The sequence below is a fragment of the Ambystoma mexicanum genome, chromosome 1p, assembly GCF_040938575.1.
Source record: "Ambystoma mexicanum isolate Mex_15411 chromosome 1p, UKY_AmexF1_1, whole genome shotgun sequence".
Lineage (NCBI taxonomy): Eukaryota > Metazoa > Chordata > Amphibia > Caudata > Ambystomatidae > Ambystoma > Ambystoma mexicanum.
This window is the reverse complement of record NC_090921.1, coordinates 172,386,830-172,963,545: the sequence shown is the minus strand read 5'-3', so window position 1 is coordinate 172,963,545 and position 576,716 is coordinate 172,386,830. Positions and strand designations below refer to the sequence as shown.

Here is a 576,716-nt window from a genome sequence, read left to right as displayed (position 1 = left end):
AGCGGGGGGAGGGGCGTGTCGGCAGTGGGAGGCTGCCTAGCGCCCCTCAACCCCGCACAGTTACTGAAGAATAGCAGTAATCATAAGCAGGGTAGCAGAGGCAAGCTGCCAAGCCCTATCCTACGTGATTGCTATTCAGATCTTTAATTAGTAGCTGGTTGGAACTCAGTTATGTTCTGTACTCTGATTAATGAGCCTAACATGGACACTGTCCTTCACTCGTGTCATATTGAGAATTAAAGTTAAAATCTCCCGGCTGAGTCGCCGTGCACAGTCTCATTTTTTGTCCAATAGAATTGAATCAGGTAACAAGATTCACAATCACCATGCTCAACTAGTTCCATCTCAGAAAGATTACAGTCTCGTATACATAGTACTGCTGTCTCAACAGCAAGGTCAATACAGATTATATCATGTGACAGCTGTGTTATGGAAATCAAACATATGACACATTTCTCATTCGCCAAAATGTGACGTCGAGATTGGACGTGAAAGTTGTAATCATATTTTTAGTTAGCATAATGCTATTAAAACACTGTTAAAATCACTTGTACAAACACATGCAATGGATCACATGAGGATCAGAGAAAACACATTAAGTCAAATTCACAGTTCATGTCTCTTGGGCTGAGGCAATCCAATAGGTCTATCCAAAAGATTTCACGCTGGAATAGTCTCTTTTGTACATCTCCCCCTCAGGGAACTACTTTCACTTGTTCTAAAATCATGCATTTAAGTTGTGCAATCGAATGTCTAGCCTCCTGAAAATGCATTGCCACAGGTGACCTGAGACTTTTCGTTTGGATATTGGACTTGTGTTCTGTCCACCGTAGCTTTGCCTTCCTTATAGTGATCCCCACATAGTAGTAACCACAGGGACACTTAAGAGCATATACTACATTAGTTGAGTCACAAGTACAGGAATGCTTGAGTGAGATGGGTTTGCCTCCCTACCCAACCTCTTTCCTCTGGTTTAGGGAAGTCACACACCCACTTTGCCCCTGCCCAGGGCCAGAAAGCAGGGGCTACACTAACTCTGTCACAGTGCGCAGAGAGATATTAAGATACATGTTGACAGTAGAAAACGCTTTCATTGTTAAAAAGGGTTGAACCAGATTTGAATATGCATAGCTCCAAAAACTAGGGAGTGCACCGGGAACAGAAATATTGAAAATCACTCAGAATACTATGGCTGATGCTCGATCCAAAAAAGCTTGAGTAATTGATTTGGCAGATAGCAAAATTACAAAGAACGAACACACACTTGAAGAATATTGTGAACACAGAAAAGCTGTGTTTTGATATGTATTTGATCCTAACTATGATGTCCCACTCCTGGGTCACTGGAGCGGGACAGTTACCAGGTTCACCCAGCGGATGACTCAGGCTGTGATCACGCAGCAGAGCGGACCACAGGGGCCTCACTGCAGGATCTGGATCACCAGACTGCACAAGAGCACTGGGGACAGCCAGCAGTCCTCAGCTGGAACACAGGCCGTAGACACACGGCAGACAGTCACACAATAACGATGCAGAGACAATAGAAGCTGCTTTCTGGGTCTCTGCTCAGTGTCCGCACGTGCATGCAGAGGCCCCTTTTATTAGCACGAGTCACATGACTCGTATTCTTAAAGGGGCAACACGCCCCCAGGTAAAGGGGAGACACACAACACTCCTCCTTTATTATAACAAAACCAAAACAAACACAGTAACAGTGGCCCTGCAACCGAGCCCACAACTTTAGTGCATTCCAGTCCACGCACCCATACTATCAGTACTAAACCGCAGTAAACTTTGGCACAGCAAATATTGGTGCTTCCCATTCCAAGCTCCCACTTGAGGCCCAGCGGCCCTATATTTCTGGATCAAACTGTCGTGCTTGGGGAGCTGTACTCCGGTCGTCCAGCCTTCGCCAGGGCCACCCCTGGCCACTTGTACTGCAGCAGGATGGGAAAATACATCCTCGCCTTCATCATCCTCCACGTAGTCAATCTGCCACCTCTGGTCCTCTGCCACCTGGTGGACTGGAGCTGTTTTGGGCGACTTCCGCCCTGTAGCTTGTCTCACTTCCTCCCTTGAGGCACTCCCTGCTGCTGGCCCCACTTTGCTGGCCAGTGCTGGGGCTGGGCGTCCTCTTTTCCACACCTCCTGCATGTATGTCCTTTGGCTGGGCCCTCATGAGCGTGCAGCAGCGCACATCCAAACTGAGGGCATGTGGCGCCCATCTCTTTTTGTGGCCATTCCCCTCTTCTTGCTGGCTTACCTCCTTGCCATTTGCTCATGGCACATAGATCCTCCAAATTCACCCACTGCATGGGGTCTTCCAACTTGAGCTTCTGCCTGGACAAGTCCATGGCCATGGCACGCACCTCTGCCAGCTACTGGGCACGATCCAGTTCTAGGATTCTGTTCATACTCAGCCCTGGCTCCCTGAGGACCTGCTTCCACAGCTTGGTAGATCTACATCCGTAGATTATCTGAACCCTAATCTCGTCTTCCTCAAAGTTGCCCAGAGGGCAGGATAGCGCAACCTGTCGAAGCTTGTCATGAAACGCATCCAAGCTCTCCCCTTCCTCTTGTCTCGCGCACTGCATCCTGAACCGTTCATAGTCACGATTGATCATGGGCAAAAGGTATTCATTCAGTGCGGCAATGGCTGTGGCATATGTTTGGTCTCTCGGCCGCAGAGTCTTCAACAGTCTCTGCACAGCTGGACCGGCTGAATACAGGAGAGTTGGTCATTTTGCCCTTTCTTTTATCTCCAATGCCTAGAAGTATAGCTCAAGGTTCTCCACCCACGCCATCCAACGAGGTCCCAGACTGGCAGGTTTTCCTACCAAATTGAAGACGTGCAGTGGGGCCAATTGTCCATTCTGCCGATATGCCCTTTGGGCATCACTCTACTCATCCCCCATGGTGGGCACTTGATGTTGCACAGTTTCTTGTCACCAGGGCGCACAAGCACTCCTTGGGGAGCTGCTACCCTTCTGGGTTCCTGGGTTTCCCCACCTGTGACCACTGTCTTCAGATGTCCCTGTGATACCCAACTGCCCAGAACCAGTGCCACGGTATATGTGTTTTCCCACCTCAGGTTTTCTCCTGTTGGGGCAATTGAGGGGCTGTCAGGGCTGTCCTTGTACCCCTGCGCTGTGTCCACCAACTGATGGATGCAGGCCTTCATGTGGCTTTTGCACCATATGCAGCACACGAGGGATTGCAGGCTCTCCTGTGGTTTCTTTTTCACAAATGAGGGCTGCAGGCCCACCTGTGTCTTTGCCCCTCACTCCGGGGACTGCAATCAGCGCATGCACCCACGCAGCCTCGCCTTGCTGATGGGACGGGCGCGCAAGGACACGCGGCTCATCCTTACCCCTCATCTCCTGTGGACAACAGCAGCTGCCAGCCGGCTGCAGCGCTCCGTGGTTTCATGCCCACTTGTGTCGCGGCCGACGCCACCGCTGTCGCTCTCCTAACTCACTTCCGACGCCGCTTCTCCTTGTGGCCACCAAGCGGCCACCGGCAGCCCGCTCCTAAACAGGCATGGGTGCCCAGACCACCTCACCGCCAATATGGTGTCCGGCTTCCGGGTCACCGGAGCGGAACACAGTTACCAGGATCACCCGGCTGATGACTCAGACTGTGATCACGCAGCGGAGCGGACCACAGGGGGAACCCTGCAAGATCTGGATCACCAGACTGCACACAAGCGCTGGGGATACCCAGCAGACCTCATCCTCGGTTCTGTGGGCACACATGCCGGGGCTGGAACACAGGCCGTGGGCACACGGCAGACAGTCACACAATAATGACGCAGAGAGAGTTGCTGCTTACTGGCTCTCCGCTGCAGTGTCCGCCTGTGAATGCAGAGGCCCCTTTTATTAGCACGAGTCATGATGAAGTCATGACTCGTATTCTTAAAGGGGCAACACGCCCCCAGTTAAAGGGGCGACACACAACACTAACGTGTATTGCGTATTTCCATAATGACAGGTGATTGCGTAAATGCGTCGAGAATACATTATACATGATGGCCGTGGCGAATAAGTGCAGCTCGCATGGACAAGTGCATCGTAATGTTAACTTAACACAAAACATGGTTTAATGCATTGTGGTTTGGTGCAAGGCCGGTGTTCTGACGATTGGTGAGTAAAAGAGTTGAACGTTCCGTATTTGCTTCATTTTTTACAATTAAATACAGTTGCGGCTTGTGTGCTTTGTTCAGAATTTCTAGAAATGCGAATAAGTATTTCTCGTCGATCTGCATCCCGGTCATCCACTTCCATCTTAATAAAGTGTTCAACACCTGAAGCATTTATTTTACTTGTTTTGTCTCGGAGATTGTAGTAACCATTACTTTCTTCACATCTGTCACTCTCGTGGATTCCTTTTCTTGAGAGTGCCCGTTTTCTTCATTTACTCCTGTGGTGCCAGCACAACTCCAATTTCAAAGGTTGGCTCCTTTTGTCAGTGCTATAACTTATCAATTGCTCTTGCTTTCTGATAAAAGTCGTGTTTGCTGATAATGGGGGACACAACTTAGTTGCTCGGCGTTGAGGACAAGATACTCTTGGACGGCGTCAGGGCCTTTCAACATTTTTAGTTAAATGGGCACTGTTGTGTACGTAGTACACGAAGTGCGCATGCGCGGCCCGCCAGGCTTGCGCATGCGCGCTGGTTTAATAAAGGCGGTGCCCGGGCAGTTCGCGCCGGAGCACCGGAACACCCAGACGTCTCCGGCGTGCGTTCTTGCGCGCCCGCGCACGCTGGTGCTCAGACCCTAGGAGGCCCGCACGCCATCACTGGGCTTACCCAGGTCTCAACACTGGCGACGAGGGTGGTACGGATCACTTCCCTGCTCCGACAGCCTCGGAGAGACGGAAAGCTCTTCCGTATCACGGACCCGCGGAGTGCCGGCGGCCATTTTGTTTTCGCTCGCTCCCCTCTTCACACACAGCTGCAGTGGTTGCGGCCCGAGAGGGTGCTGGTGCGCCACCTGCCAGCTGTGTTTTGGGGAATACTACTTAATTTTTGGAACTCCCACAGTCCTGCAGGCGCAGGGCTGTGGCACCAAAGAAGAAAGAAGTGGGTTTCTACACCCCAGCACTACTACAAGCCTGGGACAAGCTGCCCATCGTTCTAGGAAAAGATAACTGTGAGTACGTGACGCAGAAATGGGCGAAGAGACTGATGATGAGGGTGCCATAGCCCCAATCCCGGGCAGATCTCGCAGCTCCCTGGCCCCCATGCCTGAATTCGATACTACTGGCCCCCCTTCCAAACTAGGCCCGAAGTGGCTGCTGTGGGTCAAGAGGCTAGATATGTTCTTCAGGGCATCGGGGGTGAACGATGATGACACCAAAATAGCGACCATGATCTACTCGGCAGGCGCGGAAGTCCACAAAATCTACGATTCCCTCGTCATCCCCGTGGTCATGTATGACGCAGTCAAGCAGGCACTTAAAGACCATTTTCTCCCCATGGCAAATGTGGACTTTGATAGATTTGTCATGTGCGCCGAAAGACAACTAGACGACGAACCTCTGGACAAATTCTGTGCCCGTCTGAGGCACCTGGCGACCTCCTGCAGATGGGTCGATGAGGAAGAAATGGTCCGCAACCAGCTATTGCAGGGGTGCAGCTCCGGCGAACTTAGAAGGCAAGTACTGAGAGAACCTGGTCTGACCCTCCAGCAAATTTTGGACCTGGGAAGAGCACATGAGCTGGCAGAAGCCAGAGGTGCGAAAATGGAAGCTGCCACGCGACCGAAGAATGATGAAGACGCATTTGCTGTGGGACGTTCAGCAACGGGAAGGTCGAAATGGGCGCCGAGAAGGCCTGATGCCCCGCCCACTCCAGGTAACGCCTCATCTTGCTCCTACTGTGGATATGATCTCCCCCACGGAGGAGAATGTCCAGCTAAGTCGAGAACTTGCGGCCGGTGTGGCACACCGGGGCACTATGCAAGGATGTGCCGGGCTGCCGCCCCTGTAGCGGCAGGAAGAGGACCGGAGAGAGTGGGGCGTGGAGGCGCTCGCAGAGTGAGAGGCATCTCATCTATCGATCAGGGTCTGCAGGACCTGGACATCGCAGAAGAGGAGGAGGAGGAGGAAGAGATTTTCTTTATTTCCAGCATTGTGAAAGGTCCTGGCACGAGACGCCAACCCACATGCACTGTTAACATCGATGACGTCCCCACCCCCATTCTCATAAACACTGGGGCTTCGGTCTGTGTGCTGGCCACCAAACATTATGAGGCCCTGCCGGGCCCACCGGAGCTGTCAGCGTCCATGGCGCGAATATATGCTTTCGGAGGGGAAACGCCTCTACCCATCCAAGGCGTGTTTGTAGCCCCGGTTTCTCATGGACAGAACACTATCAAAGCAAGGTTCTTTGTCACCAGCGTCAGCCCACATTCCCTGTTGAGCTGTGCGGCATCAGAAGCACTCGACATTGTCCACTTCTCGTTTGGAGTATACCATGCCGATCTGAAAAGCATGCTACACAGATTCGAAACTCTCTTCAAGGGCATTGGAAAGCTGAAAGCAGAGCCCATACGCTTACATATCGACAAGTCCGTGAGGCCGACGGCCCTCAAACATCGCCGGATTCCTTTCCACTTAAGGGCCCAAGTGGAGGAGGAATTGCAGCAGCTGGTCGACCGGGACATCATTGAAAGAGTGGAAGGCCCCACCCCTTGGGTTTCACCTATCGTAGTGGCCCCAAAGCCGAAGCAACCGGGGGCAGTACGCATTTGCGTGGACATGAGACTCCCAAATGCCGCCATTAAAAGGGAGCGTCACCTCACACCCACTCTAGATGACATCGTCGGAGAACTCCAAGGTGCCAAAGTCTTCTCTAAACTGGACCTCAGGTCTGGGTATCACCAGCTAGAGTTAAACCCCGAGTCGAGGTACATTACGACATTCACTACTCACGAGGGGCTGTACCAGTACAAAAGACTAAACTTCGGAATATCGTCCGCAGCGGAGGTTTTCCAAAACGCCATCAGAGGAGCCCTGTCCGGACTGAAAGGAGTCATAAACATGTCCGACGACATCTTAGTCTTTGCCAGGCCGGAAATTGAACATCTTAAACGGTTAGAGAACACTTTTGAGAGGCTACAGGCGGTGGGTTTAACCCTGCACCAAGAAAAGTGCGAATTCCTAAAAGACCGACTGGAATTCTTTGGGTTCACCTTCCATGCTGGGGGCATATCCCTGGATCCTGGAAAAGTGAAGGACATTAGAGATGCACCTCCACCCACATCACCGGCCGAAGTTCGGAGCTTCTTAGGGATGGTCAACTACTGCGGCCGTTTTATTAAGGACTTAGCCTCTCTGTCGGATCCTCTGAGGGCACTCACCAGGAACGACGTAGCCTGGCAGTGGACTGAGAATGAACAACGATCCTTCAAGGCAATCAAAGAAGCCCTGTCAGAGCAGGAAACAATGGCCTATTTCAATCCCAGCTGGGAATCGGAGATTGTGGTCAATGCCAGCCCGGTGGGACTGGGGGCAGTCCTCATGCAGGCAGACGAACTAGGGGTCATGAGGCCCATAGCATATGCCAGCAAAGCCCTCACCGACACAGAGAGGAGATATTCCCAGATAGAAAGGGAGGCCCTCGCCATCCTGTGGGGGTGCAAACACTTCAGAATCTACATCCTCGGCAAACCTGTCGTCGTGATAACGGACCATAAACCCCTGATTCCTATCTTGTCAGGAACATCATCCAAGCCGTCACCCCGCATCGAGAGATGGATGCTATCCCTCATGGAATACGGCGTCAAGCTAGTATACCGCCCAGGTACACACAACCCAGCCGACTATCTTTCTCGTCATCCAGGCACGAGGGATACCCAGAGTCCCGTGGAGATGACTGACACTGGGGACGCCGTACACCTCGTCATTGAATCGGCCCTGCCCGTGGCCTTATCGAGACAGGACATTGAGGACGACTCTAACTCCGACGAGGCGTTCCTGAGGGTGAAAAGGGTGGTGGCCACAGGAGAGTGGCGGGACATCCTTTTGAACAACGCCAGGAGGAACCCGGAGGTGCAAAGGGACCTGCAACTGCTGTGGAAAGCTCGACACGAGCTCTCAGTGTCCACGGACGGTCTGTTACTGCGAGGGCACCACATCGTGATCCCCAGGTCATTGGTCATGAGAGTCCTCCAGTTGGCCCACACAGGGCACCAAGGCATAGCCAAGATGAAGGCACGCCTCAGGCTGAAGGTCTGGTTCCCCGATCTGGAGCACAGGGTGGCCGAGTTTGTGAGGACCTGCATTCCTTGCCAAGCCACGAGGCCATGGAGCGGAGTGACGTACCATGGGGAACGGTGCACGCAGACTTCGGTTCGACCGGAAGGGGCCTATACTTCCTGGTGGTCACGGACCAGTGGTCGAGGTATCCGGAGGTGGAGCTCGTGGAATCCACCGCCAGTGATCACACCATCCTGGCAATGGACAAAATTTTCGCCACCCATGGGTTCCCCTTTGAGATCTGCTCAGACAACGGAGCCCCGTTCCAAGGGCAGCGGTTTGCTAGGTACTGCGAAGAACGAGGCATAAAGCACCGGAAGGTAACCCCGCTGTGGCCAAGGGCCAATGGAGAGGTTGAGCGATTCATGCGGACACTGAACAAGATTTTTCGAATTTCTGTCAATGGAGGGGAGGACCTACGACACAATCTAATTGACTTTCTTCGTGAATACCGGTCCACCCCACATCGATCCACCGGAATCGCACCCGCCGAGGCGCTGTTCAGGCGAATACCCAGAGGGCTGATACCCGAAGCGGGAGACAGGCACCCGGGTGTGATCGATAGCGCACGAAAGAGCAGCGAGAAACGAGAACGAAACAACAAGGCGGAGGCTGCCAGAAAGAGAGATAGCGGTAGGAGACACCGTCCTAGTCCGGAACAGGAAACCGGAAGGAAACCGGAAGGAAAACTCTCGATGACTTACGAAACCCAACCAATGGGAGTCACTCATGTCAAACGGTCAATGGTCACAGCTGCGAATGCGCGGGGGACAGTAACCAGAAACGTATCCTTCTTCAAGCGCATAGGACCGGTGGCAGCGGAAGAGGAAACCAATCCTGACCAAGGACAAGCAGCGGAGGTGCCGCGTGGAGGCGGTGAAACGCCAGAGGACCCCGGGGGACCAGAGAACCCCGAGGGAGGTTCACCCAGATACCCGCGCAGGGAAGGACGTCGTCCACCGCAAAGATTCCAGGATTTCATCATGGACTCAGCGGCATGAGTAACAAGCCCTGTTAAGTACAGTTTGATTTGAGCCACGTTGGCTCCCCTGTTTAATGTGTTTGTTGTTTGGGGGGGAAAAGGAGGGATGTTGTGTACGTAGTACACGAAGTGCGCATGCGCGGCCCGGCAGGCCGGCGCATGCGCGCTGGTTTAATAAAGGCGGTGCCCGGGGAGTTTGCGCCGGAGCACCGGAACACCCAGACGTCTCTGGCGTGCGTTCTTGCGCGCCCGCCCGCGCGCGCTGCTGCTCAGACCCTAGGAGGCCCGCACACCATCACTGGGCTTACCCAGGTCTCAACAGGCACCAGAACCCCTAACAGCTTCCCAGTTCTGGAAATCTTATTACGCAGAATCATACTGCTTTAATCGGAACATAAAACGTGGGCAGCACACACCTTACAGGCTGCCTTTGTTTGCTGGTGCCCTCAACCCACCTTCCTCTTGCATTGTCCAGCAACGCTCTTGCCTTTTAAGTCAGGTTTTCTCAACATTCTCACAGTGCTGCTAACAGTGTACGTTTAGTGCCTAATTTACGCTGAAACACTCTTTGTACATCAGGCTTTAGTGTTTCAGCCCCTGCTGACAGCCTGAAATGTGATAATCTGCAGCAGTTCACCACCTCTAAACATTCTTTTGATGTTATTATAATTTAAACACCCCACGGGTGCCCCTATTTTCCCCAACTGTGAGGCAAGTTGAGGGTTAGAGGGGCATCATAGGGCCACAACACCCTCCTCTAGATTGTTCACCAAATTGAACTATGTAGCCTTTCGAGGGCGTTATGTGGACGGGGCTTGTTTTGTATCCTTTTCTGTCGTGTAGGTGTGCTTGTTGTATTCGCGGAAAGTGTCCCAGCCCCACGCGCATGAGCATTGTGTTTCCGCCAGCAGTAAACAGGGCAGCATGGGAGACAGGAAGAGCTCAGGTGAGAAATGAGGGGGTGGGCAGTAGGGAACCGAGCTGAGGAGCGAAAATATGACACGGATGTGGGAAAGGAACGTGAAAGGGATCGTTGCGGGGCATAGAGCTGTGCTTAGGGAACTGGCGTTTGATGGGCGGCGCGGAGGTGGCTTACTAGTGAAAGGGAGCATTTTTTGGGGAACGGTGCAAGTGTAATAGGAGAGGTACCGTATTTGGAGGGGTGGAGGGAGGCTGCGGCGCATTATGATGCTGTCTGGGTAGAGAGTGGGAATGGCCTGCGCATGACATGTTTGTGCTGAGGGTGGAGGAAGTGGGCTGTAGATGCGGAGGTGGCTCTATGAAAGTGGTTGGATAGGGGTGGTTGTGAGCGCAGAAGAGAGACGCAGTGCAGAACAGGGATCTTAATGTGGATGGAGAGATGCTTTGTATCTGTGATCGAGGTTTGGTGGTGGTGTGATGCATTAGCTTCAGGAATCAGAGCTGGAACCGCTGGAGGGCCCAGGGTGGGTTCTGGTTTATATGTGCTGGGACTATGGGTGCCAACTTTCGATATTTTTTGGCTACGGAGGCAGAATTCCCAGTTCCAGCGAAGCGAGGGAGCCGTACCCAACCTCTGGTGGAAACAACCTAATTTAGAGCCCCTTTTGCCGCACCAATTGGAAAGAAGCCATAGGATTTACAGCTAGCTCTAAACGTATCACATTTCAGCAACTGTTGCCTAACCTGCTGAGCTATCTTTCCTCAGCATTCTCCTTTTACACCTCCACCTACTTCTTTTGCGCCTGCCAAACTGCTTTGGCTTGACCACCCCTCTCGTTCCCCCCTTGACCATGCAATTAAGGCTCAAATGGTCAATTGATTAGGGGCCTGTTTACTGGTTTAGGTCTACTTGATCGAAAATATGTAACCTTTTCCAATTTGACCTACTTTTATGTATTCATTTTTGTTTTGGTTTTTTTTTTTTGGTTGTTTATTTGGTCGAAAATGTGTAAAGACCCCGCTTCCCCCCCACATCAACCTATTCCCTTAACCTCTCGCCATATATTTAATTTCACCAAAAAAAAGAATAATACATTGAAAAGGTCAAATGTTTTTTGATCAAGTATGCCAATAATTTTGTTTGTTTTTATTTCTTTTCATTTTTTTTTAATGTATTTATTTTTTTACTTTGAAGCGAACAGCACTTGCTAATTGCAGGCCAACACTTCACTGAGGGCCCAATTCTCATGTAGGTGTTAAATACAGAAAAGGAAGTTAAAAGGCTTAACCTTTTCGGTACCTAAGACCTATTCTGAAGGTGGCACATTCGTCCGAAGTCGGAAGGAATGCGCCACTTTAGGAATACATGTGGCGGTTGCTAGGATGGGTTGGAAACCAACCTAGCAACCACCGCATTTGTAAACTGGCTTTTTGGAAGCCTGTTCTTGTGGCACTCCTCCAGTTTAACATGTGCGCTAAACTAGCGAACATTTACGGTACCCTTTTGGTGCCGTTAAACTGGAGGAGTGCCACTAGTGTAAATGGAAGTGTCCATACACCCGTGTTGTATATGGACACTTTCATGTACACCAAAGCAAGCAGCTTCAACGTTGCTGCAACGTTGAAGCTGCTTTCTTTGGTGTACATGAGTGTTCATATACACCACAGGGGTGTATATGAACACTTTCCTATACACCACAGTAAGCAGCTTCAACATCCTGCAATGTTGAAGCTGCTCACTTTGGTGTATAGGATCGGCAGCATTTTCGTTAAATAACGATTCCCTCGTTATTTAACGAAAATGCTGAAGAGATTATGCAATCCGCCTGTTTCAATTAGAAACGGGCGGATTACAGCGAAAGCACTGTTGTGCTTGGCGATGACGCCCAGGCCCACTTCAGAATAGCAGTGGTGCCTTGGCGTCACAAAATGGCGCAGTGAATCGTGCTATTTAGCACGTTCACTGCACCATGATGAGAATCGGGCCCTGAGCCTCAGCCCAACCGGAGAGGAGATTGATGCCTCGTTGCGCTGCGTGAGATTTAAAAATACACTGCGTTCTGTCCTTCTTTTTTCTGTTTTCCTTTTTGCTTGCCCCCACACAAACAAATGCAGGATATCCACATGGGCAAAATGACACTCCTTCCCCTGGTGTACGGGACCAACTGCCTCCTCTGCCCCATGTACTCTGCACCTATGGCTGGGACTATAGTTTGCAGGAAACAAGGGCTGCACAGGTGAAATCATTACTTCTTAACAGGGTGAGAAGTGTCGAATAAAAGCTTGGGTGCCAGATGTTGGAGGGTTGCATGACTCTCAGCTGATCCTGATTTAGATGGTGTCATCCTCCTTGGATCTTTACGCTCCCAACATGCCTTTTGCCTTACATAGATTTTTGTGTATTCACTCGCCGGGGAGGAAACATTTTAAAGCACCCAAAAAGGCCTTAATTCTCATCATTGACTTTAATGAGATCACTGTAGCGCACTAGTCTCGTGCGAGCGGTTCCAGCCATGCTCTCGTGAGTCTTCGCACGCACGAGTGCTGAGGCTCCACGGAGCACGAGGAGAGTGAGCGGACCTGTCAGGAGAGTGGTTGCCCATGCCATATGAACACATCCTTCTAGGTTTGGCGGGTTTTATACTTGTAACAACAGTTACAAGTGCATTCAACTGTACATCCTGTAATAGTTTATCCTGTAAGAATAAAACCTTCTCACTGAAATCCTGTGAGAGGCTTGTTCTTGCCAGGCCACAACATAACTGGTATGATATATTTTATTTGTATCGCGCTCATACACATGTTTCAGAGCGCGACAAGGCAAGGGAGGGGAACAGTGGAGAACACAACAACGATCTTACTAGGCCCAGTGACATTGAGAACTTGCAAGTGCAAGGGAAAGGGGAAAAGTGCATGGAAGGGGGGAGAGTGCAGGGCAGACTAGAAACAGATAAATAAAAAGATAATTGAGGCAATAACAGTGGTAGTGCAGCCAGCAAGTGGCAAGTGCTGTGTTTACGGCAGCAGACTGGGTAAGTCTGATAAGTGCAGAAAAAGAAGAAATGGGGGCTGGGGGACTGTATGGGTACAGATACAGACCCCAATGCTAGGGGTGGCCAGGAGGCAGTGCAGGAGGGTGGAAGGGTGGGCAGGAACCTGGGCCCAGGGGACAGAGGGTGGTATGGTGCACAGTGCCAAGAGAACAGATCAGAAGGGGAGCAAAGGCAGAAGCAAAGAGGAGAGTCTTGAGGTGCTTCCGGAACCAGAGATGGTTCTCCTCAAATTTTAGAGTGGCAGGGAGGCTATTCCAGAGGGAGGCCCCAGCTGAGGACAGAGATCTACCCCCTACTCGTTTTTTTTTGGAAAACGACTGACCTTGAGGGAGTTAGAGGAGGGAAGAGCTCGCAAGGGGAGTTTTCTGTGGAGGGATAGCTGAAGATATTTTGGACCCAGGCCCCAGTAAGTCTTGTGGACAATGCAGAGGGTTTTGAATGTAATCCTTACATCCACTGGGAGCCAATGGAGAGATTTCAGAGCTGGAGAGATACGATCCCAGGGCTTGAGGCCAAGGACAAGTCTTGCAGTCCTGTTCTGGATTAGTTGCAGAGGGCGGAGAGTAGAGGCAGGCCGATTTAGAAAGAGGCCGTTACAATAGTCCAACCTAGAGCTATTATTTTATCACGGCTCGACTATGGCAATGCACTGCTGTTAGGGGCTGTCGTGATCTGGGCAAAATCTTCCTCGGGGCCAGCCCTTTGAGAGCAAAAAATACCCAATTCAGCCCAAAATACAGGTTCTATTGTGCTGAGCAGTGATCTCATGCTAGTGACAAATGACATCTTCAAATAAGTTTTAGCATATTTATTCTAAGCAGTGAATTTCATATACATTTGGGATTCAAGTTAGAGAATATTACAAAGCATAAAACTTAGAGAAATGCAAAACATAGAGAAATATAGAGAAGCATAGAGAAACACAGTCTTACGTCCCTTTAATCAGCACTGGGAGACCCTGGGCTCTCATAGGCTAGCTGTAAACAAGCCCCGCTCAGAGAAACAGTGCTGCAGGACGCCGTCAGAGCCAATTCCGGGCACTTGTTTCTGCACGAATCAAGTCCACAGGACGATCTCCCCCCGAGTCATGGGAGCATGGATATTTTATAATCTCGTGCTGTCAGTCACCATGACGCACAGTTCCAGAACTTTCCCTGTGCAAAATATAGGCTGGCTCATGGAAAAAACCCAACTCTCTCTGAGATGCTCCCTGCTCGCTCCTACCCCTCCCTTGGAGCCCTCTCCGCAAAAGCACTGGAATGTCCTTATCAGCGTGTGGGCAAGGCCGTACCAGGCCTTCTCAGGGGAACAGGATTTGTTTACGAAGCCATGCAGGGCTACAGTTAGAAAGGCAGAATATTCAGATGGAAGCAGGGATATATTAACCCCATCTGCAAGCTCTAAAAGGCATGCACTCATAGCTTAGTGTTTATAGCGCTTAAGACTGGTTATCTAAGCGCTATATAGGTGCTATAATGTTCCAAACACTCCAACAATACCTATTAGCTATAGAGCTAGGGCCCTCTCCCTGCCTGTCTATCAACAATGCATAATGTGACCTATTACTCATACTAGGCCTGCATATTCCTTGTAGCTCACTACTGCATAATGGAAGTGCTACAACAGACTACTGTCAGCATTTTTAGCACATACTTTGAATACACTATTGGCTTTCAGCGGCTTTCAGCGGCTAATGCTGTCATCTAAAGCCCTGATTGGCAAGGTTGCAATTTCGTGTATCACTACAGGGGCCTCGTCTAAGGACTTAGTGAGATGTCAGGTGATCCAGAACAGTGTGGTTAGGCTAGTAAAAAATCTGAAGAAGAAAGATCATGTCACCCCTGATAGGATTTCCCTTCATTGGCTAAGAGTAGAGGAACGTATAAAGTTTAAGGCTCTTTCTTTGGTCCACAAGAGCCTCTATGGTAAAGCACCAGAGTATTTGAAAAACAGCCTAGTCCTCTACACACCCAGGAGAAGACTACGATCGGAAGGAAAGTGCCTCCTGGTCGTACCCAATTTCAAGTTGAAATCTGGGTTGGGTAGATATTTTCTGGTACTGGCACCTAAATTGTGGAACACCCTTTCCGATTCACTGAGGTCAGAAGCAAACCACCTTGTATTTAGGAAACGGATGAAGACACTCCTCTTCAGATAAGATCTCTAGCGCTAGTGGCTGTCAGGTCTTCCATGCCAACTGTTTCGCGTCTCTTTATGCCTGCTTTCTTCTCTTCTATGTTGTAATGTTCAAGCGCCCTGATGCCCTCGGGCTACCGGTGCTCTATAAAAATATATACATACATACATACATACATACATACAGAGAACCAGAGCTTTGGAGACAGTGGGCCTCATTACACGGATGGCGGTATTAGCACATGGACCAAGGTGCTGTTAGCACCTTGGTCCATGCCGGTAAAATACCGGCACCGCCTTGGTGGAAAGGGGAATTACCGCCCCATTCCAAGGTTGCAGGGCGGTAATTCCCCCTTCCACCACTGCCCTTCCCCATTCCCAATTTTGCCCCATAGGGCATAATGGGAATGGGGAAGGTGCTAATTACGCCACCGCAATTTTGCGGTGGCGTAATTAACACCAAGGTCCCTTAGCGGGTTGGTTTTTAACGCCTGCAAAAAGCAGGCGTTAAAGCACCAACCCGCTAAGGGACCTCGTAGTAAGGCGGTAATGGTTAACGGTGACCGTTAACCATTACCGCCATCCGTGTAATGAAGCCCAGTGAGCTTCTGGGGGAAGGAGAGGAAAGGCAGAGTACCTCTGAGGAGGTGCAGTAGGATGTTTGACTTTTTAGAGACCTCAGAGATGTGGGCAGAGAAGGAAAGTGTGGAGTCAAAGAGGACCCTGAGGTTCTTAGCCTTGCAGGTGGGGGTAGGAGGAGGGCCAAGGGAGGCTGGCCAGAGAGTGAGGGGAAATGATGGTGAAGGTGTGCCGATGAGAAGGATCTCTGTCTTGCTGGCATTCAGACAAAGATCATTGGCGGCACACCAATCTTGAATGGCAGGAAGGCAATCGGAGATGGGAGAGGAGGTGGCACAGGGCAGCCTGAAAATGAGTTGTCGTCAGCATAGCACTGGAAATTTGAGCAGAAAATGGCAATGCAGTAGGCGAAAATTGCCAGGTATTGGTTAAAAAGCCAGGGTGAGAGGTTAGACCCCTAGGGAACACTATAGGTAGAGAGTAAGATGGATGATAGGAAGGACCCAAGTTGGACCTGGGAGGGTCGATCAGAGAGGAAAGAGGATAGCCCCAGGTTATCATGGAGACTGTTGAGGAGGGTGGTATGGTTCACTGTGTCGAAGAATCACTTATAAGGACAGGATACAACCAATGGCCACACAGAAAGCACTTGAAGAAGCATGCAAGGAGCAAAACCACCCCCAGCATTTCTACAGATGCCAGGTAGGCAGTGATTCCATGACCTCAGTGGGAAGCACTATTTACTACGTATGTGGACGCCTTGGGAGGGGCAGGTTACGCCTCAGGAAGGAAGAACGCCATGCTGCTGAATGGGGTGGGGGTGGAAGTGCAGAGAATATTTTCCACGTTGAAGGCTGAACAAGTTGTGGATGAGAAAGATGTGTGTGTATATATGGAAGCTATCAGGAGGATAGTTAAGTGATTCCCCAACAAGGAAAACACTACTACATGGAATAAGATTTTTACACCAGGAAACAGGAGAATGCATAGCCTGTAGGTGACTACCACACAAGACTGCAAGAAATGGCTGCATTGTATGAGTTTGGGAACAATACAGAAAATATGAAATGCAACATGCTAGTTGTGCACACAAATAGGAAAGTGCAAGACAAGTACTACAGTTAGACAGTCATTCAGAGCAGCACTGGAGACTAAACTCAGACACACAGAAATGTTAGGGAGCTTGCAGAGTGTGGAGGTGCATGCTCTTCAATATCGAGAGAACAGAAAAAGTCCAGTGAATGACGCCAGATAAGAGACAGAGAACCTCTGAGATGCCACGGATGTGAGAGTGCCCGATATCTCGTGAATGTTCAAGCATGCCCGGCCAGAGGCAACAAATGCACCAACTGCAAGAAAATGAGACATTTTGCTTCGTTGTGTCGCTGGCGACAAAGGAAAGTGATGTCCGTAGAAGTAAAGGAAGAAATGGTGGAAAGACGATTGATGGAGCCATAATCATCATAGTGAACAGTATTAAAGCCAGAAGAGAGAAAACTGCGGTTGATGGAAATAAAACCATAGCAATGGCGGATTCTGGGTCATTCGCACCTGCAAAGAAATTGTGGGAAAGCATGAAGTGGAGGTTTGGAAGATGGAACACTGACCCAAGGTATTTGGAGGTGCCACTGTACGTCTGTTGGGATATATTAAGGGAAACCTAGAGTTTTTAAAGGCAGAAATACAGTAACAAGACTATATTTCTCAGAGCGCTGACCAGCAGTGCTTGGTTTGGATGACCAGGTGAAAATGAATATCAAGTTGGATCCCAGTACGGAAGATAAAGTCCTATCCGTAAAGGCAGGAGGAGCATCGCTGTCCAGAGAGGAGTTCCTGAGTTTGTTCTGAGAAGAACTGGGAAGAGTGAAGAACGATGCACTTAACATTCAGTTGAGAGAATGGGCAGTGCCAGTAACACACAGTCGTCCAAGCCACTGCGAGAACTGAATTACAAAACCAGCACCTGAAGATGGCAAGGAAGGGCACGATTAAGATGGGTGAATTGAATTGTCTGAATGATTTAGTCTGGTCTTTCTGATTAGTTTTTTTTTTTTTTAATCAATCTAATGACACTAGGATTTGCACAGACCTGCATACCCTCAATTTGGAGATAGCGGACAGCTACCCGTTAACAAACATTAATGAATTGATTTTGATGATGGAGGCAAGTTCTCCTCCAAATTAAACATGTGTGACACATGGCATAAAATATGTCTACATAAAGAGTCAAGGTTTCTGATCACACCATTTGGCACTTAACGCTAAACTAGTATGCCATTCATCCTATCCACGGCAACTCTGGTGTTTCAGAGGATGATGACCTCTTTGCTGCACAATATAGGACATGTATCCTATTTCCAGGATGATAATTTATGCTGAAGACGAAGAGACCCATGATGTTGTACTAAGAAGCAAAACTGTAGGATGCCGAGTGAAATTGCGATATGAGAAGTGTATGATCAAGGAAAAGTGGGTGGAATACCTGGTGAACAAGATATTGCGAGAAGGCATTAACCCCAAGAAAAATGTACTTCAAGCAACTGTCAAGCACCAGCACTGCCCACCAAAGAAGTACTGAGGTCATTGTTAGGCCTGGCGGAGTAATTCGCAACATTTTTACCAAGATTCTCAGAAATGACAGTGCCCATGAGAGAACTACTGAAGACTGGGGTGGAGAATTCTTGGAACACAGATCAGAAGGCTGCATTTGAAGAAGTTAAAAAAGGATGGTGAAAGCCACGTGCTTACCACCATTCAACTCGATGTGGAAGACCTATCACCACAGATGCTCGAGCCCATAGACGTTCACGACTCTTACACAGAATAGAGGTGCAATTGAGTATGCTGTAGCGTTTGTGTCTAAAGCACTGTCCAAGAGCGAGTAAAGCTACTCAGCAGTAGAGGAGATGTGCGCATGGGCGGTGGAATACTTCTGCATGGGCAGCAGAGTACTTCAGGTCTTGTTTGGGGAACCACGTTTCATCTGGTTACAGATCACAACCACTTGGTGCACATGCTGGGGGTGAGGGGGGCACAAATGCATCCACGCCACTGCAAGCATGCATAGCAGCCAAACTACAGGAATACACATATGAAATAATGCACATTCACAGATGGAAAAAATCTCTGGCTGATTGCATGGCACGCCTGCCTGAACAAAACGATAAAGATAACATGTTGTTACAAGACGAGTGGATAGTGACATCAGTTAGTGATTTAAGGAGCAAGGAGTTCATGGAAATGAGTGTGCAAAAGCATTAGAGGAAACGGCCAACGATGTATCGGTGCCGAAGATGTTAAGATGGGTCCAGAATGGATCGCTGGTCGAAAAGGCAATTCAGAAGGCCTGTGACCAAATTGGAACGTAGCAGATGAGGTGCATGAAGAGAACGACATGCTATTCAGTGTTGACTGAGTGATACCCTCAATGGCGCTAAGAAAAATCATACTACACAGGGAAGCAACATGACGAGATGCAGGATAAGGGAATCCTGCTAGTGGCGCTGCATGGCCCAAGGTATAAATAACATGACAGAAAGATGTAATTAGTGTTTAAACAGTGACGAAAGACTGCAAGTGAGGCGGCATCTCTTTCCACCAGAGATACTGCGGGGAATGGCAGAAGTTGAGGTTGGATTTCATAGGCCCCTTGGAAGCCATGATGTCTGAACATAAGTACAGAATGACAGTGGTAGACGCCCTCAAGTCACTATTCCAAAGACAAAGAGAAGGGCTACCTAAAGAGTTAGTCACTGATAAGAGTCCAATTGACGTCAACTGAGATTACCAAATGTATGCATGAAAATAACCTAAAACAGATTGAGGCAGCCTTGTATCATTGTCAAGCCAATTGGCTAGTGGAAATAACATCTATTTATAAAAACAAGCCATTCAGCTAGCATTACATTGGGTATGGACCTGCACAAGACGGTGATAGAGGCAGTGGAGGCTCACAGACTCCCTCCAAATGGAACGACCATGGTGTTGCCCTTCCACGTCTGAGAGACGGCAGAAATGCATCTACATCAGTGCCCCACTAGCTGTCCAGTCAGGAAGGATGACATGATGGATATGGAAGAGGTGGTGTGGAGGATCAAGAAAAAAAGTACTTCATGAAGTGTCATGACAAACGCAGGGTGGTTCATAGGACTGAGGCAGAAGAGGAAGGTCTAGTGAAGATCAGGCTACCTCACAAGTAAAAGGTAACTACAGCAAACCCATCAAGGTTATGAGGAGAGGCACAATTCATGTGTGCACCCAAAATGGCAAAATGTGGAATTTATACAGAGTAGTAGTGCTTGCAAAAAGTGCCATGGATAAAAGTAGTTCACTGCCTCGCAGTCAAGCCAGCAAAGGAAGAAGGTCACCAGTGGAGAGAGAAGAGCGCAACGAAAGGCTGGTCTGCGAACCAAAGACCAGCAACGTCGAGTGGAGGGTCTCTGGGAAGAAAGGGTGGAGCCACGTGACCTGAATAGCACAGGAAGCAGTGAAAGGTGTCATGAATAACACGCATCCAATCAAGTGAGTGATGGTGGCTGTCCGCAGTGGGTGAGAAGAAAACCCATGAAGTATGATGATTTTGTAATGGAGTGAGGACCTCCCATTTCTCAAGAAAAGGAGGTATGTGTTGCACTTGTCCCGTGAGAGCCGCTATGGCCGTGTTCTTGTGACACTTCGTCCGCACAAGTACTGAAGCTCCGCAGAGAAAGAGAAGAGCGAGCCGACCTGTAAGCAGAGCGGTTGTACCCGCAGCACTCCTTCTGCAGGATGAATCCTCATTGACTTGGCAAACTTTATAATTGTAACTGCAGACTTTATATAATAGGACTGTGCATTCAACTGTCCAGTCTATACATAGTTATATACTGTAAGAATAAAAGCTTCTTACTGAAATCCTGTGAGAGGCTCCTTTGTGTCGGGCCACAACAATCACCGTCACCAACTTTGGAGTGATTACGATTAATGGAGGTTGCATGTGGTGTAGTAGGGACTGAATCCCAGGGGAGTCCAAGAAGGTGGACCTAAAGTCGGGAATTACCCCATCAGCTTTTTCGAATGTCCCAGGACTCATTATTGATCTGTTTGACCGTGCCAGCTGTAAGGGTTCAGAAGAAGGACACTTGACACACAGGTGGCATGGTAATATAGTAAAGTTTTATTTAGTCAGGAAAATAAAGAGAGAACCTAACTTTCTCTATTTCTAAGAAGGGGTTCCCTGCCTCAACTAAAATAATAAGGGTTTCGTCGGAATGTCAGTGTAGATCAGTAGTCCACCGTCCTTTGTCAAAAACCCTACTTCTGTCCCTTACACTTAATACTAAAAGTATATAAGGTAGGCCTTCTTGGTCCAGACTGACTCCCTTCTTCTGGACTGGGGATAAAGGTTTTGTTTCGAGTTGCTGATTTTCTCCCAGGGAAATGGCTCCCATTCTTGGTTCAGATTTGGCTTCCAATTAAAAAGGCAAAGGTTCAAGCACTCCTCTTTGGCAGTCTGTATCAGAAAGTCTTTACAGTTTTGATAACTAGGAGAATGGCTCCCTTCTCCTAGTATCTTGATTCAGCAGTTCAACACAAGCAGGGAAATGATTTGCTTCCCCGGCCTTGGCTACCAGGAGAATGATTAGCAGCCTAGGTCCCTTCTTCTGGTCTCTTGACTTCCCAGTTGAACACAACTAGGGGGGATGACTCTTTTTCTTTGGTCTTTCTTGGTTACCAGGAGCAGACCTTCCTTCTCTTGGTATCTCAGTTTCAGGGTTTAACAACGCTGGAATGGTGTCTTGCTTCTCCTGTCCTTTCTTTCACTTGTTTTACCACAGTTTCTCTTATACCTGGATTCGCAGTTCAACAACATCAGGGGGTTTGACTCCCTTCCCCTGACTTTTCTTATGCTTTTAGGCTTCTCAGCAGTGCAGTTCATGCTTTGGTGGGGTACTCGACCCAGCAACCCCTCCCACCCACCGTGGCCCACTTGGTTTACTCTCCTTCCAAGTACTACCACGAGGAAAATGACTTGTGTTGTCTTCTTGATAGGTGCCCTTATGGTTTGGGGGCCTGATCTGTGCCCCTATAGTGTAACCAGTTCTTTTTAATTACAAGAGGCACACACATTAAAAGTACATTTTCAAATATTTACATTCGAAACTGTTATGCACACTCAGTTTTGTGCTTATTTCAGACACCCTTTTTTTCAAATATAATTTTAGGTTTAGTTAACCGGCCTTTTTTTAAAAACTTTGTTTATTTTTTTTTTTAATTATTTTTTTTTACTCTTACCTAGGTACAATTATTGGAAACTCTCTAGATTAAGCATCATGATGAACCACTGAGAATCAAGTGGGGGAAAAATGTGTCGAGGTTCTTCCAAATTACAATTGTTTTTTTTTTCAAAAACTAGAATAAATTAAGGAACTACAACAAAGACATTTTTTCAAATTCATGTTTTCCTAAAAAAGTGATGAAACATTGAATTGAACAATTTAATAAAATGCAACACTTTGAACAAACCTATGATCTTGTAAGCAATTTTGTTGGCGCAAACTGGACAATCCGTTTTTTTTTAAATATTTTTTTTAAAAATATTAGGCAGTTAGTAGAATATTTGGATATCCTATTTGCAGACAATACAACTTACTAACCAAATAACATTATAAGGACTCGCCATCGGTTGACTTAAGACTGCAGTTTTCCCTATGAACTAGTGAACTACACTCAACTGAGGCTGAATTCCGCCACCAAAGAACTAACTATTCAATCAAACTAAATACTAGCTCAACGCTAATCAAAACAGGAATCTAATTATGGATGAGAATTTTCAATCCAGAGTTGCAGGTGCAGGACATTTTATTTTTGGGCCTTGGTAAATCCACCTCAACAGCACGTACATCCACTAATGTCTAAATCAAAAAACTCTTTGAGCAATTGGAAACACTGTCCAAAAAAGAGCTATCCAAATGGTGGAAGATCAAAACTTTAAAAAATGTATTTTGATGTAGGAAGAATCCCAAGAGGCCTCAGAATTTGTATTTTCCCATCCTTTGAAGAGGATGACTTAGAAACTTTGAATGAAATGGAACGACTCTTCGTCAACACTTCAAAAGAGATGATAACCAAAGTAATAAACCAATCAGAGAAGATCTATGATAAAACCTTTTAATGAAATCAAAATGATTAAAGATAAAATGGAACAACTAAATCTGCCGTAATTAATATGTAAAAATTACTAAATTTTGGATGATTATCTTGCTTACTTTACCAAAGAATTCAAATTAAAAAACAGGACTACTTGCAGAGGATGAACATCACTATATGAAAAATAAATTCCAATAATGACAACGATCTACTTTATTCCAAAAATTCATAAGAAATGTCAATCCTTCCGACCACATAGACCTATAATCAACGGTATAGGCTCACTCACAGAAAAAATCTCTGTGTACATAGATCTGCATTTACGACCATTAGCGTCAGGCCTAGTCTCATACATTAAAGACATGAAACACGTAATAAAACAGTTGGAACTCATCTCCTGGGAATCCAACTACAGACTACTCACTCTGGATGTTACATCTTTATATACAGGCATTCTACATGACAAAGGTATTGAAACAAATAACATTTTTTGAAATCCAGTTCTATTTCTTACTCCTAAAACCAAATGTTACTTGAGATGCTTGATTTCACTCTCAATAATAATATTTTCTGCTTCAACAACCAAATCTATCACCAGCAACCAGGCACAGCTATGGTAGTCAAATTTTCCCCAGCCTATGCAAATCCTTTCATGGGACATTTTAAGACAGAATACGCATGGCAACACCCAGCATTTACAACTAACAATCAAATAGCCTATTGGGGGTGTGACAATATTCTTAGCATCTGGGATGTAGATAAACCATCACTTTTACAATATGTCAACTATCTCAAATATAATTTTCAGCTGACAGTGAATGAGAGTACCTCAAGGCTAAGTTTCCTCGACCTAGAACTCTATGTAGACAAGAAGACCATACAGACAGCCCTATACACCAAACCCACAGCGGCTAATGGTGTACTTCTTGCCAACAGCAACCACCCAAACTACACATATAAACATTTCCTTTGTCGAATTTTCAAGAATTAAAAGGAATTGTAAACGGAATGAAGAATTCCTCAAACACGCAGAAGCAATGATCGATACATTCTCAGAAAGAGGCTATGATAAGAAAAAAACCTGAAAAAAGCAGTTGACAAAACCAAACAAAGGTCAAGAATGGACCTACTTTCTACCAAATCTCAAGAACACCCAGATGAAACAGTTGCAAAAGTGAGATTTATCATAGCCTAAAGCTCAAATGCATGCCAAGTGAAAAAACCTCTTAAAAAACATTGGGACAGTTTAAAATTGGTCCATGATCTAAGACAACATATTGACTGTGAACCGTCAATAACCTATCGAAGAGCTAAAACCATCAAGAACGTTATATTCCCTTCACACTTTAATGCTAAGCAAAGTTCAACAAGCCTACAGGATATGTGGAAGCTACCCACCTTTCAAGGCAACTATAAATGTGGAAAATGCAGTATATGTGTACAATCTGAAGATGGCAATAAATAAATATTAAAGTATTATACACTTTATCAACTGCAACACAAAATACGTGATCTATGGCATCATCAAATGTTTGTGCTAAAACCTTTATAAGGAGCCCAATACGCCCCCATAAGAGCAGAATTATGGAACATCTAAGAGCCATTAAGAAAAATGACCTCTAGTACCAGTTGGCTTACCATTTTTCAATGGAACACAACCAAGAACACACCGACAATATCGCATTTTATGGACTAGAAAACATTTGTATGCCACAGAGCAGAGGAAATCGGGAACTGTTACTTAGACAAAGGGAAGCTTTTTGGATAAACATTTTGGACACCTGCAATTCAGGCCTGAATTGCGATATGGAAATGAGCCACTTTTTATGATCATCAGAGCTGCACAGACCTTTATAATAATGTACCTATGAAACCATTCAGAGTGGTCTCAGAGGGGGCCACCTTGCCAAGTCAGAAATGTAATCTGTCAATTTTGTTTTTTTATTGGGTCTAAAAATATTTTCCCCCAGTGTAAAATGAACACGTACATTTTGTAGTATTTTTGCAGCCGCTTTAGTTAACTAATTTGGGTATCAACTGTACCGACAATTTAATGTTGTACATTGGGGATGTATAATTGCTATTTATTATATACTTCAAATGAGAGCAACATTTTACGATTGTAAGGTTGTGATTCTTGATAAGCATTGCATACAGAAATAAGCTAAACATATTAATTCACACTATTTTTAGCCCAACAAATGTTGGCCGCTGTGGAACACCAACGTGATGACTAATTGCGTGCTTGCACGCGGTGACGTCCTCACGTATTCATGTTAATAGACGGCCATTTTGTTTTCGCGCATAGCAACGCAGAAGCAAAAAGAGCCGGTGGACAATCGTATCCTTTCCCTTTCAACATAATGGGAAGTTGCCATGAACATTGTTACTTGGCATCATCCATCTATTTGATTACAGTTAGAGATAATTATGGAATGTTAATGCATAGATATCCCATTACCTACAGGATTATTATCCGCATTGAACAGAACTATACCACACCAAAGCTACAAGCCTGCAGAAAGCAACAGGGTAATTGGCATCATCACAGCAACTTCTTGAAGCGCATCGAATTGCAAATATTAATTACAAAGAGGCACACACATTTAGAGTGAGTAGTTTTAAAACAAATTCCATTCAGACCTATTGAGCACCCTCAATTGTTTTGTTGATTTCAGACACCCTTTTTTCAAATATAATTTAGATTTCGTTATCCTCTTTTTACTCTTACCTAGATACAATTATTGGAAACTCAATATGAATCCTTCTAGATTAACCCTCCTGATGAACCACTGAGAATCAAGCGGGGAAACGAGTGTCGAGGTTCTTCCAATTTACAATTGGTTTTCTTTCAAAAACTAGAATAAATTAAGGAACTACAACAAAGAAATTTGTAAAATTAATGTTTTCCTAAATAAAAGTGATGAAACATTGAATTGAATAGCAACACTTTGAACAAACCTATCTTGCTGGCGGAAACTTACCAATCTGATTTTCAATACATAGCCCTTCTAATGGGTCTCCCCACTTCTCTCTATTTCAGAAGTTACGTCCTATCTCCTGAGATCTGGATTTCTTCTCCTTATGTTATTCTGCTGGAACCCAGACTCTCCCGTACCCCCACTGGCCAAAACCGTTCACCTGTGTTACTGCTCTGGCGGGCTCCGGTCTGCTTTGGGGTTTTCTTTCGGTCTGCCTGTGGCTTCCGCTGGCTTCTCCTGCACTGCGACGGCTGCGCAGGTTCTGTCCTTCAGCAGTGTGTGTACCCTTTACAGACCGCATGGTCCGGTTACTGCTTCGCCAAGGATCCTCTGGCGGCGGACACTGGGGATGCCATCTGCTCCTTTTCAGGTGTGTATAATTACCCTTGGGCCAAAACAGGGACAGCAGAGCCCCTTTACCCTGGCTGAGCAGCTTCTTGATCCTCAGTTCCTGCTGGGATGGCTGAGCAAAACTAAGTCCTTAGTTGCTTTTTATCTTACACTGCCGTGGATGACTACAATGCTATCCTGATTACATGGAGTGTTATTCATGGCTCTACTCCACCCCCCTCATCCCAGTACTTGTCTGGTACACTTCCTTGTGGTAGTGCCTATTTTTTGTCTCCCTATTTCTCACAAAGTCACTGACCAACAAAGGTACATGGGAGTACTGGGCAAAGTGTTAAGAGTCTAGGGGTTATGGAGGTGTGTTGGGTAAGGGATGTTCTACCGCATTCTCCCAAGATATCCTTCCTGATCCCCAGAGGGGGCGTGTCGCCCCTTGATATCCTCCCGCTGAGTGCCACCCCAGGGGGACTATTGGGCAGAGGCCTCACCTCCCTGACCTCATGGGAAGGGACTCTCCCCCGGGGAGAAGTGACGGCATCTTGGGATTCATCACACTGCCTATGGTCAGCCTTGCGGCTCATTCTAAAGCACATGGATTATGTTTTCTTTACCTTTCTATGGTCTATTTGTATGGACAGTTATGCAACTTCACTGATGGAATGGCCTCTGTCTGGTGTCGCCCCATTATTCACCACAAATATCGCATCCTGCCTGGCTCCCAACAGCTGTTGCTAAGGCATTGAAATATAACTTTTTACCTGAATCAGGCCAATTCACATGCCTTGTAGTTATGTTGTGGTTACTAGAGGGAGGAAAGACTGGGTTTTAAATTCATAGCTGAGCGGACCTTCTTTACTAGAAGCTTGTACCTAATCTATGACAGAGGCAGTCTCTGAGCACTGGCGTGCAAGAGTTTAACAAACCCATGATTACCACAAACGTCCAGGCCAATGAATTCTTTGGCCTTATGTCAGTACAGACACATCATATTACCCCCTCAGGTGAACTGGAAGCGTCGGGCACATTGTGTGATTTTGACCAAAGTTAGGAATATTTTGCCCACCCCTCTGGTGAGAGTTGTGAAACCATGTAACCTAAAGGTTGAACACCATGTGAGACCGGCATGGTATCAAGAGAGTCACAGATTCAAGTGTTCTAGTTTCAAAAACTGTATTTACTATAATGCTGGGGTTGGTGTAATACCTAACTCTAATGGGATGGTTCCCTCAACTGATGTTTCTAAGGGCTGTCAATGTCTGAGCATCCAAAATCTGTCTGTCTAAACCTATGCTTTCCCTCCCTCTTCGATAAAAGGTGGTAGGAAGTCTCTTTAAAGAAAAATATTGATTTAAAAAAAAAAAAAAAAAAAAATTTACCAAGGCTGGTTACAGGTGGTCTTCTCACCAGGTGTGGCTTGGTCAGTGTGAGGAATTCGACATCCGCATGGCGGGTGTTGCCTTGCCTGGTCTTTTAAAATAATTTTTTAAAGAAATTGAATTATGGGAGGTCAACCTCGGAAAATGAGTGGGGCTAATTGCACACATTTTCCTAAGCTCACAGCAAACCTAGATCCTTCTAATCTGGATGGAAACAGCCTCCAAGCGCCCACCCCTCAACATGCCTGTCCCATTTAGTTGGATTTTGACAGCCAAGAGTACAGGAAGGCATCTCAAGAGACGGAGGGCAAAACCTTTCTCCAGTCATGGCCAGTTTAATTAACTATAAAACGCTCCATGGATCGGTCCAGCCCATTATCAGTCCAGCTGGTGGCAGTGCATACTGATGAGTTGATTGAAGCAGGCCTGCGAGAGGTCAGGTCGCAGAGCTAACAAAGGCCATGAAATCCCACCACCTTTTTGATATGCATCTGTGTCAACCTGAAGTCGGCTCCCGCCCCTCACTATCAAAGGCAGTTAGTGATGTCTGGTGCATGTGTTTACACTTTAAAGTAGGGCAACTCACACAGGGGGAGCCCTATTCAGAGGCTAGGAGTATGTGATTTGATGTAGACAGAAAGTCGGTTCTCGCCGCAACTTCAAGGGAGACCTGCCATTAATCGGGAACCACAAAGAGCTCAATTAACTAGAGAGACCCTTTGATCAACAACAGACAGGAAGATGGGTGGGACTTAGTACATATTTTCACCCCTTTACCTTTCCTGTTGCAAAACACTCTGGTTATGACCTCACGCATAATACAAGATTGTTGGTGGGGACCCAGGATTGGTCCAATAAGGTAGGCTTAGCCTGCACCTATCACTGGGGCCCATTTGGCTTTAAAAGAGGGTAGAGCCCCTCTTTTGGGTAGATCATCTGAAGACTTTGCAAGGAGTAACAAGAAGGACTCATTTGGACCCTGGTTGAAGGTACAGTCTTACAGCTTCCGCCAGTGAAGGAAGGCCAGGATTTCTTAGAGGGAAGCAAGATCTCTCCCAGGGAACCGAGGAAGATACTGAATCCAGAGGAGCCTCTAGCAGCTCCAGAACCGGTGCACAGCCAGCCCACAGCGTGCCCTGCCAGGCTCTGCAAGTAAGCTTCCTAGGAGGGAGGGGGGGGGAAGAAGTGCCAGAGAGTCTCTGAACCGAAAGAAGGACAAGGCCCTTGCCTGCAACACTCTCCTCAGCTTTGGACTGCCTGCCTTAAAGGACGTCGCAAACCCCACGAAGAATCGAAGAGGATTGCGCCGACAAGTATCAACCAGCCTGCTGTTCTGTCCACATTACCAAACCAACAAGTAGGTTTATAATTTGATTGTGTGTCCACTCTGTTTGGATCCATTCTGATGTACTAGAGGTGTGGGGCTGCATCCCTGGACAACTGGTGCCCCGGAAGATGATTTGTCACAGTCGGTATCATCAAAGTTCAGCACAATCAAAATGAGGTTGTTCATTAACTCTTGATATGATATGTCATTTATAATGTGCCTGTACACAAGTATTTCTAGGCAAAACAAGGCGGGGAAGATGGAGGGAGTGAAAGACAAACTATCTTACTAGGCCTTGTCATTCAGATCATGCAAGTGTGACAGTGCTTGGGGTAGGGAAAGGGCAGGGGAGAGGAAGGGGAGGGGAGGGAAGGTCAGTACAGCATTGCTCTGAATGAGTGCAGCCAGGGCAGTGCAGCTCTGGGTAAGTACATGGAGGCAGGGGGCTGTAGAGGTTACAGTTCCAGCCCCTAAGTGCACGGTAGGCCCAGAAGCCGTGCAAGGGAGACTGATCATGGAGGAGTCTGGTACCCAGTGAGACTTTGGGGGTAGCCAAGCAACCAGTCGGCGCAGCAGACGGGTAGATCAGAATGGGAGAGGGGGAGAGAGAGAGAGAGAGAGAGAGAAGAAAAAAAAAGGAAGGTCTTGAGCAGCTTCCAGAGCTTCAGGTGGTCTGGCTCAGGTTTGCGGGTCAGGGAGGCACCTGCAGAGGAGAGGGATCTTCCACCCTCTCTCTGACTGGAGATGAGTCTGACCCTCTGAGAATTGGAGGAAGCTGAGTGAAGGGCTCGAGGAGAAGGAAGGTATTTTGGAAGAGAGAGTTGGATGTAGTGCGGGCCCCGGCCCTAGAAAGCCTTGTGGACGGTGCAGAGGGTCTTGAACTTGATCCTTGCAGCCACCAAGAGCCAGTGGAGAGATTCCAGGGCTGGAGAGATGTTCCCAGGGCTTGAGGCCAATGATAAGTCTTGCAGTCCTGTTCTGGATTAGTTGCAGAGGGCAGAGAGTAGAGGAAGACAGATTGAGAAAGAGGCTGTTGCAGTAGTCCAGCCTAGAGAGAACAGGGCTCTGGAGACTGTGATCTTCTGGGGGAAAGTAAGAAAAGGCAGAACACCTCTGAGGAGTTGCAGCTGGTAGTGGGCCTTCTTGACAAGGTCTGTGATGTGAGGAGAGAAGGTAAGAGTGGAATCGAAGATGTCACCAAGGTTTTTTGCCTCACAAGCAGGCGATGGAAGAGGGCCCAATGAGGGTGGCCTGAATGAGTGAGTGAGGGAAAGCGGGCAAGGGGTCCCAATGAGAAGGATCTCCGTCTTAATAGCATTAGGGCAGAGATTGTTGGTGGTGCTCCAATCCTGAATCGCAGATAGATGGTCAGGAATGAGCGGGAGAGGAGGTTGAGGGGAGCCTGAAGGAGAGATGAGTGTCATCCGCATAACACTGAAAGTCAGAGGAGAAGGTAGATATCAGGTCGGCGAAAGGGGCCAAGTAGACATTGAAAAGCCAGGGTGAGAGGATGGAGCCCTGGGGAACACCACATGTTGAGAGAGAGAGGTGGTGGAGAGAAAGGACCCATGTTGGACCTGGGAGGGTCAGTCCAGGAGGAAGGAGGTCAACCACTCCAGGGCCTGATCTGTGATGGCCAGGTTCTCGCGGAGTCGACTGATCAGGATGGCACGATTGACCGTGTTGAAAGCAGAGGAAAGGTCAAGGAGGATGAGGACCGAAGGAAGGCTGGAATCAAGGTTAGAGAGCAGATCTTGACCGGTGTTCAGGGGAGCGGCTTCCGTGCCTCTGGCTGCTCTGAAGCCAGACTGATGGTCACAGAGACAACCAACAGATTCAGTCTGGACAGTAAGGTGGGAGATAGCCAGCTTTTCCAGGGGTTTGCCCAGGAAAGGAGTGATGGAGATAGGCCGTTTGCTGTACGGGTAGGGCCGGCTGAAGGATTTTCAAGGAGGGGATGCACAAGGGAGTGCATGAGGAGAGCGGGGAAGGATCCAGTGGTGAAAGAGTTATTGCAGAAATCGGCCAAGGCTGCAGCGAGGGCGTCAATGTGGTCCTTGATGGTTCTGGAGGAGCAGTGGAGCACCTGTATGGACAACACTCATCGATCAGACTTGTCTATAAACATTGTCGGGTGTTGGAGAGAAAGATGAGAAAGGAGGGGGAAGTGGCCAGTGAGAAAGGAGGGGAAAGTGGCCAGATGGGGGCCCAGAGGGGGAGAGGGAGAGGAAAAGGAGTGAGCACAAGATGTCTTGGGTTGTTATGGTGAAGTGAGAAGCCAGAGCCGTATAGTGTCTGGAAGGGAACCCGAGAGGTAGAGACTGCAGAAGGATTGTCTAGATGTTAGTTTGGCTGTATTGTTGAAGGCCGCAGAGACACTGGAATGCACGCAGCCAGTGAGTTTGCGAACGATATGAAAGACTGTGTGTGTTGAAAAAAGATTGAAGTTGCAACAGTATATTGCACAATTGAAGGCTGCACACTTGTGAATGAGATGCGAAGAAAGACAGACTGGTGGTGAACTTTGAATTACTGATAGCTGTGAAACCAGCGATACTGAGTAGCAGAGTGGTCCAGCGAAACGAAGTAGCACACTTCAAAGTCTCAGTGAAAGGTGACATTTTTGTTATAATGCGATGAAGTGAATGAACTATAAGAAGCAAAGTGATCAAAAGTAATCCTGGGGAAAAAGTGGATAAGTAAAAAGGTGAATGTTTAACTTTTGTGCTTATGACATCGAAACTACCCCGACCAAGAGACACTGGGGCAAATGGAGTGTGAGTTGGAGGGAAAAGTCGAAGTGGTCCTGCAGAGATCTATAATAAAAGCCACTCACATTCGAAAGTCTTCAACATCTGTAAAAGGTTAAACCCGACTGAGGGACACCAAAAGTGTGATAAGTTAGGGGAAGGGAACCCCCAAAGGATGTGAATTAATCTTGGTGAAGGGAACCTCTGCAAGTGCTGTATTTGAAAGGTCCAGGCCTGACTGTGGGAGGCCTACGTGAACTTGTTGCTTTGAAAGGTCTGAGCCTGATCGAAGGAGACTGAGGTGTTGAACTGTGTTTTGAAAGCTGGAAAAAGAGATTTTTAACGTGGAAGGCCAGGCGGGCCTCGATCCATGTATTGAACTGCCTGTGTTTTGAGAACCTGAGCCAGAGTATGTCATCTTGTCTACGGGGACCACCTTACTCCGTGCTGGCTAACGTGGGGAGGAGAGCTGACTCGGCTACATTTGTTCTTTATATTCAAACACTTTGCATACATATTCTCCTTTTCACACTTTTTGTATAAGAGATAGGGAAGGCATTACGTTTTGTTAATATGGGCCATTTTGATTTGAAGGTCTCAACTAGGACTGTTTTATTTATTGTTTGGTAGAGACTACTCCCATCCTAGCTGTAAGGCAAAGTAGGAGTTTCAAACCCCAAAACTTGAATAAAGGTTTTACAAATTGTTTGTTTTGTATCAGTAGCATACTTGTGATACCATGCCTCCCTTACAGGGGCAAGGATACCTAGAGCGTTGGAGATAAAAAGATGCACGTTAGAGAGGGCTGTGTCAGAGTGAGTCAGCCACAGGAGTAGTAGGAGCAGAGAAAGTAGAGGCAAAGGGAATCACTGACGCATTAGTCATGGCCCGAATGACCGAGAAGGTAGTAATAATGCTGGGACGGGCTTTGTCTGAGGGACAGATTTTCAGGTGGGAGGAAAGCAGAAAGTGGTCAGTCCAAGAGAGAGGAGTGGTGAGAGGGATAGAGATGGGGGCTGTCTGAGGAGATGAGAACATCCAAGGGGTGTTTGGCAGAATGTGTTGGACCAGAGAGTGCCGCAGAGGTTGCAGAAGAGCCCAGAGGAGGGATTAGAAGCATCCAGGTGTATGTTGAGGTATGCAAGTAGAAGTTGAGAGGTAGAGGCAAGGAAGGCGGAGGAGAGATCAGCCCACTCTGAGAAGAAAATGGCAATCTGGCCAGGAGGCCTGTAGATGGTGGACACTGTCGTCAGAGAGGCTGGAAGGAGGAGTAAGCCTGTGTAGGAACAACATAAGCAGGGATCCACTCCGGATAAATCGGAGCTACTCCACCTCCAGGGCAGTTGGATCGGGCTCCGAGAGGATCTTGTAGGAGAATGTCAAAACATGTGATAGAGCTGGCCGTGAACCATGTCTCGGTGATGGCGAGGACATCCAATCAAGTTCTTCCAGGAGGTGATGGATGTCAGAGGAGTATTTGACAGCAGAGCGAGAGTTGAGAGTAGCATATTACCACGTTTTAAAGTCTTCCGGGGTTGGGTACAGGCTTGAGATACTGTGACAAATCAACTTCCGGGGCACCAATGGTCCAGGGATCAATATCTGTTTCTAAACCATCAATCAGCCCCACACCTCTAGTACACCAGAAGGGATCCCAACAGATTCGAAATACAAGTAAATTATAAACCTCCTTGTCTGATTTTTGGTAACCTGGATGGAACAACAGGCTTATCTCCGCAAGGTTGTGGATCGTTGGTTAGTTGCAACGCAGCGAAAATACAATGATATAAGGGACTGTCCAGTCAAGGTTGTATACAAATATCGAATTTATTATTATTATTATTATTATTATTATTATTATTATTATTACAACTGACAGTTCTAGCACACTACAAAATACAACCCACCCTGTACAGGAACACAGAGGACAGATAGTTTCAAGAAGGAAAAGGATGCACTCTGGATACTGACAGGAGGGTAGTCTGTAAAGCAATCAGTCTTCACTGTTCAAGGTTATTTGGTTTATAGCATCAAGGGAGCAAGGGGCTCTAAATATCAGTAGGGGCCTTTCGGGAAGGACCAGGGGGACAGAACCACAATGTACCTGGTGCTTCAGATGATCTTAATGCTTGACAGCATTGAGTCGGTTCCAGGACGCTTTGCTGCTCCTGCAACAGAGTTCAAGATTGGAGACAGCTGCGGGAATCGGATGGTAGGCAGTTAGGCAAGCAAGGCTGGACGGACTGCTGTAGGCTGGCCCATACAGCAGCTCTGGGTCAGAATCGTTGTCTCTGTGCTGGTTGGCAGATCTGGAAAGCTGGTCGAGGCATCTCGGACGATTTTAGTGACTGCAACGTGACAAGTCAGTGGTGCAGCCGGTCGCGGTTCGACTGCCTCGACAATGTCTTTAAAAGTTGGAAGCTGGTTGATGCTTGTTGTGTCACTTCTAGGTCCTTCGCTGGGCACGTGTCGTCCTTTAAGGTGGACAGCCCAAAGCTGAGGCGAGTGTTTGCAGGCAACATCCTTGTTCTTTGGTCAGAGACTCTCTGGCACTTCCGACCTAGGAAGCTTGCTGGCCGGGTCCCAGTTCTGGAGCTGCTGAACGGGTCCTCTGAGTTTAGTATCTCTGAGTTCGGTATTTCCCTGGGAGATGTTTAGGGGAGGGATCTTGCTCCCCTCTTAGAAATCTTACCATTCCTTCGATGGCGGAAGCTGTAAGGCAGACTGTACCTTCAGCCAGTGTCCAAATGAGCCCTTCTTATTCCTTTTCGAAGTCGCTGGATGATCTGCCAAAAGAGGGGCTTGTTCCTCTTTTAAAGCCAAATGGGCCCCAATGATTGGTGCAGGCTAAGTCTACCTTAATGAACCAATCCTGGGTCCCCACCAACAATCTTCTATAATGCGTGCAGTCATAACCAGAGTGCTTTGCAACAGGAACAGTAAAAGGGTGACCACATGTACTACTAAGTCCCACCCATCTTCCTGTCTGTTGTGGATCAGAGTGACTGTTTAATTGAGCTCTCTGTGGCTACTGATCAAAGCACAGGTATCCCTTGAAATTTATGGTGAGAACAGACTTTCTGTCTCCATCAAATCACATACTTCATCCCTCTTAAAGGGTGTCCCCCTGCAGGGGTTGCCTACTGTAAACGGTTATCCCAGACCTACCATTCACTGCCCTTCACACAGAGGGGTGGGAGCTAGCTTCAAGTTGACACATTGTATATCAAAGAGGTGTTGGTTTCCTGTCCCTTTTTGTCAGTAATGCGATCCGGCCTCTTGCAAGCCTGTTTCAATTAACTCTCATCAGCATACATTGCCACCAGCAGAACCTTGACAATAGACATGGCGGATCCATGGAGCCTTTGATATTTAAGTAGGCTGGCCATATCAGGAGAAAGGTGTTGCCCCCCCTTCCTGAGATGCTTTCCCTCCTTCCTGAGATGCTTTGATGTACCCGTGGCTGTCACATTCCAGCTGAACTTGACTGTAGGCTGTGTTCACTCAGAGTACCCGTGACTGTTTGTTGTGCAGTGAGCATAGGAGAATGTGTGCGGTTTAGCCCCACACATTTTATGAGGTTGATCTCCCATCATTCAATTTCTTTAAACAATATTTAAAAACCCCAGGTGAGTGCACACCCACCCTGTGAATGGTTGAATTCCTCACAGGTACGCCCAGCGGAAGAGGTAGAGGGGTATGAGATGGGGCAGAGTTTGTAGCAGGAGGTGGAATGATGGTCAGGAGGAGGGAGGTGGTAGAGAGGCGGCAGAGGCAGCAGGTGGCAAAGGAGCCAGAGGGGTGCTAGTATTAGTAGAAGAAGAGGGAAGGAAGTTGACGACACGGGAGACACCCATCGAAAAGGAGGAGATTGGGCTGAGGGCACTGGACCAGGACAGTGCCATGCAGCTAGACATTAATGATGGTCTTGGAGAAGGCGAAGGAGGTCAAGAGGACCTCCCACTAAGTGCCTTGGCTCAGATGAGGGAACGACAAAGAGGATGCTGGTGAGAGTATGTCTGAAGGAAGCACTGATGTAAGTATCAGTGATAGGGAGGCCTGGGTTGGAGACCAGGATGTCCCTCTTGAACTTCTTCCTTCCAGGCTTAGTGAGAGGGATAGGATAGGAGATAGAGTAGCAGTTAGAGAAGATGGGAGAGACGGAAAGCACCATAGAGGGTGTGAGACAGACGTGATGGGGAGGGTGCGAAGAGAGAAGGCGAGATATTGCCCAGCGGCCGCACAACGCAGGAATCGCAGGGGGGAACCGCTCAGTATGTAACGCACAGATGATCAGGCAGGAGGTGCACAACAGTACTCCCAGCAGGGGTGGGGACCTGGGGAGTGGGAGAGAGTCTAATGGGACACAGATTAGACTTACATAAAATTCGGGAAAAAGGCCTAGTTATAAACGCAGCAGCAATGAAGAACAAGTCAGACTTCACTTTCTGAAAGAGGGGGGAAAAAGCAAGTTCTAAACACAGCAGCAATGAAAATATGACATTCATGAGGATAAGTGAGGAGTGGCTAAACAGATCCAATTAACTGAGGTGCTAAAGGGTGGTGCGGTAGCGAAATGGAATAATTTAGGTGGTGGATCATTTCAGTTGAGTGCAGCGATTGCTGCCGCCCCTCACTACACCGCTACTATCTGGTTGGTAGCAGCAGGTTGATGGCTGCAGGCTTCTTTCTTCCAAGGCTGACACTGGCAGACACCACTTGGAGCTGCTTCCACTGGAGCTGTCCCTTGCCTTGGGGTCCTTTGCCGCAAGGGGCTGCCCTGCCGAGTTCACTTAAGAGGGGTCCCTTGCCCAATCAGGGGTCGGGATGGGAGAGTGGAGGGAATGAGGAACAGGATTGCCCACAGAAGGCTGTGATGCGACGAAGTACAAAAGTTACACAGCTTCACATATAGGAATATCTTAAAGTTAAAGCGGGAGCTCAGATGTTCAACTTGCCATCAGCACTTCCTGATAGTAAAGTTCTTGCACTCTGTTCAAACAACTCTGAATATCTTTAGTTCCTGGGGATTCCCTTCTCCAAGCTTCAATCCTTCCAAGTTTCAAACACAACAAAAATATAAGAGTTTCTCTCAGGCTCCCCCCCCCCCCCCCAAGCTTATGCCTCCTTGTTTCACCAACTAAGTATTCACCTTTGTTAGGCCTCCGTGTTCCCTTCCTCAAGCGTAGGCCCATTCAGTTCAACTTGTCAGGATGTGCCTTCTACTTCTTTTCGGTTCCTTTCACACACACCCTTCTCATGGGGTAACATCAGAGACTTTCGAAAATGCTAGGTTCTTTGCTCCTCCTAAGCGTGACCACTCCGATCTTTGGCTCCTCTCTGTATTTCTGTACTTGCTTTTCTTCTTTCATTTCCATTTCACCTTCAGGTGCCTCCTGCACCCCTTTCCTGTACCCCTTTGTTATCTTCCACTTTGCTGTGCACACTTGCACCTTCTTTGAATTCTTTTCTTACAGTTTCACCTTGTCTTGCCCTTGGCACCTTCCTTTGGTTCACCTTCTCTTCAGTGTGCCTCTTGCACATTTGCTGCTACACTTTCATGCACCCTTGCACCTGTCCTCTTCTTTATTTTGCCTTTTGCACCCTGATTTCACTCTTGCTGTGCCTCTTGCACACTTATTACACTCCTTGTTGCTCACTTGCACCTTTCCTTTACTGTCTGGTCACACGCACCCTTATCTACTTTCAAGTCTTTGTCTTCCTTTCCGCGTGCAAAAATCTTTCTCCCTTGTCGCTCCAGCTAGCCACACGCTCCAGAGTTTCTATTGCTTACAGGCTTGAAACTCGCTGGGTAGTGTTGCGCTAGGCGAGCGGTCTCCCGGCATATGGGGATCAAGGTCATGGTCTCCCCACCTGCCCCTGACGCCCCCTTGGGACCGTCACATGTCCCAAGGGAACAAGCACTCTTCCGCACACTGCCAGCAAGACACTGGCTGCTTCACTCGGATGTATGTGATTGCTTCGAAAATGTTATCTAATGGAGATTTGACCAATCTATTTCACGGAAAAACTAAATTAACGTTTTACTTTTTCTACTCTTTGTTTTTGTAGAATGTGGGGGTGCGGGGGGAGACCCCGCATCCTCCTCACCCCTACCTTATACTCTTACCCCACACTCCACCTATTATGCCCTATACAAATACCACATTGCCTACAATTTCGGTGAAATCTCATTAGGTAAAAGTGTATTCGGTGAAATGTAGGTATACGTCTTCGCTCCGGCTCCTTGGAGACACAGCTCACTAGCCAAGCTGCAGTCCCTTACAGACACCAGGCCAGTGTCTTGGCATGCCCCTCTCCTCCGGAGCCTCCAGGCTTCTCTACCTGTAGCTCTCTGCTCCTTGACTACTTGGCTCCGACCTGGATACTCGGCTTGCTCACTTGATTGTGCAAAACCACACATTTTATACTGCACTGGAGTCAAGTGGAGTCGGTGTGAGTAGTCTGTGTTAAAGGCCTGACTCTATTAATGGGATAAACTAATGGTAGTAGGTGGCAGTCTTTCCTCTGTTTCTTGCAGGTAATCCTCACTACTCTCAGTTGCCTCGTCTTCTCGGTATTAGTCAGAAATGGGGCCGGGGAGATTGAATGAATTGTAAATATCCCATGAAGGCAGAGGAAGGGGAAGGGGTTTCTGAGGGTAAATAGGGACAGGGGGAGTTGAATTGGGATTGATGATTAAATTACATTTACCAGAATACTATTAGATCGACAGCAAAGATAGGAACATTCTCTAGCCTTGTTTTTATTTTACGAGCATGGGTCTTGATAGTATTCCATGTGGTCTAGATGGGCAACAGGTGAATGGATATTGATATTGCGGGCCCGTCTCCGTTTTGCTTGATCTTTCTTCTCACCCAATCCTGTGTACTTAACTCTTTTTCCCCTCTTACTTGGACCATGAATAATGGGTTTTGAATTTGGAGTAATGAGACCTGGATCGGGGATAAGAGTCTGCCTACCCCATAAAGGTTTCCTCCTCTTATTGTCCCGTGGGTATACCGCCTCTTGCCTGGGGCACCCCCATGGATACAACCCCGGACTCCCCTACCCAGGTGATCCATTTTTGCTTGTCCACCCCCAGGGATGCGATCCAAAATCGATGGCCTTTCCCTGGCCATCGCAATAGAGGGTTCTCCGAGTTTACATTAGAGAATACCCCAAGGTTTCTAACAACTGTTTCTCACATGGGGTAGCTGTGGAAGAGGAATCCGACACTTGAGGCAAGGAAGGCTGGTAGTAAAGTACTGTTACTCCAACGAGTTAACCATAAAAACACACTGATATGATAGGTTGTTTATAACATGCTTAATATCCAGAGCCTTCTAAGCACGGACCTGGGAATCGAACCTGTGTTGCTCCGTGTCATCTTGTTGCCAAGGCGAGCATGTTGCCCCTGAGCTATCCTCCCGAGACAACGTAATAATGGTATACTGAACAAAAAGCACTTTCAATAAATCACACTTGGATCTATAAGGTTGAAACATAACACATAATATAAGTGCACTGCATTTATAAAAAGAGAAGGATCAGTTGAGACCCAAGTCCACCCCCCCCCCTCCTAAACTAGTGTTCACCTGTACCTATCAAACGGCTGAGGGTAGGGATGAAAAGGGGAAAAACAAAAAACATGCATTAAGGTAGTTGTGATCAGGACCCCATATGCCATCAGCGAACATAGTCGCATGCATTCCTAAAACTGTAGGATATAGTATAATTAATGCTACAAATGCACACCATGTTCCAAATGTAGGGCCTAGAAGGAGGAAAGGGGTTAAATCTTTACAACCACCCCGGGGGAGGACGGTTTCTCATCACAAACATTTAACTGCGCGCTCTTGCCGTTTCTAGCTAAGCTCTTCGATAGCTTTGGGGATCTCCCTCCATCCTTTCTTAAAGCCCTGATAGTGGTGATGGGGAAGGACCCACTCCTTTGATCCTCCTACAGACCCATCTCGCTCTTGAACATAGGCGCTTGGATGTTCACTAAGATCCCGATGTCTCGCCTGGAGAGGTTTGTGCCACGCTTGATACACCCAGTCCAGGTGGATTGTGTTAGGCAGAGGCAGGTGGTGGGCAACCTGAGGAAAACTTTCCACCTGATGGCCCTCCCCCAGGACAGGATGAGAGTCCGCTTGCTCCAGAAAATGGACACTGAAAAGGCCTTTGACCGCGTAGACTGGGCCTTTCTTAGCCAGGCCCTGGTTAAATGTGGATTTGTCCTACAGTTGCTGGGTTAGCTGAAGAAGCTCTACACCAGCCCATCAGCTAGGGTACTGGTGAATGGACCCAGTAGGAGGTCTTTTCACTTGGGAGGGTTATGAGACAGAGCTGCCCACTCTCCCCACTGCTCGATGCCCTGGGTATGGAGCTATTGGCGGTGAGGTAGAGAGGGATTCCGAGAGTGGAGCGGATCCAAGTCCGGGGGGGTCTCCAACTGCTTGATGCCCTGGGTATGGAGCTATTGGCGGCGAGGTAGAGAGGGATTCCGAGAGTGGAGCGGATCCAAGTCCGGGGGCGGGGCATTACAAAGTAGCCCTTTTCGCAGAGGACCTTCTTCTGTGTATTAGGAATCCGAAGGCAACCCCAGAGGAATATCTCAATTAGGATATGTTCTCATCCTGTCTGAAAGGTTCTCTGCGATCTGTGGAGGGAGAAGGCGGATACGCACTGGCTAGCCACATGGCCCTCACCCCTGCGTGCAATATGGGCACCCCCTATCGGGGACCACCTTCCGGAACAATAGCAATACCAAGACTGGTAATAAGCAGTTTTGAGTAGGTCAGGCCAGTTATGGGAAGGAGGTAGGTACCACACTATTAACAGGCTGGGAGAATTGCTGGGTATGGGGCCGCTGTCACCTTTCGTGGCCCAAGGGAGACCGGACTGATGTGAGATGGGGCATGAACTTGACAAAGTACGTAACCCGTTTGAAATTATTTTGATGTTAGGGGGGGGGTCCTGAAAGGGGAAGGAGTTCCAAGCTATATCGCGCTCTGACAGAGGCAGTACAGTTGGCGGAATCAAGGACTAGGGTCCAGTGAGAGAATGACTTGGGGATGCAGGTGACCGATGAATTGTGGGGAAGCCACTACCTTTTCCAAACATAGGCTGAATGCTGTCAAGACACTTAATAGGTGGCAGCTTCCCCAGGTGCGACTGGCCCATATGTATCCTGGGGTGGGACCCGCATCGCTGGAAGGGTTGCAGAGCGGTGGGCACATACTGGCATGCGTGGTGGTCGTGCCTGAAAGACACAGATGTATTGGAGCAAGGTCCTATGCTGGGTTAGGGATCTAGAGGGGATGGAGAGGCCCTTGATGCCGGTTTTGGTCCTATTCGGCCTGGAAGAGGAGGATGGTGGCTACAGAGGGGTTGGCCACATGATTCAGGGTCTCCTGTTGGCGGCTTGAGTGCCTTTTGGGGAGGGTGTGGAAGAGCTCTGGGATACCGAGTTAGAGGGAATAGGGGCCAGGCACCTATACGAGATGGAGCAACTCGCCGAATAGTTAATGAAAGAGACACTGATGTGCAACAGGTGTGGCTTCCGTTTACCTCGAAGTATGGCTCTTGGTGGTAGCAGGGCTCGGTAGAAGGGAGGATGGAGGGAAGTGCAGCACCACACATTGAAGAAGAGTTGGGGGATTCTGGTAGCCCGTTATCTCAACCCTAGCACCATTCCCTGATGGTGGTGCATTGAGGGTACTTTGCAACCTGTGTGTCGGATGGTGTGTGGATGGGGATGGGGGGGAGGGGTGTGTGTGTTTTCAACAAAAAAAGTACATTGCAAATGACTTGCTCTGAGACGCTATACTTGTTTGTACTGTTTCATCTTTCATGGTTAAAACATAATGTTTGTTGATGGTTCTTCTAAAGGAAAACTAATAAACTTCAATGTGGGAGATAAAACTTAACCGCACAAAGCCAGAGGCCACCAAAAGTCAATTAGGCTTATAGCACCAGATATATTGCACTCCTAGAAAAATAGATAATTTAATACTTGGCAGCTAACAAGGCATTTTTCATAGTCTGGATCGGAATGTACGACTTTAAAAATACAGATAAAATCGGTGGTACTTGCTAAAATTCTAGGTACTCTAGCCAAAAGCTCAGTGGACCCATGAGAAATGTCAAGATGCAGGCAAGTACCTTTCTAGTCACTTTAGGAGAGTTTCAGGGCAGTTCAAAAGTTCCCCATAGGAAGGCACAACCACAGTTATGGGGGAAAGGAAGGTAAGTTCCAGTTCTACCCCATAGGTGCAGAGACGACCGCAGCCAAACGTGGGGACGCCACTAGAGACCCTCTTGATCTCCAGTGCCAGGTTTGAGAACCAGCCTCCACAGGAAGCAAAGAAAGATTCTGACCAATAGAAGGATGTGGCCAGACCCAGTAGAAAGGGACCTGCAGAAACATTTCACGAGGGGGACTCCTTAGGGTAAGCATCTCAATCTAGCAACCCAGGCCCAGAGGTAGTACTTGAGGTGGTGGTTTCTGAAAATATTGCTCAGTAAGGGTTAAAACCTTTGCAGGGTGTTTTACAGGCTCTTCTCACCCAGGGACTGTAAACTCGGACCAACAACAAACCCAGATGTCCAAAAAGTAGATAAGACAGACTTCCTTGGAGCGGGACCTATCGACCAAGAGTAAAGTGATGGTGAAGAGGGCTAAAGGAGGACAGAACAACCCAACCAGGCAGGTTCCAGCGGGGCAAAGGGGAGGGGGGGGGTCACCAAACCAGTTGAAAATGGTCCCACAACAAAGATAATGGTGGAGGCAAACCAGGACAGCCCAAACTAACTGAAGAGGTGGGGTATTGGGGTCCCAGTACCCCGCTAGTCGATGGGAGCTACCTACACCAAGGTGGTAAAACGGCTCGGAGATCCCAGCATCGAAAGCTCCATCCTGCCAATGAGGAGGAGCAGGGTGAGAAAGGAGGCAGCTCTGGAAGGACACCCAGCAGCCAAAAAGTCCAAACTGGAACCAAGGTTATGGGACACAAGTCCAAACAGTATGGCCAAACCTGGTTGCAAAATTGTTGCAGCAGCTTTGTGGTGAAAAATCCTCCAAAAGTTAGGTAAACGTGCAGTGTTCAAGAGAATGCAAACAATAATCCAGCAGAAAAGGTTTACTCTAGATCAGGGTTCTGCAACTTTCTGCTCCTCATTTCATTTGGACTATGATCCCAATGAACCCTCACCATTGACTATGTTGGCTAGAGACAATGGCAGTTGCCTAAACCAGTGCTCCACTCACATACAGGTTTTGATGGCTGGCTAATTAGGGTGGCTCCAAAAAACGCCACATATTTAAGTCCACTCACACAGGATGTATAATGGCCTGGCTCGGGCCTAAACCAGTCCAAACCACAATAGAGTGTAGGGCTGGACTCGGCGTGAGCCCATGTGTGCACAACAACCGTTTTAGGCCTGCCTTCTGGTTTCAGAAGTAAAAGGGATTCCCAAAAAACAAAAGGGGCAAGAGCCGAACTTTAAAAAAAAAAAATTGTGGCTACTAATGAGGTAATTTGGCTTGCACCCCTGGTGTAGCAAAAACTATATTACAGCTGTCACCAACCTACTTCCCAAAACAACTGTAGTTGATCTAATCACACTTTGGCCAAAATAGGCCACTTTAAAACACCCACTGTCCAAGGAGCCATATGGGCTTCCATAGGACCATATAATAAATGGGCATTGGCAATGCCAACTGTTTGGGCTTTTGTGCAGGGATGGGAAAAGCACTTGCTAGGCACAGCGGTAATGGTATTAACTGGCTAGTGATGGTAGTAGGTGCAAAATGGTGCGAGTACCTGGGCATCTAATAGCAGTGCCTGGCAAATGCCTAATACTTATACACAAACAAAAACTGTTGGCTTTACCAATGCGTGTTTTTAACAGGACTTCAGTGAAGGATATGCACAGTGCTTATAAATAGAGTGGCTGAAGGCCGACCTTGTTAAGACATTTTTATTACACCAGTAGTGTGTTTATAGCTTCAATGAAGTCGTTCACTCGCAGAAGACTGGTTTGAAAAAACACTGGCAGGCACTTCCTTCGAGTGCAAAGTTTGATGGTAAGGCTTGATTAAACCAAGCTCAGAGTTCAGATGAGAGGGGTTTTGGGTGGGGAGGGGCAGGGACTTGGTGGGAATAGCCATAGGGATTAGCATGGCCATGGGCAGTCAGTCTGTGGGCAAATAACCAAACACCTACAAGTTGTGTGTACTTCCTCATATGCCATTTCTTCCTATCTGTAATGCAATATATCATTTTTATAGTGCCATTGGTATGGCCTCAAAGTGCTGTAGATGAAAGCCCTTTGAGGCCCGGAGTCTGAGGTATGAGAAATTGTTTAGAGGAGTTTAGAATCTGTGTGTGCATTTTAGCCATTACAAAGGCAAGTAGCAGTGGCTTGGTATCTGCTGGCGACCCATGTAGAACTGGCTAATGGACGGGTGCTGTGAAGGCTGTTGGGAGAGTATGCAAGGGCAGGAGACTGATTATGTGTCCAGCTAAACCTAATGTTTGTTGTGGGACTTTCTAGTGCCATAGGTGATGTGTGGTATGAGATCAGGTAGCAGATGGTTACAGATGAGGGTGGGAGGGGTGATTGACCGTTCCTTGGTTGCAGACGGCTATCTTACATTTAGCTGGAGTGTGATACGTACCCATGAGTCCTATTACCTTTTTGGCAGAGTGCTGGTACTGTCATGCGGGTCGACTAGAATCCTTTCTGTGAATGAAGGGGGCTGATGAGTGACTGACAGCTGGCCATGCTGTAAAAAGATGAAATGGGAGAAAGGGCACTTCTGATATGTTTGGCAGACACAGGTTAGGTGGTGGTACCTATGGGTAACAAAAGTACAGGAAGATGCATGGTATCTTTCCCATTCAAAGATGGCTGCTAGTTTTGGCTTGTTTCCAGAGATCTTCCTTGGAGACAGTCATCCAAGATGGCTGCCTCCACGGAAGAGCTCAGATCTCAAGAGTTCCGAGATGGACAGGAATGGGTGGGATTAGCCATAGGGATCAGCCTGGCAGGGAATGGGAGGGGATGCATAACAAAATTACACTAAATACAGTGTGTATCCTTCCTCAAATGTCATCTCTATTGAAAAGCGTTACCCTCATTCAAAGTTCATATTTGAAGCTCTTAGTTAAAGCTCTTAATTTAATGACTATAGTTACGGCTTAAATGTACCGCTTTCAGCACCACCTAATAGCCCTAACTAAAAAGGGTTGCAGTGGCACTAAAACGAGGTTGGAGATCTGAAGAACTAAAGGGGTGGAGTTTAGGGGTCTCAAAAAAAGTACAGAAGAACCCCACTACCCTCGCCCTCTCCAGCAAAAAATGGAAACCTGTCCTAACCACTATGAAGCTCCATCTGAAGTGGGCTTACTTGCCCAGCCTTGTCCATAAGCCATCGGTATCAAGATATTCAGTTTCGCAGAATAGATGGGGCAAAAAGAGAGTGAGGAAAAAGATATATACTTGAGCACATTGTGTGGGATGTTACAATTTTAGTTTAGTTTATTCATTTGTAATGCGCACCAAACCCGAGGGTATGAGGGCGCAGGAGCAACAAGGTGCATTACAGTAATTACAGTAGTTACAATCAGATCAAGGATAGTTTGTATCTGCTTTGTATCTCACTGTGCCAACTATACTTGCCATAGCCTAGAAACTGGCTTACCCTTATAATTTAGATGCTGTACCAAAATGGAACATTTTCATGTTTAAAATGTTATGCTATTCTATAAATGTATCAGGTCTTGGGAGAGGAAGACGAGGTTGAGATACAATGTCAAAGCCTCCATTGTTTACCTTTTTGTTCCTGGACCTATAGGGTTATTTCAAGTTAAATAAATGGTATAGAAGAAATTAACCTCTTGCGCTAGACTGGTTTCCTAAGTGAGTGTTGCAACCCTCCCCAAGATCAAGGCGCTTCTGTATCGCCCCATAATTATACTTGTAGAGAGATATACATGATATAGGATGTTGGTTGTGCCTGCTTCATTGATCAACGTAATCCAAAATGTATTACATTTATTCTTGTTTAATATCACTTCATACGATCATCCTTATAACTAATCTTATTCTATGTTTATATTCATGCCAACAAATGTTTCAAGCTATACCCTCTTCCTCAGGGCATTAGTTGCGTTTTCTTAAGAACATTTATTTGTTTCTTTTATTATCCTATGATGCATCTTAAGTATCTCCTCAAGTATTGAGCTGGTCCATCCTATCTTCTCCTTCCAACCAACATTCTTTTTCATATGATCTTTAGTATCTTTTAATAAGCTGATAAGAGCTTTCATTCTTCCGAACTCTATGGGTCGTTAAGATGGGAGAGGACAGCTCAATCCTTGAAGAGATATAAAGAAATAAGGAAATATGTTCTAAGTGTGAGACTATGATGTGGTATTAAAGAAGACCTTATTTTAAGTGGTTTAAGGTTCTTCTGTTTTGTTTTCCCTCAGCGCGGTCTCAGGACCCGGCCCAGAGACGTGTTCTCGACTCTGCCACCCGTCAGCGGCGTGTGAACCGCCAGCTCGAAGCACTAGAGAAAGACAATTTCCAGGATGACCCGCATGCGAACCTACCACAGATGAAGCGCCTGCCCCAGTTTGACGATGACCCTGAAACAGGTGAGGTTTGGGACTTATACCGAGAGAGGACTAGATTGGGGCCTGATCCTACATGCTTGCATTTTTAGGGCAATCAACAACTGAAGAATCCATGTGTCTCTCAACACACCCTTTCCCTATGTTTGGACAACTCAGTCCGGGGACCAAATAGGTACTGAGTCAGAATTATTTTATAAACAACATACAAATGTATGAAGAAAAATCAGATTAATCAATACATTTTTAAAAACACATGAAAAAACTAACATTTTAAAACGTATATAGTACATTACACATCTCTAAAAACCTCACGAGCCCTAGTGCACAAAATGGTATACTTAAACACCATTCCTATACAAATCTAAAATCAATAGTGCAAAATCCAAACAATCCCTTAGATGTTTTGTCTACTTTGAAGACACCTGAACCTAATCGTGTAAAGGACACTTGGTATACCTTGACTACAAGGTAAGCCTGATGTGGGTGGATTCAAGTACCCCGTAGGTGCAGCAGCCGGCAGTTAGATTTCATGTTCTTACAGCTGCTTTCTCTCCATTCTCTCTTCTAGGTTTGGACTCTTTATCTCCATACTTCTAGGTTGTATCATTTGTTGCCTACACCCTTTAGGTGTAGGTATGGCTCCTTGTTTTGTAGTGTGTTAAGTGCAGTTGGTTCCCCCTGCAGAAGTTAACGGTATAACTCGTTCTTAACTATCAGATGAACGAAAAATGTTGGGTCTCGTTGCACTGCAAAATAGAACAGTGCTAGTAACAACATATTGAGTTGTTTTTTGTCCCTTGTTGTAGAAAAGGGGCAGTTGTGTCCATAAAGACCAGTCCTATAGGTCCAGTGATGTAATCCTGAGTAGAGGAGCCCCCGGTTCTGTTCACCACCGCTTTTTTTGCATTCAACTGCTGTACTGTATTGTTTGGATTTTGTACTATTGATTTCAGATTTGTTATAGAAGGGTGTTTTTTAATATACCATTCTGTGCACTAGGGCTCGTGAGGTTTTTAGAGATGTGTAGTATACTAGATATGTTTTATAATGTTAGTTTTTGTCATGTTTTTAAAATGTATTGATTTAATCTGATTTTTCTTAATAAATGTGTATGTTTATAAAATAATTCTGACTCGGTACTTATTTGGTCCACGGACTGAGTTGTCCAAACATAGGGTGAGGGTGTGTTGAGGGACACCTGGATTCTTTAGTGGACGATTTTCCGTTACCTTCTGTGGGGCCGAATCCCGGTGTCTTTAAATTGCTCCCCCAGTCTCTGTTTGTATTAGTTTGCCTTTTTAGGGCATCATCCAGACACATGAGGTTGTCTAATAGTCTTCTGCTGATTGTTCAGCCTCCTACTCTTGGCGCATGCAGAACTCCACATGACGACTCCTCGTCCCGTGCTCAAGGGCCAATTCCACTCCATGTTTTCCAAATATCACACAATTTCTTTTAAAATGCAGTCTAAATATGTTATTTATACAGTCAATGCCTATCCTGAAAACCTGGTGTGTTCGTTGCTCTTCCAGAATTGGAGACACATGTTCTCCTTCCAGCTTTCTCTCACTCTGTCTCCTATTTCTCTGATAGGCATTGAAGACACACTCTCACTCTGTCCCTCTAGTGTATAGCTGGTTAGATTCTTCAGCCTCTACATATACGACCATGCACAATTTCAACGGTCTTTGGACGATTTCCACTCTCTCCATATTACTTGACAATTAAGTCTTGGTATCGGGTAAAAAACGGAGGTAATTTAATGGAGTATCTGTTAGAAACTTGTCTCCCCTCAATCAGTTCAAGAAGTAAACGTATGACTTCTTGTTCCAAATTCTTGTTTTTGATCCGAGAGGCATGTGTTATTTATTGTACTAAGCTATTACTGCAATAAGCAACCCAAGGCTATATCTTGCCTGCTTTTTCAAATGTAAAAGTTGGTTATCTTGCGAAATAATTAGCCCCCTACTGCCAACCGTCAACCCCACCAAATACTAAGCCTACTCTGTGGAATCACACGGGAGCAGACAGTTTCCAACTCACAGCCCTGGACCGACACAGGGGTCCATATTCAGGGGACAATCTTTATGTTGAATATAATTTATTTTATTTTTCTTCAAAATTCAGGAAAAAAGAAGAAAAAAACCAGGGGCGACCATTTCAAGCTAAGGTTTAGGAAGAATTTTCAGGCCCTGCTTGAAGAGCAGGTAAGGCTTATGTTTTAAAGTGGAATGGCATGCCTGCAGGTGCTTATACCGTTTTCTAATTGATTGTACAGACAGTAAAATAAAATAGTAACTTGTAGAGTAGGCTGGTATATCAAGACGTTCCTGCATTCAGTGTCTGTTCATTGGCAATCGTTCATCTAGATCAGGGTAGTCAACATGCAGTTCTCCAGATGTTTTGGCTGACAACCCCCATAACACCTCACAATTGATTATATTGACTAGGGCCAATGAGGAGTTGTAGGCCAAAGCATTGGAGAGCCGCAGGTTGCCTGCCCGTGATCTAGATCAAGGGATTTAGCAAATGTATCTTTTCACAGCCTAAGTTGTAAAGGGTCCATCTTTTACCTCTGTCCCGGATACTATGCCCACAATCAGACGGCTGCCTGTACTAAGATATGGTTCTCCCAAGACTATTCCAATAATGTGTGCCTGGTTTAGGAGGAAATGTTTTAAGTCCACATGACCCAGCAAGCCATTTGATTGATTGGCTAGCGAACTGGTAACAGCTTTTTAATGCATGAAAGTCCCACAAAGTCTAATGTATGTTCTGTCTACATCCGTCACCCAGCGTGACGTGGTGCCTCTTTGGAGTTGTGTATTGGGACGATCCTTGAGATAGCGTCACTTCACCCCGGGGGTTGGGGGGGGGGGGAAGCCCCTAGTCTCCTTAGGGGTGGTAACATGCGGGAGGATCTCGTGGAAAGGGACTCCTCTCCTGGGGATAAGGACACAATTGGGAGACATAGCCCCTTTAACCCCAAGCCCGCCGGCTGATGTTAATGCAAAAATCTTCTACCCATAAGCTCACATATGAAACTGTTATTGTAAAATATCAAAACAAAAAGATAAAGGTGGGCACCACGTGGTTTCGCAGTTCTTTCGCTGGTATGTGTTATATCCTGCTAATTAGTGAACATTTTAGCCTGGTGCTACCAGTTACAAAAAGGTCCTATGGCATAGGGACCAATCCATAGAAAAAGAAAAAATAGGGAGAAACCACCCCATTTAAAACTGGTGCTCTCAGTTGGCCCAAAGAAATAGGGCCAACGTGTGCACATGAATATGAATGTACGGCCCTGATGAAGGTTTACATAACGAAATGCATTGGCAATTGTACAAGAAATTCAAGCCATTATGATTTTTTGCCTGGCCTCATTGAATAAGAAGTGGGAATATTCGATATATATTTGAATTAAGAGATGTGATTAAACATTTCTTTCATGAAAACTATCCAGATGAGTATTTTTTGAGAACATTGATTTTGAATTTATATGTACGCTCAGAATTAATTGAACTCTAATAGTGCAGCCCTATTTCTTTGGGCCAACTGAGAGCACCAGTTTGAAATGGGGTGGTTTCTCCCTATTATCTTTTTCTATGGATTGTAAAATATCAAACCATCCTGATGTCATGGGTTCTGGTATGCTGAGAGCTGTTGTATGTCCAGAAGGAGAACCTAGAGACTGGGGGGGGGGGTGCATCAAAGCCTCCAAGTTGAAAAAAGAAGAATTGGGACGCCAGAGAAGCATCTGGGGAACCTATGCAGTGAACCTGGAGTGATGGTGGGGCCAAGAACCCCGGATCCATAACATCCCCTTGCAGCAACACTGTCACGTGACTTTGTGTGCATAAGTCGTTCGATCTTTCAGGTCTTCTAATGCCTAGGCATCATTTTGCAACAGCGCTCCTCCCTAAGGGCATGTCAACTCCCTGTTTGCACTGGTACACATCTGTTTTTCATAACTCTTTCATGAAGCAGCCGGCACTATTCGGCTGCAATAACACTCGCACAGGCTGGATTGCCGGTGTAACAATTGCTGAGCGGAAAACTGCTCGGCTCCTTTTTAACACGGTCACTCACACGTGACCATACACACGTGACTCAGAATGCACCTCATGGTATCGTGTTGCGATCACAACATCCCATGCCAAGGGTAAAGACAAACAAATGATTAACATTTAAGATGGCATGTTTTATAACGATTACAGACCTGGCTCCGCCCTTGTGTCATTGGGAAGCCTTGTTCTACACATATTTGCATTGGTGGGTGACACACCTTTGGAGCATAGGTCTTAAAGCTTTATTAGTTCAATATTGGTTAGAAATGGGGATCGCCCCACTGGCCAGAAAAGCTGCACTGGGGATACCAGGGCTACATTGGCAGATGGTCACAGGCCAGTCCCTCTGGGTCAGCTTGCCCATGATGGAAATCGCTCCACTAACTAGCCTGGGGGTTCTGGGGGCCACATCGGCTGTTGTCTTGCCAGCACGTCTCTGGCCCATCTGCTGTAGGATGGTCCTTCAGCCGGTCTGGGTGGTCTTTGTCCCTTGCGGCAGACCCTAGAATGGGTCTCTCAGGCCCCTCTCTTCCCCATGGAGATAGAGGCAAGGGAGGACTCGCCTGGCGTCGCTCACCAGGCTAGGAAACGCTGAACGGCAGTGGGCAGAGCCATGCCCCGGTTCCCTTTTCCGGCGTGAGTTCTTCCTTCGTCCTGCCGTGGTGGCAGTACCTTCCTGTTGAGGTTCCCTCTACTTGAGTCGGCGCATAAAGCTACAGAGGCTGCGCAGTGCTCAGCTGTTCCCTCTTTTAGTTACCTTGCAATTCTGTTGGTACGGCGGTGGAAATGGCCAAGCAGTGGCCAGACTTCCACAGTCAGGAGTACTCCTACGTCCCATCCCCTTTCCTCCATACTTGTGGGACATCTATCCGTCCTGTGGACGGGACCGGAGCACTTTTTAAAAAGCATACACATTTTTTTCAAAAAATGTGTCCCTCCTCTCTTTCCTGCGCGGGGCCCGGCACGTGGCCGTAATCCTGCCCACCTTGGCTCCGCCCCGCACATCGCCCATCAGTCCTTTTCTCCGCTCGATCGGGGCCGGACGCACATGCATCCTCTGAAGATTTTCTTCCCTTTTTCCCTCTCTGGCTCTCGCTAGCGTTAGTTTACTAGTCTGCCTGTCTTTCAAATTAGACTTTCCAGGTTGTTCATCGTGTCACTTTCGCTTCGCGAGGGCGGATCCCCATCCTCTTTGTTTAGAGTGTTTGGGTCCGGAACACCGTTGGGACTCCTGTTTTTACTGTGACTCCCTTTCAGTCCGGGCACTTCAACGTCGGTTGGAGCGGTGGGAGGAGGTGTTCCGACGAACTCCTCCTTCGCATTTTCAGGCGTTCATCGACAAGAAGAAGAAACGCCCAGTAAGTTCTTTACTTTTCAGAGCACCCCGTCCGGGGGATACCTTTCCGGGTTCCTCTCGGTCTGGGAGGAGCGTTGATCGGTCTGTCACCGGGGTTCGCCCGGAGGTGCCCGTTGGGCCTAATAATTCTACCCGAATTTTCTCCGAGGGTCTCCGTAAGGGGCCTGTGAACACCGGAGTACGCTCCGAGGCCCCTCCTGTGAGGGCTGTTTGTAGACCCAGTTCTATTGAATCGTGGGGTACTGGAGCTCGTTCTGAGGCCTCTGTCGGCTTCTCTCAAAAACAAGACCGGGGTGCGCCCCGAGGCCTTGGCTGTGCTGGTTGTTACCGAACAGATGTTCGAGGCCCGTGCAGATAAGGCTGTTACCGGGCCTGGGTCCGAGGTCACTCGTTCAGAGGCTAAAGCTACCAACAGTTCTGAGAGGCCGGACAAGGCTTTGTCGGTGAAAGCGGTTGCTCACCGTTCCCGGTCTTGTGGGGATACCAGATCTGTTGAGGGGGCAAAGAAGCAAAAGAAAATGTCTCAAACATTCCAGGCCTCATAGTACCGGCTCTGCCGAGGTTCCTTATGTTAAGGCTAAGATTGAGACCCCCGATCCATCGACGGGGACCCCTGCCTCACTTCCTCACGTGCCGCAGTTCCCCTCAGATGAGGACAAAATGGCACCCGTTCCCGCCACGACTACGGCGGCCATTTTAGGTGCTACCCCTACAACTACGCCATCGGCCTCTGGTGTAGGGCGCAGTCCCTTGGGTGAACCTAAGGTCCCTTGTGTGCATCCTTACCGGCCGGTCTATGATTGGAATGCCCGGATGCCTCTTCCGCACAATGTTTAGTTGCCCGCGGGGGCAACGAAACATTGTGTGGATACGTCGGTGGAGGGGCCGGTGTGGCACCCTTCCCTGTTACGTCCCTAGATTTGTCCACCTCATGAGGGGCCTCCTCAGGTTCCGAAGCAATCTCCTGAGGACGCTTTTTTTTGGTACTTTTCAAGCGCTTATGTGCACAGACCCCAAGAGGGAATATTTCAAAGGGCTTTTCAAGGAGATATGTCCACCTGCGCCTCCGGCTCCACCCGTTCCTCCGGTGGTTCCGCCGGCGCCTCCCTTGCCTGTGGTGCTTCCCCCGGCTCTTCCGCCTGTGCCTCCATTGTCCCCAGTGGACAATGTAGTGCTTGACACGGCTCAGCAGGATCCTGACCTGTCAGATGACCCTCAAGGCGATCAGGACAACGAGGACCTTCCCCGCTCTATCGGAGCCTTTCATGACCGGGTCCTGGACATGATGAGTTTCTTAGATGTTCCGGTGCCCGAGGCACCCGCTCCGCAGGAGGGCGTACTTTCTGGGGCATTCACCCTATCTCCCTTGGAGCGTACCGGCCTGTTCCTGCAGAAGGATGTTCTGGCCGAGGTCCGAAGAGTCTGGGAAAAGCCACACTCGGAACTTTTTGTCAATAAGAAGATTGACGCAAGGTACAGGCTGCATTCTTCAGAAGAGGTGGCCCTGTCGTCTTGTTCGCCTCCCTCCTCCACAGTGGTGGCTGCGGCTACGTTGCAATCCAGACCTGCAGCATCCTCTTCCACGACGGCTACTCGGGTCTTGGGAAAGGAGGACAAGCTTCTGGACTCCCTAGGGAGGAGAATCTTTGTCAACTCAGCCTTGGAGCTCAGACAGGCCAACGCTGAGCTCCTCACCGGGATGGGCTCCTCAAACTCCGACAGACCTTTCCACATCTGCATGTTAGCTCCCGCCAATATCAACTCAGCCTTGCAGCTCAGACAGGCCAACGCTGAGTTGATATTGGCGGGAGCTAACCTGCGGATGTGGAAAGGTCTGTCGGAGTTTGAGGAGCACATCCCGGTCGAGAAGTTGGAAGACTTCAAAGGAGGCCTTTCCGATGCCAGGGTCTTGGCCCAGGATCTCCTGGAGGCTGCGGCTCACCACGTAGACACCTCGGCTCGGGGCCTGATGCTTGGGGTTGATACCTCACGGCAGGCGTGGCTGCATACCACTACATTTTCTAAGGAAGTGCAAGATAAGGTGTTGGACCTTCCATTCAATGGTTAGGAGCTTTTTCATTCTACTACTGATGTAGAGCTTACCAAGACCAAGGATAGCACTCAGACGGCTAAGTCATTGTCTGTTCTGGTCAAAGCTCCTTTCAAATCCCAGAGACCGTTGTCGCAAAGTCGACCCTCCTCTGGTTTTAGGGGCTTCCTCGACCGCAAATCACGCAGAGTGGATACTTCTGCGGGTAATAACCGCCGTAGACCACAACGCACACGCTTTTTCTCCCGCTCCTCAGCCACCTCATCAGGTTCAGGTGGCACCGCCACCGATAAACCTGCCAAATGAGGGTTTTCAGCGCTGGCACGAGACCCCGGTGGGAGGACGCATTGCGTCTCATTGGGAGGCGTGGCAGACCATCACAGAAGACAGATGGGTCTTGTCAGTCGCTCGAGCGGGCTTCCGCCTACCTTTACCTCCTACCCCACCCCTCAACCCTCCTTTTCAGCTGTCGGGCTCACCCTCCCTCAAGGCCGAAGTTCAGAAACTTCTGGACCTCAGAGCTGTGGAAACCGTTCCCCTTGGGGAGCGAGGGGAGGGCTTCTACTCCCGGCTGTTTACGGTGCCCAAACCCAACCAGGCTGGCCTGCGCACCATCCTAGACCTTTCAATCTTTTCCTATCCCAAGAGAAATTCAAGATGATCACGCCCAGCCAGATACGCTCCTCCTTACAGATGGGCGATTGGCTCAGCGTTGTGGATCTTCAGGACGCGTACATGCATATCCTGATTTGGAACCCACACAGGAGATGTCTGCGCATCTCTTTGGGAGAGGAACACTTACAGTTTCGAGTGCTTCCTTTTGGCCGCCAGGGTATTCATGTGTATCCGTATTTGGACGACTGGCTCTTACGCAGCCCTTGTCCGCTTGCAGCAGCGGGCGATCTCCAGTCTCTCCTTTAGCTCCTGTTCCATCTTGGGCTGTCAGTGAACTGGCGGAAATCTTCCATGACGGTCTCGCAGGACCTGATTTTCGCTGGAACACGATCGACTGCAGAGTGTACCTGACCGGGGACAGAATGGCGGATCTGTTAGCCACGTGTCAGATGTTTGCGCAGTCAGAGAGCATGTCGGCCTGGTGGTTCCATAGGCTTCTGGGCCTCATGGCCTCGTGCGTGCTGGCTCTTCCTCTTGCTCGTCTCAAGATGAGACGGACCCAGATGGCTCTTCGGAGTTCATGGCGTCAGGCAGTGGATCCGGATTCCATGCGGATAATGATTCCGGATTCCATGAGAGTGGACCTGGCTTGGTGGTCATCTCTCGGCAATCTGTCTGGGGGCGCGGGGTTTCAGGACCCGGTCCCCAGGGTGATGATCACAACGGACTCCTCCCTTCTAGGGTGGGGTGCGACGCTAGATCTTCTTCAGGTTTCGGACCTCTGGGCGCCTCAAGACAAGCTCCTGCACATAAATCATTTGGAGCTTCTGGCGATCTTCCTAGCGCTCAGGGCGTTCAGACCGCTCATCGTCAACAAGGTGGTCCGCATAAGAACGGACAATGTGGTGTCAATGTATTACATAAACAAACAAGGGGGAACAAAGTCTCCCCACCCCCCCGTGGACCTGTCCATCCAGATTTGCGAGTGGGCTGTGCTTCATGGTGTCTGGCTGCTTGCAGTACACATCCCGGGCCAGCTGAATGTCACAGCGGATGCCCTCAGCCGGCGGACAGTGGTCAGCTACGAGTGGGAATTGAAGGCGGAGGTCCTCTCATGGATTTTCTCGCTCTGGGGCACACCAGAGGTGGACCTCTTCGCTACGGCGGCAAACAAGAAGCTTCCTCAGTATGCCTCCAGAGGGGGGGCTGGGAGCCTCCTCTCTGGGGGATGCTTTCGAGATTCCATGGCACAACATGAGAGCTTACGCCTTCCCGCCTCTGCCTCTAGTTCACCGTGCAATTTGGAAGTTGAAGAACTCTGCAAACTGTTCCCTTCTACTCATATCCCCGTGGTGGCCGGCCACGTTTTGGTTCTCAGAACTTCAACACCTGTCGGTGTATCCGCCGATCAGGTTAGCAGTAACTCCCGATCTTCACCTAGGGGAACAACAGATGTGGCACCCCTCCCCACAATCGCTCAGCTTGGTGGCATGGTGCCTGAGTTCAAGTCTTTAGAGCATCTGAGTTTGTCTGCGGATAACATGCGCATTATCCAGGCAGCCAGGAAACCCTCGACCAGCTCTCAATACAAGAGTAAATGGCTCAGGTTCTGTCATTGGTGTTTGGAGAAGTTGGATCCGAGGGTGGCCACGATTGGCACGGTGTTGTCCTTCGTGTCCTCCCTAGCAGAGTCAGGGGTTCATGTCCTGTCATGCAGCACTTATCTCTCAGCGGTTTCCGCTTACCTTTCTACAGACCTGTGTTCTTATTCTCTAACCCACTGGTGAAGAGGCATTTTGCTGGCTTGACATGCCTCTACCCTCCGGTTCGTAATCCGCACCCACCATGGGACCTAAATGTAGTCCTGACGGCGCTGTGCCATAAACCCTTTGAACCAATGGCTACGATGGACCTCAAGTACTTGTCTTGGAAAGTGTCCTTTCTGGTCGCCGTTACATCAGCAAGGAAAGTGAGTGAGCTCCAGTCATTGTTGGTGGAGCATCCTTTCTTGGTCTTTCACAAGGACAAGGTAGTCCTTCGGACAAACCCGGCATTTCTACCGAAGGTGGTGGCCGAATTCCATCTGAATCAGTCGATCTCCCTTCCGGTCTTTTTTCCGAACCCTGCCTCCGAGGCGGAAAGGGTTTTACACTGTCTTGATGTCAGAAGAGCTCTTAAGTTCTACCTGGACAGGACTTCCGAGCTTAGGAGTTCTTCTCAACTTTTTGTGACCTTCGGTAACCCTCAGGGCAAGCCGGCGTCTAAGGCAACTATTTCTAGGTGGATTGCCGCCTGCATCACCATCTTTCACCATCCAAGGGCTGAAACCTCCTAAGGGTATCCATGCACACCTGGTGCGGGGCAAGGCAGCCGCGGTTGCTTTTCAGAAATATGTCCCCTGGGAGTCCATCGCTAGGGCAGCTACTTGTGCCTCCCCATCTGCTTTCTGTGAACATTACTGTATCGACATGAGCTCAAGAGCTGACGCTCAGTTTGGTCAGGCTGTACTGAAGAACCTGTTTCAGTAAGGGGTATTTCCACCCACCCGTAGTTCCTGTAAGGAGTGCTTGGGAATCTCCCACAAGTATGGAGGAAAGGGGACGGGATGTAGGAGTATTACCAGGTTACTCACCGTAGTGACCACCTTACTCCTAGTCCATAGTCCTCTTTCCTCCATACGCCCGCCCGCCGTCCCCTCTAATAAGGTTCCTCTGTTATTGCTAATGGGTCTTTGACCTGGCGATAGAAAAGGACTGATGGGTGATGCGCGGGGCGGAGCCAAGGTGGGCGGGATTACGGCCGCGTGCCGGGCCTCGCGCAGGAAAGAGAGGAGGGATACATTTTTGAAAAAAATGTGGATGCTTTTTACAAAGTGCTCCGGTCCCGTCCACAGGACGGAGAGATGTCCCACAAGTATGGAGGAAAGGGGACTATGGACTAGGAGTAAGGTGGTCACTACGGTGAGTAACCTGGTAATTCTTTCTGGCTTGCCTTTTGCCTGGCTGCACAAGCACCTCTCTTTGGGGTGCTTGTGCGCCGACTTGGCTGAGGCACAACGCAGAATGTATTGGCAGCAGCTGATAAGGGTGGGGTCACAGGAACACAGAGTCCACCTCCAGGTTTGCATAAAGAGGTCTGGGAGTCCATCTACTGGCACGAACATGCCCCATTGACCTCTTCTTGGGTGGATTGCCCCCGTGAGAGTCTCAACCATGCTTTAGCTCACTGTGTTCACCTCCAGGTGTTGCCCTCCACATCGTCCAAAAGTGTAGTTTAAACTGGACCGATTTCAGAATAGTTCTAAAGTTGGGTTTCACATTTGCATTTCTTAGTCACTGTACAATCCTTGCCAGTATTGAGGCTCTGGGGATGTTTCCCTGCATCCCTTCTCTTGCCTCCGTCAATCCTTGTTTGTCTTTTTCAACTTCTTCTAATCCCTCTTCATACTTTTTCCTTTGACACTGCCCTTGTCTAGTTTCCATTGCTTCCTCTTTTTCTTTTCATTCTTCCCAGATTCCTCCCTTCCTCCTCTCGTCTGCCTTTCTCTTTCCTTTACCTACTCTCCAACACCCTTTCATCCACAGTTCTTCTTCACTGCTGCACCACACCATCTCTACTTCTCCTCCATGCACTCTCCTCTCCATCAGTTCCTCTCTACACTCTGTCGTCCACGTCTCGCTCCCTTCCTTTCTCCACCTCCTCTCTGTTCTCTCGCCTCCTCTGCATGCTGTCCTCCTCTCTGTACTCTCTTCTGTCCTTCACTTCCTTGACACTCAACTATGTTCTAATCTGCACCTGCACCACACTCTTTTCTACTGTGCTCCACTTCCATTTCATATCCACGTAGGTTTTGGCTCAAGTTGTACTTTTTATTTGTATTAAAGTACGGACCGAGGTCGAGAAGAGCAGAGTGCAGTACAGAGTGTGGTTAGCCGGCATTTGGGCTGCCATCTTTTAACAGCGCAGTACTGTGAGGTTTGTTTGTTCGTTGGTATGTCCATCCATTGGAATTAGTTCTTGGTCAGGTGTTGTTGAAAGAGCCATGTTTTGAGAGATTTCTGAAATTGGAGAATTGTGGGGTTATTCTGAGCCGGCCACTAGGATAGAGTTTCATAGGGTGGGTATTTGATTTACCAGTGTGTGGTTGGCTGTGTCCATTGGGCAGTGTAGGTGAAAGCTACACATCCTTCAGCTGCCACATTTTGGCTAGCAGACCACCATGGTTGCGCCAGCCTTGTTACAGAACATTTTATACCATCTTTGATTCACTTTGCTGGTGGATTGAGCTCCGACAAGCCTCTATGGGGCCCGCTGGCTCTTCTGCTCTGAATCTCTGCAAGGTATTTTCTTTGTCCTCGTGATGCCATTCTCCGGTCCCTGGGGCAAGTGTTTGAGCGCACAATCCTAATTAAGCACCAGTGCAACCTGGTGCAGTGTTTCTTTCAAGACAAGCTTGCTGATAGGATGCCTTGCCCAGTCGTTCTGTACTCCTCCATGCCAGACCTATAGGGCTGCCACTAGTGGAGACCTCTATCCACTTCTTTAGCTAGCCTTTCCTCTGTTATCTCTGCCCCTTGATAGGTGCGGCGTTGTGCAGTAGGCCCTGCCGTGGAAGATGCTTGGAGATAGTTGGACAAAGGTAAGCTGGGTCCTGATTAATGACTACAGAGGGCAGCCTGCCTGACAAAACTGTTAATGCCGCGAAACTGACTGTTGGCTCTAGCCTGGGTCAGCTTGGATTCCGACCCCTGAGGACTTCCAGTGGCAAGCGGGGGCAATCTGATGTTCAAGGTGTATGTTTGGAGGCTGAACATTGGCGCTGCGTTTGGGAACCTTCCGCCTTTGAGAGTGGTTACATGTATTCATGTGTGTAGTGCTCCTATGAATCTGTTATGTATGTTAAACACATGGACTATGTGCAGCAATTCACTCTGTGTGCACATCCTTAACGCAAGCAGTAAATGAACACTTTTTTCTTTCTTGGCAGAACCTGAGCACGACAGAGGGACCCAACTACCTGACTGCCTGTGCGCCACAGTCCAGGTTCCCCCAACGCCATTTCTGCACTGTTTGCGGCTTCCCCTCGTCTTATACCTGCGTGTCTTGTGGCTCCCGATACTGCTGTGTCAAGTGCCTCGGGACGCACCATGAAACCAGGTGAGGCTGTACCTGAATTCCTGGATGCCAGGCACTCACTTCAATATTGTGAGAGTTCTGAACTACATCTGCAAGTACCTTGAAACTTCTAAAAAAATTGTCAACTTTGTTAAATGTATCGTTTTGTTTGCTGTTTTGGGGTGGTTTGCTTTGACTTTTCTTTTTCTCATGGGTATTTTTAAAGTCAGACTATTTAACACCACTATGCTAAAATGGGCAGAAAGCTGTAGATTTACTGTCCGCTCAAAGCTGGAGTTAAATCTCCAGCTTTCCGCCCACCTCGGGATTGGGCCGAGCGGTAATGGCGTTAACAACGCATTGTTGTTGCTCCGCCCAACCCCTAATGAGGCCCACAGTCTGGCGTAGGGACCGGGTTATAGGGACCGGGTTAAGGAAGAGTGCATTGCGAGTCCTCTCCCTCGGCACAGTGGCCAGTACCCACCACTGCTAAAACCGAGATTTAGGAAGAGTGCATCAGGAGTTCTCTCCCTTGGTGCAGTGGTCAAGGTTACACCACTGCTGAAGCAGAGACTGAGGAAGAATGCATTGCGAGTTATCTCCCTCATTGCAGTGGACAAGCCAATACCACTGCTCCACTAGAGGGCATTGGTTTGTCATCTCCCTTGTCGCAATGGCTCAACAACTTGAAAAGATATTCATCATCCAGACCTCAAGAGAAGCCAAGTAACGCTTGGAGCTTTTCTACTTCCTTGAAGGAGTTGAAGGGAGTGATGCAAGCTTTCTGTGCTAAAAGATAGCTGTCGAGAACTTTAATAAAAGAAACTGGGAGGGAGTCATTTCCATGGCCTGTTTTGAAGGGGCTTTGAAAGAATGATTATCACGATAAAACTGAAACCAGACACCAGAGAAGGGAGTCATTCTTCTGGTGAAGGAACCTGACTTTGATTAAAACTCATGTTTTCTAGGGTTAGGTTAGAAGGTTATTGGATGGGGAACGGGAAGAGCATTGCTTTTGATGGACTTTCTAACAAATCCATACGTTTCATTAGGTTGAGACAGTGAATCCCCTTTAGAAATAGGCATAGTGTTCTGATCTTGGTGATCCGCCTTGATGGTCGTGCAGCTATAAACTACCTCCGTCCCCAAGTACCGCTCGAGCAGGTAAAGTATACTGCCCTAGCAATCTTTGAGGCCACAGGTGATGAGTGGCGTCGTCAGTCAGATACCGGGAACACCGGAAGGACCCCTGAGTGCTGTAAGGCAAAGGTTAGGATCAGGTATACTTTGAACAATAATGGCAGTGCAAGCAAACAAGGAAAAACGACAAAGCTTACCCTGGGGATGATAGGACAGGTGGGAAACCTGAATAGACAACGAGGGAAGACCAACAGCAGGCTGGGATGTACTGCAGTTCCTCCAACTCACACCGGTAGCCAGAGCGTGACCAGATAGCAAGTCCATCCAAGGTCCAGGTGGTGAACCCCAAATGACTCAGGAGACAAAACGTGATAGACAGGAATTGTGTGGTTAGAAGTTCGCCAAGACAAAAGGGTAATCCAGAGCAATTCCAGGGCCAGAAAGGGGGGGGGTCAAGAGTTCCAAGGGTCCAGAAGATACGTCGAATCCAAAGGGAAATCCAAGGCAAGTCCAAGTAATGTTCCGTGGTCGAGTTCCAAACTGTAGCAAGAAGAAAGAGGGTACTGCCGAACAGGTCTCTGGTAGAAACAGCTGTGAAGCACTGAGTGTTTCCTCTCAGCTCTTTTTGAAGGAAAGTTAGATCACGTGACAGGGCACATGACCGCACAGGAGCGTCACGTGAGGTCGGACGCCATCAGTGATTGGTGTTTGTCCAATATGGACGCCGGCGTCGGCTACAGATGATCTCGTGACTAGTCACGTGATCGTCTGAGCGAGACGCGATCGGGTTCCCCCGTGCGCGGGAGCTGGAGCCGAAGACACCGGAGCCGTCCGGCATGGATGAGACGCCAGGGCAAGCGCCAACACGGAAATGGGCGGAAAGAGGTGGTTCTGCCCCCTCGGACATCCCGCCTGCCGTGTCTTTCCCGTTGGTGTGGGTGGTGGGTACGGGAACGGATGGTGCCGGGTAAGTGTCGGGAGGAGGGCAAGATCGAGGACGTGACAGATAGATTTTTCATTTAATAGAATGTCTATAACCCAAAACTTGATCCCTCCTTGTCAGTTTCCTTCTTTGACGTCGTCACACTGCCAACTGGTCAATTCACCCCACCAATCATGGGGAAGAATACAAGGGGGTGTGGCAGGCAAGCGGGCTGGCTCTAAGTAACGCCAAACACTTGCCCAGACACACAGGATGAAATTTGGGATGCCTGTGGACCTTAAACCAGCCCAACCTGGCTTTAACCACTCTAGCGGGTGCAGGGCTGGGTTAAGAATGACACCATGTCAGCACAACAGCCATTTTAGGCCTATTGTATGGTCGCCATGATGAAACTGCCCAGCGTAAAGGCAGAGTTAGGACTTAGATGATATGTACTAATGCTCAAGTAATTGCCTGCAGACTTCTTTAGTTACTAATGAAGTAAAAATGGCCACAACCACAAGTGATGCCAAATCTCAACGTGGGTACCACAAACCCCACAACATAGTACGCTTTCAGGGCGAATCCACATGGGACCAGGGTTAGGTGCTTAAAAAGCTCCTCAGCTCTGGTAACCCTATTGGGCCCTATGGTAGCATGTCACAAAATGGGTTAGTCGCAGGGCGAGTTCAGTAGAAGGCTCTCTGCACAGAAAAATAAAGTCAAGAAACCAAGAAAGCCTGAAAATAAGGGGATACCAAATCGGGGTCAGCAGAACCACCCACATTGGGAATCTGCCATAACAAACAGGAATGCTTTGGAATTGGCCCCACAAGCATACCCTCAACCCAACCCATGCCCTTCTCTCCAGTCACTTCTGACTCAAAGCCAGGGGACTTCTGTATGGAAATGTGAGCCTGAATGCCCCACTCTGTCAATCTGGCGCATTGCTCTGTCTGCTTTCATTTTCCCCTCACTGGTTTACCACCTTTTTCCCCTGGTGAGTCTTAATCTAAGGACTCCTTATAGATAGAAATGCCCGAGGTGCACCAGAGGGACCCTCAGCCCTAAGGTAGAACTGCTACCCTTTTTGTGCTGGCTGTTGTGGCTCCAGATCTGTTATATCCTGGGAGTGCATGCAACGCTGACACCCTACCGTCCAGTACAATCTTGTGCAGAATACGGCAGTTAGGCTATTTGTTGTTTTTTGTGGACGTGGCCATATACTGTCATTATTCTGCCGGCCTTCAGGGCAGCATCAGTGACCATTGCCAGATGACACCAGTTTGTGGGGTCTGTATTCTGACCTGAATCTCCAGATTCAGCTTGCTCAGGAAGAAGCCTTCAATGTTTTAAACATGGTGACCCCCCCCACTGATTGGACAGCTGTCAAAGTTTGAATGAATGCAATCCTCTGATTGGGATCTGGGTTGCTTCCTCCTCCCCCTTTGCAACATCTTACCCAGCACCAATTCTCCAGACGTAGTAAAACGGCTCCAGTTACCTGTAGATGGGACCTTTGGAAGATCTGCTTCTGCCTGCAGCCTACCCAGATCCACCCTGGCATCTTGCCTAGAGGCTGTTGTACCAGAAGTCAGTCTAATCTCAGCGGGACAGTGCTTACCTCACTTGATTCTGCAGGAGTTGCTGATTGAAATCTCAACCCCTCGGATTTGAAAGCAAGGCTTTCTCAAGGACAGAGCACTGGAACTGGGATGCGCCAGCAACTGTTTGTGACCTGCAGCTGCTAATTGTATCACATGCGCAACCACCCAGAGTGCTTGCACTCTGAGAAGTGCCCCTTTGCCTGAGCATTGCTCATGAAGCACTTCGATGTCCTTTCCTCATTGGAAGAGTTCCTTCTTCGGACTGGAACAGTGTGCACCATACGCCAGCCTTCCTATGATGTTTGCAGCGGCTGCTCCTGATGGCTAAAGATCTCTGTGCATCTGTACACAGAAACGACTGATCTTTTGGAAGATTTTGAACTGCTCTACTACACCCTCTGCCCTGGCGCTGAGAAGTTGACTTCTCTGGTCACAAATGACCCAAAGATCACCGACTGCGAGGTACCAGATTGCCAGAAATGCAGGGGTGTTGCTAGGTCTGAAAAAGACCCGGGTCTATGCTAATATTGGAACTGTCAGGACTGGGGGCTAGCTAGCCTTTTGGTTGCAGCTCCCGAGATTCTATCCGGAGCTACAACCAAAAGACCAGGGGCTAGCCTTCTTAGCCCCCCTAGCAACGCCTCTGCGGAAATGTATCCTGCTCAGCTGATCTGATTTCAGTCCATCTGCCATGATTTATTCCAAGGGAGATCCTGCACTGTGGTTGAGAAGGGACTAGCATGGCTGTTTCTTCTTCCCCAGGTATCTATTGAGAATAGTGACTGCCGTGCACTTGGGACCTTTAGCTGACCCGCCCCATGGTTTATCATGTGCCGAACTGTTAGGAACACAGCAATGACTTTCTTTGTATCTTCTTTTTAGTTCACTATGTGAATATCTACCTCCAATGTAAATATTCCTTTATTCACAGTATAAATATAACATGTATTCATGCCACCCTACTCCCGTGAGTGCTTTGCCTTGTATGTCGGAACGCTGTAAGATGAGGTGACCAAAAGGAAGCCTTGTCCTAGCTCGATCACTTGTAAACTACTGTTGTCAAGGAGCACACTTCTGGGTAGATTATCAACTCGATATTTTAAAGAGTGGTAGGGTGCGGGGGAATAAAAATCTCTTAATTCTCACAGATCTGAAAATGCAATGGAGGCAGACACATTGATGTAAAGAATAGCTCCTGATGAAGGGACGATATTTCCCGAAACACGTTGAGCACAAGAGTTCATGGATTACCAATTAGTGACTTTTGTTAAAAACGAAATCTTTGTAAAAAAAGTTTTTGTTGGTTAAGTAACATTGTACAGCACACTGTATTGCTAAGTAAGCACATTGATATATACATAAAAATATACTTTGTTTATAAGAGCCAATGAATGAGAATTCTTTCCACAGACTATTCATCGAACTACGAATTATTAACTGAAAACAACGAAAGAATGAAAATATTGTTTAGATTACAATACAATTTGGTGTGCAGGGGAAAGACTCTGGTGGCTAGTAGGTCCTCCAACATTATATCGGACACCAGGATGAAGACCCAGCAAAATTGAAGCATTTGTTTACCCAGAGCACAGAAAGTACTTGTTGGGGAGGTCGGATTAGTGGGCCATCTATAGTATAGTTGGAAGTTTTTTCAAAGGTCTACAAAATCAAAATATATATGTGAAAGTCCATTTGAGCCAAAGCATACATTCCACAACGCCACCTAGTAGCCATTGCTGGAAGTTCTCCTCCAGTTCTGAGCCACCACATCAAGGCATTGTGGGTATGCAAAGGAGCTTAAATGCAAACCTTTTTCTCCAGGAAATGGCCTTTGTCTAAGAAGGCAGTGCTACTGGCCAAATGCTCCACCACAAGGCTGTCGGGACTATAGTGCACTGATGACCCCTAATAAGGGTGAAACCAGGTATGTAGTGTCCTGGCAGCCTTGCAAAATGTCTGTCTTGGGTGGACGACCTTCTCTTGCTTGTACAGTAGATGGTTGCCATCTCTCCTTCTCTTGCTGTAAAAAATGGTCGGACGTCTGCAATGGAGATGAAAGCTTGTATGTTCACTGTTCGCTCAGGGATGCAACAGGAATGCCTTTGTATGGAGGTTGAGTATTAATCGTAGTATTTAACTTCTGACTAGCAACAAAGATATTGGTGACATGAATGTCTGCTGTCATGGGAACGCTCATCTGTGAATCTCCTTCCAGTCCCGGGTGTAGGCTGCAACGCATATGCCCTGACCCATGACGTCATTCCTGTTTGATGGTTCCTTTCCACACATCTCGGGGGAAATTATCTGGGACCTTTCAGCGGACGAGGTGAAACTTCTATTCCCTAACCTTTCATGCCCGTAATCTCAAAGCAAGTAAGCCTCTTGAGTTTGGGAAAAACAAAGCGCCTTAAAATCCAGCGACCCAACAGGGAGATTCTTAAAGCATCAAATGTATAGATATGAGCGATTTATTTTTTCTTTTTTATTAGTTGCTTGTTTTAAACTTTTTTAAAACTTTTTTTGTACACATTTTTATTTGAATACAAACATGTTATTAACAATGTCATAAACATTTCTGTACAGTTAAGAGAATCCTTAGTCAGTGGCAGGATAGGATCAAAGGCTTCAAGAAGTATGCTGCAAGCATGGTTGGTAAGATTCAAATGCAGTGTTTGTAAATCACTCCCCTGGTGGCTCTTATGCTTGTAAAAGCCCCCGCCCCCAACTTCAATCTGCTCCCAAAAAGCTTCATGGGCTATTCCACCGGTCACAGAGTGGGTGGGCTCCAAACATGGGCATTGCCATTTGCACCTGTTGCGGGCTGTGCCCCCCCCCCCCCCGTCCCTGCCTGTGAGGCACGCCTGCTGGGAGCAAAGTGCTCCGATTCAGGTCTGCATTTGAGGTTTTCAAGAATCGAAGTTCTCCTTTCAATGCCCCCCACACAGACATTTGACTTCACCCAACTTCGATCGACGATGAAAAGACGGTTTGGATAGAATGCGTTTTTCTCCCTGAAAACATGGCATTGCACCACTTTTTACACAAAAAAGGAGAACGCTCTTGAGCTTTGACCTCCTGTATTAAGAGGAGGGAAACGATAGGAATGTTGCGATTTTACAGCGGAGCTCTCGTTGCCAAGCCCCCCCTCCACTGTATTTCGCAGGTTATTGCTGTGGGGGGGGGGGAGCGGAAATCACCCAACCGCCATCTACACAGCATTGAAGCCGGGCTCTGCGCATGCAGAAAAGTGTTCCACACGTTTGCACATGTGAGGCTTTAAAAGATATGATTAGTTTCCAGTGATCGAAGTGAGCGGGAACGGCCAGGAGCGGTGTTCCACTACTTTTATTTTTTTCTGTTTACCATTCCTCTACTTTTTACGGCCATATTCACCATTCTATATGGAGGATTTGTCCCTTCATGTTCTTTGGCAAGTTTAAAGTTGTAATAGGAACCTTAGTTAGTCACTTACACTATTGCAGTGCTCCACCTGCAACACCTTGCGACATGTTGCACTATGCTTCCGCCTACCATCTGCCCTGCCTTGCTCCAGCCGCAACACCTTGCGACATGTTGCACTATGCTTCCGCCTACCATCTGCCCTGCCTTGCTCCAGCCGCAACACCTTGCGACATGTTGCACTATGCTTCCGCCTACCATCTGCCCTGCCTTGCTCCAGCCGCAACACCTTGCGACATGTTGCACTATGCTTCCGCCTACCATCTTCCCTGCCTTGCTCCAGCCGCAACACCTTGCGACATGTTGCACTATGCTTCCGCCTACCATCTTCCCTGCCTTGCTCCAGCCGCAACACCTTGCGACATGTTGCACTATGCTTCCGCCTACCATCTTCCCTGCCTTGCTCCAGCCGCAACACCTTGCGACATGTTGCACTATGCTTCCGCCTACCATCTTCCCTGCCTTGCTCCAGCCGCAACACCTTGCGACATGTTGCACTATGCTTCCGCCTACCATCTTCCCTGCCTTGCTCCAGCCGCAACACCTTGCGACATGTTGCACTATGCTTCCGCCTACCATCTTCCCTGCCTTGCTCCAGCCGCAACACCTTGCGACATGTTGCACTATGCTTCCGCCTACCATCTTCCCTGCCTTGCTCCAGCCGCAACACCTTGCGACATGTTGCACTATGCTTCCGCCTACCATCTTCCCTGCCTTGCTCCAGCCGCAACACCTTGCGACATGTTGCACTATGCTTCCGCCTACCATCTTCCCTGCCCTGCTCCAGCCGCAACACCTTGCGACATGTTGCACTATGCTTCCGCCTACCATCTTCCCTGCCCTGCTCCTGCCGCAACACATTGCGACATGTTGCACTATGCTTCCGCCTACCATCTTCCCTGCCCTGCTCCAGCCGCAACACCTTGCGACATGTTGCACTATGCTTCCGCCTACCATCTTCCCTGCCTTGCTCCAGCCGCAACACCTTGCGACATGTTGCACTATGCTTCCACCTACCATCTTCCCTGCCGAGGACCACAGTTTCAGGACTTTTTTCGGGACACTTCTACCACTGATGATTACCAACTTCTTCGAATGCATCCATGCGATAGGATCAAGAGCAGAATGTTTGGTCCAAAGTCTTAAAATGTGGCTCTTGGGTGTCCCTCACAACCGTTTTGCTTTCCCTTCGCTGGTTCACCAGCCTTTTGCCCTAGTAAGTCCTAACGCTAGGCCTCACAAAGCATGGAACTGTGTGTGCTGTGCCCCCCCCCCACCGAGAGACTTTAAGCTTGTCACGATGGGGCACCCAGAGTGTACACGGTGTCTTTCTGAACGTGTGATCTTACTCTGTGAGCGCCGCCAGGTGGTGGCGGGAATACTGTGTTGCATGGCTCTACAAATTAATGGGACTCACAAAGTGTGCGAAAGGCGACAGATACGGCTACCCAGTGCATTAAGTGGGGTAAGAAATTGAGGGGGGGGGCTCTTCTAGGGGCGTGGCTTGCACAATGGGCATGGTCTAGAACTTGATGGGCGTGGCCTAAAGACGAATATGTAAAAATGGTCTGGCTTATATAACTAAGTGCATATCACAACACAGTCTGCTTGGTACAAACTAAATGGATAAATCAGTATGTGCACCAGGTCCACAATGCATAAATAAATAAATAAACCGGGGCGAGTATGCAGGTGCAGCCTTCAGACCCAAGATCTGTTCCCACTCAGCGCATTAACAGGTTTATTTATTTATGCATTGTTTGTCGGATACACCTGAGAACACCTTAAAAAATTCTCTTTGATATAGTTGTTCAGGTAACCCAGCAAGAGCAACCATGTAGAACCTTGTAAGTGGGCCTCACTGTATCAAAGGACTACAGTGGAGGTAAACTGGAGCTGGAGGCCATGTGGGTGGCCGCATGGGCTTGATGACTGAGGATGGCTATGCTGTGTAGCACAACTCTCAATGTGTTAGCAACCCCCCTGCCTGGGTGTTGCTGTGTCATGAATGCTTTGCGCATGGGAAGAGGAATGAACAGGTGGCACTTTTTGAGTTGATGGTCTGTTGACGAAATGTGTGAGACCAAACACTTCAGCCTATCAAAATACTAACAAGGTTTCGAGGACAATCAAGATTCAAGGAAAACAAAAAAGAAACAGGCATGTAGTTTGGTGAGTGCCTGTGCAATGAGTCTGTCTATGCCTCTATGAGGTCAGACTGCTGTTAGGTCATTTTACATTATTTCAAGAAGTGTCTTACAATGAGCGTTTGTCAGTTAACTCTCCTCCAGGCTCCCTGTCATCCCTTTCTTCTTGCCTTTCCTTTTCCCTTGCTCTCATTGCTTCACTCCCCAGCTCCATTCTCATGTCTTTCCTTTCCTCTTTTCAATCCTTTGCCCCTCTTCACCAGTCTCACCCCTTTATTACCTCTTCTTCCATCTCTCCTCCTCTTCCATTTCTTCACCCCTCTTCAGCATTCTCACGCTTGTCTTTCCTCTCCTTCCATGGCTTCTCTCATTCTTACCCCCGTCTTTCCTTTCCTCTCTTCTTTTCAATCCTTCGCCCCTCTTCACCAGTCTCACCCCATAGTTCCTCTCATTCCATCTCTCCTTTCCACCTTCTCTTCCCCTTCTTCTCTATCCTCTCCTCTACTCTCATTCCTTCACCCTTCTTCCCCATAATAACCTTCGACTTTCCTCTCCTCCTTTTCTCTCACCTAATTTCTCTTTCATTCTTCTGTAACATCATCGTTTTCTGTCACTGTCTTGTGTTTCTTTCCTCCTTTTGATTCTCTTTACATAGTTTTCTCCCCAATGCATGCACCCCTTGATTCTGTTGTGTCCCTTTCTTTCCTGCCCTTATTTTCTCTCACATTGCCTGTTCTCGATTTCATTTGAATATTTCACCACTTTATTTTTCATTATCTTGTCCTCTCCTAGCTTTCCCTTCAGGCTCACTTGTTACTCTACTTCTTTTCCCGCCAGCCCCCTCACCTTACTTCATCCCCTTGTTCCTTTCTCTGTTCTCACACCTTTGGTTTCACTCCTTGAACAGACCTGGTTTGTTTATTTATTTATGCTTTTTTTGTCGATACACTTATCCGACAAACCATGCATAAATAAATTAACCATGTCGCGCGCAGAGCGGGCCCCGACCACTACCCGTTTTATTTATTTATTTATGCATTGTTTGTCACATCGGACAAACGATGCATGAATAAATAAACCGGGTTTGTTCAATTGCGTGCTCGGTTCTTGAATCTGCAGTGCACAGCCCCCAGGTTCGCCGAGGGTCAAAGACGCCTTGGTGACCTAGGGAGTGGGCATGATTCTGCCCACAGGCAACAAAAGAACTGTATCTTCGACTCCTCTTGAGTGTTTTCTGCAGGCAGCTGTAATTGACAGGAGTGCCAGCCAGCCTGTCGCGGCTGTGGTGGGATAATAGCCCGCCATGGCACGGTGCGACTGGGGGGCCCGGCAGGGCCCGAGCTCAGGGTCACTTTTTGGGCCCACTTAAAGTACTGCGCCTACCCATTGGTCAGGAAGCCTGATGTAGGGGCTAACGGGACCTGATGTGGCCAGCGTGCGATGTCTGGGATTCAAGGCTGTGTCCACATTTTGTATGTTTGTCAAAGGTTTGAAGGCCTCCTCCACCGATTAGGTCGCTGTCAAAAGGTTGGTAGGGTCCATGTTTGTGATTTAGAAGCTGCATTCCCACCCAGGCTCCAATATTTCTATAAGAGAAAGGGAATCCGCACTTGGACTTTGTCAGACGCTGGGGTGAGTCCCGAACCACAAAAGGTGACTCCATACCCAAGAAGACTTCTAAGAAGCTCTTGCAGTATCTATCCAAGATCAAACTCTGTGAAGCTCTGCTGGGATCTGCAGGGTCCCCCTTTCTCAAGACCAAAGGGAACCATGCAGTTGGGTTCTTGCAGTTGACCTGGTGGGCACAGTTTAGTTGCAACCCTTCATGGCCCCTCTGATTCCACAAGAAACAAACCGTCATCAGAGAGACATGGAGTCTTATGAATCCAATGCTTACCTGGCCAGTGTTGCTTGACTGCCGGACAGGCAGCGTCCCACCTTAACATCATGTCCTCTTCTCTACCAGTAGCACAAAGGTGGATCTGCACGCGTGGACAGCTTTTCCTCACTGGATAAATGCATGCCAATCCGGAGACTACTGCACAATACATTTACAGAACCATGAGGGGAGACCTACCTACTTACTTCAAAGCTGCCCTTCCCCTCTATATTTCATTCTCTTTGACTCACTCATTATCTGGTGTGCTAGATTGCCCACGTTCTCGCTCTGGCTTGCTCGGCTGCCCACGTTCTCGCTCTGGCCCGCTCGGCTGCCCACGTTCTCGCTCTGGCCCGCTTGGCTGCCCACTTTCTCGCTCTGGCCCGCTCGGCTGCCCACGTTCTCGCTCTGGCCCGCTCACGTTCTCGCTCTGGCCCGCTCGGCTGCCCACTTTCTCGCTCTGGCCCGCTCGGCTGCCCACGTTCTCGCTCTGGCCCGCTCACGTTCTCGCTCTGGCCCGCTCGGCTGCCCACGTTCTCGCTCTGGCCCGCTCGGCTGCCCACTTTCTCGCTCTGGCTCGCTCGGCTGCCCACTTTCTCGCTCTGGCCCGCTCGGCTGCCCACTTTCTCGCTCTGGCCCGCTCGGCTGCCCACTTTCTCGCTCTGGCTCGCTCGGCTGCCCACTTTCTCGCTCTGGCTCGCTCGGCTGCCCTCATTCTCACTCTGGCACGCTCGGCAGTCCTTGTGAACTTGCTCACAGAATTAAGAGTCCCCTCCCATTACAATGCTGGCCTTGCTTCTTTTCTCCCCTATGGTTGTTGCGCCCTCATCCCTTGGGAGGTGTGCAGAGCCCTTCACATCGTAGGCAGGCCCTAGGTTAAAGAGGCCAAGAGACCCAGTTCTTGAGGTTTGCCCTCCGTTCCTTCACAGCTGCAAGGCTAGCTGTCCTAGGGACTTGGTGTTCTCTGCACCTGGCTCCTTACTCCGGGAAGACTGGGGGGAAGGTATAATGCTCAGGCTATTGCTTCTGCTGCTCAGTCCTGGAAGGTTCCTAGTGCGTGCACCTGACCATGCCTCGCTTTGCATCGCTCTTCCCTCCTGTGTGTGGCTGGCTGCCTTGGAGAGATTAGTCAATCCCCATCGGTTCTAGTAATGGCTGTATGCCTGTTGCAGAGGAACTGCTCCCATGCGCAAAACTCTGTTGGGGTGTGCGTTCTCCAGCGTGCATTCAGGCAGGACGCCCCCCTCGCCCATTATGGGATGAGCCGCTAGGCTTGGATGACCTCTAGGGCAATAGGGCGATGCCGGTGCCCAAAATGCTAATGTAGGCCAGTCAAAATTGGCCACTTTTATGGCAATGTGGGCCAGTTTGAGTTACTTCACTATGCAGCTAGTAGGCCGAATACATATTCTTTACAATTTTCTTACATTTTAATAAAAAAAACACCCCCTTGGGTACTATTCAGTCTGTGACTAAAGGAATTAATGTCCATTTGCAATTCTGCGGGCCACTTTTTAATTGGTTCCTGAGGCAGTGTTGTGGTCCAGTCCGACTATGAGCCCATTTCCTCCAATCTTAAAAAAAAAATCTACACTGGGGGTGCGCGGCCCACAGTTTGAAGACAACTAGACTGAGGAAAATGTTCCTAAGGCAATATATGAAACACGAAGGAGCTATTATAATGAACAGATGTTGCCCTCTTGTGGCCTTCCAGCAAACTGCAATATCACATTCATGGTGTAAAGGCTACACCGCGTCAGTCTGAAATGCCACTCTGCCATATTAGCAGTCATTGTAGAGGGTAGGCAGCGCATCGGCTACACACATTGAACACACGTGTACTCTTTATCTCGCTGCTCTTTGTATGCCGTTGCTGTGATAACATGTTGAATGTTTGAAATGCACTTTGGGGCTCTGTTATTTGACATCTTTGTTTTCTTGATCCGCAGGTGCTTGAAGTGGACCGTATAGCGCTGTATGTTCTGCTCACAAGCCTCTGGCCGCCCTTGGAGTGAGCTCGGCCACCGCCCTGCGGCAGAAGGATGTGCCCTCGTGTAATTGGATGGGTGCAGTGCCACAGAGGGACGGACGCAGCGGGCTTCGGAGCGCCAGTGAGGAAGTGGCCAAACTGGGTTACCCGCAAACTTCTCCGCCACAAGCCCGCCCCAACCATGAAGAATGCTGCAGCTCTTGCATACGTGCTTCGTGGAAGAAAGCGCTGGGTTATAGGACAGCCCACCCCAACCCCCACTGTACGAACGGCGGATACCCACTGGCGGAGGCCAGAGTCTTGGGTGGCTTGATTTCAACTGTTGGACCAACTCGGGACCTGATCTCGTGACCCACGTTTCATCCTAGGCTTACTTTGGGATTCCGGTGTCTTCTTTTGATCCCGCCAATGGAGTAATTTACATGGGGGACACTCGGAGGTCGGACGTTCATGCTGGGGAGCCCTGCTGTTGCTACACGTGCTGAATTCGTTTGTTTAAACATTGAAAGCCTAAGGCTGAAACTGTGCCGTATCACTGAAATGCGATTTTTCGAAAGGCTTGTATATTCCGTATTGTCGACTGGTTTAAGGAATTTCAACGACAATCTTATTAAGTTTTGTTACAACTGGGAAATGGAATAAAATGGCTTTATTTTTTTCGGATGTATTGCTGCAGTTGCTGACAAGAATGGTTGGGCCATAGATCCGCGCTGACCTGACCTGCGCTGCACTGCACTCGGTAGCAGGCATTGGGGCTGCGCTGCACTGCACTTGGTAGCAGGCACTGACTGGGCTGCGATGCGCGATACTGCACTCAGTAGCAGGCACTGGGGCTGTGCTGCACTCGGTAGCAGGCACTGCGCTGCACTCGGTAGCAGGCACTGGGCTTGCGCTGCGCTGCACTCGGTAGCAGGCACTGGGGCTGCACTGCATCGGTAGCAGGCACTGGGGCTACACTGCACTCGGTAGCAGGCACTGGGGCTTGCGCTGCACTGCACTCGGTAGCAGCCCAGTGGCTGTGATGCGCTGCACTGCACTCGGTAGCAGGCACTGGACTGCGCTGAATTTTTGTATGTGTGCTTTTTAAATAATGTAAGCCTAGCTAGGAGTAAATGCAAGCTTTACAAGAGCAACGTGCTGTGACTGTCGCGTAGGCGTCACAAGAGGCAGATGGAAATTCAGGTGCTTAAAGCTCTTGGTTTTTTTTGCAAGGAAGTCCTTTGCAGAAGGGTCTTGGATTCTTTCGGTAACATTGACGGTGCTGCTGTTCCATAGCAGTGAGCAACATACAGATGTGATGAGCACGAGCTAAAAGCAGCGCCTGAGCCGGGCATCACCCAGCAAACAGGCGCTACCTGTGGGGAAAGAGGGGCTCACAGATGGATGCCCCGCGAGACACAAACTATAGCCACTATCTCCTAGAACTACACCCAAAGCGCAGTGTTAATTTCATATACACAGGTTATCCTGGGAGATAATGGCAGCAGGTGGCATACGGATACCCAGTGTTAAATAGCTCCCAGTAATTCCACTCCCTCCCACGGTTCCAATTTCCTTCGCTGACACTTTATTTATTTTTTTAAGTCGTTTTAAACAAAAACATAGAAAAAAAACTCATCTATTTTTATTTTGGGGGTAGGATGCCCCCTCCCCCTTCCTAATACTAATATCCCTTCCCCAACCCCATCGGCACTCCTTTTAATCACTTACCCCGTATATATTTCGATGAATATTCTCGAATTAATTTTTTCATTGAAAACGACTTCGGAAAAACTGTGTGATACCCACTGCCCCACTATCTGCGCCTGGCAGAAGAGGGTCTGCTTCCTGGTCTTCGCCTTCTAGCGTTTATATTTCACCCTTGCAGCTTCCTGGATTGCACTCAGGAAATGGCCAGCTTGCTAAGGCGGCCCTTGAGTGGATGCATCGACATCTCTTATGTATGTTACATCTTAAAGGGGAGCATCGACTGGGGCGCACCTATCGCGCTAGGCCTTTCCTGCATGTATCCATGATCCTACACGTCGTCCGAGTATTATTGATTTATTTTATTTTTATTTATTTATTTTTTTCCCGCCATTTGGTTGGGCACATATTAAAAGTTCAATTCTATTGAGCAGTTTCCGCTTTTGACATTTGCCAGAAAATCAAGGCTGAAGATGTTTAAGAACTATCGATGGCGAGCAAGGCGGCGTAACCTTAGCAACTTGATGCCCCCACGCCAAAAGTCACCAGTAAGGAGAGGGGGGCATGTATACGTTCGGACATATAGACTTTTCGCACTTAGCTTTCCGTTCACCAGCTCACGTCTACTCCCATAAAGAATACTCCTGTTAAATGTTGCCCTAATTGTGACGCCCAATTCCCTTGGAAGGACACTCACCACCTGTGCAATATTTTTCTTCCAAAGAACCACCATGAGGTTAGGTGCCTACTTTGCTGGTATTTCAATCCAAAAAGAGCTAAACAAAGGACTGGTCTGCATTTGCAATGTAGGCTGAAAGATCCCAGGGTGAGTCTACCGTTCGCGCGGAAGGCTTTGATATCCAAGAGACCAGCAGATGAACTCCACATTAAGGAGTACACCTTAACCGACCCCCCCCCCCCAGCTCTGTAGGCACGAGTCAGGTCATGCTGTGGAGACTAACCCTGGTGTCTACAATGTTGCTCCCGCCAAAAAAATAAAGCCCAAAACAAAATGCCTGCTCTAACTCGAGCACTGATAATTCAGTGTCTGCCCCGAAAACGTTGGTGAATGGCGGCAGAAGACGTCAACCTCAGAGGACCCGAGTAAACTCAAAAGGCACATGCACAAAAAGGGACTCCACTCAGAGGGCTCAACTCAGAAACCTCAAACTTGGACACCGTGCAATGGTACATTGGTACATCTCGGGAAGCAGCACTCATTTCCACAATGCAGACAAAAGGTCTCGTTGTTTTTTTTTTTTTGTTTTTTTTTTGGGAGTTGGAGGAAAACTGGGATAATTTAGGGGTTACCCGTAAGGGCAACCTCCCGAGCTGAGGACACATGACCCCACAAATAGTCACGGGAAGACTTTAGATTAACTTGTTTTATTCATGCAGCACTATAAACATTTTGTTATTATTATTATAAACAGATGGCATGAAAAAGAAACATGAATATTCTCACGAATTAATAGCCTATAAAGATAAAAACACAATTTGTTCAAGAAATTCAGGACAGTGATTATATAGATGAGGAATAAAAGTTCTCTGTGGACTGAGGACAAGATTATTGAGATAATGACCCGGAGAAGTGCTCATTACCCTCTCCAGATGAGGGTGAACCATCCTTTACATCTTCTACTGATGATCAGATTTTCTCAAAAGGACAGCGTTTTGGAATAAAAGTCACGAGTCGGACGAGGACATGGATTTTGAGGGTATACTGCAACATAAGAAACCCATTTCGCAGTTATGCATCTCCTTAAATCTATCAAAAAGATGGTTGCCATGTCCTTCATGAACGTGGCACCAAACTAAACCAGTAAATATAAACCTGTACCAAGTGACCCAATCTCAATCGGGGCCCAGCTAGCTCCAGATTACTGGTTGTCACGACTGCAAAAAAGGTGCAAAACTCTTGTATCTACTAATGAAGGCCCTCCAAAGGAAAATGGACTCCACAGCAGCATATGAAGATTACCAATACAAACCATTTCTGGTGGCAATCATAAGAGACACAAAAGCAATGGCTTACCCTTCCCAGGAGAGGGTCCAAGCATTGCAAGCTCGAATCTCGTGTTACAGATCCTGTCGCCAGATACATCTAAAAGAAACTCCTAGACATGATGGTGTCGTGCATCTTTATCATTCCTTATGCACCTCTCAACATGTGCCTTATACAGAAGTGGCTTGCGAGACCATGGTCTCTAGGCAGACCCTCCAGATTTTGCAGCACAAACCTTTATTTATTGCGGCATCTCTGCAGCACCATTTTATTGACGGGAGGGTGCAAGATTGGTACATTGCAGGAAAGAAGCTGTGTGCAAGGCTTCAAGAGAGCCAAGGTGTTGTTATATGTATCCATTTAATAAGAAGAGTCCTAGATGCCTCTGGCGTGGCAGAACAGTGTTTGTTTTGGCTAAATATTTTGGTTTAATGTGCATGCCTATTTAATATTATTAACGGTATTGATAATCATCAGTTGTAATGCTGAAAATATTCCCCTTCTATGTTCTCCAATCCCCAAACACCTCTAAAACCCACCACACCGCACACGTCTCATCAATTCCCCATCACAACATATTTTTGAACCTCGCTCTTAGTCCTGCACTTACTCGCATGCTCTGTCACACTGCCAAGTCACAATTTGCGTTCTCCAGTCCCTGCCAAACTCTACTCCCAACTCACACCTGACACTCCCCAATTCCTCCCGCAGTATATACAGTCCTTCATTCTTGCGTGCTACTTCTGCATCTTTTCTCCCATTCTATCGCACTCTTCCCTCATCCTTTCTCCCAATCTTCAGCTCACTGACTCTTTCCGGCCAATCCCTCACTGCTTTTGGGCCACTGCTACCGCCCCTGAGCTTGCGTGCCTTTCAATTTCTGTACTTCTGCTCTCTCTGATTTCTGGCCCCTCACCCCGCTGCATACTCTCTGCTCCCTTGCCCATTGCTTCACCTTCAGACCCTCTGCCCTCCCTCTGATTTCCCTTTGCTTTCTTGCCTGACACTCACCCTCTCTCCTTTCCCTCTGTTATTGTGACAATGTTTACATTTATGAAAACTGTACATTTTGGCCTAAAAAAATGGGACATATAAAAATAGATCAGTGGAGGCGCTGTTTTTAGATAACCCATTTTTGGAAATGAGCAGGCCACCTTAATCTCAAAGGTGACCTGCGCATTTCCACGGGGCAGAGCTGTAGCGCAAATGATGCGCTGCCAGCCGCCTTGAATACTTTTGTGTTGGAAGTGCTTACCTAACAATGGTCTGCAGGCTCCCCATGCATTTCACTTTGACTGGCCTTTAAGGGTCCTGTCTGCAAAATGCACCCCCAAAAAAAACGAATTTCCATCCCATTTGGGGAACAGAAATGCAAGGGAGACAGCAGCTGTCACGCTTTCACTTAAAAAAAAAAAAGAAAGTATTGCATGAGTCAGTAGGGTCAGTAAATACCCTGTAATGTAGTGGCTCCCCCGTGCCCCTATTCAAAGTGGGCGCATAGGGTTGACTACAATTTCAGCACATTTAAAAACGCATCTCGTTTGACAATTTGGGATGCGCTTTTAAATGAGAGCTATTTCTCTGCTTTTCTTCCTTCACCCCTGACTTGCATCTAAATCTCTCTTCCTGTCTTACCGCCATTAAAAACTGGATGTCATCTCACTATCTCAACACAGACAAGACTAAGGTCTTATTCTTTCCTTCTAACACACTTCCTCCTCCTCCTCCTTATATTCATTTCCCCCCTTCTAATCTTCCCATCTCCACCCATGCTCGTAATTTTGGCATTCACTTTTACCCATCATATTTCCCTCACTTCTCGCACATGTCGCTAACACCGCTTCAATATTCATAAAGTCTGCTCTTATCTCACCTTCCATGCTACCAAACTCTTAATCTCCTCCCTCATCTTTTCTCGCCTCTTCTATTGTTCTTCTCTCTTCTTCGGACACCCTGCTTCCCATCTCGCCCCACTCAAATCCCTCTACTACTCGTACCCTCTGTCTTCTCTCTCCCCTCATGACTCCATCTCCAACTCACTCTCTTACCTAGGCTGGCTTCCCTTCCACTCCCAGCTTAAATTGAACTTCCTTTGACTTGTCTTTTAAATCTCTTCATGATCTTGCCCCTCCATATCTCTCCTCTCCTCTCATTTTACACCCCTCTAGCTCCCTTCGATCTGCCGATCTCTTCTTACTTTCTGTTCCCCCTCCACCTTGTGCCTCTTCTCGTTTCTGCTCCTTTCAGCTCCTCGCTCACCTACACTGGAACTCCCTACCTCTTTCTATCAGCTCCATCCCCACTTATTCCTCCTTCCGCTCCTCCTTGAAATCACTCCTTCATTCCCCATCCTGACACCTTTCCCCTTTCTCTCTTCCCTCTTGTACCCATCTTAATTCTTTTTACCTTCCCCCTTCTCACCTAAGTCCTCCCCTCTTCCAACTGACTCACTATTCTACCTTCACCTTCTCCCTTTCCTTCCCCACCTCCTCCCTTCTTCATCTTCATATGCAAACTGTTCTACATGTTGTTTTACTGGTTTGATTCATATATATTGTCATTGCTTCTACTGTTTTATGTTCTTTGTATTATTGTTGTTAAAATGTAAAGCGCTTTGGATTAAAGCGCTGTATAAAACAAATACAAATGTGCAGAAACGCCCCCTGTTTTGCGCAAAGGGTTGAAAAAGGACATCTGAATGGGCACATATAACAAGCAAAACGCATCTGTGGTGTGATTTGGTTATAGCCTAATATGTCTGATTTCCAAAAAGACAGGCGAAAAAACACTGTGGTTGAGGGCAAAATTACTTTTCAAGAGAAAGAGACGTCAAAAACGACAACAAGGCTGTGGAGGAAGACAGCAAGGATACGATATAGACACCAATCTAACCTACTGTATGTGAGCAATCTTTTACTTCACCCCATTCGATGCTTAAATACAAATATCTTGATATACGCTAAGTGGAGTGTGTATTGTCTTTATGTTGGTTTGTTATACAAACGTGGATTGTTTGTATTGTCTTTTTTTTTTTTTAAACTTCGGTGCACGTGGTTTAGAGACAATCCCTTGGTCATTAAAGTTATGAATAACACAGTGGATGTCTGTATCCAAAACCATTGATGCACTGATTCGCTGTCTGGCTATTTGTCTCTTCCAAGACATACGCAAAGTGGAAGAGAGTGGTTGAGGGGCACTATTTGAACAAGGCTGGATGTTTTACAATGAATAGAAGTAAGTAGTTTATCTTCTTATCCTGTTCCCTTTTTGTAGGCGGCACACCAGCGCACCAAAGGTTGAGACGTGGGTGGGAGGAAGGGATAGTCAGAACTTCATCATATCCTTGCTGTCTTCCTCCACAGCCTAGTTGTAGTTTTTGACATCTCTTTCTCTTGAAGAGCAATTTTGCCCTCAACCAGTGTTTTTTTCTCCAAAAAACAGGTGTTTCTTTTTCTCCTGTCTTTTTGGAAATCGGACATATTAGGCTATAACTAAATCACAATACAGATGCGTTTTGCCCTAATTTTTCGTGTTACAAAGTATATAGAGTAAGGGCATCTCCCTGTCAACTCACACTTTGCCCCCCATTTTTGGTTAATTCACATATAAGAAGCGCCAATTCAGATGTCCTTTGTTGATTGGACTGCTCGTTTTTGTTTTTGTGCAAGTGATGAGTTGTGCTTGCGATTTTTCATTTCTTGAGTCAAAAAGAGTTGAGAAAGTAGCCCCTTGAGTATTTTTCTTTAATTTGTTTTGCAAAAAGCAGCTACATTGAGTTCTGTACACACCTTTACCCTATTGTGCAGATACACAAGCAATAACCAATTCACAAGTGGGCTAGGCAGTGTTAAAACATTTAATCTCAACTGTCCCTTCAGCACCCCCCGCTCCCACCCACCACCTTCTTCAGGTACTGCTTGCTAATGAATGTAAGCTGACTCACAAGCCTCAGAAGACAAATATTACTTTGCCATTAATCGCCCTCCTGTGGAATCACATGTGCGCACCCATCTTCACCCGGAAGGAAGCGAAGGCACAGTACATTTATACACTCAGACAGTATATAAACACATTGTGTGTGAAGGATCATGGGTACATACACATGTAGGATAGTGATAGTGTGGCAGGAACACCTCTGTCGATGCCCCCTTCTTGACTTTGAAAATACAGGCAAGATGGAATACTCTGCAACAACCACTAGATGGTGGCCTGTGGAAAGCAGGTGATTCTAAGCAGATACAAGCCACAGAAAGATGATTAATGGGTAAGTAATATTTGTCATACATTTGTATAGTACAGTTACATAGTAATTTCTGCATACTTCGAAACACAGATTTTAAATGAACATATTGCAATAATTATAAAGAAAAAAGCCACAATTGACCACATCTAAAAAGAAAACGTGATCGTTCATATTACTCATCGATTGTATGAAATTCGAAAAGCAACTTACTATAAATTGTAGACCATCATTTTTTAAAAGCATGCTACAATCATCTTTAAATCTTGGACAAAATATAATCTGGTGCTTTGCCATCTCGGCAACACAGTCTGCACAACTTGGGTCTAGCAGAGGAAATGGGTTAGATCTCAGTTTCCTATAAGATTGTTTTATCTTGGGGTCAGGGAATTGCTCTGTTTATCTTGTGAATGCCTGCATTTTTGGTGTAAATTTTAGCTATTCAGCAGCATACATTTTCCTTGCCAGACAGGGATAATTTTCCCAATAATCAGTTTATTTTAATTTCAGTTTAATAGTCAACATTACGAGAGCTTTGCTATCAAGATCTCCTTTTCCTGGGTGTAAAAACAAGTTTCCACAGGCTTATTCACATTTGCTGCTAGTTGAAGGCATTTTTAGGCGTGTGTTAGAGTTTTAGGACTAGCATCCATTTTGTCATTCACAATAATGCCCTACGAGCAGCCCTAGGCATCCCAAAAAGACAGCACATCACAGGCGCTAGGAAAGTAGCACATTGGCTTCCTATCAGAGTGTCATTTTCAAAGCCCTTGCACTGACACACAAATGTATTCACCAAACCACTCCCATCTATGTCTCTGAAAATGGTTCACCCTATCCTCACAACCAGGCCTACCAGAACACCTTATGTGAACATGCTCACAGTGCCCACATTTAAGAGAGCTCTAGCTGGTGGCACCAGCTTCCCCTACCTAGCAGCTATGCAATGGAACACTCTGCCACCCGCACTCAGAGGTGAAAGTTCACAGCTAGCCTTTAGAAAAGCTGCCAAAGCACTACTCTTCACATAACCACGCCGCACCTCAGCTACCCAACCGACACCTGCCTGAATGCATAATATAATGTACTGTCTCACCTAAATGCATAATGTATTGTACTGCTCCCTGTACTGTATTGTAACTACAAGTAACAGTGCCGCGATGCCTTGGGGCTGCCTGTGCGCTATACAAGTGTAAAATAAATAAATATGTGCATAATGTGAGGCCAAAATTGGTCTCAATGCTCATCATTTCCCTATGATTCTCAGGGAACCATTGCTCACTCCCGCACACATTCATCACTGAGATTTTTAAATTGTGTGTATGTGGCATGTATGTGGCAAGTGAGCATTTGCTTATTCAAATAAAGAATCAACACCTGAAAAGAGACTTTCTGATATTGCTGGCATGGTATTGCATCCTTTTGTTGACCTGTTTTTCTGACGGGTGTTTTGCTGAAAATATCCATTGACATTTTTTGGCTACGGGGGAGACGGTGGAGGGGGTTGGGAAAGGGTTAATAAAGGGTTGGGGGGAGGGAAATAAAAAGAAATTAAGGTGTGGATTGGGGAGGGGGGTAATTTACCAAAAAAGTTCATTGAAATTTTCTTTTAAACACCCATTGGAAAAAAGGGGGGCAGCGAAATGACATGGAACCACTGTCATATAGTGTTACATTTTGAGCATCCCCAAAGTATCTTTAACAAAGTCACCAGCTTAAGCCTATTTTTAAAGCAAAAGGTTTTGTCTTGCATTTAGAGATGCTTTTTGCATGAATTACAGCATCCCAATTTCTCTCTTGACGTCGGATGCCAGTTGAACACATCTTTCGGGGACATATCATACCTGGCAGTGGCAGCTTAGCCAACGTCCCTGGAAAATACTCACCTGAAACCCCAAAGCCATCATGGGGTGGCTTATTGCAATAAGCCCTGGCAAACAAATCAAGCAATGTCCCATGTTCCATTTTAACAATTTTGGGCTCACCAGTTGCATCAAACTGCCTGGCACAATGTGTGCAAACTATACCAGATGCACCTACAGTCAGTGATGTTAGCAGCAGCAATGTGACACAGGTATGCTACACGAACCAGAGCGTAAGGTTTTAAGAAGCAGCATGGCCGCACTTTCCAAAAAATGGTTAGAAACATATAATTGGCTTACATACGATGAGACTGTTGAAAAAATGTTTGTAAAGTATGCAGTCTGCTAATGAAAAGGGCATGCCATTGCCAAAAAGTGCTTGTTATAAGGATGTCTGGGATGCTTTTGTTAAACATGGCTTTAACGATGATCATAGAGTGATGTAACATCCGTCCGTCACATATTCATTGGGCAGTAGCAATGGCACTAGCATCTGACAAGTGGTACAAATGGCAGGGCACCAGGGGGTGTGGGCAAGATGGCAGCCCAGGTAACGTGCTCTGCTTCCCTCTTGCGTTAAATGGGCCTTGGACCCCCAGTTGTGACACCCCCTCCCCCTGGGGGTACCGCAGAAAGAGAGGGTGATTGCTTGTTGAGTGGCGATGTGTGGAGTGCCTTTGGGGGAATTGCAGCCATCACTTCCCTCTGATTGCAGCTTCTGAATGTAACCCAGCACCAGAGAAACTTTCTGGGGCAAAATAAGGAAGATGGCAAAGCAGCATATTCTGCAGCTTCTCCAGGGCTTCTGACTTGTCTCACAGGGTGACATGGAGATGCTGAAGGCAGAGGCCAACAGAGCATGGATGATTGGCCCTCAAGCGCCAGTCCTAGTTGTAGCCGAGAATGCCCGCAGTTCGCCCACTCCGTCTCAGATTGGGGTGTCCTCTTCTAGCAGATCCTCGAGCAGCGACAGTGCATAGAATCCTTGCAGGGTAGCCAGCCGGCCTGTTTCCTGGTAAATTAACTTCTGACATCTGCCCGTAGTCCTAGGAGGAGGAGGTCCGACATGGGGGCGGGGGGGGGGGGGCAAGTGCCTCAGCATTTGGAGCCTGGCTGGGCTTTACGGAGTGGGGAGGCCTGGTGAGCAAGCCCCTCTGCCCGTGCTCTCGAGGGGTATTGGAGTGACGCTGGGGACTTGGAAGTGAGTGTGGAGGACAAACCCAAACGGAGAGTTGAGGTATGTGCCACTCAACCCCCCACCCCCCAAATGCTCCCCAGTGGTGAGGTTGCCGAAGGTACGTTGTTGCCCATGGTACCTAAACAGTGTATAACTGGGGTTGTTCTCCAGGATGGGATTGGAGGCTTAAAGGCACCAGTAGGGAGTCCAAACGGTGACAGGCTCTTAAACTGGTTACTCCAGGTGGGAATCAGAGGCCTGGTTGGTTGACAAAGAAACAAAATGCAGAGGTAAAGGAGGTCATAAACTGTGACCAGCAAAGTAGAGGACATGGGAGTTTGTTGACATATTGGCCTGTAGAGGTGGATGAAGGTAATTGGTCATGAGGCCTGGGATCCGAGAGGCGGAATTGAGCCAAGAGAGGATCGACAGCTTTGGTCTCTTTCAGAGGGGTCTGAATTGGTGGGAGAAGCTCTGTCCAGCTTTGGGGTACAACATACAAGTATCTGTCCAGCTTAGGGGTACAGCATATGAGGATCTGGGCAGCTGGAGGGTTATAGAACGTCTTCTCCCTCAGAGAGGAAGGGAGAATTTAGCTCGTCCCAAGTACCTAGGGGACCCGAGCTGCTCCTGCACTTCCTGTGCTTCTTGCCAGTCCTCGAATGTACCTGCTTTGAGGAAGAGTACCAGATACGATTTGTATGGCCCGGCAGGGGAGCACCAAGGTGGAAGTGCGGCAATCCGGAGGGGAACCATTCCCTATGGCGGTCTACTCGGGATGAGTTGGAGTCACTCGAGAAATTTAAAAGCCCCAACTTCACCTCAGCTGCTGTAGGTACCTGTGACTCCCTATTACCTCTGGATGTAGGGGACAAAGGAGGTACGAAAAGTGATATATCACCATCCTGGAGGAGATCAGAAGGATACAGATGGACATTGGGCTTGTTGAACTGGACACAATGATGGACTACAAGGACTGGAGGGCAACTCCACCTCCGTAGATATCTGGAGACCCCAATCAACATGAGAATCTCTGATTGGAATGGCATGAGGAAGCCATGAGACTGAAAATAGATGACTTTGAGAATCATGAGAGGTGTAATAATCCCTCTTTTTTGGATTCCCTGAAAAGGAATGGGAATCCTCAAGAGATATTGAATCAGCATTCCAGGATGTGCTATGCATCCTGTTTGGAAGAGATGATCTTAAAGAAGTACCGATTGACCGAGCCCACCAGGCAGAGGTGGTTGAGGCCCTCGTTGTATACTGGTGAGATTTCATTATTACCCTGAGAAGTTGAAGGTGTTAGACAAAGCGAGGAGAGAAAATCCCATTGAATACGGGTGCCACCAAAATGTCTGTCTTTCAGGACCTCTCTGGCTTTATCTTGGCAGATGACGTTTATGCTCAGATCTCACCCACTGGCTAAGAGAGAGAGTGGTGAGGTACTGATGGGGGTTTCCACTTTTAAATCTCCTTCGAATATGAGGCAATGAAATATAACCTGGTCATGGAGGACGACATTCAGCTGATGGGTGAGAAGGGATCTCAGCCACAGGATGAGGGATTGCATTGGAAAGGCCCGTCTGGGAGAGAGAACTTGCACAGGAGGTGAGTACCGGGGTCTTGTACATTCAAAAAGATTAACACACCCTCACCCAGGAAGAGATGAGCTGGGGAAAGGTTCCCTGATGGGGGGGGGATACTAGTTAATGGTTGAGGGGAGAGAGCAGACAGTCTAGTAGTATAGTTACCCCATGCTGTTGCAAAATTGGAAGTAACTGTAAGGGGATATGGAAATGTTTAAGAGGCATCATCATTTGATGGGAGGGTCGGCTTGGGAAGAGCGGATGGGAGAGTAAGAACACATTGGTGTGGGGGGGGATTGGGGATGGTGGTATTGGAGTTGAGCATTGTTGAGAGGTAGATCAGGGGGTCCACGGTAATTTTAATTATAAGTTGTGATGGAGCAATGAAGAGGGGAGGTTCTGGTGGTCCAGCTTGGCTATGGGAGGTGGTGTCTGCCCAAGCGGACCCCCAGGGGATGGGGGGATATGGGTATTACATTTGGGTAATGTATATACTCTATTTGCAGGGGAACAAGCGATAAATGGCGGGGAAAGTCACGGATATAGTATACGAGTGGTTATGGTATGGTACAGTCAAGGAGATATCATATTGGTTGAGTCTGCGTTGAAAGTAAGGGTGCAAGAAGTAGGCCTTGCACCGTTCCCATGGTCAGATCATGGTATGGTAGTGGCAAAGATGGGAGGGTGGGACAGGAAGGAAAAGCAAGGGCGTTGGGTTTGTAACGGCTTCCTACTCAGACTAGGAAGTGGGGCAGGGGTTGTTGGAATGTATTAAGGAGTACTTTCAATTCAATGATAATGGGGAGGTGTCGATCCCCACTCTTTGGGAAGGGTTTAAAGCCACAATTGGGGGATAGTTAATCCGGATAAGGGCACAAAAAAAAGAGGTATTGAGGGGTAAGATTACAGCTCTGCAGCCGTGAGGACCAGGTGCAAACTAAATCAATCTGGTAATCTCAAAAGGAACCAAAGGGTTATAAAGCGGAGTTGAAAGCTCTACTAACACATGAAACCGAAGAGACTTTTCTTAAACAAAAATACTATGAGAAAGGAAAAAAGGCAGATCAAATATTGGCCTGGAAACAGAGGGCAGAGGAAATCGAAAATGGTCTCCTCAGTCCATACCTCAGACTCTCGGGTAGTCCATGATATCTACAGTATTGGAGTAGAATATAGAAAGTACGATGAGAACCTATATACAGCAGAGTATGAAGGTGATGGGAGCCATAGATCCCAATTTTTGGAAAACTGGGTCTCCAGAGACTTCAGAACTCCTAGATTCCGTAATAGGGACAACTATTAAAAATATGAAGGTGGAAAACTCCAGGTGGCGATGGATTCATGGTTTGAATGTTTTAATTTTTATGTTGTGCTCAACCCTCACCCCGATCTTGGTTCGCTTGTTCAATGAAATATTAGAGGGGGTGGGTTCACTCCCAGATTCTATGCTGGGGGCCATAATTGTGGTTATCCCTAAGGAAGGGAAGGAAGCCAATCTATGCTCATCCTATAGACCCATCTCTCTAATAAACACTGATGTAAAAATCTTTGCCAATATCCTGGGGAACAGGGAGGATGGGGTTATCCCCTCCCTTATTCATGGTGATCAGGTTTGGTTCATTAGAAAGACTTTGATTCTAATTCATCTGGCACAGGAACGGTGCGGACACATGTTTAGTCTGTCTGGACTCAGAGAAAGTGTTCGCCTGAGTAGAATGGCCGTTTCTGGGGAATGTCCTGGAGGGAATAGGATATGATAGAATATGAGTGCTTGCGTACATACGATTGATTAGACCACCTAACAGACCGAGGTTGGATAACCAACTGTGAGAATGGACCTTAAAACATTTGAAAAGGTCACAGACGAATCAACCTCAATGAAAGGGACCATTTAAAATATATATGGGGTTCTTAACACTAGTGACCTAGATGGTAGACCGAATTTTAAAAGATATTGAGACGCATTGGTAGGGGATATCCTGGAACCCCTGTGGGAAGAAATGTATAAGGCCAAGTTTCATGGCAATCTCTCCATTCGTGCAATGGAACACAATTTGAAGGTGGTGCACAGATGGTATAGAGACACGCTGAAGTTATCTAAAAATGCATGTAGGTGACTCCCTATTATGCACATGGGGCTGCAGGCAGGTGGGGCCCTCGGTTCACGTGTGGTGGTCTTGTCCAGTTATTCAGATTTATTGGGCAGAGTTATTAAGCTGGATAAAAGAGGTGACTGGGGTCCTGTTTGACCTGAATCCCTTGTTTGTACTACTCGGAATTTCCCTGAAAGACAGTGACTTGCATCGGTTGCCAAAGATGTGGGAGGCCATGTTTAGGGCGAGCAAATTGGCAGTGGCTCAGAAATGGAAAAACCAGTCGGTGCTTGATAAGCAGGAATGGCTGAACCAGGTTTGGGATGTCTAAATGCCGAAATTGACTTATTTGGTACACAAAGATATGGGATCCTTTGAGGAAGAGTGGGGCCCGTTCACGGAGAAATGGGGAATGCTATGAGGTTTTCAAGGAGTGCCGCTCTGATCGTTTGCAAGGTTGGTCTGGTCCGGAGAGGGGATTATGATAGAGGGAAGGGAGATGAGGCGGGAAGTTAGGACGAGGTCGGGGGTTGTAGGGTGAGAAGAGTGGGGGGTGCAGGTGCAGAGACGGTATTGGGAGAAGATGGTTCTGGTGCCATTATGACTTTTATGTGAGTTCCAGAGGAAAACGCTGACAATCGAAAATCGATATTTGAATTGCTGAGTGTTGCCTTGTCTGTAAAATAAAATTGGAATGATATAACCCTATGAGATTAGTCTGTTGCCTCTGCATTCTTGATATCATTTTTGTTCGTGTTTAGGGGTGGGGGATTGTTTGCATGTACAAAGATTCAATACAAATATGTATTTTAAAAAAGGTGGCACGAATGTTGCAGCAGCTTTATCAGTGGGCCACCTTAAGCGGATGAGGGAGATGAGGAATGTGCTGCTGAATATCTTGACAACAATGTTGGCTTTGGAGCGGCAAACTCTTGCTATTTGGGGCCATAGTGATGAGTCTAATCTAAAGGCAATCCTGCCACTTCATATGAGAGATGTCCCAGAACTATGAATTTGACTTCAAGAGTACAAATTGATTTATCATGACGTATTAAATGAAATGCTGGCAATTATGTCAATTGCTCGGTGACCTGATGAAAGAGATGTATGATGTGAAATTATTTTCTATTATTTTAGATGCAATTGCTGATTTGTCAGTAAAAGAGCAGGTCTCTGTTGGTTCTTAAGGTGGAGGAGATTTTTGGGGGCTTTTATGAAACATCCAGCACTACAGCACAAACTCTGACATTTTAAAAAATGTTCTCCTGAGGTTTGGCTATAAAATGGAAAACTGTTGGGGGCAGTGTTATGATGGAGCTTCTAATATGAATAGACATTGACATGCTTTGCAGACATTGGTACGAGAGGTGAAACCACCAGCCATTTACATGCACTGCTTTGCACACAGTCTGAACCTGGTAGTTCAGGATGTAGCTATGAGCATTGACAAGTTCAGGGATCTATCGGTTTTTGTTAGTGACTTGATTGGGTTCATTCGAAATCCTCAAAACTTGCTTGCTTTGAGCGGTGTTAAGACGAAGGGAGTGTCAACCTGCTTCCATTTTGTCCTAACCGATGGTCAGTCTGAGCACGATCTTTGAAGACTGTGCTCATCCACTACAGAAATATACAAGAATTTCCGGGATTTGCAGCCGGTGGCTATAATTAAATTGGAGCAAAAGCCTGTGGATTCCACGTACAGCTCCATACATTTGAAACCTTTCAAGTTCTTCCTCTTCCTTGTATCAATTTTCCCGTGCTGACACAGTGAACACTGCAGTACAGTAGGTCAATTTAAGATTCTATAAGACATTGGTTATGGTTAAAAACCTTAAGAATCTAATTGCACAACTCCGCGAGAGATTTGAAGACTTCTTCTCAAAAACCTCATCAGCGGCTGATGATTTAGATGGGAAACTAGAAGAACGTTTTGTGCAAAGAAGGGTCAGGAAAATCCCATGATGCCTGGATGAAGGGTCCGCTCCCCCTATTTTCCAGCACCTCAAACACCTCTACAGGCAGGGCTATCGTGAACTCGTGGACCGTACATTGGTAGCATATCAGAATGCTTCAGTACAACTGTGGGTGACCATATGGATAACTTTGAGAAATGTGTTCCAGGGATTGCCACCAGTGAATATGTCATGAATTCTTACAAGACTGATTTCCATGAATTCAATCTAGAGCTACACAGAAATATGTTTCTTGAACTTATACAGCGGGATAAGACACAAGTTATGTGTTTTCAGGATGCCTTTGACCTGTCCAAAGTAAAAGGTCATCCTATATGGAACTTGTTCCCAGAACTGGCACAACTACTATTAATGCAATAGCCTCCGCAGCTGCATATCATGCTAAACCTATCAACGCAGTCAGACCCTTTCTCTCCAAAGAGAACTGCACCAACATAGCCAGAGCCATCACCGGCTCTAGGCTAGACTATTGCAATGTACTCTTTTTAGGAACCTCCAATAAAAACCTAGAGAGACTACAAGTCATACAAAACAATGCTCTCCGGGCAGCCCAAGGCATTGCCAAAAGAGAACACATCTCTGAGGCCAGGAAACTAGCCCACTTGCTCCCAATAAAGGAAAGGATCGTCTTTAAAGCTCTGACGGTTACCACACATTTGGTCGAAAAAAAAGGTCGACAGGACAAATGGTCGACAGCATTTGGTCGAATGTTTTATTTTTTGTATTTTCACTATTTTTTTTTTTTGGGGGCGGTCCCCCCAAACCCCTTTTTTTTCTTCTAAAAAACCCTTTTTTTCCCTAAACGAAAACCTAAAATATATATATATATATATATATATATATATATATATATATATATATAAAAAAAATACAACCATTTGGTTTTCGACCAAATGGTGTCGACCATTTGTCCTGTCGACCTTTTTTTTTCGACGAAATGTCCGGACACCAGCTCTGACACTGACCCACAAATGCATTCACCTCACTGCTCCTGCCTATCTCTCAAAAAGAATCCACCCTGTCTCCACTACCAGGCCAACTAGATCACCGTATACCAACATGCTCTCTGTGCCACTTGTAAAAAAAAAAAGGCAGAGTGGGCGGATCCAGTTTCCCCTATCTCGCACCCATTCACTGGAATGCCCAACCCCCAACGATCCGAGGTGAGGCCTCCCTCAACACCTACCGCAAATCTATGAAAACTATCCTCTTCACATAAGGCCTCGCACACTAGCATGAATACTCACCACATGATCCAATGCATAAGTTGTAACACAATGACAAAGTGCAATGGCTGTAACAACAGTATGATGTTCTGTAGTATTCACAATGTATCAACGACCGCCACTATGCCTGTACCTGTGTAACTAAGTTTTTTGCAAGTAACAGTGCCTCAATGCCCTTGGGCTGCTTGCGCGCTATATCAATATAAATAAATAATTGCAGTAACTATCCCTGTATCTCGTGTTCTTCGGAGTGTTCATTCTCTTGCCTTCGGCGCATCAAGAGTTGTATGAGAGCAACAGTGTGACAAGCTAGATTGAATGCTGTTGCTTTGCTTCATGGACACACCATGAAGCTGCACAAATGGATGTTGAAGCAACTGCAGATGAATTTATACAATTAACTGTTCTACATCAGAATACCTTTTTCCATGGGGAAAGGGCTGCAATGAAAGCTTTGGGCCAGTTGTCTTTCCAAATTCCTCTTTTGTTGCTTTCTCAAAAGTGCAATGTTTAAGCAGTCTTTATTTCCTTATTTTGTTCATGTGCTACACCGACCACCATCTTTGTTTTTTTTCAAATCTTGAAATATGCTTACCAATCTTGCTGTTTTCACAACTCGGGGGCATATTGTCAATGAGATCCGCTAGCACATCTCGTCACTTGTGCCCAAAAAAGGAGCAGGCCCATTCTCAAAACGCATATGAATGAGCGATCACTTGGAGGTCATTTTTCAGCACTTTGCACATTCTGATTCTTTCTTTGTGTGACAGCTGCGGTTTAAACCGCAGCTGACACACTTGCATTTCCATCAAAACAGGGATGGAAATGTTTTTTCTTTTGCTTTGTTTTTACTGAGCATTTCACAGAGACTGCTGCTGTCCAGCCCTCTTGCATACATTAGTGTCGAGAGTGCACTCCAAACATTGTTTGGTTGCTTGTCAAAGTAGGGCTGGACAGCGCATCTTTGTGCCACTGTCCAGCCCCTTCTGAAATGTGCAGGCCCCCTTTGGGAATAAAGTGACCTGAAAGCAGCACGCATGAAAATAGAACATTCTCTGTGTTCCATTCATTTGTAATATGTTTTGAGATTCTGGCCAGAAGGGTCCGTTGTCCGCTTCTTTCCCTTGCATTATATGCTGTAGTATGCCAGAAAGAGGAGTCCGACCAATGGACATGGGTCAACAGAACACTGTATTAACTCAAATGAAAAACGCCTCTCCTAGCCCCATTGCTACGATGAGGTTCCCTATCTCAAAACTACAATCGCAGTTGCTCATTTGGACGTCTAGTCAATAAAACAAAAAAGCCTGTCCTTGGAACAAAATCTAATCTAACTAACTGGCCCTACCACTATACAAAAATTATAATACATAAAGCAAATGCCTATTAGGCTTGGGTTGATGATTCATGGCTGACCTACTCTGGATAGGCCCCCTTTTTTTAAAGTCTTTATATTATCAATGCATCAACATTTACTGTACCAGTACACATATTTGCTCTTGTTTTGGCTAACATAACCTCTAATCTGGGCCCTTGTAGGTTTTGACAAGTGCTTTTGCTGAAATGTCTTCCTTTGGTGCATTGAATTGTCTTAAATAATATTAACGAACCGTAGGTCCAACAGTGACCTACCAAACATCATCATCATCAACATAAATAATGAACTAGTCCCTATCCCTCCTTCCACCCTCCCCCCCCCCTTGGACATGACTAACAAGCAAGCATAGTACACATTTCTTTTCATGTTTGACGGACTCTAGTTCTATTGTCCATGTTCTTTCGGGCACATCGCCATAAATTCTTAAGCATTTGCAGTTTATGGAAATGATGTTCTCTGTCTCCGACATACTCCTGGAAGGAGAGCCAAGTCTTTAGGAATTTCTGGTATGTCCCAGCCCTAAGAGCGCACACCTTCTCCATTGCCAGTACACCCCAGATCTTGACCCACCAACCAGCAACTATTGGGCCTTCCGATAACTTCCAGTTTTGGTCTAGTGTCATGCGAGCTGCCGTGAGTAGGTGGTTGATGAGTGCTGCATTTTCTCCCGTTGTTATGTATACCCCTTCCACCCATGCCCCCAATATCACTACCACTGGTGAATTGGGTAGCTGTGCCCCTGTAATCTCTTTGATGTGAGCTAGGATCTCCTTCCAGAATATTTTGGCTTTGGGGCATGCCCACCACATGTGTCCCAATGTTCCAATTTCCTCACATCACATTGCCTCCAGCACAAGGGCGAGTGGTCCTTATTCATCGCATTCAGCCTTTGGGGCGTTAGATACCACGTGTGGCAGATTTTATGGGCTGATTCCTTTATGACTGTACATTTGGACAACTTTTGAGCCCTCCTCCAGATCTGCCCCCTTTCCTCTTCTGTGATGCCGATACTCAAATCTCTACCCCATCTGACCACGTATGGCAACTCTCCTGTATATTGCGTTTAATCTAATAATCTATACATCCTCAAGATTCACTTTGTGGTCACCCCTTCCTGCATTTTCAGCTCCAATCCTATCGGTGTATGTGTGCCCGCTTTCTTCACCTCCCTTTGAGAGATCCAGTGTCTGATCTGGATGTATTTGTACCTCTCTCCCTCCCCTATGTGGAATTTGCCCTTACAGTCCTCGAAGAGGAGTGGATTGCCGTCTTGGTAAATCCTCTAATTTCAAGGCATTGCGTCCCTCCATCTTTCCCAATGGCCCACCTTTATTCCAGGGGAGAAATCTGCATTATGGCACATCTAGCTGTGCGGACCTAATCCCGGGGGAATCTTCCCCCATTTCAGTGCTAAATCCCAATGTTGCAATGAATCCCTTGTTGCCTTCAATAGTTGCCCACCTGCTGCTCTGTTTCGGGTGTGTATTGATTGCAATGCACTCAGAGGGATAGTGGTTACTTCTTGTTCTATTTTACTCCCGCCTTTATGAGTCTCGGTTCGACTATTGTAACATGGGGGCAATGTGAGCTGCTACGATGTACCACTTCAATTCCGGGATTCCCAATCCTCCTGTCCACAGTGGTCGTAGGAGAACCAACCTCTGAATCCGGGGTTTCTTTTCATGCCAGTTGAAGGCTATGATTTCATCCCAGTTGCAGGCTATGATTTCATCCTGTAGTGTTTTAATTATTTTAGCCGGTATGTTTATTGGCAGGGAGCTAGTGACATATATAATATTTTAGGTATAACTGTCATTTTGACTGTAGTTATTCTGGCAAACCATGAAAGGTCTTGTGTATCCCAACTGTGTAGATCCTCTCCAAGTGCTTTCCAAAGCTGGGGAATGTTTGCCCCGTACAGTCTATCATAACGTCTAGTTAGTCTAATCCCCACGTACTCTAATTCCTGACTTTGTTTGTTTGTTCATTCTTTTGTTATGCGCACCAAACCCGTAGGTAAGAGGGCGCAGCAGTATGAAAATGCAAAGCTTACATAGTTACAAATATACATAGCATGTACAAAAATATACACAGAAATTACATAAGTACAGAGTGTGCAGATATATACAGCGATAAAGTGGCCTTTGTAGTTGCAAGAATGAGCATGAGCAGTATGCAGAAATGCGCCATTCTTAGTCAAAGCCTCCGTATATTGCTAAGGCACGTAGGGACAACTGGCATGATCTATCAGGTCGGAGGCTAAGGGTCTGTGGCGATGATGTGTTTTAGCACCTTTTTTCTGAAGTGTAGGAAGGGTTGGTCAGCTCTCAAATCTTGAGGGAGAGCATTCCAACATTTAGCGGCCTTTACAGGGAAGCTATTGCCACCAATAGTGGTAAGCTTATGTTTAGGTATTGTCAGACAATTAGCATTACCTGCTCTGGTTAATCTGTGGACAGTTTTTCTCTGAAACCTAGCTGTAAGATAGTTAGGGGCAGAGTTATTAAGGTCTTTGTGGGTCAATGAAAGTGTCTTCAATTGTATTTTTTTACCCGTGCATAACCATTTATAATGGTGTCTGATGAGGGAAATGTGTATTCTTTTGTTTATGCCTAAGGCTGCTCTTAAAGCGTTATTTTGTAAGGTTTGGAGTTTGTGGATGGTTGTTTTATTAGCACCACTGTAAAGAGCATTACATTAGTCGATTCTGGAGTGTATTCGAGCTCTAGCCAGAATCAGGCAACTGTCGTCAGAGGAAGGGCTAGCCAGCTATGAGTAGCTTGCACGTATAGGCTGTGGTGGAAGTCAGTGATTTGATCTGTTTATCAAATGATAATGTGGAGCCAAAGTAGAATCCAAAGGTTTTTACCTCCTTGGATACTTTGATAGAGTTTCCATCAATGCTGAATGAGGCAAATTCCTGGCCTAGTTTTTTAATGTTAGCCTGAGAGCCCAAAATGATCAACTCTGTCTTAGCTTAGCATGACAATGTGTCAGACTGGACTTGAGGTTAGATTTAAGGTTGGTAATTAGAAGGGATCTTCTCAAGGGTTCGTGTATTTTGGATAATCTAGCGCGGAGTCTAACATTTCTATTAGTTGTGGAGCAGGGTAGAGAGGCATGGGTTGCTGTCTCCCAGGCACTGTTATGTAGATGTTGGCTCATAGTAACAGTATTTGTTACTGTGTTTGTTAAGGTAGGCGGCCTAGTGTGCGCTTGACTTCTAGGGTTAATGTGGCTGGTCGTCATCAGAGTGCATATCAGTGATGCTAGGATAAGCATCTTTCCAATTACAATATAGCGAAGAGTCATCTAGCACATGGAGGCACTTGGGCAAAGAGGCCCCTTTAGCTGAACACTTGCAAATTAGGTAATATAGGCTTTGCCAGATGTTAGCAGATAGGTAGATTTGATTTATCTACGTTCTCAAAGTATGCAGGTCCGTTAGGATTACTCAAGCAGTTTGGCACAATGTTCATAAGATAGGCAAATTCAACTTTAGCTAGGAATACACAAAAATGGGCAAAATCGAAATTGGCAGTGTTCACCAAAGTAGTCAGATTCACCTTAATTAAGCGTGCACAGGATAGGCAGTTTCAATTTAGCAGGAAGAATATGGCAATAGGCAGATTCGACTTTAGCTAAGGATTGCACAAAATGGGCAAAAACTAATTGGCAGAGTGTTAATCAAGGTAGGCAGATTTAACTTCTACCTCTTCTGTGTCATTTTCAGTGAAGTAATCAATTATTGTTTTTTCCATATGGGCTATAAGTGCAATATCCTTTAAGATGAACTCATTGAGCCTCCATTGCTTTGTGCCCTTTCTGCGTTCAGGTTGTGCTTCGATCTGTATTATCACTGGGGCATGGTCAGATACATATTTTGTCCCTATGTGTATAGCTATTACTTGGGTTATTAAAGTGGCTGAAACAAGGACATATCTTCTCCAGCATGGGATCTTTCATAGATTCACATGCTTGAATATTCCCCATCTTCAGACTGGGAATCCTCTGTGATTTAAATGATTATTAAAAAATTAAATATATACATTTATTTCCATAGAAATACAATGTAGATTGCCCCTTATGGCCTATGAGCCATTCACTTGTGTAGTCCCTCCACCTCACTTTGGGTGAGGTGGCAGGGTTTTAGCTCCTCCCGCGGCAGCCATCTTCAGATTTTTCACCGCAGTGTAACAAACTGGAGGGAATCCTCAGCTCTCTAAACCTTTCGATTTTCTTTGCTGTTAGCTTAATAATTTTTCTCAAAAAACAGCTTTACCCTGATCTCCTGATCAAACTCTTCCAGTATAGTATTTCTGGGCCCAGAAAACACTTGTTTTCACTCAAAATTCGTCGAGTGAATCCTCTCTTCACACCATGTCAGAGGAATCTACTACCAAGAAGCCTTCCCTTTTCAGTGTCAGAAATAGTGTTTGGGGCCAGGGAAGGCTTGCAGTGCACTGGAAACGATGTTCATAGTGGTAAAACTACAATTCCCATTATGCCTTGGGTCTGGGTGTTTTTCTTGGGCTCCGCACGCTTCGCCAGCTGAACAATTAGTGGCGGACTTAAACTGGACGCGCCCGTGCTCTGGTACAGATAATTGAGGTTATGAGCACGGGTGGCGACGGCAGGCGCGAGGAGCAGGAAGCAGCAAGCAGGATGCAGACGAACGAACATTGAGGAATCCCGGGCCGCAGCGGTGAAGACGAGCAGCCTTAACAAACCGGGCCGCGGCAGTGAAGACCAGCAGCATTTTAGAGCCGGGCTGCGGCGGTAATTTGACGAGAAAAGCATATCTTGTTATGGCGTCATTCATCTGGGTCCGGGTGTCCTCGTGATGTGCTCGGACCAGCAGATAAGTGTTCTACTGTTTTCCTGTTAAATGCATCTCATTACTATTAGGAGCATATTTGTTTTCTGGTGGCATAAACACAATTATCCATTACATTTCTCTGAAGCGCTTATGCTGTAAAGTTATGGAACTTTGGGGTTGAGGCAAAGCTTGCTCTACGGCCACCCTCATTGGTTTTTTCTATGGCGCAGTCACATAACCAGCCATGTTTTGTTTGTTGCTTTAAATGTGCCCAAAGAGCCGTGAGTCTTGTCCTTTCATCCAAGGGGTGTCCCCTTCGTTTGTGCCACACGATGTGCAATTGCAAGTCATGTTTGTCAGAGGGAAAACCTTTCATGTCTGTTTTATTGCAATGACATAAATGTACATGTGTCTTTATGTGAAGGCTGGGGGTAACTTCAGCGCATGTTATGGTTATGAGAACTCCTGTGCGCTGCAGCATTAATGGGTAGTTCTGCTTTGGTAGGAAGTCAGGTATAGGTACAGGTTTAGGTGACTAGGTAGGCATTGTAATTATGCTTATGTATATGTATGTTTTTCCCCATTTTTCCTTTGTCAATCCACCCCCTTTCCCTAACTCCGTCTTCCCCCCATTGGCTGCCACTTGGTTCCCTGTGATTATAGATTCAGGTGCCCGTGCCAACCACGGTGGGAGGGTCGATCTATTCGGCTTCTGTGGTTCGGGAGAGGGGGTCGAATCCCCTATTATCCCATTAGTAGTTTTGACAGAATGATCTGCCCCAACTTGGGGTATTGAACTACCCAGGCCAAATGGAAGCGACTCCTTCCTCTTTGGCAGAAGTGCTAAAGATGTTACAAGATATTCAACTTGAATTAGTACATGCCAGACAGGAATCCAGTAACCTTAAGGCTCAGGTACAGGGTCTAGTAGCTTAGAGTACACCTCTAGAAGGGGCTGGGCCCTCTTCGGGAGTCCCCACAGAAAGGTCCTCTCCGACAGTAATTGTGCAGCCTCCGAGTAGTGTGCCTTTAGCGGCACCAGAGCGGTTCTCGGGAGATCCGAAGAAATGCATGATGTTCTTGACCATTGCAGATTGCACTTTTTGTGCAAACCTACAGCTATTGAGATGATACAGGCTCGAACTGCATTTGTTATTTCATATTTGACTGGGGATGCGGCCGCTTGGGCTATGCCCCTGGTATACAAGGATGATCCTGGAGCTGTTTGGTTGCGTGTAAATCCACACGCGCACGTTGTCTTCAATCGCGGCTGGCCTGGGCTGCGTGAATCCTGTTCGCGTGCAAATCCATACGGGCACGCTATCTTCAAGCACGGCTGGCCTGGACTGCGTGAATCCTGCTCGCGTGTAAATCCACACGCGCATGTTGTCTTCAAACGCGGCTGGCCTGGACTGCGTGTATCCTGCTCGCGTGTCAATCCACACGCGCACGTTGTCTTCAAACGCGGCTGTCCTGGACTGCATGAATCCTGTTCGCGTGTAAATCCACACGCGCACGTTGTCTTCAAACACGGCGGTCCTGGGCTGCGTGAATCCTGTTCGCGTGTAAATCCACACGCATATGTTGTCTTCAAGCGCTGCTGGCCTGGACTGCGTGAATCCTGCTCGCGTGTAGATCCACACGCACTCTTTGTCTTCAAGCGCTGTTGGCCTGGACTGCGTGAATCCTGCTCGCGTGTAAATCCACACGCACTCTTTGTCTTCAAGCGCTGTTGGCCTGGACTGCATGAATCCTAATCGCGTGTAAGTCCACACGCACACGCTATTTTCTTCGCGGCTGTAAAAAACCGCGTGTACTTTGTTTATACCATAAAAAGGGCGCTATTTCCAACTCCTGTACCTGTGATATTAACAGGGGGATTGATACATTTCTATACTTTACTCTACGTGGGAAGGAAGCTTTTCAAGGATTATTGGAAGGTGACAGTGAACAGTACTTTGGACGCTATCCTGTGGTGCATCAACCCGGTATCTAGCGTGAGCCTCGTTCCGTTCGGGTAAGTCGCCCTTACTAATCTTCCCTTCCTTGTCGTTTGTTCTACCTTTGGATTTCCTCAAGAGACTCTGCTGGATTCTTCTGCCCTAGACTTAAGGTCAGTGTGTGCATTCATGTCATTTTCTGTTCCATCATACTCAGGTTGGGACAGTTATTTATGATACTTTATTTTGTTCTATGCTGACTTCCTATACCTTACCCACGCCCTTTCCAGTGATCCATCGCTCTGCCTGTTTTACCAGTCAGAGAGGTGTGTCATTTGGAAGGTTTTAACTTGACTTCACAACTATCAAATCGTGTGAACAGGGATCCGGAAGACCCTACCACCTGTATCCTTTTGAGTACCGTATCCTTTTCAGTTAATACGTTGGTGCTCTCTGACAGAAACGGGGAAGGAAAACCTATGCAAATTGGAGGAGTGAGAGGCCCGTTATCTACAGCAGAAAAGGAACAACGTAAAGCTAACAATTTGTGTTTATATTGTGGGCAACCAGGGCATTATATTAGGACATGTCCTAACACTCCAAAAAAAGGGGCGGGAGGTGATCGCAGCAAGGGGGAGGCGGGAAAAGAACTGGGCCGGCCTTAAAGGGAACTCGGGTGTCAGGCCCCTTGGAGAGTAAGTTCCCCAGCTGGATTGCTAATACGACAGGAAAAAGGAATTCTCATGTATACATTTTGGTAACACTATTTCTTGCTTGCAATAAGCAGATGGTGTCCGCTATGGTGGACTCTGGAGCCACAGGTAATTTCATTGATATTGGTTTGGCCAAAAGATTATGTTTACCACTGAGGGAGAAATCACAGGTGGAGGGGATGCAGTCATCAAAGGATGGATCTCCTTTGATTTCAGGGCCCTTTTGTCACCAGACTCAGCCAATTAGAATGAGATGTGGGTCTGGTCATGTGGGAGAACATTGCATTTGATCTCATAGCGGCCCCACATTTTGGCCTTATTTTGGGTATGCCATGGTTGATTCAACATAATCCCAGAATTGATTGGGTTACACAAGAGGTTGTTTTTGAAGGATCGGAATGTGAAAGTCATATGGAGGAGGAGATGGGCCCTGCTTTGTTTTTTTCAGAGAAGGGGTCAGAGTGCCAAAAGGTGGGAGCAGTTGGACTTAGTATTCCAGATCAATATCGGGAGTTTGCTGAGGTTTTAGATCAAGGGGGTTCAGAAAAATTGCCTCCTCATAGATCATATGATGGTGTGATTGATTTGGAACCAGGAGCAAAGTTACCTTGCAGTAGAATCTATGCTTTGACAGAGACAGAAAATCAGCATTTACGGGAATACTTGGATGATATGTTGAAAAGGGGTTTCATAAGACATTCTACCTCACCCGTTTCATCCCCTTTGTTTTTTGTTCCCAAGAAAGAAGGAACCCTTAGGACTTGTATAGATTATCGTGCTTTAAATAAGGTGACGGTGAAAAATAGATATCCTTTACCTTTGATTTCATTATTATTGGATCAAGATAAGACAGCAGCAGTATACACTAAACTGGATTTGAGAGGGACCTACCATTTGATTCGAGTAAAGGAGGGGGATGAGTGGAAGACGGCCTTTAGGACTAAATTCGGCCTGTTTGAATACCTTGTTATGCCTTTTGGTCTGTGTAATACACCTGCAGCCTTTCAATATTTTATGCAAGAGGTGTTGAGTAGGTTTATAGATCAATTTGGCATAGTGAATTTTGATTTACTCCCCTTCAAAAGAACAACATGTAAACCATGTCAAAAAGGTGTTGAAAAGATTACAAGATTATCAATTGTATGTCAAATTGGAAAAATGTTGTTTTCATACCACTCGGGTGGAATTTCTGTGTTTTATTTTGACTCCCTCGGGAATTGTGATGGACAAGAAAAAAGTGCAGGCAGTTACTGAATGGCCAGCGCCGCAATGCATCAAGGATATTAAGTCCTTTTTGGGTTTTGCAAATTTTTACAGGCGATTTAGTTCTAATTTTTCACAAATTGTCACCCCTATAACTAAACTATTAAGGAAAACTACTCGGTTTTGTTGGAATTCAGAGGCAGAAAGGGCTTTTCAGGAGTTGAAGGAAGCATTCACATCAGCTCCGGTTCTGATACATCCAGATCCGGAGAAGTCTTTTCAGGTGGAGACCGATGCTTCTAATGTGGCAGTAGAGGCGGTATTGTCTCAAAAAGATGATGAGGGTGTGTGGCATACGGTGGCTTTCTACTCTCGTAAACTTACGAGTTGTGAACAAAACTACTCCATTACAGACAGAGTTGTTGGCCATTCGAGCAGTTTTTTTGGAGTGGCAACATTATTTGTTGGGTGCGCAACATCAGGTAACGGTAGTCACGGATTATAAGAATCTTCAATACTTTAAAACAGCACACACTTTGAGCCCCAGACAATTAAGATGGTCACAATACTTTAATGAATTTGACTTTTTGGTAATGTTCAGACCAGGAAAAAAGAATGGTAAAGCCGATGCTCTGTCCAGACAGCAAAATTTAGAAAACATGGTGTCGGAGGTTAAAACAATCATTCCAGTGGAAAGAGTAGTAGGAGCGGTTATGACTCACTTGTTGAGACAGGTGAAACAAGAAATGAAGAAACCGGCAAAGAGGAAATGGGGAGTGGACAATCCATTAGAAACTTTTCGTGATGGTCTTCCATATTATGAGGGAAGATTGTACTTGCCCACCCATGATTTAAAAGAAAAAAGGCAATACAGTCGTGTCATCATTCTCCTTTAGCCGGTCATTCTGGAATAAGGAAGACTTAGAAAATGCTGGAAAAATACTTTTGGTGGCCAGGGTTACGACAAGATTCTATGGACTACATTCAGAAATGTGAAACCTGTGTACATAGTAAAACAGATCATACCAAGAAAGCAGGGTTGCTCCAGCCTTTACCCACGCCGGAGAAAGTCTGGACTCATATCTCCATGGACTTTATTACAGATTTGCCTCCCGACAATCAGTATGACACGATCTGAGTAGTAGTGGACTATTTGTCGAAACAAGCCCATTTTGTGCCGTGTAAAGGCATTCCTGGAGCAGGAAAATTGGCAGAGTTATTTTTGAAACATGTGGTTCGTTACATGGCTTACCTCGAAGTATAGTGTCTGATAGGGGTTCTCAATTTACTTCTAAATTTTGGCATGCTTTCTGTCAGATGTTAGGAATTGATTGTGCATTATCTACGAGTTATCACCCGCAAACAGATGGTCAAACAGAGAGTCTCAATCAGCATTTGGAACAATATCTACGCTGTTATTTGAAAGATGGTCGAGAATCTTGGGTGCAGTCTTTATGGCTAGCGGAATTCACATAGAACAATACCGAACATGCTTCTTTACGTATGGCCCCAAATGAATGCTAATATGGACAGACGCAGCATATGTTACCTGAACATTTACCTGACATGGAGCATATTCCAGTGCTTCAGGAAAGAAAACAATTACTTCTAACCCTCAGGCAGAAAGCACAAGTCAACTTAGAGCAGGCTAAAGAACAGTACAAGAAATATGCAGACTGGAAAAGAAAGGAAGGTCCCCAGTATAAGGTGGGAGATAAAGTATGGCTGTCTACTTATAATTTTCCAAAGAAAGAATAGAGTGGGCACTACATTGTAAGTTAATTCAGTAATTTAAACTTGTAAAGTATTTGGTCCTGTCGCCAGATTCCTCCCCGTTGCAAAGAGAGGTATGAAATAATATTACGCTGTCGACTGGTTAAATTGCACCAGTCTGCTGGAAGGACCTTTGTGGATATCTCACTAATTTGCTTTAAATAAATGTTCAAAATTTTCCAGGAATTCTTCAAAAATAATAATAAGTTCAATTAGTTGTAACCAAAAAATCTTTTATTTAGAAATCTGCATTTGTCTGAGGCCTTTAGCAAGCATTATATTGTCCAATGCATTTCGGTCTGTGCTAGACCTTCATCAGGGACTATTAGTGATCAAAAGATAAAGAATAAAAAATAAAGATCATGTTATCTAATATGTTAATAACAGCATACATGTTCATTTAATCCAATACAACATTTTACATTGTACTTAAAGTTTGTTCCAAAATGTACCTGTATTAAACGATGCTTCTAATCTTAGGCCTGTTTGTATTCAATTCCTTATTGGAGAATTACCCAACTCTGCTTCACTCAAACATGCTTGTTTATATTTTGTTATATGCCCTTTGTGCATCTTGCTTCTGTTCTTGATAATCTAAATGATAACCAATGTATACTTTACATTTCAGCAAATATCTAGTCACAAATGGTTCTATCAACCAGAGTTTCACTTGCTCTCAGCGCCATTGTCTGCACTATAAAAGCAGCCCGAGCAACCAGCAACGCGTTTTCACGTGAGCAAGGTGCCCGGCTGCTTCTACATCTGTTTACTACAGGTAAGACTCTTTTTGAGAGCAAGTGAAACTCTGGTTGATAGAACCATTTGTGACTAGATATTTGCTGAAATGTAAAGTATACATTGGTTATCATTTAGATTATCAAGAACAGAAGCAAGCTGCACAAAGGGCATATAACAAAATATAAACAAGCATGTTTGAGTGAAGCAGAGTTGGATAATTCTCCAATAAGGAATTGAATACAAACAGGCCTAGGATTAGAAGCATCGTTTAATACAGGTACATTTTGGAGCAAACTTTAAGTACAATGTAAAATGTTGTATTGGATTAAATGAAAATGTATGCTGTTATTAACATATTAGATAACATGATCTTTATTTTTTATTCTTTATCTTTTGATCACTAATAGTCCCTGATGAAGGTCTAGCACAGACTGAAATGCATTGGACAATATAATGCTTGCTAAAGGCCTCAGACAAATGCAGATTTCTAAATATAGATTTTTTGGTTACAACTAATTGAACTTATTATTATTTTTGAAGAATTCTTGGAAAGCAAATTAGTGAGAGATCCACAAAGGTCCTTCCAGCAGACTGGTGCAATTTAACCAGTCAACAGCGTAATGTCTACTTATAATTTGCCACTGAAAGGACCTTGTAAATTTGCCCGTGGCTGTGAAATTACGTTTGCCTCAAGTATTAAAGATACATCCAGTATTCCATGTGTTCTTGCTTAAAACCGCAGTGCCTGGGACACGGGTGCAGAGACCCCCAGCCATTACCAAGGATGGGCAGACAGAGTACGAGGTGAAGAGAATACTGGACTCCAGACGAAGACAGCAAAAGTTGTGGTACCTTATTCAATCGTCTGGTTATGGACTGGAGGATTGTTCTTGGGAACCTGCTAGTGCGGTCCATGAACCCCGGTTAGTGAGACAATTTCATGTGCAGCATCCGGAGAAGGCCAGACCTGGGAGAGGAGGTACTGTCAGAAATAGTGTTTGGGGTCAGAGAAGGCGTGCAGTGCACTGGAAACGGTGTTCATAGTGGTAAAACTACAATTCCCAGCATGCCTTGGGTCTGGGTGTAGTTCTTGGGCTCTGCGCGCCTCGCCAGCTGAACAATTAGTGGCGGACTTAAGCCGGACGCGCCCGTGCTCTGGTGCAGGCGACGGCAGGCGCGAGGAGCAGGAAGCAGCAGGCAGGATGAAGACGATCGAACATTGAGGAATCCTGGGCCGCGGCGGTGAAGTGAAGCAGCCTTAACAAACCGGGCCGCGGCGGTGAAGACAAGCAGCATTTCAGAGCCGGGCTGTGGCGGTGATTTGACGAGAAAAGCATATCTCGTTACGGCGTCATTCAACTGGGTCCGGGTGTTCTCGTGAGGCGCCCTGACCAGCAGATAAGTGTTCTACTGTTTTCCTGTTAAATGCATCTCATTACTATTACGAGCATATTTGTTTTCTGGTGGCATAAAGACAATTATCCATTACGTTTCTCTGAAGCGCTTATGCTGTAAAGTTATGGAACTTTGGGGTTGAGGCAAAGCTTGCTCTACGGCCACCCTCATTGGTTTTTTCCATGGTGCAGTCACATAACCAGCCATGTTTTGTTGGTTGCTTTAAATGTGCCCAAAGGGCCACGAGTCTTGTCCTTTCATCCAAGGGGTGTCACCTTCGTTTGTGCCATACGATGTGCAATTGCAAGTCATGTTTGTCAGAGGGAAAACCTTTCATGTCTGTTTTATTGCAATGACATACATGTACATGTGTTTTTATGTGAGGCTGGGGGTAACTTCAGCGCATGTTATGGTTATGAGAACTCCTGTGCGCTGCAGCATTAATGGGTAGTTCTGCTTTGGTTAGGAAGGCAGGTATAGGTACAGGTTTAGGTGACTAGGTAGGCATTGTAATTATGCTTATGTATATGTATGTATGCTTTTCCTCATCTTTCCCTTGTCAGAGTCCACCCCCTTTCCCTACCTCCCTCTTCCCCTGCCCCCTCATTGGCTGCCACGTGGTTCCCTGTGATTATAGATTCAGGCGCCCGTGCCAACCACGGTGGGAGGGTCGATCTATTTGGCTTCTGTGGCTCGGGAGAGGGGGTCGAATCCCATATTATCCCATTAATAGTTTTGACATTCAGGGACTGTGTAGGATGCAAGAAGAAGCTGGTCCACATGAAATACCCTCATGAGCAGTGCATTTCCTGTCTCTATCCACATGAGATTCACAAATGTGATATTTGTAAGACTTTTTCTAACAAAACTCTCCAAGACAGACATAGAATACTCCTTCTACATTTGGAATCCAGAGGACACTCTTCTGATGAAGAATCGGCTAAAACAGCCCCTGTACTGTCTATGAAGCCTTCAGAGAGGTAAACTTCAAAAACAAGGGCCGCTCTGTGTAAAGAAGCTCCTCTCCCTCACATAGGAGCGAGAAAAAGATGGAATTGTCATCTGTATCTCCATACCTTGGATCTGGAGACCAAAAGAAAAAGCACCCTGACGAGGAAACTTCCTACAAAGGTAAGGAGATATTTTAAAAAATTCCGGGGGGGCAGTCGTAATCGAAAACACCATCTACGAGCGGCACTGGTGATAGAGGCCAATCAACTAGTAAACTGTCAACAAAACCCAAGGCTTCAACGATGACTTTTAAAAACTTCGTCAAAATGAGCCACTTCCAAGCAATCGTCGTACGAAAGAATCTTGCCACTCGTCAACAAAGCGGTCGTCGATGGTCAAGGAGCACCATGCATCCACGAAGCCCTCTTCGTCCACAAAGCCTTCTTCGTCCACGAAACCCTCATCAATGGCATCCTCGTCGACCAAGTCCAAACCATCATCGACGAAGGTACCGTCGACGACTACTGTCCCCTCGTCGACAGAGAAAAACAAGTCCAAGGCACCGTCCACGGATATCCCTGACATGCCCTCCAAGGAAAGCAAGTCGTTTGGACCAATGGACCAAGGCCTACATACACTGGAAGACCTCATTCTACCAATAGGAGCTCAACTATCTCCTTTAAAAGAAATGGCAGAACTGCCTGACATCATCCTACAGGAGGATTTCTCGGATTCCGAACTCCTTCCTGAGCAACCGACCATCACTCCCAAGGAGAACAGTCCTCCCTGGCATCCCACCCCAGGGTAACCTGCAGACCCATATGATCCAGAACTCATGTTTTCGATGCAGAGGATCACTGACAAATTCAATAGGCGTCGGAGATGGAAGCATCGTTCCTCTACACTGATGGAAAAATCTTCTCGAAGGCAGTTTTCACTGCCTCATAATTCTCCAAGAAGCTCTCCTACCAGGAGCAGCCCTCAGAAGAGAGCATGCTTGCCGGAACCTCCCTGCAGGTCCAGGAGCAGGACGCTCAGTGATTTGCCGACATGGGTCTCCCCTTCTAGATCTTCTCCTACGCCAAGAGAACCCACAAGTGATCCTATGAGACCACCCACAAGAGACCCCACGATAGTCCCATCCACCGCATCTGTTTCCGACTGGCAAGAAGATCCTTTCAGGGATTTTTCAGACCCTGAGGAAGGGGAGATTACTCAGGAGCCAGACGTGCGGAGCAAGTGGGACTATTACATTGTAGAGAAGCCTAGTAAGAAGGACCCCCCGGGAGATGCTTCACCACCAGATGATCTAGTGTCTTTTCATACTATAATTGGTAAAGCGGCAGACCTCTTTAATTTACATGTTGCATCAGAAGGGAAAAAATCAGTGCTCTATGAACATGGAGACAAACGCAGAAGAACAGTCACTACAATCCCTCTTTTGGATACTATATGGGACACTGGAGCAAAAATATTGGGTACACCATTGTCCACAATGGCCCTCTTATCAAGACTGGAGAAGTAGTATAAAGCACTGGACAAGCCACCATTATGCCTAACGGGGCATACCAAACCGGATTCTGCCATAACGGTCACAGCCAGGAAAAGGTTGGCTAATCCATCCTCACCTCTTTCAGCACCACCGGAAAAAGAGGGACGTAATTTGGAGGCCATTGTCCAGAAGGTATCCTTTTTGCCCTCTCTCACCAGCAGGGCAGGAAACGCCCTGGCCATGACTACACGGCTGGACCGTGAGCTGTGGCTCCGTATGTCAAAACTGGCCAAGCATTTGCATGCAGACCTGCAAGAAGAGGCCAAAGCAATCATATCGGATGGCGAGGCTTCCTCCGACCATATGATCGACATGGCTGTTGACATAGCAGAGTCGGGTTTCAGACAAATGGCCCATGGTACAGTCTTGAGAAGGCAAGCCTGGAGGAAGGCTACAAACTTTAGACCAGAGGTTCAGGCTCAGATCTTAGATATGCCCTTCGATGGGCAAGACCTCGTTGGTAAAAATATTGATGACCATCTCAAGGGTATAAAAGCTGATACCGATACAGCAGGAGCCATCAGTTCCCTTAAGGCCAAAGACAAAGATCGTAGTTCCTTTCGAGGTGCATCCTCAAAATATAGGGGTTTCAGCCACCCCTCTTACAATCAAAAAACACAGAGTAACACCTTTCAAGACAGATACCATCAGTCATCAAACGGGTAGACCCCTAGGGGCAAGCGTGGCACCAACCAGTTTATCAAACACATCAAATTCAAGATGATGTCTCTTCAGAACGTTCTCCCGTGGCTCAAACAACACGACTTCCTGGCCAGCCTCGACTTGGAGGACGCATATTTCCACATTCCCATTCATCCTGCCCACAAGCAATTCCTAAGGTTCGCCTTAGGGGAGTCACATTTTTTGTTCTGTGTCCTCCCGTTCGGCCTAAAATCAGCACCAAGAGTGTTTACCAGGTGCCTGGCAGCGGTGTCAGAATACCTTAGAAGGTCGGGAATGGAAGTCTTCCCACATTTAGACTATTTAGATGATTGGCTCATAAAGGCCAGCTCATTCAGGCTGGCGTGTGCCGCAGTGGAGAGAACAATAAAACTCTTTGAGGAGTTCAGGTTTTCGATAAACAAAGAGAAATCCTTCCCTGTTCCCAACAAGACAGTGCTGTTACTGGGGGCAGAAAGCAACACCAGCATACCCAGAGTAAGGCTGTCAGCGGACAGACTATCTGCACTAATTCATCGGTCTTCATGGTTTCAAAGCAATGAGGCGACCACGGTCCGCTCCCTCAAATCTCTTCTGGGCATGATGTCCTCATGCATATTCCTCATACCAAATTGCAGGCTGCACATGAGGCCAATCCAAGAGACCCTGAACCACCAATGGAAGCAGGCAATCGGCTCATGGGAAGATACCATACAACTACCAGCAGCCTTTCACAAAGCCCTCTGATGGTGGAGCTTACCTCAGAACCTGCTACGGGTAATGCCTTTCCATGCTCCAATGTCAACACTTCTCGTCCGGACGGATGCCTCGCTATCGGGCTGGGGAGCGCACTTAGCAGATCTACAAACCAAAGGCACTTGTCCACCCAAGAATCTCAGCTGCACATTAATGTGTTAGAGCTCAGGGCAATTCGATGGGCGCTGAAAGCTTTCCTGCCGGTACTGGCAGGGCAGGCAGTGACCGTTCAAACAGACAACACAAGCTCGATGCACTACACGAACAAACAAGGGGGAACAAGGTTTGCATTGCTATCTCGAGAGGCTCAAAAGCTATGGATCTGGGCTTTGCATCACCGGGTACACATCAAGGCGGAACACCTGCCGGCAGTGGATAATGTCCTGGCAGACCAGTTAAGCAGAGATTACTCGGCATCCCACGAATGGGAGCTGGACGAAGCAGAAACCCAGCGGGTTTTCCACATGTGGGGATGTCCGCAGATCCACCTTTTTGCCACCGAGGCCAACAAAAGATGCCACCGGTTTGCCTCCAGGTACCCAGAACAGCTCTCGATGGGGGTCGCCTTCTCAGTGGACTGGACGGGCAAATTCCTTTATGCCTTCCCTCTTATCCCACTCATAGCAAGAGTGATACGCAGACTGAAAGAACAGGCCTGCTCGATGATCCTGATAGCACCCGGATTGGGCTCGCCAGGTTTGGTATCCAACCCTGCATCACCTGTCTCTATGCCCTCTGATTTGCCTCAAAGTTCATTAGAGCCTTTTAACGCAACCGGGTCGGAAGGAGCTCCACCGCGACCCAGCAAGCTTGTCACTGCATGCATGGTTCCTGAGCAGAGAAAATGTATTGATCTGAATCTTCCTGAAGAATGCTGGGACGTAATCAAGGCCTCTAGGACCCCTTCTACACGAACAACCTACATTCGGAAATGGACCCGTTTTACCAAGTGGTGCAAAACATCTTCAGTGAACCCGCTCTCTGTTTCCATCGAACAAATACTACTGTACCTTTTTGCACCTAGCGAAAGCAGGGCTTTTGCTTTCATCCATCAAGGTTCATTTGTCCGCCATATCGGCATACAGGACTAACCCAGGTCAACAATCTTTACTCCCCAAACCGGCTATCAAAATATTCTTAAAAGAATTGATGTGTACTTTCTCGCCAACTTTCTCTACACCAGTTCCTCAGGGCTGGACTGGCCCACCGGGACACCGGGACTTCCCCCGGTAGGCCTCGGGGCATAGGGCCTCTTTTCTTGCTTCAGGTCCTTGTGCGGAAGGATACATAAATCATTACGTGAGAACCAGTCCTGCCTTGGGGGGGACTCTATCACCATGGCTCTGCATTTCTCTTTTCTCCCTTGGGCCAACGGCCAGGTTGCGCCTGCACATTTGTGAGGGGCACAGGCCGTAGAATTGCACGTGCCCTGTAGTTCAGCGCAGCCCAGGCAACCTGAATGCTGCTGCTGTGTGCTCCGAGGACGAGGCGTGCAGGGCTGTGTATTCAGGCCGCTGAAACCTTAGTTACTGCGGTGTCGTGTCTTCTGGATGGATTCCCGGGGAGTTAATGCCGCTCACAGAGGACTGTTATGACCCTGCCACTTTCGCTGATGCTCTGGGGGTAAGTTTTACTTTTTCTCTGACGATTATTCGTCAATGTGGCCGTACATTTGTGATCAAGGACTCACGGCCAAGAGCAGTCCAATTTGAAAGCACCTGTTTCGGATAGTGGGCGATCCTTATAACCCCAACTGAAAGAGTTGAAACCCGTGTCCCAGCTTATACATCCGAAATAATGCCCTTTGAAATGAGGTGGCCTTATACTGTGGCGAAAGGTCCCAATGTTCCTTCGAATCCTGGAAATATTGTTTAAACAGTTCTTCACCCGTCCCGCAACATTTAAAGTACGCGAGTTTCATGTTGTATTTCAAGTGTGTGTAAGAGAAAGTACAACTCGTGTATTCTCCACTGTATCATCCTCTTTAAGAATGTACCTCACTGCAGCCCTGGCTTGGATCTTGTGGAGAGATACCTTAGGAAATGTTCGGTGCTATACATGCAAGTAGAAATACACACCTCAATGTTTTCTGTGTGGGGTGGGGGCGGGCCATTTATTGTGTAATGCTATGAGGGGGCTTTTTTTGGCTGAGTATTTTAGAACTCTCGAAGAGGTGGGTAAAGTTGATGGTCAGATGTATTTCTGCACAGAGTAAGTAATTATTATGTGTTGTCCCTGGGGTCTCTTCCATTTAATGCCCTCCAGAACGTGGTCAGAATGTCCCTGAAACGCACCCGAGTATAAGAAGCTCACTGCTTCCCGTCAAACCTCATTTCTTATTGATTGTTCGTTCTTTTGTGATCAAAAGAGCATTGTTCCGCCTGTAAGCAAGTAAATAAATATATAAATAAATATGCCACCGGAACCCCGGGGTTGTATTATAAAGAACATACAATGTGCGTGCGCCTTTATGACAGTGTTTGAAAGGGAAAGAATATGTGTTGCATCATGTGATGTCATTTATATGTGAATGTAAAATATTGTGCATATTGTTTGCTCCCGTGAATGCAAACCTGTGACCTGCAGGTTACACAATTTTCTACAGCAGGTGCTCAACCCACTAAACCATCTCCCATTGAGGCGCAATGCTCGCCCAAATGGCCAGCAGCCTGGGGCTCTGCTCTGTCGGGAGATAGAGTGCTGTGGTCAGCGATTCCAGTGCCCTCTTAACCGTGACAGTGGACAGTGTACAGCGTGTGATGCACACGAAAGGTGTGCATGTCACATGCAGTTTAGGGTCCATCAGGGCATATGTACTGTGCCACTCAGAGTGCCCCTGCCACAGAGGTCTCAAGTTGTCTCGTGTCACTTATGAAAAGTTCTTTCAGTGGTTGTAGTTATTTTCCTCTTTACACTCTGGAACTTGTAGTTTTGCTTTTCCCATTTTACAATCTGAACTTCATTTACCAGAATGCAATGCACGATAACTCGCATTGGCAGATGAGGGCCTGAGATCTCTGCGCCCAGATGTCCTCAAAGTTCTCCATCACTCAAACATGTCAGGCTCAAAAAGGAATTTATATACATCAATAAATAGTTCTATAGTTCTAGTTCAATAGCAGTTCTATCTGTTGGGGGCTTGAGCAGGGCTGGACTGGCCTATAGGGAACTCTGGAGATTTGCTGCTGGGCCTCTGCACTCGGGGTCTCTTTTGTGTGGTAACTTATTTCATTTCCAAATTTTCTGATAGGAAAATAGTTGGACCTGCTGAACATGTGTAATATGGGGCCTCTTCAAACATTATTTCCAGGGCCTCTTTTGGTTCCCAGTCCACCCCTGCAGTTCCTACATGGAGTCTGAACACGGTTCTAGCAGCGCTCATGGAGCCACCATACGAACCGATTCACAGGTATGTCTTAAAATGTTTATCCTGGAAAGCAGCTTTCTTAGTAGCTATCACGTCAGCCAGGAGGATTAGCGAGTTGCAAGCCCTGTCTTCAGAGCCACCTTTCACCTTGTTTTTTAGAGACTGTGTCATACTAAGGACGCACCGAAGTTTTTACCCAAGGTGCTGTCAGAAATGACGCTCACTGAGTGCATCGTACTTCCTACCTTATTCATGAATCGCTCTTCCGATGCATGAAGGTCCTTACACTCACTCGATGTTGCAAGGGTCCTAAGATCTACATCCAGAGAACTAAAGATTTCCGCTCCTTGACTAGACTCTTTATCGCATTCGCTGGCCTACTAAAGGACAGCACGTTTCAAAGCAAAGTTTGGCGCATTGGGTTTCCCAATGTATCAGCCACTGCCATCAGTCAAAAGACGATCAACTTGCTAGACTGCCTTCAGCTCACTCCACCAGAGGGAGGGCAGCTTCGGCGCTTTTCACGCTGGAGTACCTTTGAAAGCCATCTGCAGAGCTGCAACCTGGAGTACTCTGCATACGTTTGCCAAACATTACTGCCTGGCAGAAGATACCGGCAAAGAGTCAGCAGTGGGACAAGCGTTTCTGCGCCATCTCTTTACGTAAGGTAGGAGCAGCCTTCTCTTGCCGCCGTCCCTGGTAATGTAACCTGTTACTTGTTGTATAGTAAGGCGAGTAGAAGGATCTGCAGAATGTACTTATGGTATGGGCATGGCCTAACTGCTTGATATTCTATTCAAGAATCTGAATCTATGAAAGATCCAATGCTGGAGAGGTTTTAATTATTTACCTGAACTGTATTTCTCCAGCATTGTTATCTTTCATAGATTCACTTGCGCCCGCCCGCCTCCCCCGAGAGGCTGCTCCCTCTTCCCGCAGCCATCCTTCCTGTAGTCTTCTACGGCTTAAAATCTGAAGATGGCTGCCGGGGGCCGAGCTAAAACCCTGCCACCTCATTGGTTAGGGCCATAAGGGCCAAAGTGAGGTGGAGGGACTACACAAGTAAATGGCTCATAGGCCATAAGGGGCAAGCTACATTGTATTCCTATGGAAAAAATGTATAAATATTTAATTTTTTAAGAATTATTTAAATCACTGAGGATTCCCAGTCTGAAGAAGGGGACTATTCAAGCATCTGAATTTATGAAAGATACCAATTCTGGAGATAAGCAGTTACAGGTAAGTAAATAAAACTATACGTGAGTAAACCTTGTGCACTGCTGAGTAGTGGGTGTATTCTCTATCGCTGTTATGAAAGAATCTCCAGGTATCTATTACATCAAGATTGCGGAAGAATTTCACCAAGGCTTATCGATTCCTGTGGTCATTATGTGAGGGAGGAAGCGTCTTATCTAAATTGGGGTCCATAACGCAGTTAAAATCACCTCCAATTATCACCTAGCCCTCACACCAGCTACCTATTTTATGCAGAACGGAGTTCAGGAACCTAGCCTGTTTGTCGCTTGGGCCATACAACGCTACCCTCTGTGAACTCCTGTGTTCCTAATGTGCCCTTGAGAACCAAGATCCTCACCTCTGGGTCTCTATAGCAACACTGTTTCTTAAATAGGAGGGAGGCTCCTATTAAAATTGCGACCCCCTTGTTTTGGTCCCAATTGATGCAAAATATTGCTTGGTGTATGCTTAGTGTGCCATTTTATTCTCAACTATATCCAGTAAATGGGTCTCTTGCAGAAATGCCACTGATGCTTGCAGGGCCCTCAACCGTTTTAGTATAGATCGATGTTTCATTGGTGAGTTGGGGCCCTGGATATTCAGGGTCACAATGTTCATGTCAGCCATGTATGATCTAGTATCCGCCTCTGGTACGTGCCCGTTCCATTACTCTCTTTCCCCCATAATGCATGCCATGTCATGTCCCTCACCCTAAGTCCCTTTTGTTTAACTTAACTTAGTCCCCCCCAACTTCCACAACTCGTGCCTCTAGTGCACTTTTGAACTTTCAGGAATTCAGTCCATGTAGTTAGACCAATGGGCCCTTATCTGACCCCACGCAACCCCCCCTCCCCAACCCCTCCTTCATTTGGCTTGTCGTGGACTACAAACAGCTTTAGGTTAATTCAGTCCCTCCTATCCCCAGCAGGGCATTGTATGTTGTTTGTGTGCTCATCATTCTGCCATAGGCGATCATTTAGGTGTCCCCTCTGGATTTTACGCCCCTTCCCCTTCCTCTTGGGTAGGGGCACCCCTGTCGCCACCTCTCCTTATTTATACGACCTGGCCGTTGATCTTGGTCTTTCTCAGGTAGCGAGTCCTTTGAACCAGTAGCTTCCTCCATGCTCATCGGGTCCGTCATTTCTTCCTCTTTTGTGATGTGGTACGCTTTGTCTTGGTATTCGAATCGTATCCCGCAGGGGAAGGTCCATCTAAATCTGACTCCCTTTTCTCGAAACCAGCTTGTCACCATGCAAAGTCTCTTCTGTCTCAGCAGTGTGGCTTGTGCCATGTCTTGATAGAATGTGATGTCCATTTGTTTTTCCATTGCTTCCATATGCTTGGCCAGCTCTCCTTGTTCATAGCTTTGTTCACATAGTGTTGTTTCAGTTTCCTTTACCCTACGTTCAATTGCAGTTACTTGTTTGGTCAATTCTGCAATGGACTTGGTGAGGCCAATGGCGCAGTCTTTGATTTCTTTTTTAATCTCTGCTAGCATGTCCTGCAAACCCGATCTTCTCGTGGGAGGAACTTGTTTCTGCGTTCCAATCTGTGCGTATCAGCGAGTGGATTTGTGCTGCAGTCTGCGTTTGTTTCTTGGCTGGATGTTGGCTCTGCGTCATAGCTTTAATGTTCCCTAAAAGGGGGCCTTTCGTTTTGCCTGTGTATTTTGCCATTTTGCTATGCCCCAGACACTATATTCCCTCTCTTGCCGGCCTACAATATCTGCTTTGATGGCTTCCCTCTTGCTGTCTTGCAATGCTTCTGTTGCTCCTGGCTTTCCAATGCCTCTCTCCCCCCCAGCTGCCAGGTGATGTAGGGTGAGGTGCTTCTCCGCCTGTTCCTTGGTCTCCTCAGTTGTTTGCTTTGTGGTATCTACAGGGGGGGGGTTTATGTCATACCCCCTGGCTGTATGGTTGCTTCACACTTTGTCTATCAGCATGGGAGAGCTGCTCCTGCCTTATGTCTAAGGCCAATTATGATGTTTGTTATGGCCTGGGGGCACAGAATTTCTTGAAGCCTCTCTTTATCTGTGCTTGGGTGGATTCCTTAAACGTGTTGTCCGCTTTACTTGTTCCTTTGCAGGGACTGGCAGCTGCTTGTGTGTGTTGTCTGTCCTTTCTTTAAGTCTGTATAGCAGCGTTAATACGCATGCATTTTGTTTTCTTTTATTATTGCGACATGTGCGCATGATACCTTTTCCCCTCCCGTGAGCGCTTTTGTCTGTTTGCTCACCTCCACACTGCTGGGTTGCTGTCTCCTATTGCTGGCCACCCGTTCTAGTTGTGGTGTATGGCGGGTTTCGGATGAATTCTCTCATTGCCTCTCCTATTTGCGTATTGAATTCTCTCTTGCTTCTGTCACACAGCTGTATTTTGTTGTCGTAGCAGGCTTTTGTTCTGTTGGGCCCCGCTGCCTACACCTTAATGTGCACCAATCCGCAGCCGACTTCTCCATTTCCCGGATTCCACTGCTGTCGGCTCACTCTTATATCGGGCGGTCTCAGGGCTCTTGTAGTGGTCTGTCCGCCATCTTGGATCGTGTATGCCGTTAGCTTATTTTCCACCCGGCACACTTCCTAACAGCTGGTAGGTTAAGTATAACCAGCAGGTTATAGTTATATAAACTATACTCGCAGCAGGTGGCTCCTCATGTATTCCGGTTCCCATTTTCTTGTTTATTTGGTCTGTTGCGTCCCTATAAGAGGGGGAGAGAGCCTTGTAGAGAGCACGGGCGTCGGAGCTCACCGAGCGACCATGTTTCTCGGTCCTTGGCTAGCTACACCCCCCGATAGCCTCTTTTTCAAAGTAATCACAGCTCCTCTTCTCAGAGCTGTAGTCCGTGTTTGAGCTATGGTTAACTTTCACTCAGGGACCTCCTGGTCCTCTTCCTTACCCTCAATCTTTGCTTGGCCTATTTAGACCTTTACTGGGACCTCTAGCCCCTTGGTTTACACTGTTTGGATAATTTATTCATACTTAAGGTCTGTCGATGAAAGAACGGTATACAATCCTTTGTATGATTGGTATCTTTATCCCCTTGGGTTGATATGTCTGTCTTAAGCAGGGTTTGAGTCTCTATTTTCTTGTGGCTTGTATGTATCTCTTTGCTGGGCCGGTGACTAGTGCTTTCATAGTCTTTGCCCCCCTTAGATATCACAGGTTTTATATTTCCCAGTGCTTGTTGCGGAGCTTGACTGCCCTCCTCCCTTTCTCATGTGCAGACCACATACCTAATACTCTGAGGTACTCTCTCCAGGGAGGGTCGGAGGCTCAGTGGGTAACGGGCTCCATTGTGTCGGACCACTTCCTGATGCTGTCCGGTGGCAGCCATCCCGGTGGCTCACTGGTATCTCTTCCGCCTGCTTTCTCCGGCAGTGGGTTTCTTGTGAGCTCATCAGTGTCTCTTCTCCTTTCTCTATCCATGTCTCTTAGGCTAAGAATGGGAATCTTTCTTTAGTCTGTGTTACTAGACTCTGTGAATTTCTGCAGGCCACAAGTACACTCTGTGATCCTGCCTCCAGGTCATGCTGTTTCCACGTGATAGCAGTATCTGCTGTGCAGGTTTCCTCCCCCTGATGATTGATTCTATGCCAGGGTTTTTCAGTCTCTCCAGGTGAAGATCAGAAGTTTTTTATGTTTTTTTAATAGTGGGAGACAAAGTTCAGTTGACTACAGGATTTCAGAGTTGAGGGTAAAAAAAAGCATGCATTATCAATTTTTAAAAATCACTTTGGTGCCCATATTGGCGAAAACATGGGATTTGCGGAAGATTGTGATGAAGACTGGGAATCCTTGTCCCCAAAGCGGGAGTCACTCCCACTGAGATCCCACTTTCCCAAGCCCCTAGGGAGGATTTTGCATAGCAGGCTCACGTCTCCAGTCTCAATGGGGGTGACTCCCCTTGCGAAGAATGGACGAATTCTCTAGATTCATCACAATCCCTATTACGTGAACTCCAAACCAGGCCCCACCAGCGTGTAACCACATATGAAACATTCCTGTTAATCGTGATGGATATATTTCGCATATGTGCATTCCAACTATTGGCCTTGCCAGCTTCTCCTCTGAAGCACAATTGGAAATGATTGCTGAAACATTTCAGAAAGCATTATGGGGTTAATGTGTTCACTGGAAAGCTGAACATTTTGGTGAATTTAGAAAATGTGCAAACCGCAAGATAGACTTGCTGCTTCGACAATCCTGTATCTGCTAGTCTTGCCATTTTCAACAATCTCCTCCTTGATTTGCTTTTATGAGCATGTAGTCACTTTATCAATATTGTTATTGCATTGCAACTTCACAACTTTCAAGCACTATTATTATAACAGCAGCAGAGTGTCAGAACTATGGTGATCACTGTCAAGATTATGATGTTCATGGCTCACAGTTGGCTCGCCTTGTATTTCTTTCCTTCCAGAAGTCTTCCGGAAACATGTTTGGTAGGTTTTCCTGGACGTGTAGTGGCCAGCCTGGAGACTGTGTGGGCACAGGTCGCCTAACTGGCCCTACACAGGTGATAGCCAATGGATGGGGAAACCCTCTTGGGGAATGAAACCCCTGTAGAAAAAGGATCCTGGAGCCAAAGACCAGGAGGACAACGAAAGAGGTTTGGCGAAGCTAGACGGCCAGGGGACAGGGTAGTTGTTAGGGAGAATTCTCTGTAAAGGCCAATTTCCCAAACCTAGTGAGTCCCCCAGCAGCTTTGCTGGATTTTTTGGGGTTTAATATTTTCTCCTACTAAGAGTGAGACTCTTTTTCTCCCACTCTTAGGCATGATTTGAGAATGTCCTTTGACTTTGTAATGTGTTTTATGGGCTATGGGGTCTTTTACTCCATAGGGCTCCATGTGTTTTTGGTAAGTGTGTTACACAACACCCTCAGTGCAGTAACACAGGGGTGTCATAGTGGCCCCCAAACATAGACTCCATACCCTGGGACTGACTACTGTCTCCCAGGGCATGTAAAGTCACCATTGACTTTACTAGTCTTAAATTGTGAACAGAACCAGTATAAACCATCATATTGTGGAAGTACTGGTAGGGGTAATTCAATTGCCCCTGGGTCTGTTTTTCAAGGGGGCACTGTCCAGTCCCCCTTTGTCGAGTTTCTGGCTGGTGGCAGTGGTTACCACGCGAAATATTCAACCGGAATATTTCCTATGGGATTTTCCCATTCATTTTAAACGCACCACTTTTTTGGTGCAATGCCGGGTTTTTTATTTAATATTTATTCCCCGGCGTTTGTGTTCGCCTCTGTAACTCCAACCCAAGTCGAGCCCTTTGTTCCACTTTTGGCGGGCTTCTGAACAGAAGCCTCCAAAAGTGGTGCCACTCTGTCTGTGTCTACAGGATGTGTGGGAGGAGGGGGAATAGGCACACTGGACCGAGTTGCTTCGGTAACTCAAGTCGCACTCTTGTGTGATTGGCCCAGTGGTGAGCCGCCCGGCTCACCACTTAGCATGTTTGAGTGACAGCTAGGACTGATGAATGGGGGTTTTCTGCATATAAGCAGGGCTTTGGGGACTGGAACGTCAGAAGTCGCCACAGGATCTAAAGAATCCGAAGAGGGAGGAGCTGAGCTGACCTGCAACGACACCACTGGTGGAGCCCTTCTGAACTGAACTCACCACTTGCCAACGACAGAGAAGATCTTCTTCCAGGAGAGTCTTCTTCCTTTGAGCTGGTGGGGTTAACCAGTTTGCCCTTTTTCACCTTCCTGGATCGTCTTGTGGTCGAATCGCCCGTGCCAAGCACCCCGGCGGCCGGATTGCCACGCTTCACCACTACCGCGAATAAAAGGGTAGTATCTTTTAAGCGGGAAACACTGCGGCTGGTTTCTTCCCTGGCAGTACAACGACCTCCAGCTTTCCTCCACGTCGAGATCTTCTCTTCCCCTGGACGAAGCACCGACTTGCACCCGCTGCCAGGAACAACTGCCCCCGCTGGAGCTTTCTCACCATTTCAGGTACTGTGTCCCGCCTGGTCTCCCTTGCAACAGACTGTTCAAGGTGTCCCGTAAATCCTTGACTCTCTATCCTGGGGTGACCTTGGACCTGTTAACTAACTTTTCTGAACTGATCTAACTCCTTTTTGAACTATCTGCAAAGACTTTTAAAGTGTACTTCAACTGTGGTATCTTGGGCACATTCCGCCTTGCTCTCTCCAAGAGTGGGCCTGGCCTATGAACTTTTTGCTCTACAGTAGACCCTGCCTTTCTTGACTTGCTGAGGTTCTTTAAAAGTGTTGGTATTGTGTGCCATCTTGGTTAAGCGCTCACCTCTGTGTTGATAATAAGTGGTGTTCTTTTCCTAAGACTTGTCGAATAATTAATCAGGGAGGTGTATATATTTCTAGTGACTGTGTTTGAACTTGCTTGACATATTAGTGCCAGTGTATTTTTACAAGTGTGTTTTTAAATAATTAATTATATACTTTTATACCAAAGCTCTGGTCAGTGTTTGCTTGTGCTACTGTATTTTTGTACCTAATGTGTATGCTCTATATACTGCCTAACTCTTCTTGAGAGATGTCTGACTGCTCAGCCACAGCTACCAGGTAAATCTGGGTGGTACAGACTGCTACCAATTGGGTTTACTGCTAACACCTGTAGTCTTAAACTTTTTGCAGTGGCCTCTAAGGGAACTGCACAGGTTTCTGCCTAACAGCAGTAGGGGTCAGCAAGCAAGAATTTGAAAAGCCACAAAGGGAAGGGGGAGGAATCAAGGAAGAAGAAGGAGGAAGAAAAATGGAAACAAAGGATGAGACTACGCAGTGTACCTGCAGCAGAACTGTTGCAATGCAAAGGCTGTGTTCACTGCTGATAACTTCCTAGATGAGTGTAGGGTGTGGTGACGTGACAGATGGAGGAGTACTAGACCAGTAATTTGCGATACCTCCGAAGTGTGTATCAGGCACCCAGCATGCCCTGATACAGTGGAAGCATGACAGAGAGATGAGCGCAAGAATTAAGAAACATATATTTTGTTCAGCAAGATGTCATTTTATCATTTAGTCTATCTTGTTCATACATAAGCAACATATAATGATAAGAGTGGCTTGAGTTCAAATGTAAGCAAGATGTTAAGTTCCTATTGAAGATATGAATGACATTGTCTGTTAGAATTTGATTGGCTTACAAGGTAAGAGGGCTACCAATTGCTACAAAGTTGTATGCTAGTCCTTTTGAGGTATGCGCAATTACTCACACTAGTTGTTCGAATTCCTACAAAAGACTTCAAGCAATGAAGATGCATCCATTGCTAACCAGATTGTTAAAAAGAAATTGAGGAGCTGTAATATTATCCTGTGCACCAACTTCTAAGGCGATAGCTTGCTCACTTTGATCAATCGGAGTGCGGTCTACTTCTTTACTCAGGTGCCCACATTGTTTAGAAAAACAGGCACACACACACATATTCAATTGCCACATAAAGAAGAATTATTACAGGCACTATTGTTCAGCACTTTTATTTGTCACCTCTGCCCCCACCCCCCCCCACTACCCTGAGTGTAGACTTTTGTTGTCACATTAGTAGAGACACTCGCAGGCTATTTCCATTAGCCTCTCTGGAGAAGCATGTTATTTGTTTTTTCAAATAAAAGGAGTATTTCTGTGACAATTGAGCAAGTCTGTGCAAGAATTACCTGTCGAACTGTGTCTGCTGAAACTGGTTTGATACCCCCAAACTGGTTTCACGGGATACACACAGCAATCACTGGCCAAGGTCGGACTTGGAACCTGTGTACCTTACAGGTAAGAGGCTTGTTGTAAAACAAAACACCAATTCATTTCATGTCATAGCAACCCTTTAGAGCAAATTATTCAAAAGAAATTATTGGAAAATCAATTCATAAAACACAAAAGTGAAATTATTCACAAAGAAGAAATAGAGAAATATATATATATATACACACTAGTGCAAAATCCCATGTACACAGGCCAAAGTTGTGTTGGGTGGAGGTCTCCCCATCATTGTTTTTGTTAAATTTCCGTTGAGGGGCTTAATCAAATGAATTTCTGTTGATATGTTTTTTTTTTGTCAATGTATATACACTTTCCTTGTGTATGCAACTTGGAAGTATGCTGTTAAAGTGGTATCCCCGTCTAGGGCCTTTTCTGCAGCTGTATGATATGGCATTTACGACGTGCCTATACACAAGTGTTTCAAGGCGCGTCGAGGCAAGGGAGGGGGAACAAACGGAGGACAGACAACGATCAAACTAGGCCAGGTGTGATTCAGATTGCTCAAGTTCAAGGGAGGTTGAAATACACATTTTGTTCGCCTGAAAGAAGTTCTATTATTGTATGTTATGCAACAGCTCCCTCTAGTGGTGGTAACAGGCAAAGTGGGCACATTCCGGCTTCAAACAAACATACATCTGGCCTTTTATTATATAGTATGATATTTTAAAAATTAACCTATGGATCCATACATGTCCTGGACATACTTCTGCTGTAACAAGATGCTTTCTTGTAAATATTTGTATTAATAGAAATTGGTGTTACTGTGTATAGTGCCAGGCTGGAAAAGTAAAAAAGAATATCCAGCTCTTTAAGGTGATGGGCTCATATGGTAGCACATTCTGTGTCTTGTAGTTATGGCAGACCTTCAAGTACCATAATTGAAAGAAAACGGACATGAATGAGCCGCACAGAATGCATGGCTGCAGGACTCTGAATTGGGGAGATGTGTGAGGGCAGTTGAAGATCAGAAGCTGATCTGACCACTGGACCAACCCAGCCCCAGCCCGAGCCCTACCACCAGCCTATCGGGAACACTTCCAATTTCCATATGTCACAGACCACCCTTGGATATGGGTAGGCAGAAATGCAAGGGACCTGCAGAAGAGAGTACCACACGGACTGGAGCAGGCGCAACTCCTTAATATAATGCCCTGTAATTCACATTGTTTCAAGCCTGCACATGCCTCATACCTGTGCATTGCTCAACGTTGAGGGACAACACAGGAGGAAGCAGAGAAGTATCTCCAACATTGCTCTTCCATTGAGCCTAAAACTTGAGATCTACAAGGGATCATCACAGGGTTTATCCATTTCCCTCAGATGTCAGAGTGTGCCATTTCAGTGCCAAATTGTGATGGTGGTGCGTGTGACTTCGCACACTGTACTCAACACCAATCTCCTGATGGTAATGTGGAAACTGGTGGTGGAAATCCACACTAATGCTGGACTAGTTGTGGTTAAACCAATCGTGCCCCACGGCTGCTATTTGCGATGGTCTTCAGCCAGTATGTTTTGATTTGAAAGACCACTGTGATGGCTTGTGTGCAGTAAATGTGTACATAAGGCTACTGAACCTGGCTCAGGATATGCCCTTGGATGGCTGCCTTCAAACCAAATGCTAACACCTCATCCCCCACTATGATGGACAAGGACTTTGTCAGATTAAGGCACATTCTTTTCACAGCATTACTGCCTGCAAACCTTCTCATGATGCATTGAGGAAGTGCAAGCATGCTTCTTAGCTAATTGTAAACTCATTGTTAACCTCCGGACGCAGCTGGGCACACATTTCACACAAGGAGGTATAACTTCATGAGGGCATCCCCCGCCCCCTTTTAGCAAGCATAGCCATTATTCTGAGCCTCCTGTTCAGGACGTTTCTCAACTGTAGAGAATGCTACGAAACGTTCAGTTTTTATAACTAGTAAGTGTCTGGTTTCAGCTTGCAGGACAAGTCTGATTATATAAGTAAAAAAAACATTTGGGCACAAACACAAGTTTTTGAAGGTTCACTCAACAGTGCACAGCCTCTACACATTGTTGGTGTTTGTCGAAGGGTGCATGCTCTTGTTTCTTTGTCTCCGGAAACATTCGGCAGCTCCCACACCTCAGAAACAATTGTCCATCTGGATTTGCAGAACTCCTTGGTTGTGCATCTGCAAGTAGAAGAAGAACTCATCAGACATTTTGTGCATGTCAGGCTTTGGCCTAACATCGTCATAATAGTGATGGAGAATTGGATTCTGATGAAGGTCCTCGTCGAAGGGCCAGAAGCCGTAGAGGGTGACCTTGTCGCACAGCTCAAGGGCAGCATTGACCATCATGAATCCTGACGACAGTCTCGCGGCCTCCACCCCTGCTGCTTTCCAGTAGATGGCCAGCTTTTTCATATAGTCCGGGTGATAGTAGAGCATGGTTTGATTGAGTCCAAAGTCCTCCAGTGTATAGTGAACTTTGAAGGCGATCTCAGTGTTTGATGGGTACGAGAACGCCGGTACCAGGATGTAAGCATTTTTGTAGGCCTGCATGAAGGTCCCAAATGACTTCCTTCTGTTGTTTAAATTTTCAAACCTAAAAATAACAAAATAAAGTGTTAAGCATTCATAGCCACAAACATCTTTAAGGAGTTGCAGACAATAAGACCACGATGCACCTGTCCTGATCTTGCTCCTATGGGAACGTGCGCCCACTTTCCCTCACTCCTCCTTTCTTACAGATGGATTCTGATGCGCGTGATGCTCCATAGTAAGGAAAGCACATTTTCATCCTCGTACACACACTACTGAGTTTTTTAAGTCTGTGCATGTATGTCTTCCAATATGTAGGGTTAGATGGGATTATTTTATAAAGTGGCTATCAAAGTATCTTAATGATGTTGCACTTGATCAGGAGCGCTTGCATCTTTCCAGTTATAATTCGGCATCCTCTGGGCCAGGAGTCTGCCACCTGTGGATCTCCAGATGCTTTAGGCTATGACTCCGATGATCCCTCAGTATTGACTTTGCTAGCTGGGGCTGATGGTACTTTTAGTTCAAAACATCGGCGTGGCAAAGCTATATTTTTGTAAAGCCGGTGATTGGACCGCTTTTCTTTTATGTTCCCTTGTTCCACCAGAAAACAAAATAACACACTTTAGCTTTATATTTTGAGATCCATCCCCAAACTCTCCGTATAGCCTGGTGGGCAAAATCCACATCTCTGGAGGATCCATGGATCCGCATTGCATTGAAGACCTCTCCAAATTCCAACCATCATATCATCACCATCAAATTACTTCACTTTGGGGAAAAATATATATTTTTAAAAGTGCATTTATAAAAAAAATTAAGTTACATCTTTCTTTATCGTATCTAATAATGTGACTAATAAAATTCACTTTCTCTCCCTGAGCTGCTGCGTCTTTCATCTTTTTCCGGGACGTATGAGAAATTAAGCTCTTTCAACAAAAGCTGTACAAGAAGGTCCTACTGTCCTACAAACCTGGCAGCTTGGAAAACAGTCAACTTTACCTACTTCTTTGGTGATGCTCAGTGTGATCCACCAGGGCAAAGCTGCCATTACAACCCTCCCCGGCTGGCAAAGTTGACAACTTGAGGTTATTATTAAAGCTGAATGCTTAACATGGTAGTTTTTAAGGCTAGTATACACTTCTCTCTTGTTACCTCCTTCAAACACTCTGACCTCTCTCACCTCCAAAGGTAGTCAGTCACATAAGCTGCCATCATACCCATTTGCCCTGTCTTGGCACAGACACTATAGCACCCAAAAGACGATATGCGTGTTAACTTCTTTGCTACCAGATAAAGGCTGCAGTTTATTGAATCTTCCATCATAAATTGGCACACACTCGTGTAGACATGTTGAATCCAGTATGTGAGACACACCCACCTTTTCCACTGCCCTCCATCTCCTTGAATCTATCAATAGCAACCCCTGCAGACTTGAAAATCAAGGTTTATTGTGTTCTGATAAGGAAAGTCCACCAAGGGGCTACTCCAAGTCTGATAAATATCATAGGACTTTTATTGAGAAACCTGTATCTTGGCCCCAATGAGTAGTTGCATACTTTAAAACCCAAGGAACCCGAAGAGCTATGTTGGGAAGTGGGTCTACTGCAAACCCGGTGGTGGATGTGTGTATATGTACTGGTCATTTGAAGATCATGTGAACCAGTATGGACACTTAGGAGGGATAACAAAGATATGGAGACCACGCAGAGACAAGAGAGCGGATAATTTTGTGGTCGACAAGTCGACCAGAGGGGGGACTGAAGTGGGAAAATGGGAAAACACCCTCCCTCCATTCTCATCCAGACACTGGCCTAGAGGATCACGGCCCAAGCACCCCCTGCGAGAGGAGTTTGACCCGCTCACCTCCTTACCAGATGACAAGGTACCATGTATTTGTGGCCTACATGCACGAGGGGCATGCCCACTACCATGCCCTGGCCAAACCGATGCCTGCGACATGGACCAAATTGACTAAAACAACAGCCGAAAAGCATCAACATCGTTAGAGATGCCATGACGACATAGCCAACAGACAAGAACACCTGTGCCACCATGCACCCTGGTCACTCACACACCAACCCACACGAAGAACATACTCAGTTCTATGACGTAGCGGACTGACACACTCACGGACATGCATTGTTGTTATTTTTCACATAGGCCTCCTACAGCACTGCAGAAACGCGAGATGCCTGAAGTGCTCGTGTATACGCTTGCAGACGCTTCATGCTACCCTACCCCCATAGATATGTCATCATGTATATATATATATATATATATATTTATATTTACTACTACTTGTGACACTCTGTCACCCTGCGGCACCTATGTTAGTAATTATACATCGCTTCCGAGGAAAACTAGACCCGAGTAGGCCGCAAGCAAGAGTCTTCAGGCCGGAGCCTCTAAGATGAAAAACCTTCTTGAGATGAAAAGCAATGCGCTGACCATGCAGAGTCCCAGCGAGGGGCCCACCGCCAAGGCCACAATGTTGCAACCCACATGCCGAGCTCTCAGTGCCAAGGTTACACCTGCCGCAGCCAAGCACCCCTCTGGGCTGAAAAACAAATTTGTGCTCCAGCTACGGTCTCTACACACGTGACTAAGCCAAACTGACAAGATGCCAAGCTCGCGAGACAGAAAGTAGCCGGGGTCCCACGGCTGAGACGCAGGCTGCAACAATGAAGCGACAAGTTGGGCACCTACACCGATGGGAAAGGTGTGATCATCAGCCACTAGCAAAGACCTGTCCATTGTCCACCACTAACACATAGTTGCACAATGTTGCCAACACCAGGTACCTCGCTGGCTGGGAACGGCGATGGTCCCATGCTTGGGGGCTCACAGAGTACGAGGGGCTCCTCACTGACGCCATTTCAGTTAGCCAATCACCAAAGGTCCCCATGTAACCAATTTATTGTAGCAAGTGTTAGGGACAACCCAAGTGTGCCACCTGACCTGTCCTTATCCACTAACATTTCTCCATATATGCATCTATACTAACCCTACCACTCGGGGAGCCAACCCGAAGTGGCGATAGGTTTTGTGACAGTTTTTCCCAGGTGACGCGAGCAGTGCGTCATACTATGGTAAAAAGGGCCTGCGAGCCCCACTAAGAACGAGAGTGTCTCCCCGGAGGCATACGGACGGAGAACGATCCCTGCTGTTACTATAATAAACAGCAGTAATTACTTTGCTCGTGTGTGCCTCATACTCCTTTTGGGACGTGGGAGGAGTTGGGGCCTCCCCAGCCCTGGAGGTCCGTGGATGGCTCTGCCGGCCCCCGGGAGATCACCCCGACAAGATGGAGGCACTCCTGAGATCTGATTGCGGTCTACTTAACCGACCCTAATAGCATAACTACCAGGCCTCCTGCAGCGAGGTAACCCGGCAGCACGGTCCCCTCTGCCGTTGCCCCCTTTCGAGGACTACAGGACCATTGCGGAACTGCGAGAGTACCAGACAGCACAATCCGGCCATTGGCCCTTGGGAGCCGACTTGAAAAGTATCCCTCCCGCGTTTGGCGAATTTCCAGATGAGGGGTTGGGGCAAGCCGCTTTGGAGGGGTGCCCGCAGTCGAGCGGCCCGACTCACGAGTACTTGGTGAGTATGGCACACCCAACCAGCAACGTAATATTGTGCGCGAGGGGGGGAAGAGTTGTAAAGAGGGAGGAGGGCGGTTGTAACAGTGTGTGGAAATTGATTTTGACTGTTCTGCGGCAACAGTGGTGTGAGGTGTAACGGGACAGGCACGAGGACCGTCCCCTACGGCGTCACGAAGTGGATTGGGTGGGGCCTCAGGCACCCACGTGTGATTGTTAGAGGACGCGGATTTGTTCGAGATCGTGGACACCTGTGTAAGAGAGGGGTGTGGCTTTCCTATGAGTTGACGTTGTAGATCAATGAATAGATGAGGTTCCCTACTGATTGAGTGTTGAAGCTCGTTAAGTAGATGACGTTTTCCCGCAGGGGATAGCTAGGTTGTTTACCGAGTGCGGAAGATAATTGGCTGGTTAAGCTCCTCTGGAGAGGGGGTGTATCACACAGAGGCGGCGCAGCGTGCGCAGACCGATTATAATAAGTGAATTGATTGTTGATTACCTTGCTCCAGCCGAGGCGAGAAGACAGCTGTGGGGTTAATGGGGATAACATTGTGAGAACAGAGCGCGTTTGTGAAGTTTTGAAATTCATAAGTACTTACAGTGTGTTGTAGAAGTTGGTGACGTCACCCATAGGGTTTGTATAGGACATTGCGATACACCCCACGTCCATCTAGGGGTGGCAGGGGACAGAGGGTGCGAACGGGTAGGAGGAAAGGGGGAGAGGCGGCCGCGCACGGAGAGCGCCGACCATGCTCAGACGGGGAAGGGCCACGGGGGAGAGGCGGCCGCGCACAGTCAACGCTGGCAGCGCTCAACAAGGGGTTGCGAAAGTAGAGGCTGTGGTTTGAGGGGAAGGAGGAAAATGGGAGGAGGAGGAGGAGGAGGAGGAGTTGAGTTGAAGGTGTGACGAGTACAAAAGAAAGAGGAAGGTGGGGCAGCCCAGAGGCACGCCACACAGGACACATCCCCGCAGGGGGCTTTGTGTGCCACGGCCGAAGGGGGCCGTAGTTATAAGTAATAACTGTACCATATAAAGATTGCTTTCCTTTTCAGTGGACAACCAAAGTCCCTAGTTTACGGGGCCAGGTAAAAGGAGAAAATAATTAAATACAGTATCGAGTGGACACAAGGAATGGACAACAAAGTAAAAGTACCGTGGCCGCTCAACGGCAGCTTCGATACGTATGCACAACATAGCTTGTTAACATACATTCACAATACCTACAAGGGGAAGAAATTAGCAAACCACTTAGAAGTTTTTGACCTATGGAAGATGCTCCAGAGAACTAGACCTGGGGACACAGGTATGTAAGCAGTGCACAGGGTAAAATAGGAAAAGGGAGGAGAATGAGGTTAAGGAAGAGAAAAAGAAAGGAGGGGCGGGGATAAGAAAAACAAAAATGCGCCCAGCACTGAAGAAAGTGAAGAAGAGGCGGAAGGATCATTTGCGGTAGCAGAGGTGAAGGTCAAACAAGAGGGGGCAGAAGGAGCGCAAGTGGCTAAGGTAGTGAAGAAGGAGGAAGGGGGGTTGTACCCACTAACAGAACTTAGAGAAGCGGCCAGACAGCAATTAACGGCTGCTGAAGGATACTCCAACCCCGCATACATCCCCCCACCATACACACCCGCGGATGATTGCCAAAGGAAGATGGGAGAGGTAGGTACGGTAGATTCAACAACTACGCAGGTAAGGAAGGGGAATGACAGGGGACCATTGGGTAGATTTGCAGACGTAGGGCCAGAGGCGTGGATAGCAGCACAGGTGCTTTTGAAGCTCCAAGGAACCTTAACAAAGGAAGAAGAGGACGCGGTGAAAAGGGTAAATAAGGAAGAGGAGGAAAACACGCAGACAGGGTTAGAGGTAGGTGGAGAAAGAGAAGGGCGACTATCACAAGAGGAGAAAGAGATACTGGAGGAAAGGTTGGCGGAATTGAGGAACGTGCAAAGCGCGTTGCTCAGGCAGTTAGAGGAAGAAGAACGAAAGAGGCAGAATGAAAAGAAAGCACATAAGGAAGAGATGGCGAGAATGAAGGTGAAGGCGGAAGAAAGGAAAAAGGAAGGAGAGTGCATTAGGGCAATAGCAGAAAGGATGGCACGCGCAGAACACAGGGAGATGAGAAGGAAGGAGGAGGAGAGGGAAGAGAATGATAGGGAAATGGGAATGTGGAAAAAGAGGATTATAGCTGAAAGCGCACAGAAGTTTGAAGAGGGGAAGGTAATAGAAAGCATATTAAGAAGGAAAGGGGGAATAAAAGGGAGAATGGAGGATGAGGAGAGGATATTAGCAAAGGTAAGTGAAGAAATAAAAAGGAAAAGAGATGAAATAGGTGTTGAAGTATTGGAGAAGAAGAAAGGGGAGGGAAGAGATGGGAGGATGGAAAATGGAGTAAGGAAATACACACGCCAGGATAAGGAAATGGCATCAACATCAACACAGGTAGCTGTGGGTAGAGGTGGTGAGTACACAGATGAAGATTTGATAGATTTAAAGACAGGGACAGTAAGGGGAAAATGCAGAGTGGAGATCGATATTAGCTGATGGGTTTTGCAGTGAAGAAGAGGAGGATTTAAACATAAATGGAAGAGATGGAAGTAGGGAGAGTTTAGACAAACTATACATAACGCGCAATAATTGCGAGTCACCATGGGCATGCGAGAGAAGGGGAGGACCAAACGTAGAGGAAACAAAGAGCAGGGAGACAATAGGGAAAATGCCATGCCCACTAACACCTACACAAACACCACGCCTACTGACGCCAACGCCCGCACACACCCCATATGTTGGCAGACTTTGGGACCTCCCGGGATGCAGGAAGGAAGAGAGAGCAAGCACGCCTATGGTAGGGCCAGAGGAACACAAAAAGGGGAGGAGGGATAAAGGGAGTGAAAGAGCAAACTCCTGTAACATTGATAGCATTGAAGAGCAACCAAACATGGAGGAAAATTATGAATATAGTGACATAACCACACACAGGAGGATGAAGGGAGAAGAGTGGGGGTACAATTTAATTCCACTACTAGAGAGGGGAGGGAAGAGACCACAATACATACCCTGGAAGCATGCAGACAAAGAAAATATAAAATGCAGACTCCCATCACTGTGTGCAGGAGCTGGGAAATGGATATATGAGATGGAAAAGCACACTGCGGGGCAAACATTAGCGGTGGGAGACGTGATGGGCCTTCTAATTTCCATACTGGGAGATGCTGCTGACGACAAATGGAAGAGGGCGGGATTCCCCAGGGTGACAATACATGACACTGCACATGATGGAGCACAATTTGCCAATTGCAGAAATGCGCTTTGGCAAGCATTGAGAGTACAATTCCCAGACACGTCAGACATAGGAGAGATCACATCACCAAAGATGCGCGAGAATGAAGATCCTATTGAATACATCCAGGAGATTCAGGAGAAGTGGCGCTTGGAAACACAGGAACCGTGCGACAAAACACTAGCAATTATTTACCACACACTAGTACAAGGGCTCCCGGAGCAAGTACAGAGACAATTAAAGAAGTTAGTAAGGATGGAAGCTAAAGGATGGCCAGAGATACAACTGACAATAGTACACTATTGCAGGATGTGGCAGGAGAAAATGAAACAAAAGGAGGAGGATAGTAGAAGTTATCGAAATATGCCATGGAGGGAGACCTGATAACAGCCCCCGCACAACCACAGGCAATGGTGACACAAAACACAACACAACAACAGGTAGCACCATCACAGCAAGCACTAGTAGTGACACAGCAAATGCTTCCTCCCCTGACATACACACAACAAATGGGAAACGGGTACTCAAACAACTACAGAGGGAGGGGAGGGCAAATGAGAGGGAGAGGATATGGCCCAACCACCAGCAAGGGGTACAATCAACAGGGATAGCAGGGGTATTGGGACTAAATGGGGGGACTTCAGTGGCAATCGTGGGAACCACCGACATGTTGGGTATGTGTGATAGTAGGACACATGTCACGCACATGTAGGATGAGACCAGCACAGGCAGCCTGGGGGAAGCAGGGACAACAAGGGCCCATGGGGGAACAACAGGTTTACCAACAGCAGGAGATACAGCAACAACTACCACCACAACAAACGCAAAGGCCAACAACAACAGACCCTGCAAACACAACAGCAGCAACAACCACACATGCAAACACACCCACAAACGCAGCAACAGCCAAACGTACAGCAGCAACAACATGTCCAAACTGGCCAACAATTGACACAAATACAGGACTATGCAATAACATCTACTGACACACCTGTAGCCCAGACACAGCTTGGAAGAGTGACAATACTGGGTCACAACCCATACACAGGAAATGGAAAGTCACTATAACCACAATAGGACAGCCCACAGATGTCCTTGATGTGTCCCATCCTATCAGTAACACCTAACCCTGCGGAGGAACCACGCATACAGGTGACGATAGGTGACAAAAATGTTTCCTTCTTAGTTGACACCGGGGCTACTAGGTCATGCATGAGAGAGGGGAAGTGTCAACTGTCAGGCGAAGCTATGAACACAAGGATTCTCTGGGGCTCGAGGGTTGGTTCCTTTCACAGATAATCTCTCCTTATCTGTAGGCGATCATGATATGTCACTACCGCTGCTATACTCAAAAAAGTCACCAGTAAACATACTAGGTAGAGACATCATGAGCAGGTTGAACATGACCATCTCCTTCACTGACAAAAGAATAATTTGCTCTACACCAGGCATAAGCATGCTCACAGCACGACAACTATTACAGGCCTATTGCGGCAAAACAGTAGCAAGGGCCGAACCTCCTAGCCTTCCGCAAAGCATTGAAAACCACCCTCTTCTCATAAGGTCCCTCGCAGCAGCATGAATACCAACCATAGGACCCACTGCTTAAGTTGTATTGACCAACCGCATAATCTGCAATGATAACCTTGCTTGTTCCTTTCTGTAATATGCCTCTTATTGATACCATGCCTGTAACTAAGCTCATGCAAGTAACAGCGCCTCAATGCCCCTGGGCTGCTTGCGCGCTATACAAATTTAAATAAATAAATAAATAGATGGAGAACTATTTCAATATGTGACAGACATGGCAATAGCATGGCTGCCGGGATTGAAGGAAAGGTTTGGAGGAGGCCAGCAGCTTACCTTTTCAGACCCGAAACACCAACTAGTGAACGGGAAGGGACAAGGATATCACTGAGCATTGAGAGAATTGCGGCAACACAGGACTACATTGCGGTGCATGCCCAAGACAGGGAAGGGAGAGCATGGAGGGCAGTTATAGCTCTAGCAGAGGGGTGCCGACTAACACAAGTATCTGATGAGGAGCTCTTCTCAAATGATAATGGTGAGGGGGAGATGGTGTTTCAAATGAGCGTCCACATCTGGGCGACGGTAACATACAGAGACGTAGCACAGAGGATGGCACTGCACTAGAAGCACCAGCCGCTACAGTTGTGCCATTTTATGAGGAGGATCTGGCGAAAGTACCTGCATCTCTATGGAACACCAGTCCATATGACGTGGGCTGCATAAAAATCATTGGAGGTGTGAAAATAAAGTTGAAAAAAGGGGCCATACTGCTGAGAGTGAAGCAATACCCACTATCAAAAGAGGCAGATGAAGGAATATATTAAACAATAACAGCACTAATAGAGAGAGGCATACTAGTACCATCAGAATCTCCATGCAACACTGCTGTGTATCCTGTGCGCAAGGCTAAGGGAGGGTCTTTGCGTTTCATACAGGATCTAAGACCCCTCAAAAACATTGTAGAGGCAGAATACCCTATAGCGGCTAACCCAGCCACTATATTATGTGGAATACCAACAGAGGCATCACGGTTCACTGTGATTGACCTCAGAAATGCATTTTTCTCAATACCACTACACCCTGACTCACAAGATTTGACAAGCTTCACTTACCGCAGCACGAAATGGAAACACACGAGGTTGCCCCAGGGGTACTGTGAGTCCCCATCCATATTTAACAGGGTGATACAAATGGACTTGGGCAATGTTGAGATGGAGAGCACAGTGCTACAATATGTAGATGACATAATCATCTGCTGCACAACAGAAGAGAAGTGTAGGAGAGACTCTGTAAAGATGCTCACTGTGTTAGCAGAAATAGGGTACAACGTAGACAAGGAAAAACTACAGTACTGCCAAGAACAAGTGCTCTAAATAGGCCAGCTCATTTCACTCGTTTCAATGGAAGAAACATTGCACCTCAACGGGCACAGGCCATAACAAACACACCGCAGCCAGACAGTGAGAGAACTACAACAGTTCTTGAGCCTATGCGATTACTGCAGGGCTTGGGTTTTTGATTATAGTTCATACACAGTACCACTGCTTGAGGCACTAAAAGAAGCACAGAGAGGGGAAAAGAAGAGAAGTTGAGATGGACCACAGAAATGACAGAGGCATTTCAGGAACTAAAACATGCCATATCCACAGCACCAGTACTAGCCACCCCAAATTATGAAGCACCATTTTTCATCTTTTCGCATTGCAGCTCAGCAGTGATGAGAGCAGTACTGACACAAAAAACTAGCATGGGACACAAACCAGTAGCATATTACAGCGGGCACCTGGATCCTGTAATGTTAGGACACTACCTGTGCGAGCAGAGCCTGGCTGCCGCAGCCTTTGCAGTGGGAAAATCATCCTCAATAACAATGGGTTGCCCAACAACACTGTACGTGGAGCATGCCCTTTTTGCCATTCTCAACAAACCAAAATCAACACTTACCACTCAAAGGGCATCAGGGTATGAAGTTATTTCGTCCAGACCTGAGCTAACAATTGTAAGGTGCAGCAACGTGAACCCAGCAAGGTTCATAGCAGAGGTAGTGGAAGATGGAAACTATGCACATGACTGCACACAAGCTATTGACACATATTCCAGCACAAGAAAAGTTGAGCAAAACGCCCTAAAGGGGGGAGAAATACTGTACATTGATTGGTCCTCAACAATAGACCAAAGTGATGGGATCCGCAGAACAGGTGCAGCAGTGGTGAGATTGACAGAGGATTGGACATATTTTCCAGTGAAATGTGTCTAGCTACCACAACACTACTCTGCCCAGGCAGCAGAGTTAGTGGCCCTAAGTTTGGCACTAAAAGAAAGCAATGACAAAAGAGTAACTATATATTCTGACAGTACATATGTCACATCAACTGTACACTCTGGGTTAATTAAGTGGCAGCAAAGAGGATTTAGAAGGGCAAACGACACCCCAGTGCAACATGTCCTACTACTTGCTGAACTAATTGAAGTCATTGAAGACCCCCAAGAAGTGGCCTTGGTGAAGTGTCAGGCCCATACAAACGGAGATGATCACATTTCCAAAGGTAATGAAACAGCAGACGCACATGCTAAACATGCTGCGTACTACGGGAGATTTGGATCCCCCCAGGAAAAGGAAAAGATAAGGGGATAGTGGGGGCGAGACAGATGCTGATGAAAGATGGGTACACTCATATCCCTGAGAATGAAATAATGGAGTTACAGGCAGCACCACCAATGGCAGAGAAAGAGCTCTGGGTCAAAAAGGGATGCACACTGTCCCCCACAGACGCGTTATGGCGGCAAAACAATATAGGCAAAATAGTCATGCCCCCTGGCTTTATTGAAAACAGCCTTGGCCCAACTACACCATCCCGCACACACAGGGAAAGAGGTGATTTCAGCACGAATTAAGGAAGGGTGGTTCTGTCCCGAATTAAATTCACATGTTGCAAATTTCATTAGTAATTGTCTTACTTGCCAACAATTTACGGCTGGTCACATGCTGCAAGTGATCAAAGGTATTATACCCCGGCCGGAAGGACCATTCCTACACCTCCACATTGACTACGTTGACATGATAAACGTATGTCAGGGGTACAGATACATGATTGTGGTAATATGCCCATTTTCAAGGTGGATCGAAGCAGGTCCATGCTCCCATGCAGATGCCGTTAGAGCAGCAAAGTTCCTGGTGAGGGAGGTCTTCCTGAGGTGGGGGGTGTGCGAAGTATTACGTCAGACATTGGCCCACACTTCGCCAATGAAATGTTTCAGCACATAACTGCTCTCCTTGGCATCAAGCACAAGTTTGCATGTGCATACCACCCACAGGCCAATGGCATTTGTGAACGCCTCAACGGCCTCCTAAAAGAAGAGATAGCAAAAATTCAGCAGTCTACCAAATAAAAGCTGGCTTTACTGCCTCCTCTTAGCCCTATTTGAGTTAAGAAACAGGCCAGGGTCGGATCACCACCCCACACCCCACGAGGTGATGACCGGACGCCAAATGCACCTCCCACTGATGCCACCATCAAGGGCCATAACAGATTGCCACCCTGTTCAAACTGTTTTTGGTGATGAAATGTACGAATATATAAATTCCTTGATTACTAGTGTCACCTTTATCTCTCAACAGCTCGAGAGGACGCGGGGCGGATCGAAGACCACCCAACAAGAAGATAATAAAAGTGAAGGACAGGAACAAGCAGCACATTGGACTGTAAGAGAAGGAGATCACGTCCTCCTTCGTAATTTCAATAGAATGTGGAATAGCCCAAGATTTACTGGGCCCCACCAGGTTGAGAAAGTAACTACTAGAGCAGTGAAGCTCAAAGATAAACAGGTCTGGACTCATCTGCACGACATCAAGCCCTACAGATCAGACCCGCCCTTGCGTCGAGGATAGGGCCAACGCAGTAGCAACAGCAACAAAGCACAACGGTGACACAGCCCCTGACTCCTCCCAAACTCCAGACACCCATAAAGACTCAAAAGGACAATCGCCCACAGCCCACCCCATAGTCACGAGGTCCGAGAGCAACAAAAACACTGCCCCGGCTAACCCCACGCCTGCCACTGCCCAAATAAAGGACATTGTATAACAAACTGTCATATTGCACCACACTTGTAGACACATGCATGTTCTCTTTCTCTTTTTGTCTCGCACATGCAGGTACCCCGTCTTACTGTTTACATATAAAGAAAAGTGAGGTAACTAACTGTTATGACTTGATGGTCGTGAAGACTATGGGGCCTCTGTCCACAAGTATCACTCAGGAAGATACAAATAACTCCCTGAGCGATCTTTGAGGCCACAGGTTTTTTGAGTGCCGGAAATGACAGGAACCAGGAACGCCGGGGACCCCCTGACCGCTCTAAGGCAAGCAATGGGTAAGTACAATGGCAAGCAAAACAATGAAAACAGGGCGTAAATGAATACCAAGGGGCTTGCCAAGATGGAGGGGTCTGGGTTCGGAATAGCATAGGTGGAATGTAGGTGTTCCGTGCAGCTGCAGAGTGCGACAAGCAGCAGGGGGCAAGGTGTCACACTGGAAGGCAATTGAGATGGTATAGCACTGCAAAAACCTACGTGAGCAGGTAGAGTTGGACACCCGTATGCAGTCTGTGAAGAGTTCCAAGGTCGCGACCAGCCGTGTGCGTCGAAGCCAGGGGCAATCCAAAGGAATCCAAAAAACAGTCCAAAGAGTCCTGAAACAGCGGAGCAATACGATGACCAAGAGCTTGACAAGAGGAATCCAGGAAAACAGTCCGTAGTCCAGTACCGTGACAGAAATACAAGAAGATGCCAAACAGTACTCGAATGAACCAGCTGTGAAGCACTGAATGAGCGTTCCCTCTCAGGTTTTGAATGGGCAGAGGAGTGTCATGTGACCCCGTCACATGACGCGCGATCCGGCACGTTTCCTCGTCATGTGACCCAAAGTATCAATATGCTGCTGGGTCTTCCTGGAGGCATGACGCTGCAGCGGGAGGAGTCAGCGGCTCCTCCGGCCGGCTGCGAGACGCCAGGGTAGCTGTCACTGATGAGGTGAAAGTAACAGGTTAGTATGCCCACAGCCAACAGGATGCCTTTGTGTGCCCTTCCTGTATATTATAACCCGCCGCCGCTGCCACACTGCCTGAGAGAGTGGAGATGTGGGGGAAGTAGGGGAATGTGGACCAGAACCATAGAGGGAAGGAACAGTGGATCTATGGGCACTCGTCCGCGGGGTATGACTAGCGGACGGCGTAAAAGAGCCCCCCCCAGAGGCCCACGACCCCGTGGGCTAGCAGGAAAATCCTGATGAAACTGGGCCACCAAACGAGGGGCATGGACATCCCGGCCAGGAACCCAAGAGCGATCTTTAAGACCGTAACCTAACCAATCCACCAGGTATTGCAGCCTACCCCTGAGAAAACAGAAGCCCAATATGCGCCCAACCTCATATTCATTAGGGTCGCCCAAAGACACAGGAGCAGGGGGAGAGACCAGGCGAGTGGGACTAGGACACGACTTAAGCAGGGAGGTGTGAAACACCGGGTGGATACGCCAGGCTGATGGAAGAGAAAGACGGTAGGCAACCGGATTCAAGACAGCAGATACCCGAAACGGGCCAACGAACTTGGGATTGAGTTTGCAACACTCAGGTAAGTGCAGGTGGCGTGAGGACAGCCACACACGGTTCCCCACATGATAAACGGGTGCTACAACCCTCCTCCTATCGGCCGAAGACTTCATGGACGCCCGGGCCTCCTGTAAATGGGCAAGGGTCTGGGCATGGACTGTGGCTAACTCATGGACACAGGATGTGGCAGCAGGGGTACAAGAGGATGCGAAATCGGGGATGGGCAGTGTACAGGGATGCTGGCCATAGAGGGAGTAGAATGGGGAGAAGCCAGTGGAGGAATGCAGTGTGTTGTTATGTGCAAATTCAGCAAGGTGCAGCAGATTCACCCAAGTCTTCCGCTGTTGCAGTGATAGGCAACGTAAATACTGCTCCATGGCTTGGTTCACCCTCTCCGTCTGGCCATCGGTCTCCGGATGATAAGCAGAGGAGAACCAGGCATCAATAACCAGCAGTTTGGTGAGAGCTTGCCAAAAACGGGACGTGAACTGTGAACCCCTGCCCGATATCAAAACAGTAGGGAGCCCGAATAAACAAAAAATGGACTTAAAAAAAGACTTGCCAACGCAGGTGCAGAGGGTATCCCAGAGCTAGGTATAAAGCGGGCCATTTTTGTGTATGTATCTACTACAACCCACACCGTGTCATAACCCTGTGTTCGGGGAAGGTCAGTCGCAAAGTCCATTGTGATGGTATGCCAGGGTCTTGGAGGTATAGGTAATGGCTGAAGTAATCCCAAGGGACGACCCCTACGTGACTTACATTGGGCACATACCGAGCATGTGTTAACATAGTTCTCCACATCACGCCGCATTTAAGGCCACCAGCACCAGCGTTTGAGTAAATCCAGAGTACGCTGTTGCCCAGGGTGACCATGGATGGCAGCATCATGAGACCATTCCATAGCTAGATTTTGGGTGTCACTTGTGGGTAGGAATAGTCTGTTGTGAACAAAAGGCAGACGGTCGTGGTAAACGGGATCCCATTCGGATAACTGTTGTGGGTGCTGGGAGACCCAGAGGCGTATGGCTGACACTAGGGGAAGCGAAGGTGTACATATGCATACTATATGACCGTGATCAAGCACCGTCTCCGGAAAGACTGGAAGCGACACCTCCCCAGGAGAACGGGATAGGGCATCAGCTTTGCCATGAGATACACCAGGGCGATGTTTAACCAAGAAGTCGTAGGCTGCAAAGAACAGATGCCAGTATACATGCCGACTGTTGACACATTTGAGGGATGCAAGGTCCTGCAAATTCCGGTGATCAGTGTAAACAGTGACTTGATGCCTGGCCCCCAGCAAATGGTGCCTCCATACCTGAAACGCGTCTTTGATCGCCAGGAGCTCCTTCTCCGTAACAGTATAGTGGGACTCACTAGAAGTAAACTTGCGTGAGTGATATGCCACTGGGTGTAGACGGCCAGTGGTCGGGCAGGGTTGCGAAAGTACTGCTCCCTAAGCAAATGACGAGGCGTCTGCTTCGACAACAAATGGCAACTCCGGGTCCAGGTGTTGCAGGACTGGAGCTGAGGTAAATGCAGACTTCAAGGATTCAAAAGCAGCCTGAAGTTCTGGGGTCCAGATAAACAGAACACGTGGACTGGTTAGTGCTGTTAGTGGGGCCACAATAGATGAAAACCCAGGGATAAAGCGCCGATAAAAATTGGCGAACCCAAGGAAAGGCTGCAAGGATTTCAGGCATGTCGGGACCGGCCATTCTAGAAGGCACCTTCCTTGGACTGATTCATGGTTAACCCACCCGGTGAAATGTGGAAACCTAGAAATTCGACCTGTTTTGTGTGGAACTGACATTTCTCCGGTTTGGCAAATAGCGCGTTCTTGCGCAGGCAGGATAAGACTTCCCGGACGTGAAGGATATGCTCGTCTGAAGAGGAGGAAAAGATCAGAATGTCATCCAAATAGACCACCACATAAGTGTCCAGTATGTCCCCGAAAACCTCATCCATAAATCGTTGGAAAGTGGCGGGGGCGTTGCACAACCCGAAGGGCATCACCACGTACTCAAACAAACCCTGTCAGGTGCAAAATGCCGTCTTCCACTCTTCACCTTCACGAATACGTATTAGGTTATATGCCCCCCCGGAGGTCTAATTTGGTGTATATGGAGGCATGTGTTAACCGGTCCAGAAGTGGAGAGATGAGTGGTATCAGGCATCTGTCCTTGATAGTGATGGCGTTCAAACGCCTATAGTCCACACAAGGGTGGAGATCCCCCTCATTCTTTGGCATGAAGAAAATAGGGCATGCAGCAGGCGAGGAAGAAGGCCGGATGTGGTCCAGGCGTAGTGCCTCCTGTACATAATCTTTCAAAGCCTGATCCTCTGATGGCGAGAGAGAGTAAATGCGGCCCCAGGGAATCGGAGCGTCGGGGACCAGATCTATGGGGCAATCGTATGGCCTGTGTGGGGGCAGTCCCTCTGCAGTGCCCTTATCAAAGACTGTCTGTAAATCGTGATAGACGGGGGGTATGTTGGCCAGAACAGCACCGAACACGTGTGAGGCGGATGGTTGACTTTCATCACTCACAGTTAAGGTCAGACGTGCTACTGCACCCAACGCCGTAGCGGGTGTAACAATTGAATCCTCTCTCTCGATAAGACAAAAAAGCTGGCATACTTCTGATTCGAAATGGACATGGCCGGTACCCCAATTGATTAGCGGGTTATGCCTCTTCAACCAAGGAATACCAAGAATGATACCGAACTGAGTGGTTATGAGGTCAAACGCAAGTGTTTTCCTATGTATTTCCTGGATGACCACTTCCAGGGGAGCAGTCTGTTGCTGAATAGGACCAGAGGCAAGGGAAGTACCATCCACTGCATGCACGGGCTTCGGCCATTCCTTGGTGACTAACGGGAGGTTCAAAGCATAGGCCATTTGTATGTCGATGAAACAACCAGTGGCCCCAGAATCAATGACAATCTGAACCGGGTGTATGGTACCAGGAGTGGGCTTTAACAAAGCATGGACTACGACTGGTCTAATGGACCCAAATGCAGGAGGAGAATAAGAGGGGGACTGGGAAGAGCTCGTCCTGGGCCCCGTGTTCAGTGACGAGCAGTCGGAAAACCCTGACTCTTATGTTTTGGACAGCATGGACAGTCCTTGACATAGTGCCCATTGAGACCACAATAAAAGCAGGCGTTGTCTGTTCTCCGCCTTTCCCGTTCCGTCACAGTTATAGGGCTGAGTATCCCGCCTACTTGCATGGGTTCGCTGGATGTGTCAGATGGTACCGGAACCTGTGTACCAGGGAATCCAGTTTCTGCTTTACGCTCGGTGTGTCGAGCGTCTACCTGAAGTGTTAGCTCGACCAAATCAGGGTACAAAGTCGGAAGTGACGGCACCAGTGCCAAGGCATCTTTCATGGGACTACTTAAACCCCTATAGAATACCACAGCCTTTTTGTTTTCAGGCCAGGATGTTTCTGCCACTAATTGGTTGAACCGTGTTATGCACTCTATGAGGGTGCTTCTTCCCTGAGAGAGATCAAGTAACTCTAAGTCCCTGGATTGAGCCTTGTGTCTGTTGTCAAATACCTTGGATATTTCGTTTACCAGGAGGTCGAAGTCATAAAGGGCTGGATGATCGTTTTCAAGTATTGGATTAGCCCACGTGGCAGAAATGCCAGACAAATGGGAAAGCATGAATGCGGCCTTAGTGGCTGCATCAGGGAAAGCCAAGGGTCGACAAAGAAAGTGGTGCTTGCATTGGTTCAAAAATGTGCGAAACTTTCTGGAGTCTCCTTGGAACCTCTCAGGGGGTGCCAATGGAAAAGGGGTGGGAGCTATAACTGGTGTGATGACAGAAGGGGAAGCAGAAGGGCCAGGGGTTGGGGGCGTGGTATCCCCAAATTCAGGGTCAGAGGGTAAATGATGGCGAGCACTCTGGAGGGAGTCAAGGCGGTGGTGTATCGCCGTGGTGGCTGCGACCATATCGGCTCTCAAGGTGGTGACAGCTTGCACCAGAGTGGCCACGGGGTCCCCAGCTGATGCCGCCATAATCTGGACGACTATTGGCTTCACAGTCTGTTATGACTTGATGGTTGTGAAGACTATGGGGCCTCTGTCCACAAGTATCACTCAGGAAGATACAAATAACTCCCTGAGCGATCTTTGAGGCCACAGGTTTTTTGAGTGCTGGAAATGCCAGGAACCAGGAACACCGGAGACCCCCCGACCGCTGTAAGGCAAGCAACGGGTAAGTACAATGCAAGCAAAACAATGAAAACAGGGCGTAAATGAATACCAAGGGGCTTACCAAGATGGAGGGGTCTGAGTTCTGAATAGCACAGGTGGAATGGAGGTGTTCCGTGCAGCTGCAGAGTGCGACAAGCAGCAGCGGGCAAGGCGTCACACTGGAAGGCAATTGAGATGGTATAGCACTGCAAAAACCTGCATGAGCAGATAGAGTTGGAGATCCGTATGCAGACCGTGAAGAGGTCGAGGCCAGCCGTGTGCGTCAAAGCCAGGGGCAATCCAAAGGATCCAAAAAACAGTCCAATGAGTCCTGAAACAGCGGAGCAATACAATGACCAAGAGCTTGACAAGAGAAATCCAGGAAAACAGTCCGTAGTCCAGTACCAAGACAGAAATACAAGAAGACGCCGAACAGTGCTCGAATGAACCAGCTGTGAAGCACTGAATGAGTGTTCCCTCTCAGGTTTTGAATGGGCAGAGGAGTGTCATGTGACCCCGTATCAAATATGCTGCCGGGTCTTCCTGGAGGCGTGACGATGCAGCGGGAGGAGTCGGCGGCTCCTCCGGCCGGCTGCGAGACGCCAGGGTAGCTGCCACTGATGAGGTGAAAGTAACAGGTTAGTATGCCCATAGCCAACAGGATGCCTTTGTGTGCCCTTCCTGTATATTATAACCTGCCGCACTGCCTGAGAGAGTGGAGATGTGGGGGTAGAAGTGGAATGTGGACCAGAACCAGAGAGGGAAGGAACAGTAGACCTATGGGCGCTCGTCCGCGGGGTACGACCAGCGGATGGCGTAATACTAACGTTGTGTTTTGCCCAAAGGTAAATGCTGCCCACAGATGACGACGCACCTGAAGCACTGTCACACCAATTTGTATACATTATAAAAAGAGAGAAATATTTAAAGAAACGAAAAATACGCATGTATTACAACACGTTCCTTTTGGCCATAGAGCAATCATTCCCACACCTCCACGAGCACTTACCAGCCCTAAGAGACAGGTCACTAAGATACGCGTGGGAACAGCTTTTCGCTTGGGCATTAAACGATTACTTGATAGGGAGAGCTTGAACAAACAAAGCTAACAAATTAATGCTTATTTTTTGAAATTTTCAGGCGGGCACCTATATCGTCAAAAAATAATAAGTTGCAGGACCGCAGCAATGGTAAGAGGAAAATGCTGATGATATTACCTATTGTTTTAAAAATTATAGGTTTGTTGTTTATCACTGGTCTACTTGCTGCCACTGTCTGGCAGGCACACTATACTTCTCATGTGCTGGCTGCACCCCCTACTAACGAACCCCCTACCACGGCTGCAAAAGGTGCGGTGTCAGGTGGTACGAGCAGAACAAGATTAAATAGGTGGAGGATTAAACGTAGCACATATGTTGATAATAATGAGGTTGACACATATCTTACAGATTCCGCACACGTCTCAAACAATATGTGGTATCAGCACATGTCCAAAATTGGTAAGGGGACAACTAAGGACAACTTCTATGTGTGCTCACTGATCCCATATGCCATGAGCGCCTCCAGAACATTTGTGGCTTCTGAAGTACCAGCAACATGTCATGATTCCTGCCTCTCATGTCCCCAGCCCTCCAAGATGTCAGGCTGGAGCCAGGCCACGATCCCCTACATGGCCCTCAAGGGCCTCTCCATCCCTTCAAAGACCAACTTGGAGTCAGAATTGGCGCTTGTGGCACCAGACTCACTCACTCCAATAGGATAACATTGGGGATTGGACTTGTAGTGCATTGATGGGGACAAGATGGATGCCCCCACATATTTCGGTTCCCAGAACTGCATGTGCAGTCTAGTCTTTTTGGTGTGGTTCAGCCCAGAGTCATCTGGGATACCCAGAAACTATTTAAGCCACGCCCAGGCTGAGAAACATGGTTTGTGTTTTCTGCACCTGCAGCGTGACACTCAGTGTTCGGATCGGTCTCCAGTAGGCCTCCATCCTTCTTCTGCACTAAGCTCCTGCAAGAACAAGAACACTGTTAGGAACAGCCTTACCTTTCGGCGCTTCTGCCCATCATTCATCGCTCCTTCTGTTTTGTGGGCATCTTCGGCGGTGTCATTCCCATCCCGGCACGCCGCTTCCTAAGGAAAAGGGAAAAGAACAGAAAAAAGGCATTAGTAAGCATTCAGCAAATCTTCGCTTATTTTTTAAAGACTGTACGAGCTCCAAACGCTTACCTGAATCCCAGCCGCTCTGGGGGAACTCTGTCTCCGGAACTTCTCATCCATCTGCAAGAGGGAAAAGACACTCCAGGTTAGCGTGGAAACATCTAGAGGCGCTGCATACCATGCCTACTCACGGCATTTCTTCTTCATAACCGGCATCCACGCTGAAAATGTTGCGGCACCTAAAAGACACAGAAAAATAACTGAGTTCAATACAAATACGAAAGGGTTGCATCACGCTCTCACTCACCTTCGGTGCTACTCATCTCAGCAGCACGTCGCCATCCCCGGACGCTGGCCATCATCTAAGGAAGGAAAGGAACGAAGTTAGGGAACTATTCAAAAGACTCATTATACTTACCTCTCGGACTCTTGCCAGTGAAGTAACTAGGCAGCAACGAGCCCGCATCAATCAACGCGCCCCTGCGCTGAAAGCAGCACGGAGAGCACACTTTTCAAGAAAACAAGGCCCAGTCTCCAATCGAGTAGAATCCAGGGAAGGGTTTGAGGTCGTAAGAGGTCAGAACAGGCTGAGTGACATTCCCTTGGATACCAGGTGAGCGTTACACAACATCAGTAGAATGCCTGATATACCTGGCCCTGTTCCAAACAAAAGGACGTTTCCAAGGGAGAATGCCAATAATAAAGTGGCAGACGAGAGACACATACCCGTATGAAAATAACTTCATCAAGACACTCTACATGTACAATAACTACTGGCAACTAACAGAAGGACTCCAGTACGTGACGGATGGCCCAGACAAAGGAGAGACGAAGGAAGTGACGCTGAACTACCTACCATGTGAATGGCGCACAAGTGAAGTTGCTGGAGTAATGGGGTGCTGGGAAAGACCACTGCTGCTAATATATGGGAAAGTATACACGAAGGAAGGATGGACAGAGGGGGTTGTGGGGAACGAAATGGTAACACTGACAAAACCAAATATAGCAAAAATAGACGAAGAAAACAACAAGTGTTTCAACGGATGGATTAAGACAGCTGGACTGGTGACTTGGTTAGAGAAGGACGAAGACCCGGTATCAATACTTCCATTACTGCACCGACACTATGTTATCAACACAACAGAGATGTACATGTCGGAAGGAACAGCAACTGCAAAAGGATAGTGGCAATAACTAAGGAGGGTGCCGGTACAGCAGTTTTAATGGACCACTATTGGGCCTGCGGAGACAAGGCATACCACAGCTTGCCGCCATCTTGGAATGGACTATGCACAATGGTACACATAAATGTACCATCCCTAGTGGTACCACAGAAAGATGTCAACTTGGGGAACTTCCCTAAAATGGACAAAGTGAATAAAAGGAAGAAAAGATTTGTGACGAATGGAGAGGGAAAAGAAAGTAACGGTACAAATATATTGTCAAGAGTAAAAAGACAAGGAGAGCCACTGATGGGAAACTACCTATGGGTAAGATCAGAAACAGCTCTCAGTGACATTCCACCAGGACAGAGACAGTTTAGCAGAGCGGCAATGTTCTTTTCATCAATAATACATCCAGGACTGCAGGCGTATGCAAATGCAAAATGGCTCCAAATAACAAGATGGGAGCTAATGTTGACAATAAACTCCACCGTCAATGGATTTGATGCAATAAAAGAAGAATTGAGAGCAGTACGAATGGTAGCACTACAGAATAGATATGTGCTAGACCTCCTTACTACAATGTAAGGAGGAGTTTGTGCAAAAATTGGAAAATCATGCTGCACATTTATCTCTGCTCATGACGCAGACAACGGCACACTTACTGAGGCAGTATCACAACTTGACACGCCAAGATGGAAGAAGAAGCTAAAAGAGTAAAGAAAGATGGCAGCTGGTTTTCCTACTTGTGGTCATGGATGCCATCATGGTTGTCAGATGGCCTTAAAATAATAGCTAGGTGCATAATATTAGGAATGGCTGCACCTTTAGGATTAAGGTTGTGGAGAGCCCGAACAGCACGGACGACTGATGAAATGATAGGAATGCATGCCTTAATGCCAGCAGAAGACAACAGACACACAGATATAATAATAATGGAAAGAGACAGATTGCGCAAGCAAATATTAGAAAATGATTTGCACCCGCCGTCTGTGAACGCAGAAAACCCAAGGAACCCGAAGAGCTATGTTGGGAAGTGGGTCTACTGCAAACCCGGTGGTGGATGTGTGTATATGTACTGGTCATTTGAAGATCAGGTGAACCAGTATGGACACTTAGGAGGGATAACAAAGGTATGGAGACCACGCAGAGACAAGAGAGCGGATAATTTTGTGGTCGACAAGTCGACCAGAGGGGGGGACTGAAGTGGGAAAATGGGAAAACACCCTCCCCCCATTCTCATCCAGACCCTGGCCTAGAGGAACACGGCCCAAGCACCCCCCGCGAGAGGAGTTTGACCCGCTCACCTCCTTACCAGACGACAAGGCACCATGTGTTCGTGGTCCACATGCACGAGGGGCATGCCCACTACCATGCCCGGGCCAAACCGACGCCTGCGACATGGACCAGATCGACTAAAACAACAGCCGAAAAGATTCAACATCGTTAGAGATGCCATGACGACATAGCCAACAGACAAGAACACTGGTGCCACCATGCGCCCTGGTCACTCACACACCAACCCACATGAAGAACATACTCAGTGCTATGACATAGCGGACTGACACACTCACAGACATGCATCGTTGTTATTTTTCACATAGGCCTCCTACAGCACTGCAGAAACGCAAGATGCCTGAAGAGCTTGTGTATAGGCTTGCAGACACTTCATGCTACCCTACCCCCATAGAGATGTCACCCTGCGGCACCTATGTTAGTAATTATACATTGCCTCCCAGGAAAACTAGGCCTGAGTAGGCCACAAGCAAGAGTCCTCAGGCCGGAGCCTCTAAGACGAAAAACCTTCTCGAGACAAAAAGCAATGTGCTGACCATGCAGAACGAGTCCCTGCGAGGGCCCACCGCCAAGGCCACAATGTTGCAACCCACATGCCGAGCTCTCAGTGACAAGGTTACACCTGCGGCAGCCAAGCACCCCTCTGGGCCGAAAAACAAATTAAATGCTCATAATTGTGCTCCAGCTACGGTCTCTACACACGTGACTAAGCCAAACTGACAAAATGCCAAGCTCGCGAGACAGAAAGTAGCCGGGGTCCCACATCTGAGACGCAGGCTGCAACAATGAAGCGACAAGTTGGACACCTACACCGATGGGAAAGGCGTGATCATCAGCCACTAGCAAAGACCTGTCCATTGTCCACCACTAACACATAGTTGCACAATGTTGCCAACACCAGGTACATCGTGGGCTGGGAACGGCGATGGTCCCAGGCTTGGGGGCTCACGAGGGAACCAATCAGAGTACGAGGGGCTCCTCACTGATGCCATTTCAGTTAACCAATCACCAAGGGTCCCCGTGTAACCAATTTATTGTAGCAAGTGTTAGGGACAACCCAAGTGTGCCACCTGACCTGTCCTTATCCACTAACAGTTCTCCATAGATGCATCTATACTAACCCTACCACTCGGGGAGCCAACCCGAAGTGGCGATATGTTTTGTGACGGTTTTTCCCAGGTGACGCGAGCAGCGCGTCATAATACGGTAAAAAGGGCCTGCGAGCCCCACTAAGAACGAGAGCGTCTCCCCGGATGCATATGGACGGAGAACGATCCCTGCCGTACTATAATAAACAGCAGTAATTACTTTGCTCTTGTGTGTGCGCCTCATACTCCTTTTGGGACATGGGAGGAGTTGGGGCCTCCTCAGCCCCAGAGGTCCGCGGACGGCTCTGCCAACCCCCGGGAGATCACCCGACAAAGTATTGTGTGAGAAACATAGGGAGCATAAGCTGCCGAACATAGGAGCCTATAGTGACCAGGGTGTGGCTAAAACAGATTATACAAACCGAGATGTGGTAGGCTGGCAGGACCCTATGTAGAGTGGAATTTGGCTGAGACCACATATTAAAAATTAGGATGGGTTAGGTTGGTACGGCACTTGTTGAATATTGTTTGGTTCGAAACCAGATTGCAGAAGTCAGTATGTGAAAGGACACTATGGTGAGTGGGTCTGGCTGAGAACACAGTATTACTATATGGTAGGGAAATGTCATTGGGACAGTAGTGGACACGTTGCTGTACAATGAGTTTTTATATATGCCCCTTTTAAAATATGATGCACAGAGATATAAAGTGATTTGTCCGGAATCACAACAATGTGCTCATGTATAGTGCTTCGTGTGTGAGTCCCCATCTTTTGGGCACTCTAGTAATGGGCGCATTATTATTTCATTTTAAATGGAACTTTATTTATCGACCGCAGTAGGTGGAAAGGCTGAGTAGGTCTTGCTGCAGGATTTGAACTTGCAAAGATCAATCTGCCCCATGGGCCTCGTTGCAAGTTTCGCAATGCAAGACAAAAGTGGCGGCAATTCTGTTCCCGCCACTTTTTTTGGCGGTAACAGAATTACTGCTGTTTTGTCTACACTGCTGAACTATACCTTTGGAGGTAAACTGGAGGATTTACCTCCAGCATTAAGCTGTAGGTGAATCTGATACTTTACGCCCCAAAATCGCCAGATTTACTGCACAGTAATTCCGCTGGTGGTAAATACACCAAAATCTGCATTGAAGTCCTATGGACTCCCAAAATGTGATTTAACACCACTTGTAATCATGTGGTAACTCAATGGGACCAGGTGGTGGTAACAACAAATGATTTTGGGGTAATATGGCAGATTTATCACCAAACTCGTAATGAGGCCCACTCAAGTAGCTATCCACTCTTGGTAAATAATGTTCACTGCATGAACCTGCCTGTCTTCCAAACATTCATTTTTTAAAGTGCCTCCACTTTCATTGGCTTTGGCTGTCTGTGGCACTACTGGATGACAAGCTATGGATAAGAACGGAGTGGCTGAAGGCACAGACTGGACTAAGTAACAAAATGAAGAACCACACAGGGTAAGGGCCATTACCAGTGCCACTTTCATAAACCAATCCATGCCAGCTGCCCACCAACCAGTAATAATGTGTTTTTAGGTGCATTTAATAACTTGACATATAGTTCAACAAAAAACCCCATCCCTCATCACCAGGAATAGCTTCACGTTCAGCAGACAGATAATTACACTGCGAAAGCATGCCAGTCGCATGGCTATCCTGGCGCTGTCATTGCCAGTGCTTGCTCATAGTAGTGTCCTGTTTGCCAACTGATGTTTGAGTGCCTTGCAGTGATCGTGCAGGTGTGCTTTCTGATTCTAAAGCAATAGGGCAGGTTCAGCAACTGCACACACCAGGGACACACATTTATCATAGTAAGGATAAGGGTGATGACCGCACCTGTTGAGAACTTCCCATCATCATTAGAATCAGCCACATTAGACGATTTGCTATGAGGAACTTGCTGGAGACATCAGTGTCTTTAAAACGAATAATCTCATGATTTGGTGGAGTTTTAAAAAGTAAAAACATGCTGCCCGTGTATGTAGGCCATGCTAGCTTGGGTGTGTGCGTGGATCTGTAGAGGGGCTGTTAACCATGAAACCTGCGCACAAGTACTGAGCAAAGCTCCTGCTTCACTTGTTTCGGGGGTAACTGGCAAGTCATGAATGCTGCTCCAATGTTTCTTAGCCTTCTTATTAAGATGTATAAACTGCAATCTGGTACCTCAGCTGCTGATGTAGAATGTTAAAAGTATTTCATGGTCTAGTTGAAGTTTGCAGCCAGGCAATCCAGCCTTTAGTGATTTTGCACTTGCAACAAAAAAGAGCTAAATTGGTCATTTGTAAATTTGCTACAAACTTTTCAAAGCGATCCAAATTGGTGTACAATATTGTATTTGCCCTATCTGCCACTTATTCATCATGAGTCTGACTGACAGATGCAGGTCGCTTTCTGATATCCAGTGTCCACAACAGCTGTGGCCCCCACGTCCCACCTATCGTTTAGAGGAAGGGTCTCCTTTTGTGAGAGATTGTTTTTAAGCCGGATGCACAATATGGACATTAGCAATTGAATTCTGTAAGTTTAGTAGCTAATTAGAATTTACACTTTGTTGTATATTTTTCCCTTTTTCCTGTCACAAAATGCGGAACTCAGTCCTGCAATATCCTGGGGTGTCTGAACAGCTCATGTAATAATAGTCATGTGGTGACCGGTCTGTAAATTAACATGCTCTTTACACTTGGCGAGGTCTTTATGGGGCCAAGAAAAATGATTTCCTACAACTCTAAAATACACTGAGCCCAAACTGATGGATTTGCAAACCCTTGTTGTTATGCATTGTGTAAATGTAAGCAGTGTGATACAATGGCATTCTTAATATCTCACTCTCCACATACCTGTTGACTATGAGGCTGGGGTTTGCGGTAACTAGGTCAACCTTTGTGCCAACGTCATCCGTATAATTTAGAGGAGGCAAGTTCGACCTGTAACGGGTAAAGAACAGCATGGAGGCGAGTGTCAGGAGGACGCACACCAATGACAGCTGGCTTTAGAGGAGCGAATCTAGCAAAACATTTTCATCATAGTGAGAAGGAGGAGAGCAAAGGGCAGGAGTTATAGTGTAGTGTGCAGAGGTTACTATGAGACATATCACAAAGGCTGTGGACGGGAAAGAGACAGATAATTTAGAGGGTTGAGTGGAATATGGAGAGACATCCAGCAGAGACTGTAAAAGGGAAGGGGAGACATGCAGAGTGTGGAGGGGAAGGAGAGAGATCATTTAGAGGCTTGAGTTGAATATGGAGAGACACCCAGTAGAGACTGTAAAAGGGAAGGAGTGTCATGCAGAGTGTGGAGGGGAAGGAGAGAGATCATTTAGAGGGTTGAGTGGATTATGGAGAGGCATCCAGCAGAGACTGTAAAAGGGAAGGGGAGACATGCAGAGTGTGGAGAGCAAAACGGAGAGGGTGGGGAAGCGGCCTATGGAGAGTGGGCAGAGGGCAAGCAGGCATTATGTAGAGACGGAGTAGAGAGGCTTGGGCATAGCGTTGAAGTGCAAAGAGGACAGACCGCCTGCACAAAGCGCGGAGGCAACGGGAAGCGCTCTTTTAGAGAATGGGGAGGCGATTGCGAGACATTAGCGTTATCATGTAGTGAGTGTGCAGATGAACACAGAGGGAAACCATGCGCTGAGCGTGAAGATGATGGAGGCCGGGGGAGATCATGGAATGGGATGAGAGCTTTCCTGTGAAGAGTGTGCTGAGAGTGCCGTGCAGAAAGAGACACCATGCATGCAGTGGATAGTAGAGAGGAGCACTCAGCTGGATTTACAGTTGATTAGACTGTGTCTTGGAAACTGGCCACTTTGACACTACACCTATAAAGACACTCAAGACCGGCCTGACAGCCACTATGGAGGCTGTCCGCATGTACAGGCTGCCCTCCACATTATTGGAGGCATATATCCTGGCATATTTAAAATAGACACACAGAAACCTGGACACTGAATTACCTGTACACATACACCAGGAAGATGCTACACATTGGCATAGCAACACATTCCTCCTCAATCAAAGGATGAATCACTCTGGAACCGCCCCTTATGAAGAGGGCACCTGCTTTCACCTGTCCAAGATGGCGGCCAGTCTGTGGAAAGGCCTGGGGCAAATGGATATCATTGGGGACAACCCATTGTTACTGTTTTTCACACACCACCCTAGGAGCTCCCTGACTTTAAAAAAGCCTACATTCCAGGAGGCGTTACCTGAACACAAAGTCTGCCTGGTCGATGTTCTCCCCACAGAAGCTGCCCAGTAAAATGCCACCGTTTCCAACCACAGAGCAGGTCTTGTACTGCTTGTTCTTGAAAGGAGATGTCTGTGAAGAAAGAAAAACGCCATCAAACTGGTAGGAGAGGCAACCACACGAGGCTTCCACCAAGGTTGAGCTGCCTACAGGGACGGCTTTTGAACGGCTCCTCTGAACTCAAGGGTCCACAGCTGCTGGGAGCGCTGCATTTAGTAACAGAACAGAAAAAAACATTCTTTAAGGGACTATGGGGTTGCAACACAAAACAACAACATCCTACACGTTCACCAGTTACGGTTCCCAAAGCAACCAAGACTCACACACTGGCATGCCCCGCATGGCACACATAAACACAGAGAGGACCTACACGTGCCCACATTTCACACAAGACCTGAGCAACAGAGAGTTCTAAGGAAATGAAGTAGTAACTCAACTTAACTCTGCTTAGGATCAATTCATATTATATGTGAGGTCCAACACAAAAAAAGTCCAAAACAGCTGTTAAAACGAATCTGAAGGCTTGGTTGCTCTCGTCAGTCAGCACAGCGAGTGGCGTGGTTATGGATGTTGTTTCATGGCAGTAGCGAGTTAGGGTTGCTCTGGTAATGATAACTGGTGAACCTGTTCCCTTCAAGAGTCTCCCACTCCAAGTAAACACACCAATTGGTTCCTTAGTGGGCTGGTGTCGGCGTCATTGAACGGGCAGCCTGCCCCCTACAGAGTTAAGACCCTTCGAGAGTCCCCCATTCCAAGTAAACACACCAGTTTACAGATTAGCACACCTAAGGCCTTGTGCAGGTAAGCTAATCAAGAGAACATAGCAACAAGTATATTTGAATCCACACCAAACTGAAAGCAACACTCCCACACACTAGTAAGGACAGAACATCCATTTAATCACACATTAAGACTATAGATATGATCTGCCCCGCTACCTACTTCTAGACTCAAGTTAGCCACGTATTATTATAGTCTTGCTGCTCCCCAATCTGGATTCTGGGATCCCAAACTCACCTTCAGAAGCTTAATGTTCCCTTAGACAACCATCTCCCGCTTTCACTCTCTGTGGGGTTCACTCCCACTCTTTCTCTCTCTCCGGGTCTGAGAAGAGTACCGAAGCCCTGCATGGCAATGCATGCATTTTAAAGATGGGCCAACTTGCAAATACAGACCAATGACCTGGGTTTGTGAGGTTTGAACAGGAGCCCTTTCAAGTATAACCCAGAGGAATGGAACCTTGCGCCCAGAGCCTCATTCCATAGCAGTCCTTAATGTAGTGCACCTGCTTCATTTGTATTCTTGTCTGACATTCAGGGAGCTTGGTGCCACCAGTAGGCATCTGTAAGGAACTCATGGTGGCAACAGTAAAGACGGACACAAGTGATTACAGTTCAAGGGTGTTTATTAAACTGTATATGCAGGTTTGAAAAATGCCTAATCTAAACCTAAATCTAAGATGGGAGCAAGCTACGATCATCAAACAGTAATAAGACAGTCTTAGTGGCGCTCTGTCAAAATAAAAGGGCCTATACTAAGAAAAGCCTAGTGCCAATCCTTATTCTAAATATAAACAAAGAATGTGGGATAGGGTTCACAGGAAAGAAAGAAGTGTTCACAAATAATAAGTCAGGATGCGGTAGTCAGGGTCTCCCTTGCCCACGTTTTGAGCAAGGGACAAGGTAGGACTCCGGAGCACAGCACACGCTTGAGCTTTCCCAGCACAAGCTAAAAGTTCAGCTCTCAACTATCAGAGCCTTCGGTGGTTAAGTCTCTTTTCTACAAAAAAATCTCATGCCTCAGAGGATCTGATGTGTTCCAAAATAATACACAAAAGTTCCTTTCTGCTTGCACGTTGGGTGATGTTTTTTCACCCCTGGATCCCCCACTTCCGGACCAAGGACGAAAGTTCCTAGCGATATCGGGACCTTCAGTGTTTCCCATCAGCTTGGTTATCATCGGAGGAGGATCTTGTGTACCATTGACATCTGCTGCAACACATGCTGGCTATTCGGACTACCCTGCCTTCTCTTCCTTCCTCCTCTGCCCATCCTCGGGCACCATCAACACTTCCGCAGGGTATACCTCTGGCCTGTACCCCTCCCTGGAAGTCTTTCAAATGTGGCAACCTGCTCCACCTCGCTACTCTCAACTCTCGTTCAGCTGTCAAACACTCCTCTGACATCTGCCATCTCCTGGAAGAGCTTGATTTGGATGTACTTGGTCTCACCAAGACTTGGTTCATTGGCAGCGCTGTCACAAGTTTTGACACTCTCTTTCCCGATGGCTACAAGATGCTCTCTGAACCCAGAACCAACCGTCCTGGTGGGGGTATAGCCTTGATTATCCAAGAGTGGATCCCTGCTTCTATCATTCCAATGCAGCACTACTCCTCCTTTGAATGCCTGGTATGCAGGCTCCATCTCTCCTGGCCTCTCTCTCGCTGTGAGCACTATCTAGAGGCCCCCTGGCCAGGTCACCTTCTTCTACTATGAGTAGGCTGACCTCTCCTCCTCACTCCTTGCCTCTACCTCCCAACCTTTCCTCCTCGGAGACTTGAACATCCACCTGGATGCTACAAGCCCCTCTCCAGGACTCTTTCGCAACCTCTGCGATTCTATCTCCCTCTCTATTCTACCCTCTGGCCCGACTCACTCTGCCGTGCACACCCTGGATGTTCTTATCTCCTCAGATCTCTCCTTCTCTAACCCTCTCACCACTCCTCTCTCTTGGAGTAATCACTTTCTCCTTTCTTCCCACCTCTCCATCTCTTCCCCGCAGGTCAAGTCGACTCCAGCACTGCCTCCTACCTTTTTAGTCATCCGTCCCATGATGCATGTGTCATTTGAGGCTTTTGCCACTACTTTCTCTCCTCATCCTGCACCTTTGGCTGACTCACACCCTGACACAGCCCTCTCTAACCTTCATCTCTCTATCTCTAACACTCTGGATGTCCTTGAGTGTGCTTGAGGATCTGCTTGAAGCCCAAATCCAAGTGCAACTCTTCCATCCTTAAACGCAAGAGTAAGGCGGTGGAGAAGAAGTGCAGGGGCTCGGGTGCACCCCCTGACAAACTGGCCTGCCGCCTGCTCCAAAGGCAGTACAGACTTTGGGTTCACTCTAAGAAGAGAGCCTACATCCAAGCCTGTATCTCTGCGGCATCTAACACCTTGGCTGAACTTTTCAAAATCTGCAAGATGCTGGCCAATCCTGTTGCAGTCTCTGCACGGCCTTCACCTCTCATTTCACTAGTAAAACTCAGGATATCCTGTTCACCCTCTCTTCCACCTCCTCTTCCTCCTACTCTACCACTCCTGGCCCGTCTGAGGCCTTCTCTCCTCCTCCTTTCTCGTCCTTTTCCCTGTTCACCCCTGATGATGTTTCTAGACCAGTCCGATCTATGAAAGTCTCATCAACGCAGGTTCTCCCCTGCTCATCCAGAACTATCAAGCACCACATCGACACCATTGCTCCAGTCTTGGCTGATTTCTGCAATCACTCCATTGCTACTGGATCTTTCTCCTCCCACCTTAAGAAATCTCTTGTGCACCCCCTTCGAAAGAAGCCCTCAGCCGATCCTTCCTTCGATCCTAACTATTGCCCGATCTCCATCACTCCTTTCAAGGGCAAACTCTTGGAAAAGCTGGCCATCTCCCAGCTTAATCTACATACTGAATCTGTTGGTTGCCTCCATGACTGCCAGCACATGTCCTGGGAGGGGGCCCCCAATAAAAATATATATATATATTTAAAAGAAACAAACAAATGTTTCTTTTGGAATTCTCTCTGCATTCATCAACACATTATTTGTGTAAAAGAAATCATTTCTTTATGAAGGCAGAGTGACTACAAAAAGAAACTTTCTTTTTGAAGTCCGAGGGCTCCCCCCACCCCATGACATTGAAGACCCTAGGCTGGAGGCCTCCATGTCATGGGCGGCGTGGAGCCCTTTGACTTCAAAAAGAAATTGTTTGTTTTTGTAGTCACTCTGCCTTCATAAAGAAATTATTTTGGTTATGGTTCGGTCCTTAACTGAAATAATTTCTTAATGAAGTTAGAGTGACTTTGACCCTGCCAGGCACAGCAGCCATGGTAGGCAGACCCGTCACGGAAGTCAGGTGCCAGTAATGTTTTACCGGTCCGGCGGCAACCCGCCGGTAGTACCTCCGGACCCGTAATGAGCCCCAATTTAAATTTGAAGTAATAGGGCTCCCCTCAACCTCATGATGTGTGCGTGTGTGAGTGTATGGTGAAAGGGTGCACACTCAAATGTATAGGTGGCTGCCTGTGTGTGTTTGGTGAAAGGGTGCACACAAATGTATGGGTGGCTGGGTGTGCGTGTACGGCAAAAGGGTGCACACTTAAATGTGTGGGTGGCTGCCTGGGTGTGCCTTTATGGTGAAAGGGTGCACACTTAAATGTATAGGTGGCTGTCTGTGTGAGTGTATGGTGAAAGGGTGCACATTTAAATGCATGGGTGGGTGCCTGTATGGTGAAAGGGTGCACACTTAAATGTATGGATGGCTGGGTGTGTATATGGTGAATGGTGTGTGTGCTTGTGTACAGCGGCACAACAAAACCTACATTTCGGGGGGGCTAACCCTTCAAATGTTGGGAGAGGCACTAACTTCATGGGCGGTGGGGAGGAGGAAACTTATTTGTGTGGGGGCATCTAACTTATTTACGCATTTTAATGAGACTCGTCTAGTGCAGATTCAATGTTACAAGCAGTTTACTCTCTCCTTTAAGTCTCCTGTTCCCTCTCTACCCTTCCAATCACTCCACTGGCATGCAAGTACTAAACACACATCACAATTTCAATTGCCTAAACAATGTGGCATTTCAATGCAGGTACTAACAGTGAAATGCTTTATGTTGGTAATTGCTGGGTTCTTGTTAACAGCAAAAACCAGGTGTGTTTAACATCTGTGTCCTGTTCTGTCCGGCAACTGACCTAAAGGTCAGCCAGCTCGAGTCAACATAGGCCAAAATTTCAGGGGGGGAGTGCTGAAGCCCAGTCAACTCAATGGTATCGTGCCACTACTTTTTTTTTTTTAATGTTTATTTATTTGGTTTTGTACAGCGCCGAGCGGCCCTAGGGTATCATAGCGCTTGTTACAGCATGCTTGTTGATTACAGAAATTAGTTACATACAGGATATGCAGTGTGCTTGGTCTGCTTACATAGTGGTGCAAACGTATTACTTGTGTTTAATGCTTTGCTTACTCTTAGCCCTATTCTTCCTCGTCCCAGTACTTATGTATGAGGCAGTCCTTGCCTCATAAACAAGTACTGAGATAAGGTAGAGGTACATGGAGGTAATGCCTGATTTAGCTACCTGTAATCTTCATGACTCCTAGTCTCACTCTTCCTCACCCCAGTACTTACCTATGAGATAAGGAGCCTCATACGTAAGCTCTGTGACAAGGAAGAGGGACTTGGAGGTAATTCTGGGCAAAGGAGCTGATTTTGGAGGTTGGGGTAGGGGGTGGGAGGGAGAGGGGATGTGTGGGGCGGGTCGGGATCATGTGATGAATCATAATGGTTGTCCATGTCCAGGCTAAGGAAGCATGATATCTGGTATTAGTGGCTAGAGAGGCATTTTGGTGCAGCCAGTCTAGTAATTCCTCAGTTTGGTATGACTTTCTTTTATCTGGGCATTTCTGATAAATCAGCCCTGCTAAGTGTAATTACCTGGCTAGATTGGCATTTGGGTGCTGCCAGTCTAGCCATTTCTTACTGCGGCATTGTATATTTTTCTGGGCATCTGTGATAAAAAATGATATGATATGATACAAGTCATTTATAACGCACCTGTACCCAAGTGTTTCTACGTGCGACAAGATAAGGGAGGGAAGATAGAGGGAGGACAAGACAAACTATCTCACTAGGCCTTGTGTTATTGAGAGAACGAGAAATGCAAGGGGAAAGGGGAGGGGGGGAAGTGCAAGGGAGAGGGGAGGGGAAAACAGGGCAGCAATGCTGTGAGTAAGTGCAGCCAAGGCAGAGCGGCTATCGGTTGTGCAAGGAGAACAAGGGATTGCAGGGTTACAGTTACAGCCCCTAAGTGCATGGTAGGCCCGGAGGCAGTGCAAGGGGGACCAATCAAGAAAGAGCCTGGACTCGGAGAGCCTCTGAGGGTAGCCAAGTAAGCAGTCGATACAGCAGACAGGTAGGTCAGCAGGGGAGGGAGAGAGAACGCAGAGGAGAAGAGGAACATTTTGAGCTGCTTCTGAAACTTTAGGTTGTCCGGCTCAAGTTTGAGAGAGGCGGGGAGGCCATTCCTGAGGGAGGCACCAGCTGAGGAGAGAGATCTACCCCCACTCTCTGCCTGGAGAAGCGTCTAAGCCTTAGAGAGTTGGAGGTAGCTAAGCGAAGGGCTAGAGAAATAAGGTATTTTGGAAGAGAGCATTGGATTTAGTGTGGACCCCGTCCCACGAAAGCCTTGTGGACAATGCAAAGGTTCTTGAGCTTGATCCTTGCAGCCACCGGGAGCCAGAGGAGAGATTTCATGGCTGGAGGGATACGATCCCAGGGCCTGAGGCCAAGGGTAAGTCTTGCAGTCCTGTTCTGGATTAGTTGCAGATGACGGAGGAAGGCAGATTGAGAAAGTGGCTGTTTCAGTAGTCCAGCCTAGAGAGAACCAGTGGAGACAGTGAGCTTCTGCTGGAAAGTGAGAAAGGGAAGAGTTGCTTTGAGGAGGAGCAGCTGGTAGTGGGACTTCTTGGCAATGTCCAAGATGTGAGGAGAGAAAGAGAGAGTGGCAGTGAAGAGGACACCAAGGTTGTTTTCCTCGCAGGAAGCCGAAGGAAGAGAGCCCAAGGCGGGCGGCCATAGTCAGAGAAGAAACATACGGGCAGGGGCCCCAATGAGAAGGTTCACTGTTTCCTGGCATTAAGGCAGACATCGTTGGAGGCGCACCAATCCTGAATCGTGGATAGACGGTCAGGAATGAACGAGAGAAGAGAGGAGGCTGAGGGGAGCCTGAAGGAAAGCTGAGTCATCCGTATAACACTGGAAGTTAGAGAAGGTAGAGATCAGGGGGGCCAAAGTGGCCAAGTAGAGGTTGAAAAACCAGGGTGAGAGGATAGAGCCCTGGGGAACGCCATAGCTAGAGAGAGGTAGCGGAGAGAATGGGACCATTATGGACCTGGGCAGGGAGTGGCGGTCCAACTGGAAAGAGGTCAGTCACTCCAGGGTCTGATCCATGAGGCCCAGGTTCTCACGGAGCCGATTGACCAGGATGGCGGCGTTGACCCCGTCGAAAGCAGAGGAAAGAAGAAGGATGAGGACAGACGGAATGCTGGAATCTAGGTTAGAGAGCAGATCTTCACGGGTGTTCAGGAGAGCAGTTTCCATGTCTCTGGCAGCTCTAAAGCCAGACTGATGGTCATGGAGACATCCAACAGATTCAGTGTGGAGAGTAAGCTGGGAGATTGTAAGCTTTTCCAAGACTTTGCCCAGGAAAGGGGTGATGGAGATTGGGCAGTAGTTTGCCGGGCAGGTAGGATCATCAGACGGGTTCTTGAGGAGTGGGTGCACAAGGGAGTGCTTAAGGGGAGAGGGGAACGTTCCAGTGGCGAAAGAGTGATTACAGAAATTGGCCAAGGTTGGAGCAAGGGTGTCAATATGGTCCTTGATGGTTCTGGAGGAGCAGGGGAGCACCTGTTTGGACGACACTTTCATTGATCGGACTTGTCTAGAAATCTTGTCAGGTGTTGTCAGAAAAAAAGAGGAAAAAGCAGGAGGAGAGGTAGAGATGGCCAAAGGGTGCCTAGAGAGGAAGAGGAGATAGAGGACAGGATGTCCTGAGATTTAGCTGAGAAGTGAGAGGCCAGAACTGTACAGAGGGCCTGGGAGGGAACAGGAGAGGAATGGACCGCAACAGGATTGACCAGTTCCTTGCAGATTATAAAGAGTTTGGCCATGTTGTTATAGAGGCAACAGAGACGCAGGCTTTAATGTGTGCTCTCTTCTTGATGAATGTTATTGCTTCGACTGGCATTTTGGTGCAACCAGTATAGGTATGTGTAACTGTGCCCTGGCATGCCTTACTGTAATGTTATTACGTGTTTACACTGGTCTACATTGTGCAGCCAGTTGGACAGGTTTTCATTGTGGCATGGCATTTTTAATAGCAAAGAATTAATGTTCCTGTGCACTGTTGATGACTTGCATGTATTGGATGTGTTACCCTACAAAACAATTGCAAACACTCTGGCTTTATAGCCAATTTATCTCAGAAAGTGTGCTGTATATTGCATTAAAACACATATTTATATCTTTCTCCTTGTGCAGTGTGCGGCATACCCCTTCAGCAGCACGTTCATGCGTATTGCGCAAGCGTGACAATCTAGGCCGGGCCAGAGTGTGCCGCGACCTGTGATTTGTTGCCAAGTTGGGCGGCCCCCTCAGCATGGCTCGCTGGGGGCCCCCACATTTTGTGTTACACCACTGACCACCAGTCTGTCTTCAGAGCTGCACGAAGCACAGAAACTACTCTCCTGAACACCTGTGAAGACTTGCTCTCCAATCTTCACTTTCATCTCCCTTCTGTGCTCATTCTCCTTGATCTATCCTCTGCTTTTGACACGGTCAACCATGCCATCCCGCTCAATCGTCGCCGGGCCAACCTTTGTATTACTGATCAGGCCCTGGCCTGGTTGACCTCCTTTCTCACCGACCGATCCTCTCAGCTCCAACTGGGGTCTTTCCTCTCTTCTATCCCTCTCTCTACTTGTGGTGTTCCCTAGGGGTCTATCATCCTTCCCTGGCTCTTCAACCACTACCTGGCACCTCTTGCCCACTGCATTACTACTTCCTGTACCAATTTCCAATGTTATGCGGATGACACTCCGCTCTCTTTCAGGCTCCCTTCAGCCACCTCTGCTTCTTCTCTCGTACCAAACTGTCTGGCAGCAATTCAGGAATGGTGTGCTACCAATGATCTCTGCCTTAATGCCACTAAGTTGGAGATCCTTCTCATTGGGACACCCGCTCCCTCCTTTCCTCTATCTCTCTGGCTGCCCACTCTGGGCCCTCTTCCTGCTCCTTCCTGTGAGGCTAAGAACCTTGGTGTCATCTTCGACTCCACCCTCTCCTTCTCTCCTCACATCACTGATGTCTCTGGGAAGTCAAACTATCAGCTGCAACTCCTCAGAGGTATTCTTCCTTTTCCCACTTTCCCCCAGAAGCTCACTGTCTCCAGAGCTCTGGTCCTCTCTAGGCTGGACTTTTGCAACAGCCTCTTTCTAAATCTTCTTGCCTCTACTCTAAGACATTTACAACTTATCCATAACAGAACTGCAGGACTTGTCCTTGGCCTCAAGCCCAGGGATTGTATACCTCCAGCTCTGAAATCTCTTCACTTGCTCCCAGTGGCTGCAAGGATCAACTTCAAGACCCTCTGCATTGTCCACAAGGCTTTCTGGGGCCTGTGACTACTCTATCTCCAACTTTCTCTTACAAAACAACTTCCTTCTCGAGCTCTCCGTTCATCCACCTCCAACTCTCTGAGGGTCAGACGCTTCTCCAAGCAGAGAGTTGGGGGCAGATCTATCTCCTCGGCTGGGGCCTCCCTCTGGAACAGCCTCCCTACTCTCTCAAACTTGAGCGGAACCAACTCTGGTTCTGGAAGCAACTTGAGACCTTCTTTTTCGCTTCTGCTTTCTCTCTTCCTCTCCCCTGCTGATGCACCTGACTGCTCCATGCACTGGTCACCTGGTCACCCTCTGACCTTCGGGACCAGGCTCCTGCATGTCCAGTTGCCCTTGCACTGCCTCCGGGCTCGCCAGCACTTAAGGGTCTGTATCTGCAATCCTACAGTCCCTTCTCTCTGCACTTATGAGCCATCAGTTGGCTGCACTTGTGAGTTAATTGCACTTCCGCCTTCCCCTCCCCTTCTGGCACTTCTCCATTTCCCTCTTCCCCACACTTGCACGATCTGAATGACACAAGGCCTAGTAAGATCATTATTTTGTCCTCCCTTGTTTCCCCCTCCTTGTCTTGTCATGCCTAGCAAAACTTGTGTACAGGCGCGTTATAAATGCCACATCATATATCATATCATATTGTTCGCTGTCTTATGATTCCTTCTGTGGAGGTTTCACAGACCTGGCTCGGAAAGGGCAGGGTTGCTTCTCTCCTTTTCACATTCTTGATTTTTGCTGTCTTTCTCCTCATCCTGAACTGCCGTGCTGAGTTAGCTCTCTTGTCGTGCGATCTTCCTTGCTCGTATTGTGCTCTCGTGCACCACCTTTTATCCCTGTGGGGAAGGGAAGGGGCCATCAGGTGTGTGTGATTCTGGGCAATTGCCTGACTTTTGCTGACCTTGGCGTTGGGAAATGTCAGTTAAATGACTTTGGTGTTTGTCTGTCGTCTTTCGTGATTTGTGAAAGCGTTTGTGTTGGAAAAGGTGGGGGTTGAGTGTTTGAGTAGCCTACGTGGTAGGTTGGGGAAAAGGTATAAGAAAGGGGATACCGCATCTCACCCATCAGCGTCCCACTTCTACTCCCCGAGGACCCCCCATCCAGGTGATCCTCCCTCGCTGGCCGACACCCAGGAAATGGATCCAGTAGCGATGGCCGTGTCCTGGCCACCTGGATGACAGATCCCCGAAGACTAGTAAGTGAGACACCTTCAGGTTTCTCACATACTCTTCCCCTAGGCAAGGTGGTTATGCCTGTACTTTGTCCAGGTTTCTGGTTGGTAAGACCTGGAAGAGAACAGGGACGAGAGATATTCAGAAACTCTTGCATATTCCGCTGGTTAGTTATGGTTGGAGTAGTTAGAGGTGGAATAGGTTCATTTGTCTCTTTACAATAGCCCATGAATTGGGGTTTAAGGTCTGTTTTGGGTTCAATGTTTTCCAAGTTCCATATTTGGGAGTTTTCAGAAATATTGTCCGTCTGCCATGATCTCTGGGGTAGAAAATCCCAGAATGGGGGTAGAGGTTCCTGTAAGAGAGTAGAGAAGATGGGGAAATCCCACCCCAGGATCACTTCTTCGGGGGGAGTAGAGGAATTATAGCGGATGATATTTCGCAGGACTCACATCAGATCTCAATGTGTACTGGCATTTTGGGATATGCCTCATTGTCTCCTTGTCATTTTGACTAAGGCTCTATTGGCCAGATCTTTTGTTGTAACTAAATGAGCTGGTATAGCGGTTTGCTTACTACCTGAGTCGATCAGAGCCCTAACTTGCCTCCCATTCACCCAAGCCTTTTAATAGGTAAACTCAACAGGAGTTTGACACAGGCAGATGCTGAAAGTTTCTAGCTCTTCCTCGGGTTCTTCCCATTCTTCGCCCTTCAAACAGCCTATTTCCATGGGTTTGTCTTTTATATTCTTTGGACAGTGTATAGCTAGATGTCCTGTTTCTCTACAAGAAAAACAGATCAAAGGAGGTGGTCTACTTCCTTTTAACTCCTCCTTTCTACTTTCATCCTTAGCCTTTGGCTCAATTTTCCTACTTTCTATTCTCTCCCCTAGTATTCCTTCTTTGATCCTGTGTGGTCCCTCTTCTTCATCTACACCATGAGGTTGAATTCGATGGATGGGCTTATGGTCCTTCCGTTCTTCGCTTTGATGGGTCAAATGGAACTGTTTAGCTGCATCTGAATGGTTCTGTGCAGTCTCTAAGGCTGTGGCTAGAGTAGGCGATTTAACTGGAGGTCAGATTTTTGCAAGAAAGGAGGTAAAGAATTTGTGAATTGTTCTAAGGTAATTATCTCTGTTAGTTCTTCTAAGGACTTTTTATTAATCCATAGGGCCACAATGGTTTTAATGGGTTCACCTAGTTATAAAGGGGTTTCTCCTGGGTTGAACTTTATGGCTCGTAATTTGTGTTGGTAAAAATTACAGGTCTGTCCCACTCTTTTTAGTAACCTAGAAAGGTGACTCCCTGTGCAAGGTTAAGTAGTTGATACAAAGTTTGGGGTTTGCCTTTCAATAAGGTTCCCAAGTAGCATATTTGCAGGATTTCTTCCCATCCTAGTTGGTTGGCCAGTCGTTCAAAATGTAGAAAACAAAATTCCTAAATCCTCGCCTTCAAGATATGGCTGAAGTACGCCCTGTGGTAGTAATGGCCTGGGTTGTAATTCAAGTAACTTTGTTAAATTCTCTTGGAGCCTATTTTCTGACTGTATCTGAAGGGCCGCTAATTGGGCAATGATGTTGGCTAAGTCGGCCATTTCTTCTGGTGGTGTAAGGGTTCCTTCTGTGGTATCTGAAATTGAAAAGAAACAGCTCTCGATTCTGTGGGATAAGGTTTCAAAATCCTCAGAATCTTCTGAATCTGTCGATGGAGTAGGCTGGGGAAATGTGGTGTTAATCCTGAGGGTCCCGCAACGGATGAAGACTGGGTCCCACATATAAGGTACACAGGGATGGGGATTCAGAGCACTAGGTCTGATAAGAGAAAACACAGGTCGAACTTTGAGGATTATTCGGGACCAAAGCTGTATGTTGTAATGGGAGAAAAGAGGTGTATCTAATAACACTTGTATTTGAAAGAATAGATCTTGTTGACTAGGCAACTGAGTGAACAGCACCTCTTTCAGTATGGCTATGTGATCAGAATCTAGGAGATGAACTATTTTATTTTCCCCTTCCGGTGGTACCACAATTATTAGCATGGGTTTCAATTTTTATCAGTTAACTCATATCCCACTGTAAAGACAGACACAAGTGATCACAGTACCTAAATCTAAGATGGTCGCAAGCTACAACCATCAAATAATAATAAGGCAGTCCTAGTGGCGTTTTGTCAAAATAAAAGGGCCTATACTAAAAAAAAGCCTAGGGCCAATCCTTATGCTAAATAGAAACAAAGAGTGTGGCATAGGGTGCACAGGAAGAAAGAAGTGTTCACAAATAATAAGTCAGGATGCAGTAGTCAGGGTCTCCCTCCCCCATGTTTTGAGCACAGGATAAAGTAGGACTCTGGGGCACAGCACACGCTCGAGCTTTCCCAGCACAAGCTAACAGCTCCGCTCTCAACTATCAGGGCCTTCGGTGGTTAAGTCTCTTTTCTACAAAAGTTCTCTTGCCTCTGAGGATCTGATATGTTCCAAAATAATAAACAAAAGTTCCTTTCTGCTTGCAGGTTGGGTGATGTCTTTTCAACCCTGGATCCCCCTTGTTCCTAGCAGTAGTGGGACCTTCAGTGTTTCAATCTCCTGCTTCCGAGGGCCTGATATATTCAAAACAAAAGTATTTTCTACTTGTCTATAGAGTGATGGTTTTTCACCCCTTGGTCCCCCTCTTCCAGGCTCAGACCCCTCTCGAATGTCAGCCTCCCTCCGTCGGGTTCAATACGGCTTACAACACAATCTCATCTGTGCCATTCCCAAATCTTAATGGTTTTTTTAAACAGTTCACTGAGGACATCCCTGTCGGGTTCTCTCTTGTCAACACACTGTACATTGGGACTTAAGACTTTGCCCCCTGTTCATTGGCATCCCCCCATCGGGTTTACTCTTGACAACTTTTGCCATTCACACAGTTCCTTAAATAGTTCTTGCGTTGGGGAATTCACTTCCCTTAGCTTTACCTCCATTTGTCGGTCAAAGACTTTCGACACTACAGAGGATTTGACTAGATCCCTGTATGACCACTTTGACGCTCTTCTCACGCCATTCCCAAGGCCTTCTGGTAACGGTAGTTTCAACCATAGGGTATTCGGCCAGAGTTTCTCAAGTGAACACCCACGTGGTGTCTGACTCCTCTGTAGCTGGTTTTCCCTTCTTGTATCAAATAAATAGTATTTGTACTTTCTTCAATTAACTATTTTGCTACTTTTGTTCAAACACAGTTGGGTTTCTAATCAGCTCTCCCCTCCACTCCCTGGATTTGATGAACCGCTTGGCTTTTACGTGTCTCTGGAGTCAAGGCCGGTATTACAGTGGCAAGCATCTCCCCTCAGCTTGGTTATCAGCAGAGGAGTGCCTCATGTACGGTTGAAATCTGCTGCAACACACACTGACTATTGTTCGTGGTTTTACAATTCCTTCTGTGGAGGTCTCACTGACCTGGCCTGGAAAGGGCAGGGTCACTTCTCTCCTTATCACCCTCTCGATTTGTGGCGTCTTTCTCCTCCTCTTGAACTGCTGTGCTGAGTTAGCTCTCTCATCATGCAGTCTGCCTTGCTCGTATTGTGCTCTCGTGCTCCACCTTTTATCTCTGTGTGTAACGGAAAGGGCTGTCAGGTGTGTATGATTGAAGGTCAATTGCCTGTCTTTGCCTGACCCTGGCGTTGAGACATGTCAGGTACATGGCTTTAGTGTTTGTCCGTCATCTTTCGTGATGTATGAAAGTGTACGTGTGGAGGATTGGGGGGTAGAGTGTTTGAGTATCCTACGGGGTAGAATGGGGAAAAAGTATACAAAGGGGGAAACCGGGTCACACCCGTCAGCGTCCCACTTCCACTCCCGAGGACCCCCCATTCAAGTGATCCTCCCTCACTGGTCCACCCCCAGGAACTGGATTCAGTAGCGATGGCCGTATCCTGGCCCCCTGGATGACAGATCACTGGGGACTAGATAGGGAGACACCTTCAGGTTTCTCACACAGCACACTACTATCCTAGCATTTCGGAATGTCCACTTTCCAGTCCTCTGTCCTGTCTGTAATGAGGGGGCAGCAGATCTCTGCCATTCACTAGCAAGGCAATTGCAGTTAAATATTTGCACATGATAATGCACCCCCTTTTTTAGCCTCTATAGTACCATTGCACAGTGCACAGACACCAGTAAACTTCCTAGAAAGGATGTTTGGATAGTGTAAAGTCAGCTGGCATTTCAAGGGCTGACTATCGCACTGTATAGCACTGTATCGCCCTGCACTGAAAGCATCAACTTCCAGTCAATAATAATAGTTCTAGCCCAAATGGATGAGAAAAACAGAGAGTGCAATGGGGCATTCATCAGCTGACAGCACTCTAATTGAGAGAAGAAATGAGCAGCTATACAAAAAGTTGCTTTAGACCTTAACAGCAACTACATTTAGGAACCAAGCAGGTAATAAGCACTTAAAATGATGCATGACAGTAAAGTGATACATCTGAAAGTCGCTCAGCCTGCATATCCTGGACTTCATGAGGGAGCATAAGGCGGGAACTAGTCATGGGAACTCAAATAGGATTTTTAAGAAAATATTCGGGCAATTGTGACATTGTGGCCATCCGGTTTTGGATTAGGCCCTCGCCTACCCCGTTCTAACCTGGCAAGGGGGTGTTGTGGGATCATAAAAAATGCCAACCTGCAGTTGTGTATTATTGTTTTCAACTAACCTGGTTTACCTGATTTTACCCCAATGAGTCTTTCATCAGAGATATTGATGATCTTGAGAGACTGTAAGGGCCAGATACTCCAAACATGTTTCTTTACTGCAAGTGAGGACAGCCCACCAATACACAAAGGGCATCTGAATGAGCGCATCCAAGATGCACTCATTCAGATGCACCCCTCCCCCCCATTTGTGCAAATAAGGGGGCGTTTCAAGGCATTTACAAGTGCATTTCCGGAATTCACAAATGGGATGCACTTTTAAATGCCCCTGAAACAAGGGACAACCCTCTGTTCCTTTTAGAACAGACACAGGGTGAGGCGCAAATCATTGCTGAACCTGCCATGATTTGTTTTTGAAGTGTGACAGCCACTAAACGGTGGCTGTCAGATTAGCATTTTCATCCCCCAAACGGGGATGGAATTATTTTCCTGATAATTTCACAGAGACGGCAATTTATGGGCCGGTCTCTGTGAAATGCGCTCAAAGCAATCATGTGGTTGCTGGGAGCTTGTCATACATTAGTGTCTGGAGGTATGCAGAGGGGCTGGACAGCACCTCTTTGCACCACTGTGCAGCCCCTCCAGAAATGTGCAGGCTACCTTTGTGAATAAGGTGACCTGCACATTTCTAAAAATAACACTAATTAAACAAGCACATTCTCTATTGTGACACAAGGCATGCGGTTTCCCTGTGTGAGACCCCTTGCACAGACAGCTCTGTGGCTCGACTGAGGCGATGTGCCCCGAGGCAGCGGGCCGACCCTGCTTTTAACAGCCCGCCACCCAATGCAAATTGCATTTAGCCTTACATTGTGCCTTATAGCTGCAAATTGCATTTAGCCTTACATTGTGCCTTATAGCTGCAAATTGCATTTAGCATGACATTGTGCCTTATAACTGCAAACTGCACCTAGCCTTACACTGTGCCTTATATCTGCAAATTGCATCTAGCCTTACATTGTGCCTTATAGCTGCAAATTGCATTTAGCCTTACATTGTGCCTTACAGCTGAAAATTGCATCTTGCCTTATATTGTGCCTTACATCTGCAAATTGCACTAAGCCTATCAGGGTGCCCCACATTGGGAACTGCATTTAGCCTAGCTCTGTGCCTTACAGTGGTAATCTGTATTTAGCCTATAGTGCCGCCCACTGGATAATTTCTCTCATCTCCCAGCTATTTACACCTAATCCCAGAAACCTGTATTTAGCCCACACTTCATAACCTAGGAGTCATGAATATTGTCCTAAGAAACATTCTCACCATCCTATATCGCCGCTAACACCATCACTCACCCCACATCCAAACCGCCTCACTGCACTCTGCCTTCATCCACTCGGCCATTGCTATAGCCTACTCCAACTCAACGCCCAGACCCTTATCCATGAATAAAGCATTACCACCATCAGAATGGATTAGGCCCACCTACTTTGTAACACCTAGTACCCCTACACAGCACATAACACACCCCATCAGCAAAGACACCCAACACATATCAGAGATTTTATCACCCGCCCAATCGATCCTTCGTTTAGCAAGTCAACCTAAGCCTAATCAACACTTATCCACTAACTGGACAAAACACAGATTAGGCTCCAGAATCACCAATCTGACTTCAGATCCTAAGCCCTGCACCATCAAACGCAACTCCAAACTCACTCAGGTACCTGATCTTCCACCACTCCAGCAAAAAGCCATGCCAACAAAACGGCCAAGGAAACCCACAACATTAGCGGTGCACTGACCAATGCCAGATCTCTCGTAGTCCACATCACAGAAATCGCTAACATCATCACTACAAACCAGCTCGATTTCCTTGCCGTCACAGAAACCTGGCTCCACAAAACAGCTGGCCCTGCCCTCGCTCTAGCAGTCCCAGATAACTTCTCCATTATCAGAAAAGACAGAGAAACCTCTAAAGGAGGAGGCATAGCATTCATATGTAAATCTAGCCTTGATATGAGAGAAATGGAATCCACCCCTCTACACTCCACTGAATCGCTATCAGTTCAACTACGTTTATCTGCTTGCCGCACTGTTTCCATGCATCTGATATACCGCCCCCCAGGCCCGCTAGGGACATTCGAAGAAGACATAACGACCCCCTTAATACTAACACCAAACCCAGCTCCCAAACGATCTTACTTGGAGACTTTAATCTAGGTCTCAATGACCCAAACGACACAAATGCCACCATTTTAGCTAGAGCCATCACAGAAGCAGGTCTCACCCGCAGGAACAACAGACCCACTCATACAAAAGGCTGCACCCTGGATTGGATCGCAGACATCAATTGCCTGTCATCCATAACAAATATTGAACCATGCGTGTGGACAGATCACAACCTGATCTCATTCACCATCCAAGATAGCCCTCAAACCAATTCAACTAGACCCATGGACCCACCAGCTCTAACCAGGAAACCTCCTACCCCTGATACAACCAATCACCAACTCTGCGACTCTACCATCCAATCCAACAGATCTGGTCAACCTGTATAATAATACCATTAACTCAGCTATCAATACCATTGCACCACTTAAACTCAGCAAAGGGAAACCTATAGCTCACCTAAATTCTTTGTTTAGTCCCAGCCGAAAAGCCATGCGTATCGAAAAAAGACTTGCTGAGACCCGTTGGAAAAACGATCCAACTGACCAGAACAAGATCCTTCTCACCTACCTGTCCGTTAAGTATACAAAATAAATCATTCAAACAAAAAAAGACACCTTTAATGATAGACTAGAAAAAGCCAGCTCTAGCACCAGAGAAATCATCTCTATCCTAAGGGAATTGGAAACCCGGATCACTCCCAGGGAATCCTGCATCAAAGACAAATCTTAGTGCACAGACATCCCTCTGCAATAAAATAACCTTACTCCAAAATAAAATGAATGTCAAGCAACCTACCCTACACAAGATTGCCTTAAAAACCCAAGAAGCCATATTGCGGGAATCCTCCTCCAAACAAACCAGACCCAGTCACCAATTTAAATTAAATTCTATCTCTACCGCTGTGGCTGAAAAGATCATTTCCTCCCTCAAACCTTCTAAATGCCTAGGGGACACATGTCCAGCACCTATCATCAAAGAAGCCGCAAAAAATCTGGCTCCATTCATCACCACATTTGTTAACTCCTCCTTCAAATCTTGCTCAGTACCCAACAATCTCAACGATGCCTGGGTACTCCCTCTACTAAAACAACCCAACCTAGACCCCAACATCCCCACCAATTATAGGCCAATCACAACCGTACCTTTTCTGCTCAAAATCCTTGATAAAGCCACCTCTCTCCAGATCCAAGCTTATCTGGAGATCAACAACCTACTGGGCAGTCGCCAATCAGGCTTTAGGCCAAGACATGGGACCGAGACAGCCCTCATTGATCTGAAGAATCAACTAGATGACCGGAAAGACAAAGGTGAAGCATCCATTCTTCTCCTGCTAGACTTATCCGCAGTGTTCGACCATAATGTCCTGTGTAATCTCCTCAAAACAGCCACCCATTTCTCTAAAGAAGCCACCACCTGGATAAGCTAATTCTTGGACAACAGATTCATGCGAGTATTCTCACCCTCCTCCGCAGCAGACCCAGTACCCATTACATGTAGAGTACCACAATGCTCCTGCGTATCCCCAACCTTGTATAATATATTTACAAAGCCCCTAATCGACATACTTGACAATCTGGGTGTCTCAAATACCAATTATAATGACGACACCCAGATTCTCATCCCCATCCTAGGTGATTATGACAAAGACGTAACCATGGTCTACAAAATCTACCTAATTATACAAACTTGGAGGGCCACCCACGGCCTATGCCTCAACGATGAAAAATCTGAGCTTCTAATAGTTGGGTCCCCTAACAGATTGACTAAACTCTCTACCCTATACAACTCCGTCCTCATTGATGGAATCAAGATTAAAGTATCCAAGGAGGTCAAGACCCTAGGCTTCTACCTAGACTCGGCCATCAACCTCAACAAACAAATAAACGCCACTGCTTCTGCCACAAACTACACTTGTAAATTGATTTATGCTTGCAAACCATTCTGTCCACGACAAGCTGCATCACAATTGCAAGGGCCTTAATCCTATCCAAAGTGGACTATTGCAACGCCTTGTACCTAGGCACCAGCAAACACAACACCACTAAACTACAGACCATCCAAAACAACGCCCTAAGAGCGACCCTACGCATTCCCAAATCTCAGCACATATCTGACGTGAGACGAGACACCAACTGGCTATGCATTAATGACAGAATCAAGCTCAAATCACTCAACCTCACTCATAAATGTCTGTCCAACAAGGCTCCGCTATACCTCACCGACAAATTTCCCAAACACACCTCTAGACGACCTATCAGAGTAGCACAATCCAACAGTCTCAGAATAACCAAGTTCAAGTTAAAATAAAAACATGAGGCGGCAGTGCATATTACCTCATTAGCACCCATGTTGTTCTGTACACGGGTGCTAATGGTTTTGTTTTTTTGAACGCAAAAAATAAACATACTTTTGTTATGCGGCTCGTCGCCGCACAGTGCTGCTGGATGTGAAGTCTGTTGTCCATGTTGATGACTGTGATGTCATCAACATGGGAAAGGGACTTTGCAGATAGTAGCACTGCGTGGGTCCGGGGGGTGCAACAAAGGTAAGTTTCTTTATTTTATTTGTTTATAAAAAAAAATATACTGTTAGCATCCTTGTGGTAAATGGTGAAGGGGGGAGCACGGAAGGGAAGGGGGTACTGACTGCTCAGGCAGCTCGGAGCGCGGGCTTGTACCATACAGTGCAGCCCACACTCCAAGCCTCCTGATAGGCCAGTGCCCCCTCCCAGGGTGCTAGTGGTTGGTGGTAATCTTTGCATGGATCGGTGAACCCATATATGAATTCAGAACAGAGTCCAATGCTCAGATGTTGTTCCTAAGCGAGAGTGAGCGATCGCAGCTCTTGCCATATACGGTAATGGCTACTACTTGCCTCCAAAAGGGAGGGCCATAGTAGCCAAAACCATACATGGCCCATTACCTCCACGTCCACTCTTCCTCGTCCCAGTACTTACCTCATAAGGAGGCCCCTGCCTCCGACACAGGACCTTCTTTTATTTCTTTTTATTTCTATATCTCTTCCCCCACACCCACATCACTTAGTTTAATTTTTCCTGGCTCTGGCAGGTTGGGCTTGTTTTTTCTTCCTGGCGCGGGGTGCTGGGGAGCTCCGATTGCTGGTGTGGTGGGGCCTTGGACTCCCTCAGGTGCGGCAAGACTCCTGGGTTCCATGCGGGGCTCAGGACCCGGTGGAGTCAGGCTGCCTTGCCTGGTTTCTGCTGGGCTTTGGCCAGCGCAGGGCATCGTGGCCCGGGTCCTTGGAAAACGGACCCGGGTTAAGGTAAGGAGTTTGGGGGCATGTTTTCCTGTTGCATTGCAATGCTGCATGGGCGGCTGTGCTCGGCTTGGCGGCTCCTTTTCTTGTTTGATCCACGTGCTCCGGAGGTGGGTGGGCTCAGCCTTTGGTGCTGCAAGCAGTGATGCCATAGGAATTAATTGTTGTTATTCCTATTGGCTGTTGTTCTTTCTGGCCTCTATTTGAATGTGGGAGAGGCATGTTGGCAATTGTTTGTATGTGGAGCCTTGGCTCAGTGTGCAGAGGGCTTTGGTGGTGAAGCAGGCTTCCTTTGGTCACTGTTTTTGGACATACTCAACATGGGAAAACATTCTGCAAAGAGCAGGCATCTGGTCTCTTCTTCTTCTTCTTCTTCTTCTTCTTCTTCTTCTTCTTCTTCTTCTTCTTCTTCTTCTTCTTCTTCTTCTTCTTCTTCTTCTTCTTCTTCTTCTTCTTCTTCTTCTTCTTCTTCTTCTTCTTCTTCTTCTTCTTCTTCTTCTTCTTCTTCTTCTTCTTCTTCTTCTTCTTCTTCTTCTTCTTCTTCTTCTTCTTCTTCATAAAGAAAGAGAAAGAAGAAGGCTAAGCATATTTCCCTGACCAGAAAGGAGTTGAAGAAGCTACTTATGCATCATAGAGGGAGTAGCACACATACTCATGGACACAAGCACAGGCGTCTGTCTTCCTCATCCTCCTCTTCTTCTGGCACTGAGGCATCGGCCTCTTCTTGTTCCTCTTCGGCTGATGCTGAAGGGAAGTATTTGGACAGAGAGGGAGTGGAGGAGGTGCTTGCTCAAGTTGGGGATTGCATGGGTTTTTCAGAGCCCCTGGTACCGGTGGAGGGCTCCGACCCTTCTATTCGCCAGTATAGGTATACACCTAGGAAGGGGTTGCCATTGGTTTCCGATATCCGGGATAAAAACCTCCGGGAATGGCATGACCCGGAGAAGATTGCAATGCCCCTCTTCATGTCCAAACTTTACCCATTGAAGGGCGAGACTTTGCTGTCTGACCCAGTTGAGGTCGACGATATCCTCGCCAGCCTTGTGGGTCGCTCCTCTATGTCGGCCGAGGAGGCGGCCGTCCGGGATCCAGTGGACCGCCGAGTTAATTCCGGCCTTTAGAAGGTTCATGCAGGGGCGCATCTGGCCCTTCGAGCAAATATCTATGGTTCCTACACAGCTGAAACGGTGTTGAATGGTTTCAGGAAGTTGAAAAAGGCTGTCAATGAAGGCTCTGATTGTGCCCCTTTGCTTACAGACATGCAGAGACAGGTTGGCCTTTTGGCCGATCTGGCTTTTGATGGGGTGCGTGATTCAGCCATGGCCATGGGGGCTGGTGTATCTGCCCGGAGGCATTTGCACCTGAGGGACTGGAAGACTGATGGGTCTCAGAAGGCGGCTGCCCTGAAACTTCCTTTCACTGGGTCCAGGCATTTTGGAGATTCCCTTGAGGATAAGGTGCACAAAGTTTTTAGGGCGGACAAACATGCTGACAAACTTCAACGCAAGCCTCCTTCAACGGCCAAGAAGTCTTCCTCTAGTGCTGGTCCAGTGACAAGCAGGGCTTTCCCTGGCTCCTCATCACATTCTTTTCGCAGAGCTAGTGGTGTCGGGGTCCTCCACGCTCTTCGCGTCCTGGGCCGGCTCCTAAGTCCTGGCGGTTTGGAATTGCCGGTGGGCGGACGGCTCCGGCAGTTTTTTCCAGTATGGGAAAGGTGGTGTTCCGACTCATGGGTTCTGGACGCAGTGCAAAGGGGTTATCGAGTGCATTTCCTGTCTCCTCCTGGCCAGCAATGCAAGGTTCGGACTGTTGTTCCCAGGTCTCGGCTCAAGAGGTTGGCCATGGACGCCGCTCTCTCCCAATTAGTGTTAAAGGCGGCCATCATGCCCGTTCCTTTCCCTGTTCAGGGTCAAGGGTTCTACTCGCGGGTGTTCCTGGTCCCCAAACCTTCGTTGAAGTATCGTCTAATTCTGGACCTCAAAACACTGAACTGCTTCGTCCAGAAGGAACACTTCAAAATGGAGACTTTACAGAACATTCTTCCAGTGTTATTCAAGGGGGATTGGATGACCTCTCTGGATCTCCAGGACACTTATTACCACGTAGCTCTCCGTCCCTGGCACATGAAGTTCTTCCGCTTTGCAGTGGGATCCAGACATTTTCAGTTCAGAGTGTTCCTGTTCGGACTGCGATCAGCCCCCAGAGTATTCACCAAGCTGGTGGCTCCCCTGGTGGCGCACATACATCTGCGGGGCATTCAGATATTTCCCTACTTGGACGATTGGTTGATCAAAGCATCCTGCCGGCAGACTGTCATGTCTCATCTCCGATTCGTCTGCCAGGCATTGCAGGACTGGGGTTTCCTGGTGAACTGGCAGAAGTCTCAACTGGAGGCTTCTCAGGATCTAGTTTTCATTGGTGCACAGGTTTGCACCAGAATGGGGAGGGTGTTCCTGTCCCTGGAAAGGGTCCGTCGCTTGCTGGCTGTTCTGGGCAGGATTCTTGGGAGGCAGTATGTTCCGGCTCGCCTATTGTCTTCATTTATGCCCCCTGATGTCTTACCTTCTCTCCCACTAGCTCCCGACATCTCAAGCTTTCGAGGCTTTGATTCCGGTGTCCCCAGCGCAGTGGTGGTTGGGGGTTCAGAAACTGCGGGCTGGGGTGTCCCTGATCATCCCTCCTGTGACCACACTTACTACTGACGCCAGTGGAAGGGGTTGGGGGGCTACGTTGGGGGTCCTCTCTGCTCAGGGGTTGTGGGATCTGGAAGAGAGCCATCGAACATCCAATTGGCGAGAGTTGTGTGCCATCTCCGGGCTATGAGGCACTTCAGGAGGTTGCTGGTAGGCTGGGCAGTTTTGGTCCGGACGGAACATACGACAGCTTTGGCTTACGTCAACCACCAAGGGGGTTTCACCCGCTCCTTGAATGCCCTGGCAGCACAGATAGGCGCATGGGGGGAATCACATCTGGTGTCCCTGGTGGCTTCACATATCAGGTGGATGGACAACGTTTGAGTGGATCTTCTCAGCCGCCGGGTTCCCTCCTCGGTGGAACGTGTAGTGGGAATGTCCATATGTATCTATATTTGTATATATTGGTGCTTGCCGCGATATATCTACTAAAAGCATGTGGCTAGCTTCATGATTATTTTGCTGCTTGCGTTTCTGTTGCATCTGTACATGTTTAAACTAACTAAGTATCTCCATCAGGTCTGTGGCATAAGCTTCTTCACCTTGATCCCAAGATGTCACTTATCCTTGAAGCTCTCTTAATGTCTTATAGGTTGTCTGCATTCTCTGGTTTGTTTATCTTTTATATGGGTGTCGATTCGGTTTTGTATGACGTCACCATTCGCCTTCATCCGTCATCTTTTTTTGCTTCTTCAGGGATTTCATTCAAATAGCCATCATATTGTCTTGAATGTAGATATGGTTTCCTCAATGGGTATCCTGCCTCCCAGATTCTCTTAGGCATGGGTATTCTTATGGGTACTGCACAGAGCCCATGCGCTGCTCTTTGCTTGTTCAACTGTTCAGTATCCGTCAGATACTTTGGTTCCCATTCAACATGTACTGGAAGTGGGGCAGTTGGAGTGGGGGTACTTGGCTCCTCCTCTACAAATGGAAGTGCAGAAGACCTTATTTAAGGCTTGCAGTGTTGCGGATAAAATAACAGCATCATCTGCAAACATCAAAATGTGAATGCGTTCTTTATTTACATTTTGGAGCATCTGTCGGATTCGCGAGCAGGAGTGTAACTGGTCATCAGATATCCTGGTGTATTAAAATAAACAATCTACACTTAGATTACCAAGTGAGCCTGAAGTTCAATTATACCCAAGGCAGGCAGTCAGGGTTTGAGGACCGTCTCACGACTCCTTGCTTCACACCCAACCCCTGCCCCTCAAGACACAGCACCACACACTTGCAATGCTTGCCTCCACTGGCACTCATAGCAGCACTCTATATTATAGTCAAAACAAACAAAATTGTAAATAGGAAGGGCATCAAAAGTAGCTGATAACCTCTATATATAGAACTGGACAAAGATTTTCAAGTAGCAATTTATTACTTGCCAAAGCTGCATTTCTGCTTGCCTATACAAACAGGTATAACCTGGAAGATCTACTAGTCCCTCAACAGTTTTAATAAGTGTTCATATTGTTAGTATCTACAGAACATTTAATTTTGTATGGCTTAAATAACCAAGAACCCAGAAACCTGTTCCTTTGATTTGGTGTATAATTGGTGGCTCACAAGCTCTTACCGCCCCTCTGCGAGCGGAAAAGACTTGGTGCCCATCACTGTGTGGATTCGGCAAGAAGAAGCGGAAGCACCAGACACTGAGAGTACCAGCGACCAACTAAGATAACCACATGTAAGGATGTGGAAGGAGGAGTTTGATACACAGATGGCATGATTCTTGCTAAAGACTTTTATTTGTGAGAACAAATAAAGGGAAAACCTCTTACCTGGCCCTATTACTAAGATGATTTCACTGCCTCAACTTAATACTAAGGAAATGTCGGAATGTCCGTAACAAAACGTCCACAGTTCTGTGTCAAAACCTATTTGCTTCCATTACACTTCTAATGAACTAAAAGGTTGGTGCGTCTTCTTAATGAAGACAAATGGATTCCCTTCTTCTGTGGAGTAGACCACCATGCCAGTAGAGACTGGAGAGACTATTTCCTAGGGAATGACTCCCTTCCCCAGGTTGCAGTCCCTTTCTAAGGCAGCACATAAAGTTCCAGATTGAAAATGTCTCAGTTCACAAATACATCAAAGTTCCAACTTAAAACCTTAGTGTCAAGAGAATGACTTCCTTCCCTTGGTTTTTCTCAGGCTTCTTACAATGTTCACAAAACTACAGGGAATGACTCCCTTCCTCGGGTGTTCCTTAGGCTTCTCACAATGCCAAGAGAATGACTCCCTTCCTTTGGCTTTTCTCACAATGTTCACAAACACCAGAGGGAATAACTCCCTTCCCCTGGCCTTTGCCAGGCATCTCACATTGTTCACAAACACCAGGGCGAATGACTTCCTTCCCCTGGCATTTCTTAGCCTTTTCTCTCACAGCCCACCTGGATCACTACCCTGCTAGATACTCTGGCTATGAAGATGACTTCATAAGAGGGTGTATTTCTCAGACCCAGGAGCTTCTCTTTTCTTGATGTTGCAGACCTTGTTCACTATCCTGCCAGGTACTGTGGCTATGACAATGACTTTGGAGGGGATTTGTTATTAGGTGTGGGTCTCAGACCCTTTCTTTTTTACTTTTCTGCCCTTCGGGGTTCCTCTCCAGGGTTCTTACCGGTAAACTCTGGTTGTCTGTGGGCTTCTCCTCCCCACTCAGGCTTCTCACGGTCTCTCCAAGGGCAATGATGGCCTTGCAACTCTTGGTCTTCGCATTTCCAGCACTCCGCGTGTGCCGGATCTCCCAGTCGGCTGGTTGCCCAGTTCTCTGCCTCCTTCATTGGTCCAACCACAGTGGGCCTGTCGGGGTCGCCTCGGCGGTGGCCAAGTGTCTCGGACTTTGTTGCTCCAGCTCGTTTTGAGTTTCACGGTTCCTCCAGGAATGGTCTGAAAACTCGTGAAGTCCTTCTTCCATTTATTTTTCTCAAATATACTTTATTAGTGAATTAGCACAAGCAGAACAGACTTGAAAAATATTTTCTGCAATTAATTAGATTCACCATGCAGATTTATTGTTCCCCCTAACACCTTTTTATTCTCCCCCCTTTTTATTCTCCCCCAACTCCCCCCTACCCCTCTCCAACCCCCCTCCTCATTCTTGCACGGCCCGAGGGTCGCTACATCGATTGTCTCATTGAAGCTTGCTCACCAAGCTCCTTCGCTCATCTGTTCCACCGTTTGACTAGAGTCTTTCTTCCATATTCACTTGTAGTTTCTCCAATATCTCTCCAGGGTCTGGATTGGGGCTCGCTGGCATTGTTTGTTCCCTCTTCCCCCTGTCTCTGGCTCAAATCGCCTCTCTCCACCACTTCCCTCAATAGTTGTGACCATTGCATTTGGTTTATTCTCTCCCCGTGAGGCTTTCTGTGGTTTATGTCCCCAGTCATAACCTCTAAGTGTGGCCTCTCTGGGTTGTACCTCTCGAGGAAGGCTGCCCACTCCATTACCCTTGATGGGGTCAGGTCATGTATCTGTCTAGTCAGCTGTTCCATTCTGTATATGTCCAAGGCTTTCGAGGCCAATTGTCTTTCACTTGGAAGTTCCTCTCTCTTCCATCCCCCTGCCAGGCAAGCCCTGGCTGCTAACAGCAGGTAGTGGGGCATGTGCGGGAGTTTCACCCAGTCCCCTTCTACAATCTCCTATCCGAACAGTACAGGTAGGGGGTCCGGGCACCTGTCCACCCCGTCCAAGGCCTTCATCCATCCCAGAATCTCCTTCCAGTATTTCCATACCTTCTTGCATGCCTACCACATATGCCAGTAGTCTGCTGCTTGTCCACATTTCCTTCAACAGTGGGGGTCAGCCCCTGGGTACATCTTAAATAGTCTTACTGGATCCCGCTGCCAACCTATGTAGAAGTTTGAGCCAATGCAACTTATACTGAGGTGCGGTGCGCGTTCACACATAACCTTCTCCATTGGTCTACTTCCATTTCTATTCCCATGTCCCTCTCCCATCTCCATATTCTGCTCTCTCCACCCTGTGCCTCCAGTAGGGTCTGGTATGATTTAGATATTAGACTCCTCATTCCCCTCTCTGTGCTCAGGATCCTCTCTGTACCTGTCAGTTCCCTTTGCAGGGCTCCCTTCCATTCATCTGACATCAGCACCCCTTTGAGCTGCAGATATTTGAATATAGAGATTTTACCTATGCCCAAGTTCTCTTTGAGCTCTCCCAGATCTACAAATTCATCTTTCTTTAGGACTTGACCTATTCTTTCCAGCCCTGCCTCAAACCAGTCTTGGAATTTCTCATGGTCTGAGATGTGATCTCTTATCAGGGAGTTGGGGGGCCCATATGCGACTCTGTGGTGAAGGCCATGTTGTGACTCCTGCCATTTCCCTTTTGAACCTCCACAAACCCCAAAGTGGACCCAGTATCTTATGTGCCTTTACCCTTCTTGGGACTGCTTTCTGCGGCGCCCAAAGCCACTCCCCCAGTGTGACCGGTCTAAACAGGTAATTCTCAATGCCCACCCATTGTTTCTGCTTGTCCAGCCGCAGGTGAGGGACCAGGGCTCTGAATTGGGCTGCTCTGTAGTAAGTGCACATATCAGTTTGACCCACTCCACCCTTTTCTTTGGGCTGCACCAGTACTCTGTAAGCTACTCCTTGTTTCTTTCCTTGCCACAGAAACCTCACTATCCTTCTCTTCAACTCTGTAAAATGCAAGTCTGGCAACTCTAACAGCAGTGCCTGATATAGATACAGCACCCTGGGCAGAAGCATCATCTTAATCGCATTTAGTCTTCCTAGCCAAGAGATAGTGAGCTTTGAGCAAGTTTCCAGCTCACCAAAGAGCCTGTGCAGCAGTGCGGGAAGTTCTGCTCATATAGATGATCCATTTCCTTGGGTATTCTGATCCCCAGGTATTGTATGCTGTCATCTTCCACCGGTATCCCCTGCCCTTTCTTTTTTTTTTCTCCCTGGTACTGACTTATTTACGTTTACTTTGAAGCCTGATACACTTCCGTACTCTTCCAGTATCTTAAGTACCCTCAGGACTGACACCATTATCTCTAAGAGATACAACAGTATATCATCTGTGTACATGCTTATTTTATGGCTTTCTTCCCCCACCCCAACAGCTCTTATCTGGACGTCCTTGCGTATCTTCTCCCCCAACGGCTCCATCGTCAAGGCGAATAGAAGGGGTGACAGGGGACATCGCTGTATAGTACCTCTGCTAAGACCGAACTCCCTGGACTTCTTCCCATTTTTGACCATACTCGCCATAGGTCCTGAGTAGATCGCCCTGTTAGCTCGGCACATTCTGTCTCCAACCCCTATTTTCCGCAGAATAGCAAATCAAAAGCCCCACTCAACCCTGTTGAAGGCTTTTTCTGCGTCCAAGCTCAGTAGTGCATGGCCTGCTGGGTCTCCCTTAACGTATTCAATAAGGTCCTAGGTCTTCCGAATCGCATCAGGGCCCGGTCTACCTGCTATAAACCCCATTTGGTTTGGGTGGACAATGCAGGGCAATTTCCCTTTGAAGCGTGTCGCTAGGATCTGTGTGAATATTTTCTCATCCACATTTAAAAGTGAGAAGGGACGATATGATGAACATTGGGCTGGATACCTTCCTTCCTTTGAGATTACCAATCTGAATGCCCTACTAAATGTTGCCGGCGCCTCCCCCGTGTCTAGCATGTGGTTGTACAGCTTCACCATATGTGGTGACAGGACCCTAGCATATTTTTTATACAACCCTATGGTGTAACCGTCCTCTCTCGGCGCCATTCCGTTCGGGAGGCGCGATATCGCCTCCTGTACCTCTTTGGCTGTTATTGGGTATTCTAGATGTTTCACCTCTGGGCATGTGAGCCTGGTCATTTTCACTTCCCTTAGGTACTCCTCCACTATGGCTTCCCCGCTCAGGGCTTTCGATTTATAAAGCCTTTCATAATATTGGGCGAAACCTTCTGCTATGTCTTTTTGTGAGTCCCGGCTGCCCTCTTCGGGGCCCCTCAAGGTGGACACCCATCATTCTGCTCTCTGCGTCCGGATCCTCGCAGCTAATAGCGCATCCGCCTTGTCCCCTTTTTTCATAATATTTCTGTTTGAGGTACCTCAATTTCCACAGGGTTTCCCCCATCCCTAGTGCTTTCAGCTTCACCCTCTTTGATAGCAGCTCTTCTCTAATCTCATCTGCGTTTCCCTCAGTAGCATGCATCCTTCCCTCCCCGTCCACTATCTCTTTTCTCATTCTCTCTTCCTGTAGACCTCTCTCCCTTTTTCGCATCGCACCATCTATGAACAATAGCCCCCTCCAGGTTACATTTCCTGCATCCCAAACCACCTCTATGCGTACTTCCCCAGTGTCATTTAATTCATAATAATCAGTTATTGCCTTAGCCAGTTGTTCTGAGAAGAGAGGGTCTCCCCAGAGCGATTCATTACAGCGCCAGCTACTGTCCGGCCTGTGCAACCCTTCTACATCTAAAGTCATTAATACCATATCATGGTCGGTCAACCCCACCGGCCTGATATTGCAGCTCATCACCCTCATTCCCTAGTCCTTGTTTAAAAACAGGTAATTGATCCTAGTCTACGTTTTGTGGGGGCTGAGAAAAAAGTGGAGCCTTCATCTCGCGTGTGCTGCTGTCTCCACACGTCCACTAGGCCCTGTGTCTCTTTTACCCACCCTAAGTGTCCCAATCTGTCTTCTCCTCTCTCAGGGCCCCCTCACATTTCTGTCCCAGGTTTCATTTTCCCAGGAGTTAAAGTCCCCTCTATGATATACAGATTGGCTTCCAGCTCTTGTATTGCGTTGAGCGCACTTAATATAAATTGTGCTTGCCCCTGGTTAGGCACATATACCGCTGCCAATAGTACTCTTGCCCTCTCTATGGTACTTTGCAGTATCAGCAACCTTTCCTCCAACAGATTAGTAGCTATACACTCCCGTAATCTACATTGCTTATGTAAAACAATTCCGACACCACCCCTTTTGGTCCTCCCTATTGTCCAGTGAACCTGTCCTGACCCCGCTCCTCTTGGCGCCCGCTCTTCTCCTTTAGTAGTCACGTTTCTTGCAGAAAAAGCACATCCAGGTAGGCCCTACGGAATTCCCTCACAACCTCTTCATTGGGGAATTTAGGCCTTTCACATTTAACGTTCCCACAACCAGGCTCCTGGTAACTTCACCACTCCCCATTATAGTTGCTCCATATTACCCTCCCTTTCCTCCTTTGCATGGTTAGTGACTCTTCCCTTCCCTCCTCTTCCCCATCGTGGAATCTACTTTTTTCCTGGCCGATTCCCGCTTCCCTGGGGCTAAACCTGTTACAAAAAAGCCTATTAACTTTATAACTGTATGTAACTTTAACTTGTTGTGTTCAATAAGAGTCGTTGAGATGCCCTCTCACCCACAGAGGGCCACCTTGGAGCGGAGATAGTCACATCCCTCCAGCTATCCATTTTTGTACCTTTACCTTCCATGTGATATTATGATTGTTTCTCCCACCGTCACACAGTCTTTTCTCTGGGATTGTTCTCCTGTGGCTGCTCCGGTGTTGTGGGTGTCTTTTGAAGCGATGGTCCGCTGCTTGTATTTTCTGCCCGTTTGTCCTCTTTTCCTTCTCTGCATGCCTGGTGCAGACCTTGGTCTTCCCCTGCTTGTAGTCGGTCCTTTGGGTCCCCTTGGTTCAGTCTCTATGTCCGCTGTGAGGTGACATAGGGCTTGCTCCGCTTCATCCTCCGAGTTTATGTAGCAGTCTATTGCCTCAACTTCAAATTGCAGTGGGAATGGGTAGCCCCATCTATACCTGATGCCCCTTTCTTGCAGCCACTTTGTGAGGGGCCTGCAGTCTCTGCGCCTGGTGAGCGTGAGGTTGGACAAATCTTGATAGATCGTAACCTTGGAGCCCTCGAAGTCCAATTCCATTCATTGCTTCGGCATGTTCAGTACATCAGTTTTGTCCTTGTAGCTCAGGAATTTTGCTACTATGGAGCGGGGACCAGTCCTGTATGGGGTCCCTCCTCTATTCCCCCCTTCTGCTTCAGAAAGATGGTGCACTAGGGCCTGTACTCTCTCCTCTACTTGCCTCAGGGTTTCCCTTGCCATCTCCTTCAAGCACAGTATCCTTATGTTATTCCGTCTCTCTCTGTATTCTAAATCATCCATTTTCAGCATCCCTTCCTCTTCTCTAAGCTCCAGCTCCGTCAACCTGGCATCAAGCCTCATTTCATCGATGTCCGCATTGAGCTGGTTGTGTTCTAGGCCTTCCACCTTCCTCTCTACCGTGGTCATCCTGCTAGTTAGGTCTGTCAGCGAGGCCTGTATTGCTCCACTGAGGGCCTAACTTTCTTCCAAGATATGTCCAGAGTCCTCCTTCATCGAGAACAGGGACATCATCATTTTCACCTCTGGGGCCTTCTTGGTTGACCCTCCTTGCTTCCCTGGTTGTGGCGTCATTCCGTCCATCTTTATCTTGTCACCGACCCAGGTGCCCCCGTTGCTCTCTTCTGGTTCTTTTCTTTTTGTCTTCTATTTCTCCCACCTGAATCTTTTCCTCTTTTTCGTGTTCGCCCAGCCTCCGCCGTTGACTTATGCTCCTTGTTTTCTCTCTTCGGGCCTCCTGCACCGTGTTCCTTTACCCAGCACCACCTTCGTTGCTTCCCTTCTCTCTCCTCAGTGCCTGTGCCTTTTTTTCACTGTCTCATCAATATCAAGCTTTCTCCACTTCACGTTGTTTTGTCAGGCGCTGCGCCTGTGTCCAAATTTGGCTTTTCGGTGGCAACGTTTTGTACCTCTCACTCTTAATTTATGCCTGTTTTGGCCATGCCCCGTCCCTCTCGTGTGTTCTGCAATGGTTGTGTAATAGCTTCCAGTGGTGGATGCACCCCGTCTCCTCACCGTGGGGTTTGCGTCTTGTTTATTCTGTAAATATTGGCGGCCCTGGAGTTACTTCAGCCGCACTACTATTCATTGTCTCAGTGTTCTTCACCACTCTGCATACAAGCTACTCATTTGACTGTGGGCTCCTCTCTACTTGTTCCTTGGGGGTCCGCCCCTCACTGCACCTTCTGGCCACTTTGCGGGCTCCTGTGGCCCCTTGCCATGTATTCTATCGTTGGTTGCCCACCTGCAGCCCAGGGGGCGCCAGCGGGGAACCCGCTATCTCCCATTTACTCTCTGGAGACCTTCTCCTATCCCCTTGGCCGCTCCGGTATGCAGCTGACTCCCACCCCTTATATCCTCCTTATCCTGCTATGTCACTGACTGCCTCCTCTCCCACAAGGGTTCCTGTGTTCTCCGCTGTGGCCCGTTCTTCCTGCCTGGGCTTTACTGATGGCAGTGGCTCCCGTGGCGTGTGCGCTCTGCTCTGTCAGAGTGCGGTGATGCCCTCAGGAGTATTTTTACTCCGCTGTTTTTTAATGTGTGTCCCTTTTTCGCAGGCCGTGCCCGGTGCTCCAGAGGGATTATTGGCCCCTTGTGGTTCTCTTCCACGGGGCTGGTTCACCTCTGTGCCTTGCTGCCATTTTCCCAGGCTCCCCTGCACACCAGCCACCCTTTTACTTTTCTCTGATGTTTGCTATGCGGCTTGGGGGGAGGGTTGTGTCTCTCCCCTGCCCGTGTGGCCTCTCCTCCCTCCTCGCGGGTCTCTTCCTCTTCTCCCACTCTCCTGCACTCTGTCAATCTTTGTACTCCATTGGGAATGACAGTCCCCTGACATTACCAGTTAGTACAATCCTTATATAAAAGCCTTGTATATTTCCAATTTGTACAATTCCAGTAAATTCACAATCTAACAATCCAGTTCACAGAATCCCAGTATCTGTGTTTGTATAATCAAGGTATGTTCCAAGTTTACTAATCCTAGTACAGGTCCAGTTTCCCTAACCCCAGTATATTTCCAGTTTGACGAATCCCATTATTTCGCAGTTGGCACAGTCCAGGTATGAACCCAGTTTACACAATGCCAGTACATTGCCCTTAACAGCGTGCCGACATATGCAAAGTCTTCCAGTCCTGACATAGTTCTATCTCCTGACATCTCTGTATATTTGTAGTCTGACAGACCTAATATAGGTTTCCATTGGCACAGCATCCCAGTGTACAGGATTCCAATAAACTCTCGCATTTTGCAAAACCGTATATATATCTAGTGACACAATCACAGTACACTTTTGTCACTCCCTGCCATGTTTCTACAGTCGGCAAAAGCACAGTATATTATCAGGTTGACAATCCCAGAGATCCCAGTTGTACCCAAACTCGCCTGTTTCATGCCCTGAAACGCTTATGGGCGCGATATAAATAAACTATCTTATCATATCATAACTGTTGTATACTCTAATTTGCACTATTACGTTATAATCATAGTTTGCGTAAATTCCCAATCGTACAGAGAACCCCCAGTTTATTGCTCCACAATTCCAGTGTACACCAAGCGTATACTGCAACTCAAACAGAAAAGATGCCATTCAACACATAGTCCTTTTCCCCATCAAACAAAATGGCAGACAGGGTGAGCACCATGGCCCCCATTTCACTGAGGTTGGATTTCTCAATTGCCTGGGGTACAATCCTGATGGCAGAAGATGTCAATAGCTATGTTGTTGGATCTTCGTGTTGTGTATTACTAGGAGGTGTCATGCCATACCTCGACAAACAGCTGAAACATCTCGTCTGTCACCATGACGTTTTTCTTGGCATCTGTTTCATAGGACACGGTGTGGCCCACGGGGCTGTTTTCCTGCGTCACAATGAGCTGGTAAGAAGCGTTGCAGCACCGCGCCAGCTCATTCCTGTGGGAAATTAAGAGCAGTGTTAATAGGCGTGGGAAGTACATTGTACATGTTCGTGAATGTAGAGAGAAAATAAGGGAAACATCTGAAATCTACAGTCAGAACAGCTACTATTCATTATCCCTTGTTTGATAAATTGAACTTCACTTTTTTGGGTGATTGTAACAATGATCCCTAGTCCTTGGAAACTGCAGTAAGTTAGCGGCACATAAAAGATCAATTACGATTATTAAAATGACATCATGCACTTTACTGATTGACTGATCCCAGAATGCTTTGAATGAGGGCACTAACTTATTAGCACACGGGTGGGGGGAAGCCAGCCAATCAGGTGGATGGGAACGCTGGCTTGAACTGCCGATGCAAACACGTGTTCCGCCCAGCCTGACGGCCGGCTCCCCCGCTGCTATCTTCACCTCCCCTCTTTCTTCCCTCATTTTTTTTTATCTCTTCCCACCCCCCCACTCACCTTATTTCGGCTGTGTTGACACTCACCGCTGCAGCCGTTCCCTTCTTCCTGGCTCCAGCTGGCCGACATGGAGCCCCACCTTCCCATTTCCATGGTGGCCATCTTTGTAAAGGATTTTCCTTCATTCAACGGGATGCATGCAGCGTCCCATCGAATGAAGGAAAACCTTTTTTTAGCACCCCGGGTTACCGCTTTGGCAACCCAGGGTGCTAATAGACTTAAGCCCCCACTCCAATGGCTGGAATGGGGGTTAACGGCCCGGAGCCCGCGTTATCCACCCTCACTTTGCTCGGGCCGATAACTTGGGCTGTCAGGCCGTTAACGCCATATAAAAGACCTATTGTCCACAGTTCAGAACCCTGTGATGTAATAATGTGACATCAGCCAATTAGAATCTGCTGCAGCTTATTACCTCAAACCAATGGCATCACAGTACTGGTAACGGTAGTACTGCCTAGCTAGAACATTAGGTAAAACCAGTGCATCTGTAATATTTTACAGAGACAGGAGTGGAGTTTCTGCCTAAATAAAGCATAAAGGAGTCAATGATACGCATTGGGTGTGTGTGAATAAGCAAGCAAGGAGGTAGCTTATATATGCTATTCTGGGGCCTGAAACATCACTCGGTCGACAATCTGTCTTTCTTAAGTCCCTAGGTAACTGCTTTCAACACCCGAGCAGTCATTGTGGCCACCTGACCAGGTGGAGGGCTTTGCCACAGTCTGAATTGTCCAAACTCAGGAGTGGGTCATTTCCTTTCACTGTGGATGGAAGACTGAAGACTTCCAAGGCAGTGATAGCTCCACACACTGCCCACTCAATGCCCCTAGACCTAGCTCTGGGAGGTATGAGGCTAGACTGCCAGCTTCTATGATCGTTTAAATCTCTGCTAATACCACTAGCAGGTGAAAGCACAAGTTCACAACAGATAACAGTAGTGTGTCCTGTGAAATGAGCATCCAGAAAAGCCACACAGAGCATCAATACACACTTCAGGATTTCATGACAGGTTTGCCTGACATTTGTGCAACATTTCACCAGCACCTCTGTACTTTCACCATGCCCCCCACAGACTAGAAATCTCAAGATGTCCTCACAACCTGCCTCTACTTGGGGAATTAGCCAAAGGGGGCAGAAAAAAGAAATGGGCAATAGCTATTTCAACACTGTCCTGGTAGGCCTTTAAGGCACCACTAGCTCCACATCCCTCCTCCTCGTCCCAGTGCTTGCCTTTGCGATACCCACCTACGCAACGTATTCCCAATCTATTTATCACCATCACTTGCTCATGTGCAGGTATAACATCTCTCTCTTACCCACAATCCTTAGTCAAAAAATGTCCTGTCCATTGGATCGGAGTTGCGGTGAACAAGAAAACACTGCTCTTGTTGTCTGATCTCTTTGGAGAGCAACAGTTAGCTGCACTCCTCCCGCGGTGATCCTATGCAGGGCACTGGGCATCCATGGAGGAGGATCCTCTCGGGTTCCCTGCAGGTCAAGGGAGCTCAGTAGAGGTAATACCAAGTCCCCGGAGATGCGAGAAAGCCTGCTGCATGGATGGAGGAACATCACAGCCAGTGAAGTTGGCAGGGCAAGTGACGATTCAGTGGACAGCTCGTCTGGGGCAGGGTGTTGCTCGGTGCGCTGCGGTCCAGTCTGGCGGGGGGGTGCACGCTGGTTCCGGGCAGTACAGGGCACCGATCCTAGGTATCTAGAGCTTCCAGGTGGGCCGGGAGAGACACAGCTTGAGTAACCAGAGTCTCCAAAGGAGAGTTTGGCTATAAGCTCACAGAACACCAAAGGCATGCCAGTTTTCAAAGGTGCTCGTTCTCAGCCCCTTCGGAGCCAGGAGAGTGGTTGCCATCTTTTTGGGTGGAGGAAACCTGTTCTTCTAAGCATGCACCCTGGGAAACTATGAATGGAACATGGATATCTGGCCAAGCTTAATTGTTTCCAAAGAAGCTTTGCTGACCAGTGTTCAGGGGCCTGTGGGCTAAGCAGTGATCAGCGTGCCCGGATGTCAATATGCCTACAGAGAGGAAGGAGAAAAGAAAGCATGTAGAAGAAACCGAGATGGAGGTCTCTGTATAAAACATGACCTCTTATGGGGAAAAGAGGAAAGGCCACAGACAAAGCTACCAGATGTCTAGGAAGGAGATGAAGGATAACGTGAACAGGCTTTTCAGGATCAGAATTGTGGCAATTAGACCCGAGGCGGTGGGCCAATACCGCCCCAGGTAATGCCCAGAGCCATAGTTATAGGTCCGAGCGTAGCGAGGGCCTTAACGAAGCCCCCGGGAATTACCTGCGGCGGTATTGGCCCGCCGCCGAGGGTCTTATTGCCATTAGTACCCCTGGCCCGTTGGATCGGGGTGCTAATGGCATTTTTTTCTGTTTCGGAACAGAAAAAAAAAAAAAACGACAAAAAAATGGCAGCCGCCATGGAAAGGGAAAACGTAGTCCGTTTTACCTTTCCATGGCGGCCATCGGGAGTGGACATGCTGGGAACAGAAGTGTTCCCAGCGCGTTCGCTGGGAACAGATGTGTTCCCAGCGCGTTTGCTTCCAAGACCAGAAGAAAAAAGAAGGTAAGTGGGGTCGGGAGGGCGGAAGGGAGGGGATGGGAGGATGGAGGTTTCCATCGTCCCCCGCCGGAGACATGTTAGGATATGTATAAGAGATGTTAATCAATCAGTTATGTCACACATCTATGGAAACATGTTATCAGATTCATTGCACAATCATAATGGTAATGTGTCATCGTTCGTCTGGGTGCTTGGAATGTGGATTCTCAACTTAAGAGGTTCTGGGTTCCAAGACACGACGAAGGAGAGACAAGGCTGCTGTGGACGGTTGTTGAATCCCTTCCGGGGGTCGTCCTGCATACTTAAATAAACCTCATTTTGTGGCATATTACGGACTAGCTGATGGTTATTGAATGTAACAACTGGCGACGAGGATAAAGTATTTTACAGACGACCTCCGGCACGATCCCAGCGAGAAAGGCTACGGATCATAAATCAAGAGTGAGCGGCCACGCATTGACATACGCTCGGAAGCCACAAGAAGAGAGCTGTTTGAAATACAGATTCCGGCGATAAATATATTTACACAGTGAATATATTTTGGAGGAGCGGTGGAGAAGAAGCCAATACGCACAGTGTTTATATTTGAACCTGGAATACCTGCGCGCGTAGCCCAACGCGACTCCGTTAGTAAGTTCTAAACGCACTGTAATGTTCCAGGGCAACACCAGTGACGTGACCGATTCAGCAGAATTGCTGCAACTCCGAGCCAGCATTAGAAAAGTGGACCTTACGGCGTGATCTCTGACGTGTTTGACGTCTACACGCAGCACAGAAGAGCGCACACGGCGTGTCAGCCACAAGTAAACAAACCAGGAAATATTCGGCGCAGCGAAACGCACACCGCTGCTTCGCGAATCGGCTAACAGTAGTTGGCATCAGCTGGAAGTCGGTCGAGCACTTACGCTCCAACGGACTTTGTGAGTGTCACATAACAGGCGGACAGCAAACAACTTCACATACCATAACCTCGATGGTGAGTTACAAATTATACAGCTTCTATACATGAGTGATTGAGGGATACATGTTAAATAAAGCAATCATACCACAGCTTAGTAACTGTAGCCACTGACACCACGCTAGACAATGGCAAATGTTCCAGCTCCAGTGTTTTTTCTATCTTCACCTGGAGAACCCAGAGTGCGATGGATAGACTGGAAGGAAGGCTTCCACAAGTATGTGTTAGCAGTCTTTGGCCCCAACTATTCTAATGAACGTAAAGAAGCCTTATTGTTTCATTGTCTTGGGACAGCAGGTCAGGAAGTTCTGAGAAAATTACCAGAACCTATAGACACGCCAGATGCAGGCCCATATGAGAAGGCGTTAGCTAAATTGGACAAACATTATAAAGTAGAGGAAAACATTATTCTCGAGAGGTACAAATTTGCCACCAGAGAGCAAAAGAATGGAGAGAACATAGAAGATTTCATTACAGCTCTGAGGGGATTGGCGGTGAAATGTAGATTCAATCACTGCCAGGAAGAACATATACGTGGTCAATTAATGATCAAATGTAACAATGACAACATTAGAAAAGAGTTATGGAAGGAGAAAGACCCTACCTTGGATAGAGCTATAGAGATTGCAAAGATGGTGGAACACACTGATAAATGTATAAAGTTACTTCAAGCAGACAATCAGTCAAACATTGAGAAACCCAAGTTAGAGGAAAATGAGGGGGCAGTTCAGAAAGTATCGAAAGTCACTCCAAGGATGGGTTCAGGTTTTCCAAAGAGACTGATGCAGTTTGGAAAAAAAGGTGAAGATCGACAAGAGAGTAGACCGCCAATGGGGAAAGGTTGGAATCGTCAAGGGTTGATTAAAGACAACAGGAACTTTTCCAGAGAGCCTAATTTATCCAGAGGTTTTAGAGAAGCGGTGACAAACAGAGAGGCCACGACAAGAAGGTGTTTCCGGTGTGGGAGTTTCTCACATGTGGCATCCGACAAGGACTGTTTTGCAATACACATTATATGCAATAATTGTGGCAGACGTGGCCACATTGCCAGATGTTGTAAAAACTTTAATTCCAATTCAGGTCAAATCTTTGATGTTAGTGTGAACAATGAGGAAGATAATTACAGTGAAAGTGGTAGAGAAGTGGTGTTTATGGTGAATGCCATTGATGGGAAAGTGAAGAAGAAAAAGCCTTATGCCATAGTATTGGTCAATGGGATACAAATATCGATGCTTATGGATAGTGGGGCGGATTATACATTAATAGGAGTGCAGATGTGGAAAGAGAGATTCAATTGCTGTACATTACGTGAAAACAAAATTAAGGCAAATGCATATGGTGACAAACCCATAGAGATAATAGGATATTTTGACGCTAACCTACAGTTTAAGGATAGGAAAGCCACCTCTACCATTTATGTTGCCAACAAAGGGGGAGAATTACTGTCGTGGAGTGATCAAGCTGAGCTAAAAATCAGACTTGAAGCTGGTCATCCTGAACAGGTCTTAACAGTGAGTGGTGAGAGATTGATCGAAGAAGAACATAAGCTTGGATGCATGAAAGGGTTTGTTCATAAAATACGATTAAAAAAAGGGGCGGTCCCTAAGATCGCGAAATTGCGCACCATTCCGCTAGCACTCAAGGAGGGTGTAGAAAAAGAATTAAAGAGAATGGAGAATGAAGGAGTTATTGAGAGAATAGACTCCTCAGAATGGGTGAGTCCTATCGTAGTAGTCAGAAAACCCACTGGATCTTTGAGGATATGCATTGACTTAAGACATCTCAATAGTATGGTGGTGGCAGATAGATTTCCACTACCTAGGATAGATGATCTACTTGTGGGTGTCTCTGGATCCAAAATATTTTCAATTTTGGACCTCAAGTCTGCTTATCACCAGATTGAGTTACATCCGGATTCAAGAGATTTTACAGCATTTATCACTCCTAATGGTCTATTTAGATGTGTACGCATGCCGTTTGGCTTGGTGTCTGCTGCGAGTGTATTTCAGAGTATCATGTACAGGTTACTAGGTGGAGAAAAAGGGGTGATGTACTACCAAGATGATGTCCTTGTATGTGGCAATGATGAGGCGGAGCATGATAGACGACTAAAAAGGGTGTTAAACATATTAGGAGAGGCTGGTTTAACGATAGCATCAGAGAAGTGTACATTTAAAGCAAGTAAAGTAGTTTATTTAGGCCACGAGATCACAGCTGAGGGAGTCAAACCCAAAGAGGAGGCTATTGAAGCCATAAGGAAGATGGAAGAGCCCAAATCAAAAGCAGAAGTGTTGTCGTTTTTGGGGTTAGTCGAATTCTATGGCAAATTCATTAAGAATTTGTCAGGCATGTCAAGACATATGAGAAGGCTTACCTGTAAAGGAGTGATATTTAAATGGAGTGATGACTGTAAGAAGGAGTTTGAAATGATAAAAAAGTCCATAATCAATGCTCCCATTCTAAAGACATTTGAAGAAGGGAAACACACATTACTTTTTGTAGATGCTAGTGATTATGGCATAGGTGAGGTTCTTATGCAAGAAGATTCAGAGGGTCTGCACACTATAGCATTTGCCTCAAGGTCACTTAAAGATCCTGAAATTAGATATTCAGTGGTTGAGAAAGAAGCTCTTGCTTGCATATGGGGAGTTGAAAAGTTCAAAAGGTTCCTGTGGGGAAGGGAATTTGAGATCTGTACTGATCATAAACCATTAGTTGGTATTTTTACCAAAGGTGGGCTGGAAGGAGTATCGAGACGCATTATGAAATGGGTCACAGCTCTTCAAGGTTTGCAATTTACCATGATTCACATTAGCGGTGGAGTCAATGTGGTGGCGGATGCCTTATCAAGGTCTATTCATAAAGAAGACCATATCAGTATAAATCAATCTGATCAGGAAGAAATTTTTGAGATTTTCCAAGTACATGATTCCCTAAAAAAAGATGAGTGGGATAAAGCTAGTAGTGAAGATTTAATGTACCAGAAAACTTTAACATTGGTTAAAGAAAACAGAATAAGGAACTACAAAGGTGACATGGGTGGATTTGCCAGAGTTAAAGGGGATTTATGGATCCATGACAAATATCTACATAGAGGGCATCAGATGATAGTTCCTCAGGGTATGAGGAAACAGGTAATTGAACTAGCCCATGAAGGACATTTAGGTCTAGCTAGAACTAAAGGTATAATAAGATCTGAGATTTGGTGGCCTGGAATTGATAAAGATATTGAAGAGCAAGTTAAGGAGTGTCCAGAGTGCCTTGAGGGAAACAAGGGTTTAAGTGTACAAAAAGTACCTATGGTTATTAGGGAAAGCCCGCGTGTACCATGGGATGAGATTGCGGTAGATCTTTTAGGACCATTTAACATTGGAGGGACCAGAGACAGCTACTTGCTGGTGGTCATAGATTTATTGTCCAAATGGCCTGAGATATGTTTGCTTAAAGATATTTCCAGCAGCAGTGTTACGAAATTTTTGGAGCAACTATTTTGGAGAGAGGGTTATCCCAGAAAATGTTTGTCAGATAACGGTTCCCAATTAGTGTCCAAGGAATTTAGAGAATTTTTGAATAGGAATGGAATTGAACAGACAAACACCTCTCTCTATCATCCCCAAAGTAACGGTTGCGTAGAACGCTTCAATAGGACATTGATGGAAGCCATAAGAATTGCGGTAGCAACTGGTGGGGATTGGTTCAGAACGGCGATGGAAAGGACATTCCAGTATAGAATAACACCCCATAGTGTCACAGGATTAACGCCCTTTGAGATTTTGAGAGGTAGGAAGCCAAATTCACATCTATGCCCAGGGTGGATGGGAAAATCTAGGATAGTTGGTGTGGACTTGGAAACAGTGAGGAGTAGAATGTTTGAAGCAGGAGTTAAATCTAAGGAACAATATGATAAGAGGAATTGTTGTAAGGAACTTAAGATTAATGAAGGGGATTGGATCAAGATCAAACTACCTACTAAAGTTCGTAAAGGAGCATCTTTATATTCTGAACCTAAACAAGTGGTAAAAGATTTAGGCTCATCGGTATTAGTCAGAGGTGGTGTTATCTGGAACAAGGAGAGAGTAGCAATTGCCAAATTTGTCAATGGAAGGGATTGATAGACTTACATAAGAGAATTACGGGTACTACCACCACTAGCACAGTGGGTGATATATAATAACATCAGGATATGTATAAGACATGTTACTTATTCATGGTTCTACTTTATTTTAAGTTATTTACATGTATTTGTGTTAGGCCAAAATGTTAGGCTGTATCTTAAATTTTTAGTTCAAGGAAAGGAAGGAGGTGTTAGGATAAGAGATGTTAATATGAGAATCAATCAGTTATGTCACACATCTATGGAAACATGTTATCAGATTCATTGCACAATCATAATGGTAATGTGTCATCGTTCGTCTGGGTGCTTGGAATGTGGATTCTCAACTTAAGAGGTTCTGGGTTCCAAGACACGACGAAGGAGAGACAAGGCTGCTGTGGACGGTTGTTGAATCCCTTCCGGGGGTCGTCCTGCATACTTAAATAAACCTCATTTTGTGGCATATTACGGACTAGCTGATGGTTATTGAACGTAACAAGACCGCAGGATAGAAGGTAAGTGGGTGGGGAGGGAGGAGGGAGGAAAGGCTTGGGGGAAAAAAAATAATCTTACCTGAGTCCCCGGTGGGGGACGAAGGAAGCCTCCAGCCATGGGGAGGCTCGGAGCGGGGATTGCCCCGTTTCGAGCCTCCTCATTGGCTGAGGGGCTGCCACGCCCCTCGCCGGGAACAGAGTAGCCGGCACGCACGGTGTGGACGGGAATACCGTGTGGTATGGCTCACAAATGAGCCAATCACCACACAATATTCCTGTTCAGCCGTGTGTGCCGGGTATTCATTTGTAATATAAACATCAGTATAAACATTTGTTTTTAAGTGAGTTAAGTTTGCTAAATATAAACTTGTAATGTGTACAAGGCTGCGTAAATGCCAACGTTTCAAACAATGTTTACTCAATCTGCCCATAAAATTAAGCCAGCATTGTTGAATGTTTAATCACATTCTCAAACATAACACTGCTCATGACACTGTGCATAAAATCAAAGCAGCAGTGTTGTCACTGGTTTCTGCTGTATTTTAGGTGACTCCTGTATGTTTTTTGTTGTACATTTGTTGATTGTACAGTGTTACTCATTTACTTTGCATTACTATTTTTTCTCAACTTGTTTTTCCTTCTTTTTCCTAAATTTTACGGTGTTTTTGTTTTTGGTGTATACATTGTACATGATAAGTGTTCCGCCATTCTCACTCCATGAGACTTTGTGTGTGTTGTTTCTGTGGTGTGATGAAGGATTTTAGTTATGTGGTGGTATGTGGTTGTAGAAGGGAAAGTGCCTATGTTCCTAATTAACCATGCTTGTAAATTGTGGTGATTTAGTGGAATGGTGAATTGTGATTACCTTTTGTTTCCTTACTTTACATGATTTGTTGTGTGAATGTTGTCTGTTTTTAACTAGACACTGCCCAAAAGGCCTTTCATATAATGAGTGTGGTCATACAAGCCTCAACATCATTCTGTGAATACTGAGTGTGTGTATAGGTAGATTAAAGTGCCTTGTAAGAAGTGAGTTATTACAGCGTGAGCATTATGCTTCGCGTATCCGTCTCTGACTTGCCAGTGAAGGGCAAGAGCAAGATTCAGCAACTCGCCCCTTTGTCTTTCTGCGCCAAAAGCACAGTAAACATTTCAGGACTTAGACCCATATATTATTGATTGCCCTTTTTTGCAATTCTTTGAAATAGCACAAAAGTAATTATTGCCTCAAGAAGTTTTTGTCGCATGGAGGAGTCCAACCTAACCATAACTAAGGAGTTGCCAGCACCGTAATATTGCAGCGTCAGCAATGTGGTTGAGTTGCTAATAGCTAGACGCCATCCAATGAAATAGCAAGAAATGTTCCAATAGAATCTATACACCAATCCAAAGGCTTTGGTAAACTTTTTTAAAGTTCTCTGCATTGGGGTAAACTTAAAGGAGGGTTAAAATAATAAAGGGAGTTCCCAACTACCGCTTGGACCTTCTACCCCATAAAAACTCCCATAGTGAATGTTTTAAAACACTGTATGGATTAATAACATACTTTGATTAGTAGATGATGACTGGGCAAACAAGAAAACTTTGCGTCGAATGGTGAAAATTCAGTCAGCAGCTGTTCAGGAAAAAAAAGTTCATTGTCTGTAAACACAAATCAAATTATCATAATCCAGGAATGTGATTGGCTGAAGCAATACAGAACATTTTTAATGCAGCATTCCATCTTAGATCCCTGGATCGAAACCCAGTAAACCCAGACTTACAGATCCCGTGCTGCAAAATATTTTATAAGGGACGTATAGCAGGCTCTCAGTATGCACTGACATGCCACAGAGGGATGTAATTGTTCCCTTTAATCAATAAAAGGAAGCCACATTTGACCAAGGTCTCCCGGGATCCGGGGCAGAGGGGGTGTGTTTTCAAGGGAGCACTATGAACATACCCTTGAAAACTTCCAATGATAAAGACTAATCTACATTTAGGAACATCAAAATTATATGCTTGAAATATAATTCAGAACATTTATTTCATGATGAATTCAACAAACGTTAGCACGCACAAAAATATGATGTTTCTTTATTTGTCTTTTTTCTTTATTTGTCTTTGTTTCCTTTCATCATTTTCACTGTGATTTTTAACTTACTGTACAAAACAAAGCCCTGAAGAATCTCACAGTAAGACAGTTACTCACTGAGTGAGAAACGTGTAGGCTGCTTTAGTTTGTTTCCATGAAACTTTATGTGATGAGTTCTATAATCATCGATTTCCTAGGGTTGTAACCGTAGATATATAAGGAGAAGAAAAAAAATAAAATAAAAACGTACCACGGTCTCCGGCGGGGGACGATGGAAGACTCCAGGCGTGTGGAGGCTTGGAGCGGGGTTGGCCCCGCTCCGAGTCTCCACACGGCTGGAGGTTTCCATCGTCCCCTGCCGGAGACCGCGGGATAGAAGGTAAGTGGGGTGGGGAGGGAGGAGGGAGGAAAGGCTGGGGAAAAAAAAGAAATCTTACCTGCGTCCCCGGCGGGGCACGAAGGAAGCCTCCAGCTATGGGGAGGCTCGGAGCGGGGATTGCCCCGTTTCGAGCCTCCTCATTGGCTGAGGGGCTGCCACGCCCCTCGCTGGGAACAGAGTAGCCGGCACGCACGGCGTGGACGGGAATACCGCGTGGTATGGCTCGCAAATGAGCCAATCACCACACAGTATTCCTGTTCAGCCGCGCGTGCCGGGTACTAATGTTTAATGTGATGTGTTGTGTGTTTAGCTGTGGGATACTATATTAGCTTTCTTCTATTATTCACATAGGATGATAGTGTACTAGTTTTTTTTTTAAGAGTGGATAAAATTGGGTTTTGGATAGATTACTAGTGTTATTGTTCTGATGTTATTGTTTATGATAGTTCTTGTTGGTTTGACTTTTTAGACCTGTATGATGAATCTGGATTTTGATGAAAACCTAATAAACATACCTTAAAAAAAAGGAAGATTCAAGATTCATCATCCTCATCAACCTCGTCTTCATCCTTGAGTTCTTACTCATCACCTCTACCATCTTCATCATCAAGCTCCGGATGAAAAAGAGGCTTGGGAAGAGTACATGGATTGGGAAGAGGCAGAGATGGTATTGGTCAGATGACAGAGGCTCACAGACCTGAGGTTACAAAATCAGCGCTACATAGACCAAAACACTGCACGTCCTTCACTAGATCCAAAAATCAGGCAATATAAAACAATTCTCAAAGGTGGCCGCCCTTTGACATTAAGGACAAGATTATGAAGGAGTGGAAGGATCTGCAACACATTTCCATACCATGCTTAATGCCAAAGGCGTATCCTCTGAGGAGGACTAAACCGTCCGAGCATCAGTGGGAGTGGACTTCATTCTGTCCAGCCTGAGCACTGGTCCCTCAGTGGCAGAAGAGAAAGCAGTTGCCAGGGACTCAGTGGGCGTCACCCTGAATACATCACATGCAATGGTCCAACTGGCCTTTACGGCCAACAGTTAAAGGTTTTATACTGTAGAGACTGTGCGATTGGGCTTTAAGAATATTGCACGTGCATTTGAGGGTGGGTTTAGCTCTGCACAGATCCTGATGGATATGCAAAAACAGGTGGAAGTATTATCAAACCTTTCCTGCGAAAGCATAGGGTGGTAGTCATGGCAATTGGGGCAACACTCTCTGTTCCCCATAATGTGCATATAAAGTGGTTGGAGGGGTTCCAGCAGGTGATTGCATTGGAGCTGCCAATTGAAGGCTGCATGTTGTTTGGAGACTCCTTGCAAGAAAGGTACACAAGGTGTTTAAAGAGTCCAAATATTCAAACGAGCTGAGATGGAAAATCTGTTTGATCAACAAGCTTAAACAGGCATGAATACGGAGCCAGGCTAAGAGCCTTTTCTCCTTCAGACTCAGCATCGGACATACATTGAGTGGCTTTCAGCACAACCACAGGAAGGAGAAAGCCCAGCAATACTCGCAAAAAGTCCTGACAAAGGTGGCCTGAGGGCAACCGCCTCTGGTACCCTCTCAGGGTAAGGTAAAAGGGGTCCTCAAGTGCCTGGCCGAACAAGCCAGTTTACTGGGGGCACCAGATAGAGGTCGATGCCGCTCTCTCTCTATCAAGGATCATAATGACTCCTACTTCAAGAAACCAAGCCGAGAGATAGGCCACGAGGATGCCGAGAGATAGGCCACGAGGATGCCGAGAGATAGGCCACGAGGATGCCGAGAGATAGGCCACGAGGATGCCGAGAGATAGGCCACGAGGATGGTCCTGGGATATAAATGATGTAACACAGTATCATATTTCTGTTGGGGAACTGGAATGGACAAATACGTAGTCACCTCTGAATATAAAACTAAACTTGTTTTCTTGCAGCGATAACAGACATAACAATAGACTTTAGTTCTGCAAACAAATCAACAAATATTTGGCGGGTAAAATAATTGGATATTTGAAAATGAGAGCTAATTACTGTTGGTGTTTACAACAATAAGGAAGATCCAGAGGACAAGTGCATTCCTAATGAGTTTTAAAGGAGCAAAATCAAGATGCCCTAAGCTTTTGTGGAGATATACTTTAGAAGGTGTGCTAAATTACCAAATGCAACAGACGCTGCGCAAGGGAATCCGATCTGCAAATCTTTATGCTTATATGGGTGGCTGGGACCGGGTTTGGCCACAGTGGTTGCCCCGTGGCCCCTTTATCTTTGCTCTTGGTTTCTTCTTTGGTTGCTGGCATCCCTTGCTGGCTGACTGTACGGCCTGTGCTGGGACTGTTTATGGGATGTTCCTGTGCTGCCTACTTGGCAAACCTTCCTGGGGCAAGCACCTCAAGGTAGCGATCCCCCTCCCCGCCCTTCCTAGAAGATTTCTATGTAGACATTACTCCACCCATGCACCGTCTTGGGCCCTCCTGAGTCACCTCCATCAGTTGCTCCTGTTGTGGGGCCATTCTTTGATGGCTGGCTGACCCATCTTGCCCTTGAGCTAGCAGCATCTCTGTGTTGGTTTCCTCTGTCTTCCGCTCTTCCAGGTGCCTTCTCTTTCACTGCTTTTGCTTCTGGCTAATGGGAACATGGATTCTACTTTCCATCCGTCAAGTCCTGTGTAACGGATCCTATCCCAGCCCCCTAAAAGAATATGGGTAACTGCCAGGTTGCCCCACCATTTCTAAAGTGGCTCTTCAGTGTCTGGCACTGTAGTGTTTTTTTCCGGTTCCTTGGTCCTGATATAGTCTTCGGAATTGCCTTTGGAGGTCTACTGAGTCCGGTGGTGAGGTTTTGCAGGCACCCTCTGTACTGACTTCCATTGGCCAGCATCCTTCTCTGGCTGCCTGGCTCTTGAACCTGGAGCTGAAGTTCTTCAAGCTAATCTCTGCTTTTGTTCCCTGGGTTTGGTTACCTCTTTGATAGCACATGTGGGTTACAACTGGTACTTACCTGTCTTTAACCCCTAATCACGGTTTGTCGATGGACTTAGTCCTGTATATTCTTATCTGGTAAATTTGAACTGCAAAGTGGCTAAAAGGGATCTTATTAGACGTTCGACATTTGTCCTGGGTCCCCCTTGGGTTCCTGAATTTTCTCACAGAAGACTACAGTTTTAGTACGTACCTCTGAAAAGAAAATGTACTATAATACATCACTGAGTTTGCAAAAAGGGGTGGTGGGGACCCTCTTTTTTGTTATAGGGGGCCTGAGTCATGAGGGTAACTTACAGAGCGAAATACTGGAAGGACCCAGGCTACCTCTCCCTCTCGACATTTACAGGTGTCTTTCACAACACATTCAACAGACTGTAGAGTTTGATATGTATTTTCATTCAGTAAATCACCACTGTTTTATAATACAATAGTTTACTTTATTTTTTTATTTTTTTCAAACAAAAATCTTTTTTTAAAACCCTTATTATGGGTATGTTATTCACATGTTTTGCATATTTTACCAAGCTGAACAAACAATTTGCTTGGTGCCCACGCCTATTCATCATATTGTACAATGATATAATGACAACTGCGATATTTCAATAGCACAGTGAGGGGGTTAGTATTGAGTGACTTAAAGTGTAGCTCTTATAATAATACACCTATCAAGTCGACCCACTTTGTGTTTCCAGCATAAAACAAAAACTGTTCTGTTGTTGTAGTTTGTTGTTCATATGTTTTCCTCAGGACAGATATGAAGGAGGGGGCACAGATTGGTGTCTAGGTCATCAAAGCCTTTTCTTGGTTAAGCAATATCTCTAGAGATCAAACAAATGTAAACATTAGAACTAGGTGTATCTACATATGGGTATGGATTCATATAAAATGTGTGTGTTGAACATACCTGGATTTATTGCTTTTATGATTCGGGTCTGTGTTTATTTCCGGGAGTTTTGCGTGCACCGTCTACAAGGCTCAAATGTTGTGCTTTGCATGACTCAGGTTGCTGCCATCTTGTTTAATCTGCAACACATGGTGACACAAATTTGTAGGGGTTGTCTCATGTTCTGTATCTATAACATGTATCAGTCCATATCATCTTATAGTGGCTAGTGTGATTCACATTTCCATAGCATGGCGAATGCTGCTACTTCTCGGCTGTATTTTAGATATTGCCCCATTCTTGATTAGCTTACTTCTGCTACCTTGGTCTGTCTAAATAATAAACTCAAGGTTGCGCCATGTATGGCACCGTTGATTTTGCAAAACATTCTTTTCAAAAGTTATTATCTTGCTAGTCACAGCTCAATGGTCTGTAAGATTAAGCTGAATATTACAGTATTTTTCTGTTCACTTAGCTCTTTTCGCTGTCGGAGTCCGTGAAAGAGCTGTGGTCGCTGGTGGTCTCTGTCCGTGTACTGCACATGCGTACTGACGGACAGGGCCTACATGATAGGTTTAATACTGATTTGGTGCATTTTGTGTGTGTAGCTAAGCAACGGCCAGATGCTGCTCTGGTGTAATGCACATGCATCTTCGTTGTTCTGAGACTTTGCAACGTGTGAGCTTCTAATTGGGTGCACAGCTAGGGTGTGTCTGTGTTCGCTGGTGACGCTGTTGTTGATACTAAAAAGAACTTATGTTTGTGTGATAGTCCATTACTGATAGTAAGTGTTGATGTTGTGATGGCCAAATGGAATCTCGTACTTCTGAAAGGCACTGGGCAAAAAAGAAGTGCAGCATTTGGCTACAGACGTACGTGCCCCCTTGGACTTGATCATACATTTTTTGGTTATTGCATACACAGTTGATATAAACATGTCAAGATTTCATGCAACAAGAGTCACACAGTTTTAATTGATGCAAATAGTTATAATGGGCACAATTTATGCAATATTTACACAACCATAGAATTTGGTACCGGTGTTAACGTGTTGGTTGACACTATTTTCATAAATGAGACAGATATTATACATGGCATTTTTTGTGTATAGTTGTTTGGTTGGGGACCCGCTCATTACTCTGGTATGGATTAAGTATAGGTTGCACTTCCACTTATGGGGTGTCTGATTAGCTGAGAATTCATTTTATAGATCCATTTGTATTTTTAGAAAAACAAATTCCACTCTATGGAAACATTGAGTCCGTTTTTGACGGTGGATCAATTTCTGTTCAAGTTTTCTCAAGGCCAGATCTCGGTCTCCCTCTCTGGCTTTTGCACTGACCGTTTGGATAATGAACCAGCGGAACTCAATGTACTTGTGTTTCAACTTCACGAAATGAGCCACCATAGGTTTGTCCTCTATTGAGTTCTTTAGGCAGGATCTGTGTTCACAGATACGTTGTCTGATCGCATGCTTGCTCTTTCCTATGTATAACAGATTACACTGGCACTTTATCGCATACATACTCCATTTTGTTAGACAGTTCATGAACGTTTTGTATTTCCACATCATTCCATTTAGGGAAATTTCTTTTTGATCCTGGGTTAGACTGCAGACTGAACATTTCCCGCATCGGAAATATCCAAACACCGGCGGTAGGTTCCACAAATTGGTTTGATTCCCTCTTTGGGTGTCAGGGTTGGGATATGCATGGACCAACCAATCTTTTAGATTTTGACTTCTTTTGAAGGCAAATCTTGTTTTTTTGGGAAGTAATGTATCTGTAGAAGATTCCAGTTTGTCAGGATAACTCTTCTGATGTCATTACTAACCGGTGTGAAAGTGGTGACACATCTCATTTTTTCTTTGTGCTCCTCCCTTTGGTACTTGGTTAGGCATGTATCTCTGTTGGTGTTCCTTTGCTGTCTTTCGTGCCCTTTGAATGATTTCTGATGGATAACCTCGTGCTTTTAGCCGGTTCTCTAACTCTTTTCCATTCCGGTCATATTCTGGTAACGTTGTGCAGTTTCTCCTTATCCTTAGAAACTGGCCGAACGGTAGGTTTTCTTTCAGTGCCTGTGGATGAAAACGTTTGAAGTTTAACAGTGTGTTTTTGTCTGTGGGTTTTCTGTACAATGTCGTGGCGAAGGCGCCATTTTCTGTTACCTGGATGTCTAGGTCTAAGAATGGAATATGGATCTTATCCGAATGCATAGTGAACCTGATGCATGGATCTATGTCTTTTAGCCAAAGATGGAAGTCTTATAAATGGCCCTCTGTTCCTCTCCATGCTGTAAAAATGTTGTCAATGTATCGGACCCAGCCGACCATCTGCCTCTTGTATATGTTATTGTCATTGTAGATGTAGGTGGTTTCAAGGTTGTCCATATAGAGATTTGCAACGTCTGGTGCGAAAGTTGACCCCATGCTAGTACCACGTATTTGCTGGTAAAATTGTCCTTGGTACATAAAGACATTTTCCGTAAGTGCTAAACGAATGCACTCTAGGATAAATGATGTAGGAGTAGACTGATCGGTTCTCCTGTCCAGGTAGGTCTTGAGTACATCTATGCATTCTCTCTGTGGAATGCTTGTATAAAGGGCTTTGACATCAAAAGTAACTAAGATGTCGTTGTGTTCCAGTTTGATGTTAGCTAGATGGTGGATCATCGCTGTCATATCTTGAATGAAAGACTTCATTATTTTTACAAAAGGGCGTAGAAATATATCTGTGCATATAGATAAGGGCTCTAGGAGTGAGCCTATCCCTGACACTATCGGCCTTCCTGGAGGTCTAGTTTCGTGTTTGTGTATCTTTGGAATACAATAGAATGCAGGGGTCATGGGGTGCTCCTTGATGAGAAATGACTTTTCATCTTCATCTATCCATCCTTGTGTTTCAGCAAAAATCATCAGGCTCTTAATCTCTTCTGCTATGCGTGTGGTTGCATTAGCATCTAATTTTTTGTAGAAGCGTGCGTCATTCAGTTGCTTTTGTAGTTCTTCTTCATATAGTGGTTTGCCCCATAATACTATTCTGACTCCTTTATCAGCTGGTTTCACTAAGAAATCTTCATGCTTTTCCAAATCATTCAGAGCCATTCTCTCTTGTCTCGTGAGGTTGTCTCTTAATGGTTTTTTGTCTTAAAAATGGAATCCATTTTTCTTAAGATTTTATTTAAAAAGATAGGATTTCTAGGCACCCCATCGACGTCAGAGGTGTGAAGGTGGATTTTGGTTTTAATCCAGTCGTGGTAGAGTCTTTCGGTTTGTCTTGAGTGGAGTTGCGGAAAAAATAACATAGGTGTATTATCCTAAATAATTTTCTCACTTCTACTTCAGTAGTAAAGCGGTCTGCCTTGTTTTTTGGTACGAAACTCAATCCTTTGCTTAAACACTAATGTCATCCGGGGTGGGGTTGTAGTTGGTCAAGTTGAAAATTGGTATTACCAAGTTTGTTGCTGTGATTGAGGTGCCCACTGACGTGTTCTCATGCCGTGGTTTCCCTGCTGGCGTGGTCTTCCTTGTTTGCCCCGTCGCTCAAAAAACTGACCTCTCTGTTTTCTCCTCCTGATGTTGATGGGCCACTGCTCGTTGTAACTGAACCGCTGCTATTCGAAGAGTTTGAAAATGAAACACATTTTTTGGGAAATATTTGTTGGTTTTCTGTTCCTCCTCTGTTGGTATTGCCAAGGTTTTGTTATTGATAGAATCCTGGGACGAGATATGGGTATTTTTATTCCTCTTTATAATCTGAATATCTTTTTTTCAATTTCCAAATCTTTTTGTCCAATGTGAATTCTTTGAATTTCTTTATTTCCTCTTCTATCTTTTCCAAATGAGTCTTTATATCTGGGATAACTGATTGACTGATGATTTTTTCTTCAAGCGCTTGAAGTTCTTCTGTCTGTTTTTTCGCTTCTTCTTCCGCAGTCTCTCGAGCACTTGTTCCCTTCTCCGCTGAATTTTATCAGGAATCTGGGATTGTTGAGGAAGACGCGTGGTATATCTTTCACTTGCAATCCTTCTGGAATGAGCCCTGCTTTCAAGTATTCTAGCATTAGTATCCCGTGGGACTCTGTACGTACTAGTTTCTTCTTCTTTTGTAGGAGGGTATCTGTGTTTGTGATTGATGTGTCTATAGCCTCTAAAACTGTTGGTGGTGTATGTCCAAAAAGTGATGGTTTATCTATAAATTCACGATATTGATTGTCTGAGAATGATACTACATTTTGAAAGACACCTGTAAATGTCGGGAGGGAGAGGTAGCCTGGGTCCTTCCAGTATTTCGCTCTATAATATATAATATATCACTTCACTGTACTCTGTCCCTAGAGATATATTGGGAAACTGAATCTAATATTGATTTTATTGTTTCCAGTTATTTCTAGGACTGCATTGAGGCCATTTAGCTCTAATATAAAAGGCATATTTATACAATTGCTTTTGGTGGCCCTGTGCGCGTTGTGTAACGGGTTTAGCCCTTTCACTCCCTCTAGATGCCACACTTAAGTATATGTTCTACCTCTCTTTTACCTATTATACTGTGTACTACAGTTTGTGGGGGAAACATTTATTTGCCATATATTGGCATTGCGGATTCTGAACATGACTAAATAATGTGTGTTGCTTGTGTTTAGGGATCCCTTTTATCCCCACTCCTTAACATTATAATGCCTCTTGGAACCCTGAAAAAAGCTTTGGAGGAGGGCACATTGGGTATTGAAACACTCACCAAGATGCTTCCTGTTCTGTCGTCAACGATGACCAGGGGGGAATCATGGCCACCTCCTTGTACTGAAAAAATAAGCCCTGTGAAACCTAATCATGAAATATAAGAAATCCTGAGATTCCTGAGCCCTATACATCAATGACTTGAATACTGAAACCCAAAGTAAGGTGATATCAACACTTGTATCGCAGATGGTGAAAGGGGAAGTTTCTCATCCCCTTCGAAGTGAGGTGAAAAAACCTGAGAACCTGCCCGAGGTTGTCAACAATCATCATCTTGTTGGCCTTGAAGGTAATAGGGACTCAACTGCAGGGAAGCACATTAATCGATCCTTTATCCTGTCGCTCTTCTCTCGCATCCCACAACTCAGAATGGTGAAATCCGAAGACATCCTCAGAGTGTCTATCGCTCAGACCGACAACTGTAGAGCAGTATGCTATCTGAGCTCTGAAACGATATTGAAGTTCCTTTGGTTCAATCGTGATGAGCTCAAAAACCAAGGTCTGAAACTATTCACCTTTGAATTGGAAGCAAAAGCCAATGATTTCCTTGCCTACATTGACCCTGCCATTGCCGCGAAAGCAGCAAGTAGCACTGATGTTCAACAAACTACCGGTAGTGTTGATGGAGACTTGCACACACTCCTAGCGCACGTAGCAATAACAAAAGGTATCCCATGGCTCGAACCAATGGTCACTGCTATCCTAGGATCTAAAATGTCATCTATTTCCTCATAGCCTGCTGAACACAGCTTGCTTAAGGTTCTTTCATGGAATACCTGTGGCTACGCTAACTTCACGAGATGGCACGCATCACTATTGACCACGAATCAACCAATGATTCTTTTACTACAGGAGACAATGAAATTGACCACATTTATCATACCAGGGTTCTCCACCTATTGCAAGCTTGCAAAAAGGCCTTCCCTAGGTCGTCCCAGTGGTGGCCTTGCAATTGCTGTCAATAACGCGGTCAAACTCCAGTCAAAGTGGGTAAGGGAATCCGCAAACCTATTCGGTGTACTTGTACAGAATAAATCGTCAAAAAGGATCCCTTCAATTTTAATTATCTCTTTATACTGGAACCCTGCTGCATCATCGATTGTAGCAATGCTTGATGAACTGCATGAATGTTTAGAGAATATGTCCAGTAAATACCAACCCCTCGAAATCATCATTGGCGGTGACTTCAACTGTGACTGTAGGGAATTGAGTGAATGTGGTCCAATAAAGCCCTCATATCTCTCACGGGGAAGAGGTGCGCAATTCAGAGAGTTATTAGGAAATTGGGATATGGATACAGTTGCAAGTAATGAGGTGAAGTCTCAGATCACATGGTCGCCGAGGATCTAAATCATCAACAATTGACTTCATCTTTGTTACCCGAACCCTGTCTTCTCTTATCTCACCTTTGCAATGCAGTCGTATTCTAATCAGCGACCATGCACGTATAGATTGTAATCTGAAATGGGAATGTGGAACATTGGATATGGTACCAGCCCTGGCACTAGTTGAGATCGACCGACCTCAAATCTCCATTAGATGGAGTCAAGGATTGTGCCAGCAATTTGTTAACTATGTATCACAGCAAATACAACCACCCCGACCTTTCAACAATGAATCTGAAACTTTGGGGATGAATTGTTACTCTGAAGTGATAAACAATGCTCTCTCCTTTTTCAGCAAAAAGTATATTTGGAGTGATCACCCCCATCTGTTTGATTCCACCTGTAAGACCCTAAAACGAGAGAAAAACAAGGCTCTCAGACAACTTAAAATATCAGGTCTGGGAGTAGAACTCTACCGTTGTAGCCGGGCTCAAATTCTGAAAGAATATAAGAGGAAGTTGAAACATGCTTGCATACTGAAATATAATAGTGAGAACTGTGACCTTATAAGAGCTATAACCATGCACGATACAAGAACAATATGGCGTACGATTAAAAAGGATGATAAAGGAATTTCTCTAACCACATCCTTTTGCATATCTGAACGAGTATGGCATGATTACATAACAACGAAATACCATATTCTATTGAGATTTGAATCTGTTCCTAACGTTCAATTGTGTTATAGAAGGATCGCCCGCTTGAAATGGACACAGGAAGATCTTAAATGGGCAATATCAAAAATATCTTATTCGAAATCAGCAGGCCCTGATGGCCTTCCTCCTTGCCTTTATAAAGCTGACCCTGAGTTTTGGACGGATATTCTGAAAACCAAGTTTGACTCAATTATTAATACTGGTCATATTCCCCCCTCATGGACTACAGCGAATATTGTCCCTATTTTCTAAAAGGGCGATCCTTCTATTCCACAGAACTATAGACCTATCTCTCTGATTGATACAGATGTGAAATTGTTTGCTATTCTTCTTTTACACGATCTCGAAAAATTCATTGAAGAAAACAGCTTTTACTTGAAATACCAAACTGGTTTCAGAAAAGGTATGAGTACCTCGTTGAACGCTGCTGTCATGTCTCATCTGATCGCGGGTACAAAGGGAAAGAATACCCAATCCGTATATATAGCCATGATAGACATGACATCAGCTTTTGATAATGTAGTACGAAACCTCCTGTGGAACAAACTGAGATCTATGGGAATTCCTACAGTATTACTTTATTGGTTCATCAAACTTCACACCAACACTTCGTATAAAATTAAAATCTCTGCAGATGGTAGAACAACTGATCCTATCAGTACGTCTATTGGTCTCAAGCAAGGCTGCAACCTAGCGGCAACCTTCTTTAACCTTTATCTTTCTGACCTTGATAAGGAATGGGACCACAGCAATCTGTTCTCTGTCAAAATTGGATCTCTACGACTGAAATGGATTGCATTTGCAGACGACATCATAATTTTTGACCCCACGCCTGCCGGGCTGCAAACTAAGCTATTGCTTTTTCAGGACTTTGCAGTCGCCCACAATCTTACTCCAAACCCCGCAAAAACAGCTATTTTAAAGTTCGGCACCAAAACAGCAAGGGATATCAATGGGAGATCATGAATACCCAAATTCCATGTACTTCTAGTGCAATATATCTGGGCTACAATTTGACTGATCAAAATTCAATTAAAGCATGGACAGATATAATCAAAAACAAGTCGCGCCCTCTACTATCCCAATTAAAAATGATTTACTCAAAATATTGCAAATTTTCATTAACACCTATGACTTCTTGACACTAAAAATTGAATCCGTTATTTTGTATTCCATTGATATGTGTCTAAGAGACGTCACTGCAATTTTGAACTCTACGCAGGGATCACTGATAAAATCTGCCATGCACCTTCCTATGGGTATACCAAATGCAGTGATATGTCACGAGTTTGGGTTGGTCGCATTATCTACACGTTGGAAATGGCGTCAACTATCAGGTTATGTAAAGATTCATTTTGCACCAAAAAACTCTTTGTACGTTGATTTGAATAGTATGTTGAATTCTTCCACTTCTGCCTCCTTTAATGAATATCATATTAGTATGCAGCACATCTTGAACTCCTTAGGAATTACTGTAGAAGATGTATATCATCATCTCGCGTTTGCAAAAAAGAAGCTTTTTGAACAGGATTGGAGGAGCACAATAGAAAGTATATCAACATACCACATGTACAAAGAATATGGTGCTTTTCTCAAACAATGCATTCCCCGATGTGACCATGTGGTTTTATTTCCATGCAACCATACCCGACAATCTTACATTAGGTATAGATTGAATTTATACCATACTAGAGAAAGAACTGCAAACTGGACCAAAAACGGTGAACCCAAGTTAACAAAATGCCGTTTTCCTTCTTGTAAAGAGCCGATTGAGTCCATGAAACATCTCATCCTTGAATGCCCATATTTCAAAACAATAAGGACCAATCGGCTCTCGAAATTTGTGAACATTGATTTTTAAGATTGCATGCAATTTCTCTGGGTACGCATGATGCAAGGTACACACAAACCTTTGATATTTGAATTGCTCAATCTGTGTAAGCACATTGAAAAAGAATTGCTGAAATTTTAAGAATTAGAGGGTATAAAGTGTTTGACACGATATCCTCTATTTTGAGCCTGTCTATAGGAGGATGTAAAGTGATATGTTGTAAATGTAAATGTAAATATTTGAATTTTTGTATTCTGTTTTGTAAAGGTTCAACAATTTCTTTTTGTAATTGAACCAAATACAAATTAAAAAAAAAATGCCTTGGATTTTCCAGCATGTTTATGTCTAGTATTAGCTATATGAGTGGGGAGTGTATTTTCTAGGCCAAGAGATAGATGGATAGACAGATAGAGAGATAGAAAGAGTATATATTGTTCAGTCTATTTCTATTTCTATGTATTTATTGAACGCCAAAGCCCTCAGGTATCCAGGTGCTACACAGAAGGACAAAGGACAAAGGAAACACAGACAGACAAAGCCAAAAAACAGAGGCTCAAAAGATCAGGAATCTATCTCAACCAAACAATCTAGTCTTCAGATGTTGCCTGAAGGTAAAGTGGTTACTTACTCTCCTTCCTCAATGACTCCGGAAGCTCATTCCAGACCATAGGATTTTAATCTTAAGGGTGCATACTTCCTCAGATCGCAAAATCCTACTGGGTTTATAAAACTCCAGATTTTCCTTTAGGTAACGCGGCAAATCGTCATTTATGTCCCAATGTCAACATTTTTAATGAACACTAGCTACCACGGGACCCCAGTGAAGCTCCCTGCGGGCCATATTAACCGCGTCTCTACGGGCAATGTTGAAGATTATCCGCACTGCTACATTTTGAAGTTTCTGCAGTTAGTAGAAACATCCCTTGCTAGCTCCCCCTACCAAGGAGTTGCAATAATCAAGCCATGGTACAATAATCGCACGCACCAACGTTTCGCGATTGTTTCTTGAAATCATTGGACAGATCTGTCTCAAGACACAAAGATAATAGTCAGAGTTCCTAACTACGTAGTTCACATGAGCGTCTGCATTTAGAGAATCCTCCATAAAGGTGCCCAGTGTTTTAACTTTCCCGGCCACTGGGACAAGGCCTCCATCTATATGACACATATGTGACAGAAGGCTATTTTATTTACAAAGTTATTCCTAACACTAGGTCCCTAATAAAAAAGACTAATTCGCCTTATGTGTAAATAATCTAGTGCCCGTGGGTGCTTGGCCCTAGTGGGTGCTGATGTGCCGACTACAAGGGGATGTCGAGATCCTGACCCTATCCTCTCTAAGCCACTTTCCTACTGGCTAGAAATAATAAGTGCACACAGTTGGGGGTCGATATCTGTATTTTAATGTTTTCGCCTCCCTGCCGTGTGTCTTATCAGTGATAAAAGCAAAAACACAAGGTTTTAAAATAAGACTTCTATGACATTCTGGTCACCTAGAACTCTATTAAAAGGCTCTTTCACTCTGCACAGTACTGAGACCGGGGAGAGCAAATAGAGTTATGATAACTTGAATTTCTTTATGCAAGCCCTTTACTTAGTGTGTAAGGGTATCGGAGTCTGGGTTATCAGCCAGATACTGCTCTAACAACAGTCAACCGGTTTCAGCGGGATTCGTAAGTGGCCGCTTTCTTCAGGACGAATATTAATGAGTTAAATATTCTTTTTAATATTCTTCAGTACTATGAAGAATGTTGAGGATGTCTTCAGGTCTCGGACCAGTTTAGTTGGGTCAATCCCTGGGTCCTACAGGACAAACAAAAAAAGAGACAAAGGGGACTGTCATCAGTCTCCGAGTACTTCTAAAACCTAGTGGACAGTTGTTTTAAGTCATTTGCCTCACTAAACAGTGAGGCTCGTCTTACCTCTTGTTCCAACACTTGTGGTTATGTCTGCTCTATATTGGAACTCAGCTGTAAGTATCCTGTCTTTACTGATTCTTCCAGTGAGATGCTCCGTGTCTCTCCAATATTAATTCCTAAAATGGAGAACGGGAAGCTTCAGAGCATGTTATGTGGTTCAAATTGCACTTTTCACTTTCCTAAAGAAGCTTGAAGAAATTGAAGTAGAAAATAACTCTGGCACTTTCCAGAATATGACCAAAATGGAAAATACAGCTCTAAAAGAACTACAGACTAATGACGATATAGTCATAAAACTCGCGGATAAAGGGGGAGCGATTGTCATCATGAATAAGATTGACTATGACGAAATGGTAAACACCCTTATAGAAGATCGCATGACATATAAAAGACTTGGAAGCAATCCAACACAGCGCCTCAGAAACATGATCAGTCCTATTATCGAAGAAGCAAATGCAGAAGGCTATATAAGTAACAAAGAAGCAGCGTTTTTAAGTCCAAAACATCCGAGGCGACCTGCCTTCTACACACAGCCTAAAATTCATAAGGGCGTCCTCCCAATACCTGGACGCCCGATTGTATCTGGAATTGGCTCCATTTTAGAACCACTTTCCCAGTTCACTGACTTTTTCCTAAGGGAAGAAGTGAGTAAAATGCGTTCCTACACAAAAGATACAACATCGATCCTGACGTACTTGAATAACTTGACACTTGAGAGTGAAGATATCTACATTGTGACCATGGACATAGAGTCACTTTACTCTAAGATTCCCCAAAGGGAAACCTTGAAAGTCATTAAAAAGTCTTACAAACAAAAACTATCAATATGCCCATCCCATTGATAATGCAACTAGCAGAAATAGCTCTAACCAAGAACTATTTCCTAAATGGAGAAAACTATTATGAGCAAATAGCCAGAACAGCTATGGGCGCGACGTTTGCACCGACTTTAGCAAACTTATATGTTGCAGACTTCGAAGAAAAACACATATACCCTGCAACTAACCCATTTGTCAGCAACATAGTGAGCTGGCGACGCTACATTGACAATATTTTCTTACTGTTCAATGGAGATGTCGCAACCCTTACACAATTTACAGAGTGGATCAACCGTCTAAACCCTTTTCTCAAATTTACATATGAGGCCAGTCAAACGGAGGCCATGTTCCTAAATCTAAAAATCACAAGGAGAGGCCAGATTTTTGAGACTACTGTGTTCCAGAAACCGACGGATAGAAATTCATTATTGGACTATACCAGCTTCCACCAAAGGTCACTAAAAGAAAATCTACCCTTTGGCCAGTTTCTCCAATTTAGGAGGAACTGTACTACACGAACTGAATATGATCAATAAGCGGAAAGACTCTCCAAGAATTTAAAGGAGAGAAATTATCCACACAAAATAATAAAACAAGCCAAAAAGAGGGCGAAAATTATACCAAGGGAAATAACCCTCAACCAACATGGCAGAAGAAAGAGAGATGATAATTCAATTACAGCAGTATTCAGTCACTCTCCAGTTATCAACCGCTTGAAAAAAGAGATCCGAAAAGCATGGCACCTACTAAATATTGATGAGAATCTACTTACCGAGCCATTGTTTGCGATAAGAAGGAGAAAAAATCTTAGGGACTCACTAGTGCACACTTACAAAGATGCAACTACTGTTACTGATACAACAACACTGTGGAACACACCTAGACATGTGGGCCACACTCCATGTGGAAACTGTATTGCATGTAGATTTACTCAACGTACAACGACTGTAGACATAGGCTGGAAATACCCCTGGGAGCAGAGGCAATTCACGAACTGTAATACCAACAATGTGGTGTACTTGATTCATTGTCAATGCAAGAAAACATACATTGTAATGACGACAAGAGCAATCAAGATACGTATTGGGGAACATAGATCCAACATAAGGAACAAGAAGAGGACTGCCCCATTGGTTGAACATTACATCGAAATGAACCATACTGAGAATGACCTTAGTTGGACCATACTAGAAAGGGTCAGAATACCGAAAAGAGGTGGGAATATAGCAGCCCTTCCTCTGAGAAGAGAATAACAATGGATTTATAGGACCCGGAGCCATGTCACAGGCCTGAATGAAGAAATTTGCTGGCAGGTTTTGGCAGTCCTATGATAGAATTAGAATCAGCTTGAATATCCACAGTGTGAGGGCGGACAAGTACTTTCACTTGGGATTTTACTATTCCTGAGCTACCGCTTCGGAATATATCTAGTGATTCCCGTGGGCAAGAATGCCGTGCCAACAGCTATCATTATTGAACCTCTATGGCAATGTACGATCAGGGTGAGCTGCATTTAAAACAACACCAGATGTGCTGTTTGATACACAATAATGATACAACAATGTACATCAGCACACACGACGACACATGATCTATGTCAATAGCCCTGTTAGCTCAAATAGTAGGCAAACTACATTTCCCAGGTTCCCGTTGGGACCGGACTGCACGCAATCACGTGACCGCGCCGCTTCTCTAACAACATGGCGGAAGATATAACAACACTCCGATATACGATCCAGGAAAATATCCGCGTTAACTCATACCTCAGATGAATTATACTCCCAGATCCCCTCGGAGACCGAAACACACGCCATCACTTGACCATGGTGTTTTTCTAATAATAAATATTACGGAAAATAGACGTGGACCAAAGGAAAAAACTACATCTCCCAACTGCCCTTAGGTTGTTTGACAACTCACGAGCGATTGGACTACCCGCGCTCACATGATCACGATGCTTCTTCCGAACAAACGTTGTGAAAATTAAGCGTGGACGAGAGAGAAACTACATCTCCCTAGTCATTTTGAATCTATTCTGTAGTTCGCGAGCGATCATGTGATCCCCACGAGACTACAACTTACAAACAGAAACACAGAATGGCGCGTAACGCAAGCACGGACGAAAGCGGCAGCACGATAAAGCAAAGAAGGTAAGCGGCGGCATCTACCAGCCTCCCTTAAAACCCCCCCTCGCTGTCCAATCGGGTGGGTCCACCATATGACTAATGACTATAAAGGGAAAGATAATTAAGATTGAAGTCATTCTGAGGGATTGATTATGAAGAAACTGAGGTGTCAGTTTCCAACTGTGGGATTACACATGCAGAGTGACCAGAACCGCACAGAAAATCTGTTGTGGTAAAATATAGAGGCAAGAGGTGTTGTAAATTAACTTGCATAGAACGGAAATTAGCCCAAATGGGCTGGGAGATATAGTGAAAAGTGCAATTTGAACCACATAACATGCTCTGAAGCTTCCCGTTCTCCATTTTAGGAATTAATATTGGAGAGACACAGAGCATCTCACAGGAAGAATCAGTAAAGACAGGATACTTACAGCTGAGTTCCAATATAGAGCTGATATAACCACAAGTGTTGGAACAAGAGGTAAGACGAGCCTCACTGTTTAGTGAGGCGAATGACTTAAAACAACTGTCCAGTAGGTTTTAGAAGTACTCGGAGACTGATGACAGTCCCCTTTGTCTCTTTTTGTTGTTTGTCCTGTAGGACCCAGGGATTGACCCAACTAAACTGGTCCGAGACCTGAAGACATCCTCAACATTCTTCATAGTACTGAAGAATATTAAAAAGAATATTTAACTCATTAATATTCGTCCTGAAGAAAGCGGCCACTTACGAATCCCGCTGAAACCGGTTGACTGTTGTTAGAGCAGTATCTGGCTGATAACCCAGACTCCGATACCCTTACACACTAAGTAAAGGGCTTGCATAAAGAAATTCAAGTTATCATAACTCTATTTGCTCTCCACGGTCTCAGTACTGTGCAGAGTGAAAGAGCCTTTTAATAGAGTTCTAGGTGACCAGAATGTCATAGAAGTCTTATTTTAAAACCTTGTGTTTTTGCTTTTATCACTGATAAGACACACGGCAGGGAGGCGAAAACATTAAAATACAGATATCGACCCCCAACTGTGTGCACTCATTATTTCTAGCCAGTAGGAAAGTGGCTTAGAGAGGATAGGGTAAGGATATCGACATCCCTTGTAGTCGGCAAATCAGCACACACTAGGGCCAAGCACCCACGGGCACTAGGTTATTTACACATAGGGCGAATTAGTCTTTTTTATTAGGGACCTAGTGTTAGGAATAACCTTGTAAATAAAATAGCCTTCTGTCACATATGTGTTGAAATACTGAGGTATAGATAGGAGGCGTACACCTATCGACTCCATTTTTGTAGTTACTTACTCCATCTATATGAAACTAAGATATTCCTGTCCCACCTTCTCACAGGCACACTTAGACCCATTAACCATCAACACTGCTTTAATGGTATACAAACATAACCAGTTAGCGGACATCCAATGTTCAATAAACATGCAGATTTCGTCCAATATTCCTTGATCTTCTGCGTAATCTCCACTGAGTTCCATAGAGAGCTGGAAGTCATCCGCATAATTCGTGAAAAATACCCCCAATCTCTACAGTTCCTCACATAATGGTTGAATGCAGATGTTAAAGAGAGAGGGAGATTAACATACCCCCTGTGGAATGCTACAGATGATAGGGTCAGTGTCCGATGAAGCATCTCCCCAATTAATTCTGTATTTTCACCCACCAAGAAATGATTCCATCCAAATTCCAGCTTCCCTTGAGAAGCCCCCAATATCAGCCAGCCTACTCAGCAAATTTGTATGGTCCAAGAGATCAAAGGCTGCTGATAGATTGAGCAAAATCAGCAGCCCAATCCACTTTTCCCCCAAGGCTGTTAGCATATGGGTTTGGAGATCTAATAAGGCGCTTTCGGTCCCATGAGCACACCGAAAGCCGGTCTGTTTCTTATGTAAGAGACCAGAAGCTTCCATGTGTAGTTGAATTTGCAGCATGGCCACCTTATCAATGATCTTGAGCAAAAAAGGAGCATTAGTTATCGGCCTCAAATTAGATGAATCCTTTGGGTCCAACCCTGGCTTCTTTAGCAGGGGAGTAACCACAACATCCTTGATAGCTGTGGGTACATGACAGTGGGAAAAGGATGCATTTATAGACCTTTGTAAGAATGGAGAAAAAATATCATAGTGTTCCAGAATAACCATTGATGGTAACAGGTCTCCAGTACAACTAGCAGGATGCATTCCCCTCAGCATATCCACGACCTCTGTGTCCGTGACAGCTGAGAAATGGAACTGGGGGAGGGGGTCTACACTACCCTGTTCCTCTGCTCCCCGCTTGAAAAAAGGGTCTACCACATTTTGTTCCCTTCTTTTGATAGAATTAGGAGTATTCATGTGCGTCATTTTGTTCAAGTCCTTACCTATTCTAGCCTGGGCTATTGCAATTTTATCTGCAAAAGCCTTTTGACCCCTGATGCAATCATCTTTATCTGGTTCAATATTTTGATTCAAGGCATTAGGCTTTTCCCAACTCCTGAACAGTTTAAAAACGTCCTTAGTTTCATTTCCAGACTTATTGATTTGCTCATTATAATAGTTTTGTTTGACTTCAAACATCTTATACTTATATTCTCTCTCCCTGCATTTCCACTCCTCTTTGTTTTTTTGGAGTTCATCCTTAAGCCAATTACGGCCTGCCTTTCTTTTTGTTTTAGCCAAATAAATTCCGGAGTGATCCACTTTTTGTGATTAGGATATTCTGTAACACTCCTAAATGTAATTGGGGCAATCCTGTCCAACAATAATTCAAGGTGCTTACTATACCTGTGTAGTGTCCTCTTTTGTTCAATCTATTGGGACTAATTGGACCTTTTGCCCCAGCCTTACCCACTTCCTGGAGTGAAGCCTGAATGCTCTGCAATTGTTACATAGAGAGGGTTTGGTTGTTCCTTTGGTTAGAACCGGGCATTACCATGGTAACGGGAGGTTTGTTGCAGTAGATTTCGTCGAGGGAGAAATGGTTGAATGTATGTGGCGGGGGGGTTTAGGGTAATAATAAAGGTAGGGAGGATTTGGGAGGGAAGCAGGTTTCTCCCCCACATACACTTGCAGTAAAAGGTGCTTAAAGAAGAAAGAAATTCAACCAATCTTCCCTCCATCAAATGAATTCAAAGAAATCACACAGAACCCATTGCCATTCGACAGACAGATTCACGCGGCTCGCGCTGTGAAACAATCTCTGTCACATCAATCATAATGGTCTGGCAGTGTCATCTCAAGAGTTTGGTGGGCAGCAATGAACACATTCTGGCAACAATGAAAGGATGATATGGAAGGGGATCTGCTAGTTGGATGTCTACTCAGGAGTTTCCCATTACATAGACTCATGTTACATGTGGGTACTCCTCCCTGGGATATTGTTTTAGAACTAGGTGCTCTAAAGACAGATGACAGAGAAATTATTGCTTCGGTAATTCCACCGATATTGCTTATTTCTCAGCAGAAAGTGGGAGGATTTACCTCAAGCATTATGCTGGAGGTAAAGCACCCACTCCATGACCAAACTCGTAGTATGGCGGTGCTGGGAAAGTGGCGGTAATTCTGTCACTGCCACTTTTTTCCGTACCACCATACTCGCAATGAGCCGCATTGTGGGGAAGAGAGATGTTATACCTCCACACAGGGAAGGGCGGGGCTGAAAATAAGAGTGAGATTAGTTTCCTGTTGCAATGGAGAGTACCTAAAAGTTAAGTACTGTGACGAGGCGGAGTAGGACTAGGTATAATAAAGATGGCCGGTAATTAATTCGCTCATTAGCAGGAGGCACATGCTGAAGCTTATCCATATTTTTTGTGTTGACCGTTGGTGACCATTTTTAGTTTTGGATATTATGTGGGACTAAAACATCACCTGTAAGCCAAAACGATGGCATTGGAGTACAGCTAGAAGGACGATGGGAAGAAGCGGGACACACAGATTTTGAATTTTTGGTTATTGACGCAACCACTGACTGCCCACGGTCAGACTAGTTTCTGTGGCTATTCCCACCCACTACCTGACCCTTTCTGCCCAAAACGCATCCTTCTGTGATCTTTTTAAGCGAGTTATATCAAGCCGTAAATTCCAATATAGTGCTCTGTCTGCCAGTGTTATTTCAAAGCAGTCTTCAGAGAGTTAAGGGCTTAATTGTAGCTATAAATGAACTACTATTGTAATCACATTGTCTTAAGCAAGTGTGCCTTCAGGGACTTGCTTTAAAAGCAGTATGCATGTCCTTTTACTGAAGCGCGTTAAAAACAAGCTTTGGCAAAGCCAACAGTTTTTGCTTGTGCATAGGTATTCGACAAGCATTTGCCACACACAACTATCATATGCCCAGGTTCTCACACCATTTTGCAGTGGTTGCCATCTTATGGACAAGCAGCACCACTAGGACAGTGCATGTAAATGCCTTCCCCATGCCTTCAAAAAAGCCACAACTGTTGGCTTTGCAAATGCTTGTTTAAAAATGGGGTGACCACTTTAGAGTAAAGGACGGTGAACTCATATGTTCCTCATACTGCTGTATTTCGTAGTTACCTGAAACCGTTTGGACTGCCACTCTACCCACTGTTTGCCCTTGTCTACTACGGTTGATGCGGTGTGGCTACTACTGCTGTTAAGCCATCAAATAAAAGGGAAAAAGGGCCCCAATAATACCATTTGTAAAAAAGTTAAGAGTCTCACATTTAAAGTGAGACCTTCATTTCTCCCCCATCGCCCCCGCTGATCGACAAAATAAGTCCAATAAAGTCATAGATTTTATACAGTTGGAAGGCGGGTCGAAAAAGGTTATTCTGCAAAGAACACAGTTAGTGAAACACTACAAAACGAATTTGAATAATATTAGGTTCACTTCAAATAAATAAAATCAAAACAAAGAATGCATCTCTAACATGTATTGTCATCAAAACGCCACTTTAAGAGGTGGAAATAGTGATACCTAAAAATGACAAGCCCCCAGACAAATGTTCTTCCTATGGACCTTTCTCGCTCCTCAATATGGAGACTAGGGTGTTGCCAAAAGTCCGGGCTACGAGGCTAAATATGGTGTTAGCAGCATTGATCCACCATGACCAAAACAGTTTCTGCTGGATAGAGTGACCCAAATGAATAATATCCAAGTGTCTCTTGAGATGGCTGACCGTATCCCGGAGCCGTTGGGAAGCACTTGAGGGCATGGGTTTTGGACCGTTTCTTTTTGTTTTTTTTTACAATGGATGAAATTACTGTACGTAACAACCCAGACAAATGTTCGGGTTAATGGGGTGACTCCAAGTAGCTTTCAGTTGAGGAGGGGAACGAGACATGGTTGTCTGCTCTCCCCTGCACTGTTTATCTTGGCCATGGAGCCCTTGGCGACTTGGCTCCGAGGTGACCCTCTTATGAGGGGTTTAGGTTGGACGGCAGGAAACAAAGATCGCTTCTCGTTATACGCAGACGATCTGCTGTTCTATGTGGGGGAACCCCAAAGATCCATCCCATTTATAATGGAAATACTATGGATATATGTTGGGCACAGAGGCCTTAAGGTTAATTGAGATAAGCCTATTCTTTTCATAGTACACGGGGGCACAAAGGTATCCTGGACGACTGTGATTTGAAGGTCGCAGTCAGTTAATTTCAATACTTGGGCAGTCATATTTGGAGAGATTCTTCCACCTTTCTCACACACAATTTGACGCCAATATCCGGTAGATGTATTGCCAAAGCCAAATTCTGGTTGGCTATCCCGCTGTCCATATTGGGCAGAGCAGCGATGTTCAAAATGATGACATTGCCTAGATACTTGTCGTTCTCTCCAATACCCCTGTCATGATCCCGGAGAGTGAGTTCCGGAGCATTGAACGAGCTTTGAGGAAACTGCTATGGGGGGATTCCCAACTGTGGATCGCCCTGAGTTTCCTGTACAATGGTTACGAAGTGATACATCCCACCCACGCATTCAATTGGTACGGGCGGGCATAGCACTTGAGGACAGTGGCGGCCGGTCTGACCATAATTCCGCAAGAAGTGGTATGGGTAGGAGAAAGAACGAGACAGAGATAGGCTGGACCAGAATAGTGACCCTTTGAGCCCCGTTATGGAATAACAAGGATTTGTCCGAACGGGGTAAGATGGGCTTTGCACCTCTATGGTTTAGTAAAAATATACGGGTGCTGGGCCATGTGCTTCTACAAGGGCGCCTGCGGTCCTTTTCTGAGATTCTACAAGTTGCAGAGTTGGCAAAACCAGACGTTTATCGCTAATCTAGTCTTACTGGGCACCCTTTGACCAATCTAGGTACATCCCTTGCCCCCACAATGCATGGCAATGATCCTATTGAGCACTATCAATGCATTCGCAATGAATAGCTTCTTGTACTGAGAATAAGCCGTATCCCTATAGATGCCCATCAACAACAGTGCTTGGGTTGCGGTTCGGAAAGCATCCTGGAGATTTTATATAAGCAGATGGTAAAGTAAGTGGGGGTATTTATTAACTATGTATGAAGTGCAGAAGAACCGGTAAATCCTTCATACTCTTACCATGGTTTTACTCTCTCTGTAAATATGCTTTGTGTTTGAGCGATGCTGTGTTTTTATCTGTGTATGGAATTCCAAATGATGAATGAAGACAAGTCACCTTGCATGGCTAGTGGCTTTTTCTGGGAGTCTGCCACCTGCTGTTTCTCCCTGTTCTTCCTGCGTCCCTATTCCACGGGATTGTTCCTTTTTTCACGTCTTCCCAAAGACAGTATAGAGACGCCTGGGCAAATAAGCCACCAAACCTCCCGGATTCCACACTCTCAAGCTCCTCATGCATCAACATTACATTGTGTACTAACTTAGAATTCTCCAAACCTGGCTTGGAAACACAACCCAGTTATCATAATGCTTTAGGACACACCCGCCTTCTCCTTTTGCAGAACAATGGTCCACCTAATAGGACTGGAGTGCACCCAAGCTATCACAAAACATTATTTCCCCGCTGCATCCCTCCCTCCCAGCGTTCGTAGCAGTACCCTTGTGCCTCCGAGCTCTGATACCAATCCCGTAGATTTAACCGAATGCAAGCTTACCTAATGAGTAGTGACCGAATTTATTTGACCGCAAATGGTAAGTAAAGTGGTATATGTATAGTGTATAATAGGTGGGGTAAGGGTAAAAGTTAGGGTAGGGAAGGGTAAGGAGGTGCTGCGGCGGGGGGGGGGAGTCTCCCCCGCATTAAAAAAAAGTTTAAAAAGTAAAAAGTTAATTGTGATTTTCGGTAAAAAAGATTCGGTCACTTCACCATTAGGTAAAATATTTTCGATCAAATCTTCCCCATCCCTCTGATACTATTTCGTTGGCAATTTTTGCTCAGTATGAAGCATAATAACAAAACATAACAGCTAAGGTAAAACCATAGCAGCTTTTGACAGAATTCCAAGACTTAAATTAAGGCTTTTTCCCTGAAGACTTTGAAACTAGTGCCCATGCTCATCCAATGAGAGCTGATGCTGCCACTCACAGGTCAACTAAGGAAAAAGCTCTTTAAAGCGCAATGCTTGATTACACTCAACACACAGGGGAGATCATGTTCAATAGTGGGGTAAAGGGAATGAAAGGCGTAAAAGCCTTGAGCAAGGCTTTTGCGCCTTTCATTCATGCCACATTTTCAATCATTTGTATGGCATAGAGGGGCGATATGCAATTTGCGTTTGCGCCGCTTTCCTTCCTCTCCACCATACAAATGCTCTAGCATTTGTGCTGGCATTGATTTTCATGCCGGTGCAAATTCTGGAGATCCCTAAGGAGTCCACCAGCTTTATGTACCAGCATAAATCAGGCAGAACCCATAGAGATCGATTGTAAATTCTGCCTGCCATACAAGCATAGCAGGCAGTGTTTACAATTATAATTAAACGCTGGCCGCCACGAGAGCATGTCTGACAGCGTTCACAATTACAAGTAAACGCTGCCCAGCAGCATTTTCTCACTTTGCACAGGACATAAGTGCAGGAGAAAAGGCGGCGTACACACGTGTAGGCCGCCTTTTGCCCTGCACATTTGCACACAACATAATTTGGCAGCGGGGCATGCCTACATTGCAGTGCAAACCTAATGGGACGCCGCAGCCAAATGACAGGGTTTTCCAAAATGAGCCCCAGGGCGCTCTCAAAATGGTGCTCCCTGCAAAGACGAATGTTTCATGTTGGGACGCAGAAAAGGCAATTGAACACGAAATTTACATGAACCGTCATTGAACAGTCATTTAACACAAAAAAAAAGACTACGGACAAAGAGAAAATACGTTCTTTAAGAGGCATAGATGAAGTATGATTACTTTCGTCCCTAAGCTTCCTCCTGTTTGCCTTTCCGAGTATGGGGGTCATTACGAGTCGGGTGGTAGGGTATACCGGGCACTGGTAAGGAGACCGGTGCCGGTAATCCCCTACCGCCCGATTACGAGGTCCCCTAACGTGAACCGCAAGGGACGTGTGGTCGGTCCACACATCCCTTACGGGTCCCGTTAGGGGACCAGGCCGCTAATTACGGGCCTGCTATTAGCAGGCCTGTAAGTAGCGCCTTCCCCACTCCCATTGAGCCCTATGGGAGCTCAAATGGGAATGGGGAATGGTGGGTGCAATGGGGACTTACCGGTCCCGCCAGGGTCGGACTAGACCGGTAAGTCCCGATTGCACCACACCGGACTCCGTCCCGTTATTGGAGGCAGTCAATGGCGCAAATAGCGCCATGACTACCTCCAATCTCGGAATGAGGCCCAAGGTCTTGCAATGAGCGTGTGTTACCTTCCGTTGTGATACTGCACGTGTTGTGCTTTCTTACCGGTAATGTTGAAGGTTATTCCTGTTTCCTATCCAGGGACAACTGTTCAGGTCAAAAACTTTAGTCAATAGTTCTTTTGTTTGAAGCCTAAAAACAATACAAAAAACATGAAGGTAAATACAACATTACGAGAAGCTGTTACAAAACAAGTGTAAATGCGCCTGCCTTGGTGACTACATGCATATTACCATATTGAGCTATTTCCGGTCACGCCATGTCAACTTGGGCCTTCATCTTGGCCCAGTTCAACCTCAAAGGCATTGTTGAAAAAGTGTAAAAACTAGCGTAAAAGGAACGTACTTGTACTAACACAGTGGGCCATTTTCCTTGTGTTTGCAGGTGGAGCTGTGGAATGGCAAGAAATACTGCTCCCCCGGCCTCCTGCACTCACCTGCAAAACCCGTGGTTTTCCACCAGTACGTCCTGGTTTGCGCTAGTGGAAAGCCGCTGGTCCCATATGGAACCCACTGGTTTTTAGCGCCTGCTCACAGCAGATGTGTTCCATAGGAATCCACTGTAAATGGGTTCTGCAATTGCTCAAGGCATTTACTTTTCTTCCAATAAAATGCAGAAAAAGCATGTTCACTTTTTTTGCCGAATGTGTCGCTTTTATTTCTGCTTCATAGTGTAAATGACCAAACCCGCAAGGAGGGCCACCAAAGGGACAAGAAGTCCAGAGGCAGGCAGCCCCCTCCATGCAATTTTCACTTTTATGAAAATGAGCACTTTAGAAATTTGAATCCATTTTGGGACACCTTCACCAACTTGATGTGGTGGGGAGCAACCAAACGTACGACCTTTTTCAAGCCCAAGAGACCACATTTGATTTCTAGGGAAACCTAAGTGTAAGGCCGCCTATTCTTGGAGCCTCTGTGCATGCGGGTGGAAGAATGCCAGCTAGCCTTCAATACAGTGCCCGTACCCCATAGTGGGCAGTCAACCAATACCTTTCTCAAAACTTAACTGTCTGAGCCATCAGCTGGGCTTCCAAGATTAACCACATCCCATACCACTGAGCATTGGAACGGGTTCAATATGGACTCTCTGGCCACCCAGAAGCTGAATCCACATTGACCCCTTTCCAACCAGTTGCACAGAGACTTTCTCCCACCTTCGATTCCAAGTCCCTGACGCTTTCTCCCACCTTTTATTCCTAGTCCCACACCCTTTCTCAGGCATTTGATTCCCAGCCCGACCCTTTCTCAGGGCTTTGAATCCCAGTCCCAGAACCTTTCTCATGCCTTTGATTCCCAGTCCTGGACACTTTCTCAGTCCTTTGTTTCCTAGTTCTGGACCCTTTCTCCCACCTTTGATTCCTAGTCCCGGACCCTTTCTTATGCCTTTTAATCCCAGTCCTGGGCCCTTTCTCCTGCCTTCAATTCCCAGTCCAGGACCCTTTCTCATACAATTGATTCTCAGTCCCGCCCCTTTCTTATGCCTTTTAATCTCAGTCCTGGGCCCTTTCTCCTGCCTTCGATTCTCAGTCCCGGACCCTTGCTCAGACCTTTGATTCCCAGTCCCGGACCCTGTCTCAAGGCTCTGATTGCAAGTCCTGGACCCTTTTTTATACCTTTGATTCCCAAACCCCGATACTTTCTCAGTCCTTTGTTTCCTAGTCCTGGACCCTTTCTCCCACCTCTGATTCCAAGTCCCTGACGCTTTCTCCCACCTTTTATTCCTAGTCCCAGACCCTTTCTCAGGCATTTAATTCCCAGTCCTGGACCCTTTCTCAGGGCTTTAAATCTGAAAGTAAGCATCCCCCACTAAGGCAGAAAACCCCCCTTACTGAGAGGCAATAAAAGACACACCCCAAGAGGGAATGAGACCACAACCAAGTGCGGGTGAATTTAAAAGGTTTTTATCTAAATCAAATAGGGTATGCAAAGGACTCTGCATACTCAGAGAGCGCTCTGTCTGACAATAGCAAAGACAGTCAGTTATATTACAAATACACGTCATGCATGAGGTAAGCTATAGGGGCCACATAGTCTTGAGGATTGGATGGCGATGCTTGGGTCGGCTGAGCTCATCGGGGTGGAGCTCTTGGGCGCTGGCTGTCAATGGAGATTCACCACGGTGGTTGTAGAAACTAGCCCTTGTGGCCTTTCATAACCATTCATCACACTCATCTATACCAAGTTGTTATTTAAAACTTCTAACACGTTAATCTAATACCTGGGTGGGGACACATGGAAACAATATGCAATACGAGGCTGTTTCCATGCATCATCATAAAGTTGTCAGTAGCAAGGGGTCCAGTCTCGTGGGTCCAGGTGTTTTATCAGGGGGCATGGGTCAGGCTATCTTCATCATTTTACTCTGCTTGATGCAGTAAATGATGACTCTGGGGGATGTTTGCACAACGACGTTAACCTTTGTGGTCTGATGGATTTGGGGCGAACTGGGATACCATTGGGTCAGAGGGGGTGCCTAGCTGGCACCTCAAAGGCGGTGGGATTTAGGACCAGGTAGCTCATAATTCATTTGACCTGTCCATGGCGGTCATGGGGGAGGTAAATACTTGAAGCGGGTCCAGCAGGAGTGTGGGGAGGTGAGGCTGTGCTGCTCGAACACCAGCGAGCCCCTGCGGGCAAGGGCGGGAGGAGGGGGAGATGGCCTTGTAACTCTGAGCAACTCTTTATTCACGGGGCTGCACAATATACCATTGGAGGGGACGAATGCTAAAGCTGTGAGCATTAGGGAAATTACACATTTCTGCCGTTTACATATGTTTACATTACTAAGTTCATGACAATAGAGATTTTTCAATATCACATGCAGTACATAACGTTAGACGGTCTAATACTGCAATTCATGAGAAAGGCAAATGAATAACAAACATGAGGTAGTATCAGGTTGGGTCATATACTCAGGAGCATGAAAGCAACATGTTAATCTAACATTTCAATTATATTACAAACGGATTCGATACCCTATGTAGCTTACATGCAATAAATACGACATATTTCGTTACATCATACACAAGCATTTTATATATTGCTTTTTCAATTATCCTTTTCACAATAGCAGCAAACATTGGTTGGCACAGAGTGGATATTCGAGTAGTTATACACTGGGCCTTGGAACATGAAGGCATCTTGAGGGTGTGCGGGGTCGCCTCGCTTTAATATAAGTAGTTTGTATTATACATTTAACCTTAATTACTACACATTCTTTAGCAACAGGAATAAGGCTGAGAGACTCGAGGGTTTAGTATTTACGGTTAACACTTCATCTGGGGAACTGGCCAGGGGGGTCAGGGACACCATATATTACTCGTGCAGGGTTTAGGCACGGGGTTGGGGTATGTTTGAGAGGGATGGTTTTTGTTCTTTTCCAGACTCCAAATACAAGTCCGGTCACTCCTAGGGTAATGATGTACTGCGGAAGGTAAATGATACAGTGTTTGTTCTGTTACTTGTTTGTGTCTAGTTGCTTGTGAGAATGGGATTTCAGCGGATCTGCCATGGGGTGGAGGCTGGGGGAAGTGCAGGCCTCTCCGTGTGCTGTCAAGTAGGGGCCAAGATGCAGCTTTGTATGCCGCCTATTCTGCATGGGCCTGGGTTCAGCACACTTAAAATGGAGTCTTGCTTATTGCAAAATGGTGTCTATGTTATGCCAGGCTACTGGCCGTGCAGCCTCACGTGTCGATCTGCAGCCAGCCTGCCTCCCATGCCCAGGTGCATGGGGGGCTACCGACGAGTCATGAGCCTCACATAGGTGGGCAATGAAGGGGAGGGGGGTCCTACATACCTATCCTCCCATATTTCCCCCCTTTTGTTACTTAAGTAAGGAATACTGCAACTCGCCCAACCTCTGGCGTTCCTTTTCATTTGCGACTGCTTCTTCCCACGCCGGTGTCCCCTTTATCGGCATCCAGGCTCTACACACCCCTCGGAGACTTTCCCCCCTCCTAGCATATTCGTCTGGTGTGCAGGTAATGTATATACATCCCCCATCTCCCTCCAGATCTACCCATACCTCTTTATACCATTCTCATTCCAGGGGCTCTTTTATTGTTTTATGGTATAATCTGTCCACTATGTCTCTGTCATAGTATAATGGCACCATTCTATACTTGGGTTTGGGATCCTCACCTGTCTGTACTTGCGCCTCCTGCATGATCTGTGCTGTTCCTCTAGCATTGCCCATTGTCACCATCATCATTGCACCATTAGGGACTGCGTTTGCGCAGCATTGAAGACCTAGCTGGCACACATAAAAAAATCAGGAGTAAAAATACAACAATGGGTATCAGCATCTTGATAGTCAATCCCAGCCAGGATGGTACCCAGGAAAAAATGTTGTCGAACCAAGAGCTCGGGCCCACTCCACCTTCTTTCTTCATCCGTTCCCCCAAATTGTGCACTGCCGCGATAACGTGTGATAGTGTTCCATTATCCGCGTCTTCAGAAGGCATGAATGTGCAGCACATGCTCCCAATTTTGCGGCAAACACTTCCATCCATCGCCGTTAACAGGTCTAGGACATACCTGTTCTGCATTGTCATTAGCCGTAGGGCCCTTAGCTCCAACTTGATCATGTTGAACCCCTCTTCAGTGTCGTTGGCCAGTTGGATCAGCTCCCAGCGCGTTATTTGCAGCCATTTTGCTTTGGCTCGCGTCTGGATACTCGGGACGAAGGAGGAAAAGAATGTTTCAGCAGAGTTAAACAGCCGGTACTTGTCAGGAATCTGTTCCAACAGATCTGAGGAGGCTTTGGATATGTAGTTGGACGATCTCCACTTTAGTGATATCACACCTTGTGCATTGTCCGTGGACAGGGCATACAGTGGTGGTTCTTCTGTTTGTTGTGGATTTCTTGGGTGATGTGCGGTTTGCAATCCTTTTCCTCCTTCGATGTGACTCTCCGGTATCACCATCAGGGCCGAGTGCAGCATCGCCAGAGAACATGTGCCCCTCCAAGATTGTGGCAGGTGCAAGTATGCCTGTTTACCGCAGACCCAGTAAGTTTCCATAAGTGCTGCTGTCCCTTTCTTCATGTCTGGGATAATGAGTGTTCGATTGCAGTTCTTATTTGTGCCCATGTTGTTTTTCCCCTCACCATGGAAGCATAGTTCATAGGATATTTCTTTTTGCAGTTTGAACGGTTTTTCTATGGCTGTCACCCATGTTAGCTTTGTGATATGCTCCGTCCAAACAGGTGTGCAGGCTTTCTCGATCCATTGTAGTTTGTCTTCTGGCAATCCTCGTAGTGCTTCTGGTTTGCATGTTATTACTTCATCTTTCCACTTATTTTCCGAAAAAAGGTTCTTTCAAACATATCACTCCTTTGGCTCTCGAGTAGCAAGTTTTTTCATTTTGCAGCATTTCAAAAGATACTGTGTGAACCTGGAAGGTGTTCTTAATTCTACATAGGGTGAGATGAAGGAGACACTGGGCGTCTGCAAGAGGCAATTCTTGAGGCAGTAGTACCTTAGGTGTGCTTGAGGCATGGGGAATCAAGGAACATACATAACAACTCTCATTAGTTGTCTGTTTTGCGGTGGAGCTCATATCCGCATACCATTTATTTGACTGATGTGGATGTCTAGGGTCTTCAATTGTGTCTAACTCCAGGCCAGAATACTCGTCATATTTTTTCCACCCCACCCCCCTTCTCCTTCTTTTGCTTTTAAGGTAGTTTTTCGCTGCTTGCAGTACTGTGCCCTCTTTACACGCTCCCCCCCTTTTCCCACTCATCATATAGGGCCATAAATCTTCCAGCCATCTCTGCGTTTTCTTCCTTCCTATTTGTGGGGGATTCATCTTCTGTGGACGGGTTGACTGTTGGTGTGGGCAGTGTGGCAGTAGTGTCATATAACCATGATATAACAGAAGGATTACGATCATTTAAGGCATAGACACTATATTCAGAGGCATTGTACTGGGAATTCGGGCGTGGTGCCAGCCTATTGCTGGTGTCATTTGGGTGCTGTGCATGGTCAGGGTGAGTGTCATAACCCCATATGAGCTGAAAGCCATCCTATATTAAATAGGCCCCTTCTTTAACCATCCTTGTCACATTCCCCATGTTGGTTCCATTCCCTCCCCCCTCATTCATCTCGATAGAGAGGAATGAAATTGCCCAGTAGAAAATTAGTCCAAACATCATTGTAAAAAATATAATCGCACACACAAACAAGCCACATTCACACGAATATCTATGCAAATCAAAATTCTTGTTTCCATTTCTATCTGCCCTAACATTATTCTGTGCGGGCTGCCCTTCGTTGCCATTGTTTCTCCTATACATTAAAACATAAAAGTGCATTACGCATCCTCAAACAATTATATGTGTAATTTTCATCAGAGATAGAGAGATAGAGGGAGCGAGAGAAAGAGAGAAAGAGAGAGAACTTTTAATATTATAGTTTTAAAGTTTTATACATTTTTCATGCCCCACAATCATCTTATCCCATTTATTTTTTGTTCTCAACATGTGCTACTATTTAATCATATGATGCAGCTATATCTCTTCTCTTCATTTATGGCTATACTTCTTCTGTGATTTGTACCTTTTGTCCTGTCCTTGTGTGATACAATAATAGGCTTTTCGTACATCTGTTAAATGTATCCAATACTTCAGGCACTTCACCTTCACCACCGTCATTGTGTAATACACTACCTCGTATGGGCCATGCAATCTTGGAGAATTCCACAAGCGCACTCAACTCCTAACATACACCGATTCCCCTGGCATTAGCTGGCCTGTTGGGTTCTCTTCTGAGAACGTTACTGCTTCATTTCCCTCCTCTCGTGTGAATGGTGGTGCAAGCTGTCTTGCTATCATACGAGCTGCTTTTGTGAGCTTCGTCAAGTATTCATTAAACTCTTCACCTAGTACTGTGGCACTTCTATGGGCGTCTGAATGTCTGCGGAGTGGGGTGTGTGCTGTGTGCATGTGCCTTCCTGTCACTATTTTGTGTGGTGACAGATTGTGGTCCTTGCTAGGCTGATCTCTCAGTTCGAACAAGGCCAAAGGCAGACAGTGCACCCAGTTCTTTTTAAGTGAGAAACACAATTTTGACAACCTCCCCTTCAGGAGGCCGTTGATTTTCTCAACCACGCCATTACTTTGCAGATGATAAATCGAGCATAATTTGTGTTTGATTCCTAGCTAAGTTGTTACTTCCTTGAAAAGGTTGTGGACAAAATGTGTGCCATTATCCGAGCGAATTACGTCACAAATTCCCCAGCGAGGGAATACTTCCTTCACCAAGAACTTTGCAGCACATTTGGCATCCGGATGTGCACAGGGCCCTGCTTCAACTCAAAATGGACAAACTACTACTATCATGTACCGTGATCCATTGCACCTCTCTCCCATATCTGCATAATCAATATGCAGCTCTCTGAAGGGACCTATTGGTTTTGATATTTTTCCCCGCAGTGTTATTAATGTCATTCCTGAATTATATATCTGGCACGTTGTACATTCCATTGCCATTTTTAAGAGTTGCTCCTGTAACCCTGGTATGAACCAATTCTCCTGTATTTGTGCGGAAATATGCTGTTTCGCGTTGTGTGCTGGGAAATGAAGTTGTTTGAAGGCTATTTCCAATAGTTTGACTGGCATCACCACCTTTCTGGTGTTGTTTTGATGCCATAAGAGATCTGTTGCTGACTGGCTACATCCCCTTTTTTCCCACAATTCCTTTTCCTCTTGTGTTGCTCCTTCTTGCAGTTCCAGTAGTTGTGACAAGGGCATGGCGTTATAGCCATCTGGGAGATCCTCTTCTACTTGTTTTTGTATCAGGTACTCACCTGGTCTCTCTTTTACTAGGTAAGAAGCTTCCTTGGCAGCAGCGTCCGCTGCCACGTTTCCCAAAGAGATCACATCTGTATTGTTCGTATGGGCCTGGCACTTCACTATGGCTACCACTGTGTGGTCTTTTAATGCCTCCATCAGTTCTTTTGAATGCTCTGCGTGCTGTACAGGTGACCCATCAGGTCTGTGGAACCCTCTCCGCCCCCACCTTGCTAATCCTCCATGCACTGTAGTAGTCATATAAGCTGTGTCTGTGTAAATTGTAACTTCACACCCCTTTGCTGCATGCAGTGCTTCGATGTACGCTATTAGTTCTGCTGCTTGTGCGGGCGGGTAGGCGCTGTTGTATTAGTACTTTGTACTCACCTGCTTCTAACCTTACAACAGCTATTCCCACGTGTTTTTCACCTGTCTCTGAATTTATTGATGCTAACCCTTCTATGAAGAATACCTCTCCTTCATTCAGTGGATTTTCACTCACCATGGTGGTTTTCCCTTCCTCCCCCTTGTATGTTGCACAGTCGTGTGCTTGCATGTCCTCCGCGGTGCATGGTTCTGTAATGAATCTTGTAGGGTTTACTGTCTTACATCTCACTATGTGTATGTTTGCGCTGGACAAAATAATTTCATATGCAGTGGCTCTTTGTGTTGTGAGTGTGCTTTTCGATCTTTCCAGGATTGCGAATAGAGAGTGCTCCACGAATAGTGTGACGGAACATCCCATCACTATCGTTGCACTTTTCTCAATGGCGAACGCTGCGGCTGCGAGAGATTGCTCGCAAGCGAAGTGTCCTTGCATTAATGCATCCAGTGTGCCACTGTAATATGCCAGGGGCTTGTGTCCCAGAGATGTCTTTTGTGTCAGTACTGCTGTCATGAGGGACCCTTTACAATGTGAGAACAGGTAGAACTCGCGCTCATAATCTGGGTTTGCAAGTACTGGTGCGCTTGAAATCAGTTCTTTGAGTGATGTGAAAGCATCACCTAGTTCTGTGGACCATTGTATCTCTGTGTTTTCTCGTTGGGCTTCTTTGAGTCCCTGCAATAATTCTCTTGTATACGCTGCGTAGTCTAATATCCATGCTCGGCAATAGTTGCAAATGCAGAGAAATGTTTGCATTTCCTTCACTCTTTTTGGTCTTCCTACTGCTGTAATGGCAGCTACCCTGCCTGGTATTACTTTCTTACCGTCTTTTGAAATTAGCTGTCCCAGGTATAATACTTCTCGTTGGCAGTATTGCAACTTCCGTCTGTCAACTTTGTAACCTTTTTGGGCCAACAATGTCAGGAGAGTAATAGAGTCTTTCCTACACTCCTCCTCATTTTTTCTGCAGATCAGCAAATCATCCTCGTATTGAATAATTGCACTGTCTGCCGTCATATTCCCTAGATCTTCATGTAGAATTCGGTTGAATATGCTGGGGCTTTCGCAGTAACCCTGGGGTAGTCTGCAGTGCTCGTATCGTTTTCCTCCCGTGGTAAATGCTGTTAAGTATCTGCACTCTTCTGCAAGTGGTATTGAGAAGAATGCGTTCTTCAAATCCACCACTGTAAAGTGAGATGCATCTTTTGAGATGCTGCACAGGATAGATGGAGGATTGGGGACCAAAGGGGACACTTTTTGGATGATGTCATTGAGGGGGCGTAGATCTTGGATCATCATCCACGCCCCTCCTTTTGCTTTTTTAATAGGGTAGATACAGGTATTACATGGTGAGTTTGAGGGCACTATTACTCCTTGTGCTAATAATGTGCTGACTGTTTCTTTTATCCCTTCTTCTGCTTCCCGGGATAGGTAGTACTGTTTCACTCTGGGCAGTATAGCTCCTGGTTTGAGTTTTATTTTAACTGGTGTAACCCCATGCAATAGTCCCACATTGTGGGTGCTGGTGGTCCACAGGACACTCAGCACTGATTGCATGTCATTGTCAAAGAAGGAAGGTGGTGCTCCCACCACAGCCATTAGTTGTACTGGCACTTGTCTTTCCTGTATCATGATATCAAAGGGTATGGCTATTTCCATTATTATTTCCCCATCACTCTCTGAATCTGTGAAAAGGTCTTCGTCTGACAAATCTCACAGTGCAATGTCGGCATTGATGCACAACACTGTGCGCCACTCGCAGCCGTGTATGTCCATTGCAATGACTGCTATTCTTTTGGCTGAGATCTGAACTGCGTGTAAGTCCAATGACATCACTGTCCCAGGCACTATCTCCGGGCATGCAATGGGGCGGAAAATAAACTCTGCGGGCACCCTCCATTCTAGGTTCTTCAATTCTGGGACCACCCGTGCCAATGTTTTCAACCGTTGAATGAACATGTCAGGGTCCACTGGTATGCCACGCACCTCTGGTGCTGTAGCTTGCGCGTGCACCACCAGCATTACGCGCATAGGGCAAATCCCTGGTGTTGAGCAGACTATTCCTCTCTCTGTGAAGCATATGGTCATGTTAAGCTTACTGAGGAGATCCCTCCCCAATAAGTTAATCGGGTACTGTTCATAGTACAATAGGGGTGTCCTTACTGTTTTAACCCCCCACTGTGACATCTAATTCTTCTGTGTAAGGAAGTTCGACCACCGCCCCAGAGAACCCATGTGTCTCCAATTTACGATTAGATAGCGGAAACCGACCTTCACGCAAACATGATTTCTCAGCTGCCGAATCCACCATAATAATGAATAGTTTGTTCCCTATAAATGGTTCCTCTGCTGCATTGAGGGTCGTCGATAGTATTGGATACGCAAGTGCTCTCTGTGGGCTGTCCTATGCTGGATGTCTCGTAGTCCTCCCATGGCTGAATACATTCCCTGATGCCACTGCCACTCCCCCATACGTTGCAGGTGCACGTTTGCTGTTGTGGCAAAAGGTTTGCCCTGTGTGTATGGTATATGTTCGCGGCATTGTGGGTGCTGCTGGACATTATGTGGTTGCTCCCTGTGTTGTTCTGGGCACCTTTGTTCCTACTGTCCTTGCCCCCCTCCCATTGGTAACCCATATGGACTTCCTGGGTGCGGGTGACCATGTCAAGAACCCAAGACCGCCTAGGTGCTATATGATGGGTGGAAGGACTTCAGAAGGCTGACCAGTAGAAGAAGAATTCTCCCCCCCGTTATACCTCACTGATGTTCAAATAAGAAGCAGAGAGATCGAGCAGATGGAAGAGGAGACCACCCACGAACCACTGTCTGCAGGGAAACAAAACAAATTGTCACCTAAAATAAAACGAGAGCCAAAACAGCAGAACAGCTGAGGGTGACTGTAGTTGACCCACCTGGTAGTTTCCTGAAAGGTGCAGGTCAGTCTTGGGCGTAGCTGGTATGTCTCCTGGAGCCAAGATTTGGTTCTAAAAGAAATACCAGTAGATCAAAACATAATACAATGAGGCTATAGAAGGAACAGGTAAGGGCAGAACTCTATGGGGATAAGGCAGAAAAGATATACAGACAGAGCTCTTACCTATTCCTGTTGTAGATGGGGACCGACAAGTTCCTGGTGATTCCGAGTGTCCACCTAGTTGACGGGATCCAGTATCCAAGGAAACCTATCCCGATGGCACGAGGACGCCTGATAGTCCCCAAGTCACAATCCTATCCCGACGGCACGTGGATGCCTACAGCACTGGCTGCATAGCATCTCTAGTCCTAGTGCCAGGTGAACACCATGATGGAGGAACCACCGAGAAAGCAATCCTTAAAACAATCCAGGTCAGGTAAGATGCTTGTAGATAAAAATCCAAACATTGAGCAGAAGAAATCCGTTGGGGAATCCGGGGCTGACGATGAGCTGGCAGAGACAGTACAAAAGGATTATGCAAACAAAGTCCTTTGGGCAATCTGGGTCTGGCAACGTGCTCGAAATGACAGTACTGAAGGTTTGGGCAAACGGAGTCCTTTGGGCAATCCGGGTCTGGCAGCAGGAAGGTAATTAGCAAGATGATAGTACCAGAGGGAAAGGGAGGGAGCAAAGTTTGTGAGAACAGATGAGGGTCAGAAAGGTTGAGTGAGGAGATAAGCCCGAAAGCAACTTAGCGGGAAATAAAGGAATCAAGGAAACAGGAGAGGTAATGTCCGGAGAGCAGGGTAGGCAGTAGACAGGTTAAACTAAAGCAGAACGTAGGGCAGAACGGGTCTCAGAAAGAGCAGACTAAATGGCTGGCGCGAAGCGAGGACGAAGCAAGCAGGTCCAAAACTTCAATCAGAAGCGCTGAGTGAAATTAGGAGGTATCTATAAGCCAACGAAGCGCGTCATGTGGCAGCGCGACCCGTGATTGGGATACGTCCTCCGGAATTGCAGCATGACGTAGCCCGCATTCTTTGTTTCTATGGGACTCTTCCGGATACGTGGTGTTTTGCCGTACGCTTTCCTCGTTCCCATGGCAATCTGTAACGCGCCAGGAACGGGGAACTCAGCTGGAGCCGCGAATTAAACAAATGAAGTGCACGCTTCGCAAGGAGTTTATTGCAGGTAAAGGCACTAGCCTGAGGTTGTGGATTCACTTGATTCCTGACAGTCACTTGATTCCTGACAGTTTCCTCCCCCAAAGGTGCATCAAGTCCCCTGGCAGCATGGAAATGACCCAAAAGCCGTGGGGCATGAAAATTCTCTGCAGGTTCCCACGTGCGATCCTCTGGACCGTAGCCCTTCCAGTCGATTAGATAATAGCGTTTACCGCCCCTCACTCGGGTATCTAATATTGCTCGAACCTCAAATTGATCAGTGCCTTGTACATCAACTGGAGCTGGGCGAGGCAGAAGACGGGTTTCACCAAGGAGATGTGAAAAACCGGATGTATCTTCCAATGAGAAGGCAAAACCAGTTTCACCACCACTGGATTGATCACCCGATCAATCACATAGGGACCCACAAAACGCGGAAGCAGGGATTGACGCCCAGGTAGGTGTAGATTTTTTGTAGATAACCACACCTACATCCCAGCCACGTAATCAGGAGCTACTGACAGATGACGGTCTGTATACAGTTTTGCAGATGCATGAGCATCAATCAACCGGTTCCTTACGTTTTCCTGCACCCCCAATAAGGCCTTGACGAAGTCTGCGACAGCAGGATGACTGTCAGGCAAAGGGGGATCCACCGGTAACGCACGAGGATGTTGGCCATAAAGAGCATGGAAAGGGGTAGTACCGGTCGAAGCATGTGTGGAATTATTTATGCAAATTCTGCAGCGCCTAACACTGACAACCAGTTCTCCTGGTATTATACCAAAAGACAACGAAGATATTGTTCCAATGTGGCATTTAACCTTTCGGTCTGGCCATCTGTCTGTGGATGATAAGAACTGTAGAAATGTTCCTGGATACCAAAGGAAGCAGTGAGAGAGAGCCAGAAATGTGTGAAGTGAATTGAGAACCCCGATCAGATACAATAACAGAGGGGAGACCAAAGAAACAAAATACATGTTTCAAGAACAAACCCGCACTAGGGAGGCCTTGACATGGGACAAAGACTGCCATTTTAGTTAAGTAATCCACTACCACCCAGATGGTGTTGTAATTTTGTACCACTGGAAGTTCAACTATAAAATCCATAGAGATCATAGCCCAGGGTCGTTGTGGCATGGGTAATGGTAGAAGAAGCCCCATATGTTTGGTAGGAGTGGACTTACTTTGTGCACAAACGGCGCAGGTTTGGACATACTCCTGTATGTCTTTGCGCATTCCAGGCCACCAGCACCAACATTGCATGAGATCGAAAGTCTTTCTTATGCCTGGATGAGCTGAGTACTTAGCATCATGACATCAGGTCACAGCCATAAAACGTGTCTTGGGATCCGGCAAAAATAAGCGGCCCTGAATATAGGGTAGAGAATGGATGATATCAAGGTTATATTCCGTGATTTCTGGGGGATTATTGGAAACTCACGGCTGTATGCTTGTTTTCAAGGAGGACTGTGGGGTACAACTACAAACTACCTGGTTGGGAAGCACCATAGTATCCGATCCTCACCGAGACTGGCATACAGCCATGCATACGAGATAAGGCATCGGCCTTGGAATGCAAATTACCAGGTCAGTATGTTACTGTGAAATCGAACATGGCAAAAAATGTGTGCCATCTAGCATGTCTAGACGTGGAACATTTGACTGATTTCATAGCCAAAAGGTTCCTATGGTCAGTAAAAATATGGACTGGATGGCGAGCCCAAGGAGGTGATGTTGCCATTCTTTGAAAGCTTTTCTTATGGCCAACAGTTCACGTTCTTTGGTAGTGTAATTGCGTTCATAAGTGGTAAAGTTTGTAGAAAAGTTTGCTACCGGACGTATAGCACCCGTATTTTCACATATTTGTGACAAGATAGCACCTATTGCTATTCCCGATGCATCCGCCTCGACAATAAAAGGCACCTCTGGTTTGGAATGCTGGAGAACCGGAGCAGAAGTGAAAGCCGCCTTGAGGGAATCAAAAGCGTTCTGAGCCTCCGTGGACTTGTGCTTACTACTTGTCAATGAGGTGAACGGGGCTACCAAACCTGAAAAAGTCTGAATGAAACGTCTATAAACGTTTGCGAAGCCCATGAATGATTGCAATGACTTCACGTTATCCGGGACTGGCCAGTTCAAAACTGCCTTTACTTTGGCTCCGCTCATGCGTACACCATGACTGGTTAGTTCGTAACCCAAAAATTCCACCTCGGATACATGAAAAACACATTTTTCCATTTTGGCATACAGACTGTTATCTCTTAAGCGTTGCAACACAGACTTTACATGTACAACATGTTGTTGGTATGATGATGAATATATGAGTATGTCATCCAGATACACGACCATGTACTGATCCATCATATCCCTGAATACGTCATTCATGTAGTTCTGGAATGTCGCTGGGGCATTACAAAGCCCAAACGGCATGACACAATATTCAAAGAGACCAAACCGTGGCTTAAACGCGGTTTTCCATTTGTCACCCTCGCGGATCCTTATTAAATTATAGTCACCCCGCAGGTCCAAATTAGTATAAATGACTGCAGTGCCTAACTGAGCCAATAATGTATTGATCAAAGGAAGCGGGTATTGGTTTCGAATGGTTATGGCATTCAAGGCCCTGTAATGAATCCAGGGCCTCAAGTCCCCCTCCTTCTTAGGAACTAAGAATAATGGGGATGCACCGGAGAACGGGAGGGCGGATAAAACCCATCTTAAGAGATTTGTCAATGTACTCCTTTAACACCTGAGTTTCTTTTTGTGAAAGAGAATAAATTCGGCCATGGGGAATTACCGCATCTGGAACCAAATCAATTGTGCAGTCATATGGCCTATGGGGTGGCAGTTTTTCAGCCATTCCTTTATCGAATACATCAAAAAAAGACTCATACTCCATAGGCAGCATCGTAGAAGTCACTGAGCCAACCACTGAGATGGTATCCAACAAAGGTCGGCACGGACCGGTGACTCCTGGGCAAACATCCCCTAAACAATGAGTGTCACAATACTCAAATACAAAGCCGACCTCTTGTTTTTGCCAATCAATATCAGGATTGTGCAAAGAAAGCCAAGGAAGGCCAAGTATGACTTTGAATTGTGGGGCAGCGATTAGGTCAAAAATAATAATTTCTTTATGACCACTGTCAGTAACCATGTGTATGTCTACTGTCCGTTCCATGACTAGACCAGACAACAATGAGGTGCCATCCACGGCGTTACCCATTTCCGGCCGATCCTTAGGGACAGTAGGCACACCAGACTCACGTGCATAGGCTATGTCCATATAATTTCCTGTGGCCCCTGAATCCAGAATAGCAGAAACAGGCCAAGCTTGGTTCGGAGTGTGTGACAGTGATACCGACATTGTAAAAGGAGACTGGTGGATACCAGTAGTAGGGTCCTGGCAAGGATGACACTTTCTACTGACGAGTCCGAGAGTTTCCGTCTTTTGGTGGTTTTTTTTTGGACATGACCAAATAAAATGGTCCGAAGACCCACAATAAAAACAGAGATTATTAGCCTTCCTATTCTCCCCTTCAGATGGCGAAAGTAGACCGCGCACAGCCCCAATATACATGGGCTCATTAACCTAGTTACTCTTGTCTGAACGGGGCTAAACTGGAATCAGTGGTCTTTTCTCGCCTTTCCTTTCTGCCTTTTGGGCATCGATTTGCAAGACCAAATCCAACAACTCTGGTAAATTGGTGGGCACTACTGTAACTGTGGCTAGGATATCCTTTAAATTCTCAGATAACCCCCTATAGAAGACAGAAGTCTTTTTATCTTCTGGCCAATTGGTTTCTGCTACCAATTGGTTGAACTTAGCCAGATATGTAAGAAGAGGGGTATCTCCTTGCCGCAAATTCAATAATTCTAGGTCGGTGGCTTGTGTTTTATATCGTGTATCAAACACACGGTCCATAGCATTTATGAGAGCATCACAGTCATAGAGCATGAAACTGTTTTCCTCTAATAACGGGTTAGCCAAGGCTGCGGTCGTTCCTCCCAGGTATGACAACACAAAGGCAGCTTTGGTGGTCGAGTCAGGGAATGAAGCGGGTCTACACAGGAAATGTAACCGGCATTGATTTATAAATGTCCGGTATGTTTTAGGGTCTCCATGAAACCTCTCTGGGGCTGCCAGAGGGAACTGAGTGGACATGAGCACTGGGACGGGGTCCTGACCAGGTGTCGGAAATCCCGACCCCACCGCATTGGGTGGGCTGATGCACCCATGTCCATTGAACGAGATGCAGATTGCAATTCATCGATACGTTGATGCGTACCTTGGTGAGCAGCGGTCATCTCACCCCGCAATTCGGAGACGAGTCGGGTGAGTTTATCGAGGGCGTTGGATGTCTCCATGTTAGGATTCTGATTCTGTCAAGAACCCAACACCACCAAAGTGCTATATGGTGGAAGGACTTCAGAAGGCTCCCAGTAGAAGAAGAATTCTCCCCCCCGTTATACCTCACTGCTGTTCAAATAAGAAACAGAGAGATCAAGCAGATGGAAGAGCAGACCACCCACGAACCACCGTCTGCAGGGAAACAAAACAAATTGTCACCCAAAATAAAACGAGAGCCAAAACAGAAGAACAGCTGAGGGTGACTGTAGTTGACCCACCTCGTAGTTTCCTGAAAGGTGCAGGTCAGTCTTGGGCGTAGCTGGTATGTCTCCTGGAGCCAAGATTTGGTTCTAAAAGGATTACCAGTAGATCAAAACATAATACAATGAGGCTATAGAAGGAACAGGTAAGGGCAGAACTCTATAGGGCTAAGGCAGAAAAGATATACAGACAGAGCTCTTACCTATTCCTGTTGTAGATGGGGACCGACAAGTTCCTGGTGATTGGGAGTGTCCACCTAGTTGACGGGACCCAGTATCCAAGGAAACCTATCCCGACGGCACGAGGACGCCTGATAGGCCCCAAGTCACAATCCTATCCCGATGGCACGAGGGCGCCTACGGCACTGGCTGCATAGTGTCTCTAATCCTAGTGCCAGGTGAACACCATGATGGAGGAACCACAGAGAAAGCAATCCTTAAAACAATCCAGGTCAGGTAAGATGCTTGTAGATAAAAATCCAAACGTTGAGCAGAAGAAATCTGTTGCGGAATCCGGGTCTGACGATGAGCTGGCAGAGACAGTACAAAAGGATTATGCAAACAAAGTCCTTTGGGCAATCCGGGTCTGGCAACGTGCTGGAAATAACAGTACAGAAGGTTTGGGCAAACGGAGTCCTTTGGGCATCCCGGGTCTGGCAGCAGGAAGGTAATTAGCAAGATGATAGTACCAGAGGGAAAGGGAGGGAGCAAGGTTCGTGAGAGCAGATGAGGGTCAGAAAGGTTGAGTGAGGAGATAAGCCCGAAAGCAACTTAGCGGGAAATAAAGGAATCAAGGAAACAGGAGACGTAATGTCCGGAGAGCAGGGTAGGCAGTAGACAGGTTAAACTAAAGCAGAATGTAGGGCAGAACAGGTCTCAGAAGGAGCAGACTAAATGGCCGGCGCAAAGCGAGGACGAAGCAAGCAGGTCCAAAACTTCAATCAGAAGTGCGGAGTGAAAGTAAGAGGTGGCTATAAGCCAACGAAGCACGTCATGTAGCAGCGCGACCCGTGATTGGTAAACGTCCTCCGGAATTGCGGCATGACGTAGCCCAAATTATTTTTTTCCATGGGACTCTTCCAGATACGTGGTGTGTTGTCGTACACGTTCCTCGTTTCCATGGAAATCTGTAATGCGCCAGGAACGGGGAACTCAGTTGGAGCCGCGAACAAAATGAATGAAGTGCACACTTGGCACAGAGTTTATTGCAGGTAAAGGCACTAGCCTGAGGTTGTAGATTCACTTGATTCCAGACAGTCACTTGATTCTTGACAGACCATAAGGTTGATCATCTTGATAATTATTGTTTGGCCTGTTCTTGCATTCGTGTGAGAAGTGTCCCCACCTCCCACAGTTCCAACAGTTCCCTTGTCCTCCTCTAGGTCCTTGCCCCTCGTACTTGCCATTTCCTCCGTGCCCTTGACCACCCCCTCTGCGCCCTCTGTACCCACCTCTTCCTACCCGGGGACTCCACACTTGCTACTGTGGTCCTTCGTACTGCTCCTGTCCATTCCACTGTGCCTTCCCAGTGCCTGCCCAATTTGCTGCCATCCACCCTTGTATCGCTACTGGTCCCTCCTCCCCTTCTGCATCCCTATCTGTGGGGACTGCTGCTACGGCTGCGGCGACCTTCACCAGTTTCGTCTGTATTAATTTCGCCTCATCTGCCAAGCTTTTCTGTACTATCTCCTTCTCTCTTTCTTTAATTCTCTTGCAGTGGTGCACTATTATACTTTGAATTTCTGGCCAGCCTTTCGCTTCAATCCCTGCTATTTTGTCGAGTGCTTTTTGAACTTCTTTTGGGAGCCCTCTCTTTATTATAAAGTAAAATAGGTACTTTGATTGATCCCAGGCCGTACCTGTCTCCGCTCTCCACATCTCCTGCACTCGAAAAATGAAATCCATAGCATCTTCCTCATCATTCAGGGTACATTGCATTACTGACTTTAAATCTGGCGTTTCTAGAAAGGTTTCTCTTAAGGCATCCCATATTCTTGCACATTCTGTATTAAAGGAGGCTCCATCATGGCGGTCACAATCCAGTGTTACTCCCGGAAAACCAGCCTTTGCCCAGACCCTGTCTGCTTGGTCACTACTGCCGATACCAACAATCTTTTGACATCACCCACTGCTAATGGTACTCCCGCAGTATGCTTCTCAAATGCATATATCCACTTACTTGCTCCTCCCGACAGCGGGGGCAATAATTTTAATAAATTGGCCTTATCCATCTGAGCCCAGGGTATGTAGTTTGGCCTCCCACCTCCTATATGTATCAATTGAAGCTGTAGTTTATTTTTGATTCCTTTTCCGGTATTTACCTTCAACCCTTTTCTCCCCAACGTGGCCATTCTTCCAATCCTGTTTCTTAGCCTCCCTGTCCACTCTTCTTCCATGCCCCTTCCCAAGGGTGTCTCATCCAGCCTCCCTGACCTTCCCCTACTGCTACCCCCAGTATTCCAGCTTCCTGCTCATCATCCTCTATATCACACCACAGCTCTTCCATTCCCCCAGTGGCCATACCTTCCTCCCCTGTGTTTTCTCTGAGATCATGTGGTTCCAATTCTATTATACTAGTTGGATCTTCCTGTATCCGGAATAATATTTCCCTCTTTTTCCACCCTTCCTCGGAGGACCTGTCGAGTGTTTGTACCCTCGGCGGTTGTTCTGTTCTTGACATGCTCATTCCATTCTGTTCACATATGTTTCATATTCTAGATAGCTCATTTCTAGCCATTGATAGTCGGGAATCTAAGTCTTCTGTTAGTTTTTCAATGTCTACTGTAGGAGTACTTACCTGCCCACTAGTCCTGGGGCAATCATATGGTGGCGTGCTGTTGGATGTGGGGCAGTTGCAGGGGTAGGCACATACACAGGATCACTATACCCCTCAGCGGGCACTAGCTTGTTTAGGAGAGGGTACAGCCGTGTTACCTCTATTGACCCTTCTTTCCCCCTACCCTCAACTTCACTCTCGTTTGCTACCAGGGGAGTGTTGGTAGTAGTGGGCTGTTCTGGTGCCATGTCTTTTCTTTTAAGTGGGGGGACCTCTTCAAACAGCCTCCACAGATCGACTATATCTCTTCTATTATGGAATTGTTTTCCCTTGTACTTTATGAATATGCATGTGGCAACCATGTCCAAGACACTTTTATCAAACGACCCTCCTTGTGGCCATTCCTGGGGTACCCCCTCTCCGTTCAATTCGGTGACCCACTGGTCATGGTACTTGGTTATGCGTTCTGCATAGCCAGGTAGATTTTTACAAATATGGGCCAGGGGTTTTTCTGCCCCCTTGTTGTTTTCTAGTCGTTCACCCTCCTGTGTTATCTGTGACTATCGCTGTGACTTCACGTGCGTGTGTGTGTTTAATCACTAACAATGTTCAAATGCTAAAATGCTTTTTCACAATACATCTGTCCTGAATCTTACTGGGTCACACTTACAATGACCATACCACAGAAACCCCTGGTATCATTAATTCAACATTATTATTTTGCAATGCAATTTTTCTTAACATAAATAGCATAGCATATTTAACACAAAATGGACATCTAACAGACACTGAACGTACAACACATAACAATGACCCTCCCTTTTCTTGCCATGTAATTTTTCTTTGAAAAAGACCCTCTGTCCCTCACCCAGTTCTTCCCTTCGATCCTTGGAGTTTATAATACTTTACCTAGCATTAATTCGCCCAGAATAAAGAAGAAAAAAGCTGTTTCTAATTTATACACTGTGTCTCCCTTTTCTCAGACACCTTTATTTCTATTTCCACTATTCCACTTATTCCCATTATTAGTCAAGATAGCACCATCTTTTCCTTTTTTCACCTTATTATCCTAATGGCCATATGCAGGGAAAAAGAGAATAGTATTAATGTATTAAAGTACTCGTTAGTTTGCCCCTAAGAAAATATCTCTTCTTTACCTCACCTGACCTCGTATAACCTGGTTTCCCTCCCACTCCTTTTATTGTCACTCACGTGCCTGTCTTGATCCGAGACTCTCCGGACTTGGTCCGTCCAGGCGGCACTGCCTCACACTCAATGGCCGCCCCCGGCGAGCGGTGTTTTTTTGAGCGGGACCCATACCCTTTTGCCCTACTGCGTGCGTACGTCTAAGCGTACCAGTTGCCGTAGGTGGGCAGCTCTCTTGAGCGGGTGTGCTGTGCGTCTCCACTGCGGCCGGGGTTGTCTCGTGCCAAAAGGGGACAATTAAGAAAAATCATGTCTAAGGGGTCACCACTGAAAGTAAGCATCCCCCACTAAGGCAGAAAACCCCCCTTACTGAGAGGCAATAAAGGACACACCCCAGGAGGGAATGAGACCACGATCAAGTGTGGGTGAAGTTAAAAGGTTTTTATCTAAATCAAATAGGGCATGCAAAGGACTCTGCAAACTCCGAGATCGCTCTGTCTGACAATAGCAAAGACAGTCAGTTATATTACAAATACACGTCATGCATGAGGTAAGCTATAGGAGCCACACAGTCTTGGGGATTGGATGGCGATGTCTAGCTACTTTGTAGAGTATAGGTTCGGTGCTCCATGATTGGCGGAGATCCATGTGGTGGCATCACAGCGTGCTTGGGTCAGCTGAGCTCATCGGGGTGGAGCTCTTGGGCGCTGGCTGTCAATGGAGATTCACCACTGTGGTTCTAGAAACTAGCCCTTGTGGCCTTTCATACCCATTCATCACACTCATCTATACCAAGATGTTATTTAAAACTTCTAACACGTTAATCTAATACCTGGGTGGGGACACAGGGAAACAATATGCAATACGAGGCTGTCTCCATATATCATCATAAAGTTGTCAGCAGCAAGGGGTCAAGTCTCGTGATGCAGTAAATGATGACTCTGGGGGATGTTTGCACAAGGACGTATAACTGCCTTTGTGGTCTGTTGGATTTCGGGCAAACTGGGATACCATTGGGTCAGAGGGGGCGCTTAGCTGGCACCTCAAAGGCGGTGGGATTTAGGACCAGGTAGCTCATAATTCATTTGGCCTGGCTATGGCGGTCTCTGCCATGGGGGAGGTAAATACTTGAAGCGGGTCCAGCAGGAGTGTGGGGAGGTGAGGCTGTGCTGCTCGAACACCAGCGAGCCCCTGTGGGCCTGGGCGGGAGGAGGGGGAGATGACCTTGTAACTCTGAGCAACTCTCTATTCACGGGGCTGCACAATACACCATTGGAGGGGAAGAATGCTAAAGCTGGGAGCATTAGGGAAATTACACATTTCTGCCGATTACATATGTTTACATTACTAAATTCATGACAATGGATATTTTTTAATATCACATGCAGTACATAACGTTAGACAGTCTAATACTTGCAATTCATGAGAAAGGCGAATGAATAACAAACATGAGGTAGTATCAGGTTGGGTCATATACTCAGGAGCATGGAAGCAACATGTTAATCTAACATTTCAATTATATCACAAACGGATTCGATACCCTATGTAGCTTACATGCAATACGACATATTTTGTTACATCATACACGAGCATTTTATATATTGCTTTTTCAATAATCCTTTTTACAATAGCAGCAAACATTGTTTGGCACAGAGTGGATATTCAAGTAGTTATACACTGGGCCTTGGAACATGAAGACATCTTGAGGGTGTACGGGGTCACCTCGCTTCAATATAAGTTGTTTGTATTATACATTTAAAATTACTACACATTCTTTAACAACACAAATAAGGCTGAGAGACTCATAGGTTTATTATGTACGGTTAACACTTCATCTGGAAAGCTAGGCAGGGGGGGTCAGGGACACCATATATTATTCGTGCAGGGATTAGGCGCAGGGTCGGGGTATGTTTGAGAGGGATGGTTTTTGTTTTTTTCCAGACTCCAACTACAAGTCTGGTCACTCCTAGGGCAATGATGTACTGCGGAAGGTAAATGATACAGTGTTTGTTCTGTTACTTGTTCGTGTCTAGTTGCTTGTGAGAACGGGCTTTCGGCGGATCTGCCATGGGGTGGAGGCTGGGGGAAGTGCAGGCCTCTCTGTGTGCGGTCAAGTAGGGGCCAAGCTGCAGCTTTGCACACTGGCTATTCTGCATGGGCCTGGGTTCAGCACACTTAAAATGGAGTCTTGCTTATTACAAAATGGTGTCTATGTTATGCCAGGCTACTGGCCGTGCAGCCTCACGTGTCGATCCGCAGCCGCCCTGCCTCCCGGGCCCAGGTGCATGGGGGCCTGCCGACGAGTCATGAGCCTCACATAGGTGGGCAATGCAGGGGAGTGGGGGGTCCTACAGACCTATCCTCCCATACAAATCCCAGTCCCGGGAACCTTTATCATGCCTTTGATTCCCAGTCCTGGACACTTTCTCCAGCCTTTGTTTCCTAGTTCTGGGCCCTTTCTCCCACCTTTGATTCCCAGTCCCAGACCCTTTCGCATGCCTCTGAATCCCAGTCCTGGACCCTTTCTCAGGATTTTGATTCCCAGTTCAGGAACCTTTCTCAGGCCTTTGTTTCTTAGTCCAGGGCCCTTTCACCCACCTTCGATTCCAAGTCCCTGAAGCTTTCTCCCGCCTTTTATTCCCAGTCCCGGACCCTTCCTCATACCTTTGATTCCCAGTCCCAGACACTTTCTCAGGTCTTTGTTTCCTAGTCCTGTATCCTTTCTCCTGCCTTTGATTCCCAGTCCCGGACCCTTTCTCATGCCATTGATTCCCAGTCCAGGACACTTTCTCCAGCCTTTGTTTATTGGTCCTGGGCCCTTTCTCCCACCTTCAATTCCCAGTCCAGGAACCTTACTCCTGCCTTTGATTCCCAGTCCCGGACACTTTCTCCAGCCTTTGTCTACTGGTCCTGGGCCCTTTCTCCCAACTTCGATTCTCAGTCCCGGACCCTTTCTCCTGCCTTTGATTCTCAGTCCTGGATCCTTTCTCCTGCCTTTGATTTTCAGTCCCGGACCCCTTCTCCTGCCTTTGATTCTCAGTCCCGGACCCCTTCTCCTGCCTTTGCTTCTCAGTCCCGGACCCCTTCTCCTGCCTTTGCTTCTCAGTCCCGGACCCTTTCTCCTGCCTTTGATTCTCAGTCCCGGACCCTTTCTCCTGCCTTTGATTCTCAGTCTCGGACTCTTCTCCTGCCTTTGATTCTCAGTCCCGGACCCTTTCTCCTGCCTTTGATTCTCAGTCCCGGACCCTTTCTCCTCCCTTTGACTCTCAGTCCCGGACTCTTACTCATGCCTTTGATTCCCAGATCCAGACCCTTTCTCATGCTTTTGTCATCCGGACCCTTTCTCCTGCTTTTCATTCCCAGTCCCGGACCCTTTCTCCCGCTTTCCATTCCCAGTCCTATACCCTTTCTTCCGTCTTCTATTTCCAGTCCCAGACCCTAACTCATGCTTTTGATTCCCTGTCCCAGACCCTTTCTCATGGTTTTGATTCCCAGTCCCGGACCCTTGCTCCTGCTTTCCATTCCCAGTCCCGGACTCTTTCTTCCGTCTTCTATTCCCAGTCCCAAACCCGTTCTCATGTCTTTGATTCCAAGTCCCTGACGCTTTCCCGTGCCTTTGATTCCCAGTTCCAGACCCTTTCTCATGCTTTTGATTCCCTGTCCCGGACCCTTTCTCTTGCCTTTGATTCGCAGTTCCAGACCCTTTCTCATGCCTTTGATTCTCAGTCCCGGACCCTTTCTCCGGCCTTTGATTCGCAGTCCCGGATCCTTTCTCATGCCTTTGATTCCCGGTTCCAGACCCTTTCTCATGCTTTTGATTCCCATCCCGGACACTTTCTTCCGCGTTCCATTACAGTCCCGGACCCTTTCTTCCGTCTTCTATTCCCAGTCCCAGACCCTTTCTCCTGCCTTTCATTCTCAGTCCCGGACCCTTTCTCCTGCCTTTGATTCTAAGTCCTGGACCCTTTCTCCTGCCTTTGATTCTCAGTCCCGGACCCTTTCTCATGCCTTTGATTCCCAGTTCCAGACCCTTTCTCATGCTTTTGATTCCCAGTCCTGGACCCTTTCTCCCGCTTTCCATTCCCAGTCCCGGACCCTTTCTCCCACTTTCCATTCCCAGTACCGGACCCTTTCTCATGTCTTTGATTCCCTGTCCCGGACCCTTTCTTTCATCTTCTATTCCCAGTCCCAAAACCTTTCTCATGTCTTTGATTCCCAGTTCCAGACCCTTTCTCATGCATTTGATTCCCAGTCTCGGATCCTTTCTCCCGCTTTCCATTCCCAGTCACGGACCCTTTCTTCCGTCTTCTATTCCCAGCCCCAGACGCTTTCTCGTGCCTTTGATTGCCAGTCCCGGACCCTTTCTCATGCCTTTGATTCCCAGTTCCAGACCCTTTCTCGTGCCTTTGATTCCCAGTTCCGGACCCTTTTTCATGCTTTTGATTCCCAGTCCCAGACCCTTTCTCATGTCTTTGATTCCCAGTTCCAGACCCTTTCTCATGCCTTTGATTCTCAGTCCCGGACCCTTTCTCCTGCCTTTGATTCTCAGTCCCAGACCCTTTCTCCTGCCTTTGATTCTCAGTCCTGGACCCTTTCTCCTGCCTTTGATTCTCAGTCCCAGACTCTTTCTCATGCCTTTGATTCCCAATTCCAGACCCTTTCTCATGCTTTTGATTCCCAGTCGCGGACCCTTTCTCCCGCTTTCCATTCCCAGTCCCGGGCCCTTTCTTCCATCTTCTATTCATAGTTCCAGATCCTTCCTCATGCTTTTGATTCCCAGTCGCAGACCCTTTCTCCCGCTTTCCATTCCCAGTCCCATACCCTTTCTTCCGTCTTCTATTCCCAGTCCCGGACCCTTTCTCATGTCATTGATTGCCATTCATAGATGTTTTCTCGTGCCTTTGATTACCATTTCTGGACCCTCTCTCCTGCCTTTGATTTTCAGTCCCGGACCTTTTCTCCTGCCTATGATTCTCAGTCCCGGACCCTTTCTCCTGCCTTTGATTCTCAGTCCCAAGCCCTTCTCATGCCTTTGATTTCCAGTTCCAGATCCTTCCTCATGCTTTTGATCCCAGTCACGGACCCTTTCTCCCGCTTTCCATTCCCAGTCCCGGGCCCTTTCTTCCATCTTCTATTCATAGTTCCAGATCCTTCCTCATGCTTTTGATTCCCAGTCGCAGACCCTTTCTCCAACTTTCCATTCCCAGTCCCGGACCCTTTATTCCATCTTCTATTCCCAGTCCCAAACCCTTTCTCATGTCTTTGATTCCCAGTCCCGGACCCTTTCTCCTGCTTTCCATTCCCAGTCCCGAACCCATTCTTCCGTCTCCTGTTCCCAGTCCCTTCGTACTGCTCCTGTCCATTCCACTGTGCCTGCCCAGTGCCTGCCCAATTTGCTGCCATCCACCCTTGTATCGCTACTGGTCCCTCCTCCCCTTCTGCATCCCTATCTGTGGGGACTGCTGCTACGGCGACCTTCACCAGTTTCGTCTGTATTAATTTCGCCTCATCTGCCAAGCTTTTCTGTACTATCTCCTTCTCTCTTTCTTTAATTCTCTTGCAGTGGTGCACTATTATACTTTGAATTTCTGGCCAGCCTTTCGCTTCAATCCCTGCTATTTTGTCGAGTGCTTTTTGAACTTCTTTTGGGAGCCCTCTCTTTATTATAAAGTAAAATAGGTACTTTGATTGATCCCAGGCCGTACCTGTCTCCGCTCTCCACATCTCCTGCACTCGAAAAATGAAATCCATAGCATCTTCCTCATCATTCAGGGTACATTGCATTACTGACTGTAAATCTGGCGTTTCTAGGAAGGTTTCTCTTAAGGCATCCCATATTCTTGCACATTCTGTATTAAAGGAGGCTCCATCATGGCGGTCACAATCCAGTGTTACTCCCGGAAAACCAGCCTTTGCCCAGACCCTGTCTGCTTGGTCACTACTGCCGATACCAACAATCTTTTGACATCAACCACTGCTAATGGTACTCCCGCAGTATGCTTCTCAAATGCATATATCCACTTACTTGCTCCTCCCGACAGCGGGGGCAATAATTTTAATAAATTGGCCTTATCCATCTGAGCCCAGGGTATGTAGTTTGGCCTCCCACCTCCTATATGTATCAATTGAAGCTGTAGTTTATTTTTGATTCCTTTTCCGGTATGTACCTTCAACCCTTTTCTCCCCAACGTGGCCATTCTTCCCATCCTGTTTCTTAGCCTCCCTGCCCACTCTTCTTCCATGGCCCTTCCCAAGGGTGTCTCATCCAGCCTCCCTGACCTTCCCCTACTGCTACCCCCAGTCTTCCAGCTTCCTGCTCATCGTCCTCTATATCACACCACAGCTCTTCCATTCCCCCAGTGGCCATACCTTCCTCCCCTGTGTTTTCTCCAAGATCATGTGGTTCCAATTCTATTATTCTAGTTGGATCTTCCTGTATCTGGAATAATATTTCCCTCTTTTTCCACCCTTCCTCGGAGGACCTGTCGAGTGTTTGTACCCTCGGCGGTTGTTCTGTTCTTGACATGCTCGTTCCATTCTGTTCACATATGTTTAATATTCTAGATAGCTCATTTCTAGCCATCGATAGTCGGGAATCTAAGTCTTCTGTTAGTTTTTCAATGTCTACTGTAGGAGTACTTACCTGCCCACTAGTCCTGGGGCAATCATATGGTGGCGTGCTGTTGGATGTGGGGCAGTTGCGGGGGTAGGCACATACACAGGATCACTATACCCCTCAGCGGGCACTAGCTTGTTTAGGAGAGGGTACAGCCGTGTTACCTCTATTGACCCTTCTTTCCCCCTACCCTCAACTTCACTCTCGTTTGCTACCAGGGGAGTGTTGGTAGTAGTGGGCTGTTCTGGTGCCATGTCTTTTTTTTTAAGTGGGGGGACCTCTTCAAAAAGCCTCCACAGATCGAGTATCTCTCTTCTATTATGGAATTGTTTTCCCTTGTACTTTATGAATATGCATGTGGCAACCATGTCCAAGACACTTTTATCAAACGACCCTCCTTGTGGCCATTCCTGGGGTAGCCCCTCTCCGTTCAATTCCATGACCCACTGGTCATGGTACTTGGTTATGCGTTCTGCATAGCCAGGTAGAGTTTTACAAATATGGGCCAGGGGTGTTTCTGCCCCCATGTTGTTTTCTAGTCGTTCACCCTCCTGTGTTATCTGTGACTATCGCTGTGACTTCACGTGCGTGTGTGTGTTTAATCACTAACAATGTTCAAATGCTAAAATGCTTTTTCACAATACATCTGTCCTGAATCTTACTGGGTCACACTTACAATGACCATACCACAGAAACCCCTGGTATCATTAATTCAACATTATTATTTTGCAGTGCAATTTTTCTTAACATAAATAGCATAGCATATTTAACACAAAATGGACATCTAACAGACACTGAACGTACAACACATAACAATGACCCTCCCTTTTCTTGCCCTGTAATTTTTCTTTGAAAAAGACCCTCTGTCCCTCACCCAGTTCTTCCCTTCGATCCTTGGAGTTCATAATACTTTACCTAGCATTAATTCGCCCAGAATAAAGAAGAAAAAAGCTGTTTCTAATTTATACACCGTGTCTCCCTTTTCTCAGACACCTTTATTTCTATTTCCACTATTCCACTTATTCCCATTACTAGTCAAGATAGCACCATCTTTTCCTTTTTTCACCTTATTATCCTAATGGCCATATGCAGGGAAGAAGAGAATAGTATTAATGTATTAAAGTACCCGTTAATTTGCCCCTAAGAAAATATCTCTTCTTTACCTCATCTGACCTCGTATAACCTGGTTTCCCTCCCACTCCTTTTATTGTCACTCACGTGCCCGTCTTGATCCGAGACTCTCCAGACTTGGTCCGTCCAGGCGGCACTGCCTCACACTCAATGGCCGCCCCCGGCGAGCGGTGTTTTTTTGAGCGGGACCCATACCCTTTCGCCCTACTGCGTGCGTACGTCTAAGCGTACCAGTTGCCGTAGGTGGGCAGCTCTCTTGAGCGGGTGTGCTGTGCGTCTCCACTGCGGCCGGGGTTGTCTCGTGCCAAAAGGGGACAATTAAGACAAATCATGTCTAAGGGGTCACCACTGAAAGTAAGCATCCCCCACTAAGGCAGAAAACCCCCCGTACTGAGAGGCAATAAAGGACACACCCCAGGAGGGAATGAGACCACGATCAAGTGTGGGTGAAGTTAAAAGGTTTTTATCTAAATCAAATAGGGCATGCAAAGGACTCTGCAAACTCCGAGATCGCTCTGTCTGACAATAGCAAAGACAGTCAGTTATATTACAAATACACGTCATGCATGAGGTAAGCTATAGGAGCCACACAGTCTTGGGGATTGGATGGCGATGTCTAGCTACTTTGTAGAGTATAGGTTCGGTGCTCCATGATTGGCGGAGATCCATGTGGTGGCATCACAGCGTGCTTGGGTCAGCTGAGCTCATCGGGGTGGAGCTCTTGGGCGCTGGCTGTCAATGGAGATTCACCACTGTGGTTCTAGAAACTAGCCCTTGTGGCCTTTCATACCCATTCATCACACTCATCTATACCAAGTTGTTATTTAAAACTTCTAACACGTTAATCTAATACCTGGGTGGGGACACATGGAAACAATATGCAATACGAGGCTGTCTCCATATATCATCATAAAGTTGTCAGCAGCAAGGGGTCCAGTCTCGTGGGTCCAGGTGTCTTATCAGGGGGCATGGGTCAGGCTATCATCATCAGTGTATTCTGTTTGATGCAGTAAATGATGACTCTGGGGGATGTTTGCACAAGGGCGTATAACTGCCTTTGTGGTCTGTTGGATTTCGGGCAAACTGGGATACCATTGGGTCAGAGGGGGCGCTTAGCTGGCACCTCAAAGGCGGTGGGATTTAGGACCAGGTAGCTCGTAATTCATTTGGCCTGGCTATGGCGGTCTCTGCCATGGGGGAGGTAAATACTTGAAGCGGGTCCAGCAGGAGTGTGGGGAGGTGAGGCTGTGCTGCTCGAACACCAGCGAGCCCCTGTGGGCCTGGGCGGGAGGAGGGGGAGATGACCTTGTAACTCTGAGCAACTCTCTATTCACGGGGCTGCACAATACACCATTGGAGGGGAAGAATGCTAAAGCTGGGAGCATTAGGGAAATTACACATTTCTGCCGATTACATATGTTTACATTACTAAATTCATGACAATGGATATTTTTTAATATCACATGCAGTACATAACGTTAGACGGTCTAATACTTGCAATTCATGAGAAAGGCGAATGAATAACAAACATGAGGTAGTATCGGGTTGGGTCATATACTCAGGAGCATGGAAGCAACATGTTAATCTAACATTTCAATTATATTACAAACGGATTCGATACCCTATGTAGATTACATGCAATACGACATATTTTGTTACATCATACACAAGAATTTTATATATTGCTTTTTCAATAATCCTTTTTACAATAGCAGCAAACATTGTTTGGCACAGAGTGGATATTCGAGTAGTTATACACTGGACCTTGGAACATGAAGACATCTTGAGGGTGTACGGGGTCACCTCGCTTCAATATAAGTTGTTTGTATTATACATTTAAAATTACTACACATTCTTTAACAACACGAATAAGGCTGAGAGACTCATAGGTTTATTATGTACTTTTAACACTTCATCTGGAGAGCTAGGCAGGGGGGTCAGGGACACCATATATTATTCGTGCAGGGTTTAGGCGCAGGGTCGGGGTATGTTTGAGAGGGATGGTTTTTGTTTTTTTCCAGACTCCAACTACAAATCTGGTCACTCCTAGGGCAATGATGTACTGCGGAAGGTAAATGATACAGTGTTTGTTCTGTTACTTGTTCGTGTCTAGTTGCTTGTGAGAACGGGCTTTCAGCGGATCTGCCATGGGGTGGAGGCTGGGGGAAGTGCAGGCCTCTCTTTGTGCGGTCAAGTAGGGGCCAAGCTGCAGCTTTGCACACTGGCTATTCTGCATGGGCCTTGGTTCAGCACACTTAAAATGGAGTCTTGCTTATTACAAAATGGTGTCTATGTTATGCCAGGCTACTGGCCGTGCAGCCTCATGTGTCGATCCGCAGCCGCCCTGCCTCCCGGGCCCAGGTGCATGGGGGCCTGCCGACGAGTCATGAGCCTCACATAGGTGGGCAATGCAGGGGAGTGGGGGGTTCTACAGACCTATCCTCCCATACAAATCCCAGTCCCGGGAACCTTTATCATGCCTTTGATTCCCAGTCCTGGACACTTTCTCCAGCCTTTGTTTCCTAGTTCTGGGCCCTTTCTCCCACCTTTGATTCCCAGTCCCAGACCCTTTCGCATGCCTCTGAATCCCAGTCCTGGACCCTTTCTCAGGATTTTGATTCCCAGTTCAGGAACCTTTCTCAGGCCTTTGTTTCTTAGTCCAGGGCCCTTTCACCCACCTTCGATTCCAAGTCCCTGAAGCTTTCTCCCGCCTTTTATTCCCAGTCCCGGACCCTTTCTCATACCTTTGATTCCCAGTCCCAGACACTTTCTCAGGTCTTTGTTTCCTAGTCCTGTATCCTTTCTCCTGCCTCTGATTCCCAGTCCCGGACCCTTTCTCATGCCATTGATTCCCAGTCCAGGACACTTTCTCCAGCCTTTGTTTATTGGTCCTGGGCCCTTTCTCCCACCTTCAATTCCCAGTCCAGGAACCTTACTCCTGTCTTTGATTCCCAGTCCCGGACACTTTCTCCAGCCTTTGTCTACTGGTCCTGGGCCCTTTCTCCCACCTTCGATTCTCAGTCCCGGACCCTTTCTCCTGCCTTTGATTCTCAGTCCTGTATCCTTTCTCCTGCCTTTGATTCTCAGTCCCGGACCCCTTCTCCTGCCTTTGATTCTCAGTCCCGGACCCCTTCTCCTGCCTTTGATTCTCAGTCCCGGACCCTTTCTCCTGCCTTTGATTCTCAGTCCCGGACCCTTTCTCCTGCCTTTGATTCTCAGTCTCGGACTCTTCTCCTGCCTTTGATTCTCAGTCCCGGACCCTTTCTCCTGCCTTTGATTCTCAGTCCCAGACCCTTTCTCCTCCCTTTGATTCTCAGTCCCGGACTCTTACTCATGCCTTTGATTCCCAGATCCAGACCCTTTCTCATGCTTTTGTCACCCGGACCCTTTCTCCTGCTTTTCATTCCCAGTCCTAGACCCTTTCTCCCGCTTTCCCTTCCCAGTCCTATACCCTTTCTTCCGTCTTCTATTTCCAGTCCCGGACCCTAACTCATGCTTTTGATTCCCTGTCCCAGACCCTTTCTCATGGTTTTGATTCCCAGTCCCGGACCCTTGCTCCTGCTTTCCATTCCCAGTCCCGGACTCTTTCTTCCGTCTTCTATTCCCAGTCCCAAACCCGTTCTCATGTCTTTGATTCCAAGTCCCTGACGCTTTCCCGTGCCTTTGATTCCCAGTTCCAGACCCTTTCTCATGCTTTTGATTCCCTGTCCTGGACCCTTTCTCTTGCCTTTGATTCCCAGTTCCAGACCCTTTCTCATGCCTTTGATTCTCAGTCCCGGACCCTTTCTCCGGCCTTTGATTTGCAGTCCCGGATCCTTTCTCATGCCTTTGATTCCCAGTTCCAGACCCTTTCTCATGCTTTTGATTCCCATCCCGGACACTTTCTCCCGCGTTCCATTACCAGTCCCGGACCCTTTCTTCCGTCTTCTATTCCCAGTCCCAGACCCTTTCTCCTGCCTTTCATTCTCAGTCCCGGACCCTTTCTCCTGCCTTTGATTCTCAGTCCCGGACCCTTTCTCCTGCCTTTGATTCTCAGTCCCGGACCCTTTCTCATGCCTTTGATTCCCAGTTCCAGACCCTTTCTCATGCTTTTGATTCCCAGTCCTGGACCCTTTCTCCCGCTTTCCATTCCCAGTCCCAGACCCTTTCTCCCACTTTCCATTCCCAGTACCGGACCCTTTCTCCTGCCTTTGATTCTCAGTCCCGGACCCTTTCTCCTGCCTTTGATTCTCAGTCTCGGACTCTTCTCCTGCCTTTGATTCTCAGTCCCGGACCCTTTCTCCTGCCTTTGGTTCTCAGACCCGGACCCTTTCTCCTCCCTTTGATTCTCAGTCCCGGACTCTTACTCATGCCTTTGATTCCCAGATCCAGACCCTTTCTCATGCTTTTGTCACCCGGACCCTTTCTCCTGCTTTTCATTCCCAGTCCTAGACCCTTTCTCCCGCTTTCCCTTCCCAGTCCTATACCCTTTCTTCCGTCTTCTATTTCCAGTCCCGGACCCTAACTCATGCTTTTGATTCCCTGTCCCAGACCCTTTCTCATGGTTTTGATTCCCAGTCCCGGACCCTTGCTCCTGCTTTCCATTCCCAGTCCCGGACTCTTTCTTCCGTCTTCTATTCCCAGTCCTAAACCCGTTCTCATGTCTTTGATTCCAAGTCCCTGACGCTTTCCTGTGCCTTTGATTCCCAGTTCCAGACCCTTTCTCATGCTTTTGATTCCCTGTCCCAGACCCTTTCTCTTGCCTTTGATTCCCAGTTCCAGACCCTTTCTCATGCCTTTGATTCTCAGTCCCGGACCCTTTCTCCGGCCTTTGATTCGCAGTCCCGGATCCTTTCTCATGCCTTTGATTCCCAGTTCCAGACCCTTTCTCATGCTTTTGATTCCCATCCCGGACACTTTCTCCCGCGTTCCATTACCAGTCCCGGACCCTTTCTTCCGTCTTCTATTCCCAGTCCCAGACCCTTTCTCCTGCCTTTCATTCTCAGTCCCGGACCCTTTCTCCTGCCTTTGATTCTAAGTCCCGGACCCTTTCTCCTGCCTTTGATTCTCAGTCCCGGACCCTTTCTCATGCCTTTGATTCCCAGTTCCAGACCCTTTCTCATGCTTTTGATTCCCAGTCCTGGACCCTTTCTCCCGCTTTCCATTCCCAGTCCCAGACCCTTTCTCCCACTTTCCATTCCCAGTACCGGACCCTTTCTCATGTCTTTGATTCCCTGTCCCGGACCCTTTCTTTCATCTTCTATTCCCAGTCCCAAAACCTTTCTCATGTCTTTGATTCCCAGTTCCAGACCCTTTCTCATGCATTTGATTCCCAGTCTCGGATCCTTTCTCCCGCTTTCCATTCCCAGTCCCGGACCCTTTCTTCCGTCTTCTATTCCCAGTCCCAGACGCTTTCTCGTGCCTTTGATTGCCAGTCCCGGACCCTTTCTCATGCCTTTGATTCCCAGTTCCGGACCCTTTCTCGTGCCTTTGATTCCCAGTTCCGGACCCTTTTTCATGCTTTTGATTCCCAGTCCCAGACCCTTTCTCATGTCTTTGATTCCCAGTTCCAGACCCTTTCTCATGCCTTTGATTCTCAGTCCCGGACCCTTTCTCCTGCCTTTGATTCTCAGTCCCAGACTCTTTCTCATGCCTTTGATTCCCAATTCCAGACCCTTTCTCATGCTTTTGATTCCCAGTCGCGGACCCTTTCTCCCGCTTTCCATTCCCAGTCCCGGGCCCTTTCTTCCATCTTCTATTCATAGTTCCAGATCCTTTCTCATGCTTTTGATTCCCAGTCGCAGACCCTTTCTCCCGCTTTCCATTCCCAGTCCCGGACCCTTTCTTCCGTCTTCTATTCCCAGTCCCGGACCCTTTCTCATATCTTTGATTCCCATTCACAGATGTTTTCTCGTGCCTTTTATTACCATTTCCGGACCCTCTCTCCTGCCTTTGATTTTCAGTCCCGGACCTTTTCTCCTGCCTATGATTCTCAGTCCCGGACCCTTTCTCCTGCCTTTGATTCTCAGTCCCAAGCCCTTCTCATGCGTTTTATTCCCAGTTCCAGATCCTTCCTCATGCTTTTGATTCCCAGTCACGGACCCTTTCTCCCGCTTTCCATTCCCAGTCCCGGGCCCTTTCTTCCATCTTCTATTCATAGTTCCAGATCCTTCCTCATGCTTTTGATTCCCAGTCGCAGACCCTTTCTCCCGCTTTCCATTCCCAGTCCCGGACCCTTTATTCCATCTTCTATTCCCAGTCCCAAACCCTTTCTCATGTCTTTGATTCCCAATCCCGGACCCTTTCTCCCGCTTTCCATTCCCAGTCCCGAACCCTTTCTTCCGTCTCCTGTTCCCAGTCCCAAACCCTTTCTCATGTCTTTGATTCCCAGTTTCAGACCCTTTCTCATGCTTTTGATTCCCAGTCCCGGACCCTTTCTCCCGCTTTCCATTCCCAGTCCCGAACCCTTTCTTCCGTCTTCTATGCCCAGTCCCAAACCCTTTCTCATGTCTTTGATTCCAAGTCTCTGACGCTTTCTCGTGCCTTTGATTCCCAGTCCCAGACCCTTTCTCATACCTTTGAGTCCCAGGGCCTCATTACGACCCTGGCGGTAAGGGGTTTACGCCAGCGTTAGCTGCGCCGACCCCTTACCGCCAATTACGAGGTCCCTTAGCGCCATGGCGCTTTTAACACCTGCTTTTAGCAGGTGTTAAAATCCATGGCGCTAAGGGACCATGGAGTTAATTACGCCACCGTAATTTACGGTGGCGTAATTAACGCCTTCCCCACTCCCATTATGCCCTATGGGGCAAAAATGGGAATGGGGAAGGGTAAATGGGGATTGGGGACTTACCGCCCCGCCGACCTCGGAATGGGGCGGTAAGTCCGCCAACCACCATGGCGTAAACGTAGTTTACGCCATGGTGGTAAAGTCACGGCCCAGGCGGTAACTTACCGCCTGGGTCGTAATGAGGCCCCCAGTCCCGGACACTTTTTTATGCCTTTTATTCCCAGTTCTGCACCCTTTCTCCCGCTTTCCATTCCCTGTCCCGGACCCTTTCTCCCACTTTCCATTCCCAGTCCAGGACCCTTTCTTCCGTCTTCTATTCCCAGTCCCGCCCCTTTCTTATGCCTTTTAATCCCAGTCCTGGACCCTTTCTCATGCTTTTGATTCCCAGTCCCAGACCCTTTATCATGCTTTTGATTTCCAGTCCCGGACACTTTCTCCTGCTTTCCATTCCCAGTCCCGGACCCTTTCTCATGTCTTTGATTCCCAGTCCTGGACCCTTTCTCTCACCTTTGATTCCCAGTCCCAGACGCGTTCTCGTGCCTTCGACGCCACTCTTCCCTTAACTCCTAGTTTACTACCCATCCAGATATCTCGGTATGCAAAACTCAACAGGAGAGACAATCGAGGGGTTTCGACAAAAACCTGCAGTTTTAATATAAAAGTTCAGATTTCAGAAGTCAGAGAGCCTTCATTGAGCCAATAGGGGATTCTAGAAACAGGGGGGAAGAAAATGCTGCCTTTGAATGTTTTCTTTTCTTGGAACAGTTGTTCCAAGAAAGTGAACTACAAAGTGGTGTTAAGAAGAGTCATGGAAACAACATCTTCCAGCAAATTATTGCTAATTATTTTCTATCGTTCGGATCTATGTTTCATTGCAAAACACAGTGTGGGTATTTGGACCTTTATTCCAGTGGTCTTCTTACTAAGCCCAGAGGAGGGTGTCAGCAAGAGTCTATGCCAAAGGTTTTCTAAGGCACACAGCAGATATAACAAGCACTAACAAAGAACTACATATTGTTTAGAGTGAGCAGCTTTTATGTTTTGAATCTGAAAATGTGATATAGTATTTATGGTATTAAAAGTTTGCGTACCTTAAAAGGTGGGTACACATATTCAAAGTCTCAGCTGAGAGGGCAAGGATTGAATGTGAACGCTCATCTTATTTCAGGCAGACAGCCAGACAGTGTGAGTACCTACCATCACTTATCAGCAGGGTAGCCATTATATGTGAAAGTACCTGCAATTCCTAACACAACACCAATAACTTGAGTGCTGCACATTTTCAGCAGGATTCCTATACATTTTAATAGGGCCGTCCTAGCTCTTCTCAGCAAGCGGTTACTTTTAAATAGGTCATCACTTTGTAGAAGAGCTGAAACTTTTCTGAAAGCACCATATCAACATTTCTCAGCTGGGAATCCATACCTCTTCATGGGACAGCACCTGCACTTCCCAGAGGTGCTGTGATGGTACAGTCCCACCCCTTATGGGCAGTGTCAGCAGTGACTTAAGCACTGGGACCAAGCCAGCCATATGTTAGGTATGGATTATATGTGAATGACACAGCCCCAGCCCTACAGCAATCCTCAGAGAAGCACCAGTCTCTTAGCAAATATAGCTAGTTTGGTTAATGTACCTGCTGAAACGATATATGTTTATGTATTTCCATTCTGGAATGGTAGCTTGATGGGCTAATGAGCCTGCTGCAAAATATGTGTAAAATGCAGGTCACAGGTTAGAGCCCCAGCTGAGCTAGCATCCTTCCATGCCTAGGCCAGGCAGCAATACATTCAGCGGAACAGCACAGAGGCTGCTCAGTATCGCTACTTTAATTTGAAATTTAGAATTGCCTAGTTTTCTTTTAAATAGTGCTCAGTGTTACCTAAGAGTCACTTCGCAGCACTGTAAATCCCCTCTCAAAAGAGTCAGCGACTGCTTTTATGAGGCATTCTGAATGGGTTCAAAGGGTTTTCGCCACAGCCACTTTACCTGTTTGCACTATAGCCCACTTTGCGGTTCAATTTCCAAAAGCTCCAGCCTTTACATTGCTAATATCGCAGACATTTTATCACGGTACAATACCGATTTTCCATACTAACATTATATTAAGTCAAGATTCTATTAAAGACACGGGAGGAGATGGATTATGCAGTCTCTCTTTACTGAAAACTCGAGCAGCATTAAAACAACAAACAATATATTACACATTTCACACAATAAAGAACTACATTTCCCAAGAAATTGTCCTTTTTTGTAGTCGATTTTTGATATGTTTAAATTGAACCATGTGACATATCCAGCCAATCCTCTCACTGTGAGTTCCACAACCTTCTCTCCAACATCTTGTCCTTCCTCTGTCTTTGTCTGTCTCAACCGTTAACTCACGCGCCCCAATCGGTAGACGCCATAACCCAACTTTGTTCATTCTTGTTCTTCTCATAATCCTGCTGCTTTAGCCTCCGTTCCTGTCAAATAATAATATAACAAAATTGAGGCTAGCTACGGTAGGGTGGGTCATCTCAAATGTAATTCTGACCACAATCTTATTTTCTATACATTACATCAGAAATATATATCAAAATTTGCATCGATTAATTGGGTGGGATAATCCTTCGCCACTGTGTCATTAATAGATTCCCGATTTTCTATAACCCTTTTATGGAAAATCAGTATTCTATGTCAAGACCGGAGGCTCGGATTATGCTTTGTTCAAAACGTACTAACCACCAATGAAGACATCTGATCTATTGGTTTAAAGTAAAATTCTTGAAACAATGATTCTCTAGACCAGTCTGTTGCTTTTAGAATGTCTTCTAACCTAGCTTCTGCGTTAAAAGCTTTTGATGCCATTGCTTCTCTGATTGAATGGGCTCCATAAGTGCCAATATCGATTCCTGCTTGTGTCATGCACTATTTGACCCATCTAGCTAGAGTTGCTTTTGTCACAGCCTTGAAAGGTTTCCTATTTGCAATGACCTAGTGTATCACCCCTGCCGGTCTTAAATTATTTGTCGCTGTGGCGTAAGCCTTCAGGCAGCGAACCAGACATAATCTGGGCTGGTCAGGGAATGTTGCGTAAGCAACTGTCTTGATATTTGTCTTCGTCCTTTTGTTAATATAGAAGGTGACCCATGATGGCCCAAATGACTTCCTGTCTACTTCTAGTGCCTTAACATCCGACACTCTCTTGCATGATATGAGACAAAGCAGTGTAGTGAGCTTTGCTGATAAAGTCTTCCTCGACAGCTGGTCGTTATCTGGCCAGTTATTAAATAGATTCAATACAATGTTAACATCCACAGTCTGGGAATATCTGGGCATCAGTGGTTTCAACAGCCTTACCCCTCTGAGAAGGTTGCATACTAATGGGTGCTCGCCCGCTGGTGCATTCTCAATCTTGGGGTGCCCCGCCGATACGGATTGTCCCTAGTGGGATGTATGTGCCATTCCACACCAGCTATTCCATCGTGCCCAAGCCAACCTGTAGGCTTTCTTGGTACCTGGTGTCCAGGCTTCCTTGATGAATCTCTCAGCATCTCCCGAAAGTCCTGGATTCTGCCAGGTTCCCCGGAAATCGCCAAAGTGATCAATCTCAGACTGCCTTCCTGAATTAGAGGATGAATCTCCCCCGCTGTGTCCCGAAATAACTCCAGGCACTGAGGGAGTAGTAATGGTTCCTCTATCGATAATTGCACAAGGTCCGGGAACCACACCAGACTTCCAGTCCGGTGTCACCAATATTAAGGTTGTCTGTTGTCTCATGACTTGTGCTAATCCTCGCAATCATTGCCAATGGAGGGAGAGCATATTCTCTCTCTGGACCCCACTTCTGTAAAAATGCGTCTGTCGGATCCACAAATGGGTCTGGTCTCCAGCTGAAGAACCGATCCAACTGAGTGTTCAGCCTGGATGTGAACAGGTCTGTCCTGCATGGGCTCCTCATTACCAACAAGGTCTGAAATATCTCTCTGTCTATTTGGCAGTCGCTGGCATCCGTCAAGTGTCGAATTCCAGTCTGCCACTTCGTTCTGCAGTCCTGGCATATATTCTGCTGTCACGCTGATTCTGTTCTGTAGACACATGTGACAGAAATCCTTTTCTAGCTCCGCTAGCATCCTGGTCTTCGTCCCTCCTACCCTGTTTATGCATCGAACTGCTGACACATTATCCAGTCTTGGTAGGACACAACAGTTCACTCTGTCCTGGGTCTAACACCTCACCTCCAAGGACCCCGCCATCAGCTCCAGACCATTGATGTGGAGTTCTAACTCCTTCTCTGACCATCTGCCTCCCATTGTCCTTTCTCCACAATGGGCTCCCCAGCCCCAACGGCTGGCATCTGATTCTATGATGAGGTCCGGGGATGAGAAAAATATCGCTCTCCCATTCCAAGCTTCCATATGACTGAACAACCATCGTAGTTCCGTCCTCGCTTCTGCCACTACCAATACCTTCTGTTCGTATGACAGACGTCTCCGTAGGTGTTTGATTTTTAGGCGCTGTAGTTCCCTGTAATGTAGGGGCCCTGAGAAGATTGCCTGAATGGAAGATGCTACTCTCACTACAAGTCTGGCAAGCTCTCTCAATGATAACTCTTCCTTTGCTAGGATAGTCCTGATCTCGTTCTTGATCGGATTCCCTTTCGGTATTGGTAAGCTGAGTGGGGCCTCTCGCATTTCTATCACGAATCTCAGAAATTCTATTGTTTGGGTTAGTACCAATTGGGATTTCTCCAAATTTATGAAAAACCCCAGGTAATGTAATAGTAAGAAGGTTACTTATAATTTTTGTTCCAGTCTTACTTTGTCCTGACCCATCAGACAGAAGTCGTCTAGGGACACTATCAATTGCATACCCTGCTTTCTCAGGTGGCTGACTACTGTTCTCATCAGTTTTGTAAATGCCCAGGGCACTGGCGCTAGCCCGAATGGGAGGCATGGGAATTCCCACATTTGACCTCTCTACCAGCACGAACTAACAAGGTTCCTCTTCAATTGGTATCATTAAGTAGGTGTCTTTGAGGTTTATCCTCAACTATCCAATCGCCTGCTTGCGAAATGTCTCTCAACAGATGGATTCCTTCCATCTTGAAATGTCTGTATATAATGAATGCGCTTAAGTAAGTCTCTGAGGTTTATCACTGGTCTCCGTCTCTGCAGTACCTTCCCATACAAAACATTTTTTCGTCAATTTCTGGGGTCTTTGCCACACAGTTTGGTAGCTGGTCCTAGGGCATTCCGCCCAGAGTTTACTCCTGGCCTCTTTTGAGAGAGGTTTTCTAATCCTCCTCTTAATGTAGTTGGCAATTTTTGCGGGGGGCTCCCACTCTGCTGATCTGGGATGGATGAGAGAATGTAGGTCGAACACCTTGCTCGCTCAGAGCTTTCTTCTGACGTTTCGTCCCACTTCTCCTCGTCCATCAACTCGGAATTGGACTACTCATCCATATAACCTCTGCCCCTTCTACCAGATGGACTCTTTTCCCACCACTCTTCTTTCTACGTGGTGTTGCCCGGGGGGCCCGGGCGGTTTGCGGCTGCTGCTTGCATCCCTTGGGAGAACATCATTAAGTCATCCACCACGCTCCTGCCGTGGACCATTGTGCCTAGGCCTGCAATCAGTACCCTCTGGACTGCTTCTGCCTGGCTCGGCCCATTTACTATTGGTATGGGGTTCATCATATTTCTCACTGGAGGAGCTGTGCATATTTGACACAGGGATCTTGGGCCTGTTACCGTCAATGTGCAGCTCAATGCGGGTGAGGGGTTTACCTTATCTTCAGTTCTGCTTGGGTCCGTGCCTGTCTGTTTTGCTGAGCACTTCTGCTTTATGCTGCCAATCTTTGTTGGCTAAGTGAATAGTTTGTTTTAATAAAGAAATGTTATATATTGTTCGCACAGCAGGTGGCAGTATTTCACTTTGCTACTGCTTTTTTATCTCTTCCGAGTAATAATTGCCGGTTTGGCTCTGTAGCCATGTCTCCGGCACTCGTGTTGAGCGATCGATATATTCTTTTGCTCTAAATTTCCTGCGATTACTAATAACTAACGGTCTTCCCTCTGGACACTCTCCTCATGGAAATGAACTCGGGCTGGCGCTGGAATAGAATCCTGTCGCGCCTCTCCCTATTCCGCGTGAGAGAACCCCCTTCTCCTCAGTTACTAGGACGTTGGACTTCTGATATTCCGTTGCGCCTTCTCTCTGAGTTTTACACGGAACGTTCCGTCATAAACCTCTTTTAAGTTTACACACATGCCACAATAAACCATTACACTTCTCCATATGCATTAGACAGTCATTCAATCTCCAATATGATCATAATAAAAGAGTGCGTAACTGATGCTTGAGCAGCAAAGAAAGAGGATGGACAATGAGTTGGAGAGAAGGTTCTGGGACTGACAGTGAGAGGATTGGCTGGGCATGTCACATGGTTCAATTTAAACGTATCAAAAATGGGCTACAAAAAAGGACAATTTCTCTGGAAATGTAGTTCTTTATTGTGTGGAATTTTTAATATATTATTTGATGTTTTAATGCTGCTCGAGTTTTTCAGTAAAGAGAGAAAGCATAATCGGAGCCTCCGGTCTTGACATAGAACACCTTCTTACATTCTACTAAAACTCACGTGCAGTTTAATTGTCATTGATTATTAATTGATAGTCCTAAATATAATCTGGCACCGCATTGAGTCATTTACTGTTTAAACCAGTTAACAATGTACTTTATCGAACTTACTGTTCTAAACAATTGTTAGGCAGAATCCTGTGCAGTGCCCTTAGGGACCACTACACACAATTAAGACTACAGGGGCCAATACAAGTTTTACCTTTGGTACAAGCCTGTACTACTACGTTATAGTGGTAGCAGTAGCAGAGCAGCCAGGCTTATCTCAAGAGTATATGAGCAGTAGCAGAGATTACACAAAGGGACCACAAGTACATTTATTTTTAGACCATCAGTTATAAACACAACACCTCTATTAAACTGCAAACAAAACCACACGTTAAATATACTACAACTAAGCAATTCACTTTGTACAGTAAGTCTCAAGTTAAGTACCCTGTGTTTGAATGAACCGGTGTTATGAACAAAACACGATACAGCGGATACGGTTGCAATCACTTTTTGACAGTTCGGTCTACTAAATAAACGCGTATCCGTGACATGAAATGCTACCGGGGAAAAAACACACTTACCACCTGAGATACCCAGAGGGAGTTGGAGGCAAAAATCACAGGCAATATTTAGGATAGGTAGACAGTTTCGAGAAACACTCAGAAACAGGAGTTCAAAAGTCAAAGGGTCGGAGCCAGATTTAGATGACACCGAAGGTCTGTGCCGAAGATCACACCGTTAGACAGTTCACGATTCCGTATAGCCCAAGAGTACTTGAACATTGTCAATGTTCGGAAACAAAAGTTATAAGAAGGAGGGAAGACAAGGACGAGCCTTGGAGATGAAGAAAAGGTGTTCATCCAGTTTCCTCGAGTAGAACACAGTACCTTATTTCCACGATTCAGCTGCAGCCCTGGCAGTTGTTCCTGTTGGTTTCCCGCAGACCCACGATTCCTGGAGCTTCGTTGTGAAGGAGGAAGTCTGAAGGGGTTCTGCACCACACAGGGATGAAGCCGACAGCGACAACAAAAAGGTGTGCTCCTTAAAAAACAGGAGAGGCTCAGCAGGTGGCTATCCGGACCACTACAGCAGTGTGCAGCGATTTCGACCACTGCGGAGATCTCTGGCTGAAGAAGATGAGCTGGTTATCCCCACCAGGCTCATGGGAAGAAGACTCCGGACTGGATCTCCTCTTAGTCGTCGAAGGGTAGATAGCTCAGGACTGCAGCAGGGCTTCACTGGGACGGGGTAGTTGCAGCAGCCGTCGTTCTCTCCGCTTCTCTTCGGTTCCTTGTAGTTCCAGAGGCGACTCTGACTTCTAGCCCAAGAGACCTGCCTTTTATGCACAAAACCCCCATTCACACAGCCTGGCTGTCAATCACGCAGCAGGGGGGTTGTCCAGCCGGGACAACCACCTCAGCTAATCATGGCAAAGTGCGACTTGGGTTTACTAGGATACCCTGTGCAGGGAGTGACTACACCCCTCCCTCACATTCAGCCCACCTAGACACCCAGGCGCCTTGAGGAGGGCTTCTCTGCAGAAGCCCGCCAAAAAGACGATGAACAAAGAAGGCGAACCTAGTTTGCCGAGCAAAGGAAAACACGAGAAGGACTTTAACAAAAAGAAATGGCGAATAAACCCAACCAGAGCCAAAAGAAAGATGATTTGGTCAAGCGGGTTTATGTTCGAGGCTAATATAATAGCCAAGAACAGTACCACGTTTATCTAATATAATCGCGGTAGAAAAGTTAGGATAGATACCACTGCCACCAGCCAAGTCTAAATGTTAAAATAGCAAAACAATGCTCAGGGAAGGGGTACTGATTAGCCCTTTCCAGTACTCCATGCAAGATGGGGTGTACTGGGTCTGTGGTAAAAATGACTATGTAAAGTAAATGGCAACTTTACCTTTCTCTGTGGGACAGTAGTCAGCCCCAGCGAAATGGAGTCAGAGGGAAATCTAAAAGACAACCCTGGGTTACTACACTAAAGGTGCTGTGTAACCCGCACAAGAACAGGGGCACCTGGAGTGGTGTGCTCCAGTGCCCAAGATCACACAATGAGTAAAACACATAGGCCAAAACACAAGTAAGAGTGGAAAAAGATGTACACTCTTACCAGGTGGAAAAAATAAACTCCAGAAATCCAGCAAAGCTGCTGGGGGACTCACTAGGTGAGGGAAATTAGCTCTAGAAGGAGAATACTCCCTAACACTCGCCCTCCCCCCAGACTAAGGGACAGGAGGATTTAATCCACTCCTGAATGGTTCGCATACCTCTAGTCGGTTAAAAACATCCTAGAGAGACCATCAGCATTTTGGTGGTGACTTCCTGCTCTGTGCTCAATGGAAGAATTAAATCCTTGCAGGTAGATTGACCATTTGAGTAACTTTGGGTTTTCCACTTGCATTTGCATCAGCCATCTCAAGGGTTGGTGGTCAGTCTGAATGATGAAGGTAGATCCATACAAGTATGGTCTAAACCTCTTCAGTGTCCACACAATAGCAAAGCATTCTCTTTCTATTGTTGCCCACCTTGTTTCAGGATCCTTTAACTTCCTGCTGATGAAACAAATGGGGTGTTCCCTACCTTTCTCATCCAGTTGACATCAGAAGCATCAGTTTGTACAATGAAGGGTTGGTGATAGTCAGGAGCTCTTAGGACTGGGGATTGACAAAGGGCTTTCTTAAGACCTTCAAAGGCTTGATTGCACTCCTCATTCCACCTGACCTTCTTAGGAAACTTGGGAGAGGAGATGACATTCAAGGGAGAAGCTATGGTCCCATAGTTCTCTATGAAGTTCCTATAGTAAGACCTAGGAAGGCTCTTACTTGGGTTTGAGCAGTCGGGGTGGCCCAGTTTTGTACAGCTTGTACTTTGCTAGGCAATGGCCTTATTTCACCTCCTCCTACCTCATGCCCAAGGTAGCCCACTGAACTCTGACCAATTTGACATTTGCTTGCCTTTATGGTCAGATGGGCCTGTTCCAGAGCCTGCAATACATAACCTAGGTGTTCAATATGTTCTTTCCATGTAGGGCTGAACACTGCAATGTCATCCAAGTATGCCATGCAGAAGTCCTCCATCCCATTCAGAACTTGATTGACCATCCTCTGAAATGTAGCAGGTGCATTCTTTAACCCAAAAGGCATCACCTTGAATTGGTAGAGGCCAGCTGGAGTGGAGAATGCAGTTTTCTCCTTGGCATGGTCTGTCAGTGCTATTTGCCAATAGCCTGACGTTAGGTCAAATGTGCTGAGGTACTTGGCTGCACCAAGTTTGTCAACCAGCTGATCTGTCCTAGGCAAAGGATGGGCATCAGTCGTGGTGGCTGCATTTTGAGCTCTATAGTCCACGCAGAATCTCATCTCCTTGGATCCTGCCTTTGGTACAAGCACAACTGGGCTAGACCATGGGCTACTAGAGGGCTCTATAACCCCGAGTTCAAGCATCTTGTTGACCTCATTCCTTATGTGGGATCTGATATTGTCAGACATTCTGTACCCCCTGCTTTTGACAGGCAAACAGTCACCAGTGTGTATGTCATGCTGGCCCCAATGGGTCAAGCCTGGTGAAAGTGAGAACATGGAGGCAAACTGATTTAGCAGTAACTTGCACTCATCCTGCTGGTCAGATGTGAGACTGGAAGAGAGATTAACTCCTTCCACTTGCTCATCTAAAGGTAAGCCTCTGAGGAGGTCAGGCAGAAGTTCACTCTCCTCCTCTTCCTGAGCTGAAGCTAGAAGCAGAGCTCCTATGTCAGGTCTAGAGACTTAAGCCTTTAAACGGTTGGTGTGAAAGACTCTGGGAGCCTCCTTAGGGTTGCCTAAGTCCACCAGATAGTTCACCTCCCCAGGTTTACCAACAACCTTGAAGGGTCCTATCCTTTTGTCCTGCAAGGCCCTCTGCCTTGTGGGGACCATAACAAGAAAAAGCTGGTCTTGAGTAAACTCAACCATGTTAGCCTTCTGGTCATGCCAATGCTTGACCAGAGCTTGACCAGCCCTCAAGTTATCACTTGCTTCTGCCATCATGTGTGACATTCTCCTCTGGAGACCTATCACATAGTCAGTCACTTTGACTGGCTTGGGGGAAGGCACACTCTCCAACCCCTCCTTAATCAGGGCTAATGGACCTCTGACTGGATGGCCATAGAGAAGTTCGAAGGGACTAAATCCTACTCCTCCTGAGGGACCTCTCTATAAGCAAAGAGAAGGCATGGCAGTAGAAGGTCCCACTTTCTTCAAAGGGGTTCTTCTAAAGCACCTATCATGCTCTTCATAGCTCTGTTAAACCTCCCTACCAGCCCATTGGTTTGGGGGTGGTAGGCAGTTGAGAACTTGTAGGTAACTCCACAGGTTTTCCACATGGTTTGCATGTAGTGGGACATACAATTTGATCCCCTTTCAGATATCACCTCCTTAGGAAAACCTACTCTGGTAAAGATACCAAGTAGGGCCTTAGCTACAGCCGGGGCAGTAACAGTCCTCATAGGTATGGATTCAGGAAATCTAGTGGCATGGTCCACTACAACCAGGATAAACCTGTTGCCTGAAGATGTGGGAGGGTCAAGAGGACCAACAATGTCAATCCCCACCCTCTCAAAAGGAATTCCCACCACTGGGAGAGGCACTAAGGGTGCCACATTCTTGGACCCACTCTTGCCAGAGGTTTGGCAAGTGTGGCAGCTTCTGCAGAATTTGTCTACTTCTGTACCCATTTTAGGCCAGTAGAAGTGCAGAGATAGCCTTTCTTTGGTTTTCTTAAAACTTAAGTGACCAGCCAAAGGTACCTCATGGGCTAACTGCAGAAACTGGAGTCGGTTCACTAGAGGTACTACAAGTCTTTTGTAGTCTCCAGGGGTTGAGGCAGTTGGTTCACTGTAGAAGAGGCCATCTTCCCAGTGCAACCTATACTTCCCAGGCTCAGTCCCATTGAGCTGAGAAGTGTCCTGCTGGCGAAGACCTTCCAAGGTAGGACACTCTCTTTTTCCCTTGCTGAAATCTTCCCTGCTGGGTCCACCTTCTGCTTGTAAAGACTGCAGCTCAGGATGGTCAACAGGGTCAAGATCTCCTGCCAGTCACAGGTGTGACTTTGGAAGTCTCTGAGATGTCCTTCTGGGCACAGGAGTGCTTGCTGGTTTCTTGCTGACAGACATAGGTTTCACTTTTGTCTTTTCTTGCCCTACAATGGCAGTAAGTAAGTCCTGTGGACTTGAGGTGATAGCTTCCTCTATCATGTCCCCAGGAGAGCCTCTTAAGGTTCTCTCCCTTGCAGACCTTCTGAGCTCCTGCTTCCTTCTACCGGGGGGTCTGGGGGTACTAGACACAACTCCAAGAGTTTTAAGGTCATTACCCAACAGGAACCTCCCAGGTACGTTATTTTGCACACTTACAGGTATCCTGACAGTCGTGTCATTACACTGGATGAGAGCTGGTAACTGGGTATTACCTGGGATTGAGTTATAGACATCTAAGTTCTGTTGTTCCCAAAGACCCAAGGACACTAAAGAAACACTCGCTGAGACTCTCATGGGCTCATCAGCTAGTAGCTGAAAGTTTCCACTTGTCATAGGTACTTCATACACCTGGGAGAAGGCTAAGGAGACAGTGTTGATCCCTGAAGGTTTACCCTTGCACTTGGGATCTCCTTTCACATGGCCAGGCAATCCACAAACAAAGCATTTCCCAAATGCTCTCTGGATTGGGGGCTTCCTCTGACCTCCATCTGGTGTGCAACCAGGTGGTACACTAGCCTGATTCGGTTTACCTTGTGGCTTACCCTGGTTATGTTTGTGGCCCTCTTTTGGATTGGAATTATTGGAATTCTCCTGTTGTCTTTCTTGGACTGCCTTCCCTCTTCCTTCTTCTGAGTTGCCCCAGAATCCTTGTGAGTAGCCCTGTTGGCAACCCACAAGTCAGCAGCCTTGGCTAATTTCGTAGGATCTATCTCCTTTGAATCAGCCAAGTGTTGTCTAAGCTCAGGAGAGCAGGCATCAAAAATAGAATCCAACATTACAAGATTCCTCAAACCTTCATAAGTGTTCACTTTGTAACCCTAAACCCAACCATCTATGTTTTTCAAACAGTCACACACCCAGGTAGCCCAATGGGTACCATCATGCTTTTTGAGGGTTCTAAACCTCTTAAAATACTGGGAAGGGGAATTGCACTACTTACGTATGACTTGCTTTTCAAACGGATCTCCCTCAGTCGGGCTCGGACCCTCCTTTTACTATCACACACAGGTCTCCCTCGGTCAGGTTCGAATCCTCCTTTTACTTTCACACATTGGCCTCCCTCAGTCAGGGTCAGACCCTTCTCTTACTTTTCACACGGGTCTCCCTCAGTCGGAGTTCAGACCCTCCTTTCGTTCTCTTGCCAGAGTCAACCAAACAAAGCTCAACATTTTGTGAGCTTTTCACTTAATGCTCATCATCTCTTGCTTCCCTCACAGAGACTTCCGATTGGGCAATCTCACGTCGCCGGACCACCCTGCTACTTTGTATTTTGTATTCACAGTTCTTAACAATGGATTCACTTTCTCTTGCAGCTTATCAACGCGTGCGTTACCTTCATCACTAGCATACTGTTGCATGCATTTCAATTAAACACAGGCTTGCTTTGCTTTTCTCAACTTATTGGTCGTGTTAAGATGTTTCCGTCTTTCATGCCCTTGATGTAGGAGTCAAGGTTGTTACCACTGCCGCTTCTGCGCCTCCCCAACTCTGCCGTTCAGCCAGGAGGGTGGCTGGTAACCCTGTAGCACTCAGAAGAATCTTTCTCCCTTCCAGCTGAGCTGTCGTGCGCAATCCTCACGGCCTCGCTGCCTCTGCAAGTAGATGGCTGTGGGCGTGTTCTCCTTCCCAACACGCTGGCCCACTTGCTGATTACCAAAATGCATGTCTTTGAACTTCAAGTCCCACAATGCAGTGTTTTTATTTTGCTCCCACTTTGCCAGCTCCCCTAAAACAGCATTCCAGTGGTTGTGGGAGTTGCAGGGTTATAAAATGGGATGTTTCCTAAGGTCAGGGTCTCAACACCTGCCCCTCAAAGGCCTGGGCTTTCCTGTATGGCCCAGGATAGGAGCTCTGGCTTGGGCACTTCCAGGTAAACCCAGCTGCCCCTGGTTTGGCTCCCTGGAGTCAGAGCTCCCTCCCCATACTGCAGCCTTCCATGTACTCACAGGATCAGTAATTTGGCAGTTCTCCTTGCTCCAGGCCTTCCAGGGTTCCTCCAGCTCTGGTTCTTCACTCCTGGCCTCTGTGCTTCCACCCAAAGTGTGTCTGTGTGCTCCACCTTTTATACTGGCTGGGAGAGTTAACCAGGTGAGAGTGGTTGCCCTGCCTTGCCTGACTCAGCCTGTCCTTGTTAACGAGACAAGATGGAGACTGCCCAGATGATTTTGTGGTACAATGATTCCTATGGGAAATCTTCATTGCTCCAGGCTGTCTCTTCCTCGTCCCAGTGGTTTTTTGGGGAAAAACATGAGGAGGAATTATGGGACTTGTAGTATTCCCAAGGGTGATAGGAAATGGAGGAAATATATTATCAGGAGAAGGGGAATGAACTTGTTGTTGTAAAATATGGGATGATGTGTTTGTTCTCCTTTTCCTGGTTCTGCAATGCCTCCCATCGGTTTTGGTACCTGTTGGAATTGGGGAGGGGCAACGGGACAAGACTTCCAATAATCTATAAAGTTGGAGGAAAGGTCGGGTCGGTTTGTGTCAAAAAGGGGGGAATACCATGTCTCTCCCGAGGGTGTTGCTACCGTAATCCCCCCAGAAAAACCTGCCCAGGTGATCCTCCCTCGCTTGTCCGTCCCCAGGGTTGGGCTCCAAGCGCAATGGCCCTCCCAGGCCACCTGAACAAAGGATCCCGGGGTCTATTTTCTCACAATCGGGACATAAAAGCCAGGTGATACCTCGTAGCATCAGGTACACCCAGACTCTCTATATCATTCGGAAGCTTCAGTTTCCACAGCTTTAAACTTGGAGGCTTATGATCCTATAAAAATGTCTGAATCAAGCTCTCCAACTTCCCCATTAGTGACTTTGTGAGCGGGAGTGGGATCATACTCATGATATATGTGATCCGAGGTGTCGCTGTCATCTTTAAGGCATTCACTTTGCCTCCCAATGAGAGATTGGGTATTCCATTTCAACAGGTCCGTTGATAGTTTGTCTACAGCCAATTTCAGGTTAGTCTCCATCATATCTTTTATATCATTTCTCAGCCAAACTCCCAGATACATCTTAAAAGGACACAAATTGAACCATAGTTAGTCAAATTAGCCTAACTGCAAAAATTAGAACAGGACAGAGCCTCCGATTTGAGCCAGTTTATCTTGTAATGTGAAAAATTGCCCAATCTTTAAATGTGATCCATTAAAGAAGGTATCGAAGATGGCAAGTCCTGTAGCACCAAGAGGAGGCCATGACCCTACAGCCATAATTTCTGCATAACATCATGAAAGTTGACCCCGACAAGTCTATACCCAGATCTAATGGCAGCTGGCGATGGTTCCAGCAATAGAACAAAATGCAAGTGTGAAAGGGGACAGCCTTGACAATTGCCCCGATGCAGTTCATATTTAGTGGCGAGGATTCCATTGGTAATCACTTGAGCAGGTAGGCCTTTGTTTAAGAGCCTCACCCAGTCCAGAAATTCTGGCCTGAAGTTCATATTTTCTAGAGCCAAGAATAGGAAATACCAATGGACACGATCAAAATCTTTTTTAGCATCCAAAGAGATTGCTGCAGCACTAGTCTTCAATTTGTTGGCTTCAGATATTGTTGGCAGCTTCCACATATTTGTTGCTAAGTGTCTTCCTTTAACAAAGCCGGTTGGATTAGGGTTCACCAATTTTGGTAAGACCCCTTCCAACCTCCATGCTAAGGCCTTGGACAAGATCTTGCTGTCAGAATTTATGAGGTTTATAATTCAAAGGAAACCAAAGGAGGCTTCCCCTTTTTTTAGAAGAACAGATATTGTGTCATGTCTAAGAGTAGCTGGAAGTGTGCTTTGCTCTTACACGATCTAAACATGTCCCTCATCAGACTAAAGACACCATCTGGCATTTACTGATGACTTGCGACTTGTGATAGAGATTCTCATAAAAGGCCCGAAACTCTCTGCTTATCTCGGCAGGATCCTGTGTTATCCCTCCAGAGCTCATCTCAGTAGCACAGATTGCTCTGCTCTCACGGAGAGTCTTCAATCAGTGTGCTAAATAGGAATTACATTTTCTCACCTACCTCATAATATTTGCACTTAGTCTTAAAGAGTGTCCACTCTGCCATCCCACTGAAATGTTTATCTAACTTAATGAGTTTCCGTTTCTTATCATCTCTGGGATGCCCTCATCAGATCTTCCTCCAGATCTTTAACCGAGAAATTCAGAGTGTCTAGTTCAAGTTTCCTTTCCTTACGTTTGTGACTAGAGACTAGATAGTCACATCATGACACCTCGCATCACACATTTGAAAGCCTCCCATATAATATAAATCCCCACCGCGCCATTCATATTCGGACCTAGAAACTCCTCCGCCTCTAGAATCAACTGGTCCCTTATACCCTCATCCTCCAAAATTGTTGTGTTTATCATCCATGAGTGGGACATTTTATGCATTTAGTCCAAAGACATCTCCATTCTACTCAGAGCATGATTGGAAATCTGAATACCATCAATCTCAATATTGGTGAAGTTCTGAGAGACTAAGCCAGTGGTCAATGTATTGTAAATTCTAGAGTAAACGTCATGTGTACCTGAATGGAAGGTATAATCTCTCCTAGTTTGACGTTCAAGCCTCCAGATATCTAAAAGACTGAAGTCCCCCATTAGCAGTTTAAGTGCATCCCTTTCTCTATTCTTGCCATCACAGAAACTATTACCACGCCAAAAAAGAGAACCATATTAATATCTCAAGATGTTCTGTTCACCAGTATTTTGCAAATGAAGGCCATCCTCACCAAAAAACATGCCACTATTCATAGTTGAGTCATAAATACTGCACAACTTGATGGTGGTATTCGGGATTCTCAAAATCAACAAAACTAGCTGTCCCTCCTTATATTTATGTGAAGAAACTATCACTCCCAGTAAATCCTTCCTAATAAGAATCGTCACCCCTTTCGAGTTTGAGGAGTAAGACGAGTGAAATACCTGTCCCACCCATCCTTTGGAAAACTTTTCAGCCCCAGAGTCAACTAGGTGAGTCACAAGTGAAAGAGCAATATCCATCTTCAAATGACGCAAATGGGATAGGTTTTGTTTGTTTTTTAAATTGGATTATTAATACCATTCACATTGCAAGAGATTATAGTCAACACATCTCTGCCAAACGAGTTAAGACTCATAATGTTTCCACTTCCTGGCCTACCTATCAGTTCAATTGTATTCCCATCAACGAGAGGAGTATCAAACTTAAAAAAACTCCAAACCAAGTAACAGGGTTGCAACCCAATGCCGCAACCAAAAAATCTATTGTAGAAATAACCACTTCTGAGAGCAGTGCCCCCTAAATCCAGCTGAACATCCATATACATGCAGCCATTAAATGAATATCACTTTCTATAAAGTCCCTAATTTAGTACCATAATCTAGCCAATGACCAAATACCAGACAACTAAAAAGCAAATTTATAAGCCGCACAGTCACAAAAATAGTCTTCAAGACCGTGTATACAAGTGTAAGAGCAGTGAGCAATAGATATCAAATAATTCAATTGAGCAATCCCTGTACCAAAACACTGGACTGCAAATGAGTCCCCAAGAGAGCCAGCATTTTACTGGTGCTACTTAAAGCCGGTGCCTCGGTAGGGTTGCACTTGTGTTGTACTCTCCTAATTGCTTCTTATTTTAATAAAATTAGTAGCACCTATGTAAAATCACATTGGGTAATTTCACATTTTAAAACAGTGTGTGTGGATTGTGGCAGTTAAAGTTGCTCAATTTGTTCTGTAGCAATGGGTGAGAAGCTGAAATCGGAAGCACATCATTCTTCAAAATATGGCCAGACACTAGGGATCGTCTAGCTAATTTGTCTGCGATTGCATTTCTAATATCATCAGTTTTTTGTACATATAATACCACATAACGTTTATGTAGGTGACCACTAAAAGAAATGCAAAAGCATGAATTGTTGGGTTATTAGATCCCTTTATCTAATATATGAGTGGGTAGTCTGGCCAGCAACATAACATATATTGCAGACTTGTGACATGGCATGCCCTCCAGCTTTATCTAGTATTTCATTCTCCCTAGATCCATCCCAGGTATATCTCTAGCAATATTAAACATATCACAAAATCATATTTCATACTATTCCTAATATTCTTAATATTGTGCATAGTAAAACAAATGAGAAACCAAGGATACAGTCACATTACATTTCAAAAGCAAATCAAAATCAGAGCAGCCCAAAGCAATTATATAATCCATCAAATGAGCACACTTACCCTCAACCACCTACAGATTCCGACTGCACTCTTCATCGTTAACTAACATTTCCCCTGCACGTTATCAGCCCTCAGCAGCGAAGAGGGATACGGACCAAGCCGTGGGTCATGCGCCATAAACGAAGGTAAATAAAATTCAAATATTTACTAAACCATTGAACTGAAGCTCTGTGACGATACCATTTTAACCTTAATATTAACAATGTATTAAGCAACAATAATCCTATAAATACCACCTATGCTTGCGGTGCCCATGTTTGCGTCAGGTGTATTTTCCGGATGTGCATTACCTCTTATATTATTGGAATAGATTACATTTTAAAACCCTTTTCAGAGTGAAGAGCTGTGGAATTAGGCAGCCCATGCGAGTAGAATAACACCTCTGAGACTCACTCTCCCTTTGAGCTCTGAATGAAGGCATTTTGTGTCTTGTAATGCGGGAGTGTATGTAGATAAGGGGTTAAGAAGGAACGAAATACTAAGTGACAGCCACCTTTATCTAACCTGACACAGGAGCTACATTGGAGAAGCCCCTGCATCCATTAACCACCCAATAGCCTCCTCAGGATCCTCTGTGCTCCCGGTGCCTCCAGGCAGAAATAATTTCAGTATGGCCGGTTTAACAAAATCAGCTTTAACATGTTGGTCCTTTGCCATCTTCTTCGCCTCTCTGAATGCCTTTCTCTTAATCAACAGCTCATTGGGGAAATATGGAAAAATGGTGAGAGGCTAATTATCCATCGCCGCCTTCAGGACCCTTTCCTTGGCACTCATCCGTGTAAAAACCATCACAACCTGACGGGGCTTGTAAGTAGTAGATTTCCCAATCATCTGAAAGCAAAGTACCAGGGCCATATAAACCAGTCAAAACTTGTGTAACATGATCCCTCAGAGTCTTATAACCAGAAACATTTTCAGAAGGCCCACCAACCTCCGATTGAACATCTTGCTCTTCAATTCCAGCGGCATGTTTTTAGCTCACACTAGGGGCAATTCACTCTTCATTTCATTGTATGCTCTGAGGAGGCCCGCGAGATCAGTGGTTAAGCCCTCAGCCTCCTTCTCAACGTTGCTGACACTGTTCTCCAAGTGTGAAACCTTAATGGGACGGTCTGCCAGGGAGGTTTTCACATCTCCCACATCTTGAGCCACTTTTAATAGCAGAGAGTTGATGTCCTTGGAGCGGGTGGCCTCCACCATTTCTGGATTGGATTTCTTAGGGATTGGATTGTCTGCTGTTTCACTCTTTTTGTTATTAATGGATGTTCAGTATCTATTATAAATATCTGTGGTTAAGGAGGACAGGAGCTCCAGGTCCGAGCTGCTGCAGGTCACCGAACATTCCGGAATCCTTGTTGTGGCACATTTAATTACAATTTTCTTTTTATTTAATCGGAAACCTCTGAATATTGCTTTGTTCTCATGCATGGTTTTCTGAGGTTCTATTCCATGGCACAACAGTTTGTGCTCATGGTCTGTCACAATTATCATGGATGCTTTTTCCTCAGACATGGGGCCTGATCACGAATTTGGCGGTAACCCTTAAATCCGGCGGTAGCGCTATTACCGCCGGATTTAAGGGTCCGCCAAATCAGGACTTCGGCGGATTTCGCCCCAGCTCTGAGCTGGGGGAAATCCGCCGAAAATGTGCGCTATTACCGCCGACGGAAAATCCGCCAGCAGTAAGAGTGCGAAAATTCCCCATTGAGCCCAATGGGGATGGGGCATTCCCGAATGGGCTCAATGGGCAATGGGGATTAACATTACCGCCGAACTCGTGATCCGACGCTATTAGCGCCGGGGAGTTTGACGGTAGGGCTAATACCGCCGGCGTTACCACCAAAGTCGTGATCAGGCCCCATTTTAAGGGCATCTTTCGATTCCACAGTACTACTGTGGGGCATTGTTTCTACTGAAAGCCCTTGATTTTGGATTGTAGTATTTCTCCTGGTACAATATACTTTATGCTGTTTCTTTTAAAAGACAGGTCAGTATATGAAGGGTGGGAATTACGTCTACTGTGGTTCAGCGTTTGAGGAGGCAGAATTGGGACTATGACCCACTGGGGTCCATGTTGCATACATTTCTTAAGTTGAATCCACCACACTTCCACTCAGTTTCACAGAGTCATTACTTCATCTAATATCCTTGGTAGTTCAGTACCACAAGGTCTGTTCAGAGTCCTGGTGGTAAGTAATCACCAAACTGATTTTCTTAAGGCGATAGAGGTCATCAGCCTACTCTGAAAATTATTACGCACCACTAATGGGGCTACTGGAGGCTGGCAAGGAGAGGACTGTACACAATGCATGGGACTTGAATATGCATCCATCTACCTACATGACCTCTTTTTCTTCATCTTATATTCATTGCAACCCAACTCAAACGAACACCAGCACAACCATTTCTAAGCCAACTCAGCCCAATGAAAACCAACTCAACCAGAACAAATTGAAACCCAACACACAACCACCCAACCACACCCTAACCTCAAGAGCATACTTACTTTTTAAGAGAGTTTCCGTGAAGCAGACTTTTCACCTTTATACATGCCCCTATATTGACGTTTTCTGGAACGACAAACGGTCTGCAAAACACAAATTGCATACTATTTCAAATTCTCTTTAAGAGTGCAAGTGTACATTTCTATTACTGAGTATTCAACCCATGTCAGACCACAGCGCAATTAGTTATTTTCAGTTACTTCATTTTATAACTGCACATATTTACAGGGCTTTTACAGAGGCTTTTGATCTGTGGGTTTGCATGGCTTAGTAGATGGTCTAATCTTAATGTATGTAGATATTATTTCAGAAAAGGAAATATCACCATCATATATGACAAACCTATGCAAATTCAGAACAATGCTCTTACCTTATGTGTCCATAACACAATACATGAATCCTTCTATAATACATCCTCTACTTGCTCCCCTCTAAAATCCATGCAAATGCACATCCATGCAAGGTGCGAGAACACATGGGAACTCATTGCAGCTTTGGCGTTAATGGTTGCATTTGTATATTCTGTCTGTTTTTACTAGCCAAGAAATTATGGTTCTGGTAGTACTTACCGCATGCAGCATTCCAAAGGAATACCACATGCAGTAATTGAAGGTGAAATATCTCATATTTTGTATCCAACATTTTTTTGTAACTCTCCACTGAAAATGTTACACATGTGACAGAATGCCTTCAGGCATGGCTGTGAACGACCTGGCATTTTGGGAATTAAGGAACATAAAATGATGCAGGTCATTGTGTTTCTGAAAGGAAGATGCACCTGATTGGTGTGCTGAACACATTTCTGCCACCAGTCGTCACCGGCAGGCGGAAGCCGGCCGTGTCTCCAAGGGCCGTGCTTGTAAGGGCCTGTCTGTGTCTGTCGGTGTCAGGCATGCCGACGTCCGGACCCCCTGCTGTTTTAGAGCTCTCCAAACCTGTGAGCACTCTTCTACACTAATGATTGACCTCGTCCTACAGGGCTCTATGTCCCATCATTGATCCCCAGCAGTGATACATCAATACTGCACAGGTACAATATAGCCTCACTCCCAACCTTAGGTAAGCCCACTGGCCATTACCCTGCGTCCAGACGGGCCACGCACTTGCCATCCCCTCACGCCTTGATCTGCATTACTCAATGTCTAAGTAACATTGATTTCTGATCGTGTCCTGGCGCGCTATTCAAAGCCTACAACTCAACTACACATATTGTGCAATATACGAGCAACTTGATTATAGATGCTCAATCTATCCAGCCTACCTTTCATATGCCCTATTTGAATGATCCACACCTCTCATCGCCGTGCCACCTTAAAGCTCTAATTACTGGGCTAGTGCTTCCCATCACTAACGCTCCCAAGTCGACTTTGGCGAACAGTGAAGAATACATCTGATCAACCTCCGCGCCAACAAGATTAACAGTAACCTGACGAACTTTCATACACTCCAGCCCACTCCATGTACTGCCTGGCTACTACTGAATCAGTCTATTTGGTGAACTGTCCTGCTACATTAGACCTGCCTATTCTTGTACTGCCTGCGTACTGCTGAACTAATCTATTTAGTGAACTGTCTCTCACACTAGACCTGCCTATTCATGCACTGCTTGCCTACTGCTGCATCAGTCTATTTGGTGAACTGTCGGTCTACATTAGACTTGCATATTTTTGTACTATTCAACCAGCACAACTCTTTCTCCAAACATGTCCAAGCACCAGCCTCACAAACCCCTGTGCTCAAACTCTATTCCCCCAACCCTGTTCCTGCCAGCTCTCAGCACAAATGAGGGCCATAACGCCTGCTCCACAGACACACCACCCATGCCCCTATACAATGCCACACCCAAGCCCACATCCACAGCCGGAATCTCCTCGTACACGCCACCCGTGACCTAAGAAACATAAGATTAGGAGCTTGCACCTCCAAAGCGCCCACCAAGAATCACAAACACATGATTATAACACACCTTTCACAAGCACATACAAAAACCCATACTACAAAGACCCAGAAACCCATCACCATACATCCCACCAACACCGCTAATCCCAAACCTAGAATAAACAAAACCACCCAAATCCAACTTGCACTCATCAATGCTAGATCAATGCAAGCCAACGCCACTGAAATCCATGACTTAATCTCCGATCTGGAGCTAGACACACTAGCCATTACAGAAACATGTTTACATGAAGCATCTGGACCAGCCATATACCAATCCCTACCCCCCCGGGTACATCATCCTCTGCCAGGAGAGACTTATACACAGAGATGGAGGGGTTGCCCTTATAATGAAAGAAACACTTAAGGCTAGACAAATTAAATCCACCACATCAGAAAACTTTGACGCTCTATCTGTAAAGATCTCCCTCTCGCCCAATGGCACTATGACTATGCACCTCATTTACCGGCCTCCAGGCCCCCTCCTGGACTTCCCAGCCAACCTCTTACACCTCATAGGTAATGACCTCAAACCTAACACCAGAGCCATACTTCTAGGAGATTTTAATCTTGGATTCAAGGATACTAAAGACAAACACAGTAAAGCCTTTGCTAAAGCTCTCCAAGACCTAGAATTCATTCAGAAAGTCGACTCTGCCACTCACTCCAAAGGACACATACTAGACTGGTTAGTCGACCACAATTGCGGGGTAGACATAAGCTCTAACACCCCACAACCATGGACCGACCACCATCTCATCCACTTCTACATCCCAACTACTGCGGCATCCTTACAAAACATCCCCACGTCAGCTGCCCTAGCCAGATCAAAAAAACTCATCACAAAAGAGAGAATCCTCCCGCTCCTAGAAATGTCAGCACTAGCATCACCTCTCGTGAGCAACCCTACTGTTCTGGTCGATCTTTACAATACCACTATTAAAGAGGTGATCGACACAATTGCCCCACTTGAGAAAAAAAAAGCAAAAAGTCTATTTCATGTTAACTCATGGTACAACCAAGACCTACTTGACCTAAAAATACTCAAAAGACATGTCCTTAACAAATGGTAATCCCACCCTCCAACTCCCCCTCGTGAATCCTACCTAGCTATTGCTAAGCAATATAAAAATGCCATAGCCACAGCGAAAGCAACATCCTATAACACTAGAATCGACAATGCCAAATCCACGCGAACAAACTTTTCGTCATTTTCAATGAGCTGGTGGTACCTCCCACGTCTAAACATCAAATTGTTAAGGACGAGAAATGGTGTAATGACATCCAGAAGGCTATGAAGGACAAAATCGACCTACTTAAAAAAAAATAATCACAGCCATCTTTGACAACCTACCTAAGACCACCCGCACAACACTGACTGCATCTAATCCTAAGCCCCCTACCCATCATGACAGCAAACCACCTCTGCCATTTACCTTTAGAAAGGTAACTATTCCTGAAGTCCTACTCATCATGAAGCAAATAAAGCCCTCACTATGCAAAGGGGACATCTGTCCAGCAAACATAATCAAAGACTGCTCTGAGTCACTAGCACCTTTTATTACAACTTTTATTAACGCTTCATTTGCCTCTGGCTCAGTACCCGCCTCCCTTAAGGAAGCATGGGTTCGACCACTGCTAAAAAAGCCCACCCTACATCCGGACTCTCCAAACAACTATAGGCCAGTTACAACCGTGCCATTCCTGTTGAAAGTTCTGGATAAGGCTGCATATCTACAGATACAAGCCTATCTAGAATTACACAACATCCTAGGAGAAAGACAATCAGGTTTTCGCCCGCAGCATGGCACTGAATCAGCTCTGCTTGACTTAAAAAACCAACTCCTAAGAAATATGTACAAGGGCAAATCAGCAATCCTCTTACTCCTGGATCTTCTCCACTGAAGCCACCACCTGGATTACATCCTTCCTGGAGGGCAGAGCTATGAGGTTTTTCTCAGACCAAGCATCAGCCACTCCATCCCCTATCAACTGTGGTGTACCACACGTTTCCTGCATTTCCCCTATGCTCTACAATCTATTTACTCTACCACTCTTTAACGACCTAGAAGAATTTGGCATAACTTTTACCAATTATGCTGATGATACACAAATTCGTCTCCCACTATCTGGTGATTACGAGTAAGACCTAAAAACCTTACAAGAAACATACGCCATCATCCAGGCCTGGATGGCAGCCAATGGCCTCTGTCTCAATGGGGACAAGACAGAGATCTTACTGGTGGGCCCTAATGAAATCCTCAGTAAACTAGACAACAAATACTGCAATTTCAAAATTGAAAGCACTGTAATTACAGTCTCCTCTTTTGTAAAAACTCTGGGAGTGTACCTAGACTCAACTTTGTCCATGGACAGACATGTAAGCTCTATCTCTTCAGGAGCAGCACTAACAACTAAAATAATAAACGCTGTAAAACCCCATTTATCTACCGAACACTGCCTCAACACTGCCAGGGCTACTATAGGTGCAAAACTGGACTACTGCAACGTCCTCCTACTGGGCACCTCTGCCAAAAACATTAACAGACTACAAATTACACAGAACAACGCATTGAGAGCAGCCCTCAGTATCCTTAGGAGGGAGCACATCTCACAAGCTAGACAAAAAGCTCACTGGCTCCCAGTCAAAGAGTGCATCTTGTTCAAGACTCTCACTATAACCCATAGATGCCTATCCCAATCTGCTCCCAGCTATCTAACAAAACATATACACCAAGCGCATACACCCAGACCCAAAAGGGACATGAATACACACCAACTCTCAATCCATACCTTCAACAGAAACAAAGTCGGTGGTTTGAGTTTGGAAGTCCTAGCACCAAAATCCTGGAACTCACTTCACAATTTGACACCATTTGACCCCAATAACATTTGTTTCACTATAGATGTAAAGAGCCTTTACACCTCGATCCCTCATGACCTAGGAAGTGAGGCTGTAGAATGGATGCTTCTAAAAGCAGAAGAGATACCAGCACAAAAAGAATTTATAATGGCCCTACTTGAATTTATAAGCAGCAATTCATATTTTCGATATAAAGATCGATACTACCTCCAAGTAGCTGGTACCGCCATGGGGGCCACCATGGCTCCATCCTATGCAAACTCATTCATGCATAAGTTCGAGACAGAATTCATGTTACAGAACCAACAATGGCAATCAAAGTTTGTGGATCAGGTATTTGATGACATTTTTGGGGTATGGAAAGGCACAGAGGAAGAATGATTAATATTTTTTTAATATCTGAACAGTAAAGATGCTAGAATCCAATTCACACATGAATACTCTCGAGAAAATATCCATTTTCTGGATGTAGAGATCAACATTACAAACACAGGATACCAAACCACCATCTTTTGTAAACCAACAGATCGTAACAACCTGCTCCAACGTCTTAGCTTTCACCAACCGAGTCTTATTAAAAATCTTCCATACAGCCAAATGCTTAGAAAAGATTGGTAAGTGATCCAGAGGACTATAACATTGCCAACAGAGAAATGGGCAAAACGTTTCTTGATAGGGGATACTCAGAAGAAGAAGTAAATGCAGCACAATCACGAGTAGCTACTCAAAGTAGAGAAGACCTATTGAAAGTGAAGACCAAACAAGATGATGCTCCTCCACTTGTTTTTGTGTCTAAATATTCCCGACAGAGCAATCGAATTAAATGCATCATCAAAAAACACTGAAACACATTACTATGTGATCAACGTGTAGAACATTTGTTTAAAGAGGTTGCCACATTCGCATTTCAGCGAAGTCAAATTCTGAAAGGCAGGCTTGTCCAAACTAAACCAGCAATCAAGAAGAAAGTTGCAGAACGGATTGGTACATTCCCTTGTTTTAGCTGTAGCAACTGTGGATATATAATGAAAGGCGAATCAGTGAAGCACCCACATACGGGGGAGACAATTAGACTTAAGAGTTTTGCAACATGTGACTCCCACAATGTGATTTACGCTATAAAGTGCCCGTGTGGTTTATATTATGTGGGCCAAACTCTCAGGGTGGCTAAAAATAGATGGAATGAACACAGGTCCTGCATAAGGAACAATAATCCCAATTCAGCTGTGGCCAGACATTGGCATGATAGAAAACACAAACTAGCTCAGATTCGATTTGTTATTTCGGAGGTGGTAGAGAAAAGAGATCTCCACGAAAATTTCCAGAAAAGGATGGACCAAAGAGAAACCTTCTGGATTGATCGATTGAGCTCCTTGGCATCGAGGGGGCTCAACGAAGAAATTAACTTTATGTGCTTTTTATAATGTTTGGTTCAATGAAAGGCTTGATTGTTGCAATTTACATAACACAATAGCGTTTTGGACATCTGTTATATGTGAAGCTATAAGTTTAATTTACACAACTAGGAGCTTTGGGTGTTCTACCCCGATGTTTTTTGGCTTAATAGAAATTGTTTGTGATAAACACTTAACAACAGCGAATTCTGCACAACACATGCACATTATAAATCTGTGCATTGCATAAAAAACTTCACCTTAAAGTATATAAAATGTGTGTCATTCCCTTCCATCAGCTTATGCCACAGATTTGCTGTCTTAACACTGTCAAATGTATTTAGCTCCCAAGTTATTCAGGCTTTCACAGTGTACTAATAAGTCTACTAATAAGTGCTCTGCAGATTCACTTGTATTATTGCCACACAGTCGGCAGTGTCGATCTGCTTTACTTATGTGTAGGCGTGCTCCCATGATTTCCAGCACAGGACATATATTGAATTTTATCAGTAAATAGCACCTGACTACCCATCTACTTGGAAACGCCATCACATATTTTGGTATTGGAGCACGCTGCATAATATAGGCTATGCACCGACCACTATTCACGTTTGTTGATAACTTTACAAGGTCTGCTTCATAGCTATAAGACACCATTTTATGTTTTTAGCCATCTTTTACATGTACATAAATTGTTCGTACTTCTGTCACGCCTAAAACCTGTTAGCCAGGTCGTGTGGATCTTCCTAATTTTGGCCACAGTGCCTATATGTTCATATGCTTTGATGGATGCGTATGCTTTTAAGTAACTCACTATGATGGTATTATTGTCTAGCAGTAATAGCTTTACGCACCGTACGGTAACTCTAGATATATATACCGCTATTATGTCCTTTATATTGAACTCAAGCCAGAGATAGTCTACTGATAGACTCATCGGCATTCTGAGTAGTATTCTTAGCATTTTTGCTTCAAAACAGTTCAATTCAGATGTAAGATCATGGCCCCACACTTCAACACCATACATAAGTACTGGGGTAATCTTAGCCACGTATACCAACAGGATTGTTTGGATAGAAATCCCTCCTTGGCGACCAATAAAAGCACTCAATGCATATACGATATTCATGCATTTGTTTTTGGTCTCGTTCCAATGACACTTCCAAGTTAGCGTTTCATCTATGGTTACGGCCAGATATTTGTACTGTTTTATACATTCAAGGGGCACAGGTATTTGGGACCTGCTCTAGATGTTTTCCCTCTGAAGATCATGATTTTAGATGATTTTGCTGATATTCACTTTAAGGCCATTATCTGTAGCATACGTATATAGACAATCTAATAGATTTTGCAGACCATTTTTAATTGGATCAAGTAATAATAGATCATCAGCATAGCCCAACCCGTTTATTTTCTGCTCACCGATCTTAACAGGGTGTGATCTTGAGTTTAGGACTGTTGTTGACAGGTCAACTACGTAGAGGTTAAAGATGGTTGCAGCCAAGATGCAACCCTGTTTAACTCCCCCTCCGGTCGGAAAGGAATCAGAAAGTTTCCCTTCAATGTTCAAGGGTATTCTTATGCTGGTGTCCCGGTATAATAAGATTATCATATTCAGTAGTCCTCCAGGGATTCCCCACGATATAAGCTTAGACCACAACCTGTTACGCATCACTGTGTCAAAGGGCGCGCTAAAATCTATGTAGGCACCATATACTGCTGAATTTTTTATCATGTTTGTATATTTTACTGCTGACACTAATATTAGCAGATTATGGGTAGTATTTGAATTTTGTCTGAAACCAATCTGATTAGGAGGCAAGATATTACAAGCAGAGATCCATTTAGTAAGTTCGATTAACAGAACTTTGGCAAACAGTTTTGCTGGGATGTCCAACATTGCCAACATCCTGTAGTGTGCGGGGTTGGTCCAACATCCCTTCTTGTAGACGGGCAAGATGTGGCTAGCCCTCCAGGAAAGGGAGAGGCTTCCACTCTTCCCTATCTCCACAAAGAGAAGATGTAGCGCCTGAGCCCAAAGATGTGAAGATTTTTTAATTAGACTGGTGCATGCACCATTAGTCCCGGGAGGATAGCTTAGCGGCAACGTGCTCGCCTTGGAAGCAAGACTACACGAAGCAACACAGGTTCGATCCCCGGGTCTGCGCTCAGAAACCTCCGGATGTTTAAGCACGTTATAAATAGGCAACTAAGACAAAAAACAATTACACAACTACTAAAAAGCAAATCATTCTTGTAACAGCGCCTCGATGTCCGCAGACTATGTGAGTGCTTTAAAAATGCAAAAGTAAAAAAAAAAAGTCCAGGCTGGTGGTGTTTCATGACTTTAGTTTATTAATAATCGCTATAATATCCTGAACTGAGGTTTTGCCTTCCCATACTCGCATAGGTGTTTCTAGTACCAGATCCAGGGGGGTCATACTATTCAGGGTAGTCGCAATGTGTTCAGACAAATCGTTCTCAGCGACACTTTGTACAGGTAACGCGCGTTTAGCGAACACTCTGATTTTCTCCCAAACTCCATTAGTATTACCACTACGAGTATGGATTGCCAACTGATGCCAATTTTCTCTCTCGCAAACAAACTGGTGGACTTTTAGCCATCTCTTGTAAGAGCGTTTGGCTTTTTTAATGGATGTGCTTATTTCCAAATCAGAATTGGTTTCACCAACAGATTTCAATATGATTGAGATCTGGTTCCTTAGTTGTTTCTTCGCCCTGTGTATTTTACTGTCAAAGTGCACATTTCTTTTGCCCATTGAATTCCATCGTTCAAGGGGACTGTGAATCACTCTTCGTTTTGTATTCGTTCCCTTAATCTCACTTGTGAATAAAACAAAATCGGCTATAGTATTAGGGGCCACTCTCCCTTCACCATTAGCGTGTTGGGCAATACATTTTGGCAGTAACTCAGCCACTACTGAATTCCCTTTTTCAAGGTTCTTGGGGTTGCACTGAATTCGGTTGTTACTGTTATTAATATAAATATCCCAATTCTCGTCATCGGCTTTAGTACAGATGTCAGATCTGTCAAATTCTACCTCTACGCATAATAGCAAGTGATCGCTTTCCTCCCGTATCACTATTGCCTTCTCTAACAATAACAGCACTACGGCTGAATTCGTGAATACCTAATCTAGAGTAGAGGCACTTTTGACACTTATTCAGGTATACGCTTAAGTGGGATCACCTCTACAATTACCATTTAGTGTAGTCAGTGAATTGGAGTAGAAAAGTGTCTCCCAGGCATTACCTTGGCGCTCCAGCACCAACGACTTAGCAGGAGACGAGACAGGGAACCTATCTATTTCTATGTCAACATTGTTTATGTTGGCGTTAAAATCACCCACGATCAAAAGCGGCACATTCGGATGACAGACTTCTAGTAGTCTTTTTTAGCAGTCTTCGCATTCCAGGTGGTAGCAACTGCTCCAGGTGGATCATACATATTTATAATATTCAACTCTTTACAGTTGTGTGATGCAGTGGCTGCTAGCACCATTGGTGTTGACCCATCTATCTCTTTCAGGACCCGGGGGAGACTAGTGGAGATCAACAGACCACCCTTATGTATACTGAAAAGGGACTTTGGTAGCTGTTTGATGGATAGTACTACGTCCATCTAATACAAGGGGCTCAAGAAGCCATGTCTTTTGGAGGGCCACCATCCAGAATAGGTTAATATAAACTAGAAGCCCTTCCTCAGCCATTAGGTGCGCATGTGCTCTTGTGTTCCAGGAACATACAAAGGTAGGTCAAGGGGATATTGCTGCAAAGTGAGCCAATAGCCCTCACCACTAGTGTCGTTCTTATTTCTGTCGTTCGCTTTGATAACTTTCTGATGATTGTCAGTGTTTGCACTAACCGCTCTTGTGACCTGGCGGCTCATTTCTCCTTTCTCCACATGCTTCAGAACAGCACCTGACCTGGAATTTGACTTGTTAGGAAGTCTCTTTGTCTGGGAATATATGGTCACAATTTTGCAGCTGAATCCCAGTTTATTTAATTCGGGCTCATAGTTCATGATATTCTCAAGCGCTGCATCAGAGATGAACCAGATATTCGAGACAGATATTGGCGAGTGTTCAAGCTGGTCTCCACTGTGAATAATATTGATAATGCTAGAATAACTGTGTCATCCATCCATCTAATTGGACATTTAATGTCTTCAGAACTTACTACTCTAAGAGGAACTACAGACTGAAGAAGGCATAGGATATAGGATTGATTCAGTGGTGGGGTGTAGTCAATAGTGGAAAATGGGTGAGTTTGCAAGGCTTTCATTTCCACAGCATCTGTCTCATATTCCCTATGTGCAGCAGTGCTACCTTTATCCTCAAGGGGTTTTGCATCAGAAGTGTGCATTTGGTTAGTCATCCGTGTCTTGGAGGTAGTAGCCAACAGATGATTCCCGCTGATTCTATTCTCATTGGTGTCACTGTTTGTCGCTTGGACACATTCACTCGGAAATAGGCATTCAATATCTTCCAATACCCCATCAGTATTCTTACTACTAGCTCTTTTATTTTTATGTTTGGGCATTTTATTCTTCAGTTTAGAAAATGGCAGTTTCGATTGCTTTGCCTTAGCCTGATTTATAGGTGTACCATTTGTTCTACATTTGATGTGATACATGTTGTTTCAACCTCAGATAAGACACATTCATTCTTTTGTCTAATTCGTTTGTTGCTATACATGCATTATTTTACTATTGGTTTCCTTTTTTGACCTTTCAGGCATTTATTCCACACTAGTTTAGAAGGAATTTCACCAGTGGGGTTGTCCGCATTATGTAGGCCCCTTCTAGTTTCTGCCACTTGGAAGTTCTCAATGGCATCAGTGTTTACCCCTTGCTCTTTGAAGGCTTTTCACCCTCTATTAATAATTAATACTTTTATGTAGTAAGATCGATTGGATATCAATGTTCAATCCCAGTTTAGAAAGTTCCAGCATATTCTGCATTTGCCTTCCAGTATAATTCCAGTTGGCACAATCCCTGTATTTTCTCAATTTCACAATTATTTAGATTAAAGGAATGGTTCGGTCAGAAATATTATTGTCACTATGGTTCGGCCATGTGTTTTTAACCATAAGTCGATCGATCGTACAAACATTTCCTATGCACCTTACCAGAGTTTTCGTCTCTTGAACACAAGCGAAATCAGGCAGCAGGGCGCGGCCATCTTGTGATAATCTTATCACTTGCCGCATCGCCTTGGGTGACCTGCGTTTGCGGCACTAAATCATATCCCCCCCTGAGCCTGACATCACCAAATCATTTATATTCTCCGCCTCTCTCCGTGACGTTACTGGGCAGCGTAGCCAAACGCGCCCAGTCGCCACCTACGCGACTATATGCGGAACCCGGAAAAAACACTCACAGCACAGCGCGTCACAATTAGGAATATGAAACTGTACTTTAAAAGGAAACAGCAAGACAGTACAATTGGTAAAGTACATTTATTTCACATTAAATGTTTCGATAACATTCGGCGTCTGACATAATCGATCAAAATGGGACTTTTTTCCTTTGCTCTCAATCCGCAAACCCACAAATGTTTATCGTGAGTCACGCGCTGTTCCTTTTTGGTACACAGGGTGTTCGTTTTGTCTAAATGAAGCACTTCGGTCGCACGGTGAATTGCAATAGCTGGTGCACGAACTTGGCACTAGACCACTGCAAAGGTTGTTATATTGCTCCTTATCGCTGGTACCGCATACAGGCATATTGGACCTTGTCTGTCATCCCAAAAGACGGTTAAGTAGATCCAGTGATTGCCATGTAGATGCAGCTGGCGGTTGAAGAACCCATTGGTCGGGGTCTGGAATAGATGACAATCGCAGAATGGCATGATGTACCTGTTTGCAAAACATAAAAATAGAAATGTGTCTCAGTAGCCGATCTTTATTACAATTAATCATTTTCTTTATTAGCGCAGAGGTGACACAATGTGAACCGAGAGAATACAGCGTGGAATATCAAAGCACTCTGCTATTTGCTTCTGAGGATAGTGCAATGGAGTATGTTGAGCTCTAAACGTAATGCGTAAACTGGGGCAACAATTCGAGGTGCACAAACAATGTAATGATTTATTAGCGTAGAACCAGGGAGAAACGAGTGGTGGTCTACATGGGTCTCAATGCTGGCCTGCCCATGTGCCCCGTAGATAGCCCAGCACACAAAGGTTGTACTAGCACTTCATTGCAGTAAGCCACACAGAACGAACAAGTACAATGTGACCCCCAATAATGGTCAGCTTTTCGTATTTCGACTAGTTCTGGTATAAAATCATCTAAAGAGAAACTTACATTATATTCAGCATTTCCATTCTCTTGGCGTAATGCAGACCGTAATGCAGACTCCTCCGTTCGTGTCAGCAAATTTTCATAAACTGAACTTATATGTAACTAGGTCCAGTTTCGGAATGGGCAACCTTATCATATCATACGTTATTACACCCCCCCTTCAATTCAATCCCTTTCGGAATGGTCCCTGCCTCTCAAGGTAAAAAAACAATAGAACCTTATACTGTGCGCGGGACGCGTGGGTCTCCCAGCTCCGAAGCAAAAATTCAAAGCTGTTGACCTTCACTCACAATGAACACACTTTCTTACTTTGCAACATCCAATGTCAACGCATCCATGAGAACATGAATTTTGAAGCACGGGCACTGGATGAACAAATTGGGGGCTGTCACTGCTCGTTGTTCATGGCGATGCTGAGGTGTAGGGGAAACTTGCCAATGACAGAATGCCCCTACTCCCAAATTATAGTTGACGTAACACAAAAACGGAGTCGAAATGTGCCTAGTAGTAGGCCCACCTCTTCTTATCTCATGGCCTCCTACCCCATTGCATGTTTTCACAGTCTACTTCTTGCATGCCTAGAATGTTTTGTAGCACAGGTCTAATCCCTTTTGTGTGACGAGCAGATATTCAGCTGTTTGGGGAACTTTATGGCAAGGCAACTGCCAAAACCCAAAGATTCTTACACACTGTTATCCATTGGTCATTTACACGAAAAACGAAGGTCCCACAGTAGCTCGACTAAACTGTGAAATGTGAACGCAATCGTAATAATTGTACTATTCTTTTAATAAAAGGACTGAGACGATATATTTCAAAAGACAAATTGCATACTTTATTTGTACAGTTTATAAAAACATTTTTGGCAAAAATAAAAACAGATGGTAGTCATTTGTACTGGGATTTGAACCATTGAACAAGCTCTGCTTTGGGTGGACATGGCACGTTGGCAATGTTTTGTGGTAACGTATGTGTGCTCTGAACATATTTGTGCGCAATTCCATGAGTATGCATCTCTACGACATTAACAATAAGATCTTTCACAAAATCGAATTCCTTTTTCTCATATACTGGTTTGACAACGCATTTTTTGCTTATTTTCGTAAAGGCCATAGTGTAGCGAAGCATCCCTAAGTTTCCTGCAGTCCTAAATTGTTCCCGGCCTACATTCTCGTTATGCGCTAATACCGCTAGTAAAGTCCTAGATTTCATCCCTTGGATGCCGAAATGCAATCTCTTTGGCCTGTACTTTAGGCACACATTGTGGAACATCTCCAAATCTCCTGTGTTACAGAATTCTGTGAGTCCCTTCAGATCTCTTGATAGAGTTTTATCAAACACAATCTTCTCAAGGGCTTTGTGTGGAGGTGAAGATGGGATCAACCACTTCTTCTTCCGTGCCTGCTCTGGGGACAAAGGGCCATGTTCACATTGGTGGAAATGTTGGTTTTCTGTCCATTGGTGAACGTTGGAACAGTGGTGCATTAGTGACCGCCATTTTTCCAGTAGAGTTTCCACAGACCCATCACATATTTTGGAGCTCCACCAAAGATGGTTGCTGAAAGACTGGGACCATTGTGAAATACTTTCAAAACCTTTTTTTTCCCTGCCGCATAGATTTTTTTATTGATTGATTTGGCAACATACCATACATCAAATTTATGTGTAATATTTGGATACGGCTCTCTCATTGTCTTGGCTATTGAAACATGTCTGTCCGTGGCTATGAGGTCGATTTGCATTCCCCTCGATTTTAGATCTTCTAGTGATTTCATAAAACCAAGTTTCTCCATGGCCACTGAGGATTTACATTGGGACACATGCACGACCACTGAACTCACAATTTTCTTACTTTCCAAGTCCTGAAAATGGTAGATGCAGTACTTAGCAGAAAATCTGGGGCTGTCACACTGTCCATCGCCGGCTAGCCTGAACCGTTTGTCGGAGAATGTACTTTGAATAGCCAATTGTTCCATTTTCCAAGCTTCACTAATGGCAGGGAATGGATAATCACCTTGGTATTTGTAGTATTGCGTTTTAGAAATGAAATGGAGTCCCACAAACTGAAAGAAACTGGATAACTTTGTGAAACTAGAGTCACTGAAAAGTAAAGCTGCTGCACACAGTAGATTGCCAGCTGACAGTTTCCCCAGCATCGGTTGAGTGGACCATGAAAATGTTTTATGGAACTTTTCACAGGTGGCATGTATTTGAGGTTACTACCTTGTGTTAGATGAGTCACGCTCACCAATGGCTTCCCACATACTACCCCTCCCACTGAATGCACACATTTCTCCATCAAGCTGCTGTCAAATACTATGTATTTGGCCTCTTTTATTAGATTGTCATCCGGCAACACTGTTGTTTCGGACTGAAACGTTGTTGACATATCAGCCAAACTGGACATACTATAGTCGATATCTTTGTCTGGTTCGTCGGTCAATAGTGTTGATGCTTCAGTCTCTGTCATTTCAACATCTGTTACTTGACCATGGATAGGATAAAACATCAATGTGGACTGTTTTTTGGGGGGCATTTTTTTGGCGGGTGTCGATTGTGTCAAGTGCTCATCGAGTAATGTAAAACTATCTTCTATAAATTCACTTTCACCTTCATCTGGTGGAGCATGCGCATTGTAGCAATGGTCCAAAAACACTTTGCTGGATTCGCCGGTCATATTAAATTCATTTTCTGACCATTGGACATAGGCATCTCGAGTGTGAACATGCCGCGCCTCAATTAATATTTCCTCCATGGTGAAAACAGTTTGGCAAGCAGCATCTGTCATTTGTATCGCTGTCTGTGTAGTCCGTACTCCATCGGGCAACTACAGGACAGATAGGAAAAGGGATGTTCAGTGTAAATCCACCATGCAGTGTTGTCCAATTTACATTAAAAAAAAGCATAAATGAAGGCCTCAGCACAGAACAATTGCCAAAAATATAAAATGTATATAACTAACCTTATTTTTATTTCTTTTCTTTGAAACCTTCTTTACTCTAACATCACTATCAGCAAGCTGGTCCACCGACTCAGATCCACGTTCCTCCCGTTCAATATACAGACCTTCTATACATCCCTATAAAAAAAAGTATCCATTTAAAATAAGTCATTTGCATTACACATATAATTAGACCGACTTTCTTTCGTTAGATGGTACTGTAAGTACGCATACCTCTGGCTCCAGATCAACTGCAAGGTCTGGTTCCGGAACAACTACATGGGACAATGTAATTGTAGAGGACGCTCCAGCATCTCCCTGAAACACAATAAGGACGAAAATATTGGAAATTGGACACACAATTTGGAAAGACGACAAAGGTACATATCAAAAGTAAAGTACGAATGAAACATTGTGTAAAACAATTACACGGTAAGTAAATATGATCAGATTATCACGTCCAATTGAACTGTGAAGACGCATAACTCTGGCACCGGATCTACTACAAGGGATGCTGTTAATTGTAGTGAACGCTTCAGCATCTCCCTGAAACACAGTACTTGCATTAGTAAGGACGAAAATATTGGAAACTGGACACACAATTTGGAAAGGTACATATCAAAAGTAAAGTACGAATGAAACATTGTGTAAAACAATTACACGATATGTAAATATTATCACATTATCTAGAATTCCGTGCATAAAACCAGTCTGCAACATAATAGCTAAGTAAGATTACCTGATACGCACTGGAAGTGGTTGATGACTCCAGGCAAGACATGGATGTTGAATCTTGTTGCTTCATATTCGGTGGATAGTCATGGAGTTGTAAAGGGAAAATATTATTCGATTTAGAAATTCCAACATTAAAAAGTGGCATGTTTGGAGACTGACTACGAGAAAATTATGCTTATGTAAATGCATAATATAGCATAGTTATCTGTCCCCATGAATCAATTTTCTATGTGGGTTCTCAAAAACAAGGACTGATGTTTAGCAAAATAGTCATTTTTTAAACAGATATTCAATCACATAAATATCGAAAGTATTATAAGTTACATTTACACTGAAAATACAGGCGTAAAGCTAAATCTGGAAGTGTGATTCACCTGTGGCGGCATTTTCACGAATAAAGTCGGAATAGCGTTTGGGGGCAATTTCCGAGTTGTTCTCAGTTGATTCCTCTTTGTGTACAAGGAGGTGTTGTACATATTCGGGATAAAGTGCAGGCTGCAGATGCGGTACCGATGACCCCTCTTGTCCTCCAAGACTTTTTTGACTCTAATTTCAAGCTCTTCTGGTGGATATCCGCAATATCTGACCCATTCTCTTATTCGATCAGCAGTCTTAGGGAATACATGCATTGTAATGCCTTCGGATTTGTCATGGGTCTTCGAAGGGCAACTGAAAATAGAACATGCAGGCATTGTTGTAAATTCTGCAAAATAAAGGTCAACATTATTAGAAAATTATTGTGCATAAAAATGTGAGAAAGAATAAATTAGACCATACATTGTTCATTGCACGCTTTCTTTTGGGCACCACAGCAAAACCAATGCAGCGTGGGCGTCTGTATTATAGGATACATTTCACAAATGATTCATTGATGTGTTCAAAATCAGAACATGTTACTCGTCCCTTGAATGTTCTATCATGCACAAAAAGGAAACATGCTTATACTATAGACACGGTCCGCGAAGGATGCAATACGATGCCAATTGACACTGATAAAAATTGATATATCGATAACATAACAAAAAGAAACTCAAGTCAATAGCAATGAGACAAATTAACATAGCACTACTGAGTACGTTACTTCGAAATAGATATACATTTACAAATGAAGGAGATATGATTAGGATACATGCCCTTACCTTGACCAACAAACAGTTGGATTAAGCAAGCAGATTAATTAGTGGCAGGAGAACAGGGAGATGTTCACAGGTAGCACACTGATGAGTTCACTCGAAGCGGTCACAGAGTAGCACGTTCACGAGTTGACTTGCAGTGCTCAAAGATGTTCTCAAAGTAAATATCAAGTGGTTTATAAAGAATAACAAAAAGGGGTGTGTTTGTGAATGAATGACGTGTATATGTCGTGGTATTATGTGTATTCCAGGGGAAGGGGCCTGCTTCAAAGGGAGCCTGCCTGGAGACACAGGGTCTGAGGAGGCCATGGGCCTCATTACACGGTAGGCGGTGAGCCATGGCGCTATTAGCGCCATGGCTCATGCCGGTAAAATACCGGCACTGCCTTGGCGGAAAGGGGATTTACCGCCCCATTCCAAGGTTGGAGGGGCGGTAAATCCCCTTTCCGCCATTGCCCTTCCCCATTCCCATTTCTGCCCCATAGGGCTATATGGGACTGGGGAAGGCGCTAATTACGGCACCGCAATTTTGCGGTGCCGTAATTAGCTCCGAGGTCCCTTAGCGGGTTGGATTTTAACGCCTGCAAGAAGCAGGCGTTAAATCCTCCAACCCGCAAAGGGACCTCGTAGTACGGCGGTAAGGGTTAACGGTCACCGTTGCCATTAACGGTGACCGTTAACCCTTACCGCCGTCCGTGTAATGAGGCCCCATGTGAACAATGGCCCCTGGGCGTAAGATACCTTTTGAATTGTACATGGTGTTTGGCACCTTGGCCGTTCGCGCCCCTGTCAGCACCCCTTGGAAGTGCACATACACTGGTGCAAACTGCCTTTGATAGTGCAGGGGGTTGGATGGGCCTGGGGCGTGCAGACAAGGCACCGGAACACTGCTGAATGGAGACACACTTATGTATATTGCTGTGGTGTGCCCTACTTCAAGGGGAGCCTGCCTGGAGACACGGGGTCTGAGGAGGCCATGTGAACAATGGCCCCTGGGCGTAAGATACCTTTTGAAGTGTACATGGTGTTTGGCACTTTGGCCGTTCGCGCCCCTGACAGCACCCCTTGGCAGCGCACATCCACTGGTGCGAACTGCCTTTGCTAGTGGAGGGGGGATGGATGGGCCTGGGGCGTGCAGACAAGGCACCGGAACACTGCTTAATGGAGACACACTTATGTGTATTGCCGGGGAGCACCCTGCTTCAAGGGGAGCCTGCCTGGAGATACAGGGTCTGAGGAGTCCATGTGAACAATGGCCCCTGGTCGTAAAATACCCTTTGAAGTGTACATGGTGTTTGGCACCTTGGCCATTCGAGCCCCTGACAGCACCCCTTGGCAGCACACATCCACTGGTGTGAACTGCCTTTGATAGTGGAGGGGGGATGGATGGGCCTGGGGCGTGCAGACAAGGCACCGGAACACTGCTGAATGGAAACACACTTGATTCATTTAAAAACTGAAACAACCATTGATAAAAAATATGTTGTGTTTTATTTGGTTTCTTCTTTTTATGACACAAAAATACTACACATTGTAAAGGTCTGGTTGCAGCTCAGCGAGGGGAAAATTCCCTGTACTGACCGCGGTCACTGGGGAAAGTTTGTCTAATGGCACCAATGACACAGGAGGGTATTATTCGTCGAACGCGGTGTCCAAGCCTCCCATGAAGCCACCATGTGTATGAACGATAGGCCACCAGCCGGTACCACCTGTGAAAGAGAAAGATACAAACAGTTTTTAAATGACCAAGATAAGTGTATTAAACCTTAGTTGTCAATGACAATTCTTGTATGGAATGGCATTTTTGCCAGGACAAATGCTAACTAGACACTGCACAATATTGAACGACTTTTATGCGACTATTACTAGAGAATTGCAAGACTAAACTGATATGACAATGATATATTGAAGTTACGAAAATATAGGGGACAACCATGAAATAGTAGTGGCCTAACTGACATCACAACCAGACTATACTTACTCATTACTTGGATTACGAGGGCGAACTGTAGCGCGAATTTGTGCATAAGCACCATCAAAATCCTCAACACGGACCGTGTGAGGCAGGCTGCTGTGAAGTCTGGCAGCTCGGTAACACATTGCGGCTGTGGATCGCCTTGCGATATGTAGGACAAGCATCCAGAGTTTTCTCGGCAGCAGCAGTTCTCCTCCTCGGTTGGCATTAGCACGCACCGATTGCAGGTACACCAGGTGGAAACACCGTCCATGCGACTAGGCCCAGGCTCTTCATCTGTTGAAACGTCCGCCCAACTGTTGTCCAAAGCCCCATCGTTTACACAGCTTTCTCTTTCCAGTAATTCCTCCTCGGAATACTCGGGCTCGTACAGGTAGGGCATTATTGTTGCCATTTTGTGGTAAACAAACAAAAATAATTTATAGCGGTGGTACTGGTATCTGTTCACACAGGCTACAAGCAAAGAAGGTAGCTGACCAGAGCACAGAAACGAGTCACAGAATACTCAAAGAAATACAGTGAGAGGAATGGAAAAGAAAATCTGCTGTTGTGTGTTGGGAAACGGTCTGTTTAAACTTATCGAGGAAAGAGGCTTCTTGCCGTTTCCATGGTGACACGTCATTAGCTGAAGCGCAGAGAATGTTAACACGAGATGTGCTTTGGCGTTGTGAAATGGGCGGTAAGCGTCTAGTGATGTCAGGCTCAGGAGCGGGGAAATGATTTAGTGCTGCAAACGCAGGTCACCCAGGGCGATGCAGCAAGTGATAAGATTATCACAAGATGGCAGCGCCCTGCTGCCTGATTCCGTTTGTGTTCAAGAGACGAAAACTCGTGTAAGGTGCATAGGAAATGTTTGTACGATCGATCGATTTATGGTTAAAAATACATGGCCGAACCATAGGGACAATAATATTTCTGACCGAACCATTCTTTTAACCGTTTGCAAAATCCCCGGTATATTCCGACTTTAACAGCCAGAGTAAATTCCCAATTCACAAAACTGAATACTTTATCAGTACACTCGCAATCAGAGAATCCTAGGAGATTCCCAGGATGAACCAGCCCTCTATTTTCAGAGGTTGCCCAGCCCAGTATAGTTCTAGTCCGTCACACTCTCTCTCCAAGCCAACCTCTCAACAACTGTCAGACAGAGCATTCAGCTGCTCACTCAGAGCTTCGTCTACACTCAGAACACTCATCAACTCACACATGGAAGCAGGGCAGGTAGGCTAGATAGGGACACAACCCGTCTCCTCTCTCATGGAAACAACAGACGAGGAGAAACACTAAACAGCGACTCCAGGGTGGGAGCTGGAGGCACAAATATTCAGGGGAAAATGGAACTCCCCCCACACAAAACCATCAGCCACACCAAGCTATCCCCTCAACATGAAACAAAATGCCACTCGACTATCTCGAGTGCGCAATACAACCTTACCACACGGTATCACAACAATGTTACAGTCAGGAGGAAGCACGCATCAGAGAAGGCACCATTCATTCCAGGACTGAAACCAATCAGCCATCCACACTAGCCAAATGGCAACATATGCCCTAGAAGTGTCGGGGATAAAACACTCCAGCCACCTGTCGCACCCTACAACGCACGAGAAAATAAAAACGATACCAGGCATTTAGGTTGGCACACTCAGGCAGCCCGATGGGCAGTGCTTTAAGTGGGGTGGTCAATTGAGCAGGGGCTCTCTTTAGAGGGCGTAGACCGAGTACGACAAGATCCCCCCTCACCCAGCCATTGCATTCAAGGAGGGCTGACCCTCCCTTGAAACCCTTTAACCACACGGCTCCTTGAATGCAATGGGCTGCCTGCTGCGTCTTTATTCCGAAACAAGAGGAGACCAGCCTCTCCTTTTGTTTTTAAGTAAAGAGCTAACATGCAGTGGACGCCCTTTAGACAAGCAGGTTAATGGGCTTCCTGCTGTATGTTAGCTCTTTGCCCTCCTCCTGTTTCTGAATAAAGAGACATCAAAACAGCAGGTTTAGCCGAAGCGCTGCTCGGTTACACGGCTGACTTCAGGTGTCAACATTTCGGATTAGAAAAAAGAAAAGACATTGCCTTTTCTTATAGGAAATGCTGACACTGCAGGAAGCTAAACGGCTGCCTGAGAGGCCGGTGTGACTGGTGCTAGTCTAGGTGAGCCACAGCAGGGCCCCAGGCACAGGAGCGAACACCTGGCAGTAGTTCCTAGCCCACACAAAAAACAAACAGTGAAGGAACATTTTTTAAATTTAAACAAACATAACACAAAGGCTGTGATGCAACCATACGCTCACCACAATTTAGCCAACAAAACAGGGGATTAATAGTGTAACTGTCTGAGATACAGCAGGAATAGCTACAAATAAATCAGCAGATGGCCCAGCCTTTGCAGGGGGCGCTAGAGGACCAGCTGTCATAGCATGCCACCTCTCTGTCCCCCTGCGTCCGTCTCGCCTCCGCTCTCCTGAGTCGGGGTGTAAGGGACATGCCAGCAGGAACCATCTGGAACCAGCTGGCCCTGGGGAGGAACATAAAATGGGCGTGGCTGCAGGAGGTCACCCTCTTTGCAGCCCGACAGCAGCAGCCATGCTCCCACCCATATTTTGCGGTGTTTCTAATGTGTTTCTTTCTGTCACAGGAGAGTTACCAGGCCGGTATTAGAGAAGTAGGTACACTGAGGATGCTGCTGCGAGCCATACCAGCTGACTGCATGTGAGCCAGAATGGGGTTCGACGGGCACTGACACCATTAGGGACAGTTGGTAACTCAACAACTGATTGCAGTGGCCCGGCACTCGCGCCATACAAGGTTATGGGAGTGACAAGCCTGGCAGTTGGTCAACCAGAGGCGGGCCGTTCTCAATAGAACGGACACCGGAAGTGTCACCCGGAAATATGCCAAACCAAAGTGAGAAGGGCTCACCGGTTTGTGAAACCGCGGGAATTGCAAGGTGCAAGCAGGGGATGTGTTTTGTATTCCAGGCACACTTGTGGCCTGAGTAAGGCTAGGACTGCCCGTTATGATGACTCCAATAAAGGGACCATGTATATTCCAATCTGAAAAATTGTCTGTGTAATTATTTGTATGGTATAACATGTGATGAATGACAAGGAGTGGGGGGCTTTGGTAGGGGCTAGCCCTGCTATGAGTTGCTACAAAATAGAGACCTGCATCACAGCTGGAGCGCTATTTTAAAGGAGCCACCAAAAATTGGAAGTAATTTATGTATTTATTGTGCATTTGTAACGGGCTGTTAGGCAGAATCACCTGCAGTACCCTTGGGGAACACTATAGGCAATTAAGACTACAAGTGTCAGTACAATTTCACCTTTGGTATAAGCCTGTACTACACAGTTATGTGGTAGCAGTGGTTGAGCAGCCAGATTTATCTCAAGAGTCAAGTGAGCAGTAGAACAAGTTACAGAAAGGACCAACTAATACAGTGATTCAAATAGACACTTACTCAAGGTTTTTTGGTAAAAGAATATACATTTATTTACTCAGTCAGTTAGAAAACATTACACTAGCATAAGCAGATCAATAGCACACACTAATAAACCACAAAAATCCAACCAGTAAGTAAATGAACAAGTTTAGCTCCAAAATGAAGTGGGAGCAAAATGGCATTTCAGATACTTAATAAAGGAGGGAAAGGACAAGGTTATAATAATAGACAGCCAAATACATTCATAGGCAGGGCAAAGGGTTTCAGTTAAATACAACCAGCAATTCTTCTCAATAGGCCTGGGCCAAAGTCAATGGTTCAGAGTCTTTTGTATAGGATGGCACAGTTCTGGTAAGTAAAGTTTAAGTCTTTGCCACAGATTTTTAAAGGATTTGGCTAGGCGAAAAGGGAAGGACAAGCCTTCGTAGTTGAGGAAAGTTTCACACACTTTCTCGATGGCCGAAAAGATTTCCGGACCGCGTTTGCACAGTACCTTGTCAATGAAGAAAGCTGTAGCTGAGGCAGTTGTTCCTGGCAGTTTGAGCAGATATCGCTGTTCCTAAGCTTCAGTCGTAGGGACAAGAAGGAGGACGTCGGGAGGTTCCTGCACTGCCCAGCGAAGAGGCCAAAAGCTGTAGCAAGACGTCCATTTAAGGTGTGAGTGCCTTAAAGTACACAAGCGGGTTTCCTTCCCTCTGGCTATCTGGTTTTCAAAAGCATTCTGATGAAAATTCGACCAGATGGGGACGGTGTCCAGGTGGCTTGCGAGTTGGTTGTTCCCACCAAACTCAAGGGAAGAAGTTAACCTTGAAGGGCTTCTCTGTTGTCAGAGTTTCAGGCAATTCGGACCTTCAGCAGGGCTTCACCGGTCGTCCAGGAGTTGCAGCAGTCCCCTTCCTTCCTCTCCTCTTCGGTTCTTTCGTTCCAGTGGTCGACTTTGCTTTCCAAGTCCAAGAGACCTGCTTTTAAACTGTTTTCCCCCAGTCATTCCAGCCTGGCTGTCACTCACACAGTAGGGTGGCTGCCCTATCCGGACAGCCAGCCGGCCAATCACGAGTGCATTCAGGTCTCCTAGGAGACTAAGCACAGGGAGTTTCTGACACCTCCCTACTATCCTGTCCACCCCAGACACCTTGTCGCCAGAGGAGGGCTTCAGCACTGAAGCCGGCCAAAGGCCAATGAACAAAGGGATTGTTAGGCAGAATCCAGGGCATTTCCCTTAGGGAGCACTACCCCAGATTAGGACTACAGGTGAGAACAATACATCCCCTTTGGTATCAGTCTGTACCACAAAGATTTAGTTGGTAGCTGTGGCTGAGCAGTCAGAGGTATCTCAAGAGGGAGATGAGCAGTATTCAGGGTTGACGCAGTAGGTAGTACAGTACTATGGAGGAAGGAAACACTGACCAAAGTTTTGTATTAAAAAGAGAATATATATTTATTTTATACACTTCTAAGTCAACACATAGATCACAGTTAATAAAGTAAGTTAAGTTTAGTCAAAAGAAAAGCATATACAACTCCCTATTCAATGATAGATGAGTTTGCGGTAGAGTGAAAACTGAGCAAAATGGCACAGTGAAAACCAACTACAAATGGCACTCTAACAATGTACCGAAAGGGAGGGAAAGCACAAGTTAAACCGAAATACCTTCAGACATCCCCTAGCTACACTTCCCTGAAGTTTTGTGAACAAGTAATGCACAGTAGCACTTTAGCCAAAAGATATGTGAATGAAAACTGAGCAAAATGGCACTCCACAAGTTAAAACAGTAGGAAGGAAGAGGGGTTTAGAAGATTTAGGTGCATCCACACATTTCTCATTGAAAACTAATCTAGTGAGATCAGATCTAACAAATCACCAGAGTCAATAGGCCTGAGACAGAGTCAGTGGTACAGGACCAGGAGCTTAGGAGCAAAAATGTTCTTGTAACGGCAGTCAAGTCTTTAGTAGAAAATTGTTGAAGAGGTAGATGCGAGGCGAAAGACAATGTTAAGAGAGAGGACGGCGGACCCCACAAGTAGTTAAAGGATTTAAAACACCTTTAGGGCTACCACAGAAAAAGGGCGGCCTGGCGGAACAATGTACCTTAAACGTGAAGAAGTGGCTCCTACGGTGGCGGTTGTTCCTGGTAGTTCTTGCAGGTCGAGGGATCCAACAGAGTAAGAGAGGCTCTCATTGTGGAGGAAGGTTGAAGTCGCTGCACTACCCAGGGATGAAACCAGCCGCGGTGCTGCCAAACGAAGTTCAAAAGGTATGCTCCTTTTAATTGCGGTCCGGGATGATAGCTGCCTGGCTATCCGGTCTCCAAGTGCTGGGCACTGTCAATTCGACCAAGGCAGGTCCGAGGAAGCAATTAGTGAACTGGTTGACCCCACCAGCTCAAGGGAAAGAGGCTCTTTCGCTGAAGATCTCCTCTCGTCGTGTGGAAGAAAAGTGGTGAGACAATCCGGCAGGGCTTCACCGGTGGTGTAGATGCTGAAGATGTCTCTGTCTTCTCTCCCCTTCGGTTCCGTAGTTCCAGTGGCGACGTCTTGCCCTTCCAGTCCTCAGGACCCTGCTTTTATGCAGAAAGAGACCCATTCATACAGCCTAGCTGTCACTCACACAGTGGAGTGGTCATCTTGGCGGGCGACCCTCCAGCCTATTAGGTTAAAGTGCGACATGAGTTGCTGTGGCAATTCTGTCCAGGGGTTCTACTCCCCCTCCCAAACAACAGACCCACCCCAGACTCAGAGGCGCCAAAAGGAGGGCTTCTGGGCAGAAGCCCGCACTTAAGAGCGAACAAAGGATCCCCGACCTGGGTAAAAAATAGAGTAAGACTCGAGAAAGAAGTTTTATCAAAGTTCTGGCAAATAAAACCTATCGGAGTAAAGGTAATAATAAAATAAACCGGCGGTATGTTAGAGGCTGTCAGTAAAAGTATTAGCTTCGAACAATGGGAAACTCCCATAGGAAAATATTCGCGGTCGAATATAAAAGGTAGTAACCACTGCCACCAGCCAGAAACTTTGTAGAGGGGGACTTTAAGGTACCCTCTCGAAAATGAACATAGGGGAAAAACTATTAACCCTTTCCAGTACTTCCGTATTAAGATGGGGTGTACTGATTTATTTCATAGAGATTGACTAGTAAAGTCAATGGCGTCATTACATGGCCTGGGAGACAGTAGTCAGTCCCAGGGAATGGAGTCTATGTTTGGGGGTCGCTACGACACCCCTGTGTCACTGTACGGAGGGTGCTGTGTAACACATGTGCATAAAGATGGTTCCTATGGGTGAGAGAAAAGATCCCATAGGCATTAAACACAAAAATAGCCTAGAACACACATAGCAAAGATGCCTAAGAGTTGGAAAAAGAGTCTCACTCTTAGCAGGTAAAAAGAAATAAACCCTTCAAATCCAGTAAAGCTGCTGGGGGACTCTATAGGTAAGGGAAATTAGCCATAAATGAGAATTCTCCCTAACAGGGACCAACAGAAAAACACAAGAAGAACCTTTCCTAAAAGAAATGGCGAAAAAAGATGACCAGAGTCTGTTTTTACAGATATGTCTTAGGGCCCCATATTGAAAAACATGGCTACCCTTATTTGGAGCTAACGTTGTTAGCGGTCAGGAACAATCATTGTAGTTTGATCTAAACCACTGCCACCAGCCATTTAAAGTAGGAAAGGATAACATGTTTCTGTTACATGAGTGTTTTGACTCAGGGGAAGCTAAACAACCCCTCCAGCACTCTATAGGAATATAGTGTGGGCTGGGTCAGTAAATTTAAAGAGACTAGTAAAGTCAATTTAACTTTACATGCTCTGGGATACGGTAGTCAGTCCCAGAGAAGGTATTTAAACCTTGGGGAGTCTGAAAGACACCCCTGTGCCACTGCGCTGAAGGTGCTGTGTAACACACAGAAAAATATGATGCCATGGAGTTTGTTTAAAACACCATAACCAAATAACACAAAAGTAAAACACACATCAAAATACATGAAAGAGTGGGAAAAAAGGCTCACACTCTTTCCAGGTAAAAAAAAAATAAAATCCCAGAAATCCAGAAAAGTTGCTGGGGGTCTCAAAAGTTAAGGGAAATTAGCACATGTTGAGAATTCTCCCTAACAGGCGCTTAAACATCAAGTAAATTGTGTTTCAAATTGTGTTATTAGAAATAAATAAATAAATACAGAGTTGACGGGGCAACAGGGAGAGAACATGAGAATGAAAATCAAATAACAATGAAAGGGGCAGCGTTCCCCTAGTGGCACATGAGCGAGTACTACTTGTGGCCAGTGCCACCTTGGCACACAAACCCTTCTCAAGTCAGTAATCACAGTACTGAGGACTTTATTTTATGTTATTTTGCATTTATATAGCGCCCTATGTACCATTGGTATGATCTCAAGGCGCTGGTAGGTTGAACGCCCTCAGGAACCGAAGTTCAAGTCAGTAGAGCGAGAGAGAGTCATAAGGTGCGTGTGAGTCCCGGATATGTGTGCAGAAGGTGTTTCTTACCGGTAGGACTGGTGGTTGGGAGATCAAGAGTATGTGTTCGTTCTGGCAGGTTGTTATCCAGACCGATTCTGGCTGCCTGAGGAGAACGCCTAGGCTGGAGGGTGTGTAACCAGCTGTGTTTAGTTAGGATGATGAGGAGTATGAGGCAAGTGATGGTATGAGAACAGCTATACCGAATGATGTCATAGTATCGCTGTGTTCTAGTTGAGTGGTGGTGTAAGGAAGACAGTAAGCATTTAGATGTGATATGGTGGTTTACCTTAGGTGCTTGAGATCGAGCACACTCCAATAGTTCCATGCACTCCGACCGTTCCATGCACTCCAAACAGTTCCATGCACTCCAAAATGTTCCATCCAGTCCAGACCGTTCCATGAACTCCAGACCGTTCCATGCACCCCAAACCATTCAGTTCACTCTGTTTTATGCACGCCAGCCATTTTATGCATTCCAACCATGTTATGCACTCCAATCATTCTATGCACTCCAACCATTTTATTGACTCCAACCATTCTATGCACTTCGATCGTTTTATGCACTTCAGATCGTTCCATGCACTCAAATCATTTTTGTAAGAGTCCATTCCGTGCCCTCTATCTGTTCCCTGTATTCCATCCGTTGCATGTACTCGCTCAGTTCTATGCACACTATCAATTCGATCAGTTCTATGTATTCCTTCTGATCAATGCACTTCCGCCGATCTATACATGTTATCCCTTCATCATCCGGTCTGCTAATTTCCACGTTATCTGTCGTTCTCCATGCATCATCCATCCACATACTTGACCCGTTCCATACACCCTGTTTCACCCGTTCCATCCACATACATCATCCGTTCAGCCACATACGTCATCCGTTCATCCACCTACTTCATCCGTTTATCCACCTACTTGATCCGTTCCACCCACTTCACTCGTTTCATCCACCCACTTCACACGTCTCATACACTTCACCCTTCCCACCCACTTCACCGGTTCCGCCCACCTCACATGTTCCACCCATTTCTCTGGTTCCACCCACTTCATCCATTCCAACCACATACTTCATTGGTTCATCCACCTACTTCATCAGTTCTACCCAATTCACCTGATTCGTCCATACACTTCATTTGTTTCATCCACTTCACCGGTTCCACCCACTCCACCCGTTCTACCCACTCCACCCGTTCCACCCACTCCACCCGTTCCACCCAGTTCATCTGTTCCATCCACATACTTCCCGGTTCCAACCCCATACTTCGTTCCATCCACATACTTCACCCGTTCCATCCACATACTTCACACGTTTCATCCGTATACTTCACCCGTTCCGTCCACATACTTCACCCGTTCCATCCACATATTTCACCCGTTCCATCCTCATACTTCACCCGTTCTATCCGCATACTTCACCCATTCCATTCATCCATTTCCCCCGATTCATACTCATATTTCACCCGTCCATCCACATACTTCACCCGTTCCATCCATTCACTTCATCCATTCTATCCATCCACTTCACCCGTTCCATCCACATACTTGACTCGTTCCATCCACATACTTGACCCGTTCCATCCACATACTTGATCCGTTCACCCGTTCCATCCACATACTTCACCCGTTCCATCCACATACTTCACCTGTTCCATCCATTCACCCGTTACCTCCACATACTTCACCCGATCCATCCATATACTTTACCCGTTCATACACCCACTTTCTCTGTTCCATCTACCTACTTCACTGGTTCCATCCACATACTTTACCTGTTCCATTCACCAACATCCCCCGATGCCATCCACCCATTTCGCCCGATCGATCCACATACTTCATCTTTTCCATCCACATACTTCATCCGTTCCACCCACTTCACCCGTCCCACCCAGTTCATCCATTCCACCCAGTTCATCCGTTCCACCCAGTTCATCCGCTCCACCCAGTTCATCCGTTCCACTCACATAGTTCAACCATTCCAACCCCATACTATGTCCGTTCCAAACACATACTTCACTTGTTCCATCCACTTCACCCGTTCCATCCACTCTAAGCCCGCTCCACACTCTGCGCCCGCTCCACACTCTGCGCCCGCTCCACACTCTACACACCGCTCCACACTGTACACTCACTCCACACTCTACACCCGCTCCAGACCCTACATTAGCTCAACACCCTACATCTGCTCCACATCCTACATCCACTCAACATCCCCACACCCTCCGTCCGCTCAACACCCTACTTCTGCTCAACACCCTACATCCACTCCACGCTATCATTCCCTCCACACCCTACATCCGCATCACACCCTACATCCGCTCTACACTCTCATCTGCTCCACGCTCTCATCTGCTCCACGCTCTCATCCGCTCCACACTCTCATTCATTCTGCACTCTCATCCACTCTACGCTCTCATCCGCTCTACGCTCTCATCCGCTCTACGCGACTTCAACCGCTCCACCGACTTCATCTGCTCCACTCACTTCATCCATTCATCATGAATTATCGGTTCAACTCATGTCACTTGTCGCACGCACTCGATCCGTCGCATGTTCTCCATCTGTCCCATGCACTACACCCGTCTCATGCACTTGAATCGTCTATTCTATTAGTTCCATTTATACCATGCACTCTTACATTCCATGCCATCTATCTGTTTCATGAACTCTACCAGTTCCGTGTACCTCTTGACGGCAGCCTGAAGCACAAGCGGCATTGAAGATACTCACAGAAGCGACCCACAGAGTGCAGTGCTACCTTAACCAACAAGCATGTTCCCGAAAGGAAACAATGCGTTTCTGTGTGTCAGTCGGCCATGTTGCCATATGACTTGGCCTCCACTTCCCATGCACGGGGGACAGTTTCAAATGCTGCGCCTCATAATGTGCTGAAAGGTGCGCGTGTGCCGTGTGGGTGCACCCCGCCTCCAACGTCGGGCTGCACATCATTGTCTCGGCCCCAGGCATCCGGGGGAGTGGCACTCCTGATCTGGTCTGGCGCAGCTTGTACGCAGGCGCGGTACAGCAACAGGGGCCTCCCTCGAAGGAGGCAGTTTGGTGGAGCCATAAGATAGGCCTCATGAAGAGACGCCAGGAGAGGGGCGCCTCTCACTTCAACACGTCTCCCTAGGGCAACTGGCACATACTAGGAGCCCCCGGGGTTGGTGGCGCAAGAGTAATCCACTTGAGGAAGTATATCAGCTTCAGCAGAAACAAGGCAGCACAGGTGGCAGCTACTGGCACAGGCAACACTTATCACAGAGGATGCGAAGCACAGTATCTGGCAATCACAACAACGTTACAGTCAGGAGGAAGCACGCAGCATCAGAGAAGGCACCACACATTCTAGGACTGAAACCAATCAGCCATCCACACTAGCCAAATGGCAACATATGCCCTAGAAGTGTCAGGGATAAAACACTCCAGCCACCTGTCGCATCATAAAACGCACGAGAAAATAAAAATGATACCAAGCACTGAGGGTGGCACACTCAGGCATCCCGATGGGCAGTGCTTTAAGTCGGGTGGTAAATTGAGCGGGGGGCTCTCTTCAGGGGGCGTGGCCCGAGTACGTCAAGATCCCCGATCACCCAGCCATTGCATTCAAGGATCGCTGACCCTCACTGGCAACCCTTTAACCACACGGCTCCTTGAATGCAATGGGCTGCCTAATGTCTCTTTATTCCGAAACAAGAGGAGACCTGGGTAGGCCAGGCTCTCCTTTTGTTTTTAAGTAAAGAGCTAACACGCAGTGGAAGCCCTTTAGACAAGCACGTTAATGGGCTTCCTGCTGCATGTTAGCTCTTTACTCGGAAAAGAAAGTAGAGGCTGGCCACTCAGCCCTCCTCCTGTTTCGGAATAAAGAGACATCACACAGCAGGTTTAGCCGAAGTGCTGCTCGGTTACACGGCTGACTTCAGGTGTCAACATTTTGGATTAGAAAAAAAAAAAAGGCAATGCCTTTGCTAATAGGAAATGCTGACACTGCAGAAAGCTAAACAGCTGCCTGAGAGGCCAGTATGACTGGTGCTAATCAGGTGAGTCTCAGCAGGGCCCCAGGCTCCAGAGACCATATCAGAGACTGCCCTCACCTCCTTTGATATTTTGGGTTATATTGACATGACCTTGCTGACCTACAGAGCCGTGGTAAGACAGGACCAGACCCAGACAATAAACGGTGGCCGCGGCTGCACCTTTAACAAAGGCTCGGCAATTACTAATGTAAAGCATTTCATTGCTAGCAACTGTATTCGTATGCATACATTTGTAGGCAATTGAAATTGTGATGGGGTTAGTAAGTACATGTCTGCGGCGTGCATGGAAGGGGGAGGGCAGGAGACAGCTCGTTCTCGCAGCAGTCCTTAAGAAGTGTGTGGTTCCAGAGAGAGTTGACTTCTTGCAACATTGAAGCTGCACCAGAATAGTCTCTTTAGAATGTGTAAAGAAGTTAGATGCTGCCACGGAAGAATGTTTGCCCCGCCCCCACTGTGGTGTGTGACCATCCCAAGTGTGTTGCCCTTTTAGCATGGGCCATGATAATAAAAGGAGCCTCTGCAGACATGTGCACCAGAACGGCTGCAGACTCCCAAAGAGGAACGACTGAGTCTGTCTCTCATTCATTAGGCCTGAAGGCCCGCACCATGTGAGCACGGGCCTGCAGGCCATGATGCAGTGCGACCCTTGTGCCAGTACGGTAGCAGAGGTCCGCATGGTCAGGGGCATGGCTCGCTCTGCCCCACTCCAGTGGTGTCCCATAGCACCATGGGGCTTGCTGGATGTCAATTGCAGGCCCCCACCACATTGGCGACAAGACTGAGCACCTCGCGGGGGGTGGGGAGTGCTTTCCCAAAGTAATTTTTTCACTCTGTTCCTTTTCAGTTCCTCGTGGTAGTTGTTGAGGAAAGGAGGGAGAGGTGCTGGCCCCCTGCTGGGGGTGGGAATGCAGTAAGTGGCATCCATCGCCACGATAGGTGGAGAGGAACTGGTCCCTCCTGCGGGAGAGAGAGAAAGCCATATGCGGCATCCATCGTCACGAATGTGAATGTGAGGGAGGAGGAGCGGCATCCATCCCCGTCATAGTGGTGGAGAGAGAATATAAGGGAGCCCTGCAAGCGATCTCGCTCGAGCTTGTGCGGCCGGGGTGGGAGTTTGCCCACAGCCCTTCTGCGGCATCCGCCATGAAGAGATGTTGATGAATGGATGTTCCGGTGCAGAGCCAAAAGAAGTTTTTTTAAAATTCATTTTTTTTGTTTTTGGCGCTTACACACCTTTACAAAAAAGTAACAGAAACAATGACTAAAAATAAAAAAAATATTTTTACAGAATAAAACATGTTAGTTATACAACAACGAAGAGAAGTCTTTAAGATACAACAATATACATACAATGAAAGTCATTAAAAGCATAACACAGCATAGCATCTTCCTAAAGCATCATTAATCATGACAGATTTAGAAGAGGAGAAAGAAGCATGAATGATAATAACTCTAACAAATATAATTCCCTGAGACCTCAATGAAGTATCATTTATCTGTGCCATGTAGCTTTTACATTACTAAAATCTGTGGCGCTCAGAAAAGGTTTCTAAGGTTTCTCAGCATTAATTTAGACTATTTATGTCATCTTCATTCGGCCATTTCGCAGAAAGAGCTGTTTCAATGATCCGTAGGAGTCTAACAGTTGCCAATAATATAGCATTGCTTGTTCCCCACATGCACCTGGCTCATTTGAGATTCCGACCTAATGCTGTAATTGCATTTTGAAAATCTTTCAATGTTTGTAATCTATTATGTTCAAAATCCGGTCAAAAGAGGAAGAGATGTTTTAACGTTTCCTCTGCCTCTACATTACAGCAAAAGCTACAAGATGAGTCACAAGATAGCGACGCGTTCGAAAACCAATGCTTTGTTCGTGGTTTGGTGTGAAACAAGTCAAGTCGAAATCTCATATATAATTTACGAGAATCAGGACATTGGCGTAGGTTTAAGTATGGCAAACAAGGACATTGTCTATGCCTGAAAGTGGAATATTCGGAAAAGGAGGAATAAGTAGAAATTAAGGCAGAAGTTGCGGCCTCATCATTTAAAAAAATCTTTTTGCAAGACCTATCTTCCATTGCAATTCTTCTGGAAGTGTATTAATCTGCCCTAACAGAGTATGAACTAGTTTCTGAAAAAGCTCAATCGAGATTGGCTTAGATTCGATAAGCATGATGGATAAATCCTCGTATAAGGAATTCAAAGGTGGAAATAGCATTTTCGTATACGTGTTTAGCATTCTCCAGTTGAAGCGAGTTGATAAAGAGTTAAGCCCTAGTTCATGTCTCAATAATGCATTAGGGAGATCATTTGGCAAACCACGGGTTGACTTCCAGATTTTCCCCTGGAGCCTGTTCAAAAACGAGTCTAAATCAGTGAGGCAAAGATCCAACCCATATAGAATAACAGCCTCCACTTTCTTGGCATAGAATTCAAGTAGAAAGCGAAAATTTGCAATATTTGTGAAAGATAAGTTTCATTTGTCCAATTAGAGGGACAACTTTCCCAGCAAGAGATTTCTGCCAGTGCAAAGCTGAGGTGTTATTTGAAAGATTATACCCCAGATATGTTAGATGTGAGACCAAATGGATTTCCTTTGAGTTAATTGACCAACAGAATTTGCGCAGTTGTTTACGTGAGGATAAAATTAAGATGTTAGATTTCATGGAATTCACAGAAAAGTTGTTTTCGGTGCAGTAACGCAAAAAGCATTCAAGCTTGTTCTGGAGGCCTGCATGAATGCGGTCCAAAAGAAGAACGTCGTCGGCATATGCCAACCAGGATAAATGTAGGTTGCCTATTCGGACAGCAAATAACTTGTTAACATCCCAAATTCGATCGATGTCCGCTAAGTGGAGGTTAAACAATACCACGGCGAGGTTACACACCTGTTTGACACTGATAGAAATTGGGATGGCTTCAGTCAAATGACCCTCTCTTAAGACCTGCACTCTGAAATTAGTATTGTGGTGCAGTAAAGCTATAAGTGCAACCAAATATGGAAAAAATGTATAGTCCAACATTTTTTTGCCACAATAATCCTCTGAACACGTTATCAAAAGCGGACGAGAGGTCCAACGAGGCGATGTAAATAGGACACAAGTGGAAGAAGCTGTCAAATGAGCCAATATTGCAGCATTCAATTGAGTCCCCATTGATTTTCGAATTCCTATTTGCGCTTTACTAAGTATGGATTGCTCAGTTATAAAAGTGTCTAACTCATGAAGGATCAGGAGTGCAAAAACGTTGGCTGCTAGGTCGATGAGCGCAATAGGGCAAAAATTGAGAGGGTCATTCAGTGAACCCTTTTTATGAAGGAGTATAATGATGGACGTTAACCAAGATGTTGGAATTGTTTTGATTTTAAAGATAGATTGATAAAGTTTTAGAAAAATATTCGCCCAGAATAAAGGATCATATTTGATCACACATGGCGGAAGACCATCAGGTCCTGCACATTTTGATGGTTTAAGCTTGTTGATAACGAAGACAATATCAGCGTGTGACCAAGGACATATTTTAGGAATGTGATGAAGTATTTTAGAGATCTCAAATGAGGGAAACATAGAAGGTAGAGAGTATTTCTGCTCAAAGAAAGAGAACCAAGTGGTCCCGTCGATAGCAGAGTCCAAGGTGGCAGGTTCCACACCACTTGTTGTACGGAAAATTCTCCAGATGTCTCTGATGTTGTGGTTGCATATCTTTTGAACCATCTTTTGATTCGCACCGAGAGATAGAAGAAAGCGTAATCTTTTTGAAAGAGAGAGTTCTTGGCGCCAATGTAAGCCTCATGTTTAAGTAAAGAAATGCTTTTCTTTAATTTTCTTATTTCAAGATTCTTCTTCGTTTTTAGATTTTCAATGGTGATAGAGAAAGGTACACAGTGCACAGACGCAGATGAGAAAGGTTGAGGTAGTGAGGCTAAAGAAACAATATGAGTCTGAATCATATTGAGATTCCATGTAAGGATTTTTTCAGACAGACAGACTTCCTCGTGAGAATAAGACCAAAGATCCCGGTTAACAATAAAGGTTAGTTGTCTACATGTTGAGGCATTCCAGTGTATTGACAATGTTGCACGATCAATTTGAGCTAAGGCTAGGTTTGCTACGGTGATAGCTAACGTCATCACCGTTCTAATGGGAAGATGATCGCTGAGATGGAGGGGTGATCGACAATAGGCGAAAGTAAGCACGATAAGTTTCTTGAGGCCACTATAAAATCAATCATAGCGATTGCAGATCCTCTCTGCCATGTGTGGAATGATACAAACGATTTAGGAGGTATAGGATGTAAGTCCCAGTCTTTAAAGAAACGGGACCATATTATGCCATTAGAGAAAGAGCGTTTATTGTGCGCAGACGCAGGAGGTAAAAGGACAGAGCGTGCTAGTGAATACAGACAGGCATGGGAATCATCTTTTTTCCAGCGCCCACGAATGGGCAAATACCGGGTCCGGTGGGGCCGGAATGCCCTTGTATTTGCCCAATCGTGGGCACCAGAAGTTTTCGAAAGTTTGGCAACAGCCTGCTATTGTTACTGGCAAGGATACCGCCAAACATATGAGGACCAATAAGTTACGAGTTAGCCAAACTGTCACCTGTGTTTTGTGGCCTGAGATCCCAGACGAGAGCATTCCAGGTAGAATGGCATGATGGCACACCACTGCCGTCCATGCAGGGAGTCATGCGCCCGCAGTTGGCCCTCATTACAACAGCCGATTGGTGAACAGTGGGCTTTGGAGGGGAGCGGGGTAAATAAATCAGATAGGGAAGCATACTGTAAGGACGGCTGTGTGTCTGTTCACAGGCTAAGGACTGCAGCAAAGAAATAAGGACACTGTACCAGATCAGAGGTGTTCCTCCTACACTTGATACACCCAGTGTTAGGATCCTGCACACAGCCTGTGCCCCATAACTGTACAGCGTGCTAGGCGAGTAAAAAAGTCGGTGGTGTCAAAGTGAAGAAATTGGTGAGGACCTGACATCCTGCCCCCGGTGTCGCCCAGTCTGCATAGCAAGTGGCCTCACCGCCCTGTCACTTTGGTGCGCCCTGCTGGGCCCGCCATCCAGAGACCAGGCCGATGTGGCCCTGGGTGCGATTCCTGCCAGCCCCAAATTGTGACAATATCAACAGCAGTGACTCCTGCCTTGCGGGAGGACAAGTAGTGGCCCGACACCAGGTCAAATATTGCCATCCATGTCTGGCCAAGGCAGACCTCAAGCCCACCACCCAGACGAAGTGCTAGGAGCCAGAGAGGGTTGCAGCTCCATATGAGTGCTTGTGCGCCCTCCAGTCCCCCGACAGTGAAGAGACACCCCTGCCCTGAGGCGTGGCAGGGACACTCTGCTACCTGCGTCTCGCTGACTGCCCAACATCAACAGTCTAAGCCGATGTGGCGTCTGGTGCCCTCAGGTGCGGCTTCACCGGCCTTTGAACTGTAACATCAACGGACCTGGACCCGTGGGTATGACTATCCTAAACAGACAAAGTGAACTGGTCTCTTGCAATCCTGCAAGTGCTCAGAGAGGACACAGTAACCATGTGTTTAAAGACTGTAGGCTTGCATGGAAAGTCCTCGAGATATCTTGCAGCACGCGATTGAACGCGCAACATTTTCAGACGGGATCTAACCCGATTATTGTGGACAACGTTTTGCCAAATTTGGTAGGGGCACTAGAAGATTCTAAGTACATTGGCCCTGATTTGAAAAAGGTCTCATGGGAGACCGAAACACGTGTCATTGTAAAAGGGCATTTTGTTAAATAAATCACACCTTTGTACATTAGGCGCAGTCTCATTCCGGGTTTCTCAACCTTTACCTATATGACTAAGAGGGTTTGTTTCTTGGCCAAACCCAAAACCTGGTGGGACGAGACCATCCACACTGAACGGACTCATCTTGAAAATTATTGATAACCAATCTAACAATGTCGCCATGTTAGACCAAACCGCAGCAGCCAATCTCCTATAGAAAAATCTGCATGGAAAGTATGTGTTTAAAATGGTCCAGTTTAAATGTATGTGGAGCTGTATTCAAGGAAATTTGTAGGCATGCTTTAAATGGTGCCAGCCAGCAGCTAGCAATGGCGGCATTCATTGGTGGAAGTTCCACTGGCCCCAGATTAATAAAGAGTTTTGAAGTATGTGGTCGGACTGTCAAGGATTCCACCGGCAGTTCGACAACTGCACTGTCACCTGCGGGTTATGTGTTGATATGTGTTGTATGTCTACAACTATGTGAGCCCCATGTGTGTAGCAGTGGCATATCCTATTTGTTGTTGATTCTACGATTCTGAAGTAGCCTAAGTAATGTCGTTCTGTAACGGGGAGAGGGGATCTTTCATGTTTGAGTAATATTTGTTTGTGCACCAGAACGGCTGCAGACTCCCAAAGAGAAACAACTGAGTCATTCTTTCATCCATTAGGCCTGCAGGCGCACACTGTGTGAGCACGGGCCTACAGGCCATGATGCCGGGGGACCCTTGTGTTAGTACGGTAGCAGAGGTCTGCATGGTCAGCGCCATGGCTCGCCCTGCCCCCACTCCAGATGGCGCTGGAGTCCCATAGCACATGGCGCCTGCTGGATGTCCATAGCCGGCCCCAACCCCCAGAGAGACTGGGCCTCCAGAGTGCTGATGTCCATAGCACCAAGGGGACCTGCTGGATGTATATAGCAGGCCCCCAACTCACCCACAGTCTCTGCAGTTAGCCCCTCTCCCAAAATGTGAAGGGCTAGTCCCCCGCCCCCAAAATTGTTGTCTAGTTGCACGCCTGCCTGACAGTGAAGCACGCATGCATCTACACTGGAAACACAAGCAGAGCATTTAGGCCTCCATGGTGAGCCAGTGGGCCTGACCTATCTTTCCCAAGTCATCAAGAGAATTATACTGTGTGCACCCCTCCCAGACATGTGTGTGAGCAAGAGCAGGTAACATGAGCAGCACAATTACTCAAAGCACAGCATAACATAATGACCCATGCTCCTAAGCTTAGTTGTGTGCACCCCCACCCCACCTCCATTGTTTGTTAGGCTGTGGGATTCAGGAGGCCAAAAATCTGTCGTGATCAAGCTCAGAAGACATGACAGTCCTACCAGCCCATGAGGAAGTAAGCAAGTGCAAACAGTAATTGGGAACTGTACATACAACTCTTGCAAGGTCCTGGCTCCAGTAGCGAACACCTGCCAGTAGTTCCTAGCCCGCACAGAAAACAAAGAGTCAAGAAACATTTTTTAAATTTAAACAAACATAACACAAAGGCTGTGACGCGCCCGTACGCTCACCACAATTTAGCCAACAATACAGGGGATTAATAGTGTGCATGTCTTAAATACAGCAGGAATAGCTACAAATCAGCAGATGGCCCAGCCTATGCAGGGGGCGCTCGAGGACCAGCTGTCATAGGGCACCACCTCTCTGTCACCTGAGGGGGGGCGTAAGGGACGTGCTAACAGCAACCATCTGGAACCAGCTGGCCCTGGGGAGGAACATAAAAAGGCCCTGGCTGCAGGAGGTCACCCTCTTTACAGCCCGACAGCAGCAGCCATGCTCCCACCCAGCTGAGTATTTCAGGTAATGAAGGTTGCGCTGGATTGTTTGTTGGATGCATTAATATAATTTTCTTTTCAAATAGGGATATTTTGCGGTCTTTCTAATGTTTTTCTTTCTGTCACAGGAGAGTTACAAGGGCGGTCCTAGAGAAGGAGGTACGCAGTGGATGCTGCCGCGAGCTATACCTGCTGGTTGCATGTGAGCCAGGATGGGGTTCGACGGGCACTGACACCATTAGGGACAGTTGGTAACTCAACAACTGATTGCAGTGGCCCCGCACTCGCTCCATACAAGGTTATGGGAGCGACAAGCCTGGCAGTTGGTCAACCAGAGGTGGGCCGCTCGCAATAGAACAGACACCGGAAGTGTCGCCCGGAAATATGCCAAACCAAAGTGAGAAGGGCTCACCGGTTTGTGAAACCGCGGGAATGGCAAGGGGCAAGCAGGGGATGTGTTTTGTACTCCAGGCACACGTGTGGCCTAAGTAAGGCTAGGACTGCCCGTTATGATGACTCCAATAAAGTGACTATATTCCAATCTGAAAAATTGACTGAGTAATTATTTGTGTGGTATAACATGATGAATGACAAGGAGTGGGGGGCTTTGGTAGGGGCTCGCCCTGCTATGAGTTGCTACAAAATAGAGACCTGCATCACAGCTGGAGCGCTATTTTAAAGGAGCCACCAAAAATGGGAAGTTATTTATTTATTGCGCATTTGTATGGCGCTTATACATCAAGTAAATTGTGTTTCAGATTGTGTTATTAAAAATAAATAAATAAATACAGCGCCAACGGGGCAGCGTGGAGGAAACATGAGAATGAAAATCATTTAACAATGAAAGGGGCAGCGTTCCACTAGTGGCACATGAGCGAGTCCTACTTGTGGCCAGTGTCACTTTGGCACACAAACCCTTCTCGAGTCAGTAATCACACTACTGAGGACATCAAAAGTACCTTCAAAAGTAGCATCCTTCAATACCTCTTGACCCCAGCCGGATGCACAAGCGGCATTGAAGATACTCACAGAAGCGACCCAACGGGTGCAGTGCCACCTTAACCAACAAGCATGTTCCCGACAGGAAACAATGCGTTTCTGTGTGTCAGTCGGCCATGTTGCCATATGACTTGGCCTCCACTTCCCATGCATGGGGGACAGTTTCAAATGCTGCGCCTCCTAATGTGCTGAAAGGTGCGCGTGTGCCGTGTGGGTGCACCCCGCCTCCAACGTTGGGCTGCACATCATTGTCTCGGCCCCAGGCATCCGGGGGTGTGGCACTCCTGCTCTGGGCTGGCCGCAGCTTGTACGCAGGCGCGGTACAGCAACAGGGTTTGGTGGAGTCCCAAGAAAGGCCTCACTTCAACACTCCCCAGGACCACTAGCACATCACAGGAGCCCCCGGGGTTGGTGGTGCAAGAGTAATCCACTGTGAGGAAGAATTTCAGCTTCAGCAGAAACAAGGCCAGCATAATGGCAGCCTGTCTTGGACACGTTGCCAAGCTCTGGACTGGTAGGACGAGGGCGATGTCCTTCCAGTGGGAAGTGAATGGCACTGGTCTGTGCCCAAAGCAATAGGCTGGAGTAGGTCCACTCATCACCCATGGTAAAATAAACCGCTGCAAGGAAGCACAAAGGAGCCTCCAGCTAAAAAAAAGGCTTCATTCTGGAAGTTCAGGGACCGCAGAGGCCGCTCCCCTACCCACACAGCATTCCACACTGAGAACAACACACATCAACTCACACTTGCAAGTAGGGGAACTCGGGCAGATAGAAAGCACAGAACAACATTTTGCAATCCCAGTGAACTCCTAGTTCCACAAGCCCCGTCTATTCTCCATTTGCACAATCCCAGTATATGGCTCACCTGTACAGTTAGCACGTTCCTTTTGTTTTTTATCAAATTTAATGATTTTACAAAATTGACGATTTGGTTATTTACGCAATTTCTTCTTTCTTATTTCTTGTTTCTTATTTATATCTTGTTTATTTCTACGTGTTCCTCCTTTCTTTTTTTAGATCAAACATTTTATTGAATTTTCATACAAGGTTAAATAGACATTACAACAACTGGGAGAGCCTTATAAGAAGCTCTCCAAACACAACATTCACAACTAACCGCAAAGAGCGGGAAAAGAAAAAGAAGGGGTCATTGTAAAACAAGAGCAAACATCTATGGCGTGTATCGGCACAATAGTCTCTGCGCAGTTGACACGTATTTACAGACTCAGGTCATCTAGTCGGGGAGGGACACGTTATCGATAGTCCTCCCATTTCTGCTAGATCCTCTTTGCTTTTTCAGAGCAGCCTCTCGCAGCGTAAACTCTGTACTCCATTGCAATACAAATGTCTATATCCGTGGCCCATTGTTCGAGGGTGGGTGCCACCTCCGAGCCCCATAATTGTGCTATGTTCCTTTTTGTTACTGCTGTGGCAGTTGTCATGAATAGTTTTTCTAATCTTGTCAGTTCAATTTCGTCCTCTATGCCCAGCAGCAAAAGCTTTGGTTCCCTCAGGACTGTTTTACCTAGAATTTTTGACAGTTCATTGCAACATGCTTGCCAGTAGCGTTGAATATGCTTGCATTCCCATAAAATATGGAAGAAGGTGCCTTCTTCACGTTTACAGCACAGACAGTTTGAGTTCGATATCCTGCCACAGCGGAAGAGTGTCACTCTTGGGTAGTAGACTCGGTGGAGGATTTTAAGCTGTATGAGTCTAAATCTAGATGAGATCGCTATCTCCCGGGGGTACATTAGAGCGGTTATCCACTCCTCCGCCTGGATTACCCCCACCTCCCGCTCCCATTTGGCCTTTAGACTTTCCAGTTAAGTTGTGGCAAAAGAGGTGATGGCATTATACATGACAGAGGTGACCTTATGTTCAATTCGTTCGGAAACTACATTGCGTTTCATCGGTGTGTATTCAGGCATATCGCACATGGCAGGAAGGTGGGTTAACAGTGCGTGGTTTAACTGTGTATAGTGGTATTGTTCTGTGGGGGGTAGAGAGAAGCGGGACACCAAGGTGTCGAATGGAATCACTTCCCCTTCTCGTATCACATCTCCAATTTGTGCTATCCCATGCAATGTCCAATAGGCCATCTGGGGAGTTTTCATACTTATGGGAGGTTCCTGTTATTCCACAGCGGTTGTATGGGTGTTAGTTTGTTCCCCCAGCCCATATATTTGTGTGTTTCTGCCCAAACTCTTGGTATGTGTGGTAGCATGGTTGGAAGGGTCGCTCGGCCCACCTCTCGATATAAGTGTTCCAGTGGAGGTTTGGTGGAGTCGCTTGTGATTATCGCTCTGATATGTGGTAATGTGGTGTCCCCGTGCAGCATGTCATTCACAATCGCCATTTGGCTGGCCAGTAGTATGTTTGTAGTCTGGGGAGGCCTATACCACCCTCCTATATCGATCTTTGGAGCGTGGTAAGTGCTATGCTTGGGTGTCCTCCACTCCATAGCAGTTTCGAAGGATACCGTCAATTTTGTGGAATTCGCTCCATGGGACATGTAGTGGGGCATTTTGCAGTATATACAAGAAGCGCGGGAGGGCGATCATTTTGAAGAGGGCTGCTCTGCCAAGTAGGGTTAATGGTAGGGAGACCCAGTGTTGGACATCTTCAGCGACCCGTCTTATGATCGGGTACAGGTTTGTGGGTGTATATTCCCCAAGGTCTTTTGTAATTTGTATACCCAGGTATCTGAATTGTGTCAGTTCAATATGGTAAGGGCAGTTTGTTGGTATTGTTTTGTTCACCTTACTCAGTGGGAATAGTATGGACTTAGTCCAGTTAACACGTAGCCTGCTAAAGGAACCGTATCTTTCTAACAAGCGTGTCACTACGGCACACAAGTTAATCAGGTCTTTTAAATATATCAGCAGGTCGTCTGCATACAATGAGACTCTATCTTCCCAGTCATCTGCCCAGTGAAAGCCACTCCACGTCTCCGTGGTACGCAGCAGTACTGTGAGGGGTTCAATCGCTAGGGCAAAGATCATTGCCGACAAGGGGCAGCCCTGTCTGGTTCCTCTGCTTAGTACAAACGGGTCTGAATTCCAGCCATTCTCTCTCACCGTGGCCCTTGGAAGTTTGTAAAGGAGTTTGACCCAGTTCGTGAAGTGAGGCCCAAAGCCCATGCAGTGCATTATTTGCCAAATCGCCTCCCAATAGACTGAGTCGAATGCTTTTTCAAAGTCAATGGCTAATAGGGCGAGGGGGCTCTGGAGGGTGCCTCTTCTCTCCAGGGCCGAGTGTAGTCTATGGATATTCATGCCGAGTGTAGTCTATGGATATTCATGCGGGTTGATCTTTGTGGCATGAAGCCGCATTGATCTGGATGAATTAGAGATGGGATGACCTGTTGTAATCGGTCAGCTAGCACCTTCGCAAGGATCTTGGTTTTCGCTGTTTATGAGATGGGTCTGTAGGAGGTACATTTGTTGGGCAGTTTGCCTGCTTTGGGAATCACTATTATGGTGGCTTCTCTAAGGTCGGGGGCTAGAGAGCCCTGGTCAAGGGCACTTTGGTACATGTGTAACATTTGTGGGGCTAGCTCCTCTGGGCTTATCTTCTTCCACAGTTCCACTGGGAAGCCGTTTGGGCCTGTAGTCTTCCCTGATTGAAGCCCTGACATGGCTGCCACAATTTCTTCGTCCGAGATCTCTTTTTCGAGGAGTTCCCGTTCTTCGTTGTTCAGGGTGGGGAGAGTGACTTCCGCTAGAATCGTATTCTCTGCAGGGGAGACAAGTGTTTTGTAGAGGTCAGCGTAGAAGGTGGCAAAGCCACCCGCTATTTTCTGATCTGTTAACAGAGGGTCAGAGTCTTCCGGCTGAGCCGTCTAACTTGACTGTGCCCCTCGTCCCTCCGCTCCAACCAGGCAAGCATCTTGCTGGCCTTGTCACCGGTCTCATAAACCCTAGCACGCATTGCTCTGTGTGCTTGTCTGGTGTTATCTAGGGCTATATTTTGGAGACGCTTCTGAGCGAGCAAGGGCCCATTGTGTTTCGGGCCGATCCTGCGATAGATGGTTCTCTTCCGCATGTTTTACCTGTCTCTCGGTCTCGTGTAGCTTAGCAATGTGAGCCTTTTTATGGGCAGTAGTCCAGGAGATGATTTCTCCTCTCAACAATGCTTGTATGCTTCCCATAGCACTTCTGGGTCTTCTACCGTTCCTGTGTTAATTTCAAAGTAGGATTTTGTGGCTGTTTGGATTCTTTCCACTAGATCCGGGAAGCCCAGGTAGTAGTTATTGAGACGCCACCGCGGGGGTGGGAGTCAGTCTGGAGGTGAGGAGATCGAACTACAGGGGGGAGTGATCCGAGATTCCCCTAGGGAGTAGGCATGCCCTGTTAGCCTTGTGTATGTCCACCGGAGGGAGAAAAAAGTCGTCTAATCTCAAAAGCGAGGCATGTGCTCCAGAGTGGAAGGAGTATTCCCTGCTATCGGGGTACAGTTCTCTCCAAACATCCCGTAGGCCCAAGACATTGGCAAAGGTGGCCAGCTTGGTACGTATGCTGGGGTTTCTGCCTCGCACGTGTTTGCGGTCCATTTCTATATCCATGACCTCGTTAAAGTCACCTCCCATAATCATGATGTCAGATGTGTCCCCGGTGATCAGGGGTGAGATATCAGTGAGCAATGGGGTTAGCAGGGTCTGTGGCGCGTAGATTGCCAGCATTGCAATGGATTGTTCCCCTAGAGTCCCTGTGATGTATACATATCTGCCACCTGTGTCCTAAGCGACGCTGGATAAATGGAGCGGGAGTGTTTTGTGTACTAATATGAGCACGCCCCTTGAGCCCCTAGTGAAGCCTGCGTGTATTGCAGTTCAATCATTTGTGCGCTTAAATAGATTGCATTCTGTGCCCGATAAGTGCGTTTTGGTTAGGAATACTGCATCTGGCTTGTGTCTGTTTAGGAATTGCGTGACCAAACGTCTCTTTATACCGGTACCTAGCCCATTGACATTCCATGTCATGAACCGGAGCGTTCTAGTGGTGTTGCTATGTCCCCTCTAATATAAGTTTTCCGTCACTGTATTTATACCCTTAGGGACCAGAGCAAACACCATTAGAAAAGGGCCTTAGGCAAAGGTGTACCTCTACTGTTGAAATAAAGATGTACAGTAGCAACCGCACAGGAAGTCGAGGGATGGCCTAGTACTCCAGACCGGACACGACCCAAGACTTGGGATTACAGTATCACAGGTAATTTCACAGCCGACACATCTGAGGCTTTATTCACACTGCAGAGGGTCTGATACATTCTGACCAGCACTGAGATGGAGAATTATAATTTTTGTTTTTTGCACATCTATACAGGGTCTTCAAATGAGATGCCCTGATGAAGGTGGACTAACAAAACTTCTAATGACCGCCGAAACGTGAAGAGCTTGGTTGGAGACCAAGCCCCACGTAGGCAAAGAATTCTTTAACCATAAAGACCCAGATACCAGGCTACATTGAAGCCCCAGGACATTCCTGAACCCTTACAAATTCCTGCCTCTTTACCAAACAGAGCAATCGCCAGGGAAAGATATAGGGATTCTTCAAAAACACCCATAATAGGGTGTACAATAAGGGAACTGTATTTAAGTTTTCCTCTTTTAAACCCTCACCTTCAATGTCACATTCTGAAACTTTAATTCATGCTCCAGAAATGCGCTGTTCAGCTTCCCCTGTGCGTGATGTCAATTTTTGCAGGTCATGCCGGAGAAGGGAGACTTTCATGCTAATTCCATCCATTTTTTGCTCCATGAATGCCCGCGATTCGGCTATTGCAGCCATGATATCCTTAAGCGATATGGAGCTTCTAGCCTCCGTCATGTTGTGCAGCTGCTCTTGGTCCGAGGAGGAGGCCGCTGGTGTTGTAGTATATTGATCGATTCTGCTTTGGGTAACTGTCTTTCAGGCTTTATCTTTGACCATCATGTGCTCGGCTGATACCAGTCAATGCTGAGGGTCGTTTTCGCTATGTGCAGCGGGATGTTGCCCCGATGGATGTTGCTCCACAGCAAGTGTAGGCCGCGCCCAGCCACGGCCCACAGATCTTTACCGCGTGTTCTCCAGATGGGGCTTGCCCCGTCGCGCCTCCCGGGCTGCAGCACCACCGGATCTCGCAGCCGGAGGCAGTCGCAGGTCTGCACCTGTCCCGCGATGTACCTCAGGTCGCGCGGGCACTACGATGTTGGCGGCTCAGCTCCTTTCCAGTGTGCCTTCGATCAGGTCGCGTGCACCCACCTCCAAGGCCCAGTTCGCCGTCGCCGAACACCCGCTAGTGGCGCAGATGTGTACAGGGTATCACACGGGCAGGGACAGGCACCGGGCAGCACAATCACCCGTGGAGGTTCTTTCTTGTAGCTTTCTTCGGCACGGTGGAGGCCGCATCACATGTGCCTCATGTGGCACGTCTCCCCCTCACACAGCGTTGCAGGTTCTGGACGTGGACTGCGGCCTTCCTGCTTTTCGCTCGCCGTCACCGCTGTGAAGCTTTCTCTGCAATTTAACTCAGTTACGTGGAAAGCTCTGGGCTTCGTTTTCAGTTCGTCTGGTCACTAGGTGTGTGGCTCTCAGCAGGGTTATTTTACGGCAGTAACACAACGGATAGCAGGCTGTTTGGGCAGGATTTGTGTGGCGGTCCCGGGAGCTTCAGGGACTCATGTCCGCATCGCACCGCAGCTGGCAACGCCCCTCTGTTCCTCCTTTCTTGTTTCGTCAGAGAGAAGCTGGAAATGGTCCACTTTTAGTGCATTTAGCCAGAGCCGCTTGCAGGATCTTTGCCATGGCAACTGACCAAGAAGTTTTTTCGCCGCTTAGTAGACAACTCCACCATACTTCGTCTCGGAGAACGCATGGCTCTGTAAAGGGCCCAAGATATGTTTTTCTAAATTTCTGGGTTTAGGCATGTCATCAGAAGGGGCCTAACTGATTCTATTGTGGACTCAACCTTGCAGAGTCAACATGAGCTGTTTAATGATAAGCCTCTCAGGGCGCAAATTTCGTTGGTGGGCCAAGTAGCCTATTTTTCCCAACCAGTTCTTGTGTTTCAATCCAGTCAGTCTGATCCATTTTTCTCTTTACTTTTGTTGGATTCTGCACCAGGTCTTCTTCTGAGCACGCAATATGGTCTGGTTGAGATCTTTTCTTTTCTGCCCATGTTGTTAACATCTTGCATCCGCCACACTTTATTTTGTTGTTTATCATGTTATAAAGTGGTGGTGATTCCAGGATTATCACTTTCCTGAACAAGGCCATTTCACTTGCTTCAATTGTTGCTTTCAGGGACAGTAGACCTAATTCTCTCCTGATTGCTGGAATGGAGGTCGAATTCGGAAGTTGCAGGACCTTGCGCCAAAAGTGGCCTTCCAAATTTTGCCATATGCCTGAGGGAATTGTAGGCATAGCTTCACATCGATATGCCAAGCATGGGACGACTTTTGCCTTTTAAAACTTTAGGACTGGCATCAGGGAGAAGCAACCATATTTTCTGTCCATTACGCGAGCTTGAGTGGTTAGTTTTCGTGTCTTCTTCCATAGATGAATCTGCATTGTTGCTTCGCATTTAGAGCTGTCCACCATTACACCCAGGTACCTGAAGTCCTGTACCACTTAAATTTTGATGTTGTCGAGATTCCAGTGGGGAGGGTCTTTGTTTTTTTTGATGGTTTTTCTAGAATCATTATCTTAGTGTTTTCTTTCTTTATCTCGAGGTTGTTCTTAGATATGTAGCAGGCCAAGTTGTTCAGTTATCTCTGCAGACCAATGGCGGTCTGGTCTAAGATGATGATGTCATCGGTGTATAATAAACGGGGCACCACTGTCTCCCCAATTTTAGGTGGAAAGGCTCTGATGGTACTGCTCTCTTCTTTGAAGTCACCCAAAAAAGAGATAAACAATGCCGGCGCAAGGGGGCAGCCCTGTTTGTGGGTTAGTATTTCGTGAGACAAGACGCCTTTTCGGTTTAGCTCCACTCTCATTTAGGTCGAAAAATGGAGAGCTTTAATTGGCTCTAAGATTTGATTTGGGCAGTTCCAATTTGCCAGTTTTGACCACTGCAGCGCTCTGTCAATCTGGTCTAAAGCCTCAGTGAGATCTATAGAGGCTAGGAACACCCTCGCTTTTCCGGTCATGATCTTGTTTTTATGATGCTTAACATCATATTGTTTACTGTGGTGCCAGAGTTTTTCATGAACCCTGCTTGAATGGGATCTGCACATGGGAGTTTTTTGACCATTGTTGAAAACTTCTCAAGAGAAGGGATCCGTATATCTTTCCAATCGTGTTTAGCAGGGCTATTGGGCAATAGCTGCGAGGGTCAGACCTATCCCCCATTTTAAAGATCGGAACTACCACGGAAGAGGTCCATGACCTAGGAATGGACCTTGACTGGCAACATTCTTTAAATACCAGGCTGATGAAAGATGCCCATTCCGCAGGGTGATTCCTTAGGTCAACACTGATAACTCCATCCGGGCAAGGAGCTCTGGAAGGTTTAGTTTCCTTATGGTCTCTTCGATGTTATCTTTGTTTGAAAAGTCTTCCCAGTCTGTTTTCCGAGCTTTCGCTAGAGACCTAATTGTATGAGGAGGAAGTTGGAATAAGGCGGTAAAATGGGACTTCCATCTCTCCTCAGGCACACTGTTTGCCAACATGAGCTCCGGTGTTCAATCAGCCGCTTTAACCAGTGACCAGAATTCTCGGGAATTCCTCCCTGACAGTTTCCTCAGCATCTCCTCAGAGTCTTTCTGGTTTCTTAAAGAAGAAGTTTCTTTAAATCTTCTTGAAGTTTTCTCTGCAGAAGATCTGAGTTGGATTTTGCTACTTGTCTCCTTAGTTTCCTGGTGATTCGACGTTTAACCACCAGCAATTTATCATACTGGTGGAAAGATGTTTGTTTTGAACGCGTCATTTTAGGAAAGCTGGTCTGATACGGTATTAATAGCAGTTGATAGTCAATTTGCAGACACCCCACTGGTCTTTTGGGGCGAGTTGGCTTGTATAATTTGCTGTAAATTCTTCGATTCTTTCGACCGTTAATCTCAGGCAGTTGCCTTGGTTTTTGGGTTCAACTTCTTTGGTCATCTTCGATCTGATAATGGACTCTATAAGCCATGTTATTTTGAGGATGTTGTGGTCACTAGCTTCAGCTCGTATAATCTCAAATGTAGCCTTTTGGGCACCTCTTTCCCATGTTGGAATTTGGTCAGCTTTGGGAAATGCCTGCTCAATATTGTGGACATTTCTGAAGTCCATTAACTTTTGCCATTGTTGCCCACGAGAGTCCAACAAAGTTTGTGTTCGTTTTGGTTCAAGGGTTTGTTGAGATCTAGGGCATTTGGCATTTAAGTCTCCACATATTATTATAAGTGCAGCTTCAGAGCCAGCATAGATTCCATCAATTTCCGTTTCTACTATGCTTCGAAACTTCTTGTCTGTAATAGTCTGAGGATTCCAATATGTTGTGATTATGACGAGCCAAGTGGCCACAATTATTCCCAGCGAGAGATCGAAGCGTTCCCACTTCACCAGAACCAATAAGTGGCTCTGGGTGAACGAGAGACATTTTTGAATAGATAGTCCGATACCAGAATGAACCGCCACTAAATGTCCTGCTGAAGGGTGACCCAATCTGCCTTTAATTGCAGGTGAAGCGACTGTAGCAAATCCGTCCATGGATGGAGTATCTATTAGCCAGGTTTCTTGGAAAGTCAAGATATCGAAGTCCCCGAAGTTTATTTCTCCCGCTTTTGTCAGGTGGTTGTGTCCCCTAGTGTTCCATGACGCCATTTTTAAAGGAGTTGTCACTGGATTTCCTTCGACGTTGATTCCTCCTCTCTCACAGACTTCTTTGTTGAGCTTCTTACTTTTGCTGGGTAATATTGGTTGCTATTTATTTGAAGTTTTTGTCATAGCTGTCGGGAGCCAAGCCCAAAGTTGTTTAATCTGTGCAAATGTTGAAGAATTGTTTTGAGTTGTTGAGAGTTCCGGTGTTAAAAATTTGGGGTGAGCCACGTCTTCCGGTCTATCGTCCATAATCTGGGTTGAAGCTTCTGGAAACAAGCTACCTTCATTTGTTAACTGTTCAGACATTTGTCTTGCCGGGTTTTTTCTTGGAAGACTCTCTTCTTTCTTGGAGTCTATCACCCTTAAAGAGCCATTTTCACTGATCTCGTTATTTTGCTTGGGCAGATTGCTCACAGATGTTTTTTGGAGCTGACTGCTGCTCCTATTGTAAGCTTCCGTTTCTGACCTGTAGTGTGGACGCTGGACCAAAGGGAGCCTGCAGTCAGTTTGTGGTAATGATTCATGTGGATTCCCTTGCAGCTCCGTGACATAATATCCTCTTTTGAAAAGATCTTCAGCGCCTTCTTTGATCAGAGGCCCCAGGGCAGTAGCTCTTATGTGGAGGTAAGCCTTTGCCTTTTGTGCTTTATGGTATGGCTCCACTAAGATGAGGTTGTATGTCTTCAGGTTTTTGAAAGCGCGGATGTTTTTCAAAACTTTCAGTACAGTCCTGCGATTTAATGTTAATGCTTCGGAGTTCCTCGGAATCTGTTCCAACTTAAAGCATTTTGTCAGAGGAGGCTGCCGGTGGCAGAGATGTCTAGTCATATCTTCCTTTCCAGCCAACCGCTCGCCTCTCCGGACTGCATTTGGATGGTGAGAATGATAAGAATGATTGTCGTTTGCTCTATTTGAGCTTGTTGCCTTGGGTAGGGGAATTTCTCCAGTCAGTCGTTCTGGGTGGCGGTCACCCCTTTGCTCTTCTCTTTTTCTTTGGGTTGATTCAACTCTGTTGGGTTGTGGACTTTGCGATGGGTACTGGTATTTGAAGAAATGTGGGCCTCTTGGTGTTCTACTATTCTCCTCGGATGGAATTCGAGGGATATAGTCACTGTTACGCCTGCGTTTTTTGGAGATCGGAACACTGGCCTTTTTCAAATTGGCTTCTGTTTTTCTTGTCGAGACTTTCCCATGGTCACCCCGATGTAACGCGATATTCATAAGATTTTCGTCCGCCAGGAAATCTTCAACTGTAGTTGGGGATTTTTGTTCTAAATATTGCACAGGCCTCTGTGTCGTTAGGAAACCTGGCCTGGCTAGTGAAGCTGCATTAGGTTTTTCAGAATGCTTTGTCTTTAATGCCACCCGTTGGTTGTGGGAGCTCTCCACTCCTCCCTTTCTTGGGCGTATCACTGCTATCGATTTGTTTAAAGCTGGAACCTTCTTTGAGGTCGAGCCATTTTTTTATAGGAGAATGGGGAGGTGGTCTGCTTGATTTGGTTTTTGGAGAGCTCCTCCTTTTTTCTCCTCTTGGTGATTTTGAGACTTTTGGCAACTTTGGAGATTTCCCGCAAATCTAAAGAGTCGCGGTTCTTCAGCACTTTCCTTGTTAGCCTGCTTTTTTTTTTTAAACGAGCATCAGCACCCAACTGTAAAGATTTTTGTGTCTTTTCTTGAGACAATTGAGGGACTGCTTGTATTGCTATGTCTACTGACTCTTTATTGGATTTGTCTGCAAGCAGAACATTGTTTTTCAAGAATTGGGCAGGAATTCGGAGGGGCCGCCATTTTTTCGTGATGATCTTTGGCGGCTTTTTCTTTGGCTGTGATATACCCTTCTAAATAATTCAGTTTGGTATGCATCAGAGCCATTAGGGTGGTTGGATTTTTAATGTGTCATTCAGAGCCTCATACAATTTTCCGAAAGGCGCTAGAGCTATTGTGATAGCTGACATTATTGTTATCATGTCGGTCTTCTTTGTGGGAGTTTCTTTTGTTGCTGCAAATTAAATTTTGCTCTTTCAGCGGGGCGTAGATTGTGCAGAATCGTAGAACGGCTGAGGAGGTAGCAACTTCTTTGGGGCTTGATAGCCCCGGCCCAAATAGGGAGAAATAGGCTCTGCTGGAGTTTGAATTTTGTGGGGCGCTAAAGAGCCTTGGCCGAGTTCTTCTTGGATTGATGGTTGAGTGAGTTCCTCAGTTATAAGTGCTTCAGGGCAGAGGCCCGGGGGTTGCACTTCGCTCTGAGTCGTCGTCTCCAAGCTCTTTTTTTGCAACGGCTGTGGAATGGGCACCATGACTGCCACTGGATGAGGGCTTGGAGAGACAAACTCGAGAGACACCTGTGCTTCTTCAACAGTAGGTCCAGTGTTGTCTAAGCTCTTTTTTTGCAGCGGCTGTAGGCTGAGTGCCGTGACCGCCCCAGGATGAGGTCTGTGCATTTTCAACAATAGGTCCGGTGATGTCATTTGTAGCAGAAATAGACTTCATATTAGGCTCATATGGGGGGAAAATCGGTAATACTGGGAGGACTTCCAAAAGGGGCACAGTTTTCTGTATGATGACTTTACTAGTTATCAAGGAAGTTTTGCGTGCTTTTGGCACTGAGGAAGGTTCCATCATAGCGTCCAAAATCTCTGCGTCTGTTAGTTCTTCTAAAACGTCATATTTACGTTTTCCCTGTCTGGAAAAATAATCCTTTAAGGAATTGCATAGAGATGTTTTTGAAAAGGAGTTATCTGGCGTTTTCTTTTGATGACAGACTGTCGGTTTGGACGGTCTTTTCTTTTTTAGACATGTTGAATGTTTATTTCTGGGCAAATATTTGGGGCTACGCTAATTTTGGGACTGTCAGGACTGGGGGCTAGCTAGCCTTTTTGGTTGTAACCCCTCAGCTTCTATCCGGGGCTACAACCAAAAGACCTGGGGCTATAACCCCCTCCCCCACACCCCCTAGCAATGCCTCTGCGTTTGAGTACGTAGACATCAAGCAGCCCGCACTGCACGGTTACACCTGCTGCTTGCAGGTGTCAATACTTCGGTTTAGAAAAAAGGAAAGGCAACACCTTTTCTTTTTGTTTAAGACAAAGTTCTGACACCTGCAGGGAGCTTGTGTAACCGTGCAGCCGCCACACGGGCTGCCTGGGGTGTCGCATGGCTGAGGCTAGTTGGGGTGGGCCCCGGCAGGGCCCCGGCTCGGGAGCCCTTTCTGTAGACTGCCGGGGCTCGTACCCAGCTAGCATCGACCCACTTAAAGACCTGGAAGTGCTTGTGTGTGAGTTTGTGTGTGCATGCATGCATATGTATGTATGTGTGTGTATACAGAAATGTATGTGCAGGAGGGCTAGGGATGAAGTATCAGGTGCCAATGCTGTGGCTGGGGGGGATCAGGCGTGTGGGAAGGCACGACGAATGTTGGAATTTGGCAATTCTTCGGCACGCATCCTCGTAATATTGGCCAAAGCCAATACAAGTGTGTTCTTAGAGCAGCAACTGCTGTTATTATTTGGCAAAACCATCAAAAGGGTGCTTTAACAATAGCAAATACTGACATTATCGAACACAGGCAGCACAAGTGTATTTTTACTGTGACAATACTGGTATTATTGGGCCCATGCAACACAAGCATGTTCTTTCTGAGACATACTGACAATACTGACATTGTTAGGCACAGACAATACACATGTGTTCTTACAGTGGCCAATACTGTCGTTATCGGGCACAACCAACAAACGTGTGTTCACGCAATGCCAAACTGGAATATCTTGGCCAAGTTAGCCTGATCCAGTATTCCTGCAGTAGCAATACTGGCAATATGGAGCACAGTCAATATCAAGGTGTTCTTACAGAGGCCATGCTGGCCTTAACTGTGGGCACAGTCACCCTGAAACTGCACTGGAAAATGCTCATGTGCACCGTCGGCCACCTACCGTCTATTGGATTGCTTTATGGGTTACACTTCAAAACGATTGTGTACTGTACAGCTTTTTACTCAATTTTCATTAAAAGTATGTTGTAAAATGTATCATTTGATATTCTCAGTGTGAGAATAAAATCCCAACATGCTCTTTGGGTGGGCTGGGTTCCCTAACTGCATTCCGTTGCTGGAGTTGGTTACTCAGAATTATTGCAACCCTAGTTTACTCACATCAGCAGTATATTCCAACTGTACACTCTGTTTGCAAAATCCAAGTTGGAAAATGTTAATATGCTCCCAGTCTGACAGTATTCTTTCAGTTTGATAAACACATACCTGGCATATTCTCAGTTTAGACAATACCAGTACACCCCCAGTTTTTACAATACCAGTATATTACCAGTTTAGACAATACCAGTACACTCCCAGTTTTTACAATACAAGTATATTACCAGTTTAGACAATACAAGTACACTTCCAGTGTTTACAATACAGGTATATTACCAGTTTAGACAATACCAGTACACTCCCAGTTTTTACAATACCAGTATATTACCAGTTTAGACAATACCAGTACACTCCCATTTTTTACAATACAAGTATATTACCAGTTTAGACAATACCAGTACACTCCCAGTTTTTACAATACCAGTATATTACCAGTTTAGACAATACAAGTACACTTCCAGTGTTTACAATACAAGTATATTACCAGTTTAGACAATACCAGTACACTCCTAGTTTTTACAATACCAGTATATTACCAGTTTAGACAATACCAGTACACTCCCAGTTCTTACAATACAAGTATATTACCAGTTTAGACAATACCAGTACACTCCCAGTTTTTACAATACAAGTATATTATCAGTTTAGTCAATACCAGTATACCCCCAGTGTTTACAATACCTGTATATTACCAGTTTAGACACTACCAGCATACTCCCAGTTCTTACAATACAAGTATATTACCAGTTTAGACAATACCAGTACACACCCAGTTTTACAATACCAGTATATGACCAGTTTTTCATCTGGGTATGCAATGTCAGGTCTTCCATCCTTAGCATACCCTCAGTTTGCACAACCTCACTCTATTCTGAGGTTGCAAATCTCAGTATAGTGCATAATACAGACCGAGGTGAACAATACTTCATATTGATCCTATTCATTGTTATATTCCCAGCACTCAATTCTCATGCAAGTATATTACATGTCAAGTGCATTCCCCATATGCAGATTTGATTGTGTTTAGAGATTAATATATTGTGGTAAAGTTTTAAAGTCTGATTCATTGATCAGTAGTTAATTATTTCAATGAATTTGCACATTTTAACATTCTCAGTGCAAGCGCCCTTGTAGACGATGGTCTGAGCGTAGGCTCTTCGCGGTGTGTGCTAAATCGGACGTGCTGTTTGATGTCGAGGAGCCTGTTGATGTATGGCCTGTAACCACGGACGTTATCAATATTGAGAAGTTGCTCAATGCGTGTTGGGTCAGATGTCCGGATCTTCAGGTTAAGGTAGTCACACACGTTGGTTCAGGTGGGTGTATGATATGATATGACCTTCAGAACGCGCCTATACAGAAGTGTTTCAAGGCGCGACGAGGAAAGGGAGGGGAAACAAAGGTAGGACAAAGACAACGATCTTACTAGGCCTAGTGACATTGCGATGCTTGCTAGTTTAGCAGTCAAGCCAGAGGTAGAAATCTCCAAGAGCAGCAATCCAATCAAAACCTGTCTTTATTCTGGAATGATGTCAGCCCATTACTGGACATGACACAGAACTAGAATTTAGAACATAAGAGGATAGGTTAGGCTGGTGCATCGTGTATCATCTAGAACAAGCGATGGCCCACCACAGTAGGGAAGTATTTAGGCAACAGTGTGCCCGGCAAAGAGTTATGGCGAGGGAATATTCAGGAGTACCATTTATTCTAAACACAATAAATGGTACTGAAGGGTAACAGAGAAAACCAACAACACTTTGAAAGTAGATTTCACAGGCCCATGGGGGAGTCAAGGACTTCATGTACATTACAATACAGGCCCAGTATTACGTTCATTCATCGACAGTGTTTTCGTTCTGAAAAAACTCATCAAAAAATATAGGGAGTTGTGGGTACGGGTATATAATCAGTGGGGGCGGGGGGTCGGAAATATTATAACATTAATAGCAGAGGTTGGAAATAAACATTTTCTATACGTTTAAAAAAAAGAATTTAAGCAAAAATCCCATCGAAAAACCACTGTGAATGAATGAACATAGAGCCGGCATTACATATGCTGCTGTACAATCTGAAATAGATCAGAGATGAAGGAATGCAATGGGATTACTTGCCTGATGTCTCACGGCTGCCTGCTCCCAGAGAAATAACCACATGAATGAGCCTTTGTATCAGATTTTAAGAAATGTGACTCATACCATATGAAGTATTGTGAATTAAAAGCAGAATTCGATCTCAAGGAAACAGATATGTGATGGCAGCTGGTGGCCAGAATGGAGGGATTCAATTGTTTGCTCATCAGATTGATGAAGACTGGAAGGATGATATGCACACCCCAGGTCAGAGGTGGGATGGCGGCCCACAAGCAGTTGCCCTTTTCTGTGTGCTCTTCTCTGCTGGATCATCAAGGGGGTCCTGGGAGTCCCTCTGCCAGACATTAGTCCTGGTTACGAGAGACTTACCCAGTCTCTTTAGCTCACTATCTTTCACAGAGAAGAAATATCCCAAACATATCAGTCTTTGTCCTGCCCTGGGGCAGTCCAGCACCGAAATGCTAGGTAATTCTCCTCTGAACAAGAGTACCAACAGAAACCCCAGACTCGTGTTTCGGTCTGGTTGGACCTCATCAGTAGGGTGGATCTGTGCCTCTCTAAGAATAGTGAGTAAGCGGTCCACGTCTGGATTCCCCTAGTAACTTAGGGTGAGACCGAAAGTTACTTAAATATGCAAATTAACAAGGGGGTCCTGGGAGTCCCTCTGCCAGACATTAATCTAGACTCTGCCAACAAGAAGGGAATGTGTTCCAAGCATCCAATCCCGACCCTGTCTGACTTGTAGATGGCAGGTGGCAGAACAGGGCCAGGCAAGAAAATGGAGGCTCCTTTTTTCAACCACTAGCTGTGATACACAGGGCCCAAACTCAAGCGGCTTCACGTGGCCCTGCAAAGAGCGGCAGGAGGTGAAGATAGGAAGAATAGTACATTAGTGATGGAAGGTTTGTAAAAGCCTGACACCCACACTCAAATACAGTTGTGCCCTTAGAATTCAATTATGAAAGTTCTGTGTTTTCAATATATTTTTTAATGCATGGCCTGTTGTCCTAATGGACCTAGTGTTTATGTAAGTGTGAAAATGAGTTTGCATATCAATAGAATTCACTATGTGTGTCTGTTCATTATAGTTTCAACAGCGCAGTGCAGTTACCTATACTGAATGAGAATACATTTTTTTAAAATTGTGAATAAGTTTGACTTATTTAAATGCATTTTGTTGATTTATAATACAATCACAGCATAGTCCAAGTTTGCAAATTCTCAGTATGCTAAGAACTGATTCCAGCATTTCCGTAGCTTGAGGAATATCCGTATATTTATTTACAGGTCACACAACCCGGGTACTCTCAGAGTATGAATGATAATCTACACCTTGTTTGACAATTTCAGTTTTAACATAAATATGTTCTTAGCATGTGTTGTGGCGAATCCTAGATAATTGTCACTGCTCCCACGGGAGGTGCTCGTTACCATGAAGCCATGGAGGCTTAGGCCGCTACCGGATGGTCCCCAGGGGGTGGAACTCAGCGGGTGGATCTCATGGGGAGGGAAACCTTATATGGGACCAGTGACAATTGCCTTAGGAGATCTTGGCATGCATCTCACCATCTCTGTCCCCTTTTTCCGCTCATGCCACTCAATCTTATATAGTACCCCAGACGCCCATGTATTTCTGTAGGGTAGGAGGCCCCAATCATATAGACTATACTAGGACGAGGAAGAGTGAGGGCTACCAACATGGAGTTCAGACAACCACTGACACAAAGAAGAACAGGCAAGGAGGCAAAAGCCCACTGCGCAACCAACATACATGGTACAGTCAACCAGAGCCAAATATAAAAAGGGAAGAAGGACTCTGTACCTTGTCAGATTCTCCCTGGAGGAACCAAGAGCCAGCTGGAGTCTCATCGGAGAACAAGAAAGGCTGACAGTTCCTCACCGAACACATGCTGTGTTCCCCGTTGTCCAGGTTGGAGAATAGGAGGTCCGGGAGAGACCGGGTGTCAGACTGTGCAGTGAAACCGAGAAGCACATGCTAAGAGGGACCATACATGGACGCCGTGCGGAAGCCCACAACAGGAAGAATCAGTTCTGTGAAGCCATCCGGGCAAGCAAGTAATGCCACAAAAGGTACCTGGATTACAGTAGCAGGTGGTAGAGATAAAGGCACCAAAGGAAATGGTTGGGGAAGGCTGAAGAACCCCATCTCCCTCATAGCAGCACTTGGGGATGTTAGGGAGAATGTTAATTTCTGTGCTAAATTCCTCCCACCTTAGAGACCCCCAGCTCTTTTGCTGGATTTAGAACCTTTTAATTTTAACTCCCGAGTTAGTGGGACATTTTTCTCACTCTCTCTCATGTGTTTTTTCCCTGATTTGGATGTTATGTTTTCACTGTTTTTGGAGTCTGACAAACTCCATAGGCATCTGATTTTTGTATAGTGACACACAGCACCCTCAGTGCAGTGTCACTGGGTTTTAATACATTTTCTTGGGTGAACTACTGTTACCAAGAATAGTAAGGTGAAATTGATCTTACTTCCCTTTTTCCTTTGTAGGTCCAGCACACACCATCTTATGTGGAGTGCTGGGGGACGAGGGGTTACTTAGTAACCCCTTATCCTACTTTCTCATCTGACGTTTTTTGCTACGCTCAGTACTTTAAATGGCTGGTGGTAGTGGTTTAATTTTTACTACCATTGTGCTTTTCTACCACAGGCTGAACCCTCAGCTGTAGTAGAGCACCCCTGGGTGTCCATTTTGTCAAAATGGCACCTGTCTTCTTTTTTTCGCCATTTTCTGTTTGTGTGGTCTTTCCTGGTTTTTACTCTGTGTGCAGAGACAGATTTCAGCCCTTTCTGTGTTTTGGCTATATCGGGCTTCAGCCCTGACACTCGCCCCTGGCTCCAGTGTGTTTGGAAGGGCAGGAAGTGAGGGAGGTTCCCGAAACTCCCCTGTCCTTTGTCTCTAGGAGTGCCTGAACGAAACCAGTCGTGATTGGTCGGCTGGCTGTCCTGAAATGACAGCCACCTTGCTGTATGATTGACAACCTAGGCTGTGAATGAATAGTAAACTAGCATAATAGGTGAGGGTTTTGGGATTAGGGGCAGAGTCGAGCACTGGAAGAAACATCCGACGAAGAAACTGTGAAGAGAAGCCCACTGCAACTTCCTGGACCTTGAATTGCCCAGTGAAGCCCTGCTGCTGTGCTGCCCTCATTTTTCACCTCGACAGAGAAGCTATGGACGAAACGACTTCTCCACTTGGGTTAGTGGGACCAACTAATCCCGAGACGAACTCCACTTTGGCGCAATCCCAGACTTGCTGTGCCCTTCAGTTGCTGCAGAAGCCCAATGCCAAGGGTTGAATGCCCATAACCCAAGTGCAATGTCTGTCGTGGAACTAATCCCGCCAAAAGCTCCAGGAGCCTCCAGAATCAGGGAATCCCGACCCAGAGTCCCCTCACCAGAGTGCCGGACCGAGGGAGCAAGGAAAGTCCAACCGGGGATATTCGATCTGCAACAGTGCTGTTTGCGAAGCGCTGAAACTGCGAAGTGCTGCTGAATCAAAGAGGGCCCATAGCTGCCGAAGTCCTTCCCGAGTACTGCCGCAGGAGCCCTCCAGACGTCCTCCCTTTTGCCCCCATGACTAAGGCTCAGGAACCAGGGTCTGCCTAGCTGTAGCCAGACGACAACCAGCTGGACCACTTTTATTCTAAACAGAGGTACTGTTTGGGCTTGGGGCACTTACCTTCTTGCCTTAAGTCGTGCTGTCTCACTTGAGATTTGCACTTGCTTAACTTTCAGAGTTGATTTTAACTCCCCTTTGCACAGGCTTCACAGCTTGTGTTCCTACAGTGATTTTCTGAACTATCTGACTTTTGTGAAAGACATTTATCCAAGAGGTGCATCAGAACTATTGACTGTCATAGGTTGAAATATGTTGAACACTTTTTCTGTTGGGAAAGGCTTACCTAGATTTCATTGGAGGATTTAAATTGTGCTCACATTAAAAGTAACTGTTCTAACTTTTCTATTTTTCCTGTACCCTTGCTTTCTGAAACATAGTATGAAAAGTGTATTGGTGTTATATATAAATGCAGTACTATCCTTTTTATTGAAGTCACTATAGGGTGGAGGAGAAATGTATCAGCATATCCAAAGAGTATTCACCAACTTGATTGATTTTGAAAACGCAATTCCAAAGTTCGCTTAACTGTTACAACAATTGCCTTTTTAAAGAATGCTTTACTAAAAAGGGATGTTAAATAAATAAATATTTATAACTGAAACCTGTAGTGTAAGTGTTACTTGGTTACTTGTATTGACGGATTTCATTTGTAAAGATCTACAGCTCACGTTTACCTCTCTTGTGATAGGCCTGGCTGCTCAGTCACACTACCAACTTGTGTAGTACAGACCTATACTAAAAGGTGAGTTACCTAATACCAAGCAGATACGTCTTGTGTAGTCTCACACAGTGTGACTGCACCTATTCTTACCTAACAGGAAAAATAAGAAGCAGACATATGAGACCCAGAGCCTGGCATATTAGTGAAACAGGCCTGGGTATACTATGAGATGAACCTGACAGAGGGGTCTGGGACACATACAAAGTGGGGAAAGCCCCTCAACAGCAACACATCCGGGTCTTGGACCCATAAAAAGTCGTGGAAGCCCTGCAACAGCAGCACATCAGGGTCTGGGAACCATAAAAAGTCGGGAAAGCCCAGCAACAGCAGCACATCAGGGTCTGGGAACCATAAAAAGTCGGGGAAGCCCTGCAACAGCTGCACATCAGGGTCTGGGACCCATAAGAAGTTGGGGAAGCCCTGCAACAGCAGCACATCAGGGTCTGGGACCCATAAAAATTCGTGGAAGCCCTGCAACAGCAGCACATCAGGGTCTGGGACCCATACAAAGTGGAAAAAGCCCAGCAACAGCAGCACATCAGGGTCTGGGAACCATAAAAAGTCGGGGAAGCCCTGCAACAGCAGCACATCAGGGTCTGGGAACCATAAAAAGTCGGGGAAGCCCTGAAACAGCTGCACATCAGGGTCTGGGACCCATAAAAAGTCGGGGAAGCCCTGCAACAGCTGCACATCATGGTCTGGGACCCATAAAAAGTCGGGGAAGCCCTGCAACAGCTGCACATCATGGTCTGGGACCCACACAAAGTCGGAAAGCGCCGCAAGAACAGCACACCGGGGTCAGGGACCCATTCAAATCCGAAGAAGCACACAACCAAAGGGCTGAGGCGCACAAGTCACGGACGTCCCGAGAAATTACAAAGGGGTCTGGGATTCACACAAAAGAGAGAGAAGTCGCACAAGTCTGGGAGATCCATAGAGAACCCAGAGGGGCTTGGGAGCAGGCAGCAGTGGCCAAGGCAAGATGGAGGCAGAAGAGAGGCAACTGGAAGCAGAGCAGGTCCGGGAGGCCATGGCAAGGCGGGGCACAGAAGGCAGGGAAGCCACCGAAAGCAGAGACTGAGAAAACATGAGAACGGGCAAGGCAGAAGTCAGGCCTGTTACCAATGTATGGAGCGCAGTAAGACGCGTCCGTATGTGTGTGCGCAGGATTTAAATAACCTGGCAGTCCATGAGCTGCGTCTATGGCATCAGGTGTCATTGCCGTGGTGACAAACAACGCTTTCCATACTAAGATTGCGCGGGAGCACAGTGCTACCCTCTGGCGCATGCATAATGCACTCAACATGGGGGCACACATAACAGTAAGTATTAGCTCCACGTCCACTTTTCCTTGTCCCAGCACTTATCAATGAGGTGTTCCACCTTCACACAGGAGCCCTCTTTCTACTTCAAATTTCCTCAGGCCCCGCCCCCTACACCTCCCGCCTTCGGGCATATCAGCCCACCTTCCCCAAGACCCAAGAGTTCGTTTTTTTCCTGCCTTTTGCCAGGGCCTCTGTTTTCTCCGGGGTGGGGTCCCCCGTTGAGTATGGGTGGGGTGCCCGGTCCCTCCTAGTGCTGCCGGCATAGCCAGGGGTGCTGGTCGAGATTGGCTGCCCCTGTTGGGGGTGGAGTCTGCGGGGCTTCGGGGAGCAGCTCGCCCTCCAGGTCTGCATGGCCCAGGGTGGTCCTCACCCCAGGTGGTGGTAAGCACCCTGTCTAGATCCCAGTCCACAAGACCAACCAGATCTACATACACCAACCGTCTCACCATACCACGCATCAATAGATCCAAGGCAGGAGGTATAGGCTTCCCCTACCTGGCACCAAAGCTTTGGAACGCACTGCCCACCAACCTCAGAGCAGAAACATCCCTCCTCTCTTTCCGGAAACAACTCAAAACTGCTCTCTTCAACTAACTTGCGCACCTGCCCACTGTCGTGCTCTCTATGTACATGTACCTAAAGCATAACCTTCGCCCAATGTAACCAAGGGCACAAGTGTATGTAACTAAGTTTAAGAAACACTGTAACCAGCGCCACAATGCCTTCGGTCTGATGTGCGCTTAACAAATGCGAATAAATAAATAAATAATAAAATAAGCAGGAGCAGAGTGCATGCTTGTGGCTTGATTGTGTGCACCTGGCCTCCCGGGCTGGGTTTGTGGTGGCCCAGCAACCTGCATTTGTCCCGCTGTGGCTGTTATATTGGTTGCAGGGGCCTCTGATTGTTCTTTTGCATCCTTCTCTGTAGCTGTTCTGTCCTGCTTGCAGGCCCCAGCTTCTGGTTGTTAGTGCTGCCGCCATGGGGAAGCACTCCTCCAGGTCTCGCTGTCCTTCACCTTCCTGTTCCTCTTCTTCCTGTTCCCCTCCCCCTCCTAAGAGGCAGAGGGTGTGTAAGGTGCCAGAGGACCGACTCCTGCATGTTTTTGGAAGAGTCCTTCTGGAGGGACAGATTCAGCCTCATCGTGGCAGGGGGGTGTCCCCTTCCTCTTCAACATGCTCGGACACCTCTTCCTGCAGCCTGGACGATACACCAAGGTCGACTGATTTCAAGGGCAAGTATCTGGACAAGGAGGCCACAGCAGATGTTCTTCTTCAGGTGTCCCATTACATGGGGTTTCCGAGCTCTGCTCCCCCGTCTCCTCTGGCTAAAGGGGTTTGTCCTCCTACGCCCGAGTTTAAGTGCACTCTCAAGAAGGGTCTCCCGCTTCTCTCTGAAGTGAAGACTGAGATTTTGAGGGAGTGGGATGATCCGGACAAGTCAGCGGTCCCCAGGTTCCTTACCAATCTGTATCTCTTGCAGGGGGAGGAAATGGTTTTGGTTGATGACATCATTCCCAGTCTGGTGGGGAGGTCGTCCTTGGCCTTGGACGATTCTCTTCAGGACCCCATGGATCGTAAAGTGGATGTCTCCTTGAGGAATGCTTATGGAGGGGCTCATTTGGATTTGCGGGGTGTTACCTATGCCTCATACATGGAGGAAGCTGCCCTTGGGAGTCTGAAGTCCACCCTGAAGGTGGTAGGGGAGGGTTCGGATCCTGCACCCCTTCTACAGGCCATCAAGTCTCAGGTGGAGTTTTTGTCTGACTTGGCGTATGATAGTGTGAAGGTGGCCGCCATGTCCATGGGTTCCATTGTGGGGGGTTGTTGGTACAATCTTACCAGGGATTGCAAGACTGATGACCGACAGAAGTCTACTTCCATGAACATTCCCTTTGAAGGATGGATGCTCTTTGGGGATTCCCTGGAGGACAAGGTCCATAAGGTATTCAAGGCGGACAAACATGCTGGCCAGCTGCGTAGGAAGTCTGCCCATGCTCGAAGGGGTTCTGCTGGTCTGGGTGCCCCTCCCCAGCGGGCTCGCCCCCACCCTAGGGGTCGGGCTCGGCCTGTGCATGGGCTGAAGTTGCGCTTGGGTCTGGCCCCCCCCCTCGCCAGCAGAAGTCCTGACACCGGGCCTGTCGGGGGCCACCTGATGTTCTTTTGGAAGCAATGATGCCAGCTCTCAGGGGATGCCTGGGTCAATCGTCTGGTTAGATGGGGCTACAAGTTGGAATTGGTCTCCTCTGCTGTTCCATCTGGTCTGGTCCGGATGGCCCTTCCCAGGTGCCCTGTCAAGTGGTTGGCCATGCAGCGGGTGCTCCGGGAACTTCGCTCCAAGAGGGTCCTTTGGCGGGTGCCTCGATGGGAGTGGGGTCTGGGTATTTTCTCTGTTGTCTTCCTGGTGCCCAAACCTTCGGGGTCCTTCTGTCTGATTATAGACCTCAAAGTCTTGAACTGGCACATTCTGACCCAGAAATTCAAAATGGAGTGTCTTCAGCGGATCATTGCTTTGGTAAAGGACTCGGATTTTGTGGTTTCCCTGCATCTTCAGGACGCCTACCTGCACGTTCCTATTTGGTCTGCCCATCAGATGTTTTTCAGGTTTGTGGTGGCCAAGGATCATTTCCAGTGCTGCGACACCTGGAGTCTACTTGTGGTCTGCTGGCCTCACTGGGGTTTCTCATCAACTGGACAAAGTCTCATCTGCAGCCCTTGCAGGATCTTCAGTTCATTGGCGCCAGGTCTTGGACTGCTGGGGGGCGTGTTCTTCTTTCTCTTGTCAGAACTCAGAGACTGCCTTGTTCCATGGGCAAGACTTCACCTGCATCACCTGATGCTCCATATCCACAGGTTCTGGAAGGAGTCGACTCTGGACTTCAAGGTTCCTATCCCTGTGGACCCCTCCCTCAGGGACAAGCTTCGTTGGTGGGTGGCTGCACCTGGCCAATCCTTTAGTGGGGTTCCGGTTTTGTCCGCCCTCTCCGATCATTGTTTCCACAGACGCCAGCCTGGTGTGGTGGTGGGAGGTGGCCCTGGGTCGGGAGCTGCAGGAGAAGTGGTCCCGGGGAGACGCAGCCAGTGCTCCTACTGGAGGGAGGTCTTAGCGGCCTTCAAGTCTCTGAAGTCCTTTTGCCCAGTCTTGGTAGGGCAGGCTGTTCTCCTCAGCTCGGACAATACTGTCGCGTGTATCAACTACCAGGGGAGCTCTCTGTCTTGGTCTTTCGGGTCTCTTGCTCTTCTCCTCTGTATTTGGGCAGAGTGTCATCTTCTGTCGCTGTCTGCTTGTCACATCAGGGGCCGGGACAATGTGGTGGCAGATCGCCTCAGCCATGTTTTCCCCTCGGGGAGTGGGTGCTGCGGGGTGTGGTCTTTCGGAGGGTCTGCATAGTTCTGAGGACTCACTGGGTGGATTTGTTTGCCTCTCCCCTTTCATTGAAGGTGCCCTGGGTTTTCTACTGGTTCCCCTTTTTGGAGCCATGGGTGAATGGGGGTGGATGCTCTGACCTCCCCGTGGCCGCCGGGGCTCCTGTATGCTTTCCCACCCCTCCCTCTCATTCAGAAGGTGTTGCTACGCATCCGGGACTCTTGGGCGATGGTGATCTTTGTTGCTCCGCTCGCCCTCGCAGGTGCTGGTTTCCCATTCTCCTGGACTTGGCGTCTCCCCCATGTTGCCTCTCGCTGGGAATCTGGATCCGGTGTTAGGCCACTTAGGGGTGGAGGGTCCCAAGAACTTGGTCTGGTAGGCTTGGAAACTGAAAGGGCACAACTAGTTGCTGGGGGGCTCTCTGACGAGGTGGTTTCTCACATTCAGAGGGACCCTATGAGAGGCACTGGGGGCACTTCATGTCCTGGTGCCTGAGTCATGACGGTTCCTCCTCCTTGGGATCTGGGGCTCCTATGCTGCAGTTTCCTCAGGATGGGTTTAACTTGGGTCTCTCTGTCTCCTCCCTGAGTGCTCAGTGGGCTGCGATTGACGCCTTTGGGGGTCCGGCTGTGGGTGGTCACTCCTTGGTGGGTTGCCTTCTTCTGAGTTTTTCTCTTGCTCGTCCTGTCCTTGTTTCTGGGTTGCTCTCCTGGGATCTCCCGCCGGTCCTTCGGGCTCTGCTGTCTTCTCCCTTTGAGCCTTCGGGTCCTCACATTGAAAGTGGTTTTCCTGGTGGCTATCACTTCGGCGCAGTGGTTGGGTGAGCTTGGTGCCCTCTCCAGAGATGCTACCTACCTGGTGGGTTTACCCGATGCTTTGTTTCTTAAGTGCCACCTGTCCTTTCTTCCTAAGGTGGTTTCTAAGTTCATCATGCCCAGGAGATTGTTCTTCCTTCCTTTTTTCCATACTCCCTCCTCCCCGGAGGAGGTTCTTTGGGTCGCTTTTGATGAGCAGCGGGAGGTTCTGCTATATTTGGAAAGTACTAGAGCTTTTCGTTCCTCCCCTAGCCTCTTTGTTATCTTTGGGGGGCTGTCCCCGGGCAGAAAGCATTTGTGCCCACAATCAACCGTTGGCTTCGGGATGCTATTGCCTTGGCTTACTCATCTGTGGGGTCTCCCCTTCCGTCTGTGTGCAGGACAAGTCCACAAGGGGGATGGTTGCGTCTTGGGTTGAATCATGCAGGGTGTTCCTATACAGGACATTTGCCACACCGCCACCTGGTCTGATACACACACTTTCATTACCCACTATCGTTTGAATGTTCACCACGGGGAGGGGGCCTTTGGGGCAGGTGGGTTGAGTGTGGTGCTCTTGTGAAATACCTTGTTGCTGTTGTCTGGATATGTGTATTTCAATAAATTGGTGTTGGCCGAGTTGTATTTTCCATTTGCCTTTTGGGGATTTCTTTGCGCTTGGGCCCTTCTCTCTGGAGTTGGCATGCCTAATTGATAAGTGCTGGGATGAGGAAGAGTGGACGTGGAGGTAATGCTCAGATTTCTTACCGGTAATCTTCATTACTTCTCGTCCTTCTCTTCCTCGTCCCGTCTTACCGTTACCTGTGTTGAATGGGCCTATTGGGCAGTGTTATGTACTGTTGGGTCTTGGGTAAGGCGGTTGTTATGTCCAGAGGCAGGAGGTGGGGTGGTGGGGCCTGAGGAAATTAGAAGTAGAAATAGGGTTCCTGTGCGGAACTGCGACGATTAGTGCTGGTACAAGGAAGAGAAGGACTAGGAGTAATGACGATCTGAGCATGATACCTCAAGGCATAGCTTGTATAGGTTTGAACAAAAATAAAAGTAAAATACGTAAAAAATAAAGGTGAGTCACCTTTTTGCTGTAAACCAACTCACACTTAACATGTAAATGCGAAGCACATTGTATGGTATTGTTGATTAAATAAAACTGCATGTGAATATGTTTTCAAGGCTTTTAAAAGTAAGTGAGCCTAAAAGCGTTCATGGATGCTACAGTGTTTGAAATCATGCTCTCTGAAAGCTTAGTACCAAAGAAGATAGTAATTCCATATCTTGCTCAAGTGATGTTCCCCAATATAAATATGGCTGCCAGGCATGCACCAATAAAGACCAGATCTAAGGAGGTCAACTTGGCTGAAGGAGGGACAATTCACAAAAAACAATGATTTAAAAGATGACATCAAAGGTTTCAGAAATATTTCCGAAAGAATGTTGTGAACTACCATTGCCGTGACCGTGACCATTTATGCCTCGGTGACGGCTGTGGATCTAAACCAACAGTTTCCCAATTTCTGTAAAGGCGCTAGAGATGCTGAACTTCACTTAAAAAGAGAATGATTGGTGAAATTCTGAGGACCAAAGGGGATAGAAGATCATGTTAGGTGAGATGAAAACAAGAATTGAGGCATTTGGACGCAATGACCTATCATTTTGACACAAGTATTAAAGAAATGCAAGGACCTGATTTGCTTTTATGCTAATTTCTGCTGCGGTTTGCACACACATTATTTAAATAAATGCAATGAACCTCAACATTCCTAACAAATGAGCAGATGAGTACGCCTTTTGAAGTTTAAAGTACATTGACCCTCAGGTGTAATGAGTCTGTTGTTATGATAATAAGTAATTAATAAGTATTGTGTTAATCCAGTCTTTGATCAACTTATTAAAAAACAGGAGGTTAACAACCAAAATTCCAGCCATATTTACTTTTGCTAACAATTCATATCCATCCTGCTTGTGAATGCCCTCTGGCCATGGCCCAGGTAAAGAGCACACTGAGTATGGCTGTAGGCCAAGACAAGCAACACTACATGAAGGGTCGCTGTGCCTTGGGCATGGGCAAAGGCCGGGCCTTGGGTATAGTCATGGCCAACCGGTACTGCAATTAACGCGACTGTGCCCGGAGCAGGGCATTTTCCAAAAACGAAGCAGCGGCTTGTCTATCTTCGCTGGACAGTTTCATGCAGTACGAGCTATGGGGGCCAAAGTTGAATAGGAAAAGTTCCCAAAACATTCAAAGTTAAATGTATCCTAAAATTGTCTAGTCCTATGTTTTTCACATCATTCTAAGTTCACTAGTGTTTACAAGAAGTAAACATCAGGTGTTCTAAAATGGTAGTGAGCTGCACTTAATTCTCACAAACCTTTTGAGAATATAATAGTTATATACAATCTATCCACCTGCAAATCTTGTGCCTAAAACACAACACCTGCTAGGGGCATATACAGACAAAAGCTAATCTACAATAAAGCACATAAAAGTGTGTGCTTTATAATTCAGGAAATGCATCCCATAATCAGTTCAACAAACACCAGACACAAATGAGATTACAACTCTTACATCAATTTCTCTCCACCAAGGAAAAGTTATATATCTACGGTTACAACCCTAGGAAATCGATGATTATAGAACTCATCACATAAAGTTTCATGGAAACAAACTAAAGCAGCCTACACGTTTCTCACTCAGTGAGTAACCGTCTTACTGTGAGATTCTTCAGGGCTTTGTTTTGTACAGTAAGTTAAAAATCACAGTGAAAATGATGAAAAGAAAAAAAAGACAAATAAAGAAAAAAGACAAATAAAAAAACATCATATTTTTGTGTGTGCTAATGTTTGTTGAATTCATCATGAAATAAATGTTCTGAATTATATTTCAAGCATATATTTTTGATGTAAAAAAGAAAAGAATGCAGGACTCCGCACCGTCAAAATGTGTGTATATTTAATTATATTGCATAATCACACATTAAAAAAGAAGCCCATGTGTGATAACATGTTTCGTCTCTGCTGAGCCTTTTTCAAATCTGGGTCGTATTTGCACTTTGCCGACGCGTGTGACTTTTTCTGCTCGCAGGAATCAGACTCTATACTGGGGATATAACCTCGTTACTACTACAGGGACATCAGTCCTATGGATTGATTATATGCAAATACGGCCCAGATTTACGGTAGATACTTTGACCCACAAACCCACTGTAGTGTTAAAGTGGCCAAAGTAGTTTGCTACTCTTGGTGGTTTGGCATAGTCTGAGGCATAGAAACAGGTTAAGTTGAATCAGGTCAATGCAAAAAAAAAGGAAATTCAGTGAAAGTTCAGTTGCCAGTTTAACACAACAAAACTCTTGAAATTCAGCAGGTGTTGGAAGCTACACCACCTTAACCCCGAGCACACTGCTGACATCACATATGACACCACTATAGGTATCACTTATGTCACCTTTAGCATCCCTTAAAATGAGAGCAGACGAATGCCATCCCTGATTACTTCACTGATGACACTGCTTGTCATCACTTGTGATACCATTGGTGTAATCATAGATAGCCCAAACATTAAGAGATGCAATGCATAAATAAACATTCTACTACACACTAAAATACTCAAGTAGAGGAACTGAAGTGCTTTGGTGTCTTAATTTCACATCTACCGGCTCATACTTGATATGATATGGTTTGGTATTTATAACGCGCCTGTACACAAGACAAGGGGCCACAAGACAAGGAAGGGGGAGACAGAGGTAAAACAGGACAAACGATCTTACTAGGCCTTGTGCCATTCTGATTGTGCACGTGCAACAACAAAAGCGCAAGGGGAATGGGAGTAGGGGAAATGCAGGGGAGAGGGGAACTAAGTGCAGTCAGGGCACCATGGCTCTGAGCAAGTGCAGCCAGCGCAGCATGGCTCTCGGTAAGTGCATGGAGGGATTACAGTTACAGCCCCTAAGTGCGCGTTAGGCCCAGAGGCAGTGCAGGAAGACTGGTTATGGAGCAGCCTGGTATCCTGTGAGACTCTGAGGGTACCAGGCAGCCAATCAGGGCAGGCACAACAGGGAGGTTAAAAGAAAGATAAGTGTCCCCTGCACAAGCAGTGGACTGTGAATAGTCAAAATTATTCAACATTTTGTACACAATTGATGATCAATCACATTTCTCAATAGAACAAAAACCCTTTTTTCTTACTATAAGTAAGGAAAGTTCTTTTAATAGTTAGCCAAACAAATAAATCGTTATATACAGAGCTCTACGTGCTTCAGGAAATCCCCTTCGTCAAGAGCTGGGTTAAGTCATCAATTCAATAAATTCAATCTTCCATTACTATAAGGAAAACACAATATATTAGCCAATGATATACTCAGAAACCCAAATTTCTACAATATTTGAGAACTCAAACTTCCATAAACAAGGATCTCAATTCACCTGGATTCCAGTGGTGGGTAGCATAAGTGAGATAGACTGCTTAATTCCTTAGGAGGTCAACTCTTCCCCAACTGCTTCTAAACATAATCTTGTGTAATCTGTGGAAAGGATAGAAAAACTATGGCTAGGTGGGATGTTAAGCAAAATATAAACTAATCATTATGAGTTTAACACTAGGAGGTGTAATTGGTCACTATACATCCTATACTGGCAACTGTAGAGTACAAGGTTATAACTCATCAACGCGGGTGCAGGCAGCTCTCACTCTTGGGAGTTGAGACAAGTAAGTAAATCCGACTAAAGATGCAGACTTTCCAAAATGGCTGACATTATATCTAGCGTGACGTGTGATGTCATTGCGTTGCCGTGTGAGTACGTCATAGTGTAAATAGAACACATTGTTGACAGGATTGTGGTAAACATTGCGACAAACTATGTGGGCGGGTCAAGCAACCATCGTTAAATGGATAGATGCATAACGCACTTGCACTTGCACGATCTGAATGCACCATGCCATGTAGATTGTCTATCTGCTTTTCCCTTGTCTCCCCTCCTTGCATGGTAGCGCCTCAATACACTAGGAAAAACTGCAGAATCGTCGTCAGACCTATTTGCTGTTATCACACTGTTAATTGCATTATATGCACATGTTCCATGCACCTACTCTGCCCGTGCAGACTTGTATCATTCAGAAATTCAAAGGCTCTGAATGACTTGTTTTCCTCTTGTTTCCTCCTCCTTGAGCGCTTTGAAACACTTGCTTTGTGTATATGCACTTTACAAATAAACAATACCATACCATAACAAGCTCCCAAGTAGAATTCTTCGTTCATCCCTGTAGGATGAAGGGCATTTAGTCTATCAATCCATGCCAACTCTCGTTGATTACATTTTTTTGGACTTGTTCCCTCCTCTCTGAAGCTTGTGTATCACCTCGAGTACTATACAACCTGTCCAAGAAACGTAATCAACAAGAAATATACCGGGTTTTGGAGCCCAGTAGATTGAAGGGTACCTATTCAACTGCATTGCTATCTTTAGCTCACTGTCCCTTTCACAGAGAAGACATTTCCCTGCATATCAGTCTTTGTCCTGCCCAGGGACAGTCAAGCACTGAAATACTATGCAATTCTCCTCTGAACAAGAGTACCAACAGCAACCCCATACACGTGTTTCAGCCTTGTTGGGCATCATCAGTGAGGTGAAGTTGTGCCTCTCTAAGAAAAGTGAGCAAGGGGTCCACGTCTGGATCGCCCTGGTAACTTAGGGTGAGACCCTAAGTTAATTTATGCAAAACAAAGGGGGGTCTGGGAATCTCTCTACCAGCACGAACACAGCCCAATGACCTGTTCTTGGGTGAATAACCCCTGGGAGAGACTCTACCAAGTCTTTAGCTCACTGTCCCTTTCACAGAGAAGACATTTCCCTGCATATCAGTCTTCGTCCTGCCCAGGGGCAGTCCAGCACCGAAATACTAGGCAATTCTCCTCTGAACAAGAGTACCAACAGCAACCCCATACATGTGTTTCAGCCTTGTTGGGCATCATCAGTGAGGTGAAGCTGTGCATCTCTAAGAACAGTGAGCAAGGGGTCCACGTCTGGATTTCCCTGGTAACTTAGGGTGAGACCCTAAGTTAATTTATGCAAAACAAAAGGGGGTCTGGGAATCTCTCTACCAGCACGAACACAGCCCAATGACCTGTTCTTGGGTGAATAACCCCTGGGAGAGACACTACCAAGTCTGTAGCTCACTGCCCCTTTTACAGAGAAGAAATTTCCCTGCATATCAGTCTTTGTCCTGCCCAGGGGAAGTCCAGCACAGAAATACTAGGCAATTCTCCTCTGAACAAGAGTACCAACAGCAACCCCATACACGTGTTTCAGCCTTGTTGGGCATCATCAGTGAGGTGAAGCTGTGCCTCTCTAAGAACAGTGAGCAAGGGGTCCACGTCTGGATCGCCCTGGTAACTTAGGGTGAGACCCTAAGTTAATTTATACAAAACAAAGGGGGGGTCTGGGAAACTCTCTACCAGCACGAACACAGCCCAAGGACCTGTTCTTGGGTGAATAACCCCTGGGAGAGACTCTACCAAGTCTTTAGCTCACTGTCCCTTTCACAGAGAAGACATTTCCCTGCATATCATCCTTTGTCCTGCCCAGGGGCAGTCCAGCACCGAAATACTAGGCAATTCTCCTCTGAACAAGAGTACCAACAGCAACCCCATACACATGTTTCAGCCTTGTTGGGCATCATCAGTAAGGTGAAGCGGTGCCTCTCTAAGAACATTGAGCAAGGGGTCCACGTCTGGATCGCCCTGGTAACTTAGGGTGAGACCCTAAGTTAATTCATGCAAAACAAACAGGGGTCTGGGAATCTCCCTACCAGCACATACACAGCCAAATGACCTGTTCTTGGGTGAATAACCCCTGTGAGAGACTCTACCAAGTCTTTAGCTCACTGTCCCTTTCACAGAGAAGACATTTCCCTGCATATCAGTCTTTGTCCTGCCCAGGGGCAGTCAAGCACCGAAATACTATGCAATTCTCCTCTGAACAAGAGTACCAACAGCAACCCCATACACGTGTTTCAGCCTTGTTGGGCATCATCAGTGAGGTAAAGCTGGGCCTCTCTAAGAGCAGTGAGCAAGGGGTCCACGTCTGGATCGCCCTGGTAACTTAAGGTGAGACCCTAAGTTAATTTATGCAAAACAAAGGGGGGGTCTGGGAATTTCTCTACCAGCTCGAACACAGCCCAATGACCTGTTCTTGGGTGAATAACCCCTGGGAGAGACTCTACCAAGTCTTTAGCTCACTGTCCCTTTCACAAAGAAATTTCCCTGCATATCAGTCTTTGTCCTGCCCAGGGGAAGTCCAGCACCGGAATATTAGGCAATTCTCCTCTGAACAAGAGTACCAACAGCAACCCCATACACATGTTTCAGCCTTGTTGGGCATCATCAGTGAGGTGAAGCTGTGCCTCTCTAAGAACAGTGAGCAAGGGGTCCACGTCTGGATCGCCCTGGTAACTTAGGGTGAGACCGTAAGTTAATTTATGCAAAACAAAGGGGGGGTCTGGGAATCTCTCTACCAGCACGAACACTGCCCAATGACCTGTTCTTGGGTGAATAATCCCTGGGAGAGACTCTACCAAGTCTTTAGCTCACTGTCCCTTTCACAAAGAAATTTCCTTGCATATCAGTCTTTGTCCTGCCCAGGGGAAGTCCAGCACCGGAATACTAGGCAATTCTCCTCTGAACAAGAGTACCAACAGCAACCCCATACATGTGTTTCAGCCTTGTTGGGCATCATCAGTGAGGTGAAGCTGTGCCTCTCTAAGAACAGTGAGCAAGGGGTCCACGCCTGGATTGCCCTGGTAACTTAGGGTGAGACCCTAAGTTAATTTATGCAAAACAAAAGGGGGTCTGGGAATCTCTCTACCAGCACGAACACAGCCCAATGACCTGTTCTTGGGTGAATAACCTCTGGGAGAGACACTACCAAGTCTGTAGCTCACTGCCCCTTTTACAGAGAAGAAATTTCCCTGCATATCAGTCTTTGTCCTGCCCAGGGGAAGTCCAGCACCGAAATACTAGGCAATTCTCCTCTGAACAAGAGTACCAACAGCAACCCCATACACGTGTTTCAGCCTTGTTGGGCATCATCAGTGAGGTGAAGCTGTGCCTCTCTAAGAGCAGTGAGCAAGGGATCCACGTCTGGATCACCCTGGTAACTTAGGGTGAGACCCTATGTTAATTTATGCAAAACAAACGGGGGTCTGGGAATCTCCCTACCAGCACATACACAGCCCAATGACCTGTTCTTGGGTGAATAACCCCTGGGAGAGACTCTACCAAGTCTTTAGCTCACTGTCCCTTTCACAGAGAAAACATTTCCCTGCATATCAGTCTTTGTCCTGCCCAGGGGCAGTCAAGCATTGAAATACTATGCAATTCTCCTCTGAACAAGAGTACCAACAGCAACCCCATACACGTGTTTCAGCCTTGTTGGGCATCATCAGTGAGGTAAAGCTGTGCCTCTCTAAGAACAGTGAGCAAGGGGTCCACGTCTGGATCGCCCTGGTAACTTAAGGTGAGACCCTAAGTTAATTTATGCAAAACAAAGGGGGGTCTGGGAATCTCTCTACCAGCTCGAACACAGCCCAATGACCTGTTCTTGCGTGAATAACCCCTGGGAGAGACTCTACCAAGTCTTTAGCTCACTGTCCCTTTCACAAAGAAATTTCCCTGCATATCAGTCTTTGTCCTGCCCAGGTGAAGTCCAGCACCGGAATACTAGGCAATTCTCCTCTGAACAAGAGTACCAACAGCAACCCCATACACGTGTTTCAGCCTTGTTGGGCATCATCAGTGAGGTGAAGCTGTGATTCGCTAAGAACAGTGAGCAAGGGGTCCACGTCTGGATTGCCCTGGTAACTTAGGGTGAGACCCTAAGTTAATTTATGCAAAACAAAAGGGGGTCTGGGAATCTCTCTGCCAGCACAAACACAGCCCAATGACCTGTTCTTGGGTGAATAACTCCTGGGAGAGACACTACCAAGTCTGTAGCTCACTGCGCCTTTTACAGAGAAGAAATGTCCCTGCATATCAGTCTTTGTCCTGCCCAGGGGCAGTCCAGCACCGAAATACTAGGCAATTCTCCTCTGAACAAGAGTACCAACAGCAACCCCAGACACGTGTTTCAGCCTTGTTGGGCATCATCAGTGAGGTGAAGCGGGGCCTCTCTAAGGACAGTGAGCAAGGGGTCCACGTCTGGATCGCCCTGGTAACTTAGGGTGAGACCCTAAGTTAATTTATGCAAAACAAAGGGGGGGGTCTGGGAAACTCTCTACCAGCACGAACACAGCCCAATGACCTGTTCTTGGGTGAATAACCCCTGGGAGAGACTCTACCAAGTCTTTAGCTCACTGCCCCTTTTACAGAGAAGAAATTTCCCTGCATATCAGTCTTTGTCCTGCCCAGGGGCAGTCCAGCACCGAAATACTAGGCAATTCTCCTCTGAACAAGAGTACCAACAGCAACCCCATACACGTGTTTCAGCCTTGTTGGGCATCATCAGTAAGGTGAAGCGGGGCCTCTCTAAGGACAGTGAGCAAGGGATCCACGTCTGGATCGCCCTGGTAACTTAGGGTGAGACCCTAAGTTAATTTGTGCAAAACAAACGGGGGTCTGGGAATCTCTCTACCAGCACGAACACAGCCCAATGACCTGTTCTTGGGTGAATAACCATTGGGAGAGACTCTACCAAGTCTTTAGCTCACTGTCCCTTTCACAAAGAAATGTCCTGCATATCAGTCTTTGTCCTGCCCAGGGGAAGTCCAGCACCGGAATACTAGGCAATTCTACTCTGAACAAGAGTACCAACAGCACCCCCATACACGTGTTTCAGCCTTGTTGGGCATCATCAGTCAGGTGAAGCTGTGCCTCTCTAAGCACAGTGAGCAAGGGGTCCATGTCTGGATTGCCCTGGTAACTTAGGGTGAGATCCTAAGTTAATTTATGCAAAACAAAAGGGGGTCTGGGAATCTCTCTACCAGCACGAACACAGCCCAATGACCTGTTCTTGGGTGAATAACCCCTCGGAGAGACACTACCAAGTCTGTAGCTCACTGCCCCTTTTACAGAGAAGAAATTTCCCTGCATATCAGTCTTTGTCCTGCCCAGGGGCAGTCCAGCACCGAAATACTAGGCAATTCTCCTCTGAACAGAGTACCAACAGCAACCCCATACATGTGTTTCAGCCTTGTTGGGCATCATCAGTGAGGTGAAGCTGTGCCTCTCTAAGAACAGTGAGCAAGGGGTCCACGTCTGGATTGCCCTGGTAACTTAGGGTGAGACCTTAAGTTAATTTATGCAAAACAAAAGGGGGTCTGTGAATCTCTCTACCAGCACGAACACAGCCCAATGACCTGTTCTTGGGTGAATAACCCCTGGGAGAGACTCTACCAAGTCTTTAGCTTACTGTCCCTTTCACAAAGAAATTTCCATGCATATCAGTCTTTGTCCTGCCCAGGGGCAGTCCAGCACCGGAATACTGGGCAATTCTCCTCTGAACAGAGTACCAACAGCAACCCCATACATGTGTTTCAGCCTTGTTGGGCATCATCAGTGAGGTGAAGCTGTGCCTCTCTAAGAACAGTGAGCAAGGGGTCCACGTCTGGATTGCCCTGGTAACTTAGGGTGAGACCTTAAGTTAATTTATGCAAAACAAAAGGGGGTCTGTGAATCTCTCTACCAGCACGAACACAGCCCAATGACCTGTTCTTGGGTGAATAACCCCTGGGAGAGACACTACTAAGTCTGTAGCTCACTGCCCCTTTCACACAGAAGACATTTCCCTGCATATCAGTCTTTGTCCTGCCCAGGGGCAGTCCAGCACCAAAATACTAGGCAATTCTCCTCTGAACAAGAGTACCAACAGTAACCCCATACATGTGTTTCAGCCTTGTTGGGCATCATCAGTGAGGTGAAGCTGTGCTTCTCTAAGAACAGTGAGCAAGGGGTCCACGTCTGGATCGCCCTGGTAAATTAGGGTTAGACCCTAAGTTAATTTATGCACAACAAACGGGGGTTTGGGAACCTCTCTACCAGCACGAACACAGCCCAATGACCTGTTCTTCAGTGAATAACCCCTGGGAGGCCCAACAAGGCTGAAACACATGAGGCGGGCTAGTGCAACTGATTACTCATGGATTGGGACACGTAAGAGTGATTATAGGGTACTGGGAAGAGGAAGAGTGAGTCAGGGGTAATGGGACAAGGAAGAGGGAGATGTGGGTAATGCAACAAATTACTAATGGGATGAGTGAAGGTGAGACGTGTTAAGGCAACAGATTGCTAATGGCGTACTGGATGAAAAAGAGTGAGTTGGGGTAATGCTATAGATTACTTATGTGGTTCTGGGGCAAGGAAGGGAGGCAGGGGTAATGCAATGAATTACCAACAGGGTACTGGCACAAGGAAGAGTGATGTTGGTAATGGGGTACTGAAATAAGGTTGAGTCCCCCTAGTACCTCATTACCCAGCCTCACTCTTCCTGGAGTAATTGGGTGTTGGGACAAGAGAGTGACGAGGGTCATGCAGTTGGATGTATGCTCTCTCAGAGAAGGAAACACAACATTTGTACATGAACGAAATGCTGGCATGTGGGTTCTTTCGTCATTCAAAATCCCCTATTTCTTCCCCCTTATTTTTGGTTCCAAAGAAGGAGGGTAGTTTGAGGACTTGTATTGACTATCGGGCATTAAATAAGGTTATCATCAAAAATAAATTCCCCCTGTCATTGATTTCATTGTTGTTGGACCAAGTAAAATCAGCCACAATCTACACAAAGTTAGATTTGAGAGGAGCGTATCCTCTGATTAGGGTGAAGAAGGGTGACGAATGGAAGACTGCCTTCCGTACCAAGTTTGGCCTCTTTAATACTTAGTTATGCCATTTGGACTATGTAATGCCCGTGCTGCCTTCCAGCATTTCATGCAGGAGGTTTTACTAGATTAATTAGATCTTTTCGCAATTGTATACATTGATGACATTGTAATCTTTTCTGACTCTGTTGAGCAGCATGTTCAGCATCTAAAGGCGGTGTTATAAGGCAGTTGCAGGAGTACCATCTGTTTAAAAACTGGAGAAGTGTGAGTTGCACACCACGAGAGTAGAGTTTTTGGGGCTCATTTTGACTCCTTGTGGTGTTATTATGGATGAGAGAAAGGTACAAGCCGTGACTAAGTGGCCGTCCCCTCATTGTGTGAAAGAAGTCAGTCATTCCTGGGGTTTGCAAACTTTTACCGCAGGATTATCAGCAATTTGTCACACACTACTACACCCATCAAATGACTTTTGAAGAAGGTAAGTTTTGCTGCGATGAGGAGGTTTGAGAGGGCTCTTAATAAATTGAAGTCGACTTTTACTTAGGCTCCCATTTTGTAGCATCCAGATCCTGCAAGGCTATTTCCAGTTGAGACGGACACCTCCAATATGGCCATGAGAGCAATTTTGTCACAGTCAAATGATGAAGGGGTAATGCATCCAGTAGCCTTTTTCTCATGAAAATTGACCAATTGTGATGAAAATTATGCCATTACAGACAAGGAACTTCTTGCCATAAGGGCCGCTTTTTCAAGAATGGAGTCACTACTTGATGGGGACACGACATTCTGCGACAGTCCTCATGGATCACAAGAATTTACAATTCTTAAAGACTGCTAAGACCTTGAGTCCCCGGTAGTTATGGTGGTCTGAATCTTTTGAAGCGTTTGATTTTGTGGTCACATATCGGCCGGGTAAGAGCAATGGGAAGGCTAATGCCTTCACCAGGTAGGAGAATACTGACAACGCGGTACAGGTTGACCGAAGTATAAAACCGGTGGAAAAGATAGTGAGGGCAGTTACTACGGACATGCTGAGGGAGGTACTGAGGAATTTCCCCAAGAGAGAGTGGCAGGAGTGGAGAAAGGGGAAGGTGTCGCGAATGATTCAGGATGGGTTGCCATATCAGGGGGGGAGGCTGTTTTTGCCCATTGCAGCTTTGAGAAGAAAAGCAATGTTCTGATGTCACAAATCTCCAGTGGCAGGTTATGCTGGGGCAAGGAAGACTCAAGGCATGTTACAGCGGTATTTCTGGTGGCCCAGGTTAACTGTCGATGTTCAAGATTACACAGTGCAATGTGAGATGTGTGTCAGCTCCAAGTCCGATCATTTGAAGAAGGCATGGTTGTTACAACCTTTACCCACCGATAGGGAACCTTGGCATACATTGCCAAGGATTTTGTGACAGAAATCCCCAAGGATGGAAAGTTCGACACCATCATGGTAGTGGTGGATTACTTTTCAAAGCAAGCACATTTTGTCCCTTGTACGGGAATCCCTAATGCTGGGGTATTGTCGGTACTGTCCTTACAACATGTAGTGAGGTTGCATGGTTTACCAAGGTCAATCAATTGTGTCTGATCGAGGTTCTCAATATATCTCCAGGTTTTGGCGTGCCTTCTGTAAGATGCTGGGAATCTCCTATGCGTTACCCAAAAGCTGACAGACAAATAGAAAGGGTTGACCAAATGATGGAACAATATCTACGTTGTTTTGATGGTATGCAGTCATGGGACCAAGCCTTGTGGTTGGCGGAATTCTGCTATAATAATGCTAAGCATGATTCTTCGGGTATGGCCCCTCATTTTGTTTATATTGCCAGTATTGTAAGATGTTGCCTAAAGACCTGTCAACTGGTAATAAGATTCCTGCGGTGTGGGAGTGGAAACAGGGGCTCCTGGAGATAAGGAGGCCGGCACGCCATATTTGGATATAGCTAAGGAGGCCTAGAAGAGACAAGTGGACAGGAAGAGAAGGGAGGGCCCATCGTGTGTAGTAGGGGATCGCAACATATTAAACTGTCTGTGTCACGTACATTTCTGCCACAATTCATTGGCCCGTATGTCATTGTAAAATGTGTTTCCAGAACTACAGTTTGTTTACACCTTCCGTCTGATTTGAAGATAATCCTGTTTTTCTTGGCTCTTTGGTTAAACTCGCGGTATCCGGTGTTCAGGAGCAGAAGCCCCCAGGTTTGATAGAAAATGGCAATGAGGAATCCAAGGTGCAGAAGATTTTGGACTCCCGGTGGCACAGCAGGAGATTGTGGTATTTTATCTCTTGGGTGGTGTTTGGGCCTGAAGATGACTTTTGGGAGCCTGCTTAGGCGGTTCATGCCCCACCATTGGTGAAGGAGTTTCATCATGGTCACCCGTACAAGCCAGGTCCTGGAAGGGGGCCTGGGGAGGGGGTAATGTGAGGAAATGGGGAGCTGGAATGTGGCAATGGGTGTTTTGTGGGCGGAGCCACAACACACAGGCTAATAAACATTGGAGGTGTAGTGTGTTGGGAACCCAGACCGCTTTAAACTACAATTGACACGGTTTCTGGGGCAGAGAACTGGATCATGTGTGTAATGCACTCAAATGGAGGGGTTTTATAAACTCCTCTAGAGCCCGTGCCGCTTGCTGGTGATTTTGATGAAAATGCAGGCATGTGCCAGAGGAGACTGGAGTTGCGTTTCGTTTCTGTGGGCAAGTAAAGATTAGGGCGCTGAGGTTCGTTTTCAGCACCTGCTCACCTTGCTCCGCCTGACGGCATTCCTGAGCAAGGAGCGGGACACTGGCCGCAGCACTTGGAAAAGCACTGGGCTCAGAGATTCATACGCCAGCAAATTGCTGTGAATACAGCGTTCAGCACTCATTGTTCTTCACCTGGGGTGGTGTCGCACAGGCCTCCTGCATTCCTAAGGTAAGTGTTCCAATTGTATGATTTTTTCATGTGTGGACATAAGGAAAGTATGCCCAGAATAACCACACCATATCGAACATTTGTTTGAGCTTAAGGGAACGCTAAAACGCTAACTGTGCACATCAGCTGGGAACTGTGCTTACACTTTCTGTGTTTATGCTTTCTGTGCTATGTACACTTGAAGTCTAGTGTCATGCTAAACACTCTTGTGAAGGCAGCACCGGTTCACAGAAAATTCTCTGAGGTATTTGGAGAAGGTCTTGTTGCTAATGTCTTGATGTTTCAGTGATATGGTTTATGTCTGCAGCTGCTTACCGAGCAATGTTTGTGGCTGTTCATTGTGCTATGTTTGTGGCTGGACAGGGTAGGAATTAAGCTTGTGTCAACTCAATGGTTTGTCACTTCTAATTAAGAAGAGGTGAGCTTGCAGACGATGCTGTACCCAAAACAAGAAGGAGCACATTGTTGAATCAGGTTTGGAGGTTCAAGTAGCAAGGACCTCAATAGGATATGAACTTGCTAGGGTATATGTTGTATGTCACTTCACTAACACCCTGTACCTATACAATATACGTTCCCTCACCCTCAATCCGTTTTCCCCAATCACCCCCTTCCTATCCACAACTTCTTCCTAACCCTCTTCCCCCGTTGGCTGCCTTGTGATTACATGTGAGCGCAGAGTCAGGAATCCGTACCAACCAAGGTGAGAGGGTCGACTACCAATCGGCTTCTGTGGTCAGAAATTAGTTGTGAGATAGTACTGAGGCATGACAACACCCATTTGCCCAGGGCTGATGAGCTGGTGGACAAGATAGGTGCTGCCACGTTTGTGAGTACCTTTGACCTCACATCAGGCTATTGGCAAATAGCTCTGACTGACCAAGCCAAGGAGAAAACGGCTTTCTCAACACCAGAAGGGCTTTACCAGTTTAGGGTTATGTCTTTTGGGTTGAGGAATGCCCCTGCCACCTTCCAAAGGTTTGTCAATCATGCTCTCAGTGGGCTGGAGGCCTTTTGTGTGGCCTACCTGGACGACATTGTTGTCTACAGTTCCACCTGAGAAGAGCATTTGAAACACTTGGATAAAGTGTTACAGGCCATGAAAAGGGCCAATCTCACTATCAAGGCAATCAAGTGCCAGATAGCACAGGCAAAGGTTACCTGTACAGGACTGGTAGACTCCCTCTACTCAAACCCAGGAGTGAGGTTTTTTGGGCCTCACTCTGTATTACAGAAACTTCATGGCACCATAGCTGCCACTCTGACAGCTTTGCCTAAGAAAGTTCATTGGCCGTCAAAGGGCCTTTGATGGCTTGAAGGAAAGTCTGTGCAGAGCACCTGTCTTGTGTGACCCTGACTACAGCAATCTCTGTATTGTGAAAACTGATGCCTGTGACAGTGGAATTGGAGATGTCTTGTCTCAGTTAGAAGACAAAGGGAGTGAACACCCCATAATTTGTATCAGCTGGAAACTCAAGGGTAGGAAACTTAGGTGGGCTACTGTTGAAAAGGAGTGTTTTAGCATAATATGGGCACTTAAGCATTTTATACCTTAACGTACAGGGCTTTAAGGTACAAACTGACCATAAGCCCTTAAAGTGGAGTATGCAGATTAAGGGTGAAAACCCCAAACTGCTCAGATGGTTTATTAGCCTGCAAGGGCTAGACTTCATCATTGAGCATAGGCCATGGAAGAGTCATCATAAGGCAGATGGCCTTTCCAGAAGGTATGTTGACCATCTGGATGAGGGTAACAATCTTGTGGGAGATCAGTTGCCCTAACCTCAGTCTAGGGGGAGGGGGCGCATGTGATGCTGGGCAGGACCTATGGAGGGACAGGGTCTCCTAGTCCTTGTCCTACCACTTCTCTGTGTGTGTTTTTCTTGTGTTTTCTGCTACTAAGGTCCAGCCTGGACATCTGGCAGTGCAGCTCTTCCTTTTATCTTTTGGTGAACAAAACCCATGGGAGACCGTTATGGTACCCATGAGTGGGGGTACAACCTTGTGCCCCTTATGTGTGTTTTTGGGAACATGTGTGCTGCCCGGAGACCAAGGTATGGGCTGGTGGCAGCTACATGCTGACTTATCATTGGCTCTGAGTGTCCTACATCTTGGGATAGCCCAGGCCCTGCAACGGGAATCAATGGATTCCTACACAAAGGCAAGATGGCCACGGTGGCTCTTGGTTTCTATTGCCTTTTACCCTGTTTCTCAAAGTCCTGGGAAGCCCTGACTCTGTCCCTTCCTCCTGAGTGGCTGTTAGGTGGAAACACCATGTATGTCTCTGTTCCCTTTCCCCCTGACTAGCTGTTGGGTGGAAATACCATATATCACTCTGGGGCTGCCTCCTGTCAGACTGACTGAGCTTTCCCTGGGACTGTGTGCTGTGGGTGCATTCTAGAGGTGGCACCGGTTTGAATGGAGTTTGGAGTCAACTCACATTCTCTGTTGTGGGTATCTGGTTTCTGTGTGTGTGACACAAAGAATGCGACAGCCCTGACTGAAACTGACATGAATGCAGTGTAATGTGCTGAAAGGTACTTGACCCAATCCACATTCTTTGTTATGGGTGTCAGGGTGGAGTAAATGGCCTGAATTCCTGTGAGCTTGACTGTCAGCCTGCCTGCATGAATGCCCTTCTGCATGATTGGCTGATTGAGCCTGGCTCAGCCAGAGTGAATGGGGAACAGATGTGTACATCTGGGGACCTCTCACTTGGAGAGGACCTGCGAAGAAGCTGAAGTCGAAGCTTAGCAAGAAGAAGCTGTTCCTTGAAGCCCAGTTGGAGGAGAGGTCTGCTGCTACAATTTCTTCATGTAATCCGAAAGCTGTTTTTTTCTCCCAAAGTCTGATCCAGAGAGGACGTGTGTGTAGACCTCTCCCCGAGCTACGAGGGACCATAGTGCAAACCTGCTACTCTTCATCCGAAGTGCCCTGGAAGCCAATCCTATGTGCCTGCCGTCCGGAGAAGGGTCCTGCATGAGTCCTGAAGAAGAGAGCCCGGACATCTCAAGGCGAAGAAGTCCATTGGTGTTGCACAAGGCCCGAAGGTGCGTTTTGTGACCGCTGGAAGCCGTTGCTGTCTACCTCCTAGAAGATGTGGCACCCTGGCATAGTACTGCTGGACACCCGGAGCTGCGAAAGTTCCAAACTTCCTTAGAACATTTCAAAGTAAATCCTTGCCATCATCACTAACCACATTTCCATGTCAGAGAGAGCCCAAAGTCTTTGGGTGCAGAGAAAGGTCAGCCAGCGGGTTTCCAGCCACCAGAAGCTAACAAAGACGTCCTGAGGGTCCAGACTTGGTGAGGGTATGTGGTCCACTCCAATGGTCGAGTCCAGGTCACCGGAAGCCGTCCACAGGTCTGTGTTGTGGCTGCAGCACCAAAGAACCAAAAGTCGGATAACTGCGTAAATCCAAAACCCGACACCAAAAGTGACCTATTCACCTTTCGCCGCCCAAAGTCATCGAAGGGTACCAGGGGTCTTTCTTTCATCCACCAAGCCTTTAAGGAGCCCACAGCAAGTTGCATCTTCATAGGACATCTACATTCTGAGAAATCGCTAACCAAAGGAAAGCACACCAAAGAGTAAAACTGCTGCACTTCAGAAAGACCTTGGTTCCTTTTATTCTTGGACTCAGCATCCCAGTGGCTCCTTCTTCCAAAGGGGGTCAATCATCGGAGGGAATCATCGAGTGAAATCAAGAAACTCTGCCACTTTGCCTGCCAAGGCACCAAAGGTACAGTGATGAGGAAGAGCATTGTTTAGTCTCAGGAGCTGTCTAGTGGTCCCAGAGTCATCTTGGATCCTGTTCTCCTGTGGCCTCTCAGGTACTTTGTGGTGGTAGAACCTTTTAAAGAAAGCACAACGTTATTGAACATTATTGGACTGGGCTGTAAAATACAGAATAAGTTACTCCCTAACTTTTACATTACAGGTTGCCCAGGTGGTGGGATGCATTCTGCTGCTGTTCACCACTAACTGGACTTTCTTCACTATTTTATGCTGTTACACCTCACTTAAGAATCCACCTGCCTGTTTAAAACTGTCTGCAGTAAGTGCATCTATTACTGGATTTAAGTAATGTGTGGTACCGCATAGAGTGTATATAATTGCCATTCTTTGAATAAGTATTCCAAGTACAAAGTCTTATTATTTATATGTGTATATATTCCTGAACCCTTATTTTATATAAAGAAGCTGTGTTATCCCCTAACATAGTGTGTGGACATTCCTTTGTGGGCGCGTTTTGGGGAAATACTGTTCTTAAGAACCTGCCTGCATCACCTCCTGAAAGCTTAAGCCTGGCTGTTCGTCCATTGATACTAAATTGAGAGCCTTGTTATGTGCCTTTACTCAACCATATAGAGGGCAGAAGTATAGATACCCCCCTCCAGTCTTTACAGCATCAGAAGGTAGAGAAACTGAAATCAAGAAAGTTCACTACTGTGCATGTTCTCATTTTGCATTCTGCTAATCCCCAAATGCAGTCTTCTCGCACCCACTGCAGGAGATGGAACCAAGTCTCAGGAACTTGGGAAGACAAGATCCACTTGACGTCGTCCTTCCACAGCAGCGTAGTTGCAAGTGGATATCAACTTAACAAAGGGGGCACCATTTACGGAGCCGCAACCGGAAATCACGATACTGTGGGGGAAAGTCTGGAATTGAAAATGTTATGTACTCCCTTAGCCCTTGCTGCATTGTAATATTGAATAGGTACTGAAAACTGCCATGTTTTCACAACTGTTTCTTGCCAGTGCAAAGTGAGGCTTAAGGCTTTACTGCGCAAGTCCTTGCTATGAAGGCTCTTCGCCTAGTGTGTAGCTATTCTTGACTCCACATCTCTCGCTTCTGACGTGTTTCCCTTTTGGCACATGTAAGTGTGTTTTAGGTTCCTGCTTTCTTAGGAAAAGGAGCTTTAGCAGACGAAACTCATAATACTGTAAGCATGTTCTCCTACAGTATGTGAACTCTGAGGAGTATATTTCGCTATACTAAAGGTATCACTTTATGCTGTCATTCCTGATAACACTGTCTCAACATGTGGGAACGCAACTGGTATAAAAGACTTGTATAGTGGGGGCTTTGTTCCCCGCTTGTAACATTGTTTCAGCATGATTCCTTGCCCTGTCTGGACCTTCTGTTCCATTTGAATGCTTGTGTTCCTTTGAGTATAAGAGATCTGTGGCGGAGGGAGGGGGCTGGCACTTGCATCAAAGGCTCATACTGTCGTTGGTTTGTTTTGTCCTGCTACTTGTTTTTACTAACAAATTGTTCACCAATCTACCGTCATAGTCAGTGGTAATTCTTTCCACAAGATCTGTGCCTGCAACATCGGATTCCCGCTACCCTGCAGCCAGGTCCAAGGATTGCTGTGTGCACCTCGCATTGATCCCTGTGGGACCAGGAAAGATGATTTCGTTGGAGGGGAGAGCTGGCCAGACGGCCCGGAGACTCGGGGGGAGTAAACAGAGCAGATGCAAAAAAAGAGTCAACCGAAAATCGTGGATTGGTGAACATAGATCATTGCATCAGTGTATTGTCACATCTTGGAAAAGTATTGTTTGAAATGGGTGGGGGCAAATATTTTTATCTGGTTAAAGAAACCTGGAAACTGTTTTGATTATCCGAGGATACAGGAGGGGTAGTACCCTGCTTACAGATCTGTGTATCTGAATACAAAATGGGAAATGTGGTTGGCCAGCGCAGCTTAGAATAAATAGTAAATGTAGTGCATTCATGCTCCCTAGTGATTTACGAGAACATCAGACAGCTGTACCAACAATAGTGTAGTATGGATCAGGGACTAGGATGCATTTGTTCTGTGTAACTGTGAAGAACTTATTTTGGACGAGAGCCCCCTGGATGTCCTGTCTAAACTTGTACCTTGATACTTGAAACCCTAAATGTGCGACTCAGTTACAACCCTGCTTTACATTGCACACTCTCCTCTATCCAGGTACAGGAGCTTTAACAGGCTTAGTTTCTACCGATTATGTGTCTTGTCTTTGACTTTCATCTACTCAAGTATCTGAAACAAGATGAAATACCGCTCTGTATTGTGGGTAGTGTAATGGGGGTATATAGGCATGTAAATACCAGGATAAATATCACGAACATACACAGAGGGAGTCACCTAGACACTTCCCCAGGAAGGCATATTTAACATAGATAAGGTAGCGAACAAGCAAAAGGTGTTCGAAAAGAAAGGCGCACGTGTACACCAACGGCAATGGGACAGCTATCTAGATTGGTATACCGAATCTACTAAGAGACAGAATGAGTCCAAGACCCGGGCACTGAAAGACACCCAAGAAAAGCTTGATGAGCAAGTTAAATCCTTGAAAACCGAGAACTCCAACCTGCCGTTACCCCACAAAGCCAGGTAAAAACCTTTTATATCCCATAATCCAAGCGGAGCGTCAACAAGGAAAACTCCTGCCGATATTCTGGACACTTACAACCCTGCCATTCTAATGGTTGCAACCAACCATCAACCAGCTAGTACAGACTCTACACAACCGACAACCTTTCATCAATCCCATCCAAAAATCTAATGGTCGGCCTGTTCACCCCTGAAATACAGCCCATATTTCCAAACCTTTTGTTGCCATCAGCAGCCACGTTTGAAGGGCTCTCGAATTTGACAACCAATAACAACACTTTTGCATTCTTAACCTGAGACTAGCAAAGTAGCCAACCCAGGAGGGCACCCGGTGCTAGAAAATATCGCAAACCCAAATCCAAAACAGAGGCACAACACAAAAATGACATTGAGGCAGACACCACTGTCTTTCAGAGCACATTGACTTAACCCGAGACCAGGAAAGTTACCAACTCAGGAAGGCACCAACCCCTGGAATGTATTACACACACAAATCCAAATTGTAGGCACAATACAGCAACCACAAAGAAGCAGATGTGACTGTTTGTTGGAGGGCACCAATTTAACAGGGGACCAGGAAAGTAACAGACCCAGGAGGGCTCCTGCACCTGAAATATACCACAATACGATTCCAAATCCAAAACTGAGGCTAAAACCTACAACCACAGTGAGGCTGACCCCACTGTATATTGCAGCACATTTACCTACCACTAACCTCAGGAAAGGAAGCAACCCAGGAGGGCACCCGCCCCTGCAATATACTACAAACCCAAATCCAAGACCAAGACATCTATACCTCAAACATGCCACAATAAAAGAAGGGCAAAGAAACAAGAATGGAAAACAGAAATAGGAAGGAAATCACACCCAGCGGAACACAACACCTCAAAATCCCCACCAGCCACCACTAAATGGACTAACAATTGGGACCAAGTCAAGAACAAAAACAGTATGAATCTCCTGCTACTTCTCCACCTTCGGCCATACCTCAATGGAAAACAAACAACCCACAAACAACCCCCAAGCAAGGACCCAAACAATCCTGGACCTCAAAAGACCGCTGAAATGTACACCACAAGACACAGAACCCAGCAACTCTAAAGACATTTTCTGAAAGACCCCAACAAGAATGAGAGCCAAGCTAGAATCCCTAACCATTCACATGCCTTACATATCCAAAGACTGAAACAAAGATCACACGTACAAACAAACAACCCACGCCTATGAACCAGAATAAAGAAACCCATCCCTCAATTTAATTGAACTCCTCAACGAAGAGACAGAGGCCCCAACTACACTATCAGCAAATAACAGCCTCTTCCAAGAGAGAACCGAAAACCCACCAACACCACCTTGGCTGAGACGCAGGAAGGCATAGGCAACAAAAACAAGGAAAAACACACACTCTATACTGCAACAGACTCAATGTACCATCCATGGCCAAAGACAAAACAGAAATGTATGATCTCCTAAGAAAAGCCAGCACCAATGAACTCTTCTTCACAGAACCATAGTTATCGGACAATTACAGATCATTCGCCCACAAAGCCATACCTGACAACTTCAAACTAATATATTCAAACAGAGAAAAACGAAAGGAAGTGGAAATGCAATAGTACACAAAGACCACATCTGCATCACACCACTCCCCAAACCGACACACGAGACTGTGAATTACTCCTAATCAACATCAAGCTCACTGAGTAAGCCAACCTACAGTTCCTCCTGATCTACAGGTCACCATTCTACAACCCCAACTTTACAACAAAGCTCACTGACGCCATTGCCAACCTCTCCACTTATCATGATGACAAAATTGTTCTGGGGGATTTCAACATTGGGTTCGAAAGAGACAACTAAACGACAGCAAACTCTCTCTGCACCCTACTGTAAACCTTCCGCTTCAACCAAATAGTAAACAGACCCAGCCACTGTGCTGGACACAGCTTAGACACCATTTTCTGCAGATATATGTACTCTGGACCACCTCCCCACCGGTACCAATCATATGGAGCGATTACCACTTGTTCCCATTCACCATTAAAATCCCAAATTGCATGATGCCCGGAAACTCAATACTCCATGCTAAAGAAACTGGAAGAGGCTTGACCTAGAAACCCTAACAGAGGTAATGGAATCAACCAAACCAAAAATCTCCCAGCTAAAAAGAATTACTCTAGACTCAGCAGTAGAAAGACTTGACACCTGGATCACAGAGGTCATAGACCAATTAGCACCTGCAAAACTCTTCAAAGCCAATGCAAAAGAATTGCCAGCAAGATGGTTTACAGAAGAACTGAGGGAACTGGAAAAAACAAACTGCAAACTGAGAAAACAATGGAGAAATCATTACATCCAATTGGACAAAAACAAATACCAATGACAACTCTGAAGGTACAAATCAGCGGTCCTAAAAGCAACAAAAACATACTACACCACGATAATCCAATCAGCAACAAACCCACAAAAAGAACTATGCAAAATCATCAAGGACATAAATAAAACAACATTGAGCAACAAATGTGTCGTACCATTACAATCCCTATGTGACAACATCACAAACCACCTAAGAACAAAAATAGAAGCAATTCAACAGACCATCAACGTAAGCCGGCCTACAAAAATCACAAGTCTGGAACCACCAGAAACCAGCGCACCACCAACCACCACAATACTCGACCGATTAGGACCTATAAACAAAGAAAGCTTCAACAAACTAATAAAATACACCAACCTCACCAGATCCCCCAGTTGCCCATGTCCACAAGGCATCTTCAAAAAAGTATTCAACCACAGAACACCAACATCATACTTCCAGCTACTAATGAATCTATCCCTAAACACTGGAATAGTACCGGAAATGTTCAAAACAGCACACAGCAAGCCCCTCCTAAAATACGAAACAAGAAATGCAGAAGACTCTGTTAAATACAAACCCACATCGAACCTCCCTTACCCAGCAAAACTCCTTGAGAACCACATCTACAAAATACTACTCAACCATGTAGAAAGCAACGGAACATTCAACCACTCCTAAGCTGGCTTTAAGCCCATGAGAGGAAGGGAATCAGCCTTCCATCTATATGGGAAGGACCTAAAAACAAACTCAGACAACAGCACCCGATTGGCTCTCATACTATTAAAGATATCAGCTGCCTTTGACACAATTAGACACACAACACTAATCCAAAGACTGTAGGAATTCAGTATAAAAACTCTGTACTACAATGGCTGAAATCTTTCCTCATCAACTGAACTGAAAGACATACTTACCACCATTTACACCTAACACCAAAAATATTACATGCGTACCACAAGGATCTAGCCTCTGCCCACACCTCTTCAACATTTACATGTCCCTCCTAATGAAACTCATTCAGACCCATGAACTGACCACCTACAACTACGCAGATGATGCCCAACTCATCTGCAAGATTACCTCAACCCAAGACTCAAACAACACCCTTAACAAATGTGGTTGGATTGTTTTGTCCTGCTATTTGTTTTTACTAATAAATTGTACACCAATCCACTGTGATAGTAATTGGTCATTTTTTCCACAACAGTACCGACAGATGCTTCCCTGGGTGGTAGCTAAACCAGCATCATGTGGACCACATATCGCAGTACTGGGGACAGGTGACAAAACATGTTCACCACCAAAGAAAACTCCAAGTATGAGCTGTTCGCCAGCCGATTACCACAGCAAGACAGGAAGCGTTCTCCATCTCATTGGCAAGCAAACTCTTTCATGCAGTCCTGCATTTCCTGCTGCTCCCCGGAGTGCAACAATATGCAAGGCGGCATCTGTGCAGACTGACATAGTGCAGTCCCACATAGCCCATGCCCAGAAGGTTGCCCTGCCACAAATCTTCAACCCATTATCCTAAAATGGCGGCTCGCACCTCCTAAGAGCCACCCCTCCACCTAACTCTGCCTACTGCCTGCATCCGGACGCCTGATTGGCCAAATCTGCCTATTGGAGAACCAAGCAGATGCCGGCAGGCGTAGCTGGCCCTCAGAGCTAAGGCACTTGAACAAAGGTGTCTGTCCCCGAGCCTGATACAGAAACAGATGCCCCCACCGAGGAGCAGGAGCCCCTTCCCTCACTGCAGGAGCAGTGTCCGCTCTCTGGAAAGAGCTATGAGCGGATTTCACATGTTCAGGTAAGCCTGTGGGCTTGCATGCACCGTAGCTGCAAAGCAGCTGTTTTTATGGAAACAGCGTGGCGGAACGTGATTTTCGTTTCACCGCACTTATAATTATCAGGCTAGCTTTGTCTGTCACACAGCCACGAATACAGGCTGTTGAAATCATTTGCCGAGGATATCAGCCTGTGCCCCCCATTACACACCACGAGGACCAGCATAGCCTAAGATGGCGATCTCGCATCTCCTAAGAGCCACCCCTCCACCTAACTCTGCCTACTGCCTGCATCCGGACGCCTGATTGGCCAAATCTGCCTACTAGAGAACCAACCAGACGGCGGCAGGCATAGCCGGCCCTCAGAACTAAGGCACTCGAACAAAGGTGCCTGTCTCCAAGCCTGTCCGCGGCTGTACGTACCAAGTACCAGAAACTCTGCCCAAACAACGATCAAAACATGGATGTTTGCAGATACAGTCTATTTATCACAGGGTAAACTGACTCGCTCATCGCCATACCTAGCCGTGTCCCTGCCACACCACCCATTCATAGTGCCTGCAGCGTTCCCCCATCACCATCTCTGCTGTTTTCTTTCTGCCCTCTCCTGCATTGTGCGAATTGCATGCCCCGCAACACTACTACCCCTGAACCTGCGGACACCAGACTCTGTCCACCATCACAGACATAACCGCCTCTAACGTCTTGCCGCATTAGTAAAACTGGTCTGAACCAGCCCTTATGTGCTTTCACCTAATTCCTACTGCTCTCCTGTCTATATGTTCTGCGGTCCTTTGCCTTCCTCCTCTCTAACCTGCCACACATGATACCACCTATTACCACCACTCACACGTACCCACTCTCCATGTTGATATGGCAAATGTTATTGTTGTTTTGTTGTTTTAAGGCATGCACCATGATCCCAGCTGACCTTCCTGACCAACCGTATGCATTATGTACTTCAATGTTTAAGTATCTGCCTATGAAATGCCTAGCAATGGTTCACTACAGGTCTAGATTTTACTACACTGTATTAATAATTGCCTACTTAGTCACCCACTTCTTAGAAACGTCACTCTGCCACACTTTGTCCACTCTCTGACTAATACAGTGCCCACCCTACCTATACATGTCATAGCACCTCAAATAAATGTATTTACGGCACCCGCTGCAAGATCCCATTGCCTAGCTCACGTGCTCTCATCACTCTCTTAGTCGCCCACAGCCTCCTGCCACTACCTCCTACTGCCCCTAGGACTTACACTCTTTGCCCGTAATAAATCCACTTAGCCCACCTAGGACCTCTGCGCCTTACGTCCCTACCCACTTCCAAGGCCACATCCACTACACTAAATATGGCCATCCACCACTCCAACAGGACTCCATGTTCTGACTCCATTTCTCCTACTCCGTTCCTACCAGTCTTAAACACATTTGAACGCCATAACCACTACTCCACAGCCACCCCACCCACTAACGCTATCCCCATACCCAATTCCACCGGCCGAATCACATCACACACCACCAGTGCACCTAAGAAACACTAGATTAGGAGCCCGCACAACCACAGCACACATGAAGACTCACAAACACATGCTGCGGACTCTCCTCCCACCAACTACAATCACTCCTACTTCAAAGCCCCAGCATCCCACCACCAAACACCACACCAACACCACCAAACCTAAACCTAGTATAGATATGAGCCCTCCCGAATCCAACTTGCTCTCATTAACGCTAGATCATTACCAGCCCATGCCACAGAAATACATGACTTAATCTCCGACCTCGAGCTAGATGCTCTAGCCATTACAGAAACATGGCTTCATGAAGCTTCTGGACCAGCCATATGCCAGTCCCTTCCCTCCGGGTACATCATCCTCTGCCAAGATAGACCAACACACAAAGGCGCAGGTGTGGCCCTGATAGTCAAAGAAACACTGTAGGCTAGACAAATTAAATCCATCACATCTGAGAACTTCAACGCCCTATCAGTAAAAATCTCCTTCACACCTAACAACACCATGACAATGCACCTTATCTACTGGCCTCCAGGCCCACTCCTGAACTTCCAAGCCGACATTCTACACCTCATAGGTAACAACCTCAAACCAAATACTAAAGCCATACTCCTAGGAGACTTGAACCTCAGATTCAAGGACACCAAAGACAAACACAGCAAAGCTTTTGCTAAAGCCCTCCTGGTCTTACAATTCATCCAGACAGTTGACTCTGCCACTCACACTAAAGGCTGCATACTAGACTGGTTAGTCGACCACAACTGTAGGGTAGATATCAGCTCTAACACCCCACAACCATGGACCGATCACCACCTCATCCATTTCTACATCCCGACTAATGGAGCAATTACTCAAAACCTTCCCATGCCAGCTGCCCTAGCCAGATCTTACAAATTACTCACTAAAGAGAGAATTTGCCCACTCCTAGAAGTCTCAGCATTAGCATCACCCATCTCTAATAACCCCAAAGAACTAGTCAAACTTTACAACACCGACCTAAAAACACTCAAAAGGCACGCTCTTAACAAATGGCAATCCTGCCCTTCTGCTCTTTTGCGTGACTCATACCTAACTGTTGTTAAACAATACAAAAATGCCATAGCCAAAGCCAAAGCTGCTACCTACAACACTAGAATCGACAATGCCCAATCAGACTCAAAAGAACTATTCACTATCTTCAATGAGCTAGTCATACCTCCCACGTCTAAACATCAAACAGTCAAGGACGAGAAATGGTGTAATGACATTCAGAAGGCTATGCTTGACAAAATAGACCTACTCCAAAAGAAAATCAAAGCCAATCTTGACAACCTACCCAATTCCCCCCACACGACACGTTCTTCTACAAACCCTAAACCTCCTATCCAACATGATAGCAACCTCCCACCCCTGTTTACCTTTAGAAAGGTAACTGCTCCTGAGGTCTTACTCATTATGAAACAAATAAAACCTTCACTTTGAAAAGGGGACATTTGTCCAGCAAACATAATCAAAGACTGCGCTGAGTCCCTAGCGCCGTTCGTTGCAACCTTTATTAACGCATCATTTGCCACTGGCTCGGTACCCTCTTCTCTCAAGGAAGCCTGGGTTCGTCCACTGCTAAAAAAGCCCACCCTAGACCCAGACTCTCCTAACAACTACAGGCCAATTACAACGGTGCCATTCTTGCTGAAAATCCTGGATAAGGCTGCTTATCTACAAATACAAGCCTACCTAGAATTACACAACATCCTAGGCAAGAGACAGTCCGATTTTCGTCATGGCACAGAGGTTCCTAATAGGAGGACGTTGCAATAATCCAGTTTAGCACCTATGGTGGCCCTAGCGATGTTGAGGCAGTTTTCAGTGGATAGGTGAGGCTTTACTGCATTGATTATTTTGGTTGTTAGTGCTGCTGAAGAGGAGATGTAACTAACATGTCTATCCATGGACAAGGCTGAATCTAGGTAGACTCCCAGAGTTTTTACAGCAGAGGAGACTGAGATTACAGAGCTCTCAATTTCAAAATTACAGTATTTGTTGTCTAGTTTACTGGGGGATTCTTTTGGGCCCACCAGTAGGATCTATGTCTTGTCTCCATTGAGACAGAGGCCATTGACTGCCATCCAGGCCTGGATGATAGCATATGTGTTTTGTAGGGTTTTAAGTCTTGCTCGTAATCACCAGATAATGGGAGAAGAATTTGTGTATCGTCGGCATAATTGGTGAATGTTATGCCGAATTCTTCTAGGTCGTTGAATAGAGGAAGTGTGAATAGGTTGTATAGTGTGGGGGAGGTGCAGGAACCTTGTGGTACTCCGCAGTCAATAGGGGAGGGAGTGGCTGATGCTTGGTCTGAGAAGACCCTCATAGCTCTGCCCTCCAGGAAGGATGAGATCCATGTTGTGGCCTCAGTAGAGAAGTGCGCCGTATTGGTGAGGTGTGTCTTTAGGATTTTATGGTCGACTAGGTGGAACGCAGCCGACAGGTCAAGGAGCAGGAGGATGGCACATTTGCCCTTATCCATATTGTTGGTTTTTTAGGTCGAGCAGCGCTGACTCTGTGATGTCATCAATGACATTTGTGATGTCATCTTTGATGTCCTGGGTGTTAGTGTGAGCAGTGCACCGTGGTGCGGGCAGTTATGGTTGCTTAGCCTACCATAACTGTGGAATTTCAGGGGTTTTTCGATTTTACTTTGAACCATAATGTCACGTTTATACAGTTTTTTTAGTGAATTTCACAGGTTTTTAGAAGTGCAACTTAACCATAATGTCCCTCTAACAAAGTTTTTTTAGTGAAATTTACAGTTTTTTAGTAGGCCAACTTAACCATAACGTCCCTTTTACTGAATTCCACAGATTTTTTGAAGGGGATCTTAATCATAACATCTCGTTAACAAAGTTTTTTTAACTGAATATACACTTACTTCATGTGATTTTAGGAGATATGTACTATCATTTCCTTACTTTATATACATGTAACATAGAACATAGTGAACCCCCTCGCTAATGCTATTTGAAAGGCACGGACTGAGCGCCTGTGTGCGGACAGCGCGGACGAGATCAACACTACCCAAACAGTCAAGGGGTATCTGAAATTGTACTATTGTGTTATATGGAAAATGCACAACTATGAAAAAAACACATAAAGACATTATAAGTACTAAAAAATAACCAATTGAACCTAAACTTCTGAAACATTATCCATGCATTTAATGACCATGTAGAATGAAATAGATTATACCATAACAAAAAAAGGTATGGCTCCAACGTAATTACCTCACAGAAACTGTGCAGCCAAGAGCGACAGCAGACGCACACAGTACAACGAAGACAAATTACAACAAAATAGTAAGTGAACTTCATTTTTCTTATATGTGTGTGTACTTTTTTGTATGAGGGGTAGAAAAAATAATGTATTTCTGTTGTTTTGACACAGTAATATGCAGTACTTTGGCATGGCTGGAGGAGAATTTTCCGATTGGGGAAATGTCGGAATATAGCGATAATAATGGTACACACTACTCTGCATAAGCAAATTAATGGTCAGTATGTTACGGGCATTTAACATATATATATATTTATTTTTAACAGACCAGGTAAAAAAAGAAGAAACTCCAACAAAGCACACAGAGCAAGACAGGCTGAAACGGAAAGAAGATAAAAATTACCATACTATATGACAATTTTAACAGTTTAAGGTAATTCGTGGAGGAATATTGCAGAGGGAAAATACAATATCACTGTTCCACCTGTACCTGCCCCTCTTCTCCATTTCCTAGTGAACCATCCCCAAACCTTGAAGAAGAAAATAAACGTTTTGTTGAAACATCCATCTCTTCAACCCCTCACAATTCATCCCCTCACAACCAGCCCGTGTTAAACCCTAATTCCCCTATATTCGTTTCAGTATCTGCTTCCCCCTGTATTTCTCTTGATTGATGTGTGTGTGTATTGATTTTTTTTTATATTAGTTGTAGTGGAATGGTTTGAGGCAAAATATTTTTTTTAAAAGAGTTCAAATGTCCGCTGAGAGCACGCCTGTTCGGGCTGGCCATAAGCAAAAGATTATGGATGTGCTAACGGCAATACACCTACCCGTAACAATCGCAACCAAGATGGAAGTGATCTTAGAACGCACCAGCTGTTCAAGTTGTCTGTAAATGAAAAGAATAGGGCGTCCTAAGGACATTATACCTCTCCGTACTCCTCACAAACAAGATAAAAAAATGTCTTACAACACACCAGGTGTCCGGGATGTTTGTAAATGAAGTAAATGTGAGTGTCCTAAGGACACTCTACCTGTCCGTACCGTCCGTACCCAAGATGGAACTGTCCGTAGAACAGGTGCGGTGGCCGGCATGTCCTTAGTCAAACAAAATGGAGGTGTCCTAAGGACACTGTACCGGGCCGCACAGTCAGCAGTTCATGTACACACATGCGCACCACACCCATAAGTACTGCGAACATTGTGCCTGTCCGTAACTGGCCGTGTCACTTGTGTCACACTTTTAATTAGTTTCAGGACCCAAACACCCACACACGTCCGTTAGTCTGCATTTGATGGCCAGCGGGCACCCATTTCCTTTGCGGATGTGTTCACAACATCATCATGTCACCACACCCACGCTGAGCGTGCGGACTACTTTGTGCAGTTTGTCTGCTTCCACAACATTTTAAAAGAACTTAATTATTTTACAGTATAAAATCACCATTTCACATGTCCCATACAATGGCCCTACCTTTCAACGTATTGTTTAGAATTTTTGCAACGCTTTTGAGTGATCGATAATGGTCACAAGCCGCACACCTCCACCCCTATAAATGGCCACACCCCCGAGCTCATCTTCATTGCGCCTCTGGCTATAGCAGATTGAGTTGTGCTGCCTTTACTACTGTTTGAACATTAGCCGACTAATCCTTATGGCATCCATGGCTGCTGTTGCTTCATTAGGCTCAGCACCACCCCCAAACCCTCCACCGCCACCACCTCCCCAAGGGCCTGCAGAGGGAAATATGGGTGAGGATGTAGAGAGTGAGGAAGAAGAGGAAGAAGAGAATGAGGTGGAGGAACTCTGCACTACAAGCACTCGCCGGGAGTCGTGGGTGTGGTGGTTGTTTACCGTTTTTGGAATCGTACCAAAAGCACGTGCGAACCAGGTCATGTGTAAGAAGTGCAACTTGGTGCTGAGTCGTGGGAGACCAGGTGCGTACAGCTTTGGTACGACAACCATGAAGTGACACCTAACTTAGTTCTGCAGTGCGGACATTCGCAAGTTGGTACCATGTGAAGAACGTAGTAGATTGAGTTCCTACACAGCATCTTCCGTGTCCGAGCCTCTCACCACAAGAGACACTCCTGTGGGGGAGCGCATCACTCCAGCTGCCTCACAGGCCATTCGCGATGCTGTTGACCCTTACCTTGCCAGGGTCACAATATTGTGTATGTACTGCGATGCAGTACTCTGCAGGGGGGAGACTCTTCGAAGTGCTTTTGAGACTACGGTCACGGAGCACCAGAAGAACTGCTCCCTAACTAAGTAAAGCATACCCTACATCTTTCTCTCTCTCTCCACCTGCCCTTATCCCCGTGGTTGGTGTCCCTTCCTTACTCTCCTTTACCCTCCTTTCCTAGTATGTCAAAAGCAATAAACTGGAAAACAACAAAAACAAAAAAAAAGGCTCTTTTCAGAGCCGCCTTTTTCAGTTTAACAATAGAACTATCAAGTTACCGGTGTAGGCCCCCGCACATTTTTCAAAAAGTCCACGGACAGTCGTACGACGCACAAAAATGGAGGGTGCAAGCGGAGCAAAACCAATGCACTTTTCGCTGGGAGTAAGTGGTGGCTCTGAAAAGAGCCTTTCGGTGGTTTTTTGTGTGTTTCAAAAACTGTGGATTCAAAAAAACGGATTCCCAAATAGGTGACTATGAATCCAGAAAAGGTTGCAATGCATTCTGTGCATTGCGAAGAAAAATCTGATTGCCAGCATATGTGAGATGGACTCCATCTCTGCGAAAAATGAAAGTGCTGCGAAACAAAATGTTTTCATTGTGGAATGAGGACATGCCAACATCTCTTAGAAAGGCACAAACAGCCTTATTGACATTGAGCCTCGCTTTCTCCATTTGTGGACCAAATGCAGAAGAACGCAGCCATATTTGTCTTTGTGCAATACGGGAAAAAACTATTTGGCAATTTGGAAACATGTCCATGACCTTTGTATGTCTTTCCTTCCAAGTCCTTCCAAGTCCTTCCTTCATTTCAAATTGCAAAGAAATTCCAGAGACATGCCCTAAACTGTTTCCTCCTCAATGAATGATAATTATATCAGGATGACGCTCTGTCTGTAATGTAGCACAGAGAGGTACCAAGTTCAGTCACTTCATTCCACGCACTCCATGCCAGTGCGCTTCCACATGAGGAAATCCAAGATCTGCAGATAGACCGCAGCTTTCTGCATGCCCCTCCAACCAATGTATCCATTAGTCTCCCACAATCCAGATAATCTGTTTTCGTGCACACAGAGCCATGGCTGTCTGGTCTCCTGTCAGGGAAAAGACGTTCTCACTAAATTTCTCCGTTCAAAACACACCCACTGAACATTACTGAACAATCCGTACCTTCGCACCCTCTCATTTGCATGCGTCTCCACCCCAGAAACCCTGTTGGTAATACACGCTGCCTGCAGACTACCGCCATGTCCGCGGACAGGTAGAGGATCAGAGCGTGACGACTGTACATTTAAATATTATTCCACTTTTCCCCTTTAAGGTGGGCTCTGAAAAGAGTCGTTTTTTTGTGTGTTTTGGGCAGATGCCTTACAGACACATGTCATTTTGTATTTTTAAAATATTTTTTCTTTTTACTTTACTCCTACAATCATTACAGAACCTTCTCCAAAGCAAGCCTTATATTCCAAAAGAACATGGCATTTCCCAAAGAAGATAACGCAACACTGCTGCTTCAAAATAAGCCGCATTACTGGGAACAATTTTCTCGTGGCTGCAGAAAAACATACCAGCTCGTAACATAAAAGCACGCATGCCGCGATTGATGTTACACCTCCCAATACTTTGATCACGACAGAAAACAGAACTGTTGTCCCATTTTCCTCTGGGGAGTAAGCCAGAAAAAATGACTTTCGCAGTTGGAACGATGTTAATGACTGCTTGCACCGACTGTTCCAAATCTTCCAACAAAGTACATGAACTCACGTAGCCCAAATGGCAAGCACCATAGTGCAAAAGTACCACATGTGGACTGGTCATCCTACGCGTGTCTCTGCAAACTTGGAGAATTGCTGCAACAGTGTGATCACTCTCAGCGCTCCACACCACCTCCACTCCTCTCACATCGAAATTGTGAGCCACATGCCTACTTTCAGAATAGTGCTGTAAACCATGGCCAAAAATATCTCCAAGCACCAAAACCCTGACTGTCTCCACCTCTGCCATCTTCAGTACACGCACCCTCTTTCGACACAAACGAACAATATGAACATCTGATTAGCCGATGCCTACAGTCCCCTTTCCATGCTGGATTTGCTGTAGAACCCTGTATATGGCACGCCCTACCTGCGGACAAGCGCTGTCTACGTGCGGCATGTAACTCTTAGCCAGCCCTTCTACTCTTTCCACATCACTCGCGAATCCATTCCCTCATTGGACACAGCTAAGCTGTTACACAACCATCCACCAATCACATTCAACATCTCTACATCTAACTCCGTCATCAAAATGTTGCACTTCAAATGTACTATTGATCACTCTGAAAGTCGCATATCATTGCAAAGCACCTACTTCAAAAACTACTGTGCAAGTGTCACAGATTTCTACGTACAGCTCCATGCATGCGCACATACATGAGTACAAAGTACAGGTATGCATATTTTAATCAGAGAACATGTCCAACCCTTATGATTTCATTTAAACAAATTAATGCCACTAAATCTGCATAGCCAATACATACCAACGCTCCCCCTTTAAGTGCAAGACTTCCGATTTTTCATTGACAAACCGCACTACTTCTTACTGTCTCCCGCATAACCTATACATACATAACAACTCTCCCTATTTAGCGCGAAACTCGATTTTCCATTAGAAAATGTCACAATTTTTTACTGTGTACCACCTAAATTAATGCTACTTCCAATGCGATCGTATGAGAAAAATAAACGTTCCCGATTGCTGTGGTGACATCTCCCTGTGAGGGTCTGCCGATTTTTCGGATTCGTATTTATAATATAAAAGTAGTGGAATTTTTTCCATCTACTATAATGACCTATCACTGACAAACCTCTCTTCTATCGAGAACATAGCTTAAAAAAACAAGGCATTTTCATAAGCTAAAGATTGTACTCATTTGCGATTCAGGTTCAACTAACATACTGCAAATAACATACAAAGGCAACACATAGTGAAGTGAAATGCACACATGCACTGTGTTGAGATATCAAAGGAGATTACTCCGACTAAAGATGCAAAATTAACGTGTACAGTAACATCACTGCTTTAAACACATGAAGTTTCTAACTTCTTTTTACAATTGCAGTGAAGACTACTCTCCTGAAAATCAACAGCATCTACACTGCAAACGACATATCCGAAGAAACCTGGTCATTCTGCAAAATAAAAGTGAGTACTGTACTACCTTTATATTCTTACTGTTCCTCAAAGAGATTGTGTGGGTTGTTTATGTAATTTGCGCACCAAAACAAACATTGATTTCTGAACCAATCTACCTGCAAATCCCCATTTATTAAAAAAAGAATAACAGGCCGAATGGCTCACAAATCCCCGTGTTTTTGGAACACAAATAACATACAGAAGCCTTAGAATGTTACTACTAGAAAACAAATAGCTGTTTGAATTTTAAACCATTACATTTACTATTAATGCTTCTCCTCACCACTAGCTCACGTTCTACTCTCATCTGAAGCACAGTGTAGTAATATACAAACTGAAAAATAGTCTTCCCAACTAACTGCAACTGCCCAATGCACATTCACACACCATCACAAACAGCTTCCCAATCAAACTCATGCACGCATGCACACAGCACACATACATTGTACAACAGACCAAACCATGCCTTCTTTTTTTTCAACAGACCCCAAAGAAGGCCTACCAAAAAGCAAGTCCGTAGAAAGGAACGCAGAAATAGAGCAAATGAAAATAAAAGTGTCCAAAGTAAGCACCCATCTGTAGCAGAGTTTGTAGAGAACTTTGGAACAAAACAGCTAATGCAGTCGTTTAGCAAAACAAAGGAAGCTTCATCTACCAAAACTTTGCCTCCTCTATGAAAATGTGGCACGAAACAGAAAACGCTTTACAAAAAATCGGCTACCAATACTGCTAACAATGCTCCTATTTATCCTGATATATTAAGAAGAACCCACAGTAAAAAAAGGATTTTAGCAAAAATGTTTCGCCACAGAGTCCTTCACAATCTAATAAGAAGAGGACCAAAATCATCCTCAACCCTTAAAACCTACCGTAGAAAATTAATCCTACAAGCTCTCGTAGACAGTGCAATCCTTCTCAAAAGGAAGTTATTTATTTTAGTGTTAAATAGGATGAAACCACTACCAAAACTAAGTACTAAACTACAAAAGAAACTTATCAATAAACGGAATGTCAACAAAAGTAACTTCTTAAATATTTGTGGAGGTGAATGGAGTCACACAACAACCACAGAACCATATTTTAATGAAGAAGCATACAAACAAAATCAAACCAACACAATTGCCATCCATAGCAGTGGATGAGGGTATGAAAAAATCAATAATACCATCATGGAAGAAGAAACACTGCTTGCAAAAGTATCCACTGTAAACTCAGAATTACCTCTCCATTTGACTGAACCAGACTGTCCAGTATACAAATGGCCGTGCACGTCAATGTGTGACATTCCTAACAAATCTTTCGAATCTTTACGTCAGTTCCTCAATCAGTATGTGAAAGGTATAGACAAAATAAAAATGAAAGTCTCCAAAATATGGATATCTGTCCAGTGCGCAAATACACAGGACTACAAGGACATTAATTAGCCTGCATTTCAGGACCTATTTGCAAAAGCACCTTCCATTATATTAAAAAGATATCAATACATCATTCAAATGTAAGAAATCCCAGTGGAAAAAAATGTACGATGCTAAAAGTCCAGCTTTAGAATTAGCCAATTTAAATAACACTCTTCTACATGGTATACCCAAATACCTACAAGAAGAAATTGACCGTATCCAGAGAAAATATTTTGGAAGTGAAAGACACTTACAAAATGCAATAGTTTTAGAGCAAACCAGCAACAATTCTGCACATAGCAACCTTCTATTACACGTACAAAAAAGAAATACTAAAATTTAAAAGTGCATCGGCTGAAGTACCAAGCCATGTGTGTGTGTGTTGCCGCAGAACGTTTTACAATAGGAACACAAAAACTATAGACGTAACATACAAAATGGCAGGCAATGAAGATTCCAAATGGTTTGAATTACCTCTCTACCTTTTAGCAGAAAACAAATACCAAATAAGTGAACCCCTAATATGTTGCAGTTACTGCACTACAAAACTGGACAACAAACAAACTCCTTCACGTGCTATCACAAATAATTTGGAATTGTTCCCACTACCAAAACCCCTGCAAGAACTCAATTTGTATGAGAGCATCATAATTCAAACAGTTCACCCATTTCAAGCAATAATACGCCTTCAACCAAAAACAGCAAACTTACATCCCTCTGAATTGGTGAATGGCATTTGTGTCAAAGTAGTTTATTGCCATTAGATCTGACAGAAAATGTAGACACTCTAGGAGTGCAACGTCCAATAGAGCATTCTTTAATTGTCTTGGTAAATGGTGTAATACAAAAGACAAAACATTTTGGCAACAACTGGTGGACTTACATAAAGTTAGGCAAGTCTTGCAATATCTGAAAGACAATAACGAATACTACAAAGAAATAAATATTGAAGAAACCTTAAGGGAAACAACTGAAATAATTCAAGAGTCATCAGAAACTGGTCAATTTGAGCATCTGGATCCTGCTGCAGTATCCACTCTTTCCATTCCACTGCATTCCAATGTAAGCATAGATGATGCACTAGAAACTTACCAAATGCGACAAACCAAAGGGTCACCAATGAGCATATGGGAAAAAAGTATAGAAGCATGTGCTTTTCCACTGCTATTTCCTACTGGCAAAAGCGGAAGCTACGATAATAGACCCACTCAGATTACGGCATCAGAATACCGCTCATTACGAATGTATTCTCAAGATCCCAGATTTTGACAAAATGTGGAATACATATTCCACCTACTCTTTGAAAGTGAACTAGCAACCCTATGTTACGGAGTTGAACACATTTTGAAATCTGGAACCCACTTTCCAAATATGTCAGCTACGCAATTAATACAAAAAGTACAAGAAAAAGATGAGGTTTTACAATCAAGTATAACAAATCTGTTTGCAAACATGTGTGGTACAAAAGAATACTGGTTCCGACGGCACAGAGACGTACGTTGTATGATCAGAAACCTTGGACCACCGACTTGGTTTTTTACACTAAGTTGTGCAGAGTATGCATGGGAAGATTTACATGAGTTCCTACTCATATCAAACAACAACAAAACCAACATAGATATATTAACACCTGGAGAATTTTGCTCTCTAGATCCAGTTAATGTGTCAAGATATTTCCATCATCGTTTCATTGCTATGCTACACTTTATTTGTAATAAAACTGTTCCTCCCCTCGGAGAGGTGCAACGCTTCTTTTGGAGAAAAGAATACCAAGCGAGAGAAGCACCACATATTCACATGCTTTTATGGATCAAAGGTGCACCTAAATTTGGTCACGACAGTGATGCCACTGTTTTGCAGTTCATCCAAAAATATGTCACTTGTGAAATACCTTCACAACGTACACAAAGTGAGCTGCGTGGACAGATTTTACAATTTCAAAGACACAAATGTGGCAAATATTGTCGTCGCAAATACAAAATCAAAGGGAAATACTACACCAAATGGCGCATTGGTTTCTCTAGACCAGTTACACAAACAGGTGAAGTGCACAACTTCATGTCTTCAGTTCGACATAGTGTTAAAGGTAAATCACCTAAGAGCACGTATTACATAAAAAGAACAGAAGAATCAAAATATATCAATGATTACAATGCAATCATTGCCCTCTTATGGAATGCAAACATAGATGTGCAGTACATTGCAGACAATTAAACTGTAGTTGCACGATATGTTACAGCCTACTTAACAAAAGCAGAAAAAACAGAGCTTCAAGACCTCTGGAATGACCTATCATCAGACAAAACACTATCTCAGAAATTGTGCAGCCTAGGCATAAAAATGCTCTCTCATAGAGAATGTGGCACCTACAAAGCAGCAGATCGTTTAACGGGTACTGCTTTGTATGGAAAATCAGACAACACAGTATGGCTAAGACTTGGTCCTGCTAAATCTAGAAAAAGAGTTCTGAAATCATATGAGGACATAGAAACAATTGCCAGAAATGATCCCAACAGCCAAGACATTTTAAAAAACAATTTACTGGACACATACTATCCGAACAGGAGTAGCACTTTGGAAAGCATGTGTCTATACCACATAGCTCAAAACTTTGCATACAAAAATAATATTAAACCCAATGAAAGCAAAGGTAGATATGAAGTGACAGATTGTGAAGGCAGCTTAGTGAAACATACCAAACAAAGCTTAATTAATCATGTCAAATTGTCATTAAAATCTCCTCAACAGAAAGAACTATATTACATGTCTCTGCTACAACTTTTTAAACCATTGAGAAAAGAGGAAGAGATACTAGATAACTATGCCTGCTATGAAGATGCTTTCAAAGCAAATGAAAGTGCTATCACCGATGTGAACTTTACGCAGTACAAAGCCATGTTGCACAATGAACAGCAACACGAAGAAGAACTTCAGGCCCAACTAGATAAGGACACTTCCGACAGTAGTCAACCTTCTGTAACAGGAAGCCAAGAACCACTAGGACAGCCACTAATAGCAAATGAGGCAGAATTAGCTATGACAGAAGTGGAAAACACCATGGGCCTCATTAAGAGGTGGGCGGTAAGGGATTACCGGCACTGGTAAGGGCACCAGTGCCGGTAATCCCTTACCGCCCTACTACGAGTTCCCTTTGCGGGTCCTCCCTTAACGCCTGGCTTTACCAGGCGTTAAGGACGGGCCCGCAAAGGGACTTTGGAGCTAATAACGGTACCGCAATTTGCGGTACCGTTATTAGCGCCTTCCCCATTCCCATTGAGCCCTATGGGGGTTCTGGCCCTGGTGAATGGGGAAAAGGGCGCTCAACTGCGCGATTCCTTCTCTTTAAAGACATGTATGTATGTAGAGAACAATTTTCTCTAACTCTTGCACATGCAGTCACCATTCATAAATCCCAAGGTCTTACCCTAGACAAAGCATTGATAGATATAGGGAACACAGTCTTTAAAGAAGGCATGAGCTACGTAGCACTATCACGCTTACGTACACTTGACGGTCTATTTCTAATGAACTTTGATGCAAGTAAAGTGAACGCTGATATTCCTTGCATTTTAGAATACAATAGATTGCGTTCACTGTACACCCCCCATCTGAAATCATATCCTGTTCCAAAAAAGTAAAACGTGGTAAAAGAAAACTAATTCAAACAGAAATGCAACAGAATCTGACGGCAAATCCTTCAAAGAAAACAAAAGAAGGTAAAACTTCATCAATGACCACAAGCAAAGAAGAACCTATTAGGGAAAGTAAATCAGGTACTTCTTCAAAGAAGGGACAGAAACTCAGAAAAAAGGACTCAGACACAGAACTAGCTGGTCCATTCAAATTTTCAAATGAAACTGGTGTAAGTTTCTATGCAAATGTAGCAATTCATATTTTATTTCAATTGCCACCAATTGTCAACAATATTTAATTACACAGTACAGACCAATTGTGTTTGCAAATGTTAGTCCTTCATAGAAACGCAACAAATAATCCTGACAACACATGCAGTGTTCACGGAATAAGATAAGAATTGGACTACTGTGCTGGAATGTTGAGATTCACTATAAACTCACAGGACGATCCAGAAGTATTTCTAATGTACTTACTACAAGTACTGGAAAACAAAAACATACCTATAAATGAAATCTTCTAGATTTCATACATATGGAAACATACATGCACTCTCTGTAACAATGTGATACAGGAACAAATCCCAAATGAGCGATTTGTGTATGTATGTATACCTAATTGTGAATCCATTCCATTTCACCATTTCAGAAACTTGTACAAAATGCAAACCATGGCAGATTATGTACTATGTGCAATTCAGATAATCGCTCAACCTTACTGATACAAACACATAGTAACTACCTAATACTTATGCTTCTACGTTACAATGCAGATGGTACCAAAAACAACTGCAAGCTGACTGGATTCACACACGCTCAAGTGTAACTTGGGAAGAAACCCTTTACAACAATAGGTATAATCTACCACGCAGGAGCCACAACCATTGCAGTTCACTACACTGCATACATTAAAAAGAAATGTGGATGGTTTGAATGTAATAATAGCACCATTACTCTAAAGCAGAGATTGCCAGCTAATCTTATAAATGTGTATTTTATCTTCTTAAAGCCAAAATGTAATAACTAATGTGTACTTCAACATAAAAAAAATTCAAGTAAAAGACTATAAACAGTTAGAATATGCCAACAGGTATCTAACTGGCCAAGAGTGTATAACAACCACACAGATAAATGAATACCACAGATCCGTAACAAAAAATGCACAGTTAGAATGCGCCAACAGGTATCTAACTGTTTTTAAAAATCTGCAACAAGCCAACAGACATAACACTAATCAGAAACAACAGGTAAACACTCAAAGAAAACAAAGAAATAATTTGTAGCATAGCAAAGAAAGGTTTTTTTTTTAATCCGGCAAGGATTTTTTTCCCCCAGGCCCAAGGATTTGAAAAACAAACACAGAAACTGAGCAAAATGCACAGTACACTGGTTTGTAAACTAAATATGAGGGTAAAAAAAAGCTAAAATGTCTATTGTACAATGTAATAAGTCTTTATAAAATACAAACACTAACATGCTATTTTCTTTTATCACAGAAATTACAAAAGGATAGTTCCGCCAAGTACTAAAGTCATGTGAGAAATATATGGATTCTCAACAAAGTAAACAGTAAGTATAATTTCACACATGTCATACATATTCAAATCTATACATCTAATCTATGGCAGTAATATGGTGCAGTGGCTGTAGGCAGGGCCTAGCGTCTTGTATATATAACCTACCACCTACACCCTGCAGACAAGCAACCAAGACTATAGGTCCTATCCATAACCATTGCAGCATATCAAAACCATGGTGCTTATAATTTCACTACTTATAGGTTTACTCTTGGGTGCATTGTCTGCAGCCATGCACCTAAGACTGTAGGTCATGCACACAACCACCGTACCACAGCACACCCATGCTGACTCATAACCTCACTGCTTATGACTTCAGTCTTGGCCAGAACCACCACAGCAAATCGCACCCATTGTGGCTTCTAACTTCACTACGTATAAATTTGGTTTCGGGTGCATGGCCTTTGGACATGCACCAAAGACGCTAGGCCCTCCCCACAACCACCTGAATGATGTTTGATACTACGGGTGTGCCTATAGCTGTAATATGCTGCAGTAGTTGTGGCCAGAGGCTAGAGTCTTGGGTGTAAGGCCATAGATATTTGAATGTATGGGTGTGCAGTATATAAAATCCATAGTGGCTTATAACTCCAGTGCTTATAACTTTGTTCTTGGGTGCATGGCCGGCCATGAACCAAAGACTCTACGTCCTGGCCACAACGACCACAGCATATCACACCCATTGTGGCTTGTAACTACACTACGTATAAATGTGGTCTTGGGTGCATGGCCTTTGGCCATGCACCCAAGTCTGCAGGCCCTCCCCACAACCACCTGAGTGATGTTCGATACTACGGGTGTATCTATAGCTGTGATATGCTGCAGTGGTTGTGGCCAGGGCCTGGAGTCTTAGGTGTATGTCCATAGATATTTCAATGTATTGGTGTGCAGTGGCTTATAACTCCAGTGCTTATAACATTGTTCATCGGCCATGCACCCAAGACTCTACACACTCCCCACAATCATCTGATCGATAAGCAATACTACAGGCGTATCCATGCAGCCAAGACTCTAGGCCCCGGCCACAACCACCGCAGCATATTACACCCATGGTCGCTTATAAATCATTAGCACACCCATAGAATGAAACATTATAACTGTAGCATGTACTCAATTTGTACCCAGGACTCTAGGCCCTGCCCACACCTACCAGATACATAATCAATTGTATGGGTGTGATGTATGAATGTGATATGCTGCAGTGGTTGTGGGCAGGGTCTACACTCTTGGGTGTATGGCCTACGGCCTGCAGCCATGCAACCAAAAGTCTACGTCCTGCCCACAACCACCGCACTGTATAAAACCCATGTTGGCTTATAACTTCAGAGCTTATAACTTTGTTCTTGGGTGCATGGCCTTTGGCCATGCACCCAAGACTCTAGCTCCTGCCCAGAACCACCACACCGTATCGCACCAATTGTGGCTTGTAACTTCACTACGTATAAATTTGATTTTGGGTGCATGGCCTTCAGCCATGCAACCAAAACTCTAGACCCGCCCACAACCACCTGATTGATATGCAATACTACGGGTGTATCTATAGCTGTGACATGCTGCGGTGGTTGTGGCCAGGGCCTAGTGTCTTGGGAGTATGGCCTACGGCCTACAGCCTACGGCCATGAACCCAAGACTCTAGTCCCTGGCCACAACCACTGCAGCATATCACACCCATGGCGGCGTATAAATCAATAGCACACCCATAGAAACAAAAAATGTAACTACGCCATGTACTCAATGTCAATGTTCGCTAACACCACGCGTGTCCTTAGAACAGTTGCAAGTTGCCTGCGCACAGCATGGACTAAAGTACTATCCTTATGAGACCCCTCATTTTCTGTACTTACAAACATCCCGAACAAGGCGGGCATAGGGAATACATCATTACCACCTACTGCCTAAACAAATACAGTATTTCACCTATCTCTTACTCTCTGAACCGCCCCAAGCACTCTGACACACCAAAACAGTTTCTGAAATAGCATTTCGCTGCTGGCCGCAGCCACGCTGTCGGCGGATCCAAGATGTCAGGCGCTTATAAGGACACCACATCTAGGGAAACCAGAATGTAGTTAGGTTCCCAATTGATATAACACAGTCTATTAAGAAGATCAGATGTGCCTCTTATTTATGAGGTCAGACCCTGCACAAAGGGTTGAAAAAAGGAATCAAGAAACTTGGAAGTAATTTCCAGGAGGCTCTTTATTGATGAGACTATTGGTTGCCCTGGTGGTTTCATTGTATTTTTATGTATTTTGGGGAGTAAATACAATATCGGAGTTGCTGGATAATCTGTTTTAGGATAAAAAATATTCATCTGAGTCTAGTAGCTCCTTATCATGCCAACCTTTTAGTAATGAATAGTAATCATTTTTGATTTCATGAAGTATTTCTTTATTCACTGGACAGTGGGCCTCATTACAACTCAGGCGTTAAGGGTTAACGCTGTCGTTAACCCTTAACGCCTGATTCCGATTTTAACGGCTGCTTTTAGCAGCCGTTAAAATCCATGGCGCTAAACCGCCTTGGTGCTAATTACACCACCGTAATTTTTGGGCAGTTGTGGTACTCACTGGTTTTACAGTGGCATAATTAGCGCCTTCCCCACTCCCATTATGCCCTATGGGGCAAAAATGGGAATTGGGAAGGGTAAAATGGGAAATGGGGATTTACCGCCCCACTCACCTTGGAATGGGGCGGTAAATCCGCCATCCACCATGGTGTAAACATAGTTTACACCATGGTGGTAAAGTTAGCGTGCTTACCGCCTGGGTCGTAATGACCCACAGTAACAGTTAGAATCTAGTAACTGTCTGTTTGCTTCTGTCAGATATAGTTGTTTGTCCCACACAACCATGCCTCCTCCCATGTCTGCCGGCCAAATGACTATACTGCAATCGGTATCCGGTCATATTTTGGAAAACATATTTTCGAAATACCATTTTGTCGAAAACAATTAGCCGTTTTTTTTTTGTATTGTATTATTTTTTATTTTATATATTTTTTTGTTTGTTTCATAAGTAAAAAAAAGTGTAAAAAAAATAAAACAGGGACTTGAGGGGGAACCCCCATTTAGACAATAAAATAATTTTAAAAAATCATTCTACTATTTTTTTCCCGGCAATTTGGCGCCGACAAAATGGCATTTCGAAAATATGGCATTCGAAAAAAGTCACTATAAACCACTGCAATCGTCCTGTAAAGTTTGTATAGCTTCTTTCTGACCAAAGGAGAGATTGGAGCAGTGGCATCTAATGTGTGCAGGTATTTATTGAGATCCTTTAATACCATCTCTTTAAAGACTTCAATGGGACCATTCACGATGTTGGTACAAGTTCTGGATTTTCAAACCACTGTTAGTGCTCAGATCAGTGTCTATGCCAAATTGTTGTTAAAGCGCTTCATTATCAGGCGAAAGCTTGTGTACCAATGCCATCTGTATTGTCCTCTAGATCTGCTAGACATGTGAGGCTGGTCAAATCCTTAACAGTCAGCGGATGAACCTCTCTATTGTCAGAATCATCTATTGAAGGACCATCAGATACTTGAGTGGCAACGTGCTTGATTAATTTAAGCATCCTCACTAACTTCAACATATCAATTCTGGCACTAGTGAAGTCAAAAATGTTGGCAGGACAATAGGATAAACCAAATTTTATCCTAGGAGAAATATTATAGATCTTAATTTCTAGCTCATGGTTCCCCGTCCTTGACCTCTCGACCTCTGGCCTCTCCCTGAGCGAGCCGTCCTAGAAACTGTTTCTCTGAGATCATTGTCGCCTGTTTGTTTTAACATGTCATTTCTTTCTCATCTTGCTCTCCCCCTTGCAGGTGGTCTGCCTCTGTCCTTCCGTTGTGTTCTGCTGATGGAGCAATTTGAATTCTTCTAAAAAATTAAACCTGGTGGGTCTTATTTCCAATTCTATTGCGTCGATAATAGGTTGCAGCAACAGTTTTAGGTAGATGCATCTGGTCTTTGATCTGTTTCGCAAAACATATGGCGAATGTACGTAGGCCTTCCTTGTTGATAGTTTGATTTATCTATCTTAAATTTGATTTGTTTGCATACTCGGATTTCACCCTCAAATGTTCTTTGAGGCGTGACATTCTTCTCTTGCATTCATCACCATCGCTTGAGGTAAACAACCGGTCTTCCATTTCTTCAATGTCCTTGATAATCCTTAATTTAAACAATTACACAACCACACTGCGCATGTAATGTTGCTATGCAGTAAGTCAATATTTAATGGAGTTAACACAGCCAACACGTATTTCGACCACAGGTATTTTTCCAGGCTGGTATGCATATCTGTATTAAGACCATGAGTTGTCAGTGTTTTTGTAAGCACTCAGTCCAACTAAAGAAAGTGAGATTGAAGTCTGGCCACACATTAACTGATGCCTAGTGTTATATAACAGTGGGTGTGCTAGTGTTGCTTTGGCTGTCCGTGATCTAATCAGGCGCTCAGCTATGTATTGACTTATACATAGCAACAAGTTATGTTCCTTACAGATGCATTTACACATGTTATTAAGATTCTTTGGCATATCAGTGTGTTTTGTGTTCAGTGTTTGACTGCAATATGTATTGGATTCAAATATTTTCGCTCTAGTTGCTTGCAAACACATTAGGTAATCAGCAATGCCTGCACTTGGCTATAGTAATGAGTTATGTTTCTAACATATGCATTTAAGCATTATATTAGACTTGTATTTATTTCAGTATGCTCTGTGTTCAGTGTTGGAGTGTAATATATATGGCTTGTTTACAGCTATAGAGCCCAGAATATTTTTTCTCATGTTTCCCAAGTGCATCTGGAAACCTTCATAGCTGAGGCAGTGGTCTGTCTCGCAGTTTCTAATTACGTTACACCATCCCAATATGGCAGACTTAGCTGGCCAAAAGAAATACTTCCGGGTTTGGTCTAGCGTTATCTATATGTAAGGCAGCGCGAGGGCAGACGTCTTAGAGTTCTGTGATCAGCGGAAGAAAAGAGGTGAGTGTTTGAAGCTTCATTGATGTGTAAGGTCACGAGGACCACCTTCACTCACTATTGAAGTTCACAAGTGAGTGGCTAACGTATTGTCGATGTTCTTCCCCTTTGTTCTGACAGAAGCTTGCTTTACCCCACTAGCAGAATTACTATCTAAAGCCATACAGGTATGCCTTATAGCCTTGCTGCCTTCTTTTTGGTACTCACCAAGTTAAGTCTAGGCATTTGAGTTGGAGCCACTGTTCTATGGGAATGGTTATCTCTTGTGATCTTCAGTTCATTCCTTCTCTCAAAAAGATTATGATGGTAGGCGGGTACCAGCCGTTTGTTGACTTTGCGTGCTTCTGTTTTGTATGGGTTAATAGGACATTCATTTATGCCTCACTTTGACTATTATCATAAAAATGTTTTGGGCAGTTGTGGTACTCACTGGTTTTATTATCACACACTAGTTAGATCTGTTGGCACACTCTTAATGGATGAGGGGAATTCTCTGCATGTATCAGCATGCTATGTTGCACTTGGCTCTGATGTCACCCATGTTGGGCAGAATTACAAATTCAGCACTTGCATGTACATGACAATGTGTCAGTTCAATCAACTAAATGCTCCTGTTGCCTGATGTACTGTACATGTATCTCAATGTATGTTTTTGTTTTGCATTTTTCCCTTCTTTCTGGATTGCTACATATATATATATATATATATTGGTATCCTTTTTGATTTTTGCAATGTACGGATGCTTAATTTGTTTTGTCAATATATACATATATATATAGGACACACTTGCCTTGCTTCCTTTGCTCTTATGCCACAATTCGTCTTTCTGGCATGTTCCATCATTTGCAAATTGAATTCATGTATGCGACATGACTATTTTACTATGGTGTATCTTGGTATGTACATACCAGCCTGGAAAAAGATCTGTGGTCGAAACACGTATTGGCTGCATTAACTCCATTGAATATTGACTTACTTCGTATCAACATTACATGCGCAGTGTGGTTGTGTAAATGTTTAAATTGTTGTTCCACTGGATACCCTGGGAATAGGGTCCTTTTTTGACACAATAACCCGCTGCAGTTTCTACTGTTCTAGCAACTAATTGTTACCCAATATTCACAGCATTTTTGCTTATCCACAAAAAGGTTATTGACCAGACAAGCGCTTTGGGTTCCAGTCTTATTCCACATGTCCTTCTAGGATCTTGATAATCTTTAGTCTGTCCATTTTTGCAAATTCTATCAAAAACTCTATCCTTTGGATTGAACAGTTTTTCGTGTGTTCAGTCCATTCTTTTATTAATTGGGGATCCATCTCTTCATACGTAGAGATTGTTAAAATTTGTAACCACCTAAATATCCTCTGTTCTTCCAGAAATGTTTCAAGGGTCATAGCTTCCCACCACTTTGAGGTTTCACGTTTTTTCAGCCTTTCTAGCTTGTCCATTTTTTGTTGACTAGCTGACATGCCTTTAAATCATCGGCCATGTTATTTCAAAGCAAAGTGTGTTGCAAAACCTTTCCAAAGAAGTTCCAATTATTCCACTGATTATCCCCTAACACTGACTAGCTCGACTATGCGACTACACTCACAAGCGGTACACTTCTTAAATATCACATTGTTTAGCTAACGGGAACCCACCTCGCCAGTACCAGGCAAATAAAGCAGAAAATACTACCGGCCACAGTACGCAAGTGATTACCGCCGTACGCTTTACGGAGCCATGGTTACTCGCATGGGTAAACCACACCACTCGCCTCCATAAGTAACTTCCATTATGATGTATATGGCAAACACTACGTACCTTGTGAGGTCGCTGTGCGCTGCAGTTACAACTTACTCTTTTCTTTACTTGAGCGACACCCAGTCTCAAAGCAAGCGGATGCCCCTGGATTGAATGGGGAAAAAAGAAATAAAGAGATCCCCTCAATATCCCCCCACGCAACTTGTAGAATTTAATCACCAGCGGCTGTGATGGTAAAACACCCAAACAATAACTCCGGGCAAATATATATTCCCCCTGTAAAACACTTCAGTTAAGAGACAGTTAAATTAAAATAATTTAATGCAACAAAACATGTTGGAAGTGACAACAACCTAAATTGGAAGTCCCCATGTTGTTGTCATTAATTATGTCATTTATGATGTAATTGGTCATTGATGATGCCATCTGTGATATCATCTCTGTCCTCAGGTTCTGAGTGAGCAATGGGGAGGCTCCGAGTTAAGGTTATTGTCACTTCCAATATCCACAGAATTTCAAGGGTTTTGTTGTGAACATTTTTTCACCTTCTTGGTCCTACCTGGCATTTCCCTCCATCGCCTGTATTGGCGTATTCAAGCCCTGGAACCTCTCTGCAACTCGGATGTTATGTGGTGTGTTCATGCCCATGCAGAGAGTGTAGCCCTCCTGTCCACACCTGTGGCAAAACTGCCAAGACTGGAGAAGTTTGGTATGCTGTTGTCAGGAGAACTGACTTTTAATTTTCCTGGGGGATGGACATATTTACAGGAGGTCCCATTTAACGAATAGGGACGTTCAGCACAGAATTTTTTTCCCCGGAGAGTAAGCGGGCCCAGGACCACCCGCGTACTCAGTGCCACTGGCTGTTGGTACACTTGGGCAGCCATGGCTCTTGAGCGTGCTGTAAAACCTGCTGTTCTCTCTCTCAGGATGGCGAAGAAGAGCCTCTTCCGCTCTCTTGTGGCCTGGATATCACTACAGGTGGTGTCTTGGCCGGTGCCCTCTGCAGCTGTATATCCTAGATGGTCTGGCGTAACTCCTCCACTTGATGTCTCAGGTCATACTCTGGGTCTGTGTATGGAGATACCAATTGACTTGGTAGACAGTACACTGTCTTCTCCATTTCTCCTTTCCAGAGTATGCACCTCCCAGACCAGTCATTCAAAGGAATGTGGTTTCTGGCTCTGTCATAGCTGCAGCAGCATCAGCGACAGTGATATTGTTCTGCGCATTACTTATTGCAACTTGACCAGGTTCAAGCTGTTTGGCTCAATCCCTTTCCTCTGGAAAGCCTGCTGTAGAATCGGCTCAGTCCTAGCTAGATACTCTGACGAGAGCCTACCACCCTGTTGGAGATGGGTGCATAGTATTTAACCATCAGCTCTGCGCCGGACTCAGTGGCTCCAAACACTCCATCCAGTGTGTACATGATGTCCTTCGCTGTGGGGTCTGGATATATGGCATAGAGTGTCTGAATGACCTTTCGTAGGACCGTTCAGACTTTCGATGACATGGCACCTCTCTTCTCCCAGTTCTGAGCTCTCCAGTCGTGCATCATCTAGATGGTCTAGTGCGCCCAAATTCCATATGCTTCCTCCCCTCTCTGGGTCGATTTCTCCCCTGAGAAGGGTCTTAGGGTTCATAATGGCCATGCTTGCATGTTGTGGCAATGGGGTTGACTTCCTTAGGCCGATAGCAGACCAGGATACTAGTCCCTACTAGGCCCGGACCTTTACCCAGACACTTAACTGGGCCGGTGATGGTCTCTGGAGACTCTGTCATCTTGAGCACCTGATGTAGAGGTGTTCACCAATGGACGTCTCCTATCATAAAGCAATGGTCAGGCTTAATTCCCTCAGCCCAGCTGGCTACCTGAAGCCAATGAGCTTGCCTGTCTCTCAGATTGGGCAGCAAATCCTGTAAAATCAGCAACAATTATAGCATTGGAATGGTACCATGCACCTATTGGGAGACAGTTGTAGGTGAGAACAAAATACTTTTTATGATACTTTACTTTAATACTTGACCCGCAATCTTAACTGTCTCCAAACCCGCTTACCTGAGGTCAGGATCACCTTGGTGGACCTTGCCGAGAAGTTGACATGGGACGGAAAGGCAAAGATTAGGATGTAATTCCACGAAAACCCGTAGGAAAATAACACTGGGTTATTAGAACTATGGGCAGACACAAAAGAAAAGGCAGACAACAAAATGTTGTGGTATGGTCTTTTGCAGTGTTCTTTTCATTATCATATCTTTCTTCTGGTACACCAGCAGCTTTACATAAAAAGGGGCATCACAAGACACTATTTACAATATAAATCTTTCTAAAAGTGGCTCCGTAACTAAGAAAAGCGAAGATCAAAAATATAAAATATAGTGCTTTTCAAAATATAAAAAGTTCTATATAATAACGTCTTTCAAAATATATACAAAAACGTCTATACATAGAACACTGTAACTATTACTATTTCAGAGAAAAAAAAACCTACTTGGGAGACAGCCTGGCCAAAGGTGTCTTTAGGTCCTTGCTGCTGCGGATCATAATGTTCTTTCCTCTGATTCCTTCAGCAGGCACAGTGTTCTGTTCCTCTGGCCGGCAGCAGCAGCATGTGTGGGGACCCAAAGATCACCTTTTCCCTTCCTTTTGTTTTTGCTATCTTCCCCGCACATGAAACGTTAAAAGGCACCACACAGGTACGTACAAAAATACTCTAATTTCTTACACCATTACACTAAGGCACACTTTATGCAATTAAAGGTAAGTTAAACATCTCTGTACACACACACATATATATATATATATATGTATATATATATATCTTCAAGGAAACAACTTTAGTTGCAGGGACGTTAAGGTGAGAACTTACCGCAAAGACAACACCTGAAAGTCAGCTAAAGTCACCTTAACTTCACACCCCCTGTTGCGCAGCCTATGACCACAGTGATGGCTTCACAGTTTACAGTGGCCCCTTATTGAGTTAATATATGCAGTGGGCATCGCCAAATGTCATTGCCACTGACCATAGCTGGTTAATTTTGAAATTCAATCAGTGAGTCCATCAGGAACGTAGACTGTGATGTCATCATTGTGGTCCTATTGTAAGTTGCATCACTAATACCATTATGTATGACTTCACTGATGACCTCACTGATGGCATCATAGGTGCCATCACTAATAACATCATATATGACAACAATTATTATTTACCTGATGACATCAAACATACGATCACTGTAGGTACTTGCACAGCAGATATTTAGACCTCTGTTATGTTTCTACATAGGTGATTTTAGCATTTTTAGAATAGTTCATAACAATGAGTACATTGTGAGAAATAGTCAGTAGCTACACATAAAATGAATCACTACTTGTGAAGCTTTCATTTGTAGTAGTTTGGTAAAAAATGATATCTGAATTATAAGTATGAAGGAGTGAGAGGTAGAGGAGACCCACTGTCCCCAGGAGTCGTATCCCACCACAGAGGGCGAGAATAAAGGGAGTATGAGAGTTAAATGGCAATAGAGGACAAACTGACTCCCACAGCAGGGGCAGAAGCAGAGCGCAGCAGCGTGGTTGCGTGAATCATAGAGTCCAGCATAGGGACAGCCCTGGCTGTCCAAGGTCAGGGTCTGTGGTTGGAGGACCATCCATAAACCGGAAAGAAAAATGTGTCCTTGTGCTACTCTGGCCGCTGGTGAGTGGAGAGCTGATGTCACCAGTGATGTCATCAGGGCTATCATCTGTGATGCCATCATTGTGGTCATAGGCTGCGCAACAGGAAGTGTGAATTTAAGGTTGCTTTATCTGAATTTTAGGGGTTTTGTTGCATTAAGTTCTCACCTTAACGTCACTGAAACTAATGTTTTTCCTTGATTTTCAAGGGTTCTGTTACAAGGTATTGGTCACCTTAACGTCCCTGCAACTAACACCTTTTCCTTGAATTTTCAAGGTTTTGTTATACCAGAGTTGTTTTCTATGCCACAGACCATTGTCCATTTTCGAACACTACCAGACTACTAACCGTGGCCTTTGGCCATGGCCAGTGGGCACAGCATCGGGCCATGGCCACTTTATATTTAAATCACTCCCAGACCTATGCCTTTCAGCCTTGCCCAATGTCCATTTTAGAACACTACCAGACCACTACACATGGCCTTCAGCCCTGCTCACTGTCTTTTCTAAAACATTACTAGCCTACTAGACATGGCCTTTGGCCGTGCCCTCTCTATATTTTAAAACACTTGCAACCCATCACACAAAGACGTTCAACGATCATAAACTGATTTTTCCGACGTAGAAAGTGTGCATGACAAAATAGCATTGGACTTTAAAAAAAAGTAATGAACACCAGAAAAATAACATGAGAGAGGAAATGTTACAATAAATATGCTGGCAAAGTATAAAAGGTGCTCACCTTTTAGACCCCGAAATCTGTAGTGAAATATTCCCTGGAAAACAAAATTCCAATACAAGACAAGTGCTTGTGGTCTTGTGGGTAACGGTCTGCACTGGCAACATGACAATCTGAATAAAATCCTGGTAACCAAATACTTGACAAGCTTGCCAACATAAAAAAATCAAGGGGTTGCATCCGCCCTGTGAAAAGAGGTTACACTGTCCACACACGTGCCCTTTACTTGTGCCCTGAAAAGCAGCCACAACCAGGAGTAAATAACTGCACCAGTTTCAGGATTGCAACCTGTCTTGCAACATCCTGAGCAAATACTTGCCCTCTCATCATTTCTCCTCCTCACCCCCATGTCTGGCTTTCAACATACTCTGTTTTATGAAGATAACTTGAAAAGTACACATATTATAGTTTTACTCAAATATACAAATCCTTATAGAACCATGTTAGGGAAAAAAGTGTACAATTGTGGCATTATTTTCACTATCTTGACTAGGAGGCTACGAATACCATAATGCAAATCAGCAAAAGGCAAATAAATGGTCTGTCAGAGAGTACTGGGAACATAGGAGATCTTGAACCTATATTGGGGCACATTATAGCGCTTGATCAATCGCTCAGTGTAGCGCGAAACGCGTTGTCTGCAGGTCGTGCATCCGGCATCCTGCCTCTGTCTGTGTTTTTGTGTTGCTGCCTTTTGTGCATTTCAATTATTTTTTTTGCGCAACCTTATTTCCTCTTAACCATTAAAACTTTACATCTGTATTTATTACATGGTGTTTGTTTTGTCAATTTGTTTTGGAATTTGGCATCCGCCATTGGCCCGTGGGAGTGCGCTTCACCCGCTCCTCTTTTTTTCTTGATATATATACATATAAACACAACAGTATTCTAACTTGCCTCACACGTGCAAGCTGGATTTGCAACTGTCCATGTATTAGAAGCTCCTTAACCAGAAATAGCTGCTCTTTTCATGTTGGTCTCATGGCAACTTGACCTTTAGAGTGCAATACTCTCAAGGACTTGTTTGGTTTCACATACAATTATCCCTGCCAGTGTATGGGAATATAGGGACAGCCTGAGCAAGTTTTATACTTGCAATAGTACAAAAGCACTGAGCGCTTTAATATAATGTGGATATGTGGTTGAAAATAATGAGTCGGTTCACCAATCAATGAGTTACAAAATAGTCAGTACTCTGATAGGCAAAATATTCACAGGCATATGTAAAATTACTACTCTGTGTTCATATGCATCTAGACACTTAGAGAGATGTTAACACAAATGTAAATTACAATTGTGGAACAGGAATTACAATAACAATTGTATGCGCAATTGCCATGTCCCTTTTCTGTTTGCACTGTAGCACATTCCATGCATAACAATTTGTCTGGTGTATTGTTTCTGATGTATTGTTTTTGATGTAAAGTTTTATATACAATGAGGAGTGAAATGAAGTATGAGTGAGTGTAGCATGAGTGAGAATGAATAGTAGAAACGATATACAACAACTGTTCTTTAACGCAATATGAATGTAATTAACATTTTCTACAATTTTTTGATTAGGTCTGCAGTCATTGATTGGTTTCTGAAGATACATTAGAGAAGTCGACTAGCCACTAGGTTTTTCTGTGAAGGCAACATTGACCTTACCTGAGGCATAACTTAGAAATATGAAGATTAATATATAAAGTTCGCCATACACTGGATGAGTGCGGGCTTCATATACAATTATCCCTGCCAGTGTATGGCAATATAGGGACATCCTGAGTAGGTTTTATACTTGCAAGGATTGACAGTAACACGATTTTGAAAAAAGAATATGCGATTGCTGTGTGTTTTCTTAGTGTGTTCTGAGATATTTAAAACTAAGAAAACACACTGCATCTGGGACTGTGGACTGTCTCCCATCCATACAGTAACCGGGACGGACCATGCTTAGCCTCAAAGCACGGAAGGAGCCAGCCCCCCCGACATCATTGCAACTATAAATATGTAATTTTTAAAAAAACCTTTTTTCTATACCCTTGGCTATCTGCAGTCATATTAAAGCAGCGAATATCGGAAAAAGGGCCAGAAAGAAAATGCTTTCCTGCTCCCCAGTCATTCACCAAATGTCCCCCTCCTCTGTGCCTGCTCCCCACACATCCATGATGGCCTCCTCACCTTCCCTGCCCTCTCCCATTCCCCCATGACACACGCTGTTTCCGTGAAGAAGTTTGCTTTGAAATGTTGGCTTTTTGTGGCTATTCTGTCCATAGCCGAGGCTACAGAAAAGTCCCTAGACTCCCTCCAACTCCTCAATTTCACTTGGTGTTCTCTTACCTCCCACCCCACCTCTAGACTGATGGCATTTTCATGTTTCCTGACCTGCAAATGGCTTTTTTCCTGCGTTTCATTTTCTGATACCCTCGGCTATAGCCATGGCTATCTCTCGCATCAAGTAAAAACAAAGATGGCGGCTCTCTCATTTATAAACAGCCGGTTTGTGAGGGATTTATCCAAGAAATAGCCATCAAATATTTAAACTACTACACGAAATAACCCCAAACCACAAAAAAGCCTCAAGTCAACGCTTCGTGCCCAAGTTGTTTCAGACCTGGTCTAATTATGTCCAGCGGTTTGTTATGTGCGGGCGGGCAAAAAAGTGCCTTTTTTGTCTATGGGAAAATGAATGGGAAGTAGGCCGCAACTTTTTTTTAAATTTTTTTTTAACAACTCTTTCCTAAATCTTGCAATCTGGGGGGTCCCGCGCGTCCCTAATTGACTTAAACATTTCTGCCAAATCAGTTGTACGAGTCAAAAGTTGTTAGCAATTCATTTTTTCTGGGTCCCTATGGGAGTCCGACTCGCCCTAAATATAGGGCCGCGACTGCCCCCTATATATATATATATATATATATATATATGTCACAGGTGGGCAACTCACTGTGGGTTGCTCACTACTTTTAGGAAAGCACACAGCTATCACAAAATAAACTCTAATTAATAAAGTAGGAAAAGGGTTTTAGACATAGGCCTTAATTTTAGAAGACAGCTCAAAACACAGGTGTGGCTAGTTTAAAAAATCCAATACCTATCTAGTGAAAGTCTCACAGAGTCCTTAGGCATACTAAAAGGTTCTTCAGAGTCACAGGTGATTAGTACTAGCTGAGGACTCCCCGAGTCCAGGACAAAGAAATCAGCAGGGTAGACTTCGGAATGTGACTTAAGTCCAGATGTAGGTGTAGTAGGAAGCAGCTACCACTCGTATAGACCAAGGGAACTCAGCCTAAAAGTTCTGAACCACCCACCACCAGCACGGGCTAGCCCCGGATAGTGCTAGGGTAAGCAAGACTTTGCACCCAATGCTTACCTTTAGTATCTTGAGTATTGGTCTGCACTGGGTGCACACTGTGCAGACAGTAGATTGTAGTGATGTCATCTAGAACCTGATGGGACATCAAGATTCCAATTGTTACAGTTGGTACCTTCAAGATGGGAGAGCTTACTGAGAAGATGTGTTATACCTAGCCCCTGTCTCATTTAACCAAGCTTACCCTGAAACTTATAATAACGCTTCCTACTTTATATATATATGTATATATATATATATATATATATATATATGCCTCCAGTCTCTTACCTGCTTCCTGATGTTTCTCCAGTGCCTTTGAATAATACATAACCCAAGAGGCATAAGAGATCTCAGCTCATGGAACCCCTACAGAGGTAAGAACACTCCCCAATTGAGCAGAATCCCTGGGGAAGAGTTGTCTAGCCATTGTTGGTGTTTTTCTCTGTCATCGGGTCACATATTCGATAGCATTCACCAGCTGTTGTCTTCTGTTTCCTCTGGAGACCTTAAACAGTGGTGGCAGCATCTTGGTCTGTCCCATGATGTAGAAGAGGCCCTCACAGACAGCTGGCAAGATGCCGTTTTTGCATTGATCCCAGAGAGGGTCAGCAGGCCCTTGTCAACTTATTGGTTGGACTTTGGGTTCTTGGTAGGTTCCTCTTCTGAAGGTCAGCAGAGCAGGGTTCCAGTATTAAACAGGATGCCCACAAAGAGTGCAGTGATGCAGGTTGAGCAAGACAGCGGACTGGTTATGCCCACCAGCACAAGGGAGGAGGCTCCTTTAAAAGTCTCCTCTGTCGATTAGAAGATCAAGGTCTGAAACAAAGTGGTGTTGGCTGAGCCAATGCTGGTTCCTGGAGCAGCCGTAATGTAGTCTGTTGCCCCCTGAGGCCCGGCTAGTAGGGGCTATGTGCTTGTCCCCTAAGCAAGCACCTAGAAATAAAGATGCAGACAGCAGGATAATAAAGGTACTTTATTAAATGTGTAAGGTATGTTTGTATTATGTGTGTGTGTGTGTGTGTGTGTGTTCAATCTGTTTGGCTTTGGATCAGACCATCCAGCTCACCATGGGGGTGGACGGAATGTTAATAAAGAAAAGGAAAACAAAGGAATAGGACTGGACAGGTTTGAAACAAAGTGAGAGTTAGAAAAAGACAGTCAGAAAATGCACAGGAGGAAAGAGAGAAGAAAAGGGCAACAGAGAAGTAGATAAATACTTACCTGGTGGCCGCTGTCTCGAGCACTCCCATTGCCCCAGACATCTGAGCGGGGTGGACATGTGTGGAGCTCTGAAGAGTGAGCCAAGGGGCTGAACTGCTTCTGCCAGAGGCAACTCGGCTGCCCATGGGCCCTGGCGAATGTCAGCCAATGGGGCACACCCAGAAGATTTAAAAAGGACCAAGGGAGCAGCAGTCATCGTTGGTGGCCCCCATTCCAACAGGGCTACCCAGAAGAATGAAAGAGGCCTTGGGAGTGGTGGTGATGGCAGGCATACCCCCACTTGCACAGGGGGTCGCTGAGATGACCAGCAGAGCACCGGTGGCCCCATGTGATGAACGGGCCACCCTGAAGAAGGAAGAGGGGCCAGTCCCCCATCTATCATCAGGGGCCAGGCCCACACCCGGCCCTTCCTCCAGCTTAGCAGCCAGCCCTCAGGGTGCCAAGGTCACCAGAGACAGCCCTTGAAGGCACTGTTAAGGGAGTGACTGATGGCAACAGCCACCCCCCTTTGTGACATACTGTTTATATAGTGTTATATGTTGTATATATGATGTCTGTCAATGTATTTATGTATTTATATTTATATGTGTATATTAAGTGTTGTTAGGATGTCAGGTAGGGGAAAGTGTAATGGGGGTTATATAGAAAGTGAATGTTATGTAGACTTAAAAGTTAAGCAGGGTGTAGGCTATCACCTGTAACAACGATTATATTTAGCAAGTGCAGTGCCCCCACATCCAGGTGGACTGGTGGGAGGGTGGAGGTTACCATGGGGACTGTCTCTGGTTCAGGGGGAGAGGTGTGCGCCGTTGCTTGAACCAAGGCCAAGAAAAAGGATCTACACTACAGTGTCCATTGGTCATTGTCACCTTAGGACTTCCTCTATTTCCAGTGGTCAACTTGTTTCCTGGATCCTGTCTGCTCCTCATATCCAGAAAAAAGACTGAGGGTTAACCCAGTCCTCCAATAAGGGACTTGGCAACATGCAAACCTGGAAGTATCTGTCCAATAGTGGATGGCCAGCCTCCCAAAACATTCCAGAAACAGCCATACCTTTGAAGAAACGTGTGTTAGGGGAGCCCCTCTCCCCACTTCTTTCAAGCTGACTAACACATGTGGTAGCCAAGATTGGGCCCCTTCCCAAGGTCCACCTCGGCAGCAGCCTCAGCTTGCAGCAAATAAGGAGATTAGACACAAACGGATGGTAAACCAAGCTTCTTGTATTAGATCGCAAATACACAGCATGCAGAATTATCAGCTGATAAGCAGGCAAATGCGACAGGACAAGTGTCCAGGCAGTCGGCACGCCGAGCATTCTTAAGGGGTTCCCTGAGAGAATAGGTTTTATAGCATATCATAAGCAATCACTAATATATTATAGCATTTTAACAATGGGGGTGTTACTTGCCATGACATTTGCAGACATTTGGCAATAACTGTCAGCATCTTACGTATGACGAAGCCATGTAGGTGCATTGGCCTCATTATGAGGTTGGTGGGTTGCTGCCAACCCCGTAACACTGAATCCAGCGCCTGACTTCCCGGCGCCACCGGGACTTTACAAGTTCCGGCGGCGCGGTAAGTCAGGCACAGGATTTTGTAAGTCCCCATTCCCATGGCATGGGATTGGGGACTCAGAAGCACCGTTGCTGATGGTGCCAGTGCTTCCATGACAACTCTGCCTGCTGGGCCCAGCAGTGTCAGATCTGTCAGGCACAGCGGTCCGACAGGAAGTCTTGTATTGTGGTGGTCTGGAAACCATGGTGCCCGTAATCTTACCTAATCTGCACCATTAGGGGTTTGGGCATGTCCGTGGAACACAGTGCATAGGGAGTCAGAGGGAAACAGAGGGAAGCAAAGGCAAAATGGAGGATCTGATGTCTAAATGTATGCAAGAGTCGAATGGTGTATACCATAGCATAGCATAACAGCATAACACACCTAGCATAACATAGCATAGTATAGCAATCCTGCCACATCAACCCCGCATTTGGTCGTCCCTGATACAAGGTGTAGACCACCTGGAGCAGGATTTGTGTATAGCCTCAATTGACGATACCCATGTACATGGGTGACATAGGCATAGGGTGGATTGGCACAGGGATAGTCACAGAAAAGATGTTGCTTCAGAGACATAGATCCTCAGCCTCTAAGGTCCCAATTCAGAAATTCATACAATTCAGCTTTGGACATTTGTCCTAACATCTACCTTCTCCTGTCCCTTGGAGGAATCTTTGGTGGTGTCTATCTTAATTAGAGATGTCTCTATTTCAAGTGGCAGCAGTCTAGCCTCGGCGGACAAGTGAGACACCTGTTTAGCACTGCATGACAGAAGGCAGCGAATAAGAAAAACTATCATCACAAAGGTGTCAATTATGACAACAATTATTAAAATACCATGTAGAATGGAAGAGCCCAGTGAACCAAAAGTGTTTTGAATCAAAGTTAACAGTGAGTCATCATAACCTTAGTTTATATCGTGTAAGGTTATACCAACCCAATGGGAGTAGTTATCGGGTACCCAGGTGCAGCATTCCTGTCTGATAATCTTACAGGTACCCGCTTGGGGAGCTAGTAAATAATCGAGCGCCATTCTCACCTGGAGGACAAATAGTTTTGAGTGCAACTTGTTCACTTTTAAGAGTCTGTATTCCTTTAGCGGTATTGTTGGCTACCTGTTCTAGGAGTTCTAGGAGGAGTGATAGGGAATGAAGATCAGCCCTGTGATAGCAGTGCCAATGTTCGGAACCATGGATGCTAGGCGGCCTTTGCACCATGGCCAGGTGTTGTGTTTGGAACATCCGGTTGTGTAGTGAACCTTTGGAAAAAAGGACACAAATGGCGGATCACCGGGCGAATGAACCCAATTGTGCACTGAACATTCCAGTTAGCTGGTAGCCATTGGTAGGTGCTAGCCCCACTAAGGAAATATAACCCTCTGTCCTATCCTACTGACAACGGTGTGGTTATAGGTGGTGGTGGTAGCATTTCTGTTAAGGACATAGGTGGCTGGTATGATACTCAATGAAGGCAGGGTGCCTATCGTGGTGAAAGAGATCAGGGCATGAAATTAGCCCTCAAGTGGCCACTGAAACTCCTTTTAAACCCAAATCAAAAAATTCCACTCTTTCAAATATTTACAGGTGAATGGCCCATATGTTGAAAACATGAAGAAGGCATTGGTCCCTACTGCAGGTGTAAGTGTTGTAGGGGTGAAATTAGCCCTGGATGCCATAATTAAAGGCTGGAGTCAGTTATAGGGCTCACCAAAAATGAAAGGCCTATCCTGAACTAATGTGAAAATAAGGCCCCAGACTTTCAAAGCAAAAAGGAGCACATTTGGGTCTCAAAACCTGAAGAAGCATACAAATAAATTTTAATTGCCCGGCATAAGGGAAAGACATGAGACAAACATGGCCAAATTATGAGAGAGCTGAAGTAATGGCTCATTCCCCAAAACACTCCTACCTTTTCTGGACTTATCAGCCCACAGATGGGAGTGAACATTTGAACAGTGCCCAATCCATTCTGCCAGAACTATGACACACTAGGGATGTCACTAAATAAGTCACTCTGCCTCAAATCAGGACTCTTCCCACTAAATTCTGAGGTTTGCAGCGGCCAAAATCTGGAACCATCCCAGCAGAGAGAGGCCTAAATCTTGCAGAGGAGCCAGGAGGATTAATAGCTGTCTTGGGAGCCCTTGGAGGACAGAGAGAATCCTTGACTGACCCCTTGGATGTCCCAGCAGTGGTGCTCTGGCGCCCCCTGATGTCCATCTAGCCCTCTCCTGTAAGTATAAATATCCCAAGCCATAGACTGCATAAGCCATATCCTCTTCAGCATTGCCATAAAGATTCTCCCATTGAAAATCCCCTATCTTTTTTGTCTGTGCATTTAAGACATTTCCCATTGAAGAATCCCCAGTGGCCTGTGTAGATCTTTAGTAAATCAATTAATTTTGCCATTTATTTCACCTGATTTGTATCATGGACATTTTAAATCCACCATCTCTTCCCAGTGCATTGCGAATAGTCATGAAAGTGTCACCCAAAAGAATCAATCTCATTGTGAGCTGAAAAACGAATTGGTCCCTCTATTTAAATTGTGCCAAACAAAACTAATTACCATCTGCAACTGTATTTTCTCATGTCTCTGCCATCCTAATCCCAAATCTGATTTTCCTTTTTGTGAGTTATTCCTTTGCCTGGAGCCTACCTGTGATTTACCTGTCATTTTAACTAAAAACTGATTTTCCTATTGTGAGTTCCCCATTGCCCAGAGCTTGCCTGTCATTTGCAGCCTCTGTAAAAATGTATTCCATTTGCATTTTCTTTTCCATTGAAATTGAGCTTAACTTCAGAAAAAACGGTTTTCCTATTATGTTCCTCTTTCTCTATTGTGTTGTGAAAACAAATTTCCATTTGCATTCCCTCTCCAATGCCCATGTGTTGCATATTGTAAAATCAATTTTCCTCTTGTGTGCTGGCTAGTTTCCTCTAAAGCCCTGGCTGTCTTTTAAGTATAAGCTATACAGAGTCCCTTCTGTTCTGTCCCATACCAGTTGCGCTAAATAATTCCAAACCCATTTTTCTTGGTGCAAAAACGAATTGTCCCATTCATTGCTGGCTCCCCCTATTATTTCTGTAAGCACTATTCAAAATCCGATTTTTACCTTGTGCTCCCACTCCTGACCACTGCCTTCCATCCAAAGCATAGTGGAGGTTTAAGGGGGAGTTCTCCACCACACCCAGAAGAAGGGAGGAGCAAGGTGAGTTCTCCCCTGTGCGAAAAAGAGAGCCCAAAGGAAGTGACCCACAATACAGCAGGGCAGAAGAGACAAGCGCCTGTCATTCTGGGAGGGACTCCCAGTCTCAAAGAATCAGGGAGCACCTAGATGACAGGGAGTGGACTACAAATAGTAGCAGCTCTGAGTCTGAGGGTGACTGGATTCAGGTGCAGCAGAAAAAGAAGGCTGTCAAACAAAAGAGAACTCTAGTAAAAGACCCAATTCAGCAAATAAAAGCCATCAGAAGCTTCATGACTCCTTACCATAAAATGCAAAGTACTCAGTCTGGGAGCATCTGGAGCATTATGACCAGATGATGACGTCATTTGGCATCAAAAATGATCATAATTCCATTGAGTTTGTCAAGTGGACATTCTCCCCGGAATACTCCAGCTTCTTTGCTGTGCTGGAAGATCAAAATCATTCAAGATGGTCTACCTACAAGGAGGCCATCTTGGAACCCTTCTCCGTGCACAGGAACCCTCAGGAGGCCCGCAAAGTGGCCTACAACCTGCAGTGCGGAGAGGATCAGGCCCCTAGAGAGTTTGTGCAGGAACTGAAGCAGGCATTTGCCCAGACCTCTAGACAGTTGCGTGCAAATAGTAGGGAGTTTATCAGTACCTATTTTCATGCCCTCCCTAAGTATATCATGACACAACTGGTTAGGGACTTCCATGATCAAAGGACCTTGGATTGGGTAATAGAACAGGCTACCCGGATCTATGAAGTCCAAAAGCCAGTGGAAAATAAAAGAAATAAGAAAAATCCCAAACCATCCAACACCCCTGCTGTTGCCAAGGTAGCGGAGGTGAAGAATACCCCCATTTTGGACCTAGAAATGGGGGTGTCTAAAAATACTCTCCCCTCTAATAAGACAAATGAGACAGAGGAGATCCTCTGATCAGTCCCAAGAGGGTGGTTGCCAGGCATGGTATCCCACCAATGCATCACATGACACTGCCACCTACATTAGCCCAAGAAACAAGGGTAACAGACCCATCTTTGGGTATTTATGGACTCCCCCGGCACAAGGGGGGGTCCAATCAGGTAAGCATGGTCCTAGGAAACTTCCCTCCAAACTTCCCAAAAAACGTCCCACAGAACTTCCCCCTGGAAGAAAGAAATATTCTATCCTCCAACTTAAGTTTCTTCCCTAGGCACCCTCCAAACCCCAACTTCAAGAAGAATCCTCCTCTCTCTGCCCGCTTTCAGGATTCTAGAGCCCCAAATCAGGGAGAAGGGAGACCAACGATGGAGGGCTACCACGGAAACCCTCAATACCCAAGCTACTCTGGGAAAGGGACAGTTACCCTTCCCAAGAGCCGCAAAGGTATGACTCTAGACCCCCCTATCAATCGAAGAGGATGTCCCAACTGGAGCACCAGATCGAAAGTCTGACCCAAGACCTGAGTCACATGTTGAGGGCGCAGCAGGGCCCTCAAATGAACATGGCTGCCCAGATCAGCTCAAACCCAGGGTCTATTGCACCAGAGCAATGCCAGGGAGAAAACCTCGACAATCAACAGGTTCCAGAAGACGAGGCCCGACGGGAAGGGAGATGCAAAGCCCTAAAGGAAGCTTCCTTTTTCACCCGAGAACAACCCCTAGAAACCTCTGAACCTGAACACAAATCTCCTACCTCCGAAAAGCTGCAACCTAAGGAGCAGAGGGTAAGTAGGAGGAACTAAGGGACAAAGAAAACCCATTTCGTGGAGGAAGTCCGCGTCCTCCAGTTTAAAGGGGAAGAATCCCTGGACGATTCAGGGAAGAATGTCTTCTCTTTCAAGGATGGGGGGATTCCTCACAAGGGAAAATGGGTCCCAAAAGACCCTAACTTAGACTGGGTAAGTATGGGTACTGACCAAGAACCACCAATTCCTGAACCCCAACCATGTCACCCCGATTACTCTGAAATAAATGAGGGATCTTCCCCCCCAAACCGGTTCAAGTGACTGTCTCCAGGAAAAGGGGAGCAGCCAAGCATCAAGGGAAATAGGGGATTTCCAAGTCCCACAAATATCAGGGTGCAACATTTCCTTTACAGATTCCCGGACTCCGGCACAGAAAACTGCCCAAGATCACACCGTTTCGGAGTTCAAAATAAAGAAATTAACTGCCCAGCTGGGCTAAAATGCACATTTCCTTTGCCCCCCTTGAGGAGAGAGAAGGCAGATATTATGCCTTGATGAAGGTGCAGGGCCAACGTGCATTTTCAGCACTGGTGGATACAGGATCCCAAGCCACTCTTCTGTCCAAAAAGGCATTTGACCAAATCAATTCAGGAAGGTGGGCGAGTCTTCCTGGACAACTCCAAAATGTCAACGGAAATGACATTCCCGTCGAGGAGACTGCGGATCTGGAGATCAAAATTGGGCAACAAAGGATAAGACAATCGGTCATAGTCATCCCTCCCGAGGGCATACTTTGTCTACTGGGGAATGACCTCCTTTGGAGGTTGTCACCCCTATTAAACTGTGTGAACAATGTCCTCTGGACACAGACTAACCCGCCAATAAAACTAAAACAGAGCACAAACTATGTGAGTCTAAATGGCACATGCCACATGATTGAACAGTGGTTGACAAAATCGAATTCCACTTTGGGAACAATCAAGTCCCTGACATCACTGTAATCTCTGTAGGCGAACAAATTGGTGATGGGAACCTTTCTCCATTTTTGAAAATCAACCTTCCTCCCAGTTTCAAATGGCATTCCACACTGGAAGTAAATACCCTGAAATTGTATACTGATTCACAATTTGAAGAAAACCCAAATCCCATGACAAAAGAGGAGGAAAAACCAGCTCAAAGTTTGGCTGATGTTCAGAAAAAGGGTGAAAAGCTGTTCCTCCCCATTTAGGTAAATTAGGGGGGAGCATGTTCTCGCCAGAGTATGCCTGAATAATGGAAAAAGCTTCATCAGTGAAGCACTATTCAGGAAACTGACAAAAGATCAGAGCATGCCCACATCTAAGTTGATTGATAAGTGGGAAATGGGCCAGGAAACTCCAAATTCCAAACATCTCCTGCCTAGCAGGTGCATGCTAACATTTTCCATTGGTGATAAAAGCATAGCTCATAATTGCTGGGTTGTGAGAGATGTCCCATCTACATTTTACTTAGGTAGTGACATTCTCAATTGATTTGCAATTAATTTGGACCTAATCAATTACAAAGTCTGGTCCCGACTGTGGGGTATCCCCATGGGCTTTGACAATCCTAAGAAAGCATTTGGTCAGCTCAATTGCTGCCGTATACAGTTGAAGTTCAAACTGGAGAAGAGGTCACCATCCCAGGACTTATCCGACAATTCACAATTCCCCTTAAAATTAAGTGAGGGCAGAACCTCCAAAACCTGGATGCTTATATAAATTTAAATTATCACCTCCAACAGCACGGGTTGTATTTGAACCTGACACCACTAGTTGACTTAGAAAACGACCCCATTCGAATATCCGTGGATAACAGCAACACTTAGAGTATCACTCTGGGTGCAGACACCTATATTGGAATGGTGGTTGATGCCCAACATTTCTCCATTGACTTAGGGAATGAGATCATGGGACAGAGTTCCAAATGACTGTTACCTCTGTGACGATGACTTACCTCCGGAAAAGAATTTCACTCAGCAAGGGGGAATCTCTTGGTGTACTCTTCCTGTCTTTATGGGGGGAAGAGGTAACCTGTGACATCAGGAAGGACGAGGTGGTATTTCAAGTCAACAGTGACTGCCTCCCCTCATGGAAACCTCCTGTCCAGGCCAACACCATAACAAGAGATCTTTCCACGCAACGGGGGGATAACGCGGAAATTGAAAAACACAAGGTATTTCCAGGCTTCAGGCAGATGGTTGGGGAACAAATCAATCTAGCTGATGCCTGGGAGACCGAGGAGCAAAAGCTGAAACAGGTGTTTCCGGATTTTCAAGAAATCTTTGCCGTGGACTCATACGACTGTGGTGGCACCGAGATTCATTCTACCTCCATACCCACGGACCCTGGGATGTCTCCCATATTCAGGAAGCAATACCGGTTTCCCCTTGCATCTATGGAGTCACTCATGGAGATCATAAAGAACTTAGAATCCTGTGGGACAATTTGTCCAGTCCACAGTACCTTTAATAACCCGGTACTGGGAAATACTAAAACCCAATGGCCAATGGAAACTTTGCGCAGACCTTAGGGAGATAAACAAACTGGTCCACATGTCGAGATGGCCTCTTCCCAACATCGATCAGGGCCTGGGCCAGATCCAAGGGTCAAAGGTGTATACCGTCATTGACCTGACCAACGGTTACTGGACAGTAGCCGTGAGTAGGGAAGACCAGTTCAAGCCTTTACCTTCGGGGGGCAGTAGTACACGTGGACCTGAACCCCCTTTGTATATATATGAACTCTGGCAACAAATTTAACATCTTTCTGCATAAGGCCATGCCCGACTTGGGTGAAAGGGGAAACCTGGCCAATGTTGATGATGTTCTAATCAAAAGCTCAACCGTGGAGGAACATATAGCTGAAATCTGCTATACTCTGACCCAGTTGAAGAAATCCAGAGTGAAACTGTCCTTCCAGAAGGTGCAGTGGTGGAAGACCCGCGTGAACTTCCTAGGGCATGAAATCACCAGGCAAAAAAGGTGTAAGTATTACTGAAACTAAAGGACCCTATGACTCTGCGTGAACTAAGAAGCCTTCTTGGACTTACCAATTATAGTAGAAAGTTCATAGGGGACTACACGGAGGTCATGAGACCCTTGGTCCATTTACAAAAGGCTGAGGTCAAGTGGGAGTGGGGTCCAGAGCAAGCCGAGGCAGTAAAACAACTCAAGAGACTCCTTTCACAAGCACCTTGTTTGGCTTACCCCATCAAAAACAAGGAGTTCTTCTTGGAGACTGGGTTCTTGAATACTTGCTTAACAGCAGTAGTATACCAAAAGCACGACAAGGTCAACAAAGTCATCTCGTATGCGAGTACGACTTTGTCCTCTGTGGAGGAAAAACTCAATGATTGTGAAAAGGAACACCTGGCAACAGTGTGGGCATTGAAAAATTACTGCCCATTCATCCAGGGGGAGCACATCATTGTCGAGACTCCTCACCAGCCCTTGCAATAGCTTCAAAGTGACTCAATCCGGGCAGGGAACGTGAGTAATTCTAGAATTACTTCCTGGATTCTGTCTATACAAGGCTTTCCTGTGGAGGTCAGATATGGCCAAAACAAGAAGAGTCGCCTCGTGCAAGGTTTGGCTGACTTGCATGATTGTGCTCAAGAAAACTGTCTCAAGGACAAAAGTCTGAAAACCCAAGACAACGTGGAGGCGTACCTGACTTCCCCACACAAAGTCTATGAGGAAGACACGTGCCAGAGGATACCCACAGTTTATGTGGATGGGTGCTTCTACCATGTTGATAACAACGGGGAAAAGGAACTGGTGGCTGGCATTGGCAATGCCTGGGTGAATGATGCCCCGAAATCCTCTGCTGGCTACAAGATCGGTCCCTGAAGTAGTCAGGTGGCAGAGTTGATGGCAGTTCATCAAGCCATCCTCCCCGCCCTGCAACACCGACTCATAATCACTGATTCAGATTATGTCAGGAATGGGTTTGTGGAGCACCTGATAAATTGGAAAAACCGAGGCATGCTGTGTGCGAATAACAAACCACTCAAGCATGGGAAACTAATACAAGCCATTGATGATCTGGTCACCTCTAATGAGATGACCATCTACTGGGAAAAGATAAAAGGTCACTCCAAAGTAGAGGGACCAGACAAAACTGGAAATGACTTGGCTGACCAGTTGGCCAAAAGCAGAGCCATTCACGAGGGGTCTCATAGAGATCGAGTCCCTGTTGGGGGAAATCCAGGTTGCTGCTGTCACCAGGTTCCAAACACTTGCCCAAAATGAACTCTCAACTGCCCAGTGGAGTAATGAAACTCCAGATGCTGATTTCATTACAGCACAAAAAGGGGATCTGATTATTGGGAAATGTTATCAACACATTGAAGACCCCATGAAGTTTCCTCTGACCGAATCCGATTACATTGGGAAAGAGGATCTCCGGTTGCTGATGAAGGTTTCCAAAATGTTCAGAATCCGAGACAGTTTGTTGGTACGAAGATCCATCTCTGGATGTGACCAGTGGGTGGTACCTACCTTATTCTGAAGCCTGATGTTAAGTCACGGCCATGACGCGACCACAGCCGGTCATCTGGGGTTTCATACAACTTTGGAAATCTTGCTGGAGGTTGCATACTGGGCACACATGGGTCAGGACCTTGATAAATACCTGAAGGGGTGTCTTGTGTGTGACCAATTTCAGCCAAGTTCCCTCACACATCGAGCTCCCCTACAGAAAAGGGGATGACACTGCCCTGGTCAGATTCACAAGTAGATTTCATCAGGCCCGTGATTCACTCCTCTAAAGGAAACAAGTACATGTTAATCGTAACATGCTTGTTTACCAAGTGGGTGGAATGTCTCCTGACCCCAAATTGCAAGGCAGAAACAGCAGCTACCCTGATGATCAATCACATCTTCTCGCATTTCGACCTTCCCCAAAGGTTTGAGTCGGGCTGAGGAAGTCACTTTACCAGCGAGTTGATGAAAAGATGTGGGAGATACTTGGGGTGAAGAGAAAACTCCACATTGCCTACCGCGCAGCCTCTAGTGGGGGAGTTGAGCTGTACAATAAAACAGTTGTGGGCATCCTATAGAAGTTTGTGGCAGGCTCTGGGCCTAGTTGGGACATCCGACTACCGCTTGTCCTGATGGCCATCAGGTCCACACCATCTTCTGCGACAAGAATGTCTCCATTCAAGCTAATAACTGGATGAAAAATGGTGCTACCTCAGCATCTGCTCTACAGAACACACGAGCAGACCCTGATCAACGTGTCCATGACACATGAATACATTGAGAATTTGCAAAAACACCTTCAGCATGCTTCTGCGTATGCTCAACGAAATCTGGAAAAGTCGGCAGAGGGGATGAAAAGCTACTATGATTTAAAGACCACTAAGAAAGAGTATCAAGTAGGAGACATGGGGCCTCATTACACAGAAGGCGGTAAGGGTTAACGGTCACCGGTAAGGGTACCGGTGACCGTTAACCCTTACCGTCTTACTACGAGGTCCCTTTGCGGGACCCGACCTTAACGCCTGGTGTAGACCAGCCGTTAAAGTTGGGACCCGCAAAGGGACCTTGGTGCTAATTACGGTACCGCAATTTGCGGTATCGTAATTACCACCTTCCCCATTCCCATTATGCCCTATGGGCAAAAATGGGAATGGGGAAGGGCCATGGAAAAAGGGTGAATTACCGCCCCGCCAACGTTGGAATGGGGTGGTAATTCCCCTTTTCTCCATGGTGGTACCGGTATGGTACCGGCGGCAACCATGGTGCTAATAGCACCATGGTTTACCGCCTTCCGTGTAATGAAGCACATGGTCAACTTGTACAATTTTCAAAGGAACAAGACCAAAAAGCAGAAGTTCCTTCCCTCCTGGTGCGGAGCCTTTGAAATTGTATATAAAATCTCACCTATGAGATCTGCATCCCTAAAGAAAACAAACGGAAGAGAAATGGGTACACATCAATCAGTTGAAGAGCTGTCATCCCAGGCAGAACTTGCGACTGAATGAAGAACCCAGTGAGGGTAGAGCCCAGGAATCATCCAAAGAGTAAAGGTAAAGAATTGGAACCTGGAGGATGAAAATCATACATTTACAGGGAATAGAACAATTACACTTATTTTGAGAAGATGAGGTGATTAAAATGTAAGTGGAAAAAATGTGTGTTTGTAATGTATACCTGGTATGTGTCTTTTCTCTTGTTCTTTTGTTGCCCACTTTAAGGTCCCTACATGGGAAAATGGTATTGTATGAAATACTTAATCTCTCTGTTCTTTTTGGCAGATAAATTAACTCCTTGCCTCTACAGGCCAGAGTGGAGCCGCCGAAACGGGTTAGGCCCAGGATAAAACTCTAATGGAAAAATAAAAATCAGAAGTGTGGGGGCAGACCAGTGCACCACTCCATCAGGAATAGGAAAAGAGTAAAGGAACTCTGAAGGAGAGTCCTGGAACAAATCCAAGAGCAGGCACGCTCTAAAGGAAATCCCTGGGGCGAACCCAGGCTATTGTGAAATGGACACCCCACTCTCTCCTAGTTCTTCTCTCTGTATAAAGCTATCAAAGAGCCAGGAGGGGGGATTTTATGGGGTGAAATGACCCCTGAATGCCATAATTAAAGGCCTGCCCTGAACTAATGTGAAAATTAGGCCCTGCACTTTCAAATCAAAAAGGAGCGAATTTGGGCCTCAAAACCTGGAGAGGCATAAAAATGTTAATTGCCCAGCATAAGGGAAAGACATGAGACAAAAGTGGCCAAATTATGAGAGAGCTGAAATCATGTTCTCAGAAATTACTGTCCACAGAATCCTAAATGGGATGTCAGCATTGTGAGGTACAGTTGCAGTGAAACAAATTGCATTTTGGCAGGAGCATTAAAGAAAATGCGTAAATCTGTTTTTCCCTTTATATTAAAGACATGTTCAGGAAAATGTGTACCAGATTTGTAATATATGAACCTGGGCTCTGTCCATCATGAGCCCATCACAGAGGAAACAATAATTTGCAGAGTCTACTAGGAGATGTTGAATTGCAGCAGAATTAAGGCTTTTTCAGTGAGAAAACTTTACAAAGTGACATTTCAATTGTGACTTTAAAATGACACTCTCAGCATTCAGATGTACAACTAAAGTCTCTGAAATATATAATTATGTTGCCCTTCTGTAACCACTGTGTGCACGGAGCAACTTTGCAATGACATTTATCCATGTTAAAAGTGTGTGCTTTCAAGAATCATTTTAAATTGAAAATAGGGGTTAAAAAGTAATGTTGGCAAAAGTGGGTCGCTGGCCATTGGTTTCTTTTCTCTCTCATTGCTTGTTAGATCTTCAAATGTGAAAGTGGATTTTTTCCCTTGGTTGGCTTGGAAACCGAGATAAGGGCAGCTCTGCTCTCCAGCAGTTTATGATCCAAACCACCTAGGCCGCAATAAAACTGGCCGTAGCTGGCAATTAGCTCTTGAAGCTCTGAGCTAATCTAAACACAGGACCTGCTCTTGACATCACAGCTGGGAAGAGACCCATCCCAAGGGTGGGGGCCAGGGTTAAGAAGTGGTTTCACTCCCATTGTGCAAAATTGGAGATATGCTTTTTATTGTATAACATTGGCAATATTGGTCACACAATAATCGGATCAGGGTAGGATTTGAAAAAAGGTGAAAATTGACTGCTTCTGGTCAACCAAAAATTATTTTGGTGGGGCCTACACAACCCAAGTTATTTAGGAAAACCTCATCGGGCACTCCTTGTGTGGTGGAGAAATATGAAAATGGGAGAAAACCTGCAAAATATAATTCATATTCTGGCCATCAAGTGCCATATTTTTCACGGATATAATTTGGGAGTAAATGAGGGAAAACTGTGACTCTGCAATAGAATATTCTACTAACTTCTGAGTAGGGTCATTGGATTCACTGAAAAATATAGTGTTATAAAATGCTGTCATATGTGTTGAAATATGAAGAGTAAGGGCACTTGTCAGACAGTGAGGTTTCTAAGTCCCAAAGCCAGACCGAGCCCTCCTGTCAGAGTAAGATGACAAAGGGGTCTCCTGCTATCATTTCCCAAAACTCTCTCACCTTTTCTGAACCTATAAGTCCACAGATGGGAGAGAACTTTTGAACAGTGCCCAATCCATTCTGCAAGAACTATGACACACTAGTGATGTCACTTACCCTATAAATAAGTCACTCCGCCTCAAATTAGGACTCTTTCGTCTAAATCCTGAGGTGTAAAGCTGCCAAATTCTGGAACCATCGCAGCAGAGAGAGGCCTAAATCTTGTAGAGGAGCCAGATGGTTTAGTAGCTGTCTTGGGACCACTTGATGGACACAGAGAATCCTTGACTGACCCCTTGACTGTTCCAGCAGTGATTCTCTGATGCTCCCTGATGTCCATCTAGCCCTCTCCTGTAAGTATAAATATCCAAAGTCACAGACTTTATAAGCCCTATCCTCTTCAGCATTGCCATAGAGATTCTCCCATTGAAAATCCCCCATTTATTTGCCTCTGCATTTCAGTCATTTCCCATTGAATAATCCACAGTGGCCTGTGTAGATCCTTAATATATTTTTACAAGTAAATGAATAAATTTCCCAATTTATTTCATAGGATTTGTATTATGGACATTCGAAATCCACCATCTCTTCCCAGTGCATTGTGAATGGTTATAGTCATTAAAGTATTGCCCTAATTAATCAATCAATCCCATTGTGAGCTGAAAAATGAATTTTTCCCTGTGTTTAAATTGTGCCATACAAAACGAATTTCCATCTGCAACTGTATTTTCTCCTGGCTCTGCCATCCTAATCCCTAACCCAATTTTCCTTTTTGTGAGTTATTCCTTTGCACAGAGCCTATCTGTGATGTACCTGTCATTTTAACTAAAAAACGATTTTCCTATTGTGAGTTCCCCATTGCCCAGAGCTTGCCTGTCATTTGCAGCCTCAGTAAAAAACGAATTCCATTTGCATTTTCTTTTCCATTGAAATTGAGCTTAACCTTCTAAAAACCCACCTTGGAGCTCAGTGAGTGCTGCCAACGTTAATGGCTAATCTTCCACCTGTTTTGGTGGCATCTGTGGTCCCACTGCCCTCTAGGTAGCCCCCTTTGTCTCCCACTCCCACCGCGCACCCATTTCCTGCTTCTCTGGCCCTACCGTCTCCCGTTCCCGCTCACCCACCCCCCTCCCATTGGTCCAGACAAGAGGACTCCCATTCATTGCCAATCCTCACAGGGAAGCCCTCTGCCCGGCAGCCCATCGGCTAAGGACCCAAGGCAAAGGACGGCTCCTTCAGTGACGGCTCCAGGTTGTATCTGCAGGTATCCACAGGAGAAGCAAGAAGCCAACAATAAGTAAGTGTGGCAAGGGCGGGGACTGAAGCAATTACTTCACGCCTTACTACCCTACTCTCAACCCTAGAAGCTAAACTATCGTGCAAATCCTCATACTGTGGTGGCATTGCATTAAGAGAACCCGCCTAACAGCATTGCTGTGATACTGGTGCATTGAGAAAGGGTGTCGAATAGCATCTCTGTGTAATAGTTGCACTTAGAAAGGGGGAATTCACCGTGGAATTTTGGAAGCATCCCTAATACCTTCTTTGTGCAAAGTTGAATTCAGAAGTGTGCCAATATCCTCTCTGTGCAAAGTTGAACTTAGAAGTGTGTCTAATAGCGTGCCGTAGTTGAATTTAGAAGTATGTCTAATAGCGTGCCCTAGTTGAATTTAGAAGTGTGCCAATATCCTCTGTGCAAAGTTGAATTTAGAAGTGTGTTTAATAGCGTGCATTGATTGAATTTAGAAGTGTGCCAATATCCTCTGTGCAAAGTTGAATTTAGACGTGTGTCCAATAGTGTGCATTGATTGAATTTAGTAGTGTGCCAATATCCTCTCTGTGCAAGGTTGAACTTAGAAGTGTGTCTAATAGCGTGCCCTAGTTGAATTTAGAAGTGTACCTAATAGCGTACCCTGATTGAATTTAGAAGTGTGCCAATATCCTCTGTGCAAAGTTGAACTTAGAAGTGTCCCTAATAGTGTACCCTGATTGAATTTAGAAGTGTGCCAATATCCTCTGTGCAAAGTTGAACTTAGAAGTGTCCCTAATAGCATACCCTGATTGAATTTAGAAGTGTGCCCCTCAGCGTACCCTAATAGCGTGCCCTAGTTGAATTTAGAAGTGTGCCAATATCCTCTGTGCAAAATTGAATTTAGAAGTGTGTCTAATAGCGTGCATTGATTGAATTTAGAAGTGTGCCAATATTCTCTGTGCAAAGTTGAATTTAGAAGTGTGTCTAATAGCGTACCCTGATTGAATTTAGAAGTGTGCCAATATCCTCTGTGCAAAGTTGAACTTAGAAGTGTCCCTAATAGCGTTCCCTGATTGAATTTAGAAGTGTGCCATTATCCTCTGTGCAAAGTTGATCTTAGAAGTGTCCCTAATAGCGTCTCCTGATTGAATTTAGAAGTGTGCCTCACAGCGTACCCTGATTGAATTTAGAAGTGTGCCCCTCAGCGTACCCTGATTGAATTTAGAAGTGTGCCTAATAGCGTGCCCTAGTTGAACTTAGAAGTGTGCCTAATAGCATGCATTGATTGAATTTAGAAGTGTGCCCCACAGCGTACCCTGATTGAATTTAGAAGTGTGCCCCACAGCGTACCCTGATTGAATTTAGAAGTGTGCCTCACAGCGTACCCTGATTGAATTTAGAAGTGTGCCTAATAGCATGCCCTAGTTGAATTTATAAGTGTTTCTAATAGCGTGCTCTAGTTGAATTTAGAAGTGTGCCTAATAGCGTGCATTGATTGACTTTAGAAGTGTGCCTAATACCCTCGCTGTACAAATTTGCGTTTAGAAGTGTACCTAAAATTCCTCTCCGTGCAAAGTTGAACTTAGAGTGTGTCTAATAGCGTGCCATAGTTGAATTTAGACGTGTGCCTAATAGCGTGCCCTAGTTGAATTTAGAAGTGTGCCTAATAGCGTACCCTGATTGAATTTAGAAGTGTGCCAATATCCTCTGTGCAAAGTTGAATTTAGAAGTGTGTCTAATAGCGTGCATTGATTGAATTTAGCAGTGTGCCAATATCCTCTCTGTGCAAAGTTGAATTTAGAAGTGTCCCTAATAGCGTACCCCGATTGAATTTAGAAGTGTGCCGCACAGCGTACCCTGGTTGAATTTAGAAGTGTGCCCCTTGGCTTACCCTGATTGAATTTAGAAGTGTGCCTAATAGCGTGCCCTAGTTGAATTTAGAAGTGTGCCTAATAGCGTGCCCTAGTTGAACTTAGAAGTGTGCCTAATAGCGTGCATTGATTGAATTTAGAAGGGTGCCCCACAGCGTACCCTGATTGAATTTAGAAGTGTGCCCCTCAGCGTACCCTGATTGAATTTAGAAGTGTGCCTAATAGCGTGCCCTAGTTGAATTGCGAAGTGTGCCTAATAGCGTGCCCTAGTTGAACTTAGAAGTGTGCCTAATAGCGTGCATTGATTGAATTTAGAAGTGTGCCCCACAGCGTACCCTGATTGAATTTAGAAGTGTGCCTAATAGCGTGCCCTAGTTTAATTTAGAAGTGTGCCTAATAGCGTGCATTGATTGAATTTAGAAGTGTGCCAATATCCTCTCTGTGCAAAGTTGAACTTAGAAGTTTGGCTAATATCGTGTTCTAGTTGAATTTGGAAGTGTGCCTAATAGCGTACCCTGTTTGAATTTAGAAGTGTGCCCCACAGCGTACCCTGATTGAATTTAGAAATGTGCCTAATATCCTCTCTGTACAAAGTTGCATTCGAAGTGTACCTAATATCTTCTCTGTGCAAAGTTGAATTAAGAAGTGTACCTAATATTCCTCTCTGTGCAGAATTGTACTTGCTTGCCTAAATATCCTCTCAGTGCAAAGTTGAACTTAGATGAATACCTAATAGCGTGCCCCAGTTGACTTTAGAAGTGTGCCTAATACCCTTGTTATTCAAAGTTGCATTTAGAAGTTTGCCTAATATCCTCTCTGTGCAAAGTTGCATTTAGAAGTGTACCTAATGTTGCTCTCTATGCAAAATTGTTCTTGGTTGCCTAAATACCAACTCTGTGCAATGTTGAACTTAAAAGTGTGCCTAATAGCGTGCCCTAGCTGACTTTAGAAGTGTGCATAATAGCGCGCCCGGGTCAAATTTAGAAGTGTGCCGAATAAGGGTGCCCTAGGTGACTTTAGAAGTGTGCCTAAAACCATCCCTGTGAAAAGTTGCATTTAGAAGTGTGCCTAATAGCGTGCCTTGCTGGAATATAGAAATGTGCCTAATAGCGTGCATTGCTTGAATTTAGAAGTGAGCCTAATATCCTCTCTAAGCAAAATTGAATTTAGAAGTGTGCCTAATAGTGTGCCCTGGTGGAACTTAGAAGTGGGCCTCACATCCTCGCCGTGCAAATCTTGAATCTAGAAGTCTGCCTAGTATCCTCTCTGTGCAAAGTTGAATTTAGAAGTGTGTCCAATAGCGTGCCTTGCTTGCATTCAGAAGTGTGCCTAATAGCGTGCCCTGATTGAACTTAGAAGTAGGCCTAATATCCTTTCTGTGTAAAATTGTTCTTGGTTGTCTAAATATCCGCTTTGTGCAATACTTAGAAGTGTGCCTAATAGCGTACCTTGCTTGCATTTAGAAGTGGGCCTAACAGCGCGCCCTGGTTGAATTTGAAGTGAGCCTTATAAGCGTGCCCTAGTTAACTTTAGAAGTGTGCCTAAATACCTTCTCTGTGAAAAGTAGCATTTGGAGGCGTCCTCAATATCCCATCTGTGCAAAGTTGAATTTAGAAGTGTCCCTAATAGCGTGCATTGATTGATTTCAGAAGTGTGCCTAATATCTTCTCTAAGCAAGATTGATTTTAGAAGCTTGACTAATATCATCTCTAAGCAAAATTGAATTTAGAAGTGTGCCCAATAGCGTGCCCTGGTTGAAAATAGAAGTGTACCTAATATCCTCTCTGTGCAAAACTTGAATTTAGAAGTCTGCCTAGTATCCTCTCTGTACAAAGTTGAATTTAGAAGTGTGTCCAATAGCGTGCCTTGCCTGCATTTAGAAGTGTGCCTAATAACGTGCCTTGCTTGCATTTAGAAGTGTGCCTAATAGCATGATCTGGTTGAAATTTAGAAGTGTGTCTAATTAGCCTGTCTTGCTTGGATTTAGAAGTGTGCATAATAAACTCTCTGTGCAAAGCTGCATTTAGAAATGTGCCTAATATCCTATCTGTGCTAAGTTGAACCTAGAAGTTTGCCTAACATCCTCCCTGTGCAAAACTGCCCTGGTACTGTTAATCACAGAATGAGTGAACAATTAACATCTGGTGTTATAGATAAAGTGGGATCTATATCACAGTTACTAACCATGAGCGGACCCAATCCACCAAGGTCTGCCCGAAATTACCCCTGTGCACCACCCCCACCCTCCTGCCAGCCCTGCCTCCTGCCCCCCCACTCCCAAATCATCCCACCATCCTCCACAACCCCTACCAATCCCCTTTTCAAATACCAAACCAAAGGGGCACAATGGCGAGCCAACCACCCTAAGACCACCGCTCCTCCGAACCCCTCCACCGATCAGCCTACTATGACCATACCCGCTCGCCGCACTAGCCTCCCAGACACTCCCTGCCCAGTAATCATTCACCCACCACTTTTCCCATCAACCCCCACCATCATCCTCCCGACCACAGCCCTTCCCCTCCCTAAAAACTGCATGCCTAGCCCTAGAAATAACAGAAGCCGCATCCATCTCCCCCTCTGACCCCTCTACCCTCTCCCACACACCAATCGCAACAAAAACACTAAAGAGAAAACGTACCTGGTCCCCCTCAATCTCTCAGCACTCATCGCCTCTCCTGTCTCGACCCACCACCTCATCCCCCCAATCACCACCCTCCCCCCACGCCTCTCCCTGCCTGAAACCCCTCTCACACGATTTCTCACCACCCACAACTGAAACTCCTAACCCCCCACACCCCACTTTCAAATCCCCCATACCAAACCCAATCACCCTAACACACGCATCCATCCACTCCCACCCGAAATCCACCAACTTCTCTGCTCGCCCACTTTTCCCATCGACCAGCAATCACCCCACCCCTCTCGCTGCTCAGTCTCCACCATCTAGACCCCCACCCCCTGTCTCTGCAGCTCCTACACCAACCTCATCTACCAAAGTGAACTGCATCCTATTTAATGCCCGATCCATAGCAAAAAACAGACACAGCATCTTTGACCTCCTCGCCTCTGACAAACCAGACCTGGTCTTCATCACTGAACCCTGGTTCTCTGACAACTTTGCCCCTATCGCCAATGAAGCCTTCCCCCCCGACTACACCCTCATCCCACTGAACCACCCCTCTAGAGGAGGAGGAATAGCATTCACTTTCAAGTCTCACTTCCACGCCTCAATTATCAACAACCACCCTTCCATTCCGTCCTGCGAATCACTCTTCGTTAAACTATCCCTTTCCCCTTCGTTCTCACACAGCTTCCTAATAATCTACAGACCCCCTGGCTACGATAGACAATTCTCAAACACCCTCTGCGACTCTATTGCCACCCTTCAACTAAACCACCCCAACCTCACCCTTCTTGGAGATTTCAACATATGGCTCGACATTCCCACCAACCCTATGACACACTCGCTGGTTGACGGCCTAGACGCAATTAACCTCCAACCCCACATAAATGGCCCGACTCACTATAAAGGACAAACCCTTGATGCCATTTTCAGCTCCCACAACCTGATACACCTAAACCCCCCCACCCCTATCATCTGGTCCGATCACTTAATTGTTTCCTTCGCCATTCGCTCAACCGATCCGCTTCCCGTACCCGAACCTGAACCTCCAAATCTACACATATGCTGGAAGAAACTAATAATCGTTCCTGACCTAGCTGACGCACTCCTCCAGTCTCCTCCACCCACCTGCCTACTCGATAATCAACTAAGCCCCGACACCTTTGACTCATGGATCAACGCCCCACTAATGCGGCTCACACCCTCTTGCAAACCATCAGCCCGCTGTGGCCTTTTCCATAGATGGTTCACACCTGAATTGAAGATCAGTAAACAACTATATAAATACCTAGAACGCAAATGGCGGAAAGGCAAAACTCCCCTGAGCAGATCAACCTTGGCCCGGCACCTTCATCAGTACAAGGCCGAAATCCAGAAAGCAAAAAAAGCCCATTACAACTCCCGAATCCTAAACTGTAAAAACCCCAGCAAAGAACTTCACAAAATCATCACCGAATTCACCAAACCATCATGCACCACCACTGTACCGCCCCCCTCACAATCGCTGTGCGACTCACTCTCTCTCCACTTTTACACCACAGCTCTAGAAAGAACAAATGCTCTAAGCAACAAAGTAGCTCTCTTACACCCACCAGGCAACCCACCCCCCATACCGACCAATCCACCGCCTGCGACCACTACCCAACCAGGGTTCGACTCCTTTAGTCCAATATCACCCGACCAATTTCTCAAACTTCTCTCTGCCCACAAACCCTCCGGCTGTCCACTAGACCCTTGCCCGGCCACAACCCTCAAAGAAATTTTCGCTTCTCCCTGCACAGGAGAACATGCAAGATCCATCGTTAATGACTCCCTTTCCTCTGGAATTTTTCCGGACGCATTCAAAACGGTTCATGTTAAACCTCTACTAAAAAAAACTTCCCACGACCCTCTCGAGCCAAAAAACTACCGCCCCATCTCAAACACCAGGTTCCTTGCCAAACTCATCGACCGAACCGCCTACTCCCAACTAAATGCCTTTGTCGAAGCCAATAATCTCCTGGACCCCGTGCAATCAGGTTTCAGAGCCCGACACGGAACTGAAACCACCCTAACTTCAATCTCGGATGACCTTAAAAACATGGCAGACTCTGCCGGATGCGCCGCATTAATCCTTCTTGACCTATCCGCCGCTTTCGACACAATCAATCACTCAATCCTCCTTGACCGCCTCCACTCCATAGGAATTTGTGGAACCGCTCTCAAATGGATAGTATCCTTCCTCAAAAATAGGAACCAAATAACCCTACTCTCCACCTATTCCTCCCAAGCCTGGACAGTCGACACGGGAGTCCCACAACGAGCATGCCTATCAGCCCTCCTGTTCACTCTCTACATGGCCACCCACCCACGAATAATTTGTTCGCACAACATCATCTGTTACAACTACGCTGATGACACTCAATTAATTCTAAAACTCCTGAACTCAAAACCCAACTGCCAACCTGACCTCGCCTCCTGCCTCCTCGACATAGAGCTCTGGATGACCACAAACCACCTCTTGCTAAACCCCTCCAAAACAGAAATTATGGTATGTGGCAACTCCAAACTTCTTCCACACCCACTACAATGGCCATCTGCCATGGGCAACTCACCGACTCCCTCTAATACAGTAAAAAACCTTGGATGCACCCTAGACTCTAACCTAACGATATTGTGCCAAATCAACATAGTCTCAAAGTCCTGCCACTACCACTTTAAAACTCTTAGGTGCATTTTCCCATACCTCTCCTTTCCCAACAGACTCGCCGTGGTCCAATAAATTGTTATATCAAGACTAGACTACACTAACCCCCTCTACCTCGGAGTACACGCTTACCAAATGACTAAACTACAAAGAGCACAAAACGCTGCAGCCAAACTGCTACTAGCGCTCGGCCCGAGAGACCACATCTCCCCAGCCCTCAAACCTCTGCATTGGCTTCCCGTTGCATTTCTCACGAGCACTGCATAAAACCGGACCTCAATATCTGCAAGACAAACTAAAACCGTATCACCCTCCACGTACTCTAAGATCAAGCTCTGCCGGCCTCCTAGTCATACCTAAAACAAACTCAGTCAGGTTAGGCGGAGCATCATTCTCAGCCATGGCCTCCACGCTGTGGAACGCACTCCCACCCCACATCCGACTCACGGAAGACCTCATGTCTTTCTGCAAACTACTGAAAACTTGGCTCTTCAACTAAAACTGACCCGAACTCAAACTAACTCAATCTGGATAACAGCATCTCAATGACTTTACCAAATACTAGATCATAAATAGCAATGCAGCATCTGGATCCAAGCGAGAAATCGAAAACTAATTAACATCTATTGGTTAGCTAAAAGAACACACAAAATAGAATGAGTTAAATGAATACGTTGTACGAGAGCAGCAAAGTGGCTGAAATTAAGGAAATTGCCAAAATGCGTAGAGTAGATGAGTGCATAGAGCGGATAGTGTAGTGCATGGGACAGATGGAGAGCACGTAACGGATCGAGTGTGTACGACAAGTGACATGGGCTGAACAGATAATGCAGGATGAATGAATGAAGTGAGTAGAGTGGACAAAGTCGTTGGAGTGGATGAAGCGCATATAGCAGATGAGTGCGTTGAGCGGATGAATGCGTTGAGCAAATGAGTGCGTTGAGCAGATGAGTGCGTTGAGCAGATGAGTGCGTTGAGCGGATGTGTGTGTAGAGTGGATGTGTGTGTAGAGCGGATGTGTGTGTAGAGCGGATGAGTGCGTAGAGTGAATGAGTGCGTAGAGCAGATGAGGGTGTAAAGCGGATGAGAGCGCAGAGCGGATGAGAGCAGGGAGCGGATGAGTGCGCGGAGCGGATGAGTGCGTGGAGCGGGTGAGTGCGTAGAGCGGATGGGTGCGTAGAGCGGATGAGTACATAGAACGGATGAGTGCGTAGAGCAGGCGAGTGCGTAGAGCGGGCGAGTGCATAGAGCGGGTGAGTGCGTGGAACGGATGAGTGCGTGGAGCGGATGAGTGCGTGGAGCGGATGAATGCGTGGAGCGGATGAGTGCGTAGAGCAGATGACAGCGCTAAATAAATGAGGGCATGGAACCGATGAGAGCGAGGAACAGATAAGAGCGTAGGGCAGATGTAGGTCGTGGTGCGGATGTAGGTTGTGTAAGTGGATAATAGAATGGAGCGGATGTAGAGTGTTGAGCAGATTTAGGGCGTCGAGCTGATGTAGGACATGACGGTGTGGATCAGATGTAGGATATCGAGCAGATGTAGGGTGTGGTGGTGTTGAGCCAATGTATGGTTTTGAGCGGATGTAGAGTATGGTGCAGGTGTTGAGCGGGTGTAGATTGCCGAGCGGGTGTAGAGTGCTGAGCGGGTGTAGAGTGCTGTGCTGGTGCAGATTGCGGAGTGGGTGTAGAGTCCGGAGCAGGTGTAGAGCATGGAGCGGGTGTCGCGTTGTGGAGCAAACGGGTGATGGATGTGCGGGATGGAATGTTTGCAATGCATGGAACGTTTGAAAGAACATGGAAGTGATCGGTTTTTGAGTGCTTGAAACGGTCGTAATGCATGGAACAGTCGGAGTACATAGAATGGATGGAGTATTTGGAACTATTGAAGTGGGCCCGATCTCAAACACCTAAGCTAAACCACAATATCACATCTCCACGCTTACTCTCTTCTTTACACCACCACTCAACTAGAACACAGCGATACTATGCCACCATTCGGTATAGCTGTTCTCATACCATCATCTGCCTCATACTCCCCATCACCCTAATTAAACACTGCTGGTTACACATCCTTCAGCCTAGGCATTTCTCCTCAGGCCTAATGCAGCCAGAATCGGTCTGGATAAAAACCTGCCAGAACGAACACATACTCCTGATCTCTCAACCACCACACCTACCGCTAAGAAGCAGCTACCACACAAATGCCACACCAGCTGCACGCATATCAGGTCCTCACACGCACCTCTGACTCTCTCTAGTTCTCTCTACTGACTTGAACTTTGGTTCCCAAGGGCGTTCAACCTACCAGCGCCTTGAGACTATACCAATGGTACATAAGGCGGTATATAAATTCAAAATAACATAACATAAAAAACATTTTTCCTATTCTGTTCCTCTTTCCATATTGTGTTGTGAAAATGAATTTCCATTTGCATTCCCTTTCCATTGCCCATGTGTTGTATATCCTAAAATCTAGTTACCTCTTGTGTGCTGGCTAGTTCCCTCTAAAGCCCTGCCTGTCTTTTAAGTATAAGCTGTACGAAGGCCCTTCTGTTCTGTCCCATAGCATTTGCGCTAAATAATTCAAAACCCATTTTCTTGGTGCAAAACAAATTGTCCCATTCATTGCTGGCTCCCCATATTGTTTCTATAAGTACTATTCAAAATCCGATTTTTAGCTTCTGTTCGCACTCCTGCCCACTGCCTTCCATCCAAAACTGACAAGCCTAGAGGAGGTTTAGGAGGGGTGAGGGTTGCTAGGACTCAAGTACCATTTTGGATGCGCATGCACTTTCCTGTCTGATGCATTCATTTTCTTGGTGTTTTGAACTGTTCATTGATAATAGTGGTAAAGAAGCAAAGTAAATCCTTGTGCTCTATATGTTTGAGTTATCTTAGTGTGTCGCTTGACGAAAAAGGACGCTGATATTTGTGTACCACAATTTGGTGGCTGTTGTAATTGTTTATTCTAATTCAACAAATCATTGATAACGCACCGGCCTGGTTCCTAGTCTACTGTGACACGTGGTGCTTGTGGAGGTTGGGTGTGAGGTGGATTGGAGGCCTCCTTAAGAAAGAATCTATGTTGTGGAAATAAAAAGTGGTTTTAGTGTGTGCCACATTCATTGTAGGTGAAGGAGATCTCTGACTTGCTTGTGCTGTATAATATATCGTGACAGTGTTGTTGCGGATAGACATAAGCCCACGGCTAAGTCGAGGAAATTAAAAGAGCAGTGAGACACAAAGGGAGACGGGCCTGCAGCTAGTGCAGGTCAAGAGGGGTGGAGAAAACAACCTCCCGGGAATTGGTATTTACCAGTGGTGACAGCTTAAAAACAAGCTGGAGAGGTGGTACAGAAGGGGAGACCGGAGCAAGCAAGGATTTGTGGAGATTGCAGAATATAAGGATAAATACACAAGATGGACTACAGGAACCACCTCAGGGTTAACTCTGCGATAACATTTGGCACTTAACACCCAAATGGCTAAGTCCCATCAGCATCGACTCTTAAGTAGAAACTAGAACACACATATAGACCGCAAGGCTCTGAGTGTTGTAATAGGTAAAGTTATGAAGGGGGGGGGACAAACACGAAAATGTAGTTATGCTCAAATGTTTTCTTGCCAATCAAGGCCTCCCCCAAGCATGGAAGCAAAGCATGTAGTTATGTCTGTGAACTAAGTTGTCTGTAGCATGGACATGGTGATGGTGAATAGTAGCAACAAATCTTGACAATGCCCATAATAAATCAAGAAATACAACACAAAGGCCCTCATTACGACCCTGGCGGAGAGGGGTTTACGCCAGCGTAATGCATGGCGTACCTCTCCGCCAGACTACGACATTCCGTAGCGCCATGGTGATTTTTACGCCTGCTTTTTGCAGGCGGAAAAATCCATGGCGCTACGGGACTTGTTGTTAATTACGCCACCGTAATTTACGGTGGCGTAATTAACGCCTTCCCCACTCCCATTATACCCTATGGGGCAAAAATGGGAATGGGGAAGGGTAAATGGGGATTGGGGACTTACCGCCCCGCCAACCTCGGAATGGGGCGGTAAGTCCGCCAACCCCCATGGCGGTATTGGCAGCTCTGCGCCATGGTCCATGGTGCAAATTGCACCATGGACCTCCGCCAGGGTCGTAATGAGGGCCAAAGTCAATTCATCAACCAAAATAACAATGAACAGTAACCCTAAGAGAATATGGAAATCCCCAAAACACGCAGGCCTGCAGAGGCAGCAATTTAAAGACGTCTGGAGTAGGCAAGGACAAAATAACACGGTGGCAGAGGACACACACAAGGCAACCCTATCAACTGCAACCATAGACACGGCAGCCCCTACGAATGCACAACAATTTCACAGTGATGTCCTGCTGAAAAAGAACTCTTAATAGGTAAAGGGGAGCAAAAGCATCGGAATCTGGATACGATCAGGGAACCCCAGTCTGTACGCCAACCCAGGTCTCAAATCGTGGTTATGTGGCGGCACACATTAACCACAGGTGCAGTGACTCTGAAACTCACTCCATCTGGTGATAGCAGCATGTCCCAATAGAGACTGTGACATCAAATGGGGGCCCCAGGCCTGAATCACAAGAAACTGCAATGAGGATCAAAACCTCCTTTTCAACCAGTGTGAGAAGCAAAGCGAACAGTACCCTAAACTGTTAAACCTAACCTGGCAAAATAAGAATCAAAACCTCCAATGCACCAATGCGATATAAAACTTAACAGTAGTAGAAACAGAAGCAGTTTTAATCAGAACATGACAGACAGTAATGACATGTACACGACAGACATGATGTTAGCAAGAAAAGCCCTTTAAAATAGAACTACACAAGGACTGCAGTCTGTAGTTCAGAGCTTGTCTTGATCTTTGTTTTATGTTTAACACATTGCCAAAACATTAGCTTTGATGTGGGCCTGCCAGTCCTTTTCCACGTCTGCAGGGAGCTGCTCTGATACAGGGAAGGGGGGGGCAAGGGAGTCGTGGGTCGTGGCACCCCGTCTGTGCTTCTGGGACCTGCTATAATAAAATATGGGAAATCTGTTTTTTTTTCTTTACTGCCAAGTTTGCACTACACATACTTGTTGCCCTAGTGGTCTCTGAGCGAAGGAATCAACAGAACTACGCACAGGATAGCCTGTGGCACTAATCCAATGGGCACTCAATTTGAGTATGCATCTCCAAACTGGAGCCTGCAAACAGTGCTCATGCAGAAGCAAGACGGACATGATAAATGCAAGGAATGTGACAGACAGAAAAAAATCAGCAGCGTAGCTATCTACTGAGAAAAGACAAATGCGAAACATATCAGGGGGTGCAGGGAACAAGACAGCGAATACATGACATGGCAAATCAACGTTTAGTCAAAATATAGTGCAGTGCCGAGAATAACAAAGTGACAGAACATAAGCAGAAGTTTGTTTATACCGATCAGCCTGAGGGGAATAGGTTCACACTCTTAGCTCTGATAGTTCCAGACTCTTAATCAAAAAAGAAGTCCACCTTTTGTGCTTCAAGCTGCCCTTACGTTAGTGAAAGGACCACAGTACTTTAATATAAGTCTGGCTGTATTTGAGTTTAGGGGCTTCTCTTTGTAGAGTTTTTCATATTTGTCTTTAGTTTATTGTTCATTGTAATGGTATGGATTACTGTTGGCTTTTTCCCTATTTGAGAAATGCATGGATGTTTTGTTTTTAGGCAATGGGCCCATTTCAGTGGTAAATACGGCAAAATACCACCAAATGGATTTACCATTGCCGCCACTTTGTCCCGTGAATGATGGTAGGCGGTGTAAGTCACCATTTTTTCAGAGTGCATAGAGCTGCATGGGGATTCCGGCAGAATTTCCGCTGATGGTCATTCTGCCAATTTATGTCGGCAAGGTGGCAGATGTCCATCCAGATTTTTGCTGGAGGAAAATCATCCTCCTCACAGTCAAACGTGGAGTACGGTGGTGCAGTAATACGCCATTTTTTTACCGTACCAACATACTTGTAATGAGGCCTAATTAGTGTCTCAACTGACTTAGATGACCGTTCCCTCATGTTTTCGGGGAAACTGATAGAATTATCTATTTCCTGTGTTCCTGCTATTGCTTGTTTTCCCCCTCCCCAGTTGCAACTTGAAATACATTAACATTGGCTCAAAATTGCCCTCATTTGACTTGACCTTAAGAATTGTTCATGTTTGGGCGATAAGCAATGACGGGTGCATTTGCTTCTGAAAGTCTGCAGAAAGTTTTATTTAGTTATCCAAGTATGTGCATCATCTTGAAACAAACTGAATCATATGAAAAACATGTTTACCCAGTTCCCCGTATTTGCATGGTGTGTGCATATTAGAAACACACAAAGGGGCTTTTTGAGGAACATTTATTAGTACCCGGCGAGGGTCAAACAGAATGCAACACGCATTCTGATTGGCTGTTGCCGGGTTGTTACCCGGCCCGAGAATCCTTCGATTCTCGGCTGGGATTCCAGCTGCCTTGTCCTCGGCAGGGGGCGTGGCAGCCCCTCAGCCAATGAGGAGTATCCCCGCACCGAGCCTCCCACAGCTGAGAGGCTGCCTTCACTCTCCGCTGGGCGATTCGGGTAAGGCTTTTTTTGCTTTTTTTTCCCTTTCCACCCTCCTCCCTCCTCCCTGCCCTCCCCACCCCACTTACCGTCTTGCTCCTTTGTCCCCTTTGGGGGACGAAGGCATCCTCCAGCCGTGTGGAGAATCAGAGCGGGGCCATCCCTGCTTCGTGCCTCCTCACGACTGGAGGTTTCCATCATCCCGCCCCCAATCCCACTTACCTTCTGCCCATTTTTTTTCAGGAGCGGATGCGCTGGGAACACTTCTGTTCCCAGGGCGTCCGCTCCCGATGGCCGCCATGGAAAGGGAAAACTGACTCTGTTTTCCCTTTCCCGGCGGCCATTTTCTTGGTAGTTTCTTTTCTTTGTGTCCCGAAATGCTTTTAGTGCCCCGGTCACACAAATATAGCAGGCCGGGGTACTAATAGCAATATGACGCTCACGGCGGGGGCATTACCAACTCAGGTAATGCCCTGGGGACTTCGTTAAGGCCCTCGCTTCACTTGGGTCTATAACTATGGGCCCCGGGGCATTACCTGAGTTGGTAATGCCCCCGCTGCTCGGGTCATATTGCTTAAATAACAAGTTTGCATGCGTGTGCCAATGACTAAAAACCGGGGCACCTATTACAAAGTACAGATTTGTGTTTTGGGATATTTGTCGGTACAACTTCTCCTGTTGGCGACCAAGATGGGTTTAATTTGGCCTCTCAGCCGTGTCGCATCCTATGTGGCACTCGTTGGAGGAACCAATCCCCTACCTCCTTGGTTGCTAATATGTATAGATAGTCTGCCACTCAAGAATTGCGCCACACTTATTAATTCAATATTTTCAAAAGAACATTTCTTTGTATTCCTTATTTGCCCTTTAAATTCTTGTTGACACGTGTTTCGGCTACTCAAGAGCCTTTCTCAAAACAAAACAGGGCTTGATTAGGTACATGTCATATTCTATTGGCACAATTATTATTAAGTGTTCAAAACATGTTTGTATTCAAAAAGGTTCAGACAAGAAAAAAAGAAAAAGAAGAAAAGAAAGAAATAGGAAAAAAGGGGGGTTATGCAATATTAAGTCACATATATTTTGAAAAATAAATAATGAATAATGAATAATTCACAAATGCAATACATCGCCATACAAATAGTTAAATCAAAATGTGCATCCAAATCATAATGAGTACAAAACAATATAAGTGATAAAAGAACAGTAAAAGATAAAAAATAATAATGGATAATAAATAAAATAACAAACAGAGAAACAGAAAAAATATATTGTTTTAGAATAATTCCTCATACATAAATCCACATTTTATATTTATGATTTCAATATTAAACACAAAATCTCATTTGTATTATTTCTATAATGATTCTATCATGTATTATAGTCTACAGTATCGTTCCCTCTAATGGGTTGTAGTAAATCTACATTCGACACACAGTGATAAATCCATATTTGAGCGCAATACATAGAACAGTAAAGATCTCTTACCCGTTAATTCCATAAGTCCCGGGTAAATCCATATAGTAAAAATAATGCAGAAAGAAATATTTCCAATCCAATTGTTATTGGCACACAAAAATCGAATCTATTAATTCTCCAAAGGTTTTGGTTAGACTCAACCTTTCGTATGACCATGAATTCTAACCTTCCACTTGAAAGTTCATCACATCTACCTCGGCACTCCACACCTTAATTTATCAACAATTTCGGTTTGTCTTATTCGGTTTCACAGTCTCCCCGTTAGCAAAAAGGCCCCCGATCAGAATGAACTCCCATATGGGTATTTGGATCGCCCAACTGCGGGCGTGCAAAAACGTCTCTATTCCCTTTCATTCGGGGACCCACCCTTGATGGCTTACCTGCAGCTTAGTAACAATCCGTCTCCTCGCGTCGGCCTTGAACAGAAATGAGCCGCCGCGGGGATCCACCGTGCAATGTATAGCATCACCAAAGTTACGCGAATCCTCCTTCTTCTCTTTCTAACATCGTTTTACAAAGCGGCCATATTGGAAAGGTTAAGAATGCACGTATCATCCATTCACTTAATCATTGTTTGTATCATGATGGTATGTCATATTTCCCATCTCCCATTCACATATTAAAATAAATGAATATATTTCTGAACGGACATCTACCCTTTATTATAGGCCAATTTGGAAATATATATATGAAACAAATTTTTGTTGGCCCCTAGAAATTAAATTCTTGTTATTATCCAAATAGTGTTCCGACTTAGTTTGTGTCGAATGTGATTAGCCACTAACCACCCTTACATAACATTATTTCTCAATTAATCTTGATACAAATAAATGTTATTGAAAGGACTCGGCATTACAAACTACCTTTGCATATCAAATTGTTTATCATTTTTATACATTTTACATGTAAAATCAAGGTTTCAAACCATAAAGAATAACATCCATTTCAGTATCCATTTGTTTCCTTCTACCAGAAATAAAATATCATGCCCTAACAGTGTCCTTTCATTTCATGACATGTATGAGCATTATCAAATCAGAGGAAATGTGCCATCTCATTATCATGATTGAGACCAAACTCAATCGATCTAAATTTGCATATCAATCTGGCTTCCCTCTGTCTTAGTTTCTCCTCTATGTTTCCACCTCTTTTCCCCATTCGTATCTTCTGCAGTCCAATAAACCTCAGAGTTTTTTTGTTTTCCATTTGATGTTGGAGCTGCCAATGTTGTGCCAGCGGTAATGTTGCATCCTGGCTTCCAATGGATGAGAAATGTTCTCTTATACGAAACCTCGTTTCCCTAATCGTGCTTCCAATATAGATCATCTTGCATGGACATATTATTGCATATATTGTATATTTTGAGCGACAATTTATATTTTCTTTGATTTTCATTTTCGTCCCTCTTGAGTCCACAAATTCCATCGTCATGTCATGTGCAAAATCACACATAGTACAGGTACCACATTTTCGGAAACCTGACGTCTTTGGGTCCAACCATGTTCTGCTAGGTTCAGGTTTTACATCTGGTAGAAGAGAAGGGCTCAGGGTCATTTTCAAAGTTTTAGCCTTACGATATGTTATTTTTGGTCTTTCTCCAATATACTCCGTTAGGTGAGGATCAAGTTGTAAAAGATGCCAATTTTTGTTTAACGTTTTCTTGAGTACTCCAATATTGGAGCTATATGTTGTAATGAAATTAATCATCCTGTGCTCAGTATTTGTCCTTCTTTCTTTAGGCATCAGAGTCTGCTCCCAAGTTACTTTAGCTACCTTTTGTTTTGCTGCTTTAATGCATTTCTTTGAATAACCTCTCTGTTCAAAACGATCCTGCAATAGCTCACATTCTGTCTTAAAATCAATAGTGTTTGTACAGTTTCTCCGCGCTCTAATAAATTCCCCTTTCGGGACATTCCATTTTACCGGTTTGTGGTGGCAGCTACCGGCATGGAGGGTTGAATTCACCTCCGTTTCCTTGCGAAAAGTTCGTGTTACCAATCTATTGTTCTGTACAATGATGGTCAAATCAAGAAAATGTATGGACCACTTGTCATCATAGCCTACAAATTCAATGCCCAGATCATTGTCATTTAATTTGATTTTAAATTCATTCAAATCCAAGCTTGTTCCATCCCAGATTATGAGGACATCATCAATAAACCGAACCCATAGAATCATATGTTGTTTGAATGCCTCCTCCGTATATACTGATTTCTCCTCAAACATACCCATAAAAAGGTTAGCCAATGCTGGTGCATACTTCGTGCCCATAGCAATCCCTTTCTTCTGCTGATAATATTTGTTATCAAACAAGAAAAGATTATTCTCTAATGTTACTGCCAACATCTCCTTCAACATTTGTATGTATTGGTAGTGCGATGCCGAGTCTTGTCTGAATTCAAAATCTATGGTTTGTATAGCCGCTGGATGTTCAATGATGGTATATAGTGCGCGGACATCCCAGGTTGCAAGTCGATATGATGGTTTCCAAGTTATTCTACTGATTGCCTTGATAGTATCTGTAGTATCTTTAATAAACGCCTTTAGTTTTGGTACACGTGGTCTTAATATGTTATCAATATACTCAGAAATTCTCTCCGTTAGCCATCCAATACCACTAAGTATTGGCCTACCCTCAGGAATCTTGTCAAACTGTTTATGTATTTTAGGTAAAAAATACATGGTTGGGATCACTGGAGTTTTATTTGTTAATGCCGATTTTTCATCATCCGTAATCAGACCTTTCCTATGCCATTCATGTATCTGTTCCTCCACTCGAGTTATAATGTCCACTGTGGGATTGCCTGGTAGTTCCAGATAATAGTTTGGTGTTGTCAAGTGATTCTGAGCCATAATGATGTAATCCTCTCTATTCATCAATACAATATTCCCGCCTTTATCGGCCTCCTTTATAACAATTGTTTTGTCATTTTCCAAATCCTTCAATGCTTGTCTTTCCCCCTTTGTTAGGTTCTGTTTGTCCACGTTCATTCTGATTTCATCATACATATTATATATATCACGTGATGTTGCTTTGTAGAATACTTCAGTCATATTTTCATTTGAGAGTTGCGGTGAAAATTTAGATTTAGGTTTAAGTTCCTTCTCTATAAGGCAGCTCGGTCTGATTTTCAAGTCATAAAGAGTGTTTTGAATTTCACTGTCTTCTCCATCTCCCAATGTTTTTAGAATATGAATGTTCTCAATATCCTCCATGGTAAAGTCCGATTTTATCAGTTCTTGCTCAGTCCGTGTAAAGCCACTCTTGTGTGCAGTTGCAAAAAACTTTTTTAATCTAAGTTTTCTTACAAATTTAAATAGATCTATCTGAGTATTGATAAGATCCAATTTACAGGTCGGGGCAAATGATAGTCCTTTATTCAATACAGTTCTCTCATCATCTGTTAGGATATGTCCTGATAGGTTCAACACCAAGTCAGTTATTGTTTTTTCCTGGTTGCATCCCGGGCCGCCGCCCGCGTTAGGCGACGAGAATCTTCCAACACATCTGGGTTGCCTGTGCCTACAGCCCCCCTCCTTCCTCTCCTCCTTGGGTAGTAGTACTCTTGGGTTGTGCATTTGGTAGTTGAAAACGGACCTGTTTTTGGTTTCCAACTCTTGTTCCTTTCTTATATCTTCTTATTTGATTCAGAAAACCAGCATGTTGTTGATTATTGTCATTAGTTTTATCTTGACGTGGTTCCTCTCCCTCTGCTCCTTCCTTCTCTGATTCTGAATCCACCTCTGAGCTGCCAGAGGATGTATTCGGTGTGCTGGCCTTAGATAGCGGTTTTGTAAAGTTATCAAATTTCTCCTGAAAAGTATATACACGATCCTCTTTATAATCCCTTTCATCCCTGAAAAATTAGAAAAATTAGAGAATAATCTTTTCTTGTTTGATAACAAATATTATCAGCAGAAGAAAGGGATTGCTATGGGCACGAAGTATGCACCAGCATTGGCTAACCTTTTTATGGGTATGTTTGAGGAGAAATCAGTATATACGGAGGAGGCATTCAAACAACATATGATTCTATGGGTTCGGTTTATTGATGATGTCCTCATAATCTGGGATGGAACAAGCTTGGATTTGAATGAATTTAAAATCAAATTAAATGACAATGATCTGGGCATTGAATTTGTAGGCTATGATGACAAGTGGTCCATACATTTTCTTGATTTGACCATCATTGTACAGAACAATAGATTGGTAACACGAACTTTTCGCAAGGAAACGGAGGTGAATTCAACCCTCCATGCCGGTAGCTGCCACCACAAACCGGTAAAATGGAATGTCCCGAAAGGGGAATTTATTAGAGCGCGGAGAAACTGTACAAACACTATTGATTTTAAGACAGAATGTGAGCTATTGCAGGATCGTTTTGAACAGAGAGGTTATTCAAAGAAATGCATTAAAGCAGCAAAACAAAAGGTAGCTAAAGTAACTTGGGAGCAGACTCTGATGCCTAAAGAAAGAAGGACAAATACTGAGCACAGGATGATTAATTTCATTACAACATATAGCTCCAATATTGGAGTACTCAAGAAAACGTTAAACAAAAATTGGCATCTTTTACAACTTGATCCTCACCTAACGGAGTATATTGGAGAAAGACCAAAAATAACATATCGTAAGGCTAAAACTTTGAAAATGACCCTGAGCCCTTCTCTTCTACCAGATGTAAAACCTGAACCTAGCAGAACATGGTTGGACCCAAAGACGTCAGGTTTCCGAAAATGTGGTACCTGTACTATGTGTGATTTTGCACATGACATGACGATGGAATTTGTGGACTCAAGAGGGACGAAAATGAAAATCAAAGAAAATATAAATTGTCGCTCAAAATATACAATATATGCAATAATATGTCCATGCAAGATGATCTATATTGGAAGCACGATTAGGGAAACGAGGTTTCGTATAAGAGAACATTTCTCATCCATTGGAAGCCAGGATGCAACATTACCGCTGGCACAACATTGGCAGCTCCAACATCAAATGGAAAACAAAAAAACTCTGAGGTTTATTGGACTGCAGAAGATACGAATGGGGAAAAGAGGTGGAAACATAGAGGAGAAACTAAGACAGAGGGAAGCCAGATTGATATGCAAATTTAGATCGATTGAGTTTGGTCTCAATCATGATAATGAGATGGCACATTTCCTCTGATTTGATAATGCTCATACATGTCATGAAATGAAAGGACACTGTTAGGGCATGATATTTTATTTCTGGTAGAAGGAAACAAATGGATACTGAAATGGATGTTATTCTTTATGGTTTGAAACCTTGATTTTACATGTAAAATGTATAAAAATGATAAACAATTTGATATGCAAAGGTAGTTTGTAATGCCGAGTCCTTTCAATAACATTTATTTGTATCAAGATTAATTGAGAAATAATGTTATGTAAGGGTGGTTAGTGGCTAATCACATTCGACACAAACTAAGTCGGAACACTATTTGGATAATAACAAGAATTTAATTTCTAGGGGCCAACAAAAATTTGTTTCATATATATATTTCCAAATTGGCCTATAATAAAGGGTAGATGTCCGTTCAGAAATATATTCATTTATTTTAATATGTGAATGGGAGATGGGAAATATGACATACCATCATGATACAAACAATGATTAAGTGAATGGATGATACGTGCATTCTTAACCTTTCCAATATGGCCGCTTTGTAAAACGATGTTAGAAAGAGAAGAAGGAGGATTCGCGTAACTTTGGTGATGCTATACATTGCACGGTGGATCCCCGCGGCGGCTCATTTCTGTTCAAGGCCGACGCGAGGAGACGGATTGTTACTAAGCTGCAGGTAAGCCATCAAGGGTGGGTCCCCGAATGAAAGGGAATAGAGACGTTTTTGCACGCCCGCAGTTGGGCGATCCAAATACCCATATGGGAGTTCATTCTGATCGGGGGCCTTTTTGCTAACGGGGAGACTGTGAAACCGAATAAGACAAACCGAAATTGTTGATAAATTAAGGTGTGGAGTGCCGAGGTAGATGTGATGAACTTTCAAGTGGAAGGTTAGAATTCATGGTCATACGAAAGGTTGAGTCTAACCAAAACCTTTGGAGAATTAATAGATTCGATTTTTGTGTGCCAATAACAATTGGATTGGAAATATTTCTTTCTGCATTATTTTTACTATAGGGATTTACCCGGGACTTATGGAATTAACGGGTAAGAGATCTTTACTGTTCTATGTATTGCGCTCAAATATGGATTTATCACTGTGTGTCGAATGTAGATTTACTACAACCCATTAGAGGGAACGATACTGTAGACTATAATACATGATAGAATCATTATAGAAATAATACAAATGAGATTTTGTGTTTAATATTGAAATCATAAATATAAAATGTGGATTTATGTATGAGGAATTATTCTAAAACAATATATTTTTTCTGTTTCTCTGTTTGTTATTTTATTTATTATCCATTATTATTTTTTATCTTTTACTGTTCTTTTATCACTTATATTGTTTTGTACTCATTATGATTTGGATGCACATTTTGATTTAACTATTTGTATGGCGATGTATTGCATTTGTGAATTATTCATTATTCATTATTTATTTTTCAAAATATATGTGACTTAATATTGCATAACCCCCCTTTTTTCCTATTTCTTTCTTTTCTTCTTTTTCTTTTTTTCTTGTCTGAACCTTTTTGAATACAAACATGTTTTGAACACTTAATAATAATTGTGCCAATAGAATATGACATGTACCTAATCAAGCCCTGTTTTGTTTTGAGAAAGGCTCTTGAGTAGCCGAAACACGTGTCAACAAGAATTTAAAGGGCAAATAAGGAATAAAAAGAAATGTTCTTTTGAAAATATTGAATTAATAAGTGTGGCGCAATTCTTGAGTGGCAGACTATCTATACATATTAGCAACCAAGGAGGTAGGGGATTGGTTCCTCCAACGAGTGCCACATAGGATGCGACACGGCTGAGAGGCCAAATTAAACCCATCTTGGTCGCCAACAGGAGAAGTTGTACCGACAAATATCCCAAAACACAAATCTGTATCAATATACAGGTACAACAGTTTGCAGACCCAAGGACACTAAGAATAAAATGGCGGAATATATGTTGAATCGTGAGGAGGATGCGAGTAAACTATTTACTCCAAAAGGCAGTATGGAACATGGTTTCTCTAACCCTGGTATAAAGAGAACAGAAGATCTACGATATAAATTCATAAAACTCGAACGAATATCTAGAAAAGAAATAGATAAGTATTGGGAATTGATATCATTGAAAAATTATATTAGTAAGAAACAAATACCAAGAGGCTTAAGAATACTTATATTTCCAGACTTAGCAAAGGATGAAGATCGAGATCTGGCAGAGGAATGGGAACAAAATTTGAATGCCAGTTCGGATAATATGATTAGGATCTTAATCCAACATGCGGAAAGAGAACATGTACGAGCAACGGAACAGATTGACATAATCACCAAAGAAATTGCCGAAACCCAAGCGCTTGAAGCAACTAAAGAAAAAAATTACAAAAAAATGTATGAAATATCAAAACTCTATCAGGATGATATTAAACTAAGAAAATTGCGAAAATTTTTCAGGGATGAAAGGGATTATAAAGAGGATCGTGTATATACTTTTCAGGAGAAATTTGATAAATTTACAAAACCGCTATCTAAGGCCAGCACACCGAATACATCCTCTGGCAGCTCAGAGGTGGATTCAGAATCAGAGAAGGAAGGAGCAGAGGGAGGGGAACCACGTCAAGATAAAACTAATGACAATAATCAACAACATGCTGGTTTTCTGAATCAAATAAGAAGATATAAGAAAGGAACAAGAGTTGGAAACCAAAAACAGGTCAGTTTTCAACTACCAAATGCACAACCCAAGAGTACTACTACCCAAGGAGGAGAGGAAGGAGGGGGGGCTGTAGGCACAGGCAACCCAGATGTGTTGGAAGATTCTCGTCGCCTAACGCGGGCAGCGGCCCGGGATGCAACCAGGAAAAAACAATAACTGACTTGGTGTTGAACCTATCAGGACATATCCTAACAGATGATGAGAGAACTGTATTGAATAAAGGACTATCATTTGCCCCGACCTGTAAATTGGATCTTATCAATACTCAGATAGATCTATTTAAATTTGTAAGAAAACTTAGATTAAAAAAGTTTTTTGCAACTGCACACAAGAGTGGCTTTACACGGACTGAGCAAGAACTGACAAAATCGGACTTTACCATGGAGGATATTGAGAACATTCATATTCTAAAAACATTGGGAGATGGAGAAGACAGTGAAATTCAAAACACTCTTTATGACTTGAAAATCAGACCGAGCTGCCTTATAGAGAAGGAACTTAAACCTAAATCTAAATTTTCACCGCAACTCTCAAATGAAAATATGACTGAAGTATTCTACAAAGCAACATCACGTGATATATATAATATGTATGATGAAATCAGAATGAACGTGGACAAACAGAACCTAACAAAGGGGGAAAGACAAGCATTGAAGGATTTGGAAAATGACAAAACAATTGTTATAAAGGAGGCCGATAAAGGCGGGAATATTGTATTGATGAATAGAGAGGATTACATCATTATGGCTCAGAATCACTTGACAACACCAAACTGTTATCTGGAACTACCAGGCAATCCCACAGTGGACATTATAACTCGAGTGGAGGAACAGATACATGAATGGCATAGGAAAGGTCTGATTACGGATGATGAAAAATCGGCATTAACAAATAAAACTCCAGTGATCCCAACCATGTATTTTTTACCTAAAATACATAAACAGTTTGACAAGATTCCTGAGGGTAGGCCAATACTTAGTGGTATTGGATGGCTAACGGAGAGAATTTCTGAGTATATTGATAACATATTAAGACCACGTGTACCAAAACTAAAGGCGTTTATTAAAGATACTACAGATACTATCAAGGCAATCAGTAGAATAACTTGGAAACCATCATATCGACTTGCAACCTGGGATGTCCGCGCACTATATACCATCATTGAACATCCAGCGGCTATACAAACCATAGATTTTGAATTCAGACAAGACTCGGCATCGCACTACCAATACATACAAATGTTGAAGGAGATGTTGGCAGTAACATTAGAGAATAATCTTTTCTTGTTTGATAACAAATATTATCAGCAGAAGAAAGGGATTGCTATGGGCACGAAGTATGCACCAGCATTGGCTAACCTTTTTATGGGTATGTTTGAGGAGAAATCAGTATATACGGAGGAGGCATTCAAACAACATATGATTCTATGGGTTCGGTTTATTGATGATGTCCCCATAATCTGGGATGGAACAAGCTTGGATTTGAATGAATTTAAAATCAAATTAAATGACAATGATCTGGGCATTGAATTTGTAGGCTATGATGACAAGTGGTCCATAAATTTTCTTGATTTGACCATCATTGTACAGAACAATAGATTGGTAACACGAACTTTTCGCAAGGAAACGGAGGTGAATTCAACCCTCCATGCCGGTAGCTGCCACCACAAACCGGTAAAATGGAATGTCCCGAAAGGGGAATTTATTAGAGCGCAGAGAAACTGTACAAACACTATTGATTTTAAGACAGAATGTGAGCTATTGCAGGATCGTTTTGAACAGAGAGGTTATTCAAAGAAATGCATTAAAGCAGCAAAACAAAAGGTAGCTAAAGTAACTTGGGAGCAGACTCTGATGCCTAAAGAAAGAAGGACAAATACTGAGCACAGGATGATTAATTTCATTACAACATATAGCTCCAATATTGGAGTACTCAAGAAAACGTTAAACAAAAATTGGCATCTTTTACAACTTGATCCTCACCTAACGGAGTATATTGGAGAAAGACCAAAAATAACATATCGTAAGGCTAAAACTTTGAAAATGACCCTGAGCCCTTCTCTTCTACCAGATGTAAAACCTGAACGTAGCAGAACATGGTTGGACCCAAAGACGTCAGGTTTCCGAAAATGTGGTACCTGTACTATGTGTGATTTTGCACATGACATGACGATGGAATTTGTGGACTCAAGAGGGACGAAAATGAAAATCAAAGAAAATATAAATTGTCGCTCAAAATATACAATATATGCAATAATATGTCCATGCAAGATGATCTATATTGGAAGCACGATTAGGGAAACGAGGTTTCGTATAAGAGAACATTTCTCATCCATTGGAAGCCAGGATGCAACATTACCGCTGGCACAACATTGGCAGCTCCAACATCAAATGGAAAACAAAAAAACTCTGAGGTTTATTGGACTGCAGAAGATACGAATGGGGAAAAGAGGTGGAAACATAGAGGAGAAACTAAGACAGAGGGAAGCCAGATTGATATGCAAATTTAGATCGATTGAGTTTGGTCTCAATCATGATAATGAGATGGCACATTTCCTCTGATTTGATAATGCTCATACATGTCATGAAATGAAAGGACACTGTTAGGGCATGATATTTTATTTCTGGTAGAAGGAAACAAATGGATACTGAAATGGATGTTATTCTTTATGGTTTGAAACCTTGATTTTACATGTAAAATGTATAAAAATGATAAACAATTTGATATGCAAAGGTAGTTTGTAATGCCGAGTCCTTTCAATAACATTTATTTGTATCAAGATTAATTGAGAAATAATGTTATGTAAGGGTGGTTAGTGGCTAATCACATTCGACACAAACTAAGTCGGAACACTATTTGGATAATAACAAGAATTTAATTTCTAGGGGCCAACAAAAATTTGTTTCATATATATATTTCCAAATTGGCCTATAATAAAGGGTAGATGTCCGTTCAGAAATATATTCATTTATTTTGATATGTGAATGGGAGATGGGAAATATGACATACCATCATGATACAAACAATGATTAAGTGAATGGATGATACGTGCATTCTTAACCTTTCCAATATGGCCGCTTTGTAAAACGATGTTAGAAAGAGAAGAAGGAGGATTCGCGTAACTTTGGTGATGCTATACATTGCACGGTGGATCCCCGCGGCGGCTCATTTCTGTTCAAGGCCGACGCGAGGAGACGGATTGTTACTAAGCTGCAGGTAAGCCATCAAGGGTGGGTCCCCGAATGAAAGGGAATAGAGACGTTTTTGCACGCCCGCAGTTGGGCGATCCAAATACCCATATGGGAGTTCATTCTGATCGGGGGCCTTTTTGCTAACGGGGAGACTGTGAAACCGAATAAGACAAACCGAAATTGTTGATAAATTAAGGTGTGGAGTGCCGAGGTAGATGTGATGAACTTTCAAGTGGAAGGTTAGAATTCATGGCCATACGAAAGGTTGAGTCTAACCAAAACCTTTGGAGAATTAATAGATTCGATTTTTGTGTGCCAATAACAATTGGATTGGAAATATTTCTTTCTGCATTATTTTTACTATAGGGATTTACCCGGGACTTATGGAATTAACGGGTAAGAGATCTTTACTGTTCTATGTATTGCGCTCAAATATGGATTTATCACTGTGTGTCGAATGTAGATTTACTACAACCCATTAGAGGGAACGATACTGTAGACTATAATACATGATAGAATCATTATAGAAATAATACAAATGAGATTTTGTGTTTAATATTGAAATCATAAATATAAAATGTGGATTTATGTATGAGGAATTATTCTAAAACAATATATTTTTTCTGTTTCTCTGTTTGTTATTTTATTTATTATCCATTATTATTTTTTATCTTTTACTGTTCTTTTATCACTTATATTGTTTTGTACTCATTATGATTTGGATGCACATTTTGATTTAACTATTTGTATGGCGATGTATTGCATTTGTGAATTATTCATTATTCATTATTTATTTTTCAAAATATATGTGACTTAATATTGCATAACCCCCCTTTTTTCCTATTTCTTTCTTTTCTTCTTTTTCTTTTTTTCTTGTCTGAACCTTTTTGAATACAAACATGTTTTGAACACTTAATAATAATTGTGCCAATAGAATATGACATGTACCTAATCAAGCCCTGTTTTGTTTTGAGAAAGGCTCTTGAGTAGCCGAAACACGTGTCAACAAGAATTTAAAGGGCAAATAAGGAATAAAAAGAAATGTTCTTTTGAAAATATTGAATTAATAAGTGTGGCGCAATTCTTGAGTGGCAGACTATCTATACCTATTACAAAGTATCCTTGTCACTTGTCTATGTCTTTGAAGTATATTTTCCAAACCCAGAGGACATTTTTAGGCAAGCGTTACTTTGAATTTGGGCTGTTTTTAGATTGTAACAAACACATCTACACTCACACTCTTCACTTAACATATTTGTAATAGGAATTTGTCATGTAGATGCATTATGATTTTTAGATGTTTCAAGTCACCTCTATAAAACAGATTATTCCGGAATGATATGTGGACGAGTGCCCAAGTGGCCGACTGTACTCAAATCCCAGCTTCACCACTTAACTAAAGCCGGTGATCCTGCCGAAAGCATTTCATCTCACTGTGCCTTATCTTCAAAAAGTAGAAGGTCCCTCTGTTCTCACTGTGAACTACTCTAAAAAAAGGCCCACTCAGAATATTTCTCTATATATAATAACATGGCCGTTTAGATATTGCACACCAATCTCTTGAAACCCCTCGAACTGCTTGCAATATAACTTCCTATGATGTCGACTACCAAAGATTGACATTGCTCGCTGTGACGCCACGTCCAGTGTGGGCAATGCGTATGCACTTTAGGGGGTACTGCACCTCTTCCGCTGCCCAATCCCCTGCAAATCCGGGAAGCTGCCCCGCATTCAACAGCACTCTAGCCACAAACCCTTTATCCGCAACTCAAGTGGCTAGAAGCCATTATAATTTACAGTGTGAGCCCAGTGACGTCTCTAGAAATCAGTATTAGGGGGGCAAACCAGGGGCCAAAAATACAATATGGTGTGGCGGGGTGGTAGCACACCAAATAAGGATGAAAAGGGCCAAACTGGTTTAAGTATACCTATATTTACCAATGTGGTTAAAAAAACGTGTCATTACAAATGCTCAGAATAGGTTTGGTTTAAAGCAATAAAGTTTTGCATTAAGTTAATATACATCCTAAAAAGTTAACTAATGTTCAACAGTTGCAAAAATGCCCTTGCAGCCAGCAATAGACAGCATTCTTTTACTTTAAGCAGACATCACTGCCAACACAGCTTCAAATGATGTGCCATTTTAGGTGGTATTTAACAGAAGAGATATCAGTTCTGGCTCAGCTATAAACAATAGCTAGTCAAAAATGCTCAGCTTAACAGAAGAGATATCCCTCAGACCTCAGTTTCAAATGATAGTCAAGGACAGTCTGTTTCACAAATGAAATACCACATAATAGCGCCAAGCGTTGTACTGCGCTGTTAGGCACTCTGTCTGACACTGCTGATACCTTAGCCACTTTGAAACTTTCGACTAGGCGTGCGAAAACTTCAGCCCCATGGTATTCAGAAGCCACAGGGTGCTTAAGCAAACTGCCCTCCGTGCAGTGTGTACATTATTTTTTTTTATTTGCATTTTCAAAGCGCTCACACAGCCCGGAGGCATCGAGGCACTGTTACAGGAATATGACTTCGTTGCATATTTATAACGTGCTTAATACCCAGAGGTTTCTAAGTGCGGACCCGGGGAATCGAACCTGTGTTGCTTCGTGTCGTCTTGTTTCCAAGGCGAGCATGTTGCTGCTGAGATATCCTTCCGGAAAATGGCACTCAGACCTTCATCTTAGTGCCAAACAGTTATATAAATCCACAGTGTCAGAATATCAAGCTGCTATTAAAGGTGCTAAAGCGGTTTTTCTTGCGAAATTGTATAGTGATAGCTTCTTGTTCGGCCCGGGAACTTTTTCGGGTAGCAAAGGAACTCTGCGCCAGTGCGGCTGTTGTAAAAAGCTTTGCTTACTCAAGCTCAGTGTAACCTGATCAGGTTGTTTTTTGGTGAAAAGATTTCTAAGATCTGACAGGCCATCGTAGCTACTCAATCTGTGTCCTTGAACAGTTGTAACTTAACCTTGACCGCCATAGAGAATAACTTGGCAAGCTCTTTTCAATTTGCACCAATCACCTCAGGTATTGTTTTGTCAGCTTTGTCTAAGCTCAAATCTGCTTCCCCTAGTGATCCTATTCCTTTATCTATTATTCAAGCCTTGCCTGCTGATGCTATTGCTTTATTTACTGCAGTTCTACACCACACCTTTTTGAAAGGATTAATTTCCAAGCGCTTAAAACATACAATTGTATCGCATTACTTAAGAAGACCGAGCTTGATTCTTCACTGGTGGAGAATTACTAACCCACCTCTCTCCTCCCAGTTCTCATGAAATTGATGGAGGCCATTGTCACACCTCAATTCTCCCAATTTCTTGAGGACCACTGCCATCTTCAAACATTTCAGTCTGGATTCCGCCAGTTATGGGGCGGAATATCTATGACATCTATCCTTAATGACATCGCCTTGCTCCAGGATCGTGGAGAGGTCAGCGTTTTGATTCTTCTCGACCTCTCTGCGCCTTTGAGACTGTCGATCATTGGATACTGTTACAGAGCTTGAAAGGTATTGGTATCGCTGGTTCCCTCCTTTTATGGTTTTCCTCATTCCTGACTGACCGATTCCAGACTATGCCACTTCCTCCTTTTAAATCCCCGCCGTTGGTTCTTACCTACTGTGTGCCTTAGGGGTAGGCTTAATCTGCCCTGCTGTTTCATCGGTATCTGCGTCCTCTGGCCAATCTTATTTCTGATCATGGAGCGACCCTTTACACCTATGCAGATAACACGCAGATTCTATTCTGGCTGATTGCCCCGGAGATGGATCCTCCTTCAAAGTTGAGCAATTGCTTTTCTGAGATTGGATGCCCAGAAACTGGTTAAATCTCAATGGAGATAAAACTGAGGTCCTAGTGGTTGGTTCTCCTCCCACTGATGCCTTGTGGAGCGTTGACTATTGGCCAGTGTCTTTAGGGCCGTGTTCTAAGCCAGTTCATGCGGTTTAGTTTAGGAGTCAAGTTGCTTGCATCTGGATCTAGGGAAGTCCAAATTTCATATGTGTGTCAGCTTGTGTGCGTTAAGTTGAAAGTTCTAGGAAAGGTGCTCCCTCTTCTTCCACCAGAGTATTAGACCTTGGTAGTTAACACCCCGATTATGAGTTCCATTGATTATTGTAATGGCATTTATCTGGGGCAACCCGCTGCGCTGCTTCACCGCCTGCAGATTTTACAAAATTCAGCAGCCAGATTGGTGCTTGGAGCTGTGAGGCTTTCGCACTCTTTGACTTTGTTTTGTCAGCTGCTTTTGCTTCCGATCGGCAGCAGAATCAAGTTTAAAACGCTCTGCTTGGTACACCATGCCATTCATGGTTCTGGCACGGGATACCTTGGCTCCAAACATTGTCTTTATCAGCCGGTGAGACTTTTCCGGTCGTCCTCTCAAACTCTGCTCAATGTAGGATGCAAGCAGGAGGACGTTCTTTCTCTGTCTTGGCCCCAACATTGTGGAACTCTCTACCTAGGGAGCTTTGTGATATCACTGATCATCTTCGGCTTCATAGGAAACTGAAGACATTTCTCTTGGAGTACCGAATGAGTTCTTTTCTTCCCCCCAACAGCTGTGTGTTAGCGCCTTGATGCCTTAGGGCCTTTGCTGCGCTCTATACATGTTTATACATACTTACATACATACATACATACATACATACATACATGCGGGGGGAAAAGAGGCAACTGCTCCCTTGGCTCTTTAGCAATGGTTGCAGGAATCTCACTTTGCCCCCATAGAATTGGTCACAGTTTTCAGTTTCTGGCTGACCACCCCAGAGGTGGCTGATGAATTATTGAATTGGAGGGGCATAAACATTTGCCCCAAATATGCCAGTGTGTTGGAGCGTAGCAAGGGAGACCAAACCAATTATGAGGTGTTGGGGGGCTTCCTACCCAGAGATTTTATTTCAAAATAATGTCTTAAAATGGTGCAAAAACTGGGTATAATGCCAAAAGTTTTGCAGTTGGTTTTGTACTTAACGCTTGAAAGAATCCAATAGATGCAAGTCACCAACAGTGCAGAGGAGCATTTTGCCAAAACATTTTCAGGTTGCTTTTGCCCACAATATATGCCAGTATAAAAACATTTTCACACTGGCTTCACCCATACATTTCCATGCTGGCTGCACCAATATATGCCAGTATTCCCATTTAAACACATATTTATGTTTGTTTTAGGCACAATGCCAGTAATGATACTATAAGAAATCATGTCTATGCTTGGTCGGCCAAAATACGCCAGTATCCCCATGTAAGAACATACTCCAGTTGGCTTTACCATTAACAATGCACTGTCACAGTATGACATTATGTCCCAATTGGCTGCATTAAAATCCCATTCTGGCTACATAATAAAATGTATCATGCTTGCTTTATCAAAGATACCCAATGCAAAATGCCATGCAACAGTAAGAAATGGCTAGACTGGCTGCTCCAAAATCCCAATCTAGCCACGTAATAACACTTATCATGGTTGCTTTATATATGGTGCACAATACAAAATATATTGCCACAGTAAGAAATGGCTAAACTAGCTGCAGCAAAATGCCAGTCTAGCCACATAATAACATTTATCATGCTTGCGTTATCAAAGATGCCCAATACAAATGGCCTACCACAATAAGAAATGGCTAGACATGCCGTATCAAAATGCCAGTCTAGCCACATGATAACACGTATCATGCTTAATTTATCAAAGATGCCCAATACAAAATATCATGCCACATAAAGAAATGGCTAGAATGGCTGCATTAAAATGACAGTCTAGCTACGTAATAACACTCATCATGCTTGCTTTATAATAGATGCCCAGTAATAAATGCCATGCCTGTCCTCTAGTTCCCCCAGCGCCGCACACAATGTGATTATGTGTTCATGTGAGCTGCTGGGGGGCCCAAGGAGTCGGCATGGTATTCATTTATTTGTTTCATTGTTTGCTTGTTAGGCGCTTAAACAATAAGAGCATAATTTTTCAAAGCACCCACAGGGCAAGGGAGGGGGCAGGAGTGGGAAATACATTAAAGTACATTAAAAACACAAAACATAAAAGCAGTGGGGGGAAGAGGAAAACAGGACGAATCTGCTATGCCTTGTGAGTATTCAGAACGTGCAAGTGCAGCAATGAAGAATTGCAGGGGGTCAGTGCTGTGGAGTCTGAGCTCATGGGTGAGACACATATGAAGTGCTTGGAATGTTGAGTGCTACACAGCCAGGAGCCACTAGGGGTTTAAGTGTGTGCCACCAGGGCAGAGGATGTAAGTGCAGGTGCAGATAGACAGGAGCAGGGCCGCTTGGGTGCAGGAGGTCAGGGCCCTGGGGATGCATCAGGGACCAGGACACCAATCTCAGCAACAGTGGCATTAGCACGGGAGCGAAGAAGGGAAGGAGGAGGTAAAGAGGAGAGTCTTAAGGAGCTTCTGGAATTTAAGAAGATCCTGATCAAGGTGCAGAGGGAAGTGGAGACTGTTCCATACGAGGGGGCAGCTGAGGAAAGTAAACAACCACCTGCCCGCTGTTTAGCAAAACGCTTTACACACAGAGAGTTAGAGCCAGAGGAGTGTAGTGGTCTAGAGGGGAGGTTGTTAGTGAGATAAAGTTGAAGATAGTGTGGTCCCTGGGCCCAGACCGCTTTGTGGATGATGCAGACGCATTTGAATTTAATCAGTGCAGCAACCAAGAGCCAGTGAAGAATTTGTAATGCAGGGGAGATGTGGTCCCTGGGCTTAAGGCCAAGGATGAGTGTCGCTGCTCTATTTTGGATTAGCTGGAGGGGTTACAGAGTGGTAGATTCAGGAGAAGGCTATTGCAACAGTCAAGCCTAGAGAGAACAAGGGCTTGGGTTGCATTGAGCCTCTGGGGGAAAGTGAGAAAACAGAGAATTCCTTTGAGAAGGAAGAGCTGATAGTTGGACTTCTTGCCAATGTCCAGGGTGTGAGGGAGGAAGGAGAGAGTGGAGTTGAAGATGACTCCAACGTATCTGGCTTCAGAAGACGGTGCAGGCGGAGAGCCCAAAGAGGAAGGCCAGAGTAAAGGAAAGAAGGAGGGAGCAGCGGTCCAGATAGGAAGGATCTCAGTTTTACAGGCGTTGAGGCAGAGATCATTGGCGGTGCACCAGGGTTGGATGGCAGACAGGCAGTCAGGGATGATGGAGGGAGCAAGAGGGTCGGCTGGGAGTTTGAAAAAGAGCTGTGTGTTGTCTGCGTAAAGCTGGAAGTCGGAAGGGAAGGAGGAGTTGAGACATGCAAGCAGAGCAAGGTAGATTTTAAAGAGCCAGGGGGAGAGGATAGAACCCTGGGGGACACCACAGGTGGAGAGGGAAGTAGGAAATAAGAAAGTGCCCAGGATGAATTGGGAAGTGGTCAGTAAGGAAGGCTGTCAGCCATTCCAGTGCCCGTTCCGAGCTACCTAGGGTATCGTGAAGCCTTTGTATGAGGATGGAATAGTTGACTGTGTCAAAGGCAGAGGAGAGATCAAGAAGAATAAGGACAGCTGGGGATTTGGAGTCCAGAGATGCAAGCATTTCTTCAAGGGTGTTCAGAAGAGTAGTTTCCGTGCTTCTGGATACTCAGAATCCAGATTGGTGGATGTGGAGACCACCAACAAGTTCAATGTATTAGTTGAGTTGGGGTCAAACCAACTTCTCCAGCAGTTTCCCCAGAAAGGGGTTGATGGAAATAGGGTTGTAGTTGACAGGTCAGGTAGGATCTAATGAATTTATTTTAGAAGTGGTCTCATAAGGGAGTGCTTAAGGGAGGAGGGGAAAGATCCTGTGACGAAAGATTGATTGCAGAAATCAGCGAGAGCAGGGGCAAGAGAGCCAATGTTATTCCTGATGGTCCTGGATGAGCAAGGGGAGACCTGTTTAGAAGAGACCTTAATGGAGCAGACAGCTCTGGTAACTTCTTCAGGTGTGATGGGTGAAGAAGGAGAAGGAGGAGGGAGGATGGGGGATGGAGGTGAGGGGGTGTGCAACGGGTTATGAGGGAGCGTAGCAAGGATGGAAAGGATGTGTCCTGAGGTTTTGTCATGGTATCTATCATATTCACACAACCTTCACAGGCAGCATGCAGTCGCACACGCACACCCATCATACACTCTCTCATTACACACAACACAAGCATACACACATGCACACACATTTAAATTAGTATACCTTCTGCCCCGGTCCTGATGTTCCCTCCCAGCGCTCCACCGTTCTGCGTAGCATGAACAGGAAGCAGTAAGCAAAGCACACTTCCTGGCTCATGCACATAAAAGCTGGAGCGCTGATGACATAGAGGCCCGCTCTGTTTGTATGTGCGAGGAGGCACAATAGTGCTTCCCATTGCACATACAAACATGCAGTTTCTCAGCTAGCATCCCCAATGGGCCATGCATTGTTGGGGCAGCAAAACACCATGCATGGCACATTGGATATGCAAGGTTGGGGAACAGAAAGAGAGCAGCTGGGGGAGTGCTCATTGTTCACACTGGGCTGGCTGTTTGGATCCTCCATAATGGGCGAGGGTGCCCGTGTGTTGGCGCTCCTCGTCCATTATGGAGAAGCCGCACTGGTACACTGTATATCAATATAGGCACAGGGTCAGTGTAGCGGGAGATAAAATACTGTTGACTTTGAAGTCATGTACATGAACTGCACTGTTGTTAATGCAGCGAATTTTAACACATTAAGGGATCCATGGACATGTCCTACAATAGAAGGCTACCAGGGTAGCTCAGCAGGTTGAGCGACTGTTGCTAAGATGTTAAATATATAAAACTGCCTGTAAATCGTATGACTTTATGCAATTCCTTAAAAAAAAAAAACAAGTGCTATAAAATGGGTTCGGGTGAAAGTTTGCCTATATTCAGGGTGAGGGTATGGGAATTTCTGCCTCTAGTGAAAATCAAAAACTGGCACCCATGAACCCACAGTTTAATTTCCTAATAACTGCTATCAGCACAATAGGAGCATTTATTTGTGATTAAGCAGGTTGACAAGCATATTACAGCTTTATAAATATATCCCGTGATAAAACACAAAGGAAGGGGCACAAAAATCACACAGTATTTTTGTGGTAGCCCGACAGAAAAATAGACACATTTTAAAGAAAAGTAGTGAATGTAAGTTTAAGAGCATGTTTCAGTTTGGAAACGTCTTTTTTGTTTTTTTTCTAGACAAGCGTAAGATGCACTTTTGGAAAACAATAGTGTGGCCAGCATATGTAGGCAGCCGGTTTTTAAGAGTGGTGGCCCAGGCCCCCACCCCTGTGATAGTCATGGCCAACTGATTCCCGTGGTGTCCCTTTTAAGCCAGAAGACAGAACTCAGGCAATGCAAATATAACTTGCAAACGCGGGAAATGACGGCTGGGCGAAGGAGGCTCCTGCAAAGAGTTATTTGCCAGAGTGGAGGCAGGCCACCAATTAAGGGGGGCAAAGCAACTATAGAGTAGGGCTTGCCCTCGCAATCCCCTCTACGGACGCCTCTGCGTGTGTGCCTGGCGCCTTCGGAGGAGACCTGGAGCGAGAACTCGATATGGCATCAGGGTCTCTCAAGACCAGCGCTTTTCGGACAGAAAAACCGCACAAAAGACGAAATCGTATAAAACACCCCTTTAACATACAATAACGCACGGTTTTCTTTTAAAGGGAACTATTCAGGCAGTGCGCAATTTGCAGTACCTCGCAGTCCTGGACTCCGGGCTCGACTCTCTCGTCCCTCCCGCGCGGGTGCCCGCATGCTGGACATAAAAGATGGCGAGGGCGGCACTGCCCAGCAGGAGGAGGGCGGCGAAGCCCTTCAGCGGTCTCATTGCGAAGGCTGAGGTAGGCCCTGAAGGAGGCCCCGCTGGCACCCGGTCTGGAGCGGCGCCGTTGCGCAAAGAATGGCAGCGCAACAGGCTGCGTCCTGCCGTGCCCTTTGCTCGGAGATGCGCACCTGCGCCGGCAGGGGAAGGAAGGCAAGGCGACAACGCAGGCTTTACTGTCTTCGGTTCTGCAAAGCCCGGGCGTGGCGGAAGGCACCAGGCCAATGGGTTCTTTCATTCCCTACCGAAGCGGACACCTTTTGTTCACCCACGCCGTTTTTCTTTGTTGGTTTGTGATAGACCTTTTTAAAAAATACAGCGACAGAAGGAAGAAAGACAAAATAGCAATCACACATCATCCTTCTTGGAATCCACGTGATCACTGCAAAAAAGTCCATCATCCTCAATTGATAGGGTATTTGCTTCCACTCTAACCAGTGTGTACTAATTGTATTCCCTCTTCTGTGCATGCCTGTCACCTTGATTGTCCAGTCAAGCTCTGGCTAAGAGTGTCCCTTTTCTGTGCATGCCCGTCACCTTGATTGTCCAGTCAAGTTCTGGCTAAGTGTGTCTCGTCTTCTGTGCATGCCCGTCACCTTGATTGTCCAGTCAAGCTCTAGCTAAGTGTGTCCTGTCTTCTGTGCATGCCCGTCACCTTGATTGTCCAGTCAAGCTCTAGCTAAGTGTGTCCTGTCTTCTGTGCATGCCCGTCACCTTGATTGTCCAGTCAAGCTCTAGCTAAGTGTGTCCCTTCTTCTGTGCATGCCTGTCACCTTGACAGTCAAGCTCTGGACAGTTGTATCCCGTCTTCTGTGCATGCCTGTCACCTAGATTGTCCAGTCAAGTTCTGGCTAAGTGTGTCCTGTCTTCTGTGCATGCCTGTCACCTTGATTGTCCAGTCAAGCTCTAGCTAAGTGTGTCCCTTCTTCTGTGCATGCCCGCCACCTTGATTGCCCAGTCAAGCTCTAGCTAAGTGTGTCCCGTCTTCTGTGCATGCCTGTCACCTAGATTGTCCAGTCAAGTAGTGGCTAAGTGTGTCCTGTCTTCTGTGCATGCCTGTCACCTTGATTGTCCAGTCAAGCTCTAGCTAAGTGTGTCCCTTCTTCTGTGCATGCCCGCCACCTTGATTGCCCAGTCAAGCTCTGGCTAAGTGTGTCCCTTCTTCTGTGCATGCCTGCCACCTTGATTGTCCAGTAAAGCTCTGGCTAAGTGTGTCCCTTCTTCTGTGCATGCCCGTCACCTTGATTGTCCAGTCAAGTTCTGGCTAAGTGTGTCTCGCCTTCTGTGCATGCCCATCACCTTGATTGTCCAGTCAAGCTCTAGCTAAGTGTGTCCTGTCTTCTGTGCATGCCCGTCACCTTGATTGTCCAGTCAAGCTCTAGCTAAGTGTGTCCCTTCTTCTGTGCATGCCCGCCACCTTGACAGTCAAGCTCTGGACAGTTGTATCCCGTCTTCTGTGCATGCCTGTCACCTAGATTGTCCAGTCAAGTTCTGGCTAAGTGTGTCCTGTCTTCTGTGCATGCCTGTCACCTTGATTGTCCAGTCAAGCTCTAGCTAAGTGTGTCCCTTCTTCTGTGCATGCCCGCCACCTTGATTGCCCAGTCAAGCTCTGGCTTAGTGTGTCCCTTCTTCTGTGCATGCCCGCCACCTTGATTGCCCAGTCAAGCTCTAGCTAAGTGTGTCCCGTCTTCTGTGCATGCCTGTCACCTAGATTGTCCAGTCAAGTAGTGGCTAAGTGTGTCCTGTCTTCTGTGCATGCCTGTCACCTTGATTGTCCAGTCAAGCTCTAGCTAAGTGTGTCCCTTCTTCTGTGCATGCCCGCCACCTTGATTGCCCAGTCAAGCTCTGGCTAAGTGTGTCCCTTCTTCTGTGCATGCCTGCCACCTTGATTGTCCAGTAAAGCTCTGGCTAAATGTGTCCCTTCTTCTGTGCATGCCTGCCACCTTGATTACCCAGTCAAGCTCTGGCTAAAAGTGTCTCTTCTTCTAGGCATGCCTGCCACCTTGACAGTCAAGGTCTGGACAGTTGTATCCCGTCTTCTGTGCATGCCTGTCACCTTGATTGACCAGGCAAGTTCTGGCTAAGTGTGTCCCTACTTCTGTGCATGCCCGCCACCTTGATTGCCCAGTCAAGCTCTGTTTAAGAGTGTCTCTTCTTCTGTGCATGTCCGTCACCTTGATTGTCCAGTCAAGTTCTGGCTAAGTGTGTCTCGTCTTCTGTGCATGCCCGTCACCTTGATTGTCCAGTCAAGTTCTGGCTAAGTGTGTCCCTTCTTCTGTGCATGCCCGTCACCTTGATGGTCCAGTCAAGTTCTGGCTAAGTGTGTCCCGTCTCCTGTGCATGCCTGTCACCTTGATTGTCCAGTCAAGCTCTGGCTAAGAGTGTCCCTTCTTCTGTGCATGCCCGTCACCTTGATTGTCCAGTCAAGCTCTGGCTAAGAGTGTCAAGCTCTGGACAGTTGGAATCCCGTCTTCTGTGCATGCCTGTCACCTTGATTGTCCAGTCAAGCTCTGGCTAAGTGTGTCCCTTCTTCTGTGCATGCCTGCCACCTTGATTGTCAAGTAAAGCTCTGGCTAAGTGTGTCCATTCTTCTGTGCATGCCTGTCACCTTGATTGCCCAGTCAAGCTCTGGCTAAAAGTGTCTCTTCTTCTAGGCATGCCTGCCACCTTGACAGTCAAGGTCTGGACAGTTGTATCCCGTCTTCTGTGCATGCCTGTCACCTTGATTGACCAGTCAAGTTCTGGCTAAGTGTGTCCCTTCTTCTGTGCATGCCCGTCACCTTGATTGCCTAGTCAAGGTGGCGGGCACCTTGACTAGGCAATCAAGAGTGTCTCTTCTTCTGTGCATGTCCGTCACCTTGATTGTCCAGTCAAGTTCTGGCTAAGTGTGTCTCGTCTTCTGTGCATGCCCGTCACCTTGATTGTCCAGTCAAGTTCTGGCTAAGTGTGTCCCTTCTTCTGTGCATGCCCGTCACCTTGATTGTCCAGTCAAGTTCTGGCTAAGTGTGTCCCTTCTTCTGTGCATGCCCGTCACCTTGATTGTCCAGTCAAGCTCTGGCTAAGAGTGTCAAGCTCTGGACAGTTGTATCCCGTCTTCTGTGCATGCCTGTCACCTTGATTGTCCAGTCAAGCTCTGGCTAAGAGTGTCCCTTCTTCTGTGCATGCCCGTCACCTTGATTGTCCAGTCAAGCTCTGGCTAAGAGTGTCAAGCTTTGGACAGTTGGTATCCCGTCTTCTGTGCATGCCTGTCACCTTGATTGTCCAGTCAAGCTCTGGCTAAGTGTGTCCCTTCTTCTGTGCATGCCTGCCACCTTGATTGTCAAGTAAAGCTCTGGCTAAGTGTGTCCATTCTTCTGTGCATGCCTGTCACCTTGATTGCCCAGTCAAGCTCTGGCTAAAAGTGTCTCTTCTTCTAGGCATGCCTGCCACCTTGACAGTCAAGGTCTGGACAGTTGTATCCCGTCTTCTGTGCATGCCTGTCACCTTGATTGACCAGTCAAGTTCTGGCTAAGTGTGTCCCTTCTTCTGTGCATGCCCGCCACCTTGATTGCCTAGTCAAGGTGGCGGGCACCTTGACTAGGCAATCAAGAGTGTCTCTTCTTCTGTGCATGTCCGTCACATTGATTGTCCAGTCAAGTTCTGGCTAAGTGTGTCTCGTCTTCTGTGCATGCCCGTCACCTTGATTGTCCAGTCAAGTTCTGGCTAAGTGTGTCCCTTCTTCTGTGCATGCCCGTCACCTTGATTGTCCAGTCAAGTTCTGGCTAAGTGTATCCCTTCTTCTGTGCATGCCCGTCACCTTGATTGTCCAGTCAAGCTCTGGCTAAGAGTGTCAAGCTCTGGACAGTTGTATCCCGTCTTCTGTGCATGCCTGTCACCTTGATTGTCCAGTCAAGTACTGGCTAAGGGTGTCCCTTTTTCTGTGCATGCCCGTCACCTTGATTGTCCAGTCAAGTTCTGGCTAAGTGTGTCCCTTCTTCTGTGCATGCCTCTCACCTTGATTGTGCAGTCAAGTACTGGCTAAGAGTCTCAAGCTCTGGACAGATGGTATCCCGTCTTCTGTGCATGCCTGTCACCTTGATTGTCCAGTCAAGTTCTGGCAAAGTGTGTCCCGTCTTCTGTACATGCCTGTCACCTTGATTGCCCAGTCGAGCTCTGGCTAAGTGTGTCCCTTCTTCTGTGCATGCCTGCCACCTTGATTGTCCAATAAAGCTCTGGCTAAGTGTGTCCCTTCTTCTGTGCATGCCTGTCACCTTGATTGCCCAGTCAAGCTCTGGATAAAAGTGTCTCTTCTTCTAGGCATGCCTGCCACCTTGACAGTCAAGGTCTGGACAGTTGTATCCCGTCTTCTGTGCATGCCTGTCACCTTGATTGACCAGTCAAGTTCTGGCTAAGTGTGTCCCTTCTTCTGTGCATGCCCGCACATTGATTGCCCAGTCAAGCTCTGTTTAAGAGTGTCTCTTCTTCTGTGCATGTCCGTCACCTTGATTGTCCAGTCAAGGTCTGGCTAAGTGTCTTCCTTCTTCTGTGCATGCCCGTCACCTGATTGTCCAGTCAAGTTCTGGCTAAGTGTGTCTCGTCTTCTGTGCATGCCCGTCACCTTGATTGTCCAGTCAAGCTCTGGCTAAGAGTGTCAAGCTCTGGACAGTTGGTATCCCGTCTTCTGTGCATGCCTGTCACCTTGATTGCCCAGTCAAGCTCTAGCTAAGTGTGTCCCGTCTTCTGTGCATGCCTGTCACCTTGATTGTCCAGTCAAGTTCTGGCTAAGTGTGTCCCTTCTTCTGTGCATGCCTGCCACCTTGATTGTCCAGTAAAGCGCTGGCTAAGTGTGTCCCTTCTTCTGTGCATGCCTGTCACCTTGATTGCCCAGTCAAGCTCTGGATAAAAGTGTCTCTTCTTCTAGGCATGCCTGCCACCTTGACAGTCAAGGTCTGGACAATTGTATCCCGTCTTCTGTGCATGTCCGTCACCTTGATTGTCCAGTCAAGTTCTGGCTGAGTGTCTTCCTTCTTCTGTGCATGCCCGTCACCTGATTGTCCAGTCAAGTTCTGGCTAAGTGTGTCTCGTCTTCTGTGCATGCCCGTCACCTTGATTGTCCAGTCAAGTTCTGGCTAAGTGTGTCCCTTCTTCTGTGCATGCCCGTCACCTTGATTGTCCAGTCAAGTTCCGGCTAAGTGTGTCCCGTCTTCTGTGCATGCCCGTCACCTTGATTGTCCAGTCAAGTACTGGCTAAGTGTGTCCCTTCTTCTGTGCATGCCCGTCACCTTGATTGTCCAGTCAAGTTCTGGCTAAGTGTGTCCCGTCTTCTGTGCATGACTGTCACCTTGATTGTCCAGTCAAGCTCTGGCTAAGAGTGTCCCTTCTTCTGTGCATGCCCGTCACATTGATTGTCCAGTCAAGCTCTGGCTAAGAGTGTCAAGCTCTGGACAGTTGGTATCCCGTCTTCTGTGCATGCCTGTCACCTTGATTGTCCCGTCAAGTTCTAGCTAAGTGTGTCCCGTCTTCTGTACATGCCTGTCACCTTGATTGCCCAGTCAAGCTCTGGCTAAGTGTGTCCCTTCTTCTGTGCATGCCCGTCACCTTGATTGTCCAGTCAAGTTCTGGCTAAGTGTGTCCCTTCTTCTGTGCATGCCTGTCACCTTGATTGTCCAGTAAAGCTCTGGCAAAGTGTGTCCCTTCTTCTGTGCATGCCTGCCACCTTGATTGTCCAGTAAAGCTCTGGCTAAGTGTGTCCCTTCTTCTGTACATGCCTGTCACCTTGATTGCCCAGTCAAGCTCTGGCTAAAAGTGTCTCTTCTTCTCGGCATGCCTGCCACCTTGATAGTCAAGGTCTGGACAGTTGTATCCCGTCTTCTGTGCATGCCTGTCACCTTGATTGACCAGTCAAGCTCTAGCTAAGTGTGTCCCTTCTTCTGTGCATGCCCGCCACCTTGATTGCCCAGTCAAGCTCTGGCTAAGTGTGTCCCTTCTTCTGTGCATGCCTGCCACCTTGATTGTCCAGTAAAGCTCTGGCTAAGTGTGTCCCTTCTTCTGTGCATGCCCGTCACCTTGATTGTCCAGTCAAGTTCTGGCTAAGTGTGTCTCGTCTTCTGTGCATGCCCGTCACCTTGATTGTCCAGTCAAGCTCTAGCTAAGTGTGTCCTGTCTTCTGTGCATGCCCGTCACCTTGATTGTCCAGTCAAGCTCTAGCTAAGTGTGTCCCTTCTTCTGTGCATGCCCGCCACCTTGACAGTCAAGCTCTGGACAGTTGTATCCCGTCTTCTGTGCATGCCTGTCACCTAGATTGTCCAGTCAAGTTCTGGCTAAGTGTGTCCTGTCTTCTGTGCATGCCTGTCACCTTGATTGTCCAGTCAAGCTCTAGCTAAGTGTGTCCCTTCTTCTGTGCATGCCCGCCACCTTGATTGCCCAGTCAAGCTCTGGCTTAGTGTGTCCCTTCTTCTGTGCATGCCCGCCACCTTGATTGCCCAGTCAAGCTCTAGCTAAGTGTGTCCCGTCTTCTGTGCATGCCTGTCACCTAGATTGTCCAGTCAAGTAGTGGCTAAGTGTGTCCTGTCTTCTGTGCATGCCTGTCACCTTGATTGTCCAGTCAAGCTCTAGCTAAGTGTGTCCCTTCTTCTGTGCATGCCCGCCACCTTGATTGCCCAGTCAAGCTCTGGCTAAGTGTGTCCCTTCTTCTGTGCATGCCTGCCACCTTGATTGTCCAGTAAAGCTCTGGCTAAATGTGTCCCTTCTTCTGTGCATGCCTGCCACCTTGATTGCCCAGTCAAGCTCTGGCTAAAAGTGTCTCTTCTTCTAGGCATGCCTGCCACCTTGACAGTCAAGGTCTGGACAGTTGTATCCCGTCTTCTGTGCATGCCTGTCACCTTGATTGACCAGGCAAGTTCTGGCTAAGTGTGTCCCTACTTCTGTGCATGCCCGCCACCTTGATTGCCCAGTCAAGCTCTGTTTAAGAGTGTCTCTTCTTCTGTGCATGTCCGTCACCTTGATTGTCCAGTCAAGTTCTGGCTAAGTGTGTCTCGTCTTCTGTGCATGCCCGTCACCTTGATTGTCCAGTCAAGTTCTGGCTAAGTGTGTCCCTTCTTCTGTGCATGCCCGTCACCTTGATGGTCCAGTCAAGTTCTGGCTAAGAGTGTCCCTTCTTCTGTGCATGCCCGTCACCTTGATTGTCCAGTCAAGCTCTGGCTAAGAGTGTCAAGCTCTGGACAGTTGGTATCCCGTCTTCTGTGCATGCCTGTCACCTTGATTGTCCAGTCAAGCTCTGGCTAAGTGTGTCCCTTCTTCTGTGCATGCCTGCCACCTTGATTGTCAAGTAAAGCTCTGGCTAAGTGTGTCCATTCTTCTGTGCATGCCTGTCACCTTGATTGCCCAGTCAAGCTCTGGCTAAAAGTGTCTCTTCTTCTAGGCATGCCTGCCACCTTGACAGTCAAGGTCTGGACAGTTGTATCCCGTCTTCTGTGCATGCCTGTCACCTTGATTGACCAGTCAAGTTCTGGCTAAGTGTGTCCCTTCTTCTGTGCATGCCCGCCACCTTGATTGCCTAGTCAAGGTGGCGGGCACCTTGACTAGGCAATCAAGAGTGTCTCTTCTTCTGTGCATGTCCGTCACCTTGATTGTCCAGTCAAGTTCTGGCTAAGTGTGTCTCGTCTTCTGTGCATGCCCGTCACCTTGATTGTCCAGTCAAGTTCTGGCTAAGTGTGTCCCTTCTTCTGTGCATGCCCGTCACCTTGATTGTCCAGTCAAGTTCTGGCTAAGTGTGTCCCTTCTTCTGTGCATGCCCGTCACCTTGATTGTCCAGTCAAGCTCTGGCTAAGAGTGTCAAGCTCTGGACAGTTGTATCCCGTCTTCTGTGCATGCCTGTCACCTTGATTGTCCAGTCAAGTACTGGCTAAGTGTGTCCCTTTTTCTGTGCATGCCCGTCACCTTGATTGTCCAGTCAAGTTCTGGCTAAGTGTGTCCCTTCTTCTGTGCATGCCTCTCACCTTGATTGTGCAGTCAAGTACTGGCTAAGAGTCTCAAGCTCTGGACAGATGGTATCCCGTCTTCTGTGCATGCCTGTCACCTTGATTGTCCAGTCAAGTTCTGGCAAAGTGTGTCCCGTCTTCTGTACATGCCTGTCACCTTGATTGCCCAGTCGAGCTCTGGCTAAGTGTGTCCCTTCTTCTGTGCATGCCTGCCACCTTGATTGTCCAGTAAAGCTCTGGCTAAGTGTGTCCCTTCTTCTGTGCATGCCTGTCACCTTGATTGCCCAGTCAAGCTCTGGATAAAAGTGTCTCTTCTTCTAGGCATGCCTGCCACCTTGACAGTCAAGGTCTGGACAGTTGTATCCCGTCTTCTGTGCATGCCTGTCACCTTGATTGACCAGTCAAGTTCTGGCTAAGTGTGTCCCTTCTTCTGTGCATGCCCGCACATTGATTGCCCAGTCAAGCTCTGTTTAAGAGTGTCTCTTCTTCTGTGCATGTCCGTCACCTTGATTGTCCAGTCAAGGTCTGGCTAAGTGTCTTCCTTCTTCTGTGCATGCCCGTCACCTGATTGTCCAGTCAAGTTCTGGCTAAGTGTGTCTCGTCTTCTGTGCATGCCCGTCACCTTGATTGTCCAGTCAAGCTCTGGCTAAGAGTGTCAAGCTCTGGACAGTTGGTATCCCGTCTTCTGTGCATGCCTGTCACCTTGATTGCCCAGTCAAGCTCTAGCTAAGTGTGTCCCGTCTTCTGTGCATGCCTGTCACCTTGATTGTCCAGTCAAGTTCTGGCTAAGTGTGTCCCTTCTTCTGTGCATGCCTGCCACCTTGATTGTCCAGTAAAGCGCTGGCTAAGTGTGTCCCTTCTTCTGTGCATGCCTGTCACCTTGATTGCCCAGTCAAGCTCTGGATAAAAGTGTCTCTTCTTCTAGGCATGCCTGCCACCTTGACAGTCAAGGTCTGGACAATTGTATCCCGTCTTCTGTGCATGTCCGTCACCTTGATTGTCCAGTCAAGTTCTGGCTAAGTGTCTTCCTTCTTCTGTGCATGCCCGTAACCTGATTGTCCAGTCAAGTTCTGGCTAAGTGTGTCTCGTCTTCTGTGCATGCCCGTCACCTTGATTGTCCAGTCAAGTTCTGGCTAAGTGTGTCCCTTCTTCTGTGCATGCCCGTCACCTTGATTGTCCAGTCAAGTTCCGGCTAAGTGTGTCCCGTCTTCTGTGCATGCCCGTCACCTTGATTGTCCAGTCAAGTACTGGCTAAGTGTGTCCCTTCTTCTGTGCATGCCCATCACCTTGATTGTCCAGTCAAGCTCTGGCTAAGTGTGTCCCTTCTTCTGTGCATGCCCGCCACCTTGATTGTCCAGTCAAGTTCTGGCTAAGTGTGTCCCGTCTTCTGTGCATGACTGTCACCTTGATTGTCCAGTCAAGCTCTGGCTAAGAGTGTCCCTTCTTCTGTGCATGCCCGTCACATTGATTGTCCAGTCAAGCTCTGGCTAAGAGTGTCAAGCTCTGGACAGTTGGTATCCCGTCTTCTGTGCATGCCTGTCACCTTGATTGTCCCGTCAAGTTCTAGCTAAGTGTGTCCCATCTTCTGTACATGCCTGTCACCTTGATTGCCCAGTCAAGCTCTGGCTAAGTGTGTCCCTTCTTCTGTGCATGCCCGTCACCTTGATTGTCCAGTCAAGTTCTGGCTAAGTGTGTCCCTTCTTCTGTGCATGCCTGTCACCTTGATTGTCCAGTAAAGCTCTGGCAAAGTGTGTCCCTTCTTCTGTGCATGCCTGCCACCTTGATTGTCCAGTAAAGCTCTGGCTAAGTGTGTCCCTTCTTCTGTACATGCCTGTCACCTTGATTGCCCAGTCAAGCTCTGGCTAAAAGTGTCTCTTCTTCTCGGCATGCCTGCCACCTTGATAGTCAAGGTCTGGACAGTTGTATCCCGTCTTCTGTGCATGCCTGTCACCTTGATTGACCAGTCAAGTTCTGGCTAAGTGTCTTCCATCTTCTGTGCATGCCCGTCACCTGATTGTCCAGTCAAGTTCTGGCTAAGTGTGTCTCGTCTTCTGTGCATGCCCGTCACCTTGATTGTCCAGTCAAGTTCTGGCTAAGTGTCTTCCATCTTCTGTGCATGCCCGTCACCTGATTGTCCAGTCAAGTTCTGGCTAAGTGTGTCTCGTCTTCTGTGCATGCCCGTCACCTTGATTGTCCAGTCAAGTTCTGGCTAAGTGTGTCCCTTCTTCTGTGCATGCCCGTCACCTTGATTGTCCAGTGAAGTTCTGGCTAAGTGTGTCCCTTCTTCTGTGCATGCCCGTCACCTTGATTGTCCAGTCAAGTTCTGGCTAAGTGTGTCCCGTCTTCTGTGCATGCCCGTTACCTTGATTGTCCAGTCAAGTACTGGCTAAGCGTGTCCCTTCTTCTGTGCATGCCCGTCACCTTGATTGTCCAGTCAAGCTCTGGCTAAGAGTGTCCCTTCTTCTGTGCATTCCTGTCACCTTGATTGTCCAGTCAAGCTCTGGCTAAGAGTGTCCCTTCTTCTGTGCATGCCCGTCACCTTGATTGTCCAGTCAAGCTCTGGCTAAGAGTGTCAAGCTCTGGACAGTTGGTATCCCGTCTTCTGTGCATGCCCGCCACCTTGATTGCCCAGTCAAGCTCTAGCTAAGTGTGTCCCGTCTTCTGTGCATGCCTGTCACCTAGATTGTCCAGTCAAGTAGTGGCTAAGTGTGTCCTGTCTTCTGTGCATGCCTGTCACCTTGATTGTCCAGTCAAGCTCTAGCTAAGTGTGTCCCTTCTTCTGTGCATGCCCGTCACCTTGATTGCCCAGTCAAGCTATGGCTAAGTGTGTCCCTTCTTCTGTGCATGCCTGCCACCTTGATTGTCCAGTAAAGCTCTGGCTAAGTGTGTCCCTTCTTCTGTGCATGCCTGCCACCTTGATTGCCCAGTCAAGCTCTGGCTAAAAGTGTCTCTTCTTCTAGGCATGCCTGCCACCTTGACAGTCAAGGTCTGGACAGTTGTATCCCGTCTTCTGTGCATGCCTGTCACCTTGATTGACCAGTCAAGTTCTGGCTAAGTGTGTCCCTTCTTCTGTGCATGCCCGCCACCTTGATTGCCCAGTCAAGCTCTGTTTAAGAGTGTCTCTTCTTCTGTGCATGTCCGTCACCTTGATTGTCCAGTCAAGTTCTGGCTAAGTGTGTCTCGTCTTCTGTGCATGCCCGTCACCTTGATTGTCCAGTCAAGTTCTGGCTAAGTGTGTCCCTTCTTCTGTGCATGCCCGTCACCTTGATTGTCCAGTGAAGTTCTGGCTAAGTGTGTCCCGTCTTCTGTGCATGCCTGTCACCTTGATTGTCCAGTCAAGCTCTGGCTAAGAGTGTCCCTTCTTCTGTGCATGCCCGTCACCTTGATTTTCCAGTCAAGCTCTGGCTAAGAGTGTCAAGCTCTGGACAGTTGGTATCCCGTCTTCTGTGCATGCCTGTCACCTTGATTGTCCAGTCAAGCTCTGGCTAAGTGTGTCCCTTCTTCTGTGCATGCCTGCCACCTTGATTGTCCAGTAAAGCTCTGGCTAAGTGTGTCCATTCTTCTGTGCATGCCTGTCACCTTGATTGCCCAGTAAAGCTCTGGCTAAAAGTGTCTCTTCTTCTAGGCATGCCTGCCACCTTGACAGTCAAGGTCTGGACAGTTGTATCCCGTCTTCTGTGCATGCCTGTCACCTTGATTGACCAGTCAAGTTCTGGCTAAGTGTGTCCCTTCTTCTGTGCATGCCCGCCCCCTTGATTGCCCAGTCAAGCTCTGTTTAAGAGTGTCTCTTCTTCTGTGCATGTCCGTCACCTTGATTGTCCAGTCAAGTTCTGGCTAAGTGTCTTCCATCTTCTGTGCATGCCCGTCACCTGATTGTCCAGTCAAGTTCTGGCTAAGTGTGTCTCGTCTTCTGTGCATGCCCGTCACCTTGATTGTCCAGTCAGGTTCTGGCTAAGTGTGTCCCTTCTTCTGTGCATGCCTGTCACCTTGATTGTCCAGTCAAGTTCAAGCTAAGTGTGTCCCTTCTTCTGTGCATGCCCGTCACCTTGATTGTCCAGTCAAGCTCTGGCTAAGAGTGTCAAGCTCTGGACAGTTGTATCCCGTCTTCTGTGCATGCCTGTCACCTTGATTGTCCAGTCAAGTACTGGCTAAGTGTGTCCCTTCTTCTGTGCATGCCCGTCACCTTGATTGTCCAGTCAAGTTCTGGCTAAGTGTGTCCCTTCTTCTGTGCATGCCTCTCACCTTGATTGTGCAGTCAAGTACTGGCTAAGAGTGTCAAGCTCTGGACAGATGGTATCCCGTCTTCTGTGCATGCCTGTCACCTTGATTGTCCAGTCAAGTTCTGGCAAAGTGTGTCCCGTCTTCTGTACATGCCTGTCACCTTGATTGTCCAGTCAAGTACTGGCTAAGTGTGTCCCTTCTTCTGTGCATGCCCGTCACCTTGATTGTCCAGTAAAGCTCTGGCTAAGTGTGTCCCTTCTTCTGTGCATGCCTGTCACCTTGATTGCCCAGTCAAGCTCTGGATAAAAGTGTCTCTTCTTCTTGGCATGCCTGTCACCTTGATTGTCCAGTCAAGTACTGGCTAAGTGTGTCCCTTCTTCTGTGCATGCCCGTCACCTTGATTGTCCAGTCAAGTTCTGGCTAAGTGTGTCCCTTCTTCTGTGCATGCCTCTCACCTTGATTGTGCAGTCAAGTACTGGCTAAGAGTGTCAAGCTCTGGACAGATGGTATCCTGTCTTCTGTGCATGCCTGTCACCTTGATTGTCCAGTCAAGTTCTGGCAAAGTGTGTCCCGTCTTCTGTACATGCCTGTCACCTTGATTGTCCAGTCAAGTACTGGCTAAGTGTGTCCCTTCTTCTGTGCATGCCTGTCACCTTGATTGTCCAGTCAAGTTCTGGCAAAGTGTGTCCCGTCTTCTGTACATGCCTGTCACCTTGATTGTCCAGTCAAGTTCTGGCTAAGTGTGTCCCTTCTTCTGTGCATGCCCGCACCTTGATTGCCTAGTCAAGCTCTGTTTAAGAGTGTCTCTTCTTCTGTGCATGTCCGTCACCTTGATTGTCCAGTCAAGGTCTGGCTAAGTGTCTTCCTTCTTCTGTGCATGCCCGTCACCTGATTGTCCAGTCAAGTTCTGGCTAAGTGTGTCTCGTCTTCTGTGCATGCCCGTCACCTTGATTGTCCAGTCAAGCTCTGGCTAAGAGTGTCAAGCTCTGGACAGTTGGTATCCTGTCTTCTGTGCATGCCTGTCACCTTGATTGCCCAGTCAAGCTCTAGCTAAGTGTGTCCCGTCTTCTGTGCATGCCTGTCACATTGATTGTCCAGTCAAGTTCTGGCTAAGTGTGTCCCGTCTTCTGTGCATGCCTGCCACCTTGATTGTCCAGTAAAGCTCTGGCTAAGTGTGTCCCTTCTTCTGTGCATGCCTGCCACCTTGATTGTCCAGTAAAGCGCTGGCTAAGTGTGTCCCTTCTTCTGTGCATGCCTGTCACCTTGATTGCCCAGTCAAGCTCTGGATAAAAGTGTCCTTCTTCTAGGCATGCCTGCCACCTTGACAGTCAAGGTCTGGACAGTTGTATCCCGTCTTCTGTGCATGTCCGTCACCTTGATTGTCCAGTCAAGTTCTGGCTAAGTGTCTTCCTTCTTCTGTGCATGCCCGTCACCTGATTGTCCAGTCAAGTTCTGGCTAAGTGTGTCTCGTCTTCTGTGCATGCCCGTCACCTTGATTGTCCAGTCAAGTTCTGGCTAAGTGTGTCCCTTCTTCTGTGCATGCCCGTCACCTTGATTGTCCAGTCAAGTTCCGGCTAAGTGTGTCCCGTCTTCTGTGCATGCCCGTCACCTTGATTTTCCAGTCAAGTACTGGCTAAGTGTGTCCCTTCTTCTGTGCATGCCCGCCACCTTGATTGTCCAGTCAAGCTCTGGCTAAGTGTGTCCCTTTTTCTGTGCATGCCCGCCACCTTGATTGTCCAGTAAAGCTCTGGCTAAGTGTGTCCCTTCTTCTGTACATGCCCGTCACCTTGATTGCCCAGTCAAGCTCTGGCTAAAAGTGTCTCTTCTTCTCGGCATGCCTGCCACCTTGACAGTCAAGGTCTGGACAGTTGTATCCCGTCTTCTGTGCATGCCTGTCACCTTGATTGACCAGTCAAGTTCTGGCTAAGTGTGTCTCTTCTTCTGTGCAGGCCCGCCACCTTGATTGCCCAGTCAAGCTCTGTTTAAGAGTGTCTCTTCTTCTGTGCATGTCCGTCACCTTGATTGTCCAGCCAAGTTCTGGCTAAGTGTCTTCCATCTTCTGTGCATGCCCGTCACCTGATTGTCCAGTCAAGTTCTGGCTAAGTGTGTCTCGTCTTCTGTGCATGCCCGTCACCTTGATTGTCCAGTCAAGCTCTGGCTAAGAGTGTCAAGCTCTGGACAGTTGGTATCCCGTCTTCTGTGCATGCCTGTCACCTTGATTGTCCAATCAAGTTCTGGCTAACTGTGTCCCATCTTCTGTGCATGCCTGTCACCTTGATTGTCCAGTCAAGTTCTGGCTAAGTGTGTCCCGTCTTCTGTGCATGCCTGCCACCTTGATTGTCCAGTACAGCTCTGGCTAAATGTGTCCCTTCTTTTGTGCATGCCTGCCACCTTGATTGTCCAGTAAAGCGCTGGCTAAGTGTGTCCCTTCTTCTGTGCATGCCTGTCACCTTGATTGCCCAGTCAAGCTCTGGATAAAAGTGTCTCTTCTTCTAGGCATACCTGCCACCTTGACAGTCAAGGTCTGGACAGTTGTATCCCGTCTTCTGTGCTCGTCCGTCACCTTGATTGTCCAGTCAAGTTCTGGCTAAGTGTCTTCCTTCTTCTGTGCATGCCCGTCACCTGATTGTCCAGTCAAGTTCTGGCTAAGTGTGTCTCGTCTTCTGTGCATGCCCGTCACCTTGATTGTCCAGTCAAGTTCTGGCTAAGTGTGTCCCTTCTTCTGTGCATGCCCGTCACCTTGATTGTCCAGTCAAGTTCTGGCTAAGTGTGTCCCTTCTTCTGTGCATGCCCGTCACCTTGATTGTCCAGTCAAGTTCTGGCTAAGTGTGTCCCGTCTTCTGTGCATGCCCGTCACCTTGATTGTCCAGTCAAGCTCTGGCTAAGAGTGTCCCTTCTTCTGTGCTTGCCTCTCACCTTGATTGTTCAGTCAAGCTCTGGCTACGAGTGTCAAGTTCTGGACAGTTGTATCTCGTCTTCTGTGCATGCCTGTCACCTTGATTGTCCAGTCAAGTACTGGCTAAGTGTGTCCCTTCTTCTGTGCATGCCCGTCACCTTGATTGTCCAGTCAAGTTCTGGCTAAGTGTGTCCCTTCTTCTGTGCATGCCCGCCACCTTGATTGCCCAGTCAAGCTCTGTTTAAGAGTGTCTCTTCTTCTGTGCATGTCCGTCACCTTGATTGTCCAGTCAAGTTCTGGCTAAGTGTCTTCCTTCTTCTGTGCATGCCCGTCACCTGATTGTCCAGTCAAGTTCTGGCTACGTGTGTCTCGTCTTCTGTGCATTCCCGTCACCTTGATTGTCCAGTCAAGTTCTGGCTAAGTGTGTCCCTTCTTCTGTGCATGCCCGTCACCTTGATTGTCCAGTCAAGTTCTGGCTAAGTGTGTCCCTTCTTCGGTGCATGCCCGTCACCTTGATTGTCCAGGCAAGCTCTGGCTAAGTGTGTCCCGTCTTCTGTGCATGCCCGTCACCTTGATTGTCCAGGCAAGTACTGGCTAAGTGTGTCCCTTCTTCTGTGCATGCCCGTCACCTTGATTGTCCAGTCAAGCTCTGGCTAAGAGTGTCCCTTCTTCTGTGCATGCCTCTCACCTTGATTGTCCAGTCAAGCTCTGGCTAAGAGTGTCAAGCTCTGGACAGTTGTATCCCGTCTTCTGTGCATGCCCGTCACCTTGATTGTCCAGTTAAGTACTGGCTAAGTGTGTCCCTTCTTCTGTGCATGCCCGTCACCTTGATTGTCCAGTCAAGTTCTGGCTAAGTGTGTCCCTTCTTCTGTGCATGCCTCTCACCTTGATTGTGCAGTCAAGTACTGGCTAAGTGTGTCCCTTCTTCTGTGCATGCCCGTCACCTTGACAGTCAAGCTCTGGACAGTTGTATCCCGTCTTCTGTGCATGCCCGTCACCTTGATTGTCCAGTCAAGTTCTGGCTAAATGTGTCCCTTCTTCTGTGCATGCCCGTCACCTTGATTGTCCAGTCAAGTTCTGGCTAAGTGTGGCCCTTCTTCTGTGCATGCCCGTCACCTTGATTCTCCAGTCAAGTTCTGGCACAGTGTGTCCCTTCTTCTGTGCATGCCTGTCACCTTGATTGTCCAGTCAAGTTCTGGCTAAGTGTGTCTCTTCTTATGTGCATGCCCGTCACCTTGATTGTCCAGTCAAGCTCTGGCTAAGTGTGTCCCTTCTTCTGTGCATGCCTGCCAGCTTTATTATAAATTTTGCTTGGGTTTGTGTCCAGTCACGCTCTGGATAATATTTCTTCTATAAACTTCTTTGCCGCAAGGATCATGCTTGTGTTTTCTCCTATTATAAATCAATTCCACCATTTTTGTGGGGATAATGATTTAGTCTGCTTGATGTAATGTCCTAGAACCTAGATGATACATTCTCAAATTTGTGAGATTGGGGCACACCACCAATAGATGATGTAATTACTCTGTTACTTCTTTTCCATTGCAGAATTTACACCATGGACTGTTATTCATTCTCCGTTTCTGCTTCTGAAGGATTTCTCCCGACGGTAGTCTATTCATTCTGAATCTAGAATCTCGGGAATCATTCTCAGTAGTGTCTTGGAGGAAATTTAACCAAGTATTTTGGTAAACAGTTGATGTGGTGTCTTTCATGACTAAGTGCAATAGATAGAATATATTTTGCTCTCACACACTGAGTTTCTATCCAATCTTGTTCTTTTGGCTTCTTTTTACCCATGTTTGGATTTTGGATTAGCATTATGTCCGATTGGTCCATATGTTCGAGCAACGTTCTGCATTATTCCCTCCAGCTTGTTAACAGATCTTGGGTACATCACCCTTGGAACTAATGATGTCAAAAGGTTGTGGACTTGGTGTTATGATGATTTTCCTGTAGAGTGATAGAGTTTTCCAGATCGTTATGGACTCTAACGATTGTAAGGCTACCTCGTATCAAATGACGGCAATCGATAAGCCCTTTGGTAGTCTTAGAGCTCGTTTCCAAAATGTAGCTTCTAATATCGTCCACGTTTGCCATCGCAGATATAGGCAAGTCTATGCTACATATGTGAGGATCGCTTGTACTCTTTGCTTGTAAAACAGTACAAGTGGAATCATTGTACATTTTCCAAATTTGATGAAAATTGCCTCTCCTTGTCGTGCTAGGCATATGGTTTTATGTCTCAACACTTTATACCACTCGCTTTCATGTATGTTTCTGTTAATTAAGACGCCCAGATAGAAAAGAGATTTCACTTGTGTAAGCGCTTCTCCACCCAATTTCGACTGAAATGTTTCTCTGGGTTTGGAGTTTTTCCGATTGAGGGCAGCCGAATCAAGAATCTATGGGCCTCATTACGAGGTAGGAGGTAGCCAGGGTGCTATTAGCACCATGGCTACCCCCTTACTGCACTCCTGGTCCGGGGTGCGAAATAGGGACCTACCGGGTCATTCCAACCTTGGAGGACCTGGTAAGTCCCCATTCCGGGAACCATTCCCCATTCCCATTCGAGCCCCCATAGGGCTCAATGGGAATGGGGATGGAGCTAATAACGGTACCGCTATTAGCTCTGAAGTCCCTTAACGGGTCCCTTCCATAACGCCTGGTAAAACGAGGCGTTAAGGAAGGGATCCGCTAAGGGACCTCGGAATAGGGTGGTAAGGGATTACCGGCGCCGGTGTCCTTACCTGTGCCGGTAATCCCTTACCACCTACCTCATAATGAGGCCCTATGTCTTTTTGATGTTTATTTTAAGTTTGTTGGAGTCTGTGTATGCTAAAAGCATATTTAATCTTCGCTGGAGCCCCATCTTAGTTTGATCAATTATGATCAAATCATCTGCATACATAAGCCAGGGGATGTACTGGTTCCAGATCTTTGGAGGACAGGCATGCAGCTGGCTCTGTGCTTCATGTAGGTTCGATATATATAGATTGAATAGTGATGACCCCAGGGGGCACCCTTGTTTTAGGCCTTTTTGCATGTAGACCTTTTGGGTGACCGCTGCTTGTCTAGTCAATCTTACTCCATTGATGTGTTCGAATATAGTGAAATTATGGGCTCTAATATGGAGCTTGGACTTCCCCAGCTGTGTAATTTTCACCATAATTCATCTCTATTTACGATGCCGAATGCCTGTTCGAAATCAATGAATGCAAAGTAATAGCTTGTTGTTTTTTATCACTATAAATGTCAACAGATTTAATAGAAACCAGTTCAGAGATGTTCTAACTCCTTTTACAAATCTTGATCGGCTAAGGTCTCTACGTCCAGATTCCACTGCCCATTTATTTAAATCCCGGAGCAGATTGGAGCCAAAAATCTTGCTCATGACATCCAGCAGGGCGTTCAGCCTGTGATTTTGTGGGTCTTCTCATCACCCTTTTTGGATATCGGTATGATTATTCCTCGCTTCCATAAGCTAGGAATTGGCTTGGTTTTTAGAATTAGTTTGAAGACAATGGGCCTCATTAGGAGGCTGCCGGCGGTATATTTATTTTCCGGCGCCCACAAATGGTCAATAACCGGGTCATTACGGCATTGCCAAACCCGGTATTTGCCCATTCCTGGGCGCCGGAAAATATTCTTCCCCATTCCCATTTGAGTCCCATAGGACTCAATGGGAATGTGAAAGTCGGATGCACCGGCACGGTTATAAACGGTGCCGGTGTATCCGACATGCTGTGCTCCTGGGGGCTGCTCGGCCCGCCAGGTCAGATCTGGTGGGCAGAAAGGCACCCGCAAGCCCAACTCATAGTTTGACAGTCTGGGAACTACGGTACTGGCAAGATTACCTGTACTCTGGTTCCCAGAACGGCAAACTTATAATGATGCCCAATGCGCATGAATTCTGCCCATGGCTCCTGGGCTTCTTTAAGCATGATGTTAGTAAGACCATCTGGGCCTGGTGCTCTAGAAGTACTAAGTTTAGCAATGCACATTTTAATGTCATCAATGTCAAAGTCAATGTTGCATTCTGCTGATGTTCACAGTCATTTTCTTTAGTTCAATCTTTTTTTTTCGTGCAAATAAGGCAGTGGGCCTCATTACAAGTTTGGCGGTAGCCTTGCCAATAAGACCAGCAGGCTGCCACCAAACGTGCATATTTTTCCGGCACCCATGAATGGGCAATTACCTGGTCATTACGGCCCCGCCGGACCCGGTAATTGCCCATTCGCGGGTGCCGGAATAAAATGCTCCCCATTCCCATTTTAGCCCCAAAGGGCTCAATGGGAATGGGGAGTACAGATGCATCGGCACAATTCATGAATGGCGCCGGTGCATCCGACATGCTCTGCTCGCGGGTGCCGGTACATCCGCCAGGCTTGAACTGGCGGGCGGGAAGGCACCCGCGAGCAGAACTCGTAGTTTGCTGGTCCGGTAACAATGGTACCGGCAAGCCTACAGGGATTGCTGTTACCGGACTGGCAAACGTATGAGGCCCAGTGTGTTATCCATGCCTGACTATTATAGCTTGAGCGGCTAATTGACTCGAGCTTTCGTTGTTGATAAGGTCCCATAAAAAATCTCGGATTTTGATTGCTACATGCATTTAGCAAGTGTTCGGCATCATTTTGACTTCTTGAGGCTTTTGGGGCAAAAATCCAGTTTTTATATTTTGCTTCTTTTTTTTGATGAGTACATTTCATTGGTTTGACTCTAGATAGTTAAGTTGCTTTATCATTCTTAGGTCAGATCGGAACACTTTCTTTGCTTTAACTGCTTGCATATTATGCTTGTGTATTGGGATTTTTTCTTTTGTCCTGAGAATTTTTAGCATATTGGAATTGGTGTAATAACCAAATGTATTCTGGCTTGACATTCTCATCTTATAGTGTATGCTTAAGCTCTTTGGTGATTGTGAGGATGTCGTTAGATCGTATTCTGAGTCTATTTCCTCTCTGAGTGGTTTCTATCGCAATATTGTAGCAGCGTATGATTTCTGCCATTTGAATTTTGCTTGTGACTTCAAGTAACTTGTGGTCACTTGTTGTCATGTCAATCACCTTGAATTTCTCTACCAACTGGAAGCAATTGGTGGACACAAACATAGTCTAGGGTTGCTGTTTATTTACCTCGGGTCCAGGTCCACTTGGCAGGAATATTGCCCCTTGTTTCTGCATTAAGCATGTGAAAATTGTGTGCTGTCGTTTTTCTTCCCACCATGGCTTAGACTTTGAAGGCAGATTGATTTTTGAAATCGGTTTCCCTTGTTCAGAGTTGAATTTCATATTTAAATCTCCACACCATAGAATATATGGGTCTTTATAGGCTAATAGTGTATCATCCAATTGTATCATCATTTCGTTGGTACATATCTTGGACGTGCACTTATCTGGGTTACAGTATAGGTTGCATATAAAAAGAGTTGTTTTATGATTGATATGATAGGTTATTTATAACGCGCTTAATACCCAAAGGTTTCTAAGCGCGGATCCAGGGATCGTACCCGTGTTGCTCCGTGTCTTGCTTCCAAGGCGAGCACATTGCCCCTGAGCTATCCCCCCGAGAGGATTTATCATCTATCTGTAGGCCAATTATCACTATTTGAGTGAAGATATTTGGGTTTATAATGTCTATGACAGTTAGACCTACGCCTCTCTTCACAAGTGTCAAGAGACTTGAATACGGTCTACCAGCCATGCCTCTCAGTGCACTATTAAGATAGCAATCATAGCCCTCGCAGAGTGGAGATTTCCTGAGCCATGTTTCTTGAAGGCATAGAAGGTCATATTTTTCCAATCCCAAAATCTTCATTATTAAATAGTTGAATGAATCTTCGAGAGTTCCAGGAGTCGATTTTCAATGACCATGCTATGTTCTTCTCCTGGCTCTAATCATGTTTGCAGTTTGATAGAGCTCTGGCCATCCACGACCTATCGTGATCATATTCTTTAGTTTGACTCAGTTCAACATATCTTTCTTCTGTTTCATCAGTGGAATCTTCATTGATCACTTGCATTTTTAAAGCTGGACGCTTTAGATCTTTTAATTTTGTGTTACAAGATTTATCCTGTTAACTTCTGTTGTCCCTTCTTTGATATTCGTCGTTTTTTCTTGATATGTTTTTGTCGCTAGCAGTCTCGGGGGGATAGCTCAGGGGCAACATGCTCGCCTTGGAAGCAAGATGACACGGAGCAACACAGGTTCTATCCCCCGGTCCGCGCTTAGAAACCTCTGGGTATTAAGCGTATTATAAATAAGCTATCATATCATTGTGTACTTTTTCCGGTATTATATGATTGTAACTCTATAATTTCAAAGCCTAATGGCAAACCATTATTTGCCACCTCCAGTATAGCGTCTTTTATTAATGCTGACTCCAGATGTATTATTACACTGTCCATTCTTTGTTCATTCTTGAATTCTACCACTCTGATGTCCTGTGGTTATGTATCTTAGTTTTTGGGAATTGTATATCAACTACATGATGTTTCTCCGATTCATTAAAACATTGGCCCTCATTACGACCCTGGCGGAGGTCCATGGTGCAATTTGCACCATGGACCATGGCGCAGAGCTGTCAATACCGCCATGGGGGTTGGCGGACTTACCGCCCCATTCCGAGGTTGGCGGGGCGGTAAGTCCCCAATCCCCATTTACCCTTCCCCATTCCCATTTTTGCCCCATAGGGTATAATGGGAGTGGGGAAGGCGTTAATTACGCCACCGTAAATTACGGTGGCGTAATTAACAACAAGTCCCGTAGCGCCATGGATTTTTCCGCCTGCAAAAAGCAGGCGTAAAAATCTCCATGGCGCTACGGAATGTCGTAGTCTGGCGGAGAGGTACGCCATGCATTACGCTGGCGTAAACCCCTCTCCGCCAGGGTCCTAATGAGGGCCATTGTCTTTATCTCGTAACATTCTCTCGATGCATATTAAGTTGTTATTTAGGTTGTCCCATTTGTCACTGTGCATATCTTTGTGGTTTCTCTTTTGGTTCTCTCTTGTCTCTTCTCAAAATACTCTCTTGTTTTTCCTTGACCTTGCTTCTACTGCCCTTCTTTTCGCTTCCAATGGTAGGAAATTAGTGTGTGAGACATCTTTATTTGTAATCTTTTTGTTACCATCATTTTCGATTGTGAGCATAGAATTGGGATACATGCTATTTTCGAGGATTTCCCAGTCTATAAGCCATTTGTATCCTCTCTGTCATCTTGCTCTGCCTCCTCATTGTAATAGGAGACTTTGTCGGGAAGAGCTTTCATTTCTTCATCTTCTATGGTGTCATAATGAGATGATTCATCAATTTCTATTGTTTCTTGCCCATCTCTGTTTAAGGTCGCAGAAGGAGCCACGTTGTTTTTTCTATCAACGTTCATTGTTTGGTGATTATTTCTTGTACTTATTTCATTGTTTGTTCTTCGCGACTTATTACCATCTTTTATGCAAGACTGCAGTGGAGTTCTCATGCTCCTCAAGAAGGCTTGTGAGCCATTCGATTTGAGTTTTTGGGGCTTTGCTTAGTTTTTGGATTTTTTATTTGTTGCACAACTTTAGGTTGTGTTTGGTGGGCAACCTTCTGTAGTGTAATTGCTATAGTCTCAGATATTGCTTCAAAAATGGAAAATTGTTACAGAGCACTGCGGTTCTGTATTTATCCAATTTCATCAGAAAGCTCCATTGTAATGCTTTGGAGCCCAGGTCTCATATCTGTCATTCTGGGTTTACTATATGGTTATTTGTGCAATGAATCTTGAATGCCTCCATTTGTTCGACCGCTCTCTTTATGCCCTTGAATTGTGCCTATCATGTGTTGCATGTTGCCAAGGTTCTGGTTGTTTTTTGCTTTCTTTTTGATCAATGGGTCTTTTTCCATGGAGTTGTTGTTCTCTGTTTCCACTGGCAAGCGTGTTTGTGTTGCTGAGGTCTTAGTATTAATCTTTGAGTAATTGCCTGTTTGGCTTGTAGATGTCTGTTCGCTCATTCATTTGCAATGTTCTATTAGAGTAATTGTCAGGGTTGTCTTGTCACATTCCTCACATCTGGCTAAGTCACACAGCCTATTTTGCCATATTTGTGATGTTTCTGCCTCCAGGTCAAGTCTATTGTGGACTTTAGCGATGACATTTTCAAGGAAGGCCAATTTTGGGTGTGTCATGTCAGGAAGAGTTGTCTGATCTTTGACTGTATCATTTAATGTCTCATATAATTCAGTGAATGGAGCTGGTGATATCGGAAATGCTGCCATGATGTGCGTCTGTGATGGCATGATTGCTTCAGTTGATAGCTCTGACATCTGAGGAGTACGGTCACACATGAAGACTGAGTCATGTTCATATTCATCCTCAAGTTGGTCATTTATGCCTCCCATTGGCAATGCATTTATTTCATCCGGGTCTGTGTCTTCATAACAGTTGGTTCTTCGTACTGAATCCAAAGATGTTTGTCTGTTTCCACTGGTTCTTGTTTCTGTTGAGTGACTTAGATGCTTATTTGTTGAACCTTTTTTTTAAAAATTATTTATCGTGGGTGAAGGCTCCCTCACAGCCCTCCTCGCGCTGACATTCAACAAATCTTGTTCCATCAGGTTTTTTTAGGCATTGGATTATCATGATTAGATGACAATGAGGGCTTTGGTCGACGCAAGCTGAGATTTAATTATGTTTATGTCTTGCGCCTATCAGCCAGCGCGGGATGCTGGGGTTCAACACTCTATATTGACATGGGTTGGGTCACTTGTGGGGTACTTCTTAGTTGATTGACTATGTAATCATCCACCATTTCTGGGGAGTTTTGAGGTCGCAGACAGGCGTTCCAGTGAGCTATGCCCTATAATGTCCCCTCTGTGTTCTATAACTTTGTCAGTCAATGCCACCTCCAACATTAGGAATGCTGGCCTTAGTATTATTTCACACTGATCATATAATGGCCTATGATCTCTAGATCTTGTCATTTCCTTGTTCATTACCGTACTTATTGGGTTGTGGCTACACGTTAACAGAACCTTTCCTGCTGCCAGTGGCTCTGGTGTTCGTACTTGTGGTTGTGGGGCTGGCGGTTCTAATACATTTTTGTGCTATCTAGTCAGAGGAACACGCTCTTCTGTGTTATTCTCGTTCCGCACATCATGCAGTACCGTTAGGTGGTCAGAGTCTGGTGTGTTAGACTGTTTGCCTTGTTCATCATGGAAATGAATGAAATGTGCTAAATTGGGAGCATCTTGCAGGGATCAACGTGATCCGTGATCCGACCGCAACTGATTTTAATGCATGAGAAAAGTACGAACCACCAAAAGTTTGCACCTTTCTCATGTGAACACACGTACATACCCACACCCACAACACACCCATGACACAACATAAACAAACTCTACTTACCTTTTTCTCCACGCTGAGTTCCTCGGCACCAGTTCCCTTTCACATCCGTGATCGAGAACCGGCGCCGCAGGGTCCTTTTCTTTTTTTTTTCTTTTACAGGGGCTGCAGGAGTTTCTTCCGCAACCCCCGCTCACTATACTGTAATACTGTAAAGTATAGTGAGCGGGGTGTTGTGGGAGACACCCCCGCAGCACCCGTTTTTCTTTTGTTTTCGTGGGTGTGCTGTGGGGGTATCCCCCACAACACCCTGCTCACTATACCACACAGTCGTAGCCCCTGTTTTTTTTTTTGTCACGGGTGTGCTGCAGGGGTGTCCCCCGCAACACTCCGCTCACTATACCACACAGTATTTTTTACTTACCTGCAATGCTACCATCAAAGGTTCAAACTTTTGATGTTTGAACCTTTGGTGGTAGCATTTTTAGAAATGTTTGTTCATCCGACCGTTTTGTCTTTTTGTACAATACCTCTTGCAGCGGGTTTGGAAGATTATTCACATATGAGTTTGTCTCAGTTTCGGGGAGCACAGCAGAAATGTTCTGCTTGCCTAAATGTTTTGTATGCCACTTAAGATGGTGCGTTGCACTCACCTCATCAACGCTGGCTGACATGCAGCTAGGCATACTTCCTTGTCTAGTTGTTGTGTTTTTTGACTTGTTACCAGTCCTTCTAGAGACATCTAGCGTGATATTCTTCGGATACCTGGCCCACAGAGATCCCTCGTCTCCCCACGTCCTGATAAGGAGGAGCTGTTAGGCTATCAAGAGCCACGGGGAACACAGAGAACAGCCCCCAGCACTAAGCAATGCTCCGCTAGGGAGTAGTGTTTTTACAGGGTAGAAGCAGTCGCCCACCTCCACAGCAAAGGGCAGAAAAAACAGAACCCCCAACAACAAAAATTTGAAGCGCCCTCTACGTGCTAGATGGAATTACTAGTAATTATCTTAGAGCAAATAACTGGACCGACCCAAGGAACATGGTAAAATACTGCTTTAATCTCAATGGAAGAAAGAAAAAATGGATGCATGCGTATTCACACATTATCTTGTTTGTACAGTTTATATGTTTTTACATACGTCATTTATGACATCATTTTATGTGGCATTTGCAAAACCTATCAACAGGAGGCATTGGATTAGGGGAACATGTCTACTTATAGAATCATATGAGTGTTAATATCTCATTGGCTGCCCCTTGTCTGTAGGACACGACCTGAGCTGCTTCTACATACATAATAAACTGATTATGGCAGCGCTATGGTAAATGCAACATTGTATGTGAAAGTTCGTGGCAGGCGTTATGATTGGTTGGCAACCCCATCCAACCTTGGACTTTTGGCTTGTTTAGCAGCACGTGAGTGAAAATGAAACCTCGGTGCTCGAGATATGTCAATTTATTGCTTGTTTTCACAATTAGTCCATTGTATGTCATTGATCATATCTTTAGCAAAGCCTTTCTGTTTATAGTTGACCTCGTAATCTGCTCTGGAACATTCAAGGGAGGGAGTATGAGCAGACCACTATCTCCATCTGAGCTTTTAATGAATAACCCTTGTTAGAAGACTATGATTTTGTCCATTTCAGCCTCTCTTTCACTACTATTTGATTTTTATTAAACAGGGTGTCATTACCCTTTCTGGCCTTTAGAGACCTGCTCACTCCTACTCACATAGGCTTTTGCCCTCATGATTGTTCAACACTTGGCACTTGCAGATGTCCTTTTCTCTCACAATCTTAGCAGAAATATGTCTTATGCACATGGTCTGTTCATTAGACTCCCTTTTTGCCTTGCATCCATACCTCGAAATAGCTTCTTGATCCCAGGCCAAGGTACTCCCTTATTCTGCACATGAAAACAGCTTCTTCCTCAGTTCTTCCATTTGTAATCCTAGGCTTGTCATTTGAGGTAGCAAGGTTGATTCTTAGCACAGGCCGTCCTCCATTTTCTTCCAAAGGCAATTCTAAACATTATGTATATGCCTCTATGTACCTTTTCTACCTTCCATTACAGCGTATTTACAGTTATTGGTCAGCACGTTACTTCTTCTTATATTCATGATGACTTCGTCTTCAAGTACTTGCTTCTCTTAGTGCTTGTTACATTGTCAGTTTTAAGTGTTTTCATATTGTTTCAGCATAGGTTCATACATCTTCTTTATGCCAGCCATCATTCTGTCATCATCAGACTTTATTTAGAGTTCATCCATATTACTCATAGCCGTATTCTGGCATCTTGGTAGTGGACATCCTTCCTGGTAGCATCCTTCTTCTGCCTCTACGTGAGGGTATATTCTGAATAAGCTGCCTGAGTACATATCATCTTTCATACTGTAGAGAAGGTCCCTGGAATTCCCCTCTTGACCCCCCATAAGCATGACAGCCCAAAGAGCCAGAAATGCAAGATGACAGTCACTGTTTGGCCAGCCCCCAGGAGGGCAGTGACATCTACATTTGCGAACAGATATTCTCTCAACAACTATTGAAACCTCATCCAGCTGACGTCTTTCTGGATACAGGTGCATCAAGACTGATCATGTATACAGGTGCCTCACTGGATCTGATTGACTAATGATAAATATCCAGCTGTGCTGTAGTTATTAGAGACACCACGACATAGCAACGGTAGCCACGAAGCAAACTCACATCCCTGCATGAAGTTACATGGACACACACGTGCACACACGAAGAACATGCTTACACAGTTCTGTAGATAGAGGACAGATAGATATACATACTGTCAGAAGCCTTTTCTTTTCATTAACAACATGCAGAAATGCAGAAACGCAAGAAAGCAAGAGCTAGTTGCAAGAGCAAGCTTGCAGCCGCTTATTGCAACTAACTATATGGAAATACAGAGTCGCATAGGGAACCTGGAAGGACCAAGAACCACTAAGCCATAAGGAAAATAATACAATATAAACATATAGAAATCAAAGCATAAGTATAGTAGAAGTGCATGAAGCCACAGGCCTCAGACTATGGGACAAAGGAACACAGATCTTGCAGCACACTGTCCAGGGCTGGTGTTTGCAATCAAGGTCAGAGATGAGCAGAACAATCCTGGCCACAGAGACAAGGGGCCACCTGCAAAATAACAGAATAGATTCTCACTAATTGCAGACAGAAAAACTCAATTTTGCGGTCTTTACCCATGTGATCCGGCCGAGCCAAACAATAGTCATTTACCCGTGGTAGGAAGAGGATCAGTTTCCAACAAATCAGACAAGAACTGATGAATGTGTTGTTTTACAACGTTGCGACCTGCAGGTACTCCCTAAGGCAAAATGGTTGTACCAGTAGCAACAATGGGGACGCATAGTCTTTCTCATCACCTTGAGAAGGTGCATGGAGCGCTGAGAAAGGAGCTGTGTCCCAGGCCTGAGGAGACCCACTCCAGCCAATCAGGGAACACAAATCCAGGGGTGGATGGCAAAGGGCAAGGGCTAATGGTAATCCTACGACCCGGCAAACAACAGATGCAGACTGTTTAGAGGTGTTTTAAGGCTGAATGAATGCCAAGCACAGGTGTTCTCGGGGTGTGGCTTTAAATAGGCCTATTTTCCATGATGTCCGAAACCTTGCAGGATCCCACAATATTGTGAAATTTGCCTCAGAACTACAGAAACCCAGTGGTGTAATGGGTTTTGTAGTCCCAATCTTGTAGTGGTGTTTTCACCAGTGGTGTACTGCCTTAGTCCATGAACCATCTATGGTCTGCTGGCACCAGTGCTTGGAGCCTGTTTGGGATAGTGAATACATGGTTTGAGATTCTGTGTCCCCCCTACGTGTCTGTCCTGTGCTACAGATCCTACCAGTCCTTACAGGGAGTCCTCAGTGCCATTCATGGGCTTTGGTAATAAGGCTCATCCTTGTGGGAGCGATGATTTTACCCCCCCTAAACACCATCTGCACTGTAACAGAGAGTTCCGTGCCAACTTGCCTGAAAGGGTATGTCGCCATGGGTAGCCATGGTTCGTCTAGGCAGCCCTCCCTGATGTATCCTTGAACTTGTTGCCAGGCTTCATCAGCAATTATAGCCATTATCCACTCTCATTCGCTTAACGCTTTGCTTTCCTGACAGACAATGTCCTCCAACAAATCTCCTACTCACTCCTCCTTCAGGAATGTGCTAGGTGGCAGTTGTTTGCATGATTGGTGCAACAAACAGTTGTCTTGACTGTCCATCTAGCCCAGCAATGTAGTCGGGCAGTTTGGCTGCTAGCCTTGCCAATCACACCATGGATAGTGTGCTGCCCCTGGACTAAGCACTTGAAAAAGGGGATTTGTGATCCATCAGGAGACAGAACATGAAACCCCAAATGTATATTCTAAGTACAAGACAGCCCATGTGTGGGACCCCAGGTGCAGAACATTTCCCTTTTCAACATTCCCACTGTGATTCTACCTCTCAGTCCATATTGCAACTATTAGCACCTTGGCCGGGGGACGCAACCAATCAGGTTGCTTGGATTGCGGGCTGATTCGACTGATACAAGGCTGCTTCCACCCACCCTGCCTTCCAATGTTCTGCCCCTCCCACCCCCACTTATCGCATTACTTCAGTGGCGGCGGCGACCGCCACTGTCGCCCTCAGTCACTGCTGCTCTGAGATCATGCCGGCCGCCATGGAAATGGGAGGGGTCTCCGTGACAAAGCCCTGCCTTCCTGACCCATGGCGGCCATCTTAAGCAAGTATTTTGTTTCAATGACGGGACAACATCACCCCAGGTTTCTGGATTGTGAACCCAGGGTGCTAAAGCAATAATACCCTATCCGGCGTGCCAAATCGGGTAGTAACGGCATCGGTTTGCATCGGTAAGGTACCTTGGGCCTCGGGCCATTACCAACTGATCCGGCCAGCCGGATTGGGTATTATTGCTAAACTCCATACTATGGAATGGCATCAATCGTGATGAATGTGTCCAGCTTGAGATCAAACGTCTGACTGGGACAGGATGTGGTTGCAATGTGGGGTTTGTCGTCAGTAAATGCTACATCTTGCGCTTGCTCCCACATGAACACTGTCTTCTTCTTCTACAGGAGGCGCACAGATTGTCTTTTCTCATAAATTGGCAGCACGGAGCGGGACCATTATTAATGACATTAAGTAGATCTGGCTTGGCCTGAGTCATTCCCTAGAAACAGCATATTTCAGGCATTCCACTATGTCTGCATTGAAGTTTTACTTGTCTCTCCAGCACTGAATGCCTGCATTCCGCAACATGTGCAGTGCAGACTATAAGCCTTCATTATGAGAGCTTTTGTGTTTTCCCCAGATTAGTATATTGTCCTAGAAGACACATGTTTGAGTTCTCTCATTAGCAATGCAGCTGTGTATATGTGTACAGTGCTCCTCTGTACTTTGAATTACTAGTTCCCTTACGTTAATATTATCGATGAAAACCAACCGTTTCTTATATTTGTGCTTGTTTCATTTTGTCTTGTCCCTGGTTTATATCACACTTTGTTCACAATCTCACCACTTTTTCTCATCTTTGTGATTTTGAATTAAGCACCTTTCCTTGGATGCCCTCCGCCATCTCTAAGTGCGTTATTGTAAGTCATTTCTGATTGAAATTGACATCCCTAAGTCCATGATTCTTTGAGATAGTGAAGTGGCTGCTTTCTTATGCCAGTTCTAAAGAGAGAATTCTGCATGTCCTGCCTCTTGGACACCGTGACATTAACACAGGTAGAGTACAAGCTCCTATATGCTTGAAGGTGGGTGGCTGCCTGTAACTATTTGTGGCTTGACACTGCAAAGGCCTACAGAGAGGCAGAGTTTATTGGATGTGGGTATCTTGATGGGAACAACTGAGCTCAACAACCCCATAGCCTCAATTGGTTCACTGGTTCTTTCTGCCACCAAAAGCAGTAGAAGGTTCATGAGAGCTTTGCAGGCAGTCACAGGTACTGTTCAGACCTTGGTGGGTCATTTTCTAAAACCCTTAGATCAGCAAAGGTGGTGGTAAAAGTGGCAGTACATTTTTAAGCACAACCTTTTTCAGATCTGCATGATTTTCCTGATTTGGCAGGCGGATATGGGGATCTGAAGGGATTTAGCACATCCCCAGCTTTGATAATCCACCTGCCAAACCCATCAGGTTTACAGCCAGCATGAGCTATTCCTGCTGGCAGTAAACCAATGGATTCCAACGGAATCCCCCTGTTAAAAATAGCTCTTTGCAATGTAACTATTAACACTTTGGCTGTACCCTCAAGGTTTTAAACTGTGCCTTTCATAATTCAATTCATAATTTTATTATTGTCAACATAGCATCGCCAAAAAGGTCTTACTTAGCTACTCTCTGCCCAATTCAATTTAATATGTTATATACATTTTGACTTTGGTGCCAACATATGGTTCATGTTTATCTCATTTCTTTTAAACAATTAATCCGAGAGACCACTGGTTCATAGAAGAAATGCAAATCGTCATTTTTATATTGTTAGCTCTGCACTGAAAAGCAAACGAAATCACGATATTGTCAATACACATTAATTTATGAATGCAACGTTTTGCTGACCAGGATACAGCAGTAAACATGCATTTATGATATCTGCCTTCACACTTCTCTGTTCTGCCGCATTACTCTTCCTGACAAAGAAGGCTCAGCAGCCATCAGTAAAGCTCTCCTTTAAACACTACATTTTCAATCCACCTGACCTTGCCTTGTGACTTTTTTTTTACATTTACTCTCCTACAAGAAAATTACACAGAAACACAGAAAGGATATATTACACTTAGGGATTCCAAGTAGGCTATTCCTTGAAGAATTGAAAGTCCTGTCTAAACCGCCCTGGGAGCACCCTGTCGATCTCTATCTCCCTTTGTTTAAAAAAAACTACCCATTACCCACTACCGATACATGAGACGACCTGTTAAATTGTCTGGATTGAATCTGCACTGGTTTTTATGTCTTTTATGCTTTTTGTATGCTATGTGATTTTATCTCTTTGCACAGCCATGTTGTGATTGGCCTCCATCTTGGGGAAACAGGTTTTATATGTAATTATGAGCAGAAATGTTAAGTCTCCATGTATTGTATTATTGTATTTTGCTTTTGTTTGATGGATCGTTTTTCGATCCAAATAAACATGTTATTGTTGATGATTCCAAATAGACGCAAAATTACTTCACACCAAAGATGACAGCAATAAAGGCTAACACTGTCTCCAACAAATACTTTTGTTGAATACAAAAATAACGAATTTATTTTTTTTAATTGTATATGGTTTTAATTAAACCTTTACAAATTCATTACATGCAGAAGTTAAAATTTCATCACATCCAAAAAAGAAAAAAAGGAAAATATAATTAAGTGCATGCTAAAACCATTCAGATGCAATTGGCATTACAATTTAGGAACAGAAAAATAAAACAAGAAAATAAAATGCTAAAGAAGAACGAGAAGAAGAGAAGTAAAAAACCATATTTAAATAAATTATAGCAGGTTGCTACTGTTCCTGGTCTAGTTGCAGCTCACCAACGCCTAAAATTCACATTTGCGATATACAAACATTTGAGATCAATTGTCTATATTCATGATTACCTAGTGATACAGCACCAAAAAAATCTGAATTTCTACTTCTTAACACACTAAAATATAAAGCACCCCTATAACAGCTATATCTACTTCAACATAGGTCATGGTGAATCACAATGGTTCACAAATCATAGTTTCCATCACGTATTCAATAAATCTATAGCTTTAATAAAACCTGCTAAGGCCAGCCCCTCCGAAACTTTCTGGATACTAAGACACCGCTTCCAGAGTAGACCCCAGGCCGATTCATGGAAGAATTAGCGCGGCGCAAGTGGCCAAAAACGTGCGATTCGCAGTGGAATAGCGAAAATTGCAGTGCAAGTGCGAAAATCGCACGAAAAGCAGCGCACATCGATTCATGGAAGGGTGTGCGCGAGACAACCATCGGATGTGCGCTAAAAAAGTGCGCGGCGCACGTTGGCGCACAGGCCATCTAACGGCGTGCGCCAGGTCACAGCGAAAATCGCACAGGCCACAGCGAAAATCGCACATAGCGCGGCGCACACAACAAAAGTAGGCGGAACACGGGGCGTAACACTCGGAATGGGGAACAACTTGCCAAAATGTGGGCGTCATGGGGGAAGTACAGGGTGCAAGTGCGCGGAACGCCCACACGCTCGCCTACAACACGTATTCATGGAATCGAATAGGGCAAAAAAGCGCACGGTCAAACCAGCGCACAGGCACAAACACGACCGCCACAAGAAAGCAGGCGGTAGCGTCTCTGCGCCTGTAATAAATGTGCGCCAAAAGGTGCGCCAACAAATAGCACCTATATACAGCTATGATGAATGTCCTACACTGTGGCCCTCCAGGACAAAAGACGTGCAAAGGGGTACCCACAAACACGGACACCCGCTGACTGAAAAATAACGTGTGCGTGTATTGCGGGGTGCGCAGGAACTTTCACACGCGACTTGGCTGGGTACGTGGATCTCAGGGGTGCGCGGGAAGTCTCACACGCGATTTGGCAGGGTACGTGGATTTCAGGGATGCGCGGGAAGTTCCACACGCGATTTGGCCGTGTACGTGCGCGGGAATTTCCACACGCGACTTGGCTGGGTACGTGGATCTCAGGGGTGCGCGGGAAGTCTCACGCGATTTGGCAGGGTATGTGGATTTCAGGGGTGCGTGGGAAGTTCCACAGGCGATTTGGCCGGGTACGTGCGCGGGAATTTCCACACGCGATTTGGCTGGGTACGTGGATCTCAGGGGTGCGCGGGACGTCCCACACGCGATTTGGCAGGGTACGTGGATTTCAGGGGTGCGCGGGAAGTTGCACACGCGATTTGGCCAGGTACGTGCGCGGGAATTTCCACACGCGATTTGGCTGGGTACGTGGATCTCAGGGGTGCGCGGGAAGTCCCACACGCGATTTGGCAGGGTACGTGGATTTCAGGGGTGCGCGGGAAGTTCCACACGCGATTTGGCCGGGTACGTGCGCGGGAATTTCCACACGCGACTTGGCTGGGTATGTTGATCTCAGGGGTGCGTGGGAAGTCCCACACGCGATTTGGCCGGGTACGTGCGCCGGAATTTCCACACGCAATTTGGCTGGGTACGTGTATTTCAGGGGTACGCAGGAAATTCTACACGCGATTTGGCTGTGTGCTCCCAGGTATTCCCTGTACACCCTCCACGGCCCCTGCAGGCAGCCGACACCACAGGGGACTACCCTGCACACCTGCTCATGTCACCCAGCACCCCCACCCCCCAGCAGTGTGGGGCTCCCTCCACCAGGCCCCCACTCATGTCCCCTATCACCCCCACCCCCCAGCATCCAGGGGCACCCTCCACCAGGCCCCCACTCATGGCCCCCTGCACCCCCACCCCCCAGCAGTGCAGGGCACCCTCCACCAGGCCCCCACTCATGTCCAACTCATGTCTCCCACCACCCCCACCCCTCAGCAGTGCAGGGGCACCCTCCACCAGGCCCCCACTCATGTCCCCCTGCACCCCCACCCCCCAGCCACCATGGGCATCCCCCACCAGGCCCCCACTCATGTCCCCCTGCACCCCCACCCCCCAGCATCCAGGGGCAGCCTCCACCAGGCCCCCACTCATGTCTCCCACCACCCCCACCCCCCAGCAGTGTGGGGCACCCTCCACCAGGCCCCCACCCATGCCTCCCACCACCCCCACCCCCCAGCCACCATGGGCAGCCCCCACCAGGCCCCCACTCATGTCTCCCACCCACCCCCACCCCCCAGCCACCATGGGCAGCCCCCACCAGGCCCCCACTCATGTCTCCCACCACCCCCACCCACCAGCCACCATGGGCAGCCTCCACCAGGCCCCCACTCATGTCTCCCACCACCCCCACCCCCCCAGCAGTGTGGGGCACCCTCCACCAGGCCCCCACCCATGCCTCCCACCACCCTCACCGCCCAGCCACCATGGGCAGCCCCCACCAGGCCCCCACTCATGTCTCCCACCACCCCCACCCCCCCAGCAGTGTGGGGCACCCTCCACCAGGCTCCCACCCATGTCTCCCACCACCCCCACCCCCCAGCCACCATGGGCAGCCCCCACTTGGCCCCCACTCATGTCTCCCACCCACCCTCACCACCCAGCCACCATGGGCAGCCCCCACCAGGCCCCCACTCATGTCGCCCACCCACCCCCACCCCCCAGCCACCATGGGCAGCCCCCAACAGGCCCCCACTCATGTCTCCCACCCACCCCCCCAGCCACCATGGGCAGCCCCCACCAGGCCCCCACTCATGTCCCCCTGCACCCCCACCCCCCAGCATCCAGGGGCACCCTCCACCAGGCCCCCACTCATGTCCAACTCATGTCTCCCACCACCCCCACCCCTCAGCAGTGCAGGGGCACCCTCCGCCAGGCCCCCACTCATGTCTCCCACCACCCCCACCCCCCCCAGCAGTGTGGGGCACCCTCCACCAGGCCCCCACCCATGTCTCCTACCCACCCCCACCCCCCCAGCCACCATGGGCAGCCCCCACCAGGCCCCCACTCATGTCCCCTATCACCCCCACCCCCCAGCAGTGCAGGGGCAGCCTCCACCAGGCCCCCACTCATATCTCCCACCACCCCCACCCCCCAGCCACCATGGGCAGCCCCCACCAGGCCCCCACTCATGTCCCCTATCACCCCCACCCCCCAGCCACCATGGGCAGCCCCCACCAGGCCCACACTCATGTCTCCTACCCACCCCCACCCCCCCAGCCACCATGGGCAGCCCCCACCAGGCCCCCACTCATGTCCCCTATCACCCCCACCCCCCAGCAGTGCAGGGGCAGCCTCCACCGGGCCCCCACTCATGTCTCCCACCACCCCCACCCCCCAGCCACCATGGGCAGCCCCCACCAGGCCCCCACTCATGTCCCCTATCACCCCCACCCCCCAGCCACCATGGGCAGCCCCCACCAGGCCCCCACTCATGTCTCCCACCACCCCCACCCACCAGCCACCATGGGCAGCCCCCACCAGGCCCCCACTCATGTCCCCTATCACCCCCACCCCCCAGCCACCATGGGCAGCCCCCACCAGGCCCCCACTCATGTCTCCCACCACCCCCACCCACCAGCCACCATGGGCAGCCTCCACCAGGCCCCCACTCATGTCTCCCACCACCCCCACCCCCCCAGCAGTGTGGGGCACCCTCCACCAGGCCCCCACGCATGTCCCCTATCACCCCCACCCCCCAGCCACCATGGGCAGCCCCCACCAGGCCCCCACCCATGCCTCCCACCACCCCCACCCACCAGCCACCATGGGCAGCCTCCACCAGGCCCCCACTCATGTCTCCCACCCCCCACCCCCCCAGCAGTGTGGGGCACCCTCCACCAGGCCCCCACCCATGTCTCCCATCACCCCCACCCCCCAGCCACCATAGGCAGCCCCCACCAGGCCCCCACTCATGTCTCCCACCACCCCCACCCACCAGCCACTATGGGCAGCCCCCACCAGGCCCCACTCATGTCCCCCTGCACCCCCACCCCCCAGCATCCAGGGGCACCCTCCACCAGGCCCCCACTCATGTCCAACTCATGTCTCCCATCAACCCCACCCCTCAGCAGTGCAGGGGCACCCTCCACCAGGCCCCCACTCATGTCCCCCTGCACCCCCACCCCCAGCATCCAGGGGTACCCTCCACCAGTCCCCCACTCATGTCTCCCACCACCCCCACCCCCCAGCAGTGCAGGGCACCCTCCACCAGGCCCGCACCCATGTCTCCTACCCACCCCCACCCCCCAGCCACCATGGGCATCCCCCACCAGGCCCCCACTCATGTCCCCCTGCACCCCCATCCCCCAGCATCCAGGGGCAGCCTCCACCAGGCCCCCACTCATGTCTCCCACCACCCCCACCCCCCAGCAGTGTGGGGCACCCTCCACCAGGCCCCCACCCATGCCTCCCACCACCCCCACCCCCCAGCCACCATGGGCAGCCCCCACCAGGCCCCCACTCATGTCTCCCACCCACCCCCACCCCCCAGCCACCATGGGCAGCCCCCACCAGGCCCCCACTCATGTCTCCCACCACCCCCACCCACCAGCCACCATGGGCAGCCTCCACCAGGCCCCCACTCATGTCTCCCACCACCCCCATCCCCCCAGCAGTGTGGGGCACCCTCCACCAGGCCCCCACCCATGCCTCCCACCACCCTCACCCCCCAGCCACCATGGGCACCCCCCACCAGGCCCCCACTCATGTCTCCCACCACCCCCACCCCCCCAGCAGTGTGGGGCACCCTCCACCAGGCCCCCACCCATGTCTCCCACCACCCCCACCCCCCAGCCACCATGGGCAGCCCCCACCAGGCCCCCACTCATGTCTCCCACCCACCCCCACCCCCCAGCCACCATGGGCAGCCCCCAACAGGCCCCCACTCATGTCTCCCACCCACCCCCCCAGCCACCATGGGCAGCCCCCACCAGGCCCCCACTCATGTCCCCCTGCACCCCCACCCCTCAGCATCCAGGGGCACCCTCCACCAGGCCCCCACTCATGTCCAACTCATGTCTCCCACCACCCCCACCCCTCAGCAGTGCAGGGGCACCCTCCGCCAGGCCCCCACTCATGTCTCCCACCACCCCCACCCCCCCAGCAGTGTGGGGCACCCTCCACCAGGCCCCCACCCATGTCTCCTACCCACCCCCACCCCCCCAGCCACCATGGGCAGCCCCCACCAGGCCCCCACTCATGTCCCCTATCACCCCCACCCCCCAGCAGTGCAGGGGCAGCCTCCACCAGGCCCCCACTCATGTCTCCCACCACCCCCACCCCCCAGCCACCATGGGCAGCCCCCACCAGGCCCCCACTTATGTCCCCTATCACCCCCACCCCCCAGCCACCATGGGCAGCCCCCACCAGGCCCACACTCATGTCTCCTACCCACCCCCACCCCCCCAGCCACCATGGGCAGCCCCCACCAGGCCCCCACTCATGTCCCCTATCACCCCCACCCCCCAGCAGTGCAGGGGCAGCCTCCACCAGGCCCCCACTCATGTCTCCCACCACCCCCACCCCCCAGCCACCATGGGCAGCCCCCACCAGGCCCCCACTCATGTCCCCTATCACCCCCACCCCCCAGCCACCATGGGCAGCCCCCACCAGGCCCCCACTCATGTCTCCCACCACCCCCACCCACCAGCCACCATGGGCAGCCCCCACCAGGCCCCCACTCATGTCCCCTATCACCCCCACCCCCCAGCCACCATGGGCAGCCCCCACCAGGCCCCCACTCATGTCTCCCACCACCCCCACCCACCAGCCACCATGGGCAGCCTCCACCAGGCCCCCACTCATGTCTCCCACCACCCCACCCCCCCAGCAGTGTGGGGCACCCTCCACCAGGCCCCCACTCATGTCCCCTATCACCCCCACCCCCCCAGCCACCATGGGCAGCCCCCACCAGGCCCCCACTCATGTCTCCCAAATCCCCAACCCACCAGCCACCATGGGCAGCCTCCACCAGGCCCCCACTCATGTCTCCCACCACCCCCACCCCCCCAGCAGTGTGGGGCACCCTCCACCAGGCCCCCACCCATGTCTCCCATCACCCCCACCCCCCAGCCACCATGGGCAGCCCCCACCAGGCCCCCACTCATGTCTCCCACCACCCCCACCCACCAGCCACCATGGGCAGCCCCCACCAGGCCCCCACTCATGTCCCCCTGCACCCCCACCCCCCAGCATCCAGGGGCACCCTCCACCAGGCCCCCACTCATGTCCAACTCATGTCTCCCACCAACCCCACCCCTCAGCAGTGCAGGGGCACCCTCCACCAGGCCCCCATTCATGTCCCCCTGCACCCCCACCCCCAGCATCCAGGGGCACCCTCCACCAGTCCCCCACTCATGTCTCCCACCACCCCCACCCCCCAGCAGTGCAGGGCACCCTCCACCAGGCCCGCACTCATGTCCCCCTGCACCCAGGTCCTCACAATCCCCAATCATGTGCGTTATGGTCAGCCTCCACAGCCAAAAGGCCCTGGCAAGTAACCCATTCACCCACATGGAAATGGAAATTACATGTTACACCCCCAATGTTCATAAAGCAAATGAACCCATGTCCGTCACACACAATGGTTGCAATTGAACGGGAAAACACCGAACATGACATGCATGAAACCAATGAGATGATACCACACAGTGAAGTATGAAAACAAAATTGTATTTAAAAAAATTGAATGCAAATGAAATGAAACAAACTACAATGGCAATGAAAAAAGATAAGCTGCATGTCCATCTAAAAAAATCAAAACTACAAATCCAAATCCAAAAAAATGTTGTCCAAAGTCACATTAAAAATAAAATCAATCAGAGAGAGAAAAATAAATGCAAAGACCATTGCTCCATGGTGAATAAATAAAAAAAAATAAAATAAAACAATCCAATGAAGAACTATGTACAAAACATCCAAGAGTCCATGAGCCCAACTGAACAAAGGAAACCTACAAAAAACCCTAACTAAAATGCAACTATATACAAAAAGTGGAGCAGTGTCCGTCGACTCCAAATCATAAGAAGAAACAAAGGAAACCTAAAACTAAAGAACTATATACAAAGGCGGCGGGCAAGTCCAGCGGCCCACTCCGTGGTGTTCCGGGCCAGGGCATCATCAAACTCCTCGTCTATGTCCCGGAGGCGGTCCTGTTCCATGGCCCCGAGGGTCTGCAGGGACGACGCCATCTGCTCCTCCAACCCCCTGCGGATCGCCTCGAGGCACTCGGCCCGCCTCAGGGCCCTCCGCATGGAGTTCTCCGCCCTGACCATCGTGAGCCGCGCCTCTTCCGCCCGCCGCTGCTCCGCACCTATCTGCTGGCCCAACCGCAGCCACACGGAAGACACTTCCTGTCCTGGGTCCTCCTGCCCTCCGGCCGATGCCTTCCCCTCCGATGTTGATGGCCCCGAGCCATGATGCCTCCCACGTTGACTCTGCTGCTGCCTCCGACGCAACTGCCTCTGTCAGCACAACGGCATCCAGGCTGATGGAATCCACCGACGCCGTTGTGCACGTGCCCTGCCTGATGATGCCGGCACATCGTCCATCTGCTGGGGTACAGTTGCTGTGGTGTCCACCCTTGCTGGACCTCCGAATCCCGACGGTGGCAGGGATGGGATCCCCACCAAGTTGGGTGCATTGCTCAGGGCAGGTCCACAGGGGGCCCTGGTGGCATCTGGGCCGGAAGACGGCAAGGAAAACGACCGGCTTATAGCCTCCCCAGAGGAGGAGAGGGCCGCCAGATTGGCCGACACATGCAGGAAACCCCCGAACATGGAAGATCCCAATTGGGCCACGTCGGCACGGTGCTCTTCGTGATGACGTGCGTGCTCCTCCCGGGAAGCACGCACGTCATCACGAATTGCACCCGCGCGCATCGCGACCCCAATCAGGACCTTCTCCATACAGCCACGGATCCCCTCGTCCACGGGCCTGGGACGGGGCATCCCTGCTGGTGCATGGTGGTGCACTCACAGGGTCAGGGACAGCGACATGCACAGGCCCCTCCACGGTGACCTGTGCTGCCTCCTGCCCCTGGACTGCACCACTTGCACCAGCAGGGATGCCCCCACCAGGCCCCATGTGTGCCTAAGTGGCGGCCCCCTCCTCCTCTGTGGAAACCACCAACCTGGATGGCTCCTCACCGTCTTCCGCCGTAGCAGGCCCCTGTGGGGGCTCACCCACCCCTTCTGCTGCAGCCGTGGGGGCATCCCCGCCGCCTTGCTCCACAGCGCCGTCTCTGCCCTCTTCTTCACTAGCCGCTGTGTAGAGGGAGACATAGAACACAAGCATCAGGGTACTGTACAATGGTCTCCTAGACAGGAAGCAATAGCAGATGAGTACCACTGTCAAAGTACACTTCCATCATGTCCCTCCACAACACATGGGTCAGTCCAGGCAAAACACACACAGTAACAGGCATGGTGCATGCCATGGACATTTCCATACATGTCCAATGGACTCTAGAAACATACAATGATATGGAACTCACATGCATCATGGGTCATGCCTATCACATGCACACACTTCACCTCAGTCACATCCATCTGGCCTCATACACCCCAAACACAGCGGATACAAGGATAACTAGGCTGCATCAGTGAATCTGTGCATTGTCACACACATGTGGCATGCATCCATGGCATTCACAAGTCACAGACACGCAGGTCAGGCACACAGACATGGCTACCATATATGTACCTGGCATCAGCACCCATCCCTCACCCCCACCCATGTCCAGGAACAGAGACCGGCATGCTCTCATGTGTAAAATCTGCATAGGGCTCCCCATGTCGCATTTAAACACATGCAACAACCATGTGGTTCACACATCACTGGTCGCACGTGCATTACCATGATGTCCCTGCACACATACATGCATACATGGCCTATGTCACACATACAGGCAAGTATCAGACAACCAGCACACCGCAACATGCCCTGTCTCACCCAGCAATGCTTGGCCACTTACCGCTCAACTCCAGACGGGTCTCCCTCTCAAGGATCTGGGCGTGGAGCGCTGGGCGTACGCGTTCCAGGACCCTCATCTGGATGGAACTCATGCGGCCCCGGCCCCCCTCCACGAGGCGCCGGGCCTTCACGAGGGTCCTGGACCTCAAGTCCTCCCAGCGCTTCTTGATCTTCTGGACGTCGCGGGTTGCCACCCCCTCCGCGTTGATGGCAACCACACAGTCGGCCCAGATCCTCTCCCGTCCTTCCTTGCTGGCGCGGGACGATCCAAAGAGGGCATCATACTGCCCCAGGGCATGCTCCACCAGGACACCAACTTCGGTGGCAGTGAAGCTGGTGCCCCTCTGCCCCTCTGGCCTGGGGTTGCCACTGGTGCCAGATGTTGAAGTGCCCGACATGGCAACCCCAGAGGCAGGAGTGGGTGGGCAACTGGGTCCTGGGGCTGGGCTGTGGAGCGATGTTATCCCAGTCGGGAGTCTTCTGTTCCAGCAGGGGTGGACACAGCAACTGGACCCCTGCAGATGGCTGATGTGCAGGCACCAAATGGCAGGGCACGGTGGCAGCAGGCAGGCAGGCAGGCAGCAGCAGATGGCACGTGGGAGGCTGCTCAGGGCACTGGGGGGCAGTAATTCGGCCTTCTGGGCAGGAGGGTGGTCTTCCGTGTGTTTTCGCGTGGCCAGCTTTATACGGAGTGATTTGGCACGTGAAAATCCTGCACGTCAGCATGAAATTCGAGGAAAGGCCCTTAGCGTGTAAGCGCGTCAGAACGCATACGCGATTCTATTGGACCAAAGGCCCTCAGCGCGTAAGCGCGTCAGCACGCATACGCGATTCTATTGGACCAAAGGCCCTCAGCGCGTAAGCGCGTCTGTGACGTGACCCGCACGGGTGTTTCCCTCATAGCACGTGATGCTGGAGCACACGTGGAAAGACTGCACGTCAGGGTGTCATCGCGTGTAATTGGACAAAAGTGCGCGTACACGCGATTGGCCTATGTACGTGTATTTCAGAGGTGCGGGGGCACTTACACAAGCGAGTACATCAGCGCACGTGTATTCCGGGGTGCGCGGAAATTTCCACACGCTATTGGCCTGGGTACTGGATTTCAGGGGTGCGCGGGAAGTTTCACACGCTCGCCTACAACACGCGCAAAGAAACACGTACGCCAGTAGGAAGCAGGCATACGTCGAACCGCGACGCATAAATTTGCGCGCAAAAAACTAACAATCTCAGACGCCAGGATGAATATACCGTTCCTAGCAGCAGTGGCCGTGGGCTACCAAAGGAGGAGGAGGAGGATAGTCAGGGCCAGAATTTTCACACCCAGAACCAGCCTTTTCGGGATGCCTGATGACCAGGTGTATGGGAGGTACAGGTTTCCACCACACATAATACTGGACCTGGTGAGTGAGTGGGCGGATGACCTCACATCACCCACCCTGTGCTCCCAAGCACTCAGCACCTGGAGAAGGTCCTCAATGTACTGCACTTCTTAGCCACTGGATCATTTCAGCGGACAAGTGCCATAGTGGGTGGGGTGTCACAGGCCACGCAGTCACGCTGCCTACACCAGGTCTTGAACATCATCACTGCACGCCCATCAGTCCGCAGGCACATATACCTGCCCAGAACACCTGCAGAAAGGCATGCTGCCGCCCTGGATTTTTACGGTGTGGCACGATTCCCCAAAGTGCTAGGTGCCATCGACTGCACCCATGTGGCTCTACGTCCCCCCAGGGCATCTGAGCACATCTATCGGAACCGCAAGCACTGGCATTCCATCAACGTGCAGGTAGTATGTAATACCAAGGGAATCATCATCTCAGTATATGCCAACTATCCCGGGTCCACCCACGACAGCTTCATTTACCGAATGTCCACCCTAAGCCGGGACCTAGAAGCTGGGCGGCATGGCGATACATGGCTGCTTGGTGAGTATGAATGCCACTGCACATGCATGCATTTTAGATACTGAGCAAGGTCACAACCCCACCAATGATACCCATCACCACCTCCACAGGGGACAGTGCTCACCCTCTCAGCCCCCACATGATGACGCCAATTCGGAACCCCACCACGCCACCCGAGGTAAGATATAACACAGCCCACATTGCATCCCGGGGCATAGTGGAGTGCACATTCGGAGTGCTTAAGTCACGCTTTCGCTCCCTTGACCGTTCTGGCGGGCAGCTGTTATACGCTCCCCCAGTAGTGTGCAGGATCATAGTGGCAGCATGTGTCCTGCACAACGTTGCAACACGCCAGGGCCTGGCCGTGGACATGGTGGTGCCCCCACATCCCCAACCACATGCACGCCCGCTGCGCATGGGAGGGGAAAGGGCACAGGGGGAGGCAGCCCGTACACAGCTAGTGGCTAATTACTTCACATAGAAATCACACCCCTGTGGAGTGCACACTGCCCTGGCACATACCATCTTACAATCAATGATGACTCAACCTGACACTGATCCTGGATGTCTGGAGAATCAACCGTCAAAACTATATCAGCCTGAGATTGTTCACCTGGAAGTGTTACAATGTGTGCATCCCTACCTACACAGACACCACCAATGCAGTTTCGTGAAAAAACACATTCATGCAGCTAAAATGAATACCCACTTGCAAAATGCAACATGAGGACAGTGCCATGTCACCCAACCCATCCCCAGTACCGCCACATGACACACCGTGCCATGTCATGCTATGTGCAGGTAAACAAAGTAATCCCCACAACATGACACAAGTGTCACAAAGTACAGTGTCCCTAATTGAAACTCGCTACACCTGAAATGCTCACAGTAATGCAGGACCAACAACACACTTGCGCAGGTATTTAGCAATAACACTTATCAGCTACTGACCCTCAGAACTACCATTAACATGACATTACGAATGTAAGGAATCAGTAGTCTCACCACCTGGAAATGCCTGCACTCCCACCACTTCCAACTGTACAGTGTTGCCGCCATGTAGAGTTGTCGGTGCACTGCTGCCAACATGGACCCCATCACCAAAGTAGAGGGCCTTGTGTAGACATGAGGAAAGGACCTGCAAATTAGGAGGTAGACATGGATGATGAGTTACACATCAATGCAACATGCAGTGTACAACACAACAGCAATATGCACTAGGAATGTATACACAGTATTGACTAGACTACCCACACATGTAGTGGGAGTCCAATGTCACCATGTACGTCAATGTCACTTGGGCACACCCTTTGCAAGCCCATGGAAACGGGAAGCAGGAGGGGTGTGTGTGACAAAAACCCAAGCATCTGAACCAAATACATGACAAGCCTGCATGTGCCCAGCCACAATGCAGCGTATGCCCACGGGAGCCACACAAGGCAACACACTGTCCCAAAAAAAAAAAAATGGCCATTAATGGGCCCGGGGGGGTTGTGGAGGCCACCCAGGAGGTCCGAGGACAGGGTGCACACCAAAACCCACCTGTGTGGATCTTGCGGAAAAAAAACACCTCCATGGGCTCATGGCCCACACGGCTACCCTATTGTGGGAGTATCACTGCTGTCGCTATTATCACCCTGTGCAGCTGCATCCGGAGGTGGTGGCATTATGGGAGGCAGCCCACGCAAGGCCCTAGTCTGTTCCTCCATGGCTGCAAGCATGCGGGTGTGGTAGGTCTCGTTCTGGAGGATGAGTGTGCGGAGGTCCCCATGCAACAACTCACAGGATGCCCGGACCTCCGCCCTAGTTGCCTGCATCTCAGCTGAGAGCGTACGGGTGAGATGCTCCAGCTGCTGTTCTGTCCTTCGGTTTGTTGAAGCCTCAAGCTCAACAAGAGTCGTCCTGAGGTGAAGGAGTTCCAGCCTCAGGGCTTCCCTGTGGCCCTGGGACTCTATGGAGATGGCTTCCTGCAGAGTTGCCAGTGCCGCCCGCCTGTCCCTGTTGGACGCCAACATGTCCTCCCTGTGTGACTGGCAGATGGAGTCGGTTGCCTGCTGTAGTCGCACCATCAGCCTTTCGGGGGGGACAATGGAAGTGGCCACCCTATCCATGGCCTGAGCCATCATCTCTGATGATGCTGCCTGTTTGGTTGCCATACCGTAAATGGATTGCTCCCATGCGGTATTGCCAGGTGGCGTACGGCCACCAAGTCGGCGGGCACCACACCTGTCTGGGGCAAGGCGAACTGCGCCTTGCTGTGCCGGCACTGCCTGAGGCTGCAGGACTGCATTCCCCCTCTGATCTGCTGGCCCAGGAACGGATCAGATGTCGCGGAGTGTGACCCTGCATCCGTAACCACCAAAGGCGTAGCTGCCAACACTGACATCCCCATTGAGGGTTCTGACCCTGGTGCAGGTGGGTGGGACAGAACAGAATCCCTCCCAGGAACACTCACCTGCGACGGCACGTAGGTCTCATCATCTGAATCAACACCTGAGTACAGCTCGGGGGAGGTGCAGCCAGAGACACCCCTTGAGAGCACGACCTGCAGCAGTTGTGGGTTCTCACCCACCACCACACCACGTCCCTCACTGGTGGTCGGTCGGCCCTCAGGCCCCTCCTGGGTCTGCACCATCTCCACAACCCCAGCAGTATCAGGTGCGTCTTCCCCTGCAAAGACATAAAAGCAAACACATGGAAACAGGCATTAGCACCATGGCACACAATGAGGGCTGAGAAGCAACAGAACCAGTACTTGATTGACACATGTCCCACATGATTAAAACCCTCCCATGCATGCACCCTCACTGCGTATGAAGGGTAGGCAAATGGCACACACTGATGACACCAAGATGGAAGATGAACACATTTTCTGCATGCTGCCTGGCAGTGGCATCACACATTGGCCTGTGATTGCCAGGTGAAATACACATGCCATCACACAGATGGCATGTACCATTGCTATTGAGTGAAGATGGAGAGGAGGGCAGCACTTGTTCATTCAGTCCAGTTCCCTCATGTAATAGCTTTTCTAATTCAAACAGGTCTGATTTTTCACCTGGAGCTGCCAGTCCAAAATGGTCCGATTGCACAGGGACATGTCTAAACAAATGATATCCAGGTAACAAAGTCACTCCACTTTACCATAGCCATGTCAGACATGTGACTAGAGGACTGAGAAATGCCTACTAAAAGTGGTGGAATGCAAACAATCTGCCTGAATGAACAGAGAAAAATAAGCAACAATGTTGTGGCAAGGTGACACTTCAAGGGCAACTGGCGTGCTGTTGGGCTAGATGTCTACTGTTGGCAGATGGGATACTGCTATGGACAAATGCTGCTGCGCAGAATGTATTGCATGAAGCACATGGGTGACCCAAACGACTCAGGCGCACACACCCTCACCTGGCACACAAACAGAAGCCCTCACACACACACCATGCACATGGATGACACACACATGCATGTGCACTCACCGGACAATGCCTCATAATCAGGCAGATCTCCCACGCCTTGGATCTGTTCCTCCATGATGTAGGTCCCAGCGACTGACTCATGTGGTGTGAGTTCCATGTCTTCTACTGAAGACCCACCTCCAGTCACTAGAGTTGCGGCATGACTTGAGGCCAGCTTATTCTTTGCCCTGCGCTTTAGGTCATTCCAGCGCTTATAGCAATCATTGGCTGTGCGCCTCACGATTCCAAGGGCACTTACGATGTCCGCAACGGTCTGAAAGTGTGCCTGGCGTTGTGCAGGTGTGGTCTTGGATCCTGCAACAATGGCCATTTCGTTATCATGTGCGGACACATACTCGACAAGTGCATTCAGTTCGGCATCCGTGAAGCTGGGCTTCCTCGACAGGCCGGACTGTGTAGCCGTGTCTGGGGCATCAGCCTGTGCCGGACGAGCACTCTTCCTCTTCCGCTTGGAAGGTGGTGGTGATCCTGAGTGTCCTACGCCGCTCTGGACACTAGGGGCAGGAGCCCTGGTGGACTCTGTATCAGGAGTGTGGGATTGCACACTCAGCATGGGAGTTGGTGCAGGCATTGGCTCAAGTGTAATGGTGTCAGGGGGAATGTCAGCAGGATGGACTAGGACCGACACTGTCCTGGCTCGGTGTGTGAGAGCTGGGGTGGATGGAGCCTCAGCTGCCCCTGCAGCCTCTCCACCCTGCCTACTTGGGGCAGCAGATGACCTTGCTGCCCCTGATCCACGCGGCCTGATGACATCAACGTGCACCAGCGCACGTGTCATAGGCCTGCTGACCTGGAAGTCAGCCATGGAGTCAGCCAGGTCTGGTGCCACAATGGGCTGGTCCAACAAGGGCTGAGCATGGATGGTGTCAGCCACATCAGCCTCAACCAGGGGGGGTGGTGGGGGATTATGGGTGCCCTTGACTGGTCCTCCACACATGGGGGGACAGGGTCACCCTGCAAGTAACGACCACGTCCCCTACCGGATCCACCACGGCCACCACTTGTGGCTCGTCCACCTTTGCCACCCTTACGGATTCCTCTCCTCCCAACCATGACACTGATGTTAATGTGCGTATGGGAGTGGCTGTAAACTATTGTCCTGAGCAATTGGGGTCAAAGGGGTTGGGTACCAGATGGTAATTGTACCCTAGTGCTCTAGCAAGGCTGAATGTGACCCCTGGTGAAAGATGACGGGTCACGCAACGCACAGGAAGCCCAAAAAAGGGAGATGACGTGCACGCAACCCCTCCTAGACCACGTGTGCAGAAAAAAAACCCTGCACTACGCTGTGTCACCCAGTAACACAAGAATGAACGTATGCGTGTCACACGCAGACTAGATTGACCTCTGAAGGAGTAGGCTACACACGGGGCAAGCACAGATGTTAGATACGTGCGTGACTCACCGTCTGCCAGGAAAAAGAGCGTGAAAAAGAAGCGCGTGTGCGTGTTGGCAACAACCCCGCCAAAAGAAGAATTGTACTCTGTCTGAGGAGACAGGACAACAGTAGACGGGAACGCTGTTTGAGGGAACAGGCCCAGGAAAACCAGAAAAAGAGAAGAAAGAGAAAAAGCTGTCAGAGGTAACAGGGAGTACGAACTTGAAACGCTGTGAAGTAAATCACGTGTGAAACGACAAGAAGTACGGATTTCACCCACTCGCTCTCCACGAAAAGCACGTACAAGGAAATGGTGTTCTACACGTACCTTTTATGCAGGCCCACACGTCCAGCGTCACTTCGACCAATTACCCGCTTTGTCACTTCCGCGTGTACGCGCTAGGGCCATTTCCACCAATTACACGCTTTGTCACTTCCGCGTGTACGCGCTAGGGCCATTTCCACCAATTACACGCTTTGTCACTTCCGCGTGTACGCGCTAGGGCCATTTCCACCAATTACACGCTTTGTCACTTCCGCGTGTACGCACTAAGGCCATTTCCACCAATTACACGCTTTGACACTCGGACGTGTCTTTCATTTTTTTTACAGGCAACATTTCAAACGTGTGCCATATTCAACGTGCACGTGACTTCATAGATGCGCATACGCTGGTGGCCTTTGGGCCAATGAATGTACAGACGTGTGCTGACGCGCTTACGCGCTAAGGGCCTTTCCTCGAATTACACGCAGACGTGCTGGATTTTCACGTGTAAAATCACTCCGTATCAAGCTGGCCACGCGTTCACACACGGAAGACCACGCTCCTGCCCAGAAGGCCGAATTACTGCCCCCCAGAGCCCTGAGCACACTCCCACCTGCCATCTGCTGCTGCCTGACTGCCTGCTGCCCACGTGCCCTGCCATTTGCTGCCTGCACATCAGCCAGGGGTGCTGTTGCTGTGACCACCCCTGCTTGAACCGGAGACTCCCGACTGCTTTTCCATCGCCCCACAGCCCAGCCCCAGGACCTAGTTGCCCACCCACTCCTGCCTCTGGGGTTGCCATGTCGGGCACTGCAACATCTGGCACCAGTGGCAACCCCCGGCCAAGGAGGCAGAGGGGCACCAGCTTCACTGCCACCGAAGTTGGTGTCCTGGTGGAGCATGTCTTGGGGCAGTATGATGCCCTCTTCGGAAGGTTGCGCGCCGACAAGGAAGGACGGACTCGGATCTGGATGGACATCGTGACTGCCATCAACGCGGAGGAGGTGGCAGTCCGCGACTACGAACGTGTCAGGAAGCGCTGGGAGGACTTCAGGTCCAGGACCCTCAACAAGGCCCGGCGCCTCCTGAAGGCAGCGGATGCTAAGGGGCGCCGGGGCCACTTGTCGGAAGATCAGATGAGGGTCCTGGAAAGCATATCCCCAGCGCTCCACGTCCAGGTCCTTGAGAGGCAGACCCGTCTGGAGTCGAGCAGTAAGTGTACATGCATACTGATTGTAAGCTGTGCGTGTGGTGTGCCAGGAGTGTGCAGGTTGAACATGTATTTTTATGTGGGCAAGTAGGGGGGGGTGTACAGGGCCGTGAGGGTGACACATGCGAGGGGTCTCATGTGTGACACATGGATGGTGCTTGTGTGTGTGGGCTTGCATGGCACAGGATGTGGAGGAATGATTGTCAGGTGTGACATGGATGTCGATCGGAACACTGCGACAGTTGGCGGAGGTGTACACATGCATGCAAGTTTGGTGGTGTGTGTGCATGTGTAGTGTATTCCCTATGTTGCATGTGATGTGTGGATGACCTTTGGCTGCTCATGCTGTTGTATGTGAATGGATGGTGCTGGCTGTTGCAATATGGCTGTGGTATGGCTCATGTGTGCAAGTTAAAATGACATGTGTGTTGGGGATTGTGATGCCATGTCTGAGGTTTACCAATGCCACTCATGTATGACTGTCATGTGTGTATGAGTCCATTGGACAGTGCCCTGATGCCTGTGTTTTCTTTCTCCCTGTCTGCAGCGTCAACTGATGAAGAGGGCGGAGAAGGTGCTGTGGAGCACAGCGGCAGGGGTCGCACCACCAGCCGGAGACGCAAGGCCCGGATCCCCTCCCAGGTTCTGATCGCGTCGGGGAGTGAGGAGTCCGGTGCCGTGTCCCAGGCCGCAGCTGCCGAGGGGAGGTCCAAGAGGCGGAGGTTGGAGTTGGACTCCTCGGCAGCAGAAGGGGCAGCTGGGACCCCACAGGGCCCAACGGAGGAAGATTGCACGGAGTCATCCAGGTTGGTGGGGGGTTTGGAGGAGGAGGAGGCCGTGCAAGCGACAGAGGCGGGGTCTGGAGGTGGGGATTCCACTGGTGCTAGTGGTGCAGTGCAGGATCTGGGACAAGAGGCAGCACAGGCCGCCGCGGAGGTGCCTGTGTGCAATCCTGTCCCTGCTCCTGTCACTGCATCATCTTGCACCAGCGGGGATGCCTACCTCCAGACCCGTTCTCAGGGAGGGGATTGGCTTACAACACCTGGCCTTCCTCTCCCTGCGGATGTGGCTATCCTGCACCAGGTTGAGCCTGTCCAGGGTGGGGTGGCGTTGCGTCAACGGGCCATGCGAGCTGACCTGCAGTCTTTTCATGATGAGTCTGCACGTCTTCTCGCATGGCTCGTTGACTGCGTTGACCCACTGGGACAGCTCACCAGGGCTGGATTCCTCCGTTTCCTGGACCTTGTTCCGACCCCCTCCTCCACGGAACCCCCTATGCCCCAGTCGTCCTCCATGCCATCTTCCCACCCATGTGTCACCTGGGTGCCCTGTGGAGCTGCCTCCGACCGTGCGGCCAGGCTGGTGGACAACAGATCCCTGCCACAGTCGGGAGTCGGACGTCCAGCAGGGGTGGCCACATCAACGACTGCACCCCAGCTGGAGGAGGATGTGCAGGCACCATCGGACATGGCACATGGACAGCAGTAGGAGGCCGTAGGTGGGAGCCAAGATAGCTTGGGGCCTTCAACATCGGAGGGGCAAGCATCGGCCGGAGGGCAGGAGGACCCTGGACGGGAAGTGTCTTCCGTGTGGCAGCGGTTGGGCCACGCCATAGATGCGGAGCGGCGGCGGGCGGAAGAGGCGCGGCTCACGATGGTCAGGGCGGAGAACTCCATGCGGAGGGCCCTGAGGCGGGCCGAGTGCCTCGAGGCAATCAGCAGGGAGTTGGAGGTGAACATGTCGGCGTCCCTGCGGACCCTCGGGGCCATGGAACAGGACCGCCTCCAGGACATAGACGAGGAGTTCGATGATGCCCTGGCCCGGAACACCACTAAGTGAGCCGCTGGACTGGCCCGCCGCCATTGTATATAGTTATTTAGTGATAGGTTACCTTTATAGTTTATTTTTATTCGGAGTCGACGGACACTGCTCCACCTTTTGTATATAGTCCCATTTTAGATAGGTTTTTTGGTAAGTTTCATTTCTTCTGTTGGGATGATGGACCCTGAATACTTTGTACATAGTTGGACTTTGGATTTGGAATTTTTTTTTACTATGAATATTTTTTCCCATGGAGCAATGGTTTTCTATTTCTTTTTTCCCTTCATTTCCTTTTTATGGAGTTGAACTTTGGAAGAAATTTTTTTGGATTATCATTTATTGATTTTAATTTGAAAAGGGACAGCCAGCTTAATTTTGTTTTTTTTTACTTGTGTATTTTGTTTAATTTTGTTTGCCATTACTGTTGTTATTAATACATTATTTGGATTTTTTAATTCTTCGATGTGTGGTTTCATCTCATTGTTTTCATGCATGTCATGATATGGGTTTTCAGGTTCTCTTGCAACCATTGTGTGTGTGTGACACATGTGTTGATTTACATTGTTTCCATTGGAGTAGTATCATGGGCGCATGTAATACTTGGTTGTGTCTTTGGGCTGTGGTGGCTGGCCATGAGGCCCATGCTTGAGGATTGTCAGGGCCTGTGGGCAGGGGGACATGAGTGGGGGCCTCGTGGAGGCTGCCCATGGTGGCTGGGGGGTGGGGGTGGTGGGAGACATGAGTGGGGTCCTGGTGGAGGCTGCCCATGGTGGCTGGGGGGTGGAGGTGGTGGGAGACATGAGTGGGGGCCTGGTGGAGGCTGCCCATGGTGGCTGGGGGGTGGGGGTGGTGGGAGACATGAGTGGGGGCCTGGTGGAGGCTGCCCATGGTGGCTGGGGGGTGGGGGTGGGTGGGAGACATGTGTGGGGGCCTGGTGGAGGCTGCCCATGGTGGCTGGGGGGTGGGGGTGGTGGATAGACATGAGTGGGGGCCTGGTGGGGGCTGCCCATGGTAGCTGGGGGGTGGGGGTGATAGGGGACATGAGTGGGGGCCTGGTGGGGGCGGCCCATGGTGGCTGGTGGGTGGGGGTGGTGGGAGACATGAGTGGGGGCCTGTTGGAGGCTGCCCATGGTGGCTGGGGGGTGGGGGTGGGTGGGAGACATGAGTGGGGGCCTGGTGGAGGCTGCCCATGGTGGCTGGGGGGTGGGGGTGGTGGGAGACATGAGTGGGGGCCTGGTGGAGGCTGCCACTGGTGGCTGGGGGGTGGGGGTGGGTGGGAGACATGAGTGGGGGCCTGGTGGAGGCTGCCCCTGGTGGCTGGGGGGTGGGGGTGGTGGGAGACATGAGTGGGGGCCTGGTGGAGGCTGCCCCTGGTGGCTGGGGGGTGGGGGTGGGTGGGAGACATGAGTGGGGGCCTGGTGGAGGCTGCCCCTGGTGGCTGGGGGGTGGGGGTGGTGGGAGACATGAGTGGGGGCCTGGTGGAGGCTGCCCCTGCACTGCTGGGGGGTGGAGGTGATAGGGGACATGAGTGGGGGCCTGGTGGAGGCTGCCCCTGGTGGCCGGGGGGTGGGGGTGGTGGGAGACATGAGTGGGGGCCTGGTGGAGGCTGCCCCTGGTGGCTGGGGGGGGGTGGGTGGGAGACATGAGTGGGGGCCTGGTGGAGGCTGCCCCTGGTGGCTGGGGGGTGGGGGTGGTGGGAGACATGAGTGGGGGCCTGGTGGAGGCTGCCCCTGCACTGCTGGGGGGTGGGGGTGATAGGGGACATAAGTGGGGGCCTGGTGGAGGCTGCCCATGGTGGCTGGGGGGTGGGGGTGGTGGTTCGACATGAGTGGGGGCCTGGTGGAGGCTGCCCCTGCACTGCTGTGGGGTGGGGGTGATAGGGGACATGGGTGGGAGCCTGGTGGGGGCTGCCCATGGTGGCTGGGGGGTGGGGGTGGTGGGAGACATGAGTGGGGGCCTGGTGGGGGCTGTCCATGGTGGCTGGTGGTGGGTGGGTGGGAGACATGAGTGGGGGCCTGGTGGCGGCTGCCCCTGCACTGCTGGGGGGTGGGGGTGATAGGGGACATGAGTGGGGGCCTGGTGGGGACTGCCCATGGTGGCTGGTGGGTGGAGGTGGTGGGAGACATGAGTGGGGGCCTGGTGGAGGCTGCCCATGGTGGTTGGGGGGTGGGGGTGGGTGGGAGACATGAGTGGGGGCCTGGTGGAGGCTTCCCATGGTGGCTGGGGGGTGGGGGTGGTGGGAGACATGAGTGGGGGCCTGGTGGCGGCTGCCCATGGTGGCTGGTGGGTGGGGGTGGGTGGGAGACATGAGTGGGGGCCTGGTGGAGGCTGCCCATGGTGGCTGGGGGGTGGGGGTGGTGGGAGACATGAGTGGGGGCCTGGTGGAGGCTGCCCCTGCACTGCTGGGGGGTGGGGGTGATAGGGGACATGAGTGGGGGCCTGGTGGGGGCTGCCCATGGTGGCTGGGGGGTGGGGGTGATAGGGGACATGAGTGGGGGCCTGGTGGAGGCTGCCCATGGTGGCTGGGGGGTGGGGGTGTTGGGAGACATTAGTGGGGGCCTGGTGGAGGCTGCCCCTGCACTGCTGGGGAGTGGGGGTGATAGGGGACATGGGTGGGAGCCTGGTGGGGGCTGCCCATGGTGGCTGGGGGGTGGGGGTGGGTGGGAGACATGAGTGGGGGCCTGGTGGAGGCTGCCCCTGGTGGCTGGGGGGTGGGGGTGGTGGGAGACATGAGTGGGGGCCTGGTGGAGGCTGCCCCTGGTGGCTGGGGGGTGGGGGTGGGTGGGAGACATGAGTGGGGGCCTGGTGGAGGCTGCCCCTGGTGGCTGGGGGGTGGGGGTGGTGGGAGACATGAGTGGGGGCCTGGTGGAGGCTGCCCCTGCACTGCTGGGGGGTGGGGGTGATAGGGGACATGAGTGGGGGCCTGGTGGGGGCTGCCCATGGTGGCTGGGGGGTGGGGGTGGTGGGAGACATGGGTGGGGGCCTGGTGGAGGGTGCCCCACACTGCTGGGGGGGTGGGGGGTGGGAGACATGAGCAGGTGTGCAGGATAGTCCCCTGTTTTGTGGGCTGCCTGCAGGGGCCGTGGAGGGTGTACAGGGAACACCTGTGAGGACCCACCCAGCCTAATCGCGTGTGATTATTCCCGCGCACCCCTGTAATACACGTACCCAGCCAAATCGCGTGTGATAATTCCCGCGCACCCCTGTAATACACGTACCCAGCCAAATCGCGTGTGATTATTCCCGCGCACCCCTGTAATACATGTACCCTGGCTAATCGCGTGTAAAACTTCACGCGTACCCCTGTCATACACGTACCCAGCCAAATTGCGTGTGAAAATTCCCGCGTACCCCTGTAATACACGTACCCTGGCTAATCGCGTGTTTAACTTCACGCGTACCCCTGTCATACACGTACCCTGGCTAATCGCATGTGAAACTTCCCACGTACCCCTGATATGTACGTTACCGGCTTTGCGTTCCTTGTTTGGCAGCCCTGTAAACTGGTCCAGGGTTAGCGCAGCCCTTTGCGATGATTCAGCAATTTTGATGGCTTTTCCTTGCGCGAGGGCGTTCTTGGGGGCGTTACTGGCGCTGCTGCAGGGTCGCTGCGATACTCTGCGCCACGGCTGGTTTGGGATCATAAAATCCATGAATACGCTGTGCGCGGAAATCGGTTTTGGCGCACGCGCCTGGCGCAGACAATCGCACGCGGACACTCGGCGCCAGCCGCTTGCGACACTTTTCTGCGAAATTCCATGAATTACCCTGAAAATTTTGTCGACAAGTAGTCAGGAATTTAGTTATTAACCCCACAAGAGAAGAATTATCACAATTCAGAACAAGATGTTTAATTGACTCTGGTTTTGCCTTACAGAATCTACATCCCAGTTCATCAATTGGAATTTGTTTCCTCCTGTACAGGATGTCCTTGGTTGGTAAGAGGTTCCACCTTACCCTAAGGAGGAGCCCACGATAGAAACGGTTTGGAAATTGAAGCATTTTAGGGGAGACAGTTCCTCTGCATTTGTGTTCGTGAGCGAGATGGCTCATTGATGAATATGAGTGGAAGGCATCAGTAGTTACTATCCAATCATAGTCTAGCAAAGATGTTTTAGTTTGCAATGGATTATTGGTCAGGATGTCTAAACGGGAACTGATATTAGATAGAATCAATTCACATCTACCCTTGAAGTCAGTCAGGACTATTGACAACTCGACATTATCTCCCAAGAGATGATACAGGGAGTTAGCTATAGGGGACATAATTTTGGCATATAGGGCCTCCTCACGAGTCTGGTGGTAACCCTTAAATACGGCGGTAGCGCTATTACCGCCGTATTTAAGGATCCGCCAGATCATGGCTTTGGCGGATTTCCCCCCAGCTCTCAGCTGGAGGGAAATCCACGGCAAAATTGCTGATTTTCGGTGTGATTACCGCCGGCGGGAAATCCGCCGGCTGTAATAGCGTGAATTTTCCCCATTAGGCCCAATGGGGAATGAGGAATTCCCGAATGGGCCCAATGGGGAATGGGCAATAACCATTCTGCCAAACCATTGATCCAGCACTAATAGCGCCGGGGGGTTTGGCGGTAGGGCTATTAGTTACCGCCCAATTCGTGATAAGGCCCATAGTGTTAGTAGACGCCATAGCACCCTCGACAACAAAGTAGGCACCCCCAATTCATACCTAATGACAGAGATAGGCATTGCAATAGGGACGCCAAGGATCCGTCTCCAAATCCTGCCCTCAATTTTTTCCAGAGTATTTAGAATACCCACAGCAGATAGCTCTAAGCCGTAGATTAATTTTGGCACTATCTTTCCTTCAAAGAACATAATCGCCGGTTTCAACGAGTACCGCCCAAACTTGCATCTTAGATTTTTGCATCAGGATATCATAACTAATACTTTTCATTTGGTGGAGCACAGTCCACTCAGCAGACTCAGAGACTGCTGGCTTTCATTACTATGGCTAAAAAGGAACTGGTGTGTCCAAAACCTTTGCACTATTAAAAAGTGCATTTGTGCTTCAAGTTAATTAATAGCATTAGCAGTGCCAGGTGCATACAGATTAGATAGGCCACTTCCTCTCTGCAGTTTCAATGATCTTTCTGTGATTTGGTGTTTATTATTCCCACACAACCATGCATGGTGGCTGTATGAACATTGCAAATATGTAGAGAATGCTGGTTACAATGTGCAGCATCCCGGCTCCATGAATATTTATCACAATAAGTGTGGATAACGCTGCCATTTTTTTGTGTGTGTGTATGTCATATTTCTAATGAATGGAACAATACATTTGTTTAAACTGCGGGTCTAGCTTGAGTGCAGCGGAGCGCTGCCCAGAGTGTGGTTAGCCAGCATTTGGGCTGGCATCTTTTAACAGTAGTGCAGTACTGTGATGTCTGTGCGTCGGAATGTGCATCCATTGGAATTAGTCCTTGGACATGTGTTGTTGAAAGAGCCATGTTTTGAGAGATTACAAAATTTGAAAATTGTGGGGGCATTCCGAGCCTACCCCGGGATTGACCTCCAGAGGGTGGGTGCATGATAAAAGAAAGATTGTTTGAGGGTCTTCTCTTTGCGGATGAGTTTTGATTCAAGCCGGTTGGTCAATTTGCAGCGTAAGGAACGTGTGCCACCAGATATGTGGAGCTTAGCCGCCAAGTACGCTGGTATACTACTCGTGACTGCTTTGTAGATGATACATGCAGTCTTGAAAAGTATCTTGGCTTGGAGTGGAAGCCAATGTAGTTCACGTAAGAGGGGGTCATTCTGCCACATGTCCTGCTCCTGCAATAGGACGTGCTGCAGCGTGGTGGACTGCATTTAGTGAGCACTGCATGGATCCCTGCCTGAAGAGCATTTCCTCCATCGATGTGCGAGACTACAAGGGCCTGCTATATGGTCTGGAAGTCCAGTGGCAGGATGAAGGGTTTCATTTTTCGAAGGGGAGAGATTCTGAGCCAGGCTATTTGGGCCTTCTTGGCTATGTGTTTATGGAAGGACAGTCTGCTGTCAATGGTGAAGCCTAAGGATTTTGCTGAGTCTGAGTTGTGGATCAAATACCTTTAGGCGTATATCATTGAGCCATTGCTGGATAAGTTGTTTTTTAGCAGGCGGACCAATGAGGACGATTTCAGTCTTGGATGGGTTTAGTTTGAGGTAGGCAGTCATATCCAGGACTGGATTATGGTTAGGTAATCGCAGAGACAAATGATGTCCTGCGCACTATTGACTCTCATGGACAACTGAGTATCGTCTGCGTATTGGTGGTTGGCTATATTGGGATCTTTGAGGAGAGGTTTAATTAACGTATCTTTGATGTATTGTAAAAAAATATTTCTATGTATGCAATAAATATATATATTAACAGATTAAAATACATAGGACTTGCAAGTGATTAAGAAAAAACCTTTCTGGTAATGCACTTTTGAGAATGTGAAATGATGAATGTATTAATTGTATGATGAAAAAAAGATTGAACAACTACACAGCAGAGGGCACGGTCGAGTTCATACTGTCCAAAAACTCGATTTCAATAGTGAATTAAAGTCTTAAAACACAACATCAGTTGCTGCATTTGAAAAAACATTTCAAAACCATTTGTTAAAAAGCAATACATGCAGTAGCAGGGATTGCATCAATTTCTACAAAAGGTTTTAGGCAATGAAGTCCTGGGCAGAAAGAAGGGTTAGCTTTCTTGATTGGTAGTCTGGGATCACAGTGGCCAGAAAAGGGCAGAAATTAAATGAGATAGGGCCTAGAAACACTGGCTAGAGAGAATTTCTTAATATTGTGTGTTCACTTTTTAACTAACTTATTAAGTGTTATTGCATGCAATTATTTACTCAATGATTGCGAATATATACGCGTAATGAAACAAATTATCAAATAAAGCATGAACAACAAAAATTTCATTTTATTTACCCAATTTCCATATATAACAAACCACTAGGGTTGTCATTTTAAATTAAATTCAAATTGCTATGCAGGGAACCGCCAGTGTTGGGACCTCCGTATGCAATTTTAAACATTTACAATGTGGAGTGTAATTGTGAATAGTAAAACGAGGCAAAATTGCCTTTACTTTTGACTTTTACTCAGTGCTTTGTAAAAAGAAAATGCTGCCTGCAAATTGCACTTTGTTGGCAGCGTTTCGCAATGGATTTCTATGGGATTCTGCTGCGTTTTATCAGGTGCAAATGCAAAGTAGATTGATTCCATACGAATCCATTGGTTTTATGCCTGTATTAAAATCTCATGCAGGTGTAAAACCGGGTGCTCTTCCAAGACGGAAGAGGAACTCAAAGCAGATATACAAACTCTGCCTTGGAAGCTGAAAACGAGCTGAAAAACAAAATGGATGAGTATGCCTTGTTTTTACACTTATTTTTCACCCTGTTCTGTATATGGTTTTTGAGTTAATCATTTGTACAGTTTTTTGGACTTTCTTGTGTCTTTTGTGTTATGTTGACTGTATTGTGTACTGTATAAGTGGATTTAGGCTTTTCTTTTAAATCCTCATTAATGCGCACATCAGCTTTTATAATGTATAACAACATATTTATTTGGTAATTTCATGAAAATAATGTATTTATATCAAAGATGCTGCATTTAATTTCCCAAAAGATTCCAAATGTTCTCCTTTTCCTGTGTGTGTGTGAAGAATTGCCATTTGGCAAGGGTGCAAAGCCCTGGATTTTATTTTGTATTAACAAATAAAATGATGAGGGTAATTCAGTCTCCAAAAAGGGGTAATCTGGCAACCAGATTCCCATTTTCCATCATCTCCATGCCAAGAGCATAGTGCACTTTTGCCCTGCCGCATCAGTAGCCTGATCTATGTCCCCTGCTCTACTTGTGAACAGAGTAGGTTCAAAGGTCACGAGATGCCCACTTCACAGCCGCACAGACTGCCAAGTCACTGGGGCGCAGAAGCGGCATTTAAGATATGCCCCCCCTGTACCCAAAAACGATGATGATCATAAATCATCCATGCTGGTGGCAGGGTAAACTCTAGATAAAAGTTATGCCTACCTTTAAGTATAGTGCATGGTACTACTTATGATCACGCTCGTCACATTCCAATTGATATTGCACGTTTGTCAGCTCGCTGTGGAAGTTGATGTTACGCTCACCTGGTTCCCACAGGGGCATCGATCGGACCCGGACAGCTGCGGTCTCCACCAACGTGATGCGTAGTGAAGAGATGACAGTCTGGACTGGCCCACCTAATCTTGTCTGCTGGACTCGTAGAAGTATTCTCCTGCAAGTGGAGAAAGGGATTTAGCCACCTGTGGACTTTAGTGATGGCCCCCCCAACTGTTCTCGTTCTCCCCACTAATCACCTCCGATATCCCCTCTTGGTAACCTCACCTTATGTTTTTAAATGATGAGCTCTCCATCCTGCATGGCATGCAGGGGCGCGCAGATACCAGTTACTTCACTGGTTTGAAGGTACTGGAGGAGTTCCGGAGGAATATTGACTCCAGTGTCTATAAAGTTCAAAGAGTTCAAAATGTCCGATGTTCACTCTTGTTCCATTCCCTCATTAGGTTGCAGCTGGGTCCAAAAGAATATTGCAAGGAGCCATCTGATGGCATTCAGGTAAGAGTCTCTATTACCAAACACTGTCCGGTAAAAGTTGCATTAGTTTAACTTGCTGTTTTCTCTCCCTTTATAGGTGCGGCATAGAAAGATGCAGCGAATTAAAGGATAATATCTCCGGTGGTAAAGCAGGTAAGCCTATGGTGGCAAAGGGATTGTCTTTGTCAGTTTTCTCGGCTCACCTTGTTATTCCTTTTGTTTTCCCCCTAGGTGCTGGGTTTCGACGAAGAAAATGATGGAGGCAGCGCCGAGTTGAAAGATGCGGTGGACTGGTGAGTATAACGCGGCGCTGATGCTGGCGAAGCGACGGGTGCTGAAATAATGTCCTTTCCAGGCTCGGAGATGTGCTGGGTCCGGACTCAGGTAAGGAATCAAATAATGTCTGTGATCTAACCTATTCTCCTTTCTTTTCCTTTTGTCTAGGAGCTCCGGATTCGAGGCGGGCGTGGCAGAAGACTGGATGCTGACTTGCAGACACGTTGAGCGTTACGCTGCTGGATGCAGAATAACATGAAGCATGAGCTGCTGTTCGGGCGTGGTTTAAATAGCCTGCAAAGTAGTCCCAGGTAAGAAGTTCCCCAGAGCCACACCCGAGTAAAAAATAGTCCCTGTAATAAAATAGTCCCATCCAGGCCTCACGTTGGCTTGGACTCATTTGCAGCATGGTCTGCATAAGGTAAGTAAAGTCTATGAGCCTGGCGCCTATGGCGCCAGGACTGATTTCTATGATGAGCCTGGCCAAATGGCAGGACAGGAACCTGGATGGCCAGGCCTTTGCTCTCTGATCTCTTTGTGAGGGCAGGTAACACCCTCCACCTGAGAGACAGCGGGCATCTATCCTGGGCCCAGGCATCAAGCGATGGAATGGTAAGAAAACGAGCTGAAAAACAAAGTGGATAAGTAAAGGTACAATGCCTTGTTTTTACCCTTATTTTTCACCCTGTTTGGTGCAAAATGACATCATTTTGCACATTTATTTGTATATGGTTTTTGAGTTAATCATTTGTAGACTTTCTTGGACTTTCTTGTGTCTTTTGTATTATGTTGACTGTATTGTGTACTGTATAAGTGTACTGTATAAGATTCTCCTGTGCTTTAACAGGTGCAAATGCAATGTGGATTGAATCCATTGGTTTTATTGTGGGATATATTGACCTACTCAACAGTATTGCACCACATCACCAAGCTGCCTGTTTGCAGAAAAGAGCAAATGGCTGTGCTGGCTCCTGTGTGCACCAGGATCTCAAAACTGCATTTTTGCAGCAACAAAAAGATGGCTGCACCGTCCTGCCAAGCACACTTCAGGCATAATGGAACAAGGCTACACACTGGAGGAGCGTGCCAGCGTGTTCTGAAACATATAAAGGGAATAAATTGAAAAGGCAGCACTGCTTTGTTGAAAACCCAAAATTTCCCTTCAAAATGAAACATTTTCACCCTTTAAAAATGCTGATTTGATGCTAATTCCACATGTTCTGTCTGAAACCACTGTGATTAAAAAGGCCCTGCCATGCCCAGGATATTTCATTGTGGCCCACCAAAACCAGGCATAATCCCTGAATGGCAGGTCCTGTCAGACCAACTCTGAGAGAAATCAACAATAAAGTTCACTTTCTGCTGTGCACGGGAAATACTTTATTTTATGCTATAAAGTGTCAAAGGAATGAACACTGCAAAAGAAATCGTAGCTCTGTGCACATGTCCTTTCCAGGAGACCTTTGCGTTGTACAGACTATTGTGTACAAGAACTAACTATGGCTGCAAGGCAATATTGGGAAGTCAGATGGCAAAATCGAATTTGAAAGGAAATGCTAGCAGTTTTCAACATGTGTAAAAATGGGCTTTTGCAAAACTAAAGGAGAAAAATGCCCATTTAAAATGTAAACCGTTGAATGAAAGTCTGCCATTACCCAGCAATGTGAAGGGGTCTGTGGCTGGTCAAAATACATACAGGGGCTATTTTTATTCCACAGGTTTGTTTTAAGTCAGGACCCAAAATAAGAAAATAAAGATTTAAAACACATGGGCTGAATTTGCAATCTCTACAAAAAAAACTGTTATTCCAGTTGTTCCAGTTGCCAACCCTGAAACTCCCTGGACACGAAAGTGATAATTGCCAGCTTGGAAAACTTTGAATGGGCCAGGAACAAAGAAAGTTCACACGCTCGTCAAACATTCATCTGTGCTCCAGGCTGGGACAATAGAAGTCCTGGGACACTAACCTGTCAAGTGCAGGGAGCCATAAAACCTTCAATCAAACTGGGAACCCCCACCCCACACAGGGCTGTAGTGACAGTTGGTTACAGCTGAAAAAGATAAAAATAGTGCAGTGACAAAGGACTGCCATTTGCTTCCAAAGACTATTTTATAAATAAACTTTAAAGTCTTTTTATCTCTGCAGCAAGACGTTGTAAAAATGTAAAATCTTTGCAGTGTAAAAGTGATTTATTTTTTGGGGCTTTCTTTTAAGACTTGGTAAAATTCATTGATATCTTGGGGACAGAAATGGCAAAATATGCACATCACGAGAAAAACATCCATGTTGCAAATGCACATTTTTGTACATACATCACTTATGATAATCCACACCCATGTATAAAGTTATAGAATAGTAATATAAATCCCACTGAAAAGTGTGAAAAACTGGTAGAAGGGCGTACAAGGCTTCACAAGGTCTTACAGACTGGAGGATTGGACTGCAATGTGCTGCACAAAATATGTAACCTGTGTATATAATTTGCTAAGAAATTGCAATTCTATAACTGTATGTTTGTGGGAAAATCTGATTTTAAAGTAACTGTGGGAGGTTTTTGGACAAACTCACACCATAAATCTGGCACCATTTTCCTGAAATCCAACCAGCTGAGAGCGAGGCGGAGACTATCACCCTTGTCCAATCCTGTTGTTAGAGGCGTGGTTAGTTAAGCCTTTCCCAATCGTATACTTTGATGATGTCACTAAGCATTATAAATAAGAGTCCCCGACAAGACTCTGGACAGGCACTCTTCCAGATTTTCCTGCGCCGGTGTCCTGTTCCTGTTCCATTCATCCAGATTCCAGATCCCAACTGCAAGGCCAAAACATTGCTGACCTTACCCCAGGGCCCACTGCAAAACCCAAGCATTGCTGATCCTGCTCTAACAAGGCCTCAATTCTGAAATCCCACTAAAATTCCCAAATAACCAAAGGGGAAAGTTGTGGTGTTTTTGGGAAACATCCTGATCCCGCTAACTGCATGCATCCTGCTATCCTGCCATCCACTTGCTCTTTAATATCCAGTGACCATAATTGCCGATCCAGTGCTATCCGGTGACTCAGCTGTTGCCAGGCGACCGGCCGTGTAGTGACCAGAACCCTTGACGGTCCAAAATCCCAAATTAAAAATGGATTGCAAGTATCATCCCTACCCCATCTGAACCCATAGTATAACTTTTCTTTCCTTGGTCCTTATCCCACTCTCTAAGTCATCCCATCCTTACCCGGCTAACTTGTAAAACTGTGACAATTTTCTATGCAACCTTGCAATTGATTTCTAGTGTTAGCGCCCTGTTTCTCTTCATTTCTGTCTTGCACAGATCCTAAGTCATCAGCGATATTGTGTTTAAATGAATTAATGTTCCTTTAAGAAAAGGGGTACACTGCATGATGGGTTACAACTGCAGCATAACTTTTGATAACATTGAAAGGGGTTTAAAATCTCTTATTTAGGGAGGGAAGTTCAGATTTGGATTCCATTTCTTGCCTCTTATTCCTGATTAACTGCTGTGTCTGTTTATCCACTCAGATTTGATTATTTGTGGGTTGAGGGAACATTGCAGGGGGAAATTCTAAGTTGAGTGCTATCTTTCCTAAACCAAAAAGTGTTCCTATTCCGCTGTGTTGTGTATATGTTTCACTAGCAGGTTAAGCCCAGTGCATTGTTCACATTCTTATTGTAATTATCACCCCATTGGTGATTGCTGCCCCATATTAAAAAGTGTGTGATTTCTTTTGAATTTTAAAATAAATAAATAAATAAATATTGTATTTTACCAACCAGCGTGGTTCATGGTCCATTGTGACCTGGGGTATTTGAAAAGGGGGTGTGATATGAGTGGTGTACCATCTCAATATTGAATCGAATATAAAGAGATAAGCATTTCAGTCGTGCGCTGCATACTAGGCCGAGACCAAGGTGTGTGTTGCCTGATTTAAATCCTTAACATTATGCCTGTATTGGGGGAATGAGTCTCTTCCCCGGGCCACAAAATTACAAACAATATCTTCATGGTGAGCTAGGAAAATGTATCCCTTCTCCTGCTGTCCAGTCTCAGATAGCCCGGGGGAATTACTCCCTTCCCCAGGCCTGTTGGACCTTACTCACAGTCCAAGTTATGAGGAGAATGACTCCCTTCTCCTGGTAATCTTAGAAAATTCTCTTACAAGTAGGCGGAACGATTCCCTTCTTGTGGTCTTCTCTTTATTAGGCGTCATACCTACAACAGCCAACTCTGAGTGTTACGTGGGTCTGTGGTCCTAGTTTCTCTTTTTCTTTGTTTTGACCCACTTGGTACACTTCCTGACTAAGTTCTACCACGAGGAAGATGCCTCGTATCACTCCCTTGGATTGGTTCCCAAAATCTGGTTTCACTCCTTCTTTGGTTTGGCCCACTTGGCCGACTTGAATCACTTCCCTGCCAAGTATGGTCACGAGGAAGATGACTCATATCACTCTCTTGGTTTGGGTCCCAGAACCTGTTTTCTCTGTGAGTGGGTTAATCCCTACCACTGTTGTGAGGGACTCTCCCTCTCAAGTTCTCTTTATGGTGCTTAGCGTTCTCAACCCTTCCCTGGTGATCAACAGGCTTCGTTCCATCACTGCAATGTCTGCCAGAGAGGGTCTAGTGAACACTTAAGTGCCTGCTGCAATAGCACCCGTCTCAGTGACCTCATGGTTGCCTACAGGCATAGAATCTGAACCTGAGGTGGAGGATACGGTAGTGTCATATCTTAAGGGTCTCCCCAAGATAAGTGACTTGTCCATAGCTGTGGGTCTGGGTCAGGCTGAGTTTTGCCAGGCACAGCGTGACTGCCCAACATTGGCAGATCTGCATAAACAGGCACAGAAGCAGGCCTAAGGGGAAGCCCCCGGGATTTCAAGGTGTACTGGGAGAACAGACACATGTACAGTGAGCCCAAGACTTATGAGGCGGGGGCCAACCAGCTTTTGATGGTTCCCCAGTTCCACCGAAGCTTCCCTTTGGACTTGTCTTGCGACATTCCATTTGCAGGTCATCTTGGGATGACAAGATGGCTGTAGGGGAGGCATGGTATCACATTTATGACACTGACACAAAAGAAACAATTAGTAAAACCTTTATGAACTTTGTAGGGTTTGGAAAAGCTCCTAATTTCCCTATAACTAGGATGGGAGTCATCTTGACCATCAAATAAAAAAGAACGCAGTCTTGGTCATGTCTGTCAAATCACAATGGCCTATGCTAGCAAAACCTAATGCTTGCCCTATCTCTTGTACAAAAATGTGTGAAGGACATGTGTAAAAAAGGAAAATCGGTGTTTGACAAAGAATAAATGTGGCTGAATCAGCTCTCCTTGCCATGTTTAGACAGCACAGAATAAAGCAGTCTCTACAGGCAGGATGGCACACTCTGGCTGTAACACTGAAACAGTTCCGAATGGCTGAAACAGTTACTCTGGCTGTAACACTGAAACAGTTCCGAATGTGGATCGAGGCCCACCTGGCCTTCCACGTCAAAGGCTCTTGTTCCAGTCTTCTCCAAATAGCGAAACAAAAAGTTCACACCGGTCTTCCTCTGTCAGGCTCAGACCTTTTTAAAGAAAATACAAATTCAACGTAGGTTCCCCTCTACCGGGCTCAGCCCTCTTTTATAAAAAACACAGTTCAACGTTGGTCCCCCTCTGCCGGGCTCAGACCTCTTCAAAGAAAACACAGTTCAACGTTGGTCCCCCTCTGCCAGGCTCAGGCCTTTCCCAGTTTAACAATACTTTGCTGGGGCTCTGTTCACCAAGCCTTTTACCCTTCTGGTCTCCCTCAGTCGAACACAGACCACTTTCTGGATGTCGAAGACGTTTGAATGTGAGGGGCTTCCCTTTCAGGCCACCGAAGGACCACTTCGACTTAGAATTCAATTTTCAGCTTTCCTCTCCCATTCTCTCAGGGTTCACTTTTGCTTTCACAGTTCATTCACTTTTACCGCTTCAAACAATGCACCTTTCACTGAGACTTTCCAGTGGACTACTACTTTTCGCCGGACCACTCCGTTACTTAGTATCATTAGTTTCACAGTTATCTTCACTTTAAAGTTCATTCGCAGGCCTGCCTTTCCTTGCGTGTCATCCACACGCATGCAGCAAACTTCAATCTTTCTTAGCACACACCGGTCTCTCAGGTCGCTTGCCAACTAACCGGCTCTGTGCGGTTATTTATTAATTTTCTGATTTCCAATTCACGAGTCAAGGTTAGTGCCACAGGCTTGGCCTCTCCTCCTAAACTCTGTTGTTCACCGGGGAGAGTCGCTGGCATCCTTGAAACACTCTGCAATCTTCGATATTGGGATTTGGCCTTCTCCATCTATCCTTCACGGCTTTGTGGAGGCAACGATCTCCTGTAGGGAACTCTTGGGGTTTTCAACCTGCCGCTCTCGTCCCTTGGTCTATTGCTCTGCTACAGGAGGTTCGCCTTCGCCAAGGAGGTTCTGCTCGTACTCGTGTTCCACCTTGCTTAGAGTGTGTCTCTAGGTTCTGCCTTTTATCCATGTGAAGAGAGCTTATTGGAATCAGGTGTGTGTATTTGAAGTCAAGTGCCTGACATTGCCTGACCTGGCATGTCCAGTACGATGGGTAAGGGTTGGTTTGTTAATCCCAGTCGCCCTCTTCCTTGGCCTAATTTTTGTTGGGACATCAGATCCTAGAAAATAGGAGGGGTTGGATGTACAAAAAAAGGGGGAATACATCATCTCACCATCGGCTGCCACACCCCCACTTCCCAAAGACCCCAGAAGGGTCTGGATCCAAAGGCGACGGCCATGCCCTGGCCACCTGAGAGAGAGATTGCCAGGAACTAGTGGGTGAGACACCCTCTGGTTTCTCACAAGGCCGACAGGCTATCTGCCCACTTCTATTGGCCCCAGATGGGGTCAAAGATAAAAGATTTTGTCTGGTCCTGACACACATCATGCATCCAGCAAGGCTGGCAAGGCCCCCATAATTGATCTGCCCGTAGTTGGGTGGCTTTTAGAGAGGATAGGTATGCACAGGGCCTTATGTGGGCCGGGAACTGCCGGGGCTGGGCCCTGGCAGGCTCTGAAGTTTCGTTTTGAGGCAGGGCCCTGCCGGGGCCCACTAATCTCTCCTGGCAGCCCCGGCCACTACATGAAAAGGCATATTTTTCTACAGCCTGAAGCTCTCGCTCGTGTGCAAGAGCTTCAGGTTTCAGAAAAAAATGCCTTTAAGCCATAATGGTGGTGCCACACCTACGAGGCATCCCTTTAAGCAAGTGATGCCCGTGGGCCGGTGCCACCATTATGGAGACAACGTGGGGCTGCTGGAAGCGGAGGCCTTGTTTTCTAAATCCTGAAGCTCCCGTAGATTCGCAGGAGTTTCATTCTTTAGGAAAAAGGCCTCTGCTTCCAGTGGCATCACCCTTTCAGCCTTAATGGTGACGCCGCCCCTCCCCAGCTGGCGAGGGGCAGCGCCTACATTAAGGCTGAATAGGCGAGGCGCTATCCCCTGCCAGGTAAGCCTATAGAAAGGGGAGAGGGTGCTGATCTCTACAAAAGGCTGCCTGGCAGGGGTGCCAGTAGCCCATTGAGCTGAGGCTCGTCAGGGGGGCGTGGCCTAACGGGCCAGCGGGACCCCTGCCGTTAGGCCATGCTCCCTTGATGAGCCCCGGCTCATTTTGTAGTGCCACTTAAGGCACTGGGTATGCACATTGTGGGTAGCTTTAACATCTGTGCACCTATCTTGCATTGCATTTGTGCCTTTTAAAATCAATTTGAATTTAGGCTGTGTGTAGCTTTAACATCCGTCCACCTCTCTTTTATTGCATTTGTGTCTTTTAAAAACAATTTGAATTTAGGCTGTGTGTAGCTTTAACATCTGGAACCTCTTATCTCCTGATACTCTATTCCTTGCTGGATTGCATTTATGCCTTTGTGACTACTTCCACTATGCCACCTGGTAGCGTAGCTACAACGGTGCAGTGCAGCTACTCTTCTTGCATTCCTCGACTATCCTCTGCTTCCCCTATGGCTCTCTCCATCTCTCCTATTTTCTCTAACTGCTACACTATCACCTGTCCCTCCTCTGTCACAAAGTCTGGTAGAAAAAAGCACAAAAAGACATCTTGAGTGCAAACCCTGGACTTCCCATCACAGACACATACGTCAGTGCTTCCTCCAGAGAGGCTTTTACTGATATCCTCTTCTCTGTCCCCTCTACAGATCTATGGATCCCGCATCTTATCTCCACTCTCGCTCCTTCAACATCCTCTACCATTAATGGTGGCACAAAGTGGGAAGTTCTCTTGGCCGTCTTCTCATCCTCACGTTGCTCGTTAATGTCTATCACACAGGTACTATCCTGGTTCAGGGTCCACAACCCAAACTTCTTCTCTTTGACCGGATTCTGCCTTCTCTCATTAACTTCCTTCCTTCTCCTGCATCTCTTCCTACCAATCTCACTCTCCCTCCACCGACTGGTGTACCATGCCCCTGTACACCACCTCAGAAAACCTTCAAAGGCAGAGACCTCCTCCATCTGGCGACTCTTAGCTCCCGCTCAGCCAACAAACACTTGGCTGACATCTGCCTCCTTCTTGAAGACATTGACCTTGACATTTTGCTCTTACCGAGACATCATTCAATGCCAGCTCAGTCACTGCTTTTGACTCCCTCCTCCCTGACAGCTTCAAAATCATCTCCAAGCCTCAATCTCAACGCACTGGTGGGGAAGGGGCATAGCCTTAATCTTCCCTGATGGGTACCTGCTTCCATCTTACCCACCCAGCACCACCCTTCCTTTGAAAGCCTGGTTTGCAAGATGATTTGTTTCCCAACCCTGACCATTGCTACCGTTTAACGGTCTCCAGGCGACAGCACTTTGTTCCTCTCTGAATGGGCTGATTTCTGCTCTTCCTTACTTTCATCCACCTCCTCCTCCTCCTCCTTCTGGGTGTTTTCAACATCCAATTGGACTCCCCAGCCTCTGCACCTCGCTTTGCCTCTCCATTTTCCCTTCTGGGCCAACCCACTCAGCTGAACACACTCTGGACGCCCTGATACACTCTGACCTCTCTCTTTCCCCTCCACTAGTCACCCCTTTCTCCTGGTCAGCCATGCTCTCCTCTGCTCCCACCTGGGTCCCTTTGGCTTCTGACTGCCTCTAAAAATCCCTGCCAACCTCGTTCTCTGACATCTGTCTGATGAAACGAGTGTCAGAGACATCCTTCGCTTCCACCTTCATTGCCCCTCACGCCCTACCTCTGGTACTACCTCTGAATTTACTCTCAGCAACCTCCACCTTTCCATCACCAGTACTCTTGACATTCTTGCCCCAGTCATAAGGATCAGCCTGAAACCTGCCTCTAAGCGTAACACCTGGTATGACTCGGAACTTGCAGCCCTGAAATGAAAGTGCAGGGCAGCGGAACGGAAGTGGCAAACTTCAGCCTCACCCTCGGACAAACTGGCCTGCCGCCTGCTCCAAAGGAAATACACGCTCTCCATCCACACCAAGGCAAGAGCCCACATACAGGCATCCAACAACATGGCTGAACCTTTCAAAATCTTCAGGGAACTAGCCAACCCCTCTGCAGTCTCCTCCTCCCATTCTCCTTCCCAGGCCCTCTGCACCGCACTGGCAGCACACTTCGCCACCAAAACCCAGGACATCCAGATTAGCCTGGCCAGATACCCTCCTAACCCATCCCTCACCTACTTGCCTCCCTTGGCCCCTCTCCCTCCTGCTTCCTCTTTCTCCTCCTTCTCCTCTATCATATCTGAAGATGTTACCATAGTTGTCTGCTCCATGAAGGTCTCTTCTAAACACGTTTCCCCTTGCTCATCCAGAACCATCAAGAATAACAGTGGCTCCCTTGCCCCCACACTCTGCAATCACTCTTTTGACACTGGATCTTCCCCTCCTCCTTTAAGCACTCCCTTGTGCGCCCACCCCTAAAGAAACCTTCAGCAGACCCTACCCGCCCTGCCAACTACCGAATTATTTCCAATACGCCCTTCCTGGGGAAGCTGATGGAGAAGTTGGCACACACCAAACCTGTTGATGGTCTCATACAAAGGCTCCATGGTATCCTTGGTATCTCGGAATGGGCACTTGACTGGCTGACAACCTTCCTTACTGACCACTCTTCCCAAGTAATTTTGGGCACCTTTTCCTCTCGTACTTCCTTCTCCACCTGTGATGTCACCCAGGGTTCTATCCTCCCCCCTTTGCTCTTTAACATCTACCTTTCTCTGCTTGCATGCCTCATCTCCTCCCTCTCCTCCAACTTCCAGTGTTACGCAGATGACACACAGCTCTTTATCAAACTTCCTGCTCACCCTCTTGCACCCTCCATCATCCTTTAATGCCTATCTGCCATCCAGTCATGGTGAACCCCCAACAGTCTCTGCTATAATGCCTGTAAAACTGAGATCCTTCCCATCAGGACCTGTGCTCCCTCCTTCTTCCGTTCACTCTTGCCTTTGTCATTTGGCTCTCCGCCTGCTCCTTTTTCTGAAGCCAGAAACCTTGGAATCATCTTCGACTGCTCTCTCTCCTTCCCCCTCACACTCAGGACATTACCAAGAAGTCCCACTTTCAGCTCTTCCTTCTCAAATGAATTCTCCCTTTTCTCACTTTCCCCCAGAGGTTCAATGTTACCCAAGCCCTGGTTCTCTCTAGGCTTGACTATTGCAATATCCTCCTCCTGAATCTACCTTTTTCCACTCTGTTCCCCCAACAGCTAATCCAGAATAGGGCAGCAAGACTTATCCTTTGCCTTAAACCCAGGGACCGCATCTCTCCTGCCCTAAAAAGTCTTCACTGGCTCCCGGTTGCTGCACAGATTAAATTAAAATCCCTCTGCATCATCCACAAGGCTGCCTGGGCCCGCACCACACCTTTATCTTACTAAATATTCTACCTCTAGACCACTTCCTTCCTCTGGTACCAACTCTTTGTGTGTAAAGCGTTTTGCTAAACAGATGGTAGGTGGTCGGCTGGCTCCCTCCTTTGGAACAGCCTCCCCTTCCTCTGCGCCTTGGGCAGGACTTTCTTAAATTCCAGAAGCTTCTCAAGAACTTCCTCTTCATCTCCTCCTTCCCTTCTTCTCTTCATTGCTAATCCCACAGTTGGTGTGATTGGTGTCCAGGGCCTCTATGCATCCTCGGGGCCCCTGACCTCCCATACCTGTAAGGAACGCATGGTGGCAAGTAAAGATAGAGACAAGTGATCACAGTTCAAGGGTGTTTATTAAACTGTATAGGTGGGTTGGAAAAACACCTAATCTAAACCTAAATCTAAGATGGGAGCAAGCTACGACCTTCAAATAATAATAATTACTAAGAAAAACCTATTGCCAATCCTTACAACTAAATACAAAAAGAGTGTGGGATAGGTTTCAGAAGAAAGAAGTGTTCACAAATAATAAGTCAGTATGTGGTACCCGGGGGTCTCCCTTCCCTACGTGTTGAGCACAGGAGAAGGCGGGACTCCTGAACACAGCACATGCTCGAGCTTTCCCAGCACGAGACTACAGTTCTGTTCTCTGGTGTCAGGACCTTTGGTGGGTAAGTCTCTTTTCTGCAAAAAAGTCTCTTGCCTCTGAGGACCTGATGTGTTCAAAATAACAAACTAAAAGTTCCTTTCCATATGTACTTTAGGGGATGACATTTCACCCCTGGAATCCCCTCTTCCCGGTTCAGATCCACAAAACGTTCCTAGCAATATCAGGATCTTCGGTGGTTAAATCTTTTGCTTCTGAGGGCCTGATATGTTCAAAATAACAAACAAAAGTTCCTTTCTGAGTGCACTTTTGTAAGATGATTCGTCACCCCTGGGTTCCCCTCTTCCAGGCTCAGACCGCTCTCGAATATCAGCCTACCCCTGTCGGGTTCACTATGGCTTGTATTCACAAGATTACATCTGCTATATTAATGTGTCAACAATTTGACCTGTTGCACCTGTTGCACTCACATGTTTTAATGTCCATTTAGACAATACACTGTGAACATCTCTCTGTCGGGTTCACTCTTGTCAGCACAATGTTCATTGGGGCATCATGCTACGCCCCTTTTTGCAGGCATCCCTCCATCGGGTTTACGTTTGCCAGCCTCGCGGTTCCTTCTACTTTTGCACTATGCAGGATCCACTTCCCTTAGTTTTCCAATCGTTTGTCGGTCAAAGACCTTTGACTGTACAAGAGATTTTGCTAGACCCCTGTATGACAACTTTGACTGTTTCCTGGTGGCTCTCCTAAGGCCTTCTGGTATTGGTAGTTTCAACAAAAAGGGGAATCAACCATAGTCTCTCGAGTGAGCACCCATTTGGTGCCGGACCCCTCTGCAACTGGTTTTCCCTTAAGGTGTTAACAGTTATTTGAACTTCCCTTCATTTTCTATTTGCCACTTTCGTTCAACACAGTTTGGTTTCTAATCGGTTCTCCCCTCGACTCACCGGCTGTGATGAACCGCTTGGCTTTTCTTGTCTCTAGAGTCAAGGAAGGTACCACGGTAACAAGTGTCTCTCTCCGTCCGGCTTATCAGTGTATCGTTGACATATACTGCAACACACGCTGGCTATTGTTCAGAGTCTTATGATTCCTTCCAAGGAGGCTTTGCGGGTCTGGGTTGGAAAGGGCAAGGTCGCTTCTCTCCTTGTCGCCCCTTCAGTTCTTGCTGCTTTTCTCCTCCTCTTGAACAGCCACCTTGGGATGGCTGTCTCGCCGTGCGGTTTGCCTTGCTCATCATGTGCTCTCGTGCTCCACCTTTTATCCCTGTGGTGAAGGGAAAGGGCTGTCAGTTGTGTGTGATTCTGGTTAATTGCCTGACTTTGCCTGACCCCTGTGTTGTAACAGGCTGTGGTGTTAGTACGTTGTCTTTCGTACTGTCCAAAAGTATTTGTGTCGGAAAGGGGCGGAGGGTAGAGTTTCTGGTAGGATGGCGGGAAAGGTGTTATAAAAAGGGGGATACTGCGTCTCACCCATCCATGTCCCACTTCCACTTCCCGAGGACCCCCCATCCAGGTGATCCACACACAGGAACTGGATCCAATAGCAATGGCTGAGTCCTGGCCACCTGGATGATAGATCCCCGGGGACTAGTAAGTGAGACACCTTCAGTTTTCTCACAAACACAATCAGCCTAGCTCCTTTCTTTCTTCAGCACTTCCTTTGGCTCACCCTCAGCCCTGGAAGATCACACTTACTCCTAACGTCGCCCTTGGCCATGTAGCACTCAACAGTTCAAGAACCACATCTGTTGCTCACCCATGACCCTGTCCTCACGAGCACTTACTCCCTCTGCCCTTTCTTTGCTGAACTTGCACGTTCTGAATACTCACAAGGCTTAGTAGGTATGTCCCTCCTCCTTTCCCCCCCACTGCTTTTATTAATATTTGTTTTATGTAATGTTTGTCTATGGGAGTGGGGACCACGGAAGCACCAGCACCCTTAATAACGGTGCTGGCGCTTCCGTGAAGACTCTGCGGGCAGGTGCCATTCCGCCCACCCGCCCACAGAGTTGTAGTGTGCCAGTTCAGAAATAACAGTGCCAGGAAGCTTACTGGCACCATTGCTACCGGACCGACACACTTAGAATGAGGCCCATTGGGTACTCGGTTGCCACCTAATGTGTGTTGACCTGCCAAAAGCTGCAGCATATTTTAATGACATGGCATTATTGTGCTTCACTTTGTCCTGTATTGTGACCCTTTATATAAAGCATGGATGCATTTGCACTGCCCATTGTTTATTGCAGCTGTGGCCTATAATGTGGCCTTTAATTTTTGCCCTGCACACATAGGGCCTCATTACGACCCTGGCGGTAGCCGTGCCCTTATTAAGGGGACGGCTGCCGCTGGTAATTACATTTTACCGGGTCCATGGAATGGGCAATTACCGGGACATGCCGACCTTGGAGGACCCGGTAATTGCCCATTCCATGGACCTGGTAAAAATGAATCCCCATTCCCATTTGAGCCCTACAGGGCTCAATGGGAATGAGGAGGGAGCTAACAGGCCCGTTAATAACGGGCCCGTTGTTAGCTCCCTGGACCCCCGCGGGACCAGGAAATGACGTCTGGTCTGACCAGACGTCCTTTCCGGGTCCCGCGAGGGAACCTCGCAATAGGGCGGAGTGGGTTTAATGGCACCGGCACCATTGCCCGTGCCACTAAACCCATTCTGCCCGCCTCGTAATGAGGCCCATAGTCACATTGCAGCATTACACTTTCAAGATCACATGATGTGGCATATTAGACTTCATTGACCGCATGTGGACCCTGCAGGCACGTACTCCGTATCTCATTTACTACACAGGGCTAGTGATGGAACAATTTCCCACAGGACTGGTGCGGTTGTGGAGGTTAACTTGGCCTAGCTACCAATGGCACAACAGTGCACAGGCCTCACTTTTGTCTGACATTACTCTATTTAAACCCTAATTATTTAAAAAGCAGCTATTTCAAAGGAAATCTGTTCATTACGATAATTAACATACACTCATGTTTGCATGTCACCATTGTGTTTCCACAAGTATGGACATGTAGGGGGCATATAGGTGGGGATCGAAATTAAGATTGGATAAGTAGGAGCTAAAACCATATTGTGAAGAAACCTGATGGGTTTTCCCTTCCCACTCACGAGTTATCCTCTAAACAGGTGGCCAGGGGAGGGCCATCGCTTTAGGGTCACGACCCTGGGGGCCGACTAGCGGGGGAGGATCACCTGGGTAGAGCGTCCCCTGGGATTGGGGAGAGATTACCCATAGGTGAGACATGGTATCCCCCCTTTTCAAAGACCCCCTTACCTGACATTCCCTCAGACTATATAGCTTACTGTTCCCCAGTTGGTAATTTTTCCCTATACTCTTCATGGCCAAAAATCCATGATGCCATTAGAACAAATAAACTGCATTCAGAGGCGAAGTCAGGCACCAGGCAAATATTGTATCCACCTGAAGCCCGTTAATACTCCACAGATGTATCAAAGGAGTGGATGCAAGAAACGGAATGAATGAATTGGAGCCCGAGATGGAACCCGAGGTAGAGAATGAGCTGACAGGCAACTGGGAAAGCCTGAGCACCCCGAGATCTGCTGTCGGAGAAAGTCCTTGAAAAGGTGCTCATTCCACAGGGCCAGCGATGCAGCCCAGGAGTGTCGGAGGGGCAGGACAGAAGCCCCTGACCTCGACACAACATAACCACAAAAGCTATGCTGGAGTAATCACAACTAGTGAGTTCAAAGTGAGATGGGAACCCGGTTGGTGAAAGACGCGAAATGCGAGAGATAATTTGTTGCAAGTGAAGGACAAGCGTAGGATGAAAGATGCACTAAAGAGAGCTTCAATTGTCTATTGTGAACTGTAATGTGAAAGCGATAATTGTGGAAGCGAAGGAACAAAGTAACGGAGTGGTCGCGTGTACGTTTACACGTTGTCAAAAGACTGTTGAAATTAAAGCACTCTCTGAAAGTGCAGGAGAACTGTGCAAAGCTCGAAGTAGAAGCAAAATAGAGAGCATGAGAGGGGAGCTGCACGAGATAGGAAGAGCAAGCTGAAACCCCAAGAGAAGTTAAAGAGTGCCTGGGGCATGACCCTGAAAGCTAATCGTGGAACAAGTGAAGAAGTTAAAGAGTGCCTGGGGCACGACCCTTTTTGTGAAAAAGTAAAGAAGCTAAAGAGTCCCATCAGCCCGACCCGGTTTGTGAACTGTGATAAAAGCGATAGAGTTCCAGGAGCACGATTCCATGAAAACCAAGGTATCAGAGTGGTCCCGCACATGGCTGTGTAAAACTGTGCCCTCTCGAAAGTCTCTGATATGAAGAGTTGTTGAGTTGTTGAGAATTGTTGGGTAAGGGAACCCCATTATTGACCAAGAGAATCTAATGTGAAGACGATCTATTGAACTGTCAAGTTGTTGGAATTGTAGGGGAAGGAAACCCCTAATGAAACCAGAGCAAGACAGTCTTGTGAAAATGAAAGATTGTGAGATGTGTAATTCCTGAGAGAAGGTGACAAGAAGGGCTTCTGAGTTTGTGGAGAAAGACATCCCTTAGAAACCTGAAGGAACTTTGTGTGAACTATTTGAACCAAAGGAACTTTGCTGAATCCAAAGTTACTCAAGCTTGGTGAAGTGAGCTGTGGGACAGCTCCAGTGCCATCCTGATATTATTTTGACTCACCCTTTTATTTTTATTCAATCACATGATTCTTCTAGAAGAAAGTGGGGGTAAGCATAGGTTCGACACAGACTTCTTTATTATTTTGACTGACAGACATTTGACTACCTTTTGACGTAGTTCAATGGCTGGGACTGCTCGCATTTAGAAATAGGTCCATTCAGGAACTCTCCAACTCCTATTCAAGTTAATAAAGGTTTTACAAACTTTCCTCCGTGTGTCTTTGTCTACTTCTTGATAACATGCCTGCCTCACAGTATCCAGAAATACCCAGTGACCAGGACATAAAACAGGGGTACACAAGGCTAGTATATAGGTGTCTACAAATCTAACTTCTACTTAAGATGTAAACACATAATTTTTCTATTATTTATGACCACGTATGCTTTAAATGTTGTATAGATGTGTCATAATGTTGATTTATAGATTGTCCCAACGGCACAGAGTCAGATTCACATAGGTGCGTTTCTTCGGCATGTCCGGGTGGGCCCCTAATCACCTAACAAAGCAGGCCCACCACTTAAGGAACAAATGCACGTTTGTACATAAAAAAAATGTATTGTACAATCCTCCGGAGGGGAGCTAGATGACTCTGTCGAGTCAAACTAACCTAAGTCTCCTCGCACCACATAAGTTGACACATTATATACATTTTTGCAACAATTAAAACATTTCCATATATTTTATTACAATCCACCCCTCACATGTGATTGGACAAAACCGCTACAAAGAATTCCCATCTTTCTCCAAATCTTCCATTCTTATTAGCCGTTATAATCTTGACTTCCACCTTCAGATAATATTCATAGCACACCCCTTATTGGGATTCATCCATGGTAGGTCATGACATCATTGCAGTGTTACACATTCACATACAAAGATAATTCATTACTAGTCCCAGCTGGTCTGAGACCTCTTAATCCTAAATGTAATTTCCACATGGTTTGCACAGATACTTTAATTGACATGAGGAAAGCGGAATATACAGGTTCTCATCCTCCCCAACTTTACTGACATCCTGGACCATTCTAATCTAAATGACTACCATTTCAGCAAGCATGACATTCAGCCACATCCTGAGAAAACAACAGAGTATTGGTCACTTTGGCCTCGAGTGTCACTTCAACCCATATTTACTGCTGGTATAAGCAAATGGACAGACCCCTCTGCAATACTCCCATGCATTTAAAAGAGATTACATCTGCTTTCTGTGGAACCACTAGGCTATACAAATTCTGAGCTGACCATCGGCCAAAGTCTTGGTTACTCACTTACCCTTCCACTGGCCTCCGAAACAGTGCAAAACCAGTTTCTTCAAATCCCTTAAAATTAATCTTGCGAAACCCTAACTGCTGAGCTTCAAAACCATTTCTAAAAAAAGGCTCATTCATGTGAAATTATAAACTCCCTTGTGTATGTATCTCATTGTGCATGCATGTTTAATATATATACATGTTTAATATATATTGGGCCTCATTTCGAGTTTGGAGGTAGCAATGCCCTTAATAAGGGTATTGATACCCCCAAACTCAAGTCCGTGTCTGGGTTCCCTCAATGGGGAAATACCGGGCCATTCCGACCTAGGAGGGCCCGGTATTTCCCCATTCAAGGAACCCGGACCCGGTACATCCCCATTCCGATTCCCATTTGAGCCCCCGTAGGGCTCAAATGGCAATGGGGAGCATGCTAACAACGGGCCCGTTAATGACGGGCCCGTTGTTAGCATGCTGGGCCGCTCGCGAGACCCGCTAAGGACATCTGGTAAAACCAGGCTTCTTGAGCGGGTCCCACGAGCAGACCTTGTAATGAGGCGGTATGGGGTTAATGGCACAGCAGCTCTACCTGCGCCGTTAACCCCTTACCGACAGGGTCATAATGAGGCCCATTGTCTCTCCTTTACAGTGGGACCTCCATTGTCAGCAACAGATCTTACCTTCGAGGATTTGTGGGGCTTCGGGTCATATAGGTAATGCCTGTCTCCCCTGGTAGCCATAACGCTGCCTGATATTACTATACAGATCAGTGTGGAGGCTAATTAAAAGGGTGTCAGTCTCAGTAATGAAGGAAAAACTCCTGAATATGGATCCTGTAGCTGGATTTCATAGAGGAAGTCTGAGAAGGAAGGAATAGACCATGATGCAGTGACACAATCCAGAGTGGCAGTAAGATACTAGGAATAGGACAGTGGAAAGTAGCACAACTGGGATAGGAATAAGACCAGGAAGGTAGGGAATGGGGAGGCTAGAGCAGACTCAAGCCTAATTAGAAGAGGTGAACACATGAGATAAAAGAAGGAGACACAGAGACAAGGTAGAAGGCAGGAAAACAAGGACCAGGGAGGAAGGGAAATTAGTGCCGTGTAATCGGGGAACGAATGAGATTATGATACGTGAACTGTATTTTTCTCCTTCTTGTAGTGATCTCAGGCTTTGAAGCGCCATCTTGATGCTGTGCAGCATTGTAACGCACAGGACGTGGACGCAATTGTGGAATGGGCTGTTGTCCTGTATACCGTCTCCAAAGAGACGTGGATGGTTGCAGTTGCCAGGCCGGACACAGCAGTGATTTCTCGTAACATCATGCCCCCTTCGGAGACTCATGCCATACGGTTTCCACAGATACTTCAAATGAAAACTTTGTTGAAGAACGGGGGCCTTCACATTGGAATATGATTGCCAAGATCGCTCTGCATTGGTGTAGCCTTTCTATTGAATCGGATAATGCAGTACACCTCGGAAAACCGAGTATCACAAATCCGAACCACTTCATATTCCTGTGTATCCATGTTTGTGGGCGGAGGCCAGATAGCCTTGCGGTTAGTGCTCAGAAAGGGTTTCAATAAATAAATATAGAACACCGGGTGTATGCGATGCCATGACTGGGGTAACTTGATTTTCACGGCCACGGGATTGACCACCTTTGGAACTAAAAACAGACCAAAATACCTTGGTGCACATTGTCCGGGTATAAGACTCTGGGGTAAGTTCTTAGATGATAACCAAACAAGATCTATTTTTCTATAAACATGAGCATTAGACCTCTTCTTGACTGCACAAAACTTGTTGATTCTTTGAGACTGCAAAAGGGCTTGCGTATGTGCTGATGTACTTGTTTGATTTCCTGGAGTAGATCCTCCACCAAAAAGGTACTGTACATACAAGTGAAGGAAGATTGTTTCCCCAGAGGGGATGAAAACCCTAGGAGCAGTAAAAGGAGCAGTAAAACGGGCTAATTCCTGTTGCAGAGTGTTGAGCGTTGTTATAAGAGAACTCGGTAAGAGCCAAGAGAGAAGACCAATTGTCCTGAGCTATATTGGTGTAACAGCAGAGATATGTTTCTAGAGTTTGGTTCATTCTCTCTGTATGTCCGTTGGTCTCCGGATGGTAACTGGAGGACAGCCCTTTCGATTATGATTTGTTTACAAATAGCTGACCAAAAATGGGAGTTATATTGACTACCTCTATCTGAAATGATGGTCTCGGGAAGGCCATGCGATCGAAAAAAGTCTTTAACAAACATTTCAAACATTTCACTTGCTGGTAGGTATCTTAGGTAATGGTGACAAATGTGCCAGTTTAGTGAATGCGTCAAAAGTATCAATGGTGATGGTACAGTCCTGTGAGACTGGGAGATCAGTAATTAAATCTGTCAAAATCTTTTGCCAAGACTTGCTGGGTAGTGGTGCCTGGGTTAGTTTCCCTACATGTGATCTATAAGGAATCTTGTTCTGGGCACAGATGGCTCATTTGTTAACATCTTTGTTCATTTTGGGCCACCAAAAAATATCTCATGAGTAATTCCACAGTGGTACCAATTTCTCAGTGACTTGCTACTACTGAATTGTGGGATGGACGCAAAACCTTTTTTAGCAACGCTTCTTTTAGTACATAAATGTTCTTGTTGAACAAGTATAATCCATCCTTGAGCTCCATACTTCTCCGCAGAGAGGCTATAGGTGGGTTTTCTTCAGTATTATTTCTAAGTTGTTGGATCCATGTATCTATTTTATACACAGACGTTGCTTGAGGCAACATTTTGCCATGCCAGGGAGGTTCCTTTTCCTGGATGAAACCATTCCGAGATAGGGTGTCAGCAATGAGGTTCTTAGTCCTGGGTACATAAGTAATCTGGAATTGGAAATGCAAGAAGAAATGCGCCCAACGAGCTTGGCTACTGTTTTGACAGTCATAGTTTTGCAACAATAGCATATTTTAGTGGTCTGTTCTTTTTTCCACTGGTTGAACAGAACATAGCAGGAGATGTCGCAATTCTTGGCAAGCAAGTTTTATGGCCAACCGCTCCTTCTCTAAAAGTGATTAATTTCTCTCTGCGGACGATAATGTTTTCCAATAATAAGCCACAGCATGTTCTACTTGTTTCAACACAACTCCAATTGCAAAATCCGAGGCGTCTGTTTCCAAAATGAATTTATGGTTTTAAACGAGTTGCCTTAACAAGGGTGCTGTGGTAAACAATGTCTTTAAGGTGTTAAAGGCCGTTTCCATGTTAGAACTCCAACAATAAGATACGTTCTTTTTTTCAAAAGACTAGTCAATAGTACCAAAAGTGTAGAAAATCCAGGTTTGAATTTGCAGTAAAAGTTATACATTCTAAGGAACCTCAGGAGTCCTTTACATTTCTGTGTGATATCAACTGAACAATGGCCTTGGCCTTCCAAGGTTCCATGGTTATACCTTGGTTGGAAATGATGAATCCCAAATAAGGCACAGTGTCTGCGTCGAAGATGCATTTTTCAGGATTAGTCTTAAGTTGGTGATGTTGTAAACTTTGCAGAGCTTGACTCACGTTCTGGCTGTGTTCCTTTGGTGACTTGGAGTTTATCAATATGTCATCCAAATAAACGATCACACTGTGCAAAAGGAGACCAGCAAAAAGGTTGTGTATAAATGCTGAAATACAGCCGGGGCATTTGCCAATCGGAGGGGCATTACTTTATATATTTATCATCAGAAGATAAAGGGATTATCTTCTGATGATGTTCCAGACAAAGGGACAGAGGCTCCTTCAATGTCTTCTGACATACGAGTGGTCATATATGTTTCTGACCCCTAATACAGTGTTCTGGTTTTCCAATGTATGAAAGCGCTGTGCCACCCACTCTAACCATGGAATATCCAGTATTACCAGGTAGTGAGCTGTGGATATTGAGTTGAAGTAGATGTTTTCCTTGTGTTGTTGTTTTTTTCAATAAAGACCATAACATGTGACAGATCATATATCACTACAATTAGTTTAACTTTCGGTTTTAACAAAGGCATCGGCAAAGTCTTCAATTTTCTAACATTCATTTTCTGTTCACCTTTCTCCACCCTCCCCCCACGGTATCAGGTAATAATATCCCCATATATATGGTCGCCGTAAATAATATCGCCGGGAAAATGTTGTGGCGATATTATTTGGGTGACCATATATATGGGGACAAAAAGAAAGAAAAAAAAAAGTTTGGGGTTTGCAGGGGTGCCCCCCGCATGTTCCATGCAATAATGTTGCCACAAAAAACGGCCATTTTTCGGCGATATTTTTGTATGGCGAGATTTTTGTGGCGACATTATTACATGGAACCCCCCCCCGCTCCCAGTTTTAACCAAGAATATTCGATCATTCCTTGTGTTGTTGTTCATACATGACCAGGTTGACCGTATTTTCAACCATGGGCCCACAACTCAGGGGGAAACCATCAACCCCTTCCACCGGATGGCTTGTGTCTTTTGTACTGAAGCAATTTTCATCTTTTGGACCCAGGCTTTGTCCATAAAGACACCGGCAGCTCCGAAATCCATCATGCCAACTGTCTCTATGTCTGCTCCACGAGGCCCCATTAACCATATCTTGATCAGCAACAAGGAAGAAGGTCTCATGGCTGCCTCTTTCTTTGTACTAGAAATGCTAAAACCAGAAATGCTCTCTCAGACAAAGGTCTCTTCTAAGACCGGGAGCTGGCAATTCCCGCTTTACCGGGAGGGGCCAAAGGACAGGCTCTAACCAAATGATTTGAAGAGCTGCAATACATACAAAGTCCCTTGACTCGGCGCGTTGTCTTTCTTCCCTCCGACAACGGTCCTCTGGTTGCTGCAATTTTCTTAGGTTCACTAGTAGTGTTCTCTGCATGAGATCTGTAGGTGTAGGCATCAATGGTCTAGAAGTAGCAGGTCGACCATGACGATGTTCCGACCTACATTCTTGTAAGCAGTAATCGATTTGTATTACCATTTTGGTTAGTTCATCATATGAATGAGGACTGGGAACTCTGGTCAGTTTGCCCTTTAATTCGTCTGTTAAACCTCTGCGAAACAGTGCAAAACATGCTTCTTCTGGACACCCTGTCTGCTGAGTGAAATACTTCAATTTGGTAACGTATGAAAAGAGGTCTGAGTTTCCTTGGACTAAGTCCGACAGGAACCCTCGATAATTGTCCAGAACGGGATTATTAGTCACCACCCGTGGAGTAGCCCAAGAAAGAGCACTATCAGTCAAGTGGAAGATCATATATCCCACCTTGCTTCTATCCGTGGCAAAGAGTTTTGATGGAAGGCAAAAGTCACCGTACATGCATTCACAAACTCACAGAATCTTGTTGGTTCTCCATGATACTTCTCCAATAAAGTACCTCGATATTGAGAAGATTCTAGCGAAACGTCTCATTGGGCCACTGCTTGCCATAACATAGCATTCTCTGTGTTTAAGTTTTGTACCTCCACAGTAAGACCCTGGACGGCAGCCACTAGCTCTTGTGACTGATCCATTTCTTTTGATGGTTTTGGGCATCACAATTTGTCAGCGAAAGGACTTACCTTAGAGGGTCTGTGGGGCTTTGGGTCACATAGGTAAGGCCTGTCTCCGCTGGTAGATGCTCCGCCACCAGATATTACTATACAGATCGGCGTGGAGGCTACTTAAAAAGGTGGCAGTCTCAGTAATGGAATCAAAAAACCCATTGCAGGGAAAAATAACTCTTGAATATGGATCCTGTAGCTGGATTTCATAGAGGAAGTCTGAGAAGGAAGGAATAGACCATGATGCAGTGGCACAATCCAGAATGGCAGTAAGATACCAGGAAGAGGACAGTGGCAAGTAGTGCAACTGGATAGGAATGAGGAAGGTAGGTTATAGGGAGGCTAGAGTAAACTCAAGCCTAATTAGAAGAGGTGAACAAATTAGATCAAAGAAGGAGACACAGGGACAAGGCAGCAGGCAGGAAAACAAGGGTCAGGAAGGAAGGGAAACAAGTGCCGTGCAATTGGGAGAACAAACAAGATTGTGCCGCACTGCTTACCAGGTGTTTCTCCTTTTTGTTGCAATCTCAGGCTGTGCAGCACCATTTTGATGCAATGACCTCACAGAGTTGTAACGAACGGGGCGTGGCCCCATCTTGGAATGGGCCACCGTCCTGTATACCATCTCCATAGTGACTTGAACGCATGCAGTTGCCAGGCCCGGGAGTGGCAGTGATTTCTTGTAACATCCGTGACCAGTCTCCTTCCCTCGCATGCACATTGTCATAACTCCTTGCCCCCCAGCCTCTAGGCACTTCATTGCACATCATGTCTGGATCGTGTTTTATATTTTATTTGGTTGTTTTGGCATTTATCTTTCTATGCGCATACAAATCTAATATGTATCAATTTTGAAAAAGAAATAACACTTAAAGTAACATATTCCATTCACATTTAACTACACTGGATACATATCAAAAATTGCAATCTCGCGCTAACTTTACCGTACCCCCAGTCACCAATTTGGCATGTGTAATATGAACACCTATTTATCGTTAGGACCTTTTCTGACCACCCCAACATTCCCCCTTTAGTTAATACTTTAAATAATCATTCTTCAAAACCATCTTCTCGGGGACAAACCCTACACTCATCATCATACCTCTCCCAATATGGGCATACTTCTCTGCTGAACAAACCCAACTCGTCCCCCCTAGCATTTCCGAAATCTACCCACTGCTCCACACAATCATCCCAACTTGATGAAGGACACAAGACAGCTTCAGTCTGAGTACGCATGTGAGATGAAATGGCATTGATTATAGCATTGGACAGGGTCACAGTCATCATGGCAGCTGCTTTCGGTACCTGGCATTAAGCATTTGACAGGAACAAAAGATAACAAGAAAAAAGACAAAAATAGGTAGTAGAATCTTCACAGTGTGGCTCATCGGAGAAGGCACCCAAGAGAAAAGCAGATCTAACCATGGGTCATTTGTAATTCCTGCTTCATTTTCCATGATTACTCTAATCTTGTGTAAGGCAGCAACAGTCTGAGGCAGGGTCCCAATTATCCGAATCAATCGGAGGCACAAATGTGCAGTACATACTCCCTATTTTCTGACAAACCCTTCCCTCCATAGCTGTTAGGAGGTCAAGGATGTACCTGTTTTGTAAGGTAATGAGCTTCAGGGCCCGCAACTCTTCTTTAATGGCACTGAACGCTGAGTTGGACTAATTTATAAACAACAAGCGTTCGTACCTGGTCACCTGGAGCAACTTGGCATTTGCCGCGGCATGTGCCAGGAGAGATGTAGAGAATGTCTCTGTGTGACTAAACAGTCGGTACTGTGCCGGAATGTCCATTAAGGCTTTTGCTGATGCCGCCGAAAGGTAGTTAGACTGCTTGGTCCATCGCAATAGTTCCTGTTTTCTGTTGTCGGATAGAGTCATTGATGTGTTCATATGTGATGATGAAGTGGATGCAAGGGGCACAGGGGACAAAGGGGGCACAGATGTGACTTTGGCCATTGGGCGGGCGAGGACCAAATGTTCTTTGGGGATAACTAGAACTGGCACATGAAGTTTGGTAAAATTGCACACACCTTGCCAGGCTGGAGGCAACTGCCTATAGGCATATGATCTACAAATCCCAAAAATGTCCAAAAGAGCAGCCAAACCTCCAGCCAGGTCAGTAATGCGAAGCGTGCAGCTGCAGTACCCACTTGTGCCAACAGGCCCCATGCCATTGCCCTTGAAACACAGAGAAAAATGGGTGTCTGTATCTTAACAGGTCTTTCGCTTTGAGCCAAGTCAGATGCTGAAAATAACTTTGCAACACATTTCCACATTCTTGATTTATACGTGCCATGCCTTCTTCTGAGAATCCCCTCATCCCTCCAGCTCTGCAACTCTTAGCCCATTGCTCTGAAAATGGTTATTGATGATAATAGCCCCTTTTAAAGGTCAGATTTGATTAAATGTTTTGAGATGCTTTTGACAACTTCTGGACTGTGCCACCACATATCAACATTATAGAACAGCAACCTATCAAATCATCATTTATCTCCCCTCATACTCCCCCTCCCCAACTTCGCCCATGCCCCTCTCCCCAGGAGTACTCTCAAATATCAATTTGCATAACAAAGACATATCTGACAAGGCAAGTAAATTGTAATGGGCCAAAGAAGAATGTCTAGGGTAGTTCAACCAAGTTGAGGGATCTCTGCCTTGTTGGACACGTTAAGGCATTAAAGGTTTTAAGGACATAGTTCAAAAAGGGGGACCAGACCATTGTAAATGTTAGTAGAGAGTTCCTCATATTGGCTATAGGTTTTTCCATGGCAATCGTGTTCCAGCCACATAACAATAGATGGTGGTTCAGATCTCTTCCATAGATGCAACATGTAAAGCTTGGACGCCAGCAACAGGTTTGCTACCAGCTTGAGTTCTGCTGTCATTCAGGCCCAGGACACACAATATGAGGTCTTCTGAAATCTCTGTGTCCACTATTTCCTTTAGCTTAGACCTGACTTCCAGCCAGTTGCCTTGCAACGCCGGTCAATCCCCTAGGATGTGCAATAGAGTCCTCTCTGCCCCGCACCCTCTCCAACACAACTCTGAAACCGCAGGGCACACCTGGTGCAGACGGGAGAGGGTTCTATACCAACTGGCCAGTATCTTGGCTTGTGTTTCTGCCACCAACCGACATAACTTTGAGTAGCTTCCAGCATAAATCCTGTCCTATGTGTCATAGGATATCTCCCTACCCCTCTCTCTCCCAGCCAGCACAATAGGATCTTCTTTTGCAGAGCGAGAGCAGGTTGATTGCCCTGTACAGCCAAGATATCAGCCCCTTGGCTTCTGCAGGTTCCTGAAAGGTTGTCTCAAGAGGGATTAGCTTCCTAGTTGTCCATTTCGTAACAGAAGAGTGCAGCACCGAGTGCCTGGTTTGCAATATTGGAAGCTGTCACCCTCAGTGAGCCCCATATCGTTTTTGCACTCCTCAAATGTTCTGATTTCTCCCCCCAGAAAAGAGGTCTCCTAACTTGCTAACCCCTCCATCCAGCTACCTCTCGAATCCCTTATCTGATATAACCGGGTGAAACTATTATTGTGAATAAATGGGGTAAAGGATGACAAGAAGGAGTAGGTCTGGAGTAATCTACTTAAATTGTCCCAGGCATCCAAGGTACCCCTGGTGATGGGATTTGCGTATAGTCCCCGGGCCCGTCCTCTCCCAGGCACCCACGGCTCCGTCCCCAGCACATGGCCACCCAGATCGTCCTGGAGTCTTTTTGTACACAGTTGATCATGGGTAGCTGGATCTAGTCCAGGCAAGAGAATTGGGAATTGTGACAGGCACAGTGAGGTAATCGCCTACTGAAGCTGTGCAGATGTTGGCAGGGGTGTTGCCCTTGGATCTGAGGAGGGGTGAATTGTGTGTTAAATATTGATTGAAATGCCACTCCTTCAGTGAGTGGTACCCAGTAAAAAAAAGTGCCTTGAAGTTAACTGGATGCATGTGAACAAAGGTGAAAACTGGGAGAGAAGAAGGGGACAAGGCGCTATGGATTGTGGAGAATGTCAACAGAATGCTGTTTCCCATATGGATGTTGCATGAACCCAAGATCTTTTTAGAATTGACGAAGGTAGTGCTGAAAAAAAAGGTTGACATAGGCGCTTGGGTACGTGAGGTCAAAGTACATGCACAAGTGTATACTGATGGATCCAGGGACACCGACAGGCACAAAGTAGGTATGGCCTAATATTATATGGAGGAAGAGGAGTTTAAAAAGGAGAGGCTATCAGATAATGTTTCCATATGCACAGCAGAGTTGATGGCAGTGAGTAGAGCTATGGAGAAACGGCTGGCAAAAGAAGTGCTATTTGTAGACTAGCTAAGTGTGTTACAAGCTATAAAGGAATGGAACAGCTATAGAAGAGATATTGTATTGTGTATTAGACATCATCTGGAGAAATGTACAATGGGAGGGGTGGGGGATGAGTTGGCATGGGTCCCCAGTCATTGTGGGATATTGGGAAATTAGTTGGTGGACAGGGCTATGTATGGGGCCACGACTAAGGAGTTAGTGAATATAGAGGTCCCCTTAAGTTTGTCTGAGGGTCAGGTGGTGGTTCAAGGTGGGGTTAAGGGAGAATGACAAAGCAGATGGGAAATGAGCAGGAAGGGGATGCAATTGTATATAAGTGCAAACGATATGGGAGGAATGCAGAGTTGGCATGCAGAGAGGAAACTACCATGAATCGGCTAAGAGTGGGTCATGCAGGATTGAAAGGATGGAAGTTTAAGAGGGGTAGACTCACATCTACAAATTGTGAAATGTGTTGAACCCCAGACACGGTGGTTCACTATATGATGGGATGCAAAAATGTCAGACTGCAGTGGGAACTGCTAATAGCCAGGATGAGTAGCATCAGGGTGTCAGTGAAGAGATTATATGACTCAAAACAGATTCCGAGAATAAGCAGTGCAGGTTCCTCCTTCAATATGCTAGGGAAACTGGGAAGTGGGAGGAGTTTGAGCAGAGGTGCCCGGTTGGCAAGGGTAATTAACGGTGACCATCTCTCCAGATTGAAATCACTGGCTCCGGGCCTTGAAGAGCCATCCCTAGAAGAAGAAGAAAAAGAACTGGAAGTCGAGATTGTCATGGAAGACGACCCCTGATGTGGATGGCACAGGGCTTCATGGACTTGGTTATGACGCTGTACTGTACTGAGCAAAAACTTGAATAGCTACATAAACCTACCGAGCTAACCATACTGCATATTAGGTCTATAGCCTGCTGCATTAGGAAATAGGACTAATAGGTCATTCGAAGAGCGTACTGAATGCTGCTAATGTTAGATTATGCTTTTTATATGATAGCTTAGTAGCACTTAAACACCTAGCACAGTGAGCTATGTTCATCACAGAGAACATGAGCCCTCATGAAGTTGCTCACATAGGGTTAATCAGAATACTTGTATTGAGCTTCCACTTACATTGTAAACAAACACAGAGTTGTGCAGGAAAACAGAATTTAAGGCACGCTTACCCAGGCAGGTACTGATAAGACTGCATTCCTAAGAAACACTTTCCCAGCCAAGGAGGTGGGAGGGGTAAGAGTAGGTTGGATCAGTGCAGAATTGGACTTTTCCATCAAAAACATGTTTTGCACCACACAAAGATTCTAGAAATGTGCATTACTTTGACTTCCAGGTCTGCCTAATATAAGTATATACACACATTAATCGTGAGAGACACGTCCGCAGGCTGTGCTGCATGCACATGCGAAGCACCCAGAATCAACAGCTGCCCCGGATGCACAGGTTCCTAGCCAGTCACATCCCACCTCTGTGCTGGTTCCATTGAGGGGCAAGGCCAGTCTCAGGGAAGGGGTGCCAAGAGCAAGGGTGGATTGGGTCCTCGATGTGACGGTGTTCTAGAATACCTGTTCTAGAATACCTAGAAACGTAAGCTTTTGTGCTCTAAGTACTTGTGATTCATAACTTGTATTCTTTCCATTTTACTTAAAATGCTGTTCATTTATATTAAATGTTCATTATCAAAATAAATGCAAGTATACCATATGTTGGTTGACTTTCTTCCAGAGTGAGTTCATGGTGTGTCGCATAAAGTTCAAACCTCAGAGCAAGGGGAGGGAGGGTGCATTTGGGCTGGTCCCAGAAGTGAGCGCACACCCTTTATAATACAGATTCTTTGAAGGTTTGCTACGACTTTACCTCAAAGCGGCGCGGGAACCTGGGTTTGGGGAAATTTCAGCATAGTATGTATACGATTACTGCATGCCAGAAAGTTCACGGCTTGCGCTTTAAATGTGTGGAGGCAGCCCTAGTGTTTGAAGGATTTTAGGATTATGGATGACTAAAGCAGCATGGACTTTTAGGTATTTCCATCTATGTGTGATCATGAATATGTATGTTGTTGCAATAGTCATTTCAAGTACATGATGGATGTGTTCGTATATGAGGATGGTAATGTTGAAAAAGTAACTAATTTTGGAGGATTTGCAGGCTAATGCTGTCCATTACAGCAAGGACTTTTAGAAAATACTGAAACACATGTTGCAAGTCATTATTGCAGGAAAGGTGTGTGAACTTGAACCCCGTAAATAGAAAGGCCTTTTCAATGGGGCACAGTTGGAAAACAGCTAATGACGGACGTGAATTCAAGATAGGCTTGTCTGGCCCAGCACCAAGAAGTCAAGGCTGCTGTGAGCCTGGGTGATCATTCAGTAGGTACAAAACGTGTGAAAAGAATAAACCCCTGTCTGAGGTGGGGTGGAAGAACATTGAAGACGTCAGAGGTTCATCATTTAATTGTATTCAATACAGCAAAAAGCTCTAAAACATGGTCTCTAGTCACATGGTCACATGAAAATAGACACTTGGTCTATGCTTATACTCCCTTTTATTCTCATACACAAAGAACATTTACAAGGCCATGTCCAAAGGCTAATTGACTGGCAGACTGCAAGAGTGATGATAGATTACAGGTTAATTAGGTAGAAAGCTATGGTCAAGCGCATCCCACAAGCACCTCGAGTACCAGCCTGCGTGCTGCTAGCGTGTGTGGAATATTACAGAGGGGTACGAGGGTGCCAACCAATTATAGAGGACCATGTAATAGAGAGGCCTATAGTTTGTATAATCAATAGGACGTTGTGTATTTGATGATGTTCATAAGTGACTTGTATTAGAGGAGGGCTTAGTATCCCACCTGATGTTAGAGACCCAATCACTATCTCTGTCACTATGAAATGTATACTTAGTTCCCTCTAAGTCTATCACTTTCCCAAGTAGGTTTTTGTAGTTTGCCACGTAGATTGACGTCAGTGATGACAAGTTTTAACTATATAAACTGTGTTTTTTATGAAACTCACTGAGTGAGAGAAATCGAGTGTACGTCCGTTGATGTTCGTTGTACTCCCTGTTTTAGACAATTGCAAATAAAACAGACTAACTTTGCCAACTTCCTGAGTCCGTCTGATTATTGATGTTTGAGTACATTTTACATCCCCATCCATCTCAAAGTATTGCTCCCTCGTCTTAAAGGGCCCTGTGGGTACACGGATTCACGTGGTACCAGAGAGATGATGGTTCAAGAGCCATCGACCAAGTAGGCTTTTAAGGGTCTCAGAATATCGGATGTCCTCCGCCAAAAACGTGCAATTCACTAAAAGATAGTTGGGATGGGTCGCTCTTTCATGGAATCCCCCTCCTGGCTTCTACAGGCAGCTGAGCGGACCAAAGGCTGAAGCAGCTGGTTGAGGAGGAGGCAATCCTGAGGGTCAGAAATTGAAAACGGGAATGGTGAGTAGATTGAGAGAGGTGGCACCCCTATGTGTGACGAAACCTACCCCCCAATACTAAAGTAATGGACACTTATGACGTCAGAAACCCTCGTAAGCTCACAGTAGAGAATTTTGCCCCTATCCTCAACACAACTCTAGAAACAAACTTAGTCGTCAGCAATGACCCAAATACCATTGCTGACTACTATCAAAAATGCCTCACCCTTACCATCGATGAAGTAGCGCCTATAACAACCAAAATGCGACGTAATGACAAAAAGTCCCACTTCTGGTTCAATGAAGAATTAGTCTCCCTAAGAAGAACCAAACGTTTGCTTGAACACACCCATAATAAACATCCCACCCCTGACTCAGCCAAAGCCTTTAAGGATGCCCGCAAAATCTACACAACAGCCATTATCTCCCACAAAGCCAATACCTTCAACATGCGCATCAGTAACGCCTGATCAAACTCTAAAGAACTCTTTTCTATCCTAAGAGGGTTAGAAAATCCCACCCCTATCACCACCCAGACCAATTCCAGTAAGGAATGGTGCACCACCATACAAGATGCAACTGCCTCCAAAATTGCTCTGTTAGAAAACAAAATAACTGCCAAAAGACTTTTATTAGCAGATAAGAACGCCTCAATCACGAACCCCCTCTCCACCCCCAACGAAAAAATACTAAGGCCTTATTCCACTTCGCCCGGTCATTCAAGAAGTAGTGTTTGACACCATCTCTAAGACAAAAGCCTCTAACTGTAAAGGGGATAATGTCCAGCCAAACTAATCAAAGCATGTGCTTCCACCCTCACTCCTACCATCACCAACTTTGTCAATTCCTCATTCAACACTAACACAGTCCCAACACTAACATCAAGGAAGCCTGGGTCACCCCTCTTCTAAAAAAAACAACACTGGACCACACAGTACAAACCAATTATCGGCCAATAACAACAGTCCCATTTCTACTTAAACACATAGATAAAATAGCATACGCACAAATCCAAGCACACCTCGAACAGAACCAGCTCCTCGGAACGAGACAATCCAGCTTTAGGCCTAATTACAGCACGGAAACAGCCCTTCTGGATCTCAAAATCTAGATGGACATTATCAGATATTCTGAGAAACTCTGCATACTTTTGCTGTTAGACCTTTCTGCAGCTTTTGACTTGGCGGACCAACATAAACTATGTACATCACTAGCCATCTCTACAGACGCCACTAAGTGGGTGAAATCTTTTCTGACCGAGCGTACCTCTAGAGTTGCCATAGGCAAAGAAGCTGCTGATCCCATCCCAGTCCCCATCGGAGTACCCCAAGGTTCTTGCCTCTACCCAACACTCAGATGACACCCAGATCCTCATACCTATCTCAGGAAACTATGACCAGGACACCATGACCATTAATAAAATATATGCCATTATCCAAAATTGGATGGCCCTAAACAGTCTCTGCCTCAACGATGAGAAGACGGAAATTCTCATTGTGGGATCCCCATCAAAAATAACTGCCCTTCACTCAGATTATTCCTCTATTAATATTGACGGGACTCTGATCCCCGTACTAAGCAAGTAAAAACATTAGGTGTATACCTTGACGCCAACCTCACTATGACCAAACACATTAGTATGCTCTCTTCGTCCACGGCCTACACATCCAAACTCATCGCTCTTAGTCGACAATTTCCGACCCCTACCAACTGCCTCACCCTAGCCAGGGCTTTGGTATTATCCAAGCTGGATTATTGCAATGTGTTATTGATATGTATCTCCAATGCTAACCTCGGCAAATTGCAACTCATGAAAATAAAGTCTTAAGGGCAGCTTTAGGGATAGAAAAGTTACCCATCAAAGCCAGAATTATCTTTAAACCCTATGCATCGCGCACAAATGCCTTGCCAAAAAAGATCCAACCTACCTCAACAACACCTTACAGAAAAAATAATCCACCATAACACTGCGATCCAATGGCAATCAACTCTTAGTGTTACCCTGTTACAAAAATACCAGAGCTGGGGGTAACAGTTTTTTTTCTCCTGGCCCCCAAACACTGAAAATGGCTAAAAACCTGGTTATTTAACCAATACTAGTATAACGGTTTTACAACCATTATTAGAATTAACGCCTACCTGTTGAGTTTGTAAATAATGTTCACGATTGTATTGTTTGATTTTCTGCCTACAATTAACTACTGTACTCTCTCACAAATGTATGACTAAATGCCAAAGCTGTCTGTAACCACGCCGTGATACCCCAGGGTCTGGGCGTGTAATAAAATAAATAAATAAATAAATAAATGGACACAAATGGGCTACGAGCAGACCAAGGGTCGCTAAAGAGAACAACTTACACTCCGTTCAGAGTAATTTTAGGGGCGGAGAATAGCCACGAGGAGCGTTGGCAGAAATGTATGTTGGGGCCGGCCAGTCTGTCTGTCTGTATATTGTATGTGTTGTGTGTGGTAAAGAAATGATAAAATATTGAAGAACGAAAAGTAATAATTGTGGTAGAAGGCTGAAATTTGATTATGTATTTATTTAGTTGACTGATGATGTTCATTGAATAGGTAGATTGAACTAAAGTGAAACATAGAGGTTTGGAGCTGCGCCGATTGGGGCACGCTCATATTGTATAATTTTTTGGAAAAAGTATTTCTCTGTGTAAAAGAATGGTAAGTATTGACAGTCGATTGTGACTAGTCATGATAGAGGATGCTAATGTGCTTAAACACTTGTGCAAGCAGTTGCAAAAACATGCACCCAAGCTGAAGCAGTACAGAAAAGAATGGGTTAAGGGCACAGCAGATATAATGTTCATGCCAGAGCCACAAGGGGGATCACAATCTAAAGCAGTTTTGCAACACATGACGACATACTTGCACGCAGCGTACATGGGAAAAAAAGCTAAAAAAAGAGGTTCGCTATCTTAGAGCTTTGGAAGATGTACCTGGAGGAAAGGGAAGACCTGCCTCCTGAAGACTGGGTGCTTAACCAGTGTAAAGAGGGTGGTGTTGAGTCTTCTGCTCTCCCTATTGTGCCTGAAGTAAATGTTGATAGTACAAAAAATTAAGGATTATATCCATTGAAAGAACTTAAGGCAGTGACAGGGTACAGTAATCCGACACATTAGCCGCCTGTGTATAGCAGCGATGAGAATGCAGAAAAGACTCCAGAAAGGGATGTGATCTCTAAAGTCCCACGGATCAAGGAGAAAGATGAACGACCAATAACTTCTCTAGATATAGAAAGGGAAATAAAGAGATGGAAAGGAGAAAATTATAAAGCTGATGAGGTAGCACTCATACAGAATGAAAGGATGGGCGGTCAGATATTGTTCAAACTTGATGCAAAGAGCATTCAGGAAGTAAGGCAAAGGGAAGATCAGGACAAGCAAGATAAAAAAAGACATTGAATGAGAGAAATGATTAAAAGAAGATGAGGCTAAAAGAAAGAGTGTACAAAGGTGGGAACAACTGTTTCAAGATAAACAGTTGAGCAAGCAAGAGAGAGCAGAGAAAATATGATAATAAACAGAGAGCAATCGAAGAACGAGACAAGCTAGAAAAGAGAAAAGAAGAAGAGGAAGAACAGTAATTAAGAGATAAAAGAATGCAAAGACGCAGGGATGAAAAAGTGCATAGGGCAAACAAGAGAAGAGAGGTGAAAAGACAGGAAGAGGAAAGGGTTATGGAGGGAGCAAAGAAACAAAGAGAATTTGAAGAAGAAATGGAACGAAAGGGAAGGCAGAGGGCACGTGACATTGATTGCATGGAGAAGGAGCTAATGGAACCTGGTCCAGTAGTGGCATGGGAGGACATAGAGGAATTTTTCCTGATACAAGAAACAATGCCCGGACCCTCTAGAGTAGAATTAGAAGATCATTTTGATATAGGAGCTATTGGAGACAGAATCGAGAAGGCTTATCAGGTGATGAGGACAAAAAGTGAATCAAGAAATTAAGGGAAAGACGATCGATTTGAAGGTGCCCAGTCACAAGGCAAAGAGGGGGCCTGTTCAGCCTTGAGCAGAGAGCCTTGCCTTTAGACAGGCTGATTCTAAACAGAGACAAGAATGAGGGAAGGCACACTAGTTGGCGACAAGATATGTCAGACGAATAAAGGGAAACCTTACGTGGGGAGGAGGGCGCTGGTGCATGTGGTCCTGAAGGGTGTTCCCAGATAGACAAGGAAGTGAGGTGGTCGGATCTGAACCTCCCTAACAGAGGATGCCAGTGCCTCTGGTGCGGCCAGATTGATCTAAAAGGTGACCTCTTAGTGAGAGGAGGGCCTCGCCACCCTATGTGGACAGTTTAAGATCATTACTAGGGAGAAGGCGGTGTGGAACCATTGTCCCTGCTATGGGTAGGCATACAATGGGAGACGAGTGCAATTTTGGGATTTTGCAGTTACCCTAGTTAGAAAAAGGAGGGGCCAGACCACAGTATATTCGGTGTCCCCAGATGGATAAGGATAATGTAAGGTGTAAACTCCCCAGTCTGACGTTGGGTGCCGGAAAATGGAACTATGAGCTAGAGAAAATGACAGGAGGAAACACGCTGGCTATAGGAGACATTAGGGTCTTCTAGCAGCTATCCTTGGGGAGAGGGCTAATGACATTTGGACGAGAGCAGGATACTCAAGTGTCAATGCACAGAACACAGTGCATAATGGGGTACCATTTAATAATTGTACAGCAGCAGTCTGGAAAGCGCTTCAAGTACAATATCCTGATACGTCAGACATGGGTACTATAATGGCACATAAGAAGCAGGAAGGGGAGGATCCACTTATTAACATTCAGAATTTGGCAGTGGTCTTTGGAAAAGCACAAGCCTTGGGGAAAATCTATATCTCCATTTTATCATATATTATGTCAGGGACTACCATACAAGGTACAGAGACAGCTCAAGAAGCTGGTGCGTTTGGAGGCAAAACTATGGCCAGCAACACAGCTGACCAATTTGTATAATTGCCGACTGTTGCAGGAGAAAAATCAAAAGGTAGACGATGCTACGAAGATTGAAGAGGCTAAGCTAGAACAGAAGAAGCTATCAAAGTGTGCTATAGAAGGGGCGATGTTAACTAGTGGAGAAGGGCCATGATTACAGCAGGCAGCAGGTATGCTGCAGGTGAATAACCAACGACAGTTCGATCAAGGAGGGAACAGATATATGCCAAGAGGTAGGGTAAACTTCCGCAGAAGGGGAGGCTTCCAGAATAATCAGGGGTCTTTTCAGAATAACCAAGGTGGGTTTCAAACTATGCAGAATGATAATCAAGGCATGCAGGGAGGGCAAATCAGAAGACTCCCTCCTATATGTTAGACATGTGGAATGACAGGGCACATGCGCGAAAATGTAGGAGCCAAGGGTATCTAGAGAATGGGCAGTTCTCAAGAGCTTATCCGGCAGCATATAGCCCAGAAAGTAGGGATGGAGTTGCACAAGATCAGACAGTGTATCAAGCACAAGCGCTGAGAATGCAAAAGGCTTTTCAATCCCAGCAAGCACCATTGAACCCGCCACCAGGACAGTCACATCATGAACCCATGCAGATACAGCAGAATGCAATCAGAGTACAGTTATTGACTCCTAGAACAGGGGGTGTCACTGTCGAGGGTGGGAATCCTTTCACAGGCACAGCAATAAGTATGTACCCACAATAGGACAGCTCACTGGGTGACTTCATGTGTTCAGTACTATCTGTGATGCCCAATCCTCAAGAGGAACCAAGGGTTGATGTCACTATAGGAGGCAAATCCTTTTCTTTTTAGTAGACACGGGTGCAACTCGCTCATGTATACGAGAGGGAAAATGTTCATTATCAGGTAATGCCATGAATGCTCAAGGTTTCTTGGGAGCTACAAGTAGATTTCCTTTTACTGAGAAATTGCCAGTCTCTATAGGAGAATATGATATGTCTGTCCCATTGTTGTATTCAAAGCAGACACCAGTTAATATACTGGGCCGAGATTTGATGACAAAACTAAAATGACGATTTCTTTTACTGATGAAAGCATAGTGTTTTCAACGGCAGGAATACATTATTTAAACGTGGGCGAATTTAGCATGGCATTTACAGGACAAATAGCCATAAAAGGGATGCCATTAGAACCAGAGGTTTTTCACTATGGGGTACGCATTTTGTTAACATGGTTGCCTGGTATAGTGGGTAAGACTATGAGAATACCTGAATAATTTCGCTTTAGGCCAGAGATTCCCATGGACAAAGAGTGAGGGTTGGGTTTTTCCCTTAGAGCAACAAGCAGCTGTAGTGCAAGGAGAATTGGCCATGCTTGTAGGATTTGATGATGACGGCAGATCATGGAGTACAGTGATTTCTATTGGAGAGGGTTACAGATTGACTGACGTCACTGTTGAGGACATATTTGGAGATGACCAATCTGATGACGAAGTTGTGTTCGAGATGAGCATTACATATTGGATTAGGGCAGAAAGACGCAAGGTTCCACAGAAAATATTGATAGTGTGGTAGCATCCTGGATTTTATGATGTAGATATGGCAAAAGTGCCCGTTTCTTTATGGACTACAGGCCCTTATGACGTAGGCCTGTTAAAGGGGGTTGGAGAAGTCAAGATTAAACTAAAGCCAGGAGCAATTTTACCTTGAGCAACACAGTATCCCATGTCTCGAGAAGCAGACAAGGATATTTTTAAATTGATATCCGCCATGATGGATCAGGGCATCTAGTGATTTCAGAGTCATCATGCAATAGCGCAGTGCACTCTATTAAAAAACTAAAGGGGGGTTTGTGCCGTTTAATTCAAGATACCAGATTGTAGATGCAGATTTTCTTCTAGTTCCTAATCCAGCGATGATCCTATGTAGTATCCCGGTTGAGGCGCAATATTTTACTGTGATTGACTTGAAAAATGTATTTTTCTCAATCCCTTTGCATTAAGTTGAAAAGCACAAGATTACCTCTAGGGTATTGCGAGTCACCATTGATTTTCAATAGGGTCCGACAGATGGACTTTAGCAATGTTGATTTGCCAAGTGTTGTGCTGCAATACATAGATGAAATGTTAGTCTTGCGCACATCAGAAGAAGAGTGCAGACTTAATTCAGTTCAGCTACTGATTATTCTAGCAGAGAAGGGATATAAGGTGGACAAAGAGAAATTACAGTATTGGCAAGAAGAAGTGTTGTACATAGGTCAGTTAATCTTGAACGAAGGAAAGAAAGTTACACCTGAAAGAGCAGAGGCAATTTTGAAAACCTCCAAACCGCAAACGATAAAGCAAATGCAACAGTTTTTGGGACTATGTAATTATGTTAGAGCATGGGTATTTGATTATAGTTCGTACACACGACCCTTGTTGCAGTCCCTGACAAAGGCACAGGTGAATCAGGAAAAAATTGAATGGACTGAGGAAATGGAGGAGGGGTTTGATGAGTTAAAAAAGGCAATTTGTACAGCTCCAGTTTTAGGAATTGCCAATTATTTAGAGGAGTTAATTTTCACACACACATGCAACAGTCATGACAGCAGTGCTCATGCAGAGAATTATGTTGGGGTGCAAGCCCTTAGCATATTACAGTGGGATTCTCCGCCCAGTTATGAGGGGTCACTTCCCTTGTGAACAATAATTGGCAGTCGCAAAGTTCGCTATTGAAAAGTCTACCAGCATAGTAATGGGATGTTCCATGGTGTAATCTGTTGAACATGATTTGTTTGCTGTTGTACACTGACATCTCAAAGAGATTCTGCTTATGAGGTGGTTATATCAGATCCAGCAATTAAAATAGTCAGGTGTAAGACGGTGAACCCTGCCACGTTTGTAGCTGATGTACTGGCAGAGGACGAGCAAGTACATGATTGCTCGAAGCATGAGGAATTCTATGATGAGACCCACAGGGTGATGGAAAATGCTCTAGCAGCTGGGGAAATTATTTTTATTGATGCTCTTCAAAGATCGATCAAACTGATGGACAAAGGCATTCAGGTGCCACTGTGGTAAAACACAGGGCTAATGGGGAATTCAAAGTAATGACAAGTGCACGACTACTGTCTCACTTTTCAGCACAGGCTTCAGAATTAGTGGAGCTGATTGTCGCGCTCGAGAAACATGGACACCAGGAAGTAACAGTGTACAGTGACTCCGCCTACGTGATGTCAACCGTGCACGCAGGGCTAGCATGTTGGAAAAGGAAGGGCTACCTCTGAGCGGACGGCACTCCTGCGCAGCACGCCGCCTTATTGGACAGATTTATTAAAGCACTACAACTCCCAGTAGCCATCACAATAGTTAAGTGCACAGCGCACACTAAGAGAACAGACTTTATTTCATGTGGAAACCAAGCCATAGACGAAGAGGCAAAAAGAGTTGTATAGTCACTTGACATAATGAGCTTTTTTAGGCCTGATGTGAAAGAGAGAATGGTGGTGATGATGATTGTGAATGAAAGGTTTAACCCTTTATCACAAACACAATTGATGGAAGTTCAAGGTGGAGCCCCACAGGTGAGAAAGATCTGTGGATATGGAGGGGGGGTTCGTTATCCCCTTACAAGGCACTGTGGCAACAAGACAGCACTGGTAAACCGGTGATGCCTGTAGCCTTATTGAGGGTGGTGTTAGAGCAGCTACACTACCCTTCGCATGTCACTAGGGAGAGCCTCACAGGAACTATTGCAGAGGACTGGTTCATACCAAACCTGTTATAACACATTGCTTTTTATGTAGTAAATTGCATTGTATGTCATAAGTTTACCACTGAACACACACTGTGAACTGTTTGAGGAGTTCTTCCTCTACCAAATGGTCCTTTTCAGCATTTACATATCGACTATGTTGATATGCTGCAGGTCTGTAATGGATATAGGTATATGATAGTGGTGGTGTGCCCCTTCTCTAGGTGGATCGAGGCTGGTCCATGCACACACCTTGACACCGCTTGCGCTGCAAAGTTCTTAGTCTGAGAAGTATTTCCTAGATGGGGAATATGTGAGGTGTTGAGATCAGATAATGGCCCCCATTTTGTGAATGAGGTTTTTGAGCAAATTAGCTTGTTGCTCAGCATAAAACACAAGTTTTCTTCTGCTTATCACCTGCAAGCGAACGGAATATGTGAGAGGCTCAATGGTCTACTCAAAGAGAGGATAGCTAAATTAAAACTAATGTTGAAAAAGGGATGGCTGTATTGCCTGCCCCTCACATTATATGCATTGAGAAATCAGCCAGGCTCTCACCACCACCTCACACCCCACAAACTAGTCACAGAGAGGCAAATGAGAATGCCTCTAATGTCTCCATCGAGGACTAGAAGTGATGCCAAGACGGCTGCATAATTGTTAGGAAATGAGCTACATGCTTACTTAACATGTATGACCGCAAGTATCTCTGTCATTTCAGATCAAGTCAAACGGACAGGATGTCGGCCTCAGAACACATATGAAGACCATACAGCAACTGAACCTGAAGAACTACATCTACCAAGACTTTTTCCTGGTGATAAAATTTTAATCAGGAATTTCATGCGAAAGTGGCACAAGCCCAGATTTAACAGCCCTTTCATAGTGGAGGACATGAATCCATCCGCAGTTAAGGTCCCAGGGAGACGCATATGGATACACCTAGGAGACGTGAAAGTCTACGCTGGAGAGGCCACCCCACCCCCACCCCATTGGGAAGCAAGCCAAGGAGAAGAAGTTCAGCATGTGCAGACTCGATCGATAACGAGGAAGAAGGATGCAGAGACTGTCCAATAGACGGAGGGAAAGTGTATACATGGTCTGTGGTTCCTCTGAGACACTCTTTGTAGCTGCAAAGGAAGGAGTGTAAAAGCTATTGTACTTGAGCCACAGGAGTTTGTTAACATTGGACAGTGAAGCACTGAGATCCTGAAGGAGAAAAATGCCAGATCTTGAATTCTTTTTCGACGACTGGAAGAAGGAGCAGTTCTCTGATTCCTTTCTCACTGAGTTTCTCTTTGGAGGCACCCCTGGAGTCTGATGTTAACACTTACTGGCTTGATCTTGCTCTTATTCTGCGAGCATATCCTGCACTGGTTAGGAGAACTTGTGACATTCGTCTGTTTTTGCAAGATCCTAAAAAATGGTCATATCGTGAGGAGACTGCTCTCAGCCACTGTTGAGCAAATCCTCCAACTACCCGAGTATTTTACAGAAAGTACAGATGATCCTATCTAACAAGGATGCCAACAAACTGCTTGGTATGATCTTTTATTGTCTGCTTCAAGAGCATCCTTATCTTGTTGGACAACAGACCAACACTCGTGCATTTCTGAGAGATCCCAGGAATCTGCCTGTAATAAATTGGCTGCTACACGAGAGAATCACGCAGATTCATTTACTACCTGAGCATCTGATGAACTTGCCTGATTAAAAGTCACTTTTCCCTTCCTTAAAATTAATTACAGGCAAGATAGGGAAACAACGAGAGAGCACAGCGACGTATGAGAAGCCATTGCTGTCGGAGTTTAATGTACTGGTATATAATATATACATGTATCATATTCATCATTATTCTTCTGTTTCTCACGATACACACCGTTTATTATGTTGGTCCAATAGAGAGCAGTGGTTCCTGTGTATCTTCCTATGCAGAAGGAAGGTACAGATATAGCAATCTTATGAAAGCCAAGGCTTATGTGATTGTTCCTACACCAGTAGGTCATGTGAAGTCACCTAGCTCTCTGACAAATGTTTCTGAATGTCCCATTGAAAGGAGGTCCTTGTTTGACAGGCTTTATAGTCATATGATAAGAAAGAGACCTAAGAGAGGATGATCACGAATTGAATGATTACCTAAATAGCACAGCACATTTGGAGAATAACATGTGGTATCAACACATGAAAAAGGTGGGAATGAGAACTTCTGAGGAGCATTTCTATGTATGCGCACTCCTGCGTTACACTATGGGAAAGTCTAACATATTCACAACCATTGAATAGATGTTCAGACAGCACACTGTCTGACTCACCTTGCACTCTGCCTTATAAAAGGTCAATTCCAGGGCCGAACAGCATCTCTGATATGGGTAACAGAATGGTCAGCACCTGATGAAGATGTTTATGTTCAGGATATAAAGAGCAAGAGCACACACCAGAAATCATGTGATAAGATATGAATAGCATGGCATGAACGGGGGAGGAATTAAATGGGAAATAAACAAAAGACTTAATTCTCAAGGAAGAACTGATGGACAAGTTTGAAGATTTAAGGAAAGAGGCCAGATGAAGATCTGGGGAACAGTGCTTTCTCCAAATGGATAGGAAGAAGGTGTGGTTATATGCAAAGCACATGCATCACAGAGATTGCACAAATCAGCTGTAGAAAATGCGCAACGATTATGTAAACCTTTATGGTCGATGCTTGCAGAGCTCTTGACGTGGGTCGCTGTCATACCTCAAAGAACCTGGCGGCTGTGGACTAAATGGAAGCTGCGTCCTCCATTACCGGTTCCTTCACGTACAACGAAGCGCAGAGTACGAGTCTAGTCTTTTTTACGCATTCCGACGCCCGTTTATAAGCCACTCACTTCCGGGGTCGGATGCGTTGCAACGAACAGTTTTCCTGATCGCCTGCGCTTCCGTACTCCTTGTACTCGCTCTTCAGAGTTTTGCCCTCTCTTTCTCGCCTCGTTTTCCTCCCGTCCTTGCTCTTTGTATTTCCACCATATCTCTTCGCCTCTGTCCCTTTTACCCTTCTCCTTCTATCTTCCGCTCCCTTCTTCCTCCTGTCCCGTCCTCCCGTCTGGTGTTCTTTTACTTCAGCCTTACCTTCTTTCTTTTCCTCCTTCCAGTCTTACCTACGAGTTTACTTCCCGTGTATCGACCATTTTCTGTGTAACGGACTGCCTTGCCTTATCCCAGTGACTTTGTTGTTCTTCCTGTGCACCGACTCCTGCTTGCCTACGGACTGCCTGCCTTTTCCTGTACATTGTTGTGGCGATCCAAATCTACTACTGGACCTACTCAGGTTAATCCGGATATTCCGAGTTCACTCATCTCTTCAGTTGAAGCATTCCTTTCTGGGGTTTTTTATGCCGCCGGCTTTTTCCCCACAGTATTACGGCTGAGGAGGGTAGCCACAGTTCACCCATTGGGTGTCACTGTGGCGTCCTTTCACGGTCGTCCTTCCCTGCAAAAAAAAAAGGGAAAGAATCGAACACAAGACAATCCGAAGCTTGCTTCACAACGAAAGATCAGAGGTGAGGAGGAAGGGGGGGACAGGGGATCAGACTCTTCACAAGCAGAGGAAGATATCTCTGACAGATTGCAACGCCCGCAAATCCCTATGGCTACTCCACAACAGGTGCAAGAGCTAGTGGCAGCTGTCCAGAACTTGAACTTAGAAGTTCAAAATCTTAAGGGCGCTAATGCCGCCTTACAGCAGAGGGTGGCGGAACGGGACCCACCTACCTCGGATCTTCCTCCCTTACCCTTAGTCTCGGGGAAGTTTGAAGGGACGCCCAAGAATTTGAAGGAGTTCTTGGATGCTTGTAACTTACATTTTTCATTCCGTTCCCATGCATTTGCTTCTGGACACGCTAAGGTCGGATTCATGATTACTCACATGTCAGGCAATGCTCTGGCCTGGGCTACCCCGCTGGTCAACAGAGCAGATCCCGTGTTACAAGACTATGAAGCATTCAAGACATTGATGAAGCAGACCTTCCTACGTACTGAGAGTACGTATTTGGCCTCGGAGGACCTGTTGGACATTAGACAAGGGAACTCCGACTTAATGTCCTACATCACGTTGTTTAAACAAATAGCCGCTGAGGCGGGCTGGCAAGAACAGGCACAATACGCCATATTCCGGAGAGGTCTGCGAGAAGAACTCAAAGACGAACTAGCACGCATAGAAAGACCTCTCACCTTCACAGATCTCATCACAGCTACATTGCGAATAGATTTCCGATTAACTGAACGACGAGCAGAGCGTCGAAAGACAAAGATGGGGATCCCTATACCTCCTGTTTCCCTCCCTCTGACATCACCTTCCTCGACACGCTCCACGCGAGAAGAACCTATGCAGATAGGCACGACTCGTGCCCCTCTCACGGTTGAAGAACGCAGAAGAAGACGAGAAGGAAGTCTGTGTATGTACTGTGGATCTTCGACGCATTTACTTCGAGGCTGCCCAGATGTACCCCCGAGACGCTCAGGAAACGGGCACCCTCGGTAAGTTTGGGGACTCACTACCGAGGGATGAGTCCTAGTCCCTTTGTGACCCTTTCAATCACTACATTGGAAGGAAGTAATGATGACCGACTCATGGTGATGGCAGTTACCCTACTTATCGGCAAGACCTCCATTCAGACCCAGGCTCTTCTGGATTGTGGGGCCGCTGGCAATTTCATAGACACTCAGTGGGCAGAAAGCCACGGACTCATCCGAGTAGCCAAGACTGAAGATCAGAAAGTAGAAGGTGTTGATGGAGAACCTTTAAGCTCAGGCCTGATTACTCATTCCACAGAGATCCTCACTGTGTGCAACATGGAACATTCTGAACGTCTATCCTTTGACATTATCCGAGCAGCACACTTCCCTCTCATTTTGGGCATAGGTTGGCTCCGTCGACACAACCCTTCTATAGATTGGACCAGAAACCTTTTAAGTTTTCACTCAACCTTCTGTAAAAAGAACTGCCTGCCCAAACCTACCTTTACTACTATCCAAACCACCAACGGTACAGAATCGAAGACAATACATTGTTTACCTTCCTTTCTCAATGAATACACTGATGTAGTAACAGAGAAGATACCTCTTGAGCTTCCTCCTCACAGACCTGAAGATTGCAAAATTGATCTGCATCCGGGGGCTTTGGTCCCTTTTTGTCGTATGTTTTCTTTGACACTCCAAGAAAGAAGATATCTGCGAGAATACCTTGATAAGAATCTGGCCAATGACTTGATCAGGCCTTCTAGATCTCCTGCAGGTGCCTCTTTATTTTTTATTCCCAAGAAAGACACACTAGAACTGCGTCCGTTTATCGATTACAGGGGACTAAACAAGGTAACTACAAAAGACAGGTATCCCATGCCTCTCATCTCAGAAATCATGCACGCCGTTCAGTCGGCCACGATATTTACTAAACTAGATCTACGGAACGCTTATCATTTGCTTCGTATTCACTCTGGAGATGAGTGGAAGACTGCGTTTAGGACCCCCTTTGGACTTTATGAATATCAAGTAATGCCATTTGGCCTTGTCAATGCCCCTTCCATTTTCCAACGCTTCATGGACAGACTCTTTTCTGATCTCTTGGGTCATTCAGTACTCATCTACTTAGATGATATCCTTGTTTTCTCTCGCACCCAAGAAGAACATTTTGCCCACGTCCTGGAGGTATTCCACAGGTTGCAAAAAAACCATCTTTCGGTTAAACTTGAAAAATATGTCTTTTCGGCAAAATCCATTTCCTACTTAGGTTACATCCTTTCCTCTGAGGGCATTGCAATGGACCCTCAAAAAGTCAATTCCATCCTTGACTGGCCATCCCCTAAGACGGTTAAGGACATTCAGAGATTTCTTGGCCTTTCTAACTTCTATCGAAAATTCATCCCAAATTTCTCTCTACAGGTACTTCCTATGACCACTCTTCTGAAGAAATCCTCCTTTCCATTTCAATGGTCTCCTCAGGCGGAGAAGAGTTTTCAACAACTAAAACAGACCTTTTGTTCAGCTCCTGTCCTAAGACAACCCGATCAGCACAGCCCTTTCATCGTGGAAACTGACGCCTCTTCAGCCGCTGTAGGAGCGGTCTTGCTACAAGAACACCATGGTAAGGAACACCCGGTGTCCTATTTCTCCAAAACCCTGAACATCAGTCAACGGAATTACTCGGTTATAGAGCGAGAGTTACTCGCAATGAAATTAGCCTGTGCTGAATGGCGTCACCTCCTCCAAGGTGGGGAACATCCTTTTACCCTTCGGACTGATCACAAAAATCTGCAAGTGTTACATCAATTTGAGTGCTATAACACTAGGCAGGCAAGATGGGCACATTTCTTCGCCCAGTTTGACTTCGAGATCACCTATATCCCAGGCGAACAAAACCTGGTAGCTGATGCCCTGTCCCGGCGCAGTGATTATCTGTCTGAATCGGAATCCACAAAGGAGTTGATGTTTCCTAGAACACAAAGAATTGGAGTTATTTCTACCTTTTTACAACGCGTCAGGGACAATTCAAGAGGAAGATTCGAGGATGAAATGCATGACAACCGGTCGGAGTATGTCATTAAAGACAGACTTTATCTGGTAAAAGATAAATTGTACGTACCCACGCCAGCTTTAAGGAAGACGGCGTTATCCTGGTGTCATGACTCAAAGTTTGCCGGACATCGTGGTATTCGTTGTACACAGGATTTTCTAATACGACACTTCTTCTGGCCCAACATGAGAGAAGATACCAAACAATATGTACAATCTTGTACCACCTGCCTTCGGAACAAATCCACCACGCAACGACCTCTGGGATTGTTGGAACCCTGTGCCATTCCTACAGGTCCTTGGTCCACTATATCTACTGATTTCATCGTTGACTTACCAGAGTCACAAGGTTGTACCTGTATCATGGTGGTGATTGATTCTTTCACAAAGTTGGCACATTTCTCACCCTTGCCCAAAGTACCTTCTGCCTCCAGTATGGCGGAAATATTCTTGAAGGACATATTCAGGTTACACGGTCTACCCACTAAGATCATTTCGGACAGAGGCAGCCAGTATACATCCCATTTCTGGTCTGCTCTCTGTAAAGGCTTGGGTATAGAGAGAGCTCTCACTTCGGGATTCCATCCACAATCCAACGGACAGACGGAACGCCTTAACGGGACATTAGAACAGTATCTCCGGTGTTTCGTTAACCAACAGCAAGACAATTGGGTCCAGATACTTCCTATGGCAGAATTTTCTTATAATCACGCCAAACACTCTGCCCTCGGAATCAGCCCTTTTTTCTGCACTTATGGTTACCATCCCCGCACCTTACTTCCATTAGTTGACATAGAGAGTTCTGTTCCTTCGGCCGAGGTCTCATTGGCAACTATCCGAGAGGCACATAACCAAGCTAGGCTGGGATTGAAGGAGGCCCAAGAAAGAAACAGAACCCAAGCAGATAAACGCCGCAGACCAGTTCCAGAATGGGGTGTTGGTTCTAAAGTACTCCTGTCAACCAAATTCCTACCACGTTGGGTACATCCTTCAAAACTATCCCCGAGATATATTGGGCCCTACAAAATCTCTCGGGTCATAAACCCTGTGGCCTTTCGTCTTCAGCTACCATCAAGCTTACGCCGAGTTCATCCGGTATTTCACACTTCTCAACTAAAATCTTTTTTTGAAGATAGATGGACCCGTAAGACAAGCCGCAACTCTGTACCCAACGACCCTTCTAAAGATATCTATGAGGTGGCCCAGATATGTGACTCCCGGTATCATAGAGGACGCTTAGAATACTTGATTCGTTGGAAAGGATACCCTATTTCAGAAAACACCTGGGAACCTAGATCACATTTGAATACCCCCTTGCTGTTGTACAAGTTCCATCGTAATAATCCGAGCAAGCCAGGAGGCGTGGACCTTAGGAGGGGGCATACTGTCATACCTCAAAGAACCTGGCGGCTGTGGACTAAATGGAAGCTGCGTCCTCCATTACCGGTTCCTTCACGTACAACGAAGCGCAGAGTACGAGTCTAGTCTTTTTCACGCATTCCGACGCCCGTTTATAAGCCACTCACTTCCGGGGTCGGATGCGTTGCAACGAACAGTTTTCCTGATCGCCTGCGCTTCCGTACTCCTTGTACTCGCTCTTCAGAGTTTTGCCCGCTCTTTCTCGCCTCGTTTTCCTCCCGTCCTTGCTCTTTGTATTTCCACCATATCTCTTCGCCTCCGTCCCTTTTACCCTTCTCCTTCTATCTTCCGCTCCCTTCTTCCTCCTGTCCCGTCCTCCCGTCCTCCCGTCTGGTGTTCTTTTACTTCAGCCTTACCTTCTTTCTTTTCCTCCTTCCAGTCTTACCTACGAGTTTACTTCCCGTGTATCGACCATTTTCTGTGTAACGGACTGCCTTGCCTTATCCCAGTGACTTTGTTGTTCTTCCTGTGCACCGACTCCTGCTTGCCTACGGACTGCCTGCCTTTTCCTGTACATTGTTGTGGCGATCCAAATCTACTACTGGACCTACTCAGGTTAATCCGGATATTCCGAGTTCACTCATCTCTTCAGTTGAAGCATTCCTTTCTGGGGTTTTTTATGCCGCCGGCTTTTTCCCCACAGTATTACGGCTGAGGAGGGTAGCCACAGTTCACCCATTGGGTGTCACTGTGGCGTCCTTTCACGGTCGTCCTTCCCTGCAAAAAAAAAAGGGAAAGAATCGAACACAAGACAATCCGAAGCTTGCTTCACATCGAAAGATCAGAGGTGAGGAGGAAGGGGAGGACAGGGGATCAGACTCTTCACAAGCAGAGGAAGATATCTCTGACAGTCGCAGACAAAGGAGGCCCATTGCAGATAGTGCCTTTGGCTAGTGCACAGCTATGTTTCAGAAATAATGGCACGTGAGAAGTCGTAGATAATATGCAATGTCGACGGATCTTAAATGTGCCAGGAATGAAGGACGGGACAGCAGTGGTAATGGATCCAGAGCTTATATGAAGCTGCCCAGAGATTGGCGAGGACTGTGTTCTATAGTGAACATCCATGTTCCAGCATTGGTGATTCCTAAAATTGATTTGAACATTGGGGAGTTTCCAAAAGCAGATGCTCACCTGAGAATGAATGGATCTGTTGAGCTCCTGAGCGGAATGAAGAGGGAGAACTATTTCTCAGCCAAGTCAATATAAGCTTTTGATGCCATTCCGTATGAACACAGATTGTTCAGTCAGACTTCATGGATATTCACGTTGATCTTTAGGCCCAGGATCCAGATGGCAGCAAATACCAAATAGATACAGATAACCAGATGTGAGCTTTTTCAAACGGTTAATACCACCATAAAGGGATTCAATGCTATCAAAGAGGAGCTGAGAGCCATACGACTGATGACTCTACAGAATAGATATGTCCTGGACAAGGTCAAAGCTATGGATGGAGGTGTTTGTGCCAAAATTGGAGAATCATGTTGCAGATTCATACCTTCTCACGATGACAAGAATGGCACCTTGACAGAGGCCATTATGTTGCTGACAAACTTGCCCAACAAGATGGAAGATGAAGTAGAAGACATTGCTGATGACAGTTGGTCTGGATCAATCTTTCCATGGGTTCCGCAATGGATGGCGAAAATGTTCAAGTTCCTGGGAGGCCTGTTGGTGCTGATCATGTTTGGATTTTGTGTGAACAGGATAATAATCACACAATGCAAGACTGCAAAGAAGGCAAAATGAAGATTGCGATTGATGTCGAATCAGGATTCAAACCTAAAGAGCTGACAGAGGAAGAGATCAGAGACTACGTGAAAGCCAGCATCCATGCACCTGAAGGAACGAAGTTCCTGTACCCAAAGAACCACAAGAAGTATGTGGGGAAATTGATCTACTGCAGTCCCAATGGACAATGGATGCTTATGTCCTGGAATAAGAATGAGCAGGATGCCTGAAAGAAGTCATAAAGATATGGGTCCCAAAAAAGCACTTCTTCAGACGACGATGTCTAGATGTGAAGATGGATGAGAGAGTGGTTGATGAATCGCCCAGAGGGGGGAGTCTAGAGAAGGAGCCAAGTACCCACACCCAAAGCTCCACCCCCATGTTGCCTATATGCTGGGAGCCAGAGTGTGAGACATGTGCAGTACCAGTGAGAATGCCTGTGCCGCAAAGAATCATGGACGTAAAGGAACCCATTAAGGAAACCATATATGCACTTATGCAAATATGATGGCCATTTGAATGAAATCCCAGAGGAAGTGTGAAAATGAGCAAGAAAGGAGACTGGTGACATCATGTAAAGCAGAGCTGACGCACCCAGAAAAGAGGCAAGAGGCTGAAGAACATAGATATTCTATAGGATCAAGGATGAGGTGTTAAAGATGAGCAACATTTCGGGCTTGAGATGAAGATGCTCATGCTACAGAAAAGATGAAAAAAATGCAAAATCATTTTACAATTGTACAAACAAAACACAGTAACGCAAGCAGACAAAGTGTTGTTAAGGCTGGCTATGTAGTGAATAGATTGAGGTGATGTGCAAATGTATACTCATAGGAATGCATGGAAAATGAATGTTCCACAACGTAATTTAGCAGAGCTTGGACCCCATGAATAGAAAGGCTTTTTCAGTGTGGCGCAGTTGGAAAACAGCTAATGACGGAGGTGAATTCAAAAAAGGCTTGGCTGGGCAAGCACCAAGAAGTCAAGGCAGCCATGAGCCTGGGTGTTCATTCAGTAGCTACAAAATATGTCAAAAGAACAAACCCCTGTCTGATGTTGGGTGGAAGAACATTGAAGACATCAGAGGTTCATCATTTAATAGTATTTAATACAGCAAAAAGCTCTGAAACATGGTCTCCAGTCACATGGTTAGATGAAAATAGACACTGTGTCGAGATACACTGAAACCAAGAGACAATCTATTCCTATACTCTGTGGGATGTTTTTACCCATGCATCCAAGCCCTACAATAAAACTGTGCAGTACTGGCATGGAAAACATCATGATGGCCAGAACTCCCCAGAGAATGCACAGGGAAAACATGAAGAATAGGCTGCCACCCATTTTTGCCTATGTTGTGAGCACAGGAGGGCACGGCCTAACCACCATTGGGCTACACACACAGTAGCCTGAAACCATTGGGAATGGTAATGCTGATTGCCAAAAAGCAATTCAGAACTGTGGGGAATTCATTTTCTTAATCCCAAAAATGGTTGCATTACCAGTACTCACCAGTATCAGAAAGCCGGCGTTTTTAAATCACCAGACCTTTGTGTAAAACTGAACAAAGGAAACAAAACCAGACCAAGGAAAGACTTGCTAAGAGGTGGATACAATGTAAAACTATATTCTGAAATGACTTGAAGGAAGTAATTATTTAATGTATAGGTAAAAATTGTCAGTTTGATTTGAATGTAGAAAACTGGGAACAAAAAGTGACATTTATCTGAAACCTGGCTTAATGAAACTGGATTCTGCCTGACAACTACCCCCGACAGGAGTTGAAACTGGATCAACAGCTGTGTTCCCTGCCAGGCCTGGCTGCATCCTGAGGTCACATGGCCCTGTTGATTGAAAGGGGAGTGGCAGCTGGGGACTACAGGCAGTTGCACAAAGGCCTGTCCTGGACTCAGGCAAATGTTATATTGGGGGTGTCGTAAAAGTGGCTTCCTCTTAGGGGAAACTGGGAGGGGCAGTGCCTCTGCTAGCAGCTGAGCTTGGGGGAAGTGGATAAACCAGTTATTCCACCCTGTGATGTGGGAAGCCACACCTCTTTTTGACCAGAGCATGATTTTAAAAAGATAGATAACTCATAGTGCGGACTTGTCAGAATTATATAAGTAATATTATTATTTTTGTGATTTTTCTGTGAACATTTTAAGAGGCGTTAGGACCCTGTGGTGTATTCTGGGGGGTTGCTAGCGGAAAATAGGGTCTCACTCCAAATGTATGCATGTTACAAATCTGACACTTTATCATCTGTAACCCACATCCGTGGTGCACATTTGTGTAAAATCTGGAAAGGTTTAGAGGTCGTTATCTGGATGAAAAGGGGAGAATTCTGTCATCAGTGGACACGACATCGTACAAAGACAGGGATCGGATGGTTTGGTGCTACAGAAAATATGTGAACTGGACCTACAATATTAGAAAAATGGTACATAGATAAATATGTATTTGGGTCAGAAATAGATTTGTGTGCAATCTGACAAGGGGAGGTTCCTCTGACCATAAAACCTACAGCATCACTCTGACTCACATTTCCTTCCCCCAATCAAGGGAGAGAGGAGGAATTGGCCAATGATAAGTGAGAGGGGCAGGTTTAGTTATGACCAGGCACACACCCATAAAAAGAGACTGCTGGGACAGGTAGAGACTTTCAATTCCATTTGCTGCGGAGCATGCTGACCGACGACTTCACATCCAGAGATCCAGACTTCAAATCCATCAATCTCCAAAGACCAGAACTTTACTTCAGAACTTAAAGCAAGGGCCTAAACCCACAAACTGAGAACTCTTCTCAGCAGGCCTCAGCAACCTTAAAATCATTTGCGAACTATTCCACAGCCGGGCGAGCTGTTTGAATTCTTTTGCCAAGAACAATTGCCAGAGACCAGACCAGAGATCCAGAGTGACCCAGACCGCTGTGAGCAGAACCAGAGAGCTGACCCAGATAACTGTGAAGTGCCGAGACCAGAACCGGAGTCCAGTCCAAAACCTGACCAGATCCGTGGCGAGGCCTATTTCAAATTTATATTGTGAGTACCTAGCAGAACTGTGCAGAACCAATCTCTTAGTTAAAATAATCTAATCCAAACTATTTTAACCTAAGTAGAACAGCCTCCTAGAAATCGTGTCATCTGTCATTTTTAAAGCCGCACAACTGTCACCTGTCAATTCTGCAGCTGCAAGCTGTCACCTGTCATTTTGAGTACTTTAAATCCGAAAAACTACCTTTATTCAATCGTCCGTATCTCTGGAACCGTTTGGGCTAGTTACGAGATTTATACTTTTGCCGTAATCGCGATTCACGCACTCGCGAATTTTGCCGCGATTTGCGATTTGGCCTGATTTCTTTACCTGTAAAAAGATAGCAGCTTTTTGCTTTCATTTGCTAAAAATTTGTTTGCCTCTTAATAACCATCCCTGAATCATTGCTAAAGTGAGCCTGGGCTCATCCCAAGTATCTCTCACTCACCCTGAACATCCTAAAGGGAATTAAAAGCGTTTTCAGCATATTTCTCACTTCACTGCCACCACATTCAAAGCACTTGGGCCTGTGTTTTAAAACTCATACCTGTTTTCTCTAAGCTTGCTGGGGTGGGAATTGAATTTCGTATTGTATTTGATTGCATTCTTGAGAACTGTGTGCTCCTCTTTCCATCTCCTTCCATTTCTTACATTGCATAGGGGAGGGGGGTGAATTGCCAGAGAAAAAGTGATTATCTTATCTTTTGCTAAAATCATATCAAGTATTTCTGTACTGCATTTTATTCCTCATTGCTTTTCCCTTGAAATCATAAAAGTATTTTTGCTACTTTATCCATCCTATACTAACCCCTCATTGATTGTAAAGAGGTGTGCTAGTGCCAGATTACCCATTGTTGATCAACATCTTATGTCTAAGTGTACTATCAGATACTAATTTATTATAAAAGCGTGTTATCTATATTTTGTTTTATTTCTCAAATAAACCTTTTAAACTTGCAAAACAGAACTACTTCTTGGCTCAGTGGGGTCAGGGGGATTCTAAGAGAGGGGTGTTATATAGGGGTAGTCATCCAGAACTCATGAACTGGACATAAAGATATATCAATAAGGGTTTCCATTCAGTATCCCATACTAGGCATTGACTTAGCTGTAGTGTTGAATTGAATCCTCTTACAACTCCCTCTTATTCTCAGGCACAAAGAACATTTGCAAGGCCATGTTCAAAAGCTAATTGACTGTCAGACTTCAAGAGTGATGATAGATGACAGGCTAATTAGGTGGAAAGCTATGGTCAAGACCAGAACACGAGCACCTGGGGTACCAGCCTGCATGCTGCTATTGTGTGTGGAATATTACAGAGGGGCACGAGGGTGCCAACCAATTATAGAGGGCCACTTAATAGAGAGCCCTATAGTTTGTGTAACCATTAGGACATAGTGTATTTGATGAGGTTCATAAGTGACTTGTATTAGAGGAGGGCATAGTTGCCCACCTGATGTTAGAGACTCAATCACTATCCCTGTCAGTATGGAATGTATACTTAGATGTTCCCTCTAAGCCTATTACTTTCCCAAGTAGGTTTTTGTAGTTTGCCGCGTAGATTGATGTCAGTGATGATGAGTTTTTACTATATAAACTGTGTTTTTTATGCAACTCGCTGAGTGAAAGAAATCGAGCGTACGTCCGTTGATATTCATTGTACTCCCTGTTTTAGACAATTGCAAATAAAACAGACTAACTTTGCCAACTTCGTGAGTGAGAGTGATTATTGATGTTTGAGTAAATTCTGCATCCCCATCTATCTCAAAGTATTGCTACCTTGTCTTAAAGGGCCTTGTGGGTACACAGGTTCAGTGTGTGTTTGAGTATATGTTCATGGGAGGATTGTTAGTTGTTCGGGAGGTACTTTAATTTTCTGTATTAGGGTAAGGACATATGGCCTCCACTTGTCTGTCTTTGGTTTCTGTAGAAGGGTCTGTACTTCCCCATCTCTATTACACAAGCTCATGGTGCTGTTAATGTGCGGCTGGGACTTGGATGAATGACTGTGAATGATGAGTGGGTGCCTGGAAAGGAAAAGTGACGTGTTATGTATCGCGCGTCTGATGACGATGGATGATGAGAGCTGGGAAAGGAAGGTAGATGTGTTGTGTTGTGCTTGGACAGGTGCATGGAACATATGATGTCCGAGAGAATGCTGTGAAAATGTTGTTGTATGAGTGAGAGAGTGATTATGGTATAAGAATCTATACCGAAGCAGTTGGAGAGATCACGCCTGGGTGATGGGTGCCAGTGGGCTCCTAAGAGATAAATTGATGTAACCTGATAAGACGAGCATTAAAGGAACCTACCTGTTTACCTCCAGTTGTCTCAAGGAATCTGCTTTACTACAGAAATGGATGTCATTCCTGGTGACTGAACCATCCTGCCCTTGTGCTGCCCCCATCGAAACTTGCATTTCAACATCTGTAAGGGGCCTGACTTCAAATCAGCATACCCACATGTTCAGCTCCTTTGCGTGCCTCGTAGCTCTCCGGCGGTCTTCGTTCTCATGGTGTGGTGTTTCTTTGAGCAATTAGTCAATCTCTTTGGCAGAGTGAGTGTGAATGGTTGTTGTGATCAAGTGACCTGTCAGGAGGGGGGCAAAGGAGCACCCGGTTGACCATCAGGAATCATAAAATGACAATTTCCAGACATATTTGGCTATCAAGATCCCCTTGTTTAGGTAGTGCATGAAGTGTCCCACATCATAATTTACCTGGGGCCAGTATAGTGTGATCCTAACATGTCAGATCCAGAGGCGGTCTGTGTACATGTGCAACTCTGCCATTGAATGGCAGACCATTATCTGTCTTCAGCTCTTGGGAAATGCCATGGGTGTTGATGATTTCTTCCAGATTATGCAACAAGACGTCTGCAGATGTGGGCAATGTGAACTGAACCTCACCATATCTCAAACAGTCATTGATGACTACAAGCAGGTATCTTCCTTTCAGCAACGAGCAGAAATATGCACTCACACTGTCTCATCACCGTCTGCCTATGTCCTAAGAGCATGTGGGGCGTGGTTGTCCAATTGTACCCACAGCCTGGCACATAACACATTGGCAGTGACCAATATTAGTGAACCATAGCTACTCCCCGAATGAGGTGTGTGTTGAACTCTTTTGCCACTGCCCTGAATCTATTGCCAGCAGGATACATTGAGATACCCACCATGTCTGTTTGCTTGATGATCTTCCTCGTCGGGGCAGTTTTGGGTTCGGCAAGCTCGAAGATCATTCGCACAAATTCCTCTGAAAGCTGTGTGCTCTGATCTACTTTCTGCTTTATCTGCCTTCCCTGCTTGCCTGGTGATGGCATGAATGTTCTAGGTGTGGAATGCTGTGTATGTGTGAACTGCTGAGTGTTCTTGGAATGGCAGTTGACGAGAGGCTGCAGGAGTGAGATGGTGTTGGTGGATGTCCCTTGCCTATATGTGGATCCTATGTCACCTTTGTGGCTTTGCTATACTAACCCTAGAGCGAATAAATAAAGATTCTTTCCATTTCTACATCTTACTCCTGGTCATCTTGTCAAGGGCACAGCAAAATACTGTAATTCGTCGGTCTCGTGAGCAGGTTAGTGCGTAGGTTTCTGGATAGGAATTCTGCTGTATTGTTTATTATCGGGCGGAACACTAGAGCAAAACTGTACCCTTGCAGTGGCAGCATCCATTATTTGATGTGAGGTTAGTCTTTAAGTATAGGGAGTAATACCTTGCAGTCCCTTATGACATAACACATTCCCATATAAGTGAAGATGGACATTTCTATACCACACAAGACTGCTATTGATTATTTCGCTGTGAGTAGCTCTGTTTGCTGGGGGTCAGGGCTTTGCTGGCATAGACCGCTCCGTGGTGATGGCCATTTCTCTATGCCTTCGCAAGGACAACGTCTAGACCACATAAATTGACATCCACAAGAAACTCTAATTCATCTTATTCTATTGGTGATTTATGTTGCACTTAATGCCAGTATCACACCCCTGTTGCAAGGAATGCTTGACAAATGTTGTTCCTCACCACTCCCATTTTGTGTGTGGCCTCAATATTGCATAGTATTATGAAATGAAATATCCGCAACAGTCAGTAATTACCAGGAAACTGCATAATTTTGACACAGACTGTAGCAGGGATGCTGTCTTGATTTTTGTTTTTTTGGGATATGGTATTATGCCATCTCAGAAAAATCCATGTGCAGCCTGTGGAGAGGATTATAGTCTGGCTTTGAATACACTAAAATGCCTTTAGTGTCATTCAGCACTCCTAGCTGGTGAGCACTCCTTGAGTGGTGTTTTGAAACACTTCAGCTGCTGAAGAGATGCTGAAGTTGAGCCTTTTGTTTTATCTTAATTTTATTTTATTGTTTAAAGTGTGGACCTAGCTCGAGAGTGGTGGGTGCGGTACAGAGTGTGGGTAGCCAGCATGTGCGCTGGAATCTTTTACAGTAGCGCAGTACTGTGCGGTCTGTGCTTCGGTATGTGCGCCCATTGGAATTAGTCCATGGTCAGGTGTTGTTGAATGAGCCATGTTTGGAGAGATTTGCAAAATTGGACAATTATGAGGGCATTCCGAGCCGTCACAGGGATTGAGTTCCAGAGGAGTCATCGATGATGCTGAGGAGCGCGTTGAGCTCTGGGCCCGTCAATTATTTAATGATGGCGTCCGGAATTACATTGTCAGAGTAAGAAGTAGGTTTCACAGAGGCAATCATTTTAGGAGATCCAGGGGAAAGAGAGGAGAGAATTCGTTTCAGAGGGGCAGCGTGCATACTAGGGTGGTGGGGATGCTAATGCTGTGAGAGGTTGATTTGATGGTCATTCGGATTTTGTCTATTTTTCAATTAAAAATGTGTTGATTCTGTCGCATTTGTCCTGATTTGCTGGTACCTTGGGGTCGGATGAGGGTGTGGTACAATGCTTTACTACGTCAAAGAGGGCTTTGCTCCTGTTAGAGGCTGCAGCAATGGTGGCAAGGTAGTAAGAAAGCTTTGGCCTCAGTAATCATAATCCTACGATTTGCGTGTAGAGATTTGAGGTTGGTGAGTTATCCAGAGTTATGGTTTTTGTGCCGCCGTTTCTCTAGGGCTCTGATTAAGCGATTGATGGAGGCTAGCTCAGGGGTGTACCATGGGGCGGATGGTGTGGTCTTAGCCCGTCTTTATTTGAGGGGGGCATGAGTGTCCACCAGTTTCATAGCCGAGTTTCTGAATAATTCCAGGAGGCACAAGGCATTCCATGTGGGGGGGATGTCTGCAAAGTTTGCTTCTAGCTCATTGACCAGGAAGGTTTTGAATGGGCGACGTTAAGGGGCGTTTTGCCTGACCTTTGTGAGCCATAGTAGAGTGGGTGAGTGATAATGGGATGGCAACGTGGTCAGACCAGTCAAGTGGGTTAGGGTCTGCACAGGTGATGCAGGGGGATGAAGTGAAGACTAAGTCTAGGGTGTTGCCTTTGTTGTGCGTGAGGGAGAGCACAATTTGCTTAAGGTCCTCGGAAGCGGTCAGTGCGAAAAGCGTGCTTTGAGCGTGGTTGACAACTTGTGACGTTAAAATCACAGAGAAAGACGTTATTTGAATATGCTAATTTGCAGAGGAGAGTAAGTTGGAGATGTCTCCAATGAAAGAGTCACTCCTGTGAGGTGGTCTGTAAATGAGGTGGAAGGTGATGGATTCCTTATGTACTAGAGGGAACCGGCATGCAAGTGATTCATATGAGCTTTTTCCAGGAGAGGGCATGGTGGAGCATGGACTATTGCTCCTGTGGATGATTGCCACTCCGCCTGATGCCCTTCCTGGCTGATCGGCATGTTGAATGCAGTGCCCTTGGGGTAGGAGGAAGTCGAAAACATGTGAGGAGGATGATGTAAACTATGCTTCAGTGATGAACAGGCCATCAAGGTTGTTGTATGAGATGAGGTCAGCTATCTCTGCAGCGTGAGCGATTGCTGAGTGAGCATTCACCAACATGAGAGGGCATGTGCATGTGGTCTGTGGGTGTTGGATGGGGGCAAGGGCAATATTGATATGGTTTTCTAGGGTAGTTTATGTGGCTTGCCAAGGCACTTGGCCATTCAAACTCTATTGAGAGTGGGGATGGGCTGTGGAGGGAGGAGACACATGGTGATGTCTTTTGGTGAGTAGCAGTAGTAGCAAATAGTTTGTAGGTGAAATGCAGGTTGATGAGTAATCGCAACAGTAACCGGTGGCCCCTATCGCCTCCATCCATTTTTACGCACGAATGACCTCGGAAGGCCCCTCTCCTTTCCACTGCTAGTGCGAACTAGCAAACTATTCCAAACTCTTGGAATCGACTGTGCCCTCAAGTGGAGGCCCTCCTCGAATAGTTGGAACCTATTCTTCATCACCTCACCCACCTTTCTGAGCTGCTACAGACCCTTGAAGAGACACCGTTTTGCCCATTTGAACTACCGCGTGCGCCAGCAGTGCAAGTACATTTGAGCAATAGGCTCCGCTCTTCTTAGGGATCGGACTGCCTCTTAGTTAGGAGTGTGTTGGATGCAGAAGGGACTAGAGACTACCTGCACTGCCTGTTTCCTTCCCCTTTTAGGTTGTGGACCCATTCCGTGCATTAACACTTTAGACCCCATTGGTCTTGCATATATGTATTTAGATAGGATTGTATTTGCTTAAAAATATTACTGTAATTTGATTTGTGGGTTGAAACTCAAAAGCCTTGGAATAAATGTATTTGTATTTTTAATATATCTACACCTGGCTGGGAGTGATTTGTAGTGTCCTTTACTCTGTGTGCTCATTGAGGTCTTTCAGACACCCTCACCCCTCCTCACCGGGTGCCGGGTTCCTGAAATGGGGAATTACCAGGCCATTCCTCAGAAAGGGGGGAAGGCGTTAACTGGCCGGAGGGCATGAACATTGAATGTGGTGCCAAGAGGACCTGAGTGTGTGGCACGGATGGTAGATCTTTGTGCGCTCAATGAGATACTTGGGGCCAACTTTCACCAGACCTGCAGATGAAGTGGCCTGCTGTTAAATCTCAGTTACCAGTTTAATGGTATCCACTACAGAGTGTAATTTGCTTTCTGACTTTCAGAACATTCATACATGTAATTGCTCACTTTACTATTGCCGGTAAAACAGCTATATACGGTAAGATAGCTCAGTGGTTTGAGCGCCAGCTGCTGCAATATATGTGTGTATGATTTGCAGGTTCAAATCCTGGCAAAGCCAACTCAGCCTTTCATCTTTCTGAGGTTGCTAAATGTGTACCAACACAGGTTGGGTGATGTTGTATGTATATGTGTTCTATATAAAGCACTTAAGCGTGAGTGCTATATAATAACACATCATTATCATGTGATCTTCGACGTCTGTTTGCATTCACAGTAATTTGGTAATAGGGCCTATACACACTGATCTTATCGATACATATGGTTATCCACTCTTGTATGAAATGTAAATCACATTACAGTGATATTGTAACCATATCTTTCGTAGTGTACTTAGGAACAATGCTATAGGATACCACTTCCTGTTTTTTTCAAGGAGTGAAAGTTCGTGTTCCGTCGGTTCCCTGATGTCACTTCGGCGTGGGGTCAAATGCCAGCCCTTCCTGACCTCAAGGGTCGTGTGATGTCACTTCGCTACCCCTAGCATTTTGCTGAAATGACGTCCCTGCTAGGAATACCTGATTAAACGGGAAGGGAGAGACTGAAAATACAGACAGTCCTGAGCACCGATTTAAGAAACTTGTGCATAACTTAAATGAACAAATTGGACCTAAACACCTGACACCAAGCAAGGAGTTGAAAATGGAAAGCCCAGCTGAATTGTGGAAAAGCCATAGGGGCCAGTTGGGAAGGACTCCTATCAAGTTTCTGAGAAGTAAAACCCCCCTTTTCTGATCTGAGTCCTCGCCGTATCAACTACTGATCTCCCCCAGGAAGACTCAATTCCCTAGAACAGGTTAAACTAACAGTGGCCATCACGGAGTATTCAGTTATGCAAATTCCCTCCCTTTCTTCGCAGGGTTTTCGTGGAGCCACGGGCCGGAAGGCTTCCTGCTAGGCTCCTCCCTCGGCGGTCTCGCCTCCTGGAGGAAGCACTTGTCCATTCAGCCTGAGCTCAACTCACCCAGCCACTCCTCAGGCTTGCTAGCATGGCTGCTGCCCCGGGGTGGGTGTTTTGCATAAGTGAGCTGCAGGAATCACTCCGCTGACTGCCAGCGTCGGACATTCCGGTGCCCAAGCTCGATAAGTAGTTCAAAATGTCTTTGCACGATCAAAGCTATGAAAACAATGCTGCCATCTTACAAAGAACCTGTGGAGCAGGATCGGCGGGAGCTAATTTGAAGTAAAAGTTGAAGCTGGGTGCAAATGTGTGAAATTACTGGCGGCATCAATTCGAGGGGCCTCTTTTTGTTACTGTCTCCTTTGGGGGGGTAACACCGGCGGCCCACGTCAGGTGTGGAGGGTAGGTCACCCACCCCTGCTCTGTTATGTTCTCTGCATTCTGGGATGTGTCATTCTGCGTTGCAGACGAAATCAAAGAACGAATGAAAAGAAACAGGCACTTCTGTATCCGGATGATTTGCAAAACACGGAAGGCCAACCAAGCACTGAGGTCTCTGGGACAAATGGCTGCAGGTGGGCTTTGGGGAGAACATTATTTGTACTTCTTTCTAAAAGTCTGAGATCCTGAGTTTGGAAGCCAAATCCTGCAACGAGCGACCCATGGCTCGAACACATCTGAATCATGGGCTGGCAACTAGATATTTATGCTCTCAGAGCAGCGTTCTCTACTAGGTTGGCGGCCGCTTGACCTTCTTTTGGCAATAGAAGGGCGCTGGTCATGCAAGGCCTTGCGCACTAAGCTGAGGGTCTTGAAGATGCCACTGGCCATTACCTTGAGCTGGTGTAGTCTCTTCATCTTCCCTGCTTGGTGTACTAGAAGCAATTCTGTCTTTAGAATATAGAAGCATGTGCAAGCTCCACAAGACAAGGGGCCCCATTACACGGACGCATAGCGCCAAGGTTGCCGCCGGTATTTTACAGATTCCGCCTTGGTGAATGGGGGAATTACTGCCCCATTCCAAGGTTGGCGGAGCGGTAATTCCCCATTCACCAAGGCCCTTCCCCATTCCCATTTGAGCCCCCATAGGGTTCAATGGGAATGGGGAAGGAGCAAATAACGGTACCGCTGTTAGCAGTACCGTTATTTGCCCTGAAGTCCCTCAGCGGGTCCCTTCCTTAACGTGTGGTCTGGCCACACGTTAAGGACGGGAACCGCTGAGGGACCTCGTAGTATGGCGCTAAGGGATTACCGGCACCGGTGCCCTTACCGGTGCCGGTAATCCCTTAGTGCCATCCGTGTAATGAGGCCCAAGGTAATGAAGCCTAAGAGTAAGATGATGCAATAGTCTCGCTTAGCACCGATGATGCATGGTCTATGTTCATGGTAAAAAGAACACAATTGAGCAAGGACATAAGTGTTTCACTGTTGAGTGCTCAGATGAACACAATCCTCAGAGATAGCCAATCCACATGTCTATGAGTTCTGAACCAATTTTAAGGTGGGGCAAGTTGTTCCCTGGGCCTCCAGAAAGTCTGAAGATGACCTGAGCGTCACGTGCATAACTGCAGAATGGTAATGCTTCCATGAGAAGCATGTCACAGGGTTGCTTCCTAGATCGGGGGATAAGCAAGACCCCTGTGGAACACCACAGTCTACTGTAGATGGAAAGGATGCATGGGATTCCAATCGACAGCAGAAGTAGAGCAGCCCTGAGTGAGGACAGCCCATTGGTTCACTGCATGGGAGCCCCACATGTCCAGGGCTCACTTCTGACTTTAATTGTGGATCTAGGGGTGTCCTCACCTAGGAGACCCGGAGAAAGCTGCATGCATGGACAAGAGTGTTATCTCTTAGCCTGTTCCCCAGGGTCACATTTATCAGGGTGCCTTGCGAGATGGCCTTGGACTGCAAGCCACTCCAGTAGGAAATTCGACATTTGGCTGCCATGGACTGCCATTGCTTTTCCCCTTATGCCACCCCTCTACCGCCCATACGGTGAAGGGTCTCTGCTCACTGACTATGATGCTGTCCTGGCTACAGATTGTCATGCTCTTGGCTGGTTCTGGTTTCCTCTTTCCCCTTCTGTACTGGCCCAGGACTCCCCCCCACCCCCCACACCTCCTCTGGACTGGTCGTGCTTCCCTCTCCTTTTCCTGGGCTGGTTCAAGGTTCTCTCGTTCCTCCCTCCCCTGCGCAGGTCATGAATTCACCCTCTGTGCACTGTGTCTGTGTACCCCCTACCATGGATATTCTATGTTAAACACTGAAATGATAAGTCCAGAATGTTTAAGTGTCATTAAGACTTGTTATGTTTGTTATGGCCACACAACAACACCGCAGGCGAAGACGGAATAAGGTAACATTGTTAAAAGGTGTTTGCAGAGATATTTGTCTCTTGCTCTTCCACAAGGAACATGATTCGTAAGAATTGTTCAAAATCCTGGAGGAGCTTGAGAACCAATGTCCCAAAAGAACTGCAGGTGTTTCTAAAGAAAGTGCCTGGTGTGCCTCAATTCAAGAGGCCGTGTTTAATAAACTACACTGGATTAAAGAAAGCATCAGTACCAAAGGCAGGTTGTTAAACACTGGGGACAGACATAAGTAGCTCAGGATAAAACCGTCGAGACCTCCCGGGAGTTGGGCCAATCAGTGTTTACCTTTAGATCAGTAACAGAGGTGGAGATGATATACATCATTA

The 576,716-nt window shown here is 46.3% G+C and overlaps 2 protein-coding genes across 2 annotated transcripts; one reads left to right on the top strand and one right to left on the bottom strand.

Moving 5' to 3' along the window:
• Positions 1-10,108: 10,108 nt before the first annotated feature.
• On the top strand, positions 10,109-73,504 carry ZNHIT1 (zinc finger HIT-type containing 1). Its single transcript, XM_069646160.1, has 5 exons — positions 10,109-10,189; positions 46,347-46,514; positions 48,621-48,700; positions 59,570-59,739; positions 72,801-73,504. Exons 1-5 carry the CDS (start codon positions 10,168-10,170, stop codon positions 72,820-72,822), a joined length of 462 nt encoding a protein of 153 aa, XP_069502261.1. The 5' UTR covers positions 10,109-10,167; the 3' UTR covers positions 72,823-73,504.
• A 46,831-nt stretch (positions 73,505-120,335) lies between these two features.
• LOC138567694 (alpha-2,8-sialyltransferase 8F-like) lies at positions 120,336-454,027 on the bottom strand. Its single transcript, XM_069646164.1, has 7 exons — positions 453,853-454,027; positions 278,771-278,851; positions 222,929-223,015; positions 185,609-185,753; positions 151,583-151,695; positions 150,216-150,302; positions 120,336-123,489 (listed from the first exon to the last, which is right to left on the bottom strand). Exons 1-7 carry the CDS (start codon positions 453,981-453,983, stop codon positions 123,027-123,029), a joined length of 1,107 nt encoding a protein of 368 aa, XP_069502265.1. The 5' UTR covers positions 453,984-454,027; the 3' UTR covers positions 120,336-123,026.
• Between the last annotated feature and the right edge of the window lie 122,689 nt (positions 454,028-576,716).

Excerpts from the sequence above, each read along its gene's own strand:
- LOC138567694 (XM_069646164.1), bottom strand. The coding sequence starts at position 453,983 with ATGAGACCGCTGAAGGGCTTCGCCGCCCTCCTCCTGCTGGGCAGTGCC. Across the intron at positions 223,016-278,770 it reads CACGGAAACTCTCTTAAAAA|GCTTCAAACAAAAGAACTAT; the intron begins GTAAGTATGCTC and ends TATTGTTTTTAG. Across the intron at positions 185,754-222,928 it reads AATAACCTTCAACATTACCG|GAATGAGCTGGCGCGGTGCT; the intron begins GTAAGAAAGCAC and ends AATTTCCCACAG.
- ZNHIT1 (XM_069646160.1), top strand. The coding sequence starts at position 10,168 with ATGGGAGACAGGAAGAGCTCAG. Across the intron at positions 46,515-48,620 it reads TGACGATGACCCTGAAACAG|GAAAAAAGAAGAAAAAAACC; the intron begins GTGAGGTTTGGG and ends TTCAAAATTCAG. Across the intron at positions 59,740-72,800 it reads GGGACGCACCATGAAACCAG|GTGCTTGAAGTGGACCGTAT; the intron begins GTGAGGCTGTAC and ends CTTGATCCGCAG.